This window comes from Ixodes scapularis, unplaced genomic scaffold (genome assembly GCF_016920785.2).
Source record: "Ixodes scapularis isolate PalLabHiFi unplaced genomic scaffold, ASM1692078v2 PGA_scaffold8__174_contigs__length_109621045, whole genome shotgun sequence".
Classification (NCBI taxonomy): Eukaryota; Metazoa; Arthropoda; class Arachnida; order Ixodida; family Ixodidae; genus Ixodes; species Ixodes scapularis.
In genome coordinates, this window is record NW_024609883.1 from 96,298,270 (window position 1) to 96,846,111 (window position 547,842).

A 547,842-nucleotide genomic window follows, 5' to 3' on the forward strand; every position below is an offset into this window, starting at 1 on the left:
TTCTACTGAAAAGTCTGGCGTAAACAAAAGTGTGACTCATTGTTTGTTATCATTACTAGAAAATGAGCGAGCCAGCTCAGTTTTCGAGATGCTAAGCACGACCAATGTGTGAAAACTTGTACTCAGGCGATTTTTCGATCTACCCCAACCAACTAGACCTTATGAATCCACGGTCTTTACCTTTTCCGGTATTCAATTTAGCATAGGAAAACTCTGAATTGCTATTATGAAATCGGTTAATGAAAATAATGCCAAAGCCAACATTCTAATATGCCCGTAGTTTTCAGTGCCGTGACGTCATTGGCAGGCAGGCGTTCCAGTTGAGTAGGCAGTCAAAAAATGGGATATGTCGAGCATTTGTTGCGTTATAAAACCCGGGGAGCTGGAGCGAGCTTCCAAAGCATTCTTTGGGCACAATGAAATTGCTTGTAATCAGTAGTGAACAGATTCTACGGTCCAAAGAGTGAACCCCAGCCTGCCACTGGCGTCAATTTTTCATTGTGGCCAGTAGAGACTTTCAGTTTGAAAAAACACGATGAAGACAACATTGCAAATTCAATAACTTCGCAACAGCAGCAACAACAGCAACAAAGAAAAAAAAAAGATATCCCCAGTATTTGGGATATTATTTCAGCGATATTTGTTGGTGTTTTAGCACATGTCCCGGACAAATCAGGGACCATGAAGAAAACGCCGGAGTACCTCTTTAAAATCGTTTACGGAAGAAGCCTCCGTAAGTCGCGTTTTATCTGTAAACTTACCAACAATATGTAGAAGAAGAAAAAAAGTTTACAATAATGCAGTTTAAGTCTAATTATCGTTAAAATGACGTACGTCTCTCAATATCGTGTCATTTGTTTCCGAATGCAGGAAGGACATTTGCACACACTGGAGTCAACAGTGATAGTAAACACACTGCTCGCTGCAGTCATGGTTGGAGCCTTTCTGACCGAGGGACTGAGGGACAACGCCTTTGGGAAGACCTCCAAGCGAAAAAAGGTTTCATCTGGCTATTCATAACTGCTACTGTTACCTCGGTAGGGCGCTAAGTGCAGTATCCTCAAAAAATAATGGGAACCGTCAAACCACTGTCAAACTTCTAATACATCGTAGACACGGAGTTTTTCTGCAGACATGATCACAGAATGATCTGCAGAGACGCCTCCTCAAGCATGGTCGAAGCCCCCTTTGCTTCGCACAGGCTTCAAAAATGTCGGAAGGCAGTTTTTAGGGGCGAAGCTCCTTAGGGTCTAGCCTTGTCCGGCGTCCGTGCTCACATCGATTGCCATCCCATTTGTCTTTTTAAAAAAAGAAAAAAAAATATATATTAGCGCAGTCGACTGGATTCGAACCTGTGCGGGGGGACCCCAATAGATTTCTAGTCCATCGCCTTAACCACTGGGCCACGACTGCGGGACGAGTAGGGGGCTCGGAGATGTGGTAGTAACTCAAGAGCTGGAGATGTCATGGATGACACGTTGCATGTAGCCGCTTTACGTCTATACAGGAGAGGGCGCTGCGGTCAAATGCGTATATAATCGCGTTTAACTTTGCATGCATTGGCTGAACGTTTATACACGAGAGGGCGCTGCGGTCAAATGCTCAAATGCGTATATAACCACGTTCCACACCACACATTCTCTTTCTGACATGGACCGTTGACTTAAGCGGTGGAGATGCGTTCCCACGGCTTCTAGCGGATCCAAGCTGATCCGCGAGAAGAACCACTGGCTCTGCATTTCACCTACCATAAAGCAGTAATAATGAAGTCGAAACGCAACTCAGAACTCAGCACTACCTATGAACAATTAAAAAAAAAATCAGCACCATCAGCACTACCTATGAACAATAAAACCAGCATCATCAGCACCACCAGAGCTTCGCCCCAATCAACATCATTCACCACGTGGAGATGCGGCCATTTTTTTTTGTTGTATGACCAGAGTGACACACGTCTGGGACGGTCGTCCACAGAATGACCTTGGTATGATGTATTAGCAGGATGACAGGGGCATCAGAGTGAAGACGCCGTTTCTTTTCGATCACATATCTTTGTCTAGCTGTGTCCAAACTTTGCAGTACTGTAGGCGTTAGCAAAACAAAAAGTAACGAAATACGTTACTCGTTACTTGCAAAATAAATTTACGCGTTACCGACCTACGTAGCCTCAAAATAAAAGGAACGCGTTATCGTTACCGTTACAGTTAAAAAAAAAGAAAGAAAAACTAACGCAAGTTATTTTTTCGTCACTTTACATTTATAAATTAACGGTAACAGCGTTTCTTTTTTTTTTTTTTGTGTGTGTGGGGGGGGGGGGGGGGGGGGAGAAGGGGGAAACAGAGTTTTTTGGAACTGGGACAAAGGGGCGTGGGCGTTGGGGATTTTCTAAATTGGGACCTTTTGCGTGGGGAAAAGACAGGCAAAATTGTGCATGTATGTGGAATAAGTGATATAATTAAAGGGCAACTGCAAAGAAAAAAAGTTTTTTTTTTTAACAGCTTAATTGGGACAAGCATGTCACAAAAGAAATCTTCCGCGAAAAAACAATTTTTTAGCAATATTTACGCCACATGACGTAATTTAGTCGGAGTCACAACCTCTCCTATTTGAAGCTTCCGCTCTTTCGACGCGCGCGGAGTGGCTGTTATACGTCACTATGTGACGTATAGCAGCCCCTCCGTGACGTATAATACCAACTTTGTGGCGCGCGATTTCAAACGGACGAAATATCCAACTAAAATCAGCCCCGCTCAATAAATATTGCTGTAAATATTTTTGTTTTTGTTGGACAAATTGTTTTGTGACATGCTTGTCCCAATTAGGCTGTTTAAAAATACACTTTTTTTTCTTTGCAGTTACCCTTTAATGACTCGGTGCCCATACTTCGTGTGAGCTTAAGAGCAGACACAGCCGACGCTTCGAGCTAATGGGACCAATCAAGCAGCTTCAAAATGCGCAAGTCACTGAGCCTTTTTCTGTTTATGATTGGTCTACCGATGATATAGAACACTCACAGAAACATCAGGAACACCATGATGATATTCTTTTGAGGCTGGTTCATTGATCCCATCAGCCCGTAGCGTCGGGTGCGGGAGGTGAAACGGGTTATGGAAAGAAAAGAACGAAAGTGTAATTTTTTTTTTCAGGTTTTGGGAAGAAGGTGTAACATGTAATTTGTAACTACCAAGGGTTTCCCCAGGAATTAAAATTGGGGGGGGGGGGGGGGGTGTCAACATTTTTAGGGGGGGGTGGGGTTAGGAGGGGGGCATTGAGAATAGAGGAGTCATTGCGAATTAAGGGGGTGCGTTCAGAAACAAGCAAAAAGGGGGGGGGGGGGGTCTCTTAGGGGGTGTGTAGGGAAATCACTGGTAACTACGCATACGAGAAATAAATGAGTACGATACCGTTTACTGTTTTGAAAATGTAACGAATACGTCACTACGTTACCGGTAACGCCGTTACTTGTAACGCGTTACGACCAACACCTAGTCCAAAGGTAATTTTTGAGGCAGAACCCTAGAGTACCACGTGGAGCTGAGAGGGCTTACAGGGATGACGGAGGCTTATTGTGGAGCAGGAGCCCTGTAACCGAGCTTTCGGTTGCACGCCAAAAGATCCCCAGGTGGTCCAAATTAATCCTCAGTCCTCCGCGGGGGCGTGCCAGATGCCCGTCGTAGGTTTGGCACGTAAAACCCCCAAATTTGACTTCATTTGACTTTGACTTACAGGACAAGAGGCAGGGTATACTACACCACACTACCACGCCCCGTTTACAAACAAGCCCGCGTTTGTCAACACCGGGTGTGGATGCTGCGCGTGCGCAAAGACCTGAGGCCAGATTCACGAAGAGCTTCTTAGTTTACGACAACTTAGCTAAGAAGTTCGTAAGTTACGAACATCGTAAGAAGAGGAGAAATCGGTATTCACGAAAGCGTTCTTAAGTGAGAGGAGGAAAGCGACGTTGTCGTATGGAAAAACTAAAACTTACCGGTGCTGTTGCTATGGCGACGGCGTCTTCGGCAGCACGAACAACCAATCGGAGAGCTCGGCATTTGTTCGGAGCCGTTCGGAGCCGTTCGGAGCACGTGGATTTTTCATAACAAACACAGGCGGCCTTTCTGCCACCGCTGGTGTGGGGTTCGTATCCGTGCAGTGATATGTAGACGCTAACACGATTTAAACTCGCCGGAATGCCGAGGCCGGGATGCGTAACCATCCCCATTGACTGCTACGAACTCGATCGCTACAAAGTCAACACAACTGTCATCGTTGGTAAAAGACGGCCCGCAGTCGTTTGCAGAGCGACGTAGATGGGAACAAATTGCCGCGGCGTTTTTTGCGGCCTCGGAGATGCAGGAGCGAGCCGGCGTTAAAAGAGATACGTTTGAACTATGACAGTGTAAGCAAGAACCACGTAAATGCCTGTTCACACTACGGAACGGACGCGCGCGTTTGATCGAAGTGCTGGATTTGCGCTGTTGGACCGTGAATTGATAAGCGCTTCGGGACCGACCCTTTACAATTGCAACTCGATGCTGACGTGACACCCGGCGAAGAAAGGTTGGACCGGCATTGCGACCCACGAACTGTTACAGCGATCGACTGTGAGGTGCAGTCGTGTCAGAATAAAATGGAATACTAATAACAAAGTGTACATACCATGTTGCGAAGGTAATCCATACGGCGTTTATTTGAGCTTGATATCACACAAAACAGAGATAGAATCGATGAGAGCCCCTTTTCGACGACAGCGTTCGTCACCGTTGCCTCGGAAAACAAGGAGATGACAAGAGGAAGAGATTGACCTCTTAATCTAGAAGTGAGGTCAGCGATCAAACTATAATACGGGAAGGGTTCACAAGGGTCGCGCGGGCATATTCCATTCAGCACGCCAGCCGGTCGGGGGTAGAGTCGGTCTTCGCCAAGGACCGTCAGATCATCGCTGCGCCGAGTCGGAGTGCCTGCTAGGCCTATCTGCCGATCGGTCGGAGTCCGTACTCGTGGCCCTTGGAGTTTTTCCCGGGTGTCTGTGGATCCAGCGTTCTTGTTCGTTCGTCGTGGTCTGTTTCAAGTACTTTTTACTTGTTGCTTGCTGCTTGAAGTCGGGACGCGTGAGAAGCGCACGTAGAAAAATAAACATCCGTTGGTTGTCGCGACCAACTGAGCGACGCTGTCGGCCATGCTGATTTGATCGTAAGAAGTGCGTAAGACAGCTTCGGAGCTGTCGTAGGATTTCGTCGTAACCTGCGCAAAACTTACGAAAATTTCGTTTCGTGAATACGGATTTGTTCTTAAGTTTTGTCTTACGCACATTTTTGGCGTAAGATCGTTTCGTGAATCTGGCCTCTGATTCGCGTGAAGCAAAGAGCACCTGCGCATGCGCGGTGCAGACAGCAGCACCACCGCAGTGGCGTATCGTCAGAGAGTTGAGTGTGTCTATGGGCCTTCCCGAAAATCGCCTTCTGCGCGCTGCGGCCATCTTCTGTCTGCTGGGCTGTGAAAGGTGTTCTGGGCATGCGCTGTAGCTCCGTTGTGCGGTGTACCAGACGCTGCGCATGCGTCCGCAGCTCTGTGACTCAGCCTTCTTTGGCCGGGGCGATAAGCGCCGGGAAGGTCTATAGAGTGACTGACAGCTTAAAAGACGCGGGACATGGCGAGTCTTGTGCGCAGCCAAAGAGATTGCTGCATCAGCCAATACACTCTCAGAAATAGGGGGTGTAGTACTTATACCCCTTGTATCGTATATAACACCCCCAAAAACTTCAATTCGACGTTCAGTCAGTCCACTGACGTTAAACCGACGGTACCAACGTTCACGAGCGGCTTTATAGTTGAGTGGTACAACCTATTAAAATAGCTAATGTAAGCGTTAAAGACTAGAAGAAAACACTCAAGGCTTTGTTAGCCTGGCTGCAAAACATTAGTGTTTCTTCTTTTTTTTTTGCTTCTGAAGTTTTTGATATTTACATTAGCAATTTAGTAAGTTACAAAGCTAGCTATCAAGCCTATCGTAAAAGTTCGTATCGTCAGTTCGATGTCAGTGTAGTGAACCTCGAAATGTAGTTTTGGGGTGTTATATATGAGACAAGGGGTGTAAGTACTACATCCCCTATTTCTGAGAGTGTAGAACGCCCAGGAAGAATTCACGAAGTAAAAAGCGAAGATCCAATAAGCCGCCCCCGGCGTTATTCAAGCCGTCTTTACTTATAAATAATTGGGTTGTGTGTGTGTTTATACAGCCTAGAACTTGGTCTGCCTCGCAGGGGCGACGAGTCTCCCAGCTGTAGATGAGAAATGTAGCCAGTGCAGTACAACCGCTAGCCTGGGGTCTTTAACGTGCACCACGCACTAGTGATACACGACCGCACGCCGGTACGATGCTCATCCAGATCGAAACGGGCAGGGGTGGGGCTCGAACCCGTCTTTACTCATAGTTTACCACGAGGCTGTTGAGTTGGAACCGGCAAATAGAGTTTACATCGAAGAAAAATGTGTGGGGTAAATTTTTGCCTTTTTTATTGCTGCCGAGGCTGCCTAAGCTATGGCGTTGCGCGATTAAATGATATACGCTCGATAAATGCGCCGAAATGACTTCACAGGATCTAAGAGATTTAGGCCAGTGCTACCCGAAGTTCACCGGAAGCTATAGTGTCGTTTAAACAATATACGAATGACGTTAATTTTATTTATAAAAAAAAATGCCTAGAAGATGTGTAACGTTGTTTTCATTCGGTACTATACAATCGGGACAGGTACAAGGGTTGCCGGACGAAGACGACACATCCTTATTTGGTCAGATCTTCTGCACGGCTTTGTTACCGTGAGTGGCTTGTTCGTGTTAATTATGAGATTGTTACCACGAAAAGAAGCTCCCCTTGAAATGCATTATCGTGGGTAAACAGCATCCTGGGTTTTGATAGCGTTCTCAAGGCATCGGTGACGGAAAGGACCAACATGGAAGCCGCTCTCCCTCGACTGAGAAGGAGTCTTCGTTGTGAAGACCTTGTGAATGCCCTCTACTCGAAAGTAGAGCAGAAAAGGTGAGTGACATGACGGTGCCAATCAAAAACCGCATTCAGAACTGCAAAAAAATATCTGAGTTTACTTTTACGAAGACAGCCACTCACGAGGAGGAATGTAAGGATCCCTGCGAATGACAAAACTCAAATTACAAGAAAAAAAAAAAAAAAAGGGGGGGGGGGGCATGTGCGCCGGGACAACGTTTATGACGTTTCTCCTGGTCATTTTCCCTCGGATATCACATTCTTTAGATCTAATTGCAGTTTGAGCATCCTCAATCCTGAAATAAGGGTTCCTGCGCAGGCGAGCTGGCCAACGATCATATATATATATATATAGAAAGGAAAAAAAAAAAAAAAACTCCCCAAGAGTAGCGACATTGTACCTAGTCCCCACTCTCAACTCCCTAGGCCCTAGTCTCGAGGTTTTTCTCACTATGCCAGTGGTATCAAACTCATTTGATTATTGCGGCCAGATAGCCCACACCGGAAAGGTCGAAGGCCTACGTAAGACAGGGAGAAGGGGGGGGGGGGGGGTTAGGGATTTTAAAGAGACGATAGCTTGTGCTCCACCTTTTTTGGTAACTGACAATGTCGCCAGCGACCTCTTTAGATTTAATCTGACAATAATTAAAATGACAGCGCCCCGCCAACTTGCTGTCATTTTTAATAGAGCAAGAGACTCCACTGTCGTTCCCGTTGCTCAATTCACTCAGAAATGCGCAAACGTCGTTAGAAAAAAAGAATTAGTTAATTTGACAGTTCTTGTTTTACTCACATTTTGTATTACAACACTCTGAATAGATACTTGTTTTAATGGGGATATTGTTTAGAATGCGAGAATCCCGAGCTTATAGCTTTATCTTTGGCAGTTACTCCTGCGGCTGGATAATTCGGTCAGCCGAGATGCATTCTTCAGCTTGAGCTTGCAGCATTGTAGCGGAATTCTTGTTGTATACAAACAGCTAAGAATAAGAAAAAAGGCGAAAAAAAGGGCAAATGAACAAAGGGAAGTATGAGCCAACTTTACTAAACCACTCAGTTGGGAAACTCGCCCTTGAAACCGTTGCCGCTGGCGTCCACCGAGACCGAGCTAAACGCAATAACAGCGCCACTCTTTAGCGACGAGTTGAAACATGAAAGTTGCTTTATATGAATACTGCAAGATAGCTCTGCGAGATGGCGCTACCGACCCTTCTGTGACTCGACGTAACCAGTAAGTGCAAGAAGAGCGGTTGTTTGGGCGAGTTGGTTTGACATCTTATACAATCTTGTTGTGTCCTCTTCTCTGCTTTTGTCCTCGTCTTTGTTGCGCACAAGATTCTATAAGACAGTAAGTGCAGCCGTGCAGTTCACGGAGTGGCCGCTGCAAGGGAAAGAGTAGCGTTGCGATCGCTATTAGCTCGGTACTGGGGTAAGGATCGGCGCCACTTTTTCAGAGCAGGCTCTATGGCAGTTTCCCAACTGAGTGTTTCTAGTAACGTTGGTATGAGCTGCGTGATTACGTTAAAAATCAGAGCTACTTTTTGAGCGAAAATGAATCGGCGAGATGAAATCATGTTGACGCATGCTATCGTTATTTCATTTCGCCGGTTGCCGGCGGGCCGCGTCCCAACGAGTCGCGTGTTTGAGACCCCTGCACTATGCCTTCCTCGTTTGCTGGTATTTATCTCTCGTTCGCCTGATATGGTGCTTTTTGAGCTAAAGAAAAGTGAACCGGCATACTTGTTTTTAGAGGTAATATATGAGCTTTGAGAACTGTGGTGCGTCTACTTTTATGGAAAGCGCGTGGGAGAGGCAGTCGCTGCGGTCTGCAGAGGGAGCTATAAACCATTCCATTTTGCGCTGTCTGGGCGGCACCATTTTGTTCGACAGCAGCACCCTCTCCATACATCCGGGAAATTCAGCGGGTTCGGCGGGGTAAAACGAGAGAGAGGGCACGCCCCCGACTCCGCTAGCAGACGACAAAACGGGAGGTTGCCATTCTCCATCTTTGGGCTGTACCAGCGGGCTGGTCGGAACATCGAACTCTCGCTCGTGGCTGCCGTTGTGAAGTGGTTCGCGTTCTTAGAATAGTTATGGCTACTCCAAAATGAGCCTATAGCTCTATTGTTCTACTTTGGTAAATGATCAACTGGCATATCCTTTTTTCGTTACTTAAATAGCAGTTGAGTCAGCCGGCAGTACTACCCTCAACTACTGCGTGTACTGCTGCAGGAGAGCAGATTTTTCCTTATTATTTCAGACTTCCACTCATGGTCGCAAAAGGTCTACACCAGTACGAACTTTATATAGTAAAAAAGGTACAGCAACCAGATTTACTTTTCGCCGGAGAGACTGGCCAATCTGACAGTGTTTTCTCTATTTTTTTTTTATTTCTACGCAGGTAACATCGCAATTGGACCGTGTTAGTCTTTTTATCTAGCATAGTATTACACAATAACTGGCATACCAAAATCTGCGCATCTGCGCTTGAAATTTCCAAAATGACGCGATTTTAAACAGAGTCTGCACGCCAGCCGCATGCTAGGTACAGCCCACTTGGCGGAGCAGACGACTTGCGGGCGAGAGGGGGAGGGCATTTTGTTTTCTCTCTATTACCCTTTCTGCTATTACCCTAATGAACGAAGCGGAAGCTCCTCCCACCTCTCTCCACTTTAGCAGAGCGAATGCTGGAGTGGAAGCTACTTCTTCTCCAGCGTTCGTTCTGCCGAAGAGGAAAGAGATGGGAGGAGCTTCCACTTAGGGGCTGAAAATATGATTAGACATATAACATACAGTCTCCGCGGCTCTGACACTGACCGTGACGCGAAATATCTTCTTTTTTTGAAGGTGTGAGCATATTTTTTACCTCGTGATACGCCCACCTCCCTTCGTAGGCTGCAGAGGCTGGCTCTCCAGAGAGCTTTGCGGGAAAGCAGACGCTTTAGCTTTCTTAGATTGTATACCCATGTATGCCACAAGATTTTATCCCGAGAGATGCATTTCCTCGGCTAGGGATAGTATTAACTCATCGAAGCAGAATAAACCAGTGTCTCACTTCGGGGTGCTTAAAAATAAAATCTACTAAGATAGTACGCAGACGTGTTCAGAAGCCCGACTTTGATGGTTACTCTGCCCTACGTAGTCCGGGAGAGCTTAAAAAATGCAGTACGTGACTTAAGGGCCGACGACCAGGCTCGAGATTCTGCAAGGCAGAAGATCTTCCTCACCATGGGGAAGAAGGAGGAAGGAAAGATGCAACGGTAGACAGGGTGGAAGGGGGGAGAAGAAGCGAAAGAAAAGTAGAAAGCGCGAACTGGTCGTCCGTCTTTAACAACTTTACGCTTCTTCATTCGTGATTCGTTCTTGTTAATAGAGAGTTTTAGTAGATCGTGCTTTCGGCTCACGCTATTTGTAGCGGGAGCTCGCGCTGCCACTCTGATGCATGCTCTGAAGCGCGCGACCGTAGCTGTAGCGGGCCTTTGAAAACGATCTACTAAAACTCCCTACTCAGCTTACGCCGTAATATCATTGACAGCTGAGCGATGCTAAGACACAGAGGTTCGGGCGAGTTGGTTGCTCATGATGTACAGGGGGAACAGCGCTGAGTAAGTGTTTCTTTCTTTTGTGTGTATGTTGATTGGAATGACTGTTCTCCCTGTACATCACGATGCTAAGATACTCACGCTCGCAACGACGTGCGTCTCTTAAATTGTCATCGACTATTTTACGCATTTTTTTTTTTTTTTAGATTACTCATACGTTGCATTTTAATTCCTTCCAGTAAAACACTCGGAAGTCCGCGTCACTTCCTTGACGCCATGCTGGGAGAATTCTGGCTGGAAGCTGGTTGGGTGGCGATTGGTATGATCGCATACTTCGCCACGCTCATCGTTAAAGCTCCAATTTTAGAGTGAGTTTTTAATTTTAGCGTTTCACTTTAAAGGGGCGATGTGCAACAATATTCAATTCAATTTTTTTTTGGCGCTTTACGCGAATTTACTTGCACTAATGGGAGCCAAGTATTCTCGCACGCAACGCCATTGACCGAGTAACCTCTTTGTTGCGGTGTAACTTCGACGATTAAAGCGAGCGCCTCCTTTCAGTCTCTCCTTCGAAAACCTCGATGACGTAGCCCGGGGGTCGCAGTATCCCCCAGTGAACGTATTTGAACGCGGCTCGCAGATCGGACCCGAGCATTGCGTGAGCCCTTAATTGGGGCTCGTGATAACGAATAGATCGACAAGCAATCGGGTCGTGGCCCATGTGCAATCGCGGCAATGACCGACAGTAGCCCGATCCTAACATTGTCTGGAACTCAGCGCGTGTCCTGCTTTGCCAACCTCAGCGCGTGGCTATGATCAACATCGACGGCATATAATACGCTCCAGATGAAGTGGCCGCTTGTTCTGGCTGCGAGTTGAAGGGATATACGCTGATCGTTTTAAAACAAAAATGTTTTTCCGACGTCAATTGCAAGGGGTGAAAAACGAACGCGTGTTTCATTGTTGGGTCATAAACGTCAGGGATTCGTTCCATGGAACGAATCCTTGACGTTGCAAGCGGCATTCGCGCAAAGTACAAAAGTTGTTACACCGCCCCTTTAAGTCTGCCCACAGCCGATCGCTACGATTGGGTGGGGCCGATGCCTCCAATCACGGCGCTCGTTGTTACGCTGCAGCACCGGCTGAACCAATCACGAACGAAAGATAAGATGCGGGTTCGCCTTGTTCACTCATTGCGCGTTTTTTGGGCTATTTAGTCGATTATATCAAACGCAAAAATGTTCCAAAAGCAGGATGAATTCATGATTGAAAAGATTCACTCCGACGTAACGTAACAAATTAACAACAAAAGGTAAAACACCAACCGTGGCCCCCTGCCGGACGTTTACGGGGACGTGTGTGATAAGTAGACTGGTCGACCTCACCTCATTTGTGTCAGTGTATACTGAACATGCCACCTGCGTAGGTGGCGAAACGTTTGTACCTTTTGTTAATAATTTGTTATGTTAAGTCGGAGTAAACCTGTTCAATCATATATCAAACGCACAAGGGCTATGTGTGCTGTGACCATGTACTCTTAGCGCCGCTCATTGCTTCCATGGAATCATAGCGCCGGATCCGGTAAAACGTCATTAGAGTGGATTCTGAGATCGTCTGTTTATGGTGATAACTCAATTTACGGGCTCTAATCATCCTAAAAACCCCAAAATTACACTCACGGGCGGCCGATTTCCTCATAAAAATCGAATCGAAGAGCGTTACACGCTTCTCTTTCTGCGCCTTGGAGCAAAACAAGGGAGCAGGGGGGCTCAAACCATCCTTGCTGCGTTACTTCAAACCCCGAAAAAATTCACGTTTTTGGTGAAAATATAATTTACAACGCGCCTAAAAAGAGAAATAATAGTAACGTTCGGAATTTCGACTCAATTAACCCTTTTCATATGAAGCAGCATTGGGGGATCGCCATTGCTTGGACACGAAGCACGCGATTGGAGCAGAATCCTCGCCGAACGCTGACGTTCCACTCGTGTTCAATACATGCCCAGTGTATGTGAGCAAGCAATGGCAGACGGGCATTGGCGCGGACCTTCGAAAAGGGTCTATTAACTACCCGAATAAACAATATGGCCTCAAAAACAAGCTTCTACAAAAAACGCTTGAGTGCCACTTTAAAACCTGTTCACACATACAGCGGAAAGCTATTAGCGGCGAGATGTTTCGGTGGGGCCCTCGTTCGGTTACCTTTCGTGACGTCATTACCTCGTGAGCAGCAAGTTCAATGGTGTTTGTGATGGCATGGTGGAAGCCTGAAATCATAGCGCTCTCAAAGACACACTGCAAACACCATCAAAATTGAAGTTCTTACATTCCTCTTATTTCCGTCGATGAGACATCCTTTGCTGACGTCATAGGCAGCATTCCTCCAATTGTGGTGGGCCTGACCACAGTCACGCTTTCGATCACTCACGTCGCCAATAGGCGCGCATTCACTGGACGACATATTCGAGGGCGATGTTTAGGGCGCATGCTCAGAACGAGCTTATGTTAATAGCGTGCTAAGACCGGCATCTTGATGGTGTGGAAATGCACGTTGCAAAAGAACTCTGGAAGCTCGCCGTCAGCACGCGCTCAGCAACCACGCACGCAGATATGGCCGCCAGTGAATACTCCATATAGGGTTCAGCGCCGACTTTGCGCTAGGCGCTTGCTGAAGGAATTGTTCACCAGCTTTGTATCGCACCGTCAAGACTGTTGATCATGGCAGGCGATAAGTAGCTGCATGAGACGCGTGAGCAGCGCTATTGGCGACGTGAGCGATCGAAAGCGTCGCTGTGGTCGGCCCACCACAATTGGCCGAATGCTGACTATGACGCCAGCGAAGGATGCCTCCTCGACGGAAATAAGAGGAATGTAAAAACTTGAATTTTGACGGTATTGGCGGTGTTACTTTGAGAGCGCTATGATTTCAGGCTTCCACCATGCCCATTAAAAACACCATCGAACTTGTTGTTCACAAGGTAATGACGTCACGAAAGGTAACCGAACGAGGACGTTACCGAAACATTCTCGCCGCTAATACATCAGCGCTTCGCTGCGTGTGAGAACCGGCCCTTAAGTTACCTTTTTTATGGCGAATTCCACGGGGCGTTTTGGAGCGCGCCGGGATCAGTTGACCAGATCTGCTTTGGAGCACACGATCCGAACGGGGTCGCGCCGCCTACGGAGCCCCAATGGAACATGACCACTGCTCGGGGATCGGCGGACGCCTTCCCGTCATTCAACTGCCCGGAAATCCCCTTTCCGCGGCAGCCGCGTTCGTTTCGAAGACGTTTTCGCAATCGCGGTGCTAACACGTGTTCGACGCACGAGCGGCAGGAATGGCTCAGGCGCTTCAAAGATTGCCGGAATGCTCGTAGCACGGCAAATACTCTCTCTTCTCCTTCCTGGAAAACGAACCGGCTGTCGAGCCACGGGGTAAGCAAGCGGCCATTACGAATTCTTCTGATGTCGAGACAATCTAGGAGCCCAGCCCGCGACGTGTTTCTTCTTCTCCTGAGGCGAGATGGGCGAGATCAGGCGAGATGCCCCACGAGAAAGGAAGTCACGTGTGTGCGCCGAGGGCTGGCCCGGCTGGCTTCCGGCTGAATCCGACGAAATCGTGGGAGCGACTTTTCTCGGATCCAGATCGAAATCTGGAGCGGGAGCTAATCCAAAACGACCAGTGAAACATGTCGGTCTCGATCCCGATCGCCAAGTGAAATAGGCTCGCTCCAGAAAAGTCGATCCCGGCGCGCTCCAAAACGACCTGTGGAATTCGCCATAAGAATCTCCTTCTGTGGGGTGCCGTCTTTTCCTGTGGGCTGTGGAATGCGTCCTGAGCATGCGCAGTAGCTCTCTTTGACGAAACATAAAAAGCCGCGCTTGCGTACACAGACCGATGACTCGGCATTTTGTGCCTTTGTAATAAGCGTTACAAAGGTATATGGACCTAAAGAAACTTGCTGGGATTTGACACTGAACATGAATTTCCACGTGCTTACGTAATACGCTCAGTGCCACCAGCTCGTACCGTTTCATTTTACGTGTAATTTCTAAACGTGTTTCCAGCTCCTTCATTCCCTGAGCTCCCTTCGTATATTGAAGGCTCTCCCAGGGAATTCGCAGGAGAATGGATGCACTGGAAGTTTTTACATTGTCTGGTGACTTATATTCAGGAGTGCTATGGCTCGCCGAGACTCGTTGACTCGACGCTCTTTCCCGCAGGAACCTTATCGACGCCTCTACGCGGTCTGAAGCCATCTTACCGATGGCCCTCTTCGTCGCTGCATGCCTCGCGGAGTTCCTCCTGTCGAACTACGCGGTCCAACAAGTTGCTGTTTTGGGGTGCCGCATCCGATCGATGCTACAAGCGGCCATCTTCAGGAAGGTGATTTCGTTGCTGCTGATTATAGAGGCCGATGTTAAGTCCACGATCGCTTGACGTTACATTCATCACGTCAGGGTGAAAGCATAAGATGCCTGCTATAACCATGAGCACTCTACTTGCCCCAAATGCAAAGCGCATGTGCTTGATGTCTATTACAATTTCAAACTTGACTTGTGAAATTAAACCTCCTGTGGCACACATCAAGCGTACGCCTGGGCAGGGTAAGTATAAGAGATAATTCATTTTTCCTCGCACAGTTAAGGCTTTTTGAGAGCGTCATGCCCCCCTTATGGCACTGGCATAACATCTTCAACACAGAAGTTATTGGCATCAGTTGCTCTTATATTGATTGAGGTATATTTAAGTCATCCTCGATAAACTGTAACTATATGTTTTGAGCACCAAGAAACTAAGTGTTTCCCTTAAAATGCAGAAATTAAACTGCGATGAAGGGGTTCAGCGATCTTGTGAAGATGTTGATTACAGTGCAGTTCGTTTTCTTGGTTTCCGTTGTATGTTTTTGTTTTGTACGTACCATATTCCACCTGCACAGGATAACTTGTGCTACCGCTTTATGTTCAGGGACGTGTTAAGGGCGGTTCACACACTTGCGACAGCTTATGACCGAGTGCTTTAAAACCCCTTGGAATCTTTTATGAGAAAATCTGCTGGTGCAATCTATCGGGCAGCCATGGAACCTTCTGCATTTCCCTATTTTTCTTTTTTTTTTTTCGCGCTCTATTTTTATTAATTAGAAGAAAGGTTCGTGCTATTTATGAGAAATGGTCGTTTATAACATATAAGCGACCATTTCTTATAGATGCTACTTACATCATAATCTCGCAAATCAGAAAAACCTTCGCTCTACTGAAATGCGGTTCCAGGGTTGCATCATAGATGGCGCCGACGTGCCAGTGTGTTTAAAGCGCTGGATGGATTTTAGAAAACAAGTACCACCAAGCTGGTGCATGTTGGGACTCACTGGAGTCAAAAATGGCGGAGCGTCGCCGCCAATCTAGTTTGTCGCGGTGGCGCGGCGCCGGCATCTACAGTAGACCAATAGAAGCGCGCTCACAAACGGCGGCGCGTCACCGGTAGCCACAGCAGACCTTGCAATAGGAGCATGCGCGTCTGGACGTGGGATGCGCAATGAGCCAAAAATGGCGACGCGTCACCGGCATCCAATTGGAGCGCCCGCAACACGATTAAACGATGGCGGTACGTGGATAAGTCAGGATATCCAGCGGTTTAATTGTTTTCTCTCCTCGTAAGCGAAGGCCTTGGTCGTACACAGTCGCAAGTATGTGACCGGGCATTGGTTGAAAACGCATCATTGAAGTAATATCTGCACGGCTATTATCCACAGATGACTCGGCTGTCTTCATCGGCCAGATCACGCACGTTAGCCGGTTACCTTACCTCCATTCTGGTCGTGGACTGCCTCCAAATTGCCTCGAGCGTTTTCTTGCTGCCCACTCCCCTCACCGGAATCCTGTGCACACCCGTCGTCCTCTACATGCTCTTCAGCCGGGCGGGAGTTCTGGCCTCGCTGAGCTGCGCCGCCTGGATCGCCCTGGTACTCTTGCTGCCCGTTCCGCTCTCCGCACTCCAGAAGAAACTATGGGTGAGTTCGTGGCGTGTTCTCGCAGCTATGGGTTGTAACTATAAGGCTCCGTGTTCTCGGAGTTCAGGGATGGGCAAAATACATGCAAGTATGTATCGAAATACAAATACAAAATACTTTGTCAAAAATGTATTTAATTACAAATCTAATTGCATTTAAAAAAAAGGATTTAAGTACAAGATACAAATACAACGAAATGTAATTGGTCTCCTCCAAATTCTTTTCCAAATACATTCCTCAAAATTTGCGTAAGCGACTTCAGGGCACATGGAAAGGGTTTCTGAGTATCTCGTTTTAATTTTGCATTGCACACTCGGGAGTTAGTGTGCGAGGCTCTAGTAACGTAATAGAAATATAATCCCCCCCCAAAAATGCAATCAGCTTGGACGTAATAGGTGAAAAAAGTACAGAGCTTCAAGCAGCGTTTTTTGTCGATTACATTTTGGTATAGACCAACAAAGAACGGAGACCACCAAGACGCGCAGCACTAGCTAGAGAATTTTTTTTTTTTTATGCAACTCGCACCACTTGCAAAAATCTGGACAACCCGCGCATTTAGAATGTTCCAGGCAAAAATATGGATAGAAATCAGGCTGGAAAGCATCACAAGTTGTCACAGGCACTTATTTAGCCAGTCTGCCTGTGAACGTCGATTTGTCACTATCTTTTCCTGGACTAGCACCTTAATCACATAGTCACTAAACGCTTGTGCTTGATTGAGTGACACTGCATTCGGTGCAGAACATACTTTTCTTCCTGCTCTGGACAGTGACAATGAATTTGAGGGATGTATTTTCGCCCACAAAATTGTATTTAATTACAATTGTATTTGAAATACCCATGTTTTAGTATTTAAATACACACGTCAAATTCATTACTCAATTTGTAATTAAATACAAATGCAAAATACAGAAAGCATTTGAAATACCTATTTCAAATACTTGTATTTGAAATACTGCCCATCCCTGTCGGAGTTTATAATTCGTCAAACTCGGAGGGTGTTTTTCGGAGTTTATTTTGGCTCTGTGCTAATCAAACTGTAAAAAAAAAAAGTCTTTTATTTTTTGACTTGGGTGGGGAGTGTCATTGACGCATAAATATTCGGAGTTTATCGGATAAATCCGAATTGACCAAAATTTTACCGGCGGGTGTTTTTTGGAGTTTTTCAGATTTTTCCGAAAACACGGAGTTCTACTTATAGCTTATAAGACATACATACCATTAAAGTTTCTAGATAATTAGAGCTCTTCGTGCTTTCTACAGGTAGCGGCATTCCTTGAAGCACCGACTGCATAAAGGTGCAGGTTTTAGGAAACGAATGGCGGTGGAAAGCAGGAGACTAATCCGAATGACGCCATTTTGTTTCAGCGGAGTAGGCTTGGTCATTCGTACTGGATGTAATATTACCTGAAAGAGAGAAAGAAACAAGGTATCGAGGGACAGTACAAACAGACGCACAAATTAAAAGCACAAGGTCATGACACATGCGCTATGCCCGAATGGCTCAGCCGGTGATAGTTCAAGCACTGAAAGACGACGACGCACGTGGCGTTGCACTTTTCGCACTACTTGAGTGGCTCCATCGATTTGCAGAACCGGTCTTTTTTTTCTTTTTTTTTTTGCAGCCCTGGCAAGGGAATAGGCTTACGACAGTGACGTAGCCAGGAATATTTTCGGGGGAGTGCTGAGGTGGTTGGGATGTCCACAAGCTGTTCACAGCAAATAAAAGAGAATGTATATCAGAATAAAACTAGTTTTCACAGATTCAGTCGGCAGGACTACAGAATACAAGGAAGTGGAAGACAAGTGAAGTTTCAGCATGACTTGGGGTGTAGAGAGGGGGAGGGGGAGTCAAAATGCATGTGTATGCTATAGGGTCGGCTGGATTTGGGGGGAGGGGGTTGAAGCCTCTTAAGTCTCTCCCCCTCCCCCCCCCCCCCCCCCCCCCCCCCCCCGCTACACGCCTAGGTTACGACGCAAATATGCGTAACGTTTATCCTGTTTACTAGCTTGTTCTTGTTCTATTTGCGCTATTTTATTAGCACTAAATTGTTCAAACTAGCTCAGCAACGCAGATGTACTTTACGAGGTGAAGGAGGGAATGATTGAATGAAGGTGCCCATGAGGTTGGGACCATAAACTACATAGAGACTATCCTTATTAGTTCTTCGGAAAAACTGTTCAACCACGCAGTTCAAGGACGCTGAAACCCTAGAAATTTTACCGTCATCCCTGAGTACTTATTCACCAGGTGCGTGCTCTGCGAGCCCGCGACGAGCGACTGCAGCTCATGTCGGACCTGCTGTCTTCCGTTCGCCTGGTGAAGATGCACGCCTGGGAGGATGTCCACCGGGACAGAGTGGAACGTGCCAGAAACGCCGAGGTGGCGCTCATGTTCCGCATCAATCTGCTGGATGGTCTCATCGACTCCCTCTACAGCGCCAACAGTTCTCTGGTAACGCCGCCTGTCTTGCTTTGTCAACAAGAAACTGAGCGTAAAGTCGGAGTCAAACTGCTCGTACGTCGTATAAAAGACACGGTGTTTGCATCAGACATGATGACACAGTTATTTGCGGACGCACCTCAGTCATGGTCAAAGCACGTTTGCTTCATTTATATGTACGCTTCGAACTTGACTGCAGACACTTTTTGTGACAAACAGGAACGCCATACAAGAAAGAAATATGCCCCAGGCAGCGGCCGGAGACTGTCTTTTGTATGGTGAATTAGTTTGGCAGTTTGAGCGTGGCCTAATGATTTACAATTACCACTGTGTGGCCACTTGACCCTGCCCTCCCGTGCGGAAGTGTTTATCTTCTTTTTAGAGCGCAGCTCTTAGTGGCCCGTTTCCAGCCTGAGCGGCGTCGGCGTCGGCGTCGGCGTCGGCGTAACCGGGGGGGGTCACGTGACCCCCCCCTGAGATCACGTGACTACCCGCATGTGACGTGACCCCCCTCAGTACCCTTCCCTACTCCTCCTCAAGAGCTGCGCTCCAATTCGGCGTTACAGGGATTTCTAAACGGCTTTCATTTTTTTTTTTTTTTTTAAATTTTTATCAAGCATCTTTGATCTTTTTATGTTTTCCAGATATAATTAAAACAACACCCGTTTATTCTTTCGATGTTTGATTCATCTGTCATAGACCAATTTTGCTCTAAAATCTTGTTTCACCTCACTCCCCCTTGCTATGTTTTCTGTCATTCAAAACAAAGAAGTGTATGCAAAAAAAAAAAAAAAAAAGTCTCAACTTGAGGAACACAGCAGGTATAGAACACGAATGGATTGTTCCCAAATCGATTGTCTTTGCTTTGTTCTGGTGTCCAGTTCGTGGTCAAGCTCGGTTCGGTACTCTGTCATTAACAGCGAACTTTGCATTACGAAATATTGGCGTGAGTCGAGCTTTATCGAAAGTAACGATGCTTCTTTCCCTAATGAACATCAACACAAAAAACAAGATCGACCTGTTTATCTCCATAATCAAAACATCAATGTTTGCTTTAGCGGCTCATTTTCTTTTAGTAAAAGACAAAAAAAAAAAAGCTTTTACCTAGCTTTCTTTAGTGAAAAGAAAAAAAAGAAACTTCTTCACGCTCAGTATAAAAAGACGACCTAATAAAAAAAGGAAATTAAAAAGAAGACTAAACTTGCTTGGGTGCAAAGTAACGCGTGAATGGCCAATAATGCAAGAGCTGAGACATTGATTGTTAGAGCTTCACGTGTCTAACACGTCTCACTTGTCCCGCAGCTGATGATCATCCTGTTTGGAGCACTGACGATCCTGGACCCCACACGGAGTCTGACTCCCGGAGCGTCATTCACTTGCGTGTACCTGCTCTTCGTCACAGACCTCGTGAACGTCGCCGCTTCCACCTTCCTCCGGCAAAGGAGCCAGGTACGGACAGTCACCTCACACAGTTCCTACCGTACAAAATAGCTTTCCAGCAGAATGCGCTTTTTTAAGAGCAAAAGAGAAAATGCCGCTACGACGCTTCGTATTGGTAAAACAAAGGGGTTTAAAAAAAGTTTAGTGGACAGTCTGTGATATGGCGATAATTTTCACTTAGTTTTAGATGCAGTGTTCGTGACACAGGTGGTTGCCGGTTTTTTCCGTTTTGTTCTCCCAATTAGCAGCCAATTTTCCCAATTCCCAATTAGCGTTTTTTCCGTTTTGTTCTCCTAACCAGCGGCCAATTAGTGGAGTTAGGTTACGGGTCTCTCTGGGGTACCGAGCTTTGAAATTAAAATGAATGAACTTCTGTTGTCGGCCGCTCACTCATTTTAGAGCGCGGCGCCCGTTTCCGGCTTGAGCGGCGTCGCCGTCGCGGTCGGCGTAACCGCGCGTTGCATTATGGGACGTTTCCCATGATGACGTCACGTGTGACGTCACGAGGGTCACGAGTAAGATCACGAGTGACGTCGTGAGTGACGTCACGAAGGTCACTTGTGAAGGTCACGACGAAGGTCACTACCTTCACGAGTGACCTTCGTGAAGTAAGGACGTCACGAAGGTTACTCGTGAAGGTCTCGACAAAGGTCACAAGGGTCCCAAGTGACGTCACGAGGGTCACTAGAGTCACAAGGGACCGTCACTTAAAATCCTTGTGACGTCACGAGGGTCACGAGGGAGGCGGGAGGGGAGGGAGGAAGGGGCAGGAGGGAGAGGAGGAGGAGGGGATATGGAGGAGCAGGAGAGGCATACCCTCCTCTCCGTACCCTCCCCTCCTCCTCCTCAAGAGCTGCGCTCTAATTCGGCATTGCAGGGAATTGCAAACGTCTTTCATATTTTAGCCTTTTTGTTTTAACATCCGCGTCACCATTGAGAGTGTTAGTGTTTTGGTTTGCTTCATTTCGTTTTGTAGTATATGCAAATAAACGAAGCAGAATTCTAGTTAGGACCACATAGGTGTAGCTTGAATGCAAGAAGCAGTTACGATATTAGAACTGTAACGGTAACTTGTTCCATCATTGAGAAGGAACGAGTTTTCTTTCCTGGTTCGGAGCTAGTGTGAAACACTAACCGTCTAGGGCCTGGAAAGATTACTTTGAATTTAGCAGTGAGCGATATGTGACAACGAACACTTGAATCGCGACATCTGAGCAGCAAGAATGGCGTCCATTGATCTGGCGCGGTTAATAAATTATAAACGTGTTTTGCTCAGTTAACTGCTTTATGTGTTACAGGGCTCGGTGGGGCTTTCAAGGATTGCGAAGTTTAGTAATGAAGAGGAGCAGGACGAGAAGTGGATGGTTCGAGAAAGTTACCTGAACATAGGTAAACATTAACGGAAGACACGGCTTATCTGCAGTTGAACATAAACGTTGGTTTTCATTCCATTTGCTTGAACATGACGATGACAGGTCATTGAAATGTCTTTGTTTGTATAAGTCATATCTCTTTTTGTTGTTGTTGTTAGAACCCCCTAATATTTCTCGTTTTCCTCGGAGAGTTGCTGATTTCAGGATATTCACATTTGTTTGTTTATTCAGCCTGATATTTTTCGAGGCCCGTCAATCCACTAGACAGCAAATTGATCCTTTCTTCAAACCAGGGCTACCGGAACATATCCTCTCAGGGCATGTCTTGAGGTAAAAAGCCGCATTATCATGTGCTATACGTCGTTTTACATTAAGTCTAGGCACAGCCGACGCTATGTGTTGATGGGATCAATCGGACCGCGTCAAAAGCGCACCATCTGGGTGTTCTTCATGATTTGTACGTGTGCTATCATTGCTGAACCAATCATAAGCAGAAAACACGTAGTTACTTACGCTTTTGACACTGTTTGATTGGTCCCCTTAGCTCGTAGCGTCAGCTGTGTCTAACCTTAAACTGAAATGAAGTATTAATACTTTTATAGAGAACGTGTTTCTGTTTTCGGGTATTCCTACGAGCTCAAATTGCGCCCGTATATCAAGCTAATTTTTTTTCTAAGGAAAAAAAAGGCTATACGTTTACTGTTTATACGTCGAGAGGTCGGTTGTTTTTGAGACATGGTGACACAGGTTCACAATGTACGTGCCAGATCCAGTCATTGCGGCGTCTACCATAAGCACTTTCAGGTGTATCACGCTATGGTGAGTATGCGACAGTGCACCGGTTCATCCAGATCACCGTGATCCAGAGTGAAGCTAGAAAAACTGGGATCTGTTCCGAATTTCATGGGTTCCGCAGCGTGAGCCACGTCCTATAAGCGTCTTTGTGCGAACACACTCGGCTTCCGATCCCCAGCGCAATCAGCGATGACCGAAAAGCTACTCATGGTCATTTGAAGGGCGACCGATTTTAAACCTGTTTCTTAATTGCCTTTGCCACGCTGGCTTAATATTACGAACTCTTGTCTCTGTTTATGCTATCGAAACGCTTGCCGCCGTGTTCGACCTCGATGCAGGCACCGTGGTCCTGGAAGACTGTTCATTCGCTCAGTGCAAGAACAAGGACGGCTCTGCAACCACCATCCTGGAGGGCGTCAGACTGGGCGTGGAACCCGGCTCTCTTGTCGGGGTCGTGGGGTTCGTGGGAGCTGGGAAGTCCACTCTGCTGGCCGCCATCTGCGGGGACCTGCACTGCCTGAGTGGCGTCGTCAACGTCAGGGTGTGTACACAAATTATAACTATGTGCAAAAGGTAAGGATGGTCGAAGTGTCAAGGTCACCTCTGGAGCGCCGTGCACAAAGGTCGGATTATGCGCTATGGACCAACACGCTGCTTCACAAGCGCACCCGCTTTTCCCCACAACAGGTGTGGGCACCGCGCGTGCGCACGAACCAGATTCGGGTGAGAAGAACCGTTTACGCATGCGCAGTACCGACAGCAGCTCAGCAGCGAGACGTCCGAGAGTTGAGTTTGGGTATAGCAACATAAGGAAGGGAAGAGAAGCCACTCCCACAAAGCTTTCTGCTCATTTTGATTTGTGATCTTCCCCTATCCACTTGCCTATTCTTCGACATTTTCCCCACTAAAGTGTAAAAAGTGGAGGGCTTTGTGCGAAGGGCTTATAATATTATTCTTAACCTTCAACAAACTAAAGCCCATCCCTTCTTTGGCTTGTAATGAGGAAAACATGATGCGTTTTTTACCATCCAGTTACCGATTTTCTTCGTGTGTTTAATGTGATGTCTAAAGTGTGTAATATAAACTTACGAAACTGATTGTAATGTTGTTTTTCAAAATTCTCACTTATCGATGCAGCTGCACTGATATCAGCTTAAGTTAATTCGTCTCGTTGAAATTGTTTTCCGATAGGGACACTTAGTGTAACTTATCTGATAACCACATTCACTGACCCATGCAGTCAATCGCTTGAGATCTCCCTCTACCACTGTACTTGGGCATATCCCTCCCCTGTTGGGGTAGGAGTCATGCCCGCTCCTAACCCCACTACAACCTCCTGGGAGGCCGCTCTACTCAGCTCACACACAGCCCGAGCGGCAGCGAGCGCTGCTCGAACGGGCTAGACGGGTAGCGGTGGCCTGCGGGGCCTTGGACTTGGGGACCTGACCCGGGGGGCTTCATCACTGAACAGACTCAATTAAAGTTTTTATCACCACCACCACCTTCAAATCACGTGGTCTAACGCAGGGCCGGGTCGCACTCGTGCCCCAGTTGCCGTGTGTGCACAACATGACTGTCCGTGACAACATACTCTACGGCGAGCAGATGGAAGAAGACCGCTACCTCTGCGTGCTTCGAGCCTGTCAGCTCCTGGACGACCTGTCCAGCTTCACAGCTGGGGACCTCACCGAAATAGGCGAGAAGGTGGGCTGCTCCTCCTGCGAAGCCCTCTACTCTTTCCACTTCAGCAAAATGCCGCAGAGGAGGAGAAGAGTGGCTCGTCTCCCCTCCAGTGTTTGCCCTGCTGAAGTGGTAATATGGGAGGGCCTTGTGGGGAGGAGGCTGTCCTGCATTTTTGAACCTGAAACGGTGGAGTTGACTCTTTAAAATCATAGTGACCTACTAAGGTATACACTAGTCGGATACGTTGTTGGGCTGCTGGTTCATTTTCGTTAAACATGTAAAATAGTGCGAAAAAGACAAGGACACAACGAGGGGAATCTTTGCTTCTTGTCCTTGTCGTTTTTTCCGCTATTTTATGTGTTTAAAACTAAGGTATGCATACACTCAGTATTTTGCATCTGGCCGTCATGCATAGTAAGGAAATTTTATTTGTGTTTTTACGATACTGCAAAGACAGGTTAGTACTGCACTATTAGAAATTTTAAAGATTTCTCTTGCATAAGAACTAGTAATATGTCATACAATTGCACTGACAATTGTCCGTACAAATTTATGACATATTAAGACGTGCCTCACACGTCCAGTGCTGAAGGAATAGTATCCTTTGAGAACTCGGGCCATCGACACAGTGGCACAAACACACTGGCATCAACACAGTGGTATTGACACTGAGCCATCGACAAGGGGCTACCGACACAGTGCCATCGCCACAGCGTCGCATCGGTGGGAGAAAAGAACCAGCAGCACAGTCTTAACTAATGATATTTGGTTTCGGGCATCCCAATAATAAACGTTTCGTGATTTCCTTCCGAGGTAGATTTAAGATGCCAGTGAAAATAAATGAAGCTATTAAACGGTTTTAGATTACATATTTAATGTAGAAAGTCAAAATCCCGATGCCCATTCTTTGGTGTCACGATTACACCGCAGTAAACAATTATCAAATTATTGGTTAACAGATCACGTTGCAATGTAGCTCCAACCTTCGCTATATACCTTTCTAGTGATTATGAACTGGAACTTTCATTGTTATTACAGCCTAGTTGTGCGTCTGCGCATGAATGTTTCATGTTCATAGGGGGAGACTCTAAGTGGCGGTCAAATGCAAAGGATCGCCTTGGCCCGTGCCGCTTACAGCCCTCGCGACATCTACCTGCTCGACGATCCCTTGAGCGCTGTAGACAGTAAAGTTGCTGATCGAGTTTTCCACGATGTCCTCGGACCAGAGGGATTACTAAGAGATAAGGTAAGTAGTCCAGCTAATAGACTGGCATAGAAAAAAAGTTTCAATGCCACTTTTCTGTAGAATCCATTATATTTAATATTCCTCAGTGACACCCGTGCTGAGAAGGCCTTTTCATCTCTAAAGACATGTTGAGATGTTCTTAAATGTTTGGAAATTTAACATTGATGTTTTATTTTTCATAGGCATGATCAGGAGAACTTGCTAGACAGGTCGAGTAGAACAAAAGTGGAACATTAAAATATTTACACAGTGTTAAGGTTGCAAGTAGCCTTAACGTCAAAACTTCTAGTTTCAAGAATAATATTATGCGGTATATTATTGATATAGTATGATATCGTCAATGAATCATTGCTCCGACAACTGATAATATTTCTTATGTCTTGTGTAGCTCTAAGAAGTTCATAGGAAGAGACGTTGATCAAAACAAGGAAAACATCGATGACCATAAAGGACATTACTTTCCTTTTCAGACCCGGATCCTGGTAACTAACCAGGGGTCTTTGCTGAGACATGTGGATACAATTCTAGTGGTGCACGACAAAAACGTGACGCCCTTCTACAGCCTAGCCGACCTGTCAGACGACGCCAGAGTGCCAGAGACGATACGACGGGACCTCGATGCCTCTGCGTCACCGAAAGCGCCGAGTGATTACAGGTAAGAGAGAGCAAACATGAACGAAGACAGCAACACTTTGCGCAGCGTAATGTTCATCCAGCCTTTTATATGGACGCTTTCAACACGCGTCAGAATGAGCCACCATGGCCGACCTTCTCTTGTCTTACCGAGATACCGAGCCACGGAAGCGGGCGCTGACTAGCCTCCGCAATGGCCTATGCTGGGGAGAAAGACTTAGTAGCACCCAAAGTCGCAGTAACCCGTCCTGTTGTGGTAACGATGAAGTAAAGCGAACGGGATAAGAGGAAACAAAAACTGAAGGTCGGTTATGGCGGCGCCGATGCACAACTGCCTGCAAGCGTCTATTAGCCCCGAGAAGTTCGCGTGGCGCCTTCTTACGGCGAACCGGGGTGACGTCACGGCGAGGAGAGAATTTTTCCCCGACTCGCCCCGCTCGCCCTGTGGAGGCTGTGACGACCAGTCTTGGGTAAGTTACTTTTAAAAAGTAATTCGTTACAGTTACAGTTACTTTCAGAAAAAAGTAGTGAAGTTACCGTTACAGTTACCGCAACTAAAAAAGTAACTCGTTACAGTTACAGTTACTTTTAGAAAGTAACGACGTTACTTTTCAGTTACTTTTTACATAACACAAAAAAAAAATTAGGAGAAACTAGAAAACGCTTTTCACCAAGTTTATTTGAATAAAATTAAAAAGTGTGTTTTTTACTTCGTATTGTAAGTTGGCAGCAGTTGCTTCTCGAAATTAGTTTCTGAAAGTTTCCCTTGTTTGATAACGAACACGTCCCTGCCCTTGTTGAACAGGCGCTCGTCTAACGCGCTGGATGGGATTGCTGTGTTGTTTCGCCGGAAAAGGTTTTTGATTGCCGGGTAGGCGGTGAGGCAATAGAGTGCCGTTTTCTGCGGTCAAGGTGTTAGTAACCTCCTCCACGTCAGCAAAATACTCTCTGTACGCCGGCCATGGTAGTTTTTCTTTATTCTTATCAACATTCATATCCTTCGTAGCACTAGCTTATTGCTGGCTCGATGACGGTTGCGCTGGGTTCATACAGTCCCTGGACATATTTCAGCTTGTACCCGGCAAGCCAGAAACAAACCCCGCGCAAACAGTAGTAACTTTTGCCTCGACTGTTGACACTACACCGGATTAATGGCGCATATCAAAATACGAAACATGCGCAGAGCGGAGTGGCGGCGCTAATTAAAATACGAAACATTCGCGGTGCCCTCCGCGTGTATTGTTGTTTGATTCACCCGATTAAAAAGCGTTTGCGCAGAAAAAAAGAAAAACCGCAAAAGAGAGAGCTCTTCAAGACACTAAGATGCAAGTGTTCAGTCACGAAGTACAAGCGCGTGCTAAAGATAACTACTTTTTTTTTTTTTTCACCGAACCTACACGTGGCTATATTCGGGTCGTGACTGGCGAGAAAGAACGTATGCCTTTTATTAGCCTCGGAGTATGCCTTTTATTAGCCCCGAGAAGTTCGCGTGGCGCCCCCTTAAGGCGAACCGGGGTGACGTCACGGCGAGGAGAGAATTTTTCCCCGACTCGGTCCGCTCGCCCTGTGGAGGCTGTGACGACGCTAGCTGTCGGCGCGCTCGTTTATATTTAAATTTTTTTTTTGGCGTGTTTTTCGTAGGAAGTGTAAATTTTTATATGTTTTTTTATTGAGGTATGGCCTGTAGCTACAGGCGAAACTTCAAGCAAAATTTTAAGCATGGTTGACAGGGCAGGCAACGCATGAATCACAGCTGGTATGTGAAAATAAAGTATGGCCACAATTGCAGGAGCATCACTATAGATTTACATCTCGCACAATAAATGCTGCTAATGGTCTGAATCAATTGGACGGATATGTGTATAGTATTTTTTTTTGTATCTCTGTTTTTGAACACGATCGCCGAAGCAGAAAAGCTGCAGGCTGCTCGAGCAACATGCTACATACAGTCTGGGCCATGGGGAGAGAATCACAAGTAAGACAGCCCAAGTGCAGGGGCAAAGTAAAAAAGAAGGAACGTTTATTACATACATTGCTCGCATTTGACCTTTGCTGGATTCGGATAGTATTTCAATGGACAATACGGGTGGTATGTGTGGACTTGTTTATATCAACCCTCAACTAATGTATAACAAACGTAAGCGAAGGTGTCTAGCTCGTTTTTAGTCCCTTAAGCCCTAAAATTGATATTTTACTTAAATCGAATTGTCCTGAAGCTAAAATACCAGAAGCTTTTTTTCATGGAGACTGTCGCCCTTCACAGGTTTCACATTTTCTGCTACTAGTGCTGCATCTACCGGTGGACAAACGTTCGAATGCTTGCTTTTACTCGTTTTCCTCTGTTGTCAGAGGGTCCAGCTTCAGGGAGTTTGGAGGCTGAGGAAGCTTTTGGGTGTATTTTCCGAATACCCAAGACTGGAATGAAGAATGTCAGGAAAAAAGTATAAACATGCCAAATTACGGCACTATTGCTGTGCATATTTTTGGCAGTTCAATACATATCATACATGCAACTGGGAGCAATTTGGCCGTTTTTGCTGCTGCTACCATACAAACTAATTTCCAGTAATTGTGCATCTTCTAAGAAATATACGCATACGCGTATAAACTATATAATTAACGAAGAAACTGCATTTATGTAAAACAACACTGCTCCACAAGCACTTCAAAGATAATCAGACATAGGGCCTTTAAAACATCTGCGCACCAGCGCATGCAGAGTGGCAGCGCAGAGTCGGGGTCGCGAGCTAATTTGTCGACCACCCAAAGGCCCATGATATAAATGCCACTTCAAATGCCTTGAAAGCGGGATGTAATATCGTCCTAAATCATGAACATGCAAGGAGCAGAATTCCAGCGTCTGAAACACTTGCGTCACCGCTTCACTTACCCCTCGCAAGATTGCCTTGTGTCGTTTGGGCGGACGGGAAGGTTCATCGGCGTAATTGCCTCCGCCGATTGCTTTCGGCATTTGTAACCCAATTTTCAAAGTCGAAGGGACAAGCGAACTTATAAAATGTACGGAAGCACGTCAATATCGGCCTAACTCAACGTCTTGTACACCGGGTAAACGAAGTCCAGCTCCTCGAAGAGCTTGTGGCACACAACGCCAAACCAGGAAACCGGCGCTGGGAAGCGAGCCGATGCGAGATCACGGAGCGGAGTCTTCCCCCTGACATCCCGGCACACCTCACCCAATCAGAGCGCGGCGACCGCAGCGAAGCTTGTGTTCGCTCTCGGGGCTAATACTGACAAAGCCAGCAGATCTCGCCACGAGAAGCGGCCGCCGAAATGAAAAAGGTGGAGCGGCAGACAACGGATGAGAGTAGAGCCACGTGACTGGCGTCCCGCTGCGGCGAGACGCCGAAAAATACTTCTCCCTAGCGAACAGGTGCGTTTAGGGTCCTTACCGCTGCAAAAGCTGTGCGCTGACGTTCAGGTTCCCCGAGAAATGGCTCTTTCATACTCTGTGCTACAGGTCCTCGCGTTTTAAATCTGCGAACGGGCACTCTATATGGCTCCGTCACCGAATTGTCAGTCTTTGTGAGTATAGAGGAGGCTGTGAATCATCCTGAGAACTACATAAAGAATGGCTTAACTCTTTGAGGTTTAGACCTCAGTCACGCTGATCTTACATCATACACAAAGGCACGATGAGAGAATTATCAGCGAACACGCCTCAGGCATGTTTTAAGCATGTTTGCTTCGTGCCCATGTGTGCTTAAAACATTTCTGCAGACAGTTTTTATTTGACCCCTGTGACAGGGCCGTCTTGCAAGAAAGAAGAACGCCTAAGACAGTGTTTACAGACCGCCCTTTGATGTGTCAGCGATCTGACCGCAGCTTTACGTACATTTCAACGACTGCACTGTTCACAAAGAGGAGGAACGAGCGTGGGTTCTGCACACGGGCAGCAGCTTCACCCTTCCCAAACTCAGATGGTGTACTTGTCCGATGTCCACAGATCGTTGTGCTGCCCGCAAGCGGGACGCTCTTCTATAGGTAACCTTACACGTAACACATTCCGATGTGCTCTCATGCCATTATTTTCGTACATTCCACCTCACCCGGCCAGATGCTCCGTCCTGACTCCTGTCTCTATCTTTTCATGTTGCTACTGTACGCCCTGTACTTTAGTATATTTCTATTGACCAGAGTGAAGATGCACGACGGTTTACGTTATCACGCTGTTTTCACAGTGCCACCGAGAAAAAAGAAGTACAGGAAGAAGAATACGATCGTCTGATGAATCAAGAAACAGTCGGCTTCAAAACTGTAAGTGCCATGGTAAAAAAAAAGAAAAAAAAGAAAAAAAAACAACTTAATATTTGTGAAGGTCTATTGTCACCGACAGCTTAAAAAAAAGGCAGGTCGTGGCATATGCGGAGCGCGAGTTCATGCGCTACTTGCGCAGGGGTTCCGGTGACGTCAGAACGCTGAGCTCCGACTGTCTCCGTTTGGAAGGATATGGTGGGTAAATCTCAAAACAGCTAGCATTGAACTCTACCCACTATCTTTCCATCAGAACCAACCAGAGATCCGTGTTCTGGCGTAACTGCAACCCCTGCGCAAGAAGCAGATGAAGTCGTGCTCAGCATTGTGTTCACCCTTACGCCTTCGGGATTTGTTCTTCAGCGCTCGTATTGGGCTAATACTGCCATCTGAGTGGTCGGCGTACCAATAATGAGATGCTCGCCACACGCCATGCCCCCTGCGTTTCTTGAGATCTCAGTTACTGACTTCCTCCCCCAGCACCCCTGCAAGCATCCTTCTTGCCAAGTAAAACAAATCGGAACTTAAGCTATGTAAAGAATCACGCAGTAAGAAAAGTTGATTTTCCAATGGGTGTCAGTGGCCGCATGTATATCTTAGCTTGAAGCGTATGTTCGCGCTCCCAAAGTGACGATGTTTTAGATCGGTTCCAACTCCGTCCGGCTTCGATTCAAGCGATCGTTGTACTGGCGTGCACTTTGATGGACGTTGACGACCCCAGGTCAAGAGACACACTGCGGTAGTCAAAAGTGTTCGCCTGTATCCGTTAAAAAAAGAGACGGCGATATCCCCAGGGCCCTGGGAATACAAACATTCATCCGTATGTGATAAATTTGACGATCCCAAGTCGCATCATATGAGGATCTTCTGTGGTTTGTTTGACATAGAGCTCTTTGAAGCTGACCTGGGCGGTGTTGAAGCTGTCGGGACTCTGGGTTCCGGCATCCCTGCTTGCCTTCGCGGGAAGCGGAGTTGCCTTCACTTGGCAGCTGCTGTGGATGAAGGAGTGGAGGAACGCTCAATCGGCAGCGTCTACCGTCGACGGATCTCGGAACGTCGAGTGGGTTCTGGTTCTGGTGGCCCTCTGTTTGTCCGATGGTAAGCTCATGTAATTTGCGAGACCTTTAGACAAGCAATAGATCGTTCGAGATATTCAAAGCCAATATATCAATTGGTTTGAATTCGCATTCCTATCAGAAGGACGTAAAATGTTAGTTTGTAGCACTGATACTTATGGAGAGGCAGCCCATTCCCGTGGTCGTCTTGGGCTCTTTGCTTGGAACAAGCGAGCTCACGTGTTTAACCAGACCTTCTTGAACCTTGAAACACCTACCCGCGATGGAACAATTAAATAAATAATGCTGTTGAAAACTATTCATACACTATCTATATATTTTCTATTGGGTAATCTCGGCCGAGATTTTTATTTTGTCAATTCGTTTAGGGTTTTCTTGTAATATATACAGATATGCCAGGACGTACCGTGAAGTAGTGAACAAATGACAGAGGGACACATGGCCACATGTCATCGCTAACGGCGATTGCACGGGCACCGATATGTAATACCTGCGTACGCAAGTGTTTTGAAAGCATAGAAGACTGAAGTAGATTCAAGAGGACATATACGAAAGAGGGGGCGCATTGACGTGCTTCTGCTCCATTTGTCCAGGACTGCACATGTCGGTACTTAAGCCGCTGTCTCACTTCTGATGCATAATGTAAAAGAGAGCCTTCCGACACTTGTTTGAGGCGTGTTTCTTGCTTGTATGACGGCCCTGTCAAGTTGGTCATGTAAAAACTGTCTGCAGACATGTTCATGTATAAAGCAGACATTCTTATAACATGCTGAAGGCGTGTTCGCAGATAATGTCTGTCGTCATGTCTGCACCGGACACCATGTTTTTTGCATGACGTGTGAGCACTTGGACTGCGGCGTTTTGGACGGCCCTAGTTGAGCCACAACCATGTCTTCTGCCAACCTCCTTTGTCTTACACTGCACCTCTTTCCAGTGGTGCTTCGAGGCGTTGCCAGTGCTATGATGGCGGCCAGCACCCGGCGGCTCTCGCTGTCGCTGCACAGCAAAATGCTGAACGCCGTCCTGCTCAGCCCGGTGTCCTTCTTCGACACGACACCGAGGGGTCGCGTCCTGAACCGTTTCTCCCTCGACCTGGACGACATCGATGGCCGAATGTGCCTGAGCGGAAAGCAGTGCGTCCAGAACACCTTCCACATGATTGCCAGGCTCGTCGTTGTGGGACTCCAGGTGCCTATTGTCTTGGTCGTCGGAGCTGCCGGGGCCTTGGTGCTTGGCGTGGCTCTGGTAAGCTGCGTACGAGGCTTCGGTATCTGACTTCATGTGGGGTCAACTACCCTCCATTTTGCTCCAAGTCCGACCGTTAACGCTGGAGCCAATCTAGCGGCGTTAAAAGTTTATTGTCAGGGCGCTTGTCCTATTTACCGTTTGCTATCCTTTGCTAAACCAATCATGCACTTACCTCTAGCTAAGCCCTTATAAGACAGTGATTTTGTTATAGCTTAGAAGGGCAATGAAAATTTCTTTTTAGAGCGCAGCTCTTAGGCGCCCGTTTCCGGCTTGAGCGGCGTCGGCGTCGCCGTCGCCGTCAGCGTAACTGTGAGGTCACGTGACCTCCGTGAGGTCCCATGACCCCAGTGACGTCACTTGACGTCCGTGAGGTCACGCGACCCCGGTGACGTCACGTGACCCCAGTGAGGTCACGAGGATCACGTGACCTCACGGTTACGCCGACGGCGACGCCGAAACCGCTAGGAGGGAGGAGGAGCAGGCAGGATGAGGAGGTGAAGAGGAGAGAAAAGGGGTATACCCTCCCCTCAGCACCCTTCCCTCCTCCTCCTCCTCCTCCTCCTCAAGAGCTGCACTCTAATTCGGCGTTACAGGGAGTTGTAAGCGTCTTTCATTTTTCACTTCTGGTAAATACTACTTAGAATCACTCCCTAGCGCTAATAAGCGAATAAACTTGTCTTTTTTTCTGTTTCTAGTCAATGACAGTCGCCAAGAAAATTCGAGAAATAAGAGCATCGTTCATCCCCTCAACTCGGGGCCAGAACAGGCGACTCGGTGGCCTGGTGTCTACCCTGTGTCGCCAACGTTAATCATAGCCATTCGTTGGGGTTGGCAAAGTAGAAAGGGCGTGCTGAGCTGCCGGCATTAATTAATTAATGCCGGCAGCATTGAACCTGTTTGCTCTACTGACGTCTAACTGCTAACAAAACCGGTTTGCTCTACTGACATCTAACTCCTGGTTAGCTCACTTGGTAGAGCGTTTCACTGTAAATGGGGAGGTCCCTGGTCTGACACCAGGACCAGGCGGATTTTTTCGGCCGCGCACGAGTCCCCTAGCTGTGTTGGATTTTTTGTGTTTATTCTTTGTCTCCTCTGTTGCCCTTCTCCAGGGTTTATTTTCGTCATTCTTGTCCAATTCGCTTGCACCTTTGCATTTTATTGCATTATCATCTTAGCCTTAAAATGCAGCCGTTCGTCCTTGTTGGTGTTAGACTGGTGGCAGCTGATAAAACCCGTTTGCTCTACTGGCGCCTAAGTCCTGGTTAGCTCAGTTGGTCGAGAGCTACCCTGAAAATGAAGAGGTCCCTGGTTGAATACCAGGATCAGGGGGATTTTTTCGGTCGCGCACCAGTCCCCTAGCTGTGTTTGGATTTTTTGAGTTTGTCCTTTGTCCCCCTTGTTCCCCATCCCTAGGGTTTATTTTCGTCATTCGTGTCCGGCTCGCTTGCACCTTTTCATTGAATTGCATTATAAAATTTGTTTTGAACGTTTGGCCATGCGAAAGGGGTGTTTCTTTGTATTGACGAGTCGTTTGAGTCTGACGTTGTATCAAGGGAAATTACTTGTGGGTGATAATTTGTGAACAGGAATATATGTGTTTATTAGATAGGTAATCTCGTTTCGAAACAGACAACAATTTTCATTTACAAAACGTTCAATGAAATTTCCCACAGGGTAGCTCGGAAATTCACACTATTCACTATTTATAGCCGTAAAAATAGCTTTTCCGTAATCACGAATCTGTTTTACTACTTTCGGGGAATGACCTGTGGTAATATTTAAGGTAAAATTCAGCAATAAATGTTCACTAAAACCAGGTAGATAGGTAATAGTGGAAACAAGGTCGGTGAAGGTTCACATTACAATTTCTAACACTGAGGCACAGAAGGACGTGACTCTGATGGGGTTAGACAGTAGCTGTGAGAGGTTGTAGTCCGAATATAATTTGATGACTCTGTCACCATCAGACGAAAAATGGCTTGCGTGTGGTGTTTCTGCGGTCCACACAATATTTGGATCATTAAAATCACCTAGAAGAATGAAGTTTGGTATCATCGCGCTGTCCAGCGTATCATCGCTGGACAGCCAATGAGATTGCTGGATCAGTCGTTCAGAACAATAAAGAACCAATCACGAAGCAAGAAGCGTTATCATAATACACACCCCGCTTTTCTTCAGCTGTAACTATGACTGATTGACTAAAGAGAATATACATGAAGCGACATCATCTACATAGACAGGCAAGCTTGGACACTAACTCGATAATTATAAGCCCGAGACTAAAACGGACAGCCACGCACATTTTCTCCAGCACAGCTACTGATTTTACTTAGTGACGCCGCATTTATCTTGATGTTTAAGCACTGAGAATGAAATGGAATCTTGAAGAATCTTGAAGAATAAAAAGGAATCTATACTTTTCGTCTACTTTTCTTGAGGTCTCCTCTCTGGTCTCAGCATTTAAACATCATGATTAATATGCACCAGCTCGCCTGCACATTGACCATTTTTCCGTCACATTTATGCAATCGTCTATCCTCATCGGAGGTTACCAACAGCTCAGCGAAAAAAAAGATAAAAGAGAAACGAACATAACTCTGCCCCGGAGTATTTGAGACGGTGTGTGTAGGTAACTGTCAGTGTTTATGTTTTTTTTTTAATTTTTAATTTTTTATTTTTTTTTGTCCAGCTTTAAGTTTATCGTTATGGAGATGGCTGACTGCTTCTCGCCTTGTTCCTTCTCTTTCGCAGTTTGTCGCTGTGAGGATATCGCACGGCTCTCGTTTCCTCGAGAGCGTCCGTACGTCTCGCATGCTGCAGCACCTGACGGAGACGATGGACTGCCTGGGTACCGTCCGTGCCTTCGGCGTGGTGGATCGTTTCTGCGCCCACTTCTGCCGCTTGACCGACTGGAACCTGCGCGCGTACTGGACGTTCAGCTGCTGCTACCGTTTCGTCAGGCTCGCCTCGTCCGCCGTCGTCCTGGTCGTGGTGCTGGTCACGGCGGTCTTCATGGTCTTCTTTGCACCCTCCGATGTGCATGGAGACACCGACGCCGGGTCAATGGGACTGGCGCTTAGCGCTGTGCTTACGGTAACTATGAGCACAACGAGCATCGTTTGCATGTTTTTAATGTGTTAGCATTAGAGCACCCGTTCTGACAAAGTCCCGGCGGTGTCTTTCGTCCGTCAGCGCAGAGGAGAGAGGGAGAAGGAGGGGTGAGGGTGACGCGTGAGACACTCTCATTGGTCCGAAGCGCCGACGTCAGCACGCGTCAACCTCTCCCTCTCTCCCCGGCGCTAACAAACGGACAGACACCGCCGGGCTTTCGCCAGAACGAGCCCTCTCGTTTTCGTCAAAGTCACGCGCACAGCTGACGCGGAGCCAGAGAGGAGAAGGCGCCGCGCAACACCTCCTAGATAACAAAGCCTTAGTGCTGAATGAGATGGCATCATCAGGGAAGGCCAACACTGGACACAGATTCGAAACGAGTGCTGCGTCAGCGCTAGGGCTCGAGTCAAGTTTGAGTCGAACGTCGAAGCAGTCCTCATTTTCAATCTTTGCCAGCGTAGGCCTTCTCTGATGACGCCATCTCATTCAGCACTACAGATTTTGTTATCTAGATGTTGCGCCGCGGCACGATGGGATGCGGGCGCGCTCAGTTGCCCCTCTGCCGTCACCTTTTTTTGTCGCTCTGTTTCTTTAGTAGCGGCGCGTGGGCTGTGATGTGTGGTGTGTGTCTAGTTAAAACGATGGATGCGATTTCCTCCACGAGTGATATGAATGCGGTTACTTCCACGAATGGTATAAATGTAGTTCTTTTCATGAGTGATAGGGGTGACCGTATCCAAGGGCCTCGGCGTACTCGAGCGGAGTACAGAAGAGAGGGAAAAAATCTGCAGGAAGATCCATTGGTGAATCCTTAGGGAATCCGTTTGCACGACCCTTGGGAAACACCACACACGTCCCCTTTTGAGAAACACTAACACTGACATCGTAACGAAGCCGAAAACAGGCAGCAAAAATAGAGGAAGCAAAAGTGAAAACCAAAAGAAAAAAAGTGAAGGTGTCAGCGTTCGCGTTTCCCAAAGGGGTACATGTGCAGTGGCGTAACTAGATATGACGGCGCCCATGGCAAATGAAATTTCGCGCCCCCCAAAATGGCAGCGCATAGCACAGCTGCCATTTTTTTTCCATCGGGCACATGTTGGGTGGACTCGGCTCGGCGCCCCCTCCCAAGTGGCGCCCGGGGCACTTGTACCCCCCTGCCCCCCCCCCGCCCCCCCCCCCCCCCCCCCTACACACCCACACCCTAGTTACGCCGCTGGACATGTGTGGCGTTTCCAAGGGTATGCGTGAGCATACGCATTATCTAAGAGTGCACCAATGGATTTTGTACCTCTTTGGAGCGCAGGTTTTAGGCGCCCGTTTCCGTGTTTCTCGGCGTCGGCGTCGGCGTAACCGCGCTAAATTTAGCGGGAAAATTGTCGTCACTTGACCTCAACACCAATTCATTTCCCCGCTAAATTTAGCGGGAAGTTGACGACACGTGACCCCAACAGCAATTCGATTCCCCGCTAAATATAGCGGGGAATGGGATTGCTGTTGAAGGTCACGTGACGACAATTTTTCTGCTAAATCTGGCAGAGAAACTGAATTTGTTCCTATAGGTGACGTGACACGAGATCATGTGACATCATTTCCCCCGCTAAATTTAGTGGAGAAATTGAATATGAGTTTGAGGTCACGTGGTGTACATTTTCCAGCTAAATGTTGCTGGAGGTGGAAAAGGAGGAAGAGAAAAAAGAGGACGAGGGGCATACCCTCCCCTCCGTACTCTCCCCTCCTCCTCCTCAAGAGCTGCGCTCTAACTCTGCATTACAGAGATTTGTAGACCTCTTTCCTTTTCTCATTGGAAGTTTTCCGGACGCCTTGTGTGGACATGTTCAGCTACAGGGTGTTTCTGAGTGCGGTTCGGCGGGCGTAAGAAAGACCGTAAACGAAACGCTTCAGAAATGTGCCTTTAGGTCGAGCCTATATCATACTCAATCTCCACGAGTTCGGGTTTTAGTAAAACAAATTAAACCTGAATATACCTGTATTCGTCCATACACAAGGAGAAAAACGCGTAGTAAACCTTCTGGTTTACGCTCATGTCCACAGAGGGTGCCACATGCACTCGGATCTGCTAGATCCGCTAGCGGGTGTTCAACTCAAAGGAACTTGAATGTGCTTATTTTATGTGGTGTCATCCGTGAGTTACGCGGAGCGCAACTTCGTCTGCTTCCTTTGTGGGGGTTGTGGTGACGTCAGAACGCTGAGCTCTCATTGGCTCTGATTGCAATGATAGTGCGTAGACCTCAAAGCATGCTACTTTAAGGTGTACCCATTATGCTTCAATCAGAGCCGACCGGGACTCGGTGTTTAGACATTACCACAACCCCCGCGAGAAAAGCAGATGACCTTGCGCTCCGTTTAGAGTCCACCAGACGGTTTTTACTGTTGTACTCTCCTTATAGAAGAAAAAAAAACAAGTATTTTTTTAGGCTTAAAATATTTTTATTAAAACATACATCTATGAAATGTGTGTGTACGAAAAAACGCACCATCTAAATACATTATTGTGAAACGTTTATTACCTGTATTGGTTTATCTACATGATTTCTTTTTCAGTATAATTAAAGCTCGGTAACACATTGTAGAATTGCTGGTACATTATTTTCTTACTTACAAATTAGAGCAGAATACGTCTTGTGACTCAGAAGCCTGCAATATGCGAAGGCGGGAATTTTTTTTTTTTTTGCGATACACTTCGAAGATGACTGGTCAGAGAATACAGAGACACGCGTTTAATTTTGCCTCTGAAGCAGTGGACCTTAGGAATACTGCAAAATGGAGGCCAGCGTTGAAAACTGTACAAGCACCAACGCAGAAAATATTTCGTCATCTTATTTTTGTATTTTGTTCAGCTTTTATCAATTTTTCGAACAAACCCGATATATTGAACTTTTGCTCTTAAGTCTACGTCAAAGTATATTTAGAATTTTAGAGACAGCAGAAAAATGTACAACTTTATTTCTTTATTTCATACTGCAGACCTTTAGAAGGCCAAGCAGGATGTCGAAAAAAAAAACAACAAAAAACCCAAAAACAAATAACGCTGCATAAACAGTGGTTATGAGCAAATAGCATTCTAAACATACTGCAACACAAGGCAGTTCACAAAACACAAGGCAACGCAAGTCACACGGAAACACAAGTCAACGCCACATGAATATCGGTTACATAAACATTACTCCAAAAATATAATGCTACGCTGAAACACAGACACGTGAAATAGATAATATACATTTTTCGACAGCTAACAAATTTTTCAAGCCCGTATGCATTAACAGTAATACTAATTCATCTAGTACTACAGAATTAAAAAGGCGCTAACACATACATTCATAAAATGAAGTGCTGTAACGATGATGGGAATTCAAGCAAATTATCTTTAGCGCCTCGACACACTTTAACAAATTGCGGTCAGTTTAAGTTCGCGTTTTAATTGGTATGGAGGCCGCAAAAAAAAAAAAAAAAAGCTTTATAAATCGCAATTTGTATAAAGAAAAAAATGAAAAGAACGCGAAGTGTCTGCCTAGCTTTTGTAAGCCAGTGATCTAATTAAATGTACGTTTAGAAAACCAATTAACGAGGCACTCGAATTTGAGCTACTTTCAGAATGTGCAACATTTGTTATCCCACTGGAATAACAAAAAACCCTTACGCGCGCAAAAAAAAAAAAAAAAAAGGTAATCGTCGGGATTATATTGCTTGATGGTGCCGGGCTGCTGTAAACAGTGAAATTATAATTTCACACGCAGCTTGGACGTCACGTAAACGGGGTGGCGCTGCGGTCGTAACTGCGCATGCGCCGAAGGCAGAGACATGACTGCAGCGGTTTCATTTCATTTCAGTTCTTTCCACCGGCCTTTAATTGGCCTTTAAGATGCAAATAAATGAAATTACACTGGCCTTTAAGACCGGCCTTTTGAGGTGGCATACCTAATTGAACACTCGCTGTGTTTTTGTCGAAATTGGTTACATGCAATATCGATTCTAACTCCGTTGTTCCTAGAGTTCACATCTTTACATATCTTGCATTCTGGAATAACGGATTTTGAAATCATCTGGATTAGGCAATTAATTAGGTTGAAGTACAGCAATGTATATTTTTTTTAATTATTATTTCATGTATTGCAGATTCCGATTAGCATGATGGCCCTATCGCTCATGTTGTTCTCGTATCTTCAGTCGGTGGTCTGTTTTGAACGCACTTTGGAGTACACAAACCTCGAACCAGAAGTAAGTGCAACGGATTTTCCCACATCAATTGTTTTTACGTGTATACACATATTTGTATCAGAAACGGCAAAATGCAAATCTAGATTAGCAATACTCTAATAAAAATAAAATTTTTGAAGCGCAAAAAAAAAAAAATACTTCGGTTCAGTGTGTATGCAGTGAAAACTGAAACTCAAGCATACAAAGTTTTAATAAAAAGGGGGGTGGAAAACAATTTTAACATTATAGTTTTGTTACGCTGGAATGTAGATCCTGATATTGACGCGAATATTTTTGTTCACAATATCTTTATACCCTTCAGTACGACGAAAATTTATTGAGAACACATGAATTCATATGGAAAACACGAATAATGATCTTTAGTTAGCGGCACTTCTTAATATTTTTTCAACCAGTGAATTGACCGTACCGCATTTGTATATTCATAGCGTTTGATGAGTTCATTCAATATTACTAACTTTGAAACCTAAAAGAGGTGGCTTAGAAAGGGAATTAAAAGCTTATGTTTTCTTTAGAATTAAATATCGTTGTTTCAAAAAGTATCCATAAAAAAACGTTTCAAACCGGCCCACATTAAAAAAAAAAAGATTTGGAAAATTTTGTTTAGTCGTGGTTATTACGCATGAAAACCATAAATGCGGTAATTAATCGCTATTTTTAGTTGACTTCTGTAATTAACTGAACTAACTGGAAGAGCTTATTAAAAAATTGTCTTGCTTTGTATTTTTATACAGCCTTGATGTTGGTACACCTCAACGGGTGACCCTTTTTTTAGCCGTAGATGAGAAATTGAGCGAGTGCAGTACAGCCGCTAACCTGGGGTTTTTAACGTGCGTCACGCAGTAGTGATTACACGAACGTGTGCTGGTACGAAACTCAAGAGCTTTTTCACCTAACAGTTTCTAATTTATTGGGCTAGACATGTTCAGGGTTCAAACACGTTCGACTATAAAAGAAATATCGCCTTAATGTTTCCCCAACGGAAACCATTCATTTTTAGTGTTCCTTGGAATAAATCTTGGCTAATATACAATACATGTATCAATGTTAATCTCGCATTGAATGAATTTCTTAACCAATGTTCGCTTCTATTGCCTGCAGGTTGATGTTTTCGAGGATGCAAACCCAGAAAAACCCTTCGGGAGGACGTCTCTCAAAGGAGAGTTACCGGCGGTTCGTGAGGTTCAGTGGCGTTCGAAGGGGCGTGTCACGTTTGAAAACTACAGTGCGTCGTTCAGGCCGGGGATACTACCCGATGTCCTGAAGGGAATAACGTTCACCATTGAGCCGCATGAAAAGGTGGTTCTTCCTCCACTCATTTTTGTCCGAATTAACCGCCATTTTGAGATAATAGTATGGCATGGAGTGCCGTTGGTTTCTCAACTATTCTAGAATAAATAATGAAAGAGCACACACGTTCTGCATCCCATTATACATAAAAATAGTTGTTTTAATATCATCATGGGCGTATTGCTTACACACACACACATATATATATACAAGAAGTTTTAGTTTAAAAATGAAGATTTGTTTAAAAAAAAAAAGTCGTGAAAGCTGCGCTCATGCGGTCTGTGCAGGTGAGTTATTGGGCCAGAGGGGCATAGTATTTGGAAGGGGGGGGGGGGGGGGGGGGGCTAATCGTAACGATCAGTAGTCTTATTAAGTAACATTTGTGAATTCACTTTTTATTTAGTGCAAATGTATCTATGGTTCCAATTAGAAACTTGTTGAGAGTCATCGAAAACCACTAAATCAAGAATTTTCAGAAAACTTTCAGCGCGTGGCAAGAGTAGTATTGCGCTGAAAGTGCCACTCTCGCAACAGGTACATGGCTGGAGATATGATAAAATAGGGAACAATCGCGCCCTCATAGCATGCCCCTAAGGACGTATTATGATTTTCTTTTTTCAGCGCCCAAAAAAGCTTTTCACCTATCATGCTTTATGAATTGTCAGTATCCCTTCATTTGAAAAATGTGAAACACAAATGCAAAAATGTCTCTTAGAGCAATTGTGACCCCCAGTGTACAACAAAGAAAAAAAAAACTAAATTGTGTACATAATTTAAAATGTACTAATGCGAAATAAAGCTTTTTTTTTGTCCTCTGTCCCCCTTGTTCCTCTTCTCCAGGGATTATTTTCATCATTCTTGTCCAGCTCGCTTGCACCTTTGCAATTAATTGCATTCTAATTATAAGCTTTTTTTATTGTCAAAATAATTAAAGTGTGTCAATAAAAAAAATGAAAAATAATTTTATGTTCGTAGAGAAATTCGACTAAAGCTTGGCGTGTTGTCCCAAGCAGCACATAAACGTGAAGAAAACGTCGAAAGAACGTCGAAGACGTCTGTAACGTGACGTCGTAAAACGTCGAAGGTCCGGACGTTACCTTCCTTCGACGTCGATGAAACCTTTAAATGTCCGCGAGTAAAGGTGCACAGAAGGTCGAGGGGACGTTCCAAATGACGTTTGTTGCACGTCACATGCACGTCTCAGTGCGCCGTTGCGTCCTCCCCTCGACGTTTATGATACGTGTGTTTACGACATCCGGAGTACCAACGACGTTCACAGGACGTCGAGAAACCTTTCCAAATTACGTTCCCTAGCCGTCGTGGGAAAACGTTGTGTGCCACCCCCCCCCCCCCCCCCCCCCCCCCTCCAAAAAAAAGTATTTTTTTAGTATTATTGCGAAGGCAGGTTGCTATCATGCAAGTACGAAGGAAGTAACTAAAACACAGGTTTGGTACGAACTGTTTATTTGAGCATGTTCAGACACGAAATGCAATATGGAGCGGAGCGCCTCCAAAAGACGCCCCTGGATGTGCCAGCCTCAAAGATATAAAAGTACAAACAAATTCACGTAAATAAATGAACAAGAGACGATGTCCCGCGGCGCGGAATGTTCCGCCGCTTACCTCGTTCTGCTTCTGATTAATGCGCTGACGCGCGTGCTTTAGCCGTCCCATTGCGCGTAGCTGGTACTTTCGCTGCGTGCACGGAAATGGTTTCAGAAGGGGGATCCCGTCCGCTGGGCGTTCTTGATTGGGATCGTCGGAGGCGTCTGAAGGGTCTTGATCGGAGACTGGACTTGACGCGCCGTTATGTGCACTGCCACTTGTTTTCTGGGGGGCGTCATTCATATCCTCACAGGCACCTTGATCCGAGCAGTGGTACGATTCAACGTGTGAAGCGTTATGGCCTTGAAAAAGGTCCTCGAGCCGTGACTGAATACGACGGCGTTTTTGGCGATCACCGACTTCTTCATGGGGGCGACTTGAACGACTCATCCAATCGCAGCGCTTATACTGTATGCAGACTCGAAAAAAAATATATCACGGCGACATAGCAGCTTGCCTCGTAGACCCGTAGACGTGACGGCCGGTGCTAGTGACTGGCTTTCGGAAAAAGCTGGACCGGGTCCCAGAGCTGTTCTCTCTGGGCCAATTTGAAGAACAGAACATTCAGTGAAATATTTTGGGAACGACTGCGAAAATACGTGCCCCCGGAACTTAGGCTTGTCAATTGTTCGTCGTCGCTATCTTTCCCCACTTTTCTCCTCGCCCTCTTCTTGCCGAGCTTCCCGAAGCATCGCATGGGGCTCTATGGAGATGCCATCTCCTCTGCTTACCTTTCCCCCTCTCTCTCGCGCCGTGCAGGCTGTTTTTTTTCTTTCTTTTTTTGTTTGTGTGTGTTTTTTTTCTTGTTTTTTTTTCGGCACGTAATTGCGGATTGGGCTTGAACGCTTTTTTGGACAGTCATCTGGGCCATTCAGAGGTTGGCATCATGAATGTCAATTTCCACAAACCGTTGACAGTATCTACCGGATTTCGTCATTGCCGGGCATTTTATTTTATTTTTAGTCAACTCCAAAAATGCGCAAGTGTGCAGTGAAGTTGTGCTCTGATATAGTGTGTGCTGCCATGCGATTTTCGTTTGGGTACGTCACCAGTGGCAACGAAAGCCAGATCTGTACTGACAGTCACGTGACAAGACTGCGCCCCGATCTACCGTAAGCGCTAAGGCGCTGGAAGTTGGTGTTATGGATAAACTGTGATGTTGATACGAATTTTTTTTTTTTTGTGCGCAGGTGAGCATGGGTTACAAAATACGAAGAGAAATTGACGAACCTTAAAACATTCTCGGGTGGTCGCGAGCAGTATGGATGCTCCTAAGAAAGGATGCAGGCCTGAAATCACCTGGAGAGGGGACAGTGTAGCGGCGCCCCTGAGGCGCGTGCCAGGGCCCAGGACCCATGGAAGACGACAATACGCGCGTGCAGTATACAAGAATAATACAATTCGATCCGTTCTAGACGCCATGGGCTTCGCAAATTAAACCCGTAACAATATTTCAAACAAACCAAAATTATAACAAGCACATCTAAAAGGAATGATATTCCCAACATGCTTTGATACTATTTTTTTTTCTTCCGTGTACATTGAGTTTTGTAAATGCCCTCTTTAGCGTCATCGATGTGCAATTAATAGCTCTTTGAAATACGCCAAATTAATGTATAAATAATTAAACTTCTCAACCTCTCAAAAATTAAGTTTTGTTTGCGGCTCTTGAGCGCTGTCACCTTGACCACACTGATTCTGCGGCTGGAAATTGAGCTGGAAAATCCAAAAATGACGAACAAAACGTGAGTGGTCGACGTTGCCAGCACGTCTTGTATGACGTTTACGACATTTAGGTGTGAACGCGACGTCGCAGAAACGTCACTGACGGGGCAATAATGTAACGTTACCCTGGACTTTATTTTAACCTTGAAGACACGTGAGTGTTCGACGTTGTTAAAACGTCTTGTCTTGACGTCGTGGCGACGATGGCGACGTTAAAGTTGAAACGTGACGTCGCCAGCACGTCACGGACAGGACGATAATGGGACGTCATTTATGAACTTCAGTTCAACGTCAAAGAAACGTGAGCGTTAGACGTTGTGAGAACGTCGAGCATCGACGTCGTGGGAACGTTGACAACGTTTGAGTTGAAATACAACGTCGTCACAACGTCACTCATTGGACTCTAATGAAACGTTATATAAGGACGTCACCTCAACGTCGAAAAAACGTGATCGAAGTCATGCGGGACGTCACGGACGTCTGGGACTTTTTCTCGACGTTTCCACGACGTTTTGTGCTGCCTGGGGTGTTTCTTTACGCTGTACTAATTCAGGTGGGCGTTGTAGGGCGCACCGGTGCCGGCAAGTCCTCACTCGTCCTTGCGCTGCTCCGCGTGCTGAGGGGCTCGGGCGGATCCATACGCATGGACGGCGTGGACATCAACCGCATTCCGCTCAGAGATTTACGCAGAGCCATCACCGTTATTCCACAGGTAAAGAACCTTCTGTTACAAGCTAGAAACCTCGGGTCGATGACGGTTCACTGATTTTCGAAGAACACCAATAGGACAGATAATTATAACGCCGGTGAAACATTCCGAATTTGCGATGAATATTTCAACGCTGACGCCTCGAGTGCCGGTTCTCTGGTGTCTGATTTCGTGCGGTTGTCGGTTAAGCCGAGAAAACAAAAGTTTAAAGGTTTCGCTCTATCTGTATTAATACTGCTTTCCATAGTTTACTCTGAAAATGTATGGAATAGTCTTTCTAACGTTCCAGAAAAAAAGGATATAATCTTGCAAAACCTTTTTTGCAGAATTGTACGCACAATTAAGAAACAGTGAAACTATCCCGACTTGCGTCACTAAACATCATGGCTTTCCATTCTTCATCAAAGGGAGATTTGTATTGTCCGGCTCCATTCCACATATCCCCATGTACTTACAATTCTTACAAATTTTGATGGGTCACAACAAAAACAAACTACTTTAAATATTGACGTTTCCAAATACTAATTCTGGAAGAGAATTCCCTTCCTGATACCACTGCCTCTATACAGGAGTCATCTAACTCAGAGCTGCCTGACCTTATGTAAAGCCCCATGAGTGCTTCAAAGAGGAGCTCCAGCGAAATTTCGAGAGTCATTGATTTAACTTGAAAGCGGTTCAACATACTATTAAAAAAAACATCTTAACTAGTAACCCAGCTCGAAAGTCTCAATAACTTTTTTGTTGCGGAGTTCTTGAAGTTTCAAATTCGGTCTGAGTAGCTGAAAAATTTCTGGCAACACTGAGAACCTGACGTCAGATCATAGATGTCGTAATATAAAGAAGAAATGGGAACATTAAAGCTTTCCCCCTTCACGTCACAAGTATGACATTGTGAAATGAACGCTGGTTAAGCTCACGCCAGGAAAAGAAAAAATATGCACAAAATACTTTCTTTTAGGCTGCCTAATTGACTTGTACGTTATCCAACGTGTGACATTACCCCACCAGAGAACGCAGGAAGATTTAAACGATGGTATCTGCATCACTCTCCTTTTCCGTTTTTTTTTTTTTTCAATGGCAATTTTGAATTTATATAGGTATAATGGCTTGCTGCAAAAAAAGTTCAGGTACTTCAAAAGTGTGTTATTCTGCTTAAATACCCCCTGCCAGATTCGTATGGGGCGTTGACGTCGAGTAATTAAATGGCTCAGGACCCGAGCCTGATTCGAGGCAGCCTGAGGGACAACCTGGATCCGACTGGATCGCACACCGACGACGAAATCTGGGAGGCACTCGGGCGGGTCCATTTGGATCACCTGGTGCGCGGAAACCCGAAGGGGCTCCAGTTGGACACCGGAGAAGCGGGAGCCAATCTCAGGTGACACGTTTCTTCCTTTCGATAACCGCCGTTTGCCATATTGTAATTCGTGAATGGAGTTACACGTCACGCTACGTAAAGTATGAAAAAGAAAAAAAAAATAGGCAACTGTGTGGACACTTGCTGTATAATTTCTCGATGCTGAAACCTAGAAATGTCATTTTTTTAAAGGAAGTAATTGAGATCCAGCAGCATTTTGTCCTTACAAAATTGGCTAAGCAACAGCAGTGCCAAGTAATCAATTTTGCCATGAAAAGAAAGAAAAATTTCCGGAGGCACTTATAGCTGCAACATTGCAGCAATGCCAGTTACATACGTGCAAGCTTGGGGCGCTGTATAAGATGAATGTCTCTTGTCAACATTCACCTCGTAGTATTTCGTAATTTTTAATCAAATAATTGAAAATAATTAGAAATGTTGCTCTTTATTACGCATGAAACCATGGGTTTCTCCGAGAAATAAATCTACATACAAGAGAGGGCGTACATAATACGCCCCCCCCCCCCCTTTTTTTCTGAGGGGGTAAGTAGGGAAATCACTGTATGGCACGAAAGAAAGTTCCCATGTAAGAATAATTTACAGCACAGCACAACCTATGGCATATGTTAAATAATCAATATTTATTATTTTATATATATATTTCATTATTTTATTATCTGATAAGATTATTATATGTGTCCTTTTACTCTTCGTAAGATGGAGCTATCAAATGACGACCTATTTAGAGAAAAAAAATAAAACGCTTCAAATATGCACAAGTCATCCTTCGATTATTCACATTTGTACACGCGTTTTTATCTTTTCGCATTTTTCGTACGACTGATAAGCGCTCGAAACGTTCTGCGAAAAACAGGAAGTGAGGGAGTTATAAATCGTGAACGTTGGATGCCGCGCAGCGTCGGACAACGGCAGTTGGCCTGCCTGGCACGCGCTTTGGTCCGGAGTCCTCGTCTGCTCATTCTGGACGAGGCCACGTCCAAGATGGACGGGGACACGGACCGCCTGATCCAGAGGACCCTTCGGGAGATCTTCGGCACGTGCACCATCCTCACCATCGCGCACCGCATCAGTACCCTGCTCGATTACGACAAGTAAGCACCATATCTCATTACTCTACCTTCAAAAGTTTACGGTCACGTTGTTGTTCAGATGTATTTGCTCTATCGTGGTGTTATGTCGCACAGCCACGTAGCAAGGGGGGGGGGGGGGGGGACCATGGGGCCCGCCCCCCCCCCCCAATCTTCCATTTTGCTAGGACCTCCTCTCCCCCTTCCCCCTCATTAAGCATTTTGTCAAGGGTGCCCCCCACCCCCCGAAACAAAATCCTGGCTACGTGCCTGGTGTCGCAGTTTCTCGGTAGACATAATTCAATTGCGATAATACTGGCCATGCTTCAGAAAGTCGGCCATGTCCTTGCGCGGTTTCAGTGTTGCCAGATGTCACTGCGAATTTCGATATTGTGAGCTAAGAAGTACCACGTGTCTGGGACGCACGAACCATCACGTACGTTGGTGTTCGACAGTGGGGAAGAGGGCTGACCTCTCCATCGTAACTCTAGAGTGGAGATCTAGTCGTCTGGTGATGTAATTTCCCATGTTACCTGGCCAGAAAGCTCTATGCGGCCACCGAGCCCTATTGCTGGCTATTGTGCTCTAGAGCTACAAGGTCCACCTAGAGCTATTTTAATGCGTTCTTAATTCCCTCTTGTGATTCGTCCCATCTTTTGCAGAGATAAAGGGCTAGTTTGCATTTGCTAATTATAATCTTGCGTATATATTAATAGTGGATAGGTGGGTTAGAATAAATCATGTGCACATTTCCAGGATTATGAAAATCCTATTGCAATTTTAATTTGCTATTTGGAGGCACAACTTTTTCCGATTTCATTAAACGTACCCAAGAACGCAGACGGGTTAAATTAAATTTATATTTCAAAATTAAAGTACGTAACTCCGGAGGAATCAAAATAAAACAGTCTTTTTTATATCGAATTATATTTTTTTACCTAGCAGTTCATTTAGTTAACCGATGAGTTCTTACCAGCCCCCTATTTGTTAACTGGTCAGCTCCAGTGTATATGGTTTAGACTTTCTTCGCAGAGATTCTTACCCCTGCAGTAATGCTTGAATAAAATTAGGCATTCTTTAGACAATAGTAATTTTTTTGCTTATATATTCGGCATCCTGCATACTCAAATTAAAGAAAAAAAACTTTCTTATTGTGTTTTTTTTTTGTCTCCGCATGAACAGGCCCTTTTAACTCTTTCTCCGCAGGATCCTGGTTTTGGGGGAAGGTAGGGTCCTGGAATTCGGACCCATCGCAGCACTCCTCAGCCGACCGAGCTCGCACTTCCGGAGGATGGCCTACGAAGCCGGGGTGTTGCCGTCCGCTTACCACCCCGAGGAATCGTACACAACTCACCTTTAGTGTTTCCACCGCTGTCATTGACGACGAAATGTGCGTCATCAGCAGCACTTAGACGAAGATGAGACAGAGCAGGAGAGCTGGTTGGTGTTCGTACGCTAGACACGGATATGCGGAGGCCATTCCAATAGCCGCCTTCTGCACGGTTCTAACTTTGCGCAATGGGCCGCGGAACGTGCTCTGGGCATGGGCAGTACACCCGCCGGCGATATGAAGGTGAACACCTTACCTGGTTTCTTGGCTGTTTTACGGCTTCCTAAAGCTATATTAACTCTCAACGTCTCAAATGGTACGTGGCATGGGGTCTAAACTTTGCGTTCTAGCCCTCTTCTGGAACAGAGCTTGTTCCAAAACTTGCAGGAGCGTCAAAAACAAGAAGAGGGCTCTTCACCTTCATATCGCTCACGGGTGTACCTTCTACGAAATATGGTGCACCTGCTTTCTCGCTAAGCACTGGGCGAGCCTATCGCTGCAATCTAAAGGGAGCTCGGCTAATAACTAAAGTTGTAAATGACTTAAGAAATAACTAAACGGCTTGCGCTGTCACACCGAGCATGGTGAAACATCACGCTCAGTGTAACGTTACGGGTGTTTTTGCTTTTTTAAGGTCCAAGTGCTTTGCGGAAAAGTAGACTCATTAGATATCTTTAAGTGTAGCCCTCTTCTTTGGAATACCAGACACTGCTCATGCATCCACTGTCCAATGACACGGCACATTTCGTCTGTGCAAAAAGCTCTGGAAAGTTGGATTCGAGGCTAAATACAAAGATTATGTAAGGTTAAAAAAATAAAAAGACTAACATAAGCAGGCAAACCAGCAAGGGCCCCACGACCTAAAATTCAACGTTTGCATAATACCCTCGGAGCAGCCACGATATTCACGTTCTTAACTACTATAATGTTTAGCATTTTACTTGTCTCTGAAAAAACTCGAGATCTCCCTGTTTCTGTGTTATTACCGAGGCGTCAGCTGTTCATAAGCGCAATTAATAAACAAATAAACGCGTAAATAATATTTGAGGTATTCGTATTTAAGAATTTATTTCTATTAACCTATAAAGAATGTCCGCGATACAAATATTTGGTTAAGTGCTCGTCAGTACCAGATTCAAAGTGTAAGCGTTCATTAGCAGGGTTAAAATATACGTTGATGACGAGGACGCGTTAACTGAGCGTACACGTTCAATTCGTTAATACATTTTAAGTTATCTGTAGTGAAATTAAACTTTTACAAAAGACTGGCGCTCACCGTTTTTGTTTGTGAAATGTGTAGAGCTAACATTGGATATTTAAATTTTTGGCGTTGAGTCACATCGCTTCACGACGCGCGCCGTAAGCACATTTTGAATAACCATCTTCAGCAATTATGAGAAAAAGGCAGCTACAAAGGGTTATGTTGAAGTAAATTGCATACAAAGAAACGTGTTGGAACCAATACATCATGAAACGTCTGGGGTTTCATGTAGATTTTTGCTTCGTTTTTCCTAAATTGCGGCAACGCATATATTTTCAAGGTAGTCACTAACGCACGGTGCTCAGAAGGTTATTACGGCTCATTATTCTAATAAACCTCGCTTACGTCTTTTGTATGTATGGTGCCTCATCGGCTTTCATCTTGGTCCTGTTTCTGGGCAATTTAAATTCACATTGTTATTTTATCGGTGTTCAACAGTGCACCTAAAGCATTGACTAAAATAAAGACTTTGCCTCTAAATGAAGTTGGTATACATACAATGTTTAAAAAATAGGGATATTAATCTAAAACATGATGGTGTGGACTTTATTACGAATATACAATAGTCGAGATTTGTTTAAATTGTTTTACAATTGTCGTTTTCATAAAAAAGGAATGCCTGACATTTTTGCGAAAAAAAAAAAAGTTATTTCTTCAACATACACTTTTACGTTTCAGAGCCTCAAAGCTTAAGCCCCGAGAAACGTCACCACCCCATAAAATTCCGTAATTCATTAAACTTCCCCGAAAATAATCATGCAGCTTATATCGCCATTCAGAGCTTAAAGGGGTGATGCAACAATTTTTCCGCTTTCAATAAATACAGCTTAGAATTATTCCTTGACATTTATAACCCCTTAAAACCCAGGTTGCGTTTTCTCTCTCTACGGATCAGCAGTCGCAGGAAAAGAACAGAAAAACGAACAACGTCCTTTACCCCCTCAACTGGAAGCCAAAAAAAGCGGGCACGTGATCTGGTGCCGATTATCATGCATGCCGCCAGTCTTGGGTAGTACCGCGATGCTGTAGCTTATTACTTTCTGTTTTATACCTTTTAACTGTAACTCGATACATTTTTTTTAAGTAACTGTAACGATATGTTAAATACTTCGTGAAAATGTAACGAAAAAGTATCTGCAAAGATAAAGATAACTTTCGGGGGAAAAAAATGACCCTATTTTGTGAACACTACAGCGGGTTCGACCATGTGCGGGGAATATGCCCCACATTACACGCAAAAAAATAAAATAAGGATTCAAATTTTTTTTTTCTTTCGTCGTAGCAAAGTGTTGGCGCGAAGTGCAGACGTCTATCTACTTTTTTTTTTTTTCATCGCGCGGAAAAGCTCATTTAGCATTTGCTTAATTTCAACCTTTTTGTCGGTGGTTCTCTCGTTCCGTCTTCACCCTTTCCGACCTCATCAAACACTCTAAAAAAGTCTGTGCGTCTAATTTTACGCACAACACTCGGAGAACCGATCAGCGCAACTTACGGAGGCAGCTCAGCGAATGACGATCCGGAAACTAATGTTTAGACCAAAAAACGCAGACTGGGTTGTGACATTAAGCAACGCAAGCGTGACGTTTTGCATGGCTTAATCTCACAACTCAGACTGCGTTTTTTGGTCTAAACATATGTTTCCGCATCGTCATTCGCTGGGCTGCCTCCGTAAGTTGCGCTGATCCGAGTGTTGTGCGTGAAAACAGACGCACAGACCTTTTTGGAGTGAGCACTCCCGCCTCTTCAGCCAAGGGACAAAGTCACCTCGCGGAAACACGTGACAACTAGACATTTAGCGTTGAACTGTTTAGGGCCAAACGAAAGCCTCTGTAGTCGGTGACGCAGAAGTCGCGGCGATAGCTTTCTTTGCGAAAGCTAGCCGCCTCCAGTAGATATTGTTTGACCGAGGCCACAGACGATGTTTCTTCTGGTTGACTTGCCTTTTCCCAGATGCCGTGAGACCGTGATCCACGGTCGAGATTTTTATTCTGCGTTACATAAAAGAAATTTAAAAAAAAGCGGAACGCATTCCGAGACGACTTTGTGTTGTTTTCGTTCCCTCCTTTGTTTACCTTGTTGGGTACTAACGGTCTTTTCCAATTTATTCAGTTGGCTCAGCCTTCTCCTCCCCTCCCTATTATTGCAATGGACCCGTGTATTGATCGGCATCACCCTCTCCTCTCTGCTGAGGAAGGAGAATAAGAGACCTCTTAAGAGAAAGAGGAAAATAATAAATATAAAATCGTAGTCATTGTGTGTTTTCATCAGTCTTCATAGTTAATTAAAAAAACACACGAACGTATCTTGAAAATAACTGAATTACTATGACGAAGTAACTGCAACTGTGACGCGTTACTTTAATTTTTAAGTTACTGTAACTTTAATACATTTTTGACAAACTATCTGTAACTAATGACTTTCTAAAAGTAGCTTACCCAAAACTGTCTGCCACCTACATTTTTAACCATGGTGGAAGAAACATATTTAGGTGGTGACCCTGGCTGCTCTTCCCGCGGGGAGCAAGCGACCAGATCGTGTTTGGTGATAGCCTCGAACCAGGAGTCAATAGTTCCGCGCTGCCGCGGAGGGCGCTGAGGTATGAGGTCCTTCCTCGGCGGCCATGGTGTCGGCGACGTAGCGTGCTCGCCTTTTTGGCAATGTGGTGGCGGGGTGTTGGTGTGCGGCCAGTGGCTGGCCTAGTATTTTGCTTTGGCGCTCTGTCGATCAACGGTTCCATCATCGCGCACAAAGGTGAGCCTTATTTCGAAGGAGAAGGAAGAGAACACAGACTTACGGACTCTGGCAACTATGTGGCGGCGGTGAGGTACAAAAAGAAGCGGTGAGCGAGGGAATAAGAGAAACAACCGATGCGGTCGGTTTGGGAAAGACCCCATACTTGCGCGCCATCTATCCCCGTGTGAGGGAAGCGCGCTGAGTTCCACCCACTGGTAAGTTTCGGCTGTTCCCGACATCCCAGTGATTAGGCACGAGCCACAACCCATATGCATGTCGAGGCGTTGATTGTCACGAGCCAAAATCGAATGCCTACGCAGTCTTCTTGTCCTACTGTGTGAGCTGTATTTAAATATCGTCACGGGGGGGGGGGGGGGGGGGGGGAATCGCAAAGCTCGATGACGAACTCCTGGAAACCGCATTGCTGGCATCGTCCTCACAGCTCCGTTATCACGTTTTCTGAAGAAGAGACTGGGAGAGAAGTTCCGCTTTTATCCTTGGAATTCCAACGCGACGAAGACGCGTCTTGGCCAGTGGCGTTGCGTTCGAGTATTCTTGGGTCCCACTATAATGCCAGTAAGCTAGTATAAAGTGAGAAATGTTCCTACCCAAATCGGTGCACGGTCCCTTTAATTTCTCGAAGACAATATGTGGACAGACGAACTACACAACCTTAATGGTGGTCATCTGTTAGCCGTACCAACCTTTCTACAAGCTTACAGACATATAAATATAGCTCCTTTTTTTTCATGCAAGGTGACCCAGAACACTGAACGTTCAAATAGATCCTAAGGAATAATACATATTAGACGGAACCATCGGAGACGCGGAAACCACCGTCTTGGAGAAATATCAGAACATAAATATTAATGCCACGGGATGTAAATTCCTCACGTGCGTGACAAGTGCGCCGATCAACCTGCAGATGGCGGTACACTGCACTATAGAGCACTGCTATAGACCTTTCTAATGTTTACAAAATCACAGTCCAGCGTGCGATCTTCACAGTCCACCACGTGCGTGTTCGTCGCTTCGAAAAGCGAGGAATGCACGCGCAATACGCACGAACACTCAAGATGGCACCGGCCACACGCTCTTTCTTGGAAAGGTCTATCCACCTTTCCAATATTTTCAAAATCACAGTCCAGCGTGCGATCTTCACAGCCCAGCACGTGCGTGTTCGTCGCTTCGGAACGTGAGCAAAGCACGCGCCATACACACGAACACTCAAAATGGCACCGGCCACACGCTTCTTTTTGGAAAGGTCTATAGAGTAAAGCCTCTCGTTGTGTTTGCGTTTGTCTTGGAAGTAGCGTCAAATGCGCGAGTGCACGAGGCCCGTGTCTCGAGCGGCCCTTGGAAGCAAATGACGGCACAGCTACAGTCAACGTTATAAGATTAGCTCAGTTACGGAACTGCTCATAGACGCCGCATGCACGAAGAGTGTCCCCCCCCCCCCCCTTCCCCTCACTTACCACGACTCGCTTGGCGCCTCTCGACGTGCGCCGGGCGGCTGCTTTGGTAACTGCGCTGTATTCTATGGGATACGAACGTTTCGATGCACTGCGTCTACATGGCGCTTCAGCTCTGCTCTAATTAGAGTAACTGTATAGGCTCTGCTCCGCAAGCGGAGCATATACAGTTCCTCTAGCTCCACGCAGCTCGTTGGCAGCTCTATGGAACGCACAGTTATGAAACGAAAATGTAGATGGCGCTTCGAACGACGGCAGACGGATTGAAGTGAGTGAGGAGGGGTACCCCTTTCCGCAGGAGTACACTACTGAGGTAATCTAGTAACGTTGGCTACAGTGTAGCACAACACTGATATGAGCGGCCCTTGGATGCGAATGGCGGCGGAGCGCCCGCTCGTGGCATATGTCTCGTGCTTTTCCACAACAATGGTTAGCGGTACTTGTTAAAAACGCCTTTATCAAGGGGATTTATTATAGAGAGCCAGTTGAGTCCGTTTCGTCACTTTGCAGCACCCCTGCCTCCTCCGCCATCCGATGAAACACAGAGCCCGTGTTGGAGAGTAGCTCGGCCACCGAACCGAACTCAGAAACACGACCGTCGTCCATCACGAGGATTCTGAAAGGAAGAAGGCGTGTACGGTATTACTATACTTCGTTTCAGCATAACTTGTAAAAGAGTGAAGGCTATACGGCGCAAGTTCGTCTGCTTCTTTCTCTTATTGACTGATCTTGCTCTTATTGGCCGAGCTCTTATTGGCTGATTGAAAGCAAAATAGTGGGTAGACCTCAAGACAGCTTACTTTGAGGTCTACCCACTATCCTTTCAATCAAGGCCAATCAGGACTCGGCGTCCTTCTGACGTCACTGAAACTCCTGTGAAAGAAGCAGACGACTTGCTCTCCGCTTTGTCTGATCGAGTCAATCAGAGCGACGGAGCGGAGCGCAGGACAACTATACTGGCAACGTTGTGTGCATTCGAATGCACACAGTGTTGCCAGTAGAGCTCTTGAGTTTGCAAAAAACGCAATAATAAATTAATTTCCACCTGAAATAAAACATAGCGCCCTTTTGGCGACCGGTGGACTCTGGGGAAATCCGCCTGGTCCGCGGTTTGATTCCGGGACCAAGAGAAGGGGAACGCTCTACCAATTTAAGAAAACCAGGAGCTAGCCTTCAGTATAGAGCAGAGTGACGTTAACAATTGCTACCAGTCTTGATCGTAACCATCACAAGAGCAAGATCAGGCGTTAATAGGGAGTTTTCGTAGACCGCGTTTCTCCCTCCGCTAAGCCCTCCGCGACGAAGAAGCTGCTACTGCGCCTGCGCGCCGGTGGCTTCGACTGTAGAGTTCGGGGTATCGTAGCGGGTTGCGCAGAGAGTTTCGGTACGGCGAAAATGATCTACGAAAACTCCCTAATAATTTAATGTAATGATATTAGGGGAAGTCTCAAAGGTGGAGAAGATTCACGCAAGAATAAATTCAGTCCAAGATTCCAAGATTTTAAGGAGAGGTGCCAAGATCAAATCTAGGACCGGGCGGATTTTTTCAGCGGCCACCAGTTGCCTAAATAGCGTGTGTTATGCTCAACTTCAGGTGGAAGTGAATTACTTTTGTATACCTTTCTACCTTGAGGACTTCCCCTTACTAGTTCAGTTGTGTCTCTTGGTGGGTTGAACTCATTCCGAGGCGAACTTGGCGACCACCAATATTTCGGAGCAGCTTCCCTATAATAGCACATATGAATGTATCCTCAAGGGTACTTCACCTGTCGTAGTCGAGCACGGTGTGTATTCGGTGTGCTATCGTGATGAGAGTGCAGTGGGCGAATCCTTCCCTAAGCGTTGCCTGGATAAGTCTGTCCGTGTCGCCATCCATCTGCGACGTGGCCTCGTCCAGAAGGAGCAGCCGGGGTTGTCGAAGAATGGCCCGAGCAAGGCACACAAGCTGGCGCTGACCCGTGCTGCACGCAGCGTGGCAAGACATTGCATTAAATGAATAGATGCACGTGGCTGAACCCTTCGAATCGGGCGGAGGCTCGAGCCATCTAGCCAGCGTTTTTAATATCAACCCTGGTGGAGGAGACGCCGTCCAGCGGAAAAGACGTGAAGGAAAGAAGCGGGGAGCATATTTTGATGTCTCGTGGTAAAACTGGCGCTGCCTCGTTGCCGAAATGGGAAACGGACGAAAGGGAATAAATGCACGCCGTTGAAGTTGTCAGCCGTCTGCTGCGACATAGGATCTGCGGCAGAAGCTGCGCTTCCAGGGCGAGCTTTATACCTTCGATAAAACTTCGGCGCATGCGATTCAAAAGCACGATGGAAGGCAATGGTTGCGTGCAGGAGGCGGAGCTATTCAGGCAGGTCTTAGGTTGCCACAGACTAGTTAAACATAGTGATTTTATCCTAGACTAGGGTTTTACTCTACGAGACGACTCAAACACACACAGGTTTCAGTAATAAATCATAGTTGCGATTAAAACGACGGCGAAAAGTATGAGCGCCAGAAGGTGTCATTAAGGGACACCATATATCTGTTAATTTAGCTTGTCATGTTTAGGACTCGAAATAGTTATGTCGTGAGGACGTCAAATTCCATTGAGTTACGCGGAGCGTAAGTTCGTCTGCTTCTTGCACAGGGGTTGCGATGATGTCTTAACACCGAACTCTTATTGGCTAATTGAAAAAGCAAAATAGTGGGTAGACCTCAAGGCATCTAGCATTGAGGTCTACCCAGAATCCCTCCAATCAAAGCCAATCAGAACACAGCGACGTTCTGACGTCATCGCAACCCCTACGCGAGAAACAGACGACTTGCTCTCCGCACAGTCAGTGTCAACTCAAGAAAGGCAGGACGTGGCAAGTCTGGGGGATCTTATTATTGTTCCGCAGTCCAAACCAACGCCATAACGAGGAATAACGAAGCAAGAAGCGTGGCCTTAACAAGATGGCCCGGCGTTTCTTAAGTTGTCAGTGACAAAAGCTTTCACCTACCTCAAGTTGGAGCCTCCTTCTCCAGTTTCCAGGAGCAGCCGCTTGGGGTCCTGGGACACGAGGTCCTTCAGGTGCGCCTGATCGAGCGCTTCCCAGATTTCCTCGTCGGAATGCGAATTGGTGGGGTCCAAATTCTCGCGTAAGCTGCCCCGCACCAGGTTTGGATCCTGAGCAGGATAATGTAAAGTAAATGCTGAATTTACGGGAGGAACTTCATTAGAATGGACATCTCTCTTTTTTCCATCGTGCTGGTCGCGCTCTTTTTCACTACGGTCCCTTCATATTTGGGCTGAGTCCAACATTGTTGCACGTGGCTATGATAATCCGTGGTAACTAAAACGACGTCATTGACGACTTAGCCCCAATCCGTCTTCAATATAGTGTGGCTGCCCACAATCGTTGGTGAAAAAACACAATATTAACGCAATGAATAAGTACAGTGGAATCTTGTCCGCTTAATTTGCCTAAAGTTAATATTTTTATTTTGCTTCAAACACACGCAAACATTTATAGACGCAGCTGTCGGCCACTTCACGTTTGAACCATTCATTTAGTTATGGCATAGCCTCCTTTGTACTGATCAAGCCCGGCAGATTGTCACGTGACGCGATCGCCGAAAATGAAAAGGTAATGCGGCAGACAAGAGTCATGTAACGTGCACCCCGCTGCGGCGAGACGCCGAAACACACTTGTCCCGAGCGATGGAATGTCCGCTCGTGCTCCTCGCGTTCCTCGGGCTGCCGCTTCTTTTCTCGTCGGGTTTGAAAACCATGTTTCGGGTTCTCGCCGCTGGAAAAGGTCTGCGCTGAGTACCAGACTCCACGAGAAATGCTCTGTGCTACCAGATCCTCGCGATCCAAATCTGCGACCAGGCACTCCATGGCTCCGTCATCGAACTGCTATACTCCGTTTCGCCTTATGTTGTACTGCAGACAAGGCTAGAAGCGCAAGCTCATAGCGTTGGGAGCTACTATTAACGCACGAGAGCTTGTGCCGCCGAGATGTGCCCTAGAACAAGGAGCTCGCGCTTTTAGCCTTTCCTGCGGTACATGACGAGGTGAAACAGAGTATAGGCTTTGTGAGTATATAAAGGAGGCTAAGATTATTGGTATGGCAGAAGGCAAGCTCCAACCAATGATCGAAATATAGTAGACACGTGAAGCCATATATAGGTTTTTTTTTTTTTTTTCTCTTCTTCATTATGTAGACCAGTGGTTCTCAAATAGGGTTCCGCGCACCCTTTGGGGTTGCGAAGTCATTCTAGGGGTCTGCGAAGCCCAGCCTCATCAGTCGAGCCCGAAAATAAAAGTTGCCTTTCCCTCAATTGAGAAGAAACGTTCAAAGTTTCGGGTTAGTTTTCCGGTGTATATGTCAGTAGGTGAAGTCCACATTACACTAGCCCTTAGTTATATTCATTTATTAAATCACTATCATAATTAATCTAAACTTTCCCTTCCCTTCACCACAAACGGCGTCTTCCATCATCTCCGCCGATACATAATGGTGCGCGAAACATCGATAGTTGAGAACCGCTGATGAAGGCTGTAAAAAGGGCAAGAAAAAAACAAAAGAAAAAACCTTGACAGCTTTTTGCCCCTTCCTCCCCCTCCCCCACTCCCCCCCCCCCCCCCCCCCCCCCATATCCGGAGATAACTAGTCGTGACGGTACAAAACAACGCCCCCCGTTTGGGACGGCATTCGGACACGACACTTATTCATTAGGGAGTTTTCGTAGACCGCGTTTTCCCCTCCGCTAAGCCCTCCGCAACGAAGAAGCCGCTACTGCGCTTGCGCGCCGATGGCCTTGACTGTAGAGTCCCGGGTATCGTAGCGGGTTGCGGAAAGCCGTTGTGGGACGGTGAAAACCATCTGCGAAAACTCCCTATTGGCCGGAGAGCAGGAACTCGATATCATCGACCAATCAGTATCTGTGCGCGCTGCGCCACTCCGCGTTTGCTACGCTCGACGTCAAATATAACAGAGCCTTTGGTATGACGTGAGCGGTCCGTGGTCCTACCTGAGGGATCAGGGTGATGCCCCTGCGCAGCTTCCTGAGGGGAACCTGCGCGATGTCCAGGCCGTCTATGCGGATGCTGCCGTGGGAGCTCCTCAAGATCCGGAGGAGGGCCAGTGCCAGGGAAGACTTTCCGGCGCCGGTTCTTCCCACCACGCCAACCTGGCGGGAACGAACGCGGAACAATCACATGAAGAGGAACGCGATTCCTTGTTTGAAGCCTGTGCAGTCTGAGAAAATCTTCGAGATAGTCGAAGCCAATTGGAAAGAGTGTGGGCGGTCAGCGTTCCCGTAAGACACATGGCGAGACTGAGAGACAGCTCTGAAGAAGTGAAATCTCTTAGCTAAAACATCGACGTGCAACGTCGGTAGGCTTCTATCTGCCGAGAAACTGAGGGAGAAGTGCAGAAAAGCGCACGAAGACGTAAGAACGCCAAGCTCTGGTTCGAATGATTAGAGAATAGACCCAAAGCTATGGTCTACATTTGTCTCCATTGCACTGGCCGAATGCGTTGGAGCGCGAGATCCAAACGCCGGATGTCGGCGTTCCGTGTTCTAACGTTATAATCATTATCAGCATCATAATCGACGTTATAATCATTCGAACCAGAGCTAGGCGGTCTGATGTCCCCGAGCGTTTCCTCCTCTCCCTTAGTCTCCCGGCACATAGTCACTTCAAGAAACTTCGGGCGTGGCTTATCAACACGCTCACGATTTTTGGTTTAGGGATTTGCCTTTAAGCGTTCTTGTCGGCTGATGCTGTAATCCCATTGGCTGCGAGGCGCTAACAAGCTTTTTGGAGTCACGCTTTGCGTTTCTTTGAGTGTCAGCGACTATGAGTTTCCTTTCAAGAAGGCTCAAATTGAGCAAGACACTCAGATAGTTACTGAGTGCGGGACTGTAATAGGATACGACGGACTGGACGTTTGCAAGGCGTCGAAAGGCTCGAAAACCGAACCTAATGTTTCAAATCCAATTGTTCCGTCCCGTGGCGCTGCCGAGCGTCTCACGCGTCATCTTGTCTTTCAAACTATATTCGTGCCTATAAATAACCGGTGACGCTGATAGCCCACACGTTACACGGTCGCATAGAAACGAATTGGAAACGAGCCAGGATATGGTCATGACATGTGTTAGCTGCCACGTCGCGAACTTTTTTTCGCCTTGATCCATCTCGTACAAACTTGTGCGGAGTTCATCACGAGTAGTAGAAAAACTTCTAATCGATAAATTTTGGAGTGCCTTTGTAATGATTTGAATACGTCGATTAGGAAGCAATGACGAGAGTAGAATGATTACTGTTAGAGGTGCATAAATTACTTTAATCCGTTACTTATTTTTTCCTCCCTTTCCTAAAAACGATTTTTGTACCAGTTTTCTAGCAGGGATCCTTCGAACCAAGGGCCCTATGCTACAGGGCGGGACCTAGCGGGGCCAAAGGACAACGCCTTCTGCTGCTGTTGGTCAGCGTCTCGCCGCTGACCAATTGCACAAGCAGACGGCTTTGTTCCTGTCCCAATTGGTGCCGCTTGGTCCCGCCGTGTAGCATAGGGCTCAGTGTCTCTGGCGGGAGGATGGTTGTCCAAAATCGGAGGATTTAGAAGATCAGTAGTTAATAGTTCGGTAAGCCTTATTGACTAATGAACAGTGCGACAGATTTTTTTAGCCGGTTTGAAAGCTGCAGTTTTCAAACCGGCTGAAAAAATCTGTCCCTTTGAAAATACAAAATAATCTAAGAAGTAACGATTACTTTTCAAGCAACGGCCAATTACTTTTCTTCTCAGGTAATAAAGTAATTAAATTGAGCACTTTCGCAATTGTAATTTTAATTACTTTTTCCTAGTAACGTGTACAAGACTGGCGTCAATAATATTGTACATGCTGTATGTATTCCATCGTCAAGCTTAAGTCACCTCGGTGAGCTAGAATGAAATAAATATTACCATATTCCCAATTTAAGAAAAAAAAAAAGAAAAGATGAATACCTTTAAACTTTACCCGCGAAAGCACATTTCCCCCGCAGAGCAGAAAGGTCGTTTCCTTTGCTCTAACAAAGAACTTACACAACAACGTGCCTTGGGACGTACGTAATAGTAAAAATATATCGATTGCCGTAAGAACAAGGTATGTTTATTACCTGGCAAGGTTGACAGGAACTCACCTTTTGCATCGGTTCAACGGTAAAGCTGACGCACCTCAGCACGTCTGGCAGGATTTGAGGCCTGTAGGAGGCAGCGAAGGAGTCGAACTCCACCTTGCCCTGACTGGGCCAGTCTTGTCCGTCGGGCTTGACAACATCGTTGCTCGGCTCGTTCTTGTGTTCTGCCTCGTCCACCTAATACGAGGAAAACATCATGGCCAAAAACTCCCTTCTACGTTCGCTTTCACACAAAAAAAAAAAAAAAAAGTAAATTGTTTATGTTTTCAATATTTCTCTTTGTGGTTAAGATGCATGGATGTGCATTTCAAATACGTTAGTTGTAGTCTTATATAAAGGTACATGCATTCAACTGAATAAAGAATCGAGTTTTTCTTCCTTCTAGTAAATCTTATAGAACTGGCAGCCTGATGACTATACACAAAGCACTTATTTTTCGAGGTTCCAATGATTTGGTGATACTTCACTTCGCGCAGTGTTACCAGACTGATGGGGAATTCCGCCAACTTCTGTCGGAATCCTCATTCATAAAAACCTAGCAACACTCAATCTAACAGCACACTTGCCATTAGACTATGTCGAACCATGCAGAATTTCACACGAGCTTGATAACACTGAGTCTGTAATGTCTCGGGTGCGGGGATATATTGTTGCTGATTGGTGGGGACAGCGATCTTCATGACAATTGCTGGATCGCGCTTCCCCGCTCCGCGAGTGCGGCTAGCGGACGGCTATCTTGCATGCTGCGAAATCATGTTTTTGCTAGGGTTGCAGAGGCTGGAGCAAGCGTGCTGAAGACAGCCCGTTTTCTATTCTTTAGTCGTAATTCACCGAAGAAGAGTTTTAAGACCCTATGTAAGGGTTGAGACTTGCCATTGAGAACACGTGGAAAAGTTTTACGAAAGCGCAGTGCCGCAGGAAAAAGGCACAATTCGTCGAAAGCAAGTTTCGACGGTCTCGCGGCGTGATCAAAGCTTCCTCGACACGCCGAAGTGCTGCTTGTCTGTGCCTTCGCACGCTTGGATACCGATCAAGAATCGACTTCGTGTGGTTGTTTTTTGCGTGTGCAATGTGCGTGAAGCCGTATGTGCCTCTGGAGCAGTGTTTTGCTTTACTCTGACGTCTGTATTCATAACTTGCAGCACTCAAGGCATGTTGAGCTGCCCTTCATATGTAGTTCTCAGACAACCCCCTTCCCGACGGCGCTCACTACTGGGAAAAAAGTTCATCAGACTCTTATATGAAGAAGGGTTAAAGAGAGGACGTGGGAGTGAAGGTAGCAAATCAAATTTAGAGGGACGAAGTGAACGCGCAATGTGAACTACCCCCATTCTTTAGCTAAGCATTAATCGCCCTATAGCTCCTACCTCAGCAGGAAGTTCCATGTATTCGATGCATCTCTCGAATGCCACGACCATCTGAAGAGCCGAGAACGAGCTCACGCAGATGTACATCAGGGACATGGGTATCTGGACGAGAGAAAGAAACAAAACAAAACAGTTTCCAGGTCTCGTTAGATAGGACTAGAGCAAATTTAAGCTACGCCTAAAGTAAGAAGCGAAATTGGGCATGCGACTTGGTTAGCACACATCAGAACCTAATCTAATCTCTCCGACGAGGAGTGAAGTACTAGGATTAGACGTGATTTCATGACGTCATGGAGTGTTCGGCCTAGTACAATGCCGCTGCGTTTGCGGCTGGATCTTCCAGATCAGGGATCGGCAACTATTTTGCAGCTTCGGGCCGAGTGGTCACGAAGCCGACACAGAGGGGCCGGACAGCAAGTCGCAAAGTGTGTGTGTGGGGGCGGGGACAGGCGAAAAGAAGGCAAACATTAAGTGAAGCAGTCGCCTGGCCGAGCATGAGGATTACGGACAAAACCAATTGGGAGTGCTCCTTGTTCTAGCTGTCTTGCTGTTAACTCCGTTTGGGGTTAAAACGGGTGTGTGTGAGGAAGCAATAGGACGTGGGGGAAGGGCATTTTTAATGCCCCCCCCCCCCCCTTCCCCACCCTGCTACCTGGATGTGTATATATACATCCAGACATTTTAGCGGAGTCGTCAAAGTGATAGAGGGAAACGGCACGTGCCCGATCCCGGTAGCAGACGACAAACTGGCCGTTTCCTACGGACATTTCAATCGATTTGGGGGGGTCGAAGGGAGAAAGGGCACACGGCCGTTTTCACCATCAGCTACGGTGGCACGCCCAAACATGGATGCTCGTTTTCCTCTCTCCTCTCAGCCTAGCTGAATGGGTAGAACGGTAGCTGAATATTAGGGAGTTTTAGCGGGTCATTTCCACACGAACTGTTCGTCTTCAAACGCATCGCCAACGTTACTGCGCATTTCCGCGCGAGTCGTTGTGGGCTTCGGGAGGCCTTTTTCGCTCGATTCTCCCACTCCGGCCGCTGGAGTCGTCACCTCAAAGCAGCCAGCACCGTTCACGACTCGGGTAATAAAAGATGGCGGTCGGTTTGGCGCCCAAGGACAGCGGACGGCGATGTGCCGTCCTGTTACTCTGGTTCATTTCATAGGTTGAACCAAATCATTTCGAGGACTGCTCACAGTGGTAAACGATCGTGAATACTGTAAACTACGCATGCTAGTAAAGTTCTGCGATCTGCGGACTGACGAGTTGCCGTGGCGACCGCCAGCAGATGAAATAATTTGGCTCGACGGCACACAATGTAAACGATGTCGTTTAAGTTAAAGATGACGGAGACACATTCCCTATCCTTGCGGTCCTTCAGACCTTTTAACTGTACCTAGCATCGTAGGTCTTGATTCTTAGCGGAAAGTGGTGAGTCGCCCGTCTTGTTAACATCAGTCGCAAGCCGGAAACACGAGCCACGGATTTGCGCGATGCAGACAGCTTCACGTGTTTACTCGAAGATGGCGCTCTTGGTCAAACGCAATCATCATCATCGTTTACGCGGTCGCGCAAGTTTTACTATGGTGCCTGGAGCGTGTCTCCAACTGGTGTATTTAGCGTCCTATCCCGTCCATACATCAAAAGTGGTCCCAAAGTGGCAACAAATGACGTCACGGAAGCCGGAGTGTCATGCTGTTGCATGTCGCGATCCTGGCGGTTGGTCGTAGAAATGCTGGCGAAAACCACAGGCGAAAGAAAGTGTCGCTGTCGTCACGGCGTTCCAGGCATCCCAACTTCCAGCTGCTTTAGCTTACGTGGACTGCCGCATTGGAGAGCGACCTGCAGCAGAGCAGGCGTCTGCCACATACACCACAGCTATAGGGACGCCGCCAGGTTCGGGACCGGCGACAGCATGACACTTCTATGACGTCACCAGGCGGAAATCGAGGGACCACTTTTTTTGAAGCGGTAAACACACCAATCGGAGGCGCGTTTCAGGCACCGTAGTTTTACTATGGTGCCTGGAACGCGTCTCCAGCTGGTGTGTTTACCGCGTTCAGAAACGTGGTCCTCCGATTTCCGCCTGGTGACGTTATAAAAGTGTCATGCCGTCGCCGGTCGCGATCCTGGCGGAGCTCCATCAGCGGTGTTGGACGTAGAGACGCCTGTTCTGCTGCAGGTCACTCTCTGGTATGACAATCCAGGGAAGCTTCAGCAGCCAGAAGTTTGACGCCATGACGACAGCGACACTCGCGTTCGCTCGACCAACCGCCAGGATCGCGACATCCGACAGCGTGACACTCCGGCTTCTGTGACGTCATTTGTTGCCACTTCGGGACGACGTTTCATGTATGGGCAGGAAAAGACGCTAAGCACACCAGTCGGAGACGCTTTTCGAGGCACCATATATTACGATTCGCTAAAATACGCTAACTTTCAGGTGCGGTTACACGGAACCGACCAGCTGCACCGTGCATGATTTCGGTACCGTGTGCTCCAAAAACGAATCGCTAAATCTGCCCATGTTCTCGAGCCTCTCACCGTAGACGCTGCACTGAGTGAAAGTCCCACGCTGCTGCGGTCCAGCATCCCTACTCCCATGACGCAGAGAAGGAGAGTGCACAGGACGACCGCGAGACCGCAGACGGCCGCAATGGCCCGGAGGAAGCGAAAGCACATGCAGTAGGTCAAGTAGCCCCGCATGTTGACGTCGGCCAGGCGGGCGAAGTGGTCGCAGAAGCGCTCCACGACCCCGTACGCCCGAATGCTGCTCATTGCATCCATGCTCTCGGTCACGTGGGACAGCACACGAGACGCGGCCACGCTCTCAAAGTACCTGGACGTGTGGGAGGCCCGCACGGTGATCCTCTGGAGACAAACCAAGTGAGACGCACTGGTAAGGCCTAGGCGCGGCTCCACACTCTCTAACCGGAGTCAGATTGTTCGTACATCGTACAAGGGACCTGGTGTTGGCTGCAGACGTGACGACAAACGTATAACACGTCTGCGAACAGTTTTGGTATAGTCAATCTGACAGTCCCACAAAAAAGAAACAGGCCTCTGACAATGTCTCTAGCCTTGTCTCTTGTAGGATCTGTTAAGCAGTGATCACACTAATAACACATCATATCAAAGACAGTACTGTGCGTGTTCTTGTTTGTAGGGTGGTTCTTTCAAATTGGTCACGCAAAAAACGGTCTGCAGACATGTTTTAAGGAATACACACTTCGAACATGCGTGACGCATGCCCGCAGATAGTTTTGTCATTATGCCTTCAGCGAATAAGGCGTGTATTGTTCGATGCAAGAGCTGTCTGAATGCAGGCTAAGAGAGTTCCTGGGAAAAACCGTTGCTACAAGCAGTGTGCTCGAAACTCGCACCGTTTAGGCAATCGCAAAGGCAGTCGCATCGTCTCTTTACTTACGAATCCGTACAAGAGCACGACTCCGGTGACCGCTCCAACGAGGAGCACGGTGGGCGACTGGGCGCCGATCACCGCTAGTCGGGCGAACATGATGAGGCCGTTCTGGAGGCTCTGCTTGCTAAGCAGGTACATCTTGGAGTCGATGCTGTCCAGGTCCGCCGACAGGCGGTTCATGATGCGACCGCGAGGGGTCGTGTCGAAGAAGGACACTGGGCTGGACACGACGCACCGCAGCATTTCCGCGTGAATGGTTCGGGACAAATGCGCTCCGCTGTGAGCCAGCAGGACACCGCCGAAACAGCGGGCGACCACTGCGGAATAGGCGAAGAAAAACTAATCGGACCGTAGTCACCGACAGGGCGAGAAGGGCAGGGAGGGCATCCAGTTGTCTCGCCTTCGGCGCCAGATAGATACCTTCGGCAACACATTTGCGTTTCGTAAGCGTGGAGCGGGCTCGCGCTCCCAAAGCACGAAGGAAAGCATCAAGTGCGTGATGGCTGTTGGCATTCGAAAGAGATCTGCCCTGCGCTTTTTGCCCTGTCAGTGTGTGTCTGATCCCCAAAACTCTCCCTTGCCTTCAGTATGCACCAGCGACTGGAAGTACTCATTGACTGACATTGGTGTGTAACACTAATCCTTTTTCGTTCGTTAGAAAGAAAAATCAAATGCGTTTTTGTAGTTCCATTTTTCTTGTGGGTTGTATAATTTACTGTGTCTACTCCCCTAATATTATAGTGTAACTAAAAATCGTACATTAATTACTGAAGCATCTTTTTGACATTTTACCCCCCCCCCCTCCCACCCCAAACCCCCGTGAAAAAAAAACAAAAACAATTTAGGAATATTTGTGGAGCATCAGTAAACTTGAACTGGAACATGTGCTGAAACTTCCGGCTGTGAGAGTATTTTTGAAACTGTGAGTAAATAGCTCAAGTTTCAAGGTAAACGAAAAGTTCAGTAAATAACTACTAAAACAGAATATTGACAGCACAGCATGCCAAAACTATCAAGCGACCCCGCCATCCCCCCCTCCTCAGAACAGGTGCCCATTAGGCCACAGTCACACTGCCTATACATCCTAAAAAAAAGGCACGCTGTTTTGTGCAGAGATGATGGCAGAATTATTTTCGGACGCGCTTGTTGAAAGCCTATTTGCTTCATACAAGCATATGTATGCTTCAAATATGCCTGCAGAGAGTGTCAGTATGCCCCATGTGTTATACAGGGCCATCATAGAACAAAGAAACAAGTCTCAGACAGTGTCTGCCGGCTGTTCTCATCATCGAACGCGCGCGAAATTGTACTACATCTTTCTGCAACCGCGTTTGCAACCGCCTTGCGAACGCGGTTCACCCACCATTGCAAATGCATGTCATGTTTTCTTATCACCTTCATTCCACGCGTGACGCCACGTTTTGCGTGAGCGTAGTGGTTTGTTTGAAATTTCCGCGAGAGGTCATGTGGCTGTGACGTCATGACCCTATCGACCAATCCCGGATTTTAGCGCACGCCACCGACGCTGACGTTTCGGCGTCACGATCTCTTCAACGCAATCGCGTTAGAACGAGCGGATCCGCTTCGCGGTGGCGATTTGAACGCCAGAGTGAATGCAGGTACCTCGGGGACCTCTTGTAGACCAATCTTCCCTCTCCACTAGTCTGTCCGCAGCGTGGCTGCTGCGCATGCGCGCCGCTTGCTCGCAGAGATCTATTAGCGGGTTCCGGAAGGCCGTTCCGGGACGGCGGTAACGGTCTACGCAAACTGCCTAGTCACTCTCAACTGAATCGCGATTGCAGGCCGGCTTGGAGCTCACCGTCCACAACGCAGAGGAGGAGAAGCCCAGTCATCCAATCGGATCCGTCCGAGGCTCGGTGGACCGTGGCCCCTACCGACGAATCGATCCACTCCTTGATCCAGATGAGCTGGTAGCCGAGTGCCACGGCGCAGGCCACGAAGGCCAGCACCGCCACGGGAACACAGCGGCCCGAAAGCCGCAACAGCGTCCACGTGAGCCCCCAGAAGGTCTGCAGCACCAAAAAAAGGGGTTTCGTTGAATTTATTTGGCGTGTTGTACCACGGGGTCTATCAAAAGGAATGCAGGGATGATATAAAAAATGGCTGTATGCTTTCTTATTTTACTAGACGCGTTTAGATGCGGTAGTTTTATATGGGTGGGTGGCTCTCTAAAATCGGGTGGTGCCTAGTGAACGAGGACCCTAAAGGTGGTGGTGGGGGGCCTACAGCAGGAGGACCCTAAGGCAGCGAACGAAGTGTAGCATAGAACGTGCACCTTTCACTGGCCGGCGAGGAGGAACTGGGTAGCTGCGACCAATCAGTATCTGCTCTGCGCTACACCACGGTTGCTACGGTGAACGCCGGAGTATAGCCTTTAGTATTTCAGTGCCTGGGTTGGTTGGTGCCTAGCGCAGGGTTTTGTATAAAAGAAAAAAAAAAACAGATTACGCCAACCCATTGTTTCTTCGTGACGTTGCACGCTCTTCCCTTCGGCACCACCCGGATACAAAGCCTTTGCGCTGAATTTTCTGCAGGTAACCGAGAGAGGGGAAGCGCGTTTTCCTGCCCTTTCCACTTCTGCTCGTTCCACGCTCTCTTTCCATATCACCCGCTTCTGCTCCTCTTTCTTGCCCCTTTCCACCCTTGCCCGCTCAGCTCGCTTTCTTACACTACCTGCTTCTGATCCTGCTGTTCCTACAGGCAGCAGCGCGCTTGCCTTCCAGGCTCGTGACCGGCCCTGACACTGTTTGTCCTTTTTTTTTCTAAGATATTTTAGTGGTTACGGACTTACCGATCTATACATTTCGCTCTTACGCGGCTCCTGAGGTTGGTTAGCCCTACAAAGCTATATCTTCAAAAGTATACATGCAGTGTGCGAGCTAGTCTTTGGACATATTTACTCTCGTAAGACGTCGATTAGGCCACACGCAGTGATCACAAAATTAGTATCTTAAAAATGTAATTGAAATGAAAGCATCCATCAACCGCGAGTGGTCGTACTGCAGTGCATGACACCGTAACGAGGTTCGTGAACACATTTGAGCACGCGCAGTAGCCAAAAATGGCTTTTTTCGTTGAGCCTCCACCTCGGGCTTCCCGACATTGTTTTGGATGGTGAAAGATCTAGAATAGAAGGTGACATTATGTTCATACCATTGTTGACTTGGATTGCTCCTGTCCCATCAGCCGTCCGTCAGATTCTCCCTGTGATTTAGAATCGTCAGCACTGCAAACATAATCAGAACATATCTACGGTAACTGTAGCATCTAGTATTGTTGCCAAACAACAGTAACATGCCTTCTCGGTGGTGCATCACAACACAGACGAAGAAGAAACATACGCACAAACATCAAACATAACATTATACACACAAAATACCAAACTAAAAAAAAAAAAGACTGAAAACAAAGTCACATGCTTTATTATCGTTCTGACATTACTAAGTTTTGTAAAAAAAGATTAATGGCATGAACCTGTCAATTTGATTATACCCCAACGTAACGCGCGCGCGTTATACGTCGATATTACGTCGGCGACAACCAAAGCCTTTAGCCCTGGTTCACACTTGCGAATCGGCGGGCGAATCTGCGAGAATTCAGCCGCCGGGCGTAGCGTCCACTGTGCATTGCCGCGGTCGATTCCGCTTCGGTGGCAGCGGATTAACTGTAAGTGTGAACCAGGCCTTAGGGTTCCAATATATTCGGCGTTCCGAATTGTATGCAGCCGAAGGAACGAAGGACAGGAACGGAAGGCAAAGAAACCTGGGTAATTGTCTCGGTTGGCTACTTTGTGTAGGGTGAGAGAAAATGGGGAGGTGAAGGGAAATATTTTACTCTGGAAGACATCTTACTCCGCAAAAATCTCATGACCTTCGAGCCGAAATCTTTTGCGTAGTAAGGACGGCTGAACGCGCGTAACCTCGAAGGTTTTCACTTTGGATAGGGCGGGGTGGCTGCCGCCGTCTATTGTCGTGGACAACTTCGGAGGCAGCGGAGACCGCCGTCTCTGCTGTCTTGACAAATCCGGTATCTCGGTGCGTCGGCGGCATATCCCTCTCCCTCATCACGAAAGCGTGGACAGCGATGGGCATACGTTCCTTCGGACGCGGGCTGTCAATGCCGTTAAATACGGTGTGGTAGCCGCGCTGTCTAATGGAAATGAGAGGGAGTAGAATGCATTCTCCTAGAAAGTAAAATCCGTTATCGTTACACGTTTTGAACACTGCAAACACGTCACTGCTTACAGAAATGTTGGTTCACACATTTGCGTTTGAGTGTATACTCGAGCGCGCGCGGATCCGTTGTAACCGCTTAACGCAGCATCTAGAGGGTATCTCTGGAACACCTGTACCTTGTGTATAGCTATACTTACCAGCAGGGATGGGCAGTATTTCAAATACAAGTATTTCAAATACGTATTTCAAATACTTTGTGTATTTTGCATTTGTATTTAATTACAAATTGAGTATTGTATTTGACGTGTGTATTTAAATACTAAAACGTAGGTATTTCAAATACAATTGTAATTAAATACAATTTTGTGGGCGAAAATACATCCCTCAAATTTATTGTCTCTGTCCAGAGCAGGAAGAAAACTACGCTCTGCACCGAATGTAGTGTCTCTCAATCAAGCACAAGTGTTTAGTGACTTTGTGATTACGGTGCTAGTCCAGGGCAAGAATAGTGACGAAATCGATGTTCACAGGCAGCCTGGCTAAATAAGTGCTTGTAACAACTTGTGATGCTTCCCAGCCTGATTTTCATCCATATTTTTGCCTGGAACATTCTAAATTCGCGGGTCGTCCAGATTTTCGTAACTGGTGCGAGTTGCAACAATAAAAAATTATCTAGCTAGTGCTGCGCGTCTTGGTCTTCTCGGATCTTTAGTGATCTATACCAAAATGTAATCGACAAAAAAAGCTGCTTGAAGCTCTGTACTTTTTTCATCTATTACGTCCAAGCTGATTACATTTTTTTAAATTATATTTCTATTACGTTACTAGAGCCTCGCACACTAACTTCCGAGTGTGCGATGCGAAATTAAAATGAGATAACCAGAAAGCCATTGCAGGTGCCCTGAAGTCGCTGACGCAAATTTTGAGGAATGTATTTGGAAAAGTATTTGGAGGAGACCAAATACATTTGGTTGTATTTGTATCTTGTATTTAAATGCTTTTTCGGAAATGTAATTAGATTTGTAATTAAATACATTTTTGACGAAGTATTTTGTATTTGTATTTCGATACATATTATCATGTATTTTGCCCATCCCTGCTTACCAGACGCAGCCGACGCAGAAGCCAATGAGACCAATCAAGCAGCTTACAAAGCGCAAGTCACTAAGCCAGGCCTTTTCTGTTTATGATAAGTTCAGCGATGATAGCAGATGTACAGAAACATGGCGAACACCACAGCCAGTGAGACAATACCTCACGTCCGGCAAACACCGCCACCACCACCACGATGGCTCGTTTTGACGCTGTCTGATTGTTCCCGTCAGCTCGCGTAGCGTCGGCTGCTTTTGGACTTAAAGGCGCCTACAAAATCCTTTCCCGTAGGGTAGAAAAATTCTCCTTGCCACCCTTCCCATTTCATCCCCTTGCACTGGTACCTTCACGGCGAAGGGACACCTTTTGTTGCTGTAACTTCGGGCTGTATAAACCGAGAGCTTCTCGCGAATTATCCACCTCCAAGATGCAGCAATAAAAGTGCGAGTACCCGGCGTTGTCCAATTCCCCTATAAAACATTGTCTTATAGGGGGGATTGGTACAGCTCTCACAGCATCGAAGAGTTTCTGTTTCCAAACCTGTGGTCTGTTGCCGGCCTCTGTGTCGTTGTAACAGAGCTGTTGCGAAGGGTTTCGGGGCTCCTCGGGTCCTTGAGTAGTTTGGCCGCGCTGTCATACACGATGATGTGCTTGTTGTGAACCAGGACCAACTGGTCCATGTATGACAGAAATGACCCCTGGTTACACACCATGATCCGTGTCTGCAATTGAATACCAGGGCCATCTAAAATCAGAAGTCACCAAAAAGAGACCGCGAACCAACTTTTTAATTCTACACAATTCTTTTAGAACCGGAGCCGATACCTTAGAATCTTCATCTTCAAAGCCTTGCGCAGCGTTGATTCATAAAGTTCTTTTCGAGCATGAGGGTTTGAGAACACAGCATTGTGCGTAGAAATTCTCTTCTTGCTCATGTGCCCACACTGCTTGGAAGCATCTCTCGATGCTTCTAAGCAACCCATGCGGAGACGGATATTGCAAACGAGCAAATGGTGCCATCGTCCTTCATTATTTTCGCGACTCTGCAGGTTTAGCAGCATACAATCAAAGAGAGTGGGTTTTACTTTAAGCTATACTGCTGGAGCTCGAAACAAATGGAGCATAAACTCAATCGCGCAGCGGTAAAAACATTTTTTTCTTTGCCATATTCATTTTGACGCGGGCGGCCAATGAGAAGCTGGCGCAGTGTAATAGTCTGTTCAAGCCGTAGAGATCGTATAATGTACGCTAGAGGTTCAAATGGTGCTATTGTGCTCAGGCAAATGGAAGCAGACAGCAACCAGTCGAAAATTGACTTCCGGTAATGTATTTCTATGGGAAAAAGTGAGTGTATTTTCTCCCTGCGCTCGATCACGAGGGCAAATATCCCGAATAATTCGTACGTAGGTAGCTTGGAACATTTATCAGACAGACAGACGAAATATTCAATCCGTTACGGTGTTTTTCTTTCAAAGTCATTGCATAAAAAATGGTGTTTAAACGGCTTCGTGTGCGTATTTATGTGCACTGTCATACGCTGTTAGCAGGAACACGACGTCGGCGCTCGAATCGAACAAACGAAGGACGGCTGGAAAACCAAGAGAGACATCAAGAACTACGAAGTAACACTGGATCAGTAACTCCCTGTGCAAGTACGATTAGAATAAATTGAAGGCCAAGTAATACAGTCCGATTTTCAATAAGTACTTCTTTATTCTTTCTCATCTGTGCGAATACGTTTGTTCTTTGTTCAAAACATCACCCGCCCGCTCAAAATCATTGAAAAGAAGTGCTTGATGAAAGCTGCCCGGCATAGAAAACAATAAAATTAGACACATTTCATAGCCCACGTACTCAGCTGTACTTTACATTTTGAGTGTTATTAACCGCTCGTAAAGATGCAAGACGGGGTCATTTTCATATACCTAGTGGCAGGACTGGTATATTAGCAACGTATAAACACTAACAGAAAACTGGCGAACCTTGAACACACTCTACATTTTTTACAATTGGTATTTTGCTTAGAATCGCCGCTTGGTTTTATACACCCGCTGTAAAACGCAGGTTTGGGCCTGAAATGTAGCGAACTTAAACATCGTTCACTCACAAAAAAAAAAAAATGAGCTAAATAAACCAATTACACTTCTAAAATGTTAATAAAGGTACATAATACTTGGTACGACCGAAATAACCAAAGCTATCTGTATTATTCGCCGTCAAAGAGACAACATTCACGCTCGTTTTCCCATAGGAACGCACAGGAGCACCGCAAAAGTAGACTGGTTCCAGTCTGCTTCAATTTGCCTCCCGGAAGTCACATAGACACTCGCGCCAGTTGAACCTCTAGCGCACATTATAAAAACTCTACGGTTCAAGCAATACCAGCTAGAAGACGAGAACAAAGAGGGGGGGGGGGGGGGGGACGGCGCAGGTCTTGTCTTTTAAATGGTATGCGCAAAGCAAGTCGTCTACGTTTTGCTCAGGAGTTACGATAACATCAGAACGACGCCGAGCTTTAATTGGATTTCACTGGGAGGGTAGTTGGCAGACCTTAATGCCTTGAGCTAGAGGTCTTGAGCTAGAGGCCTTTAGCTAGAGGCCTTGAGCTAGAGGCCTTGAGCTAAAGAAGAGCTAAAAATAGGTAAACTCGAGGTGACCTTGTTGTTGAGGATGCCGTCCTTGCCGATGAGCTCCTTGAACACTCGGCCGGCAACTCCAGGATCGAGGGCGCTCAGGGGGTCGTCCAGGAGGTACACGTCGGCCTGGTTGTAGGCTGCGCGAGCAAGGCTGATCCTCTGTTTTTGACCGCCACTCAACGTCTCACCCTTTTGGAACAAGACGAGTGAAACTGTTGTAACACACAAAAGCACGAACTTCAAAATGCCGGTTCAACTAAAAACGAAAAAGAAAAAGAAGAAGCTGCCAGAGATCTTGATATTTAAAGTCCTATAACGTACGGGATGCCGTAATTGAGGAGCGATCGTGTCAATCGGTCTAGAAGGCATTAAACGGTTGTTTAGGAAACGTGACATCAGTTATAGTAGCGTCGAGTCTCCCCCTAAATTTAGCGGGAAATTGAATTTGTGTAGAGGCCACGTGACGTCAGTTTTATCGCTAATTGTAGGGGGTAAACTTAAATGATATATTGGACGAGTGACGTCCATTTCCTTGTTAAGCTCATCGACGAAACTGAAATCGTCCGTATGTCACATGACGTCAATTATCCCGTTAACTTTAGCGGCGAAATGCTTGAACGGGCGGACAAACGAATTTTTGGGATTACGGGCTTCTGTTAAAGAGCATTCTATACATTAAAACTAAAAAAAGAAAGATGCGATGGTTTTTGTAAGAGTGTTGGCGCAACTTACCTTCTCCCCGACCTCTGTCAAATCGCCCGCCGGAAATTTTATGAGGTCATTGCGGAGCTGGCAGGAACGCAACACGCGCTCGTAATTTGCTCTGTTCATACGTGTACCATACAGTATGTTGTCTCTCACGCTCATGTTGTGCACATTGGCGATCTGGGGAACGTAAGCCACACGGCCCTGGCAAGGAAGCAAACAGTTCGCGTGAATGTCAGTTATTTCATGGATTCTTCCAAGACACGACTAGAACTTTGTACTTCCAGGTATACCACTCATGGCGCTTTCATTATGTTCATTTTTGATGTTTTCTGGCAATTGGATTGAGGCCCACATGAAGAGGAAGTCTTCAGGTGGCTATAGGTCGTTTTCAAAGCCTCATAAAGCAACACTGGCAAAGAAGGGTGTCATTGGACACCAGTCCTGGTCAAATTCCGACGTAACACTCGGTCTCGATACGAGCTCAGCCGAGCTCTTTCTTTCTTAGCTTGAGAAGGCTTTGGTGATGTAATAAAACTACCATTCTTTCTAGATAGTAAGTGCATGCATTTGATCTCGCAAACATCGCAAAATCTTCGCTCTAGTGAAAGGCAGTTCCAGGGTTGCCTCATAAATGGCGCCAGCGTGCCACTGTGCTCTCTCGTTGTAAGAGGTCACAAGACCTCTGTTCTAAGCAAACACAAGTCTGTGAATGGCCTTTAGTGTGAAACAGAGTATAGAGAGTTTTTATTTGACGGTTCCTGGTTAAAATATGGCGTATAGTTGGGTTGGACGACAAAAACTAAAGTAAATAGTTTAAACAAAACTACAATAATACGAAAATGCAACCAAAAATGTTAGGACTATCGTCGCGAACCCCTTGAATTCTAACGCCTTCCAATCGGAAAGTAAAATGACTCGCTATTTTGCCCCAACTCAAGCTACGTCAGGATTCAACATGGCGGCCGCCACGAAAGAACGGTCTACGGGTGGTGCTGCTTTGACCAGTTTCTTGATGCTCCAGCAGAAGCCAACGTCACCTACCGTACACGTCACGCTGCCCTGGAGACGGTGCATGTCACCGAGAATTCCGGCAAGGAGAGACGACTTGCCGCTCCCGACAAAGCCGACAACTCCGACCAGGGATCCGGGCTTCACGTTCAGGCTGACGTTCTTCAGCACCGTGCCGGAGTTCTCATCGCTGGCCTTGCTCCAAGCGAAAGAGCACTGCTCCAAGATCACCTCTCCTGCCGGTTTTCGTCGTGTGGTTTAGGAAGTATAGGAGGTATTCACTGGACGCCATATTTGAGGGCGATGTTTAGAGCGCATGCTCAGAACGAGCTCACATTACTAGCCTGCTAAGACCGGCTACCTTGATGGTGCTAAATGCACGCCCCAAAAGGACTACGGAAGCTCGCCGTCAGCACACGCTCAGCAGCAGCGCACACGGATATGGCCGCCAGTGAATACTCCCTATAGTTTGTAGAGGATAGGGAGTTTCAGTAGATCGTTGCGATAACTTCGATAACGATACTCCGCACGCGCCTTTGCTCATACGAATTGGTATCGTTTCGAGAGTGTCGGAGCAATATCTACTAATACTCTTCATTAAAACACAATAACGGCTGGGTCGATGGGAATATTCCAGTATTCTCGGTTTCACTTTATTGTGGACTGTTTTTATGGCTGCAAATATGAGCAATAACCGTTACATAGTCCTCAAAAAAAAAAAAAAAATTGAAGCATAGCAAACGTATAACAAAGCCTTGTTGTTTGAAACAGAAGTTACCCAATAATCAAGTTTTTGGTTGTGAATATCTACTTAGAATCCTCAAACGAGAACTATATTATCTAAACAAACCTTAAAAAGGAGAATTATAGATATATGTTTTACTAGGCAGCGCATCCTTCGTTTAGCGTTTTTTTTCTCTATTTCTTTATCTTTCTATCAAATAAACAGCGACCTGCAAGCTCTGTCAAAGAAACCGTTCAAAGGGTTCTCGCAGTTTTTTTTAGATTTCCAGGCATCGCAGAATGTTGAAATCTCACCGGAAGGCGTCTACTGCGGTGATTGTGGCACGAAAAAGTCACCTCAATGCCCAAATATAAAGTTGTAAGGGACTTTCTTCTAAACAAAAGCAAGCAGCCCCGCCAGTAGCAGACATAAACCCCTACTTCAGACTGCGGCTCATAGATGGCGGAAGCAGTCCTATCGTGAACTCCAGAAAAGAGAAAAAAAATTCTACATACAAGTCTCTCTTTCTCTCTGTCCTTCCCATCTTATCTCTCTCTCCCCACGCCACCGTTTCGGATGACCTATACGGTTGTCCGTCAAGCTACACGGCGGCTCATTTCATTTTCATGTAAATAAAGCGTTTCAACAACAACAACAACAACGTCCGTTTTTTTATCGTTCCCCATCTCAGGGTTTAGAAGATGTCGAAAAAATACCCCTGGGGTTAACCGGCTCCTTCCTCTCAAAGCACGTTTACGACCAGCCAGTGCGATCTGTAGAGCTATGGCATTAGCCATGATGCCTATCATGCTTGCCTTATTCTGAGTGTCACGGAGCAGAGACAATCTCGCGATTTAAACATTTTTCCGAATCAGCGTTTTGCGAAGTTCTTGCGAAAACAGTGATATTGCGCTCCGCGTGAGGATGCGTCGGCGTGTTCATGCGACTATTTATCTCCAACTATTTGTGTCGTCCGATAATACTTCTAAAATTATGCCATTCTTTTGGTTTGTTGTTGTTTGCAAAATCGGCTGACTATCCTTTTTTTTTTTTCAGGAGCAGGGTATTCAATCCCGTTGATCCCATTGAGATTACATCAGTAAGTAACTTACATGTCCAGATTCCCGAGACAATCGGAGGAAGAACACGAAGCGATTCGAACAGTTCTGCATTTTCTCGGCTTATTTGTTTGTGCTTATTTCTCTTTATAATATCACCAGTTTAGACAATTCTAGCTTCAGCGAACAATTAATAAGGCTTCCTTCGCTTGTCGGCGGCGGGGCTTTCGATCGGGGTGGCGTGTAAACCCTGATTTGGATTTCGTTATGTCCACCGGAACCCCATGGCTAACGGCAAGTCAGAAGACTCCAACTGAACGCTACAACATTCCTTCTTCAACTCGCGGATCCTCTATCGCCGAGCTAGAGAACGAAGCCTCCGTCACTAATCTTGCAGGAGTTAGAACACCTGACCACGGACCCAACATCTTTCCACCCAACGCTGAACTGTTAACTGTCGATATGAATATTGCTGACACCGACCAAGGTGGATAGTAAGGCGCCAAGACATCTAAGAAGCGGAAAAATAACTCCGGTTCAAACCCAAGCGGAGACACAGTTATGAAATCACCTACCACGACAGTAGGCCTTTGCTGTAACGTTTATATCAGCTGTTGAAAGCCAAAACATCACAGCGATCAGCAGTTTAAAACTTTGTGTCGCGTTAGAACAGATGTGTACCGAATGTATCCGCAAAATTAGGCCCAACAGCAGATCAAATCTGATCTCAGTGGAGACTCTACATTGCCAGACGACCCATGCGCTCCTTGCCTGCACTCAGATCTGCTGTTTGAAAGATAGGGCGTACGAGCTTGTTCCGTGGCACTTCGGAGTGATCAAAGACATTGACACCTTCACCTTCTGATGCCTAAATTAAACAACATGTGAAATCACCAGAAGGTCGAGTGGCTAGAATCCAACGGCTTGGACAAAGTCTCGTAGTTAAGATATCGTTCAGCGAAACAACGTTGCCGAGTTTTTTTAAAATCTCGGTCAGGTCCGCTGTCCGGTGTCCCCGTACAAGGAACGCCCAATTCAGTGCCGCAACTGCTGTAAATATGGACATTGCGAAGCCACTTGCAAGCGCCCACCCATCTGCAGTCGCTGCTGAGAAGCCCACGAGGGCAACGACACGTGTTCTGCTCACGAAAAAGGAGCAAGTTGCGGTCAAGCTCACGCTGCTACATCCTCTTTCTGCCGAAAATGACAGGAAGAAAGTTACACCCGCAACTACGAACGCAAACACAAACACGCAGTTGACTTTCGCGCCGCAAAGTCCGCCGTCTCGCAACAGAGCCAAACGAAACAAATGGCTGAATTTGAACAGCGACCTCGACACCCACAGAACACAATGAATTAAACATCTAACAAGCAGAAACCAAGCACCCATGGCTATTCTGCAGCTTTGAAGAAGGATCAACAGAAGCTCACGGAGGGGGCCTTTTTCTCAAGCGACCCTGAAACTCAGGTTTCAGAACCGAAGGGAGAAAGGAAAATGCCGTCGACGTCAAGGGCTGCCACTCCTGATTCAATGCTGAAGGCTACTTACAACTCTGTCGCTCCGCCAACCAAAGGGAATGCATGGGAGAGCTGGATTCCGCTGGTCAAAAGAGCAGCTCGCAAGGCCTACAGCCTATTATCTTCTGTCGACGCTCAATGGGCACAAAACGTCACATACTGCTTGATATGCTTCTTCCGCTTATGGGAGAATTATAAACGCGGGAAGCATCAACAAGCCGGATACACCCGTCCGCCATCTCAGATTATTCAGCGTATTATCAGGATTATTTACCACCGTCTTGAAGAAAGACAGGCCTACGATTTCACCGAGAGCCCTGACGGAAGACCTGGCTCTTTTTAAGGAGCCAGGATTGGAGTCATTATCATTCCAGCCTACGGAGCCAACACACCTTACCACTGACGTCTTTTTGGCCGCAGATCTTTCAAGCTGCAAAGACCTTTTTCACTAGCATGCAAGACACAGCTTTCAGAGGTATCATGCTTACACTTTTCACTATAGATGATTGAGCCTACTCTCTGTCCAGGTCCCAGCTGTTGATCCCGACACGCTATCAATAGATGATTTTTGATACCAAGCAACATTTTCCGGTGGAATGCAAGGGGTCATCGCAGCCGTCTTTCGGACTTTTGCCGATTAGTGTAAAAGTACTAATTTCCCGTTATGGCCTTATCAGAATCCAACATTACCATCAATTTTCGTCTATCGTGTAATGAGTTTTTTATTCGCTGCGAGGTAGATCTGCAAGCAAAGTTCTAGTGGCAATTTGTAACGATCTTACCTACATCTCCCACAGTTATTCTCAGATGCCACCAGTGAGTACGTCGGTTTAACTGTCAAACAAGGCCGTAACATGTTCACCCTAATCGCAGGATATATTCCGCCAAATACACAGTTTGACTCTCTGCCCCCTATTAGTTCTATTATAAGAAACACCCCCTCTCCACACATCTTAACGGGGACTTTAATGCCCCTCAACTCCTTATGGGGAAGCACGAAATCAACCACCTCTCTTGTGGCACCCACCCACCAGCATGGTCTTTTTACTCTGCATGACGGAAGTCCGACCTTTTTCCGGGGCACAATTAGAAGCAGCTGCTTGGATTCGACATTTGCATGTTGCAGTTATTCGAATTCTTTTACATGGTTCACAGATATTGAATGCCATAGCAGTGACCATTTGCCTACGTACACACTTCTTAAGGGGTTTATATCCAAAACCATATCGTCAACAATCCGACCCACTGATTGCTACCTTTTCAAAGTTAACTTTGAAAACGCATGTGAATGATTTAGCAGCGACGATGAACTCTACCGTGATATCGGAAAACTTGTGACGCTAGACACAAAGGCATAAAATTTACTCCGAAGGTTTGCTATGATTGACGTGGAACACGAACGTCTTTGTGCTCTTCGCCGGAAATACGAACGAAAGACAAGAAAAACACATGATCCTGAAAATATTCGTAGTGTTGTTCGCCCACAAAAACGCATAGAACGCCACCCAGATGAACTAGCCCAACGTCATTAGAGAGATGATTGCGCAAAATTAGATCCTCGTAAGCCTCTTTCTAGAACACGCAGCCTTGCTCGTGGTCTAAGGATGACTCCACAATAGCGTCACCCTTTCCGCGCACTAGCACTCCGTCTAAATCTTCCGGAACTAGCTGTGGCTGAAGAGTACTGTAAAAATCTCACAAAGAACGTTGAAAATCCGAACATTCCACTTGTTAAATCTAACAGTCCATTTCGAGCGCCTTCATTCATGAACGCACCGTTCGATTTACGAAAACTAGAAGAGACCTTTTCTGGATTAAGTTTCGAATTCTCTCCCAGTCCCGACGGTATACCTTATGCAGCCTTAGTTAACCTGAGTACGCAAGGGCATTTAGTGAGGCTCTTGGATCTGTACAAAACATTGTTGGAAACGAGGCAGGTGCCCCGGGAGTGGAGAAAATCCTTTATCAAAACGATCCTTAAGCAAGGAAAATCTCCCTTAGACCTCTAATCGTTCTGTTCAATTGCTTTGCCCTTTTGTCACAAAAATCATGGAAAGAATGATATATACCCGACTTGAATGGTACCTAGTGAAACATGACATAAACCCTGAGGTTACGGCAGGTTTTCGACGCGGGCACAACTCCGTTGATAATGTCATTGACCTCATAACTAGCATAAAAAATCGGAAGACTCATTACAGCAGTCTTTCTAGATATTAAGGGCGCTTTTGACTCAATAAGCCACAAGGCTATCCGCGACGCACTCTGCTATGCCGGAATAGGAGGACATCTTTACGCATGATTTGAGGCTATCTAGAAAAAAGAATAGTATTTATGGTGACGGCAGAAGGGAAACAGCTGAGTATATTTTTGCTCGAGGCGTGCCACAGTGCGTTGTTCTCAGTTCCACACTTTTCAATGTCACCCTCATAGGACCTGTAGACAAACTTCCTCGAAATGTCAGAATACTTCCGTACGCGGATTATATTTGGAAATGTACCTCATCAATCATTCAGAGATTTAATGCAATTTGAATTCAGAAAGCACGTGAGGTTATTTCGAATAACTTAAAATCCCGTGGATTATCGCTATGGCCATCAAAGCCCGCGGCTATGGCTTTTACACGGAAAAGAATCATTAGGTATAGGCTCACTATTGATGCTCACCCTATTCATATGTACAAACTCACAGATTTCTTGTTCTTATCCTAGACAAAAATTCACCGTGGACATCAAACGTTGAAAAACTGAAAAGAAAGCTTATAGCATTACCCAGCTCCTACAATTCATAGGTGGAACTACGTGGGGTGCGTCTGTGACTCCACTTATCCATTTATGTAACGCTCTTTTGTCGGCTTTATTCGATACAGTCCACCTGTACTTCATGAGATGTGCCACACAAATATAAGAGCGCTTGATAGTATGCAGCTTAAGCCCTACATGCATGCCTAATTACAATGTAGCGCAAATACAACAAAGGAAGGAGACAGACCTACGTGCCTGTCTAGGACTCCCAAAATGTACTTCCAATGTTGGAACTGTAGCTGAAGCAGGCTCTATTCCCATTGATGTCCTTAGACTGCATGAGACCCTTCGAACTGGCCTTCGTCATCTTACCAGGCACAGAGAGTCTCAAATCCACTATATTGCGGATATGGCAGATAACAGAAGTGCGTCTGGGTTTGCTCAAATTATTAATTCTGGCAGCTTGAACACTCCACGAGATTTCGAACCAGCAGAGTTCAGTTAATCGCCCCCATGAACCTATTCAATAATTAACATAAGGACAAATATTCCAGGGCGACATTAAAAAACACATTTCGTTGGCCGTATTAAGGCAAGGCTCTTTGGAAATAATTAATGTTCCTCATTGTTCGCGAACGCATGTCTATATCGACGGGTCCAGTACTGATGAAAGCTCCAGTTACAACTTCTTGATACCATCCATCAATGACAGACTTTATGGAAAACTATGTCACACGCGACATCACTCGCAGCAGCAGAATTAGTAGCGATTCGGGAAGCACTTCGCTTCATTTCTGCGAGTGATTACATAATTGGTCAATTTTTACCAATTCTAGCTAGGGCAGCTCTTTAGAGTCTCAAATCTACTAAAAGCAAGAACGTCAATGCACAGCTCGTTTATCAGATTCTGAAAATTTACCAGGACGCTATCGAAAAAGAGCATGCTCTGATATTACAATGCATCTCATGCAATTGCGGCCCATCTAAGGGAAGGAAAGTGCTGATTTGGCGACCAAGGATACTCACCCACCTAATGCTGGCTTAATAATCCCATTCACACGAACATAGCTAGGGCCAGAGCAACCGTATTGTTAGGACTATGATGAGTTCCCTCTGGGCGAATCCGCTTTATTATTACAGACACCTGCACACATGGGCGTACCTACCAACCGGGGTGGGGGGGGGGGGGGGCAAGGGGGTGCTTGCCCCTCCAGTTTTCAGAGTGAGGGGGGGGGGGGGGGGGGGGCAAGGCATCTGTTTTGCCTCCCTGAAACAGCCACCACTGGGCAGGGCAAACACTTGCCGGCGGCGCCCCAGGGATACCAAGGGCACCGCCCCCGGTCCTGGGGGGGGGGGGGAGGGTGGTCTGGCCCCCTACTCAAAAACAAGTTGGTACGCCACTGCCTGCACAACATTCACCCTTCCATTGTCTTTCGTTCACACCGAGGTCTTAAACGCCGACTGAAACTACTCTCCACCGAATGCGACATAACGTACCTTCAACGGGATTCTATCTCAACCTCATAGGCCAGCTGAACCTATCAGAGGACCGTGCCGTCACAGACACACTCGAACATGTCCTGTGCCAGTGTAGCCAACACACGAGTCAACGAAATGAACTGGTACATTCTCTCCGTCTTCCCAACGAATAAGCTCTTTTCCTGACTCACTTCCTCGGACCATGGGACTCAGCATTGGGAAAAGTCAGATCACCGACCTCCTTCATTCGCTATCTTCGAAAAGCAAAACTGGACAGAATACTCTGGATCCAGCACATGCTGCTAAATGACCAAACAACAACGAACGAAATTCCTTTTTCTTTTGTGTATATACCTATATGTATATACATAAGGGAGAAAAAAGTAAACACGCACACACACACGTGTGTGCGTGTCATATATATATATATGTGTGCGTGCGTGCGTGTGTGTGTGTGTACGTATATAGGTATTTATGTACACGCATATATTTTTTTGTCTAATCTTTACATCCCCTCGCCACCTACCCCGAAGTCTGAAGTGGCCATATTGCCAATCTCTGAGGGATATATCCTCTTCACCTTTCCACTAAACATATTTTTATCTCTTTCTCTCTCCCGAGACAATCAGGGTTTAGATTATGATGTTCTCTGACTAGCTCGGGTCGGTTTATTTACGCTTCTTACATGACGTCTCTGATTACTCACAGGGAAATTTCTTTAATCACTTTATATTTTCTTACTTCCTTCGGTCACCCTCATCTCTCGCCGTTTGTGATGTGAGCGCTTACCCTTCTGTCTGCATTTCTCTCCTCCTGTCGAGTCGTTCCCGGTCTCTATCTCTTCCTCCGTGCAGAATTTGACGATACGGCGAAGTGCCAACGACACCTTAAACAAAAAAAAAAAAAAAAAAAAGGGCAAACGTTTAAGGATGATGGGGCAAACGGCGACTCATCTCAAGATGATGAAGGTAAAAGAATATTTTGCAGCACCAAAGTAAACAGTTCGCCATCTCGGGGCAAGAGGACTGTCATCAGGCTCTAATGAAATAAAAGAATCACGTTCTTATTTAGTGCCAATGATGGCGTTACCGGTGTAGAAAAATGCGCAATAGAGAATCTGGAGTTACAGGGTGTTTTTCATTTGTTTGTTTAAGTTTAACAAATTTGTTTAAAAAGAATCGCGATCCCTACACTTATGCTGCAGGTGAATTATTGGGGCAGGTGTTGATTTAGTGGTCTTAGATGATGCTCAGCAGGTTTTTAATTAAAAACTTCCGATTAAAAATCCAAATAACGAATTTTAATTAATTAGTCGGCTGATTGTTACGATTAGCCCCTATACTATGTCCCCCTGCCCGTATAACTTACCTGCACAAAACGCATTTCACGGCTCTTCTTTTAACAAATCTGTTAAGCTTAAAATTTTTTTTAATTTTTTTTTGTATGTAATGACGTTTTTATAGACACTGCTATTTTGAAGAACTTATGACGATAATATAGTCGCACTTCTTGCTTTCTGATTGGTTCTTCGTTATTCTTTTTGGTTAACGCCGCAAGCTGATATGCTGCGAGGAGATGATGAGGTGCTCGGACTTGGGCACATCCTACGTTTCTTAAATTGTTCGTGACTAGTATAATGGACGTACGCAACAGCTTGTGATAAGACGCAAAAGCAACGAATAATGATCTCCTCACGCCCATCTAAGGATTTATCAACGCGATAACTCTATTCTTCTCATCTTCTAAAAAAGAAGACGGAGTGTACGAACACTTTTATTAAATTCTTGTGGCACGTTCTGAGGATGACCACAGATGCTGTGTTATTAAACGCAACCGATCCATGGAGATGACCAGGGAGTCTGTACACGACACTAAAGAAAAAGAAAAGTAAGCGATTACAATTACAATTACTTTTTCTTAAAAAGTTTTCAATTAGATAACTCAATTACTCAATATGAGGAGTAATTGACCGTTAATTGAAAAAGTGACCGTTACTTTTCCGATTAATGAATACTTAGAAACAAACACACACACACAAAAAAAGACACAGTTTCTTTGCCTGTATGAAAAAGGGCCTTTTTGTACTCTCCATTATTGGATTAGAATCACCGGATTAGGAACTACCTGTCTTCTTAATCTACCAATTTGGCTAAACCATCCTCCTGGCCGAGATTTGCTTCGAGGATTCCTTCGTAGTAAACTTCTACCAACCAAGGGCGCCATCAGAAACGGAGTTGGAAAGAAGTAAAGCGTACAAAAAGTATTCTTAGTACCTTCAAAAGTAATGAAATTGATGATGCGACTACTTTCTAATAAATGTAAGGAAGTGATTACAAAATTTCCCCCAAAAGTAACTAATTCCAGGAAATTTGGTTACTCGTAATAAGTGCCGTACAAGTCTGTTGGAAGATACGCGGTGCCGGAAAGAAACTGTACTAGCACACAGTGGTGTACCAACTTGTTTTTGAGTGGGGGGGTAAGGGCAAACCAGAACCCCCCCCCCCCCCCCCCCCCCCCCCCCCAGGGGCTGGGGGCGGTGCCCTTGATATCCCTTGGGCGCCGCCGGCCAGTGTTTGCCCTGCCCAGTGGCGGCTGTTTCAGAGGGGGCAAAACACATGCCTTGCCCCGCCCCCCCCCCCCCCCCCCACCCGGTCTGAGGGCTGGGGGGGGGGGGGGGGCAAGGGGGCCCTCGCCCCCTCCCCCCCCCAGCATGGGCGTACCAACCCCCCCGGTTGGTACGCCCATGCTAGCTATCTGTGGCACTTCCAACGAGATGAGAAATGCGCGTGCACGGGTTTAATCGGCGCTCAGGCACGCCATCCCGTACCTTTAGCTGCACTGCCACAGAAAGTTGCCCACGACTATAGTCGGAAACGGAGCTTCTTCAAAAAGTACATCGAGCAACATTGGCGGTCGCCATTTCTCGGTACGAAGCGTCTGGTTGGACCCGAGTTCACGCCGAACACTGACGCGGCCCTGGTGGCCAATAGGAGCTCAGATAACGTGGCCAATCGACGGCAAAAATCGGGTGGTTGGCGCAGCTGCTACGAGAGGGCGCGCACTTTTGAAAGGCTTCTATTTTAGCTGGTCACGAGGAACAGTTTGTGTGCTACTGAAACTACTCTCGAAGACCCAACGAGTGTTGCTATTTCAATGTACTGTTGTCTTGACGCGTAAAACGTCTTCACACAGATGGAGGAAGTTACGAACATGGTGGACGAACGCAAACGTTCCGTTTATGATTCTGCATTTCTAGACAAGTGACAAATGTCTGTAATGACGAACATCACTAATTGAAACATTTGAAAAGGATTGGCCTGAACTTTGTAAATTTTGCCTTTTCCTAAGCACCTATAGTCGTTTTAACTCCAAAAAGCGTAGTGCAAAAGAAAAAAAAAAAAGAAAAAAGGCCGGCTCATCGCAGTGCACGTTAATTTCCCCCTTTTGGGAGAAATTAAGCGTGTTCCGGGAGCAGCTGTTTTTGCAATGCGCAGAAAACAGCTGTTCACCCTACCGAAAAATCCGGTATAACTTTTTGCTATCCGGATTATGGAACCGGAAATCTATCTGGATTCTATCTGGACTCTATCTGGAATTTAGGTTTTCAGAAATTATTCCTTTGTCTGCAATCTGGATTTCGGGTTTCCAGTAACAAATTTCCGGTTCCATAATCCGGATAGTGAAAAGTTATACCGGATTTTTCGGTAGGGCAAGGCAGCACTATATAGAATAAAGTTACCGTATAATAACACGAAGCCACAAAAAAAAAAAGAGCATTGAGATATAGATTTAAACCCGTGTACGGTGTACTCCTAAACTCGTTATGTACTTTTTCATTGTTCTATGACGCACATATATATTGTTGACTTCGTATTCGAGCTCTGTCAACATGCCGCGCATTTTGTTGGCGCACTTTTGGGCCGCCATAGCATCCAGCTGGTATTCTAGTAAATCGTTCGAAATGTACGTGTTCACCCGCAGAGCGTTTCACTGTTCGACGCTCATCTCGGCTCTCAGCGCTCACGCAATCGAATTCAGCGCGTCTCTGCTTTGCCACAAACTTGCGCGAACCACCCAGGAGGTGAAACCGACGAAGCAGCGAGATTTTCAAAACAAAAACAAAAACACCACTGAAGAAAAAAAAAATCATCCTTTTTATTTAAAGTACGAATGCCACGCTCGTTTTTGTCGTATACAAGGAAAACTCTAGCTGTTTTCAGCGCAGTTTACCAACGCATCCCCGAAGCCACAGTACTACCAACGCCACCTATAGACGGTAAAGGCCGTGGTCTTCGCCCCTCAAACGTCATTGCGTCAGCGTCACCACCAGCGCGTCTTGGTTTGTCGCATGGGGCGGGTAGGGGACCCACTAAGGATGACGTCATGAGCTGGCCCTGTCTTCTAGGTGGTATAGTGGCGGTACCCAGTGCCAGGACGTGAGAAAGGAGAAAGAAAAAGGCATTCGACAGGAGGGCACATAAAAATAAATATTTAGATTTGCGCTGTTGGGGATTCCGCTTGAGAGCGGGAGACATCGTCCAAATGGTCCGACATGGAAATGATATAATGCGTGAACACGAGCTGTAGAGGTCCCTCCTACGGACAGTCTGAAACGTGTTAAAGTTCGGGCTTTTCGAACGACCATTTTTTTTTCTCTCTAATTACGAGTTACCTTCTAGGACTCCAAGGCTCGTGTGTACTAACTATATCGCTACTGTTCTGAACGCCCCTAGGATTGTTTCGAACATGTCAAGCCAACGAACTCTTCTACAACTCGTTACAGCGCCCACAATCTCGAATTTCTTAAATTTAAGCGGACGTCGAGTTATAGAAAAATTCTTTTTCTCTTTTATCTCTTGATTCAGGTAACTTTATGTGCTCAAACAGTCCCATTTTATCGCCTCTGCTAGCGCCACACCTTCACAGAGTTTCATCTTTCTGCGATGCGTGGTTTACGTACGCCCGCCGAAAAACCAGGTTTCACTTTCTCGACCTAACCCGTCTTTGGGCGCTATAGCTGATGTAGCCGACCTGATTGGAGTCGCCGGCCTTGTATAATTGTAGAACACCGCCCTACAATTATCTGCACCGGTGCAGGAGGTGCAAGTAAATCGGACGAGCCTAATATATATTAATATCTACCATTTCTTTATATTAATCGAGACTGGGGCGAGAAAACTAAGAAGCATCAAAACGTGGAAGATATATTACTTCGAATTTCTCTTCCACGATTTGATGCTTTTTAGTTTTCTGGCCCCAGTCTCGGGTAATTTCAAGAAATGGTCTCTTTTGGTGTTTTAGATTCTTCAGTCCTGCGATATGCTGACGATATAAAAATTTATAGAGAAATAGTTACTGAACATGATTGAAACCCTGGCAGGAGAGACGTGCCTCTTTGCACCTCCCGCTCTAGGTCCCAACTGGTGCTCCTTGGAGATGGCAGCTTATATGTAGCTACCGACCTCCTCCCCCGCCGGCATGCCCTCAGGGCAATCACAGTCGTGAGAGGGCGGTAATGAAAGTGCGGTAGTCGTGAGGGCATATTGGCGGGGTTGGCAGCAGTGGGTATCCAGTGGGAGTGCAGCTTTTTGTTTATTTGAAAAAAAATACAAAACTAAACACAGTTCCGAGCAGAGGGAGCGAAGGTGGGCTGCCGTGATGGTGAGCCGTACACTCTAAGAAAAAAGGGAGGAAAAAAGTAGCAACGGCGCGCCTTCCTCCCTTCTACCGACGCGCCTCCAAGCGGACACGAGAAAAGGGGAGGAACGAAATGTTTTTCTCCTTCTCCAGGCAGACGGGAGAAAGCTTTCGCCCTCCCGACTCATCGTCTTTCGGTTTCGTTTTTCGAGCAGGTCGCGCACGTTGTTTAATAAATAGCTGTTGAGTCGATTGAGCTTCAGCAGCAGCGAAGGCCGCCTGTAATTCCGTCTTCTAGTTTAAACGTCCAGAACATTTCGGTTGCATTGACATTTTTATCACTAATTTTATCAAACGAGCAAACGAAGCCGCTAGAAACAGCGAAGTCCCGGAGCAGTGCCAGCAGCGCCACGTACACTGGGGTATGGCCGTCAGTGGGGTGAAGCTCTCGGCTACTTCCGTCCCGCCGCGTATACTTATGACGTTTGTCCGGTCCGGCGAACTGCTTCCGATTGCCGCGCTCCCAGCGGCTGTTGGCACTTGTTATTTCATTTTAAATAAAATTGATTCACATATCTAATGATACGAAATAAAGGTGAAGTTGTTTTGAAGGTGTGAATGGCTTTGAAGCTTGTTATCGTAACTTTCTCTTTCACTCTTTCAACGTGTCTGGGCGCCTTTACTCTCTCCCCGAACCCGCGCCTTGCGCCTCGAGATGCGCTGGCCGCTGGCGCCGGGAAGTCGGTGGACCGTTAGAACGCGCGAGGGACGCGAGCCGGCGGGCTGTTTCGCTTCTGGGAGTGCGTCGCGGCGCGAGATTCGTCCCGCGTTCGTGCGCGCGTGGCTATCTTTTCTTTTTCGTGGGAACTTGTTGTTGGTGTAATGTGGTCAAGCATGGATTTTCGTCATCAACACGCCACCTGATGTGCCAAGTGGGGAAAAAATGACTGCCGAAAGCCGGGATATCAATGGTTTCGAGTTCGAATGGACGTGCGGTACGCTCTTTTGGTCTTCTCTTGCTTAAGTTTCTGATTGGATGTTTGCAACAAAACCTAACTGTCGCAGTGGTAGTGAGTATTAATTGTTTGATTTTGGCAATAGCTACGATGGTTTTCAATCACAAAACCAAATCCTATCATTGTTCAGGATTGCTCTTCACTCGCCGCGAGAAATATGTCATTGTCAAATTACTGGAGACTTCTGTGTAGACTTTTTCATATCAAGATCGAGCACATATGCTCGCTTTAAAAGATGGCAAACTTTTTGCTGTGAGCTGTTTATTTGGCACTGTTGTCAGCGATTCACGCGTCTGTTCGCGAGGGGTGAAAATATGAGCCTAAATATTTTTCGATTAACTGAGGATGAGCGATAGAGCGATCCGCTCTGGTTTCCCGTTTCGTTTAGCAGTGACTCACTCCTAAATTTAAGTGACAATATTAAAAACGAATGGGCAGGTTCTCGATGAAGACTCAATACCAAAGAGCTGAGCTGTTTTTCTTGGTACTCATTGCTTAGTTTCCTTTAATTGCAATTAAGACACCGTCGTCGGTCTTTACTTATATGCTTACTTATATAATCAAATTTGCAAGGACGCATTTCATCACCTTCGTCGCACGTAACCTTAACGTTTTATCCTGTTTTGTTGTTCATTTCTTTGTTTCTCGTATGCAAAACAGTGAGAAATTTCGTCTGTATTTTCTACTGTCTGTTGAATAAAAATGAACGCAAAAGGACAAGCATTGCATATTTTTTGTGTATGTGTCACTTTCGTTGCTTTGCTAGGTTTCTGCTGCTTTGCTGCTGGTCTCGCTTTTCAGTGCTGGCTTGTGTGCGTTTCAACGCACATTAACCAGCATTGAAATGCGAAAACCAGCCGCAAAGCAGCAGAAGCCCCGCAAAGCAACGCGCAAACGGGGCAAAAAAAAAAAAAAAAAGCTACAATATATATATTTTTAACTCTAGGTGGCGCAAGCTACCGCCCATCCATCCATACACAATGGCGCTGCCGTGCAGTTTTGGTTTTGGTTTCGCTGTGCCGCCATGTTGATTTTAGTACAGCCACCAGATACCAGGGGATTCAAATGGCGCTGCAGCCTCCCAGGGTTTTCCAATTTGCGTTCCATGGGCGGTATAGGAAGTTGCACTCCGGATTGCGTGACTCGCGCGGCACGGAACTACAGCCACTGCAGGCTGCAGCACTACAGACTACAGTAGCGAAAGCACGCGGAACTGTGTCGACGTTTTCGACGTTATGGAAACCGCAGGAACTGCGTCCAAGACAGGCAGGTTTTGCTGCCGGCTGCCTGGGTGCCTTCCCCCCTGAGTTTGGTTCTGTTTTCCGATGCCGAGTGCAACCGGCGTTCAACGTGGTTTTGTGTTTGTGCGTGTCAGCAACATAGCTGCAACATCGTGATGACAGTGTCGGGTTGTGAACAGAAGACTGGAATTATCGCCGATGTGACCATGTGTTCGCGTATCAGTGGTGTAACAAGAAGATAAGATCGTAAACTGTTGGGCATTGATGCCGCTGGTCGGGTTGTGATCGGAGTGGGCGGGGTGTCGCAGGTTGACATTCCGCTTTACATTAAAAAGTTTAATACCACTTGAGGGATTACGTGCAATCGATCAACGTGCGGATAGTCATGGTCTGAACAGTAGAAGCTCCTATCGTACAGTGGCCAATGTGACTGTCGGAATTGTCTCGTCCCCGACAGCGATTGTGCTCAAGGGCAAGGACTGAACAGTACGAAATCGTGACGTAAAGTACGTATATTTACAGTATGGAATTTCGGCATTAAAAACAATAGTAGGTAAAATCGAAAAAAAAGCTACCCTTTATTTTGCTGTTTAATTATACGGTTGCTGGAGAAACTGCCCTCCGTGGTGCGCTGGGATGAGCGCTAGAAGTTTTCGGGCTCGCCACGGCGTAGTTCCGTACACTTAAACCTGCCGCAAGTCGCGGCTTTGACTACATTTAAGTTGATCGAAAAGCAATTTCTCAGTCCGTGAAGCATCACTTCCAGCTACTGAATATCCGCTCTACAGAGATTAATTCAAACGGCAATTGCAGCTCTGCGCAAACAGCACAAATAGAAAAACAAATAGAAATACAAGCTACGACGTGCCGTGTGGGGAAACAAACTCATGGCTTCGAACCGCATTGGAGCGGCTTGATTTATTGGCTTTCAAATAATTACGGCATGATTGAGCGTTTACTTTTTAATAAGAGATTCAACCCCTGAGCCATTCAAAATACTCTCAGAGGTATGACATTGCAGGGAAAAATTCAACATGCTGGGAATATTTTTTATTGCTTAGGGAGTCACCGAAAAGTTCCGCACGTTCAAAACGACCAGTATAAAAGACGGAAACGCAGAGCACGGGTGTAGTGTTCGGGTTAGTGTGGTGTTCCGTTGTATTGATATTTGTGTGAGCAGTGCATGTGCTTAATCTATGTTCACCTGATGATTGTAATAATGTGTATGGGTTGCATGTGTGTATAGTAGAGGGTCCTCAGGCGCAGTAGTGGCCTGAAACAAGCAAATTATTTTTTGTAGAACATGAATTGGACGGTACCTAGCGCCACCTAGCCTAGCTACTTGCAATTACTCTGCTTGACCCCGCCATCTGGTGGCTAGCGATTTAACCTTCTTTCACGCTACGCGATAAACAGCGGCTTCGAGTTCGTTCTTTCGAGAGCGGCTTTTAGTTTCGCGGAGTGAGTTTGCCCTTCTCCGTGATGTGCGGTTGACGAAGGAACTGTGATTCGAGGAACACCAAAGGTAAGACGCAAAGTGCGCGAAGTAACTGGGTATCGGTTGTCTCCGTTTAACATCGCAGTGCTGTTGACGAGAAGACTGAGTAACTGCTTTCGAAACGCAGGTTTCTGTACCTGTGGGGGGAATCTGACTTCGGAAATAAACACAGTCTGCGAAAAGCTCGTGTTACGCTTTCATTTGCTGCTGCTTTCGTCCCGTACAAGAGACGTAGCGTCCTCGTTAAGCCTTATTGGGCTCGATTTGCTCGATTCGGGGCCGCCATATTGAGATGCAAGCGACGGAGGAACTTTGCTCCCCTGCTTCAGGGACGAAGGTTTCTCCCTTTCTAAAGGAACATAGGTTACAAGACCGTTCCTCCCGTAAGGGAGGACTATCCGTACCCTTTTTTCTAAGAGTGTAGGCCAAAATTGTCCGTATGGATGATGGTGCGAGGCGGGGCGAGCAGGGCAGCAAGGGTCCAGGCGATCGTCTCCCCCTCGAACTTAAGGCGGCTTAGTTGAGTCAGGATGCCAAGAGCGACAGATGGGGTCACCACAAAGAGTCCGTGGTTGGAGGCGTCGGCGAAGTAGTCGCGCAGGGGCTCTCGTGGCATAAGGGGCACAGTGTGGGGAAGTCGTTGCCATAAGTTCTCAAAAGTGTTTAACCAAGACAGGGGGGTGGATTGCCGGACACACAAGTGTGAAAAAGAGGTCGAAGGACGTGGTAGCCAGCTCGATAAAGAGAAAAATAAAAAGCCCATAGTCCGGCAAGACGCTGATAAACGCCGAGAGGGCGGGGTGAGGCAAGTAGCTGAAGGGTGTCAGCTAGGGACTGCACTCTTTGGGAGTGTGGGAGATGGTCGCGTTGTGGGTGTCAAGCTCGAAGCCCAGGAAACGGATGGTCCGGGTCAGAGTGACAAGAGTGTCTTTTGGGTTCACCGCGAAGCCACACTCCTGTATATCATGAAGGGGACGCTGGGTCTCATCAAGCAGAAAGACGGGGTCAGGATGTGCCAGAAGGAAGTTATCTATATAAGACCAGGCCCATAGGCCACGGTCTCGAAGTGTGCGAGCAATAGCCGTCACAAGTGTCTGCAATACGAAGGGTGCTGGGCGCACTCCAAAAGGAAGGCGGTTAAAACAGTAGTATGTACCGTCAAGGCGAAAAGTGGTGAGTCGTTGTGCTTGGGCGTACAGTGTGACGTGGTAAAATGCCTCTGACAAGTCTACCTTCGTGAAGAAGGCCGCGGGTGCTAGTGGGACCTAGTGCGCGAGTTACAAAGAGTCACCTCTCTCCTACCAGGAAAGAGGTGCCTCCAGGAAGATGCATGTTCTTTCTACCGATGGTGCTCTGAAAACGACCTTTTCTTGAACCCGCCCAATACCAAGGTCACGACGCTCTCTCGAAAAACTCGCAATATCTCTTTTGCATATAATATTCAAGGGGAGACTGTCTCAAGTAAGTGTAATGAAGGATATCAGAGTCATGACTGATTCTGGCTTGCGTTTCTCTGATCACGTTGGTAGGCTGGTTAGCTCATCATGGCGAATTTTGGGTGTTGCTTCTCGCTTAACCAGGGAGTTCGAAAACCCGACTGATTTTATCACGTTATACTGTTCGCTATCCAAGTCGCAGTTAGAATATGCCTCAGTTGTTTGGAATGGAATCTCTAAAACTCACTCCTTGGAGATCGAACGGGTGCAAAAAAATTTTGTTTCTAACTTTAAACATATCGCAACATAGAGGAGGATGTTCACTGTTTAACATATGAGTCTGCGTTAGAGCGTGTTGGTTCGCTTAGCTTGCACCAGAGTCGAGAGAACACGAAGTTGCTATTTTTGTTTAAAATGCTGCATTGATTCATCCATTTTCCAAACCTGTTATCTGAACTGTGCTTTAGGGTCCCACGTGTGCCTACTCGACTTCTGTCATATCTTTATGTTTCTGGAACGTTTAGTCCGGTTAACCCAATTGTTAGAATGGTACAGTGTTTGAATCATTACTGTGAAAAACTTGATATTTTCCAGCCATGCTGCAGGACGTTTGTCCTTTCTATTAAAAACTTGCCCGTGCACGATAAGCATTGCTGAATGGCTTTGTTATGTCTGAATTTTGTCATTGCCCTGGCGTGCCTTCTGGTGGTGCACTCGTTGTCCTGCGGTCTTGTGTTCCGTGTCTACTGTTACTGCCTCGTTTTTATTTTATTCTACTAATTACTTCTGTACTGCCTATCCCTATTGAAAATTCTCATTTGTATGAGAAATTTCTTGTGTCCAATAAACACATATGAATCATACAAGATATATAAGGACGTATAAGAACATATAAGAACCATATAAGAGCCATATAAGAACTATAAGAACTATAAGAGCTATATAAGATATATAAGAACCTACACGCACTATATAAGAAACTTGTGAGAAGTTTCTTATAAGTTTCTTATATGGTTCTTATTCTTATATAAATCTTATATAGTGCTTATATAGCTCTTACATGGTTCTTATATGTTCTTATACGTTCTTATATATCTTGTATGATTCATATGTGTTTATTGGACACAAGAAATTTCTCATACAAATGACTTTTTTCACTAGGGATAGTATTAGGTAGTACAAGAAATGTGTATAATGTATCTTTTTATCCACCAGTGTACCAACACCAAGACTTCAAAGTTGTTCCTGGGCACTGTATAATAAAGACTGGCTGATTTATTGATGGATTGATTATGATGATTATTATTATAGATGTCAATACTCCACGTCGGTGATTGGTGATCTGCGCCCCTACCTGACTCCTGCTCCGGAGTACTGAGGCTGCTTGAGAGGTGATTATGTCCGTCGTGTAGATGATGTAGATGCACGAGAAGGACGTGGCCGCTGTCAGGGAACGATTCGGTTCGAAGATGGCCATGGTGGCAAACAGGATAATTGTCAGCTGAAAGTGGAAGCGAAGTGACGAAAATACACGCACATGAAGTGAGCGGTGTGCAGTCGCCCATTCCAGCTACGTGCAAAATGTTCAATGTGCACGAAATAATGTGTATTTCCTACGGAAGGAATGGCGTTTGAGACACCGGTTGAAAACCCTCTTAGTTTACCAATAGCCAGTTGCTACCCTTCCAAGCTGGCACACTCAGGACAGTGACGGCGTCATTATCGTCTAAGACAACTTGCAATACGACTATCGCTAACTCTTTCTAATAGATGGATTTCAGACAATGTGTGGATACCACAGAGAAGTATGCATACTTTAAAAGTTCTGGTAATATATAACTGGAAATGTCCGGCAAATATCGGTCAAAATAAGAAAGCGGTTCTGTTAGATGAATACACAGACACAAGCCTACCGGTTAGAAAAACAGGGCTTATGTCGTTCATCAAAAGCACAAGTTTTTGGGAAATGAACAGAAGGTACCCGTATCATCGGCAAAACAAACAAAGGCAACAACAGAGTTTTATTATACTAAAAAAACCTCGTTCTTTTCTTAGTGTATACCACATTAGTGTAGCACATTGACAGTGCTAAGAACGCCCGCAGACGGAGGGCGTTCTTTTTCAAAGATTTGGCAACATCGACGACAAACGCCCTTAGTCAACACCATCTAGAATAATGAAAGTTTCCCAACGCCTCCCTCTTCCTCTAGGAAGTGTCATCACAGTTGGATGGCGCCGATTCGGCAATTGGACCCGAACCGACACCCAGCGTCCTTCGACGCGTTGATTGGTCACGAGGACCAGCCGAGTACTGACACAGCACTCGTGTCCAATCCGTCTCTTCGCTCGATCTCACTGCGATGACGTCGAAATTCTAGTGCCCAGGCTTCGATTATTCTAGGTGGCGTTGCCCTGCAAACTATAGAACATCAGAAACTACATCATTAACAACGGACGTCATTTTCAGCTATGGGAAGAGCCCGTAAGCTATCAGCTGTAAAAAAGCTGCCCGCAGAGATATATTCGAAGCGTACATCTTACAGCGATAGATGTAAATAACGTCCGTTGTTGATGTTGTAGTTGTTGATGATGCTGTAGTTGTTGATGGTGCAGTTGGCTTAGTAGGGCGTAGGGTCTCACTGCAAGTGCTAAATGAAAGAACAAAAATGGCTGACGATAACATGCTGTTGTAGCAGGGGACGCGCTTTCACGCGCTGCGGGAAAAAAAAAAGAAAAAAGAAAAGAAACGAAAGCGTTTAGAACAAAATGCACATATGTCCATTTCGTTCCGAACGCTTTTGTTCACGCACTTTAGGGTAACATAACTAGATCTATCCGAGTTGACAAGCTCCACGAAAGAGCGGCGTTTGAAATCGGTTCTTCCCTGTTGCCTGCACGCGGGCATGCAGATGCGGGCGGAGAAAATAAGTGTGTAGGGTCTGCTCGTGGAGCCAGAGTATCGCGTTCCCTTTCCTTGCGCCGCCAACTCCGTATTGGCGGAGAAGCGTTCACGTGCGCCGAACAGGATCCAACCTTCATGCGCGAAAGCGAACTTGCGGGCACCGAGTTTCGGGAGGAGCAAATCTCTCGCTTTGCGTTTGCGAAAAATACATCCTACACTAAAACCGAACGAACTCGAAGGCTCCTTGACCATTGAATCTTATGTGTAGCCACTCACTACAGTATAATCGCGTTGTTTTAAAACGTGTTTAAAACGTGGGAAGCAGACGACACGGAGGACGATCGCGTTGCTCGCGTCTGCGGCGCTCGCGGAGTAATACGCGAACGGCACATCCGGGCACTTAGGGCCAGACATCAACGCGTGTAGCTACGGCTTACCGAAGGGACGACGTTTTTGTCGGCTACTGTGTTCTACCGAAGGCATAGAGAAAAAACACGAGACAAATGACGAGATAACGGCGCAAGCGCGGCTTGTCGCCGCACTATATCTTCTCTGCTCCGCGCGCAGCAGCATGCCCCCTCACAACCACGTCATCCGCGTCTCCGGATCTCCTGAAGAAGCGACCGTCGCTTCCCGCAGTGCGGCCTTGGATCTAACGTGGCCATCCTGGGAGCAGCATTGCGATACTCTGCTCCGAAAGCGGAGCATATATACGCAGTTACTCTACAGGCGGATAGCATTCAGCGCCTCCGGCGTCAACGCTTCCACGGACAACGAAGAAGGTTCATTTTCGAACGACATTCTTTTTGGGCGCTGTATTTGGCGCAAACATTATGTTTACCATTCTGATAGAATTCCTTTCAGGTAGTCTGCATCCAACGTTCCACCGATTCCGCAGCTTCTGTCCATCATTGATAGTGTAGCGAGCGCAACCCAGCGCCGGCGCCACGAAAAGGGGCCACGGAAAGGCGTTAGGCGTTCTAGGAAACTTGTCAACTGACTTTGATCTAGTAACGTTGCGACGCGTCGTCGATGTTTAACGGCTTCGCCATGACGTGTGGCAGTCTATCGCTGTGACTGTGCATACACGCGGGACTGCTCATTTATTTGCATGACCAATGGACCTTCGTACAAGGAAGAAGCAGGCCTGACAGACTGTCTCCAGGCTGTCTTTTGTACGAGGTGCGACGACGGCTTTAGAGCGCACGGGTCAAAAATCAGAAGGTGCGATACGCACCACAGAGCTGGATGCGCTGCAGACCGAGTCGATGAGTCCGTCCAGCACGTTGATCCAAAAGAGGGGAATCAACTCGACGCCTCGTGCGCGGTTTACTTTGCCCTCGTAGGCCTCTTCCCAAGCGTACATCTTCATCAGTCGCACGGAGGAAAGCAGGTCCGAGAACCGTTTCAGGCGCTCATCTCTAGCCCGAAACTGGAGGAACTGGAGGGAAAGCGTTTCGCAGAAAAAAAGTTGTCACGACTCATTTCTTCTATAGCGTTGGTTAGACTCCGCATGACAGCAGTTCCAAACTTGGCCTCATAGTAACCTCAGGCCGCCGGTACCACTGCTAATACATTATATACAAAAGACGCTGTCTGAGATCTTTCTTATAAGACGGTCCTGTCATAATATTGGTCATACAAAAGCTTTCTGCAGACATGTCTCAGTCACAAATACATGAAAGAAGCAGACGTTCTTGAGGCGTGTTTTGAGATAATCCTGCCATGACGTCGGCAGTGAACAGTACCTTTTGTATGATGAATCAGCAGTGTGAGGTGACTCGAGTTTGAATTTGTATGCAGACTCTCTTTTGTATGATGGTATAATCAGTGTGACCCCGGGAGACGGGGTCACACTTCATATATATAAAGCAAAAGACAGACTGCGTACAGGTTCGAACGCGAGTTAGGGCGGGATCCGTGCTTCAAATGCCGCATGGCAATGAGTTAAAGGAGGAAACTTGGGCACGCGGCATTCGAACCACGTATATCGCGATGACTCGTGTTTGCAGGCTGCCTTTTGTATGAACCCCCTCACCCCCCCCCCCCCCCCCCCCCCGGCCTGTGTCGAGTGTAAACTTCGTTTAACTTCACGTTCCACCGACGACCCGATGGAGACAATCAAGCAGCACCAAAATGCATCGTCACGGCGCTCATTGTCTTCGGAAGTTTGATAATCACTTACTAAATCAATCACGTACAGCGAAGACGCCGCGATCCTCTGCGCTTTTTTGTGTGCGTGATTGCTTTAGCCGGTCTTAGCCTACCCAGAAAGACAACGTATCACCTAATTGTCCTCACCCAGAGATAGTTCTGCAACCTTGACGTGGGCAGGCTCACGAGACCGATGGCGAGGAGGTAGGCGGCGCAGCAGAGTGTCGGCAAGACACCCACCCTGAGAGACAGAATGTACAGGAGAAAAGGCAGGAGGAGGGTACCGGCCAGTGGTACGGGGAACATGTACGTCGCCACCGCCAGCTGGAAGCAGTCCACGCCCAGGATAGACACCACGTAGCCCGATGGGTTGGCCACCTTGGCCGTGGGAGACAGCCGCATCATCTGGACGAGTTCGGGTGTCGCCGCTTGTAGACGCGCGTCAGTAAAAAGGGTCGCTTGCTAGAATCAGCGTACTAGCTTAGACGAACGTTACCAAAACACACTGTTGGGAAACTCGCCCTTGAAACGATACCGCTCACGTCCACCGAGACAAAACTGGATGCGATTACAGCGCCGATCTTTAGCGGTGAGTCAAAACATAACATTTTTGCTTGATAACTACTGTGAGATAGTACTGCGAGATGTCGCCACGAGCCCTTGCGCGACTCGATCTGAACCTTAGATTGACAAACTAGCAGCTGAAAGTGACCCTCAATTGGCCGCCGCCATGTTGCACATTTTTGACCCTTAGACACGTGACCTCATAGTTTTATGCCTATAATTTTAACGAAGTAATGCGCTCAAATAACTTCCTATTGGCCTTTAATAGCAGTATACCGACGAGATAAGTTATGTTTCGTTGGCTGGTTTTAAGTCCCAAAAGTGCTTTTACGACAAAAACTCGGGCAGACTTGCCATGCCTCCGCTAGATGCCGTGAGCCTCGATGCTGTATTTTGGAATTTTATCGGAGCTAGACACGGATCTCTGGGGCAAAAGTATTAAAAAAAAATAGTTTATCTTGTTTTCTTTTACAGCGATCGCAATACAAATCTTGGCTCACTTTTGTGTAAACGGCTCAGGATTTTGTACAGTCACGTGTCTAGTGGTCAAAATTGAACAACATGGCGGCAGCCAAGTCGGGGTCACTTTTGCATGGTGAACGGGACACCAGTTTATTGCTCTAAGCCCCTCTACCTCGTAGCTGTAGTCTGGAGTGTGTGTAAACCGTCTATACGACCTGCAAGTTTGTCTGCTCTTAACGCACTTCGTGTGTTAAGGCATAATGACGACAGAAGCCTGCCAAGCTAGTCCCATTCGGTCGTTGCGCGAACGGGCAATATAAAAATGGATCCAGTTGCGAAAAAAAAAAACGATTCGGATCTTGTGAGAATGTTCCACCGAGGCGGACCAAGTGAGAATAGGACTAAATGCGCAAGGTTCAAATGCGAATGGTCCGTTTTCAGATAACGGGCAAAATGAGAATGGGCCCAGTTGGGAAAAACCTGATTCGGATCATATGAGAAGGTTCAAACGAGGCGGACCAAGTTAAAATAGGACGAAATGCGCAAGGTTCAAACGTGAATGGGACGTTTTGAGATACACCCACCCTCTGGCGGATTATGTCACGTGACAACAAAAACGGGGAAACGCTGGACGCGGATAGGTTTTAGATAACCCCCTTTACCCTAGAGTAGGTCGAGCAAGTTTTGGAACACGGCCAGAAACTATCGACGGGCCACACGAGCTCCTTCAGACCGTGGATACGGGTGGCAGAAGCCGAAAATATTTCGAAGATGAATAATTAGGCCTGTGCGGAGCGGCAGAGCCTAACGCAAAAGAGACGGCGACGTTATGAAGTTTTTACGAACGTTTTAATATTCCTGAAAGGTTTGAAGACTCGCTTCGTGCACATATGTGGAAGGTTACCTTGGTCGATCTATTTATTTGCCATGCATGCTGTTCCGATTTAAATTAAAGGCAACATTCTTGAACCCGCTCGTCGACGCAGGAAACCCTCAAATTTGCCAGAGATTCTCTGGTTCCGTCGGTTCCGTCTCGCAGCGGGACGGAAGCTGCGCCGATACCGGCACACCGTCGTTCGATAGCACGTCAATTCGTTTTTAGGCGGTAGGCATGAACAAACCTTTCCCGCAACGCTAACTGGTGTTTCGGCTTTCCAATCGAAGTATCTTTATTTCTCTGTGGCTGGGCTCAGCATTCTGAGCAGGGCACCGGTCTGACTGTGTTTTCGTCACAACGTTTCTGTCGCCGAGCTATCGGCACGCTTGTTCGATATATGAATTCGTTTTCAGCCAAGACTCACGAACAAACCTTTTCCTCAACGCTCACTGACCTTTCGGCTTTCAAATCAAACTATCTTTATTTGATGGACTAAGCATCATAAAAGGGAAAGAGTGGTCCGAATGGTCTCCAGCTCGACAACTTTTCTGTCGATGTGCTGTCGGCACGCTACCGTCTGCTAGATGAATTTCTTTTTCGGGCGAGATGCACGAACAAACCTCTTTCGGAACGCTAATCGCTGTCTTGGCTTTCAAATCAAATCGTTTTCACCTGTTGGATCAAGCACTAATCAACTGAAGAGGGGCTGCGGTCCGGCTACGCCTTTCGTCTCGACGGTCTCAACAGAAGCGCAGCCATCTTGTTTGTTTACGTGACGTCACGGAGCGCGAAGAAGTCACTCGCTCTCCGAGATATTCTCGGTGCACGAAGAGCGCGCTCGAGTGTCAGTCTTAGGTGGCACTCCTGTCCGTTTCGTGAAAGGAGCGCCAAACTCTCGCGCTCCGGAGCACGGACTTAACGTGCCCAACGCCACGTCCTTCGGAACGTGAAAAACGCGCGGAGGAACGGCTTGAGCGTTGCCATGGCGTCGCAACGTCACTATCTCCACCACCTCCCATTGGTTTCTCTCTTCTGCGGCGAGGATCGGCGAGCTCTAAACCGCGCAAGGAGCGGTTGGCTCAGAATTAAAGCATATTTTGTGTTCTGCTCAAAACAGATATCAGCTTACGCATAGAGAGGTTATTGAAGTAATGCGGCTTAATAAGTTTGCATTCTATCTTTCGTCTCTAGTTTATAGTATGTCTTTTGTATAACGCTAGATTGTCAGATGTATCTAGAGTTACCAAGAACACGAGGAAAGAAGTACTTATAACAGCAAACAGATATTTAAATAGATCAAGCAATTCGGCCCCTTTGCACAGAAAATGTTTAAGTCGGTTAACTTTAGAGTTGGCAGTAATGCGCATCTGTACGTGTAACGCAGAGGCGAAGTTCCCAACCTTGTTGAAGATGGCCGCTTGAAAGGTGGCTCTCACACGACATCCCAGACCACAGACCAGATCCATCTGGTAACAGGAGAAAAAAAGCTCTGCCACGACTGTGGCCACGAAGAACAGAGAGGAGATGCCCATGTCCCAGTTGTTGGAGCTCTCAATTAACCACCTGGGAAGCAAACAAACGCCAAAAGACACTCATTAGCGGTAGTTCGTTGTTTCGGAGAAAAGAATAACTTCGAACCGCTCATGCATTATACAAAAACACGGTGTCCGCTGCCGATATATGATAGCAGAATTCCCCGCGGGCATGCTTCAGCCATATTCGAAGCAAGTTTGCCATATACATATCTATGCTTCAAAGGTTGGTGCCAAGATTTTTTCGTTTTTTTTTTGTTTTTTTTTTTTGTTAACACCATGACAGAACCGTCATAGAAGTAAGAGAGACACTTGAGATAGTATCTGCACGTTTTCTTTTATACGATGCATTGTAGTGAAGTGACCACGGTTTAAGAGTTTCCCGGTGCATCGCTGCTTCAGCAGCGGCGTATACCCAAACAAGGTAATAAAATCTGTCTATCCGATCGACAGGAACGGTCACTTGAGATGGACTCCGTCGACGCACTGGTCTGTCTTACGTAAAGGAGGAGGCTTTCTCCACTCACTCCATGACGGGGACCCTGATGAAGAGGCAGACGAAGTAGGCGATGACACAGACGCCGCACCGGAACACGTCCAGCCAGAGCAGTCGCAGAACCGTGGCCAGGAAATGTCGTCGGCTCACTGCCGTCGTCCTCATGAAACCGAACGGTGCAAGTTAGACGCTCCGCTTCGGATCCAGTCCGGCCGCAGTCAGGTAGCGCCAAGACAGCGTCGTCTTTGGGCGTTTGCCGTCACTGGCTATAGACCTTTTCCGCAAGGGCGCCGCCATCTTGAATTGTCGTCACTTCCAGTATGGGCGAAAACATTACTTTGCCGTCACCACGCCAATAGAAGACATTTAGGATATAAGCCTAACCGTCACATATTTTCGTTTTGGCTCCCCTCAATTTTTTTACTAGTTACAGGTTGAAACGTTTTACTATTTTTTCGTCGCCCATACTGGAAGTGACGACAATTCAAGATGGCGGCGCTCCTGTGAAAAATGCCTATATACAGGGTGTCACAAAAAAAAAAAAATGTACAGGGTATTTTTTTTTTTCCGCGAAAATGAACTATAGGCATCGCTGAACGCTCATTTTCCGCCCGAAGGTAGCGCTAGAGGTCGCAACCAGATGCCAAAGTTTCATCCCTATCCAATACCTTAATTAAAAAGTTATAGGTGATTTTCTGACAATTTCAATGGGAAAATGGAGCCCATTTTTGCCCGTTTTCGGTTTTTGGTACTCATAGAGCCCCATGTATTCAAATAGTCCGTCGGCCGCCATTTTCCCATTGAACTTTTCAGCAAATCGCTTATAACTTTTGAATCAGGTATCGGCTCGTGCTGAAACTTTGGCCTCTGGTTGTGACCTCTAGCTCTACCTTTGGGCGGAGAATGAGCGTTCGGCGATGCCCAGTTTATTTTTGCGGTAAAAACAACCCTGTAAAGTTTCTTTTGTGACACCCTGTATATATATACCAATCACGGACAGTGGATGCGTCGCGATCCTGCGCTCTTTTCTTTGCGCGATCGGTTTCGCCGGCTATGGTAAACGCACCAAGAGGACGAGTGCCGCGCCGTCTCACTTTTGGGGTGGCTTAATCGGCTCCATTTGACCGTATCATCTTACTGCCACTCCGCAGCCATTGGTATTTCGGTATCCGGAGCGTAAGTTCGTCTGCTTCTTGAGAAGGGGTTGTGATGATGTCAGTACGTGTGGAATATGATAGAGGCCAAATACGTACTAATTATGGGGAACAAACATTGAAGCAGCAATTGACACAACTTTTAAGTATGCATCCACAAATTCTTGATATAGCAACTAAATCAAGATCTGCAAATACATTTAAAAAAAGAATAAAGGATTATATTCTCAAGCATGTATAAAGTCTTGTGAAAAAATTCTGCCAGCCATTTCATTGCGTTAGAAATGTACATATTTCTTGTTATTTTTGTTGTGTTCTTGTGTTTCATTTGTATATATGCTGTGTGTTCGTTACAAGAGCTGCGCCGCTCTGAAACCTGTATGGGGTACGGAACCTGAGTCAGGTGTTTTAATACACCTTTTGTCCCTGCCACCCCAAAACAAAATGGCAAATAAATACAAATACAAATACAAATGCCAGACTCTTATTGACCGATTTAAAAAAAAAATAGTGGGTAGATTTTAAGGAACCTAGCATTGGAGGTCTACCCACTATTTTTTCAGTCAAAGCCAATCAGAGATCGGCGTCATCTTGACGTCACCGTAGCTCCTACGCAAGAAGCGGACGACTTGCGAAAGAAGCATATAAACATAAGCCACGCTCCGCTTTCCTTGAGTTTTTAGTGACTTTAGCGACTTCGCTGAGGCGGATGATCACTTTTATTGATTGGTTTGTTCGTTTATATGCCTCGTGCACTTCATCCGTAGCCTACGGGCCGCTGGAAAATGTCACGGGTGGTAAGCCAATGGATAATATTTGAAAGCACGCAAAAAAGAGGTGATGAAGACAAAAAAAAAAAAAAAAATTGCTAAAGAGAAAAGAAAAAAAAAAAAAAACATAACACCAGACACAAACAAGGCACGCAGATATGTAGTCATCAAAAAATAAAACGGCGACAAAGCGAATGAGCCGAAAAAAGTCGTCATTTTGCAATTTTTTTTTATTCAAACGTCAGAAATAATTAATGCGGATCTGCGGTGAAGAGGCGAGGTCGATGCAACAGCTTGCATATGTGAACTTCATTAAACCAACAAAACGGTATACGCATTTCGTCGTCATACCAAAAAGCGTTTACGCGAATGCAGCTTGTCTGCCTCACCATAGGAGCTGGCAGGAAGTCGGTTCAAATAATGTATTGTTCGGGAAAAAAAACAAAAACAAACACGACTATTTCCACATCGCTGTGCGACCTTCCTCTTTAGAAAAAGACATTTCTCCATCTTTGCGATCAAAGTCTGCTCGTGTGTTGAAGGAAATGTCGTAGTAGTATCGCGGGAAAGCACTGACACACCAAGCATACCATTGCGGAAGGCAAGTCGTCTGCTTACGCAGTTGTGGCGGTGACGTCAGAACGACACCGAGCTATGATTGGCTGTGATTGAAAGGACAGTGGGTATACCTCATTGCTTGATGCCTCCAGGTCTACCCACTATTTTGTTTCCGCGCTCGACGTTCTGACATCATCGCAACCCCAGTGCAAGAAGCAGACGAACTATCGCTCTGCATAGGGAGTAGTTACTGGCGGCCATTGTTGTGTACGCGACTGCTGAGCGCGTGCTGACGGTGAGCTTCCGCAGTTCTTTTGCAGCGCGCATATCCCGCACCACCAAGACTGCCTGCCTTAGCAGTCTAGTTATTGTGAGCTTGTTCTGGGCATGCGCTCTAAACAGCGCCCTCAAATATGTCGCCCAGTGAATACCACACCCCCTGTACCCGAACTCGTTTTTCCCATCTCGGAGTTATCTCGATTGAGCACGTTCTCAATTCTTTTTCTTTTTATTTAAAGCCAAGTTTGTTTGTTTCTTGTATGGAAGAAATATGCCTTTTTTTTAAAGCGCGCGCCATCTAGTAGCTGTCACACGAATGATCTAAGTCCGCCATTGTGTGAACTGCGTCGGCGTGTGGTGTGAACTCGGCTCAACTGGGACCGAGAACGACTGCGACACCAGCTTTCGGCGAAGGGTCGGATTCAATCAATCGCTCCCGTGCCCAAGAAATGATGATCGCCAATGGGGCTTGATACGATTGTGAAAATTTCTATTAGTGATACGTGCAAACCAATATGTCCGAAGCTGGATTAACTCCAGGCCTGTTTGTCGTAGCTTTTCACTGGCCCTACAGTAGCCCTCATTATTTTTGTGGCGTTCTATCTATTTTAATTTAAGCCATCTCTGCCATATCATTACAAAATTTCGGGAACAGGCTGGATACGACACAGGAGATCAGCCATCTCTCCTTTGTTTTAATAATAACTGAAAAAAAAAGCTTTAATTTTTATATTTAAAAAGCAACAACAAGTAGCCTCGTTATCACCCATGACTGCATCGAGGATGCTTGTATTAGTTTTTTTTAAAGTTTTCTTTCAATCGTAGTTTGGCAGTCCAGCGGGGTGCGTAAGGCTATTTGTGACGTTGTCTCTTCGTCTGCCTTTTTTTTTTTTTTTTTTTTTAGCACCCGGTGCATACGCGCGTCTGGAGTGTTGCATATTCGTCGTGCCGAGGAAGCCGTGCTAGAATTGTCGACGGCAGACAAGGAAAGAAAACGACGATCGGCGCAGACACCGGGGTGCATGAGTCATCGCAGCGCATCAACTGTATCAAGGAAACGGACATTCACCTATAACTCGGTGAGACCATACTCGGTATATCAAAAGTTGACAGATCCACGGAACGCGATTGGTCCATGGGAAGTCGTTCGCTGCGGTACCCGTCCCTAGTGGTCAACAAAAGCAAGCAGCGGTCTACGGAGGGGCGCAGTCCAGCGGGGTGCCTGAAGCAAGTTGTAACCCTGTATCTTCGTCTGCCTTTTTAGGTAAGAATTCTGTTTGGTCATTCTTGGTTTTCTCGGTTTGCCACATCGATGGATGACTCCTTTATCCAAAATGCCTTTTGCTAATTGTTTCAGTTGTATGAAGTCAACTGTAGAAGGGTGGTATTCTTCTACAGTTTCCTCACTATGTTCGCTGACTTTAACCATGTATCAAGTCAATTTCTGCGGATATCCAAAGCCTGAAGTGTGTTGGCTGTAAGAATATGTATCATGTAGGGAAGTGCGCCGTGGGTGACGAAGACCTTCTTAAGACCATGGCTAGGGAGGATGTGACTACTTCGCAGTGTGCAACTTGCAGTCTTCATGAAACTAAACAGTTGACATCTTCAGCGAGGGGCTCTCAGGAAGATAGCAAACCCAATATCGCAGATGTAACAGCGGAAGAACCAAATGTTGCAGTTCTGATGAAATATCGTTGAGATGAGCACAAAACAAATTGAAGTTTTAGTTCGAATCACTAACATCGAAAAAGACCATTCATTAGCAGCCTGACAAACATGACGCCGTAACAGTGACGCTCACTATTCAGGAGAAAACTGTGGAAGGCATAGAGTGCTCGTTGGAAGTGATATATGAAAAGAGTACCATGAAATTCTGAAAAAGGTAAACGTTCACGACAAAGAATAAAAAAAAAAGAAACAGGACCACCCACCTGTCCACGCAGAAGGACTTGGAAATCCAGAAGCTGAAGACCGTAATAAATGCTGCTAAAAAACAATAGCAACGACAACAACAAAAAACGTAGAAATTTACAGAATTTTTCCAGAAGATAACCGAGAACCTTGTGGAAACCATCCAACAGCTCCCTGCTAAGCTGCCGCTAGCGGTCCCGTCACACGGCAGCATGGAAGCAGTAGAGAGATTGAGCTCTAGGGAAGGAAAATTCCCGCCTATCATTTTCCGATTCCAGGAGAGAGCGGTTACAGACCTCTGGACGTTGAAACGATGAGATCTGGCTAATGAATGGGTATTCATTAACGAAAACTCGACAAAGTTACTTCGGCAACTACCACAAAAAAGGAAGTCATGGGCAAAATAGAAAGGCTATAAATTTGTGCAAATTTCTTACGGAAAAATTCTGGGTCTAGAAAAACAGGGTGCTGTTGCAATCAAAGTGGAGAGTGAACAAGACTTATCTAAGCTACGCTAATCATAACAGAGCCTTTCTCATATTTTCAAGGCTGGGACATTAATGCCCAGAATATGCAAGCAGATGTTGAAGATGGTGGAATTGATCTAAACATCTACAAATTCTACGAAAACATTAGGACCAGTTGAATGACCTCCTGTGTAACCGATTGGCGTGTCTTGATATTCTAATTTTTACTAAAATCAGTATAGATACAACGAATGTTAGTTGTTTTAACCTGTGGGATTTTCACTCGTTCCCTTTATGTAGAAAAGAGGGGGGGGGGGGGGACGTACTTTTGTTTATAAGAATTACCTGGATGTCTGATCAAGTAAGTATACCTTAGAAACACACGAAGGTTTGGCGCTGTCTGTTTCTAGTCAGTGGGTATCCTTCGTCATCTGTGCGATATATAGACCGTATTAGCATCTTTTTTCCTCTTCTTTGCTTCGGGATAATAAAACTCGGAGTTTATCGAATAAATCCGGATTGACGTGTGTTTGCGTGTTTGTTCATGTAGCCTGAATTTAGTCTGCCCCAAATGGCTACTTGTCTCTCAGTCGCCGATAAGCAATTTAGCCAGTGCAGTACAACCGCTAGCCTGGGGTCTTTAACGTGCATCACGCAGTAGTGATACACGACCGCACGCCGATACGATGCTTATTCAGATCGGAACGGGCACGCGTGGGGATCGAACCCGGATTGACGTAAATTTACCGGCGTTGATTTTTTTATTTTTTAGTTTAGAGAAAGGAATTTTATATTTATTTCTCATGGCTGCGTGAATAATGCTGTGTTGTTTTACACGTTTTCTTTCAGTCGCAAGATTGGTTACATTGTTTCTGTCCCTAAAGATAAACGTTTATTGGGAGCCTATACTTCTACTGAAGTATATAAATGCGCTAAAACATTGTATGCAATAAAGCGATTGGTTTCCTTTTTTTTTTCAATTGAAACCCGTCTATCTGACAGGTTACGTTATCTCTTGAGACTGAGTGAATTTTTTTTACATGTTTTCTTTCAGTTGTACGTTGGTTACATTGTTTCTAACGCTAAATATAAAAAAAATTATTCATACTGTAACAGACGAGCTCTTGACAAAATACGTCAAAACATTGTATGCAATGAAGCAATATGTTTTCTTTTTATTATAACCCGCCTATATCTGACGGTTGACCGCAAAAGTAGAGGGCGACGGCGGAGGCCCTTGCGGGTTCTACAGCTGCGCCGGTTAATGCGCAGCGTTGAGCGTGGACCAGTTGTGAGATAACAAGCGCGCTCCAGACATCGGCTCTGCGCGCATCCAGTAAAATTGAAAATAAAATAAGATTGAGAGAGAAAGAAAAAATACAAATTTTTTATCTGGATTGATTGACCGCGTGTAGCATCGAAGTTATTTGCAAAGAGCGATGCATTTGGTTTTAGTGATGACGTGATGTACTCACGAATCGTTTTTCCCGGAGCATACAACAGAAACAAAGAAACACTTACCAGCGCACGCAAATTTAAAAAAAAAAAAGTTGTTCAACATTTTAAATGCAGAGACCCAAACTTTTCCTACGTCACGGCATGTTTGACACGGAGAACCTTTAGTGAGGTTTTCAGTGTTTTGTTTTTCCTGTCTTCTTTGGTTTTTCATGAACGCCAGAAATCCGACTATAGTTATTGTTTTATGTGACACATATTTCCGCGCATTATTTCTTTACATCTGCACAGTAAGCTAGTGCTAAGGTATGACTAACTTGATCTAGGAGATCTTTCGGCAGCTAATTAGATTGGGGTTTGGCTTCTAAAAGTCGCTCTTAAAACAAACAATGCGAAAGAAATAATTAAAAAGTACCCCGACAATTTTGATTTTTATAAATGCACGCGGAGTACGTGGCGATATAATTATAACTTATGCCGATTCTACAGGGTGAGATCATGAAAATAAACTGGGTTTTTTTGGTCACTCCGTTAGAATCTGACGCTAGCGGTGGTGATGAAATGCGAAAGTTTGAGCACACGACATTGCCTGATCCAATATATATATATATATATATATATATATATATATATATATATATATATATACATAAATATATATATCACACATCACGCTTTCCCATTATATATATATATATATATATATATATATATATATATATATATATATATATATATATATATATATATATATATATATATATATATTGTGTATGTCTATGGGGTCCACCCAAACCGAATATTCACCAAATTAAAATTTGAGATTGTGAACGCGTTAGCAATTATGTCAGAAAAAAAAAAAAAAACTCGTCACCAAGAAAGAAAAGTAAATTATCTTACTGATAAGCTTTTTCATTTAAGTAAATTCTACAGGCGCTCACAATCACAAATATCGGTATAATGCAAATTAGGCTTGTGTGGACATCGGCTCACAGAGAATTTATTTTTTGTATTTTTTGATGGAGCTAACTTCCTGTGCTCACACTTTCGCATTCTATCACCACCAGTAACGAAATTTTCTCACGGAGTTTCAGCTCTCTCCGCGTTGTTTACTTACGGAGGCCGAAACATCAGGTTTACTTTTCTTGTCCTTACCATGTACAATCCTTAATAAGCACACAAATTTATAAAAAAAAAAAAAAATAAAAAAACCCACAAAAAACAAACAAACGGATAGTCATATACCTGTTCTTATTAAGAAAGCTTTGGAGTCGGAGTCCAAGAGGTTTGCAGCGCAGTTTTCTTCTCAATATTGGGATCGCGTCGACCTTTTTTGCTGGAGGGAACATCGTGTTTTTAAGAAGCCTGCAAAGGAAGGTAACAATAAAGCATGTTCGCAAGTTTGATTAGTCCCAACGGCGAAATATCATAATACCAAAAACCGCCGTTTACAAAAAATAAATAAATAAATAAACAGGGTGTTTCTTTTTCTTACGGCTTTACAGATCTGCCATAAAAATTCCGTGAAAGCTACACTAATGCGGTCTGTGCTTACAGCCAGGGGGAAAGTGTGTGTGTGTGTGTGGGGGGGGGGGGGGGTAATATAGGGGGATAATTGTCACAATAATTTGAGTAACCTATTAAAACTTTTCATTAAGTTTTAAATTATCGATGATAAATATATGGTTCTAATCATCAAATTGCTGAGCCTCATCAAAAACTACTAAATAAGAAACTTTACAGAAATTCGGTGCACGCGGGAAGCGCGGTTGTACCCTGAAGTTTTCAGTCGTGCAACAGGTGCGCGGTTATTTGTCGAAAACGCGCCCACGCGCTTGCACAGTCCGTTATCATCGGCGTTTTCGTAACAATTTTATTTAGCGCAGCATCAAGCTCTCTCTAAATGAAAATTTAATCAAATTTAATTATTTGGAGGTTTTCGACGGCGTTCAGCAAGTTTTTGGTTAAAAATTGTACGTTTACTTTCTCTAAATAATAATAATAAAATAATGCCGTTCACGAATTCACAGATAGTTACACTATTGCAACGTGTGTTCATCACCCGAATAGATCACACTAGAGTAGCTTTCACACCTTTTTTTTTATCTCTAGAGACTAAAATAATACAGTACACCCTTTTTTGCTACGGTCATCTTAAGACGAGGTGGGCGTGGCTTTTCACTTTCATACGTATTAGAGCGTCATTCGTTTTTGCGGCGTTCTTATTGATCAGTGCCACAATCTGATTGGCTGCACAGCAATAACGAGATTTTCGGGGATCGTTCTACACTCTAAAAATGCCAGTGCGTCTACTTTCCTGCACAACCCTCGGAGAGCCAATCAGCGCGACTTACGGGGGCAGCTCAGCGAATGCCGATGCCGAAACATATGTTTGGACCAAAAAATGTTGCCTGAGTTGCGACATTGAGCAATGCAAAACGTCACGTTTTGGATTGCTTAATATCACAACCCAGACTGCGTTTTTTTGGTCTGAACGTATGTTTCGGCATCGGCATTCGCTGAGCTGCTGGTTGGCTCTCCGAGTGTTGTGCAAGAAAGTAGAGGCACGGGCTTTTTTTTTTTTTTTTGAGTCTACCCTACATTTTTAAGTTGTCGGTGAGCATATACTGAAGCAGTGAATTTAATCTGGTCCCTCGTTTTGCATCTTATCTTCCGTTTGGGAAAGAACTGCTTGCAGAATGTTTGTGTCACTGGGCGTTTTTACCATGCGTTGGTTTCCTTCCCAGATACGTCTCTAAAGTAATTACGAGCAGAATTAGTTTATATAGTATTCACTGAATTGAACGGAACTGGACCCGCGAGTACTTTTCGCACTGGGTGCTATAATGGTGTCGGGGCTCTGTCTGATCTTCCTCTGAAGTAAAGCGTAATCAATCCCCCGAAGATATGAAAAGCTAACTTGATATTCTTATAAAATATTTTTTTTTATTTCAAGAGTATTGATTGAGGATAATATGTTGCCAACAATGACCTGCTTGTGCCAACATTATACAACATTCCCATCTCCCCCTCCCCCCAAAAATAAAGAAAAACCAAGCGAATTCATTTTAACGTGCATCTATTTTTACATCTTCAAATTTTAGTCACCTTAGAAGTGCCATCCGCCCGATGCGATGCAGGTGTCGAGACATCTTTTAGTATGCTCGAAAGACGTCGAAACCAAACAGATTTTTTTTTCTTTGCATAGAGAAAGGGGGGGGGGGGGGGGGGGGTTCACCCTTGTATGTCTCTACTTACTGCGTTCGGCGACGGTCAAAATGATTAACTATGATTTGTTACCTTAACAAAACAAGAATTAAAAGCAGAATTCGTTGGTATATTGAAATACAAATTCCACTCTCATGTGACACATTACCTATGTTACTAGTATTAACCAGACACTTCGAGAGAAAATAATTTTATCACTGTTGATATACTGGAATACTTTATGTGATACTAGGCCCGCATTTCATCATCAATTAAAACAACATCTTTCATAATTTTTTTTTTTTTTTGCGTCTGGTGCAAGCCCATCACTTACGGGAATAACGCCGTGACGAATATCCTCGCGAAAACGGAAGTTTCGTCCTCGTCCTTTGGTTTGGCTCTCTTCTGTAAAGAAGAAAAACAGGCCCAGGGATTCGCACCGTTTCTTTGTTCCGCTATTTGGTTCCGCAATCAAAATAAACTCCTGCACTTTCAGTCAGCAAGAGACAGTGAAGGGGAATAAAATAAATGAAGGTCGCGGGGTAAATGTAAAGCCATAAGAAGTTCAAGTCTATAGTTACCGCGACTCGTTTTGAAAACGAGTCAATTATAGCTCTACTGTAGAATTGACCGTGTGCTCAGGAGAATCGGGCGAAGCAGAAGTTATCCGTCAATCATCAATCATTTCCTTTCCATCTACACATCTACAGAAGTCGGGGGAGGCATACTTGGCTTGAAGAGCTGAGTCGTACTTGGCTTGACAAGCTGATACTTGGCTTGACAAGCTGAGTCGTTAAAATCTAACACCTAAGGCGTATTTTTCCAAATGGGCAACATATGTCAATCGGAATGTGCCTGTTCTAGTTAAGGCAAATATTTCAAATGTTAATTATAGTGGCTTTCATAAAATTAGTTGGCCAATTATCCCCTTAAGCGCGGCCACACTGCAGCGTATCCATCGTACAAAAGACATTCCGCATACAGATTCGAACGCGCGTTGGGTAATATTACGCCATAGGAATGATTTATTTATTTCGAGTGACTTTTTTTTCTTGCAGACTACTCTGAGTCGTTGATGAAGCATCCTGTACATTGCTGTCGTATATTTCTCATACAGGTGGTCATATATCACGCCTTACAATGTTTTTGCAGAGATACAGCCGTCACGAGGTTCACATTTCTCCCGTATACCCGTTGTATGTACACGCTGTGTGTACCACGAGAAAAAAAGAAAACTGCGTAGACTGTTGGGTTGCTTTACACGCCGCGTGATGACCGTAGCTGTAAACTCAGTTTTACTTTAAGTCCACCTGCAGCCGACGCCTAAATCCGATCGATCCAATCTAGCAGAGGCAAAAGTGCAGCGTCACGGCGCGCTCTCATCGTCTTTGTGCGTTTCCTGTATGGCCGACCAAAGTAGTCAGGCACGGTGAAGGCTTCGTGGTCCTGGGCTTTTTGTAACGGGAGCTACATTGGCCGAGGTTGAGCAGCTTCGCGGGGCTCCCAAAGAGCCGTGCTGCGCATGCGCGAGGAGCAGTGACGTCAAACGGCGCACAGCTGGCGCGCCGGAGCAACCGCTGCCGCGCGCTCAGCTGCCGCCGCGCGCGCCTCGCCGGTCTGTGCATTCCAGACGAGTGACGCCATAACCGCGGCAGACGCACTGGCGCCGCCGCGTGCCCAGCTGTGCGCCTCCATTGCGCAGTAGCCAGTCTGACGCTGCACCGAAGCCTGTTGATAGCGTCTCTCATTTTCTTCGGTAGGTGATGGACTCAGCCGGTGGTGGCAAAGTCATCAAGACGACGATGCTGTAGTTTGGGCGAAGTTTGATTGTCTCCATGGAATCGCACTTACCCTCTTTTTGGACGACTTGCGAAGCACCGTGTCACGTAGTCCCGAAAAGAGAAAGTTCCCAACCATGAAAACAGCCAAGCACACGTTGGCAACCAGCACCAACGGTTCGCTTGGAGCGTGCTCGTGAACGACATTCTGAAACAACAAAGAACGCGTAAAACATAAATGTCAAAAAAAAAAAAAAAAGAACATACGGTTTTTGAGAGCTTAGATGACGAGGTGGCGTTCCGTTGAAGATGACTGACTTCCAAACTCCCCGGCTGTTCCAACCTATTTCAGCCATAACATTTGGGGAGTACAGCAATATCGGATGACTGACGCGAATTTCATGACCCATCGTTTTCGTACCGTTTTTTTTTTTTTTTTGTCACTGTCGTAAAATTTGCGCCTTCGTACTGCGTTTAATAAGAAAAGAAAAAAAAAATAGATTGTCTTCTCACTCCTTCGGCTATAATTGTGGTTCTCCAAAGATTGGTTGGCGAGTTCGGAAGCCGAGCGTGTCTGCTCACCACCGCTCGGATTACACACGTTGCGAAGGCTGGCGCCTCAGAACGCAGGGATCGTGGGTTCGATCACCAGCCCTTAATTTCGATTTGGATGAGCATCGTGGCGGCGTCCCTTTGTGTAGTCTTACAACGGGGCCTAGAACGGGTCTCCGGCTGGTGTGTTAGGCGTTCTATTCCGCCCAAGCATCGAAAACGAGGTGGCAACGAGCGACATCACAAAACGCGTTATGTAGATGGTAGAGAGGGTTCAACTCAAACTGTCGGGAGTGTTTGCAATAAATATATATATATATATAATGGCGAGCACCCCCTGCGTTAACTGATCGCAAGTGCGCATGCGCTGCGTGGTCACGTGGCGAGGAGGAAAGCAGGCGGAAAGGCGTAGACGTTTGCAGACGATAAATTCTCTCGTCGCCACCTCGCGGCCGATCGAGCAGTTGTGTAATGCAAGCCCTCTGTAATGCAGGCCCTCTGTGTCGTGCTGTCCGATGTGGCGATTCTGGCGGTTGGGCGTAGAAGTTCCGGTAAAAAGTACGAGCGAACGCGAGATGTCACTATCGTCGCAGAGCCTGGCTACCAAGGTTACTAATAGCGAGTTCGTTTAACACGCACTGGCACCGTTCGAGTTCTCTCCCAGAATGCATCGCACTCACAGAGTGTTGCACGGAAAACTGGACTCAAACGAACTCGCCTAATTCACCGAGTGCAAAAGACTGATGCTGCCGCCATCTATGTTGTAAGAAGAGTACCGACCTCAAACCGAAACTAGGGCTTTTCTGTTTGGAGTGGTGGGTGGGAATGCGGGAGCGCAGCCACTACCAACGTTTATCTACAAACGTTGAACGCTGCAACCTGTGGTTTATAGTTGCGATGACTTCAAGCAATTCGGCTGCCGTAAAGAGAGTTAGTTACACACGGCGTAAATTTCCGCATCCAGCTGTCTACAAAGCAGCTGGTTGCGATCTTTCAATTCTTATAACCGTTTACACTGAAGAAAGCTGATGATGCTGTCCGAGCAGAAGCTTGATACGTTCGAGCATGGTATTATGCGTGAACCACTGAAAGGGTATGGCTTAAAACTAGTCTGTTGGAATATCCAGCAAAACTTTTCGTGGGACTTTCGATTTTGGTCGTATTACAGCTGGTGGATCAGGTATTAGCCTTGGTGAAGACGTCGAGAACGAGAGCTTTTTCGAACTAAATACGACGGGGCAAGTTAGCTGACGTAGGTAAATGTTAAACATGATGATGTTGCCCAATCCTCGAGTAAAGTCACTATGTTTAGCTTTCTCGTATGCCTATTGGGCAGTCAGGGGTTTCTGCTGGGGGAGTTTTGTCGACAAATGTTCAATTTTAGAGCGCAGCTCTTAGGGGCCCGTTCCCGGCTTGAGCGGCGTCGCCGTCGCCGTCGCCGTCGGCGTAACCAAGGTCAACCAGAGGTCACGCGACCCCCAAGGTCATCCCAAGGTCGCGCGACCCCCAAGGTCACCGCAAGGTCACGTGACCCCCAAGGTGTGACCCCCAGAGATCACGTGACCCCCAGAGATCACGTGACCCCCAGGGTCGTCATCGTCATCATCACTGATGACGTCATCAGTGACGTCACTGATTACCTCACCGACATCCGCATCGTCATCGTCATCATCACTGATGACGTCATCCGTGACGTCACTGATTACCTCACCGGCATCCGCATCGTCATCGCCATCATCGCTCATAACGTCATCAGTGACGTCACTGATGACGTCACCGGCATTCGCATCGTCATCGTCATCATCACGAATGACGTCATCAGTGACGTCACTGATGACGTCACCGGCATCCGCATCGTCATCGTCATCGTCGTTGATGACGTCATTGGAGTCCGCATCGTCATCGTCACTGATGTCACTGATGACATCATCGGCATCGTCACGTGACCCCCCCAGGTCACTTCACCCCCCCCAGTACCCTTCCCTCCTCCTCCTCCTCAAGAGCTGCGCTCTAATTCGGTGTTACAGGGAGTTGTAAACGGCTTTCACTTTTTTTCACCCGCACACGGATGAGAATAAAAATCTCGGGGGCCGCTGATGCGTTTTTTTCTGAGCATTTCTTGACACACTGGTATATTTCAGCGTCTGTACGGCAACAGAACGACTTAAGACCTGCAAATAAAGCACGGGTTTTAGAGCGCAGCTCTTAGGGGCCCGTTTACGGCTTGAGCGGCGTCGGCGTCGCCGTCGCCGTCGGCGTCGCCGTCGGCGTAACCGCGCGGTGCATTATGGGAATGTCCCATAATGCACCGCGCGAGCCCCCACCGGGGTCACGTGACTTCGTGGGGGGCACGTGACCCCCCTGAGGTCACGTGACCCCCCGAGGTCACGTGACCCCCCGAAGTCACGTGACTCCCCTGAGGTCATGTGACCCCCTGCTCGAGGTCACGTGACTCCCCTGAGGTCACGTGACCCCCCGAGGTCACGCGACCCCCGCCGATGTCGCGTGATCCCCCGATGACGTCATCGACACTGATGACGTCACCGGCATCCACATCGTCATCGTCATCATCACTGATGACGTCATCATCAGTGATGATGACGATGACGATGCGGATGCCGGTGACGTCATCAGTGATGATGACGATGTGGATGCCGGTGACGTCATCAGTGACGATGACGATGTGGATGCCGGTGACGTAATCAGTGATGATGACGATGACGATGTGGATGCCGGTGACGTCATCAGTGATGATGACGTCATCAGCGATGATGACGATGACGATGCAGATGCCGGTGACGTCATCAGTGATGATGACGATGACGATGTGGATGCCAGTGACGTCATCAGTGATGATGACGATGACGATGTGGATGCCGGTGACGTCATCAGTGATGATGACGATGACGATGTGGATGCCGGTGACGTTACCGACATCCGCATCGTCATCGTCATCATCACTGATGGCGTCATCAGTGACGTCACTGATGTCGTCACCAGTGATGATGACGATGACGATGCGAATGTCGGTGACGTCATCAGTGACGTCGCTGACGACGTCATCAGTGATGATGACGATGACGATGCGGATGCCGGTGACGACATCAGTGACGTCACTGATGACGTCATCCGTGATGATGACGATGACGATGTGGATGCCGGTGACGTCATCAGTGATGATGACGATGACGATGTGGATGCCGGTGACGTCATCAGTGATGATGACGATGACGATGTGGATGCCGGTGACGTTACCGACATCCGCATCGTCATCGTCATCATCACTGATGACGTCATCAGTGACGTCACTGATGTCGTCACCGGCATCCGCATCGTCATCGTCATCATCACTGATGACGTTTTCAGCGACGTCACTGATGACGTCACCGACATTCGCATCGTCATCGTCATCATCACTGGTGAAGTCATCAGTGACGTCACTAATGACGTCATCGGTACCCGCATCGTCATCGTCACTGATGACATCATCAGTGACGTCAGTGATGACATCATCGGCATTGGGGGTCACGTGACCCCCAAGGTCACGTGACACCCCCTGGTTAGTCTACCCCCCCCCCCCCCCCAGCGCCCTTCCCTCCTCCTCCTCAAGAGCTGCGCTCTAATTCGGCGTTACACGGAGTTGTAAGCGGCTTTCACTTTTTTAGAGCGCAGCTCTTAGGGGCCCGTTTCCGGCTTGAGCAGCGTCGGCGTCGCCGTCGCCGTCGGCGTCGCCGTTGGCGTCGCCGTCGGCGTAACCGCGCGGTGCATCATGGGAAATGTCCCATCATGCACCGCGCGAGCCCCCACCGGGGTCACGTGACCCCCCAAGTCACGTGACTCCCCTGAGGTCACGTGACCCCCGAGGTCACGTGACCCCCGAGGTCACGTGACCCCCTCCTCGAGGTCACGTGACCCCCCGAGGTCACGTGACCCCCGCCGATGTCGCGTGACCCCCCCGATGTCATCGTCACTGATGACGTCACCGGCATCCACATCGTCATCGTCATCATCGCTGATGACGTCACCGGCATCCACATCGTCATCGTCATCATCACTGATGACGTCACCGGCATCCACATCGTCTCCGTCATCATCACTGATGACGTCACCGGCATCCACATCGTCATCGTCATCAGCACTGATGACGTCACCGGCATCCACATCGTCATCGTCATCATCACTGATGACGTCACCGGCATCCGTATCGTCATCGTCATCATCACTGATTACGTTACCGACATCCCCATCGTCATCGTCATCATCACTGATGACGTCATCAGTGACGTCACTGATGTCGTCACCGGCATCCGCATCGTCATCGTCATCATCACTGATGACGTTTTCAGCGACGTCACTGATGACGTCACCGACATTCGCATCGTCATCGTCATCATCACTGGTGAAGTCATCAGTGACGTCACTAATGACGTCATCGGTACCCGCATCGTCATTGTCACTGATGACGTCATCATTGACGTCAGTGATGACATCATCGGCATTGGGGGTCACGTGACCCCCAAGGTCACGTGACCCCCTGGTTAGTTTACCCCCCCCCCCCCCCAGTGCCCTTCCCTCCTCCTCCTCAAGAGCTGCGCTCTAATTCGGCGTTACAGGGAGTTGTAAGCGGCTTTCACTTTTTTAATTGCTTCTTTCATGAAATAGCAGACGCTCATAATTCAAGCTCGCGTTTGATTATGTTGCCCGCGGGACGCGATTTCTATCAGAAAATCTACTATTTTCTTTTCGGGTCCGCGCAACGAGGTAGTTGGTTCCGCGACACATCGTAGCAGACGAACCCTCCGTCGTCTGCTCCCGCTCCTTGCCGGACTCGCCGGAGCGAGGCATGACGGGATTGCATTTTGGCGCACGCCCGATTTTCTCGGTGCAGCGAGTGCATGCACGCGTGGGGTGCCGCCGCTGAAACGAACTCGGAGAGTGCAACCTCGGAAACATGTAGGCACCCTAGTGCAACCACTCGTGGAGTGCCTGCCGAAACGAACTCGCTTTACGCCGCGAGTGGGCACGCGTGGACACGACTCACGAGTGCCGTGAAACGAACTCGCTATAAAACACTCAGTTGGGAAACTCAACCTTGAAACCTGGAGCGCTGGCGTCCGCCAAGACCAAAGTAGATATGATTACAGCGCCACGCTTTAGCGACTAGTCAAAACATGAAAGTTCATTTATATTTCCACTGCGAAATGGCACTGCGAGATGGCGCCACCGGCCTTTGTGCGACTCAACCTGAATCGATACGTGTAGACGTGCAGTTTCCGGAGTGACCGCTGCGGGAGAAAGGGCGGCGTTGCGATCGCCATTAGCTCGGTCATCGAGTACGTATCGAAGCCACTTTTTCGAAGCATACTCCGTGGCAGTTTCCCAACTGAGTTCTACTAGTAACGTTGCTGGCTACCGAAGCTTCCCTGGACTGTAGATCTGGAGAGCGACCTGCAGCGGAGCAGGCGTCTCCCACATCCACCATAGCTGCTGCTACGCCGCCAGGGTCGTGACCAGCGACAGCGGTATACTTCAACGACGTCATCAGGCGGAAATCCAGGGACCACTTTTTTCTTTTTGGATGCGTTAAATACGCTAGCCGGAGGCGCGTTCCGGGCATCAGCTTTGATGCAGGCCCCGGGCAAGCTGTCGTGTGCCCGTAGACTGAGGCAGCACGCAGATGTGGGGCTGACTAATGGCGAATTCCACTGGTCGTTTTGGAGCGCGCCGGGATCGACTTTTCTGGAGCGAGCCTATTTCACTGCGATCGGGATCGAAACGGACGTGTTCCACTGGTCGTTTTGGATTAGCTCCCGCTCCAGATCTCGATCTGGATCCGAGAAAAGTCGCTCCGACGATTTCGGCAGATTCAACCGGAAGCCAGCCGGGCCAGCCCTCGGCGCACACACGTGACTTCCTTTCTCGCGGTGCATCTCGCCTGATCTCGCCCATCTCGCCTCAGAATTCGTAATGGCCGCTTGCTTACCCCTTGGTTCGACAGCCGGTTCGTTTTCCAGGAAGAAGAGAAGGTTTTGGCCGCACTACGGCGTTCTGGCAATCTTTGCTAGAAGCTCCTGAGCTATTCCGGCCGCTCGTGCGTCGAACACGTGTTAGCGCCGCGATTGCGAAAACGTCTTCGAAACGACCGTGGCGGCCGCGGAAATTCGATTCCCGAGCAGTTGAATGACGGGAAGGCATCCACCGATCCCAGAGCAGTGGTCATGTTCCACTGGGGATCCGTAGGTGGCGTGACCCCGTTCGGATCAGGTGCTCCATTCCGGATCTGGTCAACTAATCCCGGAGCGCTCCAAAACGCCCAATGGAATTTGCCATAACTTTGCTCTGCCGAGACAGCCATACAATAAATGACTGCAGTCACCGGCAACTTTAGCAGAGTGTGGCAACTCGCGAGCATCTCGTTATGGCAGTCAACATGATTGCGGCATTCGCGGATAAGATTGCCGAAGAACCAATCACAAGGCTAGGCGCGTGGATCATATACGCGACTATGCAGCGATTGGTTTCATAAGTGAAAAGACGGTGAGAGTGCAGGCGAGCTGGTGGTAGCTAATCATTTTGAGCTGAGTTTAAGACGTTCTCTGTGTCTGTTCCTTCTACTGAAAGTTCTTTCGATTTCTTCCACCGCAGTCTCAGGTGTAATACGACATGATTGGTTTCATAATTTTTCGACTGATAACGGGCCCTGCAGCGTATTTGATACATGAAACCTTAGTAAGCATGTATTTCATAGCACTTTTTTTTTACTTCTACTTGAGCACTTGACATCAATTTTCCCACTGAATTTAGCGGAAACACTGAATGGGTGCATACCCCGCTGACGCGGGAATATTTACGTTTGTCCGTCACACGGACGGACAGACGGGCAAGCGGACAAAAGTTTGGGATGGTGGAGAGGGGGGGGGGGGGGGGGGGGGGGGGCGCGGTAAAGTTGGCTCAGTACGAACATTGCTGGATTTTATAGGTTCGCGGAAGTAATTGGATCGGAACTGTATATAGAACAAAGCTCCCAACTCAGAAATTGCGAAACATCTGGAGGAATGTGGCAACTGTTCTCCCGAGTAAGAAAAATTACTAGTTGTATGCAGGGAACGAGGTTGCTATAAAAGAATTATAAAGGAGACGATTAGAATCCCCTCCGCTGCAAATTGCATCAGCAAACCCTCTATTACAATGAGTGTGTTAACGCGGAAAGTTCTCTTGCTCTATTTTTTTTTTGTGAAATGTTTTTTTGTTTGTTTTTGTTTTGTTTTTGAGGTTACTGGACGTCCCTTCGCTATGAATGTTAGTTTCCGTAGGCGGTTAATTAAGATTTGTGTAGAGGTCAGCCATAGGACTTATGCGCCATGATTATCTTGGGGTTTTCGAGGGGAAGAGTGTTATTATACGGGTTCGTTTTGTGTGGAAACCAGATGTCCTGGGTTCAGGGCCGCTCCCTTGAAACTTTTCTTACCATTGTTCCTTTGAGGTCACTTGAACGTCCTATCGAAGTGTGTTTTTTTGCTATGTGGGCGGTTTAGTCTAGGAATTGTATAACGGTCAGCCATTGAACGTGCGCAGTTGTCCGGATGTGGGTGCGGGAGAAGATCGTATATTCGCGACTCCAGCAAAACGGACGCCACCAAGCGGGAAAACCGGGAACCAGCCGGTCCAGGTCGCTCCGCGCCCCTCCGCGTCTCTGGTGGCTTTCGCGGAGACGTGTAGTCGGCGCGGTGGCGAACAATTAATGTAATTTGACGAAGGTCCGAATATTTCTTAACTTTGCCTGAGTGATCATTAGTGTGGTGAGGCCTCAGTAGATTGTTTCCTTCCATCACGTGTTTGAAAGCCCGTTTAGCCCACAACACACGGTCGCGTGCTTTCGATTTCTTGGATGGGGAGGAATCACGGAAAAACGTTTTGATTTCTTGTCTGTCTCGAATCACATTCAAAGTGACGACTACTTGGTAACTGATAAGTGGCTTCTTTATAAGGATGTAGAACAGTGAACTGAGGATGACAAACGAGGCATTGCACTGGAGGAAACATCAATGTTGCAGTCAAGTGAATGGGAAGGTTCGATAGCTGCTTTTCTTGAGTTTGGTTGTGTTCGGTTAGCTTCAAGATTGAGCCACTCACGCCGGTCGGGGCGTTGGCTATTCATCTTGGCTGCTTTTCGCCGAAAAAGCCTCTGGACCATACTGAAGGTGTTTGGCTGATTTCGCAATTACTTGATTCAGGAAAGCCTGCTCGCTGCAAATGATGAATGAGGGAAATTATCTGTTTTCAAAAGGTGGGGGACGAGTCTCGCGACGTAAGATGCTGTCACGGCATTTTGACCTATCACGCCTCCAATATTTATATTACGAGGACGTATAAGCGAGCAGCATTATACTTCTACATTGGTCAGGTTGACCGGCCACAAAAAATACTAATTTTTTTCCGTTCAGGATTCGAAGCAAAGTTCAATGCAGAGAGTTTCTGCGTGAATGTTCGATGAAGACTCTCTTCAGTTTGTCTCCGTGCTGCCAGCTATAGAACCATTTGGCTAAGTTTAAGTAGTATCTCTCTGTCTCTCAAATATACTTTTATTCAGCAGCTCACCTAATAGCTGGTCAACTAAGCTCATATTTCAACCCGAAGATATACTAATATCACCTTAGGGGGACATACTACGTAATGTAATACATAACCCGCTCGTCAAAATGACTTCTCGCTAAAATCTGGATTGAAATACGAGTATCAGCTGCTTAGTGGGGCGCCAGCGGGTTAACATGGTCCTTGACTCAAGAAGCGCTTGCTTAATTTTCGTAATTTTCCTGCAGCCTGTGTTGTTGACCGAGCAGACGACTGGAGCTGTTTCTTAAACGCGGATACGCACAAAAGCTCGATTTCGCGGACAGATAAGTCGCATGGTAGAGGTATGCGAGTTAGTTGAAAAGTTACTTTCTGTGGAACAATTCTGTAGTCGCCGCTTTCCTTAGATGATCAAAACTGATTAGTATATTACCGCCTCTCCGAAGCCCATAGTTTCGGTTTTGAACGAAATCTCCGAAACGAAAGTTTGACATGAAAAGAACAAAAAACACCGGCAAAACAAAACTATGCTTTGCAAGTTTATCTGGGCCGGCTACACATAACCGTCTCAGTTCAGACACCTATAAAATTGGGCATTAAACAAAATAAAATCTGTTAAATTGAACGCGCCACCTGTTTAGGCGGCCCGGCCGAGCCGACGCGACCTGGACTCAGCCGCCATGTTTGTTAGGTGGTGGCGCCCCCTATAGGTCGCTGGAGTCGCGAATAGACCTTTGTCCGGAAGTGCTCTTTTTAGCCTCGACCGCAAGGAGCAAAAGCGAACAATAATCTCGAACCCAGACGCCCACGGGGAGGGGGGGCTGCGTCGGCCTGCGCCGCCGCTTCCCGTTGAGGGCTTCTTCGCTGGTGTGCCGACTGCCGTTTCGCCGGCATCGGTCCTGTTTACCGCGGTATGTGAGTATAGTGCCCGTAATGTGAGAGCCGTGTGTCCATACGCCACTTTGCCGCTGTTGGTTTCCATCTAGCCGAGCCAGAAAACATCTGGCGACGAGTTGACCGCGCCGCGAGTGACGAAGAAGAAGCAAGCATGGCGACGGTTTGTGCGATCGCTTTGGTGGCTTCGGTGTTGAGTGTCTTCAACGTCCTCGTGAGAAGGTTCCCCTGCCCTTCGAAGTTATTGCAAGCACCACGAAAGATGTGGAATCATCGTCTCAACTACAAATAAGCAGGCCTTCACGAGCAACAACGGTGCCGAGCAGGCGCTCGGCACAGTTGTGTCAGGCTCACGCAGCCAGCGGCACAGTCGTGTTGGTTGTGTCGTCAGATGCTCAACAACGCCGAGGTATTTTCATTTATCATTTGGAATGGCTTCAAGAGTGGAAAATTAATCTATTTCGCGGATTGTTAACGCCGAGGTGAGTGCCCTCCGTTGCAGTGCCGTCGTCGCGCAAAGTGCAGAGAAAACCGGGTGGCGATGGCGGCTGTGCTCTTTGATCTTGCGCCGTCGAGTTCATGAAGTCCGGAGTAAACGTACGTACGTGCGTCTGCTGGATCGGTGTTTTGGACTTCCTCAAAACTCTTTCTCACGCGCATTTTTCTTGTGAAGCTTAGTAGCTCATTACACCTCATCGTCGACTGCGCTCATTTGACTACGACGGACGAGCCTGCGTGATGTGAATTTCACTGCCTAAGTTCCTTGGTGTGCTGTAACGAGGGCTAATAAAATATCACCGCGAACTTCTGAACAAACGAGTCGAAGTTTCGTCTGCTATCATAACTGATCGCCTGTCACAATATTAATCAGTATATAGCGTTCCTAGACTCCGCCACCACAGGCACCGTGCTTCGTTGCCTGATAGTAAGTGTCTCCTGGTACCTCGTAGAATTCCAGCTCCCACTTCAAGTAAGTACCATCTTTTAGAACTGGCAATTAATAGTTTCGAACCCAGACGCTCGCAGTGTGTGTTTGTGTGTGTGTGTGTGAGGGGACGCGTGCTAACATACTCGGAGCCCTCGCTTACGCCGCTTCGCAGCGGCAGACAAGGCGCCGCATTACAAAAGAAAGCTAATCCGAGCTGTCTATGTAACTAGACCCATCCGCTAGTCATTCGATGAAACGTCGTGGTCTCGTTTTCATTCGCTAAAACGGCGTTCGATCAAGTGAACGCCTCCCACTTATTTCGGCTCGGCATAGCCGCGCTGCCGCAGAAAGGCAAGCAGATTGCGAAAATCGGTCTCAAACGTGCCACGAATGTAATGTCGTATACAAGAAGCCAACAATCAAGGATTTGAAAGCTACAAGAAAGCGGTAGCGAAATATTTACTACGCAATGAACCCGGACTGAAACGCGGATGTCAAGGGTCAGCAGACACCGAGAACATTTAAGACAAGAAAGGTTTTCTCTTGTTTTCTTGATCGAGATGGGTTCTCGAATGTACACGACATCTTATCTGTTGAAGAACGGGTCGCGGAGGCTTCTGGTGAAGACATCGTTCACGATGTGCCGGTGCATTCGGACAGCCTGCCGCATCCAGCTCCCCAAAGCAACGCCGCCAACGCACCCCCCCTCCTGCCCGCCAGTTCTCTCCGCGTGGTGGCGCGAGCGTAGATAAACATGGCGACGCCCTGGAATTGGCGCGGACACTGGTCTATAAGCGATGGTTTCAATAAAGGTTGTTAGCTGAGTTTGAGACGTGTGTCCTGTCCCCATTCTTTCCTTTCGTCTCCGGTCTTAACCATGTGCAACCTAAACCAGCTCGCCTGCTTACTAGCTTTATCATCTATATATATATATGCTCTGACAGTTTAAGAAACGGGGGCTTTGTCTCATTTTGTTCCCGCTCCTCGCATTCTGATTGGTTCTTGGGCGGTCTCATCGGCTGATGGCACAATCTCATTGGGTGCTGAGCAGTGATAGGATGCCCCTGACTTTGAACGAATTCCGGACAAAAGCTCACCGGACAGAAGCCCACCGGACAAAAGCTCACCCATTTTCTCACAAACCCGGACAAAAGCTCACCAGAAGAAAATTTAATGTTGGTCTTAAGACGAGTGCGGACAACTTAGGTGCTTGCCTGCGACACTAAAATGCAACGATAAATTTAATCTGACAGGCGCATGGTTTGTTGATTAGAGTAGAAACAAGTTTATTTATCGACTGGTTAGAAGCGAATGCATACTGCTACTAGCTCCAGCAGTCTTGGTAGACCTCGGTGCACCTCTTCGGGTTCAAAAACTCCGGTTCACGAAGTCACTTGGACAACACACAAGGGTGCTCCGACATACCTTGAAAGTTGAATCAATCAAGTTTGATGTTAATCAACTGCACTCAGTTTCGGTTATCTTAATTTTGGTCCCAAAAGTTGCTTCTCTGCCTGTTATGGCTTACCTGTCGACACCTTTGCATGGGATGGCGTACCAGTTCTCCTAAAAATGGTACAATGTCTATCGCGTCCGCACGTTATCCAAGCCCTTGTTTCGCCCGGGTAGCGAAAAAAAAAAAAGGGGTGAGCTTTTGTCCGGATCTGCAAAAACGCGGGTGAACTTTTGTCCGGTGGGCTTCTATCCGGTGAGTTTTTGTCCGGTGAGCTTTGGTCCGGTTACCCTTTGAACAATATTGGAAGATATTTGCGCTGAGGACCCCGGACAAAATGCTTCCAAGTGGAAGCTTTACTAGGTCCGCTGTCCCTACACATACAGAACACGATGCAATACGCCGCCCCGCCTTTCTTAGGTTTTCAATGACTCTAGTCTGGAATTAGATTTAAATTACAGGGACCTCGAGTCTCGATTCTACTGGTACTGAGTTCTGTTTGAACGAACGCGCCCACCTCTTTGTCGTAGAGGAGCCTCGCCAGCAGTGTGGCGTCTGTGAGGGTGGCCGTGGTGAGGAGCCCGATGAGCGCGTTGTCCAGGGCCGAAAAGCGAGAGCTCCGCAAGAGACGGCGTGTGCTAAAGAATGCCATCTTCAACTGAAAAAAAGAGAGAAAAAGATGTGTTGAGTAAAAAAATATGATGTGTGAATCTACTGCGCCTACTGTTAAAACGAAATGGCGAGGACCGACATTTCAAGAAATTTGGAGCACCTACTTTCCTGCAAAGCACTTGGAAAAACCAATCGCTGCAATGCAAACGGAGGGATCTCAACGAAATACGAGTCTGAATATAAATCAAAATCATTAAACCTCGCATAAAAAAAAAAAACAGTTTGCGTTTTGGCATTGCGCACAATGAAGCCTAGTGCGCCACAACAGCGCGTTGAGCATGACGCTCGTTTAGGTGTATACATATTTTTCAGAATCGTCATTTGACGAGCTCCCTCTGCACATTGCAAACATTGGTTCTTCCCGAATGTTTATGGGAAAAGTCGGTGCTCCAGATGACTTTAAAGTGTAGACATAGAAATATGTTTTGCACCTCGCGACCTGTGTTTAGTCGAAGTTGTAGAGTTTTTGATCAAGTAGAAACCACAAATGCAAAATAATAACAATAACATTTTTGTTTATCTAGTAATACTCGGTTTCGTAAGGCGTAGGCCATGCCCTTGGGGACGCAATTTATTTTATTTTGAGTTAGGGTGATTTCTTGAGCAAACAGAATGCCGCGTGTTTCGGTAAAAAAAATATAATTAAACAGCTATGCATCCTCAAATGCTACAGTCCCCCCACCCCTCCCACACACACACACACATATTCACTCCCTCAAATTTAGTGCAAGCGGTTGGGACCAAGTGCCTAAATATCATAACTCACCTTTAATCTATTGCAAAGTTATAAGCGATTTTCAGAAATTTTCAATTAGAAAATAGCTGCCAACGGAGCCCGTCTGCGACTACACTGAGTTGAACGGCATCTGTCAATGAACACAGGCTCGCGTTTCCTCATTGAAAAGTTTCGAAATTCGCGTATGACTTTAAAATTAGATAATGATACTTTATGAAAAAATGGCATCTATTTCCAACAGCTAACGCTATATTTGGCTAAAAATGGGAGTTTGGCAACGAGTAGTTTCGTTTTTCCGATGAGAAAGGACACGGTTCACTCACAAGAAAAAAGGGTTTATCGTTACACCCTTTTGTCCCATATAATACACCCCAAAACTTCATTTCGACGTACAGCGCCCTATTGTCGAACAGACGGCCCCGAATTTTACGAGGGGCTTGATAACGGTGTGATATAACTTATTAAATAGCTAAAGTACTTACCAAAGACCACAGAAAGAAAAACCAAGTTTTTGCAGTAGGGCCAAGAAAACTCCGATTATTATTATTTTTTTTGTATTCAGTAACACGTACAATAGCTATTTTAATAAGTTGTGCCACACGGCTATCAAGCCCCTCGTAAAGTTTGGGGCCGTCTGTTCGACTGTAGGGCACTGTACGTCGAATTGAAGTTTTGGGGTGTATTATACGGGACAAAAGGGTGTAAAGATACACCCTTTTTTTCTTGAGGGTGTTCCTTTTTCTTCTCCAACCCCTTTACATTGGATAGCCTGAAGAGACTTACAAGCGTTGCGGCAAAAGCTGCGTCAGCCAAAGCCGCCCAGAAGACAGAAGTCTCCACGAAGGGTGATGTAGGTTTTCGGAGTGTGCCGTAGGCTTTCAGAATGGCCAGGGCGGCGCAGACAAGTAAGAAAACCTGGAAGAACGCAGCATTAAAATCATACTCCACACCCAATTTGAGCGCAATAAAGTTAAATTGACCTCTAATTTTTTTTATTTTCAGTATTTTTTTTTAGCTTTGTTTTAAGGCTCGTTCACAGACTTGCGACTGCTTATGACAGAGTGCGCTACAAGCTCTCGTGACCACTTGCGACAAGAGAAGACACTGGCGCCATCATCGTGTAGTGGTGGAACACTTGCGACTTGCGCATATTTCAGACCTTTTTTTTATTCCGCATCCTTCACTCACGATTGGCTTGAAAAATTTTGTCAATCTTGTAAAGAAGCATCTACCAAAGACTAGTTCGTACATTTGATCACGCAAGCATTGCAAAACCTTCGCCCTGGTAAAATGAAGCGCCGATGCGGAGTCACGTCAGTTAAGACTACCCGATTGGTTGCCTGCTTAATATACGCATGCTTGTAGAATATATTATATCTTGTACAGGGAGACCACCCTGCCTGCTCAAGTCTGAGAGACCGTATCAGTGTGTCAATGCGTTATTATTTTGTTTTTCGTACAAAGGATATTTGTTTCCTTTCCTGCGTTTACAGTACTTCGCAGTATTGTAAATGAATAAATTCAGTTCCAGGGCCACCTCGTTGATGAGCCCAGCGTTCCTGCCTGTTTTCTCGTCGCAAGCGATTACAAGAGGTTGTAATGCACGAGGTCGTATGGCAGCCGCGAGTGTACGAAATACCAGTGTTTACGTTATTATGGAAACAAGGGAACTACGTCAAACTTCGGGATTGACGAGGCCAGTGGCAGGAGGTGTTGTAGGGCCAACACCACCGTTAACCAATCCAAAAACCTTACTGCCTGGTCTAGTTTACGGCTTTCTTTTTGTGCTGAGCTCCCTCACTAAAATGAATCCGGTGCGTCCACTCTCCCACAAAGCACTTGGGAGAATCATTCAGTGTCTACGACGTCAAAGCACAGTCTACGGACAGAGTCTGGCGAAGGATAAGACTCAACGTATCTTTAAACCTAAAAAACAAGCTAAAAAAAAAAAAAAACACGTCAGCATGCCGTAATCCGCTATTGTCAGGTTCACAACGCAGACTGTTCTTTTAGGTCTAGACATATTTTCAGTTCCGTTCTTTGATAAACTCACTCCCCCCCTTCCCCCTCTTCGTAAATTGCAGCGATCTTGCAGAAAAGTAACAGTTCTGTAGGCGTTATTAAAAAAAGGTAACAAAAAACGTTACTCTGTTTCTTGTAAATGAAAGGAGCACGTTACCGTTGCACTTACCGAGAGAAAAAAAAAAGTAACCCACGTTGATGTTGCGTTACTTGAGAATGGCGTCTATCCACCCCCCAGCCCTCCCCCTTCCCCCTCTCTCCCCCCCTCGCCCTTTAAAAAAAATAATCGTGAGGATTTTAAACGTTTCATGAACGTATCCGTGTATTTAGAAAGTGGACACAAACGCCTCTACAGCTAGGCCTTGCTGTAGAAACGCCCACGCTTCTACAGCTAGGCCATGTTTTCGCAGATGTAAGAAAGGAAGAACGATGCACCACACGCATGGATGGGGTGACCTTTTCTCCGAATACTACCACGTAAGAGACGTCCAACAGAGTCCAGCACTGTCTTCTCTTGACCGGGAATCTTGTGTCTTCGGCGATCTGGTCGCGGCTCAAGAGCAGCAGCATGACCAGTACGCTCCATTTGATGAGTTCGCTGATCAAATCAGGCTGGCCGGCGCTACAGGCCTGCGGAAACAATGGATGCGCACTAGGTGAATTAATTTCCCATTTGCTTGGCCTTTTATAATACTTCGGGGAAGCAAGAAAGGTGATTAGTTTTCAAACGCGTCTACACTCATGCACTTTAAAACAACACCTGTTAGTCTTTCAATTTTTTTTTCTCTTTTTTTTTTTTTTTGCAGAACAGAGGGATCCGTTAATTCCAGGGAGCAACAGAAGAACCGCAGCCGAGGACGAAACTTAGAATGCGATTTGTCTGAAAAATGGAATGTGCGAAAGGTGCAATAATCAGAAAGTCAAATTCTATTCTGAAATTTGTGACACGCTGGGATCCGTCCGCAGTTCGCAGTGACTAACTGCCTCCGTGTTCTACAAAAAAAAAAAAAAAAAAAAAAAAACTTGGATTTTTTTTTTTTTTAGGTTGTAGGCTTTCTTATTATTTCGACAGTCCCACGGCGATCTGCGGTAAAGCAGGACTTACTGAAACTGAGCAGCGGCTTCAAATGTTTAGGATGTCACGAATGGTGTCGCGTATAGACTGGCAGAAATGAAATCTGGCGTCAAAGTTTAGGCGTTTACACCCCTACGACCGATAGCGGGCCCCGTAACTGGCATAGTATTTTGGGCTGCTTCCTTTTCGCACTACAAAGGTATATAGAACATTTTTATATAAAAAAGTATTATCTACTACTCGGCAATTTCAGTCGGCGTGCTGTAAAACCAGGCACGGCGCGGCATAGTTCATAAATTACATTGCATTGCTTGCGCACCTGTTTTTACTTCACATAAAGTTGCGTAGCGTCTGGGATTACGACCGTTTCACGGCATTTTTTACGTTTATTTGTTATAGCTAGTGCTGGCGGTAACGCGTTCCAAGTAACCGTATTACCGGTAAAGCAGTAACGTACTTGTTACCTTTTTAAAACAGTAACGTGTTACATACTCACGTTACTTATTTCAAATAATTGGTAGCGTAGTTACGTTGCTCCTTACATAATCTTCCCAAGACTTAAAAAAACTACACTGAAAATTTGTTCATGTTACTATTCGCCATACCAAATAACTTTTTTTGCGTTTTTTGCACTTTTCTTTAAGTTTTTTTTTTTTTTAATTTTGAGTACTTAAATTAACCCCCCCCAAAAAATATAAGGTAATTATGTTCAGTTTCTGGATGGATATATAGTATGCCTCTTGAAATATGGCGCTTTCACATACCTGTACCGTCAGAGTAAAACGTGTTCATTACTTTAAAAAAAGTGACGAAAAAGTAACCTGCGTTGCTTTTTAACGGTGACGGTAACGCTTTCCTTTCATTTTGAGGTAACGTAGGTCGGAAACGCGCTACTTGTATTTGCAAGTAATGATCGTAACGTGATTCGTTACTTTCTTTCAGTAACGCCTACAACACTGATTATAACCGAGCAACTTATCGACCAACCCACTGTTTACGCTCTAAAGAAAGTCTGTGAGTCCACTTTCCCGCACAACACTCCGAGAGCCAATCACCGCAACGTGCGGAGGCAGCTCAGTGAATGACGATGCCGAAACATATGTTTAGACCAAAAAACGCAGTCTGAGTTGTGACATTAAGCAATGCAAGCGTGCTTAATGTCACAACTCAGACTGCGTTTTTTGGTCTAAACAGATGTTTCGGCATCGTCAATCACTGAGCTTCCTCCGCAAGTTGCGGTGATTGGCTCTCCGAGTGTTGTGCGGGAAAGTAGACTCAGACTTTTTTAGAGTGTATAAACAAACCCGCGTTTGCCCACCGGGTGAGAGCACTGCGCGCGCGCAGAAACCAAATTCTCCCGAAGCAAAGCATCTGCGCATGCGCAGTGCCAACAGCAGCACCACCGCATCGGCGTGGCGTCGGAGAGTTGAGTCGGTCTATATAGTTGACCTATTTTTTTCTTTTTATTTCCAACATTCCTTCATGTTTTCAGCCGACTGAAAAGCGAAAGAGAGCTAAAAACAAATAGAATGTGGCAAACCGAAATCAGATGGTTGCCGGTTGAACTTCGCATTAGTACGATTATGTGAGCGTCAAAACAGGAAAGTCATCTGCTGCGCATGCTCTAGCTTCATTAGAATTCCGCACTTCACCGAAACAAAACCTAGAAGGCAAGGCCGGCGCCTTTACCCCATGATGCGTCATCCCTTGTGGATCCACTCAGTGGCGTCTATCTCGCATTGTCTCGCAACAAACGCGACGTTACCACGCGACGACGCCAAGACAGACGCGTCTTCCTCTTTGCGGCCACTGTCGTCGGAGCTTCAGTTTGTTTGCCCGTTGGGGCTGGTCCGGTATCCACTAAGTGTGACGTCACGCGCAGGCCTTGCCTTCTAGGTGGCGTTGACTCTAAGCTTTAGTGCATAAGGGCAGGTGGACACCGAAAGCCCCTTTAAAATCCCGCCTGCGCTCGGAGCCCTATACCTCCGTTACATTGAAGAGCATACACGCAGTGCGCTCTCCGTATATATATGCTGTGCTTTCCGCAATATACTCCAGAACGCCGACCTCTTCAACGAATCAAAAGAACGAATAACATTGTTGCCCGATGTCCATGCCGTCTGGCGAGTGGCTAAACGCGAAGGCGCCTTTTTTGACGCTGCGACTGAATTTACTAGAGTGCCTTCATGTGCGCTTCGCATAGAGTGATGCCCACTGCCTGTTTCCCTTCCCCACACCCTCTTCCACCGCCATTTTGTTTCTCTCATTGTTTCCCCGTGCGCCGAAAAGTGGCCTTTGTGTCCATCGGTAATCCCATCCGAGGGGCAAAATGCTAATCCTCCCTCCGTGGGCTCCACAACGCTGCTCCGAACTTCTGAGATAAGGTGCTTGTTTTGGGGACGGTTACAAGCCCCACGGATTATCGCCGAGGAACAAAATGGCTGCTGGTTTGTCGGCGAGTGGTACTACAAAGGGTGGCATCACCCTAGCAAAGCGCACATGAAGGCTCCCTAGAATTTACTATCGGTACTTAATACCGACAGCCGTTCTCATTTGCTGAAATGCTCGGCCAAGTCACACTGGTCGTATACATAATACGAAATACGCGGTGCTCGCTGTAGGCACGATGACAAACTTCTCTACTTTCACGCTTCAAGCACGTTCGAAGTACCTTTGATTCGTACAGTATGCTTTGAACCTCTCTCCAGGCAGTAATTGTATGACCACTCTGGCAGGAACAAGCATCCTATATATTACCCCTCCCCAGCCAATGAGAGTGCAGTATTCGCGATTGCGCTTTCTGATTGGTTGCTGAGCGATTATAGGGTGCTCGGAACTCGCCATGCTGGGCGTTTCGTTAAGCTGTCTAGTGCTTATTGGGGAGGATGGATAAATGGATGGATGAGACTGAGCCCTTTCAATCGGGCGGCAACTTGCGCCACCTAGCGAGTTTCTTTTTTCCCATGAATGGATGGATGGATGAATACGGCTGAGCCCTTTGCATCGGGCGGTAGCTTACGCCACCTAGCCATTTTGTTTTACCATTTAAGCTTAGAATATTCAACCGCTGCGCCCCAAGCGGATAACTTCGGAACTGCACCTACGGACACTAAAGCACCTTTTGGTTAGCCACACCATCCTGCACGAACAATGCATCACGCACCCTGCATGTGACCATGGGCCCAAATCAAGGTACTTGGCAAAAAAAGTCGGCGAGAAATTCGGCGGCTCTGATTGGTCGGCGCTAAGGTCAGGCGCTGCGCCGGCCAATCACCAACGCCGGATTTCTCGCCGACTTCTTCGCCAAGTGTCCAGATTAGGGCCCTAGTACCTGCAAAGCGGTAAAGGCTGAAGTGGGTCAATCTCGTTGGCTGCTTTTGGAAAAGATCCGGCTTGTCGCGTCTCGCCAACGTCACGCCGTTTATTGTCAACACTTTTTTACATTGCGTAAAGAATCAAGTCTACAGGCCTTGTGTTAGGGTTAGGCAGACACCGAGATTTGGGGAAAACAAACTGGAAAGAGCGCACCCTATATTTCGATTTCATCGCCAATACCATCCCGTGGATGATATTGTCAAACATCGGGCTATGCCGGATTCTTTTTCTCCTAGAAGCGGACTTGACGTTCGCCTTTAGGGGTCTTCTGCAAGCCACGCCAAGGCGCGACCTGGTCGAGGAATCAATAAACTTCTGTACTATAGTCACAGTTAGGTTAAAGAGGTACCCCGGCCCGATTTGTCTGAAAGCGCGCTAAACACACCAACAAACATCGCTGAAATAGCATCCCCAATAGTTGCTCAAAATATGTTTTTTTTTTTGCCAAGTTATTTAATTTACAATTTCGGTCCTTACCGTGTTTCTCAAGCAGTAACTATTATGAATTCCGCGATACTAAATAGCATGCTGGAAAGGGAAAAGGCCGATGGTTCCGAAAATGTAGTTACTTGGGGTAGCTCGAAAAAATCGCCAATGACGCGCTCTCATCGGTTGCGAAACAGAATTAATATGTTTGGAACTCAACATGCCCGGTGTTTCTTACGCTGTCGGTCACAGAAGACAGCAAGCACATTGCATTGAGCCCAGTCCTTGCATGTGACCCCTGACGAAAGTTTAATATCAAGTACAACATACGAGGGTTACTTAGAATGTGATGAGCCTCGTTTGTTTTCTCTAAAAAAATATTCATTCGCAATGAATAAATGCAAGCAGATTATACTGCATGCTTCCCGTGCATACGCTATCTTCTTACACAAGCTTGGCCCAACTCTACGGCATTGGGCCAGCGTAAAAGGTAAATTTTGCCTACCCTGTACCAGCTCGTTCTCTGCTCACATAGCCGTGTCCACACTACAGAAATAAGGCTCTCGTCGATTTTTTTTTTTAAACCTTGTACCGAACAGTTAGTGTTTTAGTGCCCCAAAAATATGAAAAGCTTACGCTGTCAAGTTAAGACTATACGAGGAAAGGGGGGGGGGGGGGTGCAAGTATACGATTCAACAAAAGTTGGTGGTTACCTCTCGAGTTTTGAGACCGGTCTGGAGTCTGCTGAATCAAAATGTCTCCCTAAGTCATGTAAAGTCGCGGGCACACGTTCAGAGATATATTCACGAAACATCAACGCCGCAACCTGTATATTCTTTATATTACACTCTCTTAATTTGCGGATGAGAAAAAACAAAAACTAGGGCTTCACTTTTTGAGAAATCCTCGAATAGTAATAGCAACGACGAGCGCGGTACGTATCAAATCTCAGCTCCTACATCACACAAAAGGCCAGCGCTTGCAGCAGATACGAGTACAGAATTACTTGCACAATTATTTGCCCAATGCGAGAGGACGTTCATACATAGAAGAAACCTTCCCCGGTCAGTGTGTGTAGAATGTTTTTTTTTTTTAGACTCACCACGTCAGATGCGTCCATCGCTTGCTCCCGGTGCTTTTTCGTTCTACCGATCAGCTCTCTTTTGCCGGCGGATGCAGCACGAACGCGCTTCTCCCTCTACTGCGGGCACATGTTTATTTGTCGCAAAACCGTACATCCTTTTTTACTTTTAGTTTTTGCTTGACGCACAGTTCTCGCTCTCAGTAGAGGCGCTTTGTGTAGAGAGCACTCGCAACATCGGTTCAGTGCTCCAGGTGTACACCGGAATATTTTGTTGGGGCAACAGAAACAAAATAAGGACGCGTGTTTAACGTACCGGGTGTTCGGGAGTAAAGAGGACCGAGTCGCCCCCGCTCTCAATATTCGTTCAAATGTACGGCTGATGGTTGGGACTTGGGCCGGATTGCTAGTATCAGCGTCTTCTTAGACTGTTTGAAAACAAGCCTGCCGAACCAACCCTCCTGCGATTCAAAAGTCATAAAAACAAAACAAAAAAGTCTGCTACCGTTTTAACTAGCAGAGCTCATTCATCTGCATGAATTCGAGGACATTGCTGGTAGCTATTTTTTTTTTTATTAAAACAAGTATCGAAAATATTTTATAACTTTTGAATAAGATCACCGTAAGTTCTTAAAATTTGGCATCTGCTCCCAGTTGCTAGAGTTACATTTGAAAGGGAGCAGAGCATTCGACAGTGCATAGTTTATTTTAAAAAAAATAGTCGTTCTTTTTTCAATTAACTTTTTAAATTATTGGTTATTTCGTGTCCGCTACAATAACGCTTCGCAGGTATGAAACACCACCCTCCTTGAGCTTCGGAGATAGTACCTCCGATAGCCCATCCAGTGTGTTCGACGAGCGAGAGTTTTTCAAATTTCAAAATTTCAAAATTTCAAAATTTCAAATTTTCAAATTTTCAAATTTTCAAATTTCAAATTTCAAATTTCAAATTTCAAATTTCAAATTTCAAATTTCAAATTTCAAATTCAAATTTCAAATTCTTTATTGATCCCTGAAACAGAGAAAGGAGGCAGAGAAAAAAGCAACTGACACGCTGCTTGACTAGCCTCTGCCCCCCATAAAAGCCCAGGGAAGAACAAACATAAACGTAAAGACACTAATAAACTATAAAGCCCCAAAAAGAGCAGCGGGCAGCCATTTTGAGCTTGCCCGGACACCGGTGAGCAGTGCACACACGTGTGATTATGAAGAAACAGCAAAAACACCTTTCTGTACACCATTTCCCTTTAAGTACGACCAGAGCTGATGCCACAACCTGACGGAGCCAATCGGGCAGCGCCAAAGGTGTGACGTCACGGCGCTCGTCGTGGTTCTGGGTTCGCTGTCCCCGGCTAGGCCAATCACGCATAAAAAATAAAAAGGCGCCGGCTCACGGCGCATTTACCGTTCGTGATTGCTCTAGTAGGTAATTATAAAACGCTCCATCGGATGACGTATAGCGTCGGCTGCGCCGAGACTTTAAGTGAGACGTAGTGTTGTAGATTGTATTCTAAATACTTTAACGTATACTAATAAACATGTCATGCGAAGTGGAAAAAAAAAAGAAAACTGTAGGATATTTCACGACGACAGCTGTTAGCGGCCCGTTCCCCGGTTTTTCGATGGCGTGACCGTAACCGCCGTCAGTTTTCCCGCTAATTATTTAGCGGAAAAACTTACGTCACATTTCCTACGCACCAATTCAGTTTTTGAGCTGAATTCGGAAGGAGAATTGATGTCCCGTGACCTGACGTGACAGAACCTAGGGACAAATTCAAGTTCCCCGCTAAATTTAGCGGAAAAATTGACGTCGCGTGATTTCTGCGCCAGTTCAGCTTCCCCGCTAAATTTGGAGAAAATATTGACGTAAAGTGACCTATGCACCAAATCAGTTTGCCCGCTAAGTTTGGCGGGAAAATTAACGTCAGATGACCTGACTTCACGGGACCTATGAACAAGTTAAGGTTCACCCCTAAATTTAGCGGAAATATTGACGTCACGTGAACTCTCCACCAATTCAGTTTCCCCGCTAAATGTTTCAGGGAACACCCATCACGACCTTAATATCATTTATTCATCAACAACCTATCAACGCTAAATCAACGCAACGTCGTTTCAATATCAAGTCACCCTATGATGCACGATCGGCGCAATGTCAATGAATCGTCAACTTCATTATGTCGAATAAGCAACACAGCTGTCGCTGTCTAAACGCATCACGTAGTGTGATCGTCGCGCCATTTTTTTTTTTTCAAAAACAGTTAGTGTGAAATACAAGGACAAGTAAAAGACTGAACAGGACAAGCGCCTTTTTTATCTAAGTATATGGAAGTGCGTTTGAATGCAAGCATAAATAATTTTCTTCGGCTACGATTAGATACGGAGTGGTGGAACGTTCGTCGTGGGTGTCGTCTGGTGTTTTGTTACCCGTCCTTCTTGCCGATAAAGCTCTCCCCCTCCCCTCCCGGAGATAGTTGCACCCTCGCCAGTCAGGCATGCCGAGACTCCTAAGAAACCCCCAAGAGATAGTTTTTCACGACTGCCTGACGTATTTTTTTCTGCAGGGACGCCAGAGTCCCCATGCTGTGATCGATCCATGGGAGATCCAACGGTGAGGTGTCCCGCTCCCGGAAGATGAACGTGCTTCGGTTCATACTGTTGCTTCTCCTGGGCCCCCACACTGCGCTGGCGCTGCCCTGTAGTTGCGCTCAGCTATCGGACAAAGTGGGCCAAATCCGCGACGAACTGGAGAACCTTCGCGAGGACGTTAAGGTGCTCAGCCGCAAGGTCAGCGTGAACGTGGGCCTGAGGCACGATGTGGAGGATCTCAAGATGTCCGGCATGGCGAGGACCGAACAGATGACCAAACTCACAGCCGACGTTCGGGAACTCCAGAAGCGGGACCAGAACACGGTGTCCAACCTGATCCAGGTGGTTCCCGGCAGCACAATGGATGACCTGGTTACTATGGTTAAGCGACTTGCTGCCCAGGTTTCGGAGATGAGGGAGGAGAGGACCTCGTGGCTGAGCAGTCTCTCCAAGATTAAGGAAGAGAACGCCGAAAATAGCAAGTCAAAGATAAGCTTATTTAGCGCTCTGGACGACGTCAGATCCGAGCTCGCACACTTCCAGGCCAAGGTCGCTGGGATTTCGGAGGTTTCGCAGCGCCTGGATGCGCTGGAAAGCACGGTAAGCGTGGATGACTCAATCTTTGTGGAACTGAGTGCCCCCGGGCCAAAGTCTACGTCAGATGATGCGAAGGGCGTGACTCAGATTGAATTCATTGGTGCTGATGGTAACTTTACGGTTAACATAAACGACTCCGGCCACTACGGCTGCCTGGAGCACATCAATGCTACAGACGGTTCGTCTTCTCGCGAGTGCTCCGACTTTCGAAACACCACCGGCGAGCAAGATGAAGCAGGTGGACGCAGTGCGCGAACCTTGCGCGGAGAGGAACGAACTTCGTTCAATCGCGTCTTGCATCTCCTGGTCGGAAAGGTGAAAGACGTTCACGAGAACGTTACGCAGCTCAACCTGACTCATCGCCTGAGAAGTCTAGAAGACGCTGCCCAAGAAGTGAATCGTCGCCTCACCACGCATCATGACGGAGTTATGTCTGACATTGACGATGTTCGGAATAGGGTTCAAGAGCTAGGGTTCGAAGTGCGAAACTTAACCGAGGAGGTCATCATCTTGCGTCAGCCACAAGAGGCTAATGGGGAATGGTTGCAGCAACTTACAACTAATCACAGCGAAATCAGGTTCCTGCTAGACCATGCGTTATCGAAGCTTGGATCTGTGGAGAACTTTATCGAACATCTGACAACCGAAAACAACGCAACCCTTCTGGCACTTCAAGCCTTAACCGGAAGCTTGGGAACAGTGTCGAAGCGCGTAGAGATTCTGAACACGTCGGTGGAAGACAACTTAAAAGAACGCTTAAGCGACGAGAAACTACGGAGTTTGAGAAATACGCTGGATTCGAAGATGTCGGCCCTTAATAACACGGTGGATTCGTCTTTGAATCTGATGAATCGAACGATCAAAAAGAACGTCGAGACGCTGAAAGAGCGAATGGATGCCTTACAAGGCGCGTTAGCCGAAGAGGAAGAAAAGCTCAAGACGGTGATGTTGAACCTGAGTCAAGCTTCGGACATGAGAATGACTCTCCATGGGTGGCATCCGAGTAAGCATTCAAAAACTCTAAAACCTCTTTGTAGTGTTACCTTGCTTTATCTGGAGTGTTTAATTGTGCTTTGGCTGAGGTGTCACGTCTGTGCAATTTGTACGTTTTCATGTTCTTGTTTAAAAAAACAAAACAAAAAAACAAGAACAACACTAGATGAATAGTCACATGGCACGATGCTCTTTACCTAGCTTCTATGCCTCTTACATGCACCTGTAGCATCGTGTCAGGAGTAGAAAAAGAAAAGTGTCATTCCAGAGACGATCCTACGTTAAGGAAGTTCGTGACACAAGATTCCATCATGCACTTGCAACTAGGATCAAATGTAAATATGAAAATACTTGAAGTAAGTCATGAAACCATAATACATCTACATAGTTTCATTCGTTCCTGGGTTCAAGTTCACGATGAAATCTCCTCAGTCATCGAAGACAAGCTAGTGCATGATGAATCCTGGTTTGAAGTGCATGCATAGGATCGAGTCACGAGCTTCCTTCCCATCAGTCAAGCTTTTCCCCTTATACTCCTGACATGTTCCTGCAAACTCTTCAAGTGCTTTATATCTGGTAAGTTTATATGATAAGTCATCAAAATTACTAAGGTTTTAAACCTTAGTGGTAGTTGGCTGCTAACTGCCGCTAGTGTTCTAAATTTGTTTTTTCGGACTGGTGTTTGGTCATTGTGTCTTGCCTTTCACAGTTTAAGTTTAAGCCGCACATATAATAAGAGCGGGTAAAAACTATAGTCGTACACAGGTAGACCACTCTAATCAATGGAAGATTTATGTTTGCGTTTTTGCGAAACAATATCCAGTCACAAACCAAGTACGCAATCTGCTACCGACCTCTCTGCAGACGACAGCACGCCATGCCCTGGTTTGCTGTTCCTGGGTCGTGACGTCAACCTCGTCCTCACGACCGACGCCGGCACGTTCCGATCTCCCCAACTTTCCTCGGAGCCACTTCCAGTTGGAAGCGTTGTGCACTTCCGCTGTGCTCATGCCGGGACGTTCCGGCTCGAGGGCGCTGAAACCATACGGTGCTTAGCTGGTAGGTGGTCCAACAGGCCCCCTCACTGCCAACCGTTGACGACGCTTCAAGAGCTTAGAGGTGAGGAGACTTCGATGGTTCTGAACTATAGGCCTGTATACGTCAGGACGTGCTAACTTTTTTCGGTAATAAGTTACCTAGTGAAAACAACTTAGTCACTTTTTAAAAGTAGAAACGATATCTGCGTTACTTTTTGAAGAAGTAATGAGTAACAATATTTATATCCTACTGGTGGAAAACTTGTACAAAACAAGAACCCAACCTAGTTGTCATCCCAGCTCGCGCTTGTAATTCAAACGAGAATAAAAGGCTACATATACCATAAAAAGATGTGCACAAGGTATGTCAGTACCGCCACAGTTATCCTTGGATGAACGTGTAAAAATTAAAAAAAAAGGTGATAGTGGCAATGAATATCGAATGCGGCTACTGCTTTATAAAAACGACACATTTAAAGTAACGAGAAAATAAAGCGTTACTTTTAAGCTAAGGTGAGACGTTCCTTTTGAATGTCTGTAATGAGTAACGTATTTATTTCTTGAGTAAGAGTAAAGGTGTTTAGTAATTTCTTTTTGTACATGTCGGGTTTTGAAGTATTGACTTGCTGGTCGTTGTTTACGGTGCTTCAGACATTTATGCTCGAGTGTGACCGAGAAACCGCGCTCTTCGTGCTTCAGCAGCTGATGTTCGTTTCCAAACGTAAAAAGATAGTTCCACAAAGAAGGAGTCATGTTTCACGCGTGTTACCGCTGAAAAACAGCTTCGACTCAAAACTCAATTTGACTAAAATGTGACGTCACAATATCTAGATCTTTCGATGACCTGCAGTGCTTGGGGCATTCACCAGCTCAGTGGCTCATCCTCGCAACCTGACCCAATGACCTCACCATCTCGGCAATATTGGTGCGATTTTGTGCGATTTCAGATTACACCAGCATTGCCGAGGCGTAATTCGCCAGGCGGAATTTAAAATATGATTGATTCGACGGACAATCGGTATGGTCATCGGAAGTCAATAAAAACAGGAAAGTCAGTGATGGCTTATGAAACACAGGAAGTGCTATATTATTTTTTTTTAGTCGTCAGAAACGAATATATTTTCACTGCTGTCACCGGAGATCACACGACTTCAACCAAACAACGTTATTTCGTTCTAGCGAACAATGGTACGGATAATTTTCCGTCCATAACTTACGAGACGGAGGACGACGCTGGATACATGACTGACGAGAGTGGAAGACTCGTGTTCGCGCCGGGTGCCACCATAGCCCTCACCTGCCTGTACCCCCGGTCCAAGGGTCAAGTCAGCTGGTTGCATAACGGGACCGTGCCCAAGGACGCCACGTCGGCGTGGCTCGCAGGCCCGGACGGAAACTACGCTTACAGACTGAGCGTGCACAATGCTTCGGTCGCACACTCGGGAGTCTACGCCTGCGTGGACCCGGGAGGAAAGAAGCACCACGTTCATGTCAGAGTTCAAGGTAAGTGGAATCAATGAGCACGACGAATTCGGTTCGAACCTAAGACATAAAAAAAGAAATTACACTCTTTACAAGTTTAATGCCTTCACTTGTTTGTATACATCTCTTAGAGTTAAATTGCGGCATATCATTGGAGTTACGTGAATGATGAGGTTGCTAAAAACCGCTTCTACCGGGAAAGCCAAAATGCCTGTGGGCAGAGACTGTTCATGATGTTTGATAAGGTTACGCAATGCTCTGTATGGCATCGAAATCTTAATTCTTGATCGAAACGTCTATTTTGCCTCGCCGTTCGCCAAGCTCTTCTTCTTGATAGCGCGAGGAATTGAATTTTTTATTGAAGACGAAACAAATACAGACACTTTTAGAAAACGACAATTCAATAACTTTCTGAAAAAAATTGTAGCGTCTGCTTTCCCGCGAAGCACGTAGAGGAGCCGGCAGCTGCAATCCACGGGGTAGCAGTCGGCACAATGTCACTAAGTAGGGTAAAACGTCATGTTTTTGTGCCACAGCACAGACTGTTTACTTTTTAGTCTAAACATGTTTTCAGCTTCGTCATCCGCCGAGCATCCGCCAAAAATTGATAAAAAAAGGCTCTCCCAAGTTCTTGTTTTGCGCCAGATTAGGTTTGTCAGATTTCCCTCGAGTGAGTTTATTGTAAAATCTACCGATTGTTCAACTGTAAACTGTCAACCGATTGTTCAACTGTCAATTGTAAAATCTACCGATTCACGAAAACAACTATCAGAGCCGGGATAACACCATCATGTTTCGTTTTTATTGGGGTCCTTGGACCTGGGTACGAGAAACATCTATTTCAATTGTTGCTAAATTTTCTACTAGAATGAACGCATGTTGAAGTACATCAACTTTTAAAGATAGAGCGCGTGCAGTTGTAGGCTTGTCAAAGATGCCTATACTCCTATTTCACAAACGACTGCAGTAAAAACAAAGGCTCAGGCGCCAAGCTCGGAAGAATGGTTTTGTTTGTACCAGAACCCGTACGTGGGACTTTCCAAAGCCACGCGCTCGTGACAAGGCCTGCACGGCAGATGTTTGTGACATGGAGTATACGCACAGAGGCTGCACCTGCTTGCCGACATGGAGAAGGTGACAGCTGGCAGAGCTTTTTAATTTATTGGCTTGGTTAAAAATGCCATATTCAACGTTTGAATGTAGTAAACGTTTAAAATAAACGATGATATAATTGAAGAGCCCGAAAAGATAGCCGCCAGTTTTAATGAACATTTTAAATCTGTTATTACTAGCGATGATGGACGGCTGCCAATTACACTGTTGATTAGGCTCTGTCAGAATTGTATAACCTTATTTTAACTGAAGAAGGCATCCTTAATCTTCTTCTTAACGTCGATCCTAGAAAAGTCAATGGGGCCAGATTTGATTCCAAATGCTTTTCTGGTACGTTACTCTAAGCTGGTGGCTAAGTACTTTTGATAATATTCCGAAAATCATTACAATGAAGCGCTAGAATGAAAAGGAGCTAAAATTATACCTGTTTTCGAATTGGGCGACAAAAAGAAATGTTGCAAACTATAGGCCCATTTCCATAACAAGTCAGTGTTGTAAACTGTTAAAACATATGATTTCTAGACAGATTTCCGATTACGTTGGAAAGGTAAATATCTTAGCGGCGAGTCAGCAGGGATTTAGAAGAGGCCTGTCTACCGTAACCCAGTTGATAGAAATAATGCACGATCTTGGTAAGGTAATGAATAGCAAAAGTCAGGCAGATGTTGTATTTCTGGGTTTTAGTAAAGCCTTCGATAAAGTTCCTCACAACAAGCTTCTTCTAAAACTGAATACCACATCTAACTCAAATAAATTAGTGAGATGGTTACCCTCATACCTAGAAGGAAGAGAACAGTACGTTTGTTTGAAAGGTTATGAATCTGATTCCCTCCCCGTTGACTCCGGCTGTGCCCCAGGGCTCTGTCTTGGGGCCCTTACTTTTCCTATTATATATCAACGATATCACTAAAAACGTAGATGTCAACATAAGATTATTCGCAGACGATTGCATTTTATACAAAGAAGTTAAATCCTATCAAGACCAAATAGTTTTAAATAATTGCTTAGAGAGGATACAGTCTTGGTGTCGGGAATGGCAAATGAAGCTGAACACCTCAAAAAATGTTTCAATGTCCATTACGCGAAAAAAGTGTCCTCTGGATTTTTATTAATGCATTGATGGTCAACCTATTTAACGTGTCGAAGAATTTAAGTACTTAGGGTTATATTATAGTAATAAACTATTATGGGACAAACACATTGACTACATTACAACAAAAGCGACCCAGCGGCTTTGGGCCTTGAAACGTCTCTTGAAGCACTCTTCCCCCAGCACGAAACTTAGTCTATAAAACGATATTAAGGCTAATCTTGGAATATGGAAATGTTGTCTATGACCCATTCACTAAAATTAATATTATTAAGCTAGAAGGTGTACAAAGGAAAGCAATATGGTTTGTTTACAACAAATATGAAACGCGAAGCTCCCCTTCAGAAATGTTGCAACATTAAGCTAACCTGCTAACATTAAGCGAAAGAGCGCGGATAAATAGATTAAAGATGCTATTTTTAATGATTCAGGGTAAATTAAATATCGACAATTCCAGATATATTATATTCTCAGGCAGGTTAAACACCCGATCATCTCATGCACGTTCAATACTGGACTACCAAGTGCGATTGGACACCTTCAAATACTCCTTTTTCCCTAGGATCATTGTTGAATGAAACAAGCTGCCCGCTAATGTTGCCAATTCAGACTCTGTTGATTATTTTATCAATAAAGCAACTGTCTTTTTTTCAATATAGATTGAAATTAATTTTCCCCATGTTTACATGACTTGTTAATAGTTATTGTTTTGTATACTCTATATACAGGGTGTCACAAAAGAAAATTTACACGGTCTTTTTCACCACAAAAATGAACTAGGCATCGCCGAACGCTGATTCTCCGCCCAAAGGTAGAGCTAGAGGTCACAACCAGATGCCAAAGTTTCAGCCCAAACCTATAACTCAATCAAAAGTTATAAGTAATTTTCTGAAAATGTCAATGGGAAAATGGAGCCCATTTTCGCCCGTTTTCGGTTTCTGGTGCCATAGAGCCCCATGCGTTTGAAAACGCAGTCGGCCGCCATTTTCCCATTGAAAATTTCAGAAAATCACTTATAACTTTTGATTAAGTTATCGGATCGGGCTGAAACTTTGGCATCTGGTTGTGACCTCTAGCTCTACCTTTTTGCGGAGAATGAGCATTCGGCGACGCCTAGTTTATTTTTGCGGTAAAAAAACACCGTGTAAATTTTCATTTGTGACACCCTTTATATTGCATAATGTTTTAAGCCTCATTTCTGCACGCTGATGTGACCAATTCAGATTCGGTCTTATTAATATTTATTGTTTTGTATGACGGGTGCTATTTATATTTATATTGTATAATGTTTTGGGCCACAGTATCCCTGGCGTTCAATTGTAGTCTTCTTATTATTTGTATTTTTCTGCCTCTCCTACCACGGCTCTTTGGGCCAGGTAGTATTGATAAACAAAAATAAAACAGCTGGGAATGAAAGCGCATCATACATAATCCCACTTCAATTTTGGAAATATACCTTCCCTGTATTCTTTTCTATTATCGAATCTGAAATGAGCACAAGTCCCTCGTGAACCTTACAGCGTTTAGAAGCATCCAGTTCCTGATGAGCATGAAATCGCGTATGTCCAGAAGTCGTCTGCGAAGAACTGGAAGCCCCTCCAGGCGCAGCAATGGACGTCAGCCACACCGGGCCGATGACCATGGGAACCGTGGTTCGCTTTTGGTGTCCGCTGGGCCACAGACTCGACGGTGAAGCTGAGCTCTCCTGCTCAGCGTCCGGAAAGTGGTCTGCCCCCGTTCCAAGCTGCCCCGAAATAGGTGCTACCATTTGAACGCGGCTATGCATGACCTGCACGTGACAACGTCCCACCATTCTGGTGGTCATTCTGACTTGTTTTTTTTTTTGCTGAAGAGAACGGATTCGGTGCTACGAATTGCATGGTGCAGCACTGAGCAGCGAGACCACCACAATGGCTACTAGTATGACGTCAGTGAAAAAAAATGTATTCATAGTATGAGTCTTTGAAGTAGCTTCATGGGGCAGACTAGAAGCCCACCATTCAGTATATACCGGTATCCATGTACAGTATCTCAAATTTAGTGTTTATATAAACCCTTGTTTGCCTTGGAACTTCTGTTTTATTAGTCTCTGTAGGAAACACAAAGAAACAGGCACAACAAGCACCTTTATCGAAAGCCATCGGTGAAATCCAAACAAAGGAAGAAACTAGACGTTCGCGTTTATGCGGCGTAAGCTCAGCCGGCCTTTGAGGTGCAGTGATACTGTTTTACTCTGATGATAAGAAACTTTGCCAGTACAGTACGATTTATAGCCTGGTATCGTTATAGTGCATAACGCAATAGTGATACACAGCCGCACACCGATACGATGCTCACCCAGATCGAAACGGGTGGGGGTGGTGATTAAAGCCAGGATCCCTGGGTTTTGCAGAAAATTGAGCTGCGCTCCACGTGCTCATGGCAGTGGCTCGCTAACACATTGGGCCATTGATCCCTCTTAGTTGTTGTTTTTTTTTTTTTCAGTGACGCAGTAATGTAGTTGTTACATTTTTAGAGCGCAGCTCTTAGGCGCCCGTTTCCGGCTTGAGCGGCTTCGCCGTCGGCGTAACCGCGCGGTGCATTATGGGAAATGTCCCATACTGCACCGCGCGGGACCCTCGTTACAACGAAGGTCCTGTGCGGTGGTGCATTATGGGACATTTCCCATGATGCAACGCGCGGGAAGGAGGAGTGGGAGGAGGAAGGAGGAGGAGAGGAGGGGAGGGAAGCATCTTGAGAGATGAGGGGAGGTGGGAGAAAAACGAGGAGGAGAAAGAGGAGGGAGGAGGAGTATCAGAGATAATGAGGAGGAGGGTTATACCCTCCCCTCAGTACCCTTCCCTCCTCCTCCTCTAGAGCTGCGCTCTAATTCGGCGTTACAGGGTGTTGTAAACGTCTTTCGTTTTTTTAAATGACAACGAGTAAAGCACTTTCGTTATTACTTTACGGTATGGACTATCAAATTAGCTCACTCGTTACATTTGATTAATGTTGTTTTCAGCATAGGTTAAAAGCGAATTAATTTGCGTTTTGCATATTTTGCCGATAATGGGTGATATTATATTTGCTCCACCGCGAATTCATTTCCCCAATATGATTATAAAAAAAGTTTCGTACAAATTTGATTCAAAATACAGTAAACACTAATAAATCACTCTGTGAAACTTTAATTGTCGAAGTTCGTATTCGAGGCTTATCGCCGCCAAATGCTACTCAAATCTAAAGTAACGGCAAAGTAACGTTCTTTAGATTTTTAAAAGGAAGGGTAACGCATTTCGTTACTTCTGCTGGAATGTAGCGGATTTCAGTAACGCGTTAATTTTTGGAGAACTTACGAGTAAGGCCACTTCGTTACTTATTTTCGGTAACGGGCCCAACAACACCGGCTGAAAGCCCACCTTTGCTCTGGCGTCAAGACTGACCTGGTACTCACGACGCGGCTATCGACAAGGGTGCTCGTCGTATCGGTTTCAAGCCAGGCTTCAGAGAGTTTGCATCTGATCCTTGTTGATGGTATATTTTCCAGAAGATTTCTCTCCTCCCTGGAATGCGTGCAGCAAGCCAGCAGTGCCGGGCCCTTTGAGCATTTCACCGGACCACAAATGGTACAAGGAAGGGGATCGTATTCAGTACAGGTGCCACGGCGGCGGCATGCTCATTGGCAAGGCCAGCTCATTCTGTCTTCAAGGTCGCTGGATCGGGAATACGCCAAGCTGCCTTTGACGCGTTTCAAGGGCAGTCTTCAACAGGCGCTCGAGAGAGAAAGAAGGTGGGAAATAACTATAAAGCAAGAGAGAGAGGGAGAGCAACACATTTAAGCAAACAGTCTAAGTAAAACCGGTTGCCAAATTTCCTTCGTATTTTATATAGCTCCCACGTCATATTGGAAATTTTAATTGGTATTCACTTCGAGTGAAGAGGTTGCATTTGATATTGCCTAAACAGAGGAAATAAAGCTGAATCTCAAACGGGCCTTCTCTTTATATGCCTCAAATGACAACAAAAGTAGCAATAGCCACAAAAATATATATATGATTTTCCAAATAAACATATCAAAACATTTTGTTTGATCGTTATTGTCAACCGCATTATATCATTAGTTATAAAGGGATGTGTGAACTCGTGAAGTTAGACTCGTTGCACAACAGGAGAACAATTCGCGACTGACATATTTGTGTAGGATTGTAAATGGCATTCGCAACTCCAGCGCGCCGCTCGCCCTCCCGCGGACGAACGGAGAACCACACTGTGAGCAAAAATAACACGCCCAGACGTGTAAACCGTTGTCCCATAGCGGACACGTCGAAACGTGTTCGTTTTACACGAGGCCATCTGTGTTTTTCGTCTACACATGAGGTGCTGTGTAAACTTAACACGCTACACCGTGTCTGCCTTCCGCAAAACCGTTTCGAGCGTGTTCCTTATGAAACATGGCGGCCAGCGGCCGAGAACAGGCGAGAGACGAGCCCTGCGAGCCGCGCGCCTTTCAGCCGAATTGAAAGCACACAGGGCGCGTTAGTTCTCGTTCGATGTCTTTTATACACAGTAAAGTCTCCAAGCGGCGGACGTAGCTACTTGCAAAGGTACGTACGTGTGTTGTCGGCGGTCGGCGGCGTCAATAGCTTCAACGAACCGCTAGACAAAAAAAACAAACAAAAAAAACAAGAAAGAAAAAAAAAAACGAATGCCGAACTCACATGGATAAATAACTTGAGCAAACTATTTAGAATTGGGCGGTAACTTGCGCCACCTATCGAGATTTCTAGCAGCCTGTTTAAAAAAAAAAGACGAGTCTGTTAACACTGTGAACGACCACGGCCACACAGCAACCCTACATGCAGCGCAGGCAACACAGCACACAGCTACACGGCACCGACATATACACAAACACAACAACCGACACAACGCCCGACACTTCCTACTCGATATCCATTTCTCCCCGCGGCGCATATAAGCTTGACATGTGCGGGTGAGCTCTTTGGTCACTGACCATTACAGATTTATAGAAGAATACACAAAACACGGCGCAATGGACAGCCGTGTGTTAGAACTGTTTGCATTTAAAAAGTATGGAGGCAAAATCTATAATGTTAGTCCGTTGCAATAAATAATGATATGTTAAAAATAAATCTTAAACCGGTCATGAAAAAGTTCAAATTTTTGTTATTTTCTTGCTTGACCAGTGTTATGAGCAGTCCGACTAGCATGAATCAGATAGAAAAACAAATTATTGGGATTTTGTCATTACGTATACAATAATAAATGAAAATGATCCTTGCGCAAAGCATTTTTTATATATTTTTGTGAAGGACATTCGGACATCCGCCCAACACTTCACTTCCGCTAGTTGCAGCAGTTGCAGTACGGGAGCAGACGCCTTCACTTTTGGGGCGTTTTGATGCAGTTTGTTGTCGTATGTCGTGTCGGTGTCGAGAAGGGCGGTGGGGCTTGGGAGTTTGTGACCGGTGTTATTCGTGAACACTGGTGTGGGGCGCTCATGCGTCTTTTTTTTATACTGCCACCACCCCGAACTTTGAAGATACACGGGCCTGTAGCAGTGCATTATGCTGAATCGCGAGCTCCTTCTCTGTCGACGTCGCTTTCCTGGTGCCACTCGTGGATACTGCAAGCGTTTAAACAGTGCGCACCGTCTCGCCTACATCCCCGGTGACGTACTCGACCTGTTGAAACTTATTGCTTCTGTCATTTTAGAGTGCGCAAGGCAGTTATCTCGTTGGTCTGGTTTCGGTTATAAAAGCAAGGCAAAACGCTCGTAGTTCCCGCCCTCAGTACACGTTGGACATCTTCCACACTTTGACACCGGATAACTGAATGAACGAGGATTTACATTCACTTCCGAGGTTACTCTCGCCGCTTCCTCACCGTTGAGCAGCAGGATGAGCTGGCGACAAGCCGCGGATGAAAGCCTTGAGCATCAACAGCCCAAGCGCACTCGGTGCCGATGCGGGCGACGCGGGTTTCTGTCAACCGGGAGGCCAGCACAAACCGTGACCGTTCCAGCTCTTCGTCATGACACGGTGTTGCAGAGAGCAGGGTAAAATACAGCTACACGGATCACCGAAGCAAACGACTGCTATCTTAAACCTTGGCTTCTGATTGCGTCTTTGTAGTAGATCATATTATTCGTTTTGCTGGAGAGACGCAAACGACGGGCATAACAAAATCGCTTGCATATTCCGCATATCTCACAAAAGCATTTACCCTGTCACCTTGCGAAAAGCGCGAAACACGGAGTCCGCACCGTCCTAAGCTTCCCGTTTTTTACCTGCTTTAGAGCAGTTTGTACCTGCTAGTAGATATGCCTACTGAAACTGAAACAGGGCAGTGCCAGAGAGAAAGAGAAAAAGTTGAGAAAGCTTGCTCGCTCTCTAATTTCTCAACTCTCAAGTGATTGTACCATAATAAATGCACCAACGCGTCTTCCAAAATAAAGAAAGAGCACTACGTTCACAACATAAAAAATGGTCTCAGTACATGCATCTGTGGGCAGGTAGGAAACCTTGCCCTTATTTATTCACGCCGCATGATTGCCGCAACAAACTCGTTGCAGGACCGAATCATACTCGAGCGGTGTGCGTCGCTATGCAAACGCAGTCCAACACGAAGCATAAAAAACGGCAGATTTAAGACCACAATCCGGAGTCCATTATTTAATTAAAACAACGTAATTTTGTTGAAAACGCCCGCGGCTTCTTACTCACGGTACGTGTCAGGATACTTCCACAGTTTGAAACGGAACGAAGGAAGATTTACTTTTAAAAACGCTCGCTGCGTCCTCCTGGACCAGCTGGACCGGATCAGCTGACGACGACGGGACTGTACCCGTTGAACCTCCACCACGCAACAAACAATTTGCGCTCCGTGTTAAAAACGTGGTTCAAACAGACCCGGAATACAAAGCACCGCACCACACACGACGAATGTTTCAGCTCTTTTTCGCATCGCCGGGTTGCACCAAACAGAACGAGATCGCCGAAGTCAACGCCGCGCTGTCGTGAACCTTGGCTTGTGGTTGCGAACTCGTGGACCCTGTGACTCCCTTCGCTTTCAAAGCACACACGACGATTACGAATGCTACTTTCCGTCTTCCAGGAACATCACAGGGGCACTTCTCCGGTCACGTCTTCACTGTGTGCTCGCAAACTCCGAAGCTCTATGCGAAGCTTCTCGCGTCCCGTCAAACCAAAACAGTAACGGCGCCATGCGTACTTGCCAGATTTTCTCCGGTCAAAGAAAAAGAACGAAAGCCAACCGGCGCTTGCTTCCAGCGTACATCGGCGTTGCGTTTGCGCCGTGGCCAGATCGCCAGATCGCTTGCAGTTGAAGCAAGTTGGTTGAAGGTTGAAGCAAAAACGAAACCAACTGCAATGTCACGTGTTCACATCGAGGACACGCTTTTTATATCCATTTTAACTGTTTGGAACGAATAATTAGACCCATAACTTTATTTGTGGTGTCTAAGAAACTGTTATCAGGACCCCTAAACTAAATACAAACATGGGCGACATGAAGCAAGCCGCATTGCCATCGACCAGAAGATGGCGGCGAGCCCGGTAAGCGTGGGTTTCGCCAACGTCCTGCGGGTGCATATCTGTCTCCGAGACATGTTTCTTTCCGCGGCATTTGTCTCGACGGTCCTTTCTAAGTGTGTCCCCAAGCATTCCGGTGCTTCGATAGCCGGCAATGCCGCGGTCGTCGCCGGGGGCGATGCGTGTTTTCGAGGTCGGCTACACGGTTATGCGTGTATGACCGAACCAAAACACGTTTTTTACAACCTCGCATGATTTCTGAACGAATTATCCGTTACTCATCGTGTAAATTTATGGTAATTTGTGTAAATGGCGTGTTTTTCACCCCAAATATTCGCCAAATACACGGGACTTGCTAACAGTGCAGAGGAGCGGGGACGGCAGCGGCGGGGGCGGCGCGGAAACGGTGGCAGGGACTGTCGGCCGTGATGCCTGAAGCCGTTTTAACGAAAAAAGTGAGCGCGTTAAAAAAGGAAGTCTTGTGCTCCGGCTTGCAACAGCCTTCCACGAAGGACTGGTATGTCTAATTTCATTAGGGACTTTTCGTGTATCGCATACGCTGCGGATTTTTGGTCTTGTGCATGACCGCCAGCTCAATCTGTACTCAACGTGATGGAAAACGTTCCCGCTAATAATGAAGAACTCTAGTACGGTCTACGAGCAGTCTATTCTTTGTCATGAGTAGGAGAAAACTCGTCGTGCAACGGTATGTCGAGCAATGAAAATCGGGAATGGGTTCGGCGTTTTAAAGCCGTTACAAGGAACATGACCATTTATTCCCAGCACTTTCAAAAGACAGAATACCCGCACTTGCTTTCAGGTAATTACCAAGCAAATAAAGAAATGCTCGAAGCATTTTAAGTGCGTCTTTGTTAGCTAGCCGTTCGTGACGAGAGCTTAGAACGCGCAGTTTTGGCCAGAGGGACCGCAATGTTGCAAATAACACGATACGAAAAAATGTACGGTATATTAAAATATTTATTTTTGATAGAGCAATAAATAAAACCCCTAAACACGCCGATTATGTTGATACGCAGTTTTTGCAAAGCGCACGACACCCCTAAACTTCAGTTGAACGTACAGCGTACTGACGTTTCAACCGGCGCTACCAACTTTCACGAGTGGCTTGACAGCCGAGTTGTGCAACTTATTAGAATAGCTTAAATAAGTGGAAATGACTGTAAAAAAGAAAAAAAAAAAACGGGTTTTCTGGGCTTTACTGCAAAACCTCGGCGTTTTTTTTTTTTTTTTTTTGGTAGTCTTTGATGCGTAGTTTAGCTATTTAATATCTTAAATCAAGCTTCTCGTAAAAGCTGGGGCCGTCAGTTTGACGTCAGGGCTGCACAGCGACCTAAGTTTTGGAGTGTCGTATATGTGAAAAAAAAGTGTAAGGATTACAACATTTGTTTCTCTTTAGAGTGATGAGCACGGTAACGCTCCTGAAGCGCACTGAAAATTATGCTTCAGAGGCGCAGCGCGAGCCTGTGGTTGTAATGGTACACCGCACGGTAGCCTGCGGTAACAAACCTTTTATCAATAACCATAGAGCAGTTTGATTACGTGTTGCAATACACTAAAACCGAGACGGCGAGCAGCGGTTTGAGAGGCTGTGACGCGAAGACACCAATACTGTGTATTGCTGCTCTTCCGAAGCTTGACGGTCACCGTTCGCGGCTCTCTTTTTGGAGTACTAATGGTCAGGCAAAGCGCAAACATATCTTCATCACCCTCAAGAATATTCTGCCTCGAACAGTAACGTGGCGGGTGCCTAAAACGCGCTCGCTCACCACAAAGCTTTGCAATTTGAGGTTTCTGCAACTTTTAAATAACAACATGCTCGTCCTCGTAACGTGCATTAGCATCTTTGTCACCTGTAATATGATCCCTCCCTAACCGCTTCGCATTTGTAGACAAATGAATCATTTCTAGCGCGCTGAACAGCGTCAGCGAGCAGGCGCACGGGATATCCTGGAAAATCTATCCCCGTCTCTTCCGCCATCTTGGAACTACCGTCCCGCCACCTATAGGGCGTTGGAGTTGCGAATAATTGATTCACGAGAGCTACTCAGTCACATCTACTTGCACGTTCCTCGTAGGTCTTGTAGACTTTATACTTTGTTTTACAATAGCAATTTTGACCATGCTGCACCCATGACACGCCTACAACTGACGTATAACCATTGGAACAGATTTGTGGGAGTGTTAGTCATGATATTATTGGTGAAGAGCTTAGGTTTCGAAAGTGTGTTGAGGCTATTGTTGTCCTAACATTTCATTTTTATCATGTTTAAAATTTTACTGCTAATTGACTCATTGATACGTGCAGCACTAAGGAGGCGTTAAGCTGTTAGTGGTTCACTCAAAATAAAATAAACAAATAAATAAGAACTTGTATAATTTATGTAAGGAGTATAAGTTGTCGTATGTTCCTATATGTTTAATGAAGGCATTGATATATATATATATATATATATATATATATATATATATATATATATATATATATATATTTCTGTTTTGCTTTGTTAGGGAAGTTCTTTGAGCCGTGGATTTTCTCTCATAGCAGCAATCATGTCATCGAAAATACTAGCACAGCAAAATATGTCACTATGGAAACCTCAGTTTAAGCGGTATCCGTTGTGTAAAGCCGAACTGTTCGTGTAAAACGCCGAATACAAAAATAAAACAGCTGATGCTGTCATTGAACTCACTGTGTCCACCCAGTGCCTAGTACTTTCAAAAACCTTTTGGAGTGACCACCATCAGAGTGTCGTTCGTTCAGAATGTGGTATTTTATTCTTCCTATCTCGGTGAACGAATATTAAGTATGTAAAATAAAATGAGATAATCGGCAAACGTGCGGGCCCTTGGCGGGGTCTGCACGCGCTGTCAGCATCGGCGCTCAGTCGGTCATGGCGGGGTTGGTGTAGCTGAAGCCCTTGAACTGCTCCTGGTCCATGGACGCCAAGATCTGCGGGTCGACGGGAGTCAGCACGGGCTTCTCCATGGTGAAGTCGCTGTCGAAGTTGCTCACGTCCGCTGTGCTTTTCTGCGTGCGGAACGATTTCGTAACGGTTGGGTAAGGATATCTAACGTATCTTGTTACACCGCGATGCACACGCATGCGATCCAAACGCACAAGAAAATACTATTGATGGAAAGCGATTTGGTATAATTGAGATTTTAAGTTGACATGGAATGCCAGCTTGAGCACATTATTATATTCGTCGTATACTAAGTGTTAGTTATGCTGGTGGAACCTTAAGAACCAAATACTGCAAACGCAAAGAAGAGAATCGAAGCAGCGACACCAATAAAAATAAACACCCATACTTGGATGGTGGGATTCTCATCCCCGTTTCTTAGGTGAAACTATTTAAAACTTGGTATTTTGCTTCTCTTCCGGCACAACGGAGTAGAAAATACAAACCGAGCATAAAAAGTTGCAAAGCACAAGGGTCTGAACAATCTACAATTGGAACCACTGGATACGCATGTGGAGGCCTCATCTTGAGGATATCAAAAAGTCTACCACATATTATCATCGGAATTCAAGTTCACCAAACATGGCCTACGACTAAGAGATAACACGGGTACCACTGTCAATGGTGCGTGTAAGGTAAAACCAAAAATGTTAGTAAAGAAAATAGGCCCGACAGAGCCAGCTCATACTAATTTAAACTAAAAGTTCAAGATATGTAATGAATTAGACTTGAAGTCACGAAATATCCCGCATTTAATAGGGTAAAAGCTTACGAAAATAATACACTCAATACTAAAACACACCCTCAGGAGCACTAGATGATTTCCGCTTTTTTGTGAACATTGCGAATTTCTAGATAATATAAAGTCGCGCTTAATAAAGTGCACAATATCCTTTCGCCCGTCAAAACAACCCGAGGCAGAGCACAATTGCACTCCACCAGGATCCCCCCACCATTGGATTGCATACAATAAGGGTTGCATTCTAAAACAACATCTGTCGCTAACACAACCAAATCGCTGCGCCCACGAACCACGGGTGCTTAAACTGACGCAACGCGACGCAAATGAGCGAGCGAACTTATCTGTGACAACATAAAACACATTACTCCACGACCCTCAACGTATCTATGTAGCAACTCTCCCCGTCTACTGTCACGAGGCATACCTGATTCCCAACACATCCCTATCTCTCCAGGTACCTTTCACGTGTTGCGTTTCTCTACATAGTGGGTGAGTGACATGTTTGCCTGGACCAACTGTCATTTAGTGGTTCCGAGTGGAACCATGCACTAGATGAGCTACACTTCAGCAGAGTAAACGACGCATGAGCCATATTGGTGCCTGAAATCATTCTTGCCAGTTCTTAATCCGAAAGCATTATATGCCCCGTTACGCGAAAATCCGGCATCGCCGTCGGCGTGACCAAGCGATGGCACCAAAAATGGCCGACGGCGCGAAGAGTGAAAACACGTCCAAAATGCTCGGATTGACGTCAAATTTCTCAGGAAGTTCCTCTAAACAAAGTAAATGAATGGCTTTGAAAACAAAAATTTCCGAGTACATCTAAGCACTTGTTATGAGTTGTGAATGCGAAAGCATAAATGTCGTTCTTCCGGTTCCTTAGTTCATCTGTGGTGTACTGGCGTGGAAGGCCATGTTTCGCTACCGCCGAGGTTGCGGCCGCCGACATTATAGATGCCTCAGGCGCCGCCATGTTCCTTGGCGCCGAGAAGAGCAGCCCTCCACTCCCCCTCCGACAACGCCTGACACGAGAGCGGCGGCCGAGCGCGCCCTCTCGTGAAACGGCTGCGAGAGCGCACACTTCACGAGAGAGTAATTCAAATATTGAATTACATCCTCTTATTTGATTGATTTTTTTCTTTCCATGCAGCAAAATGTTTTGATTGATTGCAGATATTCGGTATTAAGGCCATTTGCTACTACTTCTAAGTCTTGTTCTGGTTCAAAGTTTGTCTAGATTGTGTCCTTAATGTTTTTTTTTGTTTTTTGTTGGTCCTAACAGTTGTTTCACTAAGGTCCAGCACTGTGCAGTATCCCTTGTCTCAGAAAACGTAGTCCAAAAAAAGTTAATTTTGTGGATCTTATCAGCGCTGTAACTTGGTTCCTAATTTTTCTGTGTATTTTTATATTTGTCATTATTACTACGAGGTGAAGTAATTGCCAAGCTTTCCTTTTTTCTTTAATCAAGTCTTCAATTTCTTTAGTCACAACTGGTTTTCTTGGTTACGCTTTTTTGTGCTACATATTTGAGTATATTTTGCATTAAATATCTGTGAATATGTTAACAAAATTATTGCGCAATTTTTCTGGGTTTTGTTCATTAGCAACTTCGTTCCAGTCTATACCTCCGATATATCGATCCACTTTCCTATTGTTATTAAATGAGCGATCAATCTTTTTAGTTTTGGCATCTTTAAAAAAAATCGGCAATGGTTCCTGCTACGAAGTAATGATCAACTACTTTTTCGGAAATGACCGGCCCAACTGAAAGGCAATGCCTATATTGACTTCTCACTTCTGTGCAACCCTTTGTTAGCATCAATTGCACAGCTGGAGCGATTCCCCCAAACGCACAAAAAATAGCGTTTAGTTGCGTGGAGAAGCACGAGACAAGAAGGTGACTATTGAAGGACAGCACGAACTGCTGTGAATGGTTATATTAGGTACAGAATCCCACTGGAATAATACAATGATATTAAGCGCATAAATTACTCTTACCCTCAAGTTATAGAGGCTGCACTAAAACTGTAGATTTTAATTCAGATAAAAAACAAAGCACTTGCCATTTGATTATGAACGTCAATTACATTTTATGTGTAGAACTTCATAAGAAAAACTGCACGTAAACGAAACTTAAAAGCACTCTCGCCGAACTCGTGAAGGTTCTTCCCAAGGTTGCGGCCACTGCCCCGCCAATTTAGTTAGAATGTACTCACATTTGCATAAAAGTGATAGCTAAACAAATGAGTTGGCATAAATAAATAAACATACAAAAGAATTCATAGAAATGTTCTTGCGATACCGAAGCATCCCCGCTTAATCTCGAATTGGAAAATGGTACCACCAGGATATCGCAGTCTATCATACATACGAGCCAAAGATGTATACAGCAATTGTGTCGCGTCTGGAGAAGAGCTTCCCCTTAGCACGCGGGTGCACTGCGGCGAGGAAAGACACAAAAAATCGCGATGCCTACTTACGTAATCTGTAAAACGATGGGTTTTTGAAATTGATCAGAATTTTAATTATTATTTTTTTTGTAGGACATTTGTTTGTAGTGTGTATATATGAACTTCTATATTGCTACGTAAAAAAGAAAAACACAAAGTTTCTCCACTAAAGAAAGTTGATAGTCAGCTGGTTTCTTCTCTGCTTTTAATTCTTCCCTCCTTTCTCCACACATGCTCAAGCTGACCAATACGCGGTTTTCTGCTTTTCTGCAGTACACTAGTGCGCGAGAATAACCCTCCAGCAGCACGGACGACGAACAAGAGAATTATGGCAAAACTTCAGAGTACTGTCAGTCTTTCATACAGGATTCGATCGAATACTACGTTATTTGAGACGATAATCAAAAGTTCTGAAAATTTCCACGAGCATATCGTGACGGTTTAGCCGGGCAGCGAAGCCTGAGCCATTATATATTCAGTATTATTAAAGTGAAACTCCGTTTTGGCGCAAGGTAGGCGCAAATTCCTCACATTTTGGTCAACTGTAGCAGGATGTAGCAGGGTGAGCGCTCTTCCGCAGTTTGGCTCAAGTGGCACAGCAATCACATCACTGGCCCCATTACATGCTCACGACCGAAACTCGAGGAAACTTTTGTCACACTCGCGGGCGTGGAAGGAGAGCGCACGCACCGTGCGCTCTCCTTCCACGTTCTGACCCACTCCATCATTTCCCAATTCCGCACCCTGACTGGAGGAATTCCGCGACAAAGAACTCTCGATCAACCCTTTTCAACCGCGTCCCCTTCGAAAAAAAGAAAAAGTTATTTTGTTTTGCAGTTTGCTACCTCGCACGACAGCGAGTTTTTCTGGCCCACAATGCTCATCGTGTCTCGAGTTCCTGGGCCGCGCGCAGCGCATCAGCGATCACGGAACGCAGACAGGCCAACCAGTGGTGATGAAACAGAAGCGAGGCACCTTTCCAAAATTCGTCCAGGCATGCCCGTCGTGAAAGCGAGCCGTTGTAATGCTCCGGGGCGTCCACGCAATACCTCCTAGAAAACAAGGCCCGCGTGTGACGTCATTGTCGGTGGACCCCCGTCCCGCCCCAAGTGGCAAAACACGCTGAAGCTCCGCGACGATGCCGACGCAAGCTACGGACGGCGCTACGGGGATCCACTTGCGATAACGTTCTGGGGCAGGCCTTGTCTTCCAGGTGGTGTTGGGCTGCGCCGTGTGCCCTCCGGGGGGGAGGGGCTAAAAATACGCGACCGTTGGCAGGCAATCTGTCGAGGCACTGCAGCGGCACTTAGCGCGCGGCCGCATATTTCGTCCCCGAAGGAACCGGGCCCCAAAGTGCAACGACTGCATGCATCACCACCGGAGTCATCGTCACGCTAATCGATCTGGCGCTTGCAGTGTCTGTCCTCTAGAGCTACCAACTAGGATACGCTTCAAAAGTATCGATACATCAGCCACCATGGTGCTTAGGTCAAAGCTGCCAGTTGTCTCCGAAGCACCGTCTGAAACCGCGGGAAACGCTTTTCCGTCCTCCAGAAATGTTAAAACAGTCCCGCCACAGGGCAAAACGATATCGTCCAGGCGTCGGGACACCATATCCGAAGCTCAGCGACTCGACTTCTCAAATCCTACCGATCGCCGATTCCCGACTTTCACGACCTAGAGGGGGCGTACTGGCGCCTATCAAAATCGCTGTCATCGGGATGATCGTCGTAGAACTACAGTGTACTAGAATACTTGGTAGTAGAACATCAGTGCGAGGCTGGGTCTGCTTCGTGTAAGGTATTCTAGTTTTGCTATAAACGAGCAGCATTCGAGCCTTATTATATTTTTCCTCATCAGGAAGTTGTGGACAAGCAGCTTGATCGTAAAGCCGACCATCCAGGAGCTGACTAGGAAGCGCGATTCTCCCACCGCGGTACCCCCCTCGGTGAAAATTGTGCACTACGCTCGCTCTGCACTAAAGCAGCAACATGGCGGTGCCCACAGGGAAATCGGAGAAATCAAGTGCTCATACTCTATACTCGTCTTCGCCCCAAGAATCGAAGTAAAGAATTTAAAAAATCCTGGTTTTTGTTAAACATTACTAATTTCCCCCTTTATGCGGAGGGTTAAGATATGCGTAGGTGCATTTTAGATTACATATATGTTTTCTTATCAAGACGTACACGTTTCAAATGCCAACGGCACCACTTCTTCCTCACTTCCCGTGGCGTATGAACAATGCGCAAAACACACTTTTTTTTTAAGTATTAATATTTTTTTTAAGTATTAATATTTTTAAAGTATTAATAAGCAAAACGAGTAGAGGCGTAGCTCATTTGGCGGCACTAGTACGAGCACACCGTAAAAGTGAGAAGGAAAGCTTAAAGACCGACGACCAGTTCGCGCTTTCCCCTTTTCCCTTGCTTCCTCCTCTCCCCCTTCTACCCTGCCCACCGTTGCCTGTTTCCCCCTCCCCCATGGTGAGGAAAATCTTCTGCCTTGCAGAATCTCGAGTCTGATCGCCCACCTTTAAGCGAAATCACGATTTCGAAGTGTTTGAAATTACTGCCATCAGGTCGGGGTTTTAGTAACTATAACTCGGCTACCTTTGCGGAGCAGCTTGGTAACAGTTCACTTAGAAGTTAATTCCCGTAAATGCGTCGCCAAATAGTGAAAATCAGTTTGATGTGGCCGCCCCAACGTAGACGCTACGCATTCCGTTTAAGAAAGCGAAATAAGAACTTACCGAAGACAGTTAAGACTACTTACGTGTAGGAATGCGAGAACATTCTTACACGCGGCGCATTCTTACAAGCAGCGCGCCACGTCTTTCTTTAGACAACGGCGCTCCGGCGGTGACATCACACTCCACTTCGCAGGCGCGGCGAACTCCGCCGGCCTCACGACGGCTTCCCTGACAAAGCATCTGCGTTGCTGCGGTTTTCTTTTGTGTTTTATTTCTGAGGCGCTTCCGCTTTGACCTTAAGCGCCCCGCCGGCTACTGTGACGAAGCATCTGCGTGGCTGTGCTTTTCTTTGTGTTTTATTTCTGAGGCACGTGCTTGATGACGTAGTTTTATGATCATCTTTCGGGGACAACGCCGACGGTTTTTGGCGTAATGGGACAAGTAATGCTTTCGCGTTAATAATCTTGTTTATCACCGCGCTGCAGAGTATTGCACACCGGGAGTGGCGGCGGTTTCGCAGCGCAGCTTCAGGGCGCGGCTCAGAAGAGAAAGAACGAGGCGACGGGCAACCGACGTACCAGTTTTGGTTTGAAAGGCGGCTCCACTTCCTTCTTCTCGAGCTTCTCCCAGTTGATGGGCCGGAAGAAGGGCTGGTCGCACACGTCCCCCGCCGAGCAGCCGGCCATGCCCAGGCGCTTCTCGGGGTTCTTGTCCAACAGCTGGAAGAGCCGGGCACACGAGTCTTGAGGACACACTGCCCGTATGCATCGTACAAAAGATACGGCGCTCGTAGCAGACATACGGCGGCAGATTTATTTGCGGACACCCCCGAAGCATTTGCCGAAGCAGACGTGCGTATGCTTTGAATATGTCTGCAGACGGTTCTTTTATGACCGATGTGACGTCATACAAACACGACCCAGACAGTGTCCGCGAATTGTCTTTCGTGCGATGGGTTCCCGTTGATGTTTTCGTAGTCTTGTTTTTATTGTCCCGCAACGCCCTTCGCATCCCGGAACGAGATACACGACTCAACAGTTCCAAGCTTGCGGCGCTCATGCGCAGTAGCGGGGACTACTTTGCGGAGTACGTGGCGGCGGAGACAGTAAAGCGGTCTACGAAAACTCTTTTTTGACGGAGTTCTCCAAAAGGAACGCAGCCCTTTGCAGCGATCGGGATTCAACTGTCACGGCCTTAACGGCCAAGTTCAGAACTATCACCTCATGGGAACAACGACACAAAATATTCGTTCGTGTTTCTGACGCGGCGTGAGCGTGCTCGTGTTCAATCGGGAAAGCACAAACGAATCGGGGCTTCCGGCTGAAGAACATGTTTCGGTTAAGACAAACGCAAACACATCAAGGGTAGCCTTACCGTATGTGCGTAGCTTAGCCTCACCGTATGTACGGTAAGGCCACGCTAAATTACCTTGTGACTATATTTCAATTTTCATCGCGTGCTTTGGTGCCTACTTCTACGACTTTGACTTTAGACCACCAGGTGTCGTGAAAATTTGATTAGCTCGAAAAAGCTAGCGATCAAACTTTCCGTGACATCTTTCTGTACTATAGGGTGCCGTCGATTTCACAGAAGTCACCAATAGCGTAACCGACTGTCCTTCCTTTTGACTTATATGAACACGCTCGCCTTATTACTACCTGCTATGTTATGGAAACTCTTGGACAGCCCATGAAAAAGAAGGAACCGCGTACCAGGACCAGCATGGACTTGGCCTCCCTGCTGAGAAACCTGGGGTAGTAGGCTTCCTCGTTGCAGACGGACCAGAAGAGCTCGTCTTCGTCGGTGCCGTTGAACGGGGACTGCCCTATGAGCATCTCGTACGTGAGGATGCCGAAGGACCACCAGTCCACCGACTGGTTGTAGTGCAGGCCCCGGATGATCTGGGAGATCGGGAGCGGGGGGGAGTCACACGTGCACCCTTGCACCGTTGATGCGCTTCATGCATTAGGACTACAAAGTACTTTGTCTAAAGCTAAGTTTAGTTCACACTTGAAAGGTGAGAGTGAATGTTCCAGCCAGCTGGTGAAAATATTTTAAAAAAAACTAAACATGAAACACAAAAGTATAAATAACATATACACACACACACACACGCGCGCACACATACGCACACACGCACGTCGTGACATGAAAAGTCTTGTTGCGATGTGGCTTGGAGTGTCTGACGTCATCCTGTCTATTCGCAACTTCAACGGAGCCAAATCCATTCCTCTGTTTCACTATTCGGAACTCAAGTCGTGCCAGGTTTTGTTGCACTCTTGAACAGGCGGCAGCACCCTGCTTTTCTCCTTTACGTCTTTTCCGCCGGGTGGCGGCGTATTCCCTCGAGTCGCGAATAGGAAGTATTCCCTGGCGGCCATAGCTGTGTGCGCGACTGCTGAGCGCGTGCTGATGGCGAGCTTCCACAGTTTTTTTGGAACGTGCATTCCGCACCCTCAAGATGCCGGTCGTAGCAGCCTATTAATGTGGGCTCCTTCTGAGCATGCGCTCTAGACAGCACCCACAAATATGGCGCCCAGTGAATACTCCTTATAGCAGGGGTCGTTTTACGCAGCAATCGTGTTCGACGATGCAGCAGACGACGCGGGACTAAGACCGCCATAATATGGCTTGAGGAGGAGCTGCCTATCGGGGTCACGTGGTCTATGGGAATCATCCGTAATACAAGCTGCGAAGAGGAGGCCAGAGCGTCGATGGTCTACAAGCGTGTCCAACCTCTGCTCAGCCACTCAGCCCGCTCCCTTCCTCCCGAAGCGGCGACTCGCGCATGCACTCGATCGCCCAATTTGCGAACGAGGCGTCGGCCATTGTATTGCGAACGCTCTCCATGGTTCGAGTTGCTCCCTCTCTTACATCTAAGCTCTCTAGCCCCGCCTCGTCACATTCGGTCCTGGGAGAGGCTCTCACAGCCCCCAGCTTCTGCAGTGTGCATCTAAACTAAAAAAAACAACCTCACCGGTGTGCTTCTCCGCAGAGCACACAGAAAACAAATGACTGCTTTCTACTGAAAGGCCCGTGAATTACGAAATGTAGAGAAACACTTTGGGCTAGAAATGTAACCCTTCCCATCCCCCTACCCCAAAGATAAACAAGAAGAAAACAAAAAAACCCGGGCGCCTATTTTGCCGCAACGCACCCGGAAGACCAATCACACTAGACTGCAGAGGGAGCTCAGAAAACGACGAAGCCGAAAAAAAAAGGTGCAGTGATAAATGATGTCCGCGCTACAACACTGAGCACGACGTTTGGCATGCTCAGGTACCAAGGAACCCGAGCCTCTGAGTCAGAGCCCTGGAGAAGGAAACGTCGGCTCCCGCATTCTGAAGTCTCCAAGACGTCCCTTTCTGGTTCTTCCTACCTCATCCACCTTCGCGGTTTGCTGAACGTAGGCTCGGGTCATGCTTAGTGTCAATACGCTGCCTGGAAGGCGTCTCCGACTGGTGGGGTTACCACGTCCCCGAATGTGGTCACTCGGTTTCCACCTGACAACGTCATGAAGTGTTACACTGTTTGTTGCTTGCCGTGATCCTGACGGTGGTACAGCGGCGGACGTGGATGCGGGCTGGGGCCCTATGTTGCGCTCTTAGGACTCCCACGGTGACTAGGGAGAAGGGAGTGACGTAGGTGCGAATGAACGTATCTTATCTCACAGATTTACGCCCACTTTTTCCTTGTTTTCTTCTGCAGAAATTCGTCATCAGCGACCCCACCAATGAACATACAAAGAGAGTTGTTGACGTCACTTCCCTCTTCCTGGTCGCCCTGGGAGTCCAAAAAGCGCACCAAAGGGAATCAGGGGGGCTATGTTGCGCTTTTTGCACTCCCAGGAGACTAGGGAGAGGGAAGTGACGTCAACAACGCAGCAAATGCAGATTGGATGTTGGTTTTGTTTTCTTCTGTCAACATCCAATCTGCATTTGCTTTAGTCGTTGACGTCACTTCCCTCTTCCAAGTCTCCTGGGAGTGCAAAAAGCGCGACATAGCACCCCTGGTCTACGGCTTGTGGCTCTCCAGCCTGGGAATCCACGGACGCTTCAGCAGGCAGGTGTTAGGACACCGTGACGACAGTGACACTCCCGTTCAATCGCACGCTTTGCCGGAACTTGCACAACCAGCAGCCAGGATCGCGACACCCAACAGCGTGACATGCCCGGCTTCTATGACGTCATAAATTTCCGCTTCGGGGCACCTATATTGATGCACGGGCGGTATAGGACCCCAAACAAACCAGACGCGTTCCAGGCGCCGCAGTATCGCAGCGCATGATGCACTTTTTTTTGGTCAAAACGTTATGTTCGGCTTCGTGATTCATCGAGCTCCACCCCTGAAGGTCACAGATATTACCCCAGCGACCTTCGACATTGTTTTTAAGAGTCACAAAGACAGTGAATATAACGTTTCGGTACTTCTGTCGGGTTGAGTGTGACAATGTAGAGGAACTGTTTCAAAATCTATAACTTGTAAATGTATAGTCGCTCAACTTCTTCGGTAGATAGCACGGCTAGTCCCGCGTGTGATTTGCGTGAAAATATCGGTGGCGCCATTTTCTCGATCTCCCGCTAAAACTTGCTGTCTAATCTCACGCACTTGTCTTCGGTCCGAACTAGGGCACATTGTCGTGTACCCAAACTACAGGTTCGGGTGACAAAAGGAACCCTTTTACACGCGTAAGGCGGGAGCTGGCACGCCTAAGAGAAGGAGCTCCCCTTACGCATTTTATTTTAAAGCCTAAGCTCGAACGTGATACGTGGGAAGCTTCCGCTCTCACTGCTTTAGCTAATTAGTTATTTTTGAGGGGTTTTCGCAGGTTGCGGAAGAAAGGGAGCGGCGCCAGAAAAAAAAAAAATGGAGGGAGGCATTCTAAAGTCGGGGGAATCCAGAACAGCTATTCCAAGAGCGACGCGTTGATGGAATGCTTCGCTTAAAATAAGAGTAACAAAAAAGAAACTTGAAGTAGGGCGAACAGATGTGTGTCACTGTGGAACTGTAATAAGCTACAAGAGCTCTTCTCCACGAAGCCACCATCGCAACAAAACATTCCGAGAAGCGCCTATGACGCAATGGTCATAAGGAGGGATCATTGTGCAACGCAAAAGTTTGCTTTACTTCTTTAAATGTCGCCGATGTCAAAGTTGATATAAGCCTGGGCTAGTTGGTATGGCGTAACTGAAAGGGATGACAGTGCCAAGAGGCCATCAGAGGAGGAACTGGGAAAGCTTGTCCGGTCAATTGTACTTGTCTGTTGTTCCTTAGCGCTGCTAAGCCTGGTTTACATATTTGCGTCTGAGTTGCTACCGCTTATGACTGTTCACTACGAAGTAAAATACTGGCGCCATGTATCGGGTAGCGCACTTGCGACCTGCGAACACTTGTTTTAATTTTTTTAGACATTTTTGTTTTACTACGGGCTTCAAACAATTTTGACGATGTTATAAGCGACCATTTCCCATTGATATTGCGTAGATTTGATTTCGCGAATATTCCTAAACGCTTAGTCTAGCTATACCCAGATTGCAAGTGCTTCAGGGCCCTCCGATAGATGGCGCCACACAGTTGGTGACCAACGATTGTCGGTCACACTCGAACACAAATGTATAGAAACCAGCTTTTGTCCTTTACGCTTACGCTGACGTCGAGAGTTGTGTCACCAATGACTCTTTCACAACTCAAGCACACACACACACAGATACACACACAAATAAAGACATTCCAGCGTCACTGGGATAATTGTATACAAGAAACTGAACACCATCTCAATTGGCACTAGACATGGTTAGTTCACTCAATTCCCGAAGTCATGCGAAAAGGGTTTGTTAGTTTTAACGCACAGTTAAAGGGAGGAAGGCCATCGGAAACACATGCAAGAGACTCGCGTTGGATGAGTGATGAAAGCGTTTATACGTGGTTGTGTCAAAATCTAAATTTTTAAATTTAGGAATGAAGAAACTTCAAGACGAGTTTTGTAGTGAATATTTTGTCCCCAGAAGAGTTGTGGCGGTGCCCAATTTTGAACGCCGATATTTTCTTTTATATTTTTGTGCCATAAATACAAGGGGGGGATTGGGTGTTTTCAGAAAAAAAAAAAAATTCTTCTTGCGCAGCTCAGCGGAACCGTATCAATTGGTGCTAATTTCAATCAGACAAAAGTTTGGGGTTTATTTTGCAATCGATGTTTCTATTTATCTATTACGCGTGGGAGCCACTGAGGACGTCAGCACTATCCGTGCTCTACTGTCCGTATATGTAGCACTGCACAAACATCGCCAACATCTTCATGATAAACCCATACTTTATTCGAGAAGAACCATTGAAGCTCTTAAAAGCTTCGAAAACATCGTGCAGAGAAGCGAAAAAAATTGCGCCACTCTCAGTGAGGTAACAGAACCAGTGGTTTTGCAGTCGTAAATACAAGCACAGAGAAGTTTAAATCGCAAAAAAAAAAAAGGCGTTCACCAATAGAACCTTTTCCAAATTCCGCGCCATCGCCTTCCGCCATTGCTGGGCAGAACCCATACTCGCTTGAGGCGAAGCATCTACGCATGCGCAGAGCCGACAGCTGTGCCCAGAACGCGTTCTCCGTAAGGTCCCTCGCCACTGTCGCGTCACTCGCACGTCCTGCCGTCATCCTCCTAACCGAAACCTGGCTCATTCCCGGGGTCCACGACAGCGAGCTCTTCGATCCCTCTTACACGGTGTTCCGGAAGGACAGACACGGGCGGGGTGGCGGTGTCCTCATCGTATATAGAGTGACCTCCGTTCCTCATATGTAAAGGCACCTTCGTTGCACAGTCCACGAAGACGAAGACAGCATCGTCTTTGCCTTCTAGAATGGTCTATGGTCACCGACAGATCGCAAATCATCTGGGACTGCTTATCGACGCAATTTACAGAGCGGGCTCGGAGAATGACGGGGCTGATAATCCGCGTAAACAAAAACAAGACACAAAAAAAATTATGTCTGCGCTTTCGCACTGAACGTGACGTTTCGCGGTGGTCAGTGCCAGAACGCAGACCATTTTTGTGGGGATCCAAACATTTTATCATCCACTACTATTCGCCGAGCGCCCTCCAGCAACTGGTTTTGCTAAGTGCTTTGCAGGAGAGCACACGCTTCATATTTCTTAAAGTGCAATAGGCTGATCTATTTACATAAAAGGCCAATGATCGATGCTCTGGATGCCTCGCAGAGCAGTATGCATGCAGGCATTTCTGAGAGTGTTGTTGGCCACTTCCCGTGCGATACCGCCTGTCCTCCTACCCGGATAAGTTGACAAAGTACAAGTCCAATAACTGGCGTTCCCGGTGCTGCCTCGCGGAGCGGTATACGCATGCAGGCATTTCTGAGAGGTTCGGCGATGTCATCAAGTGCGGGCGCGTTTGGCGACCCAGGCAGGCCTCACCTCTGGCGCGATGTAGTCTGGCGTGCCACAAAAGGTGGACGTCTTGTCCGTGTCTCCGAGTCCGCACTTGCACATGCCAAAGTCTGCGATTTTCACGTGGCCCTTGCGGTCCAGCAGGACATTGTCCAGCTTCAGGTCTCTGGTTGTTAGACAGGCAAGGGTTAGTGGCAAACTGAACGGCAGCCTCCTACTCTAGCTCTCCGAGTTTGCTTTCCTGTAGAACACGAGAATATAAGAATCCCAGCGTACGAGAAATCTCTTTGATCATACTGCGAGTTTCGTCGTTTTCTGGCATCCGTCTATTGCTCAACGTTGTTCCATGTCTCGTGTTCTCTAAAAAAACAAACTCAAGGACCTTTTTTTTTTTTTTTTTTTTTTTTTCTACGGTGTGCTGCTACAGGCACAGCTCGCTTTAGTCAAGCAACACGCGTCACACCATGCGGAAGTCTGCGCGTACGAGGCTCGAGAATCCCTTGACAAAACGTAGGGTAAGCATGTATCCCGGGTTTAAATGCTCGTATAGCTTCAGAGCAGCACTGTCCTTAGCTTGACCTAATTCATTCTTTTATTAGATCTGTCTGGAAGTGATCAGCTGCGATTCAAGTACTTAATGTTTCTTTTTGCATTCTCCACTGTCAGTCAAATTCTCTGACCTTACTGCATAGAAATAGGTTCCATGTTCTGTCGTTGAGAGCAAGTTTACGTCGTTTTTAATTAAAATTTTCATGTAAATATAACTAAACTTTAATGCGCCTGTGAGCTTACTTTTTGGCTGCTTAATTTGTCCAGCGCTAGTTTTTTCATTAATGTTTCAACCAGTTAAATACTAAGAAAAGAATTCATCCGCGTATACACTAAGGTGCGATAGTTTCACGATTTGTTGGTTGGGAAACCACGTTACCAATGATAAATACAAGCAACACTTCCAGATACTATGAGCGTACTGGTCTTTCTAAAGTCAGTACCTAAATTTTACCCCTAAAAACAAACCTGGAGCTCGTGTCGAAAAAAAAAAGAAGAAACAAGATATGGAAAATAACTGTTATTGCTACATTACATGTAATATAGGACATGCGGTCATTGTTATTTTTTAAGTAAAACTTTTTTCTGATTATTGTTTTAGCGTCAGGTCAGTATTGAAGAGTGCCGTTTTTACTGTCATTTCTCCTCTAAATTTTCCGCGCCACTAGGCGATGGAGAAATCCCCCCCCCCCCCCCTTCCCCCAAATTAGAGATTTCAGGAGCACGCGCAAACTTCAGCCGTGAATGTTGTAAATTCTAAGCATAACCGACAGCCCGTTCAAACGGGACCATAATACCTTGCAGCTTAAGAAGCGCGAGGCGTCGTTTATTATGTTCACACCTCGTAATTGCTTTTTCGGTGTCCTTATTGGCTAACGCAGATAAGCCAATAAGATATGTTCGGGATTCGGCACACCTCGCATTTCTTAGGCGGTCACTGGGTGTACAAAAGAACACGAAATGTTCGGTTAGAGCAAAGTAAAATATTTATAACACACACAAATCAAAGTTACTCCGGTTAGAAATGTCTGTTACCTCTGGACGGCGTCGATTGTGCATCAGACACCATGCGTATTTGGTGACTATAAAAAGTTAGGTAGTTTGATACCGAACTAAAGCAAAAGTAAAACATCTAGGGTTTTACTTGCGGTGGGGTACGCATTTCGCACACCGAGATTTGATCAGTTTTTTTTTTGCTTTTTAATGCCATGTTTTTGTTTTCTACATGCTACATGTTACGTGAGAGTGGTCACTGACAACCTAAGAAACGTATAGCGTGGCTTCATATCATCCACGCTTGGTGCTACATGATTCTTCTTCCGGCGTTCTTATTGGCTGATGCAGCTGCCGGAGCGAAAATAGGGAGTTTTAGTCAATCGTTCCGATGCCTCCGAGAACCGCACCCGATAACGGTACGATGCACATGTCAAAGGCATCGGCCGAGTATCGTTATCGGAGATAATGAAACGATCTGCTAACATTCCATAAATAGGACAGTAGGGACTCGAAGCGGCCTTACGTTTCTTACGTTGGCAGTGACCCTCTATGTCGAACGTGCACCTTTTTGTTGTTGTTGTTGTTGTTGTTGTTCTCACCAACATGCAGCGTCATTACTACTCACGCCGAGAGTGTTAAAGGTTCACACAAGATGACCGGACCCCGTGAAAATCGCAGATGTAAACGTCGCACTTGAAGTTGGTGGTGGCACGTATACGGATTCGGTGACGTCCTCTTGCAGAGGATCGAGTCTCAAAGATTCTTCGCACACATTTACGCAAAATATCTAAAACCCAATGCGCTAAAAAAAAAAAAAAAATCGGACGTTGAGCGATTTTTTGCGCGCTCAAGCTGAATTTTGTTGTCGCCATAAATTAAACGTAACAATATGCGCGCATTTAAAAATAAAAATTCCCGCACTCATATTTTGCTGCGGAGAGCACGCTGGCTGCCCGTAGCCAGAAGTAGCGGAAGTGGAACTCGAAGATGTTTCATGTCGGACGCACGCTGCGAGAAAGAATGCCGCTCTGCCGCAGCAGTACGATTGACGAAGGTAGATGAAAGTTTACTCTGTGAAATTCGGAACGCCTTATTTCCCGCAAAGCTCTAGGCAGAGACAAGCGCTGCAATATTCGGGAAAAACTCGGTCAACGACGCGGCTAAAAATATGTTTAGACTTAAAAATAAAAACGGTCTGTGTCGTGAAATCGATTATGTGCACGCTTACGACATACCCAATGTCGCCGCGCAGTTTTGTTTTGTTTTGTTTTTGTTTTCATGTCTAAATATATTTTGAGCCTAGTCATTCGCTGACTGGAGTGATTAACACTCCAGAGTGTTTTCTGAAAAAAATAGGTGCTCCAGTTTCTGTTGGAGTAGTTGGTTCGCTGTGTAGAAAGCAGGCCAGACGATCGTCGAGCCTAGCAACGAGATACCGGCCGTTAACTAGTACTAAAACCGAGCTATTGGTTGTTATGGTTTGTAAGAGCCCGGCAACTACCACCCTAAAAGTGGGGTGGAAAATGCCGAGCTGGCTGGACCCATCAAATACCTGCTCCACGCCGCATGACTAAGCACACTGCGTGCGAATCACGAGACACGAACGAAAAAAATATATAGCCTGAAAGGAAAAAAAAGAAAGAGAAAAAAGATACTTCTGCCTCATTTCCGTCGATTAAAGAGCAGAACAGAAACGACGACCAGTGACGCATTCGTTGAAATTTAAAAAAAAAGAAAAAGTGTCTGATCCACTCAGTCAGTAAATCACACACATTTATGAAAAAGAAATAACTAAATACAAGGGGTGGGTGATTAATAAGTTTTGTTTCCTAGGCGGTAATTTTTTTTATTCGGCGATGGAATTGAAAGATGCTACATTCGAATGAAAGTTCGGAATTTCCTCTTTCCCACAAGCACATAACTTTTCAATAAAGTCCCCACCGGCGGCGATGCACTTGCGCCACCCGTGCACTGCTCTCCGGATGTGTCGTAGATGATTGAGGGCGGCTGTTGACGACACAGACGGCCTACCGCATTTGGTAACCTCATCGTCGGACGCAAAGTGTGGACCTTTCAGACGTTCCTTGATCTCGAAAAACAGCTGAAAGTTTCATGGTGCGAGGTCCGGGCCGTAAGGTGAATGAGGTAAAACATCGTGGAACACCATCTCGTCCAGCGCGGCGTTGGTCTCGCCAACAGCCGCCCTCATTCATCTCGACGGCATGCGCAAAAGTAGGGCACATGTAGCGGGAGTGCATGGCCGCCGGCGAGGACTATATTTTAAAGTTACGTGCTCCTGGGAAAGAGGAGATTCGAAGCTTTCATTGGACTGTAACATCTTTCAATTCCATCACGGAATAAAAAAAGTTATAGCCTAGGAAGCAAAAGTTATTCGCCAACCGTCGTACTTTGAACGTACGTACATGAAGTCCGAATTTCATCTAGTGCCGCTTTGAGGGGCTGTTATTGCGCGACATACGATATTTTTTCCGCTAAATCTAGCGAACAAATGGTCGCGCGACATACACCCCGTCACCACGTCATGTGACGTAACTTACACCGTGGTGTCGCATGGAAACTGTGAGTCGCGTAATGTCACGGGGCGTCATGTGACCTCGCAGTGTCACGTGACATCGAGTGATACCACGTGATACTGCGACGTGAAGTTACGTGGTGGCGCGACACTGCGGCTTCAAGTTACGTGGCCAAGTGGCAGCGAGACTTTACGTCGCGTGACAACGTAATCCATAGCGGCACCAACCACGTGACCACGTGTCCCATATACTTAGTTGCGCACCAATCTCGTGATCACTTCACGTGACGTCACTTACGTCGTACTGTCACCGGACACTCTGACGTGAAGGTGTGCGGTCATGTAACCCACAGTGGCACCAATCACGTGATCATCGTACGCTCGTACGATGTCATGTTTTCGTTGCAATCCTTCGCGACGATCTAAACGTGAAAACCAGCCCACAAATCATTCTGCTTTAGAGTGACTAAGCAGAAACAACGCTGAAATAAATACAACATCGGAACTTTCCGCGGAGACACTTTACTTCGTTCCAGCTTAAGCCAAGAGGCAGCCGGCGCTACGAGCTAGTGGGACGAATGAAGCAGCTTCAAAAGCGCAAGTCATTTTCTGTTTATGCTTGGTTCAGCGATGATAGGACACGCACGGAAACACGACGAACAGCCTGATCGATGGTGCGCTTTTGACGGACGCTGGCTTTTCCCCCCTTCAGCAGCTAGCAGCGTCGGCTGCGTCTGTAGTTAAGCTGAAACAAAGTATAGAGGCCCGGTCACGCACTTGCGTTTGCTTGCGACCATGCTCTTCGGACCTCTTTCGACGAAAGAGCACACTGGCACGCTGGTGCCATGTATGAGTCGGCCCCGGAACTGCATTTCACTAGAGCAAAGGTTTCGCGGTGTTCGCGAGATCACATGTACACGTACTTTCGTTTAGAACATTTTTGGAAGTTTTTTTTTAAGCCAGAGAAGAAAGAATGATGAAAAAAAATGAAAGACGTTTGCAACACGCTGTAACGCCGTATTAGAGCGCAGCTCTTGAGGAGGAGGAGGGAAGGGTACTGAGGGGAGGATATACCTCTCTTCCCTCCTCCTCCCTCCTCATCCTTCACCTCCTCCTTCCCTCACTCTTCAAGCTCCTCCCCTCCTCCTCCACGCACGTTGCATCATGGGAAATGTCGCATAATGCACCGCGCGGGACCCTCGTGACGTCACACGTGACGTCACGAAGGCCTCGTGCGGTGCGTTATGGAACATTGCCCATAATGTACCGCGCGGTTACGCCGACGGCGACGGCGACGCCACTCAAGCCGGAAACGGGCGCCTAAAAACAGGAAATACTATACGGAAATGTCAAATGCTCCACGGCTACCCGATTGACGACGCTAGTATATTCTTTCATCGTGAAGGATTTAGGAGGTTTTATGGTGCACGGTCGTGAACAGTCCCAAGTGCGCGAAACAGTCCAAAGGCCCATCCATACGCATATTCGCGTTTGAGCGCGGAGCGTTCCGTAGCGGCAAGCGGACGCGTTGCGTTGCGAAGAGCGCTTGCGCCGAACTTGTACGCACAGTTGTGTTGACACGTGGTCAACCGCAGTCAAGAGCCAATAAGAACGCGCTACCGTCGCTAGCGGATCACCAATAGTAAGAGAAATCTACGGCAACATGGCGGCGCACAGCGACAGCGTCGAAGTGTTCGATCTTGGGACAATCTCGCTGGCTTCCCCGACGTTTTGTCAAGCTTGAACCATCGCAGCCTCGGAAAATACCATTCCCCACCGCTCCCCAAAACAAAAAAAGCAAGTTCTGCGAGCGGAGAACCGGATACGTCTCGCCGAGTCGGCCGAGTGGCGCGAGCGCACACGTCACCCTCCTCTCCTCTCTCGGTTTCTGATTGGTCGAACGCACCGCAACGCTTCGGAACGTTGAGCGAGTCTCTACTCGCTTGCGTCGCGCTACGGAGCGTTGCGGGAAGGCGCACGTCGCTCAGCAAGCGACCGCTCCTGGCCGCAAGGACGTCGCAACGCACTCAAACGCGTTCAAACGCGAATGTGCGTACGGGCCATTAGGCGTGGCGCGCTAAGAACTCCGACGCAGATATATTTTGGGCTCGAAATTTGTTTTCGTGACCTCGACAAAATGCAGGTTCGATCACTCGCCCGCGGTGATTGATTCTGAAACCGTTTAAGGGGGAGGCAGACTCGTTTGTTTACTAAACAGCTAGAGAAAACGCGCGCTTTTATGCGAAGATATACGACACGTGTGGCAAAACGCCCGGTGCGCTAATTTTTTGTTTTCTCTCCACTTTGAAAGAAGGAGAGACGAAAGAACTGCGTTCCTGGATTTTCGAACAATCCAGCGTCTAGAAAACAACACAGAACGCCATCGTTCATCGTGGCGTTGTTCGCACTTATTCTGGGAGTTTCACCCCCGCGCTCAGTGCGGGGGAAGATCCGTTCCAAACAGAGGGAAATTTCATATTTATAGTCGGCCGACCTTGTTGGCCCGCTTCGGGTCGAAGCCAAGACTCTCTCTGTTTCTTGGCCGCTGTTTCGAGAGAAGGGAACGCGGGGACCCGGCGAATGTTCGCGCTCCCGCTTTTGTGACGGCTGTTTGCGATGAGGTCGCTCGGTAAATGAGGCGAATCAGACTAATGGCGTTAGATGGGGGGGAAGAAACGTTGTTGGCATTCGTGCGGATATGCGTGCTGCGAGGTTAGTGCGCAGGGAGTTTTTTCGGATGTTTGCGGGGATTTTGCTTAGGTGAAGGGGTGGGAGGGAGTTGCGAGCCCCGGTGAGGTCGTGGCAAGGTCTGGGGCACGCTACGAGTGTGTTTTAGTTTGCGACGTAAGACAGCAGCGATGGTGGTCTCCGGAGCCCGGTTGGATTGCCTTGAAATTCAGTGCGAAGCGCGTGGAGGCAATGTTTTGGCTTTCTCGGAGGGGCGGAGAGAATACCGTGGTTGATACTGGATCCGGCAAAAACAGATTCGTCAAAAATACTTGTTAAAAAAATATAATCAAAAATCGATTCAGACAAAACAAAAATTTCAGTAGCGTAATTTTTTGCTGAATCTACTTAGCCCTGAACGCAGGCTGAAGCTAAATCCTGCGGTATGCAGTGTTTGTGTGCCAGAACTATCGGCTAAAAAACAAAACAAACACGTTTTTATGTAAAAGAAACAACATAAAACGAGAACACATGTAACACCAGTGTCAAAAGGCAGGCTATGTTTCACCATAATAACTGATGCAGTTATTTACTCCTTCCTAACATATCAACAAAAATTAAAATTATATTACCAATAACTTAATGTTAAAATCATAGAAATAAATATTAACTTTATATTATAAATCTTGATAATATACAAATTTGGTTACAAGTATTCTTGTGCACAATAACTAGAACAACCAAGACTGGTGATGACTAGAAAAAATGTAAAATATTGTTAACTGCATGAAAAATATTTTACAGGACTTGTAACAAAACCGCGATTATAGGCAAACTGCAAATTTTGAGAGACGAAAATAAAAAAAAAGGCAAGAAGTCATTTCCGTGTCCAGGCTCGCCCCCGATTATGACTGATCGGCGGTTTATAACTTACGGGCTCCGAGTAACCATCCCTGCGTGTCATTACTATCACAGGCTATAGTCCTGGCATTGGCCCATAGCATTACGTTGTAAAGACAGAATATGGAGATTCCCTATGTTTATGGTTTCCGGTATTCACCCATGTTTCATGTGGATGTGTTATTATCTTTCACGTAAACAATTGCTATGTTTTTTTGTTTACAATTCAAACTAGTCAGAAAATCCTCCAGGTTGATTTGGTGTGTTCCGATGTTTTCTGGTGTGAACACCAGCCGAGCTTAGTGTATCTCGGTAAGAACATCAGAATAGCCTAGTGTGTTTTGGCGTGCACGCCGAAAACCAGTGTAGTGTGTTCTGGTGCGAACACCAAACCAGGCTAGTGTGTTCTGGCGCCCACACCAAACCAAGCTAGTGAGTGCTGGTGTTCACACTGCCCAAAAGCAGAAACCATAAACGTGAGAGAGCTCTGGGAAAAAAAGGACCTCGAGGGTTTGTTGGGGGAAACGTAGTGGGAAGGTCGTGGGAACGTCGTGCGAACGTCGTGGCACCTACTTCGGGCGCCATGTACTCCGGCGTCCCGCAGAACGCCCTGGGCTGCTTGCGGTACACCTTCAGCTTGCACATACCGAAGTCGATTATGCGCACGTGACCCTCCGAATCAATGCACAGGTTGTCGAGCTTCAGGTCTCTGAGAGAGAGGGGCGCCCAACGGCACGGCCGCGGTTAATAATAAAAAAAAAGTATCACGGCCCTTGCTCGGGCACCGGGTTAGGCCATTACCATCAGGAGGACAAGGCCTGCGCGTGACATCATCGTTAGTGCACCCCAAGCGGCAAACACGCTGGAGCTCGAGGAGAGTCACCGCAACGTCGCACTGGCTGCGCTGCCGACGCCAGCTAGGGAGCGCTGCGTGGGCCCACTAGTGATGACGTATTAGGGTGGAGACGGACAGGCCTTGCCTTCTAGGTGAGCCTGTCTGACTGATGGTGCACGTAGTTCCTGCCAGGTTGAGCGGGCGACGGACGTTGCGCCGCTGACAGGATTGGAGCTAGGCTACGAGGGCGTTACAAAATATCACGAATCGCTCGTAGCGTCGCTACGCACCTATATGGGCTTTAGATTTAATGATCCGAGGCTTAAATCCGTCGCACGTATCTAAACGTTTGGTTTAGTTGTCTGGTGCCGTACGCATACACCTGGTGTCTATGAGACACCCGATACATTCAGCACTATCCGCTGCCTTTTTAATCCTCATGGCGCGTTTCTTAGGGAGATATACAAAGTAGGAATAAAAAAGCAACAACAATTAGCCTAGGAGCACATCCGCGGTTTCTGCCATATTTCTAGGCGAGACTGCAGGCATGATTTGCATTGACGTCACGTAAGCTGTTGTTCTGGTAGACTTGCTGCTGAGCGCATACGTTCTGCAGCATACATTCAAAACTTGTCTTTCTCGACAACAACAAGCAGGAATAATCACCGGAGGCATTATTTGCATTGACGTCACATCAGCATTTATTCTGGCGGACTTGCTACTGAGCGCGTACGTTCTGCAGCATACATTCAAAACTTGTGTTTCTCGACAACAACAAGTAGGAATAAACACCGGCGTACGGTCGTCACGTGCGAGCCATGTATGATTTGAGGAAGCCCCCGAAGATCATAATTGTCTTATGTTTTTCTCTAAACAAAAAAACAAAAAAACAAAACAAAAAAAACTGCGTTTCCATAAACCTGCCTCTTGAACCAGAAACCCTACGCGATATTCCTCTTCACGTCCCTATCCATAAAACGTTAAGTAGATGATGCCTCAATTTTAAGATCAATCGGGCAACGTAACCACTGTACATGCACGATCTTCCTGGCCTGCATCGACCAAGAGGTTAAAAAAATATGTTTCTATGACATCGGGTATTTAGTTGCTTGAAAGGAACTTATCTGCCCTCTTTCGTTAAAGCTCAGCAGCGTGTTCGGTTGCCATATGCCGCGTGCGAAGTCTCGATACGTCTATAACGTGAAACTTGACGGCGAAACACTTCGTGTGTCATTTTTGCACCCAGAGCGGTTTTGTACAGCAACCAAACTAAAATAAAGATACCCAATTAAAAAAACAAAGAACATCATCACGTGCGACAGGTGCGGAAAAATACATGGAAATAGAATATGCTCACTCACGAAGCTTATTGCTAAAGCTGCCATCACTCAGAATAACCCTGTTTGGCTTCCAAACTCTCCTGTCACGAAGGCGAGAGCGTGATTTGGGGCTTAAAAAGCTTGAACACTCGCCAGGAAAACGTAGCTATAGTCATTGACGGGTGAAGAATAAAGTGGATGCTCTTCCCACCTCTTTCCACTTTGGTAGAGCGAACGCGTGAGTGGAGACGGCCTCCTCTCCAGTATTCGTTCTGCTAAAGCGGCAAGAGGTGGGAGGAGCTTCCACTTCACTGTCAGCCAGTCACCAACTACAGGCTCAACAAAGGTGCAAATATAGTTTCACAAATGGTGCACTAAATCACTTGGTGAACCCAGTCCTTTTAACGGTAATGCGCAAGACCGGTATCATCCAATAAATGCTGCACGACGTCACACATTTCGCTGCTAGTCAGGGATCAAAAGCTCACCTGTAAACGATGCCTTTTTTATGCAGGAACTTGAGGGCACATACAATTTCAGCTGCGTAGAACCTGGTTGATGTAAGTAAAAGAAAGAAAACACAATCAATTAAATTGAACGCTTGGTCACGCGAATATTGTGTCCTACTCTAAACAATTGAACTATAGACTTACTAAATCAGCTGATAGTATTGATTGTCATGCGCGTGCTCTTGGAAGAGATAAAACTGGGTCTTTATGTAATATGTAAATGGTTGCCACTGCCTGAGTGTTTATTTTTTCACAGCGGAGAGGTTAAGGGCTAGTTTCCTCAAGATCGTGTCCGGTACCAAACAAATGTCGACACAACACTTTGGTTGCCGCCGTCGCTCATAGATGGCGGCGGCTGTCCAGGGTGTTGTGTTTGCCGGTTGTCTGTCTGCCGCCGTCGCTCATAGATCGTAGCAACCATTCCAGCCTCAGTAACCAGACAACTGGTTGCTGCCGTCGCTCATAGATGGCGGCAGCATTTCTTCGGAGGAAGAAGAGCGGGAACGGAACGAGCGGCGATGTGCGCAGCAGCGCGAATGGTTCCGCAACCGCCACGAGGCCGCTATCGCCTAAAGTTCCACTGCGTCGAGCGCTTCGAATTCCCTTGCGAAAGAAGAGCAGATCGCTCGCCTGAAAAGCCACTGCCGAGAATAGAAGCTACAACTCTGCCGCTCTTCCTTCTTCACCAGAGTGAAAAGGCTGGAAGTTTTCATTTTTAATAGAAGAATATGGCTTTAAGTCAACTTTCTGATGGACATTAACGGTTTTATTACAGGTATACACATTTTTTTTACTTCATGCTATACATAATTGAGCGATTTTAGAATTATTGAACCGTGGCCTAAACTTGAGACGCGCACCGGTAATAAATTAAAAGTATTGTTTCCAAACTCTGACGGATATACAAATTCCATAGCCAACAGAACTGAAGTAAAACGCATACATTGGTTAATTAGACCGCGTACCCAGCACGCGCCCTCGCGGGATCTTGTGCAACAGATAAAATCACGGGAACGAGCCGATCCACCAGAAAACACGGTTCGTTGATATGATGATATTGTTTCTAGCGCCGGAGAATCGATAGAATAACCACCCGATTAATCAAATAATGTTAATAGGTTGATTTTTGTGCTATAAATATCGCGGAGAAACTGTAAACTTTGTTTTTTTTCTGTTTGGTGCTCAATAATGTATTTTAAAGAGCCGCATTGTTGAATTTCACGGTAAAACATTTTACCATGCACTATGATTGTAATCCGGAGCGAGTATTATGTCTAAAAAGTGCCATAAAAATTATAGTTAAATTGTTTACCCTTGTTTTTTTTTTGTGGGCGTCGCAGCGTCGTTTTAAACGAAGATTTACATGCCTCCACGTATGACATATTAAGACATAAAAAAACGAAAAAAAACGAGTAATTTTGACACTATTATAGATATCTTGTCCCAAGGTCAACGCAACCGATTAATTGATTAATGAATCGCTCATTAGTTGGTAGTCCTCAAGGCAACTGGAATTGAGGTCTACCCACTATCCTTTCAATCAAAGCCAATCAGAGGTCAGCGTCGTTTTGACGTCAACGCATCTCTTGGTGCAAGCAGCAGACGACTAGCTCTCCGCACAGTCACCGAGAGCTAAAGGAACGCGGGACGTGGCAAGTCCCGTGCATATCATTATCGCTCAACAGCCAATGATATTGCGGGAGTAGCCGATAAGAGAGCCAAAGAACCAATCGCAAACCAGGATTCGCGAACATACTAAGCCACGCTCCGAATTGATCGAGCTGTCATTAAGAGCACCGGCGCATTATGCACTTGGCAGTAGAGTTACGGTGCCTTGGCGGAAAACCTACGGGCCCCTCTCACCTTGCCCTGTCCTGATCAAACCTCCCGGACTGCTGAATGTGGAACATGAGGTCTCCGCCATTCAGGAACTCCATGACGAAGAAAAGATGACTCTGAAAGAAAGAAGAAGAACAAAAAAAGAAGATAGCTTCAGTTTTCTCTGCTAAACGAGGGCTCGTGTTATTACGGATTTATGTTTGTCCTTTGTCCCCCTTGTTCCCCTTCTCCAGGGATTATTTTCGTCATTCTTGTCCAGCTCGCTTGCACCTTTGCATTTAATTGCATTATAATTACAACCTTAAATCGCAAGCTTCACCCTCGTTGGTGTTAGACTGGTAGCAGCTGATAAAACCCGTTTGCTCTACTGACGTCTAACCCCTGGTTAGCTCAGTTGGTAGAGCGCTCCACTTGTAATGGAGAGGTCCCGGGTTCGATACCCGGACCAGGCGGATTTTTTCGGTCGCTCACCAGTCACCTAGCTGTGTTCGGAGATTTACGTTTGTCCATTGTCCCCCTTGTTCCCCTTCTCCAGGGATTATTTTCGTCATGCAAGTTCACCGTGTACGCACGTGACGCTCCAAGAGATCTGGAGCGTGTGCACATACTGTCCCGCAAAACACTGGTGAAAGTAAGTCGCGGCAGTCTACCAAGTTAGCTCGGCGACTGACGACGCTGAAAATGTGTTAAATATATGAATCGCAAAGGACAGACGAGGAAATTAAAATAAAGACAAAACGCTACAAATTTATATTCATACTATGTTCAACCAACTATCCCGCCTTAGTATTTTAGTACTAAAAATCTGTTTTGGTCTCAAAACAGCTTTCTATGTTGTGACAATTCGCATTTTCAGAGGTCATATTCAGTATCAGACCTATTTTTAGACTCATTTTCTCCGAGCTTCCCCCGTCGATTGAAGCAATGCAGATCGCAAGTTCGTCTGCTTCTTTTTAAGAGTTTGTGGTGACGTCAGAAAGGCGCCGAGCTTTGATTGGCTCTGATTGAAGGATAGTGGGTAGACCTCAATGTAGCTTGCTTTGAAGTCTACCTACTATTCTTCAATTAGATCCAATGAGAGTTCGGCGTTCTGACGTCACCATAACCCCTGCAAAAGATGCAGACGAACTTGCGCTCCAAATTGGATTTCCATATTGCTATGCTGGAAAGGAGACGGCATTCCTTATGCATATATGGCAAAACAAAAGAGACGCTCCTGGGACTTGTCTGCGAAATTTTCCACGTGGTTGTTTTTTAAGTACCTGCTACTTTCACTGTCTATCTCCTGCATTTTGTATAGACCTTTTCATTCCAGTAGTTGCCTGACCGGCGGGTAGAGGGCGCTGGCGCACTCGGCGCCATTAGGTTGCTTCAATTTGGCCGGTTTCGGTTTCAACGTACACGCGATTGTGATGCTGTTTCATGCCACTTTCGATTAATTTTGCGATATGAATTTCTTTCTAGTAGCACACAGCCAATGAAACAATAGTATTGAGCCACTTGGCAAACCACAAAGTGGTCTCCAGCTTAAACTGCGATCTTTTTTTACTAACACTATATGCGTCTGATTCCGTCCATCATTAATTTCGGCCAGGTTTGGCGGTGAAACAACTGCGCTGATGCATAGGGAGGAGTACCATTGTCCACGGCCGTACCCGCGGACACTAATTTCAAGAAGAAAAAAAAAAATAAAGAGCACGACAAGCTCCGCTTGCAGCGTGCGCTCGTTGCCTGCCGCCGTGCTTTGGCTGTGCGTGCACCGAGCGATACGGAAGGTAGATAGCTCACGCTCAAGTCAGATATTAAACAGATAATCTTATATTGCAATAGAGTAGACTATATTGCATGAGTGTTTAGTGAAAAAGCAGGTCGACAACAAAATTACCAATCTGCTGAATCACCAAGAACAGATGAACTGACAAGTTTACTGTTCGATGTTTGGTTTCCATACACCAACCTTTTCTAACTTCGACACTGGAGACGTCTTTTATAATGACTAGAAAAGTTTAATACAATCACGTAGATAATATAAAAAAGTGATATTGTCTCGGCCTGTTTTATTTAAAGAAATTAAGCGCTCGAGAAATATTTTGATAGACCACCCTAGGCTGACTAGAAAATTTCTTTAACTAAAGAACTCATTTACAGCATTTCAAAATATTGGCCTTATTAAATAAACTTTTTGTTATATGGACATTTGCTTACGACGTTCTCAAGGTATGAGGATGGTGAGATAAGTGAATGCCAGACTTCAAATAAAGTCTGATAGTCATCTTCCGTAAAATTTGCCGAATGAAATTGAAGAGCGCAAAAGAAATGATCTCCAATAAGTTTGGCTGAAGTCGAACGCCAGGCGCCACCCAATGGACCTTTGTAGAAAGCTGTTCACTGATTTGAGACGATGCGCTTTGCACATTTTGACGTCGCCATTTACTGAAAGTAACTCCGTATTCGAAGTCGACAACCGGCTGCACTCGGGTGATTTTCATGCAGAAGGATTCTTTTCGGCGTCAAATTTAATGAATCATAGGCACCATCAACCTGTCTGTGACAGTTTCTTACGCGGGGAGTTCAAATATTTGCGTTGAAATAAATTAATTGAAACTGCATGGTTATATTAAAAAATGACTTAGGCAACTGAAAGACTATGGAGACGGGACCAAGCACGATATACTATTCCGTGGAATTCATAAATAAACCGATAAAGCGAATGCTTACATCACACACGCGATTAAGAACGTAAAACAGATGTAGGTGTGATATTGCGAACAAACAAGTTGCCTAATGTTAAGGTACCATTATTTCTAGCATTAAAAATAACTAGAACTAAATGTTTGTTCCCGCGCCTTGTCTACTAGTTCCCTAGATTAATCAAAAGAAACTGTTTTCGATATGTTGGAAATAAAAAACACAATGTTTTCAGGGAAAACACGTGGCTAATTACGCTGAGTATTTTTGTTTTCTTCCTTGACATCAATGCGCACTCATATACATAAATACATTGGGATTCCTATTCAAAATGTTCCGCCCTTATTAGTAACCTTCTTCCTTGACACCAATCCGCACTCATATATATAATAACATTGGGCTTCCTATTGCAAATGTTCCGCCCTTATTAGTAACCAAACCTCAGTTCTCATAAGTTATTGGTATTTGAACCCTCGAGGCTCTCTTCCAGTCATATATGTATTAAATGTGCGCAAGTGCTAACGCTGATTCCTGTTCCTATAAAACCTTTTCACACGTATCCCGCACGCCGACGGTACAAAGATATTCAAAACGTGTTACAAAATCAACTACAGAAATTGCACGCATAATGATGTAATGCAATTGCATGGTAAGTATAAGTATCGGACGACACTTTGTACGACGAAACCTTCCGATCCGACGTGCGGACTGCCGGAATGACCTTGGGGGGAGAGGGTTTTCGTAGCATCGGAGAGCGTTGAAAACCCTCGCCTCCGACCGTTGTATTGCGCGGTCGGACGTCGGATCGGACGGTTTCGTCGTACATGTGTTTCGCGCAAGAGACGCGGTGAAACGCGACGAAAAACACGGATTCAACGCATCCACCAAGGCGCGGACGGGAGAGCGGAGCAACAAGTTGAAGCAACCTAATGGCGGCCGCATCACGTGATTCCAAGATGGCAGCGCCCATGCGGCAGAGGGTGAAAAGGTCTATAAGAACCGGCAATCGAAAAAGTGAAATCGTTTTTTTTTTTTTTGTTACGTAAAAGCCGAGTTACGATAAAACATTTTATAAAGCCAGAGCCTACCACTGTATGACAGTTTCGCGAAAGCCTGCTGCACGCTGCGTCTGCCTCGTCATTTTGCGAGTACAATTAGCGACGCAAAACAAGAGGATGCACTCTGCTTCGCACCTGACACGTCCTCAGACACACGTCAGTTAGCTTTGTAATTTGAGCGTAGACGTACGACATTGTACTGTGTTTTTTTCCCTCTTATTCTCGTAACCGTCCAGCATGACGCTCGTGTAAAACTCCGCTCACACGAGAACGCTTAGTAAGAGTCAGTCTTCTTAAATATAAAAACAGCGCAAGGACACGGACAAGACCAAGAAGGTAGACGAACAGCGCCTTGTTCGTTCGCCTTTTTGTTCCGTGTCCTTGTGCTGTTTTAATTATTAATCTTGAAATACCCGCCACTCAACTAACCCAAACTTCTACGTTATTCAACTTATTAAGAGTCAATCAAACGCGCTGTGAGGATAGGTAAATCAGCGAGTGTTAAGCACGGCTCGTACGGCACACTGGAGTCATCTATCGGCTAGCCGTACAAGACTTGGCAATTCCATATATTTGTTTCTGGCGTTATCGTTTCATATCTTGGCTCGACAATCTTTTGACAATATGAGTTTGATCACACAAATTCAGCAAAAATTTCACTCCAGAGAAATAAAGAAAGTTCTAAGGACGTCTCGTACATGGCACACACGTGCCAGTGTGTACACTCTCGTAGAACACTACGCCGTGTAGTGCACACGTCTGCCGCAAGCCCTGGCGAACCACCGCGCGTGTTTTCTGTCTTACCTGCGACTGGAAGGTGCAGAAGAGGTTGCAGAGGAACGGGTGCTGCGTGCCCATGGCCAGCACCCGGCGTTCGATGAGGGTGCACTCCACGTCGTCGTCCTCCAAGACCACGTCCTTCTTCAGGCACTTGACGGCGTAGTGGCGCCGGGAACCCTTCAGCTCCGCCAAGAGGACCTGCACCCGCGCGTTCGGCGGGACAGCACATATACACTCCAACACGCTGTTTACCAACAAGCTCACGCTTGCCCACGCCAGATGTGGGCACTGCGCATGCGCGGAAGTGAGAATCGGCATAAAATGGAGCGTCTTACGCATGCCCCGCACGGACAACGGCGTCATCGTAACGCCGTGATGCCATGGAGCCGTGCGTTGGTGTATTGTCAGGTAAAGGAATGGCAGTTAAAGGGTCGATGCAACAATTTTTGTTCTTTGCGCAAATACCGTTAACAACGGATCCCTGACGTCAATGACCTATAAAACACGCGTTCATTTTTCACCCCACGCAATAGAAGTCCCCGAAAAAAATTAAAGAAAAACGAGCAGCGTTCACCCCCTCAACTCGCAGCCAGAACAAGAGGCCACGTGATCTGGAGCCGATTATACGCCGCCAATGTTGGCAAGGCACAGGACACGCGCTTAGTTCCAGGCATTGTTATGGCTCGGTTACTGTCGTCGTTGCAGCGATTGGACACGGGCTACTACCCGAATGCTTCTCGAGCTAGTAATTAGCATGAGCCCAAATCGAGTGCCCATGCAATGCTCGGGTCCAATCTATGAACCGCATTCAAATATCGTCATTGGAGTGTACTGCGATTCCCACGTTACGTCATCACATTTTGCAAAGGAGAGATTGAATAAAAATGATCGCTTTTGTGCTTGAAATTACACCGCAGCGGAGAAGTTTCTTGGCCAGTGGCGTTGCATGCGAGTATCCTTGAGTCCCAGGTGTGCCAGTAAGCTCGTGTGAAGGAAAAAAACATTCCAATTGAATATCGTTGCACCGCTCCTTAAAAGATGTGCTGAAACTGGGTGCTTGAAATAATGACGAGATCAGAGAGGAGACATTGATTGTTCAATGGCCGTTACGTCGGCGTCCGTTTTTGCAGCCACCTTGAGTGCTGGACGTTGAAGACCATAGGTTAGAGTGGTCGCGCACTTTCCAAAATATTTCGCTGCAGTTTTTTATTTATAATACATCGTACAAAGACAGTCAGCGGACAATGTCAAGTGCGTGTTTCTTCCTCGTGTGACATTCCTGGCACATTAGTCGTACAAAAACTGCCTGCAGACATGTTCGAGGCCTACATATACATGAAGTTCGAAGAAAATGTGACTGTGGCTTTACATTTGGATGACGTCATTAGGAGAAAATCGAGGGACCGCAAATACGGACGTGGTAAACAGATGAGTGGGAAACGCGTTGTAAGCACCCTATTATTACCGAGCTTTTGGGAAAGGAAATCGACGAGATGTTTGAATGGGACGCCTATAAGTCACGGTTAGTTCCCTTGTCCTCATCGTCTGGTAGGGCGCAGGTGAGCTGACCTTTCCGAAGCTCCCCTTGCCGAGGACCTTGAGCAGGTGGAAGTCCGTGAGCGTGTACTTTCGGAACTTCACGCGGTCCTCCTGCGAGGGCGTCTGGGGCGCCGACCGCGCCCCCGGCAGCGGGGGCCGCGGCGATGACGTCGGGGCGGTCGGTTCCTCCGGTCCCTTGGTGGTCGACCCGTCGACCGAGCCCGTGCGGGCCTCCCAGGAGTTCTCGCGGGCCGCCTTCTCGCTCGAGTCCGCCAAGTCGGACGTCGTGGAAGACCTCCGCGGCGCGGAGGGGGGCACGACGTCGGGCAGCGCTTCCTGGGAGGCGGCCGACGGCGTCCTGGCCTTGTTCGACACCGTGGACTGCGGGGAGGCCGCAAGATCTGCGCACAACGGGACGCTGAGTTCCCTGTGCGCGGCTCTGTGGACAGATAATCGCTCCGCGTGGTTATCCGGAAAGCTACACGATCCGCCCCATTTACTGAGCATATCGACGATTATGCGTAGTGATGAGTCGTGAATTCTTGTAGAGAGCCTGCCCTATCAGCACAGAGTTGGCCAGTCATCGGCCAATGGCTGGCAATGGTCCTTGGCCAAGTGGCCGGACAGTGGCCAGAGACCGGCCGGTGACTGGCCTTTATCTGGCCATTGGCCAATGGCCACTGTCCATCAGCCATCGGCCAAGCATTGGCCAATGAGTGGCCACTCTCTGGCCACTGGCCAAAAGACCATCGCCAGACATTGGCCGTTGCTTGGACAAAATCTGTGCTGCTTGGGTGGTTATAGTCTGTTAGAACGTAAGATTATCAGTAGATGCTCCACCTCTAGCACGAGCCCGTTGCCATTCGGCGTGTTTGATTTCGCGCGCTCAGAAGTGTGACCAAAGGTAGAAAGTTCCCCCTGGAGGAGGGGATCTATTGCTAATCTTACGTTCCAGCAGGCTATAGCCCCTCCAAATTGACTAGTGCCTGTATGCACACCTTGCCAGGTATTTGATGTTAATGCTAGGCAGCCAGTTAATCTAAGCGCCTCAAAATATTGATCGTCCTCCCCCCTTCCCACCATCTCCTTCCTATTATCACCATTCTTTTACTTCGCCTTCCAACAAATCGGCGAATGACCCCCTTAATATGTGACCATGTGCCTTGCATCCGATCTATTTTTTCCTAAAATAAAAACAATACACGGGAACCATTTATAGTATACTCGAAACTACAAAATAATGTATTGCGGGGATAAATCTACCAAAACACTAAAACGAGGAAACCTCCAGCTATGTTAGGTGGAAACAAAGCCGTTATCTCCTGCGATGTCCGGTTTGTTAGGGATACTTTGTGTCATCCTCCCTGTGAATTTTGGTTTAGCCATCCCTATTTGCATTCTTTTAGGACTGCAGGATACGAGACAACTTCTCTTATAACGCCAGTTTTTCTGACTAAATCAGAACAATACATGATGATTTAATAGTGAGACCTCATACAAGACAAAGGCATAGCGAGGATGTCTCAATAGAAATACTAAGACCCGATACTTTGACAAAAAAAGATGCACACGCACGATACATCTTCCTGAGAAATGCCCTTGTTTTTACCCTCAGTCTCGTGTTTTATAACCCATTAACATGATCATAAAAGTATCTTTAGCTAAAGAACCTTTATGATCGTAGGAATAAGTTTGTGGTCCTTCGCGCGTCGCATGTTACATGATCGCGACTCAAAAGCGCGGCCTGATACGCCGATTTCGAAGAGATCTTTAAGGTGCCTTTACGCTGGCTGTGTGATTGAGGTCCGTATGTCCGTCTTTAACCAGCTGTGCTGTCTAAATACATATTCTTCAAAGCCTCAGTAATTAATAAAGTAAAAAAAAACTAACTTACATATAGTTTTCTATTTTTTATTTTAGTCTGAAATTAACAACGTGTCCCACGAGCCTCAATTCTCTAACTAGATTGTCTGTGCTCTTTGTATTTAGTTCATCGGTAGCTGCCGTGTGTACACTACCGGTCATTCTCTAGCCATATACCATACGGGGCCGCTGTGCGCGAGGACCACCTTTATAACGCGTTACCAAAGAAATTCAGCGGAGGGCGCAACGTGCTCTAAGTAGGCCGGCTTCGAGTCGACGTTTAGTCAGCATCACAGACTAAAAAAGGTGTGTGAGTTCACCTTTTGCAGAACACAAGACAACGAAAGACTACTAGGTGTGAAAAAAAAAGCGAAGTGGACAGGAACAATGACTACGGTGTTGCCCTCTCTGATTATCCCCTGCCCACAACGGAATTTTCTGATCTAATCGCATTTTGAGCTTCGTAATTTGTCGAGATCCAGCTATTGTTCGCCGTGCACGGCTGTCTCTTTGTTGTACAGCAAAGTGAAGTCGCAGATGTTTTCTTTAGAATGCAGTGTGTTGCCTTCCAGGTGCGCTAAAATGTTGTTCAAAGGATTTTTTTTTTTTTCAATTTCGTGTTACAGTTGTAAAGGGGCATGGTGATCGTCGTAGTTTTTCTCTTTGCGCACACGGTGTAAATCTTGATCGTACGTCCTTCTCACTGCCACGAAGGAGGACCAGCATCCTACAGCGGAGCAGAACACCGCGACTCTCCTGCTTGCTCTAAGATATCTCGCTACAAACCGTGTAATAGATGAGAAAGCTTACGAAAGGGGTTACATGGCGATTACGGTCCGAAGCCGTCGTTTGTCTTCAGTTATGCCTTCGAAAAAAAAGCAAAAAAAAAACAATGAAACAAGGGAGATGCAAAAGGAGCCCTACCCCTACGCCAGCACAAACACCGCCGTTGTTTGTAGACAAGGAAAGAAAAAAAAAAGAAGTAGGTACATGCAAAAACAGATTAAAAACGAACAGCGGTTTCGCTTCGGCTGTCGGACCTTCCTAATCCGGGACAAATGGGCTACAAGAGGCCATTAGAAACATTGAGCAAAGTGCGCCGCGAGGTTCAGGAATTCTTCGGGGGTCTATTCTGGGAGGACGCGTCTTCGCTCGTCACCCAAAACTACACGCACCGCCACGACATTACTTTCTGGTAAGGACCGCGGCAACACTCAGTTAAGCAACCCAGAAAACAAACCAAGCTTCCTTTTTTTTTTTTTTGAAATTTTTTCTTTAGAAGTCAGGAGTCAGGAGCGTGCAGGAGCGTGCCGCGATGCGGGACGACTTGAGTCTTTTTTTATCCGAGCCTAAACTTGAAATGTTTGATGGCAAAAAAAGATGGCGACGTCATATAGCTATAGGTCAGCTAACCCCGAGCTTGAAGTCACGTGGTTACATTACGAATACATCATACAAAATACAGCCTGCAGACAGTGTCGGAAGCGTGTTTCTTCCTCGTATGACGGTCCCCTCATAGCGCAAGTTCGTCTGCTTCTTTCTGCAGGGGTTGTGGTGACGTCAGAACGCCTAGTAGCTCTGATTGGCTCCGATTGGAAGGATAGTGGGTAGACCTCAAGGCAGCTTGCTTTGAGGTCTACCCACTATCCTTCCAATCTCAGCCAATCACAGCTCAGCGTCCTCACGTCACCAGAATCCCTGCAAAAAGAAGCAGACGAACTTGTGCTCCGTACTGGCCATACAAAAACTGCCTGCAGAAGTGTTCGAAGCATACATAACTTGCTTCGGATATGCTTGAGTAGCAGATAATTTTTTCATTGTGGCTGCACCAAACACAGTGCCTTTTGAAATGATCCGTTGATTCAAGTTTGCATAGTTGAAATTCTTGGGCCTCTTTGTGACGAGATGTCCGCAGGCAAGGGAACGACACCAGCGATTGCTCAAAACTAAGATTGCCGCTGGATTTTATACTTTTGCGTGTCTATGTGTTTTCCTTTTTAGTTAAGAGCGTCGAAGCACTGGTTCGAGGCTGACGACTTTGTGGTCGTTCTATAGTGGAAGATTATCACGTTTTTGTTTGAACAAGGGACTCGCGCGTGAATGCGTCTCACCTTTTTTGACTGTGGCGAGAACTTCCGAGAGAAGCTTCTGGTTGACCCCACAGAGGTTTGCCATGTGCTTTTCGCATTTTTTGTGGCAGTTGACCTTGCATTCTAGAAGCAATGAAAGAAAACAAAAACAAAAAAAAATTTAAGAAAAAGTAGAATATTCGTCAATGCTTCGAGGAAAGTTACTAAGACCTTTCAATTTAATAATCTGTACCTTCAGCAGGCCCCTGATCCTGCTCTGAGCCTGTCTTTGCCGCGTACAACACCCTAACTTGATCATTGAAAATAAATTGTAAAATAAGTTTAATTTTTATATGACACTCGACACAGCACAGCCAAAAAATCCCACATTAAGTCTGAGCTATGACGTTCACAAATATTATATAACAATTTTTATTTAATTGAAAGCAATACAAATGTATGATCTGATAGTGTAATACAATATTCGTCTCATGTTTATACTCAACCGAATAGCCGCTTATAACAAGGTCTAGGACTGCAAATTGCAAGGTGAAAAGTGAAAAATCCGACAGGCCCAATAAAGACATCCATACTTTTTCACTACGTGAAGCGAATCGCACTGTACCCTAAGCGATTCACGAGCACTTTCCGGATAACAACATTTTAAAATGAACACACCTATCCCATCTAATTTTAGTTTACTCAAACAAAAATATGAACTTGTCTTTCAAAGGGGAAACAAAACAAAAAAATTAGTCTATTGAGTACTGATCGTTGAGTGACTCAAATCGAAACATGGAAAATTTAAAAGAAATGTTGTTAAAGAAAGCTTAGATTTTTTTTTGCAATAAATAAAATTTTCTCTTCATCAGATCATTTGCTCGTGAGTTTGCTATCTTGAGATATTCCCATAGACATCGAATCCAACGAGAGATAAGGCAGATCAAAAATTGCGTTCACACTCAAGTTCCTTTTTCTCCCTGATTCTACACAATTGATATTATGATATTGAGCTCAGCTGGAGGTGTATAACCTACATTCGACAAAAGGGTTAATAAAGATTGTTTTATAGTTGCCGATCTTCTTGCTCGGCAGGCAATTCAAATATCCCCGCAAGTTTGTTTTAAAATGTCTGACGCAAAAAAAAAAAAGCGTATATCCGAGGCTCTGGGAAGAAACGGCTGCGCTTAAATTGTTTTTGTTCGCGAATGATGTGGTCTAGTCATGTGAATATTTCATAATAGATTGTTGTCTGGCAAACATAACCACAAACCAAGGAGATGATATAAAGACGAATATGCGATTTGAAGAACCCCAGGTATCACGCAGTCTTCGTGCACAACAGAGAGGGAGGCATTGTAAGTATTTATGAAAGGTAACTCTTCTGGCGTAACTTATGCGGCAACATGTGCACTGTGCAACAGTGTTATCCCAACACGACGTCTGCGCTTTTTCGCATTCTATTCCGAAAGGATTTTAGCAAACGTCAAAGTTTGGTTCTTACGTTAATTCTCCTGCCCCCCTCCCCCAAATGAGCACTTTTTAATACTCTTGTAGTATTTAATGACAGTCCCAAAAGGACTTTGATCGTTTATTTGCGTTAACGGTGTACACCAACTTGTAACCGTAGAATGGGAGTTACCGCTTACCCCGGATGCAGGCTAGCTGTGCAATGGTACGAAAACCTGAAGCTGTAATTCATATTGATAGAACTCAAAACTACAGGATATAATAGAAAATTAGCGAAAATGTACGCTTACATTCGACGTTGCATTTCTAATGTGCGCTTCTTTCTTCATTCGCTTATGTGTCGATAATACGCGATTTATACTTTGTTCATTTTGTTCCCTTCACACTTGTGTTGCTCACGCTGAGACGGCGATTTTTGAGCGTGCCTTGAGTTCCTTCCGTATTCGTACGAACGTTCAGTCTGTGTGAAGAATCTAAATTCAAAGCCGAGGTCAGACTGCCAATGCACCATACAAAAGACAATCAGCGCAGACTCTCAGAGGCGTGTTTTTACCTTTTATTATGGTACCGTCACAAAGATCGTACAACAACTGCCAGCAGGCATGTTTTTGTCCGCAAATATTTCCATTATATCAAGTCTGCAGCGAACTGTCTTTTTTTTATACGATGTATGAGAAGCGTGAGTGCGGCCTAATAAAACAAAAGAGCAAACAAAACAAAAATCTGCTTCAACGTTAATGTTCGAGAAGCGCTACTCTCAGTTTTTAAAAGGCATCGCGAGTCAAAAACGGGACCCCGGCTCAGTGAGCATTTTTCTCTTCCTCATCCCATTTTTTCGCCACCAGGAAGTGGAGCAGGGAGAGACACCCAGTCACTGGGAACTGCCCCCGTTTGCCCGCGTAATTTATGACCTCGCCGACGGGCTCGAGCGGCTTTTCTTTTATTTTTAGCAACCATGCTTCTTAGAATACCGGGCATTAGGACTAATGAGGCCCCGAAGCTGGGACGGGACGCTTCCGCACGCTCCTATCTGGACCGACATGCATGCTCGGAGCGACGGACACAAAATGGGACCGCGGTCCCTCAACTCAGTTGTAATCTGAACTCAAATTTGTTATCCGCGGATGACATGGTCCCGACATGCCTAAGGAACGCGAAGCGTGGTGATTGAAAAGAGCGTCTTATTATTCGTCCGCAGTCAATCGGACTGCGGCATTGGCCACTAAGAACGACGAGGAACAGGTCGCGAAGCAAAAAGTGTCTTAGGTTGTTAACTATTACATGTCCTTGACAGCTTCAGAAACACGGGGCTTCGAGACTATCATGGTTCGTTCTTCGGCGTTCTTATCCGCTAATGTCGCGATCTGATTGGCTGCCGAGTGGTGACGTCATGTCCGGGATTCGAAACGCCCCGCGTGGCTATGCGGAGCGCAACTCCGTCTGCTTCTTTTACAGGGGCTGCGATGATGTCCGAACGCCGAGCTCTCATTGGCTGATTGCAAAAAAAAAAAAAATAGTGGGTAGACCTGGAGGCATCTAGCATTGATGTCTACCCACTATCCTCTCACTCAAATCCAATCAGCTCACTCAAATCCAACCGCTACAACGAAGAACAACGGCCTTCACGTTTCCAAATCCCGTTGCCCTGCGTATACCGATGACGACCGCGCCGTTGCCGCCGCCGCCGCCACCGACTGTCACAGTAAGCGGGCGTTTGTTTGTGCAAGCTCCCCCCCGTCTATCTCTTCCTGTTTTCGCGCCGTTGCGAAGCCGATGCAAACGCTTTTCTCCTCGTCCGGTGTGGGCGGCGCGCTCGCTTCCTCCACGCACCCAGAATAACGGCGGCGAGTTTTTACGACGTGACCAAAGGCTTCGACCGTGCTGGGTCCTACGTCACGTCGAACGGGTCGAATGAGAAAGGACAAAGGAGGGGGAGGGGGGAAGGTTCAAATTCACCGAAGGCCTCTCCGGGAATTCGCGAGAGGAAACAGAAAATAAACCGAACGCAGTGCCACGAGCGCCGGGAACAGTTCCAAGCAGCCGAAGCATGTCAACAGCGAGGCTCCCTCTTTCTACACCGGGGCACAAAATTCCGAACGTTTTACGTAACCGACGAAAAACGAAACGCTCTGCGGTGGTCCATGAACTTATACCCGCTAGCGTATTGGCCCCGAGCGGTTGGCATCTTTCGTAGGTCACTCCGGCTAGACTCTCTGGTAAGACTAGATGTTGTACATGTCCTTTTCTAGATTCCATCGGGCAACCCTGGCGGACGCCACGCATTTCTCGGGCACGAAACCTCCCATTGGATTCGAGTCCTCACCGAGAGCTGACGCAATCCTCGTTTCCGATACGAGCTCAGCCGAGCTCATGCCGAGCGTTGAGGCAACCTTCTTGTTTATTGCAGGCTCAATATGCGTGCCCCAACTATGGCGGATTCGAACAATTGGCTCATGGCGCGCACTTTTGAAGATGGACTGTTGTATAGGCGGTTGTTATGTATCTGGTACAGCTAAGCCCACGGAGGAGGCCGGATGACTTTATTTGGGACGTGTACCACGGTCCTCTGTTGAGACCGGTGGCCCTATAATCCTCACGGCGGGACCAAGCGGTACCAGGACATCGCCATCTGCTGCGATTGGTCAACTCCACACAGTTTACCAATCGCAGCAGGCTGCGATGTCCCTTGGTACCTTGGTCCCGCCCTTAGTCTTGCGGTGTAGATGAGGGCCCCAGTTGAGCGTGTAACAAGTTGGACGAGGTATCGAGGTGCTGAGATCCTGCAGTGTGGTGTTTTTAAGGTCAAGAGAAACTCGATTTTAGGTTAGGAGTTTACGAGTGTATTGGTGAACAGAGAGGATAAAGTTAACGCGTTGAAAAGGTATTGTTTTTTTGTCATTCAGTTTGGGTTTTATCACCACGCGTCAGACTAACAACTTATAAGCACCTTATTTTTAACCCGTACGTTGTCAAACCTTGTCAAAAAAATTAATTATCTTGACGTTCTACGAACGAAATAGCAACAATACTCAAGGTTTCGTCGTCCTAAACTCGAAGCAAAAATAAAACAAAAATATTCAGTTTCTGTCAGTTTTATGAGGTATGTTTGTTATACGAAGCTTGAAACTCAAAAGCATAGTTTTCCTGGTTCCCATTGCAAAGTATCGTTACATCCTCCATTATGTCATAGTGCCACGATCCGTCATGCTTAGTTTAGCCCAGTGTTAGACAAAATACCGGATAAAAGTATTTAAGTTAAGTTACTGAGTACCTGCTTCATAACGTATTTAAAATACTACTCAAATTACTTTCACTGTGAAGTATCTTGAGTAGAGTACGAATACTTAGAAATGTAATTCAATTACTTTTAAAGATGCTTCCGCATTGCGTAATTTGCATCGACGTCAGTGTGACAAACACAATTATAACAACACAAAGAAAAAAAACATTGCAGGGCTATTTTATGCAGTACAACCATAAGAAGCAGAAGATCACCGATATATGTTACCAAACATTTCTGGTGCAAAACAAAAATGAGGTCGCTTCAGCTATTCGCAACTTTTACCACCTATAAGGGGTGCGCTGGTACCTAAAAAAATACCTGTCATCTGGATAATCGTCGTAGAACAGCAGTAAGAGGCGGGGCCTGCGACGCGTAATTAATTCTAGTTTTGCTTTATACGAGCAGTATATTAGAGCCTTACTTTATTTTTCTAGCCAGGAAGGCGTAGGCAAGCACCTTTCTTGCGAAGCCTATCATCTAGGAGCTAGGGAGCGCGAAACGCACACCGCGGTACCACCATCGCTGAAAGTTGCGAACAGTGACATAGCTGAATATCAGGTCCTGCAGCGAACCTTAGATGCATCGCGTAACTACAATCCATATTCCCTATGCGGGGAGTTCACTATAAACAAAGTTGGGATATGGAAATGAGTGAATGAATAACAAAGAGAGACATGATAGCCACGGCACTGGACGCGCCTTCTTCAAGTAGGTTGCGTTCAGGAAGGCATTCAACGTTGGGAGACGCTTTGTTGGCATTTTGAGAGGTCATCCTGGGCGTAGTTGGTTTCCTGTCCTCGTTCTATGCTTATCAATGTTCGCTTGCAGACAGTGTCCACGAGGGCAATAAGTGTAGGCTGACGACAAAAACAAAAGAAACCTCGACGTTTTGACGTAGCAAAATGAAATATACGATATGCAAAAAAATAATCTTTTTGTGTTTACTTTTTCTTTTCTTCTATTTGTTATTTTCTTGACTGTGAAGTCTGCATTGTTTTCGTGCGTCGTTTCCTGTTCTGCGTTGCGCCTGAGTATGGCAATCATTGCTTCTGTAAAACCCCACCTTTTGTTTGACAATTTTTTGGGGGAACCTCTAGGGGGAAAAGCGCCTATAGGAAGGCGAGGGGAAAAACCTTCGTCGTACGAGCGGAGAAACATAAGTCACAATCGGCACAAAAGCAATGTTTTCACGAGCTTAATCGATGTCACCGGAGTTTATCGCAGCTAGCAACAGGATTTGGTGGCTTGAAAGAATGTTCAAGTTTGCTCGTGCCACGCCCACGCCACTTCATACTGAACAACTCAGAAAATTGCGCAACTGTCAAAAATGTATTTGAGATAATGAGTACAAGATACTCAGAAATGCAATTAAAATACAGTGTCAAATACTCTCGGTCAAAAGTGTTTGCAAGATACCAAGATACTTCAAAACGTCTTTGATATACAGTATCTTGAGTAGAGTATTTGAGATAGGCACAAGTCTCGTTTAGCCTGGGTCCTCTAAACGTTTGAGGCGCCTATACCCATTGTGTGTCAGATAAAAAAAAAAAAAGACAAAAACTTTCACTGAAACGTTTATCGTGGCTTCTTAAACGAGCCAAATGAGTTTGGAGGGAAGCAAGGAAATGACCTCAGCTTACCGCATTCGACATTTGCGTGTTCAGTAATGCCATCCTCGTTTGTCGTCGCTTGACTGATCTGTGCGGGCACTGGAGCGGTCTCCACATCAGCAGTTTGTGGTGGCAACGCGGGCTCAGTAGCGAGGGATGTATCAGTCTGGGCTGTCGCCGATTCCGGTGCTTTCGTCGCACTGCCTGAAGCCAAGCTTTTTATCTTAGCCTTAGACACCTTCTTTATCTTCTTCACTTTCTTTACAGGTTTGACCGGTGCTTCTGCAGGTTTGATCGGAACAGCGCCCGACGTTTGAACATCCGGACTTTTCGGTTCGACCACTTGACTCTCCTGAAGTGGAGTTTGTGCCGACCTTGAACTAGGTTTGAGCTTTTTCAGGACCTTGTCCAGTTTTCCCTTAACGGTGCTTTGCACGGTGGGGCTCGATGGCGGTTTGGTGTCCGCTTGCGCCTTCTGCTCTGGTGCGCTTGGTGGAGTGGCCTCCGGTTTTTGTGTTTTAACCTCTTCAGCGTGCTTCTCCGCAACATCTTGAGGTACGCCGACAACGGTCTTTGTGTCAGGCGGTCGCTTCTTGAGCTCTAACCTTCCCTGCGGCTCTTTGCTCTTGAACTCGAGTCTCCCTTGTGGTTCCTTCCGCTTTAGCTCAATGCGACCTAGCGGTTCTTTTCTCTTGAACTCTAACATGCCCTGCACCGACTTCTTTTTCTTAACGATCGGTACCGTTTGCTTTTCTTTGTCTTCTGCAGATTTCGGTGTCTGAGCCTCGGCAATAGGCGAGTGAACTTTATTCACCGGTTTAACATCATTATCAGTTTTATCTGAGGTTCTGACTTCAGGAGGTTGAATATCCAGTTTTATACCGACGTCATTAAGGACACTGTCGCTGGAGGTTCTCTGTACAGATGGTTTAGATGCCACATCAAACTTCTGTAGATCCGATGCCCCATTTAGCACGCTAGCAGAACTACTGTTTTGTGTGGGGCCTTTTTCTTTCGTCACTTGAATCAATTCGTAATTTTCTTTTACAGTGGGTTGGAAATGTTTGTCAGGCTCCCGCTGGATGCCCTTCTTTCTCTCTCGCAACGCACCTTTGACAGGTGTAGTCTCAACGGGACTCACGGGTCCCTGTGCAAAGTCTTTGGAAGCTGCACTATCAACAGGGCTCTTAGGTTCCCGTGCATCCTCTTTGACAGGTGCTTTTGCGGCGAGGTTTTTGGGAACTGGTACGGTATCTCTGGCAGGCGTTAACTTAACAGGGCTTTTAGGAACCGGTACGGTATCCTTGACAGGCGTTGACTCAACAGGGCTCTTGGGCTCTTTGCTCTCTCTCTTTCTGAAAAGCTTGGCGCCAAAGAATGTTGACGCTGTATGAGTGCCTTCTTCTCCAGGAGTCACTGGTGTGGTCGGAGGTCGTACACGTCTTCGCGGTGAAGTCACACCGGTGTCCGCTTCTTGGGGCCTAGCCTGTGACTCCTGTTTCTTGTTGTTCACTTTTCTCTTTTTTGTGGCGTCCGCCGGAAGTTGATTGGCTGTCGGAATGCTTACTGCCTCAGGCGTACAGACTGGTGGTGTTCCGGTCGGTTCAGAGGCTGGAGACTTCTGACTGATTGGGCTTGACAAAACGTCAGAAGAAGGGGAGGGAGTGATTAATACTTGAGTGTCTTTAGCAGCGCCGATTTTCAACTTTTCGAGGTTCGTCTTCAATTTCGGCTTTTTAATCTTAACAACTACAACTTCTTCGCTCGAATCAACCATCTTATTTGTTGGAGGAAGACAGCCTGAAGGCGGTTCTTCAACAGTTTTCAACTGATCGCCGGCGATACTCGTATCGTGCATCACAACCTTATCGTCTTCTAACCGAAGAAACTTATCGATTGGTTCAGCAGGTACTGACGAAGTAGCAAGGTCAGCTTGGTTGATCAGGTCCGCGTCGTGCGCTCCATCCCCCCGAAGACTTGTACTAGCGCGGTTTTCAGGCACAGAACGGGAACTCGGTTCGATCACATCCTCCTCCACAAATGCGTCCATAGCCACCGACGACACGACGTCACTCTTCAAATCCAAAACGGAATCCGGCGAGTCAAGTCCAAAATGCACATCATCCGCTTCCGGCTTGTGTCCCATGTGGCCATCCTTGAAGCTCCCAATTCCAGAGTCAACGGAACGAGTGCTGTCACCAGACCTATCGTGACGATTCCAGCTCACGATAGGACTGGACTCATGCGTAGACGGGTTCTCTTTGAACTTGACGACGTGCCTGTGCCTCGTGATGATGCCCATGGACTCCCTCCTCTCTTTCGAGTTCCTGGTCGGTCTGCTGTAATCCTTGAGCACCGGTCGCTCCCGCATGATGGGTCGGTAGTCCTTGTACCAGGAAGATGCGGGCGCTGACTTGTAGTAACTGGGCCCCATCGGACTGTGCCTTCCCCCAGAGCTAAGCGGCGGCGTGTAGGGGCGGACGGGCGAATCGCAACGGCTGTAGTCCGCACCGAGGCTTGAGAGGACATAGTTGGCCGTCGACGACAAGGCCGATGCACTGGCCTTGAAGAGGTTCTCCGTCGAGCTCCAACTGGAATCCCTGAATCGGCGAGGCAACGTCGGACTTCGATTGGACCTCAGGTCCGAGTTACTCTGGTGATGGGGCCTTGAGCGGGACAGAAAGGGTGACGCTGCTGGGTAACTCGGGCCGTTGTACGTTCCAGATGACGTGTAGATGGAACTGCTGAGGAACGATGGCCCGCCACCGCTAGGCACACGGGTGTGTCGTTTGATGGAAGACATCTTTTCCCGAAGGTTTTGTGACACCGGTGCGTTCGGTTGTTTACTCTGGGGAGCCTACGGAGGTGCCCATGGGAGCATGCTGACTGTTCTGACACCGGTTCGCGACTGACGCGTTGTCGAGACCTGTGCCGGTCGACTGCAGTTCTGGGAACGGGAGAGGAGCTTAAACGTTTTCTTTTCTGCTTGGCACTAGTGAGAGAGGGAGAGAGTGTGACGCGGTGTTCCAAAATACCGCCCACCTACAGCTACCACCTTGGAACCCCGAGTGAGCTTGCTCCCTCGACGTGGTCGCCAAGAAAAGACCCCGCGCTTTTTCGCTTGTTTTGTTTCGCCTTACTTTCTCATTCTTGTGCGCTTGTTTCCCGCCGAGCAAAGCGAACGCGGAGAGAAAGAAAGAGAAGAAAAGCGCAGAGCGTTTAAACATCTGATATTGAGACTCTTGAGCCGATGGTGATGTCGTCCGCTCTTGGCATACGGTTTCTTTCGGGAGTTTCAAGAAGACCATATGGTGTTCCACATTTTGTCGGCGATGAAGCAACGCGATGAAAGGGGACGGCGAGAGAAATAGAACGTCCGTTCCGGTTCAGTAAACAACTTTGGGGTGGTCGTAGTCACGTGGTGAAAGGCAGGCCGCATATGAGGAGTTCTCGCAAGCAAAATAAATAGCCATGGCCATGCTTTTCCGATGTGCGAACTGTATGGGGCAGCTGCCGTGACAATTTCAAGGGCAGGCACCGCCGAGAACTATTGCGGTGCTTATGCGAGCGGCTTTAGAAACATTTGAAGCGTGTTCCGGACTTGCAGCATATGTAAGACATGCGAGTTATTTTTATTAGCTCTTCTGTCATAGGGTGTAAAGCTATTACGCACATACCATCAAAATGCCTCGTCTTGCCTCGTATTATTTTAAAATTATTTCAAAGGTTCGAGTCACTCGGCTCTTTTCTCATGTATGAGGATCTTGTAATGCGTTTGGGATTATTGCTTTTTTTTTTTTTGTATCATTTACTTATATACGTTTAGACTTAACCAAGGTAAACTAGTTCTGTCGCCACTGTAAAAATTCATATTTGAGGACATTCTTGTTTATAAGCATTACTTTTTTTATAACTTGATGATTTGAACAAAAGCTTTGTAGCTTACAACACGATATTCCAGTAGCAACTCTTTACTGGTTTTGATTCTGGATGCATGGCTAAATAAGTGCCTTAACGAATGTAATAAGAACGTTCCTGGAAATTTTTAGTGCTACCACGAACCCATAAATAGAAAAAAGAACCACGGGTATAAAAACAAATTGATTTAAGAATGCTCCATTTTATATGACTTAAAATTATTTAAAGTGCACCAACGCTTGAGGTTTTCCAGCAGAGGCGAATACAAACAAACGAAACATTTGCCTTTCTATATTGCCTCTCAATCGTTTGTACATGCATAAGAGTGTTGTAGTACCTCTGTAGAGCAATATGAGGTAACAAGGATTCTTAGTTAATCGTTTTTGCACTACAAGAACAATAGACGATGAAGGATGAATTAGACATTTGCGTTAGAGTGCGACAGGTCGCGCTACGACCGATTACGAGTGCTGTGGCAACAGAGGTCTGCGCAGAACGTCGCAATAGAACGCAAGGAATCGTAATAGCGTCGATCACTTTCATGCAGAAATGTCTGAACCAGCTTTCACTGCATGCGTGCGTAAAGCCACCGGCGACGGATCGCGTACAGTTATCAGGGTTAGCATAACCTTTATGAAAGCAATACCCGTTCGATTGCAAACCAGGCCCAATGGTCGCAACACGGCAGCATGTTATTTCATTTCATTTCATTTATTATTCCCTCAGGGCCCGAAGGCATTACAGAGGGGAGTGGGCGGTCGACAGATAAAAATAACATAGTTGAACGAGGCAAAAATACAAAAAACACACACACACACACACACACAGCAAAAACACGCGCTACGCATCATCTGTTAAAAAGTTGGTAATAGCATTTTTAAAATAAACAGTGTTAGTTATTGAGACTATATGTGCGGGAAGGCGATTCCAATCAATGGAGGTTTGGGGTAGAAAAGAAGCATTAAAAGTGGATGTGCTACAATGGGGAATCCCTACCTTTAGGTCATGGTCTACACGTGATGATATGTACGATGGTTCTAAAAACAATGCTTGACGGAGAGCGGGGTTAGAGTAATAAATCTTGTGAAATAAACATAGACGAGATATTTTTCTTCGGAGAGAGAGATCAGGTAAGGAGAGGGACGATTTCATGGAAGTTACACTGGCTGTACGATGATAGTTCGAGAGTATGAAACGGGCAGAACGATTCTGAATAGATTCGACAGCTGATGCAAGGGTGCAAGACGACAGGCATTTTACGCTGGCACGGACCCGCGCCAATTAACCGAAGTGGTGTGTGTGCGACAAAAGCAGTCGGTACTGTCTCCGAGCCCGGCGAGGTCAATGAGCTGGGATTAAGTTGATGGCGAACGCGTTCTTGGTCCTCGGCTCACTCAACCGCGGTCGCGATGGATTCGACGATGGCCTGTCCAAGAAAGAGTCTTTGGATGGTTGCTTTTTGTTTTATTTTCATGAATCACGTCCGTGACGACACTGCGCAGGAGAAGGGAAAACGACGCCCCGTATATTTGCCCGCTCATCTGCGCAGATGGCGTTGTCGAGCCGAACATATTTTCGGCTGTTGTCAGTCGCTCGTCGCGCAGTGTTTAAGAGAAGGTGGAGATAGACCCGGAGAGAAACTGCAGAGTCGTGTGACAGGAATTTTAATTTGTCTGCAGGCTTCGAGTAGAGAACGGCGTTCGTTTTTCCATTGAATTTGAACTTCTTTGCTTTGTTGTAATTTCCGGATGAAATAAGCTTTTTATTGAATGTTATATTTAAAAAAAATGCTTACCTAAAACAAAATACGAAAAAAAAAAGCCGTCAATGGCACTAGCACTTTTTTGCGGTTTTTCTGAGAGGGCCATTGCAGTCCTTATCGATATCAAGCCCAAAAACCTGAATTTATAACATAACCAAAAGCCTGCCCCCCCCCCCCCCCCCCCCCCCTTCCCTCTGCCCTATTTTTATTTCTTCCCCCGTCGTCGCACTCCAAAACTCGTTGGTGTCTTCCATCGTATAGATTTATGACGGACTCCGCAACCGCGACAAAGATTCCGAATCCTCCGCCGCGCGGTCTCGTATGTTGAAACAACGGTCGTCGAGGTGGCACCCCTCCGAAACAAGCGGACGATCGCCCGGCGGCGTTAAGGGGGATTCACCGCACTCGTCACCCAATGGGCAAATGTCGCTACACAAACTTGCGTTTTAGGAATGCACCAGAGTATTGATATTTTTAAATATTCATTAGGAAGATGTAATGGAAGTCTACGACCCTTGTATTTGCCCGAGAGAGCGCTGAAGATTTTTAATAAAATAAAGAAATATATGACCATTTTGACTGTTCTTAGTGCATTTCGAGGCAATTTTGACATTGAAATTACTTAAATGACAAAAGTGATAAAACGAATGGTAGAACGTACTAGAGCCGTCTTCTATATTAATTTTAAGACCCTTACGGGAAGCCTAAAAATCGTTTTATTGGCGTATTTGTGTAAATACATTTGACAGGGTCGTTGACGCTAGATATATTGTCAATGAGTTTAACGGGATTGCGTCACCAGTACCAAATGCCCCAAGACAGAGCATCTGTTGTTGTTGCTGTTTTCACGAGCACGCACGTATGGCGACTCGTGGTACGAGTCCTCTGCTTGACACCGCAGAGATAAGTTTTGCCGTATTGCCGGAGAACACTCTGTGTGAGATTTCTGTCTGCTGTACCACACAGAAAAAAAAAAAAGGATCAATGAGAGGCGACGCAAACATAACGTGGTAATGTCGTGGCAACTGCATAGATCGCGGCCGATGCCACGATCTATGCAGCCAATCTAGCGGCTAGAACGTGCTACGTTACCTCGCGCACCTCGAGTTGGGACATACCGAAGAGTCACACGCCCTCGGTAAGGTGCCTTGATGTGTTTGTATGTCTCGCAAGAGTCATCGACTCATCGAATACGCCAATTCACGAGCCAGTAGTTCGTGCGACACTTGGAAGCGAATGGCGGCGCAGCACTAAAATGAGGGTCTATAGAGCAGCCCCCGAAGGGAAACTGCGGTGCGGCTCTGGCTTGTGGTCTTGTGGTAAACGCCCTTCTCGCGTTCGCCAATAGCAGTTGTCGGTTCTTGGAAGATACGCCAAGCGTGACTTTTATCCAGTGACCTTAGCTCACAGCGCTGGTTTGGCTTCCCTGGCTTTTATCGGCCACTTCACATCTCGGTCATTTTCTGGCCCATTTATGTTTGCAAAGAAACATGCGCGTATATCTTAACGTGAGAGTTCGGGCCATATTATATTTAATTATATATTTATATAGTAATGCCACGTTCTTCACGTTCGGTACGTGCGTGAACCAAGGCGGGCGTTGATGATGATCCCGTGACAACCATGAATGTGGTCATCCAACTTAGCTCTTCGATTGGCGTCGCGTAGCTCAAACGGCAAGAAGACGCAAGTTCGACAGAATTAGAGCTACACATCGTTTGCAGTTGCACGAAACGTCCTTGCACCATACCCGTGCGCACTCTACTTCCTGTTGCAAAAAGCAAAATCCCATAGTGTTTACGCTCCAAAAGGTACCAAGGCCATCCCTATGGCAGCTGGTGTGACGTTAGTGCAGGCCATGAAACCACTGCGCTCGTGCCTTCGGCCACGCTTGCACATAACGTTTGCTTGCACTTATGGTGACCTTGAATACATAGACGCTTTAGACAAGCCCCCCATTACAGCCGCCATTGATAACTTTCTCTTGCCTCACCGGGATACCAAGCCACTGAAACGAGCGTTGAAGAGCCTCTTTGCAAAGGCCAATGCTGGGAAAAAGGACACGGTAGAATCTAATATGTCAATAACCTGACCTGCCATGGTAATGATGAAGTGAGGTAATAGGAATAAGGGAGGAAACAAAAACGAAACATGTGTGGTATGGCGGCTGACATGCACAGCTGCCAAGTGAGGCAAAAGTCCGTGTAATCAGCAAGCATATAAAGAATGGGACCACTCAATAGGGAGTATTCACTGGCGGCAACAGCTGTGTGCGCGAATGCTGAGCGCGTGCTGATGACGAGCTTCCACAGTTCTTTTGCAACGTGCATTCAACACCATCAAAGTTGCCGGTCTTAGCAGCCTATTGATGTGAGCTCATTTTGAGCATGCGCTCTAAACATCGCCCTCAAATATGGCGTCCAGTGTACCCATATACTCCTGAAAGGAAAGAGCAGGCGCTCGGTAGCGCTAACAAGGCACTGCGCGTTTCGATGGCCTCACTACGTCATACAAACGTCGCCTCAAAACCTTTTCTGGAGTCTAGACGTCAATGAAATGTCACAATTCTCCAGCAAAGGGCAAAACTAGTGTTCTTAATTTACACAATTTTCTGTGGCTATAAGGCCAATGCATAGTCACATAGACAATTTCAAGCATCGCGGCCCGGCTTGTGCCCCATGCGTGCAAACACGTGTAGCGGGGGCGTGGACGCGGCTTTCGCGAGCTTGCAGTAGACCGCTCTCACTAAGCGTTCAGCGCATGCGTGACGCCGCCATAACTATAGTTCACAGGAGGCAGACGGCAGTGAAGGAAAGGGCTCGTGCCGTTTCGTGCTCTACACGAGCAGAGCTCCAGCGAGGTTGTCGCACGTGCATAAAGACTAAAGCTCCCTCGATGCATTGCGGCAGCGGTGGCGTAGTCAAACTGGCTGGTGAGATCGGCCTATTGTACAGGCTTGCTCGCACGAGCCGAGACATAGCGACGGCCAGTAGGCAGTTTTTGTAGATCCTTTTGGCCTTTCCGCAACGCTATCCGCTACCCGCTACGAGACCCGCTAACAGAGGCATAGTGGAGACTCAAAAAAGTGCTTTCGTAGCAAAGAGGTTAGAAGTACTAGGAGGGGGCACGTTTAAATAATCCTATTCATAAAAAAGTTTAAACGATGTGCCCAGCGTGACCGCAGATCTCTCTGGCGAGTGGTGCGCGTGACATGTCACGTGTGAGATGGATGGTTGATTCTAGAAGGACTCCTTGCAGGCTTGCGCGCGCTTCGTCCGGTAGGTTTTATCAGATCGAAGGCTAGACGAAGGCTAGCTACGGTCACGTGATGTGGTCACGTTGGGGTTGGGCTGATAAGCGATGAGAGTAAGGAGGAAAATGAGAAAGAGGCGAGGCGTCAAGGAAGCATGGCTCGTGGAGGCTTACGCGACTGACGTCATGCCCTCTCCTACCCTTCGATTCTTCATGTTTCGTAGACCATTCTCTGCGGGCTACGGTACTGCGATTATGACAGCGCCACTAGCGGTCGCAAAAAACACTATATAAAACATTAAACGCATACTATTACTGCAGCCACGTATTTGTTTTATCAGAGTGGATCTTTTCGAACTCAACACATGGTTAATTTACGATTAGGAATGTTAATCTTTTTTGTGGACAAATTCTTCGTAGCACATCTTGCCAGCTTGCGGTAATTGCGCTCTGCTTAAAGCTAGATTCAGTTCGGCCAAGCTAATCCTCTCTTTGTCATCTCGCGCTCTTTTATGTTTGTGGACCCGTCCCCCGACAATTCTCAGCGTTCTTGAGGACAAACCTTTATTGTCCAGTTGGAGGGAAATAGAGGATGTGTATTTGATGTTTTCGGACTCCGCCAAAGCGGTGTTATGTTATTTCACTGATGTGCGCCACTGGTATGGTGTAGTTTTGGAATTTGTATTCTATAAACGGGGAAACATTATTGCTCTTTTCTTTTTTTTAAGGCGCTACCGACTGTTGATCAACAAATAATTTTGTCTTTAGTTCTTTAGACTTTATAATATTCCAATTTGCTGCTGGCTTCACGTACCTCGAAAGTGGACCACCCGAGATCTTTTTCAAAAAGTTGATTGGCAACCCTGCTGTGCCATCGTAGTGCCTGGCGTCCAATCTCTCTTTGTCGTCTTTCAGTGTTTACCCCGGTCTCGCATGATGTACATGTAACACCATTGGCGAAGGTCAATCCTGGTACAGCGACCGCTTTCCAAAGTTATCGGGTTATCAGATAGCGGTCGCAGCTCCAAAGGCTTTTTCGACGCAGCTTGTTCGGGTAGTGCCAATGCCTTGAGATTTTCATGGTGTTCTGTTATATAATCTTCGGAACAAGTCATTGTAACACCAAGGTATCTGTATCAGGTACTGAGTGGAAGTGCGTTATTCTGGATGGTAAGGGATTCAAGGCCCTCGCCATGCCCGGAAAACAGCACCACGGCTCATTACTGGCATTGAGATAAAGTCGAAGCTGAGCCGATTCTTGGTCAACAGTGCCTTCATGACTGCCACATTGTCGGCCATCAGCACAAGATCATCGGCGAAGGCGAGCCTGGGGAGCCGCCATTTAACCATGTATGTCCCCGTGCCGCAAGTGTTGTTGAGTGAAACCGATTCCTGTTTTGTTCAGTGCCTTCTCCATACCGGACATATATAACACATACAGAAAGGGGGGTAACGGAGAGCCCTGACGTAGTGTCCTGTGCACCGGAAGATGAGATGTGGCCAGGTTGAATGTTGTCAATCCGTGGTTTCCATTGCTCCGGACAAATTCTGCGCCATCTATGAGGAAAAGGCTACAAATAAATCGCGGGTGACCACTCAGCCAAAGTCGCGCAGCTCACGCATCATACCAATGGCACGGCGTTCGTTCAAGATACGATGACGACACTATCTGAGCCTCAAGTACGTTTCAATCATGTGCACTTTATATTAATACGTGTGCTTCAAACATGTCCGCAGGCACGTTTTGCATGATCAACGTGACAGGACAGTCATACAAGGAAGAAACGCATCTCATACAGTATATGCACACTGTGCTTTATATTGCGTACCACGGTTTCATAGCAGGTTTCAGCCTAACTTAGCAAAAGGCGAAACGATATATACTGCCCCCGTGAGACAACGACAGCGGCGGAACGAAGTGTGTGACAAGTCTTCGCAGGAGCGCTCTGCCAACAATACGAATTGTCACGTGACTCCATCCAACGCTCCGATTGGCTAGCTGGGCCTTTAGGTTCCGCCCGGTGCCAAGTTAAGGCTCATTCGCACGTGTGCATTTGAGTGTGACCGAGTGCGCTGCCATCACTCGTAACCACTCAGGACGAAAGAAGACGCTGGCGCCATCCATCGGGTAATCCCTGAAAACCTTCCGATCTGCGTACAGGTTACGCGTCATTCTTCGATCGTTTACACAAAATACCGCTGATAACCTTATAGGTTGCCATTTCTCATAAATAGTGCTTAGATATGACTTCTCAAATACTGACTCAAATTTAGCCTTGCTCAACGCAGTTCGGAAGCATTCCAGAGCTACTTGACAGATGGCACCGGTATGCCAGTGTCTTTTAAGTGTCTTCTCTCGTCGGCGAGCGTGGATACACGGTCACAATGCGGTCGAGCGCACTTAAACCTGAATGTGTGGACCAGCCTCCATGCTGAAACCGAGTATGCGTGTGGCGACAATCGCGTGTGCTCCCCGCAATGTGCAACGGACCCTCTTCAAAAGCGCCAGCAGTCTATCGGCTGCTGCGCCAATTATCCGGGTCAGCTATTGTTTGAGCACGCGCTCATGCATGCGTTAGACACGACGGCAGTGTCGGTAATGTTCGAAGTGAATTTGACTTATCTTGTAACAAGCGACGCGTCAGCGTTCGGCGAAGACTCGTATCCAATCTCACCCCTCCTGACTACGGCGCCATGGAACGCATCTCCGACTGGTGTGTTCACCCACAGACTCCCCTATACTCACAAAGCCTGGCAGTTCGACGACGGAGCCATAGAGTGTCCGGTCGCAGATTTGAAGCGCGAGAGTATGGTAGCAGAGAGCATCGAAGAGCCATTTCTCGGGGAACCTAGACGTCAGCGCACAACTTTTCCAGTGGCGAGGACCCGAAACACACTTGTTCGCTCGGAAGAAGTGTGTTTCGGCGTCTCGCCGCAGCGGGGCACCAGTCACGTGGCTTTCCTCTCATACGTTGTCAGCCGCTCCACGTGTTCCATTTCGGCGGCCGCTTCTCGTGGCGATCTGCCGGGCTTCGACAGTATAGAGGAGACTATGGTTTACCACGTCAAAAAAAGTGGTCCCTCAAGTTCGGGAGAAGTGTGCTTCGGCGTCTCTCCGCAGCGGGGCGCCAGTCACGTGGCTCTCATTTCATCCGTTGTCTGCCGCTCCACCTGTTCCGTTTCGGCGGCCGCTTCTCGTGGCGATCTGTCAGGCTTCGACAGTATAGAGGAGGCTATGGTTTACCACGTCAAAAAAAGTGGTCCCTCAAGTTCCGTCTGGTGGCGTCATAGACGTGTCACGCTGTCGCCGGTCACGATCCTGGCGGTGTCACAGCAGCGGCGGTGGATGTGGCAGACGCCTGTTCTGCTGCAGACTGCTCTCCAGTGTGACAGTCCATGGGCAGCGGCAAAAGCTGGGATGCCGTGACGACAGCGACACTCCCGTTCGCTCGTGCTTTTCGCCAGTATTTCTAGGACCAACCGCCAGGATCGCGACATCCGACAGCGTGGCACTCTGGGTTCTGTGACGTCATTTGTTGCCAGTTCGGGACCACTTTTGATGTATCGGCAGCATAGGACGCTAAACACACTATTCAGAGGCGCCCTCCAGGCAATCATGCTCGTGACGATGAAATGGCGGCCGCCAATGTTGCTCGGCGATGTTTTGAAAAGGTGCTATTCCATTGTTCTTGTTTTAAACAATAAAAAAGCGTACAATTAGAAAAAAGAGAAAGATTTATCTTTTTTCGTCGTTTCAAGAAGAGAAAAAAGAAGAGACTTCCTCTTGACTTAGAAGGCGTTGCTGTCCCTTCTTTTCCCTCCTCTTCCCTCTCGAAGCGCATTTCCTGTTTTCCGGAAAAGAAATATGGCCCCGTTGTCTTTGCCCCCGAACGCCCAACAAAAAACAACAAAAAAAAGAAAACAACAACAACGGAGAAGTGTCTTTTGGCACGGCACGGCGGTGTCGTCTACTTTAAAGGTGAACGTCCTTCGTGCAGACGTCTGCGGCCTTCGGGCGTCCTCTCCCCTTTCCTCTGTCCCTCCGCTCGTCCCAATACAACGCTATGTAAGCTTAGCGCAAATCCCAAAACCAACAACATCGAAAAAAAAAAGAGTTTTGCAGCAGTCAGGGTCCACAGTCTTTTTTACGCAACACTCGTGCCTCGTGCTGTTGACGGTGGGCGGTTTCTGCTCGTTGTATTTAAAAAGGTTTTTGGCGACCGGCTTCAAGTGGTGCTTTGCGTGTTCTTTCAACGGCTCGTTGCTTAGACCAATAGCACCTAAGACAAGGCCTTTCTTCCCAAACGTCATCACAAGCGGGATCCACGCAGCACCGCTGAGCTCGCGTCAGCGCGACGCCAGCACGCGAGCTCCAGCGTTGTCTTTGCCGCTTGGGGGTCCTCGGACGATGACGTCATGAGCCGGCCTTGTCCCCTAAGTGGCACTGCTTAGACTCCACTCTTTGTGGTTTTCGCTTTCGCCGAGATGGCGAATGTTTTAAACGCGCGAACAGCTAAACTGCCTCCGTTGCCGCTGTGTGCTAGAGGGAAACTATAAGCGTGCGCCTGTATACGCACTCTGTGTCCGTTAACCGCGACTGTGCGTTCGTTCACGGTAGTTTGAAAACGTGCTTCATCTACCGTGACGAGGCGCGGGAACTTGCGAGCCAAAAACGTAGCGCGCTGTAGGCGACATTGTTATACGAAGGTCTGGAGAACAAATTATCCGTGAATAATTGTTTTTTCTCTTGAAAGCAAGGCTAAAGGTTTTTTGTTGTTGTTGTTTTCTTTAAGCGCGCGAGTTTATATTTTAGCTGTTGCAGGATAGCATTAAAAAAGAAAGCAGGACGAGTTCCTCGCACGAAGCTCCCCACACTTTCCAGTTTTTCAGAGCGAACACCAGAGGGGAGGCGAGTCCCTCCTCGCTTCGTCTTCTCTCCAGCGTTGGGTATGGTAAAGTGGAAAGTGTAGAAAGTGGCGTGGGAGGAGCTTCCGTCTCTTTTTTTTTTTTTTTTAACCCCTAACATGGCATTGTGCCTCTGCAGTGCGGATAGCGCAGTCACGTGGCATGCCTCGGGGATAACAGTCGATAAAACCAGCCAACACGCCACCCGTCAGCAGTGTTAATTGGAGCTGAACGGGTCACGTGTTCATTGGTACGTACCAGGGATGGGCAAAATACATGCAAATATGTATCAAAATACAAATACAAAAAACCTTGTCAAAAATGTATTTAATTACAAATGTAATTACATTTCCAAAAAAAGCATTTAAGTACAAGATACAATAGAACCAAATGTATTTGGTGTCCTCCAAATACTTTTCTAAGTACATTCCTCAAAATTTGCGTCAGCGACTTCAGGGCACCTGCAACGGGTTTCTGGGTATCTCATTTTGATTTTGCATCGCACACTCGGGAGTTAGTGTGCGAGGCTCTAGTAACGTAATAGAAATATAATTACAAAAAAAAAAGTATAATCAGCTTGGACGTAATAGGTGAAAAAAGTACAGAGCTTCAAGCAGCTTTTTTTGTCGATTACATTTTGGTATAGACCCACAAAGAACCGAGACGACCAAGGCGCGCAGCATTAGCCAGAGAATTTATTGTTGCAACTCGCATCCGTTACGAAAATCTGGACGACCCGCGCATTTAGAATGTTCCAGGCAAAAATATGGATGGAAATCAGGCTGGAAAGCATGACAAGTTGTCACAGGCACTTATTTAGCCAGTCACTATTCTTGCCCTGGACTAGCACCGTAATCACAAAGTCACTAAACGCTTGTGCTTGATTGAAAGACACTGCATTCGGTGCAGAACGTAGTTATCTTCCTGCTCTGGACAGTGACAATAAATTTGAGGGATGTATTTTCGCCCACAAAATTGTATTTAATTACAATTGTATTTGAAATACCCACGTTTTAGTATTTAAATATACACGTCAAATACCTTACCTAATTTGTAATTAAATACAAATGCAAAATACACAAATCATTTGAAATACGTATTTCAAATACTTGTATTTGAAATACTGCCCATCCCTGGTACGTACTTAGGATTTTACTAGCGTTTTTTGGTCGGAAGGGTTACGGCGCCTAGCATTATTAATGCGAAAGCATTAACTGTCTCATGGCATGAGCCGACGTCATCAGCTTTGAAGACGCGCCGAACGGCACCTAAACTCCTTTCTCCAAATGAAGCCGCGATCTGATGGCTCCCAGCTTTGAAGCCGCGCGAAAAGCCTAGCCAAACGGCACCTAGTTCCTCTGCTCCTGGTAGAGCGCGGCGAAGCCGAAATCGCATAGATTTCGGCTTTGGTCTCATTGGCTGGAGTTCGTCATAGTTTCCAGGAACGAGGCTCCCATTGGCCGCTGCACGTCAGTTTCAAGGAGGGCCACCCCATGGCGCTGCGTGCCCGCGCCGCCAGGTGGCGTAAGCTACCGCCCGATCGAAAGGGCTCAGCCGGATTCATCCATCCATCCATCCAGCCAGCGCGCCGGATACAAGGAATCGGCTGTCGGCTGATGCGCTCGGGCGCACCGCCAGCGCGCGGGAACTTCACGTGGACGCGCGCAAAAACAACATTTATGCTTTCGCATTGACAACAAGGTTAACGATTTCTAGTAACCGGTATAAACCTTTCTCCCCGAGTGCTTTCATCAGTGACACTGAATACGCGGGACATCGTCTCAGCCATATACGGGCTCTGGTCTCAGCCTATTCGTAATATCGAAACAAGTATACAGGCAGTGACGAGGCATATACTAACGCGTAATCGTCGTAAACTACGACACAAGACGACAACATAGAACTGAATAAAAAATACTTTATAAATACGACAATCTGAAAGAACAAAAAAGGTATGTAAAAGTTTTGACCTTGACTCCCTTTCGGCTTACGTCTGACCATAGCGGATTCTACGAGCCATCGGGGCCAATGCAAAGCCGTTGGGGTTTGCCGCGACCTACGAGAAAAAGCGGCGTGACGCGCGGCGAAAAGCGTAGTCACCGGCAACGTTTACACAGCTGGATTGGCTGGGATGGTCTGCGATAAGTGACACCGAGTAGGATGGCGGGAGCACGTTTTTTCTGACATTGACCTTTGCCGAAGAACCTTTGTGGCTGCAGTTCACGATGCTCTGTCTGTGCACAAAATGGCAAATGCAACGGCCCGCGCGAGCCAATCAGAGAGGCGTAGCGAAGCAGAGGATAGCTCTTTGGAGGGGGAACGCACTCCAACAATATGGTGTCACGTGTGTCCTTCTCACTCTCTGATTGGCTCTCTGGGGCCGTATCTCTCGCTGTTCGTAGACATTGAAGGAAAGGAGCAGGCGAGAGCGCACAGGGACGAGAGAACGCCGAGCTTTGCTGGGTATGCTTATACACTCCGTGCGACGCGACTGGCGCGCCGCCGCGCGGCCGGTACCGAAGGTAGGCAGTGAGGATCCCAGAGAAAACGAAACCGAAACCACGCCGTGGTACGCATTGAAGTCGGAGTGGTGCGGTTGCGCTGGGTTCGCAGCATGAAGTGCTGCTGCCTGTGCTGCGTCATTAAGTGCTTCAATAGTTATGCGTCGTACCTCGTGGAGACAAAGTTTCACAGTTTTTCACCTCGCCGATGTTTTGTGGGACAGCGATAACGATGGAGCCGTGCCCTGCGACGCGAGAAATTTGGTCTCCCCATCATGTCTGCCACTGTGTCGGCACGGCTGACATATTCTACACTGCCGCTTTGCGCTCTGCGTTTGCATTCGTACCAGCAACGCATACATATATCAGCTCGAACTGAAATGCCATCCCACACTCGCGGTTATCCAGCGCGAATTTCGTTGAAGGAATGCCCTCGAAAGAAGTTTCGTCCCCATCGTACGTGTCGATGACATTTCCGGACAAGTATGGCACGCAATCTGTACTTCATGAAGAAAGATTCGAACGGTAAAACAAGTGACAAATATAAATCTAAAGAAAACAACAATGAAACTCGGAATCACTGGAGAATCGACGTTTGAGTATGGAAGTTTATGTGGTGTGCTTTCTTTCCTGATCAGCCTCCTTTTGGATGTGGATACGCTGACACCCCGAGTTCTGTAGACAACAATTTTTTTTTCTCGGCTTTAGAGCCACCTATCGCAAAGTGGTTCGAACTGGAAGTACCGTCCACTGGTCCCTTCCTACCTGTAAAGTGTGCACCTCCCACGATGAGTGGTATTATCTTGACAGCCTTTGACGGTCAAAACTGGTTCCCATTTAGTTACGCCGCCCAAACTAAATTTCCACCTGGCTTCGCTATGCCAACTCTTTTTGTTATAATAAGTATTGTGCCAAGTGACGGCCATGAAAAAGTACCCGTGCGCCGAAAAGCAGCACCTCGCACAACAGGTTATTACGCAACAGCTGACCGCAAAAGCCCTTGGCGGCCAAACCGCGTGTTGGCCGACAAATTTGTTTTCTCGGCTTTGAAACCACCTTTCGTAAAGTTGTTTCAATTGGAAGTACAGTTCACTAGTCCCTTCCTACCTCTAAAGTCTCCACCTCCCCCGACCAGTGGTATTCTCTTGACAGCCTTTTCATGGTCAAAACCGGTTCCCATTGAGTTACGTCGCCAAAACCAAATTTTCACCTGGTTTTCCTATGCCACCGTTTTTTTGTATAATAAGTACTGTGTCATGTTACTGTCAAGTCCAAGCACCTGTGTGCCCAAATCTTCACTTTGCACAGCCCGCTATAACACAACATTTTGGGTTTAATATTGGATATCCCGTGCAGCTTTATTTCTTTATTCGTTAGAAACATAACTTTCACACCTGCTGTCTTAACGAAACTTGGTACTCTTTGTGCACAAACTTAGTGAACATCTCACTCGCCTTCAAATATCATCGTTCCAGCAGTCCTAGGTTTACACCGACGAGCGAAATAAATTTCCCACTCAGAGCAATTATGGTGGCGGCCGTCTTGTTTTTCGGAAAATTGCTCCAAATCCTTCTTCGGCCGCAACTAGAGAAATTACCCCTAATAACGACTCAAACTCAATATATAAGAAGTGGAGAACAGCTAAATGCCCTTCTGCCCCAGCACTCATGCAACGTCACCCCAACTTATCGACTCAAAAAGCAAAAGTTTCGCCCGTGCGCGCTTCCACCGCCACAGCTTGGCATGCGAAAAGGCGCCGCAGGCTGCCGAACGCGCCTCACAGTCGAACGCCACTTCCTCCGCTAGCGGCGCTGCGCGCGTTTTTCAAAGCGCCCCCTATACACCTTTTCCGCATAGTCGTCGCCATTTTGCGTGTTGCAGCGACAGCCGCGCCGTCTGGCGCACAGTTGTTGTGCGCCCATTTTGGTATGCGGAAAGCAGCGTTCTTCCTAGCTCCCGCGTTGTCCCCATTGACCCCGTGCATAGTATTTTCATTGTTTTCCCTTTAGTGAGTTCTTAATTTGTTTGATATTGAAAGTGTGAATTATTCTTGTGTTCTGGCGTGTTTATTCGCCTTCATGGCGCCCGTTGTTGCGCCAACAGCGCCGAGAGGTTCGTCGCCAGCGTCGCCGGTAATCGAAATCGGAGGCATGTTCACTTTTCCTGAGGACGTTTAGCAGTGTTTACTCTTCGCGTGTTGTTGTTTGCGAAGAATGACAGCCTTCTGCGAATGACTAACGGAGGGTTTCTATGCGCGAGCGAGGGCGACCCTGGGCATAGAAGTATCATCGTTTAATCTTCGAAATACTCACAATGGGAGTTGGCGACGCGGGCCGAACGGTTTATTGTTATGGTGCTTCGTCGAGGTACGATCGCTAGTTACCGGGACATCTCTACTTCGTATGACGTCCAGATGCGTCGGAACTATTCTGGAGAGGGGGGTAAAAGGGGGGGGGGGGAGGGCGACTACGATTTTTCGCCCTCTTTTCGTATTTTTTCCATTAACGTATTTTACGGGTGTCGCTACCGAGCAACACACAAAATTATAGTGCACATCCTCGTAGGAATGAACGGAATGAAAAACAAAGCTTGAGTAGCCAATAACAATCATTACACTCAGGGTCTTACATTTGCACCACAAGCTGCACAATTCGTTCTACATTTGACTTGTCGAGGCCTATTACTACGCTTGTACATGTCCGTTTCTATTCTGCCTATTTGCTTTTTTTATGCGCTGATATTGCATCGCTTCCCCGCTGATATCAGCGTGGAAGCGATGCAAAGTGTATACGTTACAGCCGCATTCGCTTTGCGACTTCTTGTGTTCGGTGCACAATTTGCCGCGCGCTATCTTCCGTTTTCGGAAATTGCTGCTGCAGCCAACGACTGCGCAGTGGCAGCCCGATGACCAAATATGCGCGGACATGATACATCGACGTATTAACCCACCTTATTACAACTCACTTCGCTGTCAAGGGCTTCAAAACCCATTTAACGCGCACCACTTCAGCATCTTGTCAGCCGGCTAGGCCTGCTCCCGCATACCGACTCTAAGAAAAAAAGGGTGTAGTCGGGTGCATCGGGCCCTCATGCACCCTTTTCCTAAAAGATGCACCCTGCGTTTCCCAGCCAGTGTACTTGTACACCGACAATGAGCATCCTCCTCTCCCTTAAAAACCCCTAGGTGTATCAGTGCACCCCCACGCTAGCCGCGCGCCTCGATCAGCTTGTGCTTGGATTCCTCTTTGGGGGTCACTCGTTGGGTTTGGCAGTTTCTTAGGAAGTATGGAGCTATCCCATTCACTCGGTATTGACAGTAGAGTGGGCGCTATGCTTGTTTTAGGCCAATTGGGTCTCCGGGTAGTATCACGTGCTTATCTCCAAGCTAGAGATAAGGCAGAGCACGGCATCTGCCTGAGGGCCAAGGCCACGGATAGCATCCACTGCACTATTAACTTTGGGTCGAACTTTCAAGAGGATATAAGCGAATAATCCTTTCGTTGTGTTCATTGTTGGGTTGCCCCTGAAGATAAGCCTTTGCGAGGGCACCCCCTTTTGGCCTTGAAGGAGCTGCAATTTTCATACTCCTTTCTTTTTTCTTTCTCTCCATAAGCTGAAAGCACGGAAGAAGGTAAAGGTTTCATAGATGACTCAGTATCTTTTTTTTTTTTATCTCGGTGCTTCCCGTCCTAGTTTCTTGTGCGCTGTGCCGCGACCAGCGGGGCTGCCGTAGATTTCGTCCGCGACGATGTATTCGAGTGTGCCAAGATTTTTGTTCGAAAAGTCCTACGAGTATATCGGCAACAAGCGAGTTCTTCAGAAAAGCCCAAGGAATTCTTCTGATGAGTTTAGTGTTCGGTTCGTCGAACTACTGCTTCTGCTACATTGTGTTGGATCTTCACGGACCCCTTTCCTTTCGTTTTTGTGTTGTTCTGCAGTGCCCGTGTCGACATATATTTCGGATTACATATTTCGAGTCCAGCGTTTTCATCGTAAGTGGTCTGCAACCTACTCCTTTGCAACAATTGACAGTTCCGTTCCGGATTACTTCTAGAATTAGGCAGTGTTTATTTTCTAGCAGCCGGGAGAATAATTTCCCCGAAATTATATCGGCAGTCGCCTGCCATTAGCTGACTACAATCATGTGACAACCGCAGGTATAATACTGACTTTCTTATTCTCCTGGCGTTTTGTGAAAACACGTTTTTGCCGATACACGTTTTGTAGACACGTTTCATCGACACTACATCGCCATTCACACTCTTACGACCAAATAAGACTGAGAGAGACCAGACCGGCTTCTAAGCATTTTGCGACTTCTTAGGACCGGAAGCGATGCTGCCGAGCTGGTCCTAAGAGATCGCAAGAGGCTTAAAAACCGGTCTGGTATTTCTCAGTCCTACTCGGTCGCAAGAGTGTGAACGGGCCTTAACGTTTCATCGTCACTCGCTACCTAAAATGGCACGCCTTAGGGACATTTTGTCGCGCGTGTATCTCTGAGGCGCGTGCTCACCGACCCAGCCGACCCGTTCGCGCTACTTTGTGGCGACAGTCTGCGGCGGCCCATTACGAAAATGTTAGCCCACCTGTCCCACCCATACACGTCACTTCGCGGATACATTCTGGGGCGGCTCATTACAAGAAAAGAAAGGAGAGAAGCTAATATAGAAAAGCTAATCTGAGCTGTCGACAAAACGTCGTTCGATGAATTAATGGCGACTGCCGGTGGAATATCGTGGAAATAATTTTATCGGCTGCTGGCAGAATGGACACTACCTAAGACTCACCCCCGGTTCTTGTTTGCTCAGTAATCATTTCAGTTGTGTAAAAGCTTCTTTGTACGTCTTCAGATATGACAGATTGCTTGCAAGTTTGTACTTGTTTACGAAATAGGCCGTCTAATAAACTTCTATGAGATTTGAAAACAATACCGTGTGTCCGTTTTCCTGCCTTTTTGCAATCACCGGGGCGCATACATTTTTTACTGTTTTCCTTGATGTCTTAACAAGGTTTATGGAGTTATGAAACGGGTGCATTAAGTGCTGCGACCGTGCACCTTTGAATCGGGTTCATCTGTGTTCTCTCCGAATTCAGTGAGTGTAGAAAGAGGTGTAACAGTACACTACTGAACGGGGTGCTCCTGTGTTCCCTTTGAGAGCAGTAGGTGTAGAAAGGGGAGTAATGGTACACTATTGAGTGGGGTGCATCTGTGTTCCCTTTGAGTGAGGCGGGTGTATGAAGCGGTGCAATGGTACACCATCGCACGGGGTGCATCTGTGCTCCCTTTCATCTCATTGGGTGTAGAAAGAGGTGTAGCCGTACACCATTGAATGGGGTGCACCTGTGTTCCCTTCGAGTGAGATTTCTGTAGAAAGGGGTGTACATGTGCACCACACCAACGGGTGTACACGTACTCCCATATTTGGGGTGCACTTGTATTCCCCCAAAGGGTGTAGTATATGTGACAAGCACTTACACCCCCTATGGGTGTACCCCATGACACCCTTTTTTTTTAGAGTGAAGTGTTAGAACCGGAAGAACTATTCCCGCTGTGCGCCGAGTCGCCGAGTCGAGGCTACGCACGTCACGCGCTGGGTCGAGGTTAGACGGAAAAGGTGTATAGTTCCCGCACGGAGTGTATACTTCGTTCACCGCCGCCAAACCGACAGGCTGGTGAAAGCTACGTGCTGGTTCGACCAGTGAGCCGTCGGTCTTGCACCGCGTGACCACGCTCTTTACGCAGGCTCTCTGGCGAAGAGGGGAGTCAGTGTTTAGATTCAACCGATGGATTGGACCGACTAACAGTTAGCTTCCATCGACCTGTCAGCTTAGCGGAGAACAAAGTATATTGGGTAGCTAGGTGCCTTTGTCTTCTCTTGCACTTCAAGCGCGTACGAACACCCAGCCCTAGCGTCCGGTGCAGGCGGGTGTTCGTTTTTGAACAGTGAATAGGGACAAATGCAGTTAGTTTCTACGCCGGACGCGGACTTAACATTTCGCCGCCCTAAGCATCCTTTAACAGTGCACCCCACCCCCTCCCCCGCTCCCTATGGCCAGCGGCCATGGGGAGCTGGAGTTGGGGGGGGGGGGGGGGGGGGGAGCAAAGTTCGGAGTTAAAATCTTCAAAAGTAGCTAGATTTGGAGCTAGAACTCCCAGAGTAGCTGATTTCGGAGCCAGATTTAAAAAAAGGAGAGCCACTTAATTTGGAGGCGGTCACAAATTGGCAGCCCCCAAAATTCCAGGCCCTAAACAGCTGCCGACTCTGCCCATTGGTATATGCCCACAAACATTCCTACCAGAGCTCGGCGTTCTGGCGTTCCCGTGCGCTCTCGTCACCTCCTCTCCTTGAATTTCTCCCCGTATAGTCACGGACGGCTGAAGAAGCGATTGGCTGCAATTGGAAGGACAGCGGGTAGACTTCAGGCTCTGATTGGCTGCAATCGGAAGGAATAAGTGGGTAGAGTTCCAGCCAGCTAGTACATTTGGAGTTCACCAACTATCCTCTCAATCAGAGCCCAATCAGAGCTCGCCGTTCAGACGTCACCGCAACACCTGCGCAAGAAGCAGACGAACTTGCGCTTCGCCTAGACTATATAGCGTATGCGTCTTTCCAGCGTTTACAGCACACGAAAAAAAAATGTCGAGTCACTGCGGGACGCATGCGTGGCGTCTGTTAGCTCGCAGAAAGGGAATACTCAAAACTTGCTCGACAGCCCAGGAGACAAAGAAGGCAGAGCCCGGTAGGCAATTATTGAAATGATCCTTAGTAGCAAGCCGTTGAAGGGGGATACGTTATGTACCACGTTGTATTGTAAACAAACAAAAAAAATTTGAAGTTTGTGTTTTTTGTGCTCTTAGGGGTTTCGCATTATCCGTTCACATTTCGTATATTCATTAGAAAACATGATTGCGCTTTGAAGACAGGGACATAGGAAGAACAGACACCACAGAGCGCTCTGTGGTGTCTGTTCTTCATATATATCCCTGTCTTCAAAGCGCAATCATGTTTTCTAACGTACCATACCAACTTGCCCAACAATCAGCCCTTGTCATAGCGCTCTGTGGTGTCTGTTCTTCCTATGTCCCTGTCTTCAAAGCGCAATCATGTTTTCTAACGTACCATACCAACTTGCCCAACAATCAGCACTTGTCGTATATTCAAATATTCCTGAATCTTAAATTTTTTTTACAGTATCCGTTTTCTTATCTGTTCTCTCTACGTTATCGGGAAGGTGCGAGTCTCTGTGAATATGTAACTTTCAGCTGAATTCATTATGTATTCATATGAACTGTGAAGCCGGGGTCACACCGCTTATAAGCACATCATCTAAAAGGTAGTCTGCAAACAGATTTGAGCGCGAGTCACTGCGAGATGCGTGCTTCGAACGCCACATGGCAATGAGTTCAAGGAGCAAACTTGACAGACGGCGGCATTCGAACCATGCACGACACTGCAGTGAATCATAGCAGACTGTCTTTTGTATGATGTATGAGCTGTGCGACCCTGCCTTAAGGGTTCAGTACCTCACCAGGCTTCCTAGTCTTTTGCACTGGCCCCTCTTCCGTATCTTACCCGAAAGAAAGAAAACGAAAGCAAAAGAACGAAACAAGCTGGCCACCTATAAGAAGTGGGCCGGCCAATTAGCCCCTTAACAGCAGAAAAGTAGGTACAGGGATATATTTTTTCTGAGAGCGCACGCGGAGACAATTCTGCAGAAACGCTGGCGTTTACATCAACAGGAAGCGACGTCGACACGAGCGCACCAGGAGGAAACGGCAGACGGCAGCGCGTGGGTCGCAGCAAAACACTCTCGATTCTCCGCCACAAGTAACGAAGTTCCTGTAGCGGCGCGCGCTGAGCTAAAAGTGAGACCAAGGTTGAAGGGTCTACCTCCCTCTGCCCCTCCCTCTCCTCCCCCCAACCCCCTGCCCGCGTCTTCCACCACGGAGCAATTATCGGAATGGCTAGGGCCCATCCGGAGCAAGGCTGAAACCTTCAGAACGCAGCCGGCTGGTTCGCTCTACGAGTGCGGCGAGTATCATCCATCCACCCGCAAGCTGACAGCGCGGTAGAACCTACGTATTCGTCGGACCAATCGGCTTCCTCCTTTTCATCGTGACACTCAGGTCTCTTCGAGAGTGGGTATGGGGCGAGAGCGCGGTCACGTGGTGAAAAATAGACGCGATTTGTTTAAAGAGCAGGCCGCTTCCGCGGCACTGCCAGCGGCATAGCCGCGGCGGCGGAGCTCGGGTTAGATGAAAGCGCTCTGCCGTCTCGGGCTTCTTGGCCCGGGTCCCAGAATCCCGATCGGTGCGCGGGCGACACCCTTAGCATGTTGGATGGAGTGGTTCGGGTTTCAGACTTCGCGCCCCACCTCGACGTCCGGCCTCGGTATCTAAATGCGACGATCTCCGCCGACTGACGGCGGGGGCGGAGAGCGCGAGGTGCCGCGGCGTGAAGGAACTTTGGGGAAGCGATATCCGAGTCGACGGAATAACTGGAGCGATATTAGGAAGTGTTAAGTAGATCGTTTCGATGACTCCAATAACGATACCCGATACCCCGCCGAGGCCATTGCGCACGCATCGTATCGTTATCGGGACGCGTAATCGGAGATATAGGAAATACCTATTAAAGTTCGCTAATTGGGAATTTTAGTAGATCGTTTCGATGACATGATTACGATATCCGATAATGATACCTTGCATGAGCTTAGGCGTCAGTGGAGACTCTGGTATCCTTATTGGAGGTATCGGAACGATCTACGAAACTTTCTATCCAGGGAATTTTAGCCGACCGTTTTTGGCATTCCGGAAACGATACCAGGTTCGCAACCGACGCCTTGACGAATTTTTTTTTTTTAGTATTGTTATTGGAGTTATTAGGGAGGTTTCGTAGACCGTGTTTCCCCCTCCGCTAAGCCCTCCGTAACGAAGGAGTCGCTACTGCGCTTGCGCGCCGGTAGTCTTGACTGTAGAGTTCCGGGTATCTCAGCGGGTTGCGGACAGCGTTGCGGGATGGCGAAAACCATTTACGAAAACTCCCTAATGGAACGACCTACTCAAATGCTCTCTTAGGGAGTCTTAGCAGACGGTTTTTGCTTTCCGGTAGCGATACCGGATGCGTAGCCGGTGCCTTGACTCATCTTTTTCTATCGTTATCGGGTATCGGTACTAGAGCGCAAAACAATCTACTACAACTCCAGATAAAAGTTCTAGCCAAATGTAACCGTAACAACGTTACCGACACGTATGGGAACCTAACAAGGAAAGCACTACGAAAAAAGAAAAGACGTTTTCGCCAACTGTTTCTTTTTCTCGTGCTGCCATCACAAATAAAACCGCAGTATTAGACGTCGGATATCTACAACAGAGAGTTTTAGCTATTTGTTTCTTTCCCATCCGATAAGGTACGATGGACACTCTGGTACCAACTGCGCATGTGCGAGTATTTCTGCAGTAGCGCATGCGCAGTTGGTACCGGAGTGTCCATCGCACCGTATCGGATGGGAAAAAGACGGTTCCCTAAAAGTCTCTAGTAAAAGTGCAGAGACGACGAGAACCGTGACGATGCACTTTTGGAACTTCTTATCTGGCTCAGTTCGGAGTCTACACGAGATTCAGAAGACGCCCAACTTGCGTTGTCGCGGATTGAGGAAACGCAGTAAAAGGGACGCTGCAGGTGTGCTCACTTGGAAAATGACTGGAGCCAGAGAGGAATGGTGTTTTGCAGAGATTTGGCCATCTTTTTCAATAAACACATTTGTACTACATCATACGCCAGACTGACAAATTTGTACTGCGATGTATTTTTATGCTGTGGGGACAGCTCGTTTCGAACGCAATTCCTATATCAATTCACTTCGACGTACACACTCACGTTATATGTTTTGTTATTCATACCGAAGATGGTGACAGTATCTACGCGCAAAGTTAAATAAATTGTTGTACCCTCTTATACAGTGTTGTCTTATACAATGTTGTCAACTGCACAAATAAAATAAATTTAAAAAATTGAGCACCTCAGTAAGCATGCAACACAAGCATGCCCAGGGTGTCTATCTTCATTTCTCAGTCTCGCCGCACTCTCAAAAGTTCCCGGTTTTCTTACTCAGTCTCAGGTTATCTAACATCAATGTAGGCTTCCACACTCCCAATGTTTTGTCTGTGTGTCTTTTTTTTTAATGCTAGCTAACCAGACGTGTTCCCGCACTTCGTCATTTCTTACTTTCTCTCCCCATCAAATCACAGTTATGGGCCTCTTTTCGTGCTTTACGGGGAGACGAATACACGGACATTTTTCACGATGGTCGAAGTATAGAACGGTTAATCTTCTACGTAATATGTAGACGGACAGGCGGTTCAGAAATCAGTCATCGTTTGCCCCTACCGGGTGTGGGCATTGAGCGCGCGCATAAGCAAGATTCGTGTGAAGTGAATAAGCGCCTGAGCTCGTGCGCCTCGGCAACAGCAGCGCCACCTCAGTGCAGATGTGTCAGGGTTGCAGGTTGGTGTATATTGAGCTGTCGTTTTTAACTGTAACCCACAAAATAACGCAGAAGATAAGATGGCTATCCGCTGGCACCCTCGAATCGGAATTTTCCGAAATCCTTGGGTTGGAGGCTCGGAGCTCGTGCTGGTCCTCGCGTGTGAGCCCTTGGGTATCGCACCAAGGACGGAGCGACTCACGTGTGCACTTGAGTCCCTGGCGGAAGAGGCCGTAGAGCAGCGACCCGCAGTGGTCGCAGAACGTGGGGCTCATGTAGTTGTGCACGCGGAACAGGTGGGGGACGTCCATCTTGAATCTTTCCCGTAGATACTGCATCCCGTCGGGAAGAGAAGAAAGTAAGGAAAAGTTGATGGTGTTACCATTTTGGAAGGGATTGATAAACAATCTACGACGCTTTTACTGAGAGCAAGCAAACCCCAGCTTTTTCTCTTTTTCTTTTTATAAAAAAAATAAAAGTGATATGCAAAGAACTTGTTGAGGGAGGTCGTTTACAACTTTCTGTAACGCCGAATTAGAGCGCAGCTCTTAAGGAGGAGGAGGGAAGGGTAATGAGGGGAGAGAATACCCCCCATACAAAAATGGTCTATGGACGTCTATGGAAAATCCTATGGTGAGCTATCACCTTCTATGGCCCTCTATGGTCAGCCATAAGAAACCATAAAACTCGCTATAGCCACCTATAGAAAAATGTATGTCTTCAAAGCTTTAGAATCTCGACCATTCCGATTTCTATACCTGGCTATAGAATAATTTATGACTACGCAGCTATAGACTCGCGACTATTCAATATTCTTTAGCAAGCTATAGACATATGTATGTCCTTGATGCTATAGATTCGCGACTATTGAATGTGCTTTAGCCGACTATAGAGTGGTGTATGTCCCTAAATCTATAGAATCGCGACCATTGAATTTTCTTTAGCCCACTCTATAGCATTTTATGTCACCGAAGCTATAGGCCTCTGACCTTTCAATGTTCTTTAGCCGGCTATAGCGTGGTGTATGTCCCTAAACCTATAGACTCGCGACCATCGAACTTTCTTTAGCCGTCTCTATAGTGTTTTATGTCACCTAAGCTATAGGCCTCCGACCATTCAACGTGCTTTAGCCGACTATAGAGTGGTGTATGTCCCTAAATCTATAGAATCGCGACCATTGAATTTTCTTTAGCCGTATCAATAGTGTTCTATGTCACCAAAGCTATAGCCTCCGACCTTACAATGTGCTTTAGCCGGCTATAGAGGGATGTATGTTTCCCGAGCTATAGACTCGCGACCATCCAATTTTTTTAGTCGGCTCAATGGTTTGCTTAAACTATAGGTCCGCGACCCTTTTTTTTTTTTTTTTTTTTTTTACTGCAGATGTACGAAAGTGGAAGAGAGTCATTCATGCGCTCGATCGGGGCGAGAATTTTTTCAGCCAAATTAACGTCGCGTACGTCGCCGCGGCTATACGCCCGCGATCAGAAAAGCTTCCTTAGCTGCCTATAGGACTATTGCAGTTTTGCCGGCTGCTTTCCCTGCACATTGCCTTATTTCGGCGTTGACGTCATCTCAATCTTCCGTTTTTTAGCTCTAATTATCTGTCGTTTCCAGTGTATTTTGTAAGTATATGTATTTCATAGCGCGCCTTCTACTTTGTCCATGTCCCTGCCATGTTTTTATTTCTTTCTGCCTGCTGTGTTAAATATATTTAATGTTTTTTGTGTATATTTCGTCGTTCTCGACGCGGCGTCAAGAACGCTGCCTACGCCACTACAGAGGTGAGCTTTACTCTTGTCACGACGGTTTATCGCGCTATAAAGCCGTCCATTGGACTCGTATAAAGTCTCGAGAGGGCGGTTTCGAATGCCGGTGGACATGTCATCGGTGTAGGTTGAGCAACGATGTAGCAATCGCGACGCGAGTGCTGACTGCGCCTCGATCTGGCCGGCCGCGCTCGCTCTGTGGAAATGTAAGCTTGGGACTCTCGAGCCCTGTTAGCTTACTGAAGATGCAAGACACTACTTGGTCGTCGCGAATCCTTTGCCCATCGAATGGCTTCGAAGCCGTTCCAGCGCCCGGCGTATACCCTACGCAGTGTCCTCCAACAACCGTTCGCACAGCATCGGAACCCTCCGTCTGCGAGCCCCGGCGGTTCGCCGTCGCGGGGATTATGTTCGCGGAAGTTCATGTTCGCGGTGTTTCATGTTCGCCGCAGGAGTTCATAAAATGCTCCCATTGAAGTCGCGACGATAAATCGTCGGCGCTCGCAGACTGCCAGTAGGCTCCGGGCGGTCGCTGACAGGCGCTGCTGCCTAGGGTACGCCGAGCACTGGAACGTTTTCGCCGGCGTTTGCAGGACAAAGATTTTCAACGACAAAGCAGCGCCCTGCATCATCAGCAAGTTAACGCTGCTCGAGAGTCCCACGCTCACATTTTATCAGAGTGAGGCGCAGTCGTCTCTCACTTCGCGATTGCTGCGTCGTTGCTCTGACTAAACAATTGACAGTTCTCTCGAGACTTCATGAGCGTTAAATCGACGCGTCTATAGCGCGATAGAGTGTCGTGACAACAAAAAAGCTTACCCCGGCAGGGGCGTGAGCAGCGGTGCAATCTCCGTCAACGCCCATGTCGAGAACGGCGAAATATACACAAATAACAGCCGAAAAAAAATTAATATCATTAGGCACGCACTACCCTAGGTGCGTCCTATTATCTCTCTGTTCTGCGAATTCAACAAATCAGCAAGCGCTGTGGCTAATTTTTCTTCTTTTTCTTTAAATTATGAGACATTAAAGTCATTAGAGCTTCTTGGAGCACACATCCCCACCACGTGTCATCATGGTGCTCAGAGATTGTAATTGATGGCAGTGATATAGACTGAACTCACGGATGAAAAACGTATTACACAAATTTCTTAAACCACGCAATCATAGATGCCACAACGATGCAAAGATTCCCAAAATTTAAGTTTAAAAATGCGAACCTAACAGTGTACACATAATTCAAAAGTGCTTGGTAAAAAAAAAGACACATATATATATATATATATATATATATATATATATATATATTAATATATATATTTATTTATTTATTTATTTATTTATTTGTTTGCTTGTGGACATCCTGCGCAAAAAAAAAGTATTCGCCATTAATTATTCATTTTAAATTATAATGTGGGCTACAAGGCGTAAAATATGATATCTTCAAACCTCCCTCGTTTTGGGTCACTTCTGGGAAGTGCAGCTTTAGAAAAAAGTCCAAAAGCTGGGGGGCCTTCATGGAGCTGTCCTGTTCACTCGGTAGTGACAGCAGAGTAGGCGCTATGCGTGTTTGAGGCCAATCACGTCTCGGGTTAGGGTCCCGTGACAACTGTCTCGAAGCTGGTGATAACGCTGGACACGGCACCTGCCTTAAGCCCAAGGCCACACATAGCATCCACTGCACTATCAACCTTGGCTCGAACTGTCAACAGGATATAAGTGACACATTCTCTCGCTGTGTTCATTGTTGGTATGCCCCTGAAGATTAGTCTTTGTGATCGCACCCCCGTTTTGGCCTTGAAGAAGCTCCGCTTTTCAATTTTTCTGTTTTCTCTTTTTCCCTAAGCTAAAAGCATTGTAGAAGGTGCGGACTCGGCGGACCAATCAACCGTAGACTTTTTATCGCTTCACTCCGCTCTCTGTGCGCATGTAACGGAAGGAGCGTGATCACGTGGTTTGACGGATGACGCATTAGCCACTGCCAATCCCGGAATGAGGCTGCTTGCGGACCTAGTTTCGCGTGTCGTGCGGCCCGCGGGGCTGCTGTGGATTTCGCTTCTATGGTAAAAGGTATCCCGATAGAAAAGTCCTACCCGTATGTCGGCAACAAGCGATTTCTTCAAGGAAGCCCAAGACATTCTTGTGATGCTTTCAGTGTTCGGTTCGGCAAATGACAGCTTGTGCTACATCGTGGTGAATCTTCATGGATCCCTTCCTTCTCGGTTTTGTGTTTGAGTGGTTGGTCTGCAGTGCCCGTGTCGACGTATATTTCGGATTACATCTTTCAAGTCCGGTATTTTGAACGTAAGTGCGCTGCAACCTACTCGGCGACAATTGACCGTTCTGTAGTGTCTATCTCCTGGCAGTGCCTATCTTCTGACAGCTGGGAGAATAATTTCCCCGTAATTCTAACGCAGTCGCCTGCCATTAGCTCTCTGAAATCATGTGAAAATTGTAGTTAGAATACTGACATTCTTATTCTCCCAGCGTTTTGTGAAAAGACGTTTCATGGACACCTTTGCGTGGAAAGACGTTTCATGGACACACGTTTAGTCGGCACTCGTTACGCGAATTGCACGCTGCAGGGACATTTCGTCGCGCCTGTATTCCTGAAGCGCGTGCTCACCGACTCAGCCCACCTGTTCACGCCACTTCTTGGCAAATTATTAAAAAAAAAAAAACATATTTTGAGTTGTTTATAAACGTCACGTGTTGATGAAACGATCTCGATGAAACGTCTTTTGATAAACTGATTGCAGCGCCAATGAGTGACGACTGGCATTAGAATTTCGGGGGGAAGGGGGGGGGGGTAGAATTCGGCCGGCTGCCGGGGGACTAGACACTACCCAGGAATTGCCTTTGGTTCTTGTTTGCTTTACAATATTCTCAGTTGTATAACAGCTCAGTAGTACCTCTTCACATAGTAGAGATTGCTTAATGTGTGCTTGTCTACAGAATGGGCTGTGTGTAATAAACTTTTAGGAGATTTGAAAACAATACCTTGTGTCTGTTTACCTGTGCTTTTGCAAACACCTGAGTGAGTGCATTTGTTTTTTGTTGTTGTTTTGTTGAAATGTTAGCTATTTGTTTTAAATGGGGCTATGAAGTTCGGCACGTCTCACAAGGTTTTTTTTAAAGATGTCCAGTGACAACAAATGATTTGTTTCACACTTCATACGATTGCGGTAAAAAGAAAAACTACAGGCAGCTTTGGCACGATGGCAAAGAGACTCATAAGACGAGCTATAGAATGAGCTATAGCGGACCATGCAAAGAGCCATAGGCGGCTAAAAAAACTATAGGAAAAGCCATAAGCAGCTATAGCACGGTGTCTAAAAAGATCCATAAGGTAAGCCATAGAGATCTCTATAGCAGACCATGCAAGAAGCTATAGGCGGCCGTAGCACGATGGGTAGAAGGAACCATAGGACGAACTATAGAATGAGCTATAGCAAACCATACAAAGAGCAATAGGCGGCTAAAGAAAGCACAGGAAAAGCCATCGGCAGCTATAGCACGGTGTCTAAAGCGAACCATAAAGTAAGCCATAGAGATCTCTATAGAAGACCTTACAAGAAGCTATAGACGGCCAAAGGAACCAAAAGAAAAGCCATAGGCAGCTATAGCACGGTGTCTAAAGCGAACCATAAAGTAAGCCATAGAGATCTCTATAGAAGACCTTACAAGAAGCTATAGACGGCCAAAGGAACCAAAAGAAAAGCCATAGGCAGCTATAGCACGGTGTCTAAAGCGAACCATAAAGTAAGCCATAGAGATCTCTATAGAAGACCTTACAAGAAGCTATAGACGGCCAAAGGAACCAAAAGAAAAGCCATAGGCAGCTATAGCACGGTGTCTAAAGCGAACCATAAAGTAAGCCATAGAGATCTCTATAGAAGACCTTACAAGAAGCTATAGACGGCCAAAGAACCAAAAGAAAAGCCATAGGCAGCTATAGCACGGTGTCTAAAGCGAACCATAAAGTAAGCCATAGAGATCTCTATAGAAGACCTTACAAGAAGCTATAGACGGCCAAAGGAACCAAAAGAAAAGCCATAGGCAACTATAGCACGGTGTCTAAAGCGAACCATAAAGTAAGCCATAGAGATCTCTATAGAAGACCTTACAAGAAGCTATAGACGGCCAAAGGAACCAAAAGAAAAGCCATAGGCAGCTATAGCACGGTGTCTAAAGCGAACCATAAAGTAAGCCATAGAGATCTCTATAGAAGACCTTACAAGAAGCTATAGACGGCCAAAGGAACCAAAAGAAAAACCATAGGCAGCTATAGCACGGTGTCTAAAGCGAACCATAAAGTAAGCCATAGAGATCTCTATAGAAGACCTTACAAGAAGCTATAGACGGCCAAAGGAACCAAAAGAAAAGCCATAGGCGGCTATAGCATCCTTTCTAAAGAGACCCATAGATTAAACCATACAAAATTCGATAGCCAAATTTCTATTGAAAAAGCTATAGACAACCATAGGGCAGACCATAGGAAAAGCTATAGACAGCCATAGAAGCGGCTATAGCTAATTGGGCCAATTTTCTATAGCCGGCCATACAAAGGATTTTCTATAGCCGACCATAGACCATTTTTGTATGGGCCCCCTCCCTCCTGCTCACCTTCTCATCCTGTCTGCCACTCCTCCCCTCCGAGCGGCGTCGCCGTGCCTCACGAGGGTCACGTGACCTCACGGGGGTCATGTAACGTCACCGGGGTCACGTGACCTCATGCCGTCATCAGTGACGTCACTGATGACGTCATCAGTGACGTCACGCGTCCTATAATGAACCACGCGGTTACGCCGACGGCGACGCTGACGCCGCTTAAGCCGGAAACGGGTGCCGAAGAGCTGCGCTCTAAAAACATTGGAAGTCGTATTTCCGTTAAGAGTGTCTTGCAGTGTACACGAAACATGGCCACCTGCCTCCTAGCATGGCGAATATGCTCTACAGTAGCCAACATCCTATAGATATAACGAAACTTAACCGTACCACTATTATAATTGGAATCGTTTGAAGAGTGGCAGGTGCCGAAATGTTAGACACGCCCGCCCTTTGTTAAGCCTATAACAAAGTAACCGAAGATTGTCAAATGACTCCTCGGCAAACGTAACAGTAGCACTCGCAATTCTGCCACCTCACTGAGTGGTCGAGAGGATTAACTGAATGTTAAAGCTTTTAGCCAATCAGCGAGGGGTATTTTGTTTGAAGTTACTATCTAGTGTATGTACAAGCCAACGTCACTTTGGGAACTGACCAGATTAATAACATTGTGACAAAAGACTAAAGTCGCAGTGAGTACCCTGAGGCAACCGATCATTAACCATGACAAAAAAAACGCCACTTAATCCATATTGTACTCGGCTCCTTTATATGACGGCCAGGAAAAAAATGAGCAAGGTAGATCGGTTCTCTAGCAGATTTTGGCCGGGAGAGCGGAGCGAGTGAACGAATATCAGGTGAATTTTGAAGTTTAATATGGCTATATGCAACGAGACACTGTTACTGACCCTTTGCGTGTTGACAATGTCCCTGCCCAGATTGCATTTAGGAGTCGAAGCGTTGAATAACAAACTTTCGTCCTACTCTAGATCCCTTGCAAATGTCGCAGCGGCTGAATTTTTTCTGTGCCCTCAGAAATCTTGCAGTCGGGATGGTCCCATAAAGCCGTGGTCACACAGCTAATACATGATGCAGCAAAAGACAGTGTTCAGACACTGTCTCAGCTTTCAAGTAAACAATACGCTGGAAGGAAAGCCCTCCTCCCTGCCAAAACGTTCCACTGCTTCTGGATTGAGGGCGTCTTGAGAATAAGTCCGCCCTCAAGAAGGCAGCCAGCACCTACAATTCAGAAGGCTCGCTACAGCACGAGCCACTATTTGAGGACGTCCTTAACCCGAAGACAACGCGCGAGCAACGGGGCGGCTCTCCGAAGCGCTGCGTATCGACTGTGGACCCGATCCCCAAGGGCAACGTCATTCAAACCGGCGTTTTCGCCTTTGTGTCCACGCAGCGCGGACGCCGGATCGTGGCTTGAAATAGGCGCGGCTGTAGCCGAGGATTTCAGACTTGCCAGAGTCGTCTGCGACTCCTTGACGGACCCAGGGCATTTCGCCAGGAACTTGTCGTGGCACCGCTTGTGCACGGTCACTTGGCACGCTGCAAGGGGAATACGGTCCGCGTGTTGACGGCGGGAATTCTGTTACCGCCAAGCACATCGCGTCGCGACAATCCACAATTGCAACACTTTTAGCGTTCGTCGTCCAAAAGTCCCGCTCCGCTCCCTCTATTAGGGGACGAGCGGACGACGCACTTAAGCCATTGAACTCCATTTATATTATATTATACAGGTACGTTTGCACATTTCGGGATGGCGTGTTCAGAATACAGGTAGTTTTAGTCCTACGGAGCCTCCAGTCACGGGATCATGGAACTTGAGGAGTGCCTCTTTGCCAACGGACAACGGCAAGTGAGAAGGAAAAGTGCCGGCCTCTGTACTACCTAGCCTCCTTCCCTCAGGCGGGACTGGAAACAAGCGCACGCGTAAGACCTGACGGGAATCGAAGGGAAGCCGAGGGTGTTCACTCCCCATGCAAATTAAACGAAGTCAACAAACTCCGGAATAAGATAAACGAAATACAAGAGAGAAGCTGCGTGGACGACACCGTCAAGCGGATGCTTCCTAGGCTTCGGAAACGGGAACCCGTGTTGCGTGCAAATGACTCGATCAGCAGCGCACCGGTAATCAGAGGAGCTGCAGAGGATTACTCTTACGTAATGAAGCAGTCAGCCAGTTAGTGTGCCCAAAGCTCAGAGTGTTTCCAACTACTCGAACGAGTTCACGTGGTTTTCGAGTGGCGTTTGCAGCGTAAGCTGCGAAAAGGACAAAGCGTCGGTCGTCTGCTACACTCCATTTCGCATTATGTCCGACCGCAGCCATTAAATTGCAAAAGCTCTCCATCTTTTAGGTGCTCCCTCTCTCTTAATCTAGGCTCTCTATAGTTGTAGCCATTCGGAGCGTGCCCTCATTAAGGGCTCAGATTAGCTGCATTCAAACGACGCTAATGTAAAGAATAAACCGTAAAACTAACGAAGAAGACATATTCGAGCCGGCATGCAGCGCGGAGGTTAGTATCAAGGGTGGTTCGGTTCTAGGGCCTCCTTAGTTGCATGGGCGACGCGCAGCCGCGCGGAGTCGGGAACAACAAAACATTTCGTTGTCTTTTTACGTAGTATGGAGTGACGCAATGCTTTGAGACTGAGTGGAACCACTGGATCAATGCGGATTAGGCAACGAATGGAGTGAGGAAGGAAGTCAATGGACTTCAAACATGATCGTATAGGGAACTTTGCGTCTCCTGGTGGCATATCAAAGTTAAGAATTAAGGAAAGAAAACAAAAAAAAATACATAAGAAAACGTTCTCGTTACATCTGTTTTTGCTTTCAGTTTTCTGGACGAACCTTTCCTACAGAAAGATGATTTGTTTTATGTTTATTAGTTTGAAGTTAACTAATCCTTTAATGTTTCTTTTTTAACGTTATTTAAACTTACACACGAGAATGCGTTTTGCCTTCTAGCGGATAGTGGACGTCTAATAATTTTTGTAGTCGTTGTTCAGGAAACGTACAACAACAATAAGGCATTCGCCGAGCTTTCTGTTAGAGATCCTAAGATTATTAATTAATAAATTATTATCTAGCTGGAGGCAATCTTAAAAACACATAAAATAATATTATCGGAAGAGTGTCCACACTCCCAGTACCTCTCAAAACCCCTTTATAGTTTTAGCTCAAAAAGAAGAATCTCCGTGCAAATCCTGAATGAGTTTCCGACAAAGACTTTGCTTCAAATTGTCTCATGCACATATTTAATGACAAACAAAACCACAAAAATACAAGCTAAAAATGTTAGGCACGTGCGAATAGTATTTCGAACAGGCTAGCACTCCGTCATTTATATGCCTCAAAGTGCTAGGAAGCTCCTGGAACTGGTTTTCTTAACTGAGTTGAGGCTGATCATTACACCGTTCTATTCGAATCGAACTATTTTACGCGCGCGCCTAGAAAATGCATTATTTTCTTAGTTCTACGTCTCAGTTTATAGCCGTGCGCTCCGAGTTCGAATGGCGGTACATGTAAACAAATAACCGAAAGTATGTAAGGGAAGCGTACTTACACACACATTGGTATCCTTGCTTACCGAATCCCCTGTAACACACAAAAAAGTCATGTATTAAAAAACGACAACCTGGATGGCATTTAATTATAAATACCCTTCAGAGAGAAAGGAAGAGAGAGAGAGAGGAAGGGAGAGCAATGCAGGATCTGTCTTTCCTTCACTTGGGTTTTGTATCAGGGGTCGCCCTTTGCGAACTTCTGCGTCATTTTTAGGAATATGGATTAAGATATTTCCTGCTGAGATAGGGAAAAGGCCTTACATATCCCATTTAGAAACTCCCAAAGCGTCGAACAAGTATATAGTAGCAACTGGTTTTTAAAAAAAGGCTTCAGCGGTCTTACAGCGGGCCTATGGGCAACGTTATGGCATGTTCATGGAGGTAAGCAAATATACATAGTGTATACGCACCATAGAAACTCCTTGCAAAAGGCGCAGAAAGTGGGCTGCCTGAAGAACTTCTCGATGAACTTGTGTCCCTTCACCTCGTAGATCTTCTGGTGCTTGATGGCACCGCGGCGCCTCGTGATGCCACCGGCCACCTTCGGCTCCTCCTCCAATGGGGTCGCTGGAAAGTCACGTCCAAACACCTTGCAGCATTTATACAAAGTGAGACTGTGGGAGAGGGGAAGATGAGAGTGCACGGTGGCGTTAGAGTGCCGAGCTCTGATGGGAGGAATCAGAGGGTAGACGCGGAGGCCAGCTGTCTTTGTCCTTACCCATAGTCTCCCTCCAGTCAGAGCGGACATCAACGTCGTTCGTTCTTCGTGCACCGTCTGGCGTTCGGCGTTCGAACGCAAGACCCTGCGCGGTGAGCAGACGACGCTGCTGTTCTCTCTTGTTAGAGGGAGACAGTGACCAGTGACAAAGGTACCTATCGCCGGTGGCAGGCTGAGAGTATACGACCGGACACCATATTCGAGTGCTCTGCTCAGAGTGCGTGCTCATAACGAGCTCAGATGAATAGGATGCTAAGAACGGCAGTCCTGAAGGCATGGAATGCACATTGCAAAAGAGCTGTGGAAGCACGTCATCAGCAAGCGCTCAGCAGCCGCGCACACAACTATGGCCGCCAGCGAATACTCCCTAGAGTGGAAGATCCACTCACCTCTCTCCACTTGAGCAGAGCGAACGCTTGAGAGGAGGTCGCCTCCTCTCCAGCTTTCGCTCTGCTGAAGTGGAAAGAGGTGGGAGGAGCTTCCACTTTCAAAGGGGTACTCCGGCGTTTTCTTCATGGCCCCTATCCGCCTGAATATTTGCTAAACACACCAACAAACCTCTCTGAAATAGTAACCCAAATATTGGGACAAGATACAAATTTTTCCACGAAGTTATTGAATTTCTAATTCTGGTCCACATCGTGTTTTTCAAAGTGAAAGTCTCTACTGGTAACAAAGGAAAAATGACGTCAACGGAAGGCAGGGGTTCACGTTTTGGACTGTAGACTGTTCCCAACTGATTATACAAGCAGTTTCATGCTATCGATTGAATGCTTTGAAAGCTATCTCCAGCACCCGTGCAGCAGCACGAAACAAAATGCACGGCATAGTACACCTTTAGACCGCCTGCTCGACCTGCAAGCCTGCCTTCCCCTGATGCCAGGGCCCTGAAAAGGGCGGGTATATTTATATGTTGGTTTTGGCGTCATTTTCACTCGCCGATTTCACGATGACCATTTTGAATTTCCCGATAATAAATAACATACCGGAAAGGGTGTGTTATTTATGCCCAGTGATTCCGAAGATATAGTCCTTTGGGGTAGCTCAAGATATCGCCGGAATACCCCTTAACCGGTCACCGACGGTAGTAGCCTTTGCGCCACTACCCCTTTTTATCAGAGTTCGGCACTCTAAAGGCCGGTTCTCACATGAAGCGAAGCGCTGATGTAGCGCTGCTCACGTGCCGTCAGCTACTTATCGTCTGCCATGAGCAACGGTTTTGACGATGCCATACAAAGCTGGTGAACACTCCCGTCAGCGCGTGCTTAGCGTAAGGTCAGCGCTATGCTTGCAGCGCTCCGCTGCGTGTGTGAACAGCCCTTAACGCCACCGCAAGCAGGTCTCATCACCCTCCCTCTTTCCGTTCCCACCCCGTAAAAACCACCTCGTACCAGCCACGGCATAGAATCGCACTCCGGACCAATGAGGAAAGGCTGTAGCCTGGACGAGGTATGGGACGTCATCGCGACGTGCTCCTCATCGGTGGTCTATTTGGTCTATTTGCGGATTGCGAAGGAAACGTGATTGGCTGTGATCAGGGTGGAGCAGCGGCTTCTTTCAGATTCTTAACCGCCACCTGACATAAGATCTACATTCTTCAGAAATGCCCTTTCGTCTGGGTTTCCGAAAAGCATTCCCAAAACCGACGACTGCTAACCACAAGAAGAGCCACGCGAACGACGAAGCAGTAATTATGTTCGGACCCCGAGATAAAATCTGCGACGTGACACTAAGCACCACATTTTGCACGCTGATGCCATGCTCAGTGTCATAGCTCAGACTTCGCTATTAGGCCCAAATGGGAAGGGGGCGGATACCGCTCCGAATTTAATAGCTCAGTGTTATGTTCTAGTTACTGTAATGCTTGCCGCCATGTCTCGGCTTACGCTTGCACTGTATCGACTACGAGTGATGAAAATCCGTTCGATTCCGCGTTAGTCTCACAATCTTGTTCACGTTGCCCAAAAGAAAAATTATATTACTCTTTGTCGAGAAATGTTAAATTAGATTACTCGCGATGACTCAACAATAAACTTAATTGGCCGTTACTTGAAGAAGTTACCTTTCCTTTTCCGATTACGACATATATTCAAAATTCATGATTTTGCTGCCGGTTTGAAAACGCAAAGTTCGCACAGCCCATTATTGGATCAGAATAACCGAATTATAAGCTACTTATCCTCTTAGTTCGCCAATTTCGGTAAACCATCCTCCGATAGGAAGACCCAGACAAAGGGCGCCATTAGAAAAAATGGGAAATTAGTAACGGTTACGAGTAATTTCACCGCTTCCCAAAAGTAATTAGATTACTATTCAGATTACTTCCTAATAAAGGTAATTAAACAATTAGGATACTACGCCAAAGTTAATCGATTATAAGTAATTTGATTACTTGTAGCGAGTGCATTACAGGTCTGCACATGATTACGGCCTCGGCATTATCCTTGGGCCCTCGACAGATCGAAGTGATTTGTTCTCAGTGTGCTCTGCGGGAAAGTGGAAGCACTGGTACCTTTGAGAGTGTATAGTTTTCAGAACTCGATTACGACATGCTTTGATTTTGTGGGGTCTTTAAGTAGATCGTTTCCGGTAACTCCGATAACAGTACCCGATACTCCGCGCCGATGCCTTTGCGCGTGACTCGTATTGCTGTCGGGTATCGTTAACTGACTTATCGGTACGATCTACCAAAACTCCTTCATAGGACATTTACAATTCTGTCCCTTTTCTCTGACAATGTTTGTCAAAATTTTTTTTTTTTTTTTTTTTTTTTAAATTTACAATTTTGGTTGTTTATCTGTCCTTAAATGTTATGTGTATAAGACGCGCAATAAAGTATACCAGATCGTTGCAATTTTGACAACAATGCAGGTGCTCCCCTCGAGAAGAAACACACTCCCGGAGGTATACATATCCGTGCAAATTATAAGGACGCCACAGAGGTTCTTTCGCGCACATGATCCGTGCGAGACAAGAAGGGGGCGTACCTTCTCCTTCTCGGAAATGCCGCACTTGAACGTTGAGTTTCCCGCTGGGCCTCAGCTTGAGCTGCGGCAGAAAATAGACGGCGACATTGGAGGTAGCCTAGCGGTCGGGTGCCGCCATCTGTCAACGGCAGGTGCACATATAACACCTGGGAAGGGGAAGAATGCTTCCCGCCATTCGTGAACCGTTGGAGAAGAGAAGGAAACGCGATAAAGTTGCGTGTTTATTATTACCTGTCAATCTGGGGGACGTTAAAAACGTTTGGGAGGGGGCTTCGAAGGAAATGGGGGAGGGGGGGGGGGGGGTATCTTAACTTCGTGAATTTTGTGTGAAATACGTGTGTGGCTGGTCTGGGGGGGGGGGGGGGGGGGGGTCGTGTGTAAATCACAGGGTCTGGCACATATATACGAATAATGCAGTAGAGAGAGAGTAAACATTTATTCGCACCCAACAATTCGTTGTTGGGTGCAAATTGTTGGGTGCAGAACAAAAAAAAAAGTCTTAGGCACGGTCGCGGAGAGCACGAGGAGTGAAACTCACGTGACTTCCGGCGAACCCACTTTTAGTGACGTAGGTCGATGCCTCCCTTCTGACCGCCCCGACACCTTGCGGTACACTGTTACGTCACAGTGCACTGGCGGGAACTTTGAATTGGGCCTCGTATTTCTATTTTTATTAAAAAAAATACGCAACTTTATAGTGAAACAATTTTTTTGTAATGTCCTGATATGCCATTTGAACGCCTAGCATGAAAAAAAAATGTTTGGCGTGTCAGAGGCCTTTTAACGTAGCATGGACCATTGTTAGCCGCGCATGCTAAAAGCGCGAGGTATTTGCTTGTGATAAAACTTCGACGGCTGCACGAGCGCTTGTGCGGCGAGTGCTCCAATCGAGACAGCCAAGGCTACCCGCTCGCGCTTGCACATCCTTCGCGATTAGTCCACGCTAAGGCGAGACGAAGTATAGTTAAACGATTTTGTGTGTGAAATTAGTTGAGACCTCTTCGTAGGAGACAGCGCGAAAAACAGGCGCGGACGAAGGAGAAAAATAAGGGACGAGCGCTAACTATCAACTAAAATATTTTAATAGGAAAACCCATGAAAACGACCATTCATCTTTGGCAGTACGCCCCCGTCTGCGTATCACGAGGCGATTCGTAGCAGCGTGATGGCACGTGTTAAACGTGATAAAAAGCGATGCGATGCTAGCCCAAATCCAAAAACGCCACCTCACTGTCCGTAGGCGTGTTAGTAGGCGGAAAAATTCGAGTAGTCATGGCTGCACTGTAAAGCATGGCACACAATTCGTATCATGCACCGTGGGAGCAGTGTATGGGAAACCTTTCTCATGTGGGTGGATGTATATTGGTCAAACGGGGCCCTGTTTGAACATCCGTTTAAGAGAGCACCAGAGTTCGTTGAAGGGGTGTGCATACTCTCATCTTGCGATGCACTGTCGCGACTGTAAGTGTGAGCCAAGATTGAGGGACCCCGAACTTTTGTTCCAGCACAGGGACCAAGTACCTAGAGGAATAGTAGAGGCATAACAAATAAAAAGGGTGGGAGCCTCTTGTGTCAGCCAACCGTCTTTGGCAGTGCTGGACATTGAGGTGGCGTTTTTGGATTTGGGCTTGCATCATGTCACTTTTTATCGCGTTTAACTCATGCCATCACGCTGCTATGACTTGTCTCGTGATAAGCCGACCCGGGGGTGGGGGAAGGGGGGTATTGCCAAAGATGAATGGTGGTTTTCATATGTTTTCCCTATTATTACAATTTAGTTGATAGTCAGCGCTCGTCTTGTGTGTTCCTTCTTCGTCGTCGTCTTTTTTTCGCGCTGTTTCCTACGGTGAATTCCCGCTAACTCGCCCAACTATCCATCCTTCTAGTTAAAAGCCTAGTTCGCAATGCTAGCCCCCTGCTCATATTGTTCATTTTGCTTGGAATAATGAGAATTAAAAAAAAATTATCACCATTGTGGATAAAGTCCCCTTTTCAACTTTCACCAGGGGCATAAACCTGTACCGTTTAAAACTTTGAAGGGTAACTTAAATTACCAGATGAACGTCTAAGACCACGTAAGACTGAAGTTTTATTTATGTATTTTAGGAAAGGCTCACCTGGAACCCGGGCTTCAGAACACTGCGCAATTTATCCAATGTTTTTAAGCCGCTTGAGACTGGTTTAAGATTACGAAGAATCGAAAGGGAAAAATAAAGGGAACAGTATGACAGAAGGCATCATATTCTGAGGCGTTGCCTTCGGCCGTTCTGTTCGTATCTCTTCCACTTTGGTTTCTTCTCGTGCTCCAGCCAGTCTCAGGTGGTTTAGGAAAGGGTAAATCTACACCAGCTCGCCTGCGCCATCACTGTTTTATCGTTTACATCTAAAAATAGAAGACGTTTACCCCTGTAATGCCTAACTAGGGCGCAGCTCTTGAGGAGGAGAGGGTTCGGAGAGGAGGGTATGCTTCTCCTCCTCCTCTCGTCATCCTCCCCCTCCCTTCCTCCGCCCTCGCGGCGTCACTCGAGAATGGCCTCGTGAAAGTCGTGACCTTCACGAGTGAAGGCCACTTGAAGGTCATGACTCTTACATGACCTTCAAGTCTTACATGACCTTCAAGTCACGGTCACTCTTACACGAGTGACCGTGACGTCACTTGTAACCCTCGTGACGTCAGTTATGACCCTCGTGACGTCACGTGTGACGTCATTATGGGAAACGCCCCATGACGCAACGTTCGGGTCACGAGCGACGTCACTCGTGACTTTCGTGACGTCACACGTGACGTCACCTGTGACGTTATTATGGGAAACGTCCTATAATGCAACGTGCGGTTACGCCGACGGGGACGCCGCTCAAGCCGGAAACGGGCGCCTAAGAGCTGCGCTCCAGAATTATGTTACGGCAAGGAAATGTTAAGTGAAAGGGACCACTACACAAGAATACTTAAAAGAGGTTATGCCCCCAGCTATAATAAAATAAAAAAATACTAAACGTTTTTCTTTAGTTATCTCCTTGAATACCATCGTTTCACTCATAAAAGTAATCAGGAACATTTTTGTGTTTGAGAGTAATGTGATTCAGTTCATTTCTTTACGACTTTGATGGCCCTGGACAATGATTCAGATCTTACATAAGAAAAAACAACCATACGCTCCGAAAAAAAATCACCCCCATACTTTATACATTAGGCTGTTTCCGTAAGGTTGGGTAATTTTTTTTTTTGGACTCCTCCACAAAGCAAAGCTGGAATTCGTTATAAAAGCTTTTCCAAGCCCATTTGAAAGTCGTGAAGCCTTTCAGCGGTATTTCAGTGCGGTTCTTTGTTTACCTTTAAAGTGTAAAAGCGACCACAAGGGCCTTTCTTTTTCTCTGAACTCAAGCTGCTGAATTTTTGTATACCGTACATTAGGACGTTCTAAAACATCAGGGAACGCTTCTTGTGCGTTTTGGAGGCTCCCCGATGCCGCCGCCCAGGAACCTTTAGTATACTTTCCGAAAAACGATTAGAGCCACAAAGAAAAGACCCCCATCTGGTGCGCTTCATTCTGCTGGTATTTGTTTTCACGTTGTAATCTATTTTGTGTTTCCGCGCTTTATAAATTGTTTCGTAATTTTTCACGACCTCAACAATTTGCGAGGCAATGTAATTTTTTTTTTCCTTTGTTGTATTTGACATTTCGGTCCAGTCTTTTTGTTTTGAGACCCGGGCGTGCGGGCGTCGAGTGAAAGACCATTAACTTACAGCTTCTAAGTTGATTACATGTTCCCGGGCTGTCTCCAGATAAAACAAAAAGAAACGTATAATGTGTCGCGGAACTCGTTTTGTTCTGTTTTTAATTTGATATGACCTTCAATATTAGATTCATTTATCAATCTTACCATTTTGTCTCAGTGATTGATAACATGTTTGCTCGAAAAATTGCCACCATTTATTCCGAGTATGAAGGCGCCAATATATACACGCCGAGTACAGAAATGAACGGAAACGATGGTTTCCCTCGGAATGAAGCATACAGGCTTGCACTACATGTACTAACGCACTTTTAATGATACGCAAACGACCAGCAACGAAAGGAGATTTTTCCTTCGACAATAAATTAAAAGCCGTCTATAGACACAATTCGTCTTGAAAGGTGCTACGAGCGCCACGCACACTTGTTAAAGCCGCAACCACACTGCTAATACATCAGACAAACTAAGACAGACAGCAGACACTGCCTGAGACATCTTCCTTTCTTGTATGACGGTCTCGCCACGCTGATCCTACAAAATATGTTTGCAAACATGTTATCATCGTGTCTTCAGCGAACACGATGTCTTTTGTATGATGGATGATATCATCGTGACCGCGACCTAATGTATCTTTTAGTTCTGCGAAGTGGTGGGAAAATATGTAAATATCAAAAGTAAAGCCGACTAACATTAAAGGCTGTAGGTCCATACATTTGGGGTCCGTATGTTCTCACCGCGAGGGTACAACAGGGCGCCGTCTATCGGACAGTCCTTGAACAACTCTTAGTCTGCGTTTATTTTACGCGTCATACGTTCATCGTGTGCTCAAAATAATTATTACGATGTTACGCACGATCATTTTTTTCGTAGATTGCGCGTAGATGTTACCGCGTAAATACTGCAAAAATTTCAGTAGCTTGTTATTGAATAGATGGGAAGCGTAACGTTCCACGGCTCCCGGATAGATGACGCTAGAGTGTCAGTGTGTTCTCTCGTTGTAGGCTGTCTCAAGCGGTTGAGCGTGACACAGTCGGTCACGCTCGGGCGCAAATATCTGAATCAGCTTTAAATGGGCTTTACTCTGGCGTTTTCTTCGTAGCCTCCGATTTGCTTGGAAAGCACGCTAAACACACCAACAAATATCGCCGAAATAGTATCTCAAATAATATTAGGTCAAAGTAATATTTTTTTTTTTCCTGAAGATCTTGAATTTAAAATTTTCGTCCGCATTGTGTTTGCGAACTGAAAGTCTATACTAGCAACGATATGAAACTGACGCCAGCGCGGCAGGCAGGAGTTCGCTCTTTGAACTGTAGAATTTCTTCCCAAGTGATTACAAGCAGTTTCATGGTGTCCAAACGAAACGCTTTGAAAACATCTTCTAGCACCCCGCGTAGCAGCACGAAAAAAAATGCTCGGCATTGTGTTTTTTTTTTTTTTTTATATACTGCCCGCTTTACTAGCAAGCTCGCCTTCCACTGAAGTGGCAGGCAAGCTTGCCGGTGGTGCCTGCCATTGCCACTGGCAGTGAACGAGCGCGGGTATATTTGAATGTTGGTTTTGGGATCATTTTCACCTTGTTGATTTCACGATAACTATCATGATTTTCGCGTTACCAAATAGCGCACCGAAAATGATAAGGGAGGGGGATTCAGAATATATAGTTAGTCAGGATATCTAAAAAAAATCGGCCGAATATCCCTTTAATCTCACCAGAACGCACACACAGACACGCAGGCGCAAACACAAACGCACAAACACCCTTAAGAACTGTTAAGCCGCAATCATTCTGCTTGCGCATCATACGAAAGAACATGTCGTTCACTGCAGACACGACGACAACATTATCCTCGGACACGCCACAAGCACGGTTCGAAGCATGTTCACTGCATACACATGCATAACATGTCTGAGAATAGTTTTTTTTTTTCTATTCGCAACGTGAGAGGACCGTCATACAAAAAAATAAATTAACACGATTTAAAGCAGTGCCTTCAGACTTTTTTTTTTTTTTGTGCGAAGTGTTAGCATTGGGATTGCGCGGCTTCAAGGTTGTCACTGCGCGACTTCTTCAGCGGCACCAGACTGCTATCCACAAGAAAATATTGCGACCATCGTGGTCCCCCCCACGCAACGTGAAATATGTCCCATCCTGTTCAAACAAGCATATAGTGATGCGCACTCGCGTAACCCAGTCTTCACTCCATACGATCAACGATAAACTCGTATCAAGAGCCACGATGAAAGCGCCATTCAAAAGCGGAATGCAGCGAACCCAAATGTTGACGACATCCTCGCCGTCTCTGCACTTGTCCGCCAGGACCTGAGCGGGGAGCAGGAGATCCGCCAGGAGGCGGTTGGGTCGGTCCTTTACCAGGATGTGCATCAGGGAACCTGGATGAGAATGCGAGAACAACCATTCGGCTCGATTACGAACAAAAGGGCCGTGCAAGCGACATTGGGTATAGAACGGTTCTCACTTCACACAAGGTCGCTGGCATTCTGGGACCCAAGTAGTATCCACTCGCACGGAGCGCCAGTGACCAAGATGCTTCTTCGTCGCCGCATAATTTCGAGGATAAAACCGGACATTTCCTGGCAAACTTTCCTTCGCAAAAGTTGATGAGGCAGTTGTGGAGATCGCATATTTAATGTTCTTAACAATGCGATCCCCAGGATTTCGCCATCAAGCATTGCGGTTCCCGCGGTGAGGATGTTTAACTAAGGCTCATACAGTCACGAGCACTGCGTGAACTGTTCGATTTGGGCTTGTGACAATCAATGCTTCGACATGCATTCGAGTACGGGGCTCGTGCTGCTCGTGCCCTAAATAGAGAGGTTTCGAACAGGGGGCCCCAACGCTTTAGGTTCCCCGAGCAGCTTACGTCGTAGCACTCCGCAAGCAAAGAAGTTCTGCGCACGTGCAATGCGAGTCTCCAAGTTGTTTGGGGTGCCCGAAGCCTTGAGACCTGCTATTTTAATACTCCCCAATGTGTGGAACTCAGCGCGTGTCCTGTGCTTTGCCAACCGTATAGTGCGTGGGTATACGTTAAACACTGGCGGCATATAATCGGCTCCAGAATACGTGACCGCTTGTTCTGGCAGTGAGTGGAGGGGGTAAAAACAACTTGTGCTTCTCGTTTTTTTTTTTTTTTTTTTTTTTTTTTTTGCGGCTGCTATGGAGAAGAGATTAAAAAAAAAAGTAACGCGTGTTACATAGCTAATTATGACAAACAAGAAATATTTCTAAGCGATATATACTGAAAGTAGAGAAAATGTTGCACCGCTCCTTCGATCTATACCACCCAGACGTCCCGTATGCAGAATGCATTCGCTATATATGCGCACCTCTGGGAGCAAAGCAAAGGCAATATGCCTGCGAAAAGTAATTTCCCATCGCGACGCAATTTGTTAACCTACACCGCTTATTGGGAGAGAGAACACCTCGTTATCAGAATTAACCGCTGGGCTAGTTGGTAATGCATTGCAGAGGACAAGAGCGCAAAAGACACGGACAAGTAAAAGAACAGGACAGGACAGGGCAGGACAAAGCGCCTTGTCCTGTCCTGTCCCGTTCTTCTACTTGTCCGTGCCTTTTGCGCTTTTGTCCTCTATAGAACACGTCTTATTTTCCTTTCTTTCGTTTTTGACGCCTTTGTTAACACGACTACGTGATTTGTTAAGACACCGTTTGCTGATTTACACCTTGGCTTCATTTGGGAGAGAGGATGCGCGAGTGCTATAGATATGATTTTGGAAGCTTAGATGAGCTAAGCACTGACGTATAATCACGTGATACAGAGGCTGGGAGTGAGGGTGAACTGGGAAAGCGCAAATGGAGAGCGGTCAGTGGCGACGGCAATGTAGGGCTAACTACGCTCTCAAAAAAAAAAAAAAAAAAAAGGAGTAGTGCTTTCCCCCTTAGAGGAGGAACAGCCGTGTACCCTACGTACCTTTAGGAAGGGGAAGGGAGGAAAATCTCCACCTATTTTTACCTAGGGAAGAAACGTTGCTCGTACAAAGGGAGGAAAGTTGCTACTTTGCTCGCGGAAAAAGCGTTCCTCCCCTAAGGAGGGAGGAAAATTGCCCACATTTTTTCGCCCAATAGAGGAAACTTTCTCCCCTTGTGTAATTCATATAGCTTCCACCAGATGGCACTCAAAACAGAAAACAAAATGTTGGTGAAGCGCCAATTTGTTTTTCAATGTCCCCCGACTTTGGAACGCTACATGGTAAATACACACACATCCCTGAACACACAGAATACAGGAAACACGAGGCGAAATACCCCACAACAGCAACAACGCCAGCGACACCGAATTCCCACAACTCTCTACGTACGCTAAGTTCGCACTCTCTCTATATATGGCAGCCTTATTTTTGAATCCGGCTTGGCCGGTGACTGCCATCATTTGTCGCATAAACACGGAGAGATCGAGCAAACATTACTCCTACTTGATACATTATTTGCACTGTCTCTAGGAATAGCCCCATCTCTTAATTCAACACCCTGATCAAAGCAAATGTAAATCATTAGGCTAATTAATAAAATTTAATAATTATCTTCTTAATAAGTTCGAATAATCATGTAATTTATTTTCAGTTTTGGTGGGGTAAGAATTCATTTTAATTGTTGCACAAGTATTTCAATAAACTTTTCAAACAAACAATATTATTGTTTTTAACAAGACTCGTTTCAACAGCAAAGAACATATCTTGGGTCATGGTTTGTCACCCGCATTAAAGAAACTTAATATTGTTTTAATTTTCTAACCTGGAGGCGTTTTTCCTTTAAAAAGTAAGCGCCGGGAGCAAGAAGGACCCACGAATGCATTTTACACGAATAACCCCAGACTCCAGACAAGGAGAGAGAAGCGAGAAAACACATCGCGGCACAAATAGGATTAATCCAAGATGAAATAAAACATCCTTGAGCGATATAATAATGGATGATGGCGGTTGGATCAGAACCGGTTACTGAAATGTTCAGCCAGTGCGTATTGCATAGTCAAAAATAAGGAGTTTTTAACTCGAGGCCATAGCTTCGAATGAATCCCCTAAAAGTGGATTGGGGAAGGAGTTCAAACCGTTTCGCCCCTAACGGTTAAGCTGAGAACTCAACTCATAGGGACAACAATCATAGTACTAGTAATAAAACTTTATTTGTCTCGTACCTCCAGGACAACCAGTGTGTCACACATGGTGGCACTAACAAAAAAAAAAGTTACACGAAAACAACTTAGAGATTGTTTGTGTGTAGTGACGTTGCGCTCGGGAGACGTAGCCGGACGCTGTGGCAGCGTTCGGTGGGGGCCCGTTTTAGCGAGCGAAGCACCCATACAACACGAAGTCCAGCCGAACGCTGACTAACAACTTGAGTCTACAATCTGTGTCCTCAGCTCGATCGGGGAAGAAGACTCAAATAAATCAGTCCACAGGGCTTGTGTGGAGCAAACACCGAGCTCCGGAGAAAACAAGTTAGATAAAGCGCCCCCCGTGGTTCGATCTCCTCGCCTTTCATTCCCACTCCCCTACAACGTAATAGTGCTGCTCCTGAAACGCGTCTCCGACTGATGTTTTTACCGCGTCCTTAAAAGTGGTCCCTCAATTTTTCCCCGATGACGCCGCAGATATCCGATGTTGTCGTCTGCCGCGATCCTGGTGATGGTCACGGTAGCAATGGTACACGTACCAGATACCCGTTCTGTCGCAGGTCGCTTTCCAGCTTGGGAGTCTACGGTAACTTCGGCGGCAAGGAGTTGGGACGCCGCGATGACAGCGACACTCGCTTTTAATCGTGTTTTTTCTTTTTTTTTGCCGGGACTTGTAATTTCTACCGCCAGTATCGCGGCATCCGACAGTATGACACGCTGGCTCCTGTGACGTCATTTTTTGCCACTCGGGGACCACTTTTGACGTGTGGACAGGATGGGATGCTAAACGCGCTAAACACGTTTGCAAGTCCGGTCTCAGGGCGTCGCCATCTTGCTCAGTTGGGGTGCTCTTGGGCGCTGCCATACTCTGACTAGGACTCCTTAGCAAGGCTTCGTAATCGGATTATAACGCGTCCAAGTGTACCCCAACTGAGCGAGATGGCGGCGCCCTGAGACCGGACTTTCAAACGTGTATAAGTCAGTGACAAGTTCAGAGTAAAGTAGAAGCTCCTCCCACCTCTCTCCCCTTTGGCAAAACGAACGCCGGAGAGGATGCGACCTCCTGTCCAGCGTTCGCTCTGCTCGTGTGAAAAGAGGTAGGGGGGGGGGGGGGGGGGGCTTCCACTTCCCTCCTAAGCCGTCACCGAGCATAGTCGAAGACGCGTTCCAAAGGCACCGTAGTGATAGAGTATGAATCTACGACACACGAATCCAGTCGGGAAAACTTGCCCCTGAAGATCTGGACGTCGAAGCACGAGTTCCACTCCGGGAAGAGGGACTTTTTGCTCTGCGCCAACTGGACTCCTTTACCTGTGGGGAGAAGGAAGGAAAGGAGGGCATAAACTCTTCGGTCATCATCCGCTGCAGCGGCAAGATCGTAATCACGGTCCCTTTTCACGTTGCACGCTTGAAAGGCATCGTGATATAAGTATCAGTGGTACTGCTGCTGTAGGAGCTATATGGAGCCAATTCAGAAGGGTCAAACGTACGTACATCGTTACCAGTGTTGCCATTTTAGCGATTTTGTCGCTAGATTTAGCGATTTTCTATGCATTTAGCGACGGATTTTTTTTTAATTTAGCGGTTACCGACATTTTTTTTAGCGACTTTGGTGTTCAACCGTAATCTTGTTATTTTGAATAATTTTCGAGATGCTCGCGGGCTAAACTTTTTTTCCCTCTAGCCGAGTTTGCTTTGGCTATACTCAATTTAGCGGCGCGCTTAAAAACAATGTCAACACTGTCAACAATGCGGACCTGCAGACCATCTCTCCAGCGCCCACGTACGCACGTGCTCTCCGCCAAACGTTGAGAAGATTGTGGAACTGTTTAGGGAGGGGTCAGGTGGACCAAATTTTACCTGGGAATTGCCTGTGAATAACTGCATTCAGTTTTTAGAAAGTTTGATCCTTTTTTTCTGAAGAACATGACTGTTGGCAGTATTGTCCGCGCACTAAGAAAAGCCTGGTTTTGTTTGAAAGCGCTTACTTTAAACTGCACTTAACATGTCAAGTGCGGCTCTGGAAAAAAGTTGCAATCAACAGATTAAAATCAGTCTTGAACGACAATCAAAAATGTTAAGAGTCATTGCAAATATCATTACAAATAAAAACCGTCCTAGTTGTTTTTCAGTGTAAGTTTAATCTCTCAAAATACCTGAGATATGATTATTTGAGGTTCACTTACTTTAAAAGGGTTTAATAAGCTTTTGGAATTCAGCGAATATTTTAGCGACTTCCCGGCGAATCTATAGCGACTGTTTTAGTGACTCCCTGGTCTCAATTTAGCGTCGCGCGCGAAAACAGATGGCAACACTGATCGTTACACGGATCTCGTTATCTTTGGGGGTTCATTCACCAACACAGTGTTTAGAATGAAGCCCGCTTGGCCCACACCAGGTGTGGGCACTGCGCATGCGTGGAAGCCGAATTCGGGAGGAATGAAGCGTTAGCGCACGCGCAGTACGGACAGCAGCGCCATCACAGCGGTGTGACGTCAGTGAGGAGTTGGTCTCCATACTTTTACCCACTAAACCAATCGGGCAGAACAAGTGCGCCGCGGTTCCACGCGCTTTCTCTTGCGCGTGATGATTGGTCGAGTCGGTGAGAGCCAACGCGCGACAGAGGCGACGGGCGTCGTGTCACGTGACCTACATGCGAATTCAGTTACCACGCTAGATTCGGTGGGGAAATTTTCGTCATGTGCGTGGCCTCGACGGCGATTCAGTTTTAGAGCGCAGCTCTTAGGCGCCCGTTTCCGGCTTGAGCGGCGTCGCCGTCAGCGTTGCCGCGCGGTGCATTATGGGACACGTGACGTCACTGGTGACCACTGATGACGTCATCAGTGACGACGACGATGACGTCATCAGTGACGTCACTAGATATGACGATGACGTCATCATGATTACGTCATCGTCGCAAGACCTCATGGGGTCACGTGACCACCCGTGAGGTCACGTGACCCTCGTGAGGCGACGGCGGCGCCGCTCAGAGGGAGGAGTATAGCAGACAGGATATGGAGGCAGAAGGGGTATCCTCTCCCCTCAGTACCCTTCCCTCCTCCTCCTCAAGAGTTGCGCTCTAATTCGGCGTTACAGGGAGTTGTAAACGGCTTTCACTTTTTTCCGCTAAATTTAACGGGGCAAATGATGTCACGCGACTTGGTGTCGCGCTATATCTATAAGCAAATCCAGTATCCCCGCTAAATTTGGCGTAAAGATTGACGTAGCGTGACCTACACTCAAATTCAGTTTCCCCGCTGATTCATAGGAAAAACGAAGGTCTCACGTATATGCGAAATTGCCCCGCAATTTTTAGAGCCCAGCTCTTATTCCCCCGTCTCCTTGCTTCGCGGGGTCGCCGTCGCCGTCGCCATCGGTGTCGGCGTAGCCACGCTAAATTTAGCAGGAAAATTGACGTCACGTGACCTCAACACTAATTCGATTCTCCGCAAAAAGTTAGCGGGGAAAATGACGTCACATGACTTGGTGTTACGTCACGAATGAACAAGTTCAGTTTCTCCGCCAGATTTAGCGGGAAAACTGACGTCACGTGACGTCAACAGCAATTTGATTCCCCGTTAAATTTAGCGGGGAATCGAATTGCTGTTAAGGTCACTGGCATCACTTTTTCTACTAAATTTAGCGGGGAAACTGGGAGGAGGGGAGTTATGGAGGAGGAGGGGAGTATGGAGGACGAGAGGAGGGGAGGGTACGGAGGAGGAGGAGTGGCATACCCTCCCCTCCGTACCTTCCCTCCTCTTCCGAGCTGCGCTCTAATTTCGTGTTACAGGGATTTGTAAACGCTCTTTATTTTTTCCCCCACAATCTTTAGTTATTTCTTTCCTTTTCCCTTCCAGCAAACTTCACACGTAAAGAAAAAAAAAGGAAAACGTGGATGTTTGGTATTTACAGGACACAGAATGGGCATGGCAGGGAGATCTTTCGGTTGTCCGGCTATCGAAGAAACGCATGTGAACTTCACACTCCCTTCTCTGTGATTTGTTCATCGGCGTGCTTGCCTGCGAATACCGCAACCCGATTGGCTGCGGAGAGATAATGATATGCTTCGGACTTGCCACGCCTTCCGTCCCGGTGGGCCTCTCGCGTGGCCCGCCGGGACACCAAAGGCACGACGGGAGAACACTTTCTAGTGCTGAAGGCTGGCCATCGAAATGAGGCACCCAGTCCTTGTCACTACTACAGAAACCGTTAGTGATCGGTTACGGGTTCAATCCCCACCCTTGCCCGTTTCGATGTGGACGATCGTCGTACCGCCGTGCGGTCGTGTATCACTATACTGCGTGATGCACGCTAAAGACACCAGGCTAGCGGTTGTACCACACTGCCTAAATTGCTCATCTACAGCTGAGACACCAGACGGTCATTGAAGCAGGATAAGTTTATTGCTGCATAAACATACAAGCACGCAAATGTTTCTTATCGGTTACTGAGGCCACTAAGGGAAACTAGGGGGAGGGTATTATAAATGGAAATAAATTATGTACTTAATCTGCACTTCAACTGTATAATCCAAATCTAAAACTAACTAATAATAAACTTTTTTTAAGACAATGTGCAGAATTCGAGGATGGTAGAGGTTCAAAATTGAAATGATAGAACTAAAACCAAAAAAAGGCACGTTTTCTCTGCCGTGAGAAGAAGGTAACGAAATATCGAAGACATAAAAGTCAGAATCAAAAGAAGAAAAAGAAAATTAGTAAAGAAAGGCAACACCCAGGGTTAAAAAAAAAAATTGTCAGTGCCCTAATGCCTTTAGTAGAGTCGTAACTACTTTGAAAAATTTCGTTAAGGAAGTTTCATTCCAAATCGAATTCGAGCTGAACTGCGGCGAGCCCAAGTGATTTTAAGACTCGTGATGAATAAATCACTTAAAAAAAAAAGCTAAAACAAAAAAAAAAAGCTCCAAATTACAATTTTATGCCGTAAACGATCCTAGCCATCCTTCTCACGCCTTCTGATCGGCTGCGTCAATTGCGACGACAGAGATGTGACACACATTTAAATAAAACAGATTAGTTTAATTAGGTTCCAGAATGCCCATTAGAAGAAGCCGCGACGGTAAAGGTTTTTATTCCGGCCTAATTTAGTTTTAGTGTCTTTACCTTTTGTTAAATTTTCCGCAAAAATAAAATAGCTTCAAAGACCCTATGTGCCTGGGGAAAGAAAGAGCGGAGTGTCGGCGCAAGGCGAAGGACTTGGTAAGAAGAACGGAATAAGATGAAGATGGACACAGCTCTCCCTAGAGTCTTCGAGAAACTTCGTCTGGAGAAGTCGGTCCGCTAATGTGATTCGAAGAGGAAGTGAATTTAGATGGCTTCGAATCAGCGCACGCCTGTCTAAAATCTGTCCATCGTTTTTTCGGCAGGCGAGGGCGCCCCAAATTCGATGTTCAATTCAATTCAATTCAATTCGTTTATTATCAGTGAGGTGCATACATATTTTACTAAATAAAGCAAATGGACCCAGAACTATTTGGCTAAATTAGGTTCATTCCTCTTTCAGGTTCTGCTCACAGCTTATTGAGTTTGAATGAAGTTGATGGGTTTGCTCTTTCCGGTATAAAAGCAATAATTATAATTATTGCTTTTATACAGGAATGCAGCGTTCTTATAAGGACACTGCATTCACGCAACAACAGCAAAAGAATATATTTATAGTTTAGGACAAATTTTGTTTTCAAACAAGTACACGCAGCCTAATTTTGAATTGACTATGGGACCACGACACACGGACTGTCATCGTCTGAACTAGGCGTTCCACAATGAGCGAGCAACAATTTTCTCCTTGATAAAATTGTTTTTTTGCGTTTACGATAGATACAAACCTTTGCAGGTAAACGAATAAACATGAAAGCAACAAGTATAGCCATGGTAGCGACCTTAACGATTATGCAATTGACTCAATGATAATAGCTGCTCGCCGATTTGGTCAATAAGATTGTTCACAATGGTTAAAATCTTTTAACAGGCTCCACGCTAAGAACCAGACCTTTATTGTCCTAATTTCCTATGACTCCGTCTTTACACTCTCTCGTTTTTATTTCTTTCCTTTAGCTCCGATTATTTTCTCTATTAATTCAGATCGAGACCCATTCTTTATTTTGCTCCTCAAGAGGGAATAATTTGCTCGAAGCAATGAACTACCTCATTCGCACTTTAGCTTCCCCTAAAGTTTTGACCTTACGAAAGAGGTATACTAATAAATTCAGTCCTTCAAGCTCGCCGTTTGACCAACTTATCAAGGTCAAACATTTTGAACTATTGAAAGGGTTAGTTCTTAGAACGTTAAACTAAAACCTCGTCGCTAATAAAAAAAAAAAAAAAAGACGTAATTTTAAAACACCCCAGCGCGACGCGTACAAGCTGTCACCTCGCGACGTCATTCTCAGCTGCAGGGAGTGAAGTTCGCGCTCTCGTGGTATGGTAATTTCCGTTATATATTCCGGAATCTCATTTTTCGCCCATGTATTGTGCCTCGCATTATGTATAGGCACCCCTTTTTTCGGGTGTTTTTGCTTTGGGGGGGGGGGGGGGGGGGCCTTGAACGGAATAGATGGTCAAAGACATCGTTATTCTTCCTTTATAGTTCATGAACAAAGGTATACAAAGGAACCCACGAAATGAACGAAAGATGAGGCAATAAGGTCCACATCTCCAGCTACCGTTATGTATCGTTGGGTGTGAAATTTTTTTACGAGTAAATATCACACCGTGATTCGAAAGTAGTTTACATCAGGCTACGAACAAGTTTGGCAACACGTCGTTCACGCATACGCCCATTGCGGGACTGTGTGCACACCACCGGTGAGCTCAAGCGCATTATTCTGCGTTTTTTTTTTTTACGCTATGTCCTTTTGTGTAATTAATTTAGTTATTTTACGATGCCCACATACCAATTTCTTTTTGTTATTGGTTAACGATCACCTGTCCACTCCGCACATTAAGATTTGCGTATGAAGAAACAAGAATTATTTGAGAAACGTTTCAGCAAAACGAGCTTTTTTCCCTATGGGGACACACAAAACTCATATGACTTCATTTACTACAAGGTAGAAAGAACTCAGAGCGTCTGAAACGTTTCATCTAAACAAATACGTACCTCTTCAACAACATGAAAAACAACAAAGTACTTGGAGCATACTCCGGCGCTGTGAAGCAAGGCGACGGAGATTTCCTTATTGCCACTTATAACCCAGCATAATCCTGACAAGTTACCATAACATTTCAACTATATAAAATACGCGTACCGACCTTAATTTAAGGAGCGCCGGGAGCTGCAGAAAACGAGTTACCCAATGTGAGATTAGAGGGGATTTTCGTGAAGAACCTTTCAAGGCCGCTGCTTTCTTCTCCTCTCCCCAAATCTTCCGGGCTGCAAGACGATGTCTCGCTCAGAGAATATCCCTGGTGGATATTGCCTTGCAGACGGCTTGCCCTCGGACGAATCATCTGTTTTCATTTCCCAGTCCCCCCCCCCCCCCCCCCTCCCCCAACACCTCCCTCCAGTTTTCCATATCAAAGAGGACGAACGGTGCGAAGATAAACAGCAGCTGAGGATGCCGCCTTTCTGGTCTCTTCCGTCTTTACAGGAAGGTGCCGAGAAGAGAGAACCGTGTTTCTCGGCCCGGATGAATAAACTATGCATCGCATAAAGCTCAAACGCCGAGAGAATGAGACGCTAGCGTTTGAGATGAAACTCCGAGTTGGAGAACCTGACGTTGCCTGGATCAAAATATAATTGAGAAAAATGGAACTTCTTTTCAAACCGATGTACACCCGCCGGGAATATGAAAGTGAACACCTTACCTGGTTTCTTGCCTGTTTTACGGCTCCCTGAAGCTATATTAACTCTCAACGTCTCAAATGTATACCTGGCTTGGAATCTAAATTTTGCGTTCTAGCCCTCTTCTGGAACCAGAGCTTGTTCCAAAACTTGCAGGAGCGTCAAAAACAAGAAGAGGGCTCTTTACCTTCATATCGCTCACGGGTGTACACTCAAGCCTAATATCGTCAACAACAAAAAATGACATTTTGGGCTCCTGTACCATCTAGCTATTTCAGTGAAAACATCTCAGCAAGGAAGGAAACATTTTTTTTTTCTCTTCATTTTTTGCTGATAAGTGTTTTTTTACTTATATAAATCCCACGAGCGTTCACAGTGTCATTGGTTGTCTCGACGATATTAGGCCTCGGTGGACATTGCCTCATAAAGAAATGTCATTTTCCTCGATTTTCTTTCGACATGCAGGTAATGTCATGTTTTCAAACTTCCGAGTTTTATTCCAACTGCTAGCGTCACATTTCCACGGTGTTTGAACTTTGTGCGATACATAGTGTACTTACCCGCACTGAAAAAAACACGGTTCTCTTTTCTCGGAAACCCTGTAGCTGTGTATAAAGAAGGCCGTACACCTGGATTTCCTACGTCGTCTACATGAGGCGAAAGCGAGGCACGAATTGAACACGAGTACTGCGTATGAAACGTTCGATCGAAGCTCGTGTTCGGTCAGGGAGAAGACGGGTCTCAGCCGAACGCGGATACAGCGCTCGTGTAAAATCGGCGCCAAGATTTCCCTTTCGTGACGCGGAAAAATTCAGCACTAAGGTTTCTTTTATCTCTAGAAGGTGTTGCGAGGGTACGTTTCGGCGAAGGGTCGGTGCGTTACCGGGAATCTCCTCGGCCTCCTTGAGGTTGACGACGCAGAAGGGATCCACGATCTCGTACTTGGTGGGCGGCTGTCCTGGTACGGACGTGTTCGTGGGACCCCCGGGAGCCCATGAAACCGGGGTGCCGTGCTGCGCCCCATTGCCCGGCAACAGCTCCACCTGTCGTGGTGCAGGACACACACACACGCACAAAGGCTTGAGGACTGACCCTGGAGCGAAAGGCGGTGTTTACTTGTGTAACGATGCCTGTAACCATGCAGACTTGCACAGTATACCCGTAGCAAGTAATCAAATTACTTGCAATCGATTACATTTTGGACATAGAATTAAGAGGGCGTGTTGGTTAAACATCTTGGTATACGAGCGCAAAAGGAGACAAGGGACACTGTCCGTGTCTGACGTGTTGTACAGCGAAGCTGTTTATGGCTAGGGTTCCGTGAACTTAGTAGAAGAGCGTGTTGGTTGAAGTCATGGATGAAGAAAGAATAAACAATTAAAACAGGGACAACACAACTACATCTTTCATGAAAGATGTAGTTGTGTTGTCCCTGTTTTAATTGTTTATTCTTTCTTCATCCATGGGTTCCGTGAATTTTTCGTGTGGATCAACAAAACCTCAGGTCCCGAATTTGACGCAAAATCGCTTCATTCTGTGCTAAAGCTTATACGTCTCATCACTTGGATGTGCATTTTCAATAGATTAGTTACCAATAGGCACCATTTTCAAGATCAGTAGAATTTCGGGCAGATAATAAAGGCTTCTCAAAGATTTGCCACTGCGTGACCCGCGTCGGTCATGTCTACGCTCGCACCGAGCGCGGTGCGAGCGAATGCATGGCCGACGTCTTCGTCGTCGTTCCAAGCGCTTGCGTGCCTAGTTTTCTTTCTTTCCGCTCCCCCGGGGTGACAGTCCTGTCCCGCGTGTCTAGTTTTTTCCAGCTCATCAACCTTCACAGAGTGAAATGGCTCATGACTTTATTTGTGCGTCCCTCGTCTTCTTTTGCGTTCGCATACCAAGATACATTTTGGAGTAATTGCGCAATCATTTAATAACATTAGGAAGTAATTCCAAGAGTAATCTGATTAATTTTGAAAGCAAAAAGATTACTTCGAACCGTTACTATTTTCCCTTCAATTTTTAATGGAGTCCTTCGTTCGTTTAAGTTTCCTATTAAGGGGGTCATGAAAAGATATTGGGTTGGAATGTTCATGAACTTACAGAGGCGTACTGGTTCTAGTCTGGCCAACGATACTCGCAGGGAGCAGCACTGATTCGGAAGATTCTTGGTCGCGGTGAAATTGCGAGGATAAAAGGGGACTATGTCTTTCAGTCTTGCCTTCGCGAGGCTCGATGACGTAATAATTGTGGGATCGAAACCACCCGCCTGACGACAGTCGAGCGCGGAACATGGATTGGACACAAGAACTGCAATCGACATCGGCTCGTAACAATCAATGTCTCGGCGTACACTCGGGTAGTGAGTGGCTCGTGTCCAACCACTGCGGTGACGAGAGTATAGCCGAACTCTAACAATGCCTGGAGCTCAGCCAAAATTTTCCACTTTGCCGACCCTAGCGCGTGGCTATGATTAACCTTGGCAGCATAAGATAGGCAACAGGCTACATGGCCGCTCGTTCTGGCTCCGAGTTGAGGGGATGAACGATGCTCATATTTCTCGAATTTATTTGCCGATCAATGGCGGCCGGCAAATAAACGACCATGGAAGGTGGACAAACAGTTTAAACGCCGCAACTGTCTGACGAAAATCTCAGAGGCCTGCGCACGCTGGCGACAACCTCGTCGAAGCAGCGGAGGAAGTCGCCTTCGCTGCGGAAGCTTACATACTGCCTGTCTCGGTGCGGACAGACGTCTGCGATTAAAGGTAAACTTTGGCCTTTTTGTTTAACATCGTAAATAGGCGCGGTGCTTAATAGTTGGTAATCGAAGGGGTGCGGGTGTATTGTACGTGTGGTGGACGAGCGCTCTGCGTGCATTTCGAGGCGCGCTCGGACGAGTTGTCGGGCTCGGAGGGGCCTTCGAGGGGTTTCGTCAAAGAGTTGCGGTAGGTTGTGTACACTGTTCGTTCACATTTCATGATCGTAAGAGCTAGGAAAACCCAGCTGCCGCGTCATCGCACACTGCTCGTACGGTTGTCTCCGATGCCTCCACCGTGCTTCGGTACCGACAACGCTTGCCAACATTAAAATGGCGACGCTCTCAATTGCTGTCAGACCACCAAGCAATTTCGGATAATGTCTATTGCCCTTGGCCCCCTCGCAGTGGAAATGACCACGGATGGTTTTGCATGCACCTGGTCCAAACTTTTGGATTCTCAGGTTGCCCACGAACTTAAAGATCGATAAAAGTTTGGCAGAATTTTTACTATCATTCGCATGCGCGTAAGTTATAAAGGAGCTGGCACCGCCTTGCGGATGAGGGGTACAGCAGTTTAAAAAAAAAAAACTACGTAAATAATAAGAACTGTATATATAATAAGTAGATGAAAAATTTTCCTAGAATTTCCACAGCAGTTTTTAAAAAGTTTAATAAAAAAACACGTTCACGCAGTCCATGATGATGGAAAACTCCATCGCATTTCAACGACAATCTGCAAAACAATTTTAGTAACCATTTTTTTTTTTGGTTTTTTTGCAGGAGGTGTACCTGAAGGAGCTTGACCCGGACAAACCCGTTGCCTGTCATGGCGTCTTTGGCGTTGCTTTCAGCATCGACGGCGGTGTCTACGTACGGATTTTCATCCGTTTCCGATTTGCACACGCGGAAACTGGTTGGCTCCACTGCACCTGGAAGGAAGAGAACGAGATCATGAACATTCTTGTATGCTACTCATTAAGAATAATCAAATTACATAAAATCGATTGCTTTTTGGAGAAATTTTGAAATCGTTGGAATACTATTATGAGAAAGTAAGCACAGGAGTAATCTTATTACTTTTGGGATTACCAAAACTACACGTAGCCGCTATTTTTCCCTCCCCTACCTAATGGGACTCTTTGCTTCTTCAAATTTCCCTCCAAGGAATCCTCGCACCAAGTTTCCGACAAGAGGATGGTTTACCAAACTTGGCGGGTTAAGAAGATAATTAATTAATAGTTCCGTGCCATTAATCCAATAATTGACAGTACCAAATAAACGTTTTCAAACCGGCAGAAAATGCTGTTGATGAAACTCTGAAGTAACCGGAAGATTAACGCTTACTTTTTCACATAACAATCAATACCTTTTCTTCGCGAGTAATGGAGTAATCCCTAGGGTATTGAATTTTGAACATTACCCAAAGAGGCCAATAGACGCTTTGCACACGCGCCAGATTGAGCCGCCATAGCCGCCCTTTTCTTGTCTTACCGAGATGCCGAGTCACTGAAGCGGGCGTTGACGGGTCTTCACAAGGGCCTATGCTGGGCACAAGAACACAGAAACATCTAAAATGGCGATAACCTGTCCTGCTATGGTAATGATGAAGTGGAGCGAACGGAATATGAGGGAACAAAAACTGAAGGTCAGTTATGGCGGCGCCCATGCACAGCTGCTGCAAAGCGTCTATACTGGGAGCGGATTGGAGACGAGTGCTGCGACAGCGTTCGGCTCGTGGTCGAGTCCGCACTCATTGGAGGCGAGTGGGAGCCGAGCGCTGACTCGCCTCCGATACGTGCCCCGCGTTTGCCTTTTCACTCGCAAGATCTCCTGCGTGGGGAGGAGATCCAACCTAGCGGCCAAGGTGAGAACTGCATTTCACGAGGACCACAACTACACGATTATTGCAAATTATTTATTTGAATTTCTGACGCAGCGCTCGGCAGAGGTAGCCAAGTGCAACTCCAGAGTCTGGTTGCGGCTCTTGTTCGAGTGCCAGCAGAACGCTGACCTAGCACTTGCGACAAGTCTATACCTCGCGCTAAGTCAAGGAAGACGAGGTAAAGAATCCGGTCTACGGGCCTTTCTTCCGTTAGGGTAAACACCGAGCTCATGTAGGAACAAGCAACGCCGTTGCCTTCCCTCCAGCCTGTCCAGCAGGACGAAAACAGATACTAACATACACACAACCAAAATCTCGCAAAGGGGTTGGCCGAACTGTACCTGATGAGGAAGAGAGAAAATCGGGCTACAGTTGGTTGATCATCTTACAATCCTCTTTCAGCGATCTGTCTGGGCACATCTTCGTTGTTTTTTGTTGTTGTTGTTTTTTTTTTGGTCAATTTTCGCGGTTTTCATCCTGTACCTGTGGCCAGACAAATGGCCATTTGGTAAAAAAAGAGATGCTTTTAAAAAGCAACCCGTCACCACGAATTCGGATCGGCTCACCAAGACTGCACAGGTCAGAGAGAAACTGCTCGCTCAAGGACCGAAATGGCGACCATCGCTGTGACCTCGGCGAGTTCGTGGGGACATCGGTGATACCAGTGACTTTTGTGGAAACCGAGCTGAACGTTGCGAGGGGATTGTGCGTAAGAAGCGCGATGGAAGCCTAGCAAGCACGCTTCTCAACCAACACCGTCGGGGTTGAGTCTGACGTCGCTCTCATTTCCGTCGATGAGAGCAGAAATGATCGAGGCGTCATTGTAAGCGTTTGGGCAATCGTGGACGGCCGATCGCAGCGACTCTTTTGGTCACGCGCGTCGCCAGTAATCGCTCCGTGTCTTTGCCACCCGTAAACTCTCACGGGGAAGAAATCCCTCCCTTTGCTCCTTGGGATGCAAATCACGTGATGTAGCAACGTCACGCTTTTGCGCGGAGTCGAGCTGACGTAGACATCAGAGGGTGATGGAGGAGCTCTTGCTCGGGCTGCACAGCCTTGGCGAGGGGTCACTTTGCGATTGGCGCTGCTTTGTTCCCCTGTCTAGTAACGTTACGGATTTCGCTCAGCGAGATGCCGGCGGTGGCATTGTGTAAAGACCGAACTTGCCGTGGCTTGCGCTGTTGCGGATGTTGTCCGAGACACCAGAAGGAGCCTTCGATATTTATCAATGCCACCCTCGAGTCACTCCGCATGCAACTGGTTTTGTAGCGTGAGCTACACTGGTCGAGGTTGAGCGGTTTCACGTGGCTCGCATAATGAGCCGTGCGCCGTGCTGCGCAAGCGCGGGGAGCAGTGACGTCACGCGGCGCACAGCTGGCGGTGCGGAGCTGCCGTCGCCTCGGGCTCCGCCGCCACCGCGCGCGCCTCGCCGGTCTGCGCAAGCGCGAGGAGCAGTGACGTCACACGGCGCACAGCTGGCGTGTGACGTCAGTTGTGAAAGAAAAGCGCGCTTTTCTTTCACAAAAATACGATCATCCGTTGGAGATATCGCTTTATGGGTGATGCTTTCGGGTTTGGAGCGTCGCGCCTGTAGCGCTTCTGCGTTGTTTTCTGAAATCAAAATTTCGCTTCAGCATCCTTCAGCATCCCGAAGCTAGCGGTTGTACTCTACTCGCTAAACTGCTCATCTACTGCCCGGAGACAAGTCACCCGTTGAGGCTTATTAGACTGTACAAACATACACAACCCTATATATATATATATTCTGACGAAGACGTTTGCACTTAACTCTCAGCCAATTCATGGCACAGTTCTTCGGCCATTCTTTTTGTTCCCCCTTGAAGCGTGACACGACAGGAAAAACAAAGGAAGACAAGTCAGCTATTAACCAGAATAAAACAAAAAACGAAAAAACCTCCTCCTACGCCCGTCTCGCCGCTCTGTCCTCCTCGGTCAACAAAATGGGCTTCGTATGAACTTCGTTCACCCGCAAGTTGACAGCGTGGTGGAAGCTACGTGCTCCTTGGGCCAGCCATACGTCAGTCTATCGCCTCGTTCTCACGTTTCGGCCCGTACAAAGTGCGAAAATGAGCGCGATCACGAGTTGAAAAAGAAGCTGTTGATTGGTTCCGGCGAGCGCCTAGCTTCCACCGCGTTGTCAACTTAGATGTATGAACTCAGTATACTCTGAGCCTGCGCTTATCTAAATAGTCGCTGCCACTAAGTGCTCCTTTCGAGACACCCGGGGAAAGTGGCAAGAAGACACCAAGCTCCCGGCCATGAAACTTTTCCTAAAGAAATAGAAGGGAGAAGTGTTGAATATAGATTATACATATGTGTATAGTACGAGTCAAAATCATGCAAAAAAAGAAAAGACAAAAAAGAAAAACAGAAAATAGCACGGTCCATTAGAATTAGAATGATAAGCACGCACTTTGAGCCATTTGGGTAATGTTTTCTCTTTTGTTTACTCCGCAATTTCTCGTGTTTTTTTTTGTTTTTTTTTTGTGTGTGTGTGTGTGTGTTTGTGTTTTCTTTTTATCGGACAGGCTGTTTTGAGTTGCCGCATTTCTGAGTTGATGCTGCAGAGTGAATACAAACCCTGACAGGTTCAGAAATGTAGCTTATTATGGATGTGCTTCGTAATTCATTCGTTGGCACTCTTCTCGACTAATGCCCCGATCACCATTGGCGATAATAAATTAATAAGAGCGATAATTAATAAGGAATTAAAAAGATAACAAGCGCTATAATCAGACGCTCTGGCCTCGCGGCGCCACACGTTTCTTAAGTTGTCGGTGACAACGAGTGTTATGAAACGGCCGGTTTTGAGAACATTTGAATCGAGAGGCGTCTTTTCAAAGGTTTCTACATCTGCGTTTATGTTTTCGAATCTCAGCTTTCTGTTCTACCTTTTTTTTTCATTTTTAAATTAATCACTACTCTTAAAAAAAAAAAACAATAAAGCAGTGCCTTTAATGTAAAAAGAAAAATTGAGTTCAAATTTTACTGATCACCGAGTCAAATACGAAGCGGGAAGATGTGCTCTCCAATAAGTTACCATTGCAAACTACTTTTCTTTTTTTCAGAAAAGAAAGATTTGTGCCGATAAACGCGGAAGAAAGTGCCAAATTAATAAATTATAAACCAAAAAAATAAAACGGCCACTGAAAAGCAACCACTGAAGCGAAAAAAAAAAAGAAGAAAGTGTTATTGAAAGCTTATATAAGAGCCAATAGTCCATTCTGTTTGCCCTCAAACAATTGATTCCGATCGCGAGACCATTAGCAATAAACACGAGGGGGTGCCCAAAAAAATGATCGGCATTATGTCAAAAATAAACGCTAAAATTTCTATGCACTCGATTATTCTTTTTTTCTTATTTTGTCGTCGTTAGGCGCGCAAGAAACGTTGGCTTTTAATAAAAGCCAACGTTTCTTGCGCGTCTAACAACGACAAAATAAGAAAAAAGAATAATTGAGGCATTTGAATGATTCCGAATGCGATAGTAACGGCAAAAAACAATTCGACCCGGCAGACTCTCCAAAGCACCATACTTGTTTTTCTCCTATTCTTTCTCCCTTTCCCTCGCTCTGTAGAAACAAACTGCTCCCTGCATTTCTTTATGATGACGGCACTGGAGTGGTTCGTTTCGGAATTGCAGATACTTGAAGCAATTCGTCGCGTTCTATATACGCGTGGTCTTTCTCGTTCGGAATCGCTCCGGGCAAGTGAATTTCAGATCGTTTTCCCTCCTCCACTACGCTCTCCGCAACCAAGACGCCACTACAGTGCACATACGAGCCGCTGGCCTTGACTACAGAGCTCCGGATAACGTATTCGGGTTGCGGAGAGCCGTTGCGGGACGTAACAAACCATCTACGAAAACTCCCTATTACGACTGTGTCGTGTTGAAAGCGGATGCCGAGTGAAGGTGTTCCGTTACCTTTTTACTCTCTTTTTACACTCTTTCTCTATCTCTCTCTCTGGAGAACGTCTACTGGAACGCCAGAATTTGGATGTTATGTGATGGGTTTTGTAGGCTCGACATTTCTCCAATCTCGCCAAGTGTTTGTTTCGGTTAATATTTCGCGGGAACCAAATCTCACGGTTTACTCTTTGGAAAGACCGAAAGAATAAGACACAGATGGGACAAGGGACGACCTGCACTTTCCTTCGTGAAAAGAAAGTGTACGTCGTACTTGGTGCGACCCGTGTCTTCTTCTTCGTTCGGTCTTCCTCAACTCAACCAACACGCTCATCAGTCTAGAAATGACGGTTGAACCGCCGAGTTTTTTTTTCCCACAAAAATGTTTCCCAGTGGTCTCAATAATGTTTCCAAAGAACCAGTATAAAAAAAAAAGTCAATTCGCAGTTCCTTTTTTTTTAATTTCTTAGAGGGAGCACGTACAGTGCTTGCACGTTGTTTAGGCTTAGGAGCATCAAACGTAACTATTGAAGGCGAAAAGTTGCTACCTTTCTTCCGTTCTGTTTAATTTTGGCGCGTCCCCTAATGCCGACATTCCGCGAAATTCCGGCTGTTTGAGATTCCGAAGCGGAAGTGGTTTACGTGGCTCCTTCATCGGAATGGGTAAACACTGATAATCTGAATTCATTCTGAGAAGCATTATAGAAGTCTGAAGCCGGAGAGTCGGCGGTCCGATTGCCATCGCTACCAGGGCAGCCGACACCCGAGGCGACAATATCGCGCGTGTCGCACGTGCAGAACGTCTAATTTCGAAACTACAAAGCAAAGACACCTTTTCCACAAGGGCGCAGCCATCTTGAACGTCGTCACTTCTGGCACGCGATAAAACATCGTTTTGATCATCTCCACGCCGCTGGAAAGTGTTCACGAAAAATGCTCGATTGTCCCACATTCTTGTTCTGCCTCACCTATATTGTCTCGCATATTTCAGCTTGATACGTTTGAACATTTTTTCCTCCCGCATAGCAGATACGGAACCCACGTGACAAAGAATGACAGGAAACAGAAAACGTTCATAGACACCTCGCACCAGCTGTGTATGCATGGTCGCCGCCATCAGCGGCCTTCCGTTCTTCTTGTTTCCATCCTCTTCCGTTTACTTCGCTTCATCATTACTGCAGCAGGGCAGGCTATTGCCATTTGAGTTTCCACCGTGCCCTTCTCCCTAGCATCGGCCTTTGTGGAGGTTCGTCAAGGCCCGCTTTCCTTGGCCCGGCATCTTGGTAAGACGAGAGAAGGTCGTCTGTGGCGACTGGAATCTGACGCGTGTGCAAAACGTCTACAACGTTTATAATTAAGCGAAAGACATAACAAATAGCAAAACAACCTTCGGCGAGCACAATTTTCGCGTTTAGGCGGCCCGCTTTAAAATGTGTAATCGCTGCCGTACATGTACATACAGTGACGACGGTTAAAAAGGCTAAAAACAACACGATTTATTAAAAAGAAAAGAAGAAAAAAATAAGAACTTGTAAGTTTACTTTTTTCTGAAAAACAGGGAGGGACGAATCATGGTGAGTAATAGAAGGATACCGGAGGATGGCGAAGCACACAATATGAATAAACCTGAAACATATAGACCCTTTCAGGCAACATTTCATGGGCGCCGCCATCTTGACGTCACGTGACCCGGCCGCCATAACCGCCCTTCAGTTTCTCGCCGTTCCTCCGCGTTGTGTGCTGCACCGGCCACTACCGGAGCTTTGTTTTCGCGTTCTTTTACGTTCCGCGTTGAAATCGCGTGTTTTCTTTACGTCTTTTCAATATTTCTGGCTTTCACTTAATCATTTGATATCTATATTTCAACGTAGCTCTTGTATTTTCTTATTTATGAAATGGAATCGGACAGCGAATGGATCGACGATAACAAAATTATGGCTTCAATGACCATGTAAGGTCATCCCATTCTAACTTTTTTCTCGCTAATGAAGGGCAGTCAACACCATTACGACATACGCAAATTTCAACTGACGCAGTAAGGCTATCGCAGTCGTGCTTCTCACTGCATGTGCGCGCTCGTTTCCGTGAAGCCGACCCGCATGTAAGCGATTTAGCGTGCGACGAGACGAGCGACGGCGACAACGACGAGAGTCAGTGACGAAGATTTCTCACTGTCGCCTGTTGCGTCGCTCGGTCTTTTGGGTTTCTAGAAAACGTCGCTCACCATCTTGGTCGCTTGCTCCCGTCGCTTCCATGCGGTTTGCCTCGTCGCACGACTGCCCGAGTGACAGCGAAGCTGGTTACCGTCGCTCGTCTCGTTGCTCGCCGAATCGCTTGCATGCGGTTTATACTTAATACCGAGGCGCCAATGGTTCAATGCTGTGTGCATCGAAATTAATTGAGTATAAACCGCATGTAAGCGATTTGGCGAGCGACCAGACAAGCGACGGCGACCCGCTTCGCTGTCGCTCAGTCAGTCGCGCGACGAGGCAAACCGCATGGAAGCGACGGAGCAAGCGACCAAGACGGTGAGCGACGTTTTCTAGAAATCCCAAAACCGAGCGATGCGACGGGCGACAGTGAGAAATCTCCATCGCTCGTCTCGTCGCACGCTAAATCGCTTACATGCGGGTCGGCTTCACGGAAACGAGCGCGCACATGCAGCGAGAAGCACGACTGTGATAGCCTTACTGCGCCAGTTGCAATTTACATATGTCGCAATAGTGTTGGCTGCCTTTATTAGCGACAGAAACGTAAGAATGCCATGATCTTACATGGTCATTGAAGCCTCATAATCTTGTATCGTCGATCCATTCGCTGTCCGATTCCATTCCATAAATAAGTACAAGAGCTATGTCGAAATATAAATATCAAATTATTAAATGAAAGTCGTAAATATCGAGAAGACCTAAATAAAATACAAGATTTCAACGCGGAACGTAAAAGAACACGAAAACGAAGCTCCGGTAGTGGCCTGTGCAGCACACAACGCGGAGCAACGGCGCAAAACTGAAGGTCGGCTATGGCGGCCCGGAAAGCGCGCGAAGGGCGCGCCGACTGGTGGCAGCTCGAGTAACTGACTCGCTGAAAGCGTCTATATGTAATGTCCAATGAGCCAGTGAAGCAACGTCACGCTCATTGGGTGCCCGATCTCCAGCCCGAGCTTCCCGCCTTCGATGATGCTTCGGCGCCTCGTGAGATATCGAGCGTGCACGCACAGCTGAAGTGCAACGGAACGCAGCGAGCTCGTGCAGTGCTGCAGGACATCTAGAGACGACGACTCTGCCGTTCCTCATCCTGTAAAACCGCGCACACGCTCTCCTTATCAGATATGTGCAGTAATCAAATTAATTGTAATCGATTGCTTTTTGGAGTAATTTCGTAATCATTCGATTACATTTATTGGGAAGTAGAGTAATTATAGTACTTTTGAAAGTACAAATTTTAGTTCTAGCCATTTCTAGTTTACCTTCCCCTTTCTAATGGCAGCCTTTGTATATATACGTTTGGTAACAAAGTACCTTCGAACCAATTTGTCTCCGAGAGGACGTTGGTTTAGTAAAATTGGTCGATTAAGAAGATACCTAGTTTATCATTCGGTGATTTTAATATAATAACGGACAGTACAAAAAAGCTAAAAAAAAAAAAAAGAAAAACCAAAACCGCCGTTTCGAAACCGAAAGGAAAAGTTTGTCGTTTTTCTGAAAACGAAGCCGCATAACGCTTACGTTTCTAAGGAACGACCAATTACACTTTTCCCTTCGAGTAATAGAACTAATAGAGTAATCTATTTAAATAATTTTTATCCAAGAGCAATTATTATTGTAATGAATTAGTTTTTTTTCTCTTTTATTTAAGTAACGTGTACGTACAAGAGTAGTGCTCGTACATTATACGAAAGACAAGGTTGTTCACTCCTGACACGCTGACGACAGAATTCTTCGCGGACATACCCGAAGCACGGTCGAAGCCCGCTTACTTCCTACACATCCGTGTGCTTCGATCGTGCTTGCAGACAGTTCTTGTGCGACAAATGTGACGGGATTGTCGTACACGGAACAAACGCGCCTCAGACGACTGTCTTTTGTGGACTGTATTTTGCAGACTGTCTTTTGTAGACTGTCTTTTGTAGGACGTAGTAGCGCGGCGCGAACGCGACTGTAGAGTTCTACATAAGTACGCGAGTTTGCAAGCACAAGAAAGCGGCAAGTGGAGACAACGGACAGGACACAAGAAAGGGTCGAGGAAAGGGACAAGGAGGGAAGAAGAGGGGAGAGAAAGGGGGATCGCTTGAGAGGGAGAGCTTTTTAGTTTCCTTTTCTAAAATCGACCGTGTAATTCTCGCGGCTACGCTTCGTTCGCCGTCCGTGTGCTGCCCGCTTCTCTCCGCAGTTGCCTCGAAGCCGGCCAAAAAGGGCAGTCCCCATAAATCTCGCCGACGAGATTTAAGACCAACGGTACGTTGAGCCCCGCTAATGGCCAAAGTCGCCCCATGCTAGGGCGAGCGGAGCGCCGACGCAATGCACAGTACATCGGGGGGCGGATTGTTCCGTCAACGTGACGCTAAAGTGCCTAAAAACAAATGAAAACGGATACCGTAGTATCTCGAGAGCTAGCCCCTGTACAATCAAGAGCAAATCGGATGAAAATAATGGGTGGGCTAACTTTTAGTGGGCCATTAAAACAAGTAAAAAAAAATGCTAGTTTTAGATTTTGTGACCCTCGAAGTTTGGGATTGTAGGAAGAGCTGATGAGCCAAAGACGGCAGTCCTTCCCAGTCAGCAATGTTCGCTTATCTGCCGCAGTGGGTAAGTGACACCATTTTTCCGAGGTAACCATTGGCCAGGGCCCTGCAATTACTAGAAGTAAGCTATCTTTCGTTGTTGGAAAAAAAAATAGCATGTCATGCCAAAAATAGAAGGCATCTCTATCTGCTGTATACGTCAACGGCTTCTTTTACGGCGACAACGCAAGTTTCAATTTTGAAGCAGCCGAGGAGGCCGTTCCAACGGTCGCTGGCAAAGATTGGCTCGCCTCCGGCCAAAACGTTTCTGATGAGATGAAACGCTTTCCGTATATATATAAAACTATATGTATACACCTTTTCAGTGAGTTCCCGGTTTAACTTCGACTCGCGCGCCGAGGTGAGGCAGACCTGCTCTCCAGTTAGGACGTTCGCTGCTTGTCGCGCAATGTAGCATTGATCAGGCATACATCACTAAGCGCAGAAGGAAATTTAAAAAAAAAAAATTATAAAATATACAAGTGTTGTCTTCGACCTCGAAAGAGCACGAACAATTAAATAAAATACCTCAAACAGTAACAGATAAAAAAATTACGAAAATATCTAAAGCCTCAAAGCATTCCTCAGAATGCGCCAGAAGCCGCATGGTCATCGCATCAACGATGGCTTTCAAGACGTGCTGGAACAGAGGCTGCAGTCGTTATGAAGTCTGCTCTGACCCTTAATAAATATGCCCCGTCCTGCAATATTTGAGGCTACGATTCTGTGTGGATACCTCCTACTGCGTTCCGAAACAGTAAGTGTGTCGCTAACGCTGACCGTCGGCGACACACCAGACTCCGCCATCTTGTCATCGGGCACCCCAACAGCGTGTGCCCCTGGCGCACCCCAGCATAACGGAAACGTTACGCGGCGCCAGCATCGCTCAAAATGGCAGCGCACAGGAGCCTTTTTTACGAACGTGTATATATCGCAGATTGCTGCCATCAACTTCGTCCTTCATATTTTTACCCTTGGTTCAAAACAACAACAACAACTATGGCAAATCGTTGCTTTGTGCAAATAATACTAATAATGTGTGGTTTGCGTAGCGCCCTCAAAAATGTTTTAATTTTGTGTGTGTGTGTGTGTGTGGTGGGGGGGGGGGGGGGGGGGGGGGCAGTAGAGAAGAACAACCACGAGCAAGGTCAACGCCTCCCAGAGTGAAAAAAAATGTCGTTTCGCAAAGTGCCGGCGTGTTACGAGGCAGTTAGCCTCGTAACGGACCTCGATTGTGCATCGGGATTCACGGCTTTCCGATGCGGTCGGAACCTAGTAACGTTGGTCGGAACCCTATTCGTCAGTCCTTTCTTTTCACCAGTTCACAGTCAATGCGAAAAGAGTACTGCGCGTGTGCGGCACCTCCTCTCACGCAGCGGCGAAAGCTCGCAGTACGGCTGGCGTAAGGACGGGGAGTTGGGCTACCTCTGCTGCCTCCTCCGAGACTCGTCAGATGAGCCGCGGAGCAGGCAGGAGAGGTAGCGCAACATGCGTTCTGAACGCCAAGCGTAGTTCGAGCTTCCGCCGGTTGGTGTCGCCTAATTGCGCCCAAACTTTTTTTTTTTTTGCCACTAAAATTGTGTTGTTGTTGTTGTTTTTTGTTTTTTTTTTACAGGGTGCCATTTGCAGCCCTTAATTATTGTTTGCTAGACTGATTATAACAGAAAGCAGGATATAAATTCTTCGCAGATAACATCCAGAAACATGTGAAAGTGGATACGATTCATTCCACTTCTCTTTTGTTTTCTTTTTAGTCACCCGGAAACATCAGACAAGGAGCTATCTCACTGATCACTTTACGAAATAATTGTCATACTTCACCCAAAACAAATAAAAAAAATAAAAAAGAAATAGGGCGAAAGAGACATTGCCTAAAACAGGTAGAAGTATGAGATTCACTCGCCAGCTTGCCTGCGTTTTTGCTTCTCCAGAGTCCAGAGCGACATATATTTTAGTTTTATTTCCTTACAAACCTCATTTGCGACGGCGAAATGTGTTTCGGAGAGTGACAGCTGCCGTGGCATGTGGTTAAAGGGGTACAGAATCGAAACTTTAAATATCCCCGGAACATTTCGAAACGGGTGAGATATATATGATCCGCGATATCCGTAAATGTCACACGCTGGTGCTTCCCACCGGATGGTTATATTATTCGCTCCAACCGACGGATTCTGGCGCGCGTTTCGAAATCAGCCATCGAGGCGGCGCCAAGCGTCTTGGGATAATTGACCGTGACGTCACGCGCGTAACGCCACGGGTCCATAAACGGCCGAGGGTACCGTAACTACGCTCGTCGTCACTTGGTGGCGCCAGCTTAATCTTTAACGCGTTACAATCCCGCCAAGTGGGAATACCCGAGGTATGATGGACTAGAACGGAGAGGTGAGCCGAACGCCGCGCCGTGGCGCTGCTACTGATGGTTTCGTGACGTCAGACGTTCCAACGAAGTCCCCCCCCCCCCCCCCCTCCCGCCCTCCTCCCGCCCCCTACTCTCCCCCCTTAACTACCCGGTGGAATTGGGAAATTGTTTTATTCGTTTTCAAATTGCTTTTCTTGCGTTTACGGATGAAAGGTGTTTGCGTGCTGCTGCCATATATAAGAAACTACGTCTACACAAGGAAACAAAAATTTCGCTTCCCCACACGTGAGAGCACCAATATACTCGACTGCTGTAGTAAATACCTTATAATTTATGTGGCAAGTTAGAGTAATAGGGCTGTAATTTTTTCATACTCTGTAGAAAATTGTTTTAAGCGAGAATAACGCTTTCGACGCCATTGACAAATAAGGCAGGTAAATACACTGAAGCATAGTGTTAATTGAAACAGAGATTCTTGACCCGCGCCTTAAATTAAAGGGAAACTCCGGTCATTTTTGTTTCTGAATTTGGAGTTACGACTGCTTTCAGCTCAGTCAGTGTCCCTAAACGAAAACTTTCAAGATATATTTTTCTTTTCTTTCACTATTGCGTGTAGTTTTATAAATATCACGGTTGAAAGTTTGGTTTCGGGCGTCTTCGGCCAAAACGAAACTATCTGATAGAGAGGGATGACAACACTGATTCTGAGCTGTGCGCCCGTGACGTCACGTCACGGTGGTGCTGCGGTACGCGTTCCCCAGTGTTGCTTGACTTGCTAAAGAGCAGCTCGCCACTTCTTTAGAATCGATTTAAGTGGAGTACGCGGCTAGACTTTGACGGAATATTTCGGCTGTGATCATATATTTCGTGCAACTAGAGCGATACCAGTCATTTATACTGGTTTCGTTTTCAGCCGGAACTGCCCTATAAGCGTTTTTTTTTTTTTAAACAATTTTTTTTTTTTTTTTTTTTTTGTTGACCACGTTGTTTGCCATAGCCTGTGTCTCTCGTATGGTGTGGCGGTAAAAAGTCGCCCTTCCCAACAGGGAATGGCAAACTTTATATTGGCGATTAATGCGGGATGAAAGTACGAAAATGAAGGAAGTTCGCGTTGGCACGAGCCCCAAAAGGTATGAGCATACAAAGTTTAACCAGAGTTAAACACCGGCAAAGGTCAAATTTCCGGTGGTAAATAAAAACTCTCGAGAACCCCACTCCAAATTCTACCTAAACTCGGAAAAATCCATAACCTACCCCACATAGAAATTACAGCGACAAACGGAGTTATCATCTCTCGACACCTAAACCCTCCTGCAAAAAACTACACATAAACAAAACAAACAAACAGAAAGGCGTCAATGTATGCACGTCGCAATAGTTCTCCTTCGGTTTCCCTGCCAGTCAAACATATCTTCAGCTATCTGACGCTGCGATGTAACCTTGCCCGACCGTTTGATTACCATTGTTTATCCGGCACTGGGCTCTGCAATCGCGTTCGCTCACGAATCATTCACGTAACAGCTGAAAGGGAACCGAGCTTTGTTCAGAGTCGTTCGAAACCACTCTCGACTGTATGCGCTTTTTTTTTTTTTTCGAATTGAGTTTGCGTTAATTTCAGAGACAAAGTACAGTTAACCATGTTGAATATACCTGAGTCTCGGACAGAAAGGAACATAAAAGTCAAAGTTTACGTTCCTTGCTACCCAGTCTCAGGTATATTCAACATGGTTAACATCCACCAGCTCGCCTGCACCCTTACTGTTTTATTATAAAGTACAGTTATTGCGGCACTACGAGCTGGTTCAGACTACCCATACACTCTGCAGCCGCGCTTACACTACTAAAACATCGTGCACAAAAAAAAAAAAAAAAAAGTTGACAAACATTGTTTGAGGAATTTGTTTTTCTATTGAACATACAAAAAAAAAAAAACTTGCTATCAGTATGATGTAAACTGGAAGAGGAGGTGAATGAATTTTGAATCTATAAAGTCGCATACATCGTCCAAAAAGACGGAGTGTTGTTTTCTGTAGGAATGCCTGACACGTAATTATCTGCGTATACATACGCGTGCTTTCAACACGCCTGCAGACAGTTGCTTGTACAACCAATGTGACAGTCACACGACGTAAGAAAGACGCCTCAGATAATGCCTGCAGACTGCCTTTTGTATGATCATAGCCTCCTCTATGCTCACAAAGCCTGGCAGTTCGACCACGGAGCCATAGGCAGCCGGCAACGGCCAGGCGGCGCCAGCAGGGTGAGAGCGCACAGTTACACCCTATATCGTTGTAACTTGGCAAACGGCGAACGATAAGTCCCACATTGCGTGCCGAAGGATTCGAAATGCGCGACGTATACGAGCGCAACGCACACATATTGGAGCATGACGCAGCGAAAAGCCTGATACACTTTCGGAGTTGAGGTGCGCTCCGGTGATACGCAGTCACGTTCCGATTGGCCCGCCAGGACCGTAGCTTCCGCTCTACTGGCACGTTACGCGATCACGGCTTCCTGGGATACCCAGTATTTCTTGCTTCGGACACTAGGCTCAGCGGCGCCACCAGAGTAATAGCTCACGTTTGAACAATGCAGCCGCCACTCCCAGGGGTACCCAATATTTCTTGCTTCAGTCGCTAGATGGCGCCAAACCGAACAGCATTGCAGGTTGCCTATAGAGTGCCCGGTCGCAGATTTTGGAGTGCGAGGATCCGGCAGGACGGAGCATCAAAGAGCCATTTCTCGGGGAACCTAGATGTCAGCGCATAGCTTTTGAAGCGGCGAGGACCCGAAGCACGCTTGTTCGCTCGGGAGAAGTGTGTTTCGGCGTCCCGCCGCAGCGGGGCGCCAGTCACGGGGCTCTCCTCTCATCCGTTGCCTGCCACTCTACATTTTCCATTTCGGCGGCCGCTTCCCGTCGCGATCTGCTGCAGGCTTTGTCAGTAGATAGGAAAGTATGGTATGAATATGGTGTACGAGCACCGAGACAGCAGCTCGAGAAATCTGGAGGGTCTGTTTTCCCGCAAAACACAGCCGACCATTACGTCCGGACGCGGCGGACGCTACGAGCTGTCCTAACCAATCCCGCGCTGTGGACGCGGCCCGTGGTACGCTTTCTGCGCGCCCCAGTGCCAACTCTTCAAGGTCACGTGGCACTCACACGGCCTGTCATTGGCTCCGATGGCTCGTAGCATCCGCTGCGCTCGGACATAAAAAGAAACGGACTACAGACATCGCAGAGGGAGTTTGGCAGGTCACAAGGCTAAAAAAGATATGTACGTCTATTAAAAAAAAAAAAACCGTGTGCATAGTGGCACCAAACAAGGTAAACCGTCATGTAAAACGTAACAACGCAAAGTTTTTTTTTTTTTTTTTTTTTTTTTTTTAAGGTTGAAATGAGCGGGAAAAGCGGCGAATTTCGCCCGACGGCGTTCGCTCAGCGCGTTTGGTCGGAAGAGTGGCAGTGTTGTGCCAGGCTCCAATCAAGCGCGCTGCCGGGCGAAGTTCGTCGGAGTCTCGGACGCATCCGTCGGTCAGAGCATAGAGAAACAGGAAATCAAAGGAAGTGTTGCTGAACCAGCGGCCGAGTGTGCCACCTTTGTTAGGGCGTAGGAGGGAGGGATTGAAAGATAGGGCAGACAGCGTCAGTAACACTAGTCGCCCCAGCAGCGTCCCGCAACATCGCGCCGCCGCGCAAATGCCGAAGCCACGCGAGGACGCCGACGCAAATCGGGCGAAGCAGCGAGTCAAGTGGTTGCTCCGTTCCTTTTAGGCATATCTCCGGACTCGTCCTTCGCCGAACTCCCTCTCTGGATTGCAGCGATTGGATTGCAGTCAAACCGCCAACTTTAGGAAGATAAAAAAAAAACGCTTCCATGATTTTGATATTGAAACTCCGTCCACTCCTTTGTGCGTGCATCGCATCGTCGTCGGGTAATGTTTTATCGGTAGGGTATGGAACCAATCTACTAAAACTCCATTATCAAACCCTACGTCATGCTTGAGTGCTTGAGGATGATGCGATTAGGACACTCCTCCACCAAAGACCCGAAGATATCGGAATGAAGAGCGCGGTGATTTACTTCCGACCGTGGGTGAGTTATTATTACCAGCACTCGGCAGCCGAGATATGAAGCGATGAAGTCCCGTCAAGACAAAAAAAGTATCGCATGATTCGCCGCAATCGCGGCAAATCAGCTAAAAGTAGAATCGATAAAAAAAAAGAAAAAAAAAAAAACCTTTATGGCTGAAGTCTTTTTACGCTTTACCCTCCGACCGTTTAGCGAGAGCCGCAAAAGCTATATGAATTGGATCAATCCTTCACCGAACCTGGCCCTGCGAAGAGTTAGTTGCGGTGTCAATATAGATAAATACTGCGTACATAAATCACATAGTAACCTTTTCGAATTACGATGGACCGCGTAGGGACGCTACCAGCTATCCGAAACCAATCCTCGGGTCGGAGCACGCGTCACGTGACTTGGCGCTGCTCCCCGGGCGTCGCACCAGCACCCAAGCGCCAAGTCACGCGTCATCCTCGTAGTGTCCGTTGCGGTCCATCGCAAAGGCGCTGTCACAACTCCAGACGTGTTCGAAACATACATAGGGAATTCTCCAGAAGTCCGGTCACACGAGAACTTGAAATTTTAAAAGGTGCTTGAAGGCAATTTTTTTTTTTGTCTTCCTCGATTTTTTTAAACTAATATAAGTTGTGTCTGCGTGTGTGTGCGTTTATCTTACTTTTGCCGCAGGAAGTCATATAGACGAGAAATAAAAAATCGAGTCCTTGCGGCGGGATGAAAAATCCGGCATTCACGAGGGAGCTGGTGGGGTCGTTCATTTTTGACGAGCTCCCGTCTTCTGTGAAGCTTGCGGAGCGCTTCGAGAAGTTAAAAATGGTTATGGGCGACGAAGCCCAGGCCCTCTCGATGATTGCCAGACGGTTCAATCGTTTTCGAAATGGAGACGTTTCCGCGGAGGACGCACTCCCGCGAAGGGTGCCTAAATATGGCACCCTTCGAAACTGTGTCGGCCGTGAATTGGCGTCGGTTGAGGAAGATGGTCGAGTTACGTTGCAAGAGTTGAAGGGACTACTTGGTATGTATGCCATGTCAATTTGGGAATTTTAGACAAAAACAAACCTCGGTTAAAGCAACAAGATCTGCCATATGGGTCCCTCAACAGCTGGCACCGGAGCACAAGGCATCACGTGTGGTCTTCTGCAGCCAGTGCCTTTAAAGCACGAGGAAGGTAACGCTGCTTGGAAGCAAATTGTGGTGGGTTGTGAGATCTGAATTTACAAAAGTGACCATGAAGACTCGAAGCAAAGTATCGATCCATGGTGTGGTCGAAAAAAAGGGGCGCCGCCAGTGAAGAAGTTTCACCGCCTCAGATCAGTCGCGGCAAAACAATGTTCACCATTTTCTCCATATTCAAGGAAGTTGCGGCCTCCTTCCCCATTGAAGGGAGACGAACTGTGAACTCTGAATGGTACACGGAAACGTATTCGCCAAAAGTTTTCGAAGAAACGACTTGGAGGTCGACTCAAGAAGCAAACCGCGTCGTCCCAAGTCCGGCAGAACGTTGAACTTGATCGCCGATTACCTGGTGACTTTCGCTTATTCCCCAAACTGAACAAAACCCTCCATGGAAAAGTGTTTGAAACAAGAGAAGACTTCCTTTCAACAGTTCAGGATCAACTTTTCACTCCCGGATGAGTTCCAGCATTGTTTCGGCCGCTAGATATCGTCGAATGAAAAAGTACCCGAAGGTGGCTGGTGATTATGTTGAAAAGAGCTGAAGTCAACCCTTGTGAGTAGGATACGGCAAATAAAACGTTTACTGACATTTTCGAAGCAGTTGCGGCTTAATAAGATTTTTTTTTTCTTGTGACCGCACTGCTGAAATTTTGATACATGAAGCAAATATGTTTTGAACATGTTTCAGGCGTGCCCGCGCATACTTCTGTAATCATGTATGCACCAAACACCACGTCTTTTGTATCATGTCTGAAAAGTATGAACACTATAGATAGATAAACTATACTCTGTCTCAGCTTACGATGAACCGCAACAAAAGCCAGGAGATGCATCCCAGCCAATCCAAAGCTCGGAGAGAGTCACGTGATGTGCCTTCCGAGCAATGGATTGGCGCCTCGGTGGCTCGTAGCGTCGGTGGCGGTCCATCGTAAGGTCATGCGGAGAGTTGGACGTAATTTAGCCGTCACTCCCAATGGCGGGAAATTGGGCCTTGACGTGCGCCACGACCTCAGAACGAGATTGGGCAGGATGGGCAAAGGGAAAAAAGTCCCCGGGGGGGGAAGACGGTGTCGGGCGATTGAATTAGGGACGCTGAGGATGATCAAACCCGACGCTGCCGTTTCGGAAGAGTTTCGCGGTGAGCTGGTGGCCTCGAATGCTCGACGTGGCGGCAAAAACAACGACCCTCTTGGCAGGCCGAAAGAAGTGGGAAACGCTCGAAAGCACGCGGTGAGGAGTCTCTTAATGTTGCGCGTACGTTTCTACAGCCGGAAGTCAGTCAGACTTAGTCTGGACCAATGGGCATCTGGTGTCTCAGCTGTAAGTAAGAAATCTAGCCGGTGCAGTACAAACCGCTAGCCTGGGTTCTGTAACGTAAACCACGTGGATAGGGATACACGAGCGCACGACGCGGTATGATGCTGATCCAGACCGAAACGGGCAGGGGTGGGGATGGAACACGTGGGGTGTCTTTGAAACGCGTACCTCCACCAATCACAGAGTAACAAAACCGTGGTACTCAATCTACGGTGATTCGAGAACAGCGGAGCTTCATCCCTATCTTTAACGCCTCATAAAGAGCCGGTACGTCGGTGGTCTTTCTGGCATATAAAGATGGGCTATAAGTTAACCATAGTTTTGTCTAACCCGAGACTGGGGTATTTTGGAAAAGGGACGAGAAGAAAAGAGGCCACAAGGAGGCGACGTCTCAAAACGGCTATAAGTGACGCAGCACTATTCTATCCGAACCCTTCTGCTTTCAGAAACATCAAACACAGTTGACGTGTCTAAAAACACGTCAACTGTATTTTTAGGGGAGTTTTAGATTAAGGGGTGTCAACACATGGGCTGTCGCACACGGAATGCGCAAACCTTGTGAGCATGCGTAGTACGACTTCCCGAGGCTTTGAGAGCTCTTCCTCTACACGATCATAAAGGTCCCCCTAGCTAAGGGATCTTTATGGTCGGCGGCGAGACAATTCGTGATTGTTGTTGTTGAAGCGGTGTTTATTAGAAAATCAACGTTGTAGTTAGTTGCGCTTTGGCCGCGCATGTCGCTGTCAATGGGAAAGGGAAACAGATTCTCCTCGTGTGGCATGTACTCGCGACCCGAGAGCGCTGGCTGGTTCGCCGATTGCAAAGGGACCTATGTTAAAGGAGCTGTGCAACGATATTTAATTGGAATGTTTTTCTCTCTACACGAGCTTACTGGCACACCTGGGACTCAAGGATACTCACACGCAACGCCACTGGCCAAGAAACTCCTTTGTTCCGGTGTAATTTCAAGGACAAAAGCCATCATTTTCATTCAATCTCTCCTTTGCAAAATTTGATGACGTAACTCGGGGATCGCAGTACACCCAAGTGACGATATCTGAATGCGGTTCATAGATTGGACCCGAGCATTACGTGGGCACTCGACTTGGGCTCGTGACAATTGCTAGCTCGAGGAGCATTCGGGTTGTGACCCGTGTCCAATCGCTGCAACGACGACAACAGCCGAGCCATAACAATGTCTGGAACTCAGCGCGTGTCCTGCGCTTTGCCAACCCCAGCGCGTGGCTATGATCAACACTGGCGGCATATAATCGGCTCCAGATCACGTGGCCGCTTGTTCTGGCTGCGAGTTGAGGGGGTGAACGCTGCTCGTTTCTCTTAAATTTTTTTCTGGGACTTCTATTGCGTGGGGTGAAAAACGAACGCGTGTTTCATAGGTCATTAACGTTAGGGATCCGTTTTAAGCGGTATTTGTGCACAGTACAAAAATTGTTGCATCGCTCCTTTAAGGGTACCTTTATGCTGGTCGTGTGAATGGGCGTATAAGACTTTCTATTGAATTGCACGTCAGGACCAGAGCGCTCTTGTTTGAACTTACTCGTAACATCACATAGTACACTCTCAAGAAAAAAGGGTGTCAAAAAGTGTATTCTTACACCCTTTGTCCCATATAATACACCCCAAAACTTCAATTCGACGTACAGCGCTTTACAGCCAAACAGACGGCCCGAAATTTTACGAGGGGCTTGATAGCCGTGTGGTACAACTTATTAAAATAACTAATGTACGTTTTACTGACAACAAGAAAAATAATCGGGGTTTTCTTGGCCCTACTGTAAAAACTCGGGATTTTCTTTATGTGGTCTTTGATACGTACCTTAGCTATTTAAAATGTTGTACCACACGGCTATCAAACTGCTGGGCGTTGCACGTCGAATTGAAATTTTGGGGTGTATTATATAGGACAAAGGACGTAACAATACACCTTTTGAGACCCTTTTTTCTTGAGAGTGTACACTTGTTTTGTTTTTAACTCAGAAAGCGTCGCAATGTTTTGCAACTATTACGCAAAAAAGAAAAGACAGAGGTCCCTGTTTCTTTAAGAAAATTTACATACATCACACACATCCGCTCCAAAATTAAATGTGCGTCTGCCATATAGAATTCTGACCAGATTTACATCATAAAATAAATATAAATGTGCCCCTGCAAAACCGAGCTGTTATTTCATTGTTTCAAAATTTTCACCCTTCTTCAGTGTCACGAAAAAAAAAAAAAGTGTTTAGTTGCAGACATTATATTGCCGGAAACGTGCTCGTCTAACACTGTTTCAGAAATTTTCTCATTATGAATCGCTCTACGACGATATTTTTTTTTCTGGAGCCTTACGCACGTTATATATTTCATGTCGCTATCACTCATATAAAATTAAATCCATCGAGAGATTAGCGGCGTTGAACGCCACTAATCTCTCGATGCAAAATCACCCGTGCCACGAACAATAATGTATCGGAATGATCCGCCAACACTTATAGCCACCTGAGATGACGTAATAAAATTTCATGAACTCACGTGCAGCGATAACAACATATAGTTCTTTTTCCTGTCTACTCATTCGTATTTGACTTGCATTTATGCTATTCATTGTTAAACTCGTTCTCGTAATTTCTTTTTTTTTTTTGCTGTTAGGTTTTTATTATTGGTATTATATTTCCCGTATTTAATCTTTTTCCTCCTATACTTTAAGGGTATTTTTTAAATAAATACACGAAAAAAATCTTTCAGCCTTCCCACTCTGGTGAAGAAGAAAGACCAGCGCATGAACTAATGACGGGCTGCAAGTCGGCAAGGCAGGGTGGAAAGGCTGGAAAGGTCGCCACCATCTATGAGTGACGGCGGCAACCAGACAACCCGCACGACGTTGTCTGGTTGCCCGTGTTCTGCAAAAAAACACTCGCAGACCTTCTTTTTTTTTTTTGAGGAGGGGGGGGGGGGGGACTAAACTTTATCGTGGGCTTCGTTAGATGCGCCAATTTACTTACATCTACAAAAACAGAACACAACTGCAACTATGAAAATAACTATAAAAGGCTTCAAACTTCTCTTGCGTACGTATATTAGATGCTAAAAAAGAAGAAGGAAAGAAATTAAATAAACGTTGTTGCCACGTAGCAATTGGTCTCTCGGGTGTGGGTGTTCTTTCAATAAAACGTCAAAAACTGTTCGTTAAACACGGTAAATCTGAGCTCAAGATCAAAGACTGACGTATGACTTCTTCCTTACCTATAAATAGAAGTCTCCAGTCATACATTTCCAACTGCCCTTTTTTGCGCGAAGAAACGAAAACAATAAAATCTGCTCCCGTTAGCGCTCACCGTGCACCGCTAGCATCACAAATCGGAAGTACACGAATCTTTTTTTCTTTTTTTCGTTTGTGTAGCTTTTCTTTCTATGTTTTCTGAAGAAGTGGATGTATTCCCTAGCCCCCCGCAGCTATCACAAAAGGAGCCGTGGTCTTTCTTTTTTTGTAGTTCTAAATCGAGTTTCGGCGTGCAATGTTTACAAAAGAAACAAGGCTCTTTCCGAAGCGCAGTCTTTGCCCTTCCCCACCCCCCTTTTCTTCTAAACAAAAAAAAAAAACAGTTTTAAAACAGGAAAAAAAACTTAATCAGCAAGCTAAGACCGGAAAAGCTTCGTAGCTTTCTTCCCCGCAGACGGGAACGGAAGCGAGCGAATTTCCTCTCAAAGTCACGTACGCGAGTCGCCCTGGTACCGTTCTTTGACGCGTTGACAGTGCTGCGCGGAGCCTGTGTTCCGAGAGAACGGCACCACCTGGCACCCGTTCCGTTGATGGGGAAATAACGGAGCAACGAAACAAGTTACAACATGCCCGCAGACAAATTTCGCACAAGCATTGGGAGACGACCGTCACACCAGGAAGGATCACGCCCCAGACAATGCCCCAGACGGCGTGATCCAGGCTTGAAAGTGCGGAAATAAAAGTCGTTAGGTTTTCTAGAAGTCGTATTTTCCTGTCCATTAATCGCACCGTTGCGTTTTACAGCGAAGCTGTTATGGGCTAGGATCTGGAGAACAAAAATGCGTCCATGGATGTTCACAAAAAACCTCCCCGGTGTAAACTGCGCTCCTTCGCTCCATTTGGTCGCGGCAAGTAGAAATAAAAAGAGAGGGCAACCCGCGTGAGTCAGCCTTCCTTGGCATTTTTAGATAGTGAGGTTCTGATCCCTTGTTATCATCTACGGTCATCGACTTATCTCGGCTTAGAGAGCGCTGGAATGAGGCTGAAGGCCGAACGCGCCGATCGAACCTTCTTTTCTTTCGCTTCCGCGATGCTGAAAAGGAGACTTGGGCTTAATATAAAAAAAATACTGTCCTCCAATTAAATAAAGACAATTAAATAACGAAGTCGTGTACCTGTCTTCATGGCAATCATAAGTAAATCTTATAATTGTCATAAAGTTGCCGTAAAGATCGCTGGTCCTCCAACTTCACGTGAAGTGGATGGGCTCTACAAATTTTTCCCCCCCAAAAGATGTTGATAGATGCTATGCGGAGAACAAGTGGCCTCGTTTTTGAGCAAGAGTTGCAGTGACGTCAGAGAGACGGCGAGCTCTGATTGGCTATGATCGAAGGATAGTGGGTAGACCCGGATGCTAGATGCCTCGAGGTGTGCTCACTATCTTTTATTCAGAACCATTCAGAGCTCGGCTTTTTGACGTCCACCACAACCCCCGCAAAACGAAGCAGACGAACTTGCGGTCCGTATATGTAGTCCCACTTCTTTATCTGTGCGGTCGGCGCGGCGAAGCTGCAAAGTGATAAGCACGCGTACGGCTTTATTGTGGTCCCCATATGCGGAATTGTATAGTATACTCATCACAAGTAATTGAATTACTCGCAATCGATTACTTTTTGGAGTAATTCGGTAATTACTTTAATACATTTATTACGAAGTAATAGCGACAGTATGCTGTTTACTTCTCGAAGTATGCTCAAATTACTCGTAACCGCTACGGTTTTTTCCCTCCCTTTTTTTTATGGCACCCTTGGTTTTTACGAGTTCCCTTCCAAGGAAATGGCGAACCTAGTCTCGGAGAGGAGGATGGTTTACCAAAACTGCTAGATTGAGAAGATAAGTAGTGTATAGTGCGCTGATACTAGTAAAATAACGAGCAGTATACGAAAGGTATTCCCGCTTTCAAACCGACAGAAAAATCTTTCGTTCTGAAAATGTCAAGTACTCAGAAAAGTAAGGATTAGTTTTTTGAAGTAACCGCCAATTCATTTCCTTCTCGAGTAATCAAGTAATCTATATAAAAACGTTTTAACCGAGAGTAATAATTGTAATCGATATTTTTTTTTCGACTAAAGTGTACACGACTTTTAATATACGAAAGCCGGAGTCGGTTTCACTATTCTCGACAATTAATCAAACGCCAAATATGACCCACCGAAAACTCGCGCTTTAAAAAATCAAATTAAAAAAAGAAACGAACATATGTAAGTCGCAGGATTTATATAAAACAACAACGAAAACAAGCAAAAAGAAAAAAGAAAAAAAAAGAACAGCGCGATTAAGGTAGGAATTACGGTATACTCTCCACGGAATTTCGGGTTCCTACTCTTCCGTAAAGCACGTTAGAGAGCCAATCGCAGCAATATACAGAGGAGCCTCAGCGAATGACGGGACTCATAATATGTTTAACCAAAAAAATAAATAAACCAGCGTAAAAAAAAAAACAAAAACAAAAAAAAAACCGGAGGGCAAGGAGACGAAGCCAACAAACAGAGCGCTCTGTTTGTATTCTTGATTTCTTGTCCTCTTTTTTTTTTTTCTTGCGCTGTTTTATTTTTATTTTTTTTGTTAAACATGTACCACCTACTCGCCCAACTTTCCGTCATATTACTCATAATATGGATAGACATTAAAAAAATATACTGTCTGGGCTGTGGCAATAAACATGGTGAAAGGTCACATTAAAAAAAAAAAAAATCAGGTGTGTGTATGTTTTTACAGCTTAAAGCTTGGTCTGCCTCAACGGGCGACGAGTCTCCCAGCTGTAGATGAGCAATTTAGCCAGTGCAGTACAACCGCTAGCCTGGGGTCTTTAACGTGCACCACGCAGTAGTGATACACGACCGCACGCCGGTACGATGCTCATCCAGATCGAAACGGGCAGGGGTGGGGCTCGAACCCAGGATCTCTGGGTTCCGCAGCGCGAGCTTCCGTTGCTCCGGGCTTAGCGCCACATCGCAGAGCGTTTTGGAGGTTTAAACGTGTTACACGAGTGTTGTACACGGTGCTCGAAAACAGGTTGTCGATTACAATTACGACTACTCTTGTTTAAAAAGTATTCAATTCGATTATTCGATTCCTCGAGAATAAAAGGAATGGGCCGTTACTTAAAAAAAAAGTAACCCTTTCTTTTTCAATTACTTTAGATTTTCGAAGCGACAGATTTTTCTGTCGGTTTGAAAGCGAATTTTTTGCACTGTTCGTTATGGAATTAGAATGAGCAAATTAGAAGCTACCCATCTTCTTAATACACACATTTCGGAAAACCATCTTCTTGGTGGAGGCTTGGTTCGAGGAATCCTTCGCAGAAGAAGCTTATACAAACAAAAGGCGCCATTCGAAATGGGAGGAAAAAAATAGTGAGGGTTACGAGTAATTTTAGTACTGCCAAAAGTAACATGATTGCTCTCTCGATTACTTCCTGATAAATGTATTCGATGATTACAAAATTATTAAAAAAAACTTTCAGCCTTTCCACTTTAATGAAAAAGGAAGACCAGCGGAGCTGTGCGATGGAAAGTAAGGCCGGCTGCAAGTCGGCAAGCCAGAGTGGAAAGGCTGCCGCCATCTATGAGCGACGGCGGCAACCAGAAACGTGACTTCCCGCCGTCGCTCATAGATGGCGGTAGGTGCCCAGAGTTCGGCGTCTTCATTTCTTTGCGGGGGCACGATCCTGGGGAAATTAGCCCTTAACAGCTCCGCTGTAAAATTAATCGACTACGAGTGCATTAGTATCACGTACAAGCCTGCATGTTACCTGCCTCGTCGTTCGCCCACGCCCCTCCGCGTAGATCTGCAGCAGCGATTGGCTCGAGAGAAAGCTCTGCGGGAAAGCAGTTGCTTCAGGGGTTTGTAGAGTGTACACCTTTCCGGCGCTTATATCCCATGGGCATAAAAGGTGCCGAGTCACGGGCTAGGTTGTGGACGCCGCGCAATGTGCGATATTCGGCGGAAGAGAGTAGAACGCCGCGTTCCACGGCCCAGTAAAAAAAAATGGACGCTCGCAGAAGGTGAATAATGGATGGCCTTTTGTACTCGCCGACGGCGTAAGAAACCGAGGGTAGGGTGAATCCCGAAAAGGCATATTTTATTCATCTTTATTCAATTAGATATTTTAATTGTTATTCGTGGTACCTCACAGATTCGTTCAGATCATTTGGTAAGGGGGGGGGGAGGGGGGGGGGCTAAATAAACAGCTAAGTTGAAGATAAGAACAAGACGACGCATAAGAGGAGAAAGCGCAAGATCAATTGAAAATAAGCATCCACTCAGAATTTAACGGCTGAAGCATTTAAACGAGAATAATACGTATATAACGTACGAATTCAAATGCCGCGAGAGAAACGAATGTATAGATTAGACAGATATATATGAACCATCTTTAATCTACATCAAAATCGAAACGCGGCAGACAAGAAGAAAAAAAATGTCGCAAGTCTTTTGCGGAACAATTGGGAGTTCAGTTATGAACACTGGAGATTTGCGAAGCTCGTTCCAAGCTCGAACTGCGAGTTAGCCGATGATCAGCGCCGTGTTCTGCCGTTACCCCTTCTACTCGCCCCTGGCTTATTTTCGCGCTGTTCCCCTTTCATGATGCTTAGGACGCCAAACAATCAATACGCTGGAAGAAAATGAGGTACGCACCTTGGATTTCTTAAAGCTATCCATGGCCCTATAACTATTAGCGGCGAGATGTTTTGGTGGCGCCCTCCTATGGTTCCCCCTTGTGACGTCATTACCTCGCGAACAACAAGTTCGATGGTGTTTGTAAATAGCATGGTGGAAGCCTGAAATCGTTGCGATCTCAAAGCAACACTGCCAACACCGTCGAAATTAAAGTTCTTTCATTCCTCTTATTTCCGTCGATGGTATACCCTTTCCGACGTCATAGTCAGCTTTTGGACCAATCGTGGAAGGCCGACCACAGCGACGCTTTCGGTCACGCACGTCGCCAATAACGACATGTGGAACCCTATTGCATTTCACTAAGTGGCATGTCTTGTTTCTACCATCCCTTTTTTTTTTTTTTGCTTTTTTTTTTATTACACGTTATGTTTTACTTGTAAGTTTCGATACTCGTTGTTACATCAACAAACAAGGAGATTTTGCGCATTAAGTTAACGATGCTTTTGGCGCTTGAAACGCGTACACGTCTCGATAAAAAATGACATACAGCTATTCTGAGCTGCGCGTATACATATACGAGGGGGGACCCAAAAGAAACCGAACTAAATTTTTTTGCACTTATTTATTCCCATTTCAAGTACAAACGTTCAAACTCCTTCAAAGTATACTGTCCACTTGCACTAATATACTTGTCTAATCTTTTAATCCATGTGTCGAAACATTGTTTAAATTCATCTTTTGTGATGCTTGACAGCGCCTCCGTCGTTTTTTTCTTCACCTCAGCAACGTCAGCAAAACGCTTTCCTTTCATTTCTCTTTTCATTCTAGGAAACAAAAAAAAGTCGCACGGGGCACGGTCGCGTGAGTATGGGGGGTGAGGAACAGGGGTCATACCATTTTTGGTCAAGAATCGTCGTACAGACAAGACAGTGTGAGCTGGGGCATTGTCATGATGGAAAAACCAGTCACCCGACTTCCACAAATCGGGCCGCTTCCGCCGCACACTGTTGCGCAATCTTTTCAAAACCTCCAAGTAGAAAGCCTGGTTAACTGTCTGACCCTGCGGAACAAACTCTGAATGGACGACTCCTTTCACATCGAAAAAACTAATCAGCATTGTTTTGATGTTTGATTTCACCTGACGAGCTTTTTTTGGGGCGAGGCGAACCTGAAGTCTTCCAATGGCTTGATTGTTGCTTTGATTCAGGATCGTAACCATAGCACCAAGTTTCGTCACCTGTAATAACTTAAAAAAAAAAAAAAGTTTGGGTCACTTCGGGACTCTTCTTTCAAAGCACAGCCTGCTTCCACGCGACCTTGCTTTTGTTCAGCAGTCAGCAGTCGTGGCACGAATTTGGCAGCCACCCTTTTCATTCCCAAATCTTCTGTCAGAATTCGCTGCAAAGAACTCCAACTCACTCCCGACAGCTCCACAATTCCGTCAATGGTCCGTCGTCGATCTTCGTTGATGATTGCACGAATTTTTTCGACGTTTTCATGTGTTCGTGTCGTGGAAGGACGACCGGAACGAGGTTTGTCATCAATTGACATGTCGCCATTCTTGAAACGAGAAAACCATTCAAACACTTGAGTTTTCCCCATGGAATCGTCCTTGTACGCCGTTTTTAACAGTTCAATAGTTTCTGTTCCACTTTTTCCGAGCAAAAAACAGAATTTAACCGCCGCACGCTGTTCACAGAAATCAGACATTGCAAAAACGACGCCCACACAAAACACTTGTCACTATAAACCCAGCCGCAACTAGTCCTAACCTTCTTCGAGGACGGAATTAGGCCTAATGACTCAGCAATGTTCGCTCTATCAACTCCTGGCGGCAAAACGCGGTACTGCAAAAGCTCTGCTTAAAAAAGAATTAGTTCGGTTTCTTTTGGGTCCCCCCTCGTATATACTAATAGACCGATCTCAGAGCCAGTTTCATTGTTGGCGAATGATGTAAGCTCATTCGGTGAGCGATGATGATGAGATGCGCGCCCCGGGTTTCCTCAGGTGTCTGGGGTCATAGTTCTCCATCTCTGTATTTTGCAGTCTTGTACACTTTACCCGAAAAAAAAGTAATAGACTACAATTACAATTTCCCGTAGTTAAAAGTGTTCAATAAAATCATTTGATTACTTAAGAATTAGCCGTTACTTGAAAAAGTAAGCGTCAATTTCCCGATCCCTCCAGATTTTCGAAACGACATATTTGTCTGCCGGTTGGAAAACGATTCTTTCGTACGTGCCATTCATCATTAATTTATATTGAGTCACCAAATTTTATTACATATCGTCCTATATACCTATTTCCTTAATCCACTATTACTGGGAAAAAACTTTTCTGCCAGAAACTTGGTACGAGGATATTTAGGTGGGGAAACTTGTACAAAGGGGTCCGTTAGGAAGGCGAGGGAAAAATAGTAACAGTTATAATAAATTTTAATACTTCAAAAAGTATTCAAAATGTTCTCGTGATTCCTTCCTAACAAATGTATTTGAACGATTATGAAATTACCACAAAAAGTAATCGATTACAAGTAATTTGATTACTTGTAGCCAGTACTGTACAAGTCTGGTTCTCCGTCTGTGATGCGATTTAATGAATTTAAAATTTATTCCATGTTTTTTTTTTTTGCTACGTGTTACATTGTGCTATATATGAATCGGTTATACTCTTATGTGTAAGTTCTTGGTGCGCGTATTTTTTTTTTTTTTTATTTACCCGTTTTACTGCTGATCAATGTTCAAGGATGGTGATGCATCGTTAGGGAAAAAAATGTCGACCTTCAGGCCCGTGAATTAAGGAATCCGAATAAAGTTATCATGATTTTGCTTCTCTTATATCGTACTGCACTTCAATATTCTGCCAAGCAAGAAATAACGAACTGTCTTTTTTTTTTTTTTCCCCTCATTGCTGAGAGTTTGTTCTCGGAAAGAATGCAGCGATAGCGGTTGGGAACTCGGGATAAAGTGCCGACCTGATTTCGCTTGCGAGAGGGTCACCGTCGGGCAGTCGAAGCGGACGCTCTGTTGCCATATATCTCGGAGGGGACAAGAGGAAGTGAGCGCCACTATTTGGCTCATAGACAAGATTCCTCACACGTGAGACCGGTGTTCTCTATAGCTGTTTGCACAGTTACGTAAGCGGGTCGCGTCTCGACCCGCCTGCATTCAATATCAGGCTCGAAGAAAACTGCGGACCCTTGACTGACGTGAGAAAAATACTGAGCATACTTGGAGTATCCACCTAACATGTTGCGCACACTTTCTTTATTTTATTCGTTATTTATTTAGTTATTATAATTAGGCCGTAGACTTTCCGGTTTTAACCGAAAAATACTGACAAACGTCTGTTGATGTCACAAATACAGAATTGGTTAAAACCTTCCGATTTTAACAAAAGAAAAAAAAAAGGAGAAACATTCGTTAGTGTCACAAAATCGGTTAAAACAGCCACTTCGAAACATCCTTTGGTGTACAAAGTCTTTCCGATTTTCGCAAAAAAATAAAAAAATAAAAATCTAAGAAACATTTGTTGGTGTCACGATAGATAAAAGGTAGCCTTAAAAAAAACTTATTTTTTAACATTTTTGTTTTAGCTAGGATTGTATTTGTCGAAACCCTCCTGTGTTAAGTTTGAACTCTTAGTTTTTCATGTTTTTCTCACCGATAACTACCGGTTTTTATCGTCCGTCCGAAGCAGATCACCGAAATACACCGATATCTCAAAAATAAATAAAAACAGAAAAAATCCGTCGATTTTTCCTTATAAGTCAACGCCGGAAAATCTACGGCCTAGGTACGAATAGGGCTTCGTGTTTTTGGTGTATGCCGTTAAGTCACCAAAACTAACCAGGAAGCCGGTTTTATCCACATCGGGGACAACCGAAAAATACCAAATTAACAGTAGTCGGTGCTTCAATTTACGCCCTGAAGGTGATTGGCCAGCGAAGCTGTGGTATCACGTGCAACGATTGCCCATTGCACTCTAGATACCAAATGATTGACGAAACAATATTAAGTGCACTGTACCAAAACGTTTTATATGTGAAAGGCTAGTGACGTCACTCCCCACGTCGCAAGATGCCGTCGCCACGGCAGCTTGTGCAACAGTTATTTTTACCTGGAAACGTATGCAATGAGCGTTGTTATCAAGAGCGCCTTATCATCAATTATCTGAATCGGATGCTTGTTTTGTGATTGTTCTTTATTGAAACGAATGCTGTGCTTTATGTTGTACGTGTGACATGCACTTTTCGCCTCAATCGATATTTTTTTTTCTTTCTTTAATTCTTTTTTTTTTCGTGGGGACATTGACGCGAAGAAATCCAACCAACGAGTCATGCACAGCTTCGCTGTAAAAAGAAATGATTCAAGCTTCACGGAGAGAAATCTTTAGGCTGCAGATTAATTTTCCATAAACCGTGCAGGGCTGTCCGTGAGGCCTCTTTCCTCGGTAATCGCACATCCCACTATTTTCACTTATCAGTACTGGAACATTTTCTAAGTATGCGCGTTACACGCGTGTTCACTCGAGGATGGAAACCTCAACACGAAGCCTGAAGAACACTCATTATTTTTTTTTTTTTTTGTCCGACACGCCGACAATTGATTCCGAAAAACGCCACATTTCTGGTAAAAACTAAACCCCCAAAATACACCCTTGAAATAAAAAAAAACAAAAACACCCTCCCATTCCACTCCCCCCGGCCACCAAAAAAAAAAATATATATATAAAAAATTTAGGATTTGGAAAGACCTTTTAAAGGAATCTGTTGATTGGGGGGCGGGGGGGGGGGGGGGGGGGGGGTAGGAAGCAGGAAAAATATTCATCAGGCGGCTGCCGTCGGCATGGTGCGTGATCTATGCATCATTTCGAACTGTCAAAAAGGGTTATATTGCGGCATTGAGCTGGGTGAAACGTCATGATAGGCGTGCCACCAAACGCGGACGTTTTTCCTTCCCCCTCCCATAAGCATACTTTTTTTGTTGATGTTGTTCTTCCAGATTCCCGCGTCTCCGGTAGAGGCGCCTGGATCACTCCCAGATAGCAGACGGCCTTCCAATACTCGATTAACTTGGGTCAGAGCCCGGTCAAAGGCCCAAAAGAGACGCCAAACGTACACACTTATACTAACTTACTGCCGCAATTATAGCCTTTGCGTTCTATTGGATATATGAGCCAGCGAAAAATACGCCCGCTAACCGCTCGTTCACACTGGAAGCGGATCCGCGTTCGCAAAGCGGTTGCGAACGCGGTTGTATAATGATTCAGTACAATCGCACGCGCACTTGATATCATCGAGTGCGCGTGCAATTGTACTGGATCTTTATGCAACCGCGTTCGCAACCGCTTTGCGAACGCGGATCCGCTTCCAGTGTCAATGAGCGGTAAGAGAGGCGATGCAAACCCTGACGTTACGGTGTTTCGCGTTACTTGATTGGCGACATGGGCTCCTGGCGTTCCCTGCGCTCTGACAGCCTATAGGTCCTTCCTCCCCCGTGCAATTCATCTTTTGAACTCGCGCGTCGACGGTAGTGCTGCCTGCATTGCACCAAGATAGCAGGCGGCATTCTTCAAAGAATGACGTTCCTTTTCCTTCTCGAGGGGCTTTAAGCGCCGTTCACACTCTTGCGACCGAGTAAGACCGAGAGAGACCAGACCGGTTTTTAAGCCTTTTGCGACCTCTTAGGACCGGATGCTCTGCAGCGAAACTGGTCCTAAGAAGTCGCAAGAGGCTTAAAAACCGGTCTGGTCTCTCTCGGTCGTACTCGGTTGCAAGAGTGTGAACGGGCCTTTAAGTGCCGTATAACTGGGAAGCGCCAGATGGACAATCGAAAACGGAAGCCACACACTGAAGATACCATCGTTCCGACTTCGGACTGTCTCCTTCGCACGCCAATGAGAAGAAAACGGACGAAGATGGATCGATCGACCTTTTGGGCCCTTTTTGCGGTCTTCGTGAAACTGTCGAGTCCCGCTGCAACTTTACCGATGCAGCGAGAGCATTCCACTTGAAAGGGAGGGTGTTTTGATGTGTTTCTGAATTCCCGAAAGTCGACATAGCGCGTCAACATCATCGTTATCTTCTTACTTGTTTCATCGCCAGTGACCGTATACGCGAGGCAAATCGTACTGAACACTTTGAATTGATTTGTCGGGGCTTTGTTCCCACGCGCAATTATGGCAGATCTTACAACGGCGGTAAAGGTTTACGGTCCTTCCCAAATGAAACTTTGAACCGGCGTGTCAGCGGCGTATGCGACTTCAGCATCTCCCACAATGAGCGTAAACAAGCGAGAAAACGTTAGCAACGACAGTCCTGAAACGCAGCCATTGTTCGATGTCAAGTCCGACGTCGGAGAACAGCGGCTGTAGTCCGACGCCGAGTAAATAGAAAAGTAGCGCATTATTATTTAGTTGAATTATCTCGTTCTTTTTTAACCTCTCTAACGAGTAAAAAGTTTTGTTACTGTTTCTTTTTAACGCAATAGCGTTAAGGAGCTCACGTCGCAGAAAAGCCAGCCTTTGAGTCGGTGGCGTCGTGACGGGAAAATCCCGATTGGCCGTTAGAATCATGACGTCACAGAAACACGACCTCGCGCGGGAATTTCAAAGAACCCACTGCGCTCACGAGAAACCTGACGTCACGCGTGGAATGAAAGTGATTAAAAAACATGACATACAATGCGAATTAAAGGTCGCCGCATGTCTTACATGATTTCACTTTATAAAATAATTCATTCGCCTTAAAAAAAATTTTGACGAATTTTAGGCGAGATTCGAGCCCCCGACCCGATCCAGACATGCTACTGACTATACCATGTCCGCTTGCACTTCCTGCTTACTGGCAGGAAGAGCACGAGAAGCGAATGATAATAAAGCGATGCTAACAAGGCCCGATAACGCTATCGCGTTCCACTCTTAAAGGCGAAGCTTAAAGGGACCATGAAGGCAGTTTCGAAGTTTTATTCGACGATTGAAATGGATGTCAGGCACGTCTCAGATACTGTTGACCAAGTTCTAGCCCGAACAGAAGTTTGGGTGCCTCACCAATCGAGCAAACAGGCGCGGTAATAATAGCGCCGGGAACGATGCCTGAGACCCCACCGAGGCGGCGGCAGAAAGGTGAACTAAAGCGTGACGACAACGGGCTCCTCGTCTGGCGATTGGTTCAAACGATAGACGCGCTCTTGGTTTCGATTTCGGTGGTGAGATGTGATGAAAAATTTTTATTTGAACGTTGGGTAATTTTTTGAAGTTGTAGTTGGGAATTAATAGGTTTCATACCGTGTATAAAAACATAATCTGAAGCGATCCCTCCGTTTGTCACTGGTTGAACGCATCCCGCACTGCTATCTCGGGCGCCTAACAAGCATCGAGCAACCATGGACAAAAAGAAGAAAAAGGTACAAGCGACGGGGGCGGCGGACTTTTGGTTTTGGTTTCGTGCGTCGTCTCGTGTTCGCTTTGCGAACTGGTGTCTCACCAATCATGCCGCGTTTATGTGCAGTAGTAGGTTGCGCGAAAGGTCGGCTAAAGACGTGCGGACGATCGGGCGACGTTAGTTTGCATAAACTGCCGACCGATGCAGCAATGCTGCGCATTGCTGCGTCGGTCGCCAATCCAGAGTTCTGCGTCCTTAGCAGCATCTCCCGTTCAGTCGGCGTGAGGTCGCTGAACGGGACTCTCAAACTCGTTTGCGAGCGCGGCGTTGTCGTCCATTTCTTCCAGGTTTTCTTCACAGACTGCCGTGCACTAGAGCGAACCACGGGAACCACACTGAGTGTGCACTAAATCCTACCGATGCCGACAGTGCTCCCTGACGTCACTTCTCTTTCCAGAGGCGAAAAAGGGAAGAAATCTGAATGTTTGTTTTGGTTCCGCAAATTTATTTGCAGGTACAGAAATAAGAGTCACAACGTTCTAGAAAATATTGTGTGGCATGCCAGGACCCCAATGCTTCCGAAAACACCTTCTTTTTTTTTAAATTAAATTGCCTTCATGGTCCCTTTAAGCGGCCTCCAAGTTTTCTGTTACAAAGTATGCTACTCAAGAAGTTTCTTTTCTTTTTTTAGAACCACGATAGATTTGATCAAATGTTCGCTGGTACAGGGAGAAGGATATGTCACATGAGTGATGTCATGTGAGACGAGCGGAGTGCGATTTTTGGGATACGGTGCCTTTCTGGCTTTGTTTGTGGCTATATAGGCCCATTCACGAGCTCATCATCGGTCAAGCCTACCGAAAAACCAAGCCGAAGAAGGTCATGGAACGTGTACCTCGTTTCCCTACACGTCGGTGCGATAGCCTACGCCTCTATCCCCACATTCCAGACGAGCAATGCCAACAGTGCGACGTCACAAAGTTCAGCGTCCGCTTTTGCTCCTGCTATCAGCGGCCACGAACTCGCCGTAACCTTGCGCCGCTACTCTGCGCGTTCGCGTTTGGACAGTACCGCGTGGAAGCCAAGGCCTACGGGTGACGTCATCGTTAGTGAACAACCCGACCCGCCCCGAGCTGCGAACGCGCTGAAGCACGCGACGACAGTCGCCGGCGCCGCAAAGGGGCAGACGCAGTGGCATCGCCGTCGGTTAGCGTCGCGCACATTGTGAGGCTCTGCGAGATGTGATGGTGGCGACGCTGACGTGAGGTATATAGACGGCGCCCCGTGGATCAGTGATGACGAGTGATGACGTTTGGCAGAGAAAATCGCCGGCCCTGTCGTCTACGTGGAGTCGGTTTGTATGTATTCGAGCCTTTGACGGGAGGAGCTCTGGCTTATATGGCTGGCGGTGCCTGTAACGGCGTCTTCGAAAGTGTGTGTGTTTTATCGTCCCATATACCGCAACTGCGTCGAAATTCCGGTCCCGAAGTGGCAGAAAAATGGCGCGAATCACGCGGGCGAATCTTATAATTCTAGTGGTTGGTCCTAGAAACTTTGGAGATCCAAGATTGGCACAAGATCATTACCTCGAAAGTCGTATAAGGCATCAAATGCATTATAGGGAATCGGTAAGGGAATCGGGTCACGTGAGGTATATTTTTCGGCTAAATTTAGCGGGAATACTGGATGCTTATATATGTCACGTGACGCCGGATCACGTGACGTCGATTTATCCTACTAAAGTTAGCGGGGAAACTGGATTGATGTCTATGTCACAAGACGTGAATTTTCCCTCTAAATTTAGCGGGGAAACTGAGTTGACGTATGGGTCACGTGCCGTCAATTTCCCCCAAGATGTGCAGGTGACGTGACGCCACGTTCCCACCAAATTTTGCGGGGAAACTGAATCGCTGTACAGGCCATGGGACGTGAATTTTTCCGTTGAAAATTATCGGGGAAACAAACGGTCTCTATACCTCGTAACGTCAGCTCACGCGACATCAATTTTCTCGCAAAATTTAGCCGAGAGACAGAATTTGTGTATAGGTCTCGTGATACCGATTTCCCCGCTAAAGTTAGCGGGGAAATGCACAGACAGGCGTTCGGACAAACTTTTGGGATTCGGGGTAGCGTTACAAAGCATTCCATGCTTGAAAAGACGTGAAGATGGGAAGATCGCTGTCGTCACGGATAACCATCTCGTGCCTTCTTCGACTAACGCCAACTCTCTGACTGCATAACGAACTATACCACAACAGGCGTCTGCCAAATACCGTATACTTGCTCGAGTGATAGCCGCGCTGTTTATGAACAGAGCCATTGGGTCTGCTTTCCCGTCGAGCACGCGGAGCGCGAATCACCGCGATGGGCAGAAAAATGGCAGCGATTTACGGGAAAGAGATAACGTCTTCACGCGAAAATGCTATCTGCTCAGATCGCATTTTTATGGGGAATCGCGTTCTCAACCTTACTACTCGCTGCATTATTTTTTTTTTTTTTTTTTCAGAGCGCGATGATTGGTTGCATGTGTGTTCTGCAGGAAATTAGACGCACGTTCATAAGAAGTGCGGCTATCGCTCGAGCAGGTATACGGTGCACCTTCGCTGCTGTGTTACCGCCAAGATCGCAAATGGCCTCAGCTCTCCAGACACCATCTAGAATAATGAAGGCCTCCGAAGGCCCCACTCTTCCTCCACAGAACGTCATCCCAATCTGATGGCGCACACTGAACGCTCGGTGTTCCCGGTATAGATGACAAAGGTTTGGCGAAATACACGTGAATCAATACGTTCCAGTTGTCGCGCGTCAAACTCGACTAGCCAATAGCTCAGAACCTCAGATTCTCAAAACCGTTACGCGTTAAAAAAAAAAGTATGTGTGAATAAACTTTAAGCAGATAAAAGGAAACATAAGGAGACTGACCGTCATCCATGGTCGGTATAGTCCAGACTCTATCCAGGGCGATGCTCCAGCCCAGCGTGGAGCGCACGACGTCCAGCATACCGCGACGATGCTCCGCGATCGACGCGAGCCAGAGAATCGATGCGGTTCAAGTTGCCTGGCTCCGATTTCCACCTCTTATCGCAATGACGGCCGATTACCGCGAAGTTGACGCCTTCGGAGTCAATGGCTGGCTGCGAGGGTCTATCGGCGATAAGATACCACATCGACTGACGTACCCACGTTTGTAAGACCGGCTTCAGGAAGGCCGCCATCTTACTCGCTTGGGGTGCGCTTGGACGCGACATAATCCGATTACGAAGTTTCGCTGAGGCATCGTGATCTGATTATGGCCGCGCCCAAGCCCGCCCCAACCGAACAAGATGGCGGCGCCCTAAGACCAGACTTGCAAACGTATCACCTAGAAGACAAGGCCTGCTTCTGACGTCATTGTCAGTGTATCCCCGATCCGCGCCAAGCGGCAAACACGTGTATGTCGACAAGAGCCGCCCGCAAAGAGCCGACGTCATGGCGCAAGTGAGCTCACGTAGTCGCTCACGAGAAAGAAACGAGTTTTATTATGTTCGCGCTCCTTACTTGGCGATAGTTTCTTGGGCGGCCTTATCAGATAAGGACGTACCTTAATGGCTCCAAAGTAGTAATGAGATGCCGGGAACAGTGAGAGGCCCTCGTGGTCTCGATCGCTCCCTTCGAAACTTCCGCGTTCGACGCCAGCTCCAGATTGCTTCGAGATCATTCTTATCCGACGGTGCTGATACCTCGTGGTTGCCCAGTGAACGTGAAAGGAAGGCTGTTGGTGGCACCTGTCGTCCCATCTTCGCATTGCAACTCCAGAGGAAAGGGGAAGCGAAGAATCTGAGACCCATAGATAGAAAGAGGAAGAATGAGACAGAGAAAGAAAATGAGAGTACACGAAAGACAATATTTTGTGTACAAGGTGTCTCCCCCCCCCCCCCCCCCCCTCAAATATAAAACGTCTTTGATTTTTTTTGTGTTTTTTTACCGCAAAAATAAAGTGCGTATCGCCGAACGCCCATTATCTCCCCAAACGAAGCCCTAGTGGTTTAAATTAGATACCCATGTTTCAGAACTAACCGTTATCATATCAAGCTATAATCGATTTTCTGAGATTTTCAAAGGAAAAAAGGGCGGCGGACCTCTCGAATACATGGATCTGGATGTTACCAAAAACGAGGGAAGACAAGCCCCATTTTCCCATCAAAATTTAAAAAAAAAAATCACCTAACTTTTGACGAAGATAACGGTTAGTGTCAAAACTTGGGCATCTTAAAGGAGTCATGAAACGATATCGGGTTGGAATGTTCGTGACTCTACAGAGGCGTACTGGTCCTAGTCTGGCCCAAGTGCACTCGCACATACCGCCACTGATTCAGAACCTTCTTGGTCGCTTTGAAAATTGCGAGGATAAAAGGGGATGCGTATCTTTCAGCCTCGCCTTCGCGAAGCTTGATGACGTAAAGGTAGCATCGAAACCACCCGCCTGATGGCAATCGAGCGCGGCTCGTGGATCAGACACGAGTAGAGGTGTCGCGAACTTTTGTCGAACCAGATTTTTAGGTCGACCTTTCGGGGTTCGACTGGGTCGAACCGGTTCGACGAACCTTCGAGCTTTTCAACAAATTCGACTGGTTCGACTTTGTGGACAGTGTGGCCAGACCTTGATACAAGCATGTCTAGGTTTGGAGGATGTTTTTCTTTTTTTAAAAAAAGGGTTATTTTATTTTATAAACTGTTGCAATTAAAAGAAACTAATTCTAATCACTGAAGAGGTTAATAACTTAATTTTTTTTGTACTGTATTGAGTGAAATAACCAATCAGCGCTGCCCTTAATTTATCCCTTAGCCATTACCATCCAATCCAAAGCCAACTGGCCAGCCTGTCGCGCATGCGCACACGAGTCGAACCTCAATACAAGGTTCGACGAACTTTCCACTGAAAGTTCGAAAAAGTCGAACCTGGTCGAACTCGAACCTCGGCCGGTTCGCGACACCCCTAGACACGAGAACTGCGTGGGCACTCGACTTCGGCTCGTACTGCGGTGATGAGAGTAGCCGAACTCTACCAATGCCTGAAGCTCAGCACGCGTTTTCCACTTTGCCAACCCCAGCGCGGGGCCATGATTAACGTTGGCGCTATAGGAGAGGCACCAGGTCACGTGGTCTCTTGTTCGGGCTCCGAGTTGAGAGGAAGAACGATGCTCATATTCCTCGAATTTTTTCCATGGCTGCCCATTGCCTAGAAAGAAAAACTAAGTCAATTTTATTTAGCTATTAACGTTAGGAGGTGATTCTAAGTAGTATTTAGAGAAAGTAGAAAAATCGTTTCGGGGCTCCTTCAAGATTGTATGGCACGTGCGAATAGATACAAATAAATATGCACTACACGTCTTACTAACCGGTTCGTTGGCATACTTATTTGCACGAAGGCGAACGCCTGCACACGTTTCTGTCCCAACGTCTCATGTATCTTGCCTTCGTGACTGTGACGAGTACACGCGTGTGTTTTGGAGTGGCGCGTACGTGATAACACAAGTGCATGTAGTATTTTTTTTCTATGGTCTCGTGATGTCTGTATATATATATATTTTTGATAGAAACAGGAAGGGGTACAGTTTTCCTTTGTAGAGGTTTGGTCACGCCCGCCCGGCGAATGGTGATCATACAAGTGCGAGTTGCAGGATCCCCCTTCGCTCATTGGCGCTGCAGTGCCTGCTAGCCAATATCTACGTTTTCTTTTTGTCGTTTTGATTACTCGATGAAAACGCCAGGCGACACGGAGGGAACTGTACAAATTATAGTTATTCGCAGCCAGTTAAGAAATGCATGGACTTGAAATTTATTGCATTCCCGTAACTCGCTTCGTTCTACGTTCTTTGTTGTTCTCATCGTCCAGCGACTCGATCTCATTGGCTGACGAGGTGCTTAAGGTGCTTGAGATCAGGCTTGTACTTTAGTACTCATCACAAGCATTCAAATTACAGGTGCTCAATTACTTTTTAAAGTAATTTTGGAAAGAAAAAAAATGAATACATTTATTTAGGAGGTAGTCGCCAGAGTAATCCGACTACTTTTGGAAGTACTAAAATTACTCGTAAGTCACTATTCTCTCTATACCCTTTCTGATGACGTCATCTGTTTCTACAAAATCCCCGAACCAATTAAGTCCCCGACAGAAAAAGGGTCAATCAAAATCGGTGTATTCAGAAGGCGCCTAGTTTTTAATTCGGTTATTCTAATTATAATATATAAATATTAAACAAAAAAAAAGTTTTTTAATTGGCAGAAAAATGTGTCGTTTGAAAATCTGATGTAATCACAAAGGTAAAGTGTTACTTTTACAAGTAACGGCCGACAGACCGACCTCACCAAGCGTTCCCCGCATGCGTGACACCGTCATAACAAAGTCCCGAAACGATTCCAGCGAACGATGGAATCGTTTCGATTTCTAACTTAAACAAAAATAAAAAGAAAAAGAAGTAAAGAAGCATTGAGAGATTCTAATAAGTTCGTATAATGGACGCTCGACTTCGGCGCAAATGTGCGCAGTTGGTAACCTTATTTTATTTTTATTTTTTTAAAAGCATAGGTTGTAATAAAGGCGCCGTCTTATTGGCCCGGGGGGGTTGGGCGAGGGGGAGAGGGCTATGATTGAAGTAATCTTTTTTTTTTTTTATGGTGTTTTTTTTCTTCTCTTTGAGCAAATATCGGACAACTGCATTCAATTCCTCGGAACGGTGCACAACGTATGGTACTTTAAGGGTGGGCGTCATTATTGGTTTCTTCGCCAGCCGCCATTGCCCCAAGCCCTTCTTTGATACCGTATATGGGACCGTTTCATCGTTGGTGGCTTTATTCTTTCCGGAGACGAGAAACTTCCCCTTTCAAAAGCAAAGGCCGCGGGCCCGCCCGGTTATTATTATTAATATATATATTTTTTATATAACTATGAAGAGGAGGAAAAGACTCCAACCTTCCATCAAGTAATCACCGAAACGTTCAATGCCGGTAAACAGCCATTTCAGGTTCTAATTGAGTTGCAGTTCCCTTTTTTTACTTTTTCTCTGTTCATTTTTTTGCAAAGCTTTACTGGAGTTGAACGGTGACTGACAAGTTCTGAAAGTTTTATGACAGTATTTTCCTCTCTTTTTATCCCTGTCTTATACAGAAAAGAGGTATTTTTTTATGTTCAGTGTCACGCTGCTCAGAACAGCGTCCGCCGGAGATTCAAGCGCCGAGCAAATCGATTACTATTTCAATGTATATATTTTCTTTCTTAGAGCACAGCTCTTATGCGTTCGTTTTCGGGTTGAGCGGCGTCGGCGTCGGAGTAACCGCGCCCGTTGCATTATGGGACGTCACAGTTTTCCCGCTAAATTTAGCGGGGAAACTGAATTGGTGTCGACGTCGTGCGACGCCAATTTCCCCGCTAAATTTAGCGGGGAATCTTAACCCGCTAAATTTAGCGGGGAAACGTAACCCCATAAATTTAGCGAGAAAAGTTTCGCTAAATTTAGCGGGAAAATTTTCGATAAATTAGGGGGGAAACTTAACCCGCTAAGTTTAGAAGAGAAATTTTCCCGCCAAATTTAGCGCGCAAATTTAGCGAAAATTTCCCGCTAAATGGGAGGCAGGGAGGAGAGGAGAAGGGGAGGGGGAGGAGATAAATACCCTCCCCTCCTTTTCCTCCAGAGCCGCGCTCCAATTTCGCATTACAGAGAATTGTAAACGTCCCTCATTTTTAATCTTATTATTTTAAATCCAATGAAAACCTTATAAAGAGACCGGCTCTGCCGATAATACACATTACAAAAAAACGTTAAAAAAAAGCGTTCGATTAAAAAAAAATGTTTTTTTTTTTTTTTTTTGGTACGCGCCGTAATTCGGCTGTGTTCGCATTTACTCTTTTTTTATATAATGGCACGTTTTGAACTTCATAAATAAATCAAGGATGAGTCGGAAACTTAATTATACTACAAGTACGAACGTGCGCAGTCTTACAGTTAATATTTTAGTAGTGGAACGCCGTCGTGGAAACAAAAAGAGAAGAGCACACCCGTTCTTCACACTCATGCTCAAAATGTTCGCATTACAGCTCGTCCCTGTGCGTAACTAAACATTATATACGCATATTCAGAAATATTTTTAAAGAAATCAACTAATATAAACAGTCATAAAGAGTAATTATATGCCCTGACTCTCAGAGCATTAAAGACACTGTCTTTTGATTTTCCTTATTTATTCATGAACATGTCAGTATATGGAAATCACCATCCAGAAATCCGACTTTCAGGCTGAATTGTGTTCTTGATTATCTTGCATCCCGATGTATTTTGATTAGTCTGCTTATTTTGTATACTATTTCTAACAGGTTTCTTCGGCAGATACGCGACAACACGTCTTCGATTCCTTTGGCCAAACCGGACATGCCTTCTTGTTTGTTTTGCTCGTTCTGGCATTCTTTTATGGTAACATCTGCGCAGTATTGTACATGTTCCTCCAAAACAGGAACTAAAGCTCGTTCCTTGTTCCTTCTCAATATTGAGCCTATAGTTCCCGTTCCAAGGTCCAGCGGCTCAAAAGAAACCCCATTGCATTTCTCCGATTGGAACGGGTCGATCGCTACATTACCGTTACGGTTGCGTATATTAGGTAACTATTGTGGGCAATAATTCGCAAATAAAATAAAGTGAACAGGTGAAAATATCCACGTGGAGCTATACGTGTCAGATCGCCACAATCACATTTCTTCTAGCTCCTTGTTTTGGACTATATTTAGGACAACCTCCGACCTTCCAGGTCGGAGGTTGCAATGTAAAACGTAAGTTTGTCCGCTTTTACTTTTTTTTTTTCATTTTTTCTGCAGGGGTTGCGGTGATGTTAGAAAACTGAGCTCTGATCGGCTCTCATTGAAGGATAGTGGGTACACATCAAAGCAAGCTGCCTCGCGGTCTACCCGCTATCTTTCCAATCAGAGCCAATCAGAGCTAATCAGAGCTAATCAGAGCTCGGCGTTGTGACGTCACCACAGCCCCCCTGAAAAAGAAACAGACGAACTTCCGTTCCGCATAGTCGCTGATAAAAAGCCCCAACGCCTAATAACTTCGGGTAAAATTGGAAAAAAAGAAAAGAAAAAAAAAACAGCCGTTCCTTTTTCCGTTTCATCAAAAACGCAGCGAGTTCCCCCTTTCCAGTTCCACCGACGCAAAATGAAACGGCGGTGTTCCTTCGTTTCCTTTTTTTTAAAAAAGAACGCAATCCAGGAACGCCGTTTCGTATAAAACACTGCATCTGTGAAAGACAGACAAGTTTTCCAACTTGTCAATATGAAATCTGGAAGGTGTGAAAAACAAAAAAGAAAAACCTTTGCGGCTTTTTTTTTTTTCATAATGTTGGGAAGATGTCGAAGAAACAAAATGTTTACGCTATCTGACAAAGCCTGGCAGATCGCCCCGAGAAGCGGCCGCCGAAATGGAAAAGGTAGAGCGGCAGAAAACGGACGAGAAGAGAACCACGGGACTGGCGCCCCGCTGCGGCGAGACGCCAAAACACACTTCCACAAGAGAACAAGTGTGTTTCGGGTACTCGCCGCTGCAAAAGCTGTGCGCTGACGTCCAGGTTCCCCTAAAGCCCCTTCATGTTTCAAAAGTAGCGCAAGGTGCGTCGATGCACGAGGCACGTGGAACGTGCGACCCTTGGGAAGATCGTGGCGGCACAGCGCAGCACTGAGCTGAATTTCAGAGGCCATGTTCTTCCCAGAAGTGGCGCGCGGCACGTGTCTCGAGCATTTTCACAGCAATGAATGGCGCCACTTTTCCCAGGATGGATGGTGTAGCGCGTTCGATGTTGAGGACGGAAGAGATGTTGCGACCGACTCCGAGCTTAGGTGAAAACGTTCTATTTAATCCCCGTGCCGTTGGGCTCGCGCCAAGGAGTTGATTCGTTGTCTTTCTTGGTGGCGACGCTGGACGTATTGACTGCTACAGATAGCTCCCCCCTTAGAGACGTCGCCTGTAGGACTGCAGCAGGCTGCAGGGGACGCAGTGATTCCGTGAGCAGCAGGCGATGAAGCTTCCAGGAGTGGCGCTGTTGCTGTTGGCGTGCTGCGAGCAGAATGACGCGGCAGAAAGCGGTGGACGTTGAAGGCAGTGTGCGGGGACCGGGCAGGTTCTGGTTAAGGTTGAGGTCAGGCGAAATGGAGACAGCGGGAACAACGATCCGGTAGTGCTCTGGCTCCGAAGTTTAGCGGGCTCTATTTTCATTCGGGCTCCAGGGGAGATGGCGGCCAGCTGCGCGACCGATGCAGTGTTATTCCCGGAGATGACGCACCGAGTGGAGAGCAGATGCCTGACCTAGTAGTGATGAAGAGCCCTTGGACGGTTAGCGACGTGCCTTATGAACAGACTGGTGCGCCTTGACTTGCCATGCCCCAACGTGGCGCGGTACGGCACGCCCCACATGTTGTGGCAGCACGCGACCGTGCCAGGCCAGCACCACACCACACAGATGGGCATGACTGCCGGGGCGACACCAGGAGCGGCGGCAGTGGTGAATATGCCAACGAACGTAGACTTGCCGTGCCGGCGGGGTGAGCGAGGTGGTCGCAGCCCGTTGCCGAGAGATGCCGGCGGCAGACGCGACGGGACAGAGGCGGTGGCGGAGGCTTCGGATGCGGTGGCTGTGGGTAGATGTGCCTCCCGCATAAACATCTGAAATGCCATGTCGTTGCCATGCCCCGGGCCGCGGAGAACGTTCCCCTGGATGGCAGGTGCTCGGAGTCGATCATCACGTCCGGGTCACCAATTTGTAGCGCGTTCGATGTTGAGGACGGAAGAGATGTTGCGACCGACTCCGAGCTTAGGTGAAAACGTTCTATTTAATCCCCGTGCCGTTGGGCTCGCGCCAAGGAGTTGATTCGTTGTCTTTCTTGGTGGCGACGCTGGACGTATTGACTGCTACAGATGGGCTTCAGGTTCCACGAAAATGCCTCTCTGATGCTCTGTGCTACCAGATCCTCACGCTCCAAATCTGCGACCGGACACTCTATAGTTCCGTCGTCGCATTGCCAGGCTTTGTGAGCATAGAAGAGGCTATGACAGAAAAATCTACGGACACGCCTGAAGCATGATCGAAGCTCTTCGTATACGTGCTTCGGACAACTCTGGAGACAGTATTTGTACGACCAACATGATCGTCGTACCAGGAAGGCCTCACACAGACTGTCTTTTGTATCGATGCATTAGCGCGGTCCTGAGTGCGGCTTTCGGCAATCCGCGACCACGTAGCCGTTCCTCGGCGTTTCGAACGCAGAAAGAGCATTCCAGAGGGCGAGCATTCGGAATGCCGACTCTATTTCGGACGGGGCCGGAGCTCTCGCGCCGGAAACCTCGCCAGTCTCTAAATATTTATTCCGTTCGACTCGGCGCGGGAATGCTGCCCCCCCCCCCCCCCCCCCCCCCTCCCTTATAGATCTCTTATGTAAACACGGGCGCGCTTCGTTACTCTGGCCAAAAGCTACAACATAAAAAAGAAACAACAACAAAAAAGAAAAAGACACGGGGTTTTGCGTATACCGCGCCGTGCGCTCGCTGGCGCTTCCGCGAATGCCTCAATTATACGAAGCACCGCGAAGGGCACTATACGATTCATCGAAACCAATTCCAAGGCTTTGGCCACCTCACCTTGGGGTATACGAGATGATCGGGCGGGGGCGCCAAAGTGCTGATCTCTGATTGGAAGGATCATAATAGACATGCTGTGCCTCGCGTTCGAACGCCGCGGACACAGGCGTTGGACGTTCGAAACGCGCTCGAACGATGGGTAGATCGACAACGCTCCACGAACCATGACGTCATGTGCAGGCCTTGCCTCGTAGGTGGTATCGAACGAGGCGCGAGGCTGCGTGGTATACCACGCGATACGTTCTCAGTGCTGGATTGGCTGCGATGGCTCGCAGCGTTCCCTGGCGGTCCAACGTTAGGGGAAAGGAACCGGGGAGGAAATCTTCCCTTCAATTTGCCGGGTTGCTGATGGCTTGTGTCTGTCGCTGTGACGCGAGTAGTTTGGGATATATCGCACCGCGGGTCTTCCGGGCGACAACTCCGGTGTTACTGCGTTTTAGCGGGGGAGGTGACGGTAAAAATGAAAAAAAAAAAAAAGTAGGAAGATGCCAGCGAACAAACGAGCCATGCATGCACAGTTTGAGACGTTGCATTTGGTTCATTCCGTTCCTTTTTCTTCCACTCTGGGTTCTTCTCGATCTCCTCCCAGTCTCAAGTAGGTTAAGAAAACGAGAAAACAAGGATAGCAACAACAACGTAAGTTTAGAGCAACCCGAGCTCCCGCCTGTGAATGCTTGACAAATCACGGCCCTGCCGCGTCGGCAGGCGCCGGGGAAAATTGCCCTCGTCGAATAATGCGCAACAACGAAACCAATTTTTGTCGAGCTAGATCATATGCTTTATGCTACGTTTCACCGTAACTTGGTAAAGGGCGAACTCTGTAATGACGGAGTCTAGGCACGGGACAGTCCTTACCAAAAGTACGGGAATGTAAGTGGCTTTCGTCCCCCCGCCCGGGGCTTGGACAGCGCACCGCGCCCACCTGTAGTGAGTCACGTGTTTCCCTCCGATGTGCTGATTGGCTCGCTTGTCGTTTTTCCTACGTTCTCGCGTTTTATTATCGACGTTTGCAGTTTTATTATATGTAAAATAGAAATTAGCTGATATCGATTTTTTGTTTTAGAGCGCAGTTTTTAGGCGCCCGTGTCTGGGTTGAGCGGTGTCGGCGTAACTGCGCGCGTTGCATTATGGGACGTCATAGCTTTCCCGCTAAATTAAGCGGGGAAACTGAATTGATTCTGAGGTCACGTGACGTCAATTTTCCCGCTAAATTTAGCGGGGAAACGTAACCCGCTGAATTTAGCGGGAAATTTTTGCTAAATGTCCCGCTAAATTTAGCGAAAATTTTCCGCTAAATGGGAAGCGAGGATGAAAGGAGGAGGGGAGGGAGAGGAGGAGCATACCCTCCCCTCCGTACCCTGCCGTCCTCCTCCTCGAGAGGTGCCCTGTAATTTCGCATTACAGTAAATTGTAAACGTCTTTCATATTATTAAGTTTGTTTTTTTCCCCCTTTAGGAATTCTGTTTTATGTACTTGAGATGCTCCGTAGAGACGAATATTCGTCCATCTCTACAAATTTCCTGGTTTCACAAGGAAGCAGGGCGAACTATTTCCGGAGGTCATTGCAAGCTCGGTTTAATTGCCAGTTTGATTAATTCCCACTAACGACTTAGTTGCTCGCTCGCAGGCAGCATTAATCGTAGTGTAGCAGTGTTCAGCCAGGCCACTCCACAAATGCTGGCTTGTTTACCAGAGAGCACGCAGAACAAACATCATATTGACCGGGAAAGGGGGGGGGGGGTGTATATGTTAAGGTTCTTAGTTAAGTTGTTTTTTTTTTGTTTTTTTTTAATTGTAGCACGTTTTTATATTTCCGTATGAGGGCTAAAAGAGCTACTACAGTCAAACATTGGCATTTATAACTTTTTATACACTTTTTTTATGTTTACTTGGTGACGGTAGTTATGTCGCAACAGTGGAGCTCGAGGTATTTCAACCCAGGATGCCTCGCTAATAAAAGTGTACGAATTGCTGAGAAAATATCATTCAGGCAGATCCCCTACGGCAGTGGTATCAAACTCATTTCAGTGTGGGGGCCAGTCCAGTGTAAGACGGGGAGGGGGGGGGGGGGGGGGGGGGTAAATATTTTAAAAAGAAGAGACCTCGGCGCCCCCTGCTTTTGTAAACTCACGATGTTTACAGTGACATCTTTATATTTGGTTTCACAATAATTAAAATGACACCGTCCCGCTAATGTGCTGACATTCCTAATAGAACAAGAGTGGAAGTACACTGTCGTTCCCGTTGAACAATTCACTCACGAATTTACCAACTTCAACATGTCTCTAGAATGACCGTCCGTTATTTTAACAGTTCTAGCTTTCCTGACGTTTTTAATTGCAACATTCTGAACAAATACTTGTCTTTTAATGGTAATATATATATATATATATATATAAAACTGAGAAGAAAAAACCCTTAGTGAAAAACAGCAACAACGGACGATTTAATCTTCGACGTTTCGGCCGGAGTCCGGCCTTCGTCAGGAAGAACTTTTACAGATGAACGCGGGTGGTATTTATACAGTGCTACGGTCGAGTCCAAATTTCGGAGGGGTGACGGTTGAAGCTTTCGAGAGAGGGAAGCGGAGGGCAGTTCTTATCCGGGTGAAGAAGCTTGATGGTCGGTGCCAAGTTTCAAGGACGGCGGAATGACGGTTGTAGCTTCTTGAGAGGGGGCGCAGGGTGACTTTGTGTCCGGGCCGGCAGCGGTGACCTATGTGGTGGCCCGGACACAAAGTCACCCTGCGCCCCCTCTCAAGAAGCTACAACCGTCATTCCGCCGTCCTTGAAACTTGGCACCGACCATCAAGCTTCTTCACCCGGATAAGAACTGCCCTCCGCTTCCCTCTCTCGAAAGCTTCAACCGTCACCCCTCCGAAATTTGGACTCGACCGTAGCACTGTATAAATACCACCCGCGTTCATCTGTAAAAGTTCTTCCTGACGAAGGCCGGACTCCGGCCGAAACGTCGAAGATTAAATCGTCCGTTGTTGCTGTTTTTCACTAAGGGTTTTTTTCTTCTCAGTTTTATACCCACGCCTTCGGCCTCCCGCCACCATGCCCGTTATATATATATATATATATATATATATATATATATATATTTTTTTTTTTTTTTTTTTTTTAAGGGGAGAATCTTGTGCTTGTAGCTTTTCTTTGGAAGCCGCTCCTGCTGATTAAGAGTTTACGCAGCCCAGATGCATTCTTCAGAGAACTGTTCGTGCTTGCAGCTTAATAGCGGAATTGTTGTACATTACAAAAAGCTGGAAAACAAGAAATAAAGCGAATCAAAGGGTAAATTACCAAAGGTAAATATGAACTATGTGAATACGTTAAAAGTTTAGAGCAACATTCTGAGCGAGAATGTATCGGCAAGATGAGATCACTATGGCGCATGCCATTTCTAGCGCTCGAGACATGGGAACCGGAACTCATAGACGGTTGCCTGCGGCCGCGTCCCAGCAAGTAGCGGGCCGCATACGGCCCGCGGGCCGAGTGTTTGAGACCCCGGCTTCACGGTTTCGTCCAACCCGACTGCGCACTTCAGCGGTACTCTCTTCTTCGAGGTTGTGGAAAAGAGACAGCTCTTCTTCCTCCCTTCAGTGGCAACCTAATGACATCAGTGCACATAGAAGAGACGGAACTTGGAGAGAGCCAGCTCTTTCCAGCTCACTCAACTGACCGACGCGATCTTCCGATAGATTGTTGTCCCCCTTCTCGTCCAGAAATGTTTGGTAGACAAAATCTGAATTGTGCAAATTTGTTCCCTCTCTCTCTACTAAAATCGAGAGTCAGACATTCGGTTGCCAACTGCTCAAACATGCGCATATACAGCTGAAGCGACGATTGATTGGTATCACTCTAAGAAAACTGGAGAGACTCCTTTTCCGCAATGCAATTCGGCAGGAGCCTTTTCATCCCCGAACGTCATCTATACACCTGTTTTCCTCTCAAGAACCGTAGTATAAAAGTGGTCCGGCTCTTCGCGGAGCATTACTAATTTTCCCCTTTTCGTGGATAATTAAAATATGTACGTAGGTGTGTTTTAGATTACATATATGGCATCTTATCAAGACGTGCACGTTCGAAACGCTAACAACATCGCGTTTTCTACTGAAAACAAAATCTCGTAAGAACTACTTCGCGCCGCGTATGAAGTCTACGCAGAATACGCGAAGAATCGCGTCACCGACGCTTCCAGTTGGTCCTGCAGCGTCTCGCAAGAAGTGTGACGCTCTCACGTGCCGACGCCAGACGCATGGTGGCGCCTGCCGTTTTTTGCGGTGTGCATTCTCGTCGAACTTGAGCGCGTTTGCCGCTTGGAGTCACGGCGATTGGCTCCGGTGCTTTGCGGGAACCGATATAGACCTTTTTCGCAAGGGCGCCGCCATCTTGAATTGTCGTCACTTCCAGTATGGGCGAAAACATTGTTTTGCCGCCGCCACGCCAATTGAAGGCATTTAGGACGTAAACGTAACTGTCACACATTCTCGTTTTGCCTCCCCTCATTTTTTTACTATTTGCAGGTTGAAACGTTTTGATATGTTTTCGTCGCCCATACCGGATATGCCTACTTGGCAGTCGGGGGCGAGAGTAAGCGGAAAAGGTCTATAGACGCTCCCTATTTTCTAAAACTATAAGACTCTTAGACTCTTAGAAACTATAAAATGATGTAGAAGAACGACACATACGTGCAGCTGGTCAGCTTTCCATGCTCCGTTAAACTTCTTTACATTATCCGGTGCAAAAGAGCAATCCGCTTTCGTGAGTCGAAACACTACACACTTTTGGCGAACCCACTCGCATCCGCCAACTGCTTCGAGGAACAGCAGCGAATGAAAACAAATGACTGGACCCCGGGTGCAAACCCCCCCCCCCTTTCGCTCTCTCTCTCTGCAGCCCCAAACCCCGGGTTCCAAAAACCCGCGCTTTGGGAGCAAAAGCACCGCCCAGTGTAGCAGAGTTTTTAAACCCGTTTCCGCGTTCCAACCAATTGCCTCGAGCGCCCAGAAAACGCTCGCGGTTCCAAACGTGCCGTGGTACTGCACATATTTCACGGGACGCACAAAGTTGTCTTTTTGTTTTCTTTTAGCAACGCACCCTCGTGACGCTTTCCCGAAAAAAAAAAGGAACCTCAGGGAAAGAAAGGAAAAATAAAAGGGACAAAGAGGAGAGACTTCTATATGGAATGTCGATCCGTGCCCACCAGGAATTTCGATCCGCGTGCCACTCTCCGATTCGGCCCTAGAGGTCGCTGCACGAGCATTCCGAGCCAATCCAACGCAGCTCAGGTCACGTGGGTGTGCACGTGACCTGAGCTGCAGTTACAATGTTCACACATTACACAAAAGACACGCTGTTGGTTGCAGACATGATGGCAGAAGCGTCTGCGCCTGAAGCATGTTTGAAGCACGGCGTTTGCTTTGTATACATGTCTTCGAACATGTCTACAGACCAGGGGCTCAAACGCCAAAAACTATAACGTTTCGGTTACCGCTACGATTGCCGTTTCCTCTTGACATCGGGTGTTTTTTATTTACGTTTTTTTAAGGTCTTAATTATTAGGGTTTCGGTTACCGGTTACCGTTTCTCCAATTGGTAGACCACCGTTTTATAATAAACCGTTTAAAGTAGTCCCACATATCCAACAACGGGACATTCACAGTAACAACGAACTCAACAATGTCTTAATACTTACCTGGACAAAAGTTGCGCACGTTTTTACAGCTCCAACGCTAGTTCACCCCATCGACTTGCATTATATAGTTAGATACCCGAACATAAATGTTACTTCCACTACTCGGGGATCCATCGCATTCTATATAATAAAAAAATAAATAAGCACTGCTACTCTTTGTAAAACAACCATCAGAAAGTTCCCACCGGTTGCTGGAAGAACCATTCGCACCTTCTCGTCGCTAGAGTTCGTTGCGACCTAAGATATGCAGAAGAGGCTTCGGCCACACTGACGGAAGGAGTAGAACTATAGCCGTCCTTTTGCATCTAGTATATTGAATGAGGTCAGTGACTTTGTACAAAGTTCCAATGCAAAACCTCTGACATTTTTTTTCTTTGTGCGTTGTTTAAAAATCGTCACTCGTGACATGTTTCAGACGAAATGAATACCAGGTTTTGTTTTCCGCCACCTTTGTACGAAGGTCGTTTTACCTCGTTTCTTCGTACTGGCTATCGAAAGTCAGGAATATCGGTGGTTTTGAATAAACCGAGTGGATCGACATATCGAAATTCTAACTTATTAGGTAATACCCCGAACGCGACACCTTCTGAATACATGTGGCAATTGTAGGAGCGTGGCAGATTTGGAAATAGAGACTTTTCATTATGCTCGACCACCGATTTCAACCAAGTATTTTCTTAATCCCAAATTTATATTGAACGGAAATACATTATCAGATGAACCACTCGCTGACGGTAACTCTGTCAAATGGCCACGACATTTCAAGATCCCTCCTCGAGGTCATTCTTGGGAAAGAGTAATATTTTTATTTTTCGCCTAACATCGGTAAATATCGGTTACCGGTAAATAGTTTACGGTTACGGTTTTCATAGATTCCCAATAACGGTCTAGTTCCGGTTGCGGTCACTGAAAAACATTTAGTAGAGGGTTTTAGGGAAGCGTTTTTGCACATCCGATAAGGTATAATGAGCTCTCCGGAAGGAACTGCGCGTATAAGCTAGCACATAAAATTTGCACATGAGCAGTTCATACCTTATCGGATGTGCACAAACGGTTCTCTAAAACTCTCCCGTTTCTAAACGGTTTTCGGTTTCGGCTACGGTCACCGTTTGAGTCGCTGCTGCGGACACTGTCTGTACGACCCTTTGGACAGGACCGTCGTATACCGGCAGATGACAATCGTCAGACAGTGTTTGGAGACTGTCTTTTGTATGACGTATTGAGCCGCTCTGACACTGCTAAAACATCTTCCAAAAGACAGTCCCAAAATACTGCCTGGAGCGTGTTTCTTAGCTGTCTATGACGATCCGTTTCCACTTGGTCATACAAACACTGTCCGCAGACAAGTTCGAAGCGCACACATGCACGTTGTGATGTATAATGTGCGAGCAGTGTGACTGGGGATTGAGCAGTGTGCACCAGGGACTTTAGGGAGGTGCGCGCGTCTCAGAGTGCGTATAGAGTCACGTGACGCAGATTCGCAGCGCTGGATTCGCCGGGATGGCTAGTGGCGTCTGGTGCGGTCCACCGCGTGCTAAAAACCGGAGCGTGCACGGTCGGCGAAGAAAGGCCACGGAGCCGGCGAAAAAGGCAGTGCATTCCAGGGCGATATCTAACTAGGCCCGGGAAAGGGCGGAAAGTGTGGCGACTATGACAATCAATGTTGCTCGTCGGACGGATATGCCCTACATCGGACAGAACGATCGGCAATCGGAATTCATCCGGTGTTTCTGAGGCCTCTCTTCCCCGAGAGGGATATATATACTGGAGGCCCTTATACGCTCTCCTCTTCCTCCTCCATCGCACTCGACCTCTTCGGCCATCCCGACTTCTGTCAGTCGTATTCCCGGACCAATTTTAGTAGGGTAGTATTGTTTGCCCATTCGATCCGGCGCGACCCTCGTGTTTTCTTTGTTGTGGGCGAGAGCCTAGGTTGTTGTGATCCGCCTTCGATTTCATTTTGCCTCCCCGCCACACTTCGGCGCGCGAGTAGGAGCATTCGTTCGTGTCACCAACCCTTTAATCCTTTATTTTTTTATTTTTTTTTTTACATTTGTGATTTTTTTGTGGTTTGCTTCTTTGAGCGGTCGCTTCGATTGCTTGGATTGCAGTTCGGGTACGGCACTTCTCTTTTCTTTTTTCTTTTCTTTATCAAAGCCCCGCCGCTCTGTTTGACCGGATCACGTTTGTATATATATAGCGCTATATCCGATGATGGTTATAAAAGCTCGTGAGCTGCAGGTTCAGTGACCTCAGTGTGGAACTGTTAGCTGACTCGAGTTAAACGCCGCCATTCGTTTTATTCGGTCTGAAATCACTGATTTGGTCTATTTTTAATTAATTAATTTATTTATTTATTTTATTTGCGGATGATTCGTTTTCTTTAAAGAAAAAAGTGAGAATAGGCTTGTTACATAGATGCCGTCTTCGCTGAGTAGTGATGGGGTTCAGCGCGGATTAAGTGCAAATGTAATCCTTACTATAGCCTCAATAGTCCACTAAGATGAGTGAGTTATATCTTTAATTGAGTCATTGATGGGACTCAGTTCTATTGCAGTTTTAAGGGCAGTCATCATTAAAACTAAACCAATTTAATCAATTTGCGAAAAGGTCACCGGTTCTGGGATATTCAACGATCAGAGTTAGGAGGGGGGGTGCTCTCACCTGATTCCGAAACTGCATGGAGCGCCGGAAGTTCCATGCAGAATGATCCGTAAAAAAAGTGACGGCATACGTGTCAAACACCTCGTCATTATCTCGGCAGCATGTCCTTGGTTGATGCACAAACAACACGTTGTCGAAATAAAAAAATAATAAAAAAATTAGCGTTTTTTTACGCATATTTGTGCAGAGGGCTTGCGGCGCTCCCTGAGATTACGGAATCAGGTGATAAGAACGTAAAACGTGGTCCGCGAATACCGTATTTACTCGAGTAACAGCCTAACTATTTATGAACAAGTCCCTCGTCACTTTCTCGCAAAACAGCCATAGCCTCCTCTATACTCACAAAGCCTGCAGTTCGACAACGGAGCCTAGGAATGCCCGGTCGCAGATTTGGAACGCGAGGATCTGGTAGCAGAGAGCATCAAACAGCCATTCCTCGGGGAACCTGGACGTCAGCGCACTGCTTTTGCAGCGGCGAGAACCCAAAACACGCTTGTTCGCTCGGGAGAAGTGTGTTTCGGCGTCTCGCCGCAGCGGGGCGCCAGTCACGTGGCTTTCCTCTCTTCCGGTGTCTGGCACTTCACCTTTTCCATTTCGGTGGCCGCTTCTCGTGGCAATCTGCCAGGCTTTGTCAGTATATATAAGAGGCTATGCTTCAGCTTTCAGTGGCCCTATAACTTGCAGTCGAGTTTCGAACGCCTCGAGGCGTCGTAAACATCCGCCGTCGTATACAGAAAGCCCTAAAAATGCAAAGCGCACGGTTCCTCAAAGCTCCTTCGCCGGGATTGGGACCGATATTGGAAGGGGATGATTTCGAATGCAGATCGCGGGGGAAAAAAAGGAGCCGCTCAGCGTGCACGATGGAATAAGGGCTCGAGCCTCTGCGCGTCCCTGCATGCTCGATGACTTCGCGCCGCTTCTGTTTGCGGATGTTTGAACACCTCTCTGCATGCCCGATGACTTGGCGCCGCTTCTGTTTGCGGTTGTTCGAACTAACACCTCTCTCCCTGCGTCTAAGTGGGAAAGAAATCCATTTTTACGTTCCGCTTCCCTCCGGTAAAACGAAACAAAGGGCACCCTTCTCTGTGGGGAGTCACGTCTAGATATTCCGCGCATTAGCCCCTGCGGGAAACACAAGGAGGGGAGAAAGCGTGCGAAGTCGACAGAGCTCGGCTTCCCCATTTCCTCATCTTCCCCAGTTTCTATCCGTACTACCGTTCGAAGGACAGTGGAGCATTTTTTTGGGGGGGTATACACCCGTAGCCCCAGTGGGTCGCTCGGAGATTGGACACGCGCGGGGCAGTTAGGGGTCACGACACCATTATGCAAAAAAAAAACAAAAAAAACTGAATCTCGATATTATGGAGGCACTGCACACGCTCTTTCGTCACTGAGAAGGGGAGAACGACAGGGCGATCTCTTTTGAGTGCCGTGCTGGTTCTTTCCCGTGCTTTGGATGCACGCTCAATGCTCACTAGATGCCCAAGCGATGATCGAAGTTAGGCGGGACCAATTGAAGCTTCTCTCTACCGTTCTTATTCTGCGATTGGGGACCCAGGCATATTCGCAAACAACGCCACTGACCCAATTTTTTTTTTTTGTCGCGGTTTATAGGAAAGGGTTATAATCGGCTTTAAATCAAGTGGTCGCTTGTTATGGCTACGATCGCTCGATGGAATAGGCCCTTCGGAACGAAAAATAGAGCCATCCGTTCAAAAGACAAACCTGTCATTACCAGATAGAGTTGACTATGTTGAAATTATTCCTGAACGTGAAAGGTATATTTCATGTTTAGATTGAGTATCCCTTTAAAACCGCGATCCAGCTGATTCTGGAAATTTAGATGCGCTTGATTCGCTCATTACTGATCACTTTGTGAATATTTTATTTTCATGCACGGGCGCATGGCTTTACTTAAAAAAATATTATGCTATTTTTTTCTTCTTTTTGTAAAAGTTAAAAACTGTTTTGTGTCGTTTGTGCATATTTATCGCGTTGTTAATAGGGAAGCGCGAACTCTCACTTGCTCCAAGTCCCCATTTTGTGAAGGAACCATTAAAGATAACCCACATTTAATTATGCCGCTTCGTTAAGACGTCATGAGAGCAACAGTGGACGGTTTTTTTTTTTACTTTTTATTATTTTGTTTTGTACAGTTCCCAGATATTGCCCAAAATTCAAAATGTTCACGAATATCTTCTCGACTTTATAAGTATACTCTAAGTTCAAGATCTTATCACTTTATTTAACCACAATCATCTTCAAACGCAGGTATAACGCTCTTAATAAAATATTTTATCGCAAACATAGCTGTATTTTATATTTTAGTTGATGGGAGTATCTTGCTGAACAGATAATTGAACTACAGTAAGATACTTGCCAAGGCCCGAAATTCCACCGGGAACGCAAAAAACTGGACGATGACTTTTGTTCATTTTCATAGTATTGATGCTCTAACAGGTTATCAAATAGACATTGTAACTGAATCCTTGAATTTTCTATGAATTCAGTTCGTGTTTGCACTAAGTTTAATAAAAGTAACAGGAGCGCCTGCACCATAATTTCACCTCCCATTCGACTCTCGCGCGTGTTTTCGTTGAGCGTTAGACGGTCACTGGCCGCATCTGTAAACCCGTCCACTCCCTAGAAATAAATAGCACGAAGTGCAACAACCAGTGCATCATTGAAAGAAACCCTCTTTCTATACGAGTTCCATTAAATTACAAAAAAGAAAAAAAAGTAAACGAGCGCCGAAATTGGGAACATTCCAGCAAACCGCGAAGAAGAAGACCGGGCTCTCGAAAATTTAATTTCGGAGTTTTCGCGACACATCGCGGCCTTAGGCTCGCGGCAGCGTCCACGGCTTGCGCCGCCGACCGTAGATGCGGGCACTGGAGTTGGGTACGACAGCGCTACGCATTCATTTACACTTGCATCTTTTGAAAGAATAAAAAAAAACTAGTTTGAATTATGGTGATTTTTCCTGGCGCATCTAACGCGGCTTTGGAGCGTTGCTTCTTCTTTCTAACCTTCTTGCGCGTCCTGAAGCACGCGCTCGCGTGTACCGTACCTTAATTGAAGGCGCGTGCATGGAGGGCTCTTGGATCACTTTATACCCGCTTTCACCTCAAGAAAAGAGCAAATTTTGCGCATTGTTCATACGCGGCACGAAGTAGTTCTTACGAGATTTGGATGTCGGAGAAACAGTCGATGGCTTTTGGCGTTTGGAGCGTGTGCGTCTTGATAAGATAGCATATATCTAATCCCTATCCCCATGAAGTGGGGAAATTAGTAATGCTCCGCGAGGAGCCGGACTACTTTTTACTTCGCTTCTTCAGGTGAAAACAGGTATAAATCCATTGAGGAAATTCCCCCAAAGGCTGCGTCTTCTCAACCTCCTTCCCTCCTTCGCCGCCGACGATATGTGACCGCATTATTAGAGCCTTTTATGGCGCCGTTAGAGACAACGTTTTACGTATAATCTGTCATTTGCCTTTGTTACACCCAAAACTGCGAAATACATCGCTCGGAAGCCCTTTTATTGGCTTCGTAAAAATATTCATTTTACAATCCCTGGAGAAGGGGAGCAAGAGGGACAAAGGACAAACATAAATCTCCAAACACAGCTAGGTGACTGGTGCGCGACCGAAAAAATCCGCCTGATCCGGGTATCGAACCCGGGACCTCTCCATTACAGGTGGAGCGCTCTACCAACCGAGCTAACCAGGGGTTAGACGTCAGTAGAGCAAACGGGTTTTATCAGCTGCCACCAGTCGAACACCAACAAGGGTGAAGCTTGCAATTTAAGGTTATGATTATAATGCAATTAAATGCAAAGGTGCAAGCGAGCTGGACAAGAATGATGAAAATAATCCTTGGAGAAGGGGAACAAGAGGGACAAAGGACAAATATAAATCTCCAAACACAGCTAGGTGACTGGTGCGCGACCGAATGGAGAGGTCCCGGGTTCGATACCCGGACCAGGCGGATTTTTTCGGTAGCGCACCAGTCACCTAGCTGTGTTTGGAGATTTATATTTGTCCTTTGTCCCTCTTGTTCCCCTTCTCCAGGGATTATTTTCATCATTCTTGTCCAGCTCGCTTGCACCTTTGCATTTAATTGCATTATAATTCATTTTACAGTTTTCCAGAGCTAATGAAAACACCCGAGCGAATTCGCCGGACATTAGAGCAAGTAATACCGGTTCCATGACAACCAGGGCTGGGCAATCGATTGATTAACCTACTGATTATTTCATTAATGCTTTAATCGGGATGAAATTTATTTAGCCGGTAATCGTTAAAATTTGGATGAACCAAAAGAACGTAAAAATTAAACGCTTTCAGCACGCAGACGTAGAGGATTACGCCTGTATACAGGAAACACTTTCAGGCACAATCTTAACCTAAAGTAAACTGTAGGGGTAACTCCGGACAAGAGCAGAAGGGTGACACGCGTCCCTGCCCCTTTCATGCCGAAGGAGTGTCTGTTTAGTCCAGCAGTGACTGTTGTGGACAATCAAAAGAGGTAGAATACAGCGAACCTCTTTTCCTCATGCAGCTGAAGTAATAATCGCTGAGTGTGAGTGACTCCTAACTGCTCTCAACTTTCAAGTTGCACCCGGTGAGCTTTATTTTTAATTGCTTTTCTTTCTATTTGCGTCTTTTGACCAAGCGTTTACGAGGACACGGATTCTACAATGGCATTGAGTTTAGGGAATCTGCAGATAAATATTATTTTTAGGACATGTAACAAAACCTTTTTGTCATTTTAAAAAAAAATAAAAAAATCGTGAAGTGCATTAATGTTTACGGGTCTATATAGGCTAAAAAATTAATAAAGGTATATTCGTGTTCCTGTACATAATCCGAATCTCTGATTTAGGTCTTACTAAACTTGCGGTTCGATTACTTAAAACTGTAGCGCTAGAAGGATGAGCTCCGAGAATTCGGCAGAGACACTTCAGATTGCTTACGTGTAGGAAGGTGAAAGCATTCGTACACGCATCGCATTCCTACCTGGTGATCTCACGCTACCCCACTGCGCAGACGCGGCCAAACCTACCGGCTTCATGACGGCTTCCGTGGCGAAGCATTGCGTTGCGGTGCTTTTTTGTTTGTTCTATTTCTGAAGCGCGTCCGCTTTGACCTTGAGCGCATCCACGGCCTTCCGTGACGAGGCATCTGCGTTGCTGTGCTTTTCTTTGTGTTTTCTGGGGGAATGAAAATTTATGTGCCGTTTTTTCCGCTACAGTTCGTGCTTTCGCATTAATAAATTCTAGAGCTTAATGCAACAAACCCCGCAGTGAAACAGTCACTGAGAGCTTGAGAAACTCGGGGCACGGTCTAAATGAAATAATGCAGGCGAGTTGGTTCATGACTTAAGCTCATTCAAGTCTAGATTAAGGTAGCAAGCAGGCGCGAGGCACTGCGGAAGCCAGCCTTCAACTTACCGACATAAAAAACAAAAGATTTTATTGATGCCTCGTTCGAGTGTAAGTCACTGGATCCTGGGAAAGTAGCGCCATGCCTTCCCCACCTGCTAGCCGGACACAAACGGATACTAACATACAGACGACCCAAACCTCGCAAGGCGATTGGCTAATCGGCCTCCGTTGCCATAGAAATCGCCAGCTTGGTCCATTTAAATCTTCAAAGCTTTCTGGGGGTCGTTCTAAACCAGTCGCGCCAAGGTCACCATGGAGCATCATCGTACTGGAAGCGTTCCTCTTCAATATAAGAGTCTTTGGCACTTCGTAAGCGATCACCTTATTCATCAGGCCCATCTCCATGGATCTCTTACAATTATATTGTTCTTCTTGCGCATTTCAAGACAGTAAACTTATTTTTCAGTGCCTCCAAGCACCGACACAGTATCTGGTGGTGGTACGAACGTGTACGCCTGTTTCTCCGGTGTGTGGTTAGCAAAATCTCGGTATACAAAGAACCACTCAATAAAGCTACCCGTCACCAGCGAAACTAGATAGGCTCACCAAGAACAAAGGGGTCAAGGAGAAATTGCTCATTTCATGGACCAAGATGGCGACCACACGCGGAGCTTGGCGTTACTTTCCCAGGATCCAGTGACTTTAGTTCGAGTGACACGCCATGGTTGTACGGGGTTGTTTGATTTTAAAGTAATTTCTCGTTCGAACCGGATTTTTTTTTCTAGTAAATGTTTAGTTGATAAAATATTAAGGTGGGCTAGTTGGATAGGCGTTGTAGAAGTAGACAGCGCAAAACTCAGTACACACTGACGCAACAAGCGCTTGTTACGTCACTGTGTACGTGACCTTCGCGTTGCTTATTTCTAAAGTTCAGTTGACAGTTCACCACTCGTCCTGCGCGCTGCTTCCCTCTTTGTCCTTGTCTTTTTGGGGCGCTGCTTTTAATTTATTAAGGCACGATCTGTGTCTTGCCTCCTGATTTGCTGTTCGCCGTCTTACCTGAAATCTTCCATAATGATGACGGTCGTGGTGTAAACATCACCCATGCCTCGCATGATGTGTTTGTATAAGGCAACACACCTGATCTGTTGCCTTATACAAAGGCTTGAGGTATCACTTGCGCGGTAGCGTAATTATGGTGCCTAGAACGCGTCTCCGACTGGTGTGTTTACCGCGGCCAAAAAAGTGGTCCCTCGATTTCCGCCTGATGACGTCATAAAAGTGTCATGCTGTCGCCGGTCGCGACCCTGGCGGCGTTCCAACAGTTGTGATAAAATTGGCAGACGCCATTTCTGCTGCAGGTCGCTTTCCATTGTGACAGTTCACGGAAGCTAGGGCAGCCGGAAGTTGGGACGCCTAAAGCGCCGCCGTGACGACAGCGAGACTCGCGTTCGCTCGTGCTTTTCGCCAGCATTTCTATGGCCAACCGCCAGGATCGCGACAGGCAACAGCATGACACTCGCGTCATTTGTTGCCACATTGGGACCACTTTTGATGAATGGGTGGGATAGGGCGCTAAACACACCAGTCGAAGACGCAATCGAAGCACCATAGCGTAATCTCCCACCGTGATGAATGTCGTGGTGTGTAAACATCACCCATGCATCACACCTGATGTGCAGTGGCCTTGTACAAAGACTAGAGGTATCACTTGCGCGGTGGCGTAACGCTGGTTCCACGACACTACCTAACTGTCCACTTCTTCGCCCCCCCCTCCCCTTTCTTTTTCTTTTAGGACACATGTTGCTATTGTTTCGCTCTCGCCCCACCTACCTTCGGTCGGTGCACAGGATTCTGTAACGTCGCCTGTTCTTATGCTCCCGTTTTACCTTACAACGAACCACAGAGGACGCCACGGTCCAGAAGCCATACAAATCGCGTGACCTTCGAGAGGGGCGCAGTGGCACGTTGTCACTTTACTACGTTGAGTGGGCTGAGATGGCTGGTAACGCCCGCTAAAGACCAACCTAATTGGAAACCAAGATATAGGGATGAACATGGTGAAATGAATCGAACAAGTTTTTCAGCAGACTACCCACATTCAAGCATTTCCCTGGGAAGGTGGCGCAGTGCAGCGCAGTCAACCAAGTACAACACTTTAAAGACCGAACGCGCCGCGGAATTCAGTTTTTTTGGGCAATATCAGCCACATCACTATTCACTAATAAACTTCAAAGTAACGGATTACTTCATAAAGTAATCCGTTACTTTCGCGGCGTTACTTTCAACCTTACTCTCCTAGGGTAAGAAACAAGACATAATTGTTATGAAGAAGTCTCTTGTTGCCGTCACTCACACTTTTGTGACATTGAGCAACATCTGGCTCTCAATAATGCCATCGGACATCTTGCCTCGTTTCTATGTGAAGATGTCCGTCGCGCTGAACACCTTTTCAATCCACCTTTTTCTAAGTAGGTGCTGCCAGCTGGACACGCAACTCGGTCTAGATGGAGTGGCGAGAAAGCAACGCGCTGGCAATGCCTCTCCCATCCGTTCGACACAGCTAGATCCTGTTGGCCCACTGAAACGCTGTGATGTAGCACCTATTATAGCTACGGCTCCCCCAAACTTCGCTTTTGTCCCCAGTGTAGATTATCTTAGTCACTGAAGTTGCTACAAACAAGTCACCTTCTCTTTCTCTGGGCTTGAATGGGGCAAAGAAAGAGTGAAGGAAGGAAAACAAAAAACAGAAAGAAACGCGCACAGAAACGCGCAGAAAGGTAGCAACAACGACTGTTCCTCCTTGCAGCGGAGAAGTTGCCCAGAGAAGGGAGGAACGGCAGTTCAGATGAAAGGAGAAGGGCGGGTTCCTCCTTATTCAGTTGGTGTAGGGGTAAAACATCGCGCTACTGACCAAGTGGTCAAAGATTCGATCCCCAGAGGAGCGGGTTTTTTTTTTTTTTTTTCTTTTTTTTTTTTCGTAAAGTTTTCTTTTTTTTTTTTTTTTTTTTTTTTTTTTTACCAAAACACACATAAACGAACCCAGACCGATGAAAGGAAAATTAAAGTCCTTATTATTCACCGAGACGTTTTCCTCCTTCTCCAGACAGACCGGAGAAAGCTTTCGCCCTCCCGACTCATCCTCTTTCGGTTTCGTTTTTCGAGCAGGTCGCGCACGTTGTTTAATAAATTAATATTGAGTTGATTGAGCTTCAGCGGCAGCGAAGGCCGCCTGTAATTCCGTCTTCTAGTCCAAACGTGCAGAACATTTCTGTTCCATTTACGTTTTTACCACTAATTTTACCAAACGAGCTAACGAAGCCGCTAGAAACAGCGAAGTTCCGGAGCAGTGCCAGCAGCACTACATACACTGGGTAAGACGGCCGTCTCCGATTTGCGGGACACACGCGGAACTACAGCAGCAACACCACGAGGAACTGTTTCGACGTTTTCGACGTTATGTAAATCGCGGGAACTGCGTCCAAGGCAGGCAGGTTTTCCTGCCGGCTGCCTGGGTGCCTTCCGTGCTGAGTTCGGTTCTGTTGTCCCGTGCCGAGTGCCAACCGGCGTATAATGTGATTTTGTATTTCTGCGTGTCGGCAACATCGTCAACGTGGTTCTGTATCTCTGCGTATCAGCGACATCGTGATGGCAGTGTTGTGGGTTGTGAACAAAAGACTGGAATTATCGCCGATGTGACCGTGTGTTCGCGTATCAGCGGTGTAACAACAAGATGAGATGACGTAAACTGTCGGGCATTGATGCCGGTGGTCGGGCCGTGATCAGAGGGGGCGGGGTGTCGCAGGGTGACATTCCGCTTTACATTAAGAGTAAAGCTATACGCACTCCGGAGTGCGCTTCGCGCGGAAATGGCTATACGCACTCCTCCGAGAGATATGCCGCTCGGGCCACCCTTTTCGAACGGCGCGTGAATCACTGGGGCGCTCGTTAACACAGCCCCCCGCCTGCGTTCACGCCGCTTCGCGGCGACAGTATCGGCTGCTAATTACAAAGCGTAACCAGTACACGCCGCTTCGCGGCGTCCAGCCGGCAATTCAAGCCCCGCTGTCCCCGATCGCACCTCCGGAAAGGGAGTCCGATACCATTTAGTTCTGCGAAATTTCTCGACAACATTCGATTTTTTTTTTTTTTTTACTGTTCATTGCAAAAAAGGAAATGTCGTAAATATCGCCAAATGCCTCGACAAAACAAAATGTTTGAGAAAAAAAAAAAAAAAAAGTAGGCCCACCGCGGATCGAACGCGCGTCCACTTGCGTATCAAGCGGACACCCTAACCTCTATGCCATGGCACCGCTTAGGAAACTCGTTGTGTCCACTCTTTTTATACGAGAAAAGCGGAGTGCGTATAGCCATTTCCGTCCGAAGCGCACTCCGGAGTGTGTATAGCTTTACTCTTATATTAAAGAGTTTCAAGCCACTTGAGGGATTAGGTGCAGTCGATCGACGTGTGGATAGTCATGTTGGAACGCTGGTCTGAACGGTAAGCTCCTATCGTACAGTGGTCAATGTGACTGTCGGTCCCCGAGAGCGATTGCGCTCTGGGGAAAAGACTGAACAGTACGAAAGTATGACGGTAAGTACGTATATTTACAATGGAAGTTTAGCATAAAAAAAAACAGCTAAATTCGAAAAAAAAACGCTATCCTTTATTTTACTGTTTAAATATATTACGGTTCCTGTAAAAACTGCCCTCCAAGTGGCGCGCTGGGATGAGCGCTAGAAGTTTTCGAGCTCGCAACGGCGTAGCTCCGTACACTTAACAGTTGTCGCAAGTCGCGGCTTTGACTGCATTCAAGTTGATCGAAAAGCGATTTCTCTGCCCGTGAAGCATCACTTCCAGCTGAGTGAATATCCGCTCTACAAAGATTAATTCAAGACAGCAATTGCAGCCGTGCGCGAACAGCACAAATAGAAAAACAAACACTACAATATAAAAACTGGCTACGAAGGGCCGTGCGGGAAAACAAACTCATGGCTTGGAACCACATTGGAGCGGCTCGATTTATTGGCTTTCAAATAATTACGGCATGATCGAGCGTTTTCTTTTTAATAAGAGATTCATCCCCTGAGCCATTAAAAATAGTGTCAGGTGTATGACATTGCTGGAAAAAAATGAACATGTTCGGAATATTGTTTATTGCTTAGGGAGTCACCGAAAAATTCCGTACGTTCAAAACGACCAGTATAAAAGACGAAAACGCAGGGCTCGGGAGTAGCGATCGGGGCAGTGTGCTGTTGTATTGATGTTTGTATGTGCGATGCCTGTGTATGTGCTCAATATATTTTCACCTGATGCTTGTAGTGTGCGTAACGTGTCTACATGTGTTGGAGATTCCCAAAGAAAAGGAAACGCAATTGTGGCGAAAGAGACTAAAAATGCTAAAAATATTTTTTGTAAAGCATGAATTGGGCGGTACCTAGCGCCACCTAGCCTAGCTACTAGCGATTACTCTGCTTGACCCTGCCATCTGGTGGCAAGCGATTTAACATCCTTTTACACTGCGCGGCTACGCCATAATTTCGTGTCACCGTGCTGAGGTAAGCCAAGAGGTTGCTTCGGATTTGCTTGTTTTTGAGAGCGGCTTTTGGTTTTGCGGGCGAATGATTTTCACTCCTCCGTGATGTGCGGTTGACGCAACGGTTGACGAAGGAATTGTGGCTCCAGGAATAGCAAAGGTAAGACATAAAGTGCGCGAACTGGGTGCCGGTTGTCGCCGTTGAACATCGCAGTGCTGACGATGAGAAGACTGAGTGACTGCATGCTTTCAAAACGTAAGTTTCTTTACCTGCAGGGGTAAAGGAATTTCGGAAATGAACACAGTTCGCGGAAAGCTCGTGTTACGTTTTTATTTGCTGCTCCTCTCGCTTCGGACAATAGACTTAGTGTTCTCGTTAAGCCTTATCGAGCTCGATTTGCTCGATTCGTGGCCGCCATAATGAGATGCAGTCGACGGAGGAACTTTTGCTCCCCTGCTTAAGGGACGAAAGTTTCTCCCTTTCTGAAGGAACATATGTGTCAAGAGCGTTCCTCCCTTTACGGAGGACTATACTGACCCTTTTTTCTAAGAGTGTACTATTACGCGAACTTCGTAAACTTTGACCGTTTTTTTAAGACATTTTTTTTTTTTGAACTTGGGAATATCGTTTGCATAGAGAGTGCGGTTCTTTGTATCAGTGTCCTTTCCCCTTCTTTATGGGCGAGCAAAAAGACATGTTACTACTCGCAAAGAAAAAAAAAAGAATCCAAGCCACGAAAGAAACACTTCTTATGAGTTGTGAATGCGGAAGCATGAATGTCGTTTTTCGCACCCTTAGTTCGTCTGCGGCGTACAGGCGTGGACCGGCCACGTTTCGCTATGGGCGACGTGCGCGACCGAAAGCGTCGCTGTGGTCGGCCTTCCACGATTGGCCCAAAAGCTGACTATGACGTCGGAAAGGGTATACCATCGACGGAAATAAGAGGAATGAAAGAACTTTAATTTCGACGGTGTTGGCAGTGTTGCTTTGAGAGCGCAAGGATTTCAGGCTTCCACCATGCTATTTACAAACACCATCGAACTTGTTCTTCGCAAAATAATGACGTCACAAGGGGGAACCATAGGAGGGCGCCACCAAAACATCTCGCCGCTAATTGCCGAGGTTGCGGCCGACGGCCGAGCGCGCGCTCTCGTGAAGTGGTCGCGCCGCGCTGAGCTCGGCCGCGCAACCTCTCCGGAGTTTGCCCGGGCGGGCTGCGCCGCCATGGAGAGGGCTTCTCTGTGGGGTGGCGTTTCTTGGAACTACGCCATGCGACAGCCAATAGGAGCGTTGTTCATTGAAACAATCAGGCGTGCCAGCCAATGAGAGCCTATTTATCAAATCACTGCTGCAGACGACATGCTTCGCTCCATTTGGACAGGGGACAAGCTGCTAACGCCGGTTCGCTCCATGCGATAGTTACAGATTTCGCTTTAAAAAAAAGTTTCAGCTTCAAAACTTGGTTCTAAGATGTGTTCAAAAATCGCCGAAAATGACCCAATATATAATAGTTGCGTAGGAGACCAAGCTTGTGAATTCATTTTACTTAAAATATAATCTTAAATACGATAAACCTGATATATCCAAGTAGACCAGTCGGCGTGCTTTATAGATAAAAATATTTAGGTTGTAAAATACTGTACCCTTTATTCACGTAGTCCTAAAAGGTGCGTTAACGCGCGATTCGGAAAATCGTTCTTGCAACTCCTCTCAGACGCAATATTTTTGGACGAATACAAGAAAGTATTTTGTAAAAGTAAACTCTGTTCAGTTACGTAAACATATTTTGCAATCTGATATAAAAGTTTCATTGAAAACAAAAATGAGGCATGGCACACCTGTGACCGTCCTTATCTGGTCACACCTTTAGAGCATTGCATCATTTCCGCGCTGGCTATACAAAGTTTAAAAGAGGCCCAACAACTCCATATTATCCTAGAACTTTATGACCGACTTTTAAAATTGTTGGACGCCGACGGACTATTTCACGGCGTCGCGCACACTCTGAAATATCCAGTTAGCTTATAACTCAAAGCAGAATACGAAAATCCCTGGAAGACATCTTCAAAAAGCAATCGCTTAAACAACAGCAAAAAAAAAAAAAAAAGCGGGCTCCTAGCCTGGTTATTACCCAAAAATAGGAAATTAGGTCATTTATCACTTGGCTGTCACGGTTGCCAACTTGCAAACAAACAAACAAAATGTTTGCGCACCTTTCTTGAGACTCCCATACACACGCACAAAAACCTAACTAGATTTTCACGCAAACTAAGTGTCACGTGCGTTCTATTAACCTCAATCCTTCTTGCTCTCGACGTGCACAAGTTTCCAAGCGCGATATTAATGGAAATTGTATGCGGCGATAGTATAGGGGCTGCGAGCTGGGTTTATTGGTACGGCTAGGAAACAAGCGTTAAAGTCCCAAGCTGTTCACAACTCCACATATTATTGCCCTTTTTACGTCTTTTCCAGAAGTTTGGGATCCTTCCGCGGCACTTGCGCTGCGCTGCGCTGCGCTGCGCTGCGCTGCGCTATACTAAAAATAGCTTAGAAGTATACGTATATACTTCCGATACGCTCACATATATTTAGAGTGCATTTTATTTATTTTTTTTTATAAAATAACAAAATTAGTGCTATCTTGACATTTTAACGCTCCTCGTAAGGATGTCGTATCGCAATTGGTCATAGCCAAAACGAAAATATTTGATCCGGCCTTTACGTGTTGTGCCGTGATTTGTTATGTTAATTACGCGACTGCATCTACCCTATTATACGATACTGCTTTAATCCGAGTGAACCAAGTTATCCACCCTCTTTTCGGGAAATCCCTGCCCCTGGGACATGCCGTGGGTCATATAATCGTTCCGTTAATGTTTGTCTCCGTTTTAATCATTCCAGACAAATTATTACTTGGCGATATCGATAGTATATTTGAAACAAATTATTTGTTGCGCGAGTAACTGTCTTAAAACTTCAGGTTTCTAGTTACGGACAAATGATTCGTTCCGTGTTTAGCCATCTGATAAATCCCTGTACTTATTTTGGTACAAATTATGACGCGACGATATTGATGGTATTCGAAACGAATTATTTGTTGCGCGAGTAACTGTCATAAAAATTCCTGTCCCTATTTAGGGACAAATGATTCGTTTCGTGAGTAGCCATCTGATAAATGCCTGTACTTATTTCGGTGCAAATTATGACGCGACGATATTGATGGTATTCGAAACGAATTATTTGTTGCGCGAGTAACTGTCTTAAAAATTCCTGTCCCAGGGACAAATGATTCGTTCCGTGAGTAGCCATCTGATAAATTCCTGTGCTTATTTTTGGGACAAATTATGACGCGACGATATTGATGGTATTCGGGACAGATGATATGCTCCGTAAGTATAGCTATATTAAAGGAGCGACGCAACAATTTTTGTAATTTGCGCAAATACCGCTTAAAATGGATCCCTAACGTTAATAACCTATGAAACAGGCGTTCGTTTTTCACCCCACGCAATAGAAGTCCCAGAAAAAAATTAACGAAAAACGAGCACCGTTCACCCCCTCAACTCGCAGCCAGAACAAGCGGTCACGTGATCTGGAGCCGATTATATGCCGCCAGTGTTGATCATAGCCACGCGCTGGGGTTGGCAAAGCGCAGGACACGCGCTGAGTTCCAGACATTGTTATGGCTCGGCTGTTGTCGTCGTTGCAGCGATTGGACACGGGTCACTACCCGAATGCTTCTCGAGCTAGCAATTATCACGAGCCCAAGTCGAGTGCCCACGCAATGCTCGGGTCCAATCTATGAACCGTATTCAAATATCGTCACTTGGGTGTACTGCGATCCCCACGTTACGTCATCAAATTTTGCAAAGGAGAGATTGAATGAAAATGATCGCTTTTGTCCTTGAAATTACACCGCAACAAAGGAGTTTCTTGGCCAGTGGCGTTGCGTGTGAGTATCCTTGTGTCCCACTAGTGCCGGTAAGCTCGCGTCAAGTGAAAAACATTCCAATTGAATATCGTTGCACCGCTCCTTTAAACAAAAAAAAAAGTCCTCATTTTGGAGCAAATTATGGCGTGGGGAAATATGTCGGATATATCGTCATAACGAAATCCTTTCATTTCGTCGACTCGGGGCTTCACGGCAGTCCTTACACACGACATTTCACCTTGAGTTGGACCAAACGTGAGGTTACCAGGCTGCTCAACCAATCGTCCGTCGAGAATGCTCTGTGCCCCTCACCGTTCAACGAATCAGTCAGTCACCAAAAAACGCACACGCCCCTGCCTCATCAACCTGTGGGACCAATAATGAACTACGGGTCGCGGCTCACAACTTTCACGAGACCCACGATACGGTAATTTTTGAGCTCATGCTCGCGGCTACGACCTCGGTCCGTATTATTTCGAAAAAAAAATGACTCAAATCGGGATGCCTTGTTTCTGATTTTTTCCGCCTCCGCAAATTACTTTCTGATCAGATTCCTCCGTCGTTCCTTCTCCTAATAGCGCGAACGTCGGCGAGAGCGATGGCGGCGGGGCAACTTCGCTGGCTTCGCTGCCTTTCCACTGTTTCCAGTCATTACGATGCCGTGGTTTCCGGCGTCGGAGGATCGCGCGGCACCCTAATTGCTGCCTCCTGCACATCCTGTTGGCTTTCTTTTTCGATTACGTCGTTCTTTTTTCTTTTCTTGTTTTTTTTTTTTTTTCGATCAAGTCGTTTTTTTTCTTTTTCTTGTTTTGTTTATTACCGTGTGAGCCGCTATTGAAGAGGCTTCTTCGCGGATTCACACGGGCGTGTTTCTTGAAGGGTCGTCGTGGCAGGTGACATCACGTGACCCGTGACGTCATGTGGCACTCTGGGCACGTGACTTCATAGACACGTAAGTGACGTGGTCACGCGACGCTGTGACGTAACGTTACGCTGTGTCGTTGAGCAGAAAAGTGTTGCCGCCAGTCTTGTTTGTATACGTTGACTCGACAAAAAGGTATCGATTACAATTACAATTACTCTCGGTTAAAAAGTACGCAATTAGGCGAAAATAAGTGCTGTCCAGCTCGCTTGCACCTTTGCCTTTAGTTGCATTAAAAGCGTACGCAATTAGATTACTCGATTCCCTCGGATGAAAATTTATTGACCGTTATATGAAAAAGTAATTGTTACTTTCTCGATGACTTCGCATTTTCAAAACATACTAGTGGTTTGAAAACAAATATTTACTACTAATAAGGGACTTATTAGATAAGAATCGCCGAATTACAAGCTACTCATCTTTTCAATTCACAAACTTTGGTAGACCATCCTCTTGTCGGAGACATGGTTCAAAAACTCCGTAAAAAAAGAAACTTGTAAAAAAAGAAATCGCAATTAAAAAGGCTCAGAACAAGAAGTAACGGTTAGGAGTAATTTTAGTACTTCCAAAAGGAATCAAATTACTCTCGCCATTACTTTGTAATAAAAGTCATCAAAATATTATAAAAAAGATTTTGTTTTGGAAAAAAAAAAGTAATGTAGTACGAGCAATTTGAGTACTTATAATGAGTACCATACAAGTCTGGAACTTCCCGCTACGTTTAGGGGGGGAAAGACTTCTCGTACATTTGTCCTCAACGACACTAGATTTAGCTGGAGAATTTCTCCGCTAAATTTAGCGGAACAATTTCTTCGCTCGATGGACCTTTTTCCAGTAAGCTTCCGCGCATGCGTACACCCCCTTCCTTGGCCTTGCCTCCCGCTGTCGCCATTTTTCGGTGGCGAAGTTCCGATCGACCAACATATTCAGAACCTATAGACCTTTGCAAAAATTGCCTTCTGCGCGCTGCCATCTTTGTCTGCTGGGCTGTGGAACGCCTTCTGAGCATGCGCTGTTGATCTGCTGTGCGGAATATCGGATGCTGCGCATGCGTCCACAGCTGAGTGACTCAGTATTTTCCGGCCTTCTTCTTCGTTCGAGAGTGCCGCTGGAAAGGTCTATACCTTTGCGCGTATTTCATCTTTTTTGGCCATTCTTGTTTGAGTATACTCTAGTCTGGGGCATACAAAGGGCGACGAAGATCAACAGAACGGCACGATGCCAATGCATTCTGACGGGCGGAGGCAAGTTGGGCTGCCCTTCATTTTGTAATTCGAAGACAACTTCCGCAGACGGCGCTCGTTACTGAATAAAAAAAAAGTCCATTGAGCGGGAAAATATTTTCGCTAAATTTAGTGGGAAAATACCTGCGGGTAGTGTGCAGGGCGTTGACTCTCACCGCATTTGGCAAAGTAAAAAAACTCGGGAAAAAAAAAAAAACGGAAATAAAAAAATGAGAAAGATCCATTTGTTTCGTTTACATGATGCACGCGGCGCCTAAAGATGACGTCAGGGGTGACGTCATAAACGACGCCGTTAACGGGGAATCCCCTTAGGTGAAAAACGGTGGCCGTAATCGGATATGACACGAGTTCCTGATGGGAGAGGACGCTTCAGTCTGTTTCTGGGGCAGGTTTGACTCAGTGCCGCGGATCGCGCGGCAGTTTCGGACCAGTGAGGTCGTCGCTTTGTCGATGACTTCCTCGGTCGGTGAGTCGGTGCAGCATCGACGATGTAGTCACCGAGGAACCCTTGCCTGCCTGTCTCTTCCTCGGCGACCGTAGATTTGCCTTCTTTTTTCTGTTTGCTTTTATTTCTGTATTTTTTTGAGTCAGGCAGGGCGAGCCTTTCTGTGTCGATTTGCCTTTTCTTCGTCGTGCTGCTTCGAAGCTTAAATGTATTTATTGAGCTCACATACTATCAACCCTTACAAGGACTCTTGTAGGAGTGGAAAAACAGAAACACTGCAAACAAGAACAGAACGGTTCAGACAATATAATATTAATCTATTTAGAGAAATACAGACCATAACGTATTTATATTTCGAGAAGCACACTCAATGAAGGCAAAACAAAAAAAAACAAAAAAAACATTGCTCTGGCTCGTTACAAGACTCAACGCCCTTACGGGTGACATATTCCAATTACGTACCGTACGCGGCAAAATAAATGAATAAAACAAAAATTCCTCGTTGAATATGCATTCTTGTAGTAGACACCGACCGTGTTTCGTTCTTCTAATTATGGACTGATGAGGTGTAATAGACCTGAATTAATGAATGGACACGGCTAAGATTTTCTAATTGGTCGGCGGCTTGCGCCTCCTGGCAAAAGCTTTTAATTCCAAATATATAACTTATCTACAATTAAAAAAAAAACACACACACCACGCATTTGTAATAGAATTCTTTGCTACATTCTTATTTAATGGAGCTTTGTAAGGAGTCCCATGAAACTGCTAAGTACTTCCTTAACCATTTTCCACAGCCGAAAGTTAGAATCCTCGTGACGGTGGTTGTTGTTCCGTACCATGCATGTTGCCCGCACTTTCCTCTCTATGTTTTGAAAGGAAATAAGCGCTTTTTAAAAACCACGCGTCGTCCGGTGGCTGTTGCGCCAATTATTGCAGTAGGCCGCAGCTGGATCACATGTCCTGAGCGTGCATTGGACACGAGAATTGCGTCAGGGTTCGGTGTGAACTCGGCAGGAGATCGTGACGTGAACGAGTGCCGCGGCAGTGTTCGGCGACAGCTCGTGGATCCAAGCACACGCTCCCAGTCCAAAAAATGGCTAGTGACAATGTTACTCGACGAGGTCGTGAAGAGGGTTTATTCCCCCGCGGAAAACAGAGATGCGCAAAAGTCGAAAAATTAAGCAGTTTTGTCATTTGAAATATTATTATTAGTTGTTGTTTTTTTTTGGCGATTCGAAGCAATGTTTTTTTTAACATTATTGACGTAATATACGCATAAAAATACAACCTATTATTGGCTCCCCTTCGCCACATCCGTTTCATAAAAATACTATTGTTGTTTTTGAAAAAATAATTAAAGACTGGTGGGGGAAAGCAAATCCATGTGTGCGTGCCATATCCGACAAAAAGTGCCGTAGCGAATCGAGGCCAAACAGCCAACTGCACCAGTGCGTCATCATTGATGATGCGTACGCGCGTCATACATGGTTCTTTCATATATTGTATTATGGGACATAGTTCAATGGGGCATGCTATTTGTTTCATCGTACATAAGACAGACTGCAGACGCTAGGGCGTTTTAGGGAACCGTTTTTGCACGTCGCGTACGGTACGATTGACCCTCCGGTAGGAACGGCGCATGCGCTTCCACAGAAACCACGCACATGCGCAGTCCGTACAGGTAGGTCCGGCGTACCGTACGCGACGTGCAAAAACGGTTCCCTAAAACGCCCTACTGCCTGAACCGTGTTTCTTCCTCTGTGACAGTCAGATTGGTCATGTAAAAAACTGTCTGCAGCCGTACTCGAAGCACGCGCAAAGAAAATAGGCTTCGAGCATGCTTCAGGCATCTGTACGCAGATAATATTCTAATTGTGCATGTAGCGAACGCCGTGTCCCTTGTATGATGTCTGATCAGTGCGATATCGTCTTGTCTGATTGGCACCATCATCAGCTGGTATAGCGTCTGGGTTTACCACTAGAACACGTTCCGTGATAGTCGACTTCTGATTATAGCTTAATCTATGGGCTTTAAGTATCATAAAAAAAAAAGAATTAGATTCATACGGTGCTGATTTCTCTATTAAAAGCGGCATCGAGAGATCGACACCGGATATGGCGTCATCCGACGAGGAGCGGCAGAGCTGAGTCCTTTTTTCCATGCTTGTACCCTACGCATTACGAGTACTCAAACTACTGGTAATGCATTCATTTTTTGAGTAATCTTACAATCATTTGAATGCATTTATTAAAAAGTAAACGCGGGAGTATTTTGATTACTTTTTGGAAGTACTGAAATTACTAGTAACCGCAGTATTTTCAGCTCCCTTCTCTAATGAAAGTTTGTTTCGAAGAAGATATCCTCGAACCAAGTCACGGACCAAATTTGGTGAATTGAGAAAATGAGTAGATTGTAATGCAGTGATTCTAGTACACTAACGGACCGCACGAAATACCAGTTTTAAAACCGCGATAGAAAAAACGTGTCGTTTTGAGAATCTGAAGTAATAGAAAAGGTAACGGTTACCTTTTCCAGGAACTGCCGATTACTTTTTTCTCTCAAGTAATCGAGTAATCTTATTTATTACTTCTTAACCGAAGGTAATTGTAATCGTAATCGATTAATTTTTCGAGTAACATTTCCAAGACTGCTTCTACCCTTCCTCGTGCGACGGCGCCCTTTTTGGTGTCCGCAATGGTTCCGAGGTAGTCGATCTTTCGATATCGATTGTAATGGGGATATCGGCCACGCAAGAATCTAACGTTGTTTTCTAGGGTGCCTAAAGCCCTCAGATTGAGTTTAGAGCCTAAATAGACGATCGCAGAAAGTGGTTTAGTGCCACTTTCATGTGAAACGAAGTATAGAACAATCGAGGCCTCCGAACGCCTCCCCCTCTTCCTCTGTAAAACGTCATCAGGGTCGGACGGCGCCAACTCAGCCATTGGACCCGAGCCTCATGCCGAGCGTCCTCCGACGCGTTCATTGGGAGCGATGCCCGAGCCGAACGCGAAACACAAACACTCGTACCCAATCGGGATCTCCGCTCCATCCCTCTCTGATGACGTAGAAATGCCAGTTGCACGTGCCTCGATTATTCTAGGTGACTCAGGATCGAGATGGAAGATAGCGGCAGTAATCCAGATGCTGTCGAAACCGGTTATAACGAAATAGCGGCTACATCGAAGTGAGCACGATTTCCCATTCCCTTTTGCACTTCGTTGTAGCCGAAGTCGGTTATAACGAAATAGCGCATATAGCGAAGAGATTTCCGATTCCTGTTGACTTCGTTATAACCGGACTCGACAGTAATACCGGCTTCTAGACATAACAATGACAGAATCGTTGTTTGATTTGGCGAGACGAATAGCTTTGCACCATACACCGTCAAAATTTGAAATGATGAGGTTACGCACGTATCACGTAGAATCATGAACATTTAAACAGACACCATCGACGTGTGCAGTCGAAACATTAGGATAAAGAAATATCATCGTACAGAGTCGCAAGAACGGTGTGGAAACCGGAATGTGCAATCATCGTGCAAAAAAAAGAAAGTAGCAAAGCTTCGTTTGCGTATTGGAATTGCCAAGAACGACGGATATAGGCCCATAGAACACGCTCAGGAAGCAAAGTATTTTAACAAAAACGTGTACTGTCACTCGTTCGTGGGGTTCAAATGTACTTCTCTTTTCTAAAATTAAAGCTATTGTACTACATGATGCACGGATTTACCTCGGGAACCGATAGAAGTAGAAGCCTTCGATGAGGGAGCCAACTCAAAATCGGAAGTGACACCCGGGTACTGCGGTGTGGCTACTTCTTGCCCACGATGCTCGATCGCGACATTCACGCGACACACACGCACGTCAGCGAGGAAGACATTCGCGAGCGACTTCCACGTCAGACACCCGGGCCCGTGGTACACGCCGCTCAATCTCGGTCGAAGTCTTGGCTCGCCCCTTTAGCCCTGTCCTAGATCGGGCTCTGTTTACGTTTCGTCATCTTAAAACAGTTCTTTCGTCTTGTTTTCTTTTTTCTTACATAAAAATGGCTTAAAAAAAAAAAAAAAACTGAAAGCGCGGGCATGCTTCGTTTTCCGGAGGCTTTCCTAAATCGGTGTGAGGATGCCGTTTTCCCGTGGTTTTCTTCCGTGCCCCTCATTTCCTGTTCGTTATTGTTTTCCTGTCTCGTCTCACCACGCTCCGTTTTTGGCGAGGGGCGGGAGCTAAGTGAGAGATGGCTGAACACTTTGCTGCCGCCGAGCGCGAGAACGCCCGAAGAACAAACAGATCCGGGGAGTTCGTGCTGCCTGGGGATTATGGAGGCGCAGCTCCGTGAAGCCAGACTGGCACTTGCCCAAGGAAAAGCTTCCCTCCACCGAGTAGTTAAATTCTTCGGCACAATAACGAAAAAAGAAAAGAAAGAAAAGGGGGGGGGGGGGGGGGATCTTGTCAAAGCGGCAGTTGTACCTTATCGACACAAAGCGCTTCCTCGCTCTTATTTGCTTACATTGAAATCCAGATTTATACAGTACGCATTAGCCGACGCTGCGAGGCATCCCAGCCTAGAGTAATTGTAGATTAAGATGTTCGGGGGAAGCTCATCCTACCTCTTTCAACTTCAGCGGAGCGAAAGGTGGAGAGGAGGTGACCACCTCTCGATGACGTCAGTGTTACGTAACAGCGTGGCGTCAGCGAGGCTACATGCCACGGACGCGGAGTGCCCGAGGCTGGCCTTGTGTATACTATACATTTGAAAGTCTCCTAAATAGTTACACCGGCGGGCATGGACTGCATCTTTTCAACGAGGTTCCAAATGACACAATCCTCCAACTCCACGAAGCTCAGTTGACGCGTGGCATTCTCGGAGCACAGGCAGTATCTTGTGACTGCTCTGCTCTCGAAAGAATCGACCCAGAGAATCTCCAATTTCCAAAGCGCATGGGCCCATAAATCAATAGCCAACTTCGCAACTCCTCAGAGTGCGATGCGCTGCGTGACACTGATGGCGCAAACGCAACATCTGCATTTTTTTCGCATTTATTTTGAAGTGATACGAAATTTAACAGGTTAGGTCGCTGGATCTGTGGTCGAATGTGTCAAAAAGCTCGCGCTTTAGAACCCGGTGTTCCTAAGTTCAATTCTCATACCTTTTCGTTTCGATCTGGATGAGCATCGTACCGGCGTGAGGTCGTCTATCGCTACTGTCTCATGCAGTAGCGATAGATCATATAGGCCTGGCATAGATTTACAACAGAGAATAAAATTCTCATCTACAATGGAGACGCTACACTTGGCGTTAACTATTTTCTGCTGCATTGTCAAGACTAGAGTAGCTTCCACAGTGCTCCAGCCGGACGCTACAGGCCGGTTCTCACATGCAGCGAAGCGCTGATGTAGCGCCACTCACGTGTCGTCTGCTACTTATAATCTGCCATGAGCGCCAGTTATGACGGTGCGATGCGAAGTTGGCGAACGCTGCCGTCAGCACGCGCTTAGCGCGAGGTTAGCGCTATGCTTGTAGCGCTCCGCTACATCTGTGAACAGGCCTTACTACTAGAGAGGGTGGCCGAGGCTTCGCCTTGCGTTTCATTCCCATTCGCTCGGGCAACTAGCTGACAGAGTTGGAGCACTGTGGAAGCTACGCTAGCCTTGACAACGTAGCACAAAAATAGTTGACGCCGAGTACAGACGCCCATTAGAGGTTTCTAACTTCACGCTGTCTAAACAAGCACGCCATGCAATTACTTTTATACAGGGGGAATCCGATTTTATCACTTAGGTCAATGCCCTGAAATGAGTACTTTCCACTACACTAGAAGTTCCGATGACAGCCTTTCGATCTTCAGGAAAAAAAAAATACCAACGATCACTAGTTCGTACAAACATTGCCGCACAGTGTACAGAATTAGCTCCGGGAAGCGATATCGCGATTCTTTCTTCCCAATATACGTCCTCTCGCAACCCGCAATGAATCTCCGGCTAAGAGGCCATCGCACGGCCATGAAACCAGGGTTCTTTGTTCGGACAACATCGAGTCACAATACAAGCCACGAAAATAGCCGTGGCCGAAAGGAAAATAGAGGCTCCAAAAGAAGCCAGATCCCTTAGCGAAACGTCGGCTCTTACGCTCCGAGGCTCAATCCCTTTCGAGTTCCTTGGTATGGAACTTGGCAGCTAGGTCGTCGCGCTATCGGTAATCTCTTTTCTTGGGACAGACTGAACCAAGAACCGAGCCACCGGAACTTGGGTTCGATAGATCGGATTGTCCTGGGATTCTGAGAGCTAGAAAGATTTCGTCAGGGCTTTTAGTGAATGCTCAGAAAAGGTAAGCATTCATTTCAGCGTTTTGAGAGAGGAGATTATGGATACTATCTCATTTTTTTAGCATCCCGGTATACACTGCGGCCAACGCGACTGTAACCCGTGTTTTGAGGGAAAAAAAAATAATGGGGAACTTCGAAACAAACTTGGAGCGCCAAAATTCACGGATATTTTATGATCAGAGCCAGGGTTAGGCAGTATCGCGATACAAATGTATCGCGATAGTATTTCAGAAATACATTTCGTATCTGTATTTCTGTATCGCGATACATTTTTTTCACCCGTATCTGTATTCCTGTAACGAAATACATTTTAGATGTTTCTTTGTATCGCGATACAATCAAGATGAAATGTATTTCGTTACATTTCTTAAAAAATACCTCCCCCCCCCCCCCCCCATCAAAAAAAAAAAAAAAATCCGGACGCTTTTTTTTTCAAATGACGCTTCAACGAGGTAACCTACAATTAAAGTACGTATTGTCCTTTCATACAACAGCGTGGTAAATTTTCATGTATAAGGCCGCACCTACAGATAAAGAATACAAGTTCATTCCACCGTGACGTCATGTGATCGATGTTGACAGGGGCATCCTTATTGGACAGGGGCGTCGTGACGTTTTCGTGGGGTTTAGGGTGACATCGAATTTATTTAGAGGTCGAAGTCTTTTCGCATCCCTCGTCAGACAGACAGGATGTCAAAGAAGGGATTACGGTCAGTCCTAAATGAAACTTTTTTTTTTTTTTTTTTGAGCCCATTGAAGACTTCTTGCCGTCCGAAACCACTAGCTTCAAGGCATAGTGCCAAGCCTACGGGAAAGTAATCTCGGGATCAAAAACTTCCAATTCCAACTTCAAGCTTCATCTCATTTGGCTTCTCAAACAAATTCGGAAAATGTGTTGCAGTATCAGTATTTCTGTATTTGTATTTCTGCCTTTCCTAAAATGTATTCCTGTATATTTATTTCCAAATACTTTTTGCCTTTATTTGAAATGTATTTTTGATACGTATCGCGATACATTTTTACAGATATATTATAGTATAAGTATTTTAACTACTATTTTAATGTATCCCTGTATTTGTATTTCCAAATACATTTTTGAGTATTTCTGCCCAACCATTATCGATGCCGTACGTGCTGTTTGGTACAGACACATTTCGTGCCCATAATTACGGGGCACACAGCAGACAAGTGAGTATGTTCGATTCGATTATCTTCAACGTGTGTCCACTGAGGTATTGTTATCGGAACACGGGAAACACTCTGAAACTCTTTGCGCCGTACTATTAAAGTCTCCTATACTGAATTTGTACCTTTCTGGTTGATGATATCCGATTTAGTTAGTGTTTGCTTCCGAACAATGAAGTTGCGTTAAATACCCGTGTTCTTTTTTTTTTTTTTTTTTTTTTTTTTTTTTATCTAATAAGGTTCACCTACACAAAACTTGCTGCCAAGAACGGAGAAACGACAGTGCCACGTTTTTCTTCGGCACTGCTGCCGGCACGCGGTCGAAGTTCTATACTCTGTTTAACCTTATGTTGTACCGCATCGAAGGCTAGAAGCGCAAGCTCATAGCGTTGGCAGCTGCCCTTCATGCACGAGAGCTGGTGCCGCCGAGATGTGCCCTAGAGCTCCTGCGATAGATCGTAAGGTGGAATAGGATATAACGAGCAACATTCATCTCGATCTCGCGCATCACCGGTACAGACATACGCAGAGAGAAGAAGACGAATCATTTCCTTGCCTGAATATACTTATAGACCCGTCCCTCTGGGGCAGAGGGCGCGAGCGTGTCCAAAAGACTTACGCAAGACGCGACCATGTTATGCTGGCTGCAACATCCGTGTGGCGCTGTGACGTTCGAGCTTGAACGTGCCACGTCCGAATACAAGAATCCGTCATCATCTGTAGATGCGCGGTAACAAAACGTCTAAAAAAAAAAAAAAGAATTATGCAGTTTGCGGCCGCAGCGTCCCATTAAACATTCCTTTCCTCTTTGCTTTCTTTCGTAGCTTCCGCGAGCACGTATGTTTTACTTTCCGTGATAGCGAAGCTGAAGCTACTGGCAAAAGCACGTCCTCCTGAACGATGCTTGCACTGCACGAGCACGCGTGCTTCTCAGGGACGCTGAAAGTTTGCAGCTCGCTCTTGTAGCCTCTGCTACGCTGGCACTTAGAATGGAACGGAGCATAAAAAACTGTAGTGGGGAAGCGTATTGACGATGTTCGATACGCGAGCCAAATATTATATTTTTCTCGCCTGGGACGCTGCTTAAGACTTGAGTGCTACGGACCTATTGTGCGTTGCACCACATTATGTATATTACACAGCATTTCGCTACGTTTTACCGATCACCGCGAAACCGCACAGAAACCGAGACCGTGCGTTGGTTAGTCCTACGTCTACAAAACCGATCAGTTCAGCTGGACCTGGCCGCGCGCCAGGGTTTAGAATGACAGTACAGTAAATACCATATATACGTTAAAATAAACAAGACGAAATCTGGTTATATGCAGTAAGAGTGCATAAGAAAACACAAGTGACCGCATTCGCGAGGTTTACGATAAGGTTCACGCTGCCGTCCGCAACCAGCGACGAATCTGCCGAATATTCGTCGCGGGAAGTTCGGAAATTTCCGAATCTGTCTGAGTCCGAATCTCCGGTGATTCGTCCCATCACTAGTCACGAGTAATTTGAGTACTTCCAAAAGTAATCATCCTACTGTTGTCATTGGTTTCTAATAAATGTATGTATTCGAAGAATTTGAAAATTACTGCAACACATAATCAATTAGAAGTAATTTGATTGTTTGCAATGAAGTGTCGTACAAGCTTTAGATCAAAATGCACGTTTTCCCCAAAACGTTTATTATTGTTATATTTTATTTAGTGACAGCTTTAATTAGTGCTTTTTCGGTTTATCCCGTTTCGATAAAACCGCCTCGGGGGTTACTTTTCAGAGTTTATTGGTGTGAACAGAAAAAAAACAATCTACTAATAGCATACTCTTCAATTACGAAACAATTTGCATAGTAATGTGTCGATTTACAATACAGAACACTACTTTCTATATTAAATATATCGATGAAAGAAACTATATCTATCAATGAATCCCGTAAATAGTGAAATTATCATCTTCAATACTTGAGTGCGGTCTTACTTTCAAGGTGCATATCTCCTGTTTAGGCCTCAAGACTGCCAGTGATTTCACGATACATTTAAACGAAATCACGAGATTAGACAGAGAAATGGCCATCTACCTGTATCCTGTAAAGCTTCTGACAGGAAAAGGAAAAGCATTCAGCGTCAAACATTAAAACAGTAATACCTTTGCAGTCAAATTTTATGCTGACGGCCAACTAGCTTATCTCGGTGCGTGCACGCATACTTCTCCGAAAGAAATCTTCTTTTGCTTGCGTATCATGTTTACCCTATATAGTTTCCGGGTTCACCATGTCAGACAAAAAATGAGAGCCTCCGTCGTTCCCCAGTAAATGAATGTTTACAAGACTGAAACCCGATATTCTAAGGAAGAGAAAAATATTGATGTACCAACCCTCTCTTAAAGGTACCCTGACGAGGTTTCGGAGATCGCCAGATTATGTCAATAACTCACTCTGGTGGCTGTAAGCACCCAAGAAATGCCTAAATCATGATGATACACGGCCGATATTCCTATTAAATGAGCAATGGAAGATCGCAACACACCGAAATCATCTCCGGCGATTAGAGGAGCATATTTCGAAAGCAGGACCACTGTCAGTCAATAGCATAAATGGATGGATGGATGAATCCGGCTGAGCCCTTTGGATCGGGCGGTAGCTTACGCCACCTAGCCATTTTGTTTTACCATTTCAGCTTAGAATATTTAAATGTGAAAACTATATTCACTCCGCACTGCAACGAAATTGAGGCTATAAAAACCTCCTTGCCATCAGTGAATAAGAAAATACCTAGTTTTCTCTCGCTTTTTGCCACCATTCACTTAATCTTTGCTTGCGAAAGATCCTAGCGCCTCCTACCGGTGGAACCGTGGAGTGATATCTCGAATTCGCGCTGTCCGTTGCACATAGAGCCCGGTTTGGGCATTATCGCGATAGAAATGTATCGCCACGGTATTTTGGAAATACTTTTAGTATTTATATGTCTGTGTCGCGAAACAAGTTTTCAATAAGTATCCGTATTTCAATATTGAAATACATTTTTGGTGTAATCTTTCTATCGCGGTACATTCCCTGGCCAATCTATCTCGTTACAATGTTCGAGAAATCAGTGACCCACAAGCGAAAGCTCAAGGGACTGTTTCCTTTGTTCTTTTTTGCTTCAGAGGGATAAAAGGTAAAGTAAGTGGGACCTTGAGACTTCGTTATCAAGCAGACCAAGGTTTGTTTCGAACATTATGGCCCCGACTTTGGTGACTCCCTTCTCTAGTTTCCAAATATAACATATGCCTTCCCGAGTGCTTCCGTTGGGCCACTATTTTTGGAGAACCCAAACGTTGAAGGCACTGTGGGTTCGAGCTTTATAACTACATTGCACTCCCAGCCCCATTTACTAGGCCACGTGTAACGTTTATTCCTACAGATCATCAGATAAAATAACATCATTTCATTTAAAGACGGCGTCTTGAAGTGACTGCGGAAAGGGTACCGACATGGTACTAGTGTCAGATGACCTTTCGGGGATATTTGGGTAGGTACAAAACGAATTTCGAGGTTCGTGTAGTATTGTTTCGAAGGTGTGCAATACATGTAAATATGAAATGCACTGCAGTCTGGATTCTGGATGGGGAGTATTACAACCTACTACTCGCTTAGTTTCCGCAGTTTTATGTTAAAAGTAAACTGGCAATTCTCCGAAAAAATAATTGCGGGTTCGAGAACGTTCAAAATCAATATTTTAGCTCACGGTTAGTATGAGTTTTTGTTTTCACTAAAAAACTAGATTTTTTTTTTTTTTTTGCTTAGAAGTAAAAACACTGTTAACGAAGCCTGCTTATTACCAGCTCCAAGCGAGGTCTTCATACACTTAAAAAAACAGAAAAAAAATATTTACAAGGTTTAAAACTTTTTAATTTTGAAAGCTGTCTTCGTTAATATGACCCCGTGTTTGTTGACGCTTGCGGAACACTTATAATCTCGTTCGCTAACACAGCTATTTGGCCAAATTAACAGCAGCTGACCATCGAGCTATTTAAAAAGCTACTTCTCGTCAAATATAGTTGAGTGCAGCAGGAAAGTCGTATGTTCTGTTTTGTTCTGTATTTCTTTCATGTGAAAAAAAAAAGCAAATGTACCAAAAAGTTGTTTTATATCTGTTTTACTAATAGTAAATTTAACGATCACACAAGGCTCCATAAAAAGAATGTACGTGAGTATTACTGATCCGGCGAGATGCATTCCTGCATTTATATTTCCAAATACTGTTCTATTTTTTTCTTCAAATATATGTATTTCTTATACGTAGAGTGAAACCTTCGTACGGATGCATTTCAGTATCAGTATCTTACCTGTCTTCGTCATGTGTCTCAGTATTTGCATTTGCATTTTAGAGTTGCTCTGCCCAACCTTGGTCCGAACTACGATTCAACTCAGCGAGCGCGCGCTCCAGAGCAGACGACTAGACACATCACTCCTGCGGAAAACAAAAAAAAAAAAAACACACACACACAAACACACACGTAGTGCGTTGTTTTGAGATCATTCCAATCTTGTGTTCCTTCTCTGCGTACAAATAGTTTTCGACCACCCTTATTCACTTTTATCATCTACAAAAGCGTGCACATTTTGCAATCTCAAGGAAATTTCGCGTTTCCATCGGTCACATATCGTCCTAACTGCCGGAATAACGCTCCTCTCATTGCCGTACTTGACTTCGGTGTGTTCGATCTTTGATTTCTAGTTTAAAAGGGAAGTCGGTCGCGCATCGGTATGATTTATGGATTGTATAGGACGCTTAGAGCCCGCAGAGTGAGTTATCGCCATCTTTAAGCGATCCCAGAAAGGCCCCGGGGAACCTTTCATAAGAACTCATACAAAATGTCGCACGTTTCACACTAGGAAAGACCAACATGAACAAATCTTTGCAAATTAAGTATAGTTTTATGACTGTACTTCCCAATTTTAAGTGATTAACAAAATGCCCGATATATTTCACGCATTACGTATATAAAACAACAAAATATTATCCGTTGCAACGCAGCAGATTCCCTAAATATTAGATATAATTTTTTTGTAGACTACCAAGACCACCCGTCAAATTTACCTGCGCGTTCGTCATTGAGAAATAATGTGTCGCAGGATTCTTTCGTGCGGTATTATGAGATATGGTTCATATGGGTCATATGTTCTTTCTTTTAATTGGGAATTAACGTGACGTGGCAATATTCTTAAAATATTAAAAAAAACTGAAAGAAAAAGAAAAACATACAAAGTGCATGACATTCTGCAATGCCCGAAGGCAGCCGACAAACACAGAACCCCTAACAAGGCACCGCAAGACGCATGTGGAAAGAGCGGAAGGTCACGCCCGTGGGATCACGCACTAAGCCTTTTCTATCAACCGGACTGCGCATGCGCCGAATCTAGAGGACGCAATCATGCGACCACGACAGCCTCGCACATCCTCGGGAAGACCAACAAGGAGCGAAAACCTCGCCGTGTTCCACACACTCAGAAACCGACAAGAGAGAATAGGCCGGATTGCAAAGCGAAGAACCCAAGACCGAACAAAAGACAGTGTACCAAAAGTAAGACGCCTCGAGGAACGAGGGCAAGCAGCGAAAACACGGCATGCCAGAGGGGGGTCAATTCGTCTTGCCTTAGGTGCAGCCGCACAGCTCTGGCCAAACACTATCGGCTCTACTTCGAGTTGGACCGAAATGAAGACGCCAGCTCTTGGATACGCACACTGGAAAAATGCCTTTCAGCCCTTACGAATCACCGCTTGAAGTGGAAGTGGTTGAGTGTGACGTCAGCCTCTAAAGGCAGCGGATTGGTTCATCTTGCTGAATGACTCGGTGACGTGTCGCATTCGCGAGACGCGATTGGATGAGCTGCGCCCTGACTTCCGCTGTGGTCCAACTATATGTCGGCGGTGACTCCATGAGTCTCCTAATACTGGTCTCATGTTTTATTTTTCCCTACGCAACTCCCTTTTTTTTTCCTTCGCGAAACCATTGTTGTGCGCTCCTCCTGCTAAGGCTCGTTATGAAAGAGGCAAGAAAGGCGGAAACGTGCAGAGGTATTTCTGTAGTGCTTTTGTAGCGTCGGTGTGGAAGATAAAAAAAAAAAGGACACAAAAGGGAAAACCTCTTTCTTCAGAATGACAGGGAAATTTTCAACGCAAACTAATATGTTACCTCCTTCTCACACAATTGGCGAGGGCCGAATATACGGGCCTTCTCCACGCACGGACACTTTTCTTATTCAGCGCCTATTAGCTGCGCGATTTTTCGGTGGCGCCCTCCTATGGTTCCCGCTCGTGACGTCATTACCTGGCGAACAACGAGTTCGATGGTGCTTGCAATTAGCATGGTGGAAGCTTGAAGTGATTGCGCTCTGAAAACAACACTGCCAAAAACGTCGAAATTGTAGTTCTTACATTGCTCTTATTTCCGTCGATGAAAAATCCTTCGCTGACGTCGCAGTCAGCATTTGGACAATCATGGAGGGCCGACCATAACGGCGCTTTCAATCGCTCACGTCGCCGGTGACAGGTTAACGGTACAGTGCAAGCTCCTCCCACCCTTTTCCACTTTAGCAGAGCGAACGCTGGAGAGGAAGTGACCCTCTCTCCAGCGTTCGCTCTGACAAAGTGTAAAGAGGGTGGAGGAGCTTCACTGTTAAGGCCCGTTCACACTCTTGCGACCGAGTACGACTGAGAGAGACGAGATCTCTTACAACTTCTTAAATGTTTCTAGAATGAGGGAACACACCGACATTGTGGCGCCATCTATGCGGTGACCCTAGAACTGCATTTCACAAAAGCGAAGGTTTTGCGGGATTTCCGAGGTCAAATGTGCGTAATACCCATAGAAAGGCTCGTTTATAACATTGACAAAAGCTTTTAGAGCCAAAAAAGAAAGGATATTGCGCGAGAAATAAAAAAAAAATATGCCGGACCGCCGAGTTTACACTGATTCCCAATAGATGGCGCCAGTGTGTTCTCTGGTTTAAGAAGTTTTAAGGAACCCAGGTTTAAGAGGTCGCAAGCAGTCGCAAGAGTGTGAACGGGCCTTCAACCTGTCACCGGCTATGCGGTGAGCAAGTTCGTCTGCTTCTTTTTGCGGGTGTTGTGGTAACGTCAGACAGGTGCCGAGCTCTCATTGGCTTTGATTGAAAGTTAGAGCTCAAGGCAGCTAGCATTGAGGTCTTCCCACTATCCTTCCAATCGGAGCCAATCAGGAGCCAATCAGATACTCACATGTTGTCGCCAAAAGCTGTCAACATATGCCGTCACGGAACTTACAACAGACGAGCAGAAACCGGAAAAGGACCCGTTCTCTGGCCAGTTCCGTGTTTTCCCGCTGGGTGCCGCCCGTTTCAATGGAGTCGCAAATAGGCTTAACTATTCTCGGTGAGCCGTAGCGTTTCTAGCGCGGAGATTTGAGGGAGGCAGTTTGGCATACGTTTTCGCCCCCTCCCGATAGAGCTTCATATATAACGGAGTGCAAAAGAGTACCCTTGCGCATGTGTATCTCCGGCGCTTCGCCAGGCCCGTCGAACGAGTGCGGAAGTCTGCCCCATCTCTCTCTCTCGATTTGCGCTAGGCGTTTTAATCGGCAGACTGGCGTCGCGACTTAACGAGCTATAACCAGAGCCCCACTTACGGGGCAATCTATTATTTAAATGGCGGGACGGCGCCAGAGTGCAGTAACGACCTCCCAGGAAATTCCGCTGTTAGCAGACGAGAGATGAAGCGAGCACTTCGCTTCGAGATGAGCTTTTTTTCTCCCCACTATCATCCTCATAGAAACGCGTTGAAACTTCGCGAAGCCCGACACCTCCGACCGCCGAAGTTCAGGCTGGACACATTGAGATACCCGGCGCGATATCTGCAGTTACTGCCGAAAGCGTGCGCAACCTATAAAGGGAAACTACGGTGAAATCTTTAACTGTCACTGATTTGCCTCGAATTGGTCTCCACACATTAATAGACACATCTGAACGGGAAACCCAAATTGCAAACCAATATGTAACATATATTTTTAATGCTATTTCTGTTTTAATTTTGATTTGAGGGGCTAAGAGGCTCTTCTGGCAAAATTTAAAACGTGACGTCTAGGCTAGGTGGCGCAAGCTACCGCCAGTTACAACTGTTTGGCGTCCCTCCTCCCATCCATCCAACGGTTTACAACAGGTTTGGTGATGTGAAACGAATGCCGCAGGAGCTGGTGCCAACAAAATGAAACAAAAACTCGCAAGCCACCGTGTTTCCCAGACTGCCTGCTGGACCTGCGGGCATACTTGCGCGGACCTCACTCATGAAGGCCCTCACTCACCCTCACTCACCCTCATATTAACAGGTGAGGTGAGGGTGAGTGAGTTTCTGAACCAGGAAAATTCTGAGTGTGAGCGTGAGTAAGGGCCGTGAGAGCTGTAAGGGCCGTGAGGGCCACGAGAGCGTGAGGGGCGTAAGGGCCATAAGTGCCTGAGGGCGGTGAGTGCGTAAGGGGCGTGAGGGTCATGAGTGCGTGAGGCGCGTGAGGGTGGTGAGTGCGTGAAGGGCGTGAGGGGCATGAGGGTGCTGAGTGCGTGAGGGCCATGAGTGCGTGAAGGGCGGAGAGCCATGAGTGCGTGAGCAGCGTGAGGGCGGTGAGGGCCACGAGTGCGTGAGGGCGGTGAGTGCATGAGGGGCGTGAGGGCCTTGAGTGCGTGAGGGGCTTGAGGTCCATGAGTGCGTGAGGGGCGTGAGGGCGGTGGGTGCGTGAGGGGTATGAGTGCGTGAGGGGCGTGAGAGCCATGACTGCATGAGGAGCATGAGGGCGGTAAGTGCATAAGGGGCGTGAGGGCAATGAATACGACAGGGGCATGAGGGCGGTGAGTGCGTGAAGGGCGTGAGAGCCATGAGTGCGTGAGGAGCATGAGGGTGGTGATTGCATGAGGGGCGTGAGGGCGGTGAGTGCATGAAGGGCGTGAGGGCAATGAGTACGTGAAGACGGTGGGTGCGTGAAGGGCGTGAGTGCCATGAGTGCGTGAGGGACGTGAGGGCGGTAGGTGCGTGAGGGGTATGAGTGCGTGAGGGCCGTGAGGAAGGTGAGAGGCGTGAGAGCCATTACTGCATGAGGAGCATGAGGGCGGTGAGTGCATGAGGGGCGTGGGGGAAATGAGTACGTGAGGGGCGTGAGGGCGGTGAGTGCGTGACGGGCGTGAGAGCCATGAGTGTGTGAGGAGCGTGAGGGCGGTGAGTGCACGAGGGGCGTGAGGGCAATGAGTATGTGTGGGCCGTGAGGGCGTGAGTGGCATGACAGCCATCAGTGCGTGGTGAGCGTGAGGGCGGTGAGTGCATGAGGGGCGTGAGGGCAATGACTACATGAGGGCGGTGAGTGCGTGAAGGGCGTGAGGGCCATAAGTGCGAGAGGGGCGTAAGGGTGGTGGGTGCGTGAGGGGTATGAGTGCGTGAGGGCCGTGAGGACGGTGAGTACGTGATGGGCGTGAGAGCCATGAGTGCGGGAGGAGCGTGAGGGCGGTGAGTGCATGAGGGGCGTGAGGGCAATGAATACGTGAGGGGCGTGAGGACGGTGAGTGCGTGAGGGCCATGATTGCGTGAGGGCCGTGAGTGCGTGAGGGACTTGAGTGCGTGAGGGGAGCGAGGGCGGCGAGTGCGTGAGTGGCGTGAGGACCAGGAGTGCGTGAGGGGTATGAGTGCGTGAGGGGCGTGAGAGCAGTGAGTGCGTGAGGGGTATGAATGCGTGAGGGCCGTGAGGGCGGTGAGGTTCAGTGAGTGTGAGTGAAGGGCTGAAGGTGAGTGTGACTGTGAGGATGACGGTGAGTGAAGGGCTTAAGGTGAGTGTAGCTGTGAGGGTGAGTGCGCGGCTTAGGTGAGTGTGGCTGTGAGGTTGACCTGAAATGCCGACCTCTGCCTGCGAGTTGTACAACATGTGAGGTCACCCCGCTGGAGAGCGCGGCAACTTTGAATGTGGGTTTCGGCATAACCTAGCTTCGTTTGTCGTTTTCTCAACAGCCATATGGAATTTAAAGATAACAAATAGCGTATACCGCGAAGAATAAGGCTTGGGCATCAGAAAAAGGCACCATCACTGCCTTCCACACCTCCCAGGTGACCATGAACCTGTTGACATCCCAAAGGTTGCTTTTCCAGAGGATGTTGTCTCCACGCATGGCTGAGTGTCGAAGGTGTGCATGCTGCTCCTGAAGGCAGTCTGGTGTATTGGAAAGTATGACTCCCAGGTGCTAGTAGGCGCTTTCGGCAGGCACACCTTCACCACTCAAATGGAGGGAACACACCGTCATCAGTGCGGGTCCCGAGAACTGGACGACTGCCGACTTGTCGTGTGGCCACGTCTCTGGTACATAGGTCTAGCAACCTCTACATATCATCTACAGTCTCCGCTGCCAGCACGATGTCGTCGGCAAAGATCAGCCCAGGTAGCACCCAGTTTACTTCCTCGCTATTTTCCAGGTGGGTAAGGGAAAAGCCCACTTTCGACTGAAGCAGGCTCTCATCCATCAAAGTCACGTATAACATGTAAAGAAGCGGGGAGAGTGTGCATCCCTGTCAAAGCCCCTTTGTCACTGTCACTTCATCCGACTCTGCCCCCTCCCCTCCCCCTCCCCCCCCCCCCCCCCCCCGTTCTGTTTGTACCGCATTTCCCGAGTATATATATGGAGACAACGCTTGAGGGTGACCGCTTCGGCAGCTGCAACTGCTCTAAGCACTGCGTTCGATGCGGACACTGTCGTACGCCTTGGTGATGTCCAAAAAACAGCACATCAAGGATCGTTCTTCCTTTCGGGCAACCTCAATGCACTGCGTGAGCGTAAATAGGTTGTCCTCCAATCGGCGTACCTGTCTGAAGCCGACCTGAAGTTCAGTAAAGGCGCAGACCCTGTTCTGCCCATGCTGACATTCGTTCCTTGAAGACTTGGGAAAAAACTCTTGTAGGGCGTGCTTGTAACCGTCAACGGTCGGTAGTCGCACAGATGGTGACGGTTGCCTCCCTTCTTCGGGATCAAGGCTACCCGGCCGAGTCTCCACTCTTGCGGAATGGTCTCTGTCCTTCTGAGGATGTCGCGGAGGATGGACGCCGGCTGCAGTCATGCCATCTCTTATTAAAGCCTTCAGGACTGTTGCCGGGATATTATCTAATCCATGATAGGTGCACATTCCGCTGGAACAAAATAGCGGAATTCAGCTCAGTCAACTGCTGTGCGCCGCCATTAGCTTCCTAAAACCTGCACCGTCACGCAGTCGGAGCTTCAAAGGATGTCGCTACTTGTAGGAAGCTCTTATCTATAGGAACTTTGGGCTCGATTAAGCTTTAGGCTCAACTGCATCGCCGCGCCCTCTGGCGGCAAGCCGCCTGCTGCCGAGAACTGCGCAGTGCGCACGCGCGTGCTTTCTTATCTGCTGGCTTGCTCGTTTGCTCGCTTCAACGCGACGCGCTATACTGTCTGATTGAAACGGCGATAGACGCCACTCCGGCAGCCGTGATTCCATAAAGCCCGGTTCAGACACTTGCGTTTGAGTGCGTCTGACTTCGTTGCGTCGAGAACCAAAAGTGAGTCACCGGCACATCTGTGCTTCGTATGAAGCGTGGAATCCAATTCATGGAATCATCTTGGCACGGGATATAAGCAGCAGGGATGTCTTCGTTTCTCGCAGCCGTAACACAGTCAAACGCAGTCAAACGCAACTGTCTGAACCAGGCATCACTACTGCGTGAGCACGTTAAAGACCGCAGGCTAGCGGCTGTACCGCACTGGCTAAATTTCTCATCTACAGCTGGGAGACTCGTCGCCCCTGTGAGGCAGACCAAGTTCTAGGCTGTATAAACACACACACAACCCAATTTTTTTTTTTCTGAACCAGGCTTAAACTATGCTCATCGCTCTGGAAAGCGGCCGAGCTCACGTGGTCTGCGGCACGGGCAGTTCACGCGACTCTCTCGCGCTACTCGGTGAAGCGTTAAAAACAAGCGCTCGCAATGTTGCGCTTCCGGCTCGGAGATGGTGGTGCTGGTGGATGCGCATTTGCCTCTAACGGCATCTGATTCACGGGCATTCGTTTCTTGAGCACCCGACATCATCATGCGGCTGAAGCCGTAGTTCTACGGAAATTTCGCAACATTGTAAAACTAGGTATCGACCATTTTTTTCAATCAGAAGCACGGATAAACACCGACTTCTTGTCCAACACGAAAGACGCCGAACCTATACCAAACATTCATCCCAAACTATCCCCTCCCCCCTCCCCCTTCCCTTAATATGACACGAACTAAACCCGGAAATACAGAATCCTACTTACAATTTTTATACACATGTTTTACCAAAAAAACAAATATCCACCGTTTTCTTTTTTTCTTCAGTTTGGAAAGCTAAAGTAGACATTAAAAAACTCCGAATCTATGAAGAAAATAATCTCAGAACACGCACAAAACCCTGCTTACAATTTTCTTTTTCTTTTCTTTTAACTTTTTTTTTTTTGTGTGTGTGTGTGTGTGTGCCCGCAACGTTACTTCCATAGGTGCACACATCCTAAACGAAGGCAACTCTCGCGTGCACGCTAGCACTTGTTGCTTGACACGGGAGCTGCTTTCGACCTCGCTAGTTTCCTGTTGGGACTGAAATGGCTCGGATGCCTCGCGTGTTTTGCTCAGTCACAATAGCTAAAAACAGACGCGGCACACTCATATACGGGCCGAACGAAGGAATGTTTGCGCTCTGCTACGCTTCGACGGTCTCTCCGGAATCGGAACCGATGTCGCCGAAATTGATCGTGTCCACCTTTTACGGCATGGTTTACACATTTGTGTTTGACTCGGCACCGACTTCGCCGAGTGCCTTATGTATTTTAAGTATAGTGTTGGTGGCGGTGAAGCGTTACTGGTAACGGCGTTACCGGTAACCCCTTATTAGTAGCTTCGCAACGTACCCGTTACAATAGTTACGTGTAACGAAACTTCCGTTACTTATTTCGAGAAGCGTGCGCCGTAGTTACGTTACTCCTTACATATTCTTCCCAAGACTTTAAAAAAATTACACCTCATTTTTTTTTAAATTCTCTGCGTTAATCTTTTTTTTTTTTTTTGAGTATTTAGGCGGAACCTTTGAATAGATAAAGTGATCCCATAATGAACTACGTTTCTTGAAATATTGCGCTTTTGCATGCCTGTTATGTCAATAGAGTAAAACGTCTTTAATTCACGGTTAAAAAAATAACGCAAAAATAACGTGAGTTAGTTTTTTTTAACGGTAAGGGTAACGCGTTCCTTTTATTTTAAGGTAACGTAGGTCGGTAGCGAGTTCCTTTTATTTGCAAGTAACGTGTAGCGTATTTCGTTACTTTCTTTTCGGTAACGCCTACGACACTCCTTATAAGTTATAACCGCCGTAGTTGCGTTAAGCAGTCCCCACTGCCTATAACTGTATAAGTACTTCGTTCGTTAGCGGGATGTATCATTTATTTGTAAGAATTAACCAACTCACCAACATTGCCTCTGTTCTTTTTTTTTTAAGGGGGGCTTATTATTTTTGATAAATTAGCTTTTTTGTTTGATAAGACTCAATCAAGCGTCAGTGGATTGTACGTTACAGCTGAAAAGTGAAACTTTAGTCATAGTTATTACATCACTAAAGATATATAACTATATACGCTTTCCCTATTGTTTACCCTATTCCTTTATTAAACGGAACATGCCAGAAGTGTACTGCTGATATTGATAGGTCAACCAATATTGGGAATCCGGTTTCAAATTCGCACTCCAGCAATTTTTATTTCGATCCGCTCGCCATTTGGTTCCTCGTATACATATCAATAGAGGTGCAGTAAAGATATCTTTATAATTATATAAAACTATATGTTCTACGAAATAGCCTCGAATATTCGATATAACTATTAAAACTCAGCAGGTTCGTTAAAAGGCTTCCATGTATAAAACAGGTAACCTATTGAAATAAAAAAAAATGAATTCTTACACAATATGTGTAATAAACATGGTTGAACGGCGTGAATAAGTTCTTATATTACCGTACGTGAATATTAGATAAATTCATGTATGTATTTGTTTTTTGTTAGGGTGAAATAATCTATTTTTATACATTGTTCATCAAATATGTTAGTGCTGACCGCACACCGCAACTGAAATCGAGATAAGGCATATAAAATCAAATTCATGCAGTTTTTCTACGTTTTGCTTTTAGATCACAAAACTTGTTGCGGTTATCTAAAAAAAGTTAATCATTTGGGTCTCAGACTCAAAATAGTAATCCATTTAATCACACTCTGTCGGAAAATATGTGTTGCAACTTCATCGAGCTGCACTTGCTGCAGTTTTAGCCCCAACTACATGTTTTTCGATGAAAATAATTAATAAAACATTGATTGATTGATTCTGGGGAATTGCAGATATAAATATATATATATATATATATATATATATATATATATATATATATATATATATATATATATATATATATATATATATATAAAAGCCTGTTTGCACGTAAAAATTAGTGTACCTGTGTTTATAATTCTGCGTATATTTCTTCGCATATTTCTCCGTATATTTCTGTAGACCGTTCCCGCAGCCCGCTAAGCCCCCGGATAGCGCTCCGTAATCCGCCACATGACCTTGAACTATGCAGAGAAGGCTTGCGGCGCGCGTGCTCCGCTGCGGAGTTTTCTTCGGAGATACCGTAGCGGAGGAGAAAAAACGATCTACTACAACTCCCTGATATTTGCACACATTTGTAAGTGTTTGTATAAATGTACTTCTCACCTCCTGCAATGTCATGTGAACCCTGCAGGTTAAATTAAATAAATAATATACGTCAATAGACTGGGTGTTCCGGCTCATGTTGTCCGCTTGAGGAATAAAAGGGCGGAGAAGGACGCCCTAACTGATCCCCAAGAATTACTTTTGCTGCAAGGTTAGTCTCAAACAAACACGCAGCACCGGGTACCAACAAAGACGCGGTCATAGAGGGCTGATGACCTGCCTAATGGTCCCGAACGAACGAGCCGTGGGTCACAATGTTTCAACGACGGCTCGTTTAGGAACAATGCGAGGAGATTTCAAATCCTCACAAACACGAAACATCATTCCCCCTTTCTTTCGCGTCCTTTTGTACTCCTTTCATCGCTAAGCTGACAGTACGGCTCAAGTGACTCTCTTGCCGGATCAATCAGCCGCCTCCCTTTCAGTCACCTGACCCCGTTCTCTAGGCGTGGGTAAAAAAATTAAAAAATAAGCCTAGAGAAGTAAGTCAACACGCTTATTTCGTCACTCTGGATGGCGCGTGATTCACGCGCAATTCAATAGCCGGTTCACAAAGTTGCTTACGTGCTATGCTCGGAGCTGGCTAAAGGCTAGCCGTCAACTACTGAGGCCTGTTTTACCTAAGCTTCGCACCTCTCTTCCCATCACTCTTCCCCTGTAAATCGGGCGATGGGTACGACCATGAAAAGGCGCCAATCAAAGTGCAGAATTTGGCCCGTTGACTTACTACGCGAGACTTTTTTTTCCTGGATAGGTTTTTTTTTCTGTTATTTACGCCCGAAAGAGAGGTGTCAGGTGATTGAAAGGGAGACGATTGATTGGACCGGCGATCACGTCGCTTCAGCCGTACTGTCAACTCGGGGGTGAGCCCAGTATCAAAAGGGTACCTAACTGGGACCCGACACAATGGCGGCGCTGCGTGCAACGGCTTTCAAGAAAAGAAGAAGAAAAAAAAAACGTCGGGTGAACGTGTTTCAATTAAGCCCCCGTTTTCGCTTTTGATCTCTTTTCTTCTCTTCGATCTAGCGTGTCGCTATATAAATATTTGCTCCGAAAAGCAGTTTCATTTATAGTTTGTGCGAGAAAAAAAAAATGGAGATTAATAGCTTACATTAGTAAGGACAGGTTATATCAACGTTGGTAGTAGATATAGAAAACACTCAAAGAAGAAAAAGAAAAAAGGAGACAATGTGGCCGAACAACGCTCGATATTTGACCGACCCGCTGGATTTGCATTACATTATGGAGAGCCGGTATTTTGAACGTGAGCGCCGTGTGGCTCGCATCATATATCAACTCTATACTCAAAGAAAGAAAGAATAATAAAAAAAAATTCTGTGCGTTTATTTTCCCGCGAAGCACTTGGGATGGGTCAATGTCTGCGATTTGTGGAATGAGGTCAACGAATGACCAAACTTTAAAATTTTTTGTCGTTAAAAAAACAAATTGTTTGCGCTGTGACACGTGGAATCCTCGTCTGCCCAAATCGGATGTGGGCAGTGCGCATGCGCAGTGCCGACACCAGCGCCACCGCAGTGCCGTGACGTCAAAGTGTTGAGGGTGTCGCATAAAGTCTGGACCAACCAGGAAAGGCAGTAGCCATGACGGGTGACGTCAGCGCGACAATTATTATTATTATTATTATTATTATTATTATTATTATTATTATTTCTTATTTTTGCGCACTGGCTCACTGCTTTACCATTCTCCGCGTCACCGCGGTGCAATGTGGGATTGCCACAAGGCCTTCTGGGATTCCTTGGACCGCGCTATATTTGAACTTTGGTTGTCGTTGTAGTTGAGTGTTGTTATACACGGGAAGAGGGGATGCCTGCACGTAATGTTAGCCACCTTGGGCAGGGACAAGACTCGCACAGGCGGGTAAAGAGGCTGAGAAAAGAAGAGGCGTCGTGGGTGTCACCAATCTCTGGATGAGTAGGGTCGAATCGGGAAGCTATTTTCTTGACGGAAAGGGGACACTTAGTGCATGCCACTTAATATGTTACGCTTCAGAGTAACGACACTTGGCCATATGGTCTTAAAATCATGATAGTGCCACGAGCCTGTGCTGCGTCGCGCGATGACGGCGCAGCAGAGGCTGCAGCTGGTTGCACTCTCCCTCCACGGGGCGCGGTGCCGCCGGGGCCGAGATGCGCTCCGATAGCAAACCGAGACTTAAAAACCCGGCGAATTTGTGCGGTTTTTCAGAAAGCCGTAAAATGACGCGCGTGCCTTCTATCGTTCTGCCATTCGTTGATTTAGTGGTTTTCCATGATGCTGAACAATTTTCTAATTAAAACCAATTGAAATGTTAAAAAAGTTAATTACGGGAAATAATTAACCTGTGAATTATCCCGGACTTTAATACTTTTCCTAAATGGGCCCCTGGCCCAGGACCAAAACGACACAAGCCTTTTTTCGTTGCGATGAGAAGTTTTCGCAGGAGCGATTTGGCCTGAGTTCTCTGAAACACCCTGTATATAAAACACTTTTTTTTGTGTGTGAGGTTTTTAAGAATCTGCGAATACGTTAATTAAAAAAAAACGTTGCAGATGACCGGAAGCACATGCAGTGCGTAATTATCAATGTGGCGTCGCATCGTGGCAGTCGCGGGTAGGACGGCTGGACGAAACGGACAAAGCGATGGCAGCGGACGACGGGCGTGGGACTTCTACTTCACAACTGTCGTTCGCGGTACCGGAGAATCTAGCTTCTAGCTGTCTAGCGTCGAAGGAAAAATTTTTGACCGGCCTGAACAATCAGGATTGATTCCGTACGAGATGACCGACGACCACCAAGCTGATTCGCACGGGGACGCCGCCGAGTCGTCGCCCCTTCTCGTGGCTGAACACATCGCTCGTCTTACGAACACTAACTAGTAAGAGCTCGAAAAACGCTCAAACGTCAAGCACGAAGTGCGCATACTTCAAGTTGAATATGCATGCGTACGATATCTTCACCAGGTGCGAATGTGGCCAATGCGTGGTGCTGCCCGACTTTGAGCCTTGGGACTGCTTTTGCAACAGGGAAATTGGCAGCAAAGTTTCTGAGCTACAATCGACTGTCTGCATTCCTGCGGACGAGGAGTTCCTCCTCGTGTGCTTGACCCTTACAATGTTAAAACTGTCGTCTGCTTCGCACGGCCCGAGAAGTGGAAGAAAAAAAAAAGAAGAAAAGCGGTCGGGTGTAATTACTCCCTGCTCGTGTTTTGATTTCGGTTTCGAGGCGTGTTTTTTGTTTGTTTGCTTTATTAAAAATATACGTGACTCTGTAGCGAAATATTAATTGGGTAGTCTTCTAAAACCGTACTAATTAGGTAGTCTTCTGACACCATATTAAATCGCCTAAAAAATTTTTGGGGGTGTCAGTGTCTCTTTAAGGATGTACGTCTTACACCCTTTTTTAGGGTGTACGGCTTTGTCACCTCGGAGGGATGATGTAAGTGCGCTCGACCAGCAACCCAATCCATTTATTTCCTCCTTCCCCCGCTGGCGTTCTATTTGAAAGAAAACGAGGGCCGGCAGACCCGGGCCCATCATTTTCGCGTCTTGCGTGCGCAACAAACAAAAAAGAAAAGATAAAAATAAAAATAAAGCTTTTTTTTTTGCCCGGATGGTCGTATTACGGGCCTGGAGGATTCTCATCTTCCAGCGGTTTTTGCATGCGACCACTGTGCGAAGGGTCGCGTTACATATACATGGACCTACGCGCGTCGCGCGGCATCTGCATTCAGATGGATGGCTCGGCAAGAAGACTCGCAGCCCCGACTTGGGTGTCGCCGGGGTCCCCCTGGCGGTCGGGGCAGCAAGCTCGTCGGCAGTGGAGTATGCGATCGAGGTTGAATTGCGGTTCGGGTGTCCGTTCGTTTTCGGCCAAAATAGGGAAAGTCGAAGCCTCAATTTTCTTGTTGTTCTCATTGCTTTCGCTTTTGTTTTATGTGCAGGCGCGTCACGTTTGGTATAGCAGCCGTGTTTTGCCGCTGAGGATCCGAAAAAGTTCGCCCCCGCGATAGGGTGAGCTAAAATAAGCGTACTGAAAATTGGACAGCGAGTTTAACACGAACCTGAACAGATTTGTTTTTCTCGCAATTGTTTCTCTTCTATTTATTATTTCTTACCATCTAAAAAAAGCCCGTGCGTCTACTTTCCCGTAGAACACTCGGAGAGCCAATCAGCGCAACTTACGGAGGCAGCTCAGCGAATGGCGATGCCGAAACATATGTTTAGACCAAGAAACGCACTCTGAGTTGTGACATTAAGCAACGCAAAACGTCAAGCTTGCATTCCCTAATGTCACAACTTAAACTGCGTTTTTTTATTGGTCTAAACAGATTTCGGCATTGTCATTCACTGAGCTGCCTCCGTATGTTGTGGTTATCGGCTCTCCGAGTGTTGTGCGAGAAAGTAGGCGCACGGGCATTTTTTAGAGTGTAGGGGGGTATAACTTCTTAGTACAGAGGGTTTTTAGTCAAATGTTTAACCACCACCAGCTCGTTTGCGCCCTAACCTTTTGTTCGGGGCATATGAATAGTCCCAAACAACCGACGATACTAGAGTAACTCAGCTGAGAAACTCAGCTTTGAAAAGCAGACCCCTCGCGTCCGTCGGAAACGACCCACTGCCGGCTAGATTCGATTACATCGCCGCCCTCTCACCGTCATTCAAAACGTAAAAGTTTGTTAGTTGATTCGTTGGTTAGTCGGCGGCACGTTATTCGTTTGGAAACAGGGGTGAGCGAAAATTCACCTCGCCAATACATATTTTTGTTTGTTTGTTTGGTTTTCACTTCTTCGGTACGCTGTCTGGTTCGGTCAGTTCGCGAGAAAGCCGCAGCGAGGCGCGACAGTATTATCTTCTCCGTTCCGGTATGCATGGTTAGCGGAGTGGCCGCTGACGAAGAAACGGCGGCGCTGCAATCGAATCTAGCTCGGAGCTGAAGTATACGGGTCGGAGCCAGGCTCCTATAGGGCAGTTTCCCCGATAGACCTGTTGCAATACGTACAGCGCCACGACGGCAGGGGATTCTGGGAGCCCTCGGTACAGATTACGCAATTTCTCGTTGCGTCTCCGCGACTTCGCGTGAGTAGCGGCAGCTATACCGCCAGCAGTCGTAGCAGCCTTCCGCCATCTCGGCCAGTTGGACTAACCACTGGCACTGGCCACGGGAGGGCAGGGGGCTAGTTACTAATACGAAGTTTATTGCGACGTTTCAAGTGGGGACCGCTCTTCATCAGATAACGAGTGTACAGCCCGTGAATGTTTATATACCCCTAGGAAGAAATTAGAGGGGATAAAGAGCAATAGGGAGATGGAAATAACATTGTCAAATCAGATAGTAGTGCATGCGTCACACGCACGCACACACACATACACACACACATTTTTTTTTCTTTGTTAACAGAGATGTTGCTGTTTTATATCACCGTAAATAACATGATTGCCGTTTACAAGGAAAACATAACTTGGCAATCCATTTCCTTGGCAGCAATTTTTTGTATTTTATTTTTGCGTTAGAGGTTTGGTTGTCGGCCCCCTTCCCGGAACCACAAAATACACCCCGGTGCCCACTTCATCATCTCTCAGCGCCGCGTCGCACTGCGCCCATTCCGGGAGGTTCCGGGAACCATATTTCATCCGAGAAGCTAAACCATTTTAAACTCCCTGATAATATAGCAGCTCCAGCGAGCCGCCGGGCCATCAAAAAGCACGGTTACGCCAACGGATGGAGATATAGTCCACTTTGCGGGGAAATATTGCCCTCTGGGCGCAATGTACTACGCGCAATGGAAATCAGCTTAACCGACTTATTTTCTCTTCTAACGCCGAGGAGTTCACACGTTGCTTGCAAGGGCATGGAATTGTAATGGCTTTCTATCGTAATACCTAACTCAAACGTCCGACTTTTTTTTTTTTTTTTTTTTTTTTTAGCGGGTTATGAGTTTAGTGACCTTCGTGTTCTTTCGTGAGCGACTTAAAGTTCGAGTACAAGTGCGGAATCCAATATACCCTCACTTGGCAAAAAGCGTCCATTCGAAACGTTGTATTTCTTTTTCTTCTCGGTCTTTGTCCGTTTGCTTGTGACTGTAAATGTTGGGTGCACCTATTTATTTTTTTGGATACTCTCAGTCCTGCGCAAGACCAAGATAGGGATGGATGTTACACACGCGCAAAATGCACACATCAATACAATCATCCCGGTACATTTAAATTAAAATATCATAAACCGCAGTAGTTGACAAATTCAGGTACCCCCGATCGAAACGTCTCACACGAGGGAAGCAAATTAATTCTTCCCGACTTTCAGCAGCCACTATACGTGCGCCGGAAGTTCGTTCCACTCCCTCGCTGCTCGCGAAAAAGAAACAGTATCCAAAACAATCTGTAGAAAAGTTTTTCTCTTCCACGTCTCAGTTATGCTTGACAGGCTGCACTTCTTCCTGTATATATACTCTCGCGGATCCCAGAGTTTCCAGTCATTACTATAGAATACGGCCAGCTGGATCTGGGGAGACAAAAAAAACGTCTCTTTTTTTATCTCAGTTTTTTACGTTCTTTTTTTTTTCCCCTTTTTTTTTTTAGCTGTCCCTATTCTGGTAATCCACCAACTAGCTCAACTCAAGCCAGTTTCACAGGCACACTCTAGTAAACGGCGTACCAACATTTTAAATTAAATTGCGTTTATTAAAAAAAAAAACATAAAATTATTTTTCATCTTTTTTTTTTCCTTCTTAGCATTAATCCTCAACTCAAACCCGCAACGACCAATCACGCGGTCGTGACGTGGGTACCGGATGCTATGACTCCAGGCTTTCACCGTGCTTCTTTTTAAAAACACAATGGAACTTGTCATTCGCGAGTGGTGACAAGTGACGTCACGGCATTACGTGGTCATGAACGCGAATCCAGAATATTCGTCGACGGAATTGTGTGTTGAGGCATAGCCTCCTCTATACTCACAAAGCCTGGTGGTTCGACGACGGTCGCAGATTTGGAACGCGAGGATCTGGGAGCACGGAGCCTCAAAGAGCCGTTTCTCGGGGAACCTGGACGTCAGCGCACAGCTTTTGCAGCGGCGAGGACCCCAAACACACTTGTTCGCTCGAGAAAAATGCGTTTCGGCGTCTCGCCGCAGCGGGGCGCCAGTCACGTGGCTCTCCTCCCATTGCGGCGGCCGCCTTTCGTGACGATCTGCCAGGCTTTGCCAGCATATAGGGGGCTATGGTCGACGACCGCGTACGTCCGGGTGATGCGGTCCCATGCGTAGGCAGGGTTCGGCTGACCTGCTTGGGCGCCGTGGATGCCCAGCACAGTAAAAAGACAAACAACTTTCGAAGAAAAAAAAAAAAAAAAACGCAAAATAGTTCGTTATTTTTTATTTTTTTATTTTGTACCCAATAGCAGGATTTTGACTTTCTACCATCTTTCTTTTGGTACACTAACGATACGCGATTAGTAAAGTCCCTATCTAAAATCATTTATCCCCGCCAAAAAGCCATTTCACGGTCCCCTTAAAAATTAAACACGGGGATGCCGACCTGTTGTCGAACACATACTCATTCTGTAGATTCACCTACTTTGGTACCACCTAAAGAATAGAATCATAAAAGAAGAAGAAGAAAAAGATATACGCCCCCTACAGACATTGGCAGCCCAAGAAACACGTGGTTTATAATGTTCACGCTTCTCGCATCGCGATATCGCACTTTGGAATTCCTATCGGCTCATGCAGCAACCTGATTGGCTGCAGACTGATAATAAGGTGCCCGGGCACTCCCTCACTGACAGTCGTCAAAGGTAGCGCCAATTCGGCGGCCATGTTTTAGTATTGCGCCCTCAACACGTGTTGGACGCGTGCGCGCTTCTCCGGCGTTCGGCATTGTGGTTAGCTCTCATCCAGACACCATGTAGGTGAGCGAATGACTCGAGACTCGGGTCCAATCGCACGAACCACACTCTGGAAGCGCTAAAGCTAGAGTCACTATAAATAGCAACATATCTTCAGCCATCTTGGTGTTTGAAATCATTGCTGCCACTTATCCGAAACGTCTTCTAGTTTTACACTAAAAGGAAGCACTAAAACTAGAGTCACTATGAATAGCAATAAAATGCTTAGATGGGCCAGTTGAGAGTGCGCCCTGTGTCGTTGTCAATCTACTCTTTGTCCGTGTTTTTTCGGCGCTTATTTTCCCACTATGAATAGCAACATATCTTCAGCCATCTTGGTGTTTGAAATCATTGCTGCCACTTATCCGAAACGTCTTCTACTTTTACAGCGGAGCTCTTAAGTGCCCGTTACCGGGCTCAGTGGCGTCGGCGTCCGCGTCAGCGTAACCACGCCCGTTACATTATGGGACCTTTCCCCGCTAAATTTAGCCGGGGAAATGGACGTCACGTGACCTCAACACCAATTCAGTTTCTCCGCTATAAATTTAGCGGGAAAAATGACATCACGACTTCGTGTCACGTCACCCATGAACAAATTCAGCGGCAAGAGGAGAGGAGGAAAGGAGGAGGAAGAGAGGAGAGGAGGGGGCGAAGGGACACCCTCCCCCCGTCAGGCACGTAGCCAGGGGGCGGGGGGGGGGGGGGGGAGGGGGACATGGGGCTGGGCTTATTCCATTTTGCTGGAACCTCCTCTTCCCCCTCCCCCTCACACAGCATTTTGTCGTGGGCGCCCCCCCCCCCCCCCCCCTCCCCCGAAACAAAATCCTGGCTACGTGTCTGCCCTCCGTACCCTCTCCTCCTCCTCAACAAGAGCTGCAGCGCTCTATTCCCCCCCCCCCCCCTCTTCCCCCCCCCCCCCCCCCCCCCCCCCCCCACACACCTCCTATAGGCTTCTGACCGCGAAACACAGATTTAGCTTCATTTTTCATTAGTCTACTACAACCTTCTGTAAGTTCGGCCAAATGTGATAAAAGAGTCCGCGACAGCAGTGCAAAACGATATCACCCGAGTTACCCGTCACGGTCACCCAAATCTCAGGAAGTCGCATTTTATAATCGTAGCTAACGCCAACTGCACCCGCTCTGCGCTAAGCAAGAACATGGCGGCGGCGCCCACAAAAGAATCACGGGTGGCGTGCCGATAAGCGTAGTTAGTGGCTATATCTAAAACACAGCGGCCGTCATTGTTGGTCCAAGGTCCTGCGGGAGGTCTATATTGGGCGCAGTGCAGCGCACGCCAGGGCACAATATGCAAAGCAGGATGGCACGTCTCGTCGGTTGCGTCGTACACCGCTAAACTCCCCACCTGGGAGCGTTCTTCCCGCGCCCAGTATAGGGAGCCCACAGATGGAAGAGAGGGAGCAACTGAAAGTACGGAAAGCGTTTTCACTTTAACGGCGGACGCCTTCCGGGCGGATTGATCACTAGTGCGCACGACCGCTGCGTTGTCGCGCAGAGAGGAGAGCACGCAAAGGCATAGGCGCTCGCAGACGGCCAACCGTGCCCATCCCCTCTTCGCAGCTCGCGTTGCAAACGCGACCCAGAAACTGTGCGGTCCCCGATCGAACGGCTGGAAACACTGTAATCTATGGGCACACTGGCCCTGAACCTTCCGGTCGGGTCGACTGAGCGGCGAGGCGCCGCGGCACGGTTCGTTCGTTCCCTTTTAGCCTTCCAACCGGAAGCGGCTGATTGGCAGACCCAACTTCCGCGTGAAAAGTTGCTTCGGAGAACCTGCCACGGTCCTGAGAGATGTGCGAGGAAACTCGGGAGCGGACGATCACCGCAGGGATAATTCTTTCAACGTATGCACGCATAGTAAAACTTACAGCTTGGAGCCGTAGTCACACTCCGTACAAAAGACAGTCTGCAAACACTGTCTAAAGCCTTACTCGTATGACGTTCGCATTGGTCACACACACACACACAAAATACACTTTCTCCACACATGTTCCAAGCATACCTATATGTAGTAGAGCATACAAGCTTCGAATGTGCTTGAGCCTTGAGGCGTGCCCGCAGATAAGTCTGCCATCATGTCTGCAGCGAATTTTCGTACAATGTGTGAGCCACGTGAGCGAGGCTTAAGAAACGCTTCTTGCTTCGCGGCTCACCTGGCAGGGGCACTGTCACTTTTGGGGCCTTCGAGCGGGCATGGTCGTGCGCCGCGCGGCACTGAAATCGCGTGCACGAAACAGGACGGCACCCCGAGCCCCTGTCATGCTGCGCCATCTCACGGCGTTTGCCGGAAAGTCGATCGAACTTTCGACGTCCTTGTTCCAGCGACTTTGCAGGCACCTTTCTCTTCTCCCACCGGACCGATACCACCTAGAAGATAACGCCTGCACCCTAACCCCTCCAGGCGTTATCACCAGTGGATACACGTAGCGCCACCTAGCTGCAGCACAGCCGACACGCGCAGCGTCTCGCGGCGAGAGCGGTGCTAGCACGCGGCGAGACGCCAACACGCACACGCGTCTGCCTCCTTGCGGAAACTCTCGACGAGCCTCAGCGTGTTCGCCGCTAGGGGCGGGAGGATCAGTGGGGATACCTAAAGTAAGCTGGCTTTGTCCCCACTGCACTAGTCGAATCCGTTCAAATGCGAGAGCCGAACGCCGGGTGTCGGTGTTCCGTTTTCTAAAGCGTTTCGCGAGTGCAGTGCATATAAAGGCAGCTAGCTTATCATGGTTAATTCGGGTGGTCATCTCCCGGCAAAATATTTTGCCATATCTTCGGCAAGGGGTGTTCGCGTGGTCAAAGGCTGGCGAGTGCAAGCTGTTCGGGTTGCGCTTCTCAGGCGTGTGCCGGCTAGGGTGCCTTCATGTGCGCTTCGCATAGAATTATGCCAACTGCCTGTTTCCCTTTCCCACACCCTCTTCCACCGCCATTTTGTTTCTCTCATAGTTTCCCCGTGCGCCGGAAAGTCGCCTTTGTGTCCATCGGTCCTCCCGTCCGAGGGGGAAAATGCTAATCCTCCCTCCGTGGGCTCCACAACGCTGCTCCGAACTTGCGAGATAAGGTGCTTGTTTCCGGGAGGGTTATAGGCCCCACGGATTATCGCCGAGAACCAAAATGGCTGCTGGTTTGTCGGCGAGTGGTATTACAAAGGGTAGCATCACCCTAGCAAAGCGCACATGAAGGCTCCCTAGTGCCGGCAACTTACCGGCATAAGTTTTGCCCGAGCTCCAGGAGGTCGGGCAGCTTGTCTGCCAGACTGTATCCGGTACCGTCACATCCGAATCGGGATAGGGAACCTGACGAAACAATGCGTGCCGAAAGCGGCGATTAGCGGGTTCGAGTGGCAATCGAAGCCGTCGAGACAGACACCCATTTGTGCTCCGACACAAGATAGCGAAAACAATGAAGAGAAAGATAATTTAGGTTTCAAAGATAGCCAACATTTTTGAAGGAATTTATTCAGCCTGCGCAAGGTCAGTTTGCCCCGAGGCACGGGATGGATCATACATCACTTTGTTTTACAATTCTGTAATAATACGTTATTACACCGCTGAAAAAAAAAAAGTATGCATAGCGATGCAGCTCGATACTTGAATACACAGTGTAATTTCAAGACGGGTGGGCGCAATAAGGAAAAAGACTACTCAAGAAAAGGTAATAACAATAAACACAATATGGAAAGGGACGACGGCAAGGCTCCTTGTAAAATGGCAACAGTTAATCGGAATTTTATTGAAATTTGACGCGCGTGCGGGCAGCACCACACGGATTTATACACCTGCCTTTTCATTAATTCTACAATTGAATATCCTGTCACCTGTACAGACTGGGGTAATGTTAATATTTTGAAAACTTTTGTGGAAGCCGCTTGAGTTTACACGCATCTCAAAGAGTCGTAATTTATGTTGTTGGCGCACGCAGCGTGCTCCTTGTACCACAGACTAATCGAGGAAGAAGTTTGCAAAGCTCACTCGCGACCCAGGCAAATAAAGACGCCAGTTCACGGCGCTTCGTATTCGGGAGGAGAGGGTCGCGTGGTGCGCCGCTGGCGCGTCTTTGGTCGCCGGTGTTACAGACAAGGGCACGCCAGCGATTGACGACCCGAATTTTACATTATAGGTCTAGCCACTCATCACCGGAAAGCAAGTCGTCTGCTTCTTGCTCAGGGGTGGCGGTGACGTAAGAACGACGCCCAACTCTTATTGGCTGATGGAGAAAAAAAAATTAGTAGTGAGTATGCCTCAATGCTCGATGCCTTGAGGTCTACCCACTATTTCGTTCAATAAGCCAATAAAAGCTCGGCGTCCATCTGACATCACCGCCACCCCCATGCAAGAAGCAGACGACTTGCTCTCAGCATAGGACACGTACGTCTCCAGGGCGGTCTACGGCCCGTCTTTATTAGGGAATTGTAGTAGATCGTTTTTCCTCCTCCGCTACGGTATCCCCGAAGAAAACGCCGCAGCTGCGCATGCGCGCCCCCAGCCTTGTCTGCATAGTTCAAGGTCTTGTGGCGGATCACGGAGCGCTATCCGGCTGCTTAGCGGGCTCTGGGAACGGTCTACTACAATTCCCTATTTTCGCTCCTTTCCTATAGGGGCTCAGAGGGCTGTCTATGACAGCCTCTCGGCGGCTCCATCCTACAGCGGATAGGCACCCCCGCTTCGAGTTCATAAGTTTTGAGATGGCCGTACGCCGCAGCAGCTTCTGTCCGTGTCTGTGGTAGGACGACGACAGAGCGCGCGTTCTGCAGCAGAAAGGAAGAGGCACCCGCGTAGAATCCCGCGGGCCACCGCGGGCCCAGATCGATTCTTTTACGGGCCCCCAGCGGGCAGTCGGGCGTACCGTAGGGGATGATGACAAGTCGCCGTGCTCTGCTGCGGCGTGACTGGCCACACTAGGGAGTTTTCGTAGATCGTTTTCCGCCGTCCCGCAACGCCCCTCCGCAACCCGTTACAATAGCGAGTTTTAGTAGACCGTGTTTCCCGCTCCGCTAAGCCCCTCCGCTACCCGGAACTCTACAGCCAATAGGGAGTTTTAGTAGATCGTTTTCGTGCAGCCGCTCTCCAGAGCGGAGCGCGGAATCGCCACTGCGCCTGCGCGCCGATGGCCTTGGCTGTAGAGTTCCGGGTAGCGGAGGGGCTTAGCGGAGCGGGAAACACGGTTTACTAAAACTCACTAATGCCATCGGCGCGCAGGCGCAGTAGCAACCTCTTCGTTGCGGAGGGTTTAGCGGAGGGAGAAACGCGGGCAGTGTTCCAAATCTTACCCAAATGAATCCGAGTTACTCCGGCGGGTCGTGTCACGTGACAAGACAGATTGAAAAACGCTGGACGCGGGTAGGTTTTGGAACGTCAAGGTAGAAAACCTTTACCCTGGAGTAAGATCGAGTAGGTTTTGGAACACGGCCGTGGTCTACGAAAATTCCCTAATGTCACCTCGTCCGATGCGGTGCTATGCGGTCCTGTGGGACCCTCCGGTACTAACTGCGCATGCGCTATCGCAGAAGACTCGCACATGCCCAGTTCGTACCGGACAGCCCACCATGCCGTATCGAATCGGATGCGTAAAAGCGGTCCCGTAATGCTCGCTATACTTCATTTCAGCTTAGCTCCGAGCGCAGCCAACAGGCTGGGGAACGGTTCACCACTTGGAAAAGAGGGTTCGTACGCCTCACGAAGTAGTTCGCAAAAGTAAAATTTTAGAAATACTTTGTGTGCCAACATTGCACATTTTTCCAGTTGTGTCCCGCTAAGAACTAAATATGAAAAAATAAATGAAATAAATGACGTTACAAGTTCTTTTTTTCTTCATTATATAGGAATCAATATGCTTCGACGAAAAACGTATTCCTGCTGGCAACACAAATGCGACCACTACACGTTTTTTTTTTGTTTTTTTTTTTGTGTGTTTTCAATGGCCGAATTTTGGGCTTCAAGTTCAACACTTTCCTCGCCAAGTTGCTGGACATCTCTTGGGTTTCTCTTTTTCTAATTTTCACCGATTATGCAAGATAAGTAGAAAGACACGTTTGGGCATCAGGCGCCACCCTTACAAAAATCTTTAGTCAAAGTATTTTAAACTTCTGTTGGAACTTTTCTGAAATCGTATTGAAACTTTTTTTTTTTTTTTTAATTTTTCGAGGTTTCGCAGAGTTTATTTTGAGAAGTTTAAAATTTTATTGGAACATTTTAAATTGTTTGATTTGAATATTGTAAGAAATATTTAGGATTGTTTAAATATGATTGTGTTCCCTGTACATGCAAGGGCACCGGACCCAGTCAAGCTAGCTACTGTTAGCTTTTTGTCCGGTGTCCTCGGCATAATGTTGCTGAAATAAAGTTCAAAGTTCAAAGTTCAAAAAGTTCAAGTTACTGAAGTCCTAGATAAAATTGGCCACTTCGTTTTTTTTTAGAATCCCTTGTAACATAATCTTTGTTGAATTCCTTTTGACGAAACCGCAGATGACCGTAAAAAAGAGACACTAGATTTTTTATAATATATATTTTGAATTTTGTTAGTGTTACTTCAACCCCAGAAATACACATTAGAAACAAACACAAACCCATGAAGCACTCACCTCTGTTGAGGCTTCATAGCTTTGTGTAGGCTATGCAAGGCTCCAAAGCCTTATATAGCCTACATATTGAAGGTAATCATTTGGCCGGCGACCACCTCAGCACTTTTTAAAGTACCAAGTGTCCGATCTCCTTCTCGAGAGTTTTTCAAGGGGAAAACAGAGTTTCGACGTTCGTGGAGTCTATCTCTTACTGAAAAGCTTTGGCACAACTAATATTTAATTCGGCGCAGTCGCTAAAACAACATCCACAAAAACAGCTCCTCGAAGAAATGCTATCGATTTTCAGTGTTTACGGCGAGAAAGATAGGGGGGAGGTAGGTGAACACGTTTCATAACGCGTTTCAGCGGTCCGTCCGGACGTACAGCTAGGCACAGCGCACGTTTATGTTGCGTGGGACGTAACTTTAATTTGATTTTTACTACGTCGGACGGTGTTATCAGAATGCTTCCTTAAATAGAAACATGAACGGGAATAAAAATGGACATTTGCCTTTGTGCTCTGATTCTAGAGAAAAATAACATTTGATTAAAAGAAAAAGAAGTGCAAAGCAACTTGCCTGTATTATTTTAGAACTCTTACAAACATGTCAAAAGGCGAAAATCTGTAGAAAATATCTTTTTGCCTTTCAATCTTTTCAAAAAATGTGAGCTGTTATTCTTCAAAACTTTCTTTCAAATTAAAAAATGCCCTAATTGTTTTTCAATAAAATAATAAAAAATATTAATTTTCTTTCTTTTTATAAAATAACCTAAAAAATAATGTCAATAAGTTTTCTTTTTATTTTGTCTAAAAATAACCTACAAAAATACGTCAATACAACTTCTTTTTATTTATTTTTTATTAAGTCTACAAAAAATCCATTCTTTTTTTCTTTTTGAATTTTAGTAAATAACCTATAGAAAAACGTTATTTTCTATAGGTTATTTACTAAAATAATTCAAAAAACGTTGTAGACCCTGAGATGGGGAACAATAAAAAAACGGACGAAGAGAACAAGATTTTGTTGTCTTCGTCGGTTTTTTTTTTTTTTTTTTGTTCCCCGTTTTAGGGTTTACAATATGTCGATTCATTACCAGCTCGCCTGCACTCTATCACTGCTTACAATTACAACGTTTTTTACAGCCGATCTGTTAAGGGCTAGTTTCCCCAGGATCGTGTCTCCCTCAAAGAAATGAAGACACCGAACTCTGGACACCTACCGCCATCTATGAGCGACGGCAGCAAGCCACGTATCTGGTTGGCGCCGTCGCTCACAGATGGTGGCAGCCTTTCCATTTCGGCTTGCCGACTTGCGGCCGGCCTTTACTTTCCATTGTACAGCTCCGCTGGTCTTCCTTCTTCACCAGAGTGGAAAGGCTGATCTTTTTCTTTTTCTTATAAATAAGTTTACAAAACGTTTCATTATTTATTTTCTTTTTTGAGTTTTTCGACAATAATAAAACAAAGTGCGTTTATAAAAAAATTCAGTGGGACTCCTAAAAGTCAGTAAGAAGTCTAAAAAAAAAAATTAAAAAGAATGTTGAGACCTGTTCTTGTAAGGGGAGATCCTGATGAATGTGTACTCTTCTTCTTCGGGAGTCTCAAACCGCGTCGTACCGGGAAGTTGTTCAACGAACATCGGATCTAACGGAAGTTTTAGAAATCGCCGAAAAGTTGATCCGCCGAGGGCGGGAAACGCCCTCCGATGGAAAACGAGTCATAATCGGGTGTCGAGGCGGCGGTCAGAAGCAAATCCACGCAGTGTCGGTTGACCGCCGAGAGAAAACGTGTACTCCGGTGCGACCGCGGAGGGGACGCAATATGTTTTTGTTGCTGTTACGAGTTCGCGGAGGAAGCGCGCTGCTTCGTCTCGAGATCGGAGACAGGGCGGCAGTCTACTCAGAGAGTTCGATCAACCCGCTTTTTCCGTGGCCTCCAGACGGCACCCCAGCCGGGAAGAAGACCCGTCTGGGCACCGACCGCTACCAACTTCCGTGTTTTCCCGCTCCGGCGCCTTCCTCTGCCGGCAGTGAGACGGCCCTCAACGAAAACCCAGCAGCCACCGCACTAAGCCGGAGTTTTAGTCCAGGACGCGAAATGGCATTTTAATTATGTAGCAGACGATGCCGCCCCGTAGCAGAACAAATGTCTCTCTTGGACTCCTCTGCGCCTCTGCGCAGATTCCGCGCGGAATGATACACGAAGTGCGGGCGAGTCGCGCCCTATCGCCGGCGTCAAAAATGCTTCAGAAAAAATGACTCATCCAGAGTTAACGAGCATGTGACTAGTTACTTTATGAGCTGAAGTAAAGCACTGCTTTTGAATCCCAAAAAAGAGAAACCTACGTAGTTACATTTCTAGCGAGAGAAACGATATTTAGTTAACTTTTTTTTTTTTTCAGCAAACGTGTAGGTGTCAGAATAATGCAACACGGCGACAAAAAGTAAAAGAAAAAGAAAAGCGTGGAGAAAAACAAATTTATATCTTTACTTTCTATTTCTGTATCTTTAGAGGAAATGTCTGAAAACGAATATTTGCCTCCTCGAACGAAGAAAGCCGCACGCACTCCAGGAGACAAGCGAGCGATGGCGAAAGTACAATATGCGAAACGGGGTTGAGAGAAGGGCGAATAAATGAATTTTGAGCGGAGGCTGCAACCGCCAACGGTTACGGAATTCACAAAGCATGGACCGAGAAGGACTGGCGCGACCGTCCAAAATACCCTCCTTTCAACATCGCCTGCCTGTCGTTCATCGAGAGGGGACGAAGATTTTCTGCGAGCCTAAAGCAGGAGGTCGCACTGTCAATAGCCCTGTAACTCTCAAATTTGGACAGTGCCTCTCGCGAGCGAAATCAAATATTCTTCGGCCATGGCCGTGGTCTGTGCGCTACTGTGTTTTTTTTGTTTTGTTTTTTCTCGAGTTGCTCGCAGACGCTAAGCTGGCAGGACTTTATTGGTAGATATAAATTGGCGTAACAAAACAGCAATAATAAAGAACGAGCTACAAAAAAAATTATTCTTATCGTTTTGATGGGACAACGAATGTGCGAGCTGCAGTTTTCTTTTGTTTACTTAAACTTTTTTTTTTTTTTATCTCAGACGCTTTGTTAGCGTGCCTAGACAATTTCTGACGTTTTTTTAGTTGTCGTTTGACTACTTCTTTTCTTAGCTATAACTCGCTTTGATATTTTCGAGTAAAGATAATAAAGCGACCTTCCGCATCGACTTCCACTTGATGTAAGATATTTCGTGGTATTCGAAATCCTTTCCGAAATCAGCACACTTCGCAATATTGCAAGAACCGTCCAGTTATTTTAGACCTTTGTGTGATCTGAGTAAGTTCAATAAAGACAAATTTCGTTCCATGACATACTTGCCTTTAAATTTGTCATGCCAGTTCTGACGACTGCTAATGTAATCATCATTTCCCAGTAAAAACAAAACCAACAAAAGAAATTGTGGTTCCGTGTGCTATGAAAGTTAGGGGCACGAGCGAGGAGCTCAGAAGACTCTTCGCTCAAGGGCTTTTACGACAAGAGTGCTTTGCCAAAGTTCACGCCTATGGCCTGTGGTCTCTTTTTATCAGGTTGCAAATTATGCGTACGAGTATTTGTATTTATTATCTGCTTTATTTCAAGACAATGTAAAATTTTCAGTAGAATGTATACCCTTTTTTTTTTTCGTGCCCTGAAACGGTTATTATTTTATTAGCTACACCGATTCGTACACGAAAATTGCCAAAACAAAAAAGATATGATATTAAAAATATCAAACAACAGTCAGTGGAAAGACTAAAAGTATCAGGGACAAACAGTCATAAACTAAGAACTACTAACAACGCACGGCCACAGTACGAGTTTCGCGGGGTTGACATTAGCGTCGCCACCATCCTTCCAATCAGTGCCAATGAAAACTTGGCATTCTGACATCACCGTCTCGGTAGTGTGTGAAAAGGGGCAGGGGGGGCTTTTATTATTTAAAGAAATGAACCATATATAACTTTCTTTGCTAACTATAATTTTAACAAAACGACCTTGCCACGCCATGAAAATAATATGTAATTTATTGCAAGGCGCACTGAGAGGGCATTTATGCTCGCCAAGATTTTAGTTCTACATCACGTATGAGAGCCCAACTACCCAGAGAAGAATTCGCGGCTCAAAATTTCGTTTTAAAACCATCGATCGAGGCCGGTTGAAGTCGCGCTCACTCTCTTCTCTCTGGTCACGTGTCGTTCTCCATATAAGTCCTGTACTAGACCATGATGCAACGCTTCTATACCGCTTCGTAAATCTTACCGGAACTCTCCGGAATCCATATTGGAGGCATTCGTCGCTGTTATATCCTATGTCTCGTGTGCTTTGGGGCCGTGTTCGCTTGTCCGCTCACTCGAGGTGTAAAATGGTCAGTGGTGCCGTAATTATTTTTTCCAGCCATACAAGTCGGCGACAAAGGAGCTGCGGCCAGCAGTATTGGTTTTTTCTTAGAATATCGGAAATCATTAGGAACCAGGACAAGGAGACGCTGGGGCAATCTCGACCAGGCCGGTTAAGACGAGAGTAGAACACGGCAATTCCTGGGCGCAATCAGCTCCAGTTCCGAGAGAAAGAACGAAAAAAGGACGTGACAAAATAGCAGAAAAAGAAAGCAGACGAATGGTTAGGCGTGTTCGTTTTGCCGCGACAAGTTGAAGTCGCTCGAGCGCTCGTCACCTTTGTTTAAATTTGTCAATGCGCGATTCCGGTGTTTATCTGCAAAGTATAGGCAATAACAAGGTACGGACAATGCAGGTGATGTTCTGCTTGCTCTTTGTGCATATAAAGGCTTCGGCAACGATATGGACTCATCGGGAACGCTAACTGAGACCGCCGATGTCCTCTTCTTTGCCGCGCCATACCCACGCGGCCAAATGCATGGGACGTTTTGCTATGGATTAATTATATTAACTTTATGATCTCGATAAAAAAGCTTCTTACCCCAACTAAGGGTTTGTAAACTGCACTACGTGTCAGGTAAGGAACAACCTCTTTGCGATCGTCTAGAACAAGAAAATATTTTGAAATGTAGTTATACAAAGACGGCTCTATGACTCTTCGGCACTACTGCATGCTGCCTCAGTAAGACGCCGAATGCCTGCAACATGGCGCCAAGGCACTGGTAGCAGACGACAGTGTTGGTTTCGATTCTAAGTCTAACGGTAAGCGACCTCAGGTGCAAGAAGCCTATGGTTTAGACACAACCACCAAATATAATCAAAGTGGTGGATCATTGAGAACACACACTAAATGTTAAAAAAAAAATAGACAAAGAAATAAATTACCCATCTTTCTGGCTTCTAAAAAGCTCCCAATCCGTTAATTGAAAAAAAAAAAAAAGTTGAACAGGAAACCGGTAGCGTGCTGGACGGCTGGCTGAACGAAGCGGATGAGCGATATGGTAACGTACGACGGTCGTGGGACCTCTTCTTCAAAACTGTTTTTCACCGTAACGGCGACTCTGTCTTGCTTCTAAAGAGAAATCGTTTACCGATCAAAACAATAGGGAGTTTTTTTGTGTTTTTTTTCGTACGTAACAACCGTCTACCAAGCTGGTTCGCACGAAGACGTCGCCGAGTCGTCGGCCCTTCTCCTGGCGGAAGGCATCGCTCGTCTTAGAAACACGAATTGGCGAGAGCTTAAAAACCCCGCAAACGTCAAGCACGATGTGATTGACCTTTGCGTTCTTCGTGCGACGTGCGCGTTTTTCGTCTGCTTCGCGCGTGCAGAGAAACGACGGAAAAATAAGAAAATGGCGGTCGAGTGTGGTCACGTGAGTTGCAGTAGCTCTTTCCTCTTCGTTTCTTCATCCTCCCCAGTTCAATTTCAGTTTCAATTGGGAGCAGTTCCGTTTTTATTTTTTTTATACACTTTATTAAACAAAATGAAAGCCGTTTACAACTCCCTGTGACGCCGAGTTAGAGCGCAGCTTTCGAGGAGGAGGAGGAGGGGAAGGTACGGAGAGGGGGCTATGCCCCTCCTCTCTCCTGCTCGCCCCCATTCAGGGGAAAATTACCCCGCTAAATGTAGCGGAAAAATTTTCCGCTAAATTTAGGGGGGGGAATTTTTTCGCTAAATCTAGCGGGGAAATTTTTTCGCTAGATTTAGTGGGGAAATTTTTCCGCTAAATCTAGCGGGAAAATTTAGCCATCAAGCACCGCGCGGTTACGCCGACGCGTACTCAAGCCGGAAACGGGCGCCTAAGAGCTGCGCTCTAAAAAGAAAAAAAAAGGATACGTGACGCTGCAGCAAAATATTGACTCGGTATAGTCTTCTGACATTTTAAATCGCCTGGCCAATAAAATAAAAACAAAAGAAAACATGGGAGGTGTCAATGTCCCCCTGTTTGTTTATCTTCCTGTCTGAAACCCAGACCAAAGCCGACCGGGCGGCGGTTGTACGAGGTCTCAACTAGGGGTGTCGCGAACTTTTGTCGAACCAGATTTTTTGGTCGAACTTTCGGGGTTCAACTGGGTCGAACCGATTCGACGAACCTTCAAACTTTTCACCAGATTCGACCGCTTCGACTTTGTGGACAGTGTGGCCAGACCTTGATACAAGCATGTCCAGGTTTGGAGAATTTTTTTTTTTTTTTTTTTATGCAAAGGGGGTATTTTATTGTGTGAACAGCTGCAATTAAAAGAAACTAATTCTATACACTGAAGAAGTTAATAACTTAAAGTTTAGTACTGTATTGACTGAAATAGCCGATCAGCGCTGCACTTAATTCATCTCTTAGCCATTACCATCTAATCGGAAGCCAACTGGCTAGCCTGTCGCGCATGCGCACACGAGTCGAACCTCAATACAAGGTTCGACGAACTTTCCACTAAAAGTTCGAAAAAGTCGACCCTGGTCGAACTCGAACCGCGGCCGGTTCGCGACACCCCTAGTCTCAACTCTGTCAACTGGCCGGCGCTCCTGGCCTCCGCTCTCGGCGCCGCTGCTCCCCCTCCCAAAATCTGCAACTTTGTAACGCTCGTGTCACGGCGCGCGGTTTTGTTTACCCCAAAATTGTGCGAGGGGGATCAGCATGGTTTCGGTCTCCGCGCACCTGTCAAACTCCCCGTGGATAGTTTTGCTGCAAACTTTCAGAGACTGCTCAGGGGTGCATTGGACGTGGTCGTGCCCAAATGGTGCACGAACAGCGCAATGTCCAAGACCTACAATCAAACCGTAGGTCATGTTCAACTTACACCAGCTCGCCTGCACTCTGACTATTTTTTCGACCATAAGTTATTTTTAGCTTTTGGTCAACCTTGAGTCGCAAACGAAGTAATAATTTCGTTTGAAACTCAGATAGCAACTCGCTCTTTCAGATATGTTTTACTACACTCTAAATCTCTGTTGCGAATATATAGCGAATAAAAGCGCTCGTAGCGAATATATTCGCTACAACGGAGATAAAAAGTCGGCTTCTACAGTCCTGTATTCGCTACAGACACAAAAAAAGTAAAATAACAACAAAACGTCGAGCAACCTAACATACAAAAAGAGGTACGTAGCGAATGAATCCATCAAAAAAGATACAATCCTTTCGTGGCGAATATTTTTTCCCCACGCTGTTGCGGAAAGGATTTTTCAAGGTTAAGGGACCTTCTTTTCTTTACATTTTGTGTTTAGGTAAAATAGACCGGTAGCGGATGAATCTCAGAGCGCAACCCTGTTTGTGCTCGAAAACGAAGAAACAAAGTAAAATCTGCGGCCAATTGTTCTTTCTTTTTGCTTTTTTGTTTTGTTTTTGTTTGTGAATCTATCACCGCACTGTCGGGGGACGGGGAGGGAGAAGGAGGGGACGAAGTGTTGGCTGTAAAGAGAGAGCCTCAAGCCGACAGAAAAAACAAAACCATGCTACAACACGACGCCGGGACGCCGGTCCCGGGAAAACTCCAGCCAATGGGAAGTCATGAATTTTCAAAAGCGCGGGAGATGTACCAAGAGAGAGAAGCGATGGTCAGACAAAAGGAGCTATAATGGAGACAACAAGCCGTGACCTCCGCGGCGCTTTGCGCGGTAACTGTGCTGAGTGTCGGTGCGAGCGCTACGTTAGAACGATGGAGTTGGTTCAGCTTGCCCCGGATATTCCACTCGGTGCTTGCATCGACTGCTGGCACCGCCCGGTTTCGCACAGTGAATTGGGTAAGTTTTCACAACTCATTTCTTTACCTCGGTTTTTGCAAGTATGTGTGTAGAAATGAACTGTCTTCTCGCCTAGCGAAGGTCTGGAGGATAGAAGTACTTAGTGTTCTGGAACCCGTTCGCACTTGTGGAAATGAAGTGAACTAGCTGAACCTGTTTTAAAGCGGTGACAATCAGTCATCGCCAAGTCGTCGACGTGCGACGTTGTTTTATCGCAAGGCTTTCCACGTTCGTTTCATCGACACTCCTCGCGCCAGTTCGTCGCAAGGTGTGTTACGGTCGCATTTAGTGAACACATATCCACGAAACCATGCAGTGTCGACGAAACGTGTGTTCATAAAAAGTGTGTATGAAAAGTTGTCCACGAAAGGCAGTCCCACGAAACGAGTTTTGATGAAACGACAGGGGCCCGTTCTAAAGCGTTTCCGGAGGTCCGCGGGTCCATATCACATGAGCGAATGACATTGTAGCGAACAGCGACATTTGAGTGAATCGACGTTTTAGCGAATAAGGGGGGCGCGCCTTAACCCATCCGCCGCGCTGCGCTTTACGCCGCTTCGCGGCGACAGTCTGCGGCGGCTCATTACAAAAATGTGAACCCATTTGGCCCACCCAAAAACGCCGCTTCGCGGCGTCCGACTATTCGCTAAAGTGTCATTCGGTGAAACGTGGGCGTTCGCTAAAACGCCATTCGATCAAGTGAGTGCCTCCCGTGTTGGGTGGGGGGGGGGCGGGCGGGCGGAGAGAGGAGGGTTTGGGAGCGTGGACTGCTCCAGAAGATAAGTTCAAAAGTAGAGCAGGATGAGGGGGTGTCTGGGGAAGTTAAGGATGCAGTGCATAATATCTGGGGTTGGGATAGAGTCGGTTCAGGCTTGTCGTAGGGTGGCGGACTGCGATCGGGAAAGGGAGCGAGCGGGGCAGGGTCGTAATTTAGAGAGGAGGAGGTGATGCATGGTGTTGTCTTCGGAAGCGACGAAGGGCACGCTTTTTATCCTCAGGCAGGTACTGGTTTGGCCAGGAGATCGCAGTCCCGGAGTGAAATTGACTCGGGCGAGCGCGTTTGCTCGAACGTTACCTGCGATAGCTTCATGGCCAGGTGTCCAGGTGATGCGGAGGGTCATTTGTGGCCTCAGGTCGAGGATGGTAGTTATGGTGCAGAGGAAAACTGTGTAGATACCGAGTGCGAAGATGTGTTGGAGGGGAATAGTGTGTAGAGGAGCTTGATGGCATCAGCTATTGTTTGGGTTTCGGCATGGGAGGCGGTGGGATCGACCGAACGAATTCTAAGGAAGCAATCATGGCCATGACATAGGCTTTCTCGTGAAGGGCTCGGTGTGCTCGCATATAGCTTTGTATCGGGTTCGTATCGTTTTGCCGAAACACTTCTCATGGCGCATTTTTTTTAGGACACACGCTTCGTTTCGTCGAAACTTGTTTATTTGTTTTCTCCTAAAACCGAATCCGGGTGCCGCGTACGTCGGTGAAATGAACGCGGGAAACCTTTCGATACAACGAACTATCGATGAAACGTTGCATGTCGACCAAAAGATCTGTCGATGAAACGTAGTTTTATCGAGCTGATTGCCAGCTCGTCGTGCCTCCTTTTCTTTCGCTTGACAATTATTATGGTAAATTTATATGTGTATAAACCATTTAAAATACATGACCTTGGTGTAAAATTTGTTTATATTTGCCATTAAATTATTTGTTTTTATTGAACGCTACTTTATTTTCTTGGTAGTACAACTGTGCACTTATGGAGAGAGAGAGGAAAGAAGCGGGGATAATATCTATAAAGTTAAAACGTTTTGCTGACAACACGAGTGCGACCATTAGCAGTTTGTTACTGCAGGTTCTCACCACTGTGCAGTGCTTTCGTTACGACGTAACTTAAGTTTGTAATACGTTACTACAATCTTCTTGATCATTTACGTGGTTGAGTGACGGGAACGCTATTTTGAGGTGCCAAACTTGATCGCGCGGATTATATACTATGCTATTGCGTGAAATGCTTTATCAGAACAGGTACACGGTTACTAAAAGTTATATTGTACTCCTTTTTGCGTCAGACTTGCAAGAAGACAGCTTACCTGGATGCAGTGGTCCTGCCCCCTCTGCAATGGCTATAGGTAAACAGCTTGATTTAAATGAACTTTCGTGTTATGAGGAGAATACCACAAGCACAGTAAATTCGTGCCGTCGAATGCATGCCGATAAGTGGGAACACGGTGAGAGTGACGGGAACGTCATTTTGAAGTAGCAAACTTGAACGCGCGGATTATAACTATGCAAATACGTGAAATGCCTTATCGGAAAAGTCACACGCTTACTAAAAGTTATATTGTACTCATTCTTGCTTCAGACTGGCAAGAGGACAGCCTACCAGAATGCAGTGGTCCCGATTCATCCGCAATGGCTACAGGTGAACAGCTTGATTCAAATAAAATCTCGTCTTCTCAAGAGAGCACCAGAGGCACAGTAAATTCGTGCCGATGTATGCATGCCGATAAGGGGGAACCGTTGAGTGATATACATTATGTCTTGGATGCTTAGTTATTTTACCCACGTCTTCTGGTTTTTTTTTTTTTTTTTTTTTAATTTATACTGCGTGACGGGTACACTAGTTTTAACTGTGTGATTGGCGCACGTTTTAAAATGTTTATTTTAGGTCATTTTTTTAATGTATTTATGGAGATTCGGATTGCATATTTAATTTGTACAGATTTACCAACCTGGAAAACAGGAAAAACCTAGAATTGTCACGGAATTCAGTGAGTCTATAAAAGTTACGGAATTTCCACCCCATGAGCTTCGTCAAGAAAATTAAGCTTTCTCTGAGTGACTGCAAAATACGCTTCTGTTTTGCGTTACAGACTGTGCGACTCAGCTGGCGCCCCCCCCCCTCCCCCCCCCCCCCCCCCCCCCGACACGAGTCTCTAATCGAAATCTGGCCCAAGATTTTTTTTTTTTATAGCTGCATAACATTTTCATGTGAAAAGGGAAAAAGTTATATGAATGCCGTTTTCACTGTGCGTTTATGTGGCTCGGCGGGGCATTGGATGGGAATATAGCTGTCGCTATTATCAACCTAATTAACTAAAATTCGTTATTTAACTTTTTATTTGCGTACTAAGGATATATGTTTATGTTACACACCTTGAAGCGACCGTATGCCAATGCTGTTCCATTTTGTAGAATTCGAGTAACCAGCCCGGGTGTTCCAAGATATCCGTCCCCCAATTTCGCACTTTATTCCGGGTAATGTAGCGGAGTTCGGCTATTGTGCGGGTTTAGCGGGTTTGCCGGATTGAGTGAAAAAGAAGTCTGATTAAGTCTGCTGATTCGGGGGCAGATATCTCGGAACACGGACTGGCTACGAGAATTCTACTGAATAAAAAATCATGGCATCCGACCGTCTGAAAGTTTGTAATATAAACATGGGCGCACCAACCGGGGGGCGGGGGGGGGCTCTTGCCCCCCCAGTTTTCAGAGTGGGGGGGGGGGGTCAAGCCATGTGTTTTGCCTTCTTTAAAATAGCCGCCACTGGGCAAGGCAAACACTGGCCGGCGGCACCAACGGTATACTATTGCAAGGGCACCGCCCCCCGGCCTTGGGGGGGGAGGGGGGTGTCTGGTTTGCCCCCCCCCCACACACACACACTCAAAAACAAATTGGCACGCCACTGAATATAAATAGCATATATAATTACAATAACTAATGCGTTAATTATTGAAATTTCGTACTTAGCATGATGACCATATAGGGTTATATTCTATCTAATACCCGCTGAGCCGGATAAACGCACAGTGAAAACCGCATTCGCATAACGTTTGCAATGTTCAAGTTGTTGTGAGCAATTTATGATAATAAAAGTTAACGAAAGAGATCGGAAGCTCCTCTCTTCTCTTTTCGAAGAATCGAGATACTAGGGGGCCGAAATCACATGATAAAGGCATTCTAGGCATAGATATTTATTCTCTTAAACTCTGATAAACGATCTTTTCAGAATATTACGGGATGTTATAGTGCATCTTTTAGGTTTTTCATGAAGTCTTTTTCTCTACTTGTGTTTTCCTAGCTTGCCATTGAGCTGGAACTGCGATTCGAAAAGAAAATGGCTGAAATGGAGAGAGAAATGGTGAATGTGCTCGCGGTGTATCGACGAGACCAAGGAAATGAATCCAGCTCGTTTGTCAGCATCGACAAGCATCTGAGGCCTCAGAACACCCGTTTTGAGCTCATCAGTCTGGTAAACCACATTGTTTGCTATTTAGCTTAACAAATATTGTAAATTATGAATCGACTCATCTTTGACAAGATCATTTTGCATACGGTATAAGTGAGTTTATTATTTTATATTGCAGCTAGAATGTCCGGAGGACAACGTCGTGGAACCTGGGCCGAAACTATTTTTCGGCACTGACCGAAAAACCATCTGGTGTTCAAGCGACCAAAAGATCGTCCTCAAGACAACCTCGATGGAGCGAGCACTGGTGCTGTGCCTGGGAGTGTATTATGTAAGAAACATAACCTACCCAGTGGCGTTTTCTCAGCTCCTGGCACTAATCCAGATAGTGGTGGCGGGCGACGCCAACTTTCGCCAAAGTTGGAGAAGGGCACCTCTGAAGGCCCTCTTAAAATCTTTGACAGCCTGAAAGAGTAAAGAAGCTGGATAGACGTCACTATACAGTTTTTGGAACTAGTCACGTTTCCATATACGCATACAAAATTTCTGGAAGCTCACCAGGATTCACTGTGCCAATATTTTAAGATCAAATAAATATGTTTCACATTGTTTAACATTTGCCTCACGTATCTTTTTATTACGTTCTTTTGGCTGATGTAGCCAAAAGAACGTACTTTTCCCTACCTCTTGAATGCAAACAGGCTATCAACAGTTGCGCAAAAACTGAAGATCCCTATGATCTACCTTGTATGCAGGCTGTCTACCAACCTGGCAAACAGAAAACCTGTAATTGTCAGCGAATTCGGCGAGTTCGAAAAGTTGGGGAATATACACCTCGCAGTCAGGGGAATCGAGCTTTTCTTTCCCTGAGCGACCGAAAATCACGCGCGTGTGGTGTGGCATAATTGCATGCAACTCAGCTGGCGTGCCGACGCAAATCTCTGGAACTCCAATCGCATTCTCTTTAAACGCTCGCACTAAGATGAGCTTCTACCCTTGTGCTCGTATTAAGATGAGGTGCTCGCGCTAAAACATTTATTCAGGATAGAATAACAAAGAATAGACTGACAAGGTAGTATGATATAGTGATTGGCCAAGGCTTTGGGCCGTGCTTAAGTGTCCAGATACGCCCTGCCCCCTTGGAACCAAGCAGAGAATTACGATAGAGTAGGGAAAACCTGAAAAAGTTGCAAATTTGAAAGTGTCATATCGGTAGACACCCTAGTATAGTGCCCGGAGAAAGCTGGTTAAGTACACTGCGCAAACACGTGATTGCTATGTTTTTTGTTGTTTTTTGTCCTTTTAAAGCCTAAGGGCTGTCTTCAAAACTAGTAGTTTGGTGGAAAATGTTTTTTGGGGCGCACTAACCTAAGCGCTCATATTTTATACCCGCAAACTTGCATATAAAGTATTACTTTTTTTACTTCCGATTAAATGTAAAAATACAATAATGATTAAAATATTTTAATATACGCTAATAGTGGCTATGTACTCTGGCTACCTTTTTACATAATCACCGAAATGTTTAAGGCAGTTATAACGTGGTGCAAACCTTTAGATGCTCTCCCCAAAGGAGGCTTCCGCCAAAGAACTAAGTAAAGAAGACAATGGTGCTTAGAAATATTTTTTTACGCTCAGAATTTAGATACATACTCCAGATACTCTTACAAATAATAACCACATAGAAGTCATTATGACGTGGCACGAGCTTTTGTATGCTTCCTTTCGTAGGCCCTCCCCTTTTAGTGGCATACGATGTGCAATGTCATAATGGCTGCCTAAATCTATGCCATGATTATGTGGTAAAGTGGCTGGAGCATGTATCTGCAAGCTGCATATACAAATATTTTTCATCGCACCTTTTTTCTCCACACAATTTGTCTGAAGTAAAAAAAAAAAAAATACAGCCCTGGTACGAAGAATTGCTAATGTAGCCGTGCTCACAGTGTCCCGGAGTTTACACACAGCAACATATTGTGTCCGAGGTGACATAGAACGATCCGATGCGCTCACTGCCAACAGCCGCCGGTTAAGTGACCTAATGTAGTAACGAAGCATGTCCTCTCATAATGTTAGATGCAAAAATATAGCATCGTATGTGAAAAACCGTACTATTTATTTCTTGCTTCTCACATATTCTTGAAGCTTTTAGATAACCTCGTGCTTAGGCGCAAGAAAAGTTCTAGCTGTAGATATAATTCAGCTTCATTCATTTTTAGCGTCACTAGCGCCGTCCTCAACACTTAAATGCATGCTATCATTGTTGCCGACTGCATCACTATAATGAAAACATGTGTTCAAGGCTTAGGGAATGACGTTAGCAGCCCTAAAAGAAGGCTTTAATTTGTATCGAATAAGGTTCGTAGCGGTGAACTATTCTTTAATCAACCCAGATAAAGAAGTGTCTAATTTGACCCAAATAAAAAGTTTTCGAGGTGACCCAGATAAAAAAATATCCGGGGTGACCCATATAAAAGATTTTCAAGGTGACCCAGGTAAAAGATTTTTGAGGTGACCCAGATAAAAGTTCGCCAAGGTGACCCAGATAAAAGTTCTCCAAGGTGACCCAGATAAAAGTTCTCCAAGGTGACCCAGATAAAAGTTCTTCAAGGTGACCCAGATAAAGCATTTTCAAGCGGACCCAGATATATTCGTCACAAATATATCCACCACGAATTTGCAAAAAAGTGGTGGATAAATAGCGGATACATCCGCTACCGGGTTTAGAGTGTAGGTAATCCCATTACAAAACCGAGGTAAATTTGATTATCTAGCGGGGGACAAAAAATCTCGCGTCGCGTTGCATAACTATTTTTACAACGAGAGATCCTTGCGACGAATATTCCGGCACGGTAAAGCGCCGTTTACATATATGCGACCCAGTACGACCGAGAGAGACCAGACCGGTTTTTAAGCCTCTTGCGACGTCTTAGGACTAAATTCGCTGCAGCGGAGCTGGTCCTGACTCCTAAGACGTCGCAAAAGGCTTATAAGCCGGTCTGGTCTCTCTCGATCTTACTCGGTCGCAAGAGTGTGAACGGGCCTTAAAGGCCGACGACCAGTTCGCGCTTTCCACGTTTCCCTCGCTTCCTCCTCTCCCCCTTTCACCCTGTCCACCGTCGCCTGTTGCCTCCTCCCCCATGATGAGGAGGATCTTCTGCCTTGCAGAATCTCGAGTCTGGTCGTCGGCCTTTAAGAATTCCTCGTACGCCGAGACGACCCGTGACAGCCTACCGGAGGAGTTCACCTATATATGACCGGTTGGCCTGACACGAGAGTGGGCTCGTGACGAGTTCTCCTAGACTCACACCGTGCTTAAAGACAAACTGCAGACACCGTGTGGGTCGACCTACTTTCTTCAATGACGGTTGCCACGCTAGTCATGAAAGAAGTGCGTGCAGTCGCGTTCGAAGCACGCATATATTTGAAGCACTTTAAACGTCCGTGAGGCGCGTTCACGGATAATTCTGTTATCATGTCTGCAGAAAAACATAGTATCATTTTTATGAGTAGTGTGGCTGCGTCCCTTTTAATGCGAAAGCATTAACTGTCCCACGGAGCGAAGCCGGCGTTGCCTGTAACCGTCTGTAGCCCCGAAACGGCAGTTAAATTCCCACGGGCCAAAAGCGCAGCAACGCAGATGCTTCGTCACGAAAGCCGGCGAGGCCGCTCGAAGTGAAAGTGAACACGCCACAGAAATAATTCAAAACAAAATACACCAAAGAAAAGCACAGCAACACATATGCATTGTCACGGAAGACGGGGGGGGGGGGGGGGGGGGGGGGCCGCTCAAGGTCAATGCGCACGCGCTTCGAAAAAAAAGAAAAACAAAGCACAACAAAGCAGATGCATCGTCACGGAAGCCGTGGAGCCGGCGGGGTTTGCCGCGCATGCGCAGTGGGGGAGCGTGACGTCACCGCCAGAGCGCTGCGCAAAAAAGGAAGACGCGTGACGCGCTGCTTGTAGAAATGCGCTGCGTATAGGAATGCTTTCGCATTCCTACACGCAAACATTCTTCAGTGTCCTCTTTAGTATTTTTTGTTTTTATGTTCACGCTTCCGGATTCGTTCTGCGGCGTTCTTATCGCCTGATGCCCCAATCTCATTAGGGTGCTTTAGTCGATCGTCTCGCGTACCTCCGGTACCCCCCGATAACGATACCCGATGAGGACACGCTGCATGCACAGATGGCTCTGGCTGAGCATCGTCGGGTATCGTTATCGGAGTCGTCGCAACGGTCCACTACAACTCTCTATTTCTACTAAAACTCTCTATTGGCTGCGGAATGGAGATAAGGGGGAGAGGACGTCGTCCGCTTGTTGCGCAGGTGGCATCAGACCGACGCCGAGTTCTGGTTGGTTTTGATTGAGAGGATATTGAGTAGTGACCTCAATGCTAGATTCGCCAAAGTCTACCCTCTATACATTTTTTTCAATCGGCCAATGAAAGTTTGACGTTTCAGGTCATTCCAACCCATGTTGCAAGAAGCAGACGAACTTGTGCTCCGTATTAGGAACTTCTGTTATGTTTGAGCCCGATACCGAAGGACAACTAGCGAACACTCTCGAAAGGCCTGATTCTTCATCTGCAATCCCACTGCACGTACTTCACACAAAAGACAGGATGACAGAAGTGCATATCTGCGTACGGGCCTCGAGCACGTTGGCAATCGTGTTTCTTTCGTGCAAGTGTATACATCTTTGCAAGTGGGATCCCGGCTTAGCCTCGAACCGCGCGCCAAGGTGAGGCGGACTATACTCTCCAGCCAGGACGTTCGCTGGTTGTCGTACAATGTTGCCAAGCGTCTCTCGCCAAAGCGCACACCACTGAGCGCAGAAAGAATTTTAAAAAATAACTATAAAACGTACACGTGTCGTCTTCGACCGCGAAAGAGCTAGGATAATTAAATAAAATGCCTAAACCGGTAGCAAATCGAAAAATTTCAAAAATATCTAAAGTCTTAAGGCGCTCTTCAGAATCCGCCACAAGTCGCATGGCCTTTGCATCAACGATGGCTGCGCTCGAGGCAGCTCTGGCTTCCACAACATGCAGGAACAGAGGCTGCGATCGTTATAGAGTCAGCTCCAACCCTTAAAGATGCCCCGTCCTACAATATCTGACGCTACGATTCTGTGCGGATACCTCCTCCTGCGTTCCGAGACAGTAAGTGTGCCGCTAACGTTAGCCATCGGCGATGCAGCAAACGGCACCATCTTGTCATCGCGCACCCCACTGACGTGCCCCTGGCGCACCCCAGCATGGCGGAAACGGTACGGGGCGCCAGCATCGCTCAAAATGGCAGCGCACAGGAGCCTTTCTTGCAAACGTGTATACACACATGCACGTGTCCGAAGGCAGTTTTTGTACAACCGATGTGGCAGGACCGCCGCGTATACAAGAAAGATACACGTCCCAGACCGGGTGTGTGCAGAACTGTCTTCTGTGCGATGTATCGACAACGGGACGGTCAAACAACGTGAGACGGTCAAACAACGGCTATCACGAGTTATCCGAGTCACGCGGAATTTCGCGTCACGTGCTGCGGCGACGACGACACGAGAGAATCACGTGATAGGACGTCCATCGAAAATACTAAAAAGAAAAAAAAAACGACGTTAGCCGTTCGTTTTGTTTTGTTTTTCTTGCAGCTCGCCCCTTATCGTACCCGACACACGCGGGATTGCAGGCCTTCGGCGGGTGTTTTGTGTGCCCATAATCCTTCTCAGATCCCGATGCGCTGTTCCGCGACGCTTTCAGTCAAAAGAAGAACGGACAGCCACCCACTTTTCCTAACGGTCGTCTTCAATGTTTCTTTGTTTTTTCCTAACTTGTTTTGTGTGTATCTGTGTGTGTGTGTGTGGGGGGGGGGGGGGGGGTCTAAACAGATGTAGGGAAGACTGGACAGAAGACGAAGCTCTGAAAGACGACTCAAACGGCGGGAAAAGGGGATAAACGGCTGACAACCAGGAAATTCAATGGCCATGAAACGGCACAAAGTAAAATAAAGTTTAAAAAAAATGAATACAAAAATGGACGGGGACATGTCGGAAGAAGAAGGACGGAGGACACACGGATAAACTTGGTCCCGCAAATTTTGGGGAAGCTTAAAAAAGAAAGGGTGGAAAGAAAAAAAAATAGGTACGACCACAAACATACGCGCAATGTATGCTCGAATAAATTGTGGTGAGACGCGAAACAAGACCATACAAAGAAGGTGTAATGAATGAGGCACCGTAGGGAAATAATTGGCGAAACACTACAGGGAATATGGGAAGTGTTTGGGGAACGATTGCTTTCAGTGTGCGCTTGCGAAACATTGCGGGTTAGAAGAAGGGCGTACGGGGAACACGAGAGAAGAAATATAGCTAAAGAAAATTAGAAAAAATAAAATAAAAGCGTGCCGGACTGGTCACTAAATGGCTGGGTTGCGAAAGCACCAGCTTGACAGAGGACGAAGGAAATGGGTTTCCGTGTTCTTGGTGCACAGACAGCTAGGGCTCCGGTGTGACGGGGGCGTTCTTCGGCTGTCGGAGAACAAGTCGGCGAACTTGGTTGTCGAGCGACAACAGAATATCCCGACAACTGCTTTTCTCGCACTATGATGAAATCGCCGCAAACGTGTTTCAAACGGGATTTCTTTCTTTCTTTATTTTTGTCTTTTTTGCGGGCACAGTTGTCCCGCTTTTTTTCTCCCGAAAATACGCTATACTTTGTTAGACATGAAGTAAAGTTAGCGCCGTCAGAAACCGAGAAGTCAGATAAATCATAAACGCGAACACCGCAGACCAAAACCCGCTGAATCGTGAGCGGATCAGCTTCGCCGATTAGGTATTTCCCAGTCAGTAGTGTGCTTCGAAAATAACAACGACATTGCGAGAGAAAAAAAAAGTACCGAAGCGGTAAAGATGCGTTTATCGCGCTCTAATTTCCCGGCATACGACCCAAGTCGTGGCATTTTTAAAAGCACTTGTCGTCCCCTTCGGCAAATCATCACGCGAACTTTTTTAAATCTTTTTTACCGAGCAATGTCTTCGACTATGGACACTTATTGTTTTCTTCTGGGTCATTACCACAGTAGTATCCCATACAAAAATGGTCTATGGTCGGCTATAGAAAATCCTTTGTATGGCCGGCTATAGAAAATTGGCCCAATTAGCTATAGCCGCTTCTATGGCTGTCTATAGCTTTTCCTATGGTCTACCCTATGGTTGTCTATAGCTTTTTCAATAGAAATTTGGCTATCGAATTTCGTATGGTTTAATCTATGGGTCTCTTTAGAAAAGATGCTATAGCCGCCTATGGCTTTTCTTTTGGTTCCTTTGGCCGTCTATAGCTTCTTGTAAGGTCTTCTATAGAGATCTCTATGGCTTACTTTATGGTTCGCTTTAGACACCGTGCTATAGCTGCCTATGGCTTTTCTTTTGGTTCCTTTGGCCGTCTATAGCTTCTTGTAAGGTCTTCTATAGAGATCTCTATGGCTTACTTTATGGTTCGCTTTAGACACCGTGCTATAGCTGCCTATGGCTTTTCTTCTGGTTCCTTTGGCCGTCTATAGCTTTTTGTAAGGTCTTCTATAGAGATCTCTGTGGCTTACTTTATGGTTCGCTTTAGACACCGTGCTATAGCTGCCTATGGCTTTTCTTTTGGTTCCTTTGGCCGTCTATAGCTTCTTGTAAGGTCTTCTATAGAGATCTCTATGGCTTACTTTATGGTTCGCTTTAGACACCGTGCTATAGCTGCCTATGGCTTCTTTTTTGGTTCCTTTGGCCGTCTATAGCTTCTTGTAAGGTCTTCTATAGAGATCTCTATGGCTTACTTTATGGTTCGCTTTAGACACCGTGCTATAGCTGCCTATGGCTTTTCTTTTGGTTCCTTTGGCCGTCTATAGCTTCTTGTAAGGTCTTCTATAGAGATCTCTATGGCTTACTTTATGGCTCGCTTTAGACACCGTGCTATAGCTGCCTATGGCTTTTCTTTTGGTTCCTTTGGCCGTCTATAGCTTCTTGTAAGGTCTTCTATAGAGATCTCTATGGCTTACTTTATGGCTCGCTTTAGACACCGTGCTATAGCTGCCTATGGCTTTTCTTTTGGTTCCTTTGGCCGTCTATAGCTTCTTGTAAGGTCTTCTATAGAGATCTCTATGGCTTACTTTATGGTTCGCTTTAGACACCGTGCTATAGCTGCCTATGGCTTTTCTTTTGGTTCCTTTGGCCGTCTATAGCTTCTTGTAAGGTCTTCTATAGAGATCTCTATGGCTTACTTTATGGCTCGCTTTAGACACCGTGCTATAGCTGCCTATGGCTTTTCTTTTGGTTCCTTTGGCCGTCTATAGCTTCTTGTAAGGTCTTCTATAGAGATCTCTATGGCTTACTTTATGGTTCGCTTTAGACACCGTGCTATAGCTGCCTATGGCTTTTCTTTTGGTTCCTTTGGCCGTCTATAGCTTCTTGTAAGGTCTTCTATAGAGATCTCTATGGCTTACTTTATGGTTCGCTTTAGACACCGTGCTATAGCTGCCTATGGCTTTTCTTTTGGTTCCTTTGGCCGTCTATAGCTTCTTGTAAGGTCTTCTATAGAGATCTCTATGGCTTACTTTATGGTTCGCTTTAGACACCGTGCTATAGCTGCCTATGGCTTCTTTTTTGGTTCCTTTGGCCGTCTATAGCTTCTTGTAAGGTCTTCTATAGAGATCTCTATGGCTTACTTTATGGTTCGCTTTAGACACCGTGCTATAGCTGCCTATGGCTTTTCTTTTGGTTCCTTTGGCCGTCTATAGCTTCTTGTAAGGTCTTCTATAGAGATCTCTATGGCTTACTTTATGGCTCGCTTTAGACACCGTGCTATAGCTGCCTATGGCTTTTCTTTTGGTTCCTTTGGCCGTCTATAGCTTCTTGTAAGGTCTTCTATAGAGATCTCTATGGCTTACTTTATGGCTCGCTTTAGACACCGTGCTATAGCTGCCTATGGCTTTTCTTTTGGTTCCTTTGGCCGTCTATAGCTTCTTGTAAGGTCTTCTATAGAGATCTCTATGGCTTACTTTATGGTTCGCTTTAGACACCGTGCTATAGCTGCCTATGGCTTTTCTTTTGGTTCCTTTGGCCGTCTATAGCTTCTTGTAAGGTCTTCTATAGAGATCTCTATGGCTTACTTTATGGTTCGCTTTAGACACCGTGCTATAGCTGCCTATGGCTTTTCTTTTGGTTCCTTTGGCCGTCTATAGCTTCTTGTAAGGTCTTCTATAGAGATCTCTATGGCTTACTTTATGGTTCGCTTTAGACACCGTGCTATAGCTGCCTATGGCTTTTCTTTTGGTTCCTTTGGCCGTCTATAGCTTCTTGTAAGGTCTTCTATAGAGATCTCTATGGCTTACTTTATGGTTCGCTTTAGACACCGTGCTATAGCTGCCTATGGCTTCTTTTTTGGTTCCTTTGGCCGTCTATAGCTTCTTGTAAGGTCTTCTATAGAGATCTCTATGGCTTACTTTATGGTTCGCTTTAGACACCGTGCTATAGCTGCCTATGGCTTTTCTTTTGGTTCCTTTGGCCGTCTATAGCTTCTTGTAAGGTCTTCTATAGAGATCTCTATGGCTTACTTTATGGCTCGCTTTAGACACCGTGCTATAGCTGCCTATGGCTTTTCTTTTGGTTCCTTTGGCCGTCTATAGCTTCTTGTAAGGTCTTCTATAGAGATCTCTATGGCTTACTTTATGGCTCGCTTTAGACACCGTGCTATAGCTGCCTATGGCTTTTCTTTTGGTTCCTTTGGCCGTCTATAGCTTCTTGTAAGGTCTTCTATAGAGATCTCTATGGCTTACTTTATGGTTCGCTTTAGACACCGTGCTATAGCTGCCTATGGCTTTTCTTTTGGTTCCTTTGGCCGTCTATAGCTTCTTGTAAGGTCTTCTATAGAGATCTCTATGGCTTACTTTATGGCTCGCTTTAGACACCGTGCTATAGCTGCCTATGGCTTTTCTTTTGGTTCCTTTGGCCGTCTATAGCTTCTTGTAAGGTCTTCTATAGAGATCTCTATGGCTTACTTTATGGTTCGCTTTAGACACCGTGCTATAGCTGCCTATGGCTTTTCTTTTGGTTCCTTTGGCCGTCTATAGCTTCTTGTAAGGTCTTCTATAGAGATCTCTATGGCTTACTTTATGGTTCGCTTTAGACACCGTGCTATAGCTGCCTATGGCTTTTCTTTTGGTTCCTTTGGCCGTCTATAGCTTCTTGTAAGGTCTTCTATAGAGATCTCTATGGCTTACTTTATGGTTCGCTTTAGACACCGTGCTATAGCTGCCTATGGCTTTTCTTTTGGTTCCTTTGGCCGTCTATAGCTTCTTGTAAGGTCTTCTATAGAGATCTCTATGGCTTACTTTATGGTTCGCTTTAGACACCGTGCTATAGCTGCCGATGGCTTTTCCTGTGCTTTCTTTAGCCGCCTATTGCTCTTTGTATGGTTTGCTATAGCTCATTCTATAGTTCGTCCTATGGTTCCTTCTACCCATCGTGCTACGGCCGCCTATAGCTTCTTGCATGGTCTGCTATAGAGATCTCTATGGCTTACCTTATGGATCTTTTTAGACACCGTGCTATAGCTGCTTATGGCTTTTCCTATAGTTTTTTTAGCCGCCTATGGCTCTTTGCATGGTCCGCTATAGCTCATTCTATAGCTCGTCTTATGAGTCTCTTTGCCATCGTGCCAAAGCTGCCTGTAGTTTTTCTTTTTACCGCAATCGTATGAAATGTGAAACAAATCATTTGTTGTCACTGGACATCTTTAAAAAAAAACCTTGTGAGACGTGCCGAACTTCATAGCCCCATTTAAAACAAATAGCTAACATTTCAACAAAACAACAACAAAAAACAAATGCACTCACTCAGGTGTTTGCAAAAGCACAGGTAAACAGACACAAGGTATTGTTTTCAAATCTCCTAGAAGTTTATTACACACAGCCCATTCTGTAGACAAGCACACATTAAGCAATCTCTACTATCTGAAGAGGTACTACTGAGCTGTTATACAACTGAGAATATTGCAAAGCAAACAAGAACCAAAGGCAATTCCTGGGTAGTGTCTAGTCCCCCGGCAGCCGGCCGAATTCTCCCCCCCCCCCTTCCCCCCGAAATTCTAATGCCAGTCGCCACTCATTGGCGCTGCAATCAGTTTATCAAAAGACGTTTCATCGAGATCGTTCCATCAACACGTGACGTTTATAAACAACTCAAAATATGTCTTTTTTTTTAATAATTTGCCAAGAAGTGGCGTGAACAGGTGGGCTGAGTCGGTGAGCACGCGCTTCAGGAATACAGGCGCGACGAAATGTCCCTGCAGCGTGCAATTCGCGTAACGAGTGCCGACTAAACGTGTGTCCATGAAACGTCTTTCCACGCAAAGGTGTCCATGAAACGTCTTTTCACAAAACGCTGGGAGAATAAGAATGTCAGTATTCTAACTACAATTTTCACATGATTTCAGAGAGCTAATGGCAGGCGACTGCGTTAGAATTACGGGGAAATTATTCTGCCAGCTGTCAGAAGATAGGCACTGCCAGGAGATAGACACTACAGAACGGTCAATTGTCGCCAAGTAGGTTGCAGCGCACTTACGTTCAAAATACCGGACTTGAAAGATGTAATCCGAAATATACGTCGACACGGGCACTGCAGACCAACCACTCAAACACAAAACCGAGAAGGAAGGGATCCATGAAGATTCACCACGATGTAGCACAAGCTGTCATTTGCCGAACCGAACACTGAAAGCATCACAAGAATGTCTTGGGCTTCCTTGAAGAAATCGCTTGTTGCCGACATACGGGTAGGACTTTTCGATCGGGATACCTTTTACCATAGAAGCGAAATCCACAGCAGCCCCGCGGGCCGCACGACACGCGAAACTAGGTCCGCAAGCAGCCTCATTCCGGGATTGGCAGTGGCTAATGCGTCATCCGTCAAACCACGTGATCACGCTCCTTCCGTTACATGCGCACAGAGAGCGGAGTGAAGCGATAAAAAGTCTACGGTTGATTGGTCCGCCGAGTCCGCACCTTCTACAATGCTTTTAGCTTAGGGAAAAAGAGAAAACAGAAAAATTGAAAAGCGGGGCTTCTTCAAGGCCAAAACGGGGGTGCGATCACAAAGACTAATCTTCAGGGGCATACCAACAATGAACACAGCGAGAGAATGTGTCACTTATATCCTGTTGACAGTTCGAGCCAAGGTTGATAGTGCAGTGGATGCTATGTGTGGCCTTGGGCTTAAGGCAGGTGCCGTGTCCAGCGTTATCACCAGCTTCGAGACAGTTGTCACGGGACCCTAACCCGAGACGTGATTGGCCTCAAACACGCATAGCGCCTACTCTGCTGTCACTACCGAGTGAACAGGACAGCTCCATGAAGGCCCCCCAGCTTTTGGACTTTTTTCTAAAGCTGCACTTCCCAGAAGTGACCCAAAACGAGGGATGTTTGAAGATATCATATTTTACGCCTTGTAGCCCACATTATAATTTAAAATGAATAATTAATGGCGAATACTTTTCTTTTGCGCAGGATGTCCACAAGCAAACAAATAAATAAATAAATAAATAAATAAATATATATATATATATATATATATGTCTTTTTTTTTACCAAGCACTTTTGAATTATGTGTACTCTGTTAGGTTCGCATTTTTAAACTTAAAATTTGGGAATCTTTGCATCGTTGTGGCATCTATGATTGCGTGGTTTAAGAAATTTGTGTAATACGTTTTTCATCCGTGAGTTCAGTCTATATCACTGCCATCAATTACAATCTCTGAGCACCATGATGACACGTGGTGGGGATGTGTGCTCCAAGAAGCTCTAACGACTTTAATGTCTCATAATTTAAAGAAAAAGAAGAGAAATTAGCCACAGCGCTTGCTGATTTGTTGAATTCGCAGAACAGAGAGATAATAGGACGCACCTAGGGTAGCGCGTGCCTAATGATATTAATTTTTTTTCGGCTGTTATTTGTGTATATTTCGCCGTTCTCGACATGGGCGTTGACGGAGATTGCACCGCTGCTCACGCCCCTGCCGGGGTAAGCTTTTTTGTTGTCACGACACTCTATCCCGCTATAGACGCGTCGATTTAACGCTCATGAAGTCTCGAGAGAACTGTCAATTGTTTAGTCAGAGCAACGACGCAGCAATCGTGAAGTGAGAGACGACTGCGCCTCACTCTGATAAAATGTGAGCGTGGGATTCTCGAGCAGCGTTAACTTGCTGATGATGCAGGGCGCTGCTTTGTCGTTGAGAATCTTTGTCCTGCGAACGCCGGCGAAAACGTTCCAGTGCTCGGCGTACCCTAGGCAGCAGCGCCTGTCAGCGACCGCCCGGAGCCTACTGGCAGTCTGCGAGCGCCGACGATTTATCGTCGCGACTTCAATGGGAGCATTTTATGAACTCCTGCGGCGAACATAAAACACCGCGAACATGAACTCCCGCGAACATAATCCCCGCGACGGCGAACCGCCGGGGCTCGCAGACGGAGGGTTCCGATGCTGTGCGAACGGTTGTTGGAGGACACTGCGTAGGGTATACGCCGGGCGCTGGAACGGCTTCGAAGCCATTCGATGGGCAAAGGATTCGCGACGACCAAGTAGTGTCTTGCATCTTCAGTAAGCTAACAGGGCTCGAGAGTCCCAAGCTTACATTTCCACAGAGCGAGCGCGGCCGGCCAGATCGAGGCGCAGTCAGCACTCGCGTCGCGATTGCTACGTCGTTGCTCTACCTACACCGATGACATGTGCACCGGCATTCGAAACCGCCCTCTCGAGACTTTATACGAGTCCAATGGACGGCTTTATAGCGCGATAAACCGTCGTGGCAAGAGTAAAGCTCACCTCTGTAGTGGCGTAAGCAGCGTTCTTGACGCCGCGTCGAGAACGACGAAATATACACAAAAAACATTAAATATATTTAACACAGCAGGCAGAAAGAAATAAAAACATGGCAGGGATATGGACAAAGTAGAAGGCGCGCTATGAAATACATATACTTACAAAATACACTGGAAACGACAGATAATTAGAGCTAAAAAACGGAAGATTGAGATGACGTCAACGCCGAAATAAGGCAATGTGCAGGGAAAGCAGCCGGCAAAACTGCAATAGTCCTATAGGCAGCTAAGGAAGCTTTTCTGATCGCGGGCGTATAGCCGCGGCGACGTACGCCCCGTTAATTTGGCTGAAAAAAATTCTCGCCCCGATCGAGCGCATGAATGACTCTCTTCCACTTTCGTACATCTGCAGTAAAAATAAAAAAAAAGGGTCGCGGACCTATAGTTTAAGCAAACCATTGAGCCGACTAAAAAAATTGGATGGTCGCGAGTCTATAGCTCGGGAAACATACATCCCTCTATAGCCGGCTAAAGCACATTGTAAGGTCGGAGGCTATAGCTTTGGTGACATAGAACACTATTGAGACGGCTAAAGAAAATTCAATGGTCGCGATTCTATAGATTTAGGGACATACACCACTCTATAGCCGGCTAAAGCACGTTGAATGGTCGGAGGCCTATAGCTTAGGTGACATAAAACACTATAGAGACGGCTAAAGAAAGTTCGATGGTCGCGAGTCTATAGGTTTAGGGACATACACCACTCTATAGCCGGCTAAAGAACATTGAAAGGTCAGAGGCCTATAGCTTCGGTGACATAAAATGCTATAGAGTCGGCTAAAGAAAATTCAATGGTTGCGATTCTATAGATTTAGGGACATACACCACTCTATAGCCGGCTAAAGCATATTCAATAGTCGCGAATCTATAGCATCAAGGACATACATATGTCTATAGCTTGCTAAAGAATATTGAATAGTCGCGAGTCTATAGCTGCGTAGTCATAAATTATTCTATAGCCAGGTATAGAAATCGGAATGGTCGAGATTCTAAAGCTTTGAAGACATACATTTTTCTATAGGTGGCTATAGCGTGTTTTATGGTTTCTTATGGCTGACCATAGAGGGCCATAGAAGGTGATAGCTCACCATAGGATTTTCCATAGACGTCCATAGACCATTTTTGTATGGGATAATGCGTACCGGGTCATTTTAACGCCAAAAAGATATGACACATTTTTCGTTTTAATTTAGAACGTGTGCTTATCCGTCCGTATTTCCCGCGCGTTCCCCTTCCCCTTTTCCCTCCCCTTTGGTAAAAAAAAAAAAACAGAAAACCCGAAGCGTACTAATTTTTTAGTCTTTTGAAACGCTTCTCTAACAGTTTGTTAATTGTGTCCTTGTAGTATGTTCACATTAGTTGCAAGACTAAAAATATACTTAAGGTGTTTTTTTTTTTTTCTTAAATAAAAGTATAATATTAGTGAGTGAGTGAAAACATGTCATTAAATAACCGCGATCCCCATCTTGCCTAGCGGCGTCAGGGGGACGAGAGGATATGTTATCACAATCCTGGAGGCCCGCCCTCCGCAGGTATACGAAAAGCGAATCCAAGTCCGCGTTTGGAGTGGAAGCCCCGTATAGGAGGTATTCACTGGACGCCATATTTGAGGGCGATGTTTAGAGCGCATGCCCAGAACGAGCTCACATTACTAGCCTGCTAAGACCGGCAACCTTGATGGTGCTAAATGCACGCTCCAAAAGGACTGCGGAAGCTCGCCGTCAGCACGCTCTCAGCAGCAGCGCACACGGATATGGCCGCCAGTGAATATACTGACTCGTAGATTGTTTCGCGACCTCGGGGCAGCTGAGCCCACGCGGCGTCCCGATGAACTCGTAGCTATAAAAGACCCTAGAATAAACTTCACGCTTACATAAGATACCGTCAATTATTGTTGTGGAAACGCGCAAGACACGTGTCCGCCGCCATTCGCTTCCAATTGGGCCGCTCGAGACACGGGCCTCGTGCACTGGCGCATTGGACGCTATCCTTCGTCTAACCTTAGCATGGACTAACATGCGAAGGCTGTGCAAGCGCGAGCGGGTAGCCTTGACTGCCTTAACTGGAGCACTCGCTGCAGGAGCGCTCGTGCAGCCGCCGAGGCTTCATCCAAAGCAAATAGCTCGCGCTTTTAGTTTGGGCAGCTAACGAAAATATATGCTAAGGTGAGACAAAGCGTATATATGCAAGACAAACGCAAACACTTTAAAGGGATTTTCTGGTAGCATCGGCCATTTCCAAAGTAGGTGCCAGGGGTTGGCAGTTGCCTCAAGCCTTTGTAGGCTATACCAAGTGCATGCCTCTTTCGTGTTTCGAAAAGTGGTAAAAAGCGACAATTATTTTGTACCGTCTTTTACCAAGGGCTTTGCCGCTATTGGCGACGTGAGCGATCAAAAGCGTCGCTGTGGTCGACCCACCACAATTGGCCGAATGCTGACTATGACGTCAGCAAAGGATGTCTCATCGACGAATGTAAGAACTTCAATTTCGACGGTGTTGGCAGTGTTGCTTTGAGATCGCTATGATTTCAGGCTTCCACCATGCCCATTACAAACACCATCGAACTTCTTGTTCACAAGGTAATGACGTCTCGAAAGGTACCCGAACGAGGGCGCCACCGAAACATCTCGCCGCTAATGGCTCCGTTGTGGGACTCGCTCGAGTGCTGGTAACAGCACTCCCCTTTCCGATCCCTGCCCGCATTACATTCGCTCGATTCACTCGCGGGCGCATTATTACAACTTCTCGCCGCTCTCAGTCCTTGTCCTTTTGTAGAGCGTGCACGGCCCGCCCGAGCTGCCGCCAGTCGCGAGTCAACGTCCCCTTCGGAGTCAGCTGCACTGAAGCACACAAGGGGCCTGCCTGCGGCCCGCAGTCCCTTTCCAAATTGAATCTCGCCGCATCGGGCTGTGCTTGATGTTTTTCGGCGAGTATCGACCGGGTGTAATTCGTTTCTGACCGCGGCAGACCGAAACCCCCCAAGGGAGGGTCGGGACGTGATGTTTGGTCGGCTGGATGCCCCGGGGGGCCATCGCCGCTGTCCCCGGAAGTGCAGGGCCTCAAGGCTGGTTCTCACACTTGAAACTGCTTACGATAGAGTGCGTTGCGAACTTGTTATGTTTTACGGCTATAGAAGACATTGGCACGCTGGTGCCACCTATGAGGTGGTACTGGAACTGCATTTCAACGTACTATCTATAAGAGATTGGGGGGATCGGTGGCCGAGTGGGCTATGCCTCGTTCGAGGTTATGTCCAGACGCAGCTGATGCTGTAAGCGCGAGCGTGTGGCCCTGAACAGTACTTGCACTACACGAGCCCGCGTGCTTGGCAGGGACGCTGAAAGCCTGGAGCATGGCCTCCTCTATACTCAGAAATCCTGACAGTTCGACGACACGGCCTGCCCGGTCGCAGATTTGGAGCGCGAGGATCTGGTAGCACAGGGCATTTCACCTAAAGCCCCTCGATGTGTTTTCGTTTGTCTTTCAAGTAGCGTCAAATGCGTTAGTGCACAAGGCCCGTGTCTCGAGCGGCCCGTGGAAGCAGATGGCGGCGCAGCAATGAAATGAGCAGCTCTTGTACAGTGTTCCTCTTGGAAGCGAATGGCGACGGAGGACCCGCTCGTGGCACGTGTCTTGCACGTTTCCACAAGAATGGTTGGCGGTACTTGTACGCGCAAATTTTATCAAGGGACTTTAGGGGAACCTTGACGTAAAGCACAGCTTTTGCAGTGGTGGGGACCCAAAACATGGTTTTCAAACCCGACGAGAAAAGAAGCGGTGGCGAGAGGAACGCGAGGAGCACGAGCAGACATTCCATCGCTCGGAAGAAGTGTGCTGCGGCGTCTCGCCGCAGCGGGGCGCCCGTCACGTGACTCTCCTCTACTCTACTGTAAAGGGCTTCACCCTATGCCTACCAAAGACAACATGGATTTAATAAAGTCTTTGAGTTTTAGAGACAGCGAAGGGGGAGTGGATTTCGAGACTGTAGAGACTACCAAGCAAAGATTAAGTGAATGGTGGCAGAAATCGAGAGAAAACTAGGTATTTTCTTATTAACTGATGGCAAGGGGGTTTTATAGCCCCACTTTCTTTGCAGTGCGGAGTGAATATAGATTTCACATTTAAATATTCTAAGCTTAAATGGTAAAACAAAATGGGTAGGCGGCGTAAGCTAACGCCCGGTCCAAAGGGCTCAGCCGCATTCATCCATCTATCATCCTCTCACCCGTTGTCTGCCACTCTACCTTCTCACATTCGGCGGCCGCGTCTCATGGCGATCTGCCAGGCTTTGTCAGTATAGAGGAGGCTATGCTCCAACATTTCTCGCACATGACGCAGCACGCGACCGCTGAAGCAGACGGACGGCGCGAGAAGGAGAGGGCACCAGCAGACCTCAGCAGGACGGTGAGGGACGGGAAAGAAAACCGAGATTGTGATCGACGCGCGAAGCTATACTTTCAAAATGCTTGAAGTGAAGGTCGATACGCCACGTGGGGCTAAAATCTGGAAGTAAACCGGCGTGCCCCCGAAAGTTGGTCATGACATTTAATAATACCAAGCTTTTTTTTCGGTCGCGCTCCAGTCAGCTAGCTGTGTTTGGAGATTTGTGTTTGTCCTTTGTCCCTCTTGTTCCCCTTCTCCAGGGATTATTTTCGTCATTCTTGTCCGGCTCGCTTGCACCTTTGCATTTAATTGCATTCTAATCATTTCTTTATTTATTAGCTTTTTTTTCTTTTTAAATACTACATTCTCCAGTCAAAAGCATGGTAGGAGTGGATGAAAAAAAAAAAAAAACACAACTGTCTCAAGTCCGATAATACAATAAACTTTGTCCTCTGGCCACACTTTTTTTCTTCTTCCGCAGTTTGATATTTCCTAGGTTTCTCGCCCCAGTCTCGGGTAATTCAACAAAACGGTAAATAGTAAAAACAAAAAAGGGCAGAAGCAACAGTGTAGAAAGTTTAGCACCAAAGTAACGACAATAGAGCTTCAAAACACGATCATGAAGGAAAAACAAAAAAAGAAAACAACACAGCTGTCCAACAAGGTGCCGTATTTTCCGCAGGGGCGAGTCTGGGGTCAAAGATAAAAGTATTATTTAGATAGCCCTCACCAGGTGCATAGTCCGGATTCGGCGCATAGTGCGCACCTAGTGCCTAATACGAACGTAGAAATTATCATACCTTGACAAAGGCCTGCTGTATTAGCTCACAGAGAAGCTCGTATCATACATAAATCACTATTAATATACTCCGTTAGCCATAAAATCCTTCGCGTCTTGTCATGCTGAACGATCTAGAGAAATACAAAACTTTGTATAGTCCGCACCTGTAGATATTTCGCACCAAGTAAAATTTCAACTTTTAAACATGTATAGTCCGGCAAATACGGCTACTTATTTATGGCCGTTGCTAACATTGTCAAAATTGTTTTGACCCAATCTTTAAAAAAAAAAGGATGCGCGAAAAAACGAGAATATACGGAAATGCTAAGTGTTCCACAGCTACTCAGTAGATAGCACCAGCGTGTTCTTTCTTCATAATAAATAATGATAATAATAACGAGTATAAGAATAATATATGCTTTATTTTCCATTACATATGTAATACTGATATTAAGGAAAAAAAAGACGCGCTAAGACGGCTTGATGAGCTCTCGATCCCAGTACGTTTCGCAGCAATTAGGAATAAAAAAAAAATAATAATCATGAAACAAACGGATTTGAATAGTACAGACGGAAGCAATGTTACCATTGTAGTAGTTGTTTAGCATCAATTCACGGATATTTATAGGTAATACAAAATCAATCAAATCGGTAAGTTATACATAATGGTAAACATAATTTATTAAAAGTTGATTTGCCAATAAAGACACCCAGAGAATAGACCAAATTTAGATGTCTTCGTACCGAAAAAACACGCGGCGCCGGTGCTTGGGGCATTGAAAAATAATTTTGACTTTCTTGAAACACGCAAGGGCAACATAACTGTAAGAGGTCTGGGGAAATAAGCATGAGTGATAAGTTTAATAGATGCACAGTGCCAAAGACACTCATATTGGCCGAGGAACGCGTTCCGTTTCGAAGCTTCGAAAGGGTTCAAAATGGCGATCACCATGGCAACCGACAGCGATGAGCCAATCGCCTTGAGAGGTTTTGTCGTCTATATGTTGGCGTTTGTTGGTGTCCGGCTAGCAGGTGGGAAGGCAATGGCACTACTTTCCCAGATCCAGTGACTTTAGTATCGGCTATAGTCGGTTACAAGACAAGAAGGTAGGAGAAGCTCCTCCTATAAGCGTGATGCGCCCGTTTAAAATCCATCCGCAGTCGAAAAAATAGTTCCCTGGAAACGCGCCCTTGTTCTGCTTCAATGAATAGATAATGAATACAGAGTGATGCCAACTTGACTCCGACCCCACTTTTTAAGAAAGCGATCTTTGTATCCCTCGGAAAGGGAACTACCTAACCCCCCAAAGTCGTATTTGTTTCGATCGAAGGGGGGACATTCTAATTTCGCTCTCGTGACTTCCACAACGCTAAGTCAAAGTCGAAAGATGAAGCCAATATTCACAAGAAGGCAAAACCCTCTCCCGCGTTGACCACGACGTCACGGAAACGATGGGACGCTATTGGATGCGGAGGTGGCGGAAGGATTTAAAAATCCCTTTGAGGGGCATTTGCCGCTACCTTTTTGACCTGTAACTTACTATAATATCGGCGACTCCCCATTCCATTTAGCGCTCTCTGGGCGGCACCATTTTGTTCGATAGCAGCGCCCTCTCCATACATCCGGGAAGTTCAGCGGGTTCGGTGGGGTAAAACCAGAGAGAGGGAACGCGCCCGACTCCGCCAGCAGACGACAAACCGGGAGTTTGTCATTCTCTGTCTTTGGGCTGTACCAGCGAGCTTTGCGGAACATCGAACTCTCGCTCGTGGCTGCCGTTGTGAAGTGGTTCGCGTTCTTAGAATAGTTGTGGCTACTCCAAAATCAGCCTATAGCTTTCTTTTCTTGTTCTATTTCGGTGAATGATCAACTATACCTGTTTTCACCTCAAGAACCGTAGTAAAAAAAGTCCGGCTCCACGCGGAGCATTACTAATTTCCCTTTTTATCTTTATAATTAAGATATATGCAGGTGAATTATAGATTACACAAATGCTATCTTACCAAGACGCAAGCGTTTCGAACGCTAAAATCATCGCTTTTTCCCCTGACAACCAAATCTCGTGAGAACTACTTTGCGCCGCGTATGAATAATGCGCAAAACTTGCTTTTTTCATGACGTGAAAACGGGTATAGCATATCTTTTTTCAGTTACTTAAATAGCAGTTGAGTCAGTCGGCAGTACTACCCTCAACTACTGTGTGTATTGCGGCAGGAGAGCACGTTTTTATTTATTATTTCAGATTTCCACTCATGGTCGCTAAAGGCCTACACCAGTACGAACTTGGTATAGTAAAAACGATACAGCAACCGGATTTACTTTTCGCCGGAGAGACCGGCCAATCTGACAGAGTTTTCTCTATTTTTTTTTTTTTTTTATTTGCACGCAGGTAACAGCGCAATTGGATCCTGTTAGTCTTTTTATCTAGCATAGTATTACACGATAACTGGCCACTCGGCCAGTTATCGGTACAGCCCACTCGGAGGAGCAGACGACAATGGGTGAGAGGGGGAGGGCATTTTTTTCTCTCTGTTACCCTTTCTGCTATGACCCAAATGGAACGGTCCGGCACGGTTCGCTCCCCCGGCCTTTTCGAGCGAATCAGATATTCACAGCACCTGGCGACAAAACACGAAGCCGTGAAAGTAGGTTCATAGGTAGGTTCAAAGACACGCGACAAAAATCGCGAATAGGCGGCTCTAACGCAGGGTAAAGCCCCTGGATATAACTCAGGCTTTGCGTTTACTCAACTTTCCACTAAAGGCCTGTTCACACTCTTGCAACCGAGTACGACCGAGAGAGACCAGATCGGTTTTTAAGCTTCTTGCGACCTCTTAGGACCGGATTTTGTTGTTCGAACGCACGAAACCCGTGCCTCGAACGAGCGCGCAGCGCCGCCATTCGCTTCCGAAAGCCGCTCGTTTCTGTTCTGCGCCTCCATTTGCAATTCCAAGGGCTGCTGGAAGCACGGGCCTCGTGTTAAGTCGAGTTTGACGCTACACTTCCGAGACAAACACGAAGACATCAGCGGGTCTTTCATCCCGCGGGCTAATTGCATAATATTTCGATTTAATTCAATCCCCTCGTCGTTACACTAACTCAACAACAGCCGAATGGTGTCTGCTGTTCTTCGGCCTCCTACAGCGGATCGAAAGCACGTTAACTCCGATTCTCCCGCGGTGACGATGCACTCTGCTCGCAGAACGCGCAACAACGCGCGCCGGCACAGCGACGCGATCCGCTGAATTATGCGGGAGCACTAATTGCCCCGAGCTTGGGCAACATTGGCGGCGCCACTTTTAATGAAGCAGCGCCGAGTCCCACGGGCCATCCGGCGACGACTGCATCATGCTTCCTGCGGTCATTTGCGCCTGGATCGTAATAAGAGGTTTCCCCGGAGGATCGCGGCCATTGTAGAACATATATTGGCGGGAGTTCATTCGCCGCACACTCGAGACGCCGCCGAGCTCAAATGGGATTTCCCTGGGCTGTGTCAGACGCTGTCAGACGCGTTACTGAAAAAAGGTAACCGATTAAAATTACTTTATTTTAAAATATAATCGATTACAGTAGTCAATTACTGCATCGGAAAAGTAGTAATTAAAGATGACCACGAAGTACTTTTCACGTTATTTTTGTAACTTTCTCGAAATCAAAAATGCAAAAACATATGTTCAAAGTGGTTACATTTCGTTTTATTTTTTCATTCGCACGTTGTTAAGCGTCAACAGCAGTTGTCGTTCGAAGTTCTCGTCAGTTATCTTACCACGCGTTTCCTGGTGAAGAGGTCTGCTGTGACGCCCTCTCGATGGAAGCGCTTGAGAAAAGAGCGGTGTTGTAGCGCACAAACATTTTGCGTACCAGTTCGTGGCTGCGCTGGCGAACTCTTTCGAGATGGAAATAGGCGGGTGGGAGGTCTTTGTCTTGGCTAATAATAATAATAATAATTAATAATAGTAATTTTTATTGTTCTTGTTTCACAACACAGAAAATCGGGTCCGTCGAAGCCTGCCGTGACCCGGAAGCCACGAGTAGTTATCCACACAACGCTGCCATTTGCGTTGAAAAAAAAAGAAAAGAAACATCAATGACAAGTTGACTCACTTTAGAAATATACATAAAAAATACAGCAAGAAAAAAATGTAAGGACAGAACGAGCGGGTTGGTAGGGATAATTAAACTTGAGGAAGAAAACGAGAAGGGACGGACAAACACAAACGTCCATCCCTTCTCGTTTTCTTCCTCAAGTTTAAAAAAAGAAGGATACTTTGTTTTCTTATTATCAGAACCGAACAGTTGAAATACAAAATATCACGCCCACCGAAAAAAAACGGGAACGTTCTCTTTTTATCGGAAGCAAACAATAAAACGACAACTTTTAGCCGTAAGCATTTAGAACAAAACAGTTTGGCCTCTGAATACAACAGATTGAGACTATACACAGATAAGCTGAAGTAATTTAAAAAAAAGAAGACATCAATGTGTATAAAAAATGTTTACATTTCATTTCGCAAACACTATGTTCTGAATTTGTTTTCAACTTCTCCAAAAGAGTCTAGACTAATGAGTTCTTCTGGTATTCTATTGAAGAAATAAGGGACAGAAAAAAATCTCATTATTGTTCCGTAATGCGACCCTTGGCAAATGATATCTGCCTATATTTCTGAGAAGTCGTTTCTGTACCGGATGTTTGTGTTCTGTTCTGGAGAAATAATTTGTTGTTATAGGTATATATTTAAATAAAGCACTCAACGGCATGGTATTAAATGCTCCAAGTTTGTTGTAGAAGTCTAAATGTTGAACCTGTGTACCATATGCAATATTGATTGCTATCCTACATATTAGTTTATCTACGGAGTCTAATCTGTTATTTGAGCTAGCTCCATAAACCAAAATTCCATATCTCAGTACAGACTCTCCTAATGCACAATAAATATTTTCCTTGCATGAGCACATGCTGAAGTACCAATGCGATATATAAACGATGAGACGTACAGTTCTTAATCTTTTTTTTTAATGCAATCAACGTGACATTCCTAAGTCATGTGTTTGCCGAAATATAGTCCCAGATATTTTGTGCTAACCTCATATTTCAATTCAGTATCCTGCACCCATTGCCTCCAAGAAGGAATAAAGAACGATTCAATAAAACACGCTTGAGGGGATTTCTAAAGCAGAGGAATTTTGTCTTTCTTTCTTTTTAATTTACAAATATAGGATTTTAGGTAAACCAATTCGATATTAATGTCGCTTTGGAATATTGTCACTGCCGTATCATATTTTTCATGTGGAAGAATTAAAGCCGTATCATCTGCATACTGAAATAGCGTTGACTGAAATGTTAGGTTTCCCAAGTCGTTTACGAAAATATTAAATAGCAAGGGGCCAATGAAGCCATTTGCGGTGTTCCATATTTTATATGTACTTTCTTGCTCATATTTTGTTTTATTTTAATACATTGCGTTCTATTTAAAAAATAATTTAAAAAAAATGGTTTTCGAAACCGCAGCCTGTACAACTTCTCAAGCAGTTTTGAATGATCTATTTGTGTCAAAAACTTTCGATAAATCTACAAGGACCGTAGGTCCGTTAAGGCCGGTTCACACAGGAAGGCTTTCTTGCGTTTCTTCGCGGAACGTAAGTTAACTTACAAGTAAGGTTCTGTCTTTTCGGTATTTGCTACTGGTCAAATTCGGAGGGTTTTTTTGGAGTTTAATTTCGCTGTTTTTATTATGAAAAATAAATAAAGAAATAAATGTATAATGTCCGGGGTAAACGTATGCTAAACGTAAACGTATGCTTGTATGCCATTAACAGTTCTTCACCTGGATTTGGCGTTGGTGCAGTTGCCATTGGCAGTACTAATTTGTCCCACGACAAAAGTTGCACACAGGTGCTGCTTCGATAAACGTCCATACCTTAAAATCAATAAACTCCCGGAGGTGGTCGCTGGGAAGCTCGTATTCATCCCATCCTATTCCATTAACCTATCCCGTGGCCTCGCGGCGTTAAGTGGGTAAGGATCTGTTTGAACTGCCCCTAGCTTCCCCATTTTATGTCAATCTCTATGGTCCATAGCTTTCACTGCTACAAAAACATAACCTCTCCTTCCTCTAAAGCACAAATACCAGTATGGCCCAAACTGGAGACCAAAAGCGATACTTTCGTCTTGACTCAAAAGTATGCAATGGATGACTCGGTTGTCCTGACTGATCCTCAACGAGATAAGCGGTGAGACCCCTTTAGACAAGGCGACGCGAGGTTTGGAAGATAATTGTGGTAGTGTTTTCCCAGGACCATTGACCCTGTGCGGTAATCAAATTATAAAATACGCTTCTTTTTTTTTTTTTTGAGAGAGAGAGAGAGGGGGAAAGGGGGTGGGGGAGATCGCCACGTCAAAATTATTGACCAAAATTTTACTGGCGGGTGTCTTTCGGAGTTTTTCGGGTTTATCCGAAAACACGGAACCCTCATTATAAGTCGCCGGAACGTCAGTGCCTTGAATATCGCTTGCAAGCCTACCCTCGAAGATCCTGTGCAAGCCGTGCAAGCCTACCTCGCCCACCCCCCCCCCCCCCCCCCCCTTCTTTTTTTTTCCGTAGGGGCCCTGTGTGTAGGGAAATCACTGCCCATGGCCGTTTCGATCGCATATACTCCCCTCCGCGTGACATACCCCGGACGGAAAATGGCACCGCCCTGGCAAAATTTCTCTCTTACACAAAGGAGCCACCAGAGGCCCCATGATTTGGGGTCGACCAACTTCCCTGCCGTCGAAACAAACAGGCAATTATGAGACTGTCGGAGCTCACCCCGCAGTTCTTAAACCGTTAGCGACGAGAGTCTCATTGCACGCTGACTGCTCCGAGCCAGCCGACCTTGTATCCCCGGCCGACGCTCAGACATCGCCCGAAGCTTGCGGATATAAAAAAAAGAGAAACAAAGAGCCACGGCGGGCTAAACTATTGGCGCCTCGCCAACCTATAGAGTACAGCGAGCCGCATCGACGCGAGAGCGTAACACTATGGGGATTGTTGCGTGTTCTCTTATAGCTTAACCCGTGTGTGTGTGTGTGTGGGTAAGTGTGTTTTTTTTTTCTTTCTCGACTAACGATCATGAGCACCGGAGAAAACAAAGCCCCATCACGAAGCCCCGTAAGCTTCCGCTCAGACTTTCAACAACGCTGCGTATCCAGACAATGGAATGCAGTGCACGAAGCCCGTGTAGAAACAAAGGCGACGGAACGGAATATATCGGGGAAGGCTAATTAGGTGTTTGGCCCGCGTTTCTCCTTTCTCATTTCGGACACAATTGAAGGATGGGCAGGAACTGAATGTGCAGTGGAGGTATACAGCCATATTTGCCCAAATCCTCGATTAAAGGTATCCGAAAACGCGGAGATATAAGCCTCCTTATTAGATGCCGGAACATCAGTGCCTCGAGTATCGCGTGCAAGCCTACCCTCGAAGATCGCGTGCAAGCCCTGTAAGCCTACCTCCCCGCATGTTTACGCCGCACAAAAAAGAAGAAAGAAAGAAGGTTGTCATTAAAACAAACTTTTTTTTGCAACCTCCTTATACTTTGTTTTATGATTTTATCATACGTGTCCGACCGCATTCGAAAGCACGCACACGTAGCACCAGTAGCCCACACATACAGATAAAAGCGCGAGTCCCTGGGCCTTCTCTGTAAATGTTTGGTTTAGCGCCGAAGGAACACGTACAGAAACAAGACGGACACCGCGTGACGTTGCGCTTTTTAGATTGATCGATTGCTCCGATCGGCTCTTAGCGGCGGCTGCGCCAAGACATAAGGTAAAACAAAGATATGGTGAACAACAAAGAGGTTTTCCCCTAAACTTCGCTCCGTCCTGACGTCAGGCTCACCAACTCAACTCTCCTACGTCACGCCGCGGTGGTGGCGCGCCGGACGCACTTCCGGTCTGGGGCGGTGGGCAGAAGTCGCCGTGCCAGACATGCATTCCCGTGTTCCTTTGGAAGAAACGAGACAAAAAACCTGCCATCTCGTCAAAATGCTGTGATGGGGGCTTTACCAATAGAGTCTGTAAAGGTTTGAAGATCAGTTTTCATGTGTTTTTGCACCCTCCGTTCGTCCGAGAACGTGGATAGTAGCCGTGAAAAGGGCAAACCATACGCTGTCGAACTACGATTGCGTGTGCGGGCCACAATTTGTGGTCGCCAGATGTATTTGCTTTGTTCCAACATGAACGAGAGAAAACACCCGAGTGTTCCGGACCACCCACGGGTTCAGTGCGTCTTCAAATTCACACGGCCGCCTGATCGTTCGAACTTTCGTCTGCTCTTTGAACGTTGTCTGCTTTTTGTCGTCTGCTCGTTCAAACAAAAGCGGCCTGTAAACTTTGACCCGGTGATTGCAATAAGAAGTAATTGCAGGCCTCAAAAGGCTTAAGTAGGCTCCGTGTAAACAGTAGATACAAGATGTTAATTATTGGTACCGGTGGCCACCACCTACTTGTTACGCTTGGTCTCTTTCGAGTTTCAGTATCGACGTCTATCATCGCCGCTACCGTTTACACTTTTGCAGCACGAGCGACGTCGCGGCCGAAAATAGCTACAAGAATCTCATCATGGTTTTGGCGTCCATTCTGCGGCGTTCATGCGAATGAATCTCCGCACGTCAAATTATTTACGGAAAGTTTAGCAGCGTAACGAGCCTTGATAATTTTGCTCAGGCGATTAAAGTGGTAAGACACTGCGATGAGGACGTAGAATCGACAACGCCAACGCGACAAGAGTATGCAGACTCACACAGGACGCCGACAACGTGACATTCGAATGGTTTGTTGACGCGGGACGCGGTGCTTCTTGCCCGTACTCCATTGCGCGTGGGTTCGAACTGTCGTCTGCTCTTTCAAACTTGGCTGCTTTTTGTCGTCAGCTCGTTCAAACGACAGCGGCCCGTAAACCAAACGTTGACCCGGTAATTGCGATAAGAACTAAGTGCAGGCCTCAAAACACTTTTGAAGGTTGGTTGGGGTAAGTCGGCTAAGGTGTAAACAGATACAAGAAGTTGTTGATCATTGTTACCAGTGGCCATCACCGACTTGTAATGCCCGATTCTACTTGCGGTTTTCAGTATCGATGTCCACCATCTCGGCTACGGTCCACGCTTTTGCAGTGCGAGCGACGTCGCGACTGAAAATAGCGAGCAGAATCTCATCGTGGGAGTCAGGCTTTAGCGCCCATTCTGCGGCGTCCACGTGAAATGAATCGCCCCACGTCACATTATTCACGCCATTTTTGCCTCGATAGTTTTGCTGAAGCCACTCAAGTAGTCAGACATTGTTAGGAGGACGTAGAATCAACAATTCTAACATGAAAAAGAGCACGGGGACTCCCACCGACGCCGACAACAACGCAATTCAATGGTTTGTTTATGGGCGACGGCGGGCTTTTTGCCCACCATCCACAGCGCATGCGCGGCGCCGGTGGCGTCCGCTAGGGGCGCTCCGGTTTGTTTGTAAACATGAGTTGGTGTTGGGCGACGCGTCACTCGCGAGGCTCGCAATATGAATAGACCGCAGTGACTAAGTCACTAGCGGAAACGAGCTCTGCTCATGAATAAACAGCGTGGAATGTAACGCATGAGTCGATCCCGTTGAGAAAAGCAGACTGCAGGTAATGTGAGGCATAGATGCACTCTTCGCTACTTTCACAGGCTACAGATGGCGCACTAGGCACTATCAAAATGGCGGACATCTGTACGATTGTCGTACAACAGCAGTACGATAGGCTGGGTCTGCGACGCGCTGTTAGTTATATAATTCCTTGAAATATTAGGGTTATAGGAGCCTTGTGTAGTCGTTTCTAGTACCAAATGAGCCGAACACTGACGCAGCCCTCGTGTTTAATACTGCATGGAGTGTCTGAACAAAGGCGGACACAGATACTTGGCTCAGCGGCAACTAGATGGCGCAGACTTTTGGAAAGCGTGTGACCGAATTCACGCGCTTTCCAAAATGTTCTGTTCTCCTGTATAAGTCGCTTGAAACTTCCAGAAACCAGTCTCACGGGGCCCGTGTCATCTGACTGTCTTGGAAAAGGTCGATTCATACATTGACGCACAAATCGGTAGAAGGCATGTTTTAGCGTTTGCCACCGTAAAATGGCGTCGCGAGCGTTATTCTCACCGACAACAATTTTGTAAAGAGTTAAATAGCGACCCCGCGACCCAAACTTACCACAGAAACAAGCTATTTACGATTGATAAATGTAAAACCGAAGAATATGTTTTGTATACCCCAGAAACAAAACAAAAACGCTAACATGACTCGAAAACCGCTCAAATTCTCGCCAACCGCAAAATGGCCATTTAGAGAACTCCGAAAACCAGCGGAAAATCCGCTAAATTGGCAACGCCGTTCACGGGGTCCTCCAACGTGCTACATCCTAAACGTGCTCCGACACTTCCTCGTCACCTTCCACCGTGCATTAGATGCTTGTGCGTGCTCCAAGCCCACGAGATGCCGAAGCGTTATCCAAGGTAGGGACGTGAGGGAAGCGTTTCCCACTGTCGATGGAAAACGCTTCCTTTGAGCGCCAGCCTGAAAATCCGTGGGTACGCCTCAGCAGTGCTTGACTATCAGATACCCCATAGAGTTCATATGATATACCCCCACTAGCAGCAAGATGGCGGCGCCCAGAGGCTGTACATGCAAATGTATACGCGGATCGAAAGTTTGTCTGCTTCTTGCACAGGAGTTGCGATGATGTCAGAACGTCGAGCTCCTAATCGCTTATTGAAAAAAAAAAAAAAAAAAAAAAAAGGTGGGTGTCCGAATATTTTTTTTTGGGGGGGGGGGGGGGGGGGGGGGAGTGGGGGAGTTAGGGGGAGGGGCATCGAGAATATAGGGGTCGTTACGAATTAAGGGGGTGCTTTCAGAAAAACAAGGGAGAGAGTACACCCCTGTAAAGGGGGGAAGGGGTGAGGGGGGTATGGGGAAATCACTGCTTTCTTTGCCGCGGTATTTTATTTCATATTTCATAATGCCTCGAAGGCCCTATTACAGGGCATTACACAAGAGATGCGAAACAAAATGTTTCAATATAGAACCAATACAAACTCGTGAACAGCGACACAAGCGATGGAAAACTAAACATTTCACTATATAAACTTAGTAATACAAACCAGTGAGCAGCGATAACAAAAATACAAATAAATAAAAAAAAAAAGCGTTCGGGTTACCGCTTACGCAACTCGGTAACCCGAACGCTATTCTCCCTCTTGTCCCCGGCCCGTTGACCTTCCACCCTGCATGCGCCTGCGAGATATTCCCGGACGACGGTGACCACGGCGAGTTCGTCCGTAACTCTTCGTCGCTGGAGCTGGTCGCCAGCGGGTTGCAGTCAAAATGAACGGCTTCCAACATCTCTTGAAAGCAACCACTCTCATCGCTGCTGCGATCAATGTCGAACACTTTGACAAGGCGAGCGATGCCGTAGACGTAATAGTCACGGACCGCATGCTCGAAACGGCGAAGATAAATGAGAAAGCAAGGGGACGCCACGCGGGAGGCCGGCTACGTAGCCAGCCTCCCGCTCCGCCCGGATCCGCCCCTCCGGGGAACCCGCATATAAATCGATTTATCCACGAAACTATCGCGCTATTTTCAATACACATTTAGCAGTATTATAGGGGCATACAATGAGTCCTAACAGCATTGTTATCTTATATTTTACTTTTGGCGTGCCAGTGTCGTGTCCGTGGACAAACGAATGTCGGCACAAAACTCCAGACAGCTACCACCATCATAAAGCGACGGCGGCAACCAGACAACCGGCTTGCCTGTTGCCTGGTTGCCGCCGTCGCTTATAGGTGGCGGCAACCTTTCCAGCCTTTATACTTTCGTGAAAACCAGAATGGAAAGGCTGAATTTCTCTAGGCGTCGTCCTACAAGTCCTAAAATTCGTCCTCAAGGTCATCCTAGACGTCGTCCTTGACGTCGCCCGAGAGGTTGTCCTCGAGATCGTCCTAGAAGTCATCCCCAAGGTCCTCCTAGACGTCGTCCTCGAGGTCGCCGTAGAAGTCGTTCTTGAGGCCGTACCCTAGATGTTGTCCTCGAGGTCGTCCTAGAAGTTGTCCTCGAGGTCGTCCTAGAGGTCACCCTTGAGGTCGTCCTCTAGGCGCCATCCTTGAGGTCGTCCAAGAAGTCGTCCTTGAGGTCGTCCTAGATGTCCTCGAGGACGACCTCATTCGTAACCACGAGAACGATGTTAAGAAATAAATAACAACCCTGGGTAGTTATATATATGTCTGACCCTTTCATCGTTCAAATAAACAATTACACCATCACACCTTGATCCTTACATTTATAAATACTTCGTTTCCACCATAGTATGGCTTCGCTGGTCAATCCCTTCTTCACCAGAGTGGAAAAGCTGAAAGATTTTTTTTATTACTTCCTCGACTGAGCGGGGGGGGGGGGGGGGGGGGGGAATTGGCACGAGTCGTGCCCAATCTTTGCCCCGCGCTCAATCGAGAAATAAATAAAGAATCCAGTGGACATGCCTTGCGTTCGTAAACACAAAACTCAAGGTTCAATCCCCACCCTGCCCGTTTCGATCTGGAGGAGCATCGTACCGGCCACACTGACTAAATTGCTCACTTACAGCTGAGAGACAAGTGCCCTCTAAGGCAAGGCAGACTAACTTACGGCTGTATAACCATACACGCACCAATTTTATTCAAAACTCTGGGGAAAACAAGTAGGGTGCCCACATGTCTGTCTGTCTGTCTCAGGGTGAAGAGATTCATTGTTGCCTTGAATGTGCCAGCGTGTGACGCTCGACTTGTGCGGTAAAATGGCGTCTATGTATTAGCCAAAGCTACGCGCTCGAGCTGAGAAAAATATTTATTGTAACACGCCTAGTCCGGCGCTCCAATATATTTCTACCACTCTTCCCCAAGCACGTTGTGGACGTGCTGAATCAGAAGTGGCAGAGGTTGGTGATATTTAGGTGGTGTGATCCAGCTCTCCCAGGAGTTTGGGTGTAGTTCGGGGGGCAGTTGCTGTAAAGTGGCAGATATGAGTGGTTTCGTGTGCGGGCAATCCCACATCATGTGTATGTTAGAAGGGTGGCTTCCGCAGTGGGGACAGTAGGAGCGTCCAGGGAGCCATTTTATGTTGCCACTCCAAAGACGCCAATGCTGTCCGCTTGACGCATCTAGAAAGCTTCCCATTTCCCCGCTCTTCTTGTTTTTTGCATGTTTAGGAAAACAATCCTCACTTCTCTTCGCTTTTTCTTTGCTCTCCTATTTCGTCCTTTTGCTTTCAGGCCCCCCCCCCCCCCCCCCCCCCCCCACCCTGTGTTTCCTCCTTTCACTAGGCGTCTCTTGCTGAGTGATGCCGAATTGCGCGCACTTAAATATTCATAAAAAAAAAAAAAAAAAAAAAAAAAACGATCGGGCGGGAAAATGGTTGAGATGCCACCTCTCAAGCAAAAGCGCGCGTATGTATGAAGGCACTCTAAAGACAAGCTGGACATAGCGCCCCCTATAGTTCGACCTCCTCGCGAATAGCGGTGTTCAACGACGACCTATTTGTTCCCAGGGAATCGGGATTTCGTTTTCTCAAAAGTTGTCTGTCGGCTTGACGAGTCAAAGCTTGATCTGTGGAAGCTTCTTGCAGATACTTTGAAACAACATACCCAAAGTCTATCAACTTCCTCGCTGCGAAAATTCAACGTGTTCTATTTTCAAGTTGATCGCAAAAATATCAAAACGAGTAAAAGTGAAATTGTTTTTTGTTTTTTTTTAATGCGTATGCGACATGAGCTTTCTTCCAAAGTTCGATTGCTAACCGCGCGAGACTACGTACATGCGTTCCCGGTCGTCAATAGACAAAGGCACTTGGGTACATACGCCTATTTTCTGTGATTTCATGTTAAGCTCTCAACTAGGAGCCTATGATTAAAATGATTCTTATACTCTAAACGGCTTATTTTTCGCGGGCTTGATATTTCGCGTTTTATGCCAAAGGAATAATTCGCGGGTTCTAATTTTCGCAACGCGGTGGGATCTCAATATAGATTCCAATGTGATTAACATTTTACCGGAATTGTTCGCGGGACCTATTTTTCGCGAATTGTAGGCGATTCACAAAATTCGAGAAAATTAGATGCTCGCGAAAATAGAGTCACTTACAGTATTTCATTTCATTTATTTTTCTTTTACGGCCTGAAGGCATTACAAAGAGGAGTATGGTATTGTGCAATAAATATAAAACAACAAAAAAAAAAATGAAAAGGAAAATATACAAAAACTGCTACGAAATATCGTGTAACAGATTAGTATGACCACAATTCTAAAATTATCTGCGGGTCACGGATTCCAATCAATGGTGGTTTTGGACAAGAAAGAGGCACTCAAAATAGACGTGCTGCAACCGGGAATTCTAATCTTCAAGGGAATGAGCGGTGCGTGATGATGTGTAAGATGGTTTCGAAAGAAAAAAAGAAAGCGCTGGGCGAAGTGTTGGGTTAGAGTGATCACCTATATGGAACGTATGATAGCTATAGCGATTACACAAGCACTAGCGTTTCAGCGATGAACACAATGCACTTAGACAAATATATTTAAGTTCTTGTCTACCGAGGGCGTTCGGTTTCAGCGTGCTCAAGTATCGAACACAACAGATGAAGTTTGTTGTCAGTAGGTTCTCTACAGTAATGTCCAACGCACGCACGCACGCACGCACGCAAGCACGCACGCACGCACGCACGCACGCACGCACGCACGCACGCACGCACGCACGCACACGCACACGCACACGCACACACACACACGTCTCATGAATGACAAGGCGAAAGCGAATGCAAGTAAGAACGCGATGCCTGTGAAGAAGGGATTCCTTAGTTTCCCATCAACAAAGGAGCGCGCTCAACTAAAACACCGTCTTTCCTTCATCACAAGCACCGTAGATGACAAAAAGCAAAATAAATAAATAAAAGTAATTTAAGTCACGAAATATCACGCCTTTCGGCTGTCCTAGATGCGCGAGACCGTAAACCATTCTGTCGACGTTACATCACCAGAAGGAGCTTGTCCAAGCCGGAACTGGGCTAAAGTGAAACTAGCAGAAAACGTACACACCGCTCGTGAAGATGGGACGCGTGGAGATAAAAATAGTATATGGTGGCATCCAACGCTCTTATCGCATGCAATCACGGCGTCATAAAAGAGCAAGCGTTCGCCTTGGTCTTTTTATTATTATTATTATTATTATTTATGACAGTTGCAGCAACTCTGCACACGCGTAATTGCAATAACTGCGCGTAACCAACGTCCATGTCGCGAAGAGAAAATTCATCAAGGCGCGCGTCCCCGTTTATTATTAAATTAATTTTCTTACCTGTCAACGACGGAAGTGCCGCATGTCCGTGGTCACTTTTGGTCCTGACGAACGAGGAGCAGACGAAATCGAAACCAACTAAGTAGCAGACGATCCCTCCGAAACGCTGCGCGTTCTTTTTTACAGGTTCACGCACACCACGAATAGCAGACGACGCCGGTTCTTATCGCCGATTCGAGTGGAAATCGACTCAAATCACTGCAGGATTGAGCACGGTCGGTTGCACAAGGACGAGTGCGGGCAATATTATACCCCTCGGTTTATTTGCCGCCGATCGCGGGAGGCAATCGAGTGGTGCAACGGGCGCGGCGGTCCGAAGAGCGGCGTGCGAATGGACGACTGGAAATACGGCGCGGAAGTAGACGCCGACAGCGCCACTGCTTCTCGTATGCTCATTTTCGATCGTATGTGCGAGTTAAACTCAGAAATGGAAAGTTTCAAATCAAACAGCCAACCTCAACGTATTTTATCAAACGCTCAATGACAGAAATTGGATAAAAGCAGTGTATTAAGCTAGAAACCTCAAAAATCGACGAAATGTGTTCGCTAAACCTCAAACCAACTCGAATCAGAAGGATGGTCACGCCATCTGGCCCTCGTAGTGAGAAACCAAGAAGTATGCAGGATTGGTTTGGTTTGTGCGGTGATATACTTGCTTAGGATTATGTTCAATGCAAACTTTTGTAAGCACAAAACCCTAGAATTTACTGTTATTATTATTTTTTTTTCACACCAACGTAGAAGGCTAAACACTGGAGTCTTGATAGCTGAGTCAGTCGCAACCATTGAGATCAGTGGTCGCAACGGTCGAAACCCCCGAACGAGCGTAGGCGTGAAGAGGAGCTCATTTTTCCCCCGACTATTTTTCAACATTCGCGCTATTCACAAAAATAAAATAAAAAAAAATAAAAGCACCACAGTCTGAAATCAATTTGTAGGAAACCCGTTAAAAGGCTTCGCACCCCTTCATCATATCTAATAAATGCAACAAGAAGTCCATATCACAATGAGAACTACAGTTTGTCGCCCTTAGAGACCGACGACCAGTTCGCGTTTTCCACTTTCCCGCCGCTTCCTCTTCCCCTCCCTTCTACCTGTCCGACCTGTCCACCGTTGCCTGTTTCCTCCTCAAGGAAACAGGCAACGGTGGACAGCGTGGACAGGGTAGAAAGGGGCGAAGAGGAAGCGACACAAACAAAAACCGTAGCGCTCATTAGCTATGAGTGTAAACCTCTCGTGGAATTATGACGCGGAATTTAATTCTAAACTTCTTTTTTACTTCCAAGTTTAATTTTATGGGGGAAAGTTTGTACAGCGAGGAGTTAGTCTCAGAGACACTGATATCCCTAAAATAGGCACCACTCAAACATTGTTTCACTCATGGTAATGAAATACCTGAGACTGTGGTGCGGGATAATGAGGAAACATTGAAGTCCAAGAAAAAGACGACGCTAGGAGTACGTCTCGCGTTTCTTACTGTTGCCTTTGAGTGAAAGTGAAACTGATACCGAAACTGATACATATGATCAATCTATTAATTTTATACGCAAGAAAAAATATTTTATTTAGGAAATAAGTAGACAGAAACACGGCAAATGCTCCAAAGCATGTTCAAAGTAGCCCAAGTAGCCACGCGGAATTTCCTGATATCGTCGCTGCATGGCACCACCACGAGTGTCGCCTCGGAAGCCGCATCAGCTGCATCGTCGTTTGTCAACTGTAGAAATGTGCCACGCACGCCGTTTAGCAACGTGCTGCCGCAAAACACGACGTCCTGGGTCATCCAGTTGACAGATAAATCACGGAAATCTCCCGGAAGCACTCTTCGCAACAGACCGACACTGTCAATATGGTAAGTGAGTACACTGGTGCCATGAACGGCTTGGCGATCGTAAAACAACGCCTGTTTTTTTCGTCGTCTGCGTTTTGCGTCGTCTGCATTTATTCACTTTGCACGCGTTTGCCTTTGCAGGCTTCGTTAATCCATACGGTGGACACGGCTCACAGTGACATGGTGGTTAGTTCCGCTTATTTGCGAGCGATTCTACGGCAAAGTCATTGTGCAAATGGATTCTCTCAGAAGGGAACTTGTGTGACGTGCCTCTCTTTTCCGTAGCACGACGCTCAGACCGACTACTACGGTACCCGGTTGGCGACGTGTTCGTCGGACAAGTCCGTCAAAGTCTTCGACATCAAGAACGGGACGCATAAACTACTGTCCGTGCTGTCGGGGTAAGCTGGAGTCAACGATACACGACTACGAAAGCGTCTACGTGCTCAAGAGAACCGTTTCACAATTGGTTCGTTTCAGCTACACGATCGATACAGAAAGCATAGCTCGCTTGCAGATCGAGCTCTCATACAACAAAAATTTGGGGTGTAAGCAAGCTGGTGAATTAAACATGGTGACTTTACTTGGGACGACAGGACAACAAACGCAAAGCTCAAATCATTTTTGGAACAGACAACTAGTGTACTGCTAAGGGCAATTATATAAATAATAGAAATATACAAGAGATGTCTTGTATATGGAATACATCAAAAATAGAAGAAACAAAAATATAACTTATATTTGTACTGCATTGTTTGTTTTGTTTCTTAAACTAACAGAGTGTGAGTTGATAATGTTCTATTTTTGGTGCATTTCATATACAAGATATCTCTTGTTCAATACTTTCTACTAAATTACTAAGATCTAGGAGTTTGGTAATGAGTCTAGGCGACACATTATATAGGGTGGCTGAAGTTACCAGGCTTGATCTAAAATGAACCGTAAAAATCGGCGCCTGAACGAAGTAATCTAAACTTTTCGTCAAGGGTGTGTTTCAGGTTGGTTTTTTCTTGTAAAATTACAAAGCGTAGCTCCATTTCTGTAAAAATTAGGTCCAAAAAACTTGCCAGGGTCAATGGCAAACGGCGACGCAGGACCGAGTTGAGTTTCGTTTGGTGCACGTTTTGATAGATGGCGTCGAGAGCAGCGTCGGAAGGTGTAGCCGACCAGCGGGAGAAAGTAGACAACACACAGGCAAAATCTGTTGGCACCAAAAAGTGCCGTTGTTATCCAAACACTTTTTTTTTACTCTTAAGTCTTCATTTTATTGTCCGCATTTATTTTTTCACCAAAGGTGCATTAAAAAAATATTATGTTCATTTTAATAAACCATGGTGGTTGCGAGCAGTCTCAATAAGGAGATAGCGCCATCTATGAACACGAGCGCCAAACGTGCCGCGCCACTCGACTTGGTTGTCTGCGTTGCCTCCCACCATTGACCCTGGCAAGTTTCTTAGCTTAGTTTCCTATTGTTTTACAGAAAGGGAGCTACGCCTCTTAATTTTGCAAGAAAAAACCGACCTGTGAAATACACTTTCGACGAAAAGTTCAGATTGCTACTTGCAGGCGACGATTTTTTTGGCCCGTTTTAGGTCAAGCCTAGTGACTTCAGTGACCTTATATTTCATATCGCGAATTTGTCACTGAAATAAACCTATTGATTTATACATAAACGGCTCTCACAAAAGGCGCCAAGCACATAAATATTGATGTTGCTGAATTATAATAAGTTATTTTCATTGTTGTTTTTTTGGGGGGAGAATAAACTAAGGTTACGTTACATCCTGAATTTGGTGCCAATTTTATTGAATTTTTAGCTCTGGAATTTCAGTGACATGATCACTGACTTTGACCCAAAGGTAGCTGAGCAGTTCTGCATGCAAGGTTCAACTGAAAGTACCAATAAATATTTTTTGCTAAGAAATTGAATTCTGGTAAGAGGATTCCCTCCTCCCGAAATCTCTGTATCACAAAAAAAAGAGCCTTCATTTTATGGAGGGCAACCAGAGTGGGAACGTTTCAATGTCCAAACCAAAATGAGGTTGAGAATAACTGTTTGGCTTGGTTCCTTGTCGATTAATGTTCGCATCACTTGTCTCCCTAGACCATACCAGAATCATACCACAGTGTACTTCACTTATAACAACAATAACCCGAAACTTTAATCGTTATAGCCGATTACAGTTGTATCTGGACTAAAACTGACCGTCCTTAGTCCGGACGGAACTGGGGAAACATCCCCTTTTCTCCAGCATTCCGTCTGCTTCCTCCTTCCCCGGCCTTCCTTTCCCTTGCCCTACCTTCTTGAGTTGCAACGGACTGTAGTCTAGAAACTCTAGAAACTGATTGCGGGCTCTAATTATTGTCAGCTCACTACACCAAAGAAATTTGCATATACAATTGGCTTGTTCTCGTTTTCATAGACTTTTGCATATGTAGGTCAGAATTAAGCTAAGAGAATCTGAAGCCTGCATGTTTGTGTTATCAGACATGTCGCTGACCAAACACTCTCGCTTGTTCCCGAGGAGATAGGCCAGATATATGCCGATTGCTTTTGAAGGGCTGATACGTTATCAGCATGTTGTACTTAAATCAGCATAGATAGAACAGTTCTTCCTTCGAGTTGCCCGATTGTGGGTGGCTGATTTGATAAGGCCTATTTATGAACTTTGTATGAAAAAGACATTTTAATAATACTCTTTTACTGTCGTTTGTTCCGTGCAGGATTTTTAAGCGTGCTTACAGGATCTTTAACACAAAGATTTGAGATAATAGAACTATGAAGGATCATGAAAATGTCTAACTTTTTTCTACATTGTACAGTTCAGAGCGGGGTGAGTGGCAAGGTCAAATACTGTCTTTTCTTTTTATTATCCCACGAAATGGTTCTTGCTAAATATGAAGAGTATCCTCTTTGTTCGATGTTGCAAACTATATACACTTGTGTGCCCTCACTATGTGCAGGCTTGAATGGTAGAGCACAACGGTGTAGCATTTAGGTATAACACATCGGTATAGCACGATTGGAAGCGGGAGGTTGAGACGAATGCAAGTGCAGTTCCAGTTTGAACATGCGTCCACGATGGAAACCGTAAGACCAAAGAAACACGCAGTCTTTCTCCATCCGTCGATTCTTCCTATGCCGAGGAGGTGGCCTTCAACGCCTCGACCATTTCGGCCCAGCTCGTCAACGTGTAGCCGTTTCCAGACCGTTCGGGACAAGCGTAGCTCCACTGCTTTCCCCAGTTCACGCTCTCAGCTGTTTTGGACGAACCGGGCTCTCTTGTGGCTTAGTTTGCAACACTGCCAACAAATAACAGCACTGAATTCTTTTTTTTACACTCATTTCGTTTGTGGCTAGAAATTTGATTTTGAAGGCAACAAATTTCATTTCGAAGACAACAACTATGCATTTGAGGATCGGAAACTCCCGAAAAGTAAAACTGGTCAAGAAGTTAAAGCCGCAGACACACCGTCCAGACATCATACAAGAGACATAATGTTCACCGCAGACAACATGACAAAATTATTTACAGATGCACGTCGGTCATGTTCGGAGTGCATCTGCTTCATAAATATGTATGTTTCATACATCTCTGCGGGCTGTTATTGTAGGACCGTCGTACAAGGGTAGAAACACGCCTCATCTGCACTGTCTTCTGTACAATGTATGAACAGCGGCTTACGTTGTGAATGACAGGCTAGGAACCGAGCTGACACTCTGCCTGCAGTGCGAGCTGACAATCTGTGACGGCACGGCGTCGCACGTGCGGCCAAAGCAGGGCCTGAGGCATGGAGCTGGGGGCGGAGCATTTACCTGCTTCTTACCCTGTCGCCGACTGCGAATGAACCGGTGGAGATAAATGAACGAGCCGACGACGAGAGTCCTTTTTTCGCAGGCACGAGGGCCCGGTCTGGCAGGTGGCCTGGGCGCACCCCATGTTTGGGAGTGTGCTGGCGTCGTGCTCCTACGACCGCAAGGTGGTAGTCTGGGCGGAGACCGACGGCAGGTGGGACAAGTTCTACGAGTACGCCGACCACGACTCCTCGGGTCAGTATGCGCCAAGCAGTGATGTCTCGTTAACATAGACATCTCCCTTCCCCCGAGAAAGCGTCCATGACGCAGTCCGTAAGAAAGAAACAAAGATACCCGTATTTACTCAGTGTTGTCCTCGAAAATGCCGTCTATATAGCGGGGTAATCATATTTACAGGGTCCATATTAGTGAGACGTTACTTTATTATTATCTTTCTTTATTGATTTCTTTAGACTTTCAGTCAGCTTTTGTCGCTTGATGAGGATCCCACGGCTGTCCATATCACCGAGCAGTGAAGAGATGAAAAAGAGAAAGTATGTTGGGAAAATGTAAGCTTCAACAATTACAATCGCACGCAAAGGCTCGTCCACACACTTGCGTTTCCTTACGACCGAGTTCTTGCAATCTCTGACGACAAGAGTGCACAATGGCATGCTTGCGCTCTCTGAAGTGGCCCTGGAACTGCATTTCACCAGAGCAAAAGTTTTGCGGTTATTTACGGGCTCAAATGAACATACTATATATGAGAAATGGTAGTTTATTGGCAAATGTTTTTCGACCCCCCCCCCCCCCCCCCCCCCCCCCCCCGAGGAGGATACACGAAAAAGTGTGAAACGCATGGAAATCATGAGGGTTCCATGGCTGCTCGATAGATGGAGCCACAAGTCATGTAGTAGGGCTAGTTGGTGGTTTCTTGTTTGGTGGGAACAGCGCTGAAAGAATAAGACCGGGATGAGGAAACACACAGACAGGGCACCGACTTAAAAGTTTATTGCTGTGCAAAAACAGAAATAAACGTGGGAAGGGAAGAGAACGAAAAAAAGCAACCCAAAGCCGGCGACCTGTCTGTGTGTTTCCTCGTCCTGGTCCTACATCATTTAATGCTGTTCCCACCCAACAAGACAGAGCCAGCGTGCTTTTTCGTCGTAAGAGATTGCAAGAAGTTTTAAAGGGACACTGACAGGGTATTTATGCTCGCCAAGCTTTTTATTTGTTCATGACATTTGAGAGCCACTACCCAGAACACGATTTGCTGCTCGAAATTCGTTTTCTTTCTGCGCAAAAACCGCCGAGCGAGAATTGGCCGGTTTGAGTTGCGCTCACTCTCTTCTCTAAGGTCCTGTGCCGTTTTGTATCGTTTAGACACGGCCACCAAATATAATCAAAGTCAGGGGTCATCGAAGGCACACACTCAATACTAGAAATGAACAAAAAATATGATACCCTTTTTTGCTGTGCAAGTTTGTCTGCTTCTTTTGCGTTGCGAAGTGCAAGTTTGTCAGCTTCTTTTGCGAGGGGTTGCGTTGACGTCAGAGCACCAAGCTCTGATTGGCTCTGACTGAAGGATAGTGGGTAGACCTCAAAGCAAGCTGCCTTGAGGTCTACCCACTATCCTTCAGTCGGAGCCAATTGGAACTCGGCGTTTTAGGCTGCGTAGTAAAGTCTCCCCCCCCCATTACCCGTTCCTTGGCCACAGTGAACTCCATCTGCTGGGCGCCCCACGAGTTTGGCCTCGTGCTGGCGTGTGGGAGCTCGGACGGGGCTGTGTCCGTGCTGTCCATGGGTGGCGACGGCGTCTGGGAGGCCAAGAAGATCAGCAATGCACACACGGTCCGTGTCGGACTTTCCTTGTCCCCTCGCAGATTTGCGCAACTTGCATCTCCGTAACGCTTGTGCAATGTTCACTGACCGATTGGACGCTTTAGCTAGGGTTCCGTCTTTTGAGGGTTTATTTTTCTTCACATTCGGGGGTATTTTTCCGGAGTTTACTTTTTACTCATTTATTCATTTATTTATGTATCCCAAGGACCGCTTTCCTAGTATTATGGACCCTTTTCTGAGTATTGTACAAAAGGAAGGGAATAAATACAATTAAAATAAGCATTAAAAACATAACAAGAAGAACAAAGCACGTACAGGCATACAATTGAGATAACATAGCTACAGTCGTTATTACAATTTCGAGTCTCATTACAACGATTGATAGCAACAGTGAGCATCTCTCAAAATTTGGTGGTGTTAGTTTCTGTATACCAGTCTTATTTGGCGAGAGATATGGTGTTGGGTGTACGTATCCACCATGTGTTGAGTGTTTTTCTGTGTCAATATATTTGGTGTCGGACAAGAAAATCTGCATTTATCGGGGCTCACCGTGAAGAAGATGTAAGTGTAGAATTCCCCAGCCGTAAAAGTGCTTGTGCATGACCGGACTGCTTGGAAAATGTTCCCAACCACTGATAAGCGAACGAGATAAAGAGTGTAGTTCTTGAAGAATCAACCTCGCATACAGTTCAGTGCAGGCTGTGTTCCCTGTCAACAGAACACAAATCTGTAGATCAAATGGATGAATCCAATAATATTCAGTGGAAATGTTTTTCGCTTACTAAAAGGACCCAAGTACACGGCCATGCAACAGTGTTCAGTTGGAATGTTGTTCGCTTTACACGGGCTTACTGGTAAGACCCAAGTATACTCGCACGCAATGCTATTGACCAAGAAACCTCTTTGTTGCGGTGTAATTTTAATAAAAAAAGTGACCATTTTCTTTTATTCTCTCCATTCCGAAACTCGATGATGTAGTTTGGAGGTCGCAGTGTTGGCGTAGCCCGCAGCGACTATATCATAATGCACCCCATAGTAGATCAGACCCGAGCGTTGCAGGAGCTCTCGATTCGGGCTGATGATGATTGATTGCTCGACAAGCATTCAGGTAGTGGCTTCTATCCAAACACTGCAATGACGGCAATGGCTGAACCCCAACATGTCTGGAATTCGGCGCGTGTCCTGTGCTTTGCCGACCCCAGCATGCGGCTGCGATAAACATTGGCGGTGTGTTATTGGCTTCAGATCACGTGACCGCTTGTTCTGGCTGCGAGCTGATGAAACAAACTCTGCTCATTTTCTTTAATTTTTTTGCAACTCTCATTGCATCAGAAGAAAATCTAGTTTTCATGGGTTATAAACATCGGGGATTCGTTCTAAGTGGTATTTACGCAAAGTACAAAAATCGTTGCATCGCCCCGTTATGATTTCTTCCCTTGAAGCTTGAGTTTTTCTTATTCAAGAACAGCTCCAACTCAAGGTTTTTCATTTTTGTGTTATTTTGATTAAACCGGCTCGGGGGCTGGCCACTTTTTGGGATGTATCGTACATATAGTGAAAACTTGTCATGTTAGTTACAGTGCATGACGATGCACTTTCTTTTTTCTGTCAAATGTCGACCTTTCTCGAATTACCTTTCTTCAGCAAAACATTGCTTATGGCATTGCTGTTTTCCACATGAAAAATGGGGACAAGGCTCACGTTCTCGATCTGATGATGCTCGGAATTTCCTACAGAAAAGGCATAGGTAAAGGCTGTCCTTGTGTATGCTATGAATGTGGTGGGAGCTTTGTTTATAACGAATGCATGGAGAGAAGCCATCAAACTTTGAGTATTGTTTTTCCTGTGTAAATGATAGTAACTTTATGGACGAGATGCCAATATATTTATCGCTTGATTCAGAATACCCCTATAGGTGTTCCAAAGGAGGTCATTACATAGGGCAGGGGCGCAAATATGTAAGAAATGCAGAAAAGTTTTTGAATAACGAGAAGAATGTGAGCATAACAAAAACACAAATGGGCTGAAGCAAAAGAAGCAGGAAAGGGGGCATAGTGAAAGCAAAATACAGATGAAGTAGGCGGGAGAAAAAGCTAAATGTTGTCGTCTGTGCACACGAGTTGATAAAATATTGTTAGATGGACTTTGTACGCTGTGTGTGATGGCTGTATATTCTGGTACGAATGATTGTGGATGAATAGATGAGTTGCATATGTAATTCGTTCCACTTTACATGAATTATGCTGATCTGATCCGCCTCGGAGAACTTTGGTGCTGGTTGCGAATTGGCAGCGAGGTGGTCGTCTGATTGGTAATGATGCCCTTTTGACTCTCCCTGCTGGCAGATTGGTTGCAATGCTGTGAGCTGGGCTCCGGCCATAGTCTCGGCGGAAGGGGGAGAATCAGGCAGCTCCTTTCAGGGCATGACTAAGCAGTTTGCGACCGGAGGCTGTGACAACCTGGTCAAGATCTGGAGATACCTGTGAGCAAGCATTCTCAGTTGATCACTCGGTCAGCCCATGTCTTATGAATGTGCCCAAACCCAAAAACAGCTGGCGGCTTTTTTTAGTATACAAAGCGAAAGGCAATCAATCCACCGTTTTTGAACTTTTCAAAAGTAGTCAAGAAGTTCATGTCAGAGTTAGATGACTTGTCATACACTGGAGTTATATGATTTGTCGTCTGCCACTACCCGATTTTCATGTGTATTTCACTAAATTCTGCTTGGACTTAATTGCTGATGTTTATAAATCGTGCAAGGTGCGTTTGTTTTTAGCTCCACACACACACTGTTACCAGAAACGCCGGAGAAAATTGAGTGCCGTTAAAGGGGCACTGACACGCCAAAGGTCGTATTCTTTTTTTATTGTCTAAAATGATGCAAGTTGTAGTCATAGACACGCAAAAAAAAAACGCATCGCGAAAAAAAAATTTTTTGCGCCTGCGCGCACCTTTTTATTTTTGGCGTTAATATTTCCCGCGCTCACCTCCTTGCTTCTTTTGATCGGTGACGTCAAAAATCAGGAAATTTTGAAGCTTTGTAGGTGACATTTCTATAACATTTAATAACGACAATCGTAAAACATGTTTTTTAACGCAATGACGAACGCACTTTGGTCTTTCTTTTTGAAATACCATAAATCAGATTTCGGTGTGATGTCGCTTCCTGAATTTGTGTTCTCCCTCGGAAAACTTGGCGGCGCTCGAGCAGAGGCTTATCGCAGAGTCGGGGAAGAAACCGGTTTTTCCCCGCCTTGGCTCCCTTCTATCCCTCCTGCTCACCTCCTCCTCTCTTCGGATTGTGGTAGCAACGGCGCTTTGCTTCACAGCGTGGTGCGGAGGTCCGAAAGAAAGTCGAGTCGCAGGAGACCGCAAAATTTGACTCACTGCACTGGCGCGGATCGCGCGGGAACTTCAAATTCGGCATTTGGAAATTGTTTTTTTAATTCACAAATACTGAATTCCCAAGTTTCGAATTTTGAGGGTAATGTCCCGGCATCATTTTCAATCGTTTCGGATAATAAAATAAATTACGATTTTGATGTGTCAGTGGCCCTTTAACCTTTTCAACTCATGACCCGAGCAAGCAGTTTGGTGTTCTGTCAATGGCTGTTGCCACAGATTTTGCATTAATAACAATTTTTTCTCGGGGGAATGACCATCCTATGACATACACAATTTTTCCGTAAGCTTGACTACCCTAGAGGACTCGCTTGGATGGACACCTTTGCAACATCATAGGTTCGGTTTACGCATGAAGCTCTTTCATAATATTTACAATAACAAAACGGGCATAAACAGTGAAAGGTTTCTTCAGTTCTCTCATTTCACCTCGCGAAAAGGTAGATCACCAAAAAAAAATTTAAAGAATATTGTTACGAGACAAACATTTTTTAAATACCCTTTTTCCCTCTTACTACTCGTGAATGAAACTGCTTACCTGAATCACACGATTCAGTTGAACTCTTTGGTTTTCTCTACAATTATTGAAGGCTTGTTGCGCGTGGTTGATTGGGAATATTGAATGTGTTGTTTTCTTGCAGCATTGTATAACAATCCTTTTATTTTTCCCAGCGCATGTTCTATTTCATGCTTAAACTGAATTTTATGTGTGTTTATTGCTTTCGGTTATGTTTCCATAATGCCTTTGGCCGCTGAAGTACACCTCGAATAAATGAATAAATCCATATTTTATGTGGGCGCCTAAAATATTCATAACGTAAGCTCGATCGTGCCGGCAGAAACCAGGATGCACAAAATGTTCCCCGCAGACACCACACCCCATGTGTGGTTTGTAATACAGTGAATGCTCGTTAATTCGCAACACATTCATTCAATCTTTTGGATAATTCGAACCAATCGCCATGGTCCGATCACGCTGCATAGGGTACATGTGTAAAACAACCTGTTAATTCATGCTCAAATAATTTCTGGCACCGATAATTCAAACCACGCACCGTCGTGCGTGGAGCTTTCCCGGCCAAGCGATAGGTGGCGCGGTGGGAGCCGCATTACTAAATGCGGCAGGTGCGTTGCCGGAAACACGAGAGCGTCGCCGGAATCCACTTGTGGGCCAATAGGAATGCGCACACGGATATTTGGAGCAACGTCGCTGGGAGTTCAAGAGGGTTCCTTTAGCGCTTTTGGAAGCCTCCTTCTTCGCTTTACCAGTTCTGCTTCCGTGCTGTGTTGAGCTGTTGCCACCGTTGTGCGATCGCTGATCGTTTCATTTGCGCTTGTGACTTGGCTGGTGATGTTAGCCGTTGGACCGGGCTACGCTCATTGAGATTATAGTGTCGTCATCTGGTACGCTGGCCCGCAGAAAGTGTTGCGCCAAACTGCTCAGAGAGAAAGTGGAGATTTTGCATGAAGTAGACGCAGGTAAAGCGAGCAAGGTCGAGGTTGCCAAGAAGCATGAAAACCCGAGGAGCACGTCATCTGCATACATCTGCAACAGGAAAACAATAGAGGATGCCGATGTAGCTGAAGTTTTTGCCCATGGCAGGAAAAGACTTTGCTCTGCCAAACACCCGGATTTGGCGAACGTGCTCATTACGTGTGTTAAAGACACGAGAAGCCAAGATCTTGCTCGTGGAGGCCCCATCAGTGGAGGCCCCATCATCATGGCGAAGGCAGCCGAGTTCGCACTACATTTGCAACACCACGACTTCGTCGCGCCTGAGGGATGGTTTCATCGCCTCCGTCAGAGGCACGACCTCGTTTTCCGTACTGTGTCAGGTGAAGGTAAATACATGAGCATGAAAATTTGCATGATGTGGCGAAATGGAGCCCTGCAGGGATACCTGTATAGCTACACACCGCGTGCCATTTTTAACGTGGCTGAGACCGCTCTATTTTTCAAGCTCTTGCCGGAGAAAACGATCGCGTACGAAGGAGAGAACTGCACAGGCAGGAAGTGAAGTAAAGAGCGTGTCACCGTCTTTGTCGCGGCAAACATGACTGGAACGGAGAAGCTTTCCCTGCTCGTAATAGGAAAGTCAATGAAGCCTCGGTGTTTCAAGAAAATTCACGCACTGCCAACAGAAAGGCGTGGGTGACTGGCGAGTTGTTCAAGAAGTGGCTTAGGAAGTTGGGCAGAAAGTTCTAATTGAGCAACCGACAGGTCCTGCTCATCGTAGACAACTGCTCATCGTAGACAACTGCTCAGCGCACAAGGTCGACATGGAGCTGAAGGCGATTACACTAGTGCTTCCTCCACCAAACATGACTCCGGCACTCCAGAACATGGACCAGCGTGTGATCAAGAACATCAAGTCCTTCTACAGACGTCGCATGCTGGAACAAGTGATTTGTCGCGCGGTCAGAAGGAACCAGACTTATAACGTGACGCTCCTCAGCACCATGCACATGCTGGTATTGCCGTTTCGAGCATTTCCTGTGCAGAAGCGGCCTTATTTCTTTTTTTTTTTTCCATCAGTTGGTAGCTTGTTTTAGTCATATTTTTTTAGCCTAACCGCACAATTCAAATTAACGAGCTTTTACTGTGTTTTTTTTTCATTGCACACCACAAATGTTAGCCAGGGTGAGACCAGGCAAATGAGTGTGCTGCACAGGCGCTACCTCATATGGCTCTTGTGCTATGCACGACATAAACAATGATACGGCGTTGCACTGCTCTCGCCGGCACGTTTTGCCGGTAGCCGTATCCTCCCAGAATAGCTGCATTATGCAACTTGGTGGCTAAAGTACCTGACTGCCACTGCACCGACCCGGGTTCGAGCCCCGCTGGGGCGTCTTTTTATGCGTCGATTTTATGTGGGCCTTCGTAAGCTTCATATATGCGAGGTGTGGCAAAGAAGTAAGGAGACTGATTTTGTTTTAACCGTAAATTTTATTCTTCCTACAAATCAAGGTTAGTATCCTCTTTTAGAGTAGTTCCCTTGTGCAGCTACACATTGACAGGGGGGCTGTTTCCATTGTTTGTAGCAGAGCTGGAAGGCTTCTGCTGAAATGCTTTTCTGCTTGTTGGTTACTCTCTTCTGGATTTATCCAAAGTACCAAAATGGCGCCCTTTCAAGTGGATTTGAGCCGACGGAATAAAAAAGAAGTCACAAGGACTGAGATCTGGCGAATAGAGGGGCTGGGGAGCCACACAAGTGCCTTTTTCTGGCAGAAATTCATGGATAGAGTTTGTAGCATGAAATGGGGCGTCGTCATGGTGCAGCAAGTGCATGCAATGCCTGGTCGCACTCATGCCAGATCTTCCTGAGCCTTTTGAGGACTTTCCGATAAAAAAATGTTTGATTGAATGTTTGTCATGGAGAGAGAAATATTTTCTTGGCGATCCCCCCCCACTGTTGAAAAAAGAAACAAGCGTCGATTTGATTTTTAACTTGATGGCACAACGTTGCTCAAAAAGTTGCTGGTTCATATTCGTATGCACCTCACAAACGGAACTGTACTCAAGACGCTCTCAACAATTGCGTTGTAACTGCAGCAAGTTCAAATTTATGGAGAGTATAGGGCAGGGGTTAACCCGACTGCCACGTGAAGGGGAAAGCAGCAGCATTCTCGGTTTATGCATAGTGTTGCCATTCTCACTACTTTTCTACCACACCTCGTATAACATTAACGTCATGTAACGCTCCCAGTGTGTCGCTTGCTAATGATGCTGGTCGTTCATAACGCTCATTCCTGTTGCTTGTTCCTGGTGCTCGTTCATGATGCTCTTCTCATAGAAGAGGATCCACAAAGCACATTCTGCGTCAAAGCGTCCTTTGGTAGTTGTCCCTTCAAGCGCCGCGACGGCGTTCCCAGGGAGGCGGAGGAGGACTGGGTGGAGGAGCACAAGCTGGAGGCCCACAGCGACTGGGTGCGGGACGTGGCCTGGGCCCCCACGGTGGGTCGGGGTCGCAGCACCATTGCCAGCTGCTCCCAGGACTGCCGAGTCATCCTGTGGACCTGCCCCTCGGGTTCCAACGTTTGGAGCCACACCCTGCTCGGGGCCTTCGATGATGTCATCTGGCTCGTCAGCTGGTCTGTCACTGGGAGCATGCTGGCCGTGTCCGGGGGCGACAACAACGTACGTCGTTTGCTCGCTTCTCTTGCCCTCTTTCTTCGGTCTGCCTAAAGGGACGCTGACGGGATATTTGTGCTGGCCGAGGTTTTAGGGGCGAAGCTCCTTAGGGTCTAGCCTTGTCCATCCGTCCAGCGTCCATGCTCACATTGATTACCATCCCATCTGTCTCTCATGGATGAATGTAGCCGCTCAACGTCTATACAGGAGAGGGCGCTGCAGCCAAATGCGTATATAATTGCGTTTAACTTTGCATGCATTGGCTCAACGTTTACTGACGAGAGGGCGCCGCGGTCAAGTGCTCAAATACCACACATTCTCTTTCTGACATGATCCGTTGACTTAAGCGGTGGAGATGCGTTCCCATGGCTTCTAGCTGATCCAAGCTGATCTGCTAGAAGAACCACTGGCTCTGCATTTCCCTGACTATAAAGCAGTAATAATGAAGTCGAAACGCAACCCGGAACTCAGCACTGCCTATGAGCAATAAAAAAAAATCAGCACCATCAGCGCTACCTATAAACAATAAAATCAGTATCATCAGCACCACCAGAGCTTTGCCCCAATGAACATCATTCACCACTTGGAGATGTTGTGAATTTTATTTGGACATTACCTGTATGAGCCCAACTACCCGGAGCACAATTTGCGGCTCGAAATTCGTTTTCTTTCCGCCCCAAAACAGCTAGCTGGTCGAGAATTGGCCGGTTTCAGTCGCGCTCACCCTCCTTTCCACGGTCACGTGGCGTTCCAACTATGTGTACATAATATATTCAAAGTCGCGGGTCATCTGAGGCACACTTTCAATATTAAAAATAGAAAAGAATATGAACCCTATTTTTTTGGCCTCCAATCAAATGCATACGTCAAACAAAAAAAAACAAAAAAATGTTGCACCGATCACAGGAAATGCATGCACAAGTCATTCTCATGACGGCGACATACCGTGGGCTGGACGACACGATGGTGGCGCACGACGAACGTGGGGCCGCTGCTTCGGAACTGTCATTCGTTGTACCGGCCAATCGATTCTCAAACGCAGAACATCGAGCGGAAGGGACACAAGTGCGAAACAATTGCTCGACAAACGGCGCACACAACCCTGTCGTCACTGTCGTCTGCTTCACATGTCGGAGAGGCATGTGAAGCAGGCACACGCCGGAGAGGCGGAGGACAAAAAAAACACGGTCAGGTCTAGCCACATGATTTCCGGCATCTCTTCCCCCTACGTTTCTCCCTCCTCCTCGGTCCACGTCGTCCGCGTGGCATGACCATGAGCTTCAGTGCTCGCTTTTCGGTTTCGAGCAGTTGAGTTTTTTGCCTTTAGTATAACAAAAAGTTATTTTGGTAATCGCCTGACACCATATTGAACCGCCTGGCAAAAAATTTAAAAATATTTTTGGGGGGGTGTCTCTCTTTTTTGATGTGCCGATGCGTACTGCAATGTTACAGTGCCTGGATCGCTGTCACGTCCTAAAACGGAACAGAACATCCGGAACGTTGACCGCGTCCTGAAAAGCGGTCCCTCTATTCCCTCCCAATGACGTCGTGAAAGCGTCGCGCCGCCGTGGGCTGGGATCCTGGTGGTGTCGCAGTGGCAGTGGCATTTGCAGCAGACGCCTTTTCAACTGTGGGTCGCTCCCCAGCTTGCATCTGGCACGCCCCTCCGTTGGGGTGTGCCAGATGCCCGTCGTTGGTTTGGCACGTAAAACCCCCAAAATTTGACTTTTAGCTTGACAGTCACCGGAATCCTCTGCAGCATCGAATTGAGATGCCGCGATGACGGCAACGCTCACTTTGGCTTTTACGTTTTGCCTGGAGTTCCGGCGGCGACCGTCGGGACAGCGGAATCTGGCAACACGACGCACCGGTGCATGTGACGTCATCCGTCACTACTCCGGGACCATGTATGAGCGGGATAGGTAGTTTGACACATTAGGCAAAGATTCGTTCCAGGCATCATAGCGTCGCTGTTGTCTACTGATTTGGTTTTCGACATCGTCCTTTTGTTGCTCTAACAGGTTCTACGTACCCGAGTGACACGATTGTTGCTTATGCTGACGACATAATCGCATTTCCTTTTTGTATGTGCTCCTTTAATGCACCTGTTTGTTCAAATATGAACAGTGAAGTGAAAGGTGTTCTTTTTTCACAATATATGTATTCCTGCTTCTTATCTTGGCTTTGTTTTAAAGCGATACCTTGTGGGACCCATTAAAAAGGCCCACAGTGCATCCTAAGTATTCAATAGTAAGTTCTGAAAAGGACAGAGTTCTGTACCATGTCGTTCTGTTCAGGAAAAGTCACATCTTTTTCAAACATGTCCGTAGTTAAAACTTAGCATTGTTCCAGCTGACTTGGTGCCAAAGTCTGCTCTATCGTTCGCTTTTGCGTCTGCTTTAAAGGAGCAAGAGATTGCCATGGGCCCAGTATGACGACATTCGTTGTCGCCTTCTGCCTCGGCTCCGGGACAGTTTTCTGTTGTCTTAAATTTCGAAATAAAAAAACAAAAACAAAAGATTGAGGTACACCTAAGCACTTCTTATGAGTTGTGAATGCAAAAGCATGTACACAATCTTGCTGTAGATCAGGGGTTCTCAAACTGGGTTCTGGGGAACACAGGGGTTCCACGAGCTGGTCTCATGGGTTCTGCGAACACCCAAATTGCAACCCCCCCGCCCCCATGCCGCAGGCTGCGCGGCAGGACCATACAAAGCGCCTTCATCTCACTTTGTACTGACATCGCAATTGATAAGTTGGGGATATATGGGAAGCAACACAAGCAAAATTGCCTACAATAGACCGATCTCACCAAGTGTTCCACGCATGCGTGACGCCACCATAACTGTAGTTCGTTGGAGGCAGACGCCAGTTCACGAGACAGCTCATGCCGCCTCGTGCTCTGCTCGTGCAGGCCTCCAGCGGGGTTCTTGCGCGTGCAGAAAGGCTACAGCTCCCACGATGGATGGCGGCAGCAGTGGCGTACTCAAACTAGCTGGTGAGATCGGTCTATTGTGCATCTGTTGCCTCTCGGTCGACAAATATAGAGGGGGGGGGGGGGTTTCGTGGTAGTTTTTGGGGCTTCCTGGGGTTCCCTGAGACCAAAAAGTTTGAGAACCCCTGCTGTAGATGATTGAACGTGTTGCTTTCTAATTTACGATAAAAAAAGAGGGACATTGAAGACAAACAGATGAGACAGGCTTTCGACTTTCGCTGCTAGCGCGCTGATTGGCACTGACGGACACGCAGCACCATGAGGTGGCCGGTCATTAAAACTAACGTGCAGCAACAGTTTCAACGACCGGCCACCCAATGGCGCTGCGTGTCCTTCGAATGGGTGCCTGGTCGGCGCGTGCTATACTCTGTTTCACCTTATGTTGTACCGCAGAGAAGGCTACAAGCGCGAGCTCCTTGCTCTAGGGCACATCTCGGCGGCACGAGCTCTCGTGCGTTAAAAGCAGCTCCAAATGCTATGAGCTCGCGCTTCTAGCCTTCTCTGCGGTACAATATAAGGTGAAACAGAGTATAGCCATTGGGATTGCAGCGATGTAAAAGGTGCCGTTGGCTGTGGATGCGTGCTAGCCATTGGGATTGAAGCGGTGTAAAACGGCTCTCGCTTCATGAGGCAGTTAATGCTTTCGCATTAAAAATGCCCTTGCCTTTCGTTATGCAGGTCACCCTGTGGAAAGAAACTAAGGACGGCTCATGGGCTTGCATCAGTGACACCGCACGAGACGACTCGACCGACTTTGCCGAAACTGACGCAACGTGAGCGCAACCGTGGACAGCTCTCAGTGTCCTGAGATTATCGGCCTTGTCGAAAAATCTACCAGACATCCTGCAACAACATTGCACTACGTCATGAGATTCCCTGCCATCCACGCCAGCTGGATATGCTGAGACTACAAACACCACGAACAATTTCGTAGCAGTGATGTGTACGAAGTCTCGCGGGACAATGTGTGAAGAACGCTCCTCTACGTGAAACGTGAGCTTACAGTACAGAGCGCTGGCGGTGATGTTATAGCCCGAAGCAGGGATGGATACTATTACTTGTTATGATTTGTGGTTTACATAGCACATGTGGAAAGGCTGCACTAAGTTCAGTAGACTGGCTGGCTGTGGCTTGGAACCGGAGTCTGTTGTTGTCACTTTTATGGACGTCGACTTGTCTGGTGGATCGGGGATCGTCTGAACTCCCGATGTTGAATTTGTGCGGTGAAACCCTCTTCTAACAGGTTTATCTGCTACGAACATTGTGGTGATTGTGTGGTATAATCTGCTGATAAGAAAACATGTCCGCTGCCCCGACAGTTACCTAAGTCTTACGAATTTATTTACGGTTTTGCTATCGCTAATTGTTGAAGTGGTAGTTTTTTTTCTCTGTAGGGCCATTGCTGTGTGTGGGTTGCACTGCAGTATGGGTGCAATATGATAGGGATAAACTCTCCCTAGGTCGGGCCAACTGAGAACTTTAAAAAGAGAGAGGCACTGCTGCATACAGTACAAAACTTACTTTGCACGAAACGGTGTCTTGTCCAATCAAGAGTGCCACTGTGGCCAGCACTTAACTTCCAACCTGACCTGTTCAATCACAGGCGCATTTGCACGTCCTGAATTTGTATTCTAGTAGCAGACATGTGTGGAGGCTGGCTGTTGTATTTGACAAAATGCTAATCATATTTTATTTTACGGATATTCATTATCACACCTGTTTTCCAAGGGCAGGGGGCTTAAGATGCAGCATTAATAGGGGAAGAACTAGGTGCAATGAAGAAGAAAAAAAAAAACTTTGACACACCACTGTACGCTTGTGTCGTGCTAGTCTTCGAAAAGTCTGTGAATGTGGATACGGCGTGACATTCTGACTCTGCCTTAGAGTCATGAATTTTGTTCAATCACGTCCCTTTGATGCCAAGCTCTACACAAACTCGTAATCTAGGCCTTGCCAAGGATTTTTATATTTTTATTGGGTGTCATTGCCTATACCTCCTTCTTGTTGGCCATTTCAGTGGAGATTTTTGTAGTATACTTGTGGCTGACAAGTGCCAATTATGCTGCATGTACTCTGGTCCGCTCCTGCTGTTTTTTGCTTGACATGCAAATGAGAAATTGATGACGAAATCGAATTGCCCGTGCCTTTTATTCTTGCTTGTGTTCACTCGGTGGAAAGCTGTAAACTTAGATGCAGTAACTTTTTCATGTCTCACTGAGGCTTCTGAAATACCACAGTACTTTCTGTACAATCTGTCAGTCACTGGGTGTACATTGAGCCACTTTTGGAAGCTTTCGGAAAAGCAAAAGTGGACAACCGGTATATGGGGTAGCTCAGCTCTGTGCTTGCAGTTTCTCTGGGGGAACCAGCCTCTTTGCTCCCGAACTCTTTGTATTTAGCATGTCTACCTCTCAGATCTGTTGACAGATGCATATACACAACTGATGTCATATTTCTGTCATAAAAATTTGTAGAAAAATCAGTTGTGTACATGAAAGCGTCTTTAAGTAGTGGAAAGCTACTTGGATGGTTCATTGCTGACGTCCATGCCACTTTCTAGTTTTTAAAGCTAAGTCATCGAACAAATGAATTTTATTTCTTAGTCTCATAAAGGCTGCTCATTAGCTATCATAGAATTTTTATGGAACTTATCACCTTGATCTTAAAAATCACCCATGACTGAAATGTAACTTGGTCAGGTTCACTGTCATCCATACGAGAGTTTGTAAATATTCAAAGCTGCCCTCATTACGAAGCGAAGGGTTTTGAAAAATGCTCAAGGGGCTATTTTTGGTCTATATCAGCTGTTGTAAATACTACAGGATGTAGTATCATATAAAGTGACAAAACTTTATGCTAGTGGAATGAAGTGCTGATGTTTCCCTTTAAAATAAATTCACATGACTGTCTCTCTTCGTTATGCATGGGACTGCTCATGACGTCTACATTTTGCTTTCAACATTATCTTTGCCTAGGATAAAGGGGTTGCAGAAATATTATGTTTAAAAGCGGTCCGGAGGTTTTTAATTCCATTCAGTTTGTGTCCAGATTAGTGTGGGAAAAGTGTCTCGTACAAATGCACAAATGGTGGTGGCGGCAGCAATGTGTTTGATGCATATAAGTAGGAAAAGGGGAATTCCAGTCAGGGGCTTGTCTCAATCTAGGCACAAGTCGTGAAACTGACCATGATATTTTTAAAGAGCTGACCTACGTTTATTTAGAGTGCATTTTGTTTATTTCATGTGCCGACATGTGGTGAATTGCCACACTGCAGGTAGTCACGTGGTTTCTTCTTTACTTTTCGGGCCTTTTTTCCGGAGCATGTATGGAATATTTCTCCTTAGAGCTGCCAAAGGAGCACAAGTGAAGAGGCAGGAGATTGCTCTAGGTTCATGGAAAAGAGTTTTCAGGGTATTTGAGGGATTGACTCCTGCTGGTTATATGGTGTGCTTTTTGTATGTTGTAATAAATAGTCACTGTGTGGGATCTTTGAGCTCCAACAAAGAGTCACTTCAAAGTAACCATGTTTTTAAAAGTGTTCCAAGTGCCATTCAAATTTTTTGAATCTAGTATGTGTTCATGCTTTGTAAGTCATGCAACATGGTGCTCTGCATTTCCGTGCAATAAGAAATGTCCCATTATTTTAAATAAATTTCTTAATAAGTACAATTTATACTATTGAATGTGTTTGTTTTATACTCTTAAGCTGGTCGAGTTTTTTTTTTTATTTTGTATAATGTGAGAGCTAGCTGAGGCCATGTCAAAACACTACACCATGTCAAAACACTTTTTAAACTTGGAAACATTTATTTTTTTGGTTATTACAGGTTAAAGAGTTTAGCTTTTCCTATTTCTCTAGAAAAGCTTGAATTTATATATTTTTTTAAATATTTACTGACGGGAATCGGATTTGTTATTCTGAATGACTATGGTGTAGAGTGGTTGATAGTTTGAGGGATATTTTATAATGGATGAATAAACTTTTTCCTTTTATTCTCGATGCCCTCTGAATCTTACGATTATGATGTGTTCTTTGGTTGATGCCATTACTGTGCAGACCCAATATTTTTGTTTGAATTTTCGTATACGGGACATCTTGCAAGTCTGGAACCATTGTTCTTTGCTGCAAGCTAAGACCACTGTCTTTGTGGCAGACACCGTCATGTCTTGCCCTTGTAGGGTTGTACACATAATTTAGCTCATGGCTGTACAGCTTCCGTGCATTCTGCCAAGGCATTCAGGAGAAGCAGTTATCTCAGATGCACCTAGCTCGTTTCACTTTTTAAGATTTCACCTTCAATATGTAGCTTCTACCTAATAGACCAAAGTTTTTGAATAAAGAGTTTTATTGCGCGGTAAACAACGTTGACGGGATATGGAAGTTTCAGTAATAGCTTGCCTCACAGAGAAAGGGAGAAAATTGTTAAACATTAAAGGTATAAAAACATTAAAGGTATAGGGATACAAGAAAGAATGAACTAAATGAAGACCATGAGTTTGTGGTTGAGGGTAAGGGAAAGGATATGCTAAGGCAAGATTCTGTTGAAAACAATGTTCAGCACTTTCTAGAGAACTCAACTTATCACTCTATATTTTACAGAATTTTTAGACTGCCGTTTCCTCAGAAGCTACGGCGCACAAAAGGCATGCAACCACCGAAGCCGAAGCTTGTGTTGGAAATGCGTATCTTGACTCAATATAGATCTACCGTGTGTACAATTTCTTTGGGTGGTCTGTAAAAATCGGTTTCTCAACGTATCATGCTGGGATTTACTACAGGGGTACCCGAAGGTGGTGCATTTATTTATTGGGAGTATGAATGCATCGAACCCTCCGGAGTCAAGAAAAAACAAAAAAAACCTCTTTTGTTCAATGTCATTGAAGTCCTCTTAGAAGGTAAAACAAGCACATGTGTGGTAGTGATGGATTCAGGGGGGGGGGGGGGGGGGGGGGGGTTCTGATATCCTAACCCCCCTCTTGAATGCTATATGTGTAAAAATTTAGGGCGGGGGAAACGAGGGGGGGGGGGGGGGGGGGGGCGGGGTGTTCCTTAAACATATAACACGCTGACCCTCCCCCTTTCTAAAAAAAAACCTGCGTCCGCCCACGCCTGCGCGTGCCAAGGCAGTCGCAATGTATCGGCTGCGCGCCCTGGATAGTGCGTGGCCGGTGCGGCGTCCGTGTTTTTCTAAATTATTCACGAAGCACACACATCACTCCGTCTCTTGCGACAATCATGGATGACATCGGCAAAAGCAAGTGGTGCCTCGTTGAAGGAGAGGACGTGCTCAACTGCGATCATGTCATCGAGTGCAGCGTTGCACCAGAGCCGATGGCAAACAGTGTTCGCATCGTCGCATACGTGCTGCAGTTCTCTCCACTGCGTATATCCAGTTCAAAAGCATGTTTCGAGCACTGCAGTGCGCAGCAAGTGCTCACCATATCGCAACAAACAAATATGCAGCGAGCGCTCAAATGTTGCCACGTACGCCAGGAGTAATGTTGGCCAGGAGACTGCTGGCATTGGAGTTGTTTGCCACACAGCGATTGTTTGTGATGATGATGACGACACATAACTCTATGCACTGATCTGTAGGGGTGTCGCAAACCGGCCGAGGTTCGAGTTCGATCAGGTTCGACTTTTTTGAACTTTTTGTGTAAAGTTCGACGAACCTTGTTATTGAGGTTCGATCGACTCACATGTGCATGCACGACGTTTTGGCCGATGCCAACAAGTCGCGCATCTGCATAAAAAAAAATTTTTCCAAACCTAGACTTGCTTGTATCAAGGTCTGGCCACACTGTCCACAAAGTCCAACCGGTCGAATCTGGTGAAAAGTATGAAGGTTCGTCGTCAAACCCCGAAATTTCGACCGAAAAATCCGGTTTGACAAAAGTTTGCGAAACCCCTACTGATCTGTGACTCTATGAATGACGATAACGAAACTGCGCCCCCTATAGACCTTTGCAGAAACAGCTCGCTGGCCGCCGCCATTTTGCGACTCGAGCGACTCCTATCAGCTAAAAATTTCTGCCATCCGCCTGAGCTGTGAAAACCCGGTCAGCGCGACTCCCCACCTGCATTGTGTGTTCGAAGTTCGCCGGCTTTCCTTGAAAGTGTTTACTCTATTTGCCTGTTCAGGATGCTTGTGTGTTTTTGTAATCTTCCACTGTGAGAACCAGGGAATACCAGGGCTTGTAGCCTGCTGCACCTTCGCAGGAAACAAACAAAGAGAGCGAGCTAAGAAAGCGAACGTCAAGCAGCCTGCGACAAGGGCCGTTCGACGTTCTTCGAGGATTATTTCCGTTGAGATAATCTCCGAAAAGCCTTCCCGGATATGTTCCCGGTCTTGGCGAAAACTAGCTGATAGGGTCCGGGGTATGGGAACTGAATAGACACTTTCGTTCATTCGCTTTTAGTGCTGTGTCAAAAAAACATCACTCTTCAAAACATACCCTAAGACAAGCCGGATTCCGTCCGATCGTCGTGAGGTGACTATCGTCGACACTGTATATTGGATATGCTGTGTTATTTGAGACCTTTCTCAAATCCTGTTCGGATAACGCGGCACCGTGGGGTACGTACAATATATGTTGTTCAATTTTTGAGACTCGTTAAATTGCATATAGTGAGGGGGCAATACCCATACCGTTCGGCTATCCTCTGGTGTGGTCAAATATGTTAGGCAGTTAAGATCTTTGTAGGCCGACACGGCTGAGTGTATGGTGCCGTTAAGAAGATCAGCATAAAATCAAACAAACATCCCAGTTGCATTTGTTCTGTCACGCACGGACTCGCCAAAAATAGCTTTCATTTGTTTGTTTTTGTTCTCAACAATAGTTCAACGCTTTCTTAATAATTTCGAGAAATTTTCTTCGCCATAGAACACAAAAGAAAAAAATAAAGCGAGGCGATTTTGCCGCCATTTGCGTTCAAAATTGCTCCTACGCAGGCTGGCACAGCCTACTGACGAGAAACACCACAGCTCAGCGCAGTCGGGCAACACTGACATACACTCTCAAAACCAGGGATGCGCGCTGGAAATCGCTTCGTTCGAGACTGCCGCTGGAAAGGTCTATAGTTAGATTTCCTCGCCAATAGTGGATGTTGGCGCCGCCTATCAACTACTGGAGTTTATTAATAAGTAAATTAATAACACATGGAGTTTCATAGCGGAGTTTCAAACATATTTTTAGAGGGTGAGACATATGAATAAGCCTAGATGGCGCAAGCTACCGCCCGACACAAGGATCATAACGCATAACACGGGTCTGCGCATAACCAGAGCGCATTGCCACTAGCGCCTATCCATTCACTCATTTGCTTGGCTTGCTCTTGACGCGTCGGATGCAAGATTGTAAACAAGAAAAAGTCAAAACACAACAATCCTGATCTAAACGCTAAGTATTCTCGCCTCCGCTACGAAATTCACTGTATTTCCACGCAGTCCGAGCGTTCTTAAGAATGCCCGTGTCGTGTCCGCGTCCCGTATGCACCGTCGAATCGTCACAGGAGACCTGCTGAAGCGCGAACCAAAGAGGCACTGACAAGATCGCGACATCATCGAAGTGGTAAGCCCGCCGTGACGGCGAGTCGTGGCGTATCGACGGAGGTAGGCACATCATCTGCGGTCAAACGGGTCCGTTTCAAAATTCTTTTTGCTTTATTGAGTGTCGGTCCTCCCGAAGTCGCGATTTAAGTACCACAACGTCGCCTGGCTCGCTTTGCCTTCCGTGCATCGCTGCAAAACACTGCGGTCAGTGTACCCCGAAACATAAAAATAAAAACGTCGGAAAGTGCTTGCCTTAGAGAATCGTGTAGTGATTTTCTCTTTGGCGAACGCGGTTATCAATACGACGTATGTCGTATTGATAGCCGCGTTAGTAAAGGGAACTCATCGACCCAGCACTTGCTGGGTCGATGAGTTCCCTTCTTTACTTGCTGATTTCACGTTATCCTTGTAGTGATGTTATTCACTTTGGCCATAGGCTGTGCCATGAATAAACACTTCCTGTTCGTGGCGCAAGCGTCAGTTTTAAATTGCATGCTCTTATCGTCGCAAAAAAAGAAAAAGACATTTACGAAGTTCGCATTCGAACGGTTCCTGTAACGAAACTGATAAGGAAAAAAGTGACCCTTGCAGCGATAGGTAACCCCATAGCAAACTAGGGCCGGTTTTTTTTATTTAGTAAAACCAGAAAACGTCGAGCAGTTTCGCGGATAATCCCTGCCATTCCCCTAAAGACTGAAACAAAAGATGATTGTCTGCATTCCTGAAAGTGGCAGTTGACTACATTAAGTGAATATCCCTAGCTTCATCATTGTAAAGAGATCTGGTACATCATATATTTTGCTTGCATTTTAAAGGTTACGAATGATGCAGCACTATTTGATTCAAGCCGGGTAGCTGTGACCATCTTCCTAGCATATTTTTTAAATTTAGGTAATATTTTGTTGTGACTGGCGACCAACGTTCCAGTAAGAGGCTTCCAGCCAGTGCCGTAGCCAGGGGGGAAGCTTATGGGGCTTTGGCCCCCCCACCCAAAAGTCCAACCGAACCTATACTATACACATGCATTTTGACCCCCCCCCCCTCCCTCCCCCCTGTCTGCACCCCAAGTCATAGACATCTTAGGCCCGCTTCAGATGGAGCGATTTCACCCAGCAACTTGACGTCGCAACACCAGCAACACCGGCCGCCCGCGTTCACACGCAGCAACCGAATTGCTCCGACTTGCCATGATCATCATTAAATTTTATTCTTCTTTCACTATTTAGACGCCCAGCTACGCGCTAAAACCGCGTTCTTATATCTTTGAACGACGTTGAGAATACTAACTCATTTTTCTGAAACTGTTTATTTCCAAAAACGATCCATTCCAAACCAGAACTAAGTCTTTAGCTGTCATCATCACCACCACAGGGGTGTCACGTGAAAATATAGCGTCTCTGATTGGCTGCAGCCGCTTCAACCGTCTTCGAATTGCTCCGAGTTGCTCGCCTGTTCGAGCCGGACCCGATCTCAGCAATTCGCGTCGATCTAGGGAAAGCTAGGGAACAACCCGCCAGCAACCTCAAAATTGCTGGAAAAGTTGCCTCGTCTGAAGCGGGCCTAAGCCACCTCAACCCCCCCCCCCCCAAAAAAAATTCTTAGTTACATTTTAGTTTTTAGCCAAGAATCTCTGCTTGTTATCCTGTCTTTGGGGTCACTTCAGCATTTCGCCCTTTCCCTCAACTACTACCCTTTTTGTCTCCCCCTTTTCTCAGGCCACCGCTGCAACCATCATTTGTTAAAGAAATGCTTAAACCACGAGTTAGAAAAATATCTCAGTCTGTCTTCATTCGTCTTCTCATTGCTTTCTGTTTAGTGTATGTAGCCTAGCTAGCACTCTCCTACCTAAATAGATCTGCCAGCACAGACCCAGGAGCTAAGGCTTACTTTACTCATGGATGGCAAAGGTATCGAATTCATGTAATTTTAAGAATCCCAGAGACTAGAGCACGGGCCTGGGCCAGCCCAAAAGCCCGGCCTGGCCCACGGGCCAGGCTTGGGTTGCGTAGTACGCATTTTCTTAAGCCCAAGCTTGGCTCGGGCTTGAGCGAAAAATATTTTGGGCCGTGCCTGGGCAGATGTGTGCCGCAAATTCTAAATTGTTGATAACAAAGAGTGTGCCTATTTATCTTTTAGGTTCACTGAAAGCAAACAAGCAAAATGTAAAGTCACTACGGTGCTGTTTAGAGAAAATAACAAAAGGATGTCTTGCACTTGGAAAGCCTTCAAGTGGATGAAAGAAAATGTATGGACTCCACCAGCATAGTGGGAGAGTGTGTACTTTATGCTTAGACAGTTTTTAGGTTAAAGCCTGCAAACATTTTCGGGCTCATGTTTATAATCTGTCTGGCTTGGGCCGGGCTCAGGCTGATATTGTCACGAATGACAAATGATGAGGCGGTGAATAACTTGAGAAACTAAATGCTTTAATGGGCAAACTTGCGCCCAAGACAAAATAGAAGGTTAGCGTCGGATGTCGGCGAAACAGCAGGATTAAGTGCTGGGGCGAGACTGACTGCGCCCCTTGTGTACACGCGCAGGCTTCTGGAACAATCAGCATACAAGGTTCTGTGCGTGGAACATTTGAACCTTGAATAAACAACAACGTTCTCATATTGACCAGAATGCAACATTTTTAAAAAATATCAAAAAGGTGCCTCCGCGGCCAGTAATCGAACCGTGGCCCTTTGCGTGGGAGCCGAGCGCGATAACCTTTCGGCCACGGACGCGCTTGCTCGGAGACGCGCGCGGCAATATTTAAAAAATTTTGTCAGGCTCGGATTGGGTTCGGCTCGTCTCTATTGGGCCGGGTCGGGTCGGGCCGGGCCTAGCAATTCTGGCCCGTGCAGTGCTCTACCAGAGACTGCCAGACATCGTCCTGAGTGCTGCCGAATGTAAATGAAATGTCCGTTGGAGCAGGTCGGTCGAAATCACGTGATAGGCCAAACCAGGTTTGTGACGCAATTTTGCCAATCTCGTTTCATGCTTCTCCGATGCGTCTATATGATTTCTCCTCTAATGTGCAATTTGAGCATCTTCTCATAAATGTTAGTCTCGTCATTTTACTCCTCGATGTTTTCTGGTCCCTGATGTTTGTCTGCAGATGTGTGGCATCAGCACTCGCATTGTTTAATATGTGCAAAATATTTTCTGGAGAACCTTGTTTTGTAAGTTGCGCTGATGTCGTTTTGAAAAGGTTTCGGTTGACATTGAGACAATGCATTGGTGAGGTAATACTTAGGGCAGTGCGATAGGCGATGCGAAATTGCCTATATTGGCAACTGGAGTTTGAACCTTTCCGGCACATTTGCTTTTTTGACTGTTCAGCAGAGGGAAAGGGGGAGATGACAATGAAGGAGTGCACAACACTTCTACAATAAGTCGGGAAAAGAAATTAAACAGCTAAGTCTGAACAGATACGGTGGCTCTACCTTGCCTGTGTCATTGTTACATCATGTTTGTTATTCATTTTGTTACTAGCACTTGCCAATAAACCACCATAGCCCGCAGTAAAACATCTCCACGCTGAAGGCCAACCAATCCCTGGTTGGCTGGTTCTAATGTCCGAGTTGCCCAGAATCTGGCGGAGGCTTATCACAAAGAAGGCGCCGTAACCGAGATTAGTGTTCCACTTCTAAGGATCCCCAGATGGTGAAAACTAATCCTCACTGCTTCGCTGGGGCGTGCCAGATGCCCTTTGTTGGTTTGGCACATAGATCTCGAATTTGCCTTGCATGTTTCTCATCGGTGTCACCTCTATCCAAACAAAACCTAGGATGGACAACCCACCCTAGGGTCTCACAACTCAAATAGAAAATTACAATGCTGACTCGGTATGTGCAAACAGGAAATGTGCATAAAAATTTATTCTGCAAACATGCACTCGGTTATGATGTTTAAAGAGGCCGTGCAATGATATTCGCTTTGAATGTTTCTCACTTTACACAAGCTTAAAGGGATGCTGTACCGAAATCTGGATTCCACAAAACACTCGGCAAAAATGTGCAACGGGATGCTACAAATACCAAAACATCACTCGTACAGCGATATCTCGAATGGATGACCATATTTTTCAAAAAAAAGGAGGCGCATTGGACAGGTATGTTCACGTCTTGTTTCTCCGAGAAGGAGCGGGAACGGCCTCGTGTCTTCTCCGCCTTGCCGCCTTGAGGTGGCGAGGCGGAGAAGACATGCCACCTCAAGGCGTGTCTTCTCCGCTGCTGGCTGTGAGTTGAGAGGGTAAACGCTGCTCGTTTTTCTTTAATTTTTTCTGCGACTTCTTTTGCATGTGGTGAAAAAAGAAAGTGTGTTTCATAGGTCATTACCATCAGGGATTTGTTCTAAGGGGTATCTGTGCAAAATACAAAAATTGTTGCATTGCCCCTTTAGAACCCGAGACTGTGGTGAGGGGAAAATAGAAAATAGAAAGTCGAAAAAAAAGGCAAGAAAACATTAAAACGTTAACTTCTCTGATTTTTTTCTTCAACTTCAAAGTTTCCTATTTGTTTTCTCACGACAGCCTCAGGTTTTAAACATCACGATTAACTACACCAGCTCGCCTGCACACTAACTCTCTTTTAACTAGTATACTCGATGTACGCCATTACTAGTCTGTTGACCAATTCATCTTATTTTGCAAAATTTATTTTCTTTGAAATATCTGCCTAGTCAGCAATTTGGAGTATCGGCTTAGTGTGAAGCCCACAAAGATCCCGTTGTATACATCCAAATGAAAAGACGGACTATTCAGTACATGATTCTTTTAACAATATTTGCTGCATAACAGGGACTAAAAGAGAGGGACACATTGTGAAGCACTTCGTGTTGTGTCCCTCTCTCTTTGTCTCTCTTGTACGGCGCATATGGTTTAAAGAATCATTGTACACAGTACTTAGTCCGTTTGAATATGTGTACTCAAAATAAGAAATCTAATAAGCTTCAAAGCTTCAATTTCGGCTCACGAATGACTATAAAATACCTTTATGACATATAAAAGAAATTTGCCTACGTTGTATATATATTAAAATTATTCTTCTATGTCTATTGCATACCATTTCAAGTAAGTATCCTCCCTCCACATAATTTTCACATTGGTGTTAAGGCAGCATTATTTCTAGTATTTTACACCCTATTGCAGTTTTGGTCGGTAAAGTACATGGGCTGCGTTCCAAAATTTACTCAATCTTATTCCAGGGTAAGAATTTTCTACCTTGGCATTCTAAGACCAACCCGCTTCCAGCGTTTTTCAATCCGTGTTGTCGCATGACACGACCCGCCGGAGTAGCTCGGATTCATTTGGGCAAGATTTGGAACACAGCCATGGTGTTGTTTGTGCAAGGACAGTGACTGTGGCAAGTCGCGGAGGGTGTGCCAGTGGGAGCACGTGCACCAGAAGTCGCCTCGGTCGACGCCTTAATGTTGTTCCAGTTTACGGGTCTGAATCCCAGCTGGGGTGCCCACAATCTGATGCAGGCTTATTGCAGAGCACAGCTGTATATAGAGAGAGTTTGGCCATTCATTGGGAAGTATAAAAGGCAAATGAGGAGGCATCATTGGCCGAAAGTGGGCTGGTCGTGTTCCAGGGCATCTTCAGAAATTTGAATGTGGCCAACCAGAAGCCGCGAATAATACCCTGGCGGTGGTCGCGAGAAACAGTCATTAAGCGTGTCTGAGTGACTTTTGGTGACTGAAAATATGATGCATCTGATGTTTCGATCTCAGTTAAGCAAAATCATTGTGGAAGATATAGAAGATATAAAAAGCATGCAAGACTAGCAGAACTATTGGGCTAATCCTTACGCCAGGTGCCGAGGGCCGGAAATCTGGCATTCGAGAGGTCAGACTCCATCCGAGCGAAACAGAGTTTGAGCGGTATTCGTTTCTTACGTCTTTTTCGTGATCATACTTGAAACATCATGTGCACCCCATTTTCAATCATGAAGAGTTACTACATTTAACTCTTACGCACTTATCAAAGCTTTTTTTCACTAACACCGCTAGGGGATTGCTTTCTGCACCTGGTTGGCCAAGAGAGCATGTCAAGCTCTCTATCTGCGTCTGATGCATGCCCTGGCTATGCTTGCTCCTCCCATTGATCAAACTCTCTCTATATACGACTCTGTTGCGGAGAGGACTCTGTGCTGTTCATCCGAGATTTAGTTACGCATGAAAACATCATCCCAAGAACATCTGGAGCAGGCCAGATGTGCTTAGTTGGTGCTACGCGTATGCCCTCAAAATTTGCTTCCTTTTTAGCACTTGTATGGAAGGTGTTCAGAAGAGAAGGCTACTCGAGGGCCGCTAGTGAAACTGCATGGCACTGTACCCCTTGTTTGAGACGTGTCTCGAATGGATCCACGGGAACAACTGTCCTTACAAGTGTGCAACCTGCTCTAAGCACTTCGCCGAGAGGACTCAAACCCAACAGCCATGTGTGGAGGCTCTGGTCTTTCTCTCTTTCAAAATATTTGTTGCATCTTGTCTTTGTTTATGCACACCTTTTGCCAGCTCTTGTCCTACATTTTGTTTGCACCATAGTCATTGAGTGTTGAACCCTTGCTCAGTTGCGTTAACAGATGCAAGGGCTTGTCCCTCATACTGTCTATTTATTAATAACTGGAATTCCATCACTAATGGAACAGCGATTTAATGTGATCCCATTGTATTTTGCAGCAGGTGTTTGGCTCTGCTTCTTTAACATGAAGATGTAACCTGTGTTGGTTTCTGTCTTAGATCTATTGCCAGTTACTATTTTTTGTTTTTAAATTCTGTTTATGTTGTGATAAATGTTTGTTTTGTAGAGTTTGTTGCCTTTGTGTTCAGGGTTAAAATTTCATTCCTTCTTTCTCATTCAATACAATTTAACGCTACTGTCTTTGGAGTATTAAACCTGAACATTGTTTCCCCACTAGAGTTTGAAGATTCCTGTGATCATCATAAGAGTCTTAGTCACTCAGTCGCACCGAGAAATATCTTCATTATCAGATAGTTGCATCAGTTTAAGAATTGTTTTGGTCTTTCAATAACCAGCCTCCATCATATACTATTGGGAGAAAGCTGGCATTTTTCTTTTATCTGGTGTTAAGATTTTTGTTCGCAGCCTGTTTTATGATGTGCACGGTTATTTCACTGCTCACTTGCCACATTGCCTTTCTTATGAAACACATTAGTGTTTAGTTCTTCAAATTGACCTTGTGTATTTTGGTGCACATTGGTCGAAGTAGTGTACACTGTAGACAGAGTTAGTGCAAACACTCAGCCGTGCTTCTTGTTTTCTTCTTGCAATTGAAAATCTGTCATCTAAGTTACTAGTATGATGGGATCTGCTTTCCTGAACAGCAAACCAAGATAGCAGACTGTAGTGTTCATTACTTTTGGGTGAGGTGATCATTTAAAAATGTTTCTATTTTAAAGTGATATGAGAGAAAGTGCAATGTCATTTTTGTTTTCTGTTGCACAGCATGCATTATCATTTGTGCTGTTCGTAACCAGCAGGTTTACTTTTTGTGTTTAAGTTTTTATAACATTCAAGTATTTCATAGAGAGAATTTGTCTCATCATTAGTGTAGCGCTTTCTAAGTTTTATGCATACGAGACATTGAAAGTGAAAGATCAAACTAGTGTTACTTTGAAAGAAGAATACCAATGTTTCTTCTCAGCGTACTAAATTTTAGTTTTTAGAGCTACACATCAGATTCATATTCCTATATAACTACCGTAAAATACCGAGAAAGCGCCCCCCCACCCAACTCAAGAGATAATTCAACCAAAATATGGGGGGGGCCCTTCCTCGGTTCCGCACCAATATTCAAGATGGCGGATAAAGAATATGGCGGCCACTAAAAGTATGCAATCTAGACTGCAGTCTTAGCAAAAATGATTTCCGTAGACAGTTTCCTTGCGAGCTTTGTCCTTTTATTCGCTGTTGAAACCATCGAAGGATTCCTCAGAATCTGACCCAAAAACCAGGTCCACACACTCATCCCTCAGCTCGTCGCGGTCTTCCGGGACCACGGCGCCGATGTCAGCGAGCCGATCGTGCAGCTCACCGTCCTCGGACCCGTCGAGCGCGTTCGTAATGCCGCAGCCCTTGAACGAGCGCTCTACAATTTCCTCTGGGACGGCAGCCCACGCCTCAGCCACAAAGTCCAGCACATCCTGTCGGGATGGTTTCCGCAGGTTTCCCTTCGGCGTTTTCTCTCCCTTCCGCATAAAGGCCTCCCAGGTTCTCCGAAGATTGGCCTTAAACGGCTTGTTCCAAAAGACGTCGGCTGGTTGAAGAAGGCTTGTGCAACCGGCTGGCACGTACACGATGTCAGTGTCGCATTCCTGAATTGCATCTTTTGCCGCTTGGGTCTTGTGTATTGGCGCCTGGTCCAACACCAGGAGCCGGCGTGCGTCGTCAGTGTTAGGGCCCCATACCTTGGTCAGCCACTCCTTGAACTTCTCCGAAGTCATCCAGCCATTTTTAGAAGCGGTCACGCGGCAATTCGCTAAAGATGAAAAAAAAAAAAAAAAAAGACATTGTATTTAACGCGAGCTCATAATGCATTATACTATTTCTCTCGGTGGCAAAATAGCAAGCGAAATGTTGTTCTCACCTGGTACACGAAGGCTCATGAAGGCCCTCGCTGGAATTTTTCCGCTCGGCTCCTTCAAGATGATAAACGCCGGGAGCTTGTGACCAGAGCCGCAGGCTGCTAAGGCAACCGTGAAACCCCGCCTTGAAGGCACAGCCGGTGTTTGTAATCCGGACAGTACTTTCTCCCACGAGGTTGTTGGTCCGGTTCGCCGGAGTGTCCATTCGGACCATTGTTTGATCCATATTCGCTATGTTGAATAGAGTCAGGTTGTGGCGACTTCGCAGAGAGCCGATTGCAGCACGGAATGCTTGCGTCTCCTCCGCGCAGTCCTCGGGCACTTTTTGGCTCTCATTAGTTGCTTGCCGCATCGAAACACCGAACTGTGCCTTCCACCTTTTTAAATACATACTGGAGGCCACAAAATTGCCCACCTGTAGGTTATTTGCTAGCCTCACAGCTTCTTCAGAAAGGAGCCTGTTGCTGACGGCGCGTCCAGCACTTCTTTCGCACTCAAAAAATTCAAAAAGCGCGTCGTCCACTTCCTTGCTGAAAACGGGGGCTCCGTTTCCCAACTTGCGTCGCAACTTCGACTTTCCGAAGTTCTGTTGAAGAAGCACTTCATACTTCTTGTCCCATTCGCGGATTCTCTTGCGATCAAGCTTGAACTGACGCGATGTCCGATGCACGTTTTTGCCATTCAGCCTGTGCCACTGGACGACCTCTATCTTCTTTTGCACAGTGTACGAGTGCAGAGCGCACGCAGTAACGCGACTGGTTCAGGCACCGTCAAACAACAAAATGGCGAACGAAAGGTTCACGTGGTTCACGTTTACTTTTGGATTGGATTGGATCCCTGGCTACACATAAAAACAAAACTTCCAGAACGAAACTTCCAGAACGAAACTTTTTTTCGGGGCCACCGGCAGCGGAAAAAGGGGGAGGGGGGGGGGCGCTTACTTGGTAGTTTACGGCAATGCGAAATGTGCGGAAAAAGGGAGGGGGCGCTTACACGAGGGGGGGCGATTACGCGGTATTTTACGGTAGCGATTTTCTCACATAGATATCATGCATGTGACCACAATTAAAAGTGATTTTAACAATGAGTTTTCTCACATGCATGTTGTGGAACATGCAAAAGCTTATAGCTTTCTGTTTGTGCAAGCATGCACATTTCTGCTATTCATGTAGTAATGGCTTTCTAAATTTTTGTTTACTTATGGCCTGTGGGTACTTAATGTCAACTTGTTTGATGTAAAATAAAATGTATATTGTTGTTGAGGAGCTAACATTTTCTACTCATCGTTTGTGAGGTTATCTTTCCCGTTTTGTGTCGCTGGTCGTATGCGTCCAGACCATTGTTCAAAGTTCGACATAATATTGAGGCAACAATCTCGACCATGTGGCTGTCGTTCGTAGTAAAAAAATCTGTTGCTCTGTTCAGGTTAAAGCTTGGAGCATGTATCACTCGAATAGCCCTCGCCTTTTACATGAATTTGTTTTACGTCCTAGCCTCTTGGCTGCCCCAACGACCTTGTATTTTTTGATGTACTGAACAAGTAAGGAAGCATTGTGATGCCTCAGTTTCAACTGCCTTCATTTCTTTCTTTTTATGGGAACCCTCAAATTAAAGACTTACCTATAAGCAGAAAGGAGGAAATTGTCCCTCTCCCGATCTTCTACCCACTTACAAATTTATCACACTGTGAAAAAAAAAGGATGAGGAGGAGAAGGAGGGACTTTCTTCCGGGCAAAAGATAGTTCCTAGGTCGTCCTTCAAAATTGTAGTAACGACATTCCTGGTCTCAATGAGGTCCTGTGACGAAAAGTTGAACTAGCACAGAAAAGAGTGCGTTGCCAGGTGCGACTCTAGTCTGTTACAACGTAAGATGAGCAGCAGAGGCTCTGCCTTCAGCTCGCGCCTGATGCCTTTCAGCACGCGTCGAAGTGTTATGAAAGATAGAAAGCTCGCACTGGAGGTGGGGCATTGATCTTATGTTCTGACTGACTACAGTTTCTGGTATCTCTTGGGGGCCGCTCGACCGTTCCAACTTACAATGTCCAAAATCGTACCTGACTTTTTTTTTTTTGGGGTGTATGTAGTTTTACCTTTAATGTCTCATATGAAACAAAATTTGGATTTTGCAAAATAAGGCCACAGAAGCATTGAATGGGACGCTAGGAACACCAAAACATCACTCATACATCAATATCTCAAACGGATAGCCATACTTTTGAAAAGGAAGGGCGCGATCAAGCGAGGTCTTTGACATCATTGTCCTCCAGGAGAATTTGAGAATGGAGGAAAGTGGCCTGGCTTCTCTCCTCCTCGCTTCGGTTTACCAGCTTGAGGGGACGTAGCAAGGAGGAGAGAGAATGGGAATCGTGTTGTGACTTGTCTCGTCTCTTTGGCCGTGTTCAATCGTGCGCTTCTTTTCCAAAAATATGGCGATCTAATAGAGATATCGCTGTATGAGTGATGTTTTTGGGTTTTGCAGTGTCCCGCCTATCTGTCCAGTCTTGTTTTGTGAGCTCGAAATTTCGGTTCAGTATCCCTTTAAAGCAGGTTCTCCCCTTGCAGGGGCTCTCATCACGCCCACCTCGGATGGTTCTGCTGCATCTCCTGGGATTACCGCACAGAGTGTGAGCAGAGCATGGTGGTTCGAGTTTGGATGCGCATGGCCAAACATTCCTTCAACTGCACTGGCTGCTCCAGGACTTTTGGGAATGGGGACAAGCGTGAAGAGCACATGCACACACATGCAGGCATGAAGCCCCTGAAGTTTTCTGTGTGCTTTGCGGCAGTTGTACACAAGAAGTGGCTGTTGAAGCAATAAAACTTTGGTTGGGGCTAGTTGGTTCATATTGATTAAAAGGTTAAAAGGCGCGAACAAACAGGACAAAAAAAGAGACACGTACGACACGGACAGGCGCCAACTTCTACCTGATTTATTGAAACACAAATCATCGTCAAACTCGATCCCAATCGCCTGTTGCATGTGTTTAGGCGACTGGGATCGAGTTTGACAATGATTTGTGTTTCAATAAATCAGTTGGAAGTTGGCGCCTGTCCGTGTCGTACGTGTCTCTTTTTTCGTCCTGTTTGTTCTCGCCTTTTAACCTTTTAACTGATGAAGCATATTGAGCATCATGCTGGCAAGAATTCGCTTTTGTGCAAACTCTGCAGTTACTCGTTTCCGGGAACGGTTGTCTTAACAGGCAGCTCGGTAGCCACGTGGAGATGTAAAATGGCTGCTGTGTCAAAAGAGATGCAGATGTGCCAAACCTCTGTTGCTGTGGCCAGGAGACAATAACATTGAGTAAATTTTTTCTTTGTTTAGAAAGAAGGTTTTTGAGAGAATGCGCAAAGTTTTCTTCTGTTGCACATGTTGGTTTTCCGTTAATTAGCTTGACCGCTGTTTTTTTCATGCAGTTATAGTTAGGGTTTTGCATTTTCAGAGTATGTTATTTGGGAAAAGGACCACTATGAAGCACTTGTGGATATTGAAGCGTGCAGGATCTAGAAGATAGCTTTTACAAAAGATGAGGAGGCCAGAATGATGCCTAGTCAGTCTAGCCCTAGCTCTTTCCCGAACATTCTAGGTCGATTATTCAAGATGACTATTCGAAATGACGAGCATAGTAGATAAAGAGCCGTGGGTCATATTGCTGATTCATTCACTGATTCTCTCTCACGATGGCCACCTGTCATGCCAGCGTACCGTCGCTTGCCACTGCCGGCATTCGGAGATGCTTTCTCGATGTGTGTGTTTCTTTTTTTGTTTCTGGCACGAGTTCGTCCCCATTAAATCTTTAGTTCATTCCGTTTTCTCTTGCCTCGTCGTCTGTCATTCGTGACAATATTAGAACATCCGTGAGAAGTTTTTTTTTTTTGTCATCTTCTACACCCGAGGCGAGGAGCAAAATGCGGACAACACCTACACAGTGTGTTTCTATCACTTTTTGTTCCTAGTCTTGTGTATTCAGATGTTGAAGGTTCATCAGCTTGCCTGCATCTTCTCTGTTATTTCTATTAATTTTTGTTTTCATAGAACAGAGTTTTGAATAAATGGTTTGAAATATTTTGGGTATGTGCTGCGAGTTAAAGGGGAAAAGTACTACTGTCGCGCCCGCTTATAACGAAGTTGGTTATAACGAAATAGTGGCTATAGCAAAGCATTCAGGATTTCCCATTCCCATTTCCACTTTTTCAACGTATGATGATGATTAGAAGTTTAGTAAGGTGGGGGAAACTAAAACCATAGTTTACCAAATGCAAATTTTGCAACAAGCATAATCAGTATCTGAAAAGTAGTTACAACTAATGTAAATAGCCAACATAAAAAAAAAAAAAATTTGTATCTGTTTTTAGCAAAGGAAATTGAGTGGCTCCTGCAGATATAATGAGAAGAAATTTTGTGGTAAGTTTTTAACCAAAGCCAGAAAGTTAACCAAGTCGCACACCACAGTAGACGATGCTGCAAAGGCTGGCAGTGGCAGCTTCTGCATTGTCGTCTGGCACCCGCTCCTTACTTTGGAAGCGGTTTTTTTGCATCGCGTGCGGAGAACCCGTCGTGGCATGCCGATAGGGGCATTCAGTGCGCTAGCGGCAACATATCAATGGAGAGCCTAGATTTAAGAGAGGTAGCAACTCTAAATTTATTGTGGACGCCTTCTAAGCATATAGGCGCAAGTATGCTTGTGTTGGGTTGTGGCATGACCAGCGTGGTGAGGGTACCAGGCAAAGGGGCAGAGACGTTTGCAGACGGTGAACGCATTTGACTCCTTGTAGGGTGCAGCTCGTTTTGCAAATGCGACCTAGAAACCACGTCACCCTGATTGAGAAGTTACCCCACTCTCTTAGATCTAGGCTCTTTATACCAATGAGATGCAAACTTGAGTGCAAACTCGGTGCCGTGTGCACTTCTTTGTTTGCTTCGTGTTTCGTGTCTGCGTCGCTGGTCAGCGTGGTCATTCTCTGTGCAAAAGTCTAACTGCTCAAGCACCGATTCAGCGAATCATTGCTACTCAACAATGGTGGGTCCTGGCACTGCCGGCGCCTAAATGAGGAAGAGGAAGGCAATCTCCTTAAAAGAATAGCATGCCATCCTCGACGAAGTACGCTAAACGTAAAGAATGGTGTTTACGGCAGCTGTCCTCCGCGACAGCCATTGCGGCTATTGACATGATCCGTACGTAGCTCTCAGGATCTTCCTTCACTCGGGGCTTCTCGCAGTTGACGAGAAGCAATTTCGATCTGCAGTCGCCGACCGATTTTTCGCATGCCTATAATTTTGACTTGTTCAATATTTCGGACCTAAACAAGGAATCGTGACCTACCCGACAGAAATGGTGCATATTTACTAGCAATGTTTCGGGCAGCTTGAAGTTTGAAGATTTGATTTTTCTGACAAAATTGTCCCGAGCGATCAGCGGGAAGCACTATTGAGAAGTTGCCATTTTAGATTCTACGTTGGCTGCACATGGATTGCCTTGGTTTGGCAGTGCTACTTGAATACTGCTAAATCCTACCGCTAGATGATGCTACGCTACGGATTTTTTATCTAGCTGTGCATCATTATCACCATCTTTGTTACCATTTTGCTTTGTTCATTCGCCATTCTGCAGGTGTGGACTTACACCTGTCATCTCTCTGTGAATTGTGTCTTCAAACTACGCTGGCTTGACGTCCTGGCCCCATCCACTCTTCCGTTGCCGCAAAGGGTCGCTAAGAAGCGCGAAAAGTACTCGACCATAACTCTAGAAAAGAAGGCAGCGGTTGTCAAGCTAATAGAAAGTGACCGAACGTAAGTGGAGGTGTAACCTGTAGGAAGGCACTTTGATGGCCTTTTAGAGCGCAGCTCTTGGGCGCCCGTTTCCGGCTTGAGCGGCGTCGCCGTTAGCGTAATTGCACGGTGCATTATGGGAAATGTCCCATAATGCACCGTGCGAGCCCCCCTCCCCCCCCCCAGGGGTCACCCCTCCCCCCCCCCGAAGTCATGTGACCCCCCAGTTCACATGAGCCCCCAGGTCACGTGACCTCCCCCCTCCTCGAGGTCACGTGACCCCCCCCCCCCCCCGAAGTAGATTCAAGAATGAGGGGAGGAGAAGGGAGGAGGGGTATACCTTCCCCTCAGTACCCTTCCATCCTCCTCCTCAAGAGCTGCGCTCTAATTCGGCGTTACAGGGAGCTGTAAACAGCTTTCACTTTTTTTATGCTCGCTTACAGGTAATAAAGGCAAGTTTTCTAATCTGCTGATTTTTCTAACTGCTCTATTATTCGGACATTTTTTGGGGGTCTGCAAAGTTAAAAAAAAGTGTTCGGTGACTGTAGCAGCAAGTGTGTGTAGGGAAACCTCAACCACCTTCTGCACTCACAATAAACACGTGCCCATGACAACCTGTGTTATCCTTTTTGCATATTACTTTTATAGAGTCTAGACATAACCAAGAAGTGGATATAGCGAAATGATTTCCAATTTTCATTGACTTTGTTATAACCGGTCTTGACAGTACAAAGACCGTTTTTTGTTACCAAACCCTGATGCTCTTTTTGTACCACAACTAATTTTATATTTCCAAAGATTCTCGTTCTCAATACTTGCTTTGTCCAGATCAGTGTCATATTTTTTCTGTGTGCTTATTGTGGATTGGTTGAACTCATCTTATTTTGGTGCCACAATCTTGTTCAAGTTGATAGATTGTCTGCAGCTATTTTTGTTTGCAAAGTGTTTGGTTTTCTTCATTCAAGAGGTTGTACGAGCAGTTGTGTGTGTGTGGTTTTGTTGTTTGTAAGATAGAGATAGCAAAAGCTCCTGCATCTTCCAACATGCATACTCAAAAGTGGGCATCTCCTAGCCATACTATTTAGCTAAGCGTAAGAAGGCAGGGGAGCTGAAAAAAATCACTTTGTTTGTCAAGACCTTGGCAGAAAGGAGATGGAAGTGATAGAAGCTCTAGAATGGTGCCTGTCTGTCGGTCATTTCTTCTTTCTCCCTTAATCTCTAGTTTCCAAAGCAACCTACTTATGAACGACAGTTTTGCCAAAGTTACAATAAACTGGCCACAGAAGAGGGAAGTGACGGCCGAGACTTTTAGGCACACCATGTTATAGCCTGCAGGGCTCTTGCATGTGTGACCTTGAGGATTATTTCCAAGGTGCCTTGAAAATCCTTGTGTCATCTTGGACCGCAAACACCAAAGATAGCACCAGCTCTTGTGCACGTTGTGGCTTTGGCATGCGTCCCTGGTCTTGTGACAAAAAGGGAATGAGAAAGGACCTGGCCGCATGCTTGAGTCCTTGCTGGCAAAGCACGGAGACTTGATGCAATATGGGTGCCATGTCAAACCGTAGACAGAGATGTCCTAAAGGTTTTGCATAAAGACATCTCAAATGTTGATACCTGCCTGTTTGTTTCTCGGAGGACTTGTTTATAACTAAAATATGCAGTTGCATCAATTGGCACGAGCTTATGGCTATGGCTATTGCCTTGCTGTCTTTCCTCTACCTATGTATGAGTGATCTTGCACTGGCGGCATTTGGTGGCATGAGATGATGGGTGTTTGTCGCCTGAACTCGATAAACCTAAGATGAAGCTTGGGTTGGCACTGTGTAGCTTGGGTTCTCAAACTCGGTTCCTAGGAACCCAGGGGTTTTCCGGAGTACTCTGGTGGTTCCTTGAGCTTTCAAATTTCTTCGACTGCTCCTGTTCTTAAGTGAACTGTTCCTTTTAGTTCAAGCACTATCTTAGAAGATCTGAGCTGTTCATCGATGCATAGCAGTGTGCTAGGCACTCCCTTCAGACCTTTCCAGGTCTGTAGTCTTCTGTACTGCTTTATTGTATCAACAATGTGACCAGACGGCATTCTTTGGCCATTAGTCAGGAGATATAATAGGCTGTCTCAGCAGTAAGAAGGTTTGAGAATTCGTGCAGTAAACAATGGGCATGCTCACACACCGAGGTTCCTGACGCGAACTTTACTCGTGACGTGCCTCAGTCTCAACGAGAGGTGCGAAGCCTACCTTGCCGACACTTGCCCTCTTTGGCATGTTCCAGAATGCCCGTCGTCCTTCGTGGAGTTGCCGGCAGACCCTTCGTTTGGGACCAGGAGGTACAAGTGCGTCTTCTGTGGTTACTCGACAGCACGCAAGGGGAACATGAGCATGCATGTCCGCAGGCACACCGGCGAGCGGCCGTTTCGATGCACCGTCTGCACCAAGAGCTTCACCCGCAAGTTTGTGCTTGAGGAGCACATGCGCACGCACTCGGGCGAGAGACCTTTTGAATGCCACTATTGTCTGTCGACGTTCAGCCAGAAGAGCACCCTGTCCGTGCACGTCCAGCGACACACAGGACTCTGGCCACACAAGTGCAGGCTGTGCAACAAGGCATTCTTCAGCAAAAACAAGCTCATCGAGCACATGATGTGCCACTCAGATTCCCATCTTTTGAGGCCGTAAAATGATGGGACTTTCATTTGCGATGTGGTGGCATTAAATTGTGTTTCTCATAGTACTCAGTTTATCACAGTGTTTGCTTGAACCCATCTTGGGTTCGAGCAGGGAGGGTAAGACACCAGACACCAGCCAGAGAACCATTTCCAATATTCCTGTGTTATAGAGAATTAAGAGTCTTGAATTGTAGCAATTTTTGTGGGTCTGGTATTCATCGTTGAAGCCTCTGGTCACTGGAAATGCGTTTTGAGACTTCTTCGCAATTATAAAAAAAAGATGTGGTGTGATTTTCATTTTGAATTGAGAGCAAATATTTTTTTTAATAAATCCTTACTAAGTTCTTCTGAGAGCTGCTTCACAGCTTCTGAAATATTGACTACTTTCTACAAGAGAAATTATTGTCGACCTAGTGGCGTGAAAAGTAATACATGTGACATGGAAATCTTATTTCTGCAAGTCACCTTGCCAACTTGTTTTTGCATGCCTGGCACCAACATTTATCAACAATGAGGTCTTACTTGGTTTCATTCTCATTTAAAACAACATGTTAGGCATAAGAAATGAGCGATACCAGATGGGCATGGTTCTCCTTTTACATTTGTTGCTTCAAAAATGCCAGCCCTTTGCAAATTTTGTACTGGTACTTATTGTTTTGTTACTTTTTTATCACGAGTCAAGTTCCTGCTTTAAACATATGATAACAACCCTTTTGAGAGTGCTTTACTTCCAGTGGGCACAATCAAAGATATTTCAGCAGCATTCCTCATGTGATTGTCCTGTTTCTACCTCTTTCTACCTGTTTTTGACAATGGAGATTAATCTATGTAGAGAAGAAGTTGGATAATGATGCTGATGAGTATAGGATCTGTGGTCTGCACTGACCGCTGAATCCGTTGCTCTCGACCGAGAACGAGTGAGTTGGATCCTAAACTCTGTGATGTCCGCCTACTTTAGCATGAAGAGTGTGAAATATGAGTGTACCACCGAAATATCTCTGCAAATAGACCCTTTGCAAAATCCATGCCTTTCTGGTAGATTTCAGACTTTACCGAGCTGCATACTTGTGGTGGAACTAAGTTGCAGTGCTACAAATGTTAGGTTTTCTTCAATGCAACTTCCGTGTTGGTTTTGGTGTAAGTTCCAGTAGTGCCTGTTCTGCTATACTGAAATGTACTTGGCCTTCATGAGCAGAATATGATGTGCAGAGATTCTGGAGAATGAAAGACACTGGACACCGTGAAACATGCGTGCAAGCTCAATGGCTGTTTCATGTGCGTGTGCCAGTGCTAAACCTGTCGTTAGCCGGTCTGTTACCAAAACATTTAGCTCATTTTCATTGTTTGAAGTGATGCCTGTATCATTTTTGGGTAGCTATGATTAGTGGCAGCAAACTGACATATCATTCAATGGTACACATACTATTTGATATGGTATGATATAGTAATCTGATGAACCAACAGGCTCTACAATGCAATAGAAAAGCCATCTTTATTTACTTTCTTTGAAAATAATACAATATAAAGCCCACATCAGCCAATAATGGCTTGTGCGTGGGACGCGACAGGAGCCTCTGCTTTTTGTTGCACACGAAAAAACTCATTAGTTGACCATACCCAAGGGAGTGGAATGTCCTAGGGTCGGTAAGCTATTGACGTGTAAAGGTAGGAACACTAACTTAAAGAATTCAGTAGAACCTCTGCTGTGTCAAGGGTATGGACAAGCAGCTGAGTGTTGATCATGATATGAAAAAGCCTAAATGAATGAGAAGAGAAGACAGGACAGGACATTCGTCCTAATCGTTAGCTTCCTTCCTAATCATTTGCACTTTTTCCCATCACATATAATCAACTAGCCCACCAGTTAATGTTAATACAGCTGAGTGTGTTCTACGCTACAATGTTAATTGGGAAGGGCAGGCGAGCCCCATGGAATTAGTGCAAATCGGAGAATACTGTCCACATGGCGAGATCCTCAGACTGAAGGTGGTCGCACTAGAAATGGTGCTGTTACGCAAATTGGAGCAAGGTTTCAAGATTGGCATAACTATTAGAACATTCATAATGTATGTAATAAAGAAAATAAATTCTGTGGAAGTTCAGTTCTGGCATCTAAAACCTTGTATGTCGGTTTATTCTCAACACCTGCAAAAGATAATATTGAGATCATTTTTGATTAATGACCAAGCAATATATTCAATAGAGGCGCCGCATGTCAAGAAGGGCACTGTTCCTTGTAACCAAAACTTCTTTCCGTTGCAGAGGGAGCGTCCGAAGCGGCGAAAAGTTTGGAGAAGAGCCGGCTGCTCAAGTGTCGCTTCTGCAGCTACACTGCGCTATACCACTCGCTCCTGATGCGCCACGAACGAATCCACACGGGCGACCGTCCCTACGAGTGTGCAATCTGCTCCAAGCGCTTCGTCCAAAAGACCCACCTCGAGAATCACATGCGAATGCACTCTGGCGAAAGGCCGTTCCGCTGCGAACACTGCCCCAAGTCATTTGTCACGTCCTCGGGCCTTGTGGGCCACGCGCTAAGCCATTCCGGTTCGCAGGCCCTGTTCAAATGCGACCTGTGTACCATGGTTTTTGTGGATAGGGCGGCCATCTGGAACCATGTTCGGTTGGCCCACGGAAAGGCGTCCAGCTAGAGTCGTTTTCTTGGTTCATGCTATATTCTGTTTCACCTTGTAAGTTAAAACCGACCGCCACGAATGCTATGAGCCGTCAAAGCCAGTCCAAGGCAGTGTGAGTGTTGCGTGACCTTGAAAACTGGGTGCAGTGACGTGCGGGAAGCGTATCGCATGCTGTGTTTATAGAACTAAATTGCCTCGTAGCATCCACTGTGGCCCAACGTAAGGAGAAATGGGGTATAGTGATCTCTAGAATTCAGAGTATTACTGTGTCAACATTGAAAGAGTTCTGTAGGAAGAGGGTGAGCATCTTTGGGTTTGTTGCCAATACACTGATGTTCCTACTGATCCTGTTACCAAAGGTCAGCATGATTACCACTAATAATAGGGCATTAGTGTCTATAAGCCAAATCATGTGCTTTCCATGTTGCACTTGTGATGCCATGCTTTCTGAGTTGTGCCTTGTAACCATTTGTGTTGGACTGCATCTCCTACCCAATTTGTCATCCATCTTTGGGCTCTGCTATCTGGAAGTTAGTAAGATTTTAGCCGTAGAAGTGTTGGGTTTTGTGACGTAAGTTTCTGAAAAACTGAAGGAGTTATATCTGCACATTCTGAAATGCCATAAGGAGGTAGGCAGCATTTTTAATCCTGTGCACTTTGAGTATGATGTGCACTACATATACTATCAATGGTAAAAGCTGTGCCCAGACTGATGGTAGTGTTTTTAGAGCGCAGCTCTTAGGTGCCCGTTTCCGGCTTAAGCGGCGTCGCCGTCGCCGTTGCCGTCGGCGTAATTGCGCGGTGCATTATGGGTAAATTTTCCCGAAGGAACCCGAGGACCTTCGGGAGGACCTCGGGTTCCTTCGGGAGGACCTCGGAAGGACCTCGGGTTCCTTCGGGAGGACCTCGGAAGGACCTCGGGTTCCTTCGGGAGGGCCTCGGGAGGACCTCGGGCTCCTTCGGGAGGACCTCAAGAGGACGTCGGGTTCCTTCGGGAGGACCTAGGGGGAGGGTCACGTGACGGTGATGTCATCAGTGATGATGACGATGACGATGCGGATGCCAATGAAGTCATCAGTGGCGATGACGATGGCGATGTGGATGCCAATGACTTCATCGGCATCCGCATCGTCATCGTCATCATCACTGATGACGTCATCGTCACGTGACCCCCCCAGGACCTCGGGTTCCTTCGGGAGGACCTCGGAAGCACCTCGGGTTTCTTCGGGAGGACCTCGGAAGGACATCGGGTTCCTTTGGGAGGACCTCAGAAGGACCTCGGGTTCCTTCGGGAGGACCTCGGGAGGACCTCGGGTTCCCTCGGGAGGACCTCGGGGGGGGGGTCACGTGACGATGACGTCATCAGTGATGATGACGATGCCGATGACGTCATCAGTGACGTCACTGATGACGTCATCAGTCATGATGACGATGGCGATGCGGATGCCAATGACGTAATCGGCATCCGCATCGTCATCGTTATCATCACTGATGACGTCATCGTCACGTGACCCCCAGGTCATGTGACCCCTCCCCCGGAGGTCACATGATCTCCCAGGTCACGTGACCCCCGAGGTCACGTGACCCCCCCCCCCCCCTTCCGAGGTCAACTGATCCCCCCAGTACCCTTGCCTCCTCCTCCTCAAGAGCTGCGCTCAAATTCGGCGTTACAGGGAGTTGTAAACGGCTTTCATTTTTAATTAAATTTTAGCTTTTCAGTGCGAAATCACACTTAAAAACTAAAATTTTAAATGTACCGCAAAATACCGAGTGTCCACCCATTCCACAAAAAGCGCCTGCACTCAGTTTTGTCACATTCGGAAAATACAATAGCCACGCTCAAAAAAAAAAGACATACTATCTTCGCATATTGTTGTCCTTAGGCAGGGGTCGGCAAACTTTTGCAGCGACGGGTCGAGTCGTCACGGAGCCGACATGGAGGGGGCCGAACGGCAAGTCGCGTAGACGGAGGTGGGGTGCCTGGAGCGCGTCTCCGACTAGTGAGTTTACCGCGGCCAAAAAAGTGGTCCCTTGATTTCCGCCTGATGACGTCCTAAACGTGTTGTGCTCTCGCCGGTCGCGACCCCGGCGGCGTTTTAACAGTTGTGGTATAAATGGCAGACACCTGTTCTGCTGTAGGTCGCTCTCCACTTTGACAGTTCACGGAAGCTGGAGCAGCCGGAAGTTGGGACGCCTGGGACGCCGTGACGACAGCGACACTTGCGTTCGCTTGTGCTTTTCGCCAGCATTTCTACAGCCAACCGCCAGGATCACGACAGGCAACAGCATGACACTCCGGCTTCTGTGACGTCATTTGTTGCTACTTGGGGACCACTTTTTATGTATGGGCGGGATAGGACGCTAAGCACACCAGTTGAAGATGCGATCCAGGCACCATAACGGAGGGGGGGGGGGAAGGGGGGAGGGGACGAAAAAACGGCAAAAAGGTAATGACGACGTCCTCTGCCCAAGTATGGGGATGCTGGACAATGCCAATTGGAAGTGCTCCTTGTTTCTGCTAACCCCATGCGAAGTCCTAACTGCTGTGTGGCTCTTGGATCTGTGTGAGGAAGCTGCAAGGGGGGGGGGGGGGGTCCTTTTCTGGTGCCATGCCAGGGGCGGCATGAAACTGCTTCATGGTGTTGCCGACAGGTGACCTAAGGAATACCCATCCCCCAGTTATACTTGCAAATTTTGAGTGGGCGCTTGCTTGGGATTTTGCAGTGTATAAGATGTCATACTTTTCTTTTTGAGCAAATTCTGTTGGTATGTGTGCTCTAGTCAAAAATATCTTAGGTACTGTGGACGCTATCCCACATTTTTTGATCTCAGAAATACAAGATAGCTATTGCAAGGTCTACAGCTTGTCGTAAAAAAAAATATTGCAGGTTTTCTTTTTTGTTTTTTTGCAAAAATAAACAACATTTTTTTAACGCTCATTTTTTGCACAAATGTAGCGGTAGCAATCGGAACCAGATACCAAAGTTTCAGCAATATCTTTCTCTTATTACAAGTGATATTCTGAAAATTTCGAAGGGAAAATGGGGTCCATTCCTAGCTAACCGGTGCCATTCAGCTGCATGTATTCTGTGGCTCCATTGGCCACCATTTTCCCATTGAAATTTTCAGAAAATCACTTAACTTTTTAACAAAATGTGCATTAAAAATTCCTGTAAATGTTTTTCGTGGACACCCCATACTACTACCTCTCATAAAGTGTTAGTAGCCTATTTTGTTTTGAATGCATTGTGAAGAGAAACTGCAGGTAGTGTGCAATGTTCCTACATTTATCTGGTCTGGAAAAGGGTTTAAGAACATCCTACCATTAATCGAAAGCAGGGTGTTTAGTGATGTTTGTGATGTTTTGGGGTCCTAGAATTCTTGTCATTCCATTTTTTGGAGAACCAATGCCAGTTGTAAAGTGTCATCTCTACAACTTACAGGCGCAAAGCCTTTCTTTCACGATAGCCCTTTATTTAGCTTGTCTGCTGTTGGCAGTGTAACTTCCAGGAACCCTGGGTAAACTTAGAATTGACCCAACATCTCAGGTTATTCTAACGATGACATCTGCTCATTTGTGATTGTTCTATCAGGGTATATCTTGAGGTAGCTTCTCACCACATTATGATCATGAGGTCTGCCACCTGTTGCAAAAGCTGGGAGAGCCCACTGTGTACAGCATCATTGTTCACCATCAAACATTATTGAGGAAATTTTAGTGTAGTTCTGCTAGTGGCGTTAGTGTCTTCAAGCTCCTGTACTACCTCATCTGATACAGCAAGAGCACAGGCATCGTTTGTTTTTATTCCGGTAATAATTGAGGCTGAAAAGCTTTTGACATGTTTCATTGTTTTTGCATGTTCATTTCTTATGAATGGCAATCTCTGTTGTCTGTAAGGATGTGGTATCATCACCTTGGCAGTTGGCATTTGTGCCAACCGCCATGAAATATAGCTCTAACCCATGAAATATAGCTCTAACCAGAGTAAGACTCTACTCACTGATTCATAGACTTGACTATGGAAAAACAATTGTACTTTTTAAGAAATTGCTAGCTTATAATTTTCAATCGTAGTATACACTCATCAATTTCTTATCAAGCCCCTGTAATGTCAACAGGGAACGAAATATTTTGACTAGTCAATTGAACTGCTTCAGAGTCATCTTCATTTCATAGGGTTTTATACAACTCCTTTTGATGGCTGGTTCACATTTAGAAATATGCTTCTGTGTCTGCATAAGAATTATTACTAATAGGTGTGAAATTCAAGTTGCCAGAGAGAAGAACAATCCAAAAAGAGTGACACACTTGATGGTAAAATTCTGCGACTATCGTTTTTGAAATTTTTTAAGCATTATAAGGAAAATATCAATATCACGTGTCTGTAGATAAGAGTCCTAATAGTGTATTCTTTAGAATAAGACATTGCATACAGATAGAAATGTTAAACATTGATGCAACAGTTGGAACTACTAATACCATCCTTCTCTCAGTGTCTACTACATGTCACGTTTTCAGGATTTTAGTTTTTCATGGTGCATTATGGGGAAATTAGTCTCTTTTATGAACTGTGTTCTCGCTATATCGAGTCCAACTTGTGGTATGTAAATATGCCTAGACTTAAGTTGGCTTTAATCACCTGACAACTCTTATGTTTCATGCCACATAGGCCATCCACTTGATTTAGAAGGGATTGTTACAAAGTTTGTCAGTTTACATTCCCACAAACTTGCCCAGTCTCCTTTTGTGACAGCACAAAGTATTTTGGGTGTCAGAATAAAAGTGCCAATCTGAAAATGACCCTGGTCTGTCAGTAACAGTTCCTGGCATTTCATTGAAAAAAAAAACACTCCTTGATCCCTTGATTCTCTAGTACTTGTCTTTCAGAAAAATCCTGTTTATTCTACTCATACCCAGACTGCATTTGTTATGTAACCCTTGTTACCTTTAGTTCTTGAGTTGAGTATCATCAATCATCATTTGACTTGTTTGTAAGTTGTGCATGAGGTTTTTTTGTTGTTGTTTGTTTTTACTTTATTCTGCAAACAGTTTGTGTTCATATAAGTTATTAGTTGGAGTTCTGTGCTGGGAGAGCACTTTGTCAAGAATGAAATCTAGCTTTACTTTTAGAATATGCCAAGGCTCATTCAAAGCATACAAACATTTTTGTTACATTACCCTGAGGCGAGTTTTATGCTCCATTTGAAACTGCCAATCCTTAATGATTCGTTTGTTTGAATGTGTGCTTTTATAGTGCATGTTAGGGAATGTAAAAAGCCTAGAGCTCAGCTGCATGCTTAGAATACATACCTAAGCAGAATGCATATTGCCTGCCACTCTTGATATTTTATCAACGTCAACACATCATTTGAAGCACTAATTAGGTCTTCGGTTTCTAATAATATCTTTGTTCTTTTTTGTGTTGGCAGTCTGACAGATTCAAATTATAATATTAAGCATACGATTTAAACACTAATGGTATGTAAACAGGGCAGCAGCCCTTTGAGCATTTGGTTTATCTTTAACGATGATCTAATGTCAATGCCTGGATTGTTTCCCGTTTGAAGTGCCCCTCTCAGTGTCGCAACATTTGTATGACATCCTATATTTTCCAGCATTCGCAAACATTGAATTCTCAATACCAGATAATAATCGAGGTGTCACAATGCATTTAAGTAAGCCTTAGAATGGCAATTCACATTTTGTTCAGAGACGAGCTAATTGGACTTGTTGAAGCTATATGACTCTTATTGACATGTCAACTGCCTTCCTGATTTTTCCTTGGGGTCTTTATTGCTCCTTCGAGCTGGGATGGCGATAAATATGTTGCTTGTCTCACAGAAATCCAGTCGTCCCTGACACTTTGTCCGTGTTGCTCGTGGTAGTTACCGTAGCTCTGTACTCTTCTTGCAGGGAACTCTCACCTGTTCTACGCTCGTCACAAGAAGTTCCACTGCGTCTTCTGCGACTACAGCACAGAGCACAAATGGAACATGGTGGTTCACGTTCGGACTCACACGGGGGAACGCCCCTTCAAGTGTGCCCTCTGCCCCAAATCTTTCTCGCGCAAGAATGTGCTCGAAGAGCATGTGCGCACGCACACGGGCGAGAGGCCCTTCAAGTGTTCCATGTGCTCTGTGACCTTTGCGCACAAGAACTCGTTGGTGACTCACCTCAAGCGCCACGTGGGCGAGAAGCCGTTTTCGTGCCACATCTGTGGCAAGGCCTTTGTGGGAAGGTTTGCTCTCAACAGGCACCTCATCAGCCACACGAAGGCGCATTTGTTTTAGGTTTTTCGTCGAAGCGCTGTAACGACGCATGCTGCGCTAACCTCATTTTGTCCAGGTGATGGTACTAGGCTCAGTCTTTGGAAGCAGTACAAAGGACATCTGATGTATAATTTGTTTTCAGCAGATATGAGCCGGAGACCTCCGGTGATGTAAATGTATATGAGCCGGTGACCTCTGGACAGTAGTTATCGGAAAACGAAACCTTTACTCAGTTTCACCCTACTTTCCTATGTTCGACCGCACCGGACCCTACGAGCCACCTAGGCTAATCCAGCTCTGTGAACGTAGCACGTGACACGCTTGCCACCCATCGCTGGGACCATCTCTCTCCAAGGTCGTATGACACTCACATGGCTTTGGATTGACTCTGATGGTCTGTAGAATCCGCTGTGGTCGGTTGTAAGGCGAAACGGAGTTTAGTAATGATTTGCTGCAAATTCTTGGAATTTGCAGCAAAACAGCAAGGTTGGCTGCATAAACTAAACAAAACTGGAAGCCATTGAATAAAAATATTAGGGTAATTTTTTTTCTGCCTGTCCTGGGAATTTGTGTTGGATATTCGTCCAGTCCAAGTAAGCCTGGTCTGGCAAATTCTAGTAACAAATATTGTCGGTTCCAGCTCTTGGAGAGGTAGCTAGGAAGTACTCTTGTTACATTATTATGTTGTAAGGCTGGGTGGATGAAGATATATCTGATGTTGCTTGGGTGTCTTCTGGTGGTTGTTTGCAGCTACAATCTCGTAACGCTTTTAATCAGGTTGAAGATAGCCAGCCATAGGGCGTTGTGGAACCTCTGCATCTTCTAGTGCTAACAGTCTGCTGGCTTTTACTCTTCCTTCAGAGGTTCTCAGTGCTTCGTTTTTGGATTAACCCTTGTGATTAAGTGGTCTATACAAAACAAATTGAGTGCAACACAAATTGTTTGCAGGTTTAGACTTGTTCAGGCCATTTGTTTGACATTGTTGGCTATAGCTGAGGGTTCATTTTCATTTTATATTTGCACATACGATTCCTCACAATATACACAATTGCTTATGTTCACAATCTGCAACAGGTACACATTTATTATACACTAAGGAAAGAGTGTCATTCATATTTGTTAATGGTTTATGAAACCCATGAGTGTACCCCCTGTGGTTTACTACGGGTCTCTTGTTGGGCAAAGCGAATCTGACGACAGAGTAAAGATTTGCATTATGTAGTTTTATCTTTGCACTTGCGCAGATACTTTCAGATTCGAGCGTTAGTAGGTAATGATTCAACAAACCACTCATAGGCAAAAAAAAAAAAAAGGGAAAAAAGTGCTTTGATGGTTACTCAGTTTTGCTTCAGCAGCACCACCGAAAGACCAACACATTTTGATAAGACTGCTGACTGGGCGATTTGGTAGTTGTGGGTCTTGTGGTGCACTGTAACATTAATCAGCAACACAATTTGGCCGTGTTCCAAAATTTACTCAATCTTACTCCAGGGTAAGGGTTTTGTACCTTGGCGTTCCAAAACCTACCCGCGTCCAGCGCTTTTCAATCTGTGTTGTCGCGTGACACGACCCACTGGAGTAACTCGGATCCATTTGTGTAAGATTTGGAACACAGCCTTTGTTGCTAGTTGGTGATACTGGAACACAAAGGTTTCCAGCTAGGTGTTTTCACCTTGTCTTGTTGAATGGTCCAGTGGGACTTGCCATTGCTATGCAGATTTTATGGTATCATTTTGATTCCTTGTTCTTGCAATCAGTGTATGTGGACCAATTGTCTTCCAATTCTTAACATTTTGGCCAATTCTTCGCATACTTCTGTATTCTTTTCCTTTTGGTGAGACTTGATGAAGGATCTGCAGTTGATTCTAAGCAGTTTCTAAAATCAAACTAATTTCGTTGTTATCTTAAGAATTGTAATAAAAAAAGTGCAGCCCCTTCTGGAGCATTACTGATTTCCCCTTGTGATGAACTAAGGTACTGGTTTGTGCTTTATTTTTTTTATCATACCGTTTAAAAAATGCACCATTATTTTCTCGGTCATCCATATATTTTAACCCTTTCATCCAGCACGAAGAATGCACAAGTGTCTTTCTTGAGGTAACAGCGAGTTTAAGTTTTAATGCAGACCATTCTTTTTTTAAATACATATTCGACACAGCTTTGGACTATGCGTGTTACATTTGTATCTACTCACTGGGCATCAGTATATATTCTTATTTTAGTGGCAACATATTTTAGCATTTTTTTTTATTATTCTGTATGCAAAGTGTTTGTTTCTAGAGCCAGCTTCATTAAAGGGTAATTGCAGAGGGGCATCTTTGTTGCACGATTCTGTTCTTCGGGAAAAATATTAAACTGCATACAGTGACCGTGCATGGTGGCAGCCATGGTGATTCATGATCACAAATGCTTTGGATTGGTGTCAAAACAGTACAACCACCAGGTCTAATGCTACTGTTGCTCTAACAGCTAAGGTAAGACATCAGAAGTGGCGGCTTCTACGGGGTTATGGCATCGGAACGGATTGAGTGCGAAAGGCTAGGATCAACACCAAGATAAGGTAGTAGTGCTGAATTCGTGACGTCACTTGCAGGAGTCCAGTGTTTGGCACGAAGTGGACACGAGTGCTGTGCCAGCGTTCGACTGGGACTCACGTCGTCAGTCAGTGAGCACTAGTTTCAGCCGAACGGTCACGCAGCACTTTTGTCCCATCTCTCGCACGCTGGCCTCTTGTAGATGACGTAGAAAATCCAGCGCAACGGCCTTGTCCGTGACGTTGGGCAGCTCCTCACGCTCGCTCGCCTTGGCGTGTTCCAGAGGGCGGCCAGCCTTCCTTCGTCGAGCTTCCTCACAAGTACAAGAAGTTCAAGTGTGTCTTCTGCGACCACGCGACGGAACACAAGTGGAACATGATCATGCACGTGCGCACACACACTGGGGAGCGGCCATTCCGGTGCGACGTGTGCGCCAAGAGCTTCACGCGCAAGTTTGTGCTCGAGGAGCACATGCACACGCACTCGGGCGAGAAACCCTTCAAGTGTCCCTCTTGTCCGTCGGCGTTCAACCAGAAGGGGTCGCTGTCGGCGCACATGCGACGACACACTGGGCTCAAGCCACACCAGTGCAAGCTCTGCGGCAAGGCGTTCCTCAGAAAGAACAAGCTGTCCAGGCACATGCTGTGTCACTCCAAGGCCCACCTCTTTTGAGGCCGCGGGGAACGGGGACCAACCCTCGATTGTCCGTGTAGCGGTGTAGCGGAAATAAACTGTATTTGGTGTTGTCGATTTGTTGTTTTTATATTTATTTGGACACAACGCTGAAGGTCAAAGCAGCAAGAGAGAGTCGCTGTTTAACCGTCTACGCTTTGCGGGAGTATCTCTTTTAGTGATGGGACGAATCACCGGAGATTCGGATTCGGACAGATTCGGAAATTTCCGAACTTTTCGCGACGAATATTCGGCAGATTCGGAGATTCGTCAGATTCGTCGCTGGATGCAGGCGGCAGCATGAAGGTTGTCGTAAACCTCGCGTATGCGGTCAGTTGTGCGCTTCTTAAATACTGTTCCCGCATATAACCAGATATCGTCTTGTTTATTTCAACGTTGTCATTGTAAACCCTGGCACGCGCCCAGGTCCAGCTGAGCTGATCGATGTGGTTGACGTAGGCCTAACCAATGCACGGTCTCGCTTTCTGTGCGGTTTCGCGGTGATCGGTGCAATGTAGCGAAACGCTGTGTATTATATGTAATCTGCGGCAACTCACAATAAATATATATTCAGGCAAGGAAATTATTCGTCTCCCTCTCTAGAGCTGCGTATGTCTGTACCTGTAAGGCGCGAGAGCGAGATGAATGTTGCTCGTCACAACTTAGGCCGCGTACTGGCACCGGTGGCAAAGAAAAACTGTCGTTTCTCCGTTCTCGGCAGCAAGTTTTGTGTACATGAACTTTATTTGATAAAAAAGAAACACAACACAGGGGTGTCCAAAACAACTTCATTGTTCGGAAACAAACACTAAATCGGAAAGCCTGCATTAACCAGGAGTTTCAGATTGTTTCCCGTGTTCCAATAGAAATACCTCAGTGGGCACTCGTTGGAGATAATCGAATTGAACATACTCACTTATGTGGTGTGTGCCACTGCGATAGTAATTATGGGCACGAAATGTGTCTGTACCGAACAGCATGTACGGCATCGATCTCTTGCGGCGATGAAAACATGCGCATGTGTTTCCACGTGCGTGCACCAACATGCCTATTTGGGTCGTGATCCGGAACCGAAACCAATTTTTCCGCGATGTCTGGCTAGGCTACCGTTCTCGATAAACATCCAAAATAATATTAACAAAGCGGAACATATTATTTATTACTCTAATATTATATTACAATATTATTTCGTGCACTTTGTAGAATTTATTTAATTTAATATCACGAACAGTTGAAACACACATCAACGTGATTTGGCAACCATGGCAACGCTCCGAATCTTTCCGAACTTTTCCGAATCGCTTGAGATTCGGCTACTTTTCCGAATCTTTCCGAATCTTCAGATTCGTCTCCGAATCTCGATTCGGATAAAGATTCGTCCCATCACTAATCTCTTTTTCGCTGTGCATTGACTTTTTGACTGGTTCTTAATTTGCACCTAACCTGAGTGCACTGAACGTAGTAACCTGGTGAAACTTATATTTTCTCAAATTTCGCTTCATTTTAAAAGTTATTGGCAAATTAAAATGACAAAAACAAGTAAAAAATAATTATCACGTCCCTGGTCCTGGCTTGGGTTTAGTTGCCTCACCGGCGGATAGAGGGCGCTGATGCACTCGGTGCCATTAGGTTTCGGTTTCAACGTGAACGCGGCTATGGTGCTGTTTTACGTTCTTTTTGCGTAATTTTGTGATACGATTATTTTCTTGTAGCACACAACCAATGAAACAGTGGTATTGAGCCACTTTGAGGACGACGAGGTGTATTTGAGCCTAAATCGCGGGCTTTTTTTTACCAACTCTTTTGATGTATCTGATTATGGTCGGTTGCGAAACTCCTGACTGATGTACAGGGAAGATTACCATCGTCTACGGCCGTGCCCGATGACCACCAGTTTCCAGAAAAAGAAACTAATGAAGAGACTAACACGTGAATATGAAGAAGCATATCGACAGCTTGATTAGCAATCTGCTGAATCAGCCAGAACAGATGAACTCGCGAGTTTACTACTCACTGTTTGGTTTTTGTGGGCACCCAACATTTAGAGAACTTTGCAAACTAAAAACGTATCATGTAATGACGCAGATAATTGATGTAACTAAAAGATTGGTCTCGGCCTCTTAAAAAAAAAAATTCAGTACTTAAGCATGTTTTGACAGGCCGAGTAGGAAATTTCTTATATTAACAACCCTGCGAAAGTACTCACAAGCAGCATTTCGCGAAAGTGATCCTTGGAAATAAATTAATTTTATATTAACAGTTGCTTACTCAAGATATGATATGTCACAGGCCCGTCAAGTTAAATCTGACATTTGTCTTTCGTAAAATTGGTCAAATAAAATTAAAGGATGCAGGAGGAGAAATACCTGGGAAAGTTTGGCTAAATTCTAGCGCTAGGCAACACTTCACAGACCTGTGTGAACAAATATTTCTTTGTTTGAACAGATTCGCTTCGTAAATTTCGGCGTCGCCAGCCACCAAAAGTAAAGCTCTATTCGCCATCGACAATCCTGGACTCAAGTAATTGTTATGCAAACGGCTTCTCTTTTTTTCTTTGCGTTAAATATTGCGGATTTTAGATACTGGCAAAAAGTAAAACAGCGTACGCAAAAAAAGCGTCGAAATTATTACGCATATCCCGAACCCAAAACACGTTTTCAATTAGCAAATAGAAACGACTTTATATCTTTGTGCACGCTATTCCAAAACTCGCTACTATTGTCGTTGCAGTTTCTTACGCGGGAAGTCTCAACTGGTTATCTAAATAGAATCAATAAATCACTTAAATGACTGTCGAAATGGGAGCGAGCACGGTATACAATTTCTTAATCTTTATAAGCAAACCGACCAACCGAATGTCTACGTCGCAAAAAAGGAATGGGAAACTCAAACAGATGTAGGAATGATATAAGGAACAAACAAATCGCCTGATGTTGACGTACCATTACTTCTAGCCTCAGATAAAACACAAGTTAAACGTTCGTTGTCTATCTCCGCCGCGAGTTTCGTCAGATAATCAAAAGGAACAGATTTCGATATATTCTAAATACAAAGAACGATACTTTCAGGAAATACAGATAGTCTCCTTGCGCTGACTATTCTTGACGCCTTCCGGTCCTAAATACACGATATAAATATACGCGCTTCTTACTGAAAATGTTCCACCACTATTAGTAAAGCAACCTTAATTGTCATAAGGACCTTTGAACCCTCGTGATGTCTTAGTCGTCGAGTAGACGTATCGGGCTACAGTTTCCGAAGTCAGACAAGAAAGCGCGGCGAAACGCGACGAAAAACACGATTACAACGCATCCGCCAAGGCTCAGTGGGGAGAGCGGAGCAGCAACTTGAAGCAACCTAATGGCTGCCGGCTGCCGCGTCACGTGATTCCAAGATGGCAGCGCCCATGCGGAAGAGGATGAAAAGGTCTACACTAGAGGAAAGGTAGTGAGCTCAGAAAGCGCTCACGTCTGCCGCACTCACGTGTCGACGGCTCGAGAGGGCGCCACTAAAGCATGTACTGAATAGGCCGGGTGAAGCGGGCGGCTCGCATTGCATTTGCTGCACAACTAAGCACTAATTCTGCATGACACTTCATTGGCCATAAACGACAGCAAACACTGGGTAAAGATCAGTTCAGAAGGGGAGCCACTTCGCGCTGCCAAGCCGCAAGCCAAACGTGATCGCCGAAGGTTTACGGAACGCTCGGAAACGGTTGGATCCTCCAGCCTATACGACCGCAGCGCCGCCGCGTACATCCGGGATCTTTCTACGCTCGCCGCTTCACAGCAATGGGCGCGTTCAGTAGCGCCTCCCTTGCCTCCGAACGGAGTGATTCGAGTCGGAGTCATCGGAGCGCCTACTGAACGGCAAAAAAACCCGCTGCTCCAAACCTGCTTCTACGCAATTTCCGCTTCCTCCCCTGTGCCAGACGGTCTCCGAACTGGAAGCAGACGATGGCGAGCACGATCGCTTTTATTTGACGCCAGTATTGAAGTCTTTACAAGGTCGTTGCAGAAAAAACGGGTGATTGTACACATCAGCGCTGCTGTTCGAAGCGATGCAACGCGATCGAGCCCTTCGCTTGGCGGTGCAAAGGCAGCTACTGTTATAAAAGCCGACAAAAACCGTCGTCAGCACACGTAAAATATAGAGCTCGGCGAATCTACGCCGCCGGTTGCGATACTTTTATACGGCCATACGTTTGTTTTGCCCTTCGTAACGAACTCGTATGCACACGGGAAATTCGGCCGCGCTCGGCGTTCAAGGTTTTGTCGGCCGAAGCGAGCCTCAGCCAACGTGCACCCCGATTTAGCTACGCAAACAAAACATTAATCGGTATCATGCTCTGCGTGAGTGTCCAACCGGCTTCCAAAGTCGCGGTCATACCCTGCCTTGCTCTGTTGAGCGCGGACAGGACTATCCGCGTTTCCGTGCAACGGCGATCAAGACACGGCGTCAAATGAACGTTTCCGTTGTTTATTAGCATATTCAAACCAAGCAAAATACGGTCCAATGCATTTTCCGAAGGAGCCTTACCTCCAAAAGAAATTCGGACGCGTTATTCGTCTTACCTTGAGCACTTTTCATTAACAAAAGCGAGCAAACTGCTATGGCGCACCGTGAATTCACGAGGGCGCCCATCAAACCATTCGGCCAATCTTGGCCGCGACACGATCACATGGTCGTGTTGCCGCGGGGTCGATCGGGATCTCGAATTCGGCTCCCGACGCGCCGCTTTCTCTCCTAGCCACTGGAGGGCGCTGCAGGCGCCCCCGTGGCAGGCGAGGAGAAACCTCCTCGCCCATCGATAGATATATACTCGGTGGGGCAGGGGGCAAGAGGCCTCTAAGAACTCCGGACGCGACCGAGACGCAGGCACTGGCAGGCAAGTGGGTGGCGACCGGATCTGGATATCGCGGGACGCGAGGCCTAAGGGCCTACTTTGTGTTTAGCGTTGGTCTTAACGTGCGTTTGTAAATATTTGTATAATGTCGCGTGTATTTGTAGTTTAGATTAAGTGTTTTGTAGCGTTGTGTTTTGTTGTACGAATAAACTGGGAGCGGAATCCCGCTCCCGTGAAAGAACCAGGCTGGACTCGGGTTGTTGACGGACCACGTGGGAAACGGCGAATCGGCGTCGGTACGCAAATTCCCACAAATGGCGCATCAACGTTGGGGCTGGCGAGCCGTAATTACGGTCGCAACGTCCGTCGACGACACTGCGTGAAAGTTCACGCGGGGCGGTCCCCCTGGTTGGCGGGTCTATACCGCGGCACTGTGAAGGTGGAAAGAGCACGTCCAAACAAGTGTTCGGGATGGCCGCGGGTAATTTCGCGCTAACAGATTTAATGTTTTTGGCGGACGTCGCGACGACACAAGCGGAAAAAGAGCGACGGCTCTCGGGGTTGGCGGAGGGGAACGCCGCGGAGATGACCGTAGGGCTGAGTCCGGAAACGCCGACGGTATCGCCAGTAGTGTCTATGCCGCAGAGCACGGAGATGTCCCGTGAATCCACGGCGTTGGTTGCGGCGTTCGCTCAGGCCTTACAGAGCATGCAGAGGGAAACGCCGTCGCCAAAAACCCTCATCCGCATTCCGGTGCCGGAGTACAGCGGACACAGCGATCGAGCTCTGAGCGCGACCGACTTCTTGCTGGAAATCCAGCGATATCGGAAGGCTACCGGCCTGACAGAGAAGGAGACGCTAGGCAGAGTTCTGCCGGTGGCTCTTGTAGGCCCAGCAGCCAGGTGGCATCGCCTTGTGGGCGAGTCAGCCGGAACTCTCGACGAGTTCACGGCCCTCTTCCGACAAGAGTTCTTGCCGGCAGACTACCTGCCAAGAATGCGCAGGGAACTGGATGAAAGAACGCAGGCTCCCGCTGAGCCCTTTGCTGAGTACCTGCGGGCAATGCAGGAACTCCTGCAGATCGCCGATCCGAATGCTACGAACCAGGAGCAGGTCGAGCGGGTGGTGAGGCAGGCGCATCCCACCTTTTCGCGGTACCTGCGTGGGCGCCCATTCGGAAGTCTGAGTGAGCTCGCACAGGAGGCACGCAAGGTTCAGGCCGACATACTGGCGGAGCGCAGGTACCACCTTCCCCCAGCACCAATCGACACGCTCGAACCCCGATGCGCGTGGCACGGGCCGGTGCCACGTGGGTGTCGACGGGGGGAAGCCGCAATGGCGGCGGCCAGCGGGGAGCCGAGCGGGAATCCCTGGGAGCTCACAGATGACGCCTTGGAGCCAGGATCACGCCGAGGAGGGAGCGCGGCCGTCCACGCGGCGGAATTCCGGCCGACCGGCGCACCACGGATCGCCGCAGCCCAGGAGCAGTCTGCCGCCGACCCGCTGCCACAAAGGGGTGAGCGCATCGCACGTCCCACTGGGGAGAGTCCTATCCCAGGTTGGCGAGGCCGCTGCTTTCGGTGCCACGAAATCGGGCACTATAGGCGCGACTGCACAAGGGAGATACTGGGAAACGGAGGAGGCCGCCGATAAAGTTATCGGCGGCGAAACAGACCAACGAGCGGGTCCCCGACACCCCATCGACTGTGTGCGTGCCGACGGCGTATCGAGTCGGAACAGTGACAAGCACCGCGGCCCCATTTATTTCCCTGACGGTGGCGGGAAAGGAGTTCGCAGCTCTTCTGGATAGCGGGGCTAGTGCGTCGCTAATTGGGGACGAGGTCCTCAGGCATCTCCAACAGAAGTCCGTTCGGGTGAGGCATGGGGAGACCACTTTCCAGTTGGCTTGTGGGTCGACGACCTCGAGGGGAGCAGTGCGTCTCGTGGTACGTTGGAATCAACGGGCGCAGAGACAGCGGTTCGTCCATTTGGCCGGGCTGACAGTGCCCATCATTCTGGGACGGGATTTCCTGGCCCACACCGGCATCATCATTGACGTGGCAAGTGGCGGGTACCGAGAGGGGGCACATGCACCCCTTTCAAGTTTCCGAGAGCACTCCATGGGGGCCATGGCGGCAGCGCTGGGAAAAGCGACAGAACAGGAAAGAACCGACCGCGACGACGCCATGAGTCACCCAACTCCGAGCTCCGCCGAGCACTGCGACGGAATGGGCCACCCGTTGGCCAATGCCGATGGACTGTCTCGACCAGAGCGAGAGAGGTTGGCGGCTTTGCTGCACAACTTTGACGAAATGTTCACCGAACAGCCGGGCTGCACTAAGCAGGTGCAACATCGCATTGAAACTGGGGACGCACGCCCTTGGAAGTCCAATCCGCGTCCTGTGAGCCTGGCGAAGCGAAAAGCGATAGATGCCGCAGTCGATGAGCTCCTGAAGTCGGGAATCATTCGCCGGTCATCAGGCCCCTGGGGATTCCCGGTGGTTTTGGTGCCCAAGAAGAACGGAACATCGAGACTCTGCGTCGATTATCGGCGCTTGAACGCGGTGACCGTAAAAGATGCGTATCCATTTCCGAGCATCGAAGAAATCATCTCGAATCTGGGGAAGGCGAAGTATTTCACTACCCTCGACGCAAGCAAAGGCTACCTCCAAGTGGAGATGAGCCCGGACGACGAAAGCAAAACTGCATTCGTGTGTCACCGAGGCTTGTTCGAGTTCACTCGGATGCCGTTCGGATTAACAGGTGCACCGATGACATTTCAGCGGTTGATCGACGGGGTGCTCGGAGATGCCAAGTGGCAGCACGCGCTCGCGTACCTGGACGACATCATTGTGTACTCGGAAACTTTCGAGGACCACCTTCGTCACCTCGAGGACGTGTTGCGCAAACTGCGGATGGCCGGCCTCACACTTAACCCGACTAAAGCCCAAATTGGAGCTTCTGAGATCAGCTTGTTGGGATTCCGGATCGAGAGAGGAAAAGTTTCCCCCGACGCGGACAAGTTGCGGGCGATCTTGGAGTTCCCAGTCCCTACCGATGTCGGGGGAGTGCGCCGTTTTCTCGGCATGATAGGATACTACCGAGCCTACATCCCGAACTGCGCAGCCATGCAGGCACCCCTCACGCAATTGCTGAGGAAAGCGGCTCCCTGGAGCTGGGAGGCGCCGCAGGAGGAGGCGTTCCTCCAGCTGACCGAGGCCTTGGCGCGTACAGCATCCCTCAAACTGCCAGACCTGAATAGGCCCTTCACGATCCAGACGGACGCCAGCGACCAGGGACTCGGCGCGGTGCTCTTGCAGGAGACCGAGGGAGAGATCCGCCCGGTGGCATTTGCCAGCCGGGCGCTGAACCCGGCAGAGAAGAACTACACGGTGAGTGAGCGCGAATGCCTCGCCATCATTTTTGCTCTTAAGAAGTTCGATCATTATGTCGAGGGGACGGAATTCACGATCGAGACGGATCATATGGCCCTCGCGTGGCTCTCCCGAATCAAGGAACCCGCCGGAAGACTGGCGCGCTGGGCCTTGACACTGCAGAAGTACGAGTACCGAATTCGGTACCGGAAGGGCACGACAAATGTGGTGGCCGACGCCCTCTCCCGCGCACCCGTGGATCCCCCACCGCGCGAGGCAGCAGACTACGGAGGCGGGGCCATCCCCCAGGAGACGGGAAATCCCGCCTCGCGCTCCGCTCCCCACTGTGGCGGCGTCGCGCAGCTGGCTGAGGCGATTACCTCACTGGGACCGGCGTTCAACCGAACGGAACTGTACGAAGCGCAGCAGAGCGATTCGTTTTGTCGCGCTATCTTCGACCGGCTCAGGCAAGAGATGGATCCTGACCAGACGGGCGAAAAGACGCTCCGGCACTCCGGAACACCGAGAGGGCCAAGTGCCATCGCCCAGGAGTCAGACATCGAAGCAGGTGAGCTGGAATCTTACCTGATCGATGGGGACGGCGTCCTGCTGCGCTACTTCCCGGAAGAGAGCGATTCAAGTGAGTCGTTCAAGACCGTGATTCCCCGCGATCTCAGAGTGGCAGCGCTGCGTCACTACCACGATGCGGACGGTCACGGCAGTGCACCGAAGTCGTGGCATAAGCTGCGCCGTTTCGCTACCTGGCCGGGCATGAAGGGGCAGCTGTGCCGTTATGTCCGTAGCTGCGCAGTGTGCCAAGAGCGCAAGCCCAGGGGCGGCAGACCACCCGGCCTGCTCGAGCCCATCGTGAGTACGCGGCCATGGGAGATCGCGGCCTGCGACTTGATGGGACCCCTGCCGCGGTCAAGCGGAGGCTATCAACATGTGTTGGTAGTCACTTGCCACTTCACCGGATTCGTCGAGATGTTTCCAATGCGGAAGGTGACAGCCAAGGGAGTCCTGAGCAGGCTGTCCGAAGTCTGGTGTCGCTACGGGTTCCCCGAGAGACTGGTGAGTGACAACGCCTCGATATTTTGCTCGAAAGTCTTCGCGGCAACCTGCCAGGCCCTCGGGATTAAGCATTGTAAGACTTCGTGTTACCATCCACAAGCAAATGTGACCGAGCGGCGGAACCGCGACATCAAGCCGCTGCTCGGGGCGTATGCTCGTAAGCAGCGGGACTGGGATCTGCACTTGGATTCGATTTCGTTTGCATTGCGGTCCAACCTCAACCGCAGCACTGGGTTCACGCCGGCGCTTTTGAACTTCGGCAGAGAACTCTCTACGCCGACCGATGCGGTTCTTCGCCCGCGACAGAGCGCGGCCAGAGCGGTACCCTCGCACGAGGATTTCGCGACGCGCACAAGAGAGCGACTGTCGCGGGCGCTGGACGCCGCCCGCGGAAACAGGGCTCGCGCGCGGGCGGAGCAGAAGAGCACCTATGACAAAGCGCACCGCGATGCGCAGTTCGAGGTGGGCGACACCGTTCTGCGGCGAAGTCACGTGCAGAGCGATGCGAGTAAGTTCTTCTCGGCGGCGTTGGCCCCCAAGTGGGTTGGCCCCTTTGTCATCGATTCCAAGAAGTCTCGACTGACATACACGCTGAGGGACCAGAATTCTGATCTCGTCCGCGGGACAGTTCACATCGGCGAACTGAAACCCTTTTTCCCCAGGGAAGGGGATGAGCCGGTCAAGCGGCCGCAAAGGGGCATTCGCGGGCGCCAACGATCTCGGGAGTTCCTGGGACCACCGCGGCACAGCTACAACACGCGTAGCCGGAGGCAACCCGATGGGATCGGAACTTCGTAGAGTGCGTGGCCCGGGAAAGGGAAGAAGAGGGGGCACGATCCGAAATCGGCGTTCCGTAACCCGGGAAAGGGAAGAAGAGGGGGAGCGATCCGAAATCGGCGTTCCCGGCATTTTTTTTGTATTGTTTTTCTTTGTGGGTGGGGGGAGGGTGCCTCGGAACCCTCAGTGTTTGTTTTTCTTGTTTTTGCTTTGAATGTTTTTTTTTTTTTTTTTGTGTGAGGCGTTGCTGTTGGTGTTAGGGTACTGCTCCCTCGCTGGGCGCTCGCCTTGGACTTTTCCCATCTTGTGCGTCATCGCCCCTGCGGCTACTGCTTCGAGACGCAACTTGGTGTGCACCGAATGGTCCTCTCTGGGAGAGGATGAAAGGAGGAGTCGCCGTTTGGACAAACACCAGCCTGGGCTGAACTCCTCGTCTTCGGGCGGCGTACTCCCCGGCCGGAACCACAGCTCGGGGAGCCTCGTTGGACGTCCGCGACGCCACACAGGACGCCGAGGGCAGTTCTCAGTGACATTGGACTTCCAGCCCCACAGCGCTCCGGGAGGGCTGTCGCAGCTGGGTCACAACCACAGTCCCTCTCCAGTGCACCACTTCCTGGGGGGGGGCCAGTCTCATGGTGGCCAGGCACACTGCTCAAGGACCCCGTTGCCCCGGAGGTTGCCGCCAAGCCGAAGCCGGCAAGGTCTACTGTGAGGTGTGCGGTGGCCGCGCACCCCAGGTCTCGGGCGAACTGATGGACCTCAGTGAGGACGACCCATGGGACCAGCGGTGTGTGTGTGCGTGTGGGGGGTCTCCAGGCCAAACCAAGCGACGGTGTTTTCAGCAGCCTAGCCGTACGTCTGAATTCCGGCGTACTTCGATTTTTAGGAGAGGGGAGTATGGCGCACCGTGAATTCACGAGGGCGCCCATCAAACCATTCGGCCAATCTTGGCCGCGACACGATCACATGGTCGTGTTGCCGCGGGGTCGATCGGGATCTCGAATTCGGCTCCCGACGCGCCGCTTTCTCTCCTAGCCACTGGAGGGCGCTGCAGGCGCCCCCGTGGCAGGCGAGGAGAAACCTCCTCGCCCATCGATAGATATATACTCGGTGGGGCAGGGGGCAAGAGGCCTCTAAGAACTCCGGACGCGACCGAGACGCAGGCACTGGCAGGCAAGTGGGTGGCGACCGGATCTGGATATCGCGGGACGCGAGGCCTAAGGGCCTACTTTGTGTTTAGCGTTGGTCTTAACGTGCGTTTGTAAATATTTGTATAATGTCGCGTGTATTTGTAGTTTAGATTAAGTGTTTTGTAGCGTTGTGTTTTGTTGTACGAATAAACTGGGAGCGGAATCCCGCTCCCGTGAAAGAACCAGGCTGGACTCGGGTTGTTGACGGACCACGTGGGAAACGGCGAATCGGCGTCGGTACGCAAATTCCTACACTGCACACCCGCGACAGAACCGAAGCAGCTTATCCCGCCATTTTGTTTGTTTTTGTTCTCTTTTAGCGCCGGAAATCGTCACCAGTCAGGAAATGACGTCATTTTGGCTCCTTTGACTCTACGCACGTCTCCGGACTCGGTGCTTCGGAGCTTGACTCCGAAGCCCCGGAGTTACGTGCACCGGAAGTGACTTTTGGCCGTCCAGTGGAAGGAGTCAGTGACTCCTTGACTCCGGGGCCGCTACTGAACGCGCCCAATGCGTGGCGTGCGCAGGCGCCTGCAATTAAATGCAATTAAATGCAAAGGTGCAAGCGAGCTGAACAAGAATGACAAAAATAATCCTTGGAGAAGGGGAACAAGAGGGACAAAGGACAAACACAACTAGGTGACTGGTGCGCGACCGAAAAAATCTGCCTGGTCCGGGTGTCGAACCATGTCACCTCTCCATTTCTAGTGAAGCGCTCTACTAACTGAGCTAACTAGTATGATGTCAGTAGAGAAACCGCAAGCTCGCTTGCACCTTTGCATTAATTGCATTATAATCATAACCTTAAAATGCAGGCCGTTCATCCTTGTTGGTCTTCGACTGATGGCAGCTAAGAAAACCCCTTTGCTCTACTGACGTCTCATTCCTGGTTAGCTTAGTTGATAGAGCGCTCCACTGAAATGCAGAGGTCCCTGGTTCAATATCAGGACAAGGCGGATTTTTTCGGTGCGCACCAGTCACCTAGCAGTGCTTGGAGATTTGTGTTTGTCCTTTGTTTCCCTTCTCCAGGGATTATTATTGTCACGGTACATGGATGCGTCCACGAACTGATAGCACTATACCCGCTTTCACCTCAAGAACCGTAGTAAAAAAATGTCCGGCACCCCGCGGAGCTTTCCTAATTCCCCCTTTATATTGATAATTTATATGTAGGATAATTTTAGATTATAAAAATGTTATCTTGTCAAGACGTACACGTTTCAAACGCCAAAAGCATTGCATTTTCCTCCGACAACCATATATCGTAACCACTACTTCGCGACGCAAACAAACAATGTGCAAAACTTTTTTTTTTTTTTTTTTTTTTTCGAGGTGAAAATGGGTATAGGTTTACCGTGGTTGTTCATGATCGCGGCAGCTGACTGCGTCTGCTGCCTTTTATTTGGTCATGTAACGATAAATTCAAGAAATTGTGTTTCCTTAGACTCCGTTACCATCGTGCCAGTGGATACAAGCGTTCTAACGATGTGCGTCACTTCATTCAGCTTCAGAAATGTGTTTCGCATCGAAAAAAAATTTAAATACTTAACGAATTTTGACAGCGATTGTGCACGCCCGTGTGAAATATTTTGTGGAGCGTTCACAATACGGTTGGCGGTGTTCTTGGTACGCATGGGTGTTTTATGAATATGTGTCGTTACCAACGTTGGATCAACTTGGCAGGGGCACACCTGGCACCGTCTGTCGAAATCATCAGATTCGAAGGGAACGAAACTCCACTTCGATGAAGTTCACTCACTGTTGCAACAAAGGACCGAAATCCGTTTGTTTGAGCAACGTTGGAGCATCGTTTGAGCAACACGGTGACTCCCGGAAAAGAACCGCGTATAAGTCATCGTTACTGCGAAGTCCAGGGCGTAATCCAACAGGGGCCTGCCGGTGAACGAAACTCGCCGCGGAAGGTTTCTGCAGCCGTTCACACTGCAAAGTCCCATCTTGGTCTCCGCAACGCCACATACTTTTGTTTACTGAGACTGCTCAGCGGCTCAACTCGTCCTCTCGTCGTGGTCCATCGTCCGCCCATCAGGGACTCGCACGTCTCGCCGGTCTTGCTTTCAGGCTGCTCTCGTTAAACCTATATACCAGACGGAGCGAGCGCAGTACTCCACCGCGCACAGCTGGGTGATTTCAGATAAGATCGACCAAAGGATGGCTAGTCGACATTTTCAAATCAACTGATGTTTTTATATGTTATTGTCTAGTGTCTGGTATGAACGAATCCAAACTTAGTTTTGACTAGAAAAAATACTTGGGGACAGGAAAAATCGTAAGGCATGAGGTGGTGGACAGTTGCATTAACGCGCACTGATGGAGGAGGCCCGTTTGAGAGTGAATAACTAAAGCGATAACATTAGGAGAACTCTAATACGTTTTAGGCGCAAACTATGGGTATAGCTTGCTTGTAATATAAAGTAATCATATTTATTTAAAATTTATTTATTTTTCTAAAAATTGACAAACATGCCTGCTCGAACGACAAATGGCAAGCTTTGGAGGTCTGTATCTCGTGAAATAATTTAATCATTATGATATAATTTGCAGATATTATTCTACTAATATATAGCTAATATTTAAAAAATAACTAAGGTATCTGTGTGATACAATAGTTAGGATATATTTAGTCAAACATGGAAAAAAAATCAAACAAAGAAAAATTCCGATGCGAATAAAAAAAAAAACACCACCCTCGATTTTTTTTAAATTTAGGTAACCTGTTATACTCTATTTCGGCATTCATTTCCATAAAAACATGTTGCATCATTATATTGAGAAAGAAGATACAACTCCCCAAAGTAGGGTCCTTTTTCAAAGCCTACACTTAGCAGTGTTTAATACAAGAACTGACTCTGAGTTCCAGTTTCATGAAACCAACACACATCTTTTATATATTTTTATTCAGATGAGGCCAATGATAACTAAAGAAATCGTTCACACACTTAAATTAAGGAGAAACTACTGTGTACAAAGAGGTATCATATTACGGACTAGTGATCCGAGAAAAGATCATGCAGCCATCGGCCACTAGGAACTTTGTTTACTTTATTCTCGTGCGACACTATATGCTATTCCCTCTTCCGCTCTACCTTCATCTCTCTCTCTCTCTCACATATATATCCCTGATATATATCCAGAACAAAAACATGTTCAAGCATTCCCTTTCTGCGTGGTAGTGTTCTGTGGCTAGCAAAAATCATTTCCTCGCTAAGCTCACGATTATGGCAAAATAGTTGCCGGAAACCGCAGACGATACTCGTCGCTAGTTCTGGCAAAACGGCCGATACAATCTTTTTTTCGCATTTCCCCGCTCGCTGTCAAGGACAAGGGGGTTCGCTTCAACCAGCAAAACATGGCCGCCGACGCCTGTTTACTGAGCAGTCATGCCTGTCGCCATCTCACTCGCTGGCGTCACGGGCGATAATATCAGGCACAAAGGGGCACACCAACCGGCAGCATTATCCCCAAATACTCGAGCCTCGCGTAAATACATAGAGTGTAAACGCTGTCGCCATGTTATCGTAGTAAGACCGCCCCCCCCCCCCCCCCCCCTCCCCCAACGGGGGACTGCAGTACGCGACGGCGTACTAACACAACGGCGACGATATCGACATCGCGGGCTCCGAATTTTCCCATAGTTCTACTCCACGGGCATTTCTCGAAACGCTTGATATTGTGTACGCCCGCCTGGAAGGATTTCTGGCGCGTAGTTAAGATAAGGCGGTTCTCCGCGGCAAAAGAAAGCAATTTCACAAAAGCTTAAAAGCGGCGGCGACGCGTGTGCGGTGAACGCTTGTAGTTTTGGTGTAGACAGGGTGTGTGTGTTCTCGTTGTTGACACCAGCCGGCGATAAGGCACTGCAGGCGGTAGCTCAGTACAGCAAGGGCTAATCCGAGTGACCATCAACGTAACCCCACCGCCAACCCCTCGCGAACCGGTCGCCGACATGGCTCAGGCTGTGTCATGAACCACGTGGTAGAAGCTCGGGTGCTTTCATATCAGCGCGTGGAGGGACGACAGTGCGATTCCGGAAAGTCTTTTTCGAAGGCCGCTGACCACAATTTTTTGTCTGGAGACTTTCCCTCTTTCTTCCTTTGACGTGGATCAAGCTTTGCCGACAGCCTCAGTTGTGACCTCTCTTTTCAAATGTACGTTTGCAGTGAGTGAGCTCCTCAGCCTCGGACTTGTCACTTGTGCACCCAGTAGTTCTTTCACTTGGCAATTATATGCCATCAGTTGGGGTTTAATTTCGATTATTTATGTATACATTATGAAGACGTCCTGGAGCTCCGAACGAGTGTTTTGTGCAGATTACTTTTGCAAACACAAAAAGACTATACCAAAGCAGCGGAATTTTCGAAGTGTTGGCGAGTTGGACCTAAACTCGTTGAAGCAAATTCTTCCGCCTGACTGTTCCACCAAAGTGAGTGCGACGGACTACCTGTGCTACCATTGCTTCATGCACATCACTAAGGAGATCTCGATGCGAAGCTCAGAGCAGTGCCCTGACATATTTGTGCCAGCTGAAGAAGCAATTGAAGATCTAAATCGCAGCATACTACCTACAGATGTGTCGCCGCTGAGACAACCAAGCGTCGTAAAAAGTCGGGACAGGCCTGCCTATGTCAAGAGAAAGCAGACAAAACTGGAGCAGGTTGCTGTCAAGAATATACGCTCAAGGCTACGTATTGCGTACGACAGGGACGCACCATCGGGGTCGTCCGAACCAACATGCTCCACATGCACTGAGTGGGTGGACAACTTTCGGCAGGCCTTTGAAACCGCCACCTCTCTCCGGGAACGTTGTCAACTGCTTACACTCCTGCCGTCAACACTGACGAAGAATGAGGTTCAAAAGATGATTCCACAGGCCTCAATGTACCTCATGAGTAAATCCCGAAAACTCAAGGAAAAGCATGGCGTGTGGTATGAGCCGGATCCTTACACGAGGTGCAAGGTGAGCCCTGAGAACCTGTCTGCTGCCCTAGAGTACTTCACGAAAGACGAGCTACAATGTTCGCGCCAAGGTCCCAACCAGAAGGACGTCATCTCTGTCATGCTCAACGGAGAGAAAACGTTCGTGCCAAAGCGCTTCATGACACGCTCAATACGAGAGGCCTTCCGTATATACAAAGACAAGCATCCCGATTCCGGCGTTGGGCTAACGAAATTTTATTCGTTGCGCCCTAGATGGGTCCAATGTATTCCACACCAGGAAGTGTGCGTTTGTGTGCGCTGCGCCAATTATTATCTTTGTATTGCCGCTCTAGAGAACGTTACAGGCTCAACATTCAACACTGGTGAAATGAACTCGGCATTTCTGTGCGACCCAGCAACAGAACTGTGCCTTCAAGGAGACTGTGATCACTGCCCAAAAGGCCAGTTTCTTACACTTCAGGAACTTGATATCCCGGAGGATGAAGAGATTGTGCTTGCAACATGGGAGTCCGGCGACCTTGTGAAAAAAACTTTGGAACCTGAGACTTTCCTAAAAGTCATCCAAGTGACGGTTGGAAGTTGGGTACTTCACAACCATATCCGGCAAACGCAAGGTAAAGCGATCTACGATGAAAAACAGTGCATGCAACGCGGGAGCATTGTCTTTCATTTTGACTTTGCTGAAAACTGGACCATCGTGCTTCCTGACGAAGTGCAAGCATATCACTGGAAAAAAAAAACAAGTTTCGATATTTACATGTGTAGTGACGACAAGAAAATCTACAAACAGCTTTGCCATCATCAGTGAGGACCTGTGTCACGACGCCGCTCACGCTTGCTTGGCTCTAGAAAAAGTGAAGGAGTGGGTTGAAGACAACGTTGCGGTATACTCGTACGTGACGTACGTAAGTGACGGCGCCGCCAGTCATTTCAAGAATCGCTACCAGCTTCACCAATTTGCAAAGGACGATTGCCCACAAGCCCAGTGGTTATTTTCTGCATCTGGACATGGGAAAAATGCATGTGACGGAGTTGGCGGACTCGTGAAGCACCAGGCCACGCTGAACAACCTGAGAGAACGTTCAGTAAGCGCAATTCAGACGGCCAGGACAATGGTGAGCGTTCTATCAAAGAAACTGAAAGGCGTGCATCTTGTATATCTGGACGAAAATGAGGTTGTTCGGTATCGTGAACAAAAAAAAAGAAGAGTGGCTGACGGTGCGCGCCTTCCCTGGCATTCAGTCTTGGCACGCGTGGCGGCTCAGCAAGTCATCAACAGAAGGGACCTGTGACGTATATGTAGCACGGACAGTCGGATCTGTTTGGAAGCAACTTTATTAAATGGGCACAGCGAGGAAAACCTTAGCGTAAAGTGCCGAATTTGATTTCCCAAGGACTGCTCATTTTGAATGCAGGGACATCTTACTTATCACATTTTTCTTCACGGGGTATTTAACCTACTGTTTTTGTTGGTGGTTACTAATAATTTTTATCTGATCACTATAAAAAAAATCCCGAAATGTTATCCTCGAGCAGGATAAAATATATCGGCTTGCCACGATTCATTCATACACCGAGAGCTTCGAAGCTGCTCCAGTTAGGCACTATGGCATCCGTCACCTGAAATTGTTTGTAATCGTAAATACACAGCCAACCTAAATATCTTACTATTATATCTTTGTTTTTGTGTGTGGAAGTAAAGTTATTTATTTTACTCTAGATGTAAAATATACCGGAAGGTACAACTTCACACTGCATCATCTTTTCTCAAATCATTAGTCTCTAATATGATACCACTTTGTACGCTTATGTAAAATGCTGTATATAGTTTCTCCTCCCTTTTACTGTGTGACCGATCGCTCTTTTTATCAATGACCTCATCTGAATAAATGTATATAAAAGATTTGTGCAAGTTTCATGAAACTGGAACTCAGAGTCACTTCTTGTATAGGACACTGCTAAGTGTAGGCTTTGAAAAAGGACCCTACTTTGGGGAGTTGTTTCTTCTTTCACAGTGCTATGATGCAACATGTTTTAATAGAAATGAATGCCGAAATAGAGTATAACAGGGTACCCAAATTTAAAAAAAAATCGAAGGTGGTGTTTTTTTTTTTATTCGCATTGGCATTTTTCTTTGTTTGATTTTTTTTCCCATGTTTGCCTAAATATATTGTAACTATTGTGTCACTCAGATACCTTATTTATTTTTTCAATAATAGCCATATATTAGTAAAATAATGTCTGCAAGTTATGTAATAATGATTACATTATTTCATGAGATACAGATTTCCAAAGTTTGCCATTTGTCGTTCGAGCAGGCATGTTTGGCAATTTTTAGAAAACTAAATAAATTTTTAATAAATATTATTACTTTATATTACAAGCAAGTTGTACCCATAGTTTGTTTGTAAAAAGTTTTAAAATTCTCCTAATTTTATTGTTTTAATTATTCACTTTCAAACTTGCCCCCTCCATCAGTGCGCGTTATTGCAACTGTCCACCTCTCCCTGCCTTACGATTTTTCTTGTCTCCAAATTTTTTTTCTGGTCAAAACTAAGTGTGGATTCGTTTATACCAGACACTAGACAATGTCATATAAAAACATCAGTTGATTTAAAAATGTCGACCAGCCACCCTTTGGTCGATCTTATCTGAAATCACCCAGCTGACACATCGCGCACCGCGTCCGCTCCTCGAGTTTTGTTTGGTAAAACCTTCCGGACGCACGATAGACCACGACGAGCTGGTCGCGGTCCGCGTCTGCTCCTCGGGCCCTCGCGGCCACGGCGTCGCACGCCTCGACTCGTTCACGTAAACCCTACCGGACGGAAGCGAGCGCAATGGAACGGTCACAGCCCATACAACAAATCACCCAACTCGCATGTGATAGGGTCACGTTACTGCAAGTATCGTTTAAACTTTTTATGACCAGGCACCAAAAAAGTCGTCGCGTGATGCCCTCCCCCGTGGTCGAAGTCGTATCTCGACGTAATCCAGTCGGACGCTACCTTTATGCATGGCAAACACACACACGAACGGCGCATAAAAACAAAAGCTATATTGAGATTTATCTCGCCAAGTGGCGAGCGATAACGCTTTCTAATGTACGCAAGGGGTGGCGTGTTCCTCCATGCTCGCCCCTGTCGTCGTGGAGGAACGGCGATCACGTGGAGAGTGAGAAGATGATGACGGCGAGCACGAGGAAGGCTGCCGTCCAGCAGCCGTTTGTCACCAGGCCCCGGAGCACGTACGGGTTGGTGGCGGTGTAGTTGCGCAGCATAACGCCGCGCATGCTGTGCACCGGAAGGGCCTGCGGCACTGCCCAGCTCACAGTGCGCAGCAGGGCGGGCGTCCCTTCGATGGGCCACAGCACCCCTGCGGAAACGGACAGTGGCGGAAAATCCCCAAAAGGCCGGGCGCCAGGCGCGCAGTGAATTGTGGGAATGTCCTGTATGCTCCTCGATACTCCCGCTGCATTTACCGCGTGATACCGTAGACAAGGAGAAGAGGCCAGTGCTAGAATCTTCTAGATAAAAAAAAAAAAAAAAAAGCCGTATAGTGCTAACACCGTGATAGGTTGAGAGTTCAGGGGGAAGCTCCTCCCATCCTCTTTCCATTCTAGCAGAGTGAACGCTGGAGAGGGTATTGTGTTCAGCCATCACCGCCTAGAAGACAAGGCCGTACTGATCCTCCAGTGACGTCAAGGGCGTTGGCTGACGGACGCCGCGGTACTGTGTGGAAGTGAGCGAATCGCGCGTGTATTTGCCGTCGTACGAACAAGTGTTAGTGGAGAAAAACGCGCCTAGCGAGCCAAAAGTCAATCTATTAACAACATTTGGGCTCGGAAACATTTGACTGCGCAGAAGGTGATCAAGCACCCCGTGGTACGGCGAAAAAAAAAAGAAAAAAACGATTCTAGTGTGGACGAACCATCGTATGAACGACGTAATTGATAATCAAAACTTGTTTTATTAGCTATTATGCCAGGTATAAATGAATATTGAAACACAAAATATGTTTTACGGCACTTAGTACTATTACTTTGCAAGGGTATTGTTATCATTCATAACTAAGAAAAAAAGTGCGAAACAAAAATACGAGAAAAACGGTTAAAGTGCAGGCGAGCTGGTGTGGTTGACTTTCTTCTCCCCATCTCTGTCTTATTTCTGATCACCATATCGTTCTCTTTCTACCTCTCCGATCTCTTTCACTCCTTCTTTCTCGCTTTTAGTTTATTTTCGCCTTTTCTCTCGATCGTTCTTTCAAGCCCATCGAAGCACTAAAATTTGTGCACCGATGCCGTCCACTCGCTGCAACTTTTTCCGAGCGTGATTGTTTCTGCGGAAATCCGAGAGTCCAGGGTGATTTACGCCACCTAAATCTGCCTGAAGCGACAGTCAAATACGATGCTTACCTGCTTCTCAAAAAAGAGTCGAGATTCGGATTGAACGGACTTTGCATCAACACCGGAATGTGCAACTCCAAGCATCGGCGAACCGGTGATTCAGCAGACGCTATCGTCTTCAGCAGAATGATCTGATCAATCCGTCAGTGCGGAGCATTCTCCAATCCCTTAAGCCACTCATCCGAATGACCTCGGGACTTACGCCGGCAAGTCGATAAGTGGGACTATTTCGGGATCGTTACCCTTCCGTTGCCCAAGCTTGTGTGCCGAATTCACCCGCTTAGATTATAATTTATAATTATTTAAGAGTAATATTTTTAATGTTTTATCGTCTTTCCTGTGAATATTTAGGCCGATGATTTTAATAATTTTCGAAGAGCTACATCACTGGAGTTTTTTTTTCAAGACTACCTAAATTACTTTTGCGTCTAGGTAGCCGAATTTACTTCTCATACACTATGGCCACAAGGAGACGCGGCCATGCTGCAATACAGCACTGGGAGGACACGTGTTTGGCTTTGACAGCTTGTATTGGGTCGCTGGAACCGTAGCTTTTGTCGTCTGCGAAGTTACGTGAAATTGAGTGTATGGTGAACAACTTGGTTTTCGTAAAGACCTACGTTCCGCCAATTTCGCGATTTCATATTAATCACGAAAATGTTTTCCCGCGAATAATTTGCCCCCATAGCAACGACTACACCACGGATCATAAAAAATTGTGCCGGCGAAATAATTCCGAGAACGGTTGATTTCTGCGTTGCAGGTGCAGCACCGCAATCTCAGCAAAGCACGTCGAAGTTCATTCAATTGCAACATATAGCTCGGAAATAAAAAAAAAAAAAGTTGCATAGCTTTCCTAAACCTTCTCCCCCTTCGCCCCAGGCCCACCGCGGCACAGTCGCTTCTAAGCAGTCAGTTCCCGGAATGGACCTTTTCCGAGAAGCGTTCTGCGCACGCGCGAGCGCCCGATGCCAAGCGGTGGAAGTCGGCACGAAAAAATCGAGGAAATTCGGAATGAGGCTGTAAATCGACGAGTAGAACACGTAATTGCAGCATATATATAATTGTGTTACACAAAAAAAGAAAGTGGACGGAAAGAAAAACACGACGTTTGGGTGGACGCTACGGATTTCCTTCTTTAAAGTCGCGCTAGGCCTACCTCGTTGCATTAGGCACGCGACGCTGCTCAGAGAGCGAAGCAACTGGTAACGTAGCTCCCATTATTGATTGGTAGCGCAGGTCACTTCCTCGATTTTTTAGTTCGCGCAGCCACCGCCTGGTGCCGTCGGTATATGGAAAAGGTCCATTCCCTTCGGCGCAGCAAAGGGCGCTGCACTTTTCAGCACCCGTATGTTGCAAGTCTCGTAACGCGGGATCGAGGAACGTGACGTTTGTCCGCACTTACCGCCCATCAGCAGCGCGGGGTACAGGGCCGCTAGGGAGAGCAAGAGGGCCGTGGCCTCGTCCTTGGATATGGATGACGTCAGGAAGCCTGCAGGGAAGTCGTTGTGTTGCTTTCTCAGTAACCGACGGTGGTTAAAACAGAAACTAACCTAGAGTCATGAAACAAGCCTAATTAAGGGCCGTTCACAAACCTGTGCTTGGTTAGGACCGAGTTCTTGTGATCTCTTGCGACGAGAAAACACGCTGACGTTAATTAGTAATTTTTAAATAATTAGCGAACTAATTAGTAAGTATAGCGCATTTCCTGACGTTCGCCACCACAAGTGATGTGGTCCCGAGAAAATGATCATTTTACCTGGAATACACTTAGTTTTAGAAACTTTTGTCAGTACTCTTTGAAACACCCGGTGTAGTTGTTACGGACAGTTCGTTTGATCACGCAGGTGTGCACTGAAGCAACTGTGCTGTCAGGTGTCCTTGAAACGCGTGCTTGCCTGCACATCGACCTTGATACACTTCACGTCGTCGCCGCATATGGTAGTCGTACGGGATTCGGCTTTACAGTGTTTTCACCTTCTCAATGTATTGCGGCAGCGAGCTCCACGGGAAGGTAGCGGTCGCACGTCTCGAGCACCGATCAAAGCTGTGCACGGGCACTCTTCGCTTCCGAAATCCCACAGAAAGTTGACCCCGAGAATAGAAAGAACCGCTGAACTCGCGAAGCCATTGTGTTGTCTGCTAATAAGGCAAAACCGGTTTGAAACTTTTACAGGTTTTTGGTCATCGCTTTCTGGTACTGAGAGGATAGAAAAAGTATTCATGGTGAGGAATCAAGAAGACGCAATCATTACAGTATATTATATACTTTCTTATCAGACAATTTGTAACCTCTTGATTTGTCTATAAAAACGGCCCTAGCAACAGTTTGTTTGGAGCGGAGAGCCATGATGTGGACATCGTCACTTACGAAGTAAATGTAAAAAATGTTTCAACCAAAAAAAAAAAAACATAGTGCGCAAAAAAAAAAAAAAGAATTGGGAACCGCTAGTGTTTTACGGCCACCCGATAGATGGCGCCAGTGTGTTCGTCGGGAGAGATCTTAAGCGGTTTGGAGGCACACGGTCGTATGCAGTCGAAGCGTTGGAACCAGATTTGTTCGCGGCTTCTCAAACGTTGTTGAAGTTTGCTTTTCCAGAAGTTGGGCCGATCAGAGCAGTCGGTCAGCGGCAGCTCACCGGTTACGACGGTTTTCCTTCTCGCTTATATTTGATGGCGGCGTTCATAGTCGCCAATGGCGTATGCTTCGTGCGCTGGTGCCTTATGAAAAGAAAGAATGTGCCTTTTTGCGCCTTTTTAGGTCAGAGAGCAGATAAATACAAGCACTTAGGTGTATATGGATTAGAGGAAAAACAGATTCCCTCAGCAAATACGAAACATTTGTTACGAATATATGGTAGAGCGAAGAACAAAGGCAATGTTCAGAATTGAGGCACTATAATACCCTAATTACATGGGCACCCTTAACCGCAATTAAGTCTGGCCTCAGTCACCCCCAACTGCGTTAAGAATACTCTGTGACTGCGGAATCAGCCAGCGGTCATGATATTTAATCATCATGAGGACTAAAAATACAAGAATCAATATAAGAGGCAAGACTGGACATACCGAAATTCATCCCGCAGAAGGCCATGGTCACCGGGATGACGAAGCACATGAGCAAGCTGCCTCGTATCGGCGCGTCGAAGACATTCACGAACACGATGAGCATAAAGACCGTCTGCATGTACGCCAGCGCCATCTGGACCAGGGCGTGCCCAATGATTACCTCCATCGAGGTCACGCCTAAAACGGGAAGAGCTGTCAACGGGCTGCAGTCGTCGCGGCGCTTCCAGATCGTACGCAGACATTCCTCAAAATGAATGATATTGTTGCTTGTTCCTTCCTCGCCCAAGCAGCCTGATTCACGTATTTGTGTTCGAGTGGGATCGACGTCGTTTAACTGCTTGTAACCGCACACAACGAGAGAACATACTGGTGCAATGAGTCTATCGGACGTAGACATCTTGGAAACAATTAGCGCAGAGAACAAAGACAAGATGAAGATACGAACAGGACTGGCGCTACCATCAACTGAGTGTTTAATGGTTGCTTCGTATGGTGTGTATGTCTAACGCCTGTATGTCTGTAGGCATGTATGTTTAATGTACTATAATCGAAAGTGTGCATGTGAATGAACCGTACTTGATCGAATGAAACACATTTTACGAACCTACCGAAAGACAAAATCTTTGGCGGATTTTGTCGTTCCACGGAATCGTAACTTTTCTCTTTTTTTTTTTTTTTTTTACGAGGTAACATTTGCATAAATTTTTTCTTATTTCCTTTTTGGAGACCAGGTACGATGATGAAAGTGCCCGCAATAGGCTTGAGGTGTGCATGGGTGTCGAACCGAACCCGAACCGAAAACCAGAGCAAAACCGTTAGTTTTAACCGAATGGGGAAAACAAAAGAAAAAAAGAAGAGGAACTGAAATCAAGCATGTAAATTGAGCCTGAACCGGAACAGCCCCGTAATCTCATGTGGCGCTTGCCGGTTCATTAGAAAACGGTTCGACGTAATAAAATTAGAACCGCGCCCGGCGTCTGCGGCGCAGTTTTGACTAGACAAACGACGGCGACGTAGAAACAGCTCAATAACAGAGCTGGCCAAATTACTCATATTTTGTAATTAAATTACATTACTAATTACTTCACTGAAAATTGCTGAAACGTAATTAAATTACATTACAAATTACCACAGCCAGCAAGTAATTAATTACCATTACAAATTATTTTTAAAAGTAATGACATTACTTTCGCATTACTTTTGTATACTTTTAAATATAAAGGAGCTGTTGATAACTTCCTTTTACAGATAACTTTATTTACATTATTTACACAGTTCATGGCACACAGCTAGAACTCTCTGTTGCATGTTTACCGATGGACAGAGGAACGCACGCGACTGATCCGCTTCCCACCCCAACCCGGACAACTATTTTTGGAAATGACTGAGGACCCTACGCGGATTATCTCTGGGAGGGGGAGAACACTTGTCAGTGTTCGCAAAATCGCGTCGAGGGCCGTTCCACCAGGGGCCTTAGTTCGACCTACTTCCCCTCCTTCGTTTCTCGAGAATGTCGAGCAGAAAAGCGCGAATGGAAGGCACTTACCAGCCCTATTTCTCACAGTGGAAGATAGCATAGAGAGGGTATGCAATATGCATCAGAAAAAGTAAGCGGAAACGTTCAAGAGGGGCCAGAAAACGTCGAATGCAAAACCGCAAAATATAGGTAGAGCATCGCGCTGAGCGGGTTTTCACAGTTCAAGAGAGTGGCAGAAAATGTCTAGCTGATAGCGGGCGCGACAGTCGCACCAGCCGCATTAGCATTAGCAACATAGCGGCGGCCAAAGAGCGTTTTTTGGAAAGGTGTAGAGGAAAAAGAAAAAGTAAAATAAAAAGAAAAGCGCTCTTGTATGTATTGTGGACACAAAAAATATGCCTGGTGCGAAAAAGTAATTAGGTAATTTAATTACAATTACCGTCGCTAGAGTAATTCATTACATTACTAAATTACCTGCTACAAAAAGTAATGAATTACATTACTAATTACTGGAACAAGTAATTAAATTACTGTAATTTCATTACTGTAATTACATTACTGCCAGCTCTGCTCAATAATAATGAAACAAAAAAGAATTTGACGTTTATGCGCAATACGACTTGGCGTCGGCGCGGTGGCGTGCACTTCTATACTTTTTTTTTCACCTTACCATGGACCGCAAAGGACGGGACACCGAAGCCAATCCATAGCTCGGATCGTCTCACGTGCCCTTCCGGTTGGGCGGTGCGACGCGGGGAGGACGAAGTCACGTGACAAGCTACGAGCTGTGGAGTGGCGCGGGCGTAGCGTCCATCATGGAACATAGTAAAGTGAAGCGGTATCTGACTATGCCAAGAGGCTACAGAGGTATTCCTTCTGTGGTGTGTGTGTGTGTTTCTTTCTGCTGCTAAGCAATTTTTCTGAAGGAGAGAAAAATAAAGTACAGATATCAAAAACAAAAATAAAAACAGTCTACGGACTTCGGCGCGTTTATTCCGCGCTGGCAAAATCCAAAACAGCCCACAGCCCCTGCAGGACGCTGCTTGAAAACGCACAAAGCATTCTTGCTTTGTTTCTAAAGCGGCATGTCTCCCGTTTTCTTTTATTTACGTTTTTGTTTTCTTTTAATCATCTTTAGAACGCCGTTCACCGTCTTTCTCCTCTTGAACTCAGTCGTTCGAGCAAGGCGTGCGGGATGGGTAGTCTCCGAATTCCTACGTTATACACGGTGCGTGCTACCGTCACGGTGTCGCTGTGCGTCCCGGCTGATTGACTATTCACATGGGACTATATACTGCGGTTTGGTTTCTGATCGCTTGCATGACCACTTAATTTGCGTAGAACGGTGTTTGCGATAAAAAGTCGAGATGGCGAGACGAAATTAAGCCTATATGTGTTCTGCTATCCTCATTCCCGCAGCACGGCTTCTGATGACCTCTTTTTTTCTTTTTTTTAATGTCGAAAACGCCCCGTTAAATGCACGTTTTTTTTTTTTTTTTTTTTTTTTTAACGACTTGGAGTCGTGTATTTTTCTTTTTAAGAACCGGTCCGAACCAGTTTGCGCTTGATAGAACCGGGAACCAAAACGTTATTTTGAATTCATCACTGAGCCGGAATCGAGACGGAACCGAACCGGAACATAATGCAAAGCTACTGAACCCGAACCGAACCAGTGTAATGACCGGTTCGACTCCTTGGCATATATCTGTTGTTTAATGGACTCGTCTTACACTTCTTATACATTAAATACTCATTTGGCGCGCTTGTACTGTCTGGTCTTTTGCACTAATTGCTTTCAATGTGTTTATCCATCTATCCAAACAGTTAATTTCTATTCTCTGGGTACCCCTGGAACTATTCCGACCCGCGTATGATTTACGCATCATCCTTTACATGAAGACATTTTGTCAATGATACTAACGACCATTTATTATATTCAGCGCGTAAACGTAATCTCGCAAATAAAAAAAAAAATAAATAAAAGAAAGTTTAGGTCTAGTCATACGCAGATCGGAATTCGTATTCCGTGGCTACCTGTCAGATGGCGTCCCACTCGCTTCCAGCAAGTGTGTCGTGAGGCCGTGTCACAGCAACACCGGAACGTCAGAGGGAATGTATATTTCTTAGAACACTTTATAAGGTTACTGGGTAACTGCTGAAAATTATTTACATTACGGTAGTATTTGATTGCCATGCTATTTGCAGAATAACGTCCCGTAACAGATTCCGCATGGCGGAAACATTGGGTGCACACTTTGCCGCACGCTTCGGGTCGGCATATCACACCGTCAGAGGCCTTACGCTATACGCGACAGGTATAGACTTTTGCAAAAATCGGCTTCTGCGCGCCGCCATCTTGGTCTAAAGGGCTGTGGAACGCTTTCTGAGCATGCGCTGTTGATCTGTTGTGCGGTATATCGAACGCTGCGCATGCGTTTACAGCTCAATGACTCAGCATTTTTCTTCAGGGGGATAAGCGTTGCAAAGGTCTATGCCCTGAACTCGACATGGGCACTCTTGCAGTTTACATTTACGTGTCATTTCCGAACATTCCACGACGCTTCTGTTCCGTCAGTGCAACTTTCAGAGACGAACCGCGAAATTGGGCGATCGCCTGATCTTTGCTCATTCTGATCTACAACGTTCCTTTTCATTGAAAGGAAGGAACTCTGCTTATTTAGGCCAGGACCGAATCTCGCAGCAAGATAAATTCCTGCGTCTACACGCGTTTTCGAACGCTCAAATGTCTTTCTGAGCAGTTTATCCGAAATCAAATTGGGGGAAAAAAAACACAAAAAAAAAAAAAAACAGCACGAAAGACGGATGACAAGGGGAAGGGGCATACAAACACAAACTTCTGCACGATACAGCACGTAAACATTAAGTCGACCGGATAGACATATAAGCGACTACGTTCCCTAATCATGCCGATACAAACTTCCCGACTTCCTAATAAATTCAACCACGTAGTGCTTACACACGTGGCTGCGTCATTTTATCTTTTACCTCATGTCGACCTTCGTTAACTTTGAAGGCGATATACCTTTTGCAGCAGAGCGGTATCTGTATTGGGTCGAGCGTTGCACCCGTCCTCAATGACATTTATTTAGCGAAGTGTGACAGGGCCATTGATGAGACGTTAGATGAACGGGTGCTGAAAGTGCTTAGGTATGTCGATGATTACCTTATTGTGCTGAAATTTAATGAGAACTCAGGGGGTGAGAATAGCGGTTTCTAGGATGTTGGGTATGTTCACGGAATGTTATTCGGGCCTTAAGTTTCAGTGTGAGACCTCGAATGAGGGTGCCCTACATTTATTTTTATCTCAATCTTTGATGTGAGCCCTCCCATTTGTGTTGGTCTTATGAGCCTATAGGTCTAAGAAGGGCTCCTTGGTTACGATTTGGCTCACTCTGAGATTGTGAAAAGGGCAATTAAATTGTCTAGTCTTCGCGCCTCGTTGTTGAAGTCGTGCCATCATGTAGGTGCGGCGATAGTTTCCTGATGGCGATGGCTTCTCTTTGTGGGTCGTCGGGGGAGTTGTAGAGTCATTGATCAAGGTGTTTAGGGGGCCATTTTGTTCCATGGCAAAACAGACACTCGTTTTAAGACCTGTGGTCTTGCCGTGTGTTCGTAAGCTGTCGGTGTTAAGAAAGCTGCCAGTAAAAACGACTTACACGTTTCTTTTTCCATCATCCAAGCTGTTAAAATTATGTGCAACTATTAATCGAGGTGGACGTCCGGGAGCACAATGTGAGGTCAACCTCCGCAACCGGTACACGTTGCCTGCACATGTGTGGCAGTGTACCTAATCCCTTTCTCCTGTTGCAGTACGTATACATTGCACAGACGGGGACGTGCGTCCGGGTGAGGGAGGACTCCCTTTCCTTGCGCTCCTCGCCGTCTGGCTATCTCGCGGCCCATTGTGATAGATGTGCATGTTCTTCGCTATATTATGATATTAAGATTTTAACAAGTCACAGAAGCAAGACTGTCAGAGAAATTGACGAGGCTTTCCTTATTGACAGTTATGACAAGGGCATGTGTCTAAGCGCTGCGTCGGAGCCCTGGCGGGTGATGAGGTTGAATTTATTAGCACGTCGGGTAAGTTTGTGTTGGCGGCATGACTGGTAAATTGTGGGGGAGGGGGGTTATTGGGTTGTCTGTTTTTGCGTCTGTCCCGTCCAGTTTATGCTTGCTTGCTGCATCATGCACAGATAAAATTTCAGCTATTGCACCTGTCCATTACACGTTGGGCGGAGGACGGTATTATCATGACTGTGACAACTGAGAAAAAAAAAACACTCTTGAAGGACATTTAACACGCACACCACGAGATGTGGCTCTGCTAACACATTTAATAACGTTTGCTGTCCGAGAGCATAATATAAACCTGCGAATTGCATTGCGACAATTGAGCTCAAATAGTGTTCACTCCCAATGTTATATATTAATGCGAAAGCATTAACTGGGGGGGTCCCATGGAGCGAGCCGACGTCATCAGCTCCAAGTGAGGCCAGCTCCTACGGCACCTAGTTTCCCCGATCCCAAAGGAGCAGAGTAAAGTTGATGGATTTCGGCTTCGGTCCGATTGGCTGACGCGCGTCGACGAGGCTCCCATTGGCCGCTTCGCGTCAGTTTCAACGACGACCACCCCATGGCGCTGCGTGTCCGTGCCGCGAGCGCGCCGGTAACACGAGGCGTCCAAGGTCAGGACGGCAAGGAGAGCTGGGAGAGCGCGCGATCGTCCGACGCAAATACGGTAGACGCAGAAGAACGACAAGCATGCTTTCGCATTCGCAACTCATAAGAAGTGTTTAGGTCTACCTCGAGCCTTTTTTTAATGCCTTATATGTGTTTAAGTATCTAAGTTGAAAACATAGAAATTAACTTCACCAGAAACTCAACACATATAAAGGAAATAATAAACAGCAAACATTTTTCGGCTTATTATTTCCTATCGATGCTTACTTTTACTAACATGCTCCCGAAAAAATTTTTTAACCTTATTAATTTTTTTTTTCGACTTTTGTGATCTGGCGTTTTGAGTTGTGTAACTGTCAAAAAAGTCTCCGCAGAAACTTTTTTTTTTTCATTTGCAGAGCAATATTTGAGAATATTAATTACTATAATTTACATATCATGTTGGCGTGCAATTTTCTCTCGCAATATTTTGCCACGAAGGGAAGGTGTACCACAGCGCATGCGTGGCAGCTCTCCTGTGAGAAAGACGGTCACTTCCCGCAATTGCTTTGATGAAAAATGGCTTACCATTGCGATTCGTGCGATTACCTGCGGCCTTCGCGCTTCCCCGTGCCCCGTTGTTCGGCAGCGCCATGAGTTGCATCCTGAATTTTACGGCACTGTGACATACGGGACATTTCGAAGAGTTTCTTGTCTCTAGCGGGACACGAGCCCCCAATGCGGGACAGTCCCGCGAGTCGCGGGGCGGGTGATCACCGTAACCACGCCTTGTTGTCCGGAGCACAGCCACGGCAATGACGTGGAGTAGTTTACTGACCCGCTACAGTGCAGCGATCCCGCAGCCCCTCCTCTTTCTCGGCCACGAGAAGCAGCGCCGTCAGCGAGATGGACATGGCGAACAGGGTCCTGTGGGACGAAACGCTCCGGTGACCTTTCGCACTCAGTGGCGGATTCATTGCGTGCGTGCGTGCGTGCGTATGTGTGTGTGTGTGTATGTGTGTGTGTGTGTGCGTGCGCGTGCGTGTGCGTGTGTGTGCGTGTGGTGTGTGTGTGTGTGTGTGTGTGTGTGTGAGAGAGAGAGAGGGGTCTGGATCATACTTGTACTTAGTCCATTTAAGTAACGAAATTACCTGTAATCCCTTACCTTTATCAGTACTTTTGTAAGGATATAATGATATATTTGACGAAGTAATACTAAAGTAATTTTCTTACTTATTTACGTAAGGGAATGATTGTAATCCGTTACTTTTCGCCTTCATTCAGGAGAGAAAGAAGCGAAAATATAAAACACTTTTAACAAAAAATATGCATATACAAAATGCAAAGTTTGGCGCTCTTTAGATGCTGAGAACCTTTCTTCACGTCACCTAAAGCCTCGATTCGAATATATTTTTTTTTTCGTGGCTTGGTTGTCTGCAATTAGTAACTCGTCAGCTTGCTCGCCCATGGCGAAGTGGGAAGCACACTGATACAAAGAACCGGACTCTCGGTGCTAACAATATTAGGCAAACTCTCAGAACAAAAAGTATCCTTCCAACGAAAAAATGAAAACAAGAAGAAAATTGTCAAAGTGCGCACGTGCTGATGTAGTGGATTTGTGCGCGCCTTTTCTTATTGTCTCTTCACTGCTTTGCCTTTAAAGACGAGAGGACACAAAACGATCGTCGACTACGCGCCTTCCGAAAGCTCGAGACAATTAACAATGCCGGCCTTCCTCGGTTATAGTGACTCCAACAGTTCGCATAATGTAAAAACAGGAGGAGACGCTCCGTTTTCCGCTGAATAAAGTTCAACACAGAAATCGACTGAAAATTGTATGACATTAACTGTCGTGCTGCTCAAAAGATATTAGAACTCTTATCGTCATTGGGAGATACGAACGTTTATTTTATTTTGTGCTGCTTTTCACCAAATCTTCTAAAAGCTTCAGGTTGCCTACATCCTTGTCACCCTTTCCGTGCAATGCGTTTCTTTGCTTTGTTTACAATACGACGACACGCCGTCGGTAATACATAACAACTTTCAGCGATGGTGGTGTCGCGGTGTCAGGATAACACTCTCTAGTTCCTGAATGATTGACTTCAGAATGAAGGTGCAGAGTGGAGGTGTGAATGGAGGTATGAGGTAAGGCTCTTGTGTAGCTCGTGTTTCACAAAATTAGAATTACTGCTGTCGCTGTGAGGGAGCGCTGCCGTTGCCTCACCTGACATTTAGCAGGAAAACACTGAGCTGTGGTACGGCCGACCCGTGCTACATGCCTTTTGGACGTCATCAAGAAACGGTAGGCACAGTATACGTGCGTCTATAGTTTCATTTTAATCGCCATTATATTTTTGTTTTCTGAGTGATTCTCTGATGTTTTTGCTGGTTATTTATCATCTAATTCACCGACGTATCAACCAAGGCACGACATATGTTCAGAGCTAATGGAAGATTGATATAAACATAATCGATAATTTAATTGTATGTTTAATTACCGTGTCCTTTTGTTTTTCTATAACACCGTTTGCCGATACTTGCCGGCTAAAATACGCCTATATACTATATCCATATACATTGATTTTATTTGAGGTTTAATGGTCTGTATCACAATTTCGATCGCTTTGCGATTCTAACAGCGTCCAATTCCGGCTGTTACAACGAAGCTTTGTGCTTTCACCAAAGCAGACAGCGGTTCCATTTTTCTCAAGAAGCACGCAGTGCAGTGGTTCAGGCATTCGTAAGTGCCCGAACTGAAAGGGTGTTCAGCGTCCGACGAGTCTTTCGAGAGCCAGCTGTTGCTCAAAGTCACAAAAGTGTGACTGGTGGCAACAATAAACGCTTTCATAACTCCCTTGTGTTTTGTGTCTTACCATGGGCCAGCAGGGTACAAAGTAACGGATTACTTTTTGTGGTAATGGTCACTTACTTTTATGAAAGGGGTATACGTGTAACTGTAATTAGTTACAATTTAACCTCGCGCAATTGTAAATCTAATTCGTTAATCTAAGTCTAATCGAAATGTTCTAAATAATGAGGGCTCGGAAGGGGAGAAGGGGGGGGGGGGGGGGGGCTTCCGAACCCTGAACCCTAATTCTGCATGTGGGAAATTTTTAGGCGGGGAAAAGGGGGACGGGGGGGGGGGGGGGGGGGAGGGGGGCGGGTTCTCAAACATCTGATACGCCGACCCCCTTTCCTCTCTGAAAGCGCCATGCATTCGCTCCTGTTCCCACCAATTTTCCGACCACGCACGATCGTTTCACGGGAGCCACAGAAAGGCGATCGGGTGGTCCTGGAAGTCGGCTCGCGGTGGATTCACTATTTTATAATCTAGTCACTCGGACACCCTTAACCGCAATTGAAGGGATTGTCCGTTAAATGTTGTCCTTCAGAAAACAATACACTTATATTGGCATTGCTTTTAGGAATATCATCCGCACGAGTAATTCAATTTTGAATAGAGCTCAACTGCTCAGATTGCACCCACAAAACACACAGAGTTTTTGTTGGCAAAAGCGGAAGCTCTGATTTAATATCATGCAAAGAGAGCCACGCTAGGTCTTGACTGCTGTCTCAGTAAACAAACTTCGTTCTTAGAAAGACCAGATTTACGGTATTGAGGGAAGCTGCGACGGTGATCTTTGTACGCACCATCAACCATGTTGATCAAAACCGGGAATAAGTCAACGCCCGCGACTCTGACGTTACCATGCCTGATGTGATGTCACGACACGACCAGTCAGGCCACTTGAGAAATTTGGCGTGAAGTTTCGTATTGATGTTCAGAATGGATTTAACTAATATTGGGGCGTCTTTTTATGAAATAAATATCACACCTGACCATATTTAGGCCCTCTTTACGTGACCAGCGCAAAAACTTAGTAACTTCAGGATTTCACCGGGCAGTCCCTTTAAGTGTGACCTCAGTTACACTAAATTGCGGTTAAGGGTGCCCGTATAACGGGTTCTCAAACCGGGTTTCCCAATAACCCTCATGAATTTATCGAGCGTCCAAACTTCCTCTACCATCGCCATACCTCGTTCATGTGTTCACAAGATTGAAGAAAGAATAAATATGTAGGACGAAGACGAGACAACCACATCTTTGAAAGATGTGGTTGTGTCGTCTTCGTGGTACATGTTTATTCTTTCTTCAATCTTGACCCGCACCAACACGCTCTTCGACCATTAATACAGGTGTTCTCCCTCTGCTTAAATCTACTTTAGGAGATATGGGCTATCCACTGATGCATAACTATGTGGCAAACGTTCCTTAGTATGCGTATATTTATCTTTGCGAGGGCTAGGCTTGTGCTGCAGTTTAATGCATCAGGACCAATACCAGGAAGAGCTTCTCGTCTGTCCTTCGAAAGGGATGGGCGTTTCTCGAGGTTGAAAAAGTTTGAGGACCCATGATTTAGTCGTTTAATTATTTCACCTTGAGCCTCCGGGCATCACGTAAGGGATGAGACACTATTCATATTGTCACACATTACAGGCGGAGAGACACGTGATGCAATAAAAAGCTAAGCGTTTAATAGGGCGAACTTGTGCCCAAAACAAAACCAGGGGTACAGGCGTCGAAGGTGGTGTGAGAGCTGGATCGACCGCTGGCGAAAGACTGCCCCTCTACAGCCACCGGGTGCATCGCGTACCACCTAAAAAGTACTAGAATAACACTGCCGCGTGAGATCCGGACACGCTATAACCACTGCGTTACTCCAATACACCTAGCAGACAAGCCCTGCGCGCGTTTCGTCCCCTAATCGTTATCACTAGTAGATACCCCCAGCGCCCCCTAGGTAGCCCTGATGTCCCTGATGTGTACCATCGTCTGCTACATCGCCTGCTCCATCGCCTGCTCCATCACCTGCTTCGTTGTTCATGCTGAGAACGAACTCACATTATTAGGCTGCTGAGACCGGAAATTTTGATGCTGTCGCATGCACCTTGCAAATGAACTGTGGTAGCTTGCTATCAGCTCTCGCTCGGCAGTCGTGCGCGCAGCTATGGCCGCCAGTGAATGCGACGTAGTTGTGACGCGGCCCATACTCTCGTCAAGCTTCAGCCTGTTTGTCGCTTGGGGCGGGTCGGGGATCTACTAATGATGACGTCATACGCAGGCCTTGTCTTCTGGGCGGTATTGCCAGAGCGGCCTATTAGGTCTGCGCTGCTCCCGACCCCTTTGGGGGGAAGCGAGTTGGTCGTAGTACTGTACGCGTTACAAAAGGAAAAGTTACTCGTTAAATGCAAAAAGAAAAAAAAGAAAACGAACGCGTTACTGATTCACGTTATGGTGAAAAAAACGCGTTACAGTTATCATTACGTATAACTGTAAGGCAAGTTAATTTTGTTTATTAAACGACAGCGTTTTTCGGTACTGGGACAAACGGCGTCGGCGTTTTAAAGCAATTGCATTATTTTCCCCTTCTTTCCTAACCTAGTCTCATTGCTTTTCTTCCTGCGGTAGTTAATTGAGTTGCATTTTCGTAGTTTTGAGGAAAGTAATTAGTACCGTAATTGCGTTTCAAAAGATATTTTATTATCCCTTAACTGACATAGGGTACGAGTGTAGTGGCAGAAGCATGCGTGTCCTTTCGCCCAGCTGCCGTATAGGAACCGTGCGCATCTAATTCAAGCCCCGAACAGGGCGCCCCTAGCGGCAAACGGGTCCATCGCATCGGGGAGCTTCTGCCAGTCGCTGCGTTGGTCGTGCGTTGTAGTGGGTTAGCGCTGTAATTTCTGAAATGGCTATTCCGCACCAAGAAAGCCGCAACAATTGCTGCGTGGTCGGCTGCAACAGTACGTCGAAGATTGCACACGGCACGAAGTACTACATCGTCCCTTCGAAGCCGTACGGCCGTACGAGGCGGAGTACTGCGCGACCTGCAGGTGCGACTACAGGTTAGTGGCGTTTCTTACCTTCTGTTCGCGCTTTGTTTAAGCTGCTGACGAATAATACAATTAACTTTTTTCTATTCTAGCGACGATGGAACAGCATCGACACCGACGGCAAACTCTAAAGTATCCGGCAAATACTTTACCGGAATCGAGAAGCGGAGTGCGGTCGCCCCCCTAAGCCTACACTTGGATGTTTCCATCAGCCTACAGGAAGATAGTAGTGGGAATCGCGGAACGGCGCGAAAAAAATCGCCCAGTTATTGTCAAGCTGATTCAGAAATAAACGTACATAATTACCACGGTCCACTCAACGCCAACTACATTTTTTTGCGGGCACGCTTAATTTTGTTAGCGGAGTACGGCGCTCCGTGACATCCACTTGTCCGTCGAAACGGACCTGCTTCACGTCGTATACGCGGCCAGATTCACGAAGGAGTTTTCCCTTCTTCATATTGGTACCACGGAAGAAGCTTTCTAGATTCGTAACCACCTTAAACCCCGTCGTAATCACCCCGGGAACACTATCCGCTGTGCTCGCTGTGCTGCTCATCGCCATTGCTTCCCCCGATGATTCTGCACCGGCTACCGAAGAAGTTTTCCGGATTCGTAATCGCCCTCTGTCCTCTGTGGTGTTCGTTGCTATTACTTCCCGATGATTTTGCGCCGACGGCACCGGCTACCGAAGGAACTTTCCGAATTCGTAACTGCCTTAAATTCCTTCGTAATCACGACGGGGAAACTGTCTGCCGTGCTGTTCGTCGCCATTGCTCCCCGATGCTCCTGCGGCGGCTACCGGTAGGTCGCGGCGAACAATAGGCGACCGCCGCGACACGGCCGGCATGCTCGCTTCCTATACTTACGACACTATGATGCCGGGGCTCATGAACTCCCGGAATGTGAAGCTGAGCCCGTCATAAAAAGGATCCGTGATCTGAAAGGAGGCGCGAGATTAATATGGTCGGGCTTCGAGAACCCGTTTCCGAAGAGCCGGCGCAGATATGACATAGCGCATCACAAAAGGCATTCATGAACTATCAGCATTCGAATGACGCACAGAGAAAAATACATGCCCCCTCTCATCGGCGTGAATACGTGAGTTTGATACTAAGAATGTGTTAACTTGATGTAAAGATGTAGGCTAGAGTCACCGAACAAACTACGCTTAGGGTAACGGCACTCCATTCGTTGACTTTATTTGCGGGCGCCGCCATCTTGGTCACTTGTGCAGAGCGGGCGCAGTTGGCAGTCGTTACGATTCTAAAATGCGGACTCCTGAGCTTTAGATATATACGGTGCCAAAAAAGCTCAGGAAATGCAGAGAGCAAGTCGTCTGCTTCTTGCTCAGGAGTGGCGGTGACGTCAGAACGACGCCGAGCTGTTATTGGCTGATTGAAAACTATAGTGGGTAGACCTCAAGGCATCCACCATTAAGGTCTACTCACTATTCTTTTCAATCAGCCAATAAGAGCTCGGCGTCGTCCTGAAGGCAGCGCCACTCCGGAGCAAGAAGCAGACGACTTTCTCTCCGCATATCGTCTCGCTCTGTCCCGGTCTGTTTGAAAATTTCTGGAGGACGAAAGTTCGCTGCCTACAGCTTCAAATTGAGCTTCAAGTAACTGGCAACAATGATTGTATGCACCAAGCTAGATGGATGAAGCGTATTGATTCCGAGACAGTGTAGCTATAGTAGCTCTTGTTTCAGCTAACTGCAGCGTTGTCTCATCCGCAATCAAACTTTCAGCTGTACGTTACGTTCACATCTAAATGGGAGGGGTGAGGCCGGAACAAGTGCCACACTTATAGCGGTGCGATCTTATTATCTTTTTTTATTTACACGTGCGATTTACGCACCCACAGATTTCACGAAACTCTACTTCATGCACGCGGCTGATGCTTGTTTGCATTACCGCAAAGTGCTGAGCTCTCATCACTTCGGGGTTTCGGAGGGAGCTCACGGACTCCAGGACTTCTAGGAAGTGGGAATTTAAACACTGACTAGGTGGCGCCCGAACAAAAACTCGGCATCCATTCATCTATTTATTCATCAAAAACCAAATAGGCAATTGTTAAAAAAAAAAAAAAAAAAGAGAAGATTGTTGGGGTGCGTACCTTGAGCGTCTGCACGGACACGTTCTGTCCGGTGCTGTTGGACACCACGCTCCTGAGGACCGCGTTGTGGGCCCTGTGGATCTCACGCTCGATGGTGCCACGGATCGTGTAGTCTGACCAAAACGGAAGGTGGGAGCAAAGAAGACCAATTCACTTAGAGCTCTTCGATTAATTGGTGGCGTGCGCACCAAAATTGTATTTGGCACTGTGACGCCACGTGACACTGGGACATCAGGGAGAACTATGACGTCATGTCACGTGACACTATGACATTACATCATGCCGTCATGTGAGGCTACAATGTCGCGTAAAGTCACGTGTTACTGCGACGGCCTCCTCACTGTGCACTCAAGTGGAGGAGCGCAAAAAGGACTTATAAGTCTAGCGGATTTAGTGCGCCTCTGGGAAATGCCAAAGAGCCAGCAAATTTTCTCTCTAGTCCAAAGAGCGTGAAACATAATACCAGGTTTTGTTTGCGCGGATAATTCTGAATATAAAAATACAGCAGAACTAACTCTCTTAGTTGTCAGAGCCGACTTAATTTTATAGTTACCAATCGAAGCACACGTATGTGATGAGGAATACTATATAAATATGTCTTCTCTCATGCGACATGATTTTAGTATAGTCTCATTCCTAACCACGCGTAATTCTTAGTAAAAAAAAAAAAAGAAAAAAACAACAACAACAAAAACGGGCAGTTAAAAGTGGTAAGGGCGACCCGGGGGACAAACAAACCTCGTCTCTACTTACCCGTTGAGTCCATGTAGACATCGATGGTGCCTTCTTCCACAATATCGTCGGGAACATCGAACTTGTCAGCGTATCTGTGGGGATTACACTGCGTTTCATCATCACAAGCATAATCACAAGTGAGAGGGAAAGAGAAGAGTGTGTGTGTGTGTGTGTGGGGGGGGGGGGGGGAGGGGGCACGCTTCGGGGGGTTTGCCGAGCACACGAGCTCGTACAGTGAACTGTCCTTCAAGACGACATGCTGGCGGAACATAATTCGTGCATTTTCGATGAAATTCTTGCGGTAAAATTGACTTCCCTCGAGCGATAACTATCCCCTAATAAATAGCAAACTAATCGGTAATATGACCAAAATGACTTCTCTTCTTTAACAAATGATAGCTTTTATGGAGATGTTTGCACTGGTGTTAACAAAAGGACACTGTATTAAGTGTAATCTTTAGGGATGTTACACGCTCATGCTTTCCCATGAAACGGGTCGTGGAAGGAAGGACTATCTTCAGCCCCGTGTTGGACTGGACAACCGTGTTTTCAGAGCGTCAACACACCAAGTGATGTGCATGTACAAACGTAAACTGACTGACTCATTGGATGAACACAATACGAGAGACGCCTGCGACAAAAACCGTGCCCCCATGGCGTGCCTCTGGGCGAAGCAACAACGCCAGAGATGGACATACGCAGTCACCTCTGGTAAATGGCCGTGCTGAAGTTTTCCCGGATGTAGATGGTCGCCCACGCCTCCTGCGTGCGTACCGCCAAGAAGGCGTCGGCCAAGTTGTCGTAGTTCATCTGTAAGAGACACGTCTGGGTGGGAAATCTGGACAGTCACGCTTTTAAACAATAGGGTGCCTGAAACGAGCCTCCGACACCGATGCGCTTAGCGTCCTGTCCCGTCTATGCATCGAAAAGTGCATGGTCCCGAAATGGCGACAAATGACGCCATGGGAAACGGCGTATCATGCTGCCGGATGTCGCTCTCCCGTCGGTTGGTAGTAGAAGTTCCGGTAAAAAGTGCGAACGAAGGCGATTTTTGCTGTCGGCGCGGCGTCTCAACTCGCGGACGCTGGAGCTTCCGCGGAATGTCGAGCCGGAGTGCGACCTGCAGCGGAACAGGCGCTCGCCGCGTCCACCATTTTTGCTCTGCCACGGCAGGCAACCGAATTACATGTTTATGACGTCATCGGGCGATAGTCGAGGAACCGCATTTGAGAAGGCGGTTTACAGATCAGTCGGAGACGCGTTCCAATTAAGCCCCCATAGTCCAAGCACGAAGCTCGTCTAATCTGCTGGGAAACACTGCGAAACGTTGGCTTTCAATTGAAAGATTTCATAAGTTTGTGTTTGTGTTTTTTGTTGTTAACGGAAGTTATTGTGGAGATCAGAAGTTGCTAAGAGATGGGGATAAAACCTCCAGGGCCCTGTCTTGTCCGCCGCATGTTTTATTATTTCGTGATGGCGTTGGCGTTCTAATCGGAACTGCGAAGCCGATCCGCTCGTTTTTATCACCACATGCGCGTGAATTTGTACTGCTTCTTTAAATAAGCGCGTTCGCAACTGCTGCGATTGCGGCTCGGTTTCCAGTGTGAGTGCGGCGCTAAAGCATTTTTACTGTGTTTGTATTCGAGGCTAAGCCTATTTAACAAATTTGCTTGCATAAAAAATGCAACGCGACATTTAAGGTCATTGTATAAAACAATTGCAACATTACTGGTATTAAAAAAAATTCAGTGACCGCGATTCCTAAGAGTTTTTATAATGTACTCTATAGTGTCCTGAACCCTATCGGGAAAAAAAATTTCAACTTTATACTACAAATATTCAGCTGTTGAATGCCTTTTTTGTGTTAAACTGGCCTTCGGATTTCTTATTTTCTTTTTAGTACAGACCGACAGGTGAAAAAGAAATCCGTACGTCAAAAGAAACGACGCGGTACATCAATAAGTCCCATAGTTTTCCATAGTTTTCGAGTCCGCCATCCTTGTAAGTTCGGAGTACCCCCCGAGAGATACAGAATATATTGATACGCTGGGCCTCCAAGAAGAGAATTTTAGGAGTGCATATTAAAAGCGTCCCAGAAGTTCGCGAAAGCGGCCACTGGCATATGGAGCTCTGCACTTGTAAGTCGAAGGCGCACCTTGCGGAGGGTCACGGCGCTTAGTTCGTCGATGAATTCTGTGCCGTACTTCTTTCCCAGCGCGCTCTTCACCTCCAGGTTCACGATGGCCAGCGGCAGGTCGTACGGCTCGCCTCCCACAAACAAACAGAACACCACACCCACGCAGGACGGCACCACCAGCTGGAAAATTATGGTCCTGCAAGGCAGTTCATGCATATGGGCATTTCCATGTGCCGTACAATCTGATGTACGGCACATGAAATAGTATCGATGACTAGAAAATGAAACTATTGCCTCATTTCGCCTTTACCATCAACATCGCTAATGAACGAATGAATGATTGGTGTTGATTTGACTCGTTGTGGTTTCAGAACGCAAAGGAGGCAGGGCAATAAGAAAATACAGTACGCGTAGAATTTTTGCGTGTGCGTGTTTTGTTCTTTTAATTTACGAGGATAGGAACAAATTGATCGTGCCGGTTGAGTCGGCCCGGGCGTACATAGAAACAGCCCCACAATTCCCCGCGTCACACGCTGCAATCCCAGGTTGCAGCGCGTGACGCTATTTGATAGATGGCGCCGGTATGTTCTTTCGTCGTAAGTGACAATCAGAAGCGACTGCAGTACACTGGTGCACACCCAAACGCAAATGCCGGAACCAGCCGGCTTAATGTAACGACGTTGAACAATGTGCGTAAACGCGACGAGAGAGGCACTCACACGAGGCGGCGCATGATCTTGATCATGTTCTTGGCCATGAGGGCCCGGATACGGGTCCACCTCCGGCCGGATTCCAAAGCGCTCAGCTGCGCTGGGGGCGAGGCCAGAGTTACTTCCAGCGACGGCGCTGCGGGTGGCAAGGGTCTGTCTCCGCCGGGGCCCTCCACTTCAAGGCGCTTGCACACCTGGAGGCACGCACGCCACGTAAGCCATTGGTATACCATCGCTGGACTTACCCTGGGTTTCAGTTGTTTCTGTGCAACACAGGACACGGTAGGATCGGGTTTGCCAGTGCTCGAACAAGCGATAACAAAAGGGTTACTACCGCGGACAATATCTACTGAAACAGTTCTTTGGCGTATCTGCCAGTGTTTTCAGAGAGCCATGGTTCCAATGGGACATGGAATGCAAAGTTGAAGTCCCAAACTTCGGGCAATTTGAGAAATTAAGAGATAATAAAGCTTGCAGGAACCGCAGACCCAGAAGCCCAAATCGTGTGTTTCAGTGCATGTTTTCTGTCGAGGTACATCCCAACATTTACGCTTCCCTCTTCATTTCTTGACGTTGGGGATTAGGGGAAGACTCTGAAGCTTCGAACACCTCCTAAAAAAAACCAAAAAAAAACCGTAGTGCTGAATTTTGTTGGAGTTGTCTAAAGAAAGTCAATGTGGTACACAGATGGGACAGTGCTGCACCAGGTTTCAGCTAGTATCCGTGTTCACTCAGCGATTGAATGTGACCACTGGGCTAGCTGAACACTGATCCAGCGGTCGTGGCGAGTTTCCGCTCCGGCCTTTTTTAGGTGACGGCGAAAATTCAGCACTCCGGCTTTCTTATTTATATAGGTGATGAAACTACTCACCCGTCCCTATCCTTTCTCTTCAGCGGTTCGGGCTGCAGTCCAGTTTACACTGAGTGAGCCTCATTGTTTCATACATTGGCGCTTGTTTCGACAGAGCTTACAAAAAATATAGACTAGCTATTAAAATTGTAAAAAGAACAATGGAAAAAAATGAAAGACGTTTACAACACCCTGTAACGCCGTATTAGAGCGCAGCTCTTGAGGAGGAGGAGAGAAGGGTACTGAGGGGAGAGTATACCCCTCCTCCCTCCTCTTCCTCGTCCTCGTCCTTCCTCCTCCCCGCGCGTTGCATCATGGGAAATGCCTTATAATGCACCGCGCGTTTACGCCGACGGCGACGCCGCTCAAGCCGGAAACGGGCGCCTAAGAGCTGCGCTCTAAGAAAAAAAATCTAAATGTTCGCGAGCAAAGAAAATTTTCATTTCACGCTGTGCCTCTCGTGTTTTCTTCAGCGCGTATTGTAGATATTTCCAGTTCCTAAAATCGTGAGTGACCTCCGAGTGATCTTGAACTAAACAGCCACCCCATTAACACTCGTGGTCCTCAAAACCCAGGTTCACGCTACTGCAAAGCGTATCCGAGTTTCCTGCATCGTGAACTTCCGAGATGAAAGTTCTGCTTGGAGCTCTCACTTCTGCGCAGAGTACGCGACTGTGATTTGGTCGTGCTCGGCACGCAGACGGATAGTTTCTTCCATCGAGGTCTTACCTTGAGGTAGACGCTGGACAGAGAGCCGGGGCCATATGTTTGCACAAGTGTTGACGGCGGCTGCTCGCACCACACCTTGCCGTTCTTCATTATACCCACCTGAGAAGTGAAAAAATAAATAAAAAACAAAAACAAATGGCGGTTCCCTGCTGCGCGTCCTGCGATTGAACCGCGGCGAGTGCAGAGACACTGCACGCCCTGCGGCACAGAAGCCCTCCGATGTGCTTGTCTTAAAAGCAGCGTCAAATGCGATAATGCGACGACATTCGCTGCCATGGGCGCACGAGGCACGGGCCTCGTTCATTATCGTATTCGGTGCTACTTCTAAGATAATACATAAATGTATAAGAGGCAGGGAACCGTCAAGTTGCACACTCTGCTGCACACGTGACGTTACAGTCTTACGTGACACTGCGATCTTCCGCAAAATTGAGCAGAAAAATGTTCTCGCTAAATTTTGGCGAAACCCGTTTCCTTTGTGACGTCACGTGACATGGTGACATGAGGGAATTGTAGTAGACCGCTTCCGCAGCCCGCTAAGCACCGGGATAGCGCTCCGTAATCCGCCACAAGACCTTGAACTATGCAGACAATGCTGGCGGTGCGCATGCGCAGCTGCAGCGTTTTCTTCGGGGACACCGTAGTGAAGGAGAAAAACGATCCACTACAACTTCCTATTGCAGTGTCACGTGGCACTGATCTTCCGTTAAATTTAGTGCGAAGCGTTTCCCGCTAAATTTTGCGGGACTACCCGTCACGAAACACGAATCACACCGCGGAATTCGCTGCAAGGCATTCTCAATAAAGGGCGGTTCAAACCAGCCCTCAAAAAGGAATTCTGAAAGCCGGAGCCCGCTTTTTTTTTTTTTTTTTTTTTTTTTAATATTTGCCAGTAGGCCGGACCGCGGGTGAAACTGGAAAGGGAAAAACGCATATTAGTCTACATGGACAGGAGGGGCTGAAAAGGTACCCTTTGTGGGATTGTTGAGTGACTTCGAGGGAGAAAATACAACAAAAGCAACTGCTTCTGAAAAAAACAGTAAGTGCGCAGGCGAGCTGGTGGATGTTGATCATGATGTAGAAAACCCGAGACAACCTCCCTTTTTTTTTTTTTTGGTAGGGTTTTCGCAAAGCGATAAGCGAACCCCCCGCTTCCCAAGCAAGGCATGCGACGCCAGCGAGGAGGATGGACCGCCTTTCCCTGATTGGCTACTGCAAAATCCGGTCTCGTCCGGCTTTGAAAAAGTCCAACAGTCTCAACTTTTCGTTCGGGCTCCGGAAGCAGGAAAACGTCGCCATAACGTCGCAGGTGACGTCACTTCCGCCTCCCGGATGTTCTTGCACGACCAACTTGCGGTGTCGAAGAGAGGTCAGACCAAAACCGCATAGAAGAAAAGCTATACTCGTGACGTCATTGTCAGTGGATCCCCGACCCGCCCCAAGCGGCGAACACGCTCAAGCCCGACGAGTGTCGTCGCGAAGCGGCAGGCGCTAGCGTTTTTGGCGTTTCCGCGTGCAAGCGTCACGCTCGTTGTGGTTCGCTGTAAGACGCGCTGACTACGACGCTGGCACGAGCTGTGCGGCGAGCAAGTCGTCTGCTTTTTTGCAGGAGTTGCGGTGACGTCAGAAAGAAGCCGAGCTATGATTGGTTCTAATTGAAGGATAGTGGGTAGACCTCAAAGCAAGCTGCTATGAGGTCTACCCACTATCCTTCAACCAGAACGAATCAAAGCTCGGCGTTCTCACGTTACCACAACCCATCCAAAAGAAGCAGACGAACTTGCGCTCCGCATAGGTGGCGCTACGGGGAACCACTAGTGACAACGTTTGGCCGGAGAGTAAAGGGAGGGGGGGGGGGGGGGGAGGGGGGGGAGGTAGTAGAGGCGCAGGTATTCTAGGTGGTATTGGCCCGACACATAGGTTGGACTCTCGAACGTAGCTCACTAGGGCCGCCTGCTCGATCTCCTCGATGAAATGCGTGGTAACCACCAGGGTGGAGTTCATGTCGTTGGACAAGGTGACGAAGTAGCGCCAGATGACGTCCCGCAGCACAGGATCCAGTCCGACCGTCGGTTCGTCCAGGATCAAAAATGGCGGCTCGTGCAGCAGGGCGATGGCCAAGGACACTCGTCTCTGCTGGCCACCGCTGTAAGAAGCATGCGACAACTTCTCCGTCTGTCTTCTTTTCTCGACTGAAATTTTTTTTTCACCAGAAACATTTAATCTTTTTAAAGGTTTAGGGTGTTCTAATAGACCTAGCTATCTCACTAAGTCTTCTACCATAGCCTCCTCCATACTCACAAAGCCTGGCCGTTCGACGACGGAGCCATAGAGTGTCCGGTCGCAGAGTTTTAGCGCGATGATCTGGTAGCCCGGAGCATCAAAGAGCCATTTATCGGGGAACCTGGACATCAGCGCACAGCTTTTGCAGCGGCGAGGACCCGAAACACACTAGTACGCTCGAGAGAAGTGTGTTTCGGCGTCTCGCCGCAGCGGCTGCTTCTCTAGCGATCTGCCAGGCTTTGTCAGAATATAGGAGGCAATGGTTCTACCCATGCTTGACGCCGCCGTAAGGTCAAAGGTGTTAGGCGCCAGTGCACGAGCCAGCTCGTGGCGTCTCGTGCTCTGGTCGCGCAACCTGCAGAGTTCCCGCAAGTTCGGAAAGACTACAGCAAATTTTGCTACAGTTCCCAGAATGCTGGGTGTCAGCGGTTGGGTAACGAAACGGGATCGTGAGATCGGTTCACTGCGCGTGAAAGCTAAGGCCCTAGATCTGTGTGTGTGTGCTTGTTGTACAAGTAGCGACAAATGCACGAGATCTGTGCCTCTCGTGCTACTCTTGGAGGCAAATGGTAGCGCAGTGCTCGCTCGCGGCGCGTGCCTTGCTGCTCGCACAAAAGGGGTTGTCGGTACTTGTAAGAAATGCGGAGCGTGACTTTTTACAAGGGGCCTTAGCGAAAGCAAACTTGAATAGACCGATGTAAGGATTGGAGAAAGCAGCAAAATGGTGCCCGAAACTAACTGAATGCTTCGATTCTATCGCATCACACAGGAATGTCACGACCACATCTGACATTTATGGTGAAAGTATTTGTCACACGCAAAAAAAGAAGATTGAGATTTTTTACTTATCTATTAAACATAGATCCCGAGAAGAGCAACCCAAGATACAAAAGATTGTATCTCGGGTTGCTGCACCTCAAGTGGATGACGTTGGCTGCCCTGATTAGAGGCATTGGCTGCCCTGATTAGAGGCATTGGCAGCTTAATAAACGCCGTGCGTGGCGAGTCGCGAGCGTCCATCATTGTCCCGTAGCCATGAACATTGCGGGATTGGCCGATAACAAAGCCGAAGAACGAATCGCAAAAAAAAAAAAGAAGAAAAGCGTGTTGAAGCCATGCTGTGTTTCATAAAGGGGCGGTGCAACGAAATTAAATTGGAACGTTTTTCACTTTACACGAGCTTACTGGCACTAGTGGCACTCAAGAATACTGGGGCGCAACGCCACTGGCCAAGAAACTCCTGTGTTGCGGTGTCATTTCAAGGATAAAAGCGAGCGTTTTCATTCATTCTCTCCTTCGCAAAACTTGATGACGTAGCCTTGGTGGCAGCAGTAGCGCCCATTGACGATATTTCAATGCGGATCATAGATTGGACCTGAGCATTGCGTGGACACTCGATTTGTGGTTGTGATAATCGATAGCTCGAGAAGCCTTCGGGTAGCGGCCCGTGTCCAATCGCCGCAATCACGACAATAGCCGAACATGTCTGGAACTCAGCGCTTGTCCTCTTCCTTGCCAACCCCAGCGCGTGGCTATGAAACATTGGCGGCATACAATCGGCTCCAGATCACGTGGCCGCTTGTTCTCGCTGCGAGTTGAGGGGGTGAACGGAGCTCGTTTTTCTTTAATTTTCTGTGCGACTTCGATAGCGTGTGGTAAAAAACGAACGAGTGCTTTACATGGTCATTAACGCCAGGGATTCTTTCTAATCGGTATTTTCGTAAAAAGTCGTTGCATCGCCCCTTTAAAGGGCCACTTAACTGGATTGTGAGATCGTTCATATATGGTGATGACTCACGGGCTCTAAGACTCTTAAAAAAAAAAGTACACTCATGGGTGGCTGATTTTCCATTAAAAAATCTAATCGAAGATCGTGACACGCACCTCTCTCTGCGCCTTGGAGCAGATACCATGGAGGCAGAGACCATGGCGCCGCCGGACAGAGTTTTTAAACAATAATTTCTGTGCATTACTTCTCCTACACCCAACGATTTGAAGTTTTTGTCAAAATATATGGCGCAACTCGCATCAAAAGAGCAATAATAGTAACGTTCGGAATCTTCACGCGGTTAACTATTTTATTTGGTAACATTTTATGTAGGTAGTAAGGACCCGAGGATTCCCCCTCCCAAAGAAATAATTGTGCCCATGCATTCCTACTGCTGTGAGTTAACTTCTCATCTTGAACTGGCCACTTTCATTGACCAAAGCTTAACAAACAATATGCCATCGAAAATAAGCTTCTACAATAAGCCACTTAAGTGCCCTTCTAAGGTGTCGGTGTCTATAATGTCTGTGCACAAGAAATGCAGTACAATCTCATCTCACAAAGCCCTCCACTCTTTCCACTTTAGCAAAACGAACGATGAAGGAGGAGGAGACCATCAATCATGGCAAGCAGAGAGCTTGATGGTCTCCTAACCCGCAGCAGGCTATATAACAAGAATTGTTTACCGGTATACACCATCACGGTGTACAGCTCACCTGAGCGTCTTAACGGTTCTGTTCGCTGGCATGATTTGGAAGAAGGAGCACAAGAAGGTGATCCGGTAGAAGATGCGCTCTTCGATGAGCCCCAAAAGCTTTCCGTAAAAATACAGGTTCTCCGCAATGGTGAAGTCGGCGTACAGGGCCAGCTCCTGACGGACAGGAGAGCGAAAAGTGTCCGTAACCACGATAAGCGTACTGAGTGCGCTTTGGAAAAAGTAATCAGTGTCTTTTTAGAGAGACCATGCCACTTGCATTTTTTGAAACGTGGGTCGGGGTGGCGGATTCTGTCCCATAAACTGGGGTGCACATAAAACATCACATCGTGGTGCGTGAATTCCACTACTCTTAGATGGACAGAATTCGAACACTACATACAGGATACGCTATCAATCTAAGACTAGTGAACCCCTTAGATTAGAGCCACTCAGAGCTCTATACACAAGGACTAGATGTCTTTGACTGTACCAGAGTGTCTCTCTTCAATCGGAGCAAACAAGAGCTTCGTCTGCTCTTCGCGCCAGTTCTGGCGTTCACGTTCGAATGCCATAACCTGCGCGACGAGCAGACGATAGCTATTGTTCGCTCCAAATGGAGGTAGAGAGCGGTTAAAGTCAAGGGAAGGTGGCCTTTGCTTCGACCCACTAACCATCTCAGCCATTGGGCTCGGGCCTTGTGCCGGGCGTGCTTCGACGCGTTAGTTGCACAAGAGGTCGAGCAGAATGATGACGCGGCACCGGTGTCCAATCGTTGTATATTCTGCAGACCTTGATTATTCTAGGTGGAGCTGGCCCTTCGTAACAATTGAGCGATGATGGTACTGCTGTTTGAAAATCGCGCTCCCATGCTCATGGATGATTGGTGTTAACTTGCTTACACCTCCCCGACACGGAAAAGGTAGCTAAGGCTCTTATATAACTTGTATTTCATAATATTAAAAAGAAACTTACGCGTCCCGGATCCAACTTTGTAGTGCTCTTGTATGGTGATAGCCACTTTGGTAAGACCTAGTGCGCCCCTTATAGGCCGAATTCAAGTGGAGTGTCAAAACAAAATTGAAAAATAAAGTTCTCTCCGTGAAAGTTGCGAATTAGCATCGATATGCTTAAGAGGCGCCCTCTTATGGTTCCTTTTCGTGACATCACGACCTAAATTTGCCTCGCCGTGACGTCATGAGTTGGGATACTGAAGACTTATCATCAGCTGCGAACAACAAGCTCGATGGTATGTGTAAAGAGGACGGTGGAAGCTTGAAGCCATCGCGTTGTGAAGCCAACACCGTCGAAGTTGACACTCTTGCATTGATCATTTTCGTCGATTAAACCAGAATTACACTAAATGCGTGAAAGAGAGCATTTCGCCGATCGTAGATGGCCGACGACAGCGACGCTTTTGGTCGTGCACTTTCGCCAGTGGCCGCCAGTGCATATCGCCTTTGCATCTAAGATAGAGGCAAGGGTTGTCTCTATCTTAGATGGCAACCAAAGAATGAAGCACCTGTGGCATGTAGCCGACGCCCCGTCCCGGCACATGCATCGTGTGCAGTGGCTGTCCGAAAACCAGGATCTTCCCCGCCTTGGGCTTGGTGAGGCCCACGAGGCAGCGCAGGAGGCTCGTCTTGCCGCAGCCGCTGGCGCCCAGGAGGCCGTAGCTGCAGACGCGAGGCATCTCTTCAGCATTGTCCCTTTATACACGGCTTGCATTGGCGTCACGTCAGTAGCCGTTATGGTGCACTTGTTGCTGAGTGCGTACATTTCGCACCACCGAATTTGTTCTTCTCGACAAGAAAAAGTAAGAATGACCACCACCACAGTTCGATTACGTCATGTGCAAGCCAGGTACATAGCTTGCATGTGACGTCATCCCGGCCATGGCAGCAGCGTTACTAGACTAGCTCAGTTACGAAACTACCTGTAGAGGCTGCTTGCACAAGCAGAATCCTCCCCCCCCCCCCCCCCCCGCCCCCGTTCTCCGAATGGCTTGCTACCCGTCATTCGACGCTTCAGCGGTTTGAAGATGGCGTTTGAAGATGGCTGCTGTGGTAACCAACGTTACTAGATTAAAGTCAGTTGGCAAGCGCCCTAGAACGCCTGGTGCGTTTTCGGAACGCATGCGCTCGGTGGCGCTTGCTGCACTATCAGCCCGCCCTATGGACGAACTGGTGGAACGTTGAAGGCACATTACTTGTGGTGGGAAGTGATTCTATTGTTGTTTTCTTTGAGGGGGAGGGGGGGGGGGGGTAAATATAAAGTATGATCAAAAGTTGGCGTAAAAAAGAGCATCGTTTAAAAACGGTCCTTCTCTCTCGCCCGTGGAGGCGATGACGCTGGTGGCGATAGGAACGCCATCCGCCCGTACCGGCTCACGTGCAGGAAACAGAGAAGATTCGTTTTTGAACGCCTCGACTTTTCCGTGTAGCTTGTCAACTGATGGATCTAAAAACGTTGATGCTAACTTCAGTGTATTCTATGGAATGCATATGTTTGAATGCACATCGCCCAGGTGGCGTATGACCGTAGAACATGGAATGCACAGTTTTGCAACGACAATCTAGATGGCGCTTGAAGCGACTGGAGGGAAAAGTCCTAGATAAGATGCCTACAAGTAGCGACATTCTTTGAAGCGCCGACTGTGTGACGGTGCAAATTTCAGGAAGCGAATTGCGGCGCACAACAGAAGAAGTAACTGAAAAACGCCATTTTGTTCCACAGAATGTGCTCCGTCATTTTAGTTGTCGTTGCTTGTAAAAAGAAGCACCAAGTGACTTTACGGGGAGGTGGAGTGAAGTGAGGGAGTGAGGGAGGGGGGGGGGGGGGGGGCGAGGCATCCCTTTCCGCGGGAGTTACGTAGCTGACCTATTCTAGTAAAGTTGCGTGCCAGCATTTTATACGTCACGAGCGTAAGTAGAAGTAATCGTCAGTAGCGAGCAATGGCGACACTTGCAAGCTATGTATACGGAGCGTGAAGAGAAGCTCACATGAGTCCCTGGGGCACCGTCATGTTGGCACCGTCGATGACAGGCGGACCGTGGCGGCCGTAAGACAAGGACAGGTCCCTAACAGTCACGGCGGCGGTAGACCTGCGGCCATCACGTGTACGAGGTTCCTATGACCGGTCCCGGCCACTCATGGACATTAACGTCAGTCGCAGGCCTGCTGAGCACGTCCTAAAAGCGAGCTTGAATTACCCTGGTCAACGTCATCAGCTGAATTAGCAAGGTACACGTATTTGCCTGTTCTCAATGGCGGTAGCCTGAAAGCATTTTTTTTAAAGGGAGGGTTAACTGCTGACTGGCGTTCCGGAACTCCATCTTGGTACAAAGATGCAGTGCTGGAGACGGACCCAACTGAAGACCAGCGTAGGACACATATTGGGTACGAGTGATAAGTCGGCGTTCGAATGGGGACTCGAGCACTGTATGATCGAACGCGAGTTGTAGCCGAGCGCTGACACAGCACATCGAGTCTAATACGCGACCCGCGCTGCCTAAACTTCAGCCCTACGGCTTTCCATCTGGGTGCTGTTGCGTCTTCGGGCATAAGGCTCAGAAGCGAAAGTGAATCTTACGATTTCATGATCGGTTTCAAACGGCGGAAGTCGGCTTGCTTCGCTGATGCGGGTTTGAGCGCTTCTTTCGAATGATGGGTCACGAGACGGCGAGGTTCACGAGGGCACTGAGGTCACGTGATCACGCACGTGCAGGGCGCATAATAACGATAGCGCAACCCAATTAAGGATTAAAAATAAATTCCGGAATGACCACTTCTGTTAAAAGCAATGAAAATTGGCAATGAAACAATCTGTCCACTTTGGTTAAACGCAAGGGATAAAGAGGCATTGACGTTTATCACTTCGTTCTTCTTTCTCCTCTCAGTCGCACACACTGCAGTAAAAGACACGCAGAAAAACGAGTAGCGCTGAGGTGATTTGGTGTTTTTAGATCTACCCCGATAATTTTCATCCTATCCACGCGCCGGGTTGGCGACGTTCTCGACCAAATGCGTCGCCGTAGTCGGCTTTCAACGACTGACCAACTGCTCACTACAACGTCTTTACCATTCACACGACCATAGAGGTACATTTAGCCAGCGTTACTAAAGTAGATAAGGCTCTAGAAGGGAGAGGTTTGACGATCGCGCATGCGAAAATGACTCGGTGATTCAACATGTGACGCAGTGGTGAGTTGTAGCAGGGCGGAGAGCCATCGATAAGTGAATAGTAGCGCCACCCTGCACAACAGGGAATAAAAGGTGAAAGAAGTACCCCGAGGGGCTTCAACGCGACCTACTGCACTTAAAGTAGGCCGTGGGATCCACAAACCCACCATCGCTTCACTACGGCCTGCCTTCATTGCGTCGAGCTCAATGGGCCGTACCCAATCTCGTTATGGCACACAGGCAGCGATAAAAACACTGTTGGGTCCCGGGCTGCAACACCGGGTTCGTGTCGTCAAGGTCAAGAGGCGAAAAGGCGACGTTGTTTGCTGTTCCAAAAAAAAGCTCTCGAGACATTCTGAACATGGGAGCGGGCTATACTTGTCGCCCGCGCAGTAAGCGATCTGCATTTCTAAGCAAGGCTTATTGTGCGCGGCACTTCACGATTGTAATAAACAATTTTTTTTTTTCAGGGCGGTGGAGTGTTGTGGCGCTGCTGCGGGCATAGCGATGCTAACGCTGCGTGCTGAACCACTGAACAGCCGCCATTTACTCCCGCTGGACGAAGCGAGCGATTGTCAAACCTGCCCTTATATACTCCGTTCACTGCAGCCAAAGCTACAAGCGCGGGCTGGCCCGCGCTCCGGGCTTTGAGACATGCATTTCTAACGCGAATGCTCGTTCTGAGGAAAAACGCTTCAAAGCAGCGATCTCGAGCTCTCGTGCTTGTGGCCTTGGCTGCACACACCATAATTTGAAGTATTCACTGGACGCCATATTTGTGGGTGCTGTTTAGAGCGCATGCTCAGTACGAGCTGACATCAATAGGCTGCTAAGACCGGCAGTGTTGATGGTGCGGAATGCACGTCGCAAAAGAACTGTGGAAGCTCGCCGTCAGTACGCGCTCAGCAGTCGCGCACACAGCTATGGCCGCCAGTGAATACTGACCGAATGGGCTAGCGTGAAGTCACTGGATCGTGGGGAAGTGGCGACATTGCCTTCGTTGCCTGCTAGCCGGACACAAACAAATGCTAACATACAGACAAGAAAGCCTCACAAGGTAATTAGCAGATCGGTCTCAGTTGCCATGGCAATCGCCATTTCAATCCATTTATATCTTCGAAGCTTCCAGAGGGTCGTTCTAAACCAGTCGCGCCAAGATCGCAGTGGAGAAGTATAGTGCTTAAAGTGATTTTCTCAGCGCGTCTTTGGTACTATATTTAAAATCAGCTTATCAATCAAGCGAATATCCACAAATCTCTTACAATTACAGATTGTCTTCCTTGCGCCTTGAAGACAGTGAAATTATTTTTTTTTTTTAATGGCGCCAGGCACCGACGCCGCGTGTTGTGGCGATGTGCGCTTGAATCGCCGGTGTGCGGATAACAAAATTTCTGTACTTAAGAAATGTTTTCATGATGCAATCTGTTATCGGAAATTTTAATCCGCTCACCCAGGATTGAGAGGTCGGGGAGAAACCACAGGAAAAACTGCTCATTCCATGTACCAAAATGGCTACCATATGAGGTACAGTGAGGTAGCCATACCTGGCTATCCATGTACCAAGATGGCTACCATACAAATAGCTTGGCGGTACTTTGCCAGGATACAGTGACTTTAGGCTAGCGCACACCGGCTCGGAGCATCACGAAACCTCGCGCAGCAGACCGCAGGGTTAATGGGTTCAATCCCCACCCCTGCCCGTTTCGATCTGGATGAGCATCGTACCGGCGTGCGGTCGTGTATCACTACTGTGTGATGCACGCTAAAGACCCCAGGCTAGGAGTTGTGGTGCACTGGCTAGATTTAATTCTCATCTACAGTGGCATAACAATGTCGCCGCGTTCAGACAGACTAACCTCCGTCTGTATAAACAATTAACGACTAGCTACTTCTTTAATTATTAGAGTAGATCGTTCCAACACCTCCGATATCTTCGATACCCGGATACCTCCGAAACCCTCTAGACTGGGGGTGGCCAAACAGCGACTCGCGAGCCGCATGCGGCTCTTTGCTGGTCTGTGCGTCTCGCGGATCCCTCGTAAAACCCCTCCCCCCCCCCCCCCCCCCACACACACACACACACACATACCCTTCCGCGTTTCCACGCGAAAGAAGGAAAGGATTTCAGACAGAACTACAGCTTGTCGATTGGTCGCCTTGCGACTCCATACGTGCAGTCGAACCGCTTCACTCGTTTGTTTCCAGAAATCCTGTTCCTTTCATTGTTCGTGAGAGTTTGCCGTACCCTAGGTCTACGGCTTGGGGTCGAGGAAATGTTCGGTCTCGCGGCCTTTGTCACTCGCCGGTGATACTTGTCCCCTTTAAATAACGGATGTGCCCTCCATATCATTTCTTGTTGAAGGTCGTGGAAACCTGGGTTGACCTCATTCATAGCTTCCCCCAGTCACAGATGTTATGTTCAAGTTCACAAGGAACCGGGAACATTCTCATTGTTATTTTTACCGGCTTACAGTTGTGACTCCCAAGCTGTTTTTTATGCTTTCGGAGGAGAGGGGGGGGGGGGGGGGGGAGATAACTAGGCAGCGGTTAATGAAGGCGCGTCTGGAACGCTTGCATGGAAGGGCAAAAGGCGTGCTTGCCAAGGTCGGGCTTGAATGGGAAAAGGGGACATATGCATATGGAACAGAAAAAAGTGTTAAACGACTGTCAGCATTCCCTGCGAGGAGGAGCTAAAGTATCGTCATAATTTTTCAGCTGCCTCTACGGTATTCGACCTGGTCTGTCGAGACAAGTTAATTAATGCCTACGTAGAACCACCCTTGGCGAAGTTGTGACGAGGTTCTGCGGCCGTCGTCGCAATTGCGTCCAACAAGAAACGCAAGTACGAAGATGAACATCGGACATTCCTCCCTGATTGGGGGAAGATTTCGCTTTCACAGAAAAAAGCGGTAAGCCCCTTTGCCTCATCGGTAATGCCGCAATTTCGCAACACAAGGCAAGCAATTTTCGACGAAATTATGAGACCAACCACAGAACCTTTTCTTTGGACTATCCAGCTTCATCTGAGTTGAGGAAAGCCAAACTGGCTCAGCTCAAATCGCGACTTCGGACTCAGCAGTCCTTGATTAAGGCCTTCAGCAAGGAATCTGACCTAGCAGTCGAAGCAAGCTTTGCAATCGCCTGGAACACTGCTCGTACCAAGCGAGCTTACTCGGTAGGAGAATTTCTGAAGACCAACATCTCCGACGTCGTGGCAATCTTGGATTCAAACAACAAGAGTCTCCAAAGATTGGTCAACCAAGTCCCAGTTCCACGACATTCGGTCGAAAGGCGCATTTCACAGCTAAGCGTCGACGTCGTCGACAAGCTTCTGGAGGGCCTAAACAACTGTAAAGAATTCAGCTTAGCCCCTGATGAATCTACGGATATACAAGCCAAGCAAGCCATGGCTTGCAATCTTCGTTCTTTATGTTTCATCCGACGAAAGCGTGAGAGAAGAGCTTCTGGACATGGTTGGCCTCATAGAAACCAGTCGTGGTGTTGACATTTAGAATGAATTATTAACAACATTGGAGAGGTTTGTCGCTCCTGTGCAGAAACTTGTCGCTATTGCCACTGATGGTGCGACTGCTATGGTTGGCAGAAATGCGGGTCTGGTAGGTCTTCTGCGGAGCGACCTCAGCATTTCAGATTTTCTCCCAATTCATTGCATTATCCATCGTGAGCAACTGGCGGCGAAGCCCTTCAGCTACAAGGACGTTATAACCTCCGTCCTTCGAGTCGTCAACTATACATACGATCGAATGCAAAAACCCACCGGCAGTTCCGCAACTTCCTCGAAGAACTATAACTTCATGAAGCGCCCAACAAAGTATCGTTTTTTTTTTTTTTTTTTTTTTTTTTTTTTTTTTTTGCGCGGTAGGTTGGTTGTCAATGAGCTACGTACTATCAAGGTTCGTGGTTCTCCTGAAGCCAATTCAAGCTTTTCCAAGCCATGTCCAGAACTTCATGACGCGGGTTGGTGTGTCGATCTCGGTTACCTCACTGACGTAGTTCAGCACCTAAAAACTCTAAACATGTCGCTCTAAGTGAGAGAAAAAATGGTATCGTAATTTGCCCAAACCGTCTTCAGCTTCCAAAACAAGCTGACTTTTTTTCAAAACGATCTGAAAACAAAGCGCTTGATGCACTTCCCGTGACTGAAGAGCCTTCTGGATGCTGAACATGAGTTTGAACTGACCGATGCCAAGCTCAGTGAATATTTCGTAAAGCTTGAAGAGCTTGAGAGAGACTTTCAGTCCCGGTTCAAAGATATATATGCACCAACTCAAGCCCTGTTTCGCGCTTCTGATGAATCCTCTTGTGGTTGATCTGTTAAGTGCCGACTCTCCAACCATAGAAAGCTTGGCAGAAGATGTAGGAGCCTTCGAACTGGAACTGCTTGAACTACAAAAAGAGCCTGCGGTCTCAGGAAATTGCAGTATTTTGGCTGCAGGTGCCGGAAGCAAGGTCAAGTTCGCGGGCCAGAAACTCCTCTTTATATTTGAATCAACATATTGCTGCGAGGCTCTATTCTCAACAACGAAGGCGGTGAAGTCAATGCGGCGCGCGACCCTTGCGGACGACCACCTGACTGAGCTGCTCCGGAGCGCAATGACGTCGTTCGAGCCTTACTTCAAGGGGCTTGTTTCACGAATGGGGAAGCCCAACACGGACACACAATGAGCAACCACTGCATGAGTGTAATTCACTGTTCCCCCAGCCGAGATGAATGAAATAAAGAAGCCTGCCGTGCTCCCTTTTTTACTACGGCTCTCTACTAAACTGGTTCTTTATTATGGCTCTTTGACTGTGTTTCTTGGGGGGCAAACTTTTGTCCAGAGTCTGGACATCATCCCTTTTCCGCCTCTGACAGCTTCAGAAACGCGATGTGTGGCCCGGCATCTTATTGTCGTTCCGTTGCCTATCAGATCGCAGCATTAGGCCATAAGAACGCAGAAAAACGAACCACAGAACAAGAAGCCTTATCATGCTAGGTTATCGTCGTTTCAAGCTGCCAGGGACTGCATCTATACATGGCTTGCACCTGACGTCATCGCGCCATGCTTGTGGTTATTCTTACAATGTTCTTGTCGAGAACATCGAATTCGGTGGTGCTAAACCTACACAGCAGAAGGTAAGCACTCGGCAGCAAGGCCACCACAATGGCAGCTCGTACGACGTCAGTGCAAGTCCTATATATAGCAGTAACGCAACCTCGTATCTTTTATCAAAGAATAAAATAGGTGTGCCTCCGACGTCACGGTACAGAACTCGTTCATTCGCACGCGATACATGCACTGACACAAATAAGCGCCTCATTCCTGCGTATATAGAACATCATTTTACAGAACTGCGGAATTATAATTATAAATTGTCCGCGCAAAAAAAAAAAAAAAAGAAAGAGCAACGTTATTGCAGATGTTTCACGCCAACTGTTTTTGCTCGTACCTTCAAAGCTCGTTTGACGTTTTCAGTGCGCTGCTGCAGTCGAAGAGGACAGGATGTATGGCGCATACCCGGTAAGTGCCTCACCGTTGCCACTCTTAAAGGGGCGGTGCAAGGATTTTCGTACTTTGGCCAATTAACTGCGGGAATTAATCTGTCTCGCCTATAAAACGAGGCACAAAAAAGCACGTTTTCCTGCGCGCGCTAGCTTTTATTTTAAAAAATGAAACAAATCGAAGGTCCCAGAGTGCCCCTCAACTCTCACATCGTGTTTTAAGTGACGTCTCTGGGGAACCACCTGGTTTCCGGCTGGAGTTTCTGTTCAGAGACCCCAGCCGTTCCCTCCGCGATGGTCGACTTTTCAAGGATCAGCGTCGCCAAAGAACGCTGACCTGTTGACTCCCACGTGTGCCCCAGTTATGTGCCACCGAGGTTCCTGTTACTGCCACAGGGGCCTACAGATCGGAAAATAATTCGTTCTTTCCTTTGCGATTACGCAGCGGAATAGTAGCTTTTCTGGAGAAGGTGGCTCGTTTTTTCTCACTAGTGTCTAGATAAATATTATAAAAAAATACAAACTGAAAATTCTTTCAATGTTAAAATCGTTGCAATACCCCTTTGAGGTAGATTAGCACACTTGCGATTTATTACGACCGTATGCCTTAAAACCTCTTAAGATATCTTACGACCCGAGAACATACTGGTGCCATCTATCGGGTAGGTGGGAAACACTTGGCGTTCCCGTCTGTTTACTTTTTTTTTTTTCCCATCATTTTCTTTTTCTCGGTAGATAGCACGCACGTTTGATCTCGCGAATACTGCTAAACCTTCGCCTTAGTGAAATGCAGTTCCAAGGTCACCTCCGAGATGGCGCTTGTGTTCTCTCTAGACGCAAGAGACCCCAAGAGCTCGGCCGTAAGGAACCGCAAGTTTGTGAACGTTCCCTCACATCAGGTAATCCATTGGGCCTTGCTAAGGCCAATAAATAAACTGCGCCTTGGAGGCTGTGTTCCAGAATTTACTCAATCTCACTCTAGGATAAGAGTTCTATACCTTGGCGTTCGACAACCTACCCGCGTCCAGCGCTCCTCTATTCACGTTGTCACGTGACATGATGCGCCGCGCCCGGCAGGAGCGCTGCTCGCACATCATGTAAAAGATAGAGTTCGCCGCACACATGACGGCAGCATTATCTGTGGACACGATTTAGGCATGTAAGAATCGTGTTTGCTTCGCAGATACACGTGTAAGTTTCGTACCCGTCTGTGGATAGCCTTTTATATGGCCTAGAGCCACTAAATCAACTGCTCTTAGGGTATCGGCACTCTGTTCCCCGACATTGTTGTGGGCGCCTCCATTTTGGTGCTTCTGGAGAGCAGACGCAACTGCCGACAGTCATGATTCAAATATGCGACTTCTTCAGCATTAGATTCGCTGTTAGGAAGCTCATGTAAGACTGCTTTTCTCTGTTGCGAACTGTTTAAACATTTGCGGAGGGCGGAAAAACGTTTCCTGTGATTTCAGATAAACCTTCAGATAACTGGCAACCATGATTTTAGGCCAACATAGGGCCAAGTGTTGGTACTCTGATGCGTAGCTTATTTAGTGGCACTAATATGATCATCTTACAAGGAAGCAACACGCATCAGACAACGTCCACAGACTCTTTTATGTATTCGCGCTGTGAAAGGATCCGGAGCGCTCTACTTTCCCGCAAAACACTCGGTAAAGCACAAATTGCTGCAATTTGTGGAGAGAACTCGGCGAACAACGAGACAAATACTAGGGTTAAAAATAGGTAAGTAAAAAAGCGAACTGCTCTGTGGCACCAAGCATGATGAAACGTCCCGCTCTATGCCAGAACGCAAAGTGCACTGCTTTTTTTTTTTTGCTTTTTTTCCTCTTTCTAGTTGTAAACAGATCATTAGCCTCGTTGTGTGCTTAGTTCCCTCCGTATAGATTGCAGCAATTGGCTTTCCCAAACGTTTTGCGAGAAAGTAGATGTTCTGAGTGTTTTCATATAGCGTATAGATATACTATAATTATCGACAGCATAAGAAACATACCGCTTCCTCCTTGTTGACTTGTTCCTTCCAGTTCTTATCAAATAATGTCGTTATTGTTTGGGCTGCGGTGCAATGTTAAGCTGCTGGGAACTGGCCACGCCTCATGTTTCTTAAGCTTCCCGTGACGCCGAAGACGCCATGTCTTCGGTCGAACTTCGGCCACTACTTAAAGTTGCGCTGCTTGAAACAATATATAAGGTGTCTCACATTCAGAGGCATTGATCTAAAATGGGCCGTAGAAATCGGCGCCTGCATGTAGCAACCGAAACCTTTCGTCAAAGGTGTATTTCACAGGTGGGTTTTATCTTGTAAAAGTTCAAGGCGTAGTTCCCTTTCTGTACCAAATAGGGCCAACAAACTTGCCAGGGTCAACGGCGGACAGCAACGCAAAACGACCGAGTCGAGTGGGGTGAGGGGCGTTTTCGGCGCACGTATTGATTGATGTCGCTAGGTCGGTAACAGCGTCGGAAGGTGTAGCCGACCAGTGAAAGAAGGGAGACAAAACGCAGAGGAAATCCGTCCGCACCAAGAGCGCCAACATTGTACGCATTTATTTTTAAACCAAAGGTGCATTACAAAAAGATGATGCATTTTAATAGACCACGGTCGTCGCGGGCAGTCTCGATATTTTTTTAAAAGCAAGTTGGAACAAGGAGGTAGCGCCATCTGTCAATACTTGCACCAAACGCGCCCCGCCACTCGACTCGGTCGTCTGCGTCGCCGTTCGCCGTTGACCCTGGCAGATATTTCGGTCCTATATTGATGAAAAAGGGAGTTACGCCTTGTAATTTTACGAGGTAAAACCCACCTGTGAAATACACCTTTCACGAAAACTTTAGAATGGTACATGCAAGCGCCGATTTTTACTGCTCATTTTAAATCGAGCCTCGGGATTTCAGACACCCTATGTATGACCATGTTAAAGGGACCATAAGATGATTTTTGTGCTGGGATAAATTGGGATATTACTAATCGCATACAGTACACCAAGGTAGAAAGCCAAAAGTCTGCTTTTTAGGTACGAAAATGTGAGAATACATCGGACTATTTCCCTACTTTACTTTGAGAGCTCTCCGCCTTTTCACTGCGATGCATCCGCGATGCCCAAGAACGTGTCAACCGAACCCAACTCAAGCATTGGAGTGCGTCACTTGCATGTATGCGGTCGTTAACAATCAATCTGTCAACGAATATTTGGATTCGAGTTCGTGGCCGATGAGTGCACTGATGTCACTTATCGTCACTTGGGCACGACAAGTTCTTTGGTCCACTTATAGAAACCATGAAATGAAATTTGGGGGAAAATTGGGGGAAATGATTCTAGATTGGGGTGTAACTAATCGCATATCGTTTAAAATGCGAAAATAAATTTAGTGTAGAAAGTAAAAGTCCTGCCTTTTGGTACGAACATTTTTAAGTATAGCGAACTATTTCGTATTTCTTTTTTTTCGAAAGCTCTCTGCTCTTACACTCTGATACATCCGAGGTACTCAAAGCACGTCAAACCGACCCCAGTTCGCGCATTTAACGCGTGCACTGCGTCACTCGGACGTGTGCGCTCGTCAACATTTGTCGACAAATATTTGGATTCGCGCTCGTGTCCGATGAGTGCCGGAAGGCACGTGTCGACAATTGGGAATGACAAGTTTCGTGGTCTGCTCGAAAAGAGCGGTGAATGCTCGTAGTATTCGCATCCGGCGTCGAAGCACGTCACAGCCGCGTGTGATTTCTCATTTCGCTTCTGAGTTGAGGTGCAAAGCTAAGGAGGAAGAAGTTGATTAATCATTTCATGGTTCCTTTAAAAAGCACGGTGCCAGCTCGGAGTCATCGCACCCGGTGTTTAAGCACGTCCCCACCACCTTTGATCTCTCATTTCGCTTTTGAGCTGAGGATTAGAGCTAAAGAGGAAGGAGGTGAGAAATCATTTCATGGTCCCTTTCAACTGAGTTAAAAAACGGTTGCGTACACATTGCATGTTTAACCTGTACCAGCGTCCATTGACGACACAATTGTTTGAACGTGTTTTCGAGAACGTTCTGAAACGTGTTACTCCGCGAAAGTGCATGAAATGACAACAAGGAGGATGAGAACATCTAAAATTTAAACTGCGAAAAATGTGGGCTATTCGTGACCTGTTACCAGCTTGATTGGTAGAAGATGTGTTGCCGATAGTTTGGCTGCAGTAATTTCGTGCAAATAATAATTCCGAGCGATTAATTTATCGTGCCACAAAGGTTTTGGGCTGTCTGCATTTCTGGCGAACTCGTCAAGCACTGACAGAGTTCGAAACTCTCGATAATACATAGATACGGAAAAATGTTCTTTTATTTTTAATGCTTGTAGCGCCAGCGCGCTCAGTCAATTACCTTTTCTAGCACTGCTGCTACCATCCTGTTCTGTAACCTCGTCGACCAAGTTGACAGCGTTTCGCTCTGCTTCACATCGTTCAAAACAACACCTGTTCTGGCGCTCCACGATGTGCTTCGTTGGTGTACGTGCCGCGCAGATTGCGATACAAAATGTTCAAGCTGCAGCTCAAGGGGTGCCCTGTTATTGTTGCCCATGCTCCAGTAGAGTATCATTTTCTAGGTTTGGGCATCGATTGAAGGTTTTAACCCGATTGATCGGCACCCTTTAATCGAATCATTAATTGATTAATCGGTCGCGTTAAAGCCAAGCATAATAGCGCCAAAGAGGCGAGATGAAATTTTAGAGCCCAGCTCTTAGGCGCCCGTTTCCGGGGTGAGCGGCGTCGGCGTCGGCGTACGTGCGCGTTGCATTAAGGGAAGTCACAGTTTCCCCGCTAATTTTAGCGGGGAGACTGAATTGGTGCTGACGTCACGCGACATTAATTTCCCCGCTAAATTTAGAGGTGCGAATTTTCGCCAAATTTACCGCTAAATATAGCTAAAATTATTCGCTAAATGAGAATCGAGGAGGAGAGAAGAAGAGTAGGGGGAGGAGAGGCATTCCTATACCCACCGTAGCCTTCCCTTCTCCTCCTCATGAGCTGCGCTTTAATTTCGCATTGTTTTCCTTTTTTTTTTTTTCGTGACAAATATTGTCACAAATTAAGGCGACGAGAGGGCGAACAGGGAACTGAAAATAAAGGTTTAATGGGCGAACTTGTGCCAACCAAAGATAAATAACGAAAGAGCGTCGAGGCAGCAGAAAAGCAGGCGGCGATTCGGCGGCGAAACAGAGAGCGCGAGCGAGACTGACTCGACAAGGTCGCGGGCAGCTGCTTATCGACCGTGCTTATCTACCGCGCACATGAAGGCACTAGGGTGCCTTCATGTGCGCCTTGCTTAGGGTGGAGACATCTGGCCATTTTGTTTCCACTTTTACATTCATATTTTGTTCAGAAGCGCGTGAAAGAGCGTGTCCCTGCACGCGTCTGTGGTGCTGATTGCGCTATGGCGACATTTTGTTTTCGTCGATTTCTTTGTATTTTCCCCGTGAGCGCGTGCTGTCGGCATCGGGTACTACAAAGGGTGGCATCACTCTACACCCTAGCCCACACAGCTGTGGCTGCCAGTGAATGCGACGTTGCGACGTGGCCCTATACTCTCGTCAAGCTTCGTGTTGTTTGCCGCCTGGGGCAGGTCGGAGATTTACTAACGAAACGTCACGCGCAGGTCTTGTTTTCTAGGAGGTATTGGATAAACACGTAAGGGGATCGGTTGCGAACCCCTACAAAAATATGTGTGCACGCTCCTAGGACGTTCTATAGAGCAGCGTCCTTAGGAAGAACATAAGTCATCTATAGACAGTCCACGACTACTGCTGCCTTCCAATGTTATCCTATGGCCGCCCTATGGAATATTGGCCAACAGACGTTCTATGGACGTCCTATTCTAACGACCGATGTAAGGTCATCCTACACCCTATCTATACTAAGACACCCCATGGACTCTATAGGGTGTCTACACAGGATCCACATAGTGTTTATGGGGTGCCTGCAGAGAACCCACGCAAGGTCTACAAGAAGTCCATACGAGGTCCGCAGGGAAGCCATATAGACCGACACGCTGTTTACAAACAAGCCCGCGTTTGCCCAACCAGGTGTGGGCACTGCGCGTGCGCAGAAAGCAGATTCGCGTGAAGTGAAGCGTCTGCGCATGCGCAGTGCCGTCGACAGCGCCACCGCAGCTGCGTGACGTCAGGGCCGCGTGTTGGTCTATAGGCAATACACAAGTTCCTTATGGGGTCTGATACGAACCTATACAAGGTCTACAGGGAGTACCTGCGGGTTCCGCACGGAAGCCATACAGGGTGTACACAGGGTCCTTATGGGGTCTCCAGAAATGCCACCCTATTCTGCACGGATTCCCTACGGAGTCCACAGAGACGCCACTCAGTCTGCAGGGGGTATAGCTACAAGGTCCGCAGAGACCAAGGTCTCTGCGAACCCTGTTTCTAGAGACTAGGGCCTCTAGAAAAAGTGGCACCGATCCGTCCTCGAGAACCGAACTAATCGCAACGCCGCCGTCTCTCCCGCAGCGACCTCTCGGGGAACTACACAATTGCTTGTATTGGTTCGGGAGTATTGCATTCGATAGTGTCCGCTGCGACTCTTATATTTTGGTTTTAATCGGCCATCTTTGCGCCTAAACATATACGGTAGAAAAGGTTTCAGAATGACAATCCCCGACTCCCAAGCGGACGCGCCGCCAATTACTGCCGAAGTAAGGATGTGCCCAAGGCGAGACATGCTACCTGAAACCACCGGTGAGACATGGTTGTATAAAAAAACAATGTTAAATGTGCCACAAAACCTTGTAAGCTAATTTTTGTTTAGAAAACATTACGTGCCGGTCGTTTGTACTAATCTAAAAAAAAAGTTCCTACAAAAATATCTTTTCCGTTTGTTTTTAAGCATAAACGTGCTTTGTGAAAGCTCATGGTGACCACAGTAAAAAAAAAAAAAAAAAATTGAGCCGCCATCTTGGCACATCGAGCCTGAGAGTTTCGGCATTCTGGGAACATTCAGTGACTCTAGCATTAGCCATACAAAGCAAATTTCATATTTCAATTCGTCGCTAAAGGGTGGCACTGTTATCGTATTTAGAATAAGATAAGATATAAGAAGAATAAGATAACAGGTGTAAGAAATACTTCGGTACATACTGAACACTTTCACCTCCATATTGAATATGTCCTGAAGTTGGGTATGCCTCTAGACATCAATGTAACAACTGATGCCCTGCGCTTAATTAACAACTCTTTAACTCGGACTCCTATACAGATAACGAAAACCTCTATCCGGCATCGCTCCATTAATCTACCAATCTATAGCTCACACCATAGAAAGGGGATAGGGGTGGGGGTGGCTGAGGTGGCTGGGATGGCTGAGATGTCCATGACTTGGGGTGCGGAGAAGGGGAGGGGGGTCAAATGCATGTGTATTTTGCAGTGTTGGACAAAATACTCGATAAAAGTATTTAAGTTACTAAATACCTGCTTCGTAAAGTATTTAAGATACTACTCAAGTTACTTTCACTGCAAAGAATGTTGAGTAGAGTACAAATACTTAGAAACATAATTCAATTACTTTTGAAGATACTTCCGCATTGCGTAGTTTGTATCGACGTCAGTGACAACGGCAGTTATGCACTTCCGCAAGTATGGGTTACCAGAATCTTTTATTATCGCGCTACAACACAAAACAGAAAAGGAAAAAAAAAACTATTGTAGGGTTATTTTATATAGTCGAACTATAAGCAGCAGGATATTGTCACGACTGACAAATGATGAGGCGGTGAATAATTGAAGAAACTAAAGGTTTAAAGGGATACTGAACCGAAATTCGGATTTCGCAAAGTAAGGCTGCAGAAGTGTTGAACGGGACCCTACAAACTCTAAAACATCACTCGTACATCGATATCTCAAACGGATGGCAGTACTTATGGAAAAGAAGGGCGCGATCAAGCGAGTTCTTTGACGTCACTGTCCTCCGGGAGAATTTGAGAATGAGGAGAAGCGGCCTCGCTACTCTCCTCCTCGTTCGGTTCACCAGCTTGACGGGACGTAGCGAGGAGGAGAGAGAATGGGAATCGTGACGTACCTTGTCTCGTCATCCTCGTCGGCCGGGTTCAATCACGCACTTCTTTTCCGAAAAATACTGCGATCCGTTTGTTTTTGCAGCTTCCCGACTATCCGCCCGATAAAATAGAAAAAGGCTAGCGTCACAGGCGTTGATGTCGGTGAAACAGCAGGATCGAGCGCTGTGGCGAGACTGACTCTGGTCCGCCACACGGAGCACCTTTGTACCCGCGTGGGTTTCTGGAACATTCGGCGTAGAAAGTTCGCCGTGTAGAATATTCGTAACTCGATCAGACGACAAGGTTCTCGAAGGTACGAGAATGTCAAGTTCAAAAAATAAATAAAGGAGGCGTTCGCTCCCTGGCATCGAACTCGGAGCCTCCGCGCAAGAGCCAAACGCGGTAACCATTCGGCCACGCGCTCGCTGGGAAACGCGCGTGGCTATTGAGTTTCAGCGAATATAGGAGGCGCTCCGATCGATCCAACATGGCGGACAGGAGGGGGATAGATTTGCGACGCCCGTAGACCGGTAGCGTATAAATTAAACAAAGCGTGTCGTTCTCTGTCTGTTGCCGTGTGCGAGACGATCATCACTTCAACCAAGACCTACCGTGATGCTGCAAATGAAGTGTTCAAGCCAGTCGAAGGCAAGAAATCTTGCCATAGTCAAGATATGTGTGCAAGTGTTCGACGTGAGCTCTCACGTTATTTGGTGCAGCTGTCGTCAAGTTGAAACGAATGTACGCGGGCCCAAAAAAAGGTACTTATCAACAATGTTCGCGCGTTGAAACTATGACGCGTAATTTATCTGAAACTAAACTTAGCGGTCTGCTGCTACAAACATTTTCGTTGACGTTGCTTAGGTGATGTAACCATTCAGGCCTCGCATTAAACGGTGTTGCGAACTCTTAGGTTGTTCTAGTTAATTGGGCTAAAAAGCGGTTAAACGTAAAGTATGACAGCTACAGCATACAAGGGGCGATTGAGGTCTTTATCCTGCGTTCTATGTATCGAAACATCGGTATCCTTGATGTTATATTGCGATCAGTTGGTCGCCGATCGTCCTGTTTTGACGCATAATATAAACAAGCCCCGAAAGCGCCAATCTCATTTCAATGTGCTTTTGCACTCTTACAAGCCTCCTTTCGGCTCTTGTGGAAAGCTTTATTGTAATAGCAATAGTCTGATTGGTCATTCGAGTTGTATGTGCCACAGTGATATCTGCTCTGTGTGATCTGCTGACAAACAAGTCTGTATTAACTGTCAGAAGGAGAACACCGGTAAAGCTTTTTTAACCTTTTCTTTTTACAAAACAGGGCAAGGATTCTAAAACAAGAGCAACCTAAGCTGATATTTGAGTGAGCTCAAGAATGAATGGCAAAAGGTGCTTATGCTAAGTGGTAGATGTACACAGTTGATTTTCGTTTTGCCTGTGCATTGCAAATTGGAAGATATGTATGAGCAGAAGACATACGTCTTTTTTACAATGTCTTTTATTAGGGCTAAAATAGGTTTTCATACACAACCGAAGAGTTCGCAACACATTTTTTGATGACAACTGCACCATCGTGAGAGAGCCCACGTCATCAAACCCTTGCACACATATCTTGGCTATGGTATGGCAAGATTTCTTGCTTGAAGCGTAGATCATCTCGCTACGACTAGCTACGACCACTCACCACAGCGATGCAGGCGTCGAAGGGGCGCAACGCAGTCAGTCGCCGTCACCAGACGCTGCTCGTTTGGCATTCACGGCTTTCCGCCCAGGTGCTTCGTTTGTACTTGGCACCGAGTGTTATTTGCTGTGCTTGTGTGTGTACTCAGTGGCTGGATATGGGTCTCAAGAGCAGTTCTTCAGGCTCAACAGCGTTCGCCGAAGAACTTCTGAAGAAAAGGTCACCCAGGAAAAAAAGCACGAAGACACAACGCACCAGCTTGGTAAACTATGCACTGGGCGTGGAAATCAGGCCCTGCGGATTACAGACCAAATGCAAACTATCTAAACAAAACAAAACCATTTTTAGGCTCAAATTAGCTTCTGCGGACTATAAGCCTGGACACTGGTGCCTGTTATGGATTGCGTATTCACTGCTGTTCGTTGTGGCTTGAGACTGCCTTCCTCTAATGATGCAGAGGGGTGAACTGAACCTTGAAATAAACATATTTAAGCACATCTAGATGCGATGTCCTTTGAAGCCAGATGGCCAGGGAAAAGGTGTGCCATTACCTAATTTGCCAACAGAACACCAATGGTCACGATCAAAACTCACCGAGTCAATAGGCAGTTTTCTACCACAATATTTATTGTCGTGTAATCACCAATTTGGTCCATTAAAAACCTTGAGGCTGTAGCCTATAGCACACCCATTCTGGATCTGCAAAGCTTATTCTGTAGACATCCATCATCACATGAGCATGTTTCTTATCAGCCTTAGACGTAAAACGCTAGTTATGCAACGAAATTACCATATCATGACATTTTTAGCAAACTGAATGGTCCCACCCGTTACACTTTTAGCTTTGGAAGTAAACCAATTCACAATACCACCAGTGGCATACATCGTGCCAAGCATTAGTGCCGCATATGGCAGCAAAATGTCATGACTAGGGAAGCAAACCTAATCGACCGTGTTGATTAAAGCACCTAGATACTTGAGAAATTATCAAAGGTCACTCGAAAGGGAAGTTTTCTCGCTGAACGAATATGACTTTTTATTGGGCGTTCCGCAACGTAAGGCCGAAGACATTCACTCCGTGATCGGTACAGAAGCATTTGCTTAGCAGTCGATCGCGCGTGATAAAAACAACAAAAACAAAGGTGGATTAGAAACGCGATAGATTCGCCTTTGCACGGAGTACTTACACTCAAAATCGTGTCAACATAAAGCTACTATGGCCCACGTTGCTAGCAGCAACCTTAAAATTTATCCGTGTAGTCGTCACACCCGTGCACCAACCGAAAGCGTTGCTGCAAGCCCCTCCGCCGTCAACTTTGAGTCGCTGTTGAGTCTGAAGAACCTGCTCTATGAGGTCCATATCCAGCCACTGAGCACATACACAAGCACAGTAAATAACACTCGGTTCCAAGTACAAACGAAGAACCCGGGGCGGAAAGCCCTGAATGCCAAACGACCTGCGTTGGGCGACGGCGACTGACTGCGTAGTACACAGGTTGCGCTCCTTCGACGCCTGCATCGCTGCGGCGGGTGGTCGGGTGGTCGTAGCTAGTCGTTGCAGATCGTGTCACCCCTGTTGCTCGTACCGGAACACTAGAGCCGCGTAATATTCTTGCTGCCGAAGTTTATAAGCCTATGTTCGCGGCCAACCCATTTACACAAAGCCAACACCCAGCGAACCTATCCCCCTCGTTCTCTTTCGGCGACTGGCCGCCAGGGCGGTGACACCGTCGCTGAAACTCCTCAATATCACCGACATATGTTACAAAACATTTCTGGGACAAGAAAGAGGTCGCTTTAGCTATTAGGGAGTAAATCAGACCGTGGCGCCCCAAGCGGTTAAATTTACAGTTACATGGATGGGGACAACAAGTACAATGACTCAGCTCTGGGCTGATTTAACTGAACGCGGCGTCAGCGTTCGGCTTGAGTTCGTGTTCTCCGGTGAGCAGGAGGAGTGGCCCTTCTGTTACCACTCCGGCCTGCATGACCAATGCAGCATGCATGGTGCCCAGCTCAGCGCAAAAGCCCAAGTGGGTCAAGCTCGCATCCTCTGACGACTTCTGTCGGAAGAGATCCTTCACTTAACGCCACTTCACTAATTGTTGGTATTTTTACATTACACTGTGCATAATAAGTTTGCGGAATATTTTTAGTTAAAAATATTCCGCATGCCAAAAGAAGAAACTTTAAAAATGTATGCACATTTTTGTGCACATTTTTGTCAAGGCAAATATGATTACAATTCTTGGCAGTGAATCACTATTGAAAGAAATAGCATTGCTTGTTTGGAAATTTGACTACTTCCAGATTTTAATTACGTTGGAAACCGGCAGCTCATAGGCACTTTTAATTATGTCGAATATCACCGGCGATTTCGTTTGTATGTCCACGTGGGAAAATGTTTAATAATTTGCAAACATGCAAATTATTAAAGGGGTGGTGCAATGATTTTATCTCTGAACGAATGTGCAGCTTGTATTTTTTATATTGTTTACTTCGGCACAAGTAAGAGAAAAAGTGCCACCACACCCCAAAATACCTTTATTTCGCTGCGTAATCGCAAAAGAAAAAACCCTTTTTTTCCCAACCTGCGGCCACATGGTGGCCGCAAATGGAACCTGTGGTGTGACGTCATTCGGAGTGGTTTTTGTAAGTGATAGTGTTAGGCAATTGTAAGCTTGATTTAAGGTTAAGTTTAAAAAATCTTGTTGTTTAGGCATGCAGAAACGCTTCAAAAGCCTAATATTGCCGCTAAAAGGGTATGAATTATTTGTGGCGCCATCTACCGCAAGTCAACAGAACCTGCCGTCGCCGTCATCCGTCGACGCCCGAGGCCCCGAGGCGCCTACGGCGGCTACACGAGCAACCCGGACGTTTTGTCTTTCCCTCGCTCGACGGAGTGCGTTGGTCGTGGTCCGTAGTATCGTGGTATCGTTATTGTTCCTGGTGTCTCGACCTCGACTTTGACTTCGACTGCCCGCCACGCCGCCATATTGGTCGGGAATCGACGGGAGAGCGGGAGAGCGGCGAGCCTGGCGAGCCGGCGAGCGCTGGGGAAACGGAAGCCAGAAGAACCCAACCGGAAACCAACGCCACTCCGAATGACGTCACAGGCGAAGCTGGTGCCGCTTCAATGTTGAGTTGAGGGGTGCCAGAGATACCAATTTCTTTTATTTTTTTAATGAAAACTAGGGCAAGCAGGAAAGAATATTTTTCGGTCCTTCGTTTTATATGTGGCCGGGATCAATTCCCGCAATTAATTAGCCAAAGTCCGCAAATTGTTGCACCGCCCCTTTAAACATTTTCACGCCTTTCTAGTATAATTGAATGCCAAAATGCTGCGGAAGCAGGGAAATGTCATAATTAAAATAGGTACCCCTTGTTCACACAACAAACAAAACAAAATTATTAGTAATTTGGCCTACCTTATGGGAGGCATCGTCAGTATTTGAACAGCGTGTGTAGGGGTCCAACTCAATACATGGCTTTTCATTTAGATTTGTTTGTTCTGTAAATTTGGTTTACTTATTCAAGTTATAACTAACTTTTATTTTGTCGTAAACAGGACACTCTATTCGCATCCGTCAAATTAACTGCGAAAACGCGCAACTTCGCCAGGGGTCAAATCGAGGCAATGTGTTCTTAGATGTGTCGTTTGATTGAACCCTTTAGGCTGAACTACTTAACAAAGTTGGTTTGAATGGTCAATCGAATAGCAACGCAGTTACTTTGTCTACTGCACGGCACTTTAATTTAAAGCTTATTATCGCAATTATTGCTGATGACTTTATAACGGTAGTTCCGTGATATACATTCTGCTGTATAGTTAGGGTGTATAGAACGGCATCACTCTAAATTGAACGATTTTGAGGCGCCCTGACTGACTCTCTCGTCGTTTCTTGCAGGCTCCCTGCTCAGACAGAACAGTCCTCGCGTCGCAGGTGGTCAAATGGAGTGTTCTCGGACTCGTGTTGCTGCTCGGCCGGACGCAGCTGGTTCGCCTCAAATCTCGACCCAGGGGTGGACCTTGCTGGACGCTGTTGGACCTCGCGTGCACGGTAAACGCCTCTTAGCTCTTTGCTACGCGATGCACGAGAAAGTTTGGAAAAGTGGAAAGAACCGAACGTCGTTTATGGCGGCACTCATGCACAACTGCAACAATTCGTCTGTAGCAAAAAAAAAAAAAAAAAGACTCGCGTTCTGGCAACCTTGTGCCACATTGCGCACGTAGAATCAGCCTTCAGCCCAATAAATGGCATCAGTGTCAGTGGCATATAATGAGCGACCGTTTTACGAGTAGAATGATAGCCTCCTATATACTGACAAAGCCTAGCAGATCGCCACAAGAAGCGGCCACGAAATGGAAAAGGTCAAGCAGCTGACAACGGATGAGAGGAGAGCCACGTGACTGGCACCCCGCTGCGGCGAGACGCCGAAACACACTTCTCCCGAGCGAACAAGTGTGTTTCGGGTCCTCGGCGCTGCAAAAGCTGCGCTCTAATGTCCAGGTTCCCCGAAAAATGGCTCTTCGATGTTGTGTGCTACCAGATCCTCGCGCTCCAAATCTACTGCCGGGCACTCTATGGCTCCAACGTCGAACTGCCAGGCTTTGTGAGTATAGAGGAGGCTATAATAGAATTCACAGCGGCCACCAATGGAGATGAATGAAATTATTAAAAACAAGTACCTCTTCCCTCTTTATTGCGGCTGTTCGGTTGAAACGGCCGCCATTTTTTATTGGCTCTTTACCATGTGGCCACCGTTTGTCTACTCGGGCAACAGCACTGGCGACCCTCGAAGAAATGGAAGGCCCCGGTTGTTGGTTGTTCATGCCGGTGAATGTTTATTCGTTCGTTCCTTAAAATCACCAATAAAGTGAGAACGACAGGGAGGAGCTCCAGTGGTTTTGCCTCCAGCGCGAGACTCCGACCTTTGACAATGCTTCAACGTCTCGTGCACCTCGAGCGAGCAGCCAAAGCACGGCGGAAGGCACGGAGCGCGTGCAGGAAGTCGGGCGTTCGAGAGACACGCCCTGCTGCTTTTGTCATTCTGTTACTCACTACCAGACTCTTAAGGTACCCTTCACAAGTAGTCAGAATACTTGCAATCGATTAATTATGAGTAAATTGGCAATTAATTCAATTAATTTATTAGGAAGTAAGTAGTCGCACGAGTAATCTGATTGCTCTTGGAACTCTACTGAAATTACTTGTAACCGCTACAACTTTCCCCTCCTCTTCGTAATGACGCCGTCTATTTCTACAAGTTCCCTACCGAGGGATACTTGAACCGAGTTTCTGACGGGAGGAAGGTTTACAAAAATTGGCGAGAAGATGCGTAGTGCGTAGTTCGGTGATTTGAACCCAATACGGAACAGTACAAAAAACCAGTTTTCAAACCGACAGAAAAATATGTCGTTTGGAATATTTGAAGTCATCGGAACAGTAACGGTTTCTTTTTTTTTTCTTCAAATAACCGCCTAAAACATTTCTTCTTGTGTAATCGAATAATCTAATTGAATGAATTTTTAACCAATCGCAATGGTAATCGCCATTGGTTAAATAGTGATTGCCATTGGTTTCGAGTATCGTGTACAAAACTGCTGACTATACACCAACACGCGGCAATGATGTCAGGCCTCTGCGGTGGCCCCGCATCTGTCCCTCTCCCGTTTCTCCACGCGCCGGTAACCTCCTTCCTGTTTCCAACAATGCGGTTTGTTGTTGTTTCGCGGAGAGGCCACCGCGCGAAAAAGGCGCTGGCTGAAGGGCAGAAGTGACCCTGTGCTACCATTCAGGTAGCTAACTGTTCGGCGCTGCTCCACCCTTTTTTTTTTTTTTCGGCGGCCGCGTGCTTAATGGCATCGTCGTGGAATTGACAGGGTTTCTAGAATAGAGGAGGCTATGGGTGGACGTGAGGGATCTGCGATTCAGGGGCCAGTTTCCCAACTGGATTGTCCTATAGCACCGTGCCCTCTAGTCACTGATAAGGTGAGAACACCACCGTGTTTGTTTCGAGCTCCCGGCCTCCGGCAGCCCTTATTGTCTTCCGTCCTGCTTTTGACTGCGCGTGCACAGTTGATTCGCCGAAGCGTTGTGGAGGGTGTGAAGCTCGCGCTGGAGGCGGGACAACTGAAGCTCGTCCCTGCCGTTCTTATCTCATCGGCGACGTTTAGTAACGTTTCTTTTAGCGATTCGTCGGCTCTGCTTTGGTTCACCTTCCAGAGGCATACTATTTATAGTCACTTTAAGAGACCCAGTACGTGGAAATTACTGTCTTCCTTGCTTCATGATTAGCTCTTCGACATTCTCGTCGGCTAATAGCGCAGTCTGATTGGCTGCGGGAAGCCAATGAGATGTCCGGGATGCAACAGGCACTGGATTTCTTAAACTCCCAATAACCTCTGCACTCTGAGGGTGGTCAACAAAATATCATTATAATAGGGCTTAAGGCTACAACTTGTCGGTTAAAATCGGAATGAAAACGTTTGTGTTCAGTTCAAGTATAATAAGTGTTATTGAGCCCGATAAAACGTTACTGCGCAGTCTGGACCCTCGTTTGCTTCTCGGTTTAGAGTATTAATGGACGATGGCCATTTTACGATTTACCTATAGTTGACGCAGTAAGAAATGTTTCTTGCAGAGTCTCGTTTTGGGGTCGGCTGTTCTGGCTACTTTAAACGGGTACTACCAGCTGAACGAAAACGAACCTACGGATTTCGTGAAAAAATCCACTCTCAAGGACATCTCGGCTGAGTTCGCCATGGCAGTTTCTCTCGTAAGTTGTTTGTGCTTATTCTGAGAATTCTGTGTTCGGGATGATTCATTGTTTTTTTGTTTTTTTTTATTGCCATTGGAAGTGAGCTTGATCCAACCGACGCTCGTCCAAGGTTTCAAAAATTAGGTTATTTGATAAGCCTTGCTTTTGGGAATACTAGAACGTAGCGTGTGCTGCGTTGATGTAAACAAAAGACTAAACAGTTAAGTGTTCCGGAGTTACTCGAGGAATACAGTTACAAAAAAGTGTAATCATTACGCGACTATTTAATACGATACGCTTTTATTGCTTTCAAGCGAGAGGGCTAGCGCGAAAAAATGACAGAAAGGGTTTGCTCTATTGCCTAAAGTTTGTAATGTATGTCTTCGAAATATAAGAGACATCAAGAAATAAGAACCCATATATGGTAGCTGAGAGAAGCGGAGGATGTGGCGAGCCCCGTCCAACTCATTATCGCTCCTCAGCCAATCAGACTGCGGCCTTGGCCGATAAGGACGCCGAGGAACCATTCACGATGCAAAGTGGAAATTCGGACCAAGTTGGTTCCTATAGTCAAATATATGAAAGCGCCAAAAACGACAGAGTGGAAACAACACAAGGCGCACACGCAGCTGAAGTTTATTTAAGAAAAACCCATGATCTAGACTTTTCCAGCCGCAGTATTGAACGAAGCGATTTACAGCGTGCGTTCTTGGTTTTGAGAGTGTACGTCAGTGTTGCCCGACTGGGCTGGGCTGTGTGTTTTCTAATCAGTGGGCTGTGACAGCCTACATAGACGCAATTCTGGACGCTGGTAGCGGCTAAATTGCAGCGTTTTCTTTTTCAAATTGTGATCTATGACGTATATTTTTGGAGCATTTTTGTATTTTATTTTTTATTTTTTGTACTCGGTAAGTTGTGTAAATGGGACGGGTAAAAACACGTATTCGAGGTAAGTTTGTACACGATACGTCGAGTCCCTGATTTTCGCGGGCAGTTTTAGTGCGGAAATTTTATGTTGAAACACCCCGTAGTCGTAGAGCGGCAGGTTTGTAGTGAAGCAGAAGCTGCAAGCGCGTGCATGTTGCTTTGCATAAAGCATGCGCTCCACAGGTGTGTACGTACTGCAGGCAGATTAAAGCGTGATGTCTTGCGGCGTCGTGCGCACCTAACACATCATTTACACGAGAATGTTGCAAGCACCACGAGATCCCGCGTACGTGAAGCTATGTGGTCGCAAAGCTGTCATGCCGACAAGCAGTAAGTACCTTGAGTAACGTTACATTTGTAATTGACGCTTGGATTTCTTCAAATGAGCTGAAACTTCAAAAATCTACCACCAAGCTCTACAAAGTGAGAATAAAAACCGCGGACTCGAACGCTCAAGGAGCGTTGGGTGGGAACGGCTCGTGTTCCGTTCTTGCACTAGAGCAGGCAAACGTCTGCGCTGCTACGCCGCTGAATATTCCCACCCAACCGATGCCCGTCAACCGATAACCAGTACATTTACGAATACGTACCTTAATGCCAGACTTGTCCAGATACTCACTCTGCTTACAGAGGGGCACGCAGCAGTACGTTGGCATCGTGGGCCACGGAACAGACGCAGTCAGACTAGCGTCTATGATCTATGGAGCGTATGCAACGAAGCTCCACTATACCTGCAGGCTGCGGCATGGCGGTTGGCGCTGGTTGCCGTCGCGTACGACAGATGTCTTTCTTTCGTTTTTCCGAGCCGTCTATTCCCTGGTTTTCACAGTGGAAGATAACACACAAAGTGTAAGCATCCTGAACAGCAAAATAAAGTAAATATTTTAAGAAATGCGGGCAAACTCTGAGTGCACAGTGCAAGTGGAAAGTAGCGTTGATCGGGTTCCCACAGCTCAGGCGGGTTGCAGAAATTTCTGGCTGATAGGGGTCGCTCAAGTTGCAAATTGGCGGCGGCCTGACATCTCTCTTTGCAAAGGTCTATAGACCTTTGCGAAATTCGCCTTCTGCGGGCTGCCATCTTTGTCTGCTGCAGTGGGATGTGGAAGGCATTCTGAGCATGCGCTGTTGCTCTGCTGTGAGGTATATCAGACGCTGCGCATGCGTCCACAGCTCAGTGACTCGGCACTTTTCGCCCAGGTGATAAGCGGTGCAAAGGTCGATAGGCCGTTGCAGCACGTCTATTCGTCACAACTTGAATCGATGAAATCCCTCAGTAACGTCAAACTCTTTCCCTGAAAGGGCAAGGGAGGGTTCGTCGACGCGCACAAAAGGCAGGATTTTTACAAAGCTCCCTGGCTGAAGTTGCAGAAGGATTGTTAAAGACATTCAAAGGAGCAAACCAACAGGCAAGAGAAAAGCCTAAAATGAGGCCTGCGATTAATTCCTTACTTGCATGCCATCTCCCACCATTTCAAAAAAGTTGCACATCGTTTCATAGTTCCGGTGGTATCTTAGGCCCCCGATAATATGGTGCGTCTGTGCCGCAGAATCAATAGTCCCCAGCCAATTAAAGAGCAGTGCAGGATAAAACATCGGACCAGATATGCTGACTGTGCCATGGGAGTTGTGTACGAGATACCGCTGACTTCCGGTTCCGTGTATACATTGGTGAGACGGGTAGCTGTGTCAACGACAGTGCCCGCGAACATGCGGGAGCCATGAAAGCAAACCTTGTGGTAATATCGCCATCCATTGTAGTCGTTGCCCATGCTCACGAGTTCTGCATGATGTTAAGTTTCTAGAGAAATATAAAGAAAATATGTGCCGAGAAAAAGTGCGCGCCGTGTTGTCGTTACCCTCTTCACTTTGTCCCTGTCCTTCCGCGCTTCTATCCGGTCATGAACCAACTAGCCCAACTGAACATTTTGTTGGGCTGAGAAGTACGCGAGGCGTTTGAGATTAGGGCAAAAGGAAACGACTGCGTTAGCGAACCCTCCCTTGCCCTCTCGAGGAAAGAGCTCGATTTTATCAAGGGGTTTCATCGATTGTTGTGACGAATAAGCGTTCTACAACGCCCTATATTATGTGTTTTTCTTAAATAAGCTCTAGCTGCGAGTACGACTTGTGCTGTTTCCACTCCTCTTTGTACCTGTCGTTTTTGGTGCTTGTATGTATTTGACAATCACGAAGCGTGAGCAAAATGAGCCACTCCCTGTTTTTCTTCAGTTTTCAGTAACTCCTCAATGGGTTTGTTTCCAGTACAACGGGAAGGGGGGGGGGGGGGGGGGGGACTATAGACTTTGATTATAAAACGTTTTGTCAATACGAACAGGCATCAAGCCAACCATTTATTCCAAGTCGTATTCGATTCACGCAGGTCGTCTTAACAATCCTCTCTTGGAGCCGGATTCTTGGAATTTTTGGAGTTTCGGGCTTTTCCTGTGCAGTTCTCGGGCTGCTGGCCACGACTACGATTACGGACGCAGTACATCTAGTGCGGAATCTTTTCCAACGACAGGCACGTATTTGATCTCGGTTCACCTGGTGCGTTCTTGCTTTCAAATTCGCAGCTCCGACGTCGGGCACTGTAGCTTCCCCCGGAACTTCGTTTTTTTTTTTTTTTTTTCCGCACAAGCGACGTCGCAATTGAGGAATCGCGAGTAAAATCGCACCAAGTGAATGAGACTTTAGATTTTCGTGGAATACAGCGGACGCTCTCAAATGGACTGCCGTAAGACAAGACCGCACCAGGGCCCCTATAGATAGGCTGCGTTCCAGAGTAGCGACACAAACAGCCATCTTGATTCTTAAAGGAATAGTGAACCGAAGTTTGAATTTTGCAAAATAAGGCCGTAGAGGCGTTGAACGGGACGCTACGAACACCAAGACCTCACTCCTACATCGATATCTCAAACGGATGGTCGTATTTCTGGAAGAGAAGGGCTCGATCCTCCTGGAACAGTTGAGAATGAGGGGAAGCGGCGTCGCTTCTCCCATCCTCGCTTCGGTTCACGAGCTCGACGGGACGTAGCGAGGAGGAGAGGGAATGAGAATCGTGACGTCATATGTCTCGTCCGCCTCGTCGGCCGTGTTCAGTCGCGCATTTCTTTTCCAAAAATACGGCCATGGGTTAGAGAAATCGCTGTATGAGTGGTGCCGGCGCCCACTCAGTATCTATGTGCGCTGCGCTTCATCGAGTTTGCTACGCCCGACGCCGGAGGATTACAGAGCCTTCAAAAGCATCGTCGCCGGGTGTCTGTTGACGCTGCGACAACATATGCCGAAGTTGTAGGCCACCTAAAAGGCACGTATATATTATTGAAACCAGCAGAACATATAAAACGTAGTACGTTAGCTTCTTCAATGTGGTGCAGTTATCACATAGAATGCAAGACCTGGGCCTCTGTCTCCTAAACGTCGCCATTAGTGGATCCACGCAGTGCCGTCTAGCTCGCGTCAGCATCGTCGCCAGCGCGTCGTGCTAGCGTCTCACAGCGACTACGACGCTATGTCACGTGGCGACGCCAAGACGAACGCGTCGAGCTTCAGCCTGGTTGCCGCTTGGGGCGGGAGCCACTAACGATGACGTCACGCACAGGCATGGGCGTCCGCAGAGGGGTGCAAAGGGCGGGGGGGGGGGGGGGGGCAGTTGCCCCCCCCTGGATTTTTGAGGGGGGTGCAAGAAGGGGAGGGGGGAGCTGTATCCACACCAGTTAATGGGTATACTGGCGTTTTTTCAGGTACCCTGGCCAACTACATTTTCTGAATCCTATGAATTTACTGTTCCCAACATGCTATTTAGTATCTGAAAATGCTGAAATGGTTATTAAAAAAAAATTTAAACGGCAAACAAAAAATAAAAAGAATTGCCAAGGAAGTTTTCATTACGCCGCGCGCGAGACCGGCGAAACTTGCTTGCTACACGTTGTGCCTTTTTCCTGCGTCACTGCGCTTCCGTAAAAATGTCCACGTGTTCTCAACGGCAAGTCTCACGGCATACACTTGGTTTAAAAAAACTTGTTCGGCGAATTATGACAAACTAGTAGAGAATGTCTTCAGCATGCTGCCGCCAGCCTCCGAAACGCTCCAAAAATGCAATTTTTTGACATGCAAGATTGCCGTCCGGGGGCTTCACTCGCGGGAGCGGGATGCGCGATCCAGCAATGGTCATTGAAATTAGTGGTTTGTACAAGGAGGTTCGAAGTACTAGGAGGGGGCACGTTGCAATATTAGTGAAGCCTAGTCATAAAAAGTTTAAAAGATGT

The 547,842-nt window shown here is 46.6% G+C and overlaps 9 protein-coding genes and 1 pseudogene across 14 annotated transcripts; 6 read left to right on the top strand and 4 right to left on the bottom strand.

Moving 5' to 3' along the window:
* The first annotated feature begins 16,103 nt into the window (after positions 1–16,103).
* Positions 16,104–50,046, top strand: LOC115318697 (ATP-binding cassette sub-family C member 2). The gene is made up of 20 exons (XM_040212342.2): positions 16,104–16,226; positions 16,300–16,557; positions 18,809–19,012; positions 20,303–20,449; positions 21,739–21,829; positions 22,947–23,149; positions 24,136–24,312; positions 25,370–25,537; positions 26,008–26,192; positions 30,370–30,445; positions 30,806–30,810; positions 31,332–31,540; positions 32,453–32,763; positions 35,518–35,859; positions 40,012–40,113; positions 41,215–41,412; positions 45,287–45,445; positions 46,654–46,820; positions 47,717–47,911; positions 49,094–50,046. The coding sequence occupies exons 2-20, from the start codon at positions 16,300–16,302 to the stop codon at positions 49,245–49,247; spliced, it is 3,351 nt and encodes a 1,116-aa protein (XP_040068276.1). The 5' UTR covers positions 16,104–16,226; the 3' UTR covers positions 49,248–50,046.
* A 5,080-nt stretch (positions 50,047–55,126) lies between these two features.
* Positions 55,127–100,085, bottom strand: LOC8042678 (ATP-binding cassette sub-family C member 2). Its single transcript, XM_040501625.2, has 18 exons — positions 99,831–100,085; positions 98,767–98,970; positions 95,982–96,128; positions 84,589–84,685; positions 76,310–76,512; positions 75,293–75,469; positions 74,582–74,749; positions 72,465–72,646; positions 69,811–69,883; positions 68,456–68,666; positions 66,643–66,953; positions 65,760–66,086; positions 63,214–63,315; positions 61,850–62,023; positions 59,692–59,850; positions 57,675–57,841; positions 56,450–56,644; positions 55,127–55,299 (listed from the first exon to the last, which is right to left on the bottom strand). The coding sequence occupies exons 1-18, from the start codon at positions 100,083–100,085 to the stop codon at positions 55,155–55,157; spliced, it is 3,297 nt and encodes a 1,098-aa protein (XP_040357559.2). The 3' UTR covers positions 55,127–55,154.
* A 39,368-nt stretch (positions 100,086–139,453) lies between these two features.
* Positions 139,454–149,952, top strand: LOC8050993. 2 transcript variants are annotated; one of them, XM_029979732.3, is made up of 5 exons: positions 139,454–141,170; positions 142,025–142,279; positions 143,377–143,700; positions 147,452–147,640; positions 149,409–149,942. In XM_029979732.3, exons 1-5 carry the CDS (start codon positions 139,616–139,618, stop codon positions 149,603–149,605), a joined length of 2,520 nt encoding a protein of 839 aa, XP_029835592.2. In that variant the 5' UTR covers positions 139,454–139,615; the 3' UTR covers positions 149,606–149,942. The 2 variants fall into 2 exon arrangements, with proteins under 2 accessions (XP_029835592.2, XP_029835593.2); XM_029979733.4 differs by having other exon boundaries at positions 139,482–141,170; positions 149,412–149,952.
* Positions 149,953–156,204: 6,252 nt separating this feature from the next.
* Positions 156,205–414,142, bottom strand: LOC8031570 (putative protein kinase C delta type homolog). Of its 5 annotated transcripts, none has more exons than XM_029979728.4 (19): positions 414,015–414,142; positions 258,923–259,062; positions 256,257–256,416; positions 248,801–248,881; positions 244,693–244,811; positions 238,683–238,743; positions 235,388–235,544; positions 234,977–235,008; positions 232,873–232,958; positions 225,227–225,356; positions 191,878–191,979; positions 187,934–188,304; positions 186,389–186,562; positions 181,863–181,954; positions 179,979–180,041; positions 169,719–169,857; positions 164,010–164,198; positions 162,876–163,016; positions 156,205–156,481 (listed from the first exon to the last, which is right to left on the bottom strand). In XM_029979728.4, exons 2-19 carry the CDS (start codon positions 258,959–258,961, stop codon positions 156,335–156,337), a joined length of 2,283 nt encoding a protein of 760 aa, XP_029835588.3. In that variant the 5' UTR covers positions 258,962–259,062; positions 414,015–414,142; the 3' UTR covers positions 156,205–156,334. The 5 variants fall into 5 exon arrangements, with proteins under 5 accessions (XP_029835588.3, XP_029835587.3, XP_029835589.3 ...); XM_029979727.4 differs by lacking the exon at positions 414,015–414,142 and adding an exon at positions 295,870–296,057; XM_029979729.4 differs by lacking the exons at positions 169,719–169,857; positions 414,015–414,142 and adding exons at positions 177,910–178,045; positions 295,870–295,982.
* A 1,544-nt stretch (positions 414,143–415,686) lies between these two features.
* On the top strand, positions 415,687–436,010 carry LOC8031567 (protein SEC13 homolog). The gene is made up of 8 exons (XM_002406129.5): positions 415,687–415,866; positions 415,987–416,031; positions 416,131–416,246; positions 419,745–419,896; positions 421,359–421,492; positions 423,829–423,965; positions 428,762–429,026; positions 432,694–436,010. The coding sequence occupies exons 1-8, from the start codon at positions 415,864–415,866 to the stop codon at positions 432,790–432,792; spliced, it is 951 nt and encodes a 316-aa protein (XP_002406173.4). The 5' UTR covers positions 415,687–415,863; the 3' UTR covers positions 432,793–436,010.
* Positions 436,011–450,733: 14,723 nt separating this feature from the next.
* On the top strand, positions 450,734–459,984 carry LOC121046907 (zinc finger protein 2-like). The gene is made up of 3 exons (XM_042287069.1): positions 450,734–450,913; positions 456,205–456,604; positions 458,838–459,984. The coding sequence occupies exons 1-3, from the start codon at positions 450,802–450,804 to the stop codon at positions 459,247–459,249; spliced, it is 924 nt and encodes a 307-aa protein (XP_042143003.1). The 5' UTR covers positions 450,734–450,801; the 3' UTR covers positions 459,250–459,984.
* Positions 459,985–463,381: 3,397 nt separating this feature from the next.
* LOC115310624 (zinc finger protein OZF) lies at positions 463,382–468,788 on the top strand. Its single transcript, XM_040501628.2, has 3 exons — positions 463,382–465,454; positions 465,613–465,627; positions 468,403–468,788. The coding sequence occupies exons 1-3, from the start codon at positions 465,229–465,231 to the stop codon at positions 468,708–468,710; spliced, it is 549 nt and encodes a 182-aa protein (XP_040357562.1). The 5' UTR covers positions 463,382–465,228; the 3' UTR covers positions 468,711–468,788.
* Positions 468,789–474,027: 5,239 nt separating this feature from the next.
* On the top strand, positions 474,028–481,039 carry LOC121833636 (annotated as a pseudogene).
* Positions 481,040–487,882: 6,843 nt separating this feature from the next.
* On the bottom strand, positions 487,883–493,968 carry LOC121046908 (ABC transporter G family member 20-like). The gene is made up of 4 exons (XM_042286720.1): positions 493,942–493,968; positions 492,396–492,572; positions 490,732–490,818; positions 487,883–488,296 (listed from the first exon to the last, which is right to left on the bottom strand). The coding sequence occupies exons 2-4, from the start codon at positions 492,559–492,561 to the stop codon at positions 488,085–488,087; spliced, it is 465 nt and encodes a 154-aa protein (XP_042142654.1). The 5' UTR covers positions 492,562–492,572; positions 493,942–493,968; the 3' UTR covers positions 487,883–488,084.
* Positions 493,969–505,312: 11,344 nt separating this feature from the next.
* Positions 505,313–520,577, bottom strand: LOC121833637 (ABC transporter G family member 23-like). The gene is made up of 12 exons (XM_042287070.1): positions 520,528–520,577; positions 519,474–519,575; positions 517,994–518,147; positions 516,494–516,648; positions 513,671–513,872; positions 511,727–511,825; positions 510,157–510,341; positions 509,456–509,633; positions 508,007–508,110; positions 507,319–507,392; positions 506,566–506,678; positions 505,313–505,387 (listed from the first exon to the last, which is right to left on the bottom strand). Exons 1-12 carry the CDS (start codon positions 520,575–520,577, stop codon positions 505,313–505,315), a joined length of 1,491 nt encoding a protein of 496 aa, XP_042143004.1.
* Between the last annotated feature and the right edge of the window lie 27,265 nt (positions 520,578–547,842).

Bases quoted from the DNA above. Each gene is read 5' to 3' on its own strand.
- LOC115318697 (XM_040212342.2), top strand. From the start codon at position 16,300: ATGACTCGGCTGTCTTCATCGGCCAGATCACGCACGTTAGCCGGTTAC. The intron at 41,413-45,286 runs GTGGTTCTTCCT...GTACTAATTCAG, and splicing joins CCATTGAGCCGCATGAAAAG to GTGGGCGTTGTAGGGCGCAC. The intron at 46,821-47,716 runs GTGACACGTTTC...GATGCCGCGCAG, and splicing joins GAAGCGGGAGCCAATCTCAG to CGTCGGACAACGGCAGTTGG.
- LOC8042678 (XM_040501625.2), bottom strand. From the start codon at position 100,085: ATGCGGCTGTCTCCCACGGCCAAGGTGGCCAACCCATCGGGCTACGTG. The intron at 72,647-74,581 runs GTCACCTCGAGT...ATTCAATTGCAG, and splicing joins ACGGCATCCTCAACAACAAG to ACACGGATCATGGTGTGTAA. The intron at 63,316-65,759 runs GTGAGAGGCTCG...TCTCTCGTCCAG, and splicing joins CACTCAGTGCAGCGTCTACG to ATACCCATGTCCCTGATGTA.
- LOC8050993 (XM_029979732.3), top strand. From the start codon at position 139,616: ATGAACGTGCTTCGGTTCATACTGTTGCTTCTCCTGGGCCCCCACACT. The intron at 142,280-143,376 runs GTGAGGAGACTT...ATTTCGTTCTAG, and splicing joins GACGCTTCAAGAGCTTAGAG to CGAACAATGGTACGGATAAT. The intron at 147,641-149,408 runs GTGCTACCATTT...TATATTTTCCAG, and splicing joins TCCAAGCTGCCCCGAAATAG to AAGATTTCTCTCCTCCCTGG.
- LOC8031570 (XM_029979725.4), bottom strand. From the start codon at position 201,001: ATGTCTTCCATCAAACGACACACCCGTGTGCCTAGCGGTGGCGGGCCA. The intron at 191,980-198,228 runs GTAAGCTGAGGT...CATTGCTTCTAG, and splicing joins ACACGCAAATGTCGAATGCG to AATGCAAGGTCAACTGCCAC. The intron at 169,858-179,978 runs GTGAGCTTTTGA...TCTAACAACCAG, and splicing joins AAAAAAGGCATCGTTTACAG to AGACCTGAAGCTGGACAATG.
- LOC8031567 (XM_002406129.5), top strand. The intron at 421,493-423,828 runs GTCCGTGTCGGA...CCCTGCTGGCAG, and splicing joins AGATCAGCAATGCACACACG to ATTGGTTGCAATGCTGTGAG. The intron at 423,966-428,761 runs GTGAGCAAGCAT...CGGCGTTCCCAG, and splicing joins GTCAAGATCTGGAGATACCT to GGAGGCGGAGGAGGACTGGG.
- LOC121046907 (XM_042287069.1), top strand. From the start codon at position 450,802: ATGGTGGTTCGAGTTTGGATGCGCATGGCCAAACATTCCTTCAACTGC. The intron at 450,914-456,204 runs GCATGAAGCCCC...GGCATGTTCCAG, and splicing joins GCACATGCACACACATGCAG to AATGCCCGTCGTCCTTCGTG. The intron at 456,605-458,837 runs GTAAAATGATGG...CTGTTCCTTGTA, and splicing joins GATTCCCATCTTTTGAGGCC to ACCAAAACTTCTTTCCGTTG.
- LOC115310624 (XM_040501628.2), top strand. From the start codon at position 465,229: ATGGTGGTTCACGTTCGGACTCACACGGGGGAACGCCCCTTCAAGTGT.
- LOC121046908 (XM_042286720.1), bottom strand. From the start codon at position 492,561: ATGGAGGTAATCATTGGGCACGCCCTGGTCCAGATGGCGCTGGCGTAC. The intron at 490,819-492,395 runs GTATGTCCAGTC...ACTTCCCTGCAG, and splicing joins CTTCTGCGGGATGAATTTCG to GCTTCCTGACGTCATCCATA. The intron at 488,297-490,731 runs GTAAGTGCGGAC...CCGTTTCCGCAG, and splicing joins CCCCGCGCTGCTGATGGGCG to GGGTGCTGTGGCCCATCGAA.
- LOC121833637 (XM_042287070.1), bottom strand. From the start codon at position 520,577: ATGTACCTCTATGGTCGTGTGAATGGTAAAGACGTTGTAGTGAGCAGT. The intron at 510,342-511,726 runs GTAAGACCTCGA...GCGTGCCTCCAG, and splicing joins TGTCCAGCGTCTACCTCAAG to GTGTGCAAGCGCCTTGAAGT. The intron at 507,393-508,006 runs GTGACTGCGTAT...TAATCCCCACAG, and splicing joins AGCACGGCCATTTACCAGAG to ATACGCTGACAAGTTCGATG.